Source organism: Cyprinodon tularosa, unplaced genomic scaffold (assembly GCF_016077235.1).
Source record: "Cyprinodon tularosa strain WSP-4 unplaced genomic scaffold, ASM1607723v1 ctg234, whole genome shotgun sequence".
NCBI classification, from domain to species: domain Eukaryota; kingdom Metazoa; phylum Chordata; class Actinopteri; order Cyprinodontiformes; family Cyprinodontidae; genus Cyprinodon; species Cyprinodon tularosa.
The window spans coordinates 226,078-785,024 of NW_024038875.1; the positions used below are offsets into that span (position 1 = coordinate 226,078).

At 37.4% G+C, this 558,947-nt stretch overlaps 30 protein-coding genes, 1 long non-coding RNA gene and 2 other non-coding genes across 49 annotated transcripts; 22 read left to right on the forward strand and 11 right to left on the reverse strand.

The window, feature by feature from the left end:
- The first annotated feature begins 32,327 nt into the window (after positions 1–32,327).
- Positions 32,328–36,960, forward strand: LOC119784815. The gene is made up of 3 exons (XR_005280985.1): positions 32,328–32,457; positions 35,953–35,983; positions 36,530–36,960. It is a non-coding gene; the product is annotated as an uncharacterized LOC119784815 (long non-coding RNA).
- A 64,266-nt stretch (positions 36,961–101,226) lies between these two features.
- On the forward strand, positions 101,227–146,940 carry pard6gb (par-6 family cell polarity regulator gamma b). The gene is made up of 3 exons (XM_038287090.1): positions 101,227–101,582; positions 112,583–112,805; positions 145,341–146,940. The coding sequence occupies exons 1-3, from the start codon at positions 101,511–101,513 to the stop codon at positions 146,438–146,440; spliced, it is 1,395 nt and encodes a 464-aa protein (XP_038143018.1). The 5' UTR covers positions 101,227–101,510; the 3' UTR covers positions 146,441–146,940.
- Positions 146,941–151,178: 4,238 nt separating this feature from the next.
- bloc1s4 (biogenesis of lysosomal organelles complex-1, subunit 4, cappuccino) lies at positions 151,179–158,371 on the forward strand. Its single transcript, XM_038287036.1, has 5 exons — positions 151,179–151,613; positions 153,676–153,747; positions 153,828–153,929; positions 157,131–157,265; positions 157,395–158,371. Exons 1-5 carry the CDS (start codon positions 151,287–151,289, stop codon positions 157,491–157,493), a joined length of 735 nt encoding a protein of 244 aa, XP_038142964.1. The 5' UTR covers positions 151,179–151,286; the 3' UTR covers positions 157,494–158,371.
- Positions 158,372–163,187: 4,816 nt separating this feature from the next.
- LOC119784813 (nuclear transport factor 2-like) lies at positions 163,188–167,686 on the forward strand. Of its 2 annotated transcripts, none has more exons than XM_038287053.1 (5): positions 163,188–163,293; positions 164,153–164,267; positions 164,375–164,446; positions 164,697–164,795; positions 167,414–167,686. In XM_038287053.1, the coding sequence occupies exons 2-5, from the start codon at positions 164,169–164,171 to the stop codon at positions 167,528–167,530; spliced, it is 387 nt and encodes a 128-aa protein (XP_038142981.1). In that variant the 5' UTR covers positions 163,188–163,293; positions 164,153–164,168; the 3' UTR covers positions 167,531–167,686. The 2 variants fall into 2 exon arrangements, with proteins under 2 accessions (XP_038142981.1, XP_038142982.1); XM_038287054.1 differs by having other exon boundaries at positions 163,191–163,298.
- A 1,012-nt stretch (positions 167,687–168,698) lies between these two features.
- On the forward strand, positions 168,699–176,126 carry rrm2b (ribonucleotide reductase M2 b). Its single transcript, XM_038287037.1, has 9 exons — positions 168,699–168,837; positions 169,314–169,478; positions 172,818–172,934; positions 173,153–173,286; positions 174,267–174,361; positions 174,480–174,613; positions 175,078–175,182; positions 175,281–175,394; positions 175,598–176,126. The coding sequence occupies exons 1-9, from the start codon at positions 168,805–168,807 to the stop codon at positions 175,745–175,747; spliced, it is 1,047 nt and encodes a 348-aa protein (XP_038142965.1). The 5' UTR covers positions 168,699–168,804; the 3' UTR covers positions 175,748–176,126.
- Positions 176,127–177,995: 1,869 nt separating this feature from the next.
- Positions 177,996–187,057, forward strand: mtdha (metadherin a). Of its 4 annotated transcripts, none has more exons than XM_038287046.1 (12): positions 177,996–178,498; positions 180,610–180,708; positions 180,883–180,994; positions 183,138–183,299; positions 183,465–183,536; positions 183,770–183,943; positions 185,377–185,442; positions 185,570–185,641; positions 185,729–185,844; positions 186,487–186,597; positions 186,717–186,798; positions 186,930–187,057. In XM_038287046.1, exons 1-12 carry the CDS (start codon positions 178,136–178,138, stop codon positions 186,995–186,997), a joined length of 1,497 nt encoding a protein of 498 aa, XP_038142974.1. In that variant the 5' UTR covers positions 177,996–178,135; the 3' UTR covers positions 186,998–187,057. The 4 variants fall into 4 exon arrangements, with proteins under 4 accessions (XP_038142974.1, XP_038142975.1, XP_038142976.1 ...); XM_038287047.1 differs by having other exon boundaries at positions 183,465–183,509; positions 186,484–186,597; XM_038287045.1 differs by having other exon boundaries at positions 177,997–178,498; positions 186,484–186,597.
- Positions 187,058–194,592: 7,535 nt separating this feature from the next.
- Positions 194,593–212,077, forward strand: laptm4b (lysosomal protein transmembrane 4 beta). 2 transcript variants are annotated; one of them, XM_038287049.1, is made up of 7 exons: positions 194,593–194,869; positions 198,366–198,501; positions 203,085–203,158; positions 203,240–203,362; positions 203,656–203,754; positions 206,431–206,526; positions 210,102–212,077. In XM_038287049.1, exons 1-7 carry the CDS (start codon positions 194,777–194,779, stop codon positions 210,174–210,176), a joined length of 696 nt encoding a protein of 231 aa, XP_038142977.1. In that variant the 5' UTR covers positions 194,593–194,776; the 3' UTR covers positions 210,177–212,077. The 2 variants fall into 2 exon arrangements, with proteins under 2 accessions (XP_038142977.1, XP_038142978.1); XM_038287050.1 differs by having other exon boundaries at positions 194,594–194,869; positions 198,366–198,483.
- A 3,644-nt stretch (positions 212,078–215,721) lies between these two features.
- On the reverse strand, positions 215,722–219,445 carry rpl30 (ribosomal protein L30). Its single transcript, XM_038287087.1, has 5 exons — positions 219,334–219,445; positions 219,184–219,232; positions 218,655–218,800; positions 217,335–217,465; positions 215,722–215,820 (listed from the first exon to the last, which is right to left on the reverse strand). Exons 2-5 carry the CDS (start codon positions 219,202–219,204, stop codon positions 215,768–215,770), a joined length of 351 nt encoding a protein of 116 aa, XP_038143015.1. The 5' UTR covers positions 219,205–219,232; positions 219,334–219,445; the 3' UTR covers positions 215,722–215,767.
- A 4,008-nt stretch (positions 219,446–223,453) lies between these two features.
- si:dkey-284p5.3 (uncharacterized protein LOC557830 homolog) lies at positions 223,454–230,917 on the forward strand. Its single transcript, XM_038287083.1, has 4 exons — positions 223,454–223,661; positions 226,091–226,369; positions 229,661–229,696; positions 229,788–230,917. Exons 1-4 carry the CDS (start codon positions 223,571–223,573, stop codon positions 229,799–229,801), a joined length of 420 nt encoding a protein of 139 aa, XP_038143011.1. The 5' UTR covers positions 223,454–223,570; the 3' UTR covers positions 229,802–230,917.
- rida (reactive intermediate imine deaminase A homolog) lies at positions 230,363–238,093 on the reverse strand. 2 transcript variants are annotated; one of them, XM_038287085.1, is made up of 6 exons: positions 237,952–238,093; positions 236,156–236,261; positions 235,973–236,027; positions 235,825–235,893; positions 232,497–232,552; positions 230,363–230,677 (listed from the first exon to the last, which is right to left on the reverse strand). In XM_038287085.1, the coding sequence occupies exons 1-6, from the start codon at positions 238,014–238,016 to the stop codon at positions 230,621–230,623; spliced, it is 408 nt and encodes a 135-aa protein (XP_038143013.1). In that variant the 5' UTR covers positions 238,017–238,093; the 3' UTR covers positions 230,363–230,620. The 2 variants fall into 2 exon arrangements, with proteins under 2 accessions (XP_038143013.1, XP_038143012.1); XM_038287084.1 differs by lacking the exon at positions 237,952–238,093 and adding an exon at positions 237,699–237,856.
- Positions 234,658–234,772, forward strand: LOC119784843. Its single transcript, XR_005280987.1, has one exon. It is a non-coding gene; the product is annotated as a U5 spliceosomal RNA (small nuclear RNA).
- Positions 238,094–238,256: 163 nt separating the features above from the next.
- stk3 (serine/threonine kinase 3 (STE20 homolog, yeast)) lies at positions 238,257–246,104 on the reverse strand. Its single transcript, XM_038287071.1, has 11 exons — positions 245,924–246,104; positions 245,284–245,364; positions 245,067–245,195; positions 244,254–244,368; positions 243,882–244,046; positions 243,164–243,331; positions 242,941–243,078; positions 242,737–242,862; positions 242,452–242,653; positions 241,088–241,257; positions 238,257–240,806 (listed from the first exon to the last, which is right to left on the reverse strand). Exons 1-11 carry the CDS (start codon positions 245,944–245,946, stop codon positions 240,648–240,650), a joined length of 1,476 nt encoding a protein of 491 aa, XP_038142999.1. The 5' UTR covers positions 245,947–246,104; the 3' UTR covers positions 238,257–240,647.
- Positions 246,105–247,873: 1,769 nt separating this feature from the next.
- On the forward strand, positions 247,874–249,940 carry polr2k (RNA polymerase II, I and III subunit K). The gene is made up of 4 exons (XM_038287091.1): positions 247,874–247,985; positions 248,208–248,274; positions 249,603–249,695; positions 249,818–249,940. Exons 2-4 carry the CDS (start codon positions 248,214–248,216, stop codon positions 249,838–249,840), a joined length of 177 nt encoding a protein of 58 aa, XP_038143019.1. The 5' UTR covers positions 247,874–247,985; positions 248,208–248,213; the 3' UTR covers positions 249,841–249,940.
- A 2,439-nt stretch (positions 249,941–252,379) lies between these two features.
- spag1a (sperm associated antigen 1a) lies at positions 252,380–266,275 on the forward strand. Its single transcript, XM_038287093.1, has 7 exons — positions 252,380–252,838; positions 254,205–254,304; positions 255,454–255,606; positions 256,728–256,885; positions 261,108–261,249; positions 262,354–262,480; positions 262,562–266,275. Exons 1-7 carry the CDS (start codon positions 252,508–252,510, stop codon positions 262,694–262,696), a joined length of 1,146 nt encoding a protein of 381 aa, XP_038143021.1. The 5' UTR covers positions 252,380–252,507; the 3' UTR covers positions 262,697–266,275.
- Positions 266,276–266,521: 246 nt separating this feature from the next.
- rnf19a (ring finger protein 19A, RBR E3 ubiquitin protein ligase) lies at positions 266,522–300,611 on the reverse strand. Its single transcript, XM_038287092.1, has 10 exons — positions 300,477–300,611; positions 288,540–289,379; positions 283,636–283,844; positions 282,973–283,117; positions 282,198–282,360; positions 272,824–272,938; positions 272,485–272,643; positions 271,193–271,406; positions 270,886–271,029; positions 266,522–269,991 (listed from the first exon to the last, which is right to left on the reverse strand). Exons 2-10 carry the CDS (start codon positions 289,130–289,132, stop codon positions 269,205–269,207), a joined length of 2,529 nt encoding a protein of 842 aa, XP_038143020.1. The 5' UTR covers positions 289,133–289,379; positions 300,477–300,611; the 3' UTR covers positions 266,522–269,204.
- Positions 300,612–305,669: 5,058 nt separating this feature from the next.
- Positions 305,670–322,193, forward strand: ptpn2b (protein tyrosine phosphatase non-receptor type 2b). Of its 2 annotated transcripts, XR_005280986.1 has the most exons (11): positions 305,670–305,929; positions 308,752–308,842; positions 308,940–309,040; positions 312,089–312,187; positions 312,966–313,103; positions 314,010–314,219; positions 315,627–315,788; positions 316,664–316,872; positions 318,121–318,216; positions 318,751–318,911; positions 321,557–322,193. XR_005280986.1 is itself a non-coding variant. In XM_038287074.1 (10 exons), exons 1-10 carry the CDS (start codon positions 305,843–305,845, stop codon positions 321,576–321,578), a joined length of 1,215 nt encoding a protein of 404 aa, XP_038143002.1. In that variant the 5' UTR covers positions 305,671–305,842; the 3' UTR covers positions 321,579–322,193. The 2 variants fall into 2 exon arrangements, 1 of the variants encoding a protein (XP_038143002.1); XM_038287074.1 differs by lacking the exon at positions 318,751–318,911 and having other exon boundaries at positions 305,671–305,929.
- A 462-nt stretch (positions 322,194–322,655) lies between these two features.
- On the reverse strand, positions 322,656–329,616 carry psmg2 (proteasome (prosome, macropain) assembly chaperone 2). The gene is made up of 7 exons (XM_038287075.1): positions 329,401–329,616; positions 327,020–327,191; positions 326,671–326,729; positions 324,707–324,825; positions 324,448–324,627; positions 323,051–323,171; positions 322,656–322,967 (listed from the first exon to the last, which is right to left on the reverse strand). The coding sequence occupies exons 1-7, from the start codon at positions 329,455–329,457 to the stop codon at positions 322,884–322,886; spliced, it is 792 nt and encodes a 263-aa protein (XP_038143003.1). The 5' UTR covers positions 329,458–329,616; the 3' UTR covers positions 322,656–322,883.
- A 4,303-nt stretch (positions 329,617–333,919) lies between these two features.
- On the reverse strand, positions 333,920–335,585 carry LOC119784820. The gene is made up of 2 exons (XM_038287061.1): positions 334,489–335,585; positions 333,920–334,283 (listed from the first exon to the last, which is right to left on the reverse strand). Exons 1-2 carry the CDS (start codon positions 335,521–335,523, stop codon positions 334,248–334,250), a joined length of 1,071 nt encoding a protein of 356 aa, XP_038142989.1. The 5' UTR covers positions 335,524–335,585; the 3' UTR covers positions 333,920–334,247.
- Positions 335,586–338,570: 2,985 nt separating this feature from the next.
- Positions 338,571–349,001, reverse strand: zgc:136493 (uncharacterized protein LOC692276 homolog). 5 transcript variants are annotated; one of them, XM_038287040.1, is made up of 7 exons: positions 348,789–349,001; positions 348,369–348,494; positions 340,494–340,872; positions 339,298–339,469; positions 339,042–339,220; positions 338,870–338,966; positions 338,571–338,757 (listed from the first exon to the last, which is right to left on the reverse strand). In XM_038287040.1, exons 2-7 carry the CDS (start codon positions 348,483–348,485, stop codon positions 338,601–338,603), a joined length of 1,101 nt encoding a protein of 366 aa, XP_038142968.1. In that variant the 5' UTR covers positions 348,486–348,494; positions 348,789–349,001; the 3' UTR covers positions 338,571–338,600. The 5 variants fall into 5 exon arrangements, with proteins under 5 accessions (XP_038142968.1, XP_038142967.1, XP_038142970.1 ...); XM_038287039.1 differs by having other exon boundaries at positions 340,494–340,875; positions 348,789–348,999; XM_038287042.1 differs by lacking the exon at positions 348,369–348,494 and having other exon boundaries at positions 340,494–340,875; positions 348,789–348,999.
- Positions 349,002–359,409: 10,408 nt separating this feature from the next.
- On the forward strand, positions 359,410–379,162 carry ncaldb (neurocalcin delta b). Of its 2 annotated transcripts, none has more exons than XM_038287088.1 (4): positions 359,410–359,606; positions 374,058–374,477; positions 377,259–377,364; positions 377,458–379,162. In XM_038287088.1, exons 2-4 carry the CDS (start codon positions 374,100–374,102, stop codon positions 377,550–377,552), a joined length of 579 nt encoding a protein of 192 aa, XP_038143016.1. In that variant the 5' UTR covers positions 359,410–359,606; positions 374,058–374,099; the 3' UTR covers positions 377,553–379,162. The 2 variants fall into 2 exon arrangements, with proteins under 2 accessions (XP_038143016.1, XP_038143017.1); XM_038287089.1 differs by having other exon boundaries at positions 374,061–374,477.
- Positions 379,163–381,822: 2,660 nt separating this feature from the next.
- grhl2b (grainyhead-like transcription factor 2b) lies at positions 381,823–408,628 on the reverse strand. Of its 2 annotated transcripts, XM_038287066.1 has the most exons (17): positions 408,267–408,628; positions 406,583–406,772; positions 404,920–404,987; positions 403,445–403,814; positions 403,028–403,147; positions 402,440–402,498; positions 402,128–402,284; positions 398,041–398,152; positions 392,422–392,516; positions 389,432–389,590; positions 388,254–388,311; positions 387,937–388,076; positions 386,054–386,091; positions 385,834–385,925; positions 384,743–384,828; positions 384,597–384,661; positions 381,823–382,235 (listed from the first exon to the last, which is right to left on the reverse strand). In XM_038287066.1, exons 1-17 carry the CDS (start codon positions 408,284–408,286, stop codon positions 382,121–382,123), a joined length of 1,944 nt encoding a protein of 647 aa, XP_038142994.1. In that variant the 5' UTR covers positions 408,287–408,628; the 3' UTR covers positions 381,823–382,120. The 2 variants fall into 2 exon arrangements, with proteins under 2 accessions (XP_038142994.1, XP_038142995.1); XM_038287067.1 differs by lacking the exon at positions 403,028–403,147 and having other exon boundaries at positions 408,267–408,286.
- Positions 408,629–419,724: 11,096 nt separating this feature from the next.
- On the forward strand, positions 419,725–426,107 carry znf706 (zinc finger protein 706). The gene is made up of 3 exons (XM_038287068.1): positions 419,725–419,881; positions 424,749–424,884; positions 425,355–426,107. Exons 2-3 carry the CDS (start codon positions 424,750–424,752, stop codon positions 425,448–425,450), a joined length of 231 nt encoding a protein of 76 aa, XP_038142996.1. The 5' UTR covers positions 419,725–419,881; position 424,749; the 3' UTR covers positions 425,451–426,107.
- Positions 426,108–430,440: 4,333 nt separating this feature from the next.
- Positions 430,441–438,150, forward strand: LOC119784828 (14-3-3 protein beta/alpha-B-like). Its single transcript, XM_038287072.1, has 6 exons — positions 430,441–430,580; positions 432,452–432,747; positions 433,970–434,093; positions 434,955–435,118; positions 435,700–435,795; positions 436,813–438,150. Exons 2-6 carry the CDS (start codon positions 432,457–432,459, stop codon positions 436,891–436,893), a joined length of 756 nt encoding a protein of 251 aa, XP_038143000.1. The 5' UTR covers positions 430,441–430,580; positions 432,452–432,456; the 3' UTR covers positions 436,894–438,150.
- A 3,382-nt stretch (positions 438,151–441,532) lies between these two features.
- On the forward strand, positions 441,533–451,157 carry pabpc1b (poly A binding protein, cytoplasmic 1 b). The gene is made up of 14 exons (XM_038287069.1): positions 441,533–442,232; positions 444,375–444,568; positions 444,671–444,786; positions 447,050–447,189; positions 447,292–447,386; positions 447,496–447,633; positions 447,921–448,016; positions 448,608–448,974; positions 449,064–449,177; positions 449,270–449,415; positions 449,491–449,575; positions 449,714–449,844; positions 450,579–450,678; positions 450,780–451,157. Exons 1-13 carry the CDS (start codon positions 442,040–442,042, stop codon positions 450,669–450,671), a joined length of 1,908 nt encoding a protein of 635 aa, XP_038142997.1. The 5' UTR covers positions 441,533–442,039; the 3' UTR covers positions 450,672–450,678; positions 450,780–451,157.
- LOC119784844 lies at positions 447,682–447,816 on the forward strand. Its single transcript, XR_005280988.1, has one exon. It is a non-coding gene; the product is annotated as a small nucleolar RNA SNORA5 (small nucleolar RNA).
- A 101-nt stretch (positions 451,158–451,258) lies between the features above and the next one.
- LOC119784826 (type-4 ice-structuring protein-like) lies at positions 451,259–453,646 on the reverse strand. The gene is made up of 4 exons (XM_038287070.1): positions 453,498–453,646; positions 452,102–452,167; positions 451,730–451,829; positions 451,259–451,583 (listed from the first exon to the last, which is right to left on the reverse strand). The coding sequence occupies exons 2-4, from the start codon at positions 452,145–452,147 to the stop codon at positions 451,373–451,375; spliced, it is 357 nt and encodes a 118-aa protein (XP_038142998.1). The 5' UTR covers positions 452,148–452,167; positions 453,498–453,646; the 3' UTR covers positions 451,259–451,372.
- A 7,302-nt stretch (positions 453,647–460,948) lies between these two features.
- lix1l (limb and CNS expressed 1 like) lies at positions 460,949–469,401 on the forward strand. The gene is made up of 6 exons (XM_038287073.1): positions 460,949–461,520; positions 464,008–464,171; positions 464,357–464,497; positions 465,386–465,481; positions 465,849–465,926; positions 466,915–469,401. The coding sequence occupies exons 1-6, from the start codon at positions 461,178–461,180 to the stop codon at positions 467,164–467,166; spliced, it is 1,074 nt and encodes a 357-aa protein (XP_038143001.1). The 5' UTR covers positions 460,949–461,177; the 3' UTR covers positions 467,167–469,401.
- A 101-nt stretch (positions 469,402–469,502) lies between these two features.
- sf3b4 (splicing factor 3b, subunit 4) lies at positions 469,503–475,177 on the forward strand. Its single transcript, XM_038287038.1, has 6 exons — positions 469,503–469,641; positions 470,425–470,553; positions 471,586–472,125; positions 472,233–472,400; positions 472,621–472,779; positions 474,872–475,177. The coding sequence occupies exons 1-6, from the start codon at positions 469,608–469,610 to the stop codon at positions 475,009–475,011; spliced, it is 1,170 nt and encodes a 389-aa protein (XP_038142966.1). The 5' UTR covers positions 469,503–469,607; the 3' UTR covers positions 475,012–475,177.
- A 1,369-nt stretch (positions 475,178–476,546) lies between these two features.
- LOC119784822 (synaptic vesicle glycoprotein 2A-like) lies at positions 476,547–506,539 on the forward strand. Of its 2 annotated transcripts, XM_038287063.1 has the most exons (13): positions 476,547–476,709; positions 485,951–486,680; positions 488,228–488,408; positions 489,226–489,377; positions 490,719–490,852; positions 491,000–491,089; positions 492,527–492,634; positions 493,043–493,131; positions 493,232–493,396; positions 494,570–494,703; positions 498,000–498,206; positions 498,297–498,456; positions 500,829–501,012. In XM_038287063.1, the coding sequence occupies exons 2-13, from the start codon at positions 486,071–486,073 to the stop codon at positions 501,010–501,012; spliced, it is 2,214 nt and encodes a 737-aa protein (XP_038142991.1). In that variant the 5' UTR covers positions 476,547–476,709; positions 485,951–486,070. The 2 variants fall into 2 exon arrangements, with proteins under 2 accessions (XP_038142991.1, XP_038142992.1); XM_038287064.1 differs by lacking the exon at positions 476,547–476,709 and having other exon boundaries at positions 486,071–486,680; positions 500,829–506,539.
- A 1,172-nt stretch (positions 506,540–507,711) lies between these two features.
- On the reverse strand, positions 507,712–509,645 carry LOC119784819 (cathepsin S-like). Its single transcript, XM_038287060.1, has 8 exons — positions 509,463–509,645; positions 509,116–509,243; positions 508,917–509,039; positions 508,676–508,825; positions 508,351–508,575; positions 508,108–508,273; positions 507,925–508,027; positions 507,712–507,854 (listed from the first exon to the last, which is right to left on the reverse strand). The coding sequence occupies exons 1-8, from the start codon at positions 509,497–509,499 to the stop codon at positions 507,755–507,757; spliced, it is 1,032 nt and encodes a 343-aa protein (XP_038142988.1). The 5' UTR covers positions 509,500–509,645; the 3' UTR covers positions 507,712–507,754.
- A 3,338-nt stretch (positions 509,646–512,983) lies between these two features.
- On the reverse strand, positions 512,984–530,053 carry LOC119784812 (procathepsin L-like). Of its 2 annotated transcripts, none has more exons than XM_038287051.1 (8): positions 529,902–530,053; positions 519,353–519,476; positions 519,141–519,263; positions 515,693–515,845; positions 515,390–515,614; positions 515,014–515,179; positions 513,331–513,436; positions 512,984–513,243 (listed from the first exon to the last, which is right to left on the reverse strand). In XM_038287051.1, the coding sequence occupies exons 2-8, from the start codon at positions 519,473–519,475 to the stop codon at positions 513,144–513,146; spliced, it is 996 nt and encodes a 331-aa protein (XP_038142979.1). In that variant the 5' UTR covers position 519,476; positions 529,902–530,053; the 3' UTR covers positions 512,984–513,143. The 2 variants fall into 2 exon arrangements, with proteins under 2 accessions (XP_038142979.1, XP_038142980.1); XM_038287052.1 differs by lacking the exon at positions 529,902–530,053 and adding an exon at positions 522,005–522,134.
- A 1,023-nt stretch (positions 530,054–531,076) lies between these two features.
- Positions 531,077–538,757, forward strand: LOC119784817 (leucine-rich repeat and immunoglobulin-like domain-containing nogo receptor-interacting protein 1). Its single transcript, XM_038287058.1, has 2 exons — positions 531,077–531,426; positions 535,424–538,757. Exon 2 carries the CDS (start codon positions 535,436–535,438, stop codon positions 537,263–537,265), a length of 1,830 nt encoding a protein of 609 aa, XP_038142986.1. The 5' UTR covers positions 531,077–531,426; positions 535,424–535,435; the 3' UTR covers positions 537,266–538,757.
- A 2,385-nt stretch (positions 538,758–541,142) lies between these two features.
- vps72a (vacuolar protein sorting 72 homolog a) lies at positions 541,143–548,572 on the forward strand. 2 transcript variants are annotated; one of them, XM_038287095.1, is made up of 6 exons: positions 541,143–541,497; positions 545,620–545,772; positions 546,244–546,364; positions 546,558–546,737; positions 547,379–547,523; positions 547,861–548,572. In XM_038287095.1, the coding sequence occupies exons 1-6, from the start codon at positions 541,381–541,383 to the stop codon at positions 548,249–548,251; spliced, it is 1,107 nt and encodes a 368-aa protein (XP_038143023.1). In that variant the 5' UTR covers positions 541,143–541,380; the 3' UTR covers positions 548,252–548,572. The 2 variants fall into 2 exon arrangements, with proteins under 2 accessions (XP_038143023.1, XP_038143024.1); XM_038287096.1 differs by having other exon boundaries at positions 546,561–546,737.
- Positions 548,573–558,947: the final 10,375 nt, after the last annotated feature.

Consider the following 558,947-nt stretch of genomic DNA (forward strand, 5'->3'; position numbering starts at 1 on the left):
AGGGCCAAACTGCTTCAAGCTGAGATGAGATAAATAAAAACTATATACATAGTTGTATGGTTTATCGAGGACCTTTCTTTTTGCTAAATCTTCTAGGTCACCTTTCCTCCTGCCCAGCCTGAAAGATTAATGCAAATATCTATGTAAATATCCAGGCTTTGCCTATAAGTACAAAGCCTGACATTAACATTACGTAAATATTAACAGGCATTAATTATCTGCAAAATCATCTGCATTGAAAGCTCAGAGTCAGTAGAAATTTAGGGTGGATCAGTTTTAAAAAATAGCATTACATCATTCAAAAAGGTGCAAACAGTAATTAAACTTGATTTATGTCATTGATTTATTTATCAGATTAACAAGGAGAGAAAAATATGTTTACCTAAAATAATGAAATGTTTTCTCTTTGTTTGTTTTTTTTATTTCTTTTTTTGTAAATACACCAGCTTGTATTTGGATTAACAAAAAGTTTTGTTTTTTCCAGAGTGCTGCTTTTGCCTTTCAGATGTGATTGAACAAAGTATCCTGTCTAAATTACAGTTGGTTTTTTTTACAGAGTTTTTTATGCCTTTTTTTTACTGGTTCTGTTATTCTTTATTTTCTAGAACTTGTAAAATCCTTTGAAGACTCAGATCAGATTTTTTAAATCAAAGATGTCACGTTACGCCTCTCAAGTGGCCTTTTTTTTTTTTTTTACAAAAATAAATGTCAATAAACATAAAACCTTAAAATTAAAATCAGGTATACTGATTTGTTATTATTTAATCATAAATGTAATCTATTCCACTGCTTGGATTATTCATAAACCATCACCTCATTTTAATACTCCTTGAAGACACCAATTCAGTTTCATATAATGAAAGTTCCTGTAAACACACAGAGCAATATATCTGCTATTCAACACAGTTTACCAATGACAGGATTACTCAACCAGCAAACCAACCCAAAGAATGACTCACTGATCCCACATTCTTGGTGTTGTAAAATTCAGGCAGTGACACTGGTCTTTTTAGCCGCTACAATAAGCCGTCAGAAACAGCAGCATGATCGTTTAAAGAGAAGACTTTAGTCAAGCCACCTTTTTGGGATGAATCTCAATGGGTGTTTTCTAATCTAGTTTACACAAATAACTCACAGATTTTGTCAGCTTTTTAATATCACCATTGTATGCCTTGATAAAAGGCCATTTGGGAGTCCTTAGAGGTTCCTTTATCTGATCTGTGTCTTATTGGAGTTTTTCCGCTGCCTCCATGTCTCATTTCACCCTTCTGTATCTATCTCATATCATGTGTCTCCCTCTGTTCTCGCTGTCTCACGAGTTTCTTATCACTAGGGCTGCCTCTTTAATTTCTTTTCTCACCATATTTCACCTCCTGATCAATTCCCTCTATTGAAGCCAAACAAAATATTTGATTCATGAGGCACTTTTTCTGCTCCTTTTTCATCATGTCTGCAAAGCTAGAAGAAGAATTGGAGGAAAAATAATTAAACTTAGAGAGTATTTTGAAAAAGCATGTCGAGCTGCAACCTTCACCTTCCTCTTCTCCTCTTCTTTCTGTCACTCTCACCTTCCTCCCCATCCTCGCCATCCTGGTGTGTATTACCTCTGGTGTGTGCTTCATCCTTGTGCATGCGTTTGTATTGTGTGTTTGCATGCGTCGGTGTGCAAGGAAAACCCCAAAAGTTGGCCTCATGACAACTGACCCCCTTCTCCCAAACTCCCCATAGTAGAAAGCATGGAGAACAGAGGACAGCGCTACACAGACAGAAAGACAAAAAGAGAGCTGCAGAAAGAGAGAGGGGAAGAAGGGCAAGGCCAGCTGTAAGCTACACAATACTGACGAGGGCTTGGCAGAGACTCAAAGCTGAAAACAGACAGCTTCAGCTCTTCCACCCCCTCCCAGCACTCACACATATGTTCCCCACCCCTCACTTACAAATTTAAAACGTTTGGCTCTATAGAGCATGGGGGTGAAGGGGAGAAAGACGCAGAGGGTAACAAGGCAGAGAATGGGACAGGGAAAGATTAGGAATAATATGGTTCTACATTGAGTTAATCCAAATGATTAGACCACATGAAATCCAAATCAGCTCTGATGTTTTTAGTTTTTCATCAAATGCCAAACACAGAAGACCAGAGGTACAGCTAGTAAGAACAAGCTTTTTTGAGTATATCCAATACATTGCAAAAACATTCATAACCCTTCACCTTGTGAACCTTACAGTATTTCAGGTTACTGCCACAAACTTCATTGTACTGCAGTGGAATTATGCTGCATAGGCCAACACTTCTGGTCAAGATTTGTAAGAGGAAGGAAACTATGCACTGCAAAAAATATAAATCTCAATAAGTTATTTTTTCTTAAAATAAGTGTGTTTTTCCTTGATTTGAGGAGATAAGTAAGACACTTTGCCAATGGAACAAGACAATTTCCTTTTAAAATAAGAAAAAACTATTTTATCGTCTTATTTCAAGTAAATATTATCTAACTATCTTATTTTAAGAGTGAAAATACTCATTCCATTGGCAAATCATCTTATTTACCTGCTCAAATTAAGGCTAAATATACTTAATTTAAGCCATTTTTTACTTATTTCTGGATTGTTTTTGCAGTGTGTGCCTGAACTATAAACGTAAATGTGCAAAAACAACCGCTGGGGTCCAAAACAAGTGCAAGTGAGAGAAATGGGACTGGGCCTAAATCTCCCCTGAACACACCATCCCTATTGTAAAGCATGACGGTAGCACTGATATAGTGACCATCTTTCCATCCAACTGAAATGTGAATTTTACACAAACTTTAAAAGTAGAAAAACAAATAAAATTGGAATTTTCTGCGTTTCGCTTCGGTTTGAAGTGAAAGAACCGAGGGATGCAACTAATGATGTCGTCCTACGTCGTCGTCCACATTACTTTTTCATGCATGGCTAAACAGGAAGTAGAGGCTGCGATCCAGCACTGGCCAAAGATCAGTAATGGAGGAAAGTTTTAATGAATGTGTTGCTATCAGTCAACTTATTCTAATATTAACATGTTAGCTAGTAATGGTGACGTTGCTTCCAGCCATTTTTACAAGCATAATACGACCACTTGGAAATATGGCAAAAGCAGAAATAGATGATCAGTCACATGACTGGTCAGCTGTTTCTGCTTTTGAATCAGCCGCTGCAGAGCTGATTAAAATAAAACGTTTTTACATAATCTATTATGAACATTGACACTGTTGACCAAAGCTGACAACTACCTCAAATGTGCGTAAAAACTTTTTTGCCGATTTGAGGGAGTTTTTTTATTTTTATTTCAATGTCTCCATCAAGCTTTTGTGATGTAATACTTTAAAGTGATTCAGAAAATGCTGATGGAAACCCACGAAGTGTAGGGAGGGGCTGGGAAAACCTCTTAGTGGCTGCAAAACAATGGCCCGGGGTGTAGGTTCACCTTCACAGACAGTGACCCTGAACATGCAGCCAGAGCTCTAATGACATTGTTTGGATATATACATGTGTCAGAATTTCCTAGTCAAAGTCCATATTTACATCTAATACAAAATCTGTTTTAGGGCTTAAAGGTTTATTACCCACATACATTCTCCATCTAATCTGATTGAGCTTGATCAGTTTTGCAAAGATAAATCTTCCAACTTCAGACTTTGCAATTCAAATATCATACCTATGAAGGAATTACAGTTGTAATTGTTGGCATTGGTGTTATATGAAGTACTGACTTAAATAGCAAAGGCTTTTTTCAGATCTTTATTTGTAAAATGCGAAATGTTTCGTTGCTCATCAAGGCATTTATCTGCACTGCACCATCACTTAAACTTCCACGTAAATATGTTGAATGTGCTGATTTCAGTTTGACAAATGTGAAAAAGTTGAGCGATCCTATAAAATTTGTGCCAGACAAATCCCGGAGGATCAATGAATGAGCAGATACCCAGAAACTCTAAGCAACCACATACAAACACTCATAAACACTTCCTGGAGTCCCAACAAACTCCAAGCAGCTCCAAAAAAAAAGCTTAATCAAACTACCATATACTTTAATGGGTATTCTTGTTTATGGTATTCCACAATAAAAGCTGTGTGGACTTTACTTTATGTGTGGGTAATGCTTAACTTCAGTTTTACACATTCACAGAGGCATGGAGCATATAAGAAATTAGATTCCTGGGATATTCCAAAGAGAAATTGAGCAGAGGAATTATATCACAATGTTTCCCCTTCCTGTTATGGGGCTACAGTTCCATTATAAGTTCAAAATTATCTGCTCTGATTCTGAATGTGGAGAAGATGAAGGAGATTATGATGGACTTCAAGAAGAACCGGCCTAACCCTGCTCCACTGCTCCTCAACAGCTCAGCTGTAGAGGTGGTCAGCAGCACCAAATCCCTGGGTGTGCACATCACAGACGACCTCACCTGGACTGTAAACACCACCTTATTGGTCAAAATGGCACTAAAGCGTTTGTACTTTCTGCGGATGATTAGGAAAGGGGATTCTGAAACAGCTTTTTCCCCACCGCCATCAGATAGCACCATGGTGCATTTTCTTGCACAATATTTTTTTTTCTCCCACACTGTTTACATTTGATCACTGATGCACTTTAAGAAATAGAAATGTCATGAAAGCTGTAAAAAACGAAATTTCGTTTTGTATACACTCTGTGTATACAAAATGACAATAAAAGCTGTCTAAGTTAACATTGAATATGATAAACCTTTATTAAGCTGGGCTGTTGTACTTTAGCAGCATCTGTCTTTCCAAAAGTCATGAAATGTAAAGAGATGGAGACTCTTTCAACGTTTTTACATCTTCTCACATCACAATCAGAACTTCCATCTATTCTATTGTGATGTTATGCAGCAAACCAGGAGAACCGTCATGGGGAGTGCATGATTATGATTTTTTTTTTCTTTTTTTTTTCACAAGCAAGAGTTGTCTCCGTCCTTCTGGGTCAATGCTTTGTAAAACCACATTCTGCTATAATTATGGCTGCAAGCCTTGTCAGTCAGATTGATTGAGAGTCTGTAAACAGCATTTTTTTTAGTGTTGGCACAGAATTTCAATGGTATTTAGGTCCGGCTTAGTTTGATTTAACCCATCATTGTTCCTTAGTCCCAGTTTAAGTCTTATGCAGCAGGCCGTTTAAATGAATCTTTATTTTCCATTCATCCCATTACCTCTGATCAACTCTGCCATTATCGTTTGTCTTTAACAGTATGGTAAAGAAACTATGTTGAATAGTGTAAATGAGCAGCCCTGCTTTTCCACCATATAGTTTTTAGCTCTTACCTCTTCTCCACTTTTATTCTAATTTGAGGAAGGCACTGTCTATCACACATTTGCTGTGCCCACTTTATGGCTCATAACAAACTATGTAGTAAGATTCTTCTTGGCCCTCCTCCATAAGTGGAAGTTGCAGACAGCACAGCTCATATTTATCCAGTCAAGGGATTATTTTAACTGAGGTATGAATCTTTGCAGAGCTACCTCAGGATTTATGTCTATTCCTCTTATGAATGTTCTCCTCGCCCACCCTGTCAGCTCAGCTGGGCAGCCATGTCATGTGAGGACTGAACATTTCTCTCTGACCTATCTTTTGTGTTTTTTGTTGTTTTTTGGTTGTTGTGACGCTCTTTGTTACCTCCACCAAGAAGGTAAGAGTTAAGTGTTTTATGCAAATTTGTGTGTTTGTCTCTCTGGGTACAGAATAACTTGAAAAGTTCTGAACAGATTTTAATGAAGATTTTTTACCAACGGTGTACAATAAGCCAAGGAATAATTAATTGAAGTTTGATGATAATCCACATCATAATCCAGATGCAGGATTTTTTTAAAGGATTCATTAACATTATTTCAACTATGACTTCTTTACTGTAATATTGGCATCTCACCCTATTTCTCCCTAACCTGACAACAGCCAGATGCATGTCTCGCTCCGCCCAGCTGCATGGCTGCATGGCTGTTGTCAGGTTAATTTCTCCCAGTCAATTTTAGAAGAAACACATGAGAAATATTTGAGACAAAATAGGACCTAAAATGAGGCTGAGATGAGAAACTCAAATATGTCTCATGAGCTATTGAAGAGCAAGGTTTGAGCAGTAACATTTTCCTCTGGGTAACCATTATTTTAGACTTGTTGTAGTGGGTTTTATTTTGGGGTATCAAAATACTATGTCATATACTAATATGTAATATTTCTTTATGTTAAATTTTTCTTTCAGTTCACAAGTGCAGTCCTTTCACACAAATAATCTCTTTAACTTACTCAGATTTTTGTTTGCTTTCACATTTTCCAATAAAACAATATACACCGTTCAAACCGACTGGAGACAGACCCGCATTCCTCATTTACAGATGATAAACACTGACCACTGACGCCCCTACACCACACACAGCATGGCCTTTTAGCCACTTTGCAAAGCCCTGCTGATCACATCAACTGAGGAAAAGAAAGCTTAAAAAGGGCATGCAAGCTCCCCATCCATCCTTTTAGGCAAACATGAAATTGCTCTTTCCCTGGCAAAATGTTTTCCCCTCATTTTTCACCCATTGAAATCCTTCCAGAGAACAGGTGAGATGCTGTGATCAATGGCATAAAGAGTTTATCTCAGTCCATTCCAATCAAATGAGAAGTTCCAGTGAAATACAGCAACACTGTTGATTTGTGAGGGGCTTTCAGTACAATAAGGAGTGGGCACTTACAATGCCAGCAGGACCCTAAAGATATGCAGTTTGATAAATCAAAAATGTCCTCTGCACTTATCTTTCACTACATATGATTCATTTTATATCTCATCTAAAAAAAACAGGAGTCCAAAAAGGTAAAAGTAGGCAAAACCAACATTAGTTATCTGCTAATGCCTTCCTCACTCGCATAGAAGAATCATATCTAATATCACCTTTAAAAGTTGTTGCTGCAGCAAAGTGCTCTCTGTTAAGACCTCCAAAGATTAAAAGAGAAAAGCAAAAGGAAGTGATGCTGCATCACATCCTGATGGATTAGCTGTAATCATAGGCATGAGTGTTCCTATTTCATGTGGTTCTTTTGTGATCACTCTCTGTTGAAGCTGAAATTTAAATAGTAACAAGAAACAGGGGACTTCAAATGCAAATCAACATCTGCTGTTGACATTTATAAAACGAGGCACTTTGTTGAAGCATATTTCATTGTAAGTTAATTTACTGTGCAGATGAACTCTTTTGCATTTTAGCAAACAAATGGAGGGAATTTGAAAAATCCAATTTGCAACCATTTCAAATTAATATCTTTTTGTTTGTATGTTTTTATTCTATCACTTTAAAGAGACGAATTTAAAGGCTTGTTTGATTGTGTTTTATCTGGAAATGCTAAAAATGTTGTGATTTTTGGTGCTGATGACTGACTTGATTGCTCATTTCATTCACCTGTCAAGCTCTGCCCTTTTCCTCGTCACTCATCAGATCCACCTGTTCCTGCTTTCTATTTAAGCTGCCAGATTATTCTTGAGCCTTTGTTGTTGAGAAACCACTAGCGTTTCTATAGTGTTCTGATTGTCTGATCCTGATCCCTTTCTGTATTTGGACCTCTGAACTTGCCTGTCTCTGTCTGATCTGTTTGCTTGCCCTGTCTTTGGACTCCTGTTTGATTCTTCTTTGGACTGAACCTGGATCCGCCTCTTGAATTCGCCCTGTGGATTGATCTGCCTTCCTTCATGAGCTCGGATCTGATCGCCTGTCAGTTCTGCAGTCTTCTAGGCTTCAGCATCTGGAACTCTCCCGCAGCGTCTGCAGCGTCTTGTCAGCCGATCAGCTGGAAGCATCCTCGTTCTCTTGACACGGACTAAACTCTAAAACCAGATGTTTCTGCCTCGGACACCCTTGCCGCTCCAGCCGTTGGTACTGCAACTGCACAGATCCGCCTGTTTTTAAATAAATGCTTTAAGTATTCCACTGTCTGTCTCGCCTGAATTCTGGGTCCTCTGTTCTGAAACCTTACAGAAAATGTCTGTGTTCTGTGGATGAACTGATTCAATAAAACTGAACATTTTTGTTCATTTATAAAAAAGAAACTTTTGTATGAGTTTGTGGTCAAACCTAATCTTACAGCAAAACACAAGAGATACAAAAAGTTGTTTCTTTATGTTATTGCTTTCTAAAGGTGCTGCAAAGAAAAAAAAGAAATGAATTTTAAGGAGCAGCGTGGATATTCTGATTATTCTTGCTCTTGTTGCACATATATTTAACTTATCTGCATTTTGTGGTACTTTATTCAACCTACATTAAAACCAACATTAATATATATTGTTATAAGATCAAGTACTTTAATTTTGTTGTGGTAGTCTATACCATTATTAACTTGATAATAATGACTATTGCTTATGTTGAAGGGATTGTAAAATCTGTGCATTTATTAACAATTAACTCTACAATCATTATTGCTTTTCTGAGAATGCATGTGTTACCCATGCAGACTGATCGGTCCCAGTAAAAGGATATAGACAAATCTTTATAATCTTCCTCGGCCCAGAATAAAGAACTACATCAAGGAAGGATTCCACAATACTGCACATAACATGAACTAAGCTAAACGTGACAAATTAAATTTTTCCATTGTTATACAGGATTCCTTAATGTAGCACATGAAGGGGATACTTTGTCAGAAAACCTCGACATCCAGGTAAGAGTGAGTTATGGTTAGGCCTTTCAAATACACACATTTATTATGTGAATTATATTGTCTAAACATCTTATTGCCTTCAAAGCTGTTCATCCCTGGATCCCTTCTAAAATAGTTCTCCCTTTGTATAAGTTAAGGGCCAGATTTTCTGCCGGATTCTAGGATTAACATGTAACAACAAAAAAAAGTAATAAATCATATCTGCTGTTTGACAGTGTATTAACGCTAGATAGCTGTGGTGAAGTACCCCTGATTCAAACATGCAGTCTACTGCCTTTGAAGGTGAGACCAAATTCTCTACACCACAGAGATACTGAATGGTAGGACAAAAAGTTATACAGATCTATAGAATATAAGATCTGTTGTTCACATCCAAAAAAGTACATCCCCAAATGAATACCTTATCATTTCAGATCCAGAGATTGTTTTTTTACTTTCCAGATCTTTGTAGTATTCAATGTTTTTGGTTTTAGAACAGGTTATATCAGTGAGGTCACTTAAAATAGTTGAGTTTAGGGTGAGCATAAAAAGAAGTCCTCATTAATACAGCACAGAAAATACGCAGCACCATGGCAATGGGAGAAATTCATTTCTCCCAGTGGATTTTAAAATATTGATAACAACATATGGAGATGATGAGAACATATTCAACACAAAATGCGAAACTGTTCCAGCTGCAAAGTAATGAGATTTAATGTGGCAGAGACGAGTCAATGTATGAGTGGGAATTGATAATTAAAGTTACTTCCTCACCATGAACTTACCTAATGAACAATGATGTGTCTGGAGGCATATGTGTTTAAAGCAGGCTCAAAAAGAACATTGCAGTAAATCATAATCATAATGGTATAAAAGTACCATTAAGTCAGTTATGGTTGGTATGTTTTTTAGCTGATGTTATGTTTAACATTTGCCAACTGAATTACACAACATTCATTGGCTGTATTTAGACAAATGCAAGGTCCTTGCCTTAAAGGTATACTGTAGTGGAGGATTTCTCCAGGTGGATCATCAAAATAAGTGGTCCTCCTAATCATCAATCATTCTCGTGATATGTTTAGGTAAGGCCATCCTACATGCTCATCCCCATTTTGACTTACTGCTGCCGAGTCTGACATAGTGAAAACATTTCAAATCGTCTTTTGGAAAGTACGCTTGTACGAACAATGCAAACAGCATCTTTTAACCATAGCGTGCACGAGGAGAAATGGGCTCCTGCAAGCTCTCGTACGCGTATAATAGGCCTTTCCTCTCAGGTGGTGGCCCCAAATTTTAGGAATAAGACCCAGGAGTTGAAGAATGAGGTAATACTTTACAGCTCTTCCCAATTCAATTTAGACTTTTGGAAAGGATTCCTCAACCAATCAGCACCCTTGAATTAAGAGGAAACTAGCAACCATGAAGGCCCTGGAAAAGCAGAGCAGAGCAGGAAGAATGCTACCGGAATTTAAAAAAACATATAACAGAGATGAAAATATTGTAGTTAAATTAGATTTGTCCTTTAGCGACAGAGCAGCTCTAAGGTAAAAATCTATTTCTGAAATGTTCTGTCTGCCTTTTAGATTATATGATCAATCAATACACTTTTTGTAAAGCATTTATTGCTGCGACTGTATTTGCAAAATGAAAGACAAGTTTTAACCCTGATTTCCCTCCTTGACACCGTCTTCATCTGTATTTTCATGTCACCGTCATCTCCATGTGATGTATGTGATGTGATAAGTGAAAAAATGCCATAAAATTCCCCATCCATCTTTTTGTGCAACAAAGAGTAGAATCCATGGGTCGCCTGAGGACATATCCATTCATTAGGTCTCTCCTACCCAGAGGAGAAATTGGACCGCTAGCTCCCAAGTGCATCACCATGTCACCTTGAACATATTCGGATGATTAAGTGACAAGCACTCCCATGTGAGGTTGCTTTATTTCCCAGGAAACCTCAAATGCTTTCCCTGCCGACTAATTTTCTAGATGCAAATATAGAAATGTTGCACTAAACAAAAAACAAAAAAAAATGCCGCCCCATCTTTCTTTGCCATGTAAGCAGTACTAATTGCTTTTCATAATTAGGACAGACACAGTAATTGTGAGGCTGATAAAGCTGGGTGCTCTAAGTCAGATCTTTTAATTTTTCCTTATGTGTCTCATGTGATAAAGTGGGTCAGTGATAAAGTGACCTATATTAACATCATACACGTTTTTTAAACTGGCTAATTTTCACACTATTCACGTTTATAAAGTACCTCCCCACACACATTCACACACACACAAACACACCCCCACTTAGTGCACAGAAGCTGGCATGTAAATTTGTGCAGAGCAAGACAAGGAAGAGTTTTAATTAGCCTGGTTAAGTAGGAGCTCACGAAGCCGTGGGGGCTCACCGGGGGGATTATGACAGATTTATTTAGCCAAGGCTGCAGGAGACGCTGCGATATGATGTATTCCAAAAACAACAATAGCTGTGTAATCACACCCCAACCCCACTACTCCGGCTAATCTATTTCCATGTCTCAAAATGAGCTCTTATTTTTATTCCCTCACATCAAGAAGTCAAGAGTTTTTGGGGGGTTTGTGGGGTTCCTTCATTTTTTTTAAGTTGTTCCAACTCCCTCCTCCTTCTTTCTGCGTTCAACCCTTGTGGGCAATTTAGTGAGGCACTCAGACATGCTAACACAATCAACAATCAGGTCGTTTTCTCACTCTAATAGGCACTCTGGTTTTCAGTAAAAGCAGCCGTATTGTTTATCTGATTGTGTTCACCGGGGGAGAGTCCGCTGGGGCAAGTATTTGTTACATGTGGAAAGCGGAGGTGGAATAGTAGCAGCAAAGCATTGTTACCTTTGTTTTGGTGAGACTTGTACAGGATGTTGGAACACTAAAGCACAATGCAAAACCATAAAGAAGCCGCAATTCAGCTCAAAGTGCAGCATTCAGGACTTTAGGGTCACTTTGAGGATGCTTGTGCTGCACTTATTGAGTACACTTATCTTACACTTACACTGATCCAGTTGAGTTTTATTTTGATAAAATTGTGATACATGTATTTAGGGCTTTACTATGTATATTTAGTGTTTTGATTTTCTCCATTCTTCAGTGTTTTCTTCTACTTTTGTCTTACAGATCAACAGAGTTTACCATGGGCCTTATTTTTTAAACTGTTATAGTGAAAAAAAAACTGGTTACTGCCCAGCCAACAATTGCTGCAGCAAAGCAAAGTGTGTTAGAACCTTTGGGACAACATGAATTTTGCCAAAAGATCTTAAAAACTGAATCGATTATTGAGATTTTACTAACTGGTGAGAAACAAAGAAACTGACATCCATCAGTCTGGAAAGAGTCCCAAATCTCTTTCTTAGGCATTGGGATTCCAGCAAACCATGGTGAGTCCATATCAACAAATGCGAGAGTACATGGAACATGGAGTGGGTAATCAGCCCAGGAATGGCCAGCTAACCAAAAGAAGACCACAAAGGAACCCAAAACTAATTGTAAAGCACTGCAGACCTCACTGACCCCAAGTTAAAATAGCACTACGTAATTTCCAGCTGGAGCTCCCCCTAGAGGTCTGTTCAAAAATAGCACCATCGCAAACACTAACTGCCCTTCATGTGCTCCACATTGTACAGCTACAGCACCATCACTCTCAAAGCAGCTGGAAGACATATATCACAAAGAAATGTTAAAGAAGTGGGAAGTGTTGCTTTTAGACCCAGACCCTTTTGCTAGGTCTGGGGTAATGATCTGGTGCTACTTCAAGCGAACTACAACTTGCAGTAATTGAACAAAACCATAAATTCTCCCAAAATAAATCCTAAATGAAAATGGCTGCTCAGCAGTTTGTGAGCATAAAATGACTCACACTTGAGTTACCCATTAAAACAATGATCATAAACCTATTAGCGAGTCCTCTACTGAATTGCTGCAACGAAAAGACATATGATTTTGGAGGACCCTAGTCCCATATTGAAAGTTTAACTAAGTGGCACACTTGTATCTGTCAGCACGTCTTCTGTATTGTTTACCAACAGTGGCAGCTGGCCAATAGAGGGCACTAGGGTGCCGCCCCACCAGCCCAATTACCTTTTTTCGAAATATATTGATATATATGTTTTTTTAGATGTGTAAGATTATATTATTTAATCTTTAATGACGAGTAAAGCTGTTTCTTTTTTCGTCGGATTGGTGACGTATTTCTGCCCTAGGGTGCAAAAATGTTTGCTAATTTTTTGTTAAAAGTTGTACATGCGCCGTGGCTCCTCTGCAACACAGAAGTATCGGAGAGCTCAGGGCGCACCAAAGCTACGCACTGAGGTGACAGGAACTGTCTCACAGTTGTTGTGCAGGTGATTGACAACTCGAGTCGCGGGAGGGAAGCAAACTTACCAAGAGAAGCTGGAGGTGAAACCTTTTGGACCTGATCAGCCGAACATCAAAATTAATCAGCAGTACAAAGACAGGTGAAGAGGCTACACTCTGTCTGTTTCCAGGACCTGGTTTAGCTGCAAGGCTTGGCTAACTGCATGTAGTGAGGCTAATGCTGTATTCTGTTGCCTTGACTGCTTGTCCTCTTTTTCAAATGTCAGGATCTGACCCGGCATGGATAAAGACAGGTAGGATTGATTTAAAGCACTTTTTAGAAAAGGCAAATAAGCATGAACAATCTGGGATTTACATGGAAAATAATACGTATATTATAATGTACTTTTTCTAGATGTTTGTTAATGTGCATAGTTGCTCTTAAATAAACACGTTCTCAGAAAATAAATAGTTTTCATATAAAAAAAAATGAAGCTGAGTAATAGCTTCTTCATTATTAAACTGGTTCATTATTTTTTTATGTTTCTGACACAATATTGGGAAAGATTTATTTACAAAAAGTAAACTTTTATATGAAATAATGTTTTTTTTATGCCAAAGATAGCTGGAGTTCTGTGCTTGAGCTAAAAAAAAAGGCAAAATTATTTCCCAAAATATTCATAGGAAAATGATAAACTGGGCAAAGTATTTTTATTAATTAAATAAAGTTTATTTTAGCTTTATAAACAACAGCTCAAAGATGTAAGCATGGGGTACCATGTAGTACCATTGGCCTATTTTTAATTTGCTGTACACAACAGAAAAACACATGAAATGATCAAAATCATCAAAAGTCCATATTGTTCATTTAAAAAACTCTTTCCTCAACTCTATCAGACCTGCAACCTCTGTTGATCTCCATTTTGGAAAGGTGAGGTGTCTCCAGTTTTCAGCAATGCTTAGTATGTGAGGCAGTAGGGAAGCTAATTTCCTGTCCTCTCTAGGATGTGAAAGTTTCCTTTAAACTCGGTGTAAAACATTGCAGTCTTATATGCAGAGCCTGGTTCTAAGATTACCAATTGGCCCACTTAACTTTGGCTGTCAGAAGGTTCTGATTCCTATGGGAAATCATGGTCATCCATTGATGGGGTCACCCAAGCATGGTGGAGGACAGGATCGCGTCCTCATGTGAGACTGTCTTATGATGGTCTTGTTGTGGGGGTGGGTTGCAGCTGTCATAGAGGAAAATATAGCAGAACAAAGTGCATCATGGTCCTCATTGTCTGTAATTAATATAATGATTTATGGAATTAGATTTTTGGAAGAAGCCATTTCTCAGCCCAATTACAGAGCTACTAGGACCTGGCAATACCTTACCTGTGTATTTCTTCACTTAATGTACAATTCCTACTAGTCCAGATTCCTTTACTATCGATAAGGCATTTTTACCAGAAGTACTTCCATCCATCCATCCATCCATTATCTGACACTCACGAGGGGTGCTGGTGCCCAGCACTCAATGGGCGAGAGGCAGGGTACATTCTGGACAGGTTGCCAGTCCATTGCAGGGCAACATAAAGACAAACAGGACAAACAACCATTCACACACACACTTCTAAGGAGAATTTAGACAAGTTAATTAACCTAACAGTCATGTTTTTGGACTGTGGGAGGAAGCCGGAGTACCTGGAGAGAACCCAGCATGCTCAGGGAGAACAAGCAAACTCCATGAAGCAAGACCCTGGGCTGGGAATCAAACCTAGAACCTTCTTGCTGCAAGGCAGCAGTGCTACCCACTGCTCCACTGAACAGCCCAGAGGTACATTCATTTATATATTTCATATTAATATTTATATATATAGTTTTGCACCACTCGAGACATTCTGCGACATATAATTTTAGAAAAATATAAACCTTTGATTGAAAAGGTTGTAGCAATGACATATAAAACTAATTAAAATAGTGCAAGATGATCTGCTCAAAAATGTGTACCTAAATTAAAACAGCTGTGGAGTAGAAATTCTTCCCTGGCAAGGTAATCGACCAAAACCCTGCTTTAGCCTTAGGTTTAGGAGGCAAATACCTTTCACATGCGATCAGATGATCTGAAAAGCTTTGTTGCTTGTTAAGAAATCAATATTTAAAAAATGTATTTTTGTATTTGTTCTTGTATTTTTGGAAATATGTAAGTTTCATTGGTGTCAATAAAGAGTAAATGTCTTCAATCATGTTCTTTGGCAGGAGCAGAAAAGCTTAATTTCACTGATTACAAACAAAAAAGATTAAAAGTGTGTGCTTCTCTATAGTGCTGCTTGGCCACTACATTTCCATTAAACTCCAAAATGGGTGAGTTTTCGGTTAAATGGCAGATTTCCTCACATAAACAGCCCCACGAGTAAATTTGTCTGACAAGTTGTTTTCTTTCTGAAATGTTTTAACATGTTGTCACGTATCCCAATACCCATCAAAGACATATGGGATCACGAACACACAACAAACCCTCTAAAATCAGCTCTACCGCTTACACACACACATACACACGCACTCAAAAAAACAAAAAAACAAAAAAGCACACACTCAATCTTGCAAGGAGACAGAATACATTGTAATTATAGAAGACAAGTACCACCTGTTTCTATTCCACATGAGTGGAGTCCTTAGATAACCCAAATGGGAACACTTGTGTATCTTCAAAGGCTTATGGGTATTTATTGCAATGTGTGGTTTCAATGACATTCTTGTGAATCCTCTCGCCAATTCTTTTAGCTTTGGGACCTTCTGACATCCTTAGCCACAGCCAACAGCTTTACAGTTACCCACAATCCATTGTGTGACAGGAGTAATAGGCATAGAACATCTTATGAAGTTGAACAAACACAGTATTTCTTTACTGTACTGTGTGTGACACATTCAAATGCACTTACTTTATACATTTTGGTTTTTACGCAGAGAGCTTCAGCCATTCCCTACAGTAGGTTAACTCTGGTACTACTTTTTTTGTAGTTATTTTCTAGAAGTCCCAATTTGAAACATGTCATTCATATGTGTGTGTCTGCCACCTAATGACATCCATAAGGCTGAAGACTGTCTGGATTCAGCGCAACAATCCGCAACTCCTTTCCTTCCAGGACAGTGTTCTTACTTTTGACCCAATGAAAGGTGAAGGGATAGGAATAGGAACTGCTAGGAAAAGAAGGTAGGTGCTGTAAATTTGGATCGAGGCCTGGTTTATTTAAGGGTGAGAAGGTATTGTGTGCATGACCTGTAGCTGAAAATCTAAAGCCACCACAAGGAATATAACCTCCAGTGGGTCAAAGCTAACAGATCCTGATTATAGACAATGAATATGGATGTTAAATGTGTTTATGCTGTATATGCATGCGGTACCTGCCTCCATATACGGTAACCAGTTATGATGACTCAGCAGCCCATTTCTGCAAACCCACTCACACACAAGCACACATCACTTTCCCACGTGTAAGGTCCATTAAAAGGAAAGATGCATTCATAGGCCTGTTTGGTAACTTTGATCAAAACACTAACATCAGTTAATCAGTGAGACCCAAGGGAGGACAGTGCCCCGTTTGCCTTGATCACACTCTCTGATTCTGCAAGTGTTGATAATATCAACAGGAAATTTGCTCTGTAATGTGCACATCCCCCAATGTGTGAAACGTTACAGTAGTCAAAGATAAATCAGATTTTTGGCTCAGATTTTCGTTGTTCAATACTTGGCATTGTGTATCAAATGATCTGAGAGTTCAATTTAGCTAAACATGCATATGCACATGATGCACTTTTGTGACTTAATGCATGTTCACTTAGGTGGCAACAGGAAAGGATATGCTACTCTTTTAATAGTAATGCTGGCCTTAATATAAAAGGTTAATATAGAAGGTGGAAACATTTATTTAACAAACATTTGAATCCCTCTATGCATCTATACATCCATGGAAAAGAAGGTATATTTTTTCCCTTTAGAATTTTCTTGGTCGCCCAGTGAGAAATACCTGAAAAACCTTCAATGAGAAGAACATAGAAGACTTTGTAAAAGTTCAAACAGTCACTAACTAGTTTTTGTTTATCTGAGATTGGGGTATGAAGTAAACATGGAGGGCTACCAAATGATTTTATTTTGTGAAATTTCAAGGTGTACACTGATACAAAAAAGAAAAATGGTACCTTCAGAGAGTTGTGGGCATGTCGCAGGATCTTTTCAAAGGAGGATGTGCTTGAAAAATCTCTAAAGAGAGGCACCCAAAGGGCATCCTGATAAGATGTCAGGACTGACTCTGCAGACTTCTTTCGATGGAGAGGTGTAGCAGATCTACTCAGAATTGCCCCCAGATTCTGGATCTCGTTAGACATTAAGGAGGTTGCTTATTTAATTCACTCATATCAGAGATCATGCAGTTTTTGTCATAATTTATACCTAATAATGATTGGGGAGGGCAAGAACATATAATATAAAAAAAAAAAAATTATATTTGAGTAAGCTCTTTGGGAAATATCTGTATTATTGATGATGCCTCAGTCTGTCCATTCATCCCCTGCTTTTTTTAGCTGAACTTCTCCAATAAAGGGATAGACTGACCCCAACCCATAGAAAGCATTTTACCTTTTTTGGGTTGAAAAATATTCTTCAGGCTTACAGGAAATGACTCTTTATCCAGTTGCTTCACACTGAAGGCCATGGCTTTGAGACACCAACAGAACCAGATCAGCCAAAAAAGGAAAGGACCAAAACCCAAACCAGACTGCCCCCTCTCTGCAACTACATGGGTTCATGTCCAGTACAATCAAGATGCAATCAAATGCAAAATGTTAAAAGCTCTTTCTGCCTAAAAGAAGAACACAGCCTTTCTTTACAACACAAGGACCATATAGCCCTTAAAAGCCTTCTTCATGTTCCATATTCCCCTTTCGTCACCAGGAAATTGCCTCTGGGCTCATAGGTATAAGCTTTCACGAGCAACAAAACAGGTGGAATGGACAATCATGCCAATCATGATCCTCCCTTGAACTCACCTAAGTTATAGATATGATCCACACTCTCAAAGTGAGGACTCGGTTTTGTAATATGCAGGAAGGTTTAGTTTGAGCTTTAACTGTTGGGGTCCTGGAATAAGAAGTCAAGGATGTTTGATTAGCCAGACTAAATTAACCTAGAGGTAAACATACAAATTAGTCTGCTTGGAGGATTCTGACAAGCTTTCCTTGAAATGAAAGGCCACGACAATTAGCATGAACCTCCCGTCCCAGCTCAGCCGTCTGCAGCACTGAACTGAACTGGTATGCATTAAAGCTGGCTTTTTTCTCTTTGTAACAATGCCCCCCCCCCCCCCCCCCCCCCCAGTCACTCACAATGTTTGGGTTTTAGTTTTTTGTCTTTTTTTTTGTCTCCTATATTTCCTTCCCAAGAAAACTGTCACACCTGTTAGGTTAGCAGGTTTCTTTCAGTCTGCAAGAGAGAAGGGAAAAAAAAAAACTGTGAAAACAGAAAATATTTGAAACACATTAATATGACCTGATTTCAAAAACACTAAATAAGCATAATTAGCTGATTTTCTCACCTAATTCCAGTGTTTTCAATGTGTTTGTATTTCTATTCATGAGGACTTTTTTTTTCTCTGTCTAAATCAGGCAACAAAACAAGTCAACGCCATTGTCGGGTGCATTAAATATTCAGTTATTCTGTTTTTTTCTTCCTCACAGAATGCCTCAGTGTCTACATTTGAATATCGACCAGGACTGTCACATAGCTTTCAGGTGAGCGCAGAAGCAGAAATATACAACCCAATAACAGCGCCTGAAAGCTGCTGCATTTTTTTCCTTTTTTGTTTTTCAAATGCAAAAAGGCTCATTTTATACTGTTAACTCCCGTATTGTATCATCTCACGTCAACGGAATTGTATTGCTTTTATTAATCTATTCCACTTGACAGTTATTTGGTCCAAATTGGATTTGCTGCTGTTGGTTTTTATCGTGTCCGTAGTGGGGATGATTTTTATGCATTTCATACCTTCCTGAATCCATAATGAATTTATGCCACCTTCGTGCATGTATTGCTTCAGCATAGGGACTTCTATATTCTCTCCACATGTTGAAGAGATTAGACAAAAGCAGCTTTTATTGTATTTTATACTCAATTAGCTTTAGGTGATCATTAACATTGATCAGTTTTTCCTGAACTTTTCTCCACTCTCTTACCTCCATCATGTAAAACATCACTTAGATGCACATCCCTCCTCCAATTAGACATATGAAATTCTCCCTGCCATATCAATTGGTGACTGTTACACCCATTAATTTGCCATAATTATTTCATTTCAGATGGATGTGACTGTGCCATAGCAGATGAAGTGTGCACTGAAGCTCTGTTCCCTCTGCACATAAAGAGGAGTCATTTTAATTGGAGCCTTTTCAGCGCTAATTGTTCTCTCTGTTGTAAATCAGTGTCTGTTAGTCTCCCCAGGTCTTTGTTGGCAAATTGTCTTGGCAGTTTTCTGGTTTCATTTTGGATTGAGTTTCACCAACTGTAACTGTGTGATTGACTGCAACGGGTGTGATGTGCAATCAGGGAATCTGAGGAATATTCTTAAGGCAACTCTGGTATTTTAGCTACAGTTTCAGAAGCTAGCCGGATCACTAATAGGTATAGAATCTGAATGGGCAGAAAAACATGACATTTTAAATAAGCTTAAGAAACTCGAAAGTTTCAAAGGCAGAAAGGTTATGAATAGAGCTGTTGTTGGGGAAAAATTTTAAAGATAAAACACATTTTAGCTTCACATCACCAGCCCGACCCCTGGTCTTCCTCTGCTCAGCTTTATGTCTGGTGCCATCATGCTACAACAATGCCTTATAAAAGCCATAAACTACTATTAAATTCAGTCCCAGTACCATCAGTAGTATTGTGGTAAAGCTTTAGAAAAATACATAAAGAAAAACAGAATGTACTAAGTACACGAGTGAATAGTAGTTTGTTATTGGCTACTGTAATACACTTTGTTACATAAAAAAAGCATTCTTAGATCAAATGTAATAAATTGAGAGGAGCAATACCCAATTCATGCTTTTCAAGTTCTACAACTTTAAGCCATAGAAAGCTTTTAATTCTCTTTTCAAGCCACCAGCCAATAAAACAGCACCTGCCTTTAAATGTCCATCAGTAGCCTATTAACTTATGTCTGGGAGAACAGACCCTTTAAACTGACCAGAATGTCAGTTGCTGAAAGCCTCTCTTCTACCAGTCCTGTTGACGTATTGAGATTAATGGACTGTGGTCTGTATTGCCTTGCTGACACGCCCGCATTCAGTTTCATTGATCTTAGTGGCAGGTTATTGGTTAAGAGATGCAAATAAGCCTGCACAGTTAGAGATGGGGATGGGAGTATTTCCTTTTTTTTATTATTACCCCCTCTGCAGAAATGCTGTCGTTATTTTTGTAGAATATTTGTTCATGGAAGTAAAGACTCTACAAGTCCTAAAGGTGTTGCTTTAAAGCGACACAAATTATTGGTCGCCTACATGAGTGATTATTGACCTGTGACCCTACCTAAAGGGCAGTGGGTGAGGTTTTTCTGGGTTTGGGATTAGGTTTTAGGGGTTGGATGTCCGCTGGGCAGAAGGCAGGAAGTGTAAGTTAATACACTATATTGCCAAAAGTATTTGCTCACCTGCCTTGACTCACATATGAGCTTAAGTGACATCCCGTTCCTAATCCATAGGGTTCAATATGACATCGGTCCACCCTTTGCAGCTAGAACAGCTTCAACTCTTCTGGGAAGGCTGTCCACAAGGTTTAGGAGTGTGTTTATGGGAATTTTTGACCATTCTTCCAGAAGCGCATTTGTGAGGTTGCACACTGATGTTGGACGAGAAGGCCTGGCTCTCAGTCTCCGCTCTAATTCATCCCAAAGGTGTTCTATCGGGTTGAGGTCAGGACTCTGTGCAGGCCAGTCAAGTTCATCCACACCAGACTCTGTCATCCATGTCTTTATGGACCTTGCTTTGTGCACTGGTGCACAGTCATGTTGGACAAGGAAGGGGCCAGCTCCAAACTGTTCCCACAAAGTTGGGAGCATGGAATTGTCCAAAATGTCTTGGTATGCTGAAGCATTCAGAGTTCCTTTCACTGGAACTAAGGGGCCAAGCCCAGCTCCTGAAAAACAACCCCACACCATAATCCCCCCTCCACCAAACTTTACACTTGGCACAATGCAGTCAGACAAGTACCGTTCTCCTGGCAACCGCCAAACCCAGACCCGTCCATCAGATTGCCAGATGGAGAAGCGCGATTCGTCACTCCAGAGAACGCGTCTCCACTGCTCTAGAGTCCAGTGGCGGCGTGCTTTACACCACCGCATCCGACGCTTTGCATTGCACTTGGTGATGTATGGCTTGGATGCAGCTGCTCGACCATGGAAACCCATTCCATGAAGCTCTCTGCGCACTGTTCTTGAGCTAATCTGAAGGCCACATTAAGTTTGGAGGTCTGTAGTGATTGACTCTGCAGAAAGTTGGCGACCTCTTCGCACTATGCGCGTCAGCATCCGCTGACCCCGCTCCGTCAGTTTACGTGGCCTACCACTTCGTGGCTGAGTTGCTGTCGTTCCCAAACACTTCCATTTTCTTATAATACAGCTGACAGTTGACTGTGGAATATTTAGGAGCGAGGAAATTTCACGACTGGATTTGTTGCACAGGTGGCATCCTATCACAGTTCCACGCTGGAATTCACTGAGCTCCTGAGAGCGACCCATTCTTTCACAAATGTTTGTAAAAACAGTCTGCATGCCTAGGTGCTTGAATTTATGGCCATGTGGCCATGGAAGTGATTGGAACACCTGATTCCAATAATTTGGATGGGTGAGCAAATACTTTTGGCAATATAGTGTATGTTCAGATCTGAAGGAACTGCTTTTCATGCATGACCACAGTAAAGGTTCTACACTTTGTGCACACTCTTGGATCATTTAAACTGGAATAATCCCTTTAAACTAAGTTTCTGATCCTGAAAATCACTTACAAAATACCCTGCAGTACAGCTGTTCATCATTCACAGAAGTCCTGAACTTTTCCAAAAATACATAGTCCAGCCGTTTAAGACCACATACATGCGTCTGGGAATGTAAAAGACTTCTCAGCTTTAATGCATTACAGACGAGTGTTTTTGGGGACTTCCAGCTGGTGTGTTGGTGTATCTGTTACCATGATATCTCAAACCAGTGAAATGTAATAGATTTTCTTTCCCAGCGGAATATTGAGTGAGACTCAACAGATTAGGACTTGTTGAGTGATGGCAGTTTAAGCTGTAGTGCTATTACACACCCAGCATCACCGGATAAGTGTTTCAAAACAACACCGGAGAAGGGAAGACAGGAAAAAAGTGATGACAGATGTAGTTATAACAGTGAGCTTGTCCACTTATCTTTGAGCCGAGTTCATATTTCATTGAGGATTGGTAATATTAGCAAGACCACCACTTCACAAGCAAATCTGTTTGTTTGATTTAAATGTTTGTTTCCTCCAAAATACAGCCTCAATGTCTAAATTCAATCATTTGAATTTAAATGAGCTTTTAAGGACCATCTATCAAAATAAATCTCCTGGAACAAGTTACTTTGGTTGGGGAAAATGTAAGTATTCCTCAGTCTATAAGTTTGGATCTGCTTAAAAAAAGACATTTGGGTTTATATGTTAGACTTTAACCCTCCTCCACCCCAAACAAAAAAAGAAATGGACCAGCAGATTCCTGCCTTACCCCCTACAGTGAGCCAACTTCCGTTTCAGGGCTTGTATTCCTCAGACTTGCTCATCCTGTTTCTAACATTTAACTCTGCTGTTTTGTTTCTGTTGGTCTACCTATATTTACCGTTACAACCATGAGATTTTCTCTAGCCTGCATCCAAACAGAACATTGTTTTTATTACCAGAGCTGTATCCTCCGTACATTATTTTTACAGAAAACAGAAGTTTACTGATCATGTCACGCATGGAAACCATTTGTAAATTATTCCAAATCTATTGTAGAGTTTATATGGCAACTGAAGGGACACTTATCTCCAGGTGGTTAAAAAAAAAACACAAGTAAGAGACATTCACCTGCTAAAAATAAACAATTCTTAATAAAAAGATTTTTTTTCACTCTTCTGTCTTAGGTGTAAACATTTTATGAAATTTTACCCCCAGAAAATGACATAAAAACAATGAGAAAAAAAAGCAGTGACAGAAGAAAAACAATAATAACTTCATGTTTAAAAACTCTAACTGAAGCATCAATGTTGATATTTTCTATAATGTCTAACTAGACAAAAACTCTCTTCCGGTTTGAAGTGGAAAAAAAATCAGATCACAGCTGCAGTTAAAAAAAAAACTCTCATTTTCACTTTGCTAATACAAAGAGAAAGAAAACTGTCATTTTTTGGCTAGGTATGTCTGAAGAGAAAGGTCACTGGTTTATGAAGATTTTTGTATTAAGAGAAGAGATAAAAACTAACAGAAACTTCCCCTATAAATTCCATGCTAACAGCAGAAATCTGTGGTCACCACATTTCTTTAGCTGTCAGTTTTAGACATGGCATTAAGGAAGTTTTTCTTTTTTTTTTTCTTAATCTCTGAGTTATAGAAGAAGATGTTTCTAGAAAGGCAGGTAAGAAATATGCAAGCCCCGTTTGTATAAGACCATCCCTGTTCTTTCTCCTGAAACTGTCCTCTTGCTATTGTAAGAGTTTACCTTTTGCGACTCTTGGCAATTTTCTACTTATGAGAGCAGTGGGGTTACAATGAATGGGCGAACCTGAAGCTAACTGGATTCATAAACACTAAAAGGTGAAAAACTGAAGATTTTTAATGTTCTACAAACCAAAAGCTTTTCCAACATCTCATTGTTTTTCGATGAAAGCTTTTCCTCTTCACCTGTTTACTGCCATGGACCTAACACACACTTTCTGAAAGAACATTTTTGCCACATATGTGCTCTATATAATTTTCTAGGTTGCAAACAAGAAATCTCCCATCCTGTCTGTTGATTAGTTACTTTTCTATCAGAAAAACAGTCTGTACCTTCTTTGAAATATATAATATCATTAAGGTCCATTTCAAAATAATCTGTTTCATAACTATTATATAACATTTATAACTTCAATTTGAGAGGCTCATGTGATGAAATATCAAAACACTTAACTCTGAATTTCCATATTTTAGCACAGTATCTGTGATGCTCAGGAGCTTCTCTCCCTAGTTTTGCAGCTGAAAGCTCTGATAAATCTCTTCCTAAACAATTTGGAGCACGAGCACCATCTTAAGAAGCTACCTTGTGTGTTTTGGCCTCATCAAGAAGCAGCTAACGCCAAGACCTATAGATGAGAGGCCCTTGTACAGGTGCCATGCCAATGCCCTAAATGGTTAAGTGCCCCAAGTGCCATTCTGCCTGGCATTTGGACAGCTGGCTCAGTGAGGTGGTCCCCATGAATCACATTAGTGTCTGCAAGGAACGGGACCTTCCATTCAAATTAGTGCTTTCACTACGACGGCACAGACACGGAAATTCTTGTTAAATGATCCTGATAAATCAATGATCTGTCAAAACTGGGTATTGTTGAAACATAAAAGAAATTTAATAGGTTGCAAGCCATGGTGATAATTTTAATTGGACTATTTCAGCATGGACTGAAATCATAAATACGAAACATATGAAAGTCAATCTGAGGAAATTGGTGGGCTTGTTGGATAAATGCTGGGAGGCATGTCTCTAAGTTTATGAAATAGTTTTTTCAATATCCGTCGTCGCACAACATGAAGGTTGAAACGCAAAACTAATAACTCTTTGTCCGCTTTGAGTTACAAGTGAATTTGATATTTCCCAACATCTTCACTTTAAATTTCAGGATGGGAAAATCATTTTCGTAAGAATAAATATGTCCTCATGATACAATGAAATATTTGGCCCTGTTTATAGTGTTTTCATTGTCAACAAAATGTAATTTAATGTCTTACATTTAAAACTTCTTCTTGAAAGAATAAAGAAACACTATATCCTCACACTGCACCCTTCACATCTATTGCCAAGCATATAATTTGGGAAAAAGTACAGCTTTTCATTTCAATTCATATATCTGTTGCAAAAATAACACATTAAAATATAATATTATTTACAAAATATCTTTCGGGTTCCACATTCAGCATCATCTAGACTTAAACATTGACTAAACTTTATTAATCCCTTGGGATTACTCCTTCAGGGAAATTCTGGTTCCAGTAGCCTATATAGAGTAAAAAAGCAAGATGCCATTAAAGATAAAAATACAACAGACAATATAAAAAGAGTGTATATTGTATGAAAAAGCATTAAAAAAAGTTGTCTTGGAAAATGTTTCTTTAACGATTCCTTTAGATATAAAAATATCTGCACAGTAGAGAGCTAAGGAAAGACTACGCAGTAGTTGATTTGGAGTATTGAACTTGCGCTGCAGAAATGTACTGACCTTATAAATAAATTTAAAAACAAACATTTGACAGGCTACACAGTAGTTGGCATGTGTAATTGCGCAGTGATCCTACAATCCTTTCAAAATAAAAGTAAATCTAAAGCATTGTAGATGACAAAAATCTAGAACAATTTGTCATTTTGAGAGGTAGCAATTTATACTCTGATCACTTGAAGTATAATAATTAATTGTTAGAACTAGATTTTGTCCTGCTTAAGCGAGTGCTTGATGGATGAGGACACCGCTCATCAGATGGGCCTCTGGTCACCTCTTTTGGTGAAACATTCTCAGTTTTTAAAACTTTGGCTGAAGTGGTTCTTCTAATTCCAGTCCCTAGTTTGGTAGCAGAGCGTGGATACAGCCTCCAGAACAAGAGAGCAATGAAAAGTTGTCTGTCTGTGGCATGTTACAAAACCGTGTAGCATTAGCTTTTGCAAGAATCCATCTAAAGTTATTAATTTACGCACAAATGGGTACGCAATTTAGGTCGATACGGAGCAGGAAGAGGCCATGAAACTATACATTAGTGCAATCATTCATTTTCAATTATTTATGTGTTTCTGTTGTTATTAATGGGCCTTTCAGACAGGCTGCGACGACCGCACTGCTGCGCTGTGAAACCCATTCTTTTCAATGGCTTGCGCCGCGCCAGGGCGGTTTATCGCTGCGTCGAGGAAAGCGCAAGCACAGCGCAGTGCACCGCTTCGCGAGCTCGCGCGCAGGCCAGGTCAAAGTTGAACTATGCTGAACTTTGACCGCGGCACGCCGTGACGAATGCACGCGTGGCCAATAGAAACCGGGCCATCGGCTGGAAAGACCAGGAAGCAAAATGGAGGAAAAGCTGATACTGTGTGTGTCTGAATTCCCCGAGCTATATAACACAAGTTTGCGACTGTACAGGGACATCGGGAGGAAAGCAGTAGCATGGAAACACATTTCCAACCAAGTAGGCTTGTCAGGTGTGTTTTAAGTCAGGTAGCTTGTTGGTAGGTAGGTAGGCAATATGTAAATCTAGCTTAGTGTTATGTGTTCTCCCTCAATAGCTCTACATCTATTTTCTTAATTGAAGTAGGACTAAATTATAGCTTCCATGTACTTAGATTAACACATTTTCTCCTATTATTTAGAGGATGAGTGTAAAAGGCGATGGAAAAATCTCAGGGACAGATATATTAAGGAAAGAAAGACCATGAGAGAGAAGAAGAGTGGTGCAGGGGCAGAACACAAGACCACATGGAAGTATTTCTCCATTATGAGCTTCCTGGAGCCTCATGTCAGAGAGAGGGCCACTTCCTCCAATATGTCCCCATCTCTAGAAGAGAGGTCCTCTGCTCCCCACGTTTCTTCAGCACTCCTGGCTGCTCAGTCACCACCACCTGAAACCTTTACCCTTTACCTGACCGAAGTATCTCACAGCTCCCCGTCTACCCCTGCATCTCTGGCCAACGATTAATCTTCTGAGACCCTGCCTGACCCAGTAGCTATTGATGTGTCCCAGGAGCACCCATCTACCTCAGCTTCCTATGCCCCTGCAGCTTCAGCTGTAGCCTACCATGCCCCGGCAGCTTCAGCCGCATCTCATGCTACTGCAACTTCAGCAGCCTCCCATGCCCCTGCAGCATCTTACATCCAACGGGCACCCCTGGCTCCACAGGGATCAAGCAAAACCAAAAAAAGGCAGGAACAGAAGGATGAGTTTGAGAGTCAGGTGATGAATGTGCTTAACCAGTCTGCAGATGAGGAGGAGCTCTTTCTTTTAAGTCTAGCACCACGTCTCAGAAACCTTTCACGTGAAAAGAGGAGCTAAATTAAAATAGAAATCCTGACCGCTTTTCACAGGGCTGAGTTTTCCTAAGAAAAACGAAGTCATTCAGTCCTTGTTCTAATACTTAAGTAGTTTACTTAATTCATTGTTTGAGTTTTGATTCATGTTATGATGAATTCTTGCTTAGTGTATAAGCTCTGCATTTGTGTTCCAAGACATTGCAAATAAAGTAATATTAATATGGTAATGAATGTAATGAATATGTTCTTAAGGACGTCAGATTAGTTCTTACCTATATATATTTCAATTAGGAGAATTGTATGAAGATAATGAAAATAATGACTATAACAGGTAATGTAAACTAAAAGAAAGTCAATCACTGCACTATGTCTGTTAAAGTTTTAAGTCAGGAAACATACATATCACATTTAATTTACTATTTATGGTTATTTGTAAAGTACACATCTAGCAGAAAGATAGAATCACGGTTTTATTGGCCAGGTATGTGTAAACACACAAAGAATGCTGGAATAAATATTTTTTGGGAAATCAGCACTTTAAAGAATAAGTGAGTGGCTCTTAAAAGAGCCTTTGTTTTATGATGAGGAAGAGTAGCAGAGGGTTGACAGGTGAGAGGTGGGCACGTCAGGCTAGGTTGTATTGCCAGGGCACTTCACCAACGGCGGAGGAGAATTAACTGTTGAAGGCCTCCCGTACAGCTACAGCCTCTTGGGTGGCGTTCTTGGCGCCCGCTCTCCTTGCTTGTTGAAGTGCAGGGAAGTCACGTTCTTCCAATGGGACAGGATTTTCAGCTGTGGAGTTCCACCTCTGGAAGTTGTCAAGGGCCACTGTAGCTTTCACAACAGCATCCACATTTTCATGGCTCACTCCAATCACCCGGTGGTAGATTCTCCACTGTGCAGCAAGAATCCCAAAGGCATTCTCAACTACTCGTCTCGCTCTTGATAGGCGGTAGTTGAAGATCCTCTTTGGTTGGGAGAGGTTTCTTCCAGGATATGGCCTCAGCACATTCCTCCTTGTGATAAAATAAGAAAAAAAACACATTTAACCAGAGAAACAAGCTACAATTCAATAACCAACAATGAAAAACTTTAATATTTAACATAATGCTACAGAACAAGTAATCAGACAATTAAAAGGTAATTTTATACAAATGTGATACTGCATGGGAATTGAAAACCAGAGATTATTTTTGTTCAGAGGCAAATTATTCCACTCTATATATAATGTAGAGCATAATGTATAATTAACAGGGGTGGATTTAGGAAATTTGGGGCCCTAGGCAAAGACAGGCAGGGGGCCCTCTGAATGGAGAAGCCAACACATAAAACAGACCCATTCTCCAGATAGAGAAATGTTAATAGAATAGACATCCATTATCTGTTCTAGGTTGTGTCCCTCTCTTCTTGTCCCTTTTCTTCTTGTTTTCCTCTCTATGTTTTGTACTCAGCTGACTTTTCATGCTGTCTCTAAAGGAATGAAAGATTTTTCAAATAAGGAAATAAGGAATAGTTGTATTAACCATACATGGAAACAGGGTTTTATGGGGCCCCAAGGAACTTGGGGCCCTAGGCAGCTGCCTAGTATTGCCTAATGGTAAATCCCCCCCTGATAATTAATATAAGTTACCTAAGGGGGAAAGCCTCATCTCCCACAAAGACATGAGGCATGGGCCCCAGGTGATTGGCGCCTGGAAGGGGAGCATCTTCTGGGAGATGCAGCTTCTCTTCTCGCAGGGCTTCTCCAAAGGTGGAAGCAGCAAGGGTCCCCCCATCACTGTTCCGGCCAAAAGCTCCAACATCCACCACCCTAAAAAGATACCTTGCATCCACAACTGCCAGAAGGACAACAGAGTATGTTCCCTTGTAGTTGAAATACTGGGAACCTGAATTATGTGGTGCCTGGATTACCACATGTTTCCCATCTATTGCTCCCACACAGTTGGGGAAGTTCCACCTCTCTTGGAAGCCAGAGCAATCTCATGACAATCAGCAACCTTTGGTACAGGCAGAAATTCATCCACCAGGCTGTCCCAAATGGCCTTGGACACATCTGGCACAATGTCTGCCACAGTGGAGATGCCCATTCTGTAGCTAGAAGCAATTGTGGTGTAGGAGTCCCCAGTTGCAAGGTATCTGAAATGAATAACATCATAATGCTCAATAAAAATTAAACTGCACAACTTTCAACCACCTCTAACAAAGCTAATTTGAAATACAGTTTCCATGTAGCCTAATCAGTCGAAGGATATTTTATAAACAGCCTATAAAGAAATCAATGAGCTAATAGTAATTAATACAAGTTAACTTCCATTTACATTGTGCAGGCGGAAAAACCCCTGATGTGTGGGCGGGAGAAAGACATGACTAGCGGGACTCCAGCAAAACAGGCTATAAAATGAAAAGTAGCCTAGATTTATTTTATTACATATTATTTTAATGTAAATCACCTACCTCAAACAAATTGCCAGACGCTCCCTAGAAGAAATTGGCTCCCGGTAATTTGTATGGATCCTTGAGATCCTTGGTCCGACTCTCCCCAGCAAACTCTCAAACTGCTCCATACTGAGCCGAAAGTAGACCTGGAACCGGTCGCTGTGAAAACGGAGCTCTTTCACAAGCCGGAACTCCCCAAGCTGCTCTCTGGACCTGAGGGTTTCGTGCACCCACAGCCTCTTCTTCCTTGCTGCTCTTTTTCTTCGAACTAGCAGGGCTAGTGCTAGCGCTTGCTTCTTAGCACGGGTCAGATACATATTTGCTGCTGAGCAAAAGCTGGAACAACAAACAAATGACTACCTGCAACCCAGCCGGCGCAGCGCAGCGCAGCGCAAATGCGCTGAACCCCGCGGCCAGCGCAGCGCAAACGCTTCCTATCTGAAAGGCCCATAAGACTACAGTCACAGTTTTCTGTCATTACGGTAAAATGTCACACATATTGGCAATGAATAATAATTTGAATGAATCAAAGTAGAGAGAAAATCCTCCACAATTCCTTTAAATCAAGGCCAAAGAGTCACTCGTTTAGAGCGGCCTTTGAATAGTAGTCTGGAAACAAATCCAGGTTAAAAGCTGCTATAAACAAAATTTCTTATCACACATTGAACATCTCAAATTGATTATCATATGTATGTGGTTGATGATTTATATGATTATGTGTGATGATTTGGATGTTTTAATGATTTCACTGCACTTTTTTCTGATGTTTTTATGATGTAAAACTCTCTGAATTGCTTTGCCACTGAAATATGCTATAAAACTCATTTTAGTTGCTTACTACTTTAGACGAGTTGGCAAGAAGTTATCTATGGTAATATATTTACTAGTGAGTTTTGAGTTAAATGATGGAACAAAATGGCATCGTATAGCTGCATGCTTCAAATGTATTACAAATGTATTTTAAATTATTTTGAGAGACAACAACTTAAGATGAAGAATAGCTCTACACTGCACTCTTGCACTGCGTGTAAGAGCTATCGATGAACCTGAGTCAATCTGTGGAGCTCAAAAACATAAACTTTGTTAAAGAATATATCTTCTCTTAAAGTTATTTAAACAATAGCTCACAACGTCCTGTTTACCTGGGGTATATGATCTAAAAATACACCCTAACTCTTGAAGAATTAGGGTGAATCCTAACCCACTCAGTTAGGAGTCACCCTCAAGGACAGGTGAAAGGGTAGGGCTATCCTAAAGCTACATGTTAAAGCCTCCCCTAGAATTCCATGGGGGGGGGCATGGGGGGAACACTGCCTAAGAAAGCCCACGGCAATTTCTGACAATTTATGGGAGTTTTCGGCGACGCCTGCAAATTACCGTAAACTGCCGTTAACCTGAACTTCCACGACAATCTACAGTGCTGCATATTGACGAAAATCCCACTTTTCATGCAGTGTAAAGTACAGTAAAATCACTGATTTTTTTCAACACAATGTCGTGAAAGTTAAGGGACCTGCAGCTGTTGTCTCCTCACCTGATCTCCTGGGAAAGCTTCAGAATCTGCTGCTCCTTCTAGCTCCTGTGACGCTGTGGCAGACACCGACTGCCCTGGATATATCGATATATTTAAGATTAATAATGACCCACAGAATACCTAATAATTTGCGCTCATGCACATTGGGATATGTTGACCACAGCAGATGGTTTGAGGAAAACCAAGGACTTCATTCAGCTTTAGGACAGATATATTTAGAGCAGGGATGAGTTGGACATTTTTATTTAAGCTCTTCTTATTCCGTTAATAACCTGAACATGTTGTGAATGTGAGTCCACTACATTCTGGTGGTAGCTTGTGTCATGTTACAATTATCAGTTGCGTGATCAGGGGAATGCTAGAGCTTTATATGTGCGGGGGAAGGGGTGCAGGATGGTGGCATGGGGAGTAAAGCCTAACTTTCTGGGGTCCATGCCTACCTTCACCTTCCCATGTCTACATTTACATGAGTTATTTAAATGACAATGGTAAACAAGACTGAATAAAGAGATAATTAAATTTTACCATCACCCACGATGAGAGGGATGCTGAGTAAGTAAAAAGATTTAGAAAACTGCAGTATTTGTTTTTTATTGTTAGATTATGCAACTGTTAAAGTTTTGTTTTATATGGGTGCACAGGGATGCCAATGGATGATTGTACTAAAGAATTGATGCCAAGAACAGGATTTAGCACAAAATCATCACCCTGAATGAATTCATACATTTAATGAAATCATTGCTTACATTGATTTATCTTGTCGCTGTAAAATTGGCTTCATTCAAGGTGCTGGTTGTTTATGTTTTGGGTTTTTTTTTCTACATGGCAGAACAGTTTGAAGTCAACTGGAGGTGAAGTCGTTCTGTCTGAGACGGGGCTCACAGATGTGTGTGTGTGTGTGTGTGTGTGTGTGTGTGTGTGTGTGTGTGTGTGTGTGTGTGTGTGTGTCTGTTGTTTTAGTGTGTTTAATCCACAGGTGCACAGATCTGTTCCTGATGGAAAAGAGAGCATTACCCCCAGGCCACGGAGGAAGCGAGGAAAGCAGAGAAAGAGGGCAGGGCCTAGCTGTTTCAAATGCAAATGCCTCCTGTGTTCCTCACAAAAACTTTCTCCAGTGGCACAGCTTGTAAAATGTTGCACCCCACGGCTTCAATCAAAAGATATACCCACCAACCAGGGGCCACAGAACCACATGGGTCCCTGAAGCCACTCAGCCATGTCATGAAGAAAAGTCATTCTGCTTCCAGCAGGTACTCAAAGGATTACTGCTTTGAAAGTTTATATATTATCTTATTTAATTTGGGCTATATATGTCATATAATGTTATTGATCTGGAATACATTTGTTGTGTGTTTTTTGGTCAGTTAAGGACACTATATCTAAAAAATAATTTAATTTATGATGTTTTATTGTCTTACCCACAAGAGAGAAAAGAGCAAAAAAAGACTTTGCATAATCTGGAAAGGAACAGTTTTCTTTGAGATGATGCAGTTAAGTCTGATTTTATTTAATTTGTCATATCTGAAATAAAAAACAGAAATGGGAGTTTTATATGGAAGACAAAACCATTTCAATCAGTTTTACGGTGCTGCTTTCGGCAAAAAAGTATTGTTTCTTCTGGCTCGAGCATCTGCTGATTGCCAGATTTCTTGCTTTTTTTAAACTCAACACAGAAGCTTGTGACACACAAACTGCAGGGAGATATAATCATAGGCATGATAACAGAGATATTCACTTATGAAGCCATATCTCTGCCTGCTTGCACATGTGCAAACATCCCTCTACTGAAGAGCTGATAAAAAACATGTTCTTTGGTTTTAAAGCTGTTAAATGTGAAGCATGGTTAGAATAAAAATGTTCACCTTGTTTCTTTCAGAACTTCATATTCTAATTGATTTAAAACAATAAACGTTCGAATCAGCCAATAGAACAGGTTAAAAAAAACCACAAACATGATCTTTTTTTTCATTATTTATAAGTAAAATGCATAAAATGTAGGAATGTTACCACACCTCATAATTCAACACCATTTATAAGCCCCATCACAACTCCTCCACCTCTGTGTTTTACTGTTTAAATCAAACCTGCTTTGCTTTTATTTTGCTTTTAGCACCTGCTTAAATTAGCTCATTCTGGAAATGTTGTAATTTTGGATAATGTTTTTAAATATTTTAGCATCTCTGTAATCCTCATACCAACCTGGGACTTAAAGACTTTAACTCTCAAACAGTGGTTCTGGTCCTATTTTGGATGTCTTTTGTTTTTCTTTTTCTTTTACTTTGAAATTGATTTAAATAATTAGGAAGAGATAAGATCCGCAACAAAAATAATTATTCACAAAATAGCCAAACAAATGTAATTATATTGCCACTGCTTTGAACTCATTAGAGGTAACATTTTCCTAATACTTGGTGTGTCATAAATCTGCTTTCTTACCCAGATTAGATGCGACATAGTGAACTGAAGTGGCAGAGTATTTATTAATCATAAATTTTAACTTACAAAACACTTTTTGTTTTTTCTAAATTGACTAATTACTTTTTCTGTAATTTCAACCTAAAACAGATATAATAAATAATTAAATTATTTAAAACAATATAGCATTGATGTAACACTTTTAATGATCAAAATGCACTGCATTGAGGTTGGCATAACAAACAATAACTAAAATAAATCAAAATTTGCTTTTTTTCAAAAACATTATAAAAATATTTCTTTTAGAGGGAACACAACATTGTATTTCCTTTATTTACTCAATCGTTTGCAATGTCTGTCCTTTCATAGGGATAATAAAGAGCTTTTATGAAAACAATTTGAATACATTTTTTTTTAAAGACACGTATTTTTAGAAGAAAAACCATTGAAGTTAAGGCAAATATGTCTTAACTTTGTGACATAGTCACGGAAAACTTAAAAAGCATGACTTACAGAGATGAACAAATGCCGAAGCATCCTAGTAGTTGATGTAACCCTAGGTTATTGCTGACCTTTATGCATATTTTTCACATTTAACTTAAAAAAAATTGTGAAAAGTGTTTTCTTTTTTATCCACCATTATTGATAAACCTAAGAGAAGAGTGAATTGTTTGGAGGAGGCAGGAGTCCTGGAGGTCTGAATCTGTGAGTAACACACGGAGGAGGTGGCATTTCAGTCTGCAACAAATGAAGAGGGGAGCAAATCTGCCATCTCGCTGCAGAGCAAAGGGCCTCATTATGTGAAGAGTGGTTTTAATATAGCTCGCAGCTCTGTCACTGAGGCCCTTTAATCGTAGTGCTCTTCAAGGCTGTTCTTGGAGGACCTATGTGTCTGCATTACATATTCATTTTCTGCTATTTAGCCAGAAAAGGCAGACAAACAACTCATTGCTGCTTATACCCGCATAGTCAATGGAAGCCTGCAGCAAATGATTGTGTGGTGTTACATTAATAAAAATGACCTGTATTTAATCAAGAGTGGCCAAGATCTTGATCACACCAATTAAACACCTGCAGCAGCAGTCAAACATATTAGATGTTTGTCTGACAACTGATGTCAGCTGTTTTTGACCTTTACGGTGCGTCTCACTTTAATGAGGAACTAATTAATGCAGCTATTAGGATCAGAGAGCTGGCAGTTATTTGCCACTCAAATACAGATGGCAGCACGGCAGGTAAAGTCTGGAGTCAGCATGGAATGTAAAAAGTCATCTCATAAAAAGACAGAAAAGGTCTCAAAAAAAACTATTTCAGTCTAGCTGAGAGGATTTTAAAACTAAGTATTACATAAGATGGTGCTCTAAAAAAAAGTCTTTAAAGACTTAAAGAAACAGACATAACCTGTTCTGTTAATGTGTCATTGCCATGGTTAAAATTGCCAGAGTACTAAATTGCCTTTTAAAGCTCCAACATGTGTCTGATAATCAAGTTTGTAAAAAGGTAAAAAAATTTAGATAAGGATTTCGATTGTTAGACATATTAATCATTGTGGCTGTAGTTCTAACTGATGGAAGCAGTATTGCCTTAAATATTTTCGACTACTTTGCTTAAATGTAGTTTTCTAAATCTTTTACTACCTGAGAGACAGACTTTTGTAATCTTTTATGGCTGCCTCACTAACATTTAAAGTTTTCATGAAAATCATTAAAACCCAAAAGAGAGACTTCAATTTATTTTGGTTCATATACACAATTGTATATAATTGGGATTTGAAAGTAACACATGTTTTTTCAGTTACAAATCTGGAAAGTGTGGCATCATTTTGTGTTCATCCCCTCTGAGTTGATACTTTGCAGAAGCACATTTTGCTGCAATAGATTTTTAAGTCTTTTGTTGCTTCTCTACCTGTTTTGTGCATCAGTCACTAAAATAGTTTTTTTTTCAACCCTTGTTTGACTAAGTCATTAAGATGAATGAATGTTTTCTGATCTAAATCTTTCCATCATACCTTTGGCTGTACATTAATATTTATGGGTAAAATGTATCCAAATTGGAAATATTTTAGGTGCACAAATACTTTTAAAGGACTGTATTTCAGACTTTTTTAAGACCTTCAGAAAGCCTCCAGAAATATATTTAAATAATGATTTCAGGGATTATAAGGAGCACTCTAAGGAAGCCATGTAGGAAATAATAAAAGCCACAGCTGTGCAGAACTAATTATGTCCCTACCATCAAATTGTTTTAGGTTTGCATTTTATTTTTCCTTCAGCATCAGGTTCTTCAGATATTCATGGGTTGTGATTTTCTTTTTTTTTTTAATCTTTTAGGACTTACTGACCTCCGCCTGGATAAGCAGAGGTATCCTTCCACACAAACATTGAATCAAACATTGACATTTTTTCTCTTACGCATGACCAGAAATGTCTATGCAGAGGAGTCCCCCTCCCAGCCATGCCAATTGAAAACAGAATAAGTTTTGTTCTCCTTCAAATCATTAGCAGATAAAGCCCCTCTTTCTTGCCCTTTAATCAAACAGGCCACGGCTTGACATGGCTGGTTAGCTCCTCGATAGAGTGCTCATTGTGCCTGCGTTGAAAAGAGCTACAGAGTGCTTGTCTGCGAGAAAATCATGGGATCACTGGATATGCATTCCTCCTTCCCTCCCCCATCCATGCCTTCCCCTCTCCATGTCCCGACCCGTTTAAAAAACTATAATGTTGGAGCTTTTATTGCGGATTTCCATCCACCAACAAACTCCAGAAACAGGTTTAAGACAAAGAGACAGGATGATTATAATGGCAAAAAAATATGTAAGAATAATAACAACAACAAAAAATTGCTCATTTATTTTTGGTCATTTTAAGTTTAACCTACAATAAGTTTTTTTCTTGTTTTTCCCCATAGAGAGATCGAAGAAGAAAAGGTGTGAAGGTTAAGGAGCGTCCATCATGTTTGTCTAGTTTCTGATGAATCCTGAGGGGAAACAGCCCCTGAGTACTGTTGTTTGTAGTATTGTGGCGTGTTTCTCCCTTTTATAAAGGAGGGGGGTGCACTCAGCTCAATTGTATCTCGGCTGCAGATAAGGAGGAACATTATTGGGAACTGAGGGAGAGAAACCCAAAAGATTTTAGAAGAAAGAAGAACAAAACAAGCAAGAGAAACAGTAAAGATTCAGAAAGGTGGGAGAGTAAAAAATATGCAATATGAACAGTGAAGTAAAGAGATAGTAAAAGAGACAGAGAGAGGCAGCAACACTTCTTTCCATGTTGCATGTGAGGGAAGAAGAGACGGTTGAGAAACAAGACTTTGTGGTTTCCCTGATCTAAATATAAATATGTGGTGAACCCACTAACTGCTGTGTGTGTTTTTTAAGCGCCTGACACTCATAAACTATCGCTAACGGCAAATTGTAGATCATTAAACTTTATCCAGTATCTTAAATTTGAAGATATTTTCCCGCAATGACCTTATTGTTTTTAATGCATTAACACTAAGAATGTAAAAAAACTAAACAAGGGAAAACACGTGACAGTAAATAGATCCATCCTATAAATAATTCATCATGCCTTGTTAGGTGGTTAGAGGTCATTTGTACTCTATAGAAGCCTTTCAGAGAGAAAGAATAGAATTGTATTTCCATTTACACAACATACATTTCTACGCAAATATTTAGCAGGTTTTTGTACATTCAGGTCAGTTAAAATAAAATATTTTTTATGTGTGATGGGGAAGACTCTGGAACAGAGTGTAATCCCTTAGATTAATCATGGAAATAAATAACCTTGCCCAAACTTATAAGGGTTAGGTTAAACATTTTAAGGTATTGTAAAAGTTTTTGGAGCTAAGTACCCGGTTGCAACCAGTGCTGGGAACGTTAAAAAAAGAAATTAAATAAAGTAACTAGTTATTAGTTACTAGTTACTTATCCCAAGCAACCCAATTACTGCCAAATCAAAGTAACTAGGCATTTACTTCTAAAAATGTTGATGAATCTGAATGACTTTTGGGTAATGTGAACTTTCATTATAACTTTTAGTTCAATTATTAATATAGAATGTTTAGTTAATCAAAAGAACAAAATATCTATATATCTATATTGATCATCACTATTTTTGCATGTGTGGAAAACAAGTCAGCAAAGTCACTCAGTACTATATTTTTATGTAGATGTCATTATTATGTTTAACTTTTAAATCCAAAAGAACATTAATGCAAATTCGATGTTTAGGAACTTCATATTTGTGCATAATAACAGGCTTAAAAAATATAGTTAAAAAATTACAGGAAACCAAAATAAATATAAGGAATTGCTTTTCGGGCACTTTAACAAAGCTTAAGCACACTTTAAGATCAAAATAAACAGGACTCACTGATACATAAAACACACACAATTCCAACAAGTTTAACTCCAAAATTAAGTAAAAAATTATCAGTCATTTTCTAATAGGGATCCTGTTCTCTTAGTTAAATTATAGGTGTAATAACTGAGACATGATGATGGATAATTTATTCACTCCCCATGCTGTTTTTTAAAAGATTGGTAACAAGGGTTCTTAGGAAACACAATCTTAAAAAAAAAAAGTGCCCTTAGGGTAGAAAATTTATCTGATTAGACTAGACTTTGGCAGCAAGAATGCTCATTTTATAGTCCTCACAAACAGAGGGAAGTTTCAAATGTATTTAGCTGAAGTTTAAGATAACAGATAAGCATATGAGCCTAGGTGGAGGATAGAGTGTCTGGTGTGGCCTGGTGTTAAAATGTTGCTCTGGTTGCACTGTACATTTTGTGACAGACAACCTCTTAGGCACTGTGATGACCAAAAGATGGGGGGACCCGCTTTAAATAATCTGTGTATGATCCATGTATATTAAGCACTAATCAAATGAGTTCAGATTCCCTTTAGAATATAGTGGCTCTCATGTCACATCTAATCAACCCTAAGGGACCTTTTGATACTGGATATTGACATTTTTAAACTACAACTCCTTACAGAAGACTATAAGCAAAACATAATAGATTTTTTTCAAAGTTAAAGTAGGTTTAATGTATTGCATTTACCGGTAGAACAATAAATCTATACATAGACACAGCATAAGGTACTCAAATAGAATTAAGGTAGACGTTAAGCACAGGGTGAAGGATGAAAGGACACCAATGCAGCAAATTGGTAATGCTTTGTGAGACTAGCTTCACAATGACAACTACTGCAGCATTTTCTTATGGTATTTATTTTTATGCAGGATCTTAGTAAAGTCCCCCCAAATGTTTGCACATAATTAATTTAGATTAAGATAAACTCTCCATTACAGAGTCATTATGCCATTAATGCACCAAAGTAATGCATCTAATGAGATATCCAGTTATTTCCCTATCATCATAATACCATGATGGTATTAAATGGGTATAATCTTGTTTACCTCTTCTGGCAACCAACAGAAACATCCAATCCTTTAATAGTACAGTGGAATAAAATAACTGTTTGTTTGCATATTCTTTTAAAATCTCAAACAGAGCCACTTTTCAGCAAGTAAGTGTGTTTGTCTTTTCTTGGTATTTTGTTTAATTTTCCACTAGCCCTAAAGGCCAACATGACTGAAGAAGATACACTACCAATCTCATTCGAACTCTGCTACTTCAAAGTTGCAAGATTGCTATCTGCCTTCAGGCAGTAAAGCATATCCGGCTGTAACTGCCCCAGCCACATGCCACACAGACGTTTTTTTTTTCCTCTTCTTTTTTTTTTTACAATATATGCAGGTTTTATCTAATTTTCTACCATTCTATCTCTTCATATAATCTGCTGTTTCTTCTTCTGTTTCAAACCTCTGAGTCACACAGGGAAACATTCAAAAACTCATGGCGCCTGTCAATAGGGTAAATAAGGGTCTGCTTGAAAGTCTGCTGCAGCTGTTTATTGCTTCTGCATATAGAAGAAAGCAGCAATCTGGCTAAAAGCAAGGTTGCACTTGTACCATTTTTGTCAAGGAACCACAGGACTTGCTGAGGAAGTAATTAGTCAACATTCCTGGCATGGCCTTTGAGAAAATGTGCAGCCCTGGAAGAGAAAGTGTTAAAGTGCCGATCCGGGCTCATTGAGGGGCAACCAACCTGTTTTTAACAGAAAACATCTGGTAACGCTTCTATGAGTCATCTGTGAAACTTCAGCCAAGGAAGTTGAAAATTTAAGCAAAATTTCAGAAAGAAATTTCAGGAAAAAAATTATTTCTACTTCCACTTTCTCTGTGAGCGGTCGAAGAAGCATAACACTTTGAAAATCAATGCTTTCTTGACAGTTTCAGCAGTTAATTTCTACTTTCTCGCCGCTGTTAAAGAGATTTTCCAATGTTGAATTACTAAAAAAGTAAAGTAAGAATGGAAATGTCGCTGTTTGTGAAGTTTCAGTTTTTCATTGTACTGATTTAAAAGGCAAACTGAGATGAAAAAAAAAATATATATATATATATATACATGCAAGATCAGTTTGATGACCTCACAAGAAGCACAGGAATTGAAAAAAATCTGCTGTTACCGAACAGGGGAAGGCAAAAGGTTTTTAATATATGTTGAAGCAATCAAGTTGCATTTAAACATCAGTGCATTTTTTCCCATGAGTCTAACACCCCCATTAAAGTCAGGATGATACAGTCATAGATGTTAAATTGATGAGATAAAAAAAAAAAAAAAAAAAAAAAAAAAAAACATCTTTAAATCTTTAGCCCATATGGATCAATGTATGATTATAAATATTACTGATTAATTTCCCTGCAGACTCTGCCTTTGCAAAATAAGTAAAAACTATACGGGCTTTAAAAACTTAAGAAATGTAAATAATTTATAGACATTTATCTAACCTAGGTTCTAGCTTTAGGTTCTCCAGGAAACATAGGTGGCACTTTGTTACAAACACGCATCTGGCTGATGGTGTTTGTAACATCTGGCTTGAAATGTCTGCTAAAGAACTTCAGTAAATTTTGCTCTTACCATTGCCCTGAAATTCATGCAGTGTTTTCATACATAGGGCTTCAACTTGATGCTTCTACCACTCAGAGAGAAAAAACATTTGAATTAGAAATGTTAATTAAACAAGAAAATAAAGATGAAAACAGAAGTAAAAAAAAAAATACATAAACCCTAGGAAAGAAAATCTTTCCTTTGTGATGCCTTTAAAACCCTGTAAGAATTGGAAACTTTTGTTTTAAAGTGCAGATAACAATTAGAAACCTGACCATGCAAATAAAAAATTCTGCAAGTAAATACTACATATATAATGTGCATAATTGGTGTTAGAGAAAAAAAATTTAACTTCTAGCTTTAAAAAAACTACGTTGTGTGAAATAATTTTTAAAAACAGGTGACAACATGAACTGTACACGAAACAGCTGGCGTTATCATGCCATGTGGAATATTTAATTGTTATGTACACTGTAGCAGAGATAATGCAAAGACAAGGTAATTGAAATGTTATCCCCATCTTATCGGCAATGATTACTTAAACACTACATTTCTAATGCATGTTGAATTAGGCAATTACATGCATCCAACGAGAGCGGAGTGAGAAAGAGAGAATGGGGAGAGGGAGGGTGGGGGAGAATTTGTGGAAAATGGAAATAGGAATATTAAGCACGTCAGCCGCTGAGAGTCGGGTCAGAGATCATTTGGTGCTTATAGGGATATTACCCACTTGGTTATGATGTATTATCACAGCCTGCATGCACCGGGGGAAACCACATGGAGCTTTAACAGTGAAAGAAAGTCAGGGATTCTGGTTGTGGAAATCAGCCTGTTACAATATAGAGCCAGCAGAGTATATTTTGTTAATCTATGATAATTTCAGCAGAAATCAACCAGAGGCAACAGGAACCCATCATGAAGCATCTTGTTTTTTATAAGAAAAATAAAAGGTCCCAGGATCAGAATAGCAAGAGTTTACAAAACATGAATAGTGTAAATGAATGGATGGCGATCCAGTTTTGTTTTCATTTGGGTAAAAAAAAAAAAAAAATGCAATATGTGAATATATACTGTACAAGTATGAAAATGGGAGGCAATAAAAATGTAATAAATTATAGTAAAGAAAAGAAAGAAAATACAGGTAACATTTAAGAGATGAAAGTGATGTTTAAGCATTTATATAAAAATAAAGAGCACAAAGTTCAAAAGGAAAGGTGTTCTAAACTAAATGATCAAAACCACATTAAAGGATTGATTAAACATTTTATTTTTGAATGCAATCAAATTAGATAGGAATTTGTGAAAATAAAATAAGATCTCTGAGTTGGGACTTTGCTTTATTTTTTTTACATACTAACATAATTTACAGAAATAATAAACATAAATAAGAAAAAAAAATATTTAATAGAGAATGATACAAATTATTCAAACTTCATGTGTAAAAGAAATGTAATAATAAATAACTATATGGGCTATAAACAACACTCTCATCAAACCTGTTTCTTTTGGGGTTTTTTCTGCAAAAAAATAAGGAGAGGCGTGTTAGGTGGAGCAAATGATCAAAGGAAACCGATAGCACAGGTAAAAAAAAAATTTAAGTGCTTTCGATTTTATATGGCAGGTTTAATAAATGGTCAGACAAACACTTTGGGACCAGGCTTGTTATTAATTATCTTAACAATAAGGACAGTTTGATCCTTCCTACAATGAGATACAATGATAAGATGATTACACATTCATAGAACTTAAAAATTATACATATGTGAAAGGATATCACACTTTTTATGAGCTACTGTTTTTTCCTTTATAGGAAAATGAACAGACGCTATCAGCGTGAGTCTTTAGGTAATGCATAGGGCTTCTTACTTTTCAGAAAACAAAAATAAAAGGTTTCATTGTAGGATGAGGAAGTGTCTACTAAGAAAGCAAATGTACTCTTTAGTTGAAGTAAAGAAATGTAAAAGAAGCCCTTATTTTGCATGTATATTTGAATATATTCTCTACAACCCAAAAACACACGACAAACTCTAAAGAGAATTTCAGCAAAAAATTAAAACTAAATAAATGAGACATAGAAAAGAAATATTGCCATATAACAAATGAATAACATTTTCATAATATTTTGTAAGCAATGTGGCTTATTTCTTTAAACAAAGCTCTGATTTAAAGCATGAGTTTGTCCCCGGATTTTCTCTCTCCGTCTGCCACATTACAATGTACACCACTTACTTGACAATTAGACTCTAGCAGCTGGATGCTGATTTTTTTGGGGAAGGCGGTGAACGCTTGTCGCTGCAGTCATGTCACGTCCCTCGTGAGCTCATTAAGTGTGTGTGGAGCGCCTGGCTGATTGGCTCAAGATACCAGAGATGGACAGACAGGGCTGGAGGGGAGGAGGAAAGTGTGAGACAGAGAGAGGCTGGAAAAGAAAGGAGAAAAGAAATCAACTAAAGTGACAGAAAAGATATCCACAAGTGACTGTGTGTGTGTGTGTGTGTGTGTGGGTGTGTGTGTGGTTGTGTGTGTGTGCCTGTCTAGCCCTCAGAATGAGGACCATTTTTCCAATTTCACTATATTATGAGGACCAGTTGTTGCAAAGTGAGGACATTTTGCTGTTCACGAAAAGCTATTTTGCTAATGGTTAGGTTTAGGGTTTACGGTGTCAATTGGGTTAGGGTGAGGTATGCATTGGTAATGGTTAGGTTTAGGGTTAGTTTTAGGTCTAGGGAATAGAAAGGGTTGAAAAAGACTGAAGATCAATGGAAGTCAATGGGAGTCAACACATGGTCCTCACTACGTGTAGCAGAACGAGCATGTGTGTGTGTGTGTGTGTGTGTGGCGGGGGGGGGGATTGCGTCTGCATGGGGGTGGGGACTGAGCCTCTGTCCTCATTCAGCCCTGCTTGCGCATGTGTGTAAATATACACGCTCACATAAACAAACATGTCACATGATTAGCTGATTGAGCTCTAACTTCATTACCACAGGCAGGTCTTCTGCACACTAATCAATTTCAGGGTCCAGAAATGGTTTGCTCACTATGCTGGCTGTCAGGGGCAGATTTAACTCCAGTTGTTTGAGTGTGTGTGTGTGTGTGGGGGGGGGGGTAAACATGTGGCTATGGCCTGCTGTGGGAAAGGAAAAACGTAGGGAGTTAAAGAGGCTGATTATAATGGCCGATAGTTCAGGCCACATTTGCATGCAGTCTGTGTCTCTGATGTCCATCAGCACGACACAGTGTGTGTGTGTGCGCTGTTTAGCATTTCATTACCTGGCTGCTCTCCGTTAATAGCAGATCAAGCTGCTGCCTGTTAAAGTTGCCATTTTTACTGTCTCGTTTGGCTCCAACATTATCCAGCACAGGCAGACCTACAAAAATCCAGCCATTTACCCTGTCTGTCAACCTCCCATATGCTGTGTATATATATATATATATATATATATATATATATATATATATATATATATATATATATATATATATATACACACTCACCGGCTACTTTATTAGGTACACCTGTCCAACTGCTCGTTAACACTTAATTTCTAAGCAGCCAATCACATGGCGGCAACTCAGTGCATTTAAGCATGTAGACATGGTCAAGACAATCTCCTGCAGTTCAAACCGAGCATCAGTATGGGGAAGAAAGGTGATTTGAGTGACTTTGAACGTGGCATGATTGTTGGTGCCAGAAGGGCTGGTCTGAGTATTTCAGAAACTGCTGATCTACTGGGATTTTCACGCACAACCATCTCTAGGGTTTACAGAGAATGGTCCGAAAAAGAAAAAACAACCAGTGAGCGGCAGTTCTGACCATGTCCATCCCTTTATGACCACAATGTACCCAACTTCTGATGGCTACTTTCAGCAGGATAATGCGCCATGTCATAAAGCTGGAATCATCTCAGACTGGTTTCTTGAACATGACAATGAGTTCACTGTAGTCAAATGGCCTCCACAGTCACCAGATCTCAATCCAATAGAGCATCTTTGGGATGTGGTGGAACGGGAGATTCGCATAATGGATGTGCAGCCGACAAATCTGCGGCAACTGTGTGATGCCATCATGTCAATATGGACCAAACTCCCTGAGGAATGCTTCCAGCACCTTGTTGAATCTATGCCACGAAGAATTGAGGCAGTTCTGAAGGCAAAAGGGGGTCCAACCCGTTACTAGCATGGGGTACCTAATAAAGTGGCCGTTGAGTATATATATATAACTGACTAAATGCTGCTAATACAGTTGTGATGTAAACAGGCATTGAGACTGTTGGTAGGAAGAATCTGCAACTACGCTCCATATTACACAGATTGTCAGAAGGCTCAGAACCTTAGACCCAGGATTCAGGGGAGATAGAACACGATATATTAAAATGATTTTATTGAATATGACGTGTGGCTGCTTGTTAGCTGTGGCAGGCTCAGTGGATTCTCTGCAGGAGTAGAAGCTCAGGTCAGTGACTTCAAAACTCATATCAGGAACAACAATGAGCATGAAAGCCAACAACCTGGAAAAGTTCAGTCTGAGCTCAGAAGAAGGACTGATGTACAGAGGAGAGGAAATCTGTTGCTTGTTACTGAGCTGGTACCAATGATCCAGAAGGACTAATCCAAGCCGTGGTCAAAAGACAGGTCCATGGTTGACAACAGGTGGAATTCAAGTAACAGCCCGGAAACACAGGACAGGTAAAACAGAGTTGAACAGGGGCAGCCAAAACTCAAAAGTCTTGGGGCAGAAACAGATCAGGAACAGTCAGAACTAACCACAGAGAATGCTAGAGTTAATCTGTCAAGAAGCTAGAATAATCTGGCACCAAAAGCTGGGATCTGGAGGCTTAAATAGCAGCAGGAACAAGTGGATCTGATGAGAGATAATGAACAAAGGGTGGAGCACGGCAAATGAGAGCAACAAGGACTAAAACCCAGTCTTGAGGAACCAAGATCATGACATATGGTGGATTGCAGCAGTCTTTACTTGAAGGATTTCTGTGTAAATCAGCCCCATGCAAGGGATGGTAGGCATTGTCCAACCATGATGGTATTTTAGCTGGCTGTCTCCAATCACCTGAACTTGATCCAGGGGGTGCCCTCTTTTTCTCATCTGTAGATAAGCTGCTTCTCAGCAAACAATATCATAAAGGATGAATAACACCAGCACTGAAGCTCACCAAAAAAACTCAGCCTCCTTAGCAGAATGAGTTTGCAATGATTGTTTGTAAAAAGCATCAGTGAGGTTGGTTCGCCCCTGAAAGACATGAGAAGAACGAAGCCTAAATGGTTTGCTGTTACCCAAGCATTATTTTTAAATCTTAAGAAAGCGAGGATAGCAGGAAAGGCTACTTTTTTAGCCACCTTTGGCAAAGTCCAGCCTGTGGTCAGCGGCAACAACATCAACATCTCCCCCGAGCCTTCACACCCTTACTTTAGCCTGATAAGCTGCTCCACTGCTCCACCATGAGACAAAAGCTGCTGCAAGGCAAGTCTACGAAAGTGGAGGTGGAGGCACAAAGAAATTAAGGCCCCGTCCACACGAAGTCAAAACGAACACGAAACGCTGATATTTTCCAAAACGTTTGCCGTAAAGACGGAGACGTAAAATAAATGTGAGCGTCCACACGAATGCATGAAAACGCTGCAAAATGTATGCCAGGCCTGTAAGTGGCGCTGTGGTGCCAAAGCAAAAATAAGCGACGGAATGTTGGGCATGCGCACTAACATTTATACATGTTTGCCCTGCGGGCCCATTTTCGTGGTTAAGTCAAATTCAGGTGCTGAACAATGTCGTCGATATTGCTCTGTTCTTCCTGGAGATATTCCAGAAGAAGAAGATTCTGTTGTAAGCCCGACAGCAGGGTGAGTAGCATTACCAGCAACGGCGCCATTGTTGTTGTGATGTGTCGCGCATGCGTGTTTAGAGGCGACGCTATGGCGCATGCGTGTAAAAAAAAATATGCGGTTAGAGCGTAAAGATGGAAACGCGAAAACGGCGTTTCAGAATCTTCCCACTCTGAAGGCTGAATAAAAAAAAGATCGTTTACAGACCCCCGAAACGCCGGCTTCGTGTGGATGAGAGGCTGGTTTGGTGAAAAATTTGTGCGTTTAGGCCAGGGTTCGTCTTCGTGTGGACGGGGCCTAAGGCTGTGATAGAGGGTTGGGAGGGGATCCCAGCTGTTGTGTTCAGCTCTGTGCGTGTCTCCTACCAGAGTGCTTCAGGTGATAACAGTAGTATTGCATCATTCATGAACCACTTACTGTGTTTTTATTTCTCAACGTCTTTACATTTAATTTGTGAGCACAGCTTCATTTAGGTTTGTATGTCAATTAAGGAGAGCCAAGAAGTAAGCCCCGACATAGATCCAAGTTATTCTTTCTGACTGAAACTTTGGGTTTTGTTTGAAATAAATTATGCCAAGAAAAGACCTAGGAAAATAGGTTAAAAGTCAGCTGCATGAGCTTGGCAACTATTCCTCTTTCTTGACAGAATGTTTTATGCAGTCACTACAAAGTGACATCATCTTGGCATCATAAAAATGTTATTTACCATGCGGCTCTGAAAAAGGCACAAGGTGTGTGTGTCAAAAACTCATCTACTCTGTTGTTTGGGGCTGCCCTTATTCTCACACTCTGGACTTTTTTTTTTATTAATATTGCTTCCTTTCCCTGCATGAATATTTCTCCTTGTAGAAAAAAAACCCATCTGTCAATGTCATCTCTTAGGAAAGTTGAGAACCTCTTGAACCTTTTTTAAAACCAACAGTTGTACCTCTGCTTATTAGACCTTTTTTATTTTTTATTTTTCACAAGTAGACCATTTATGATTACATCACAAGAGGGAGTGAAAAACCAGCACACCCAAATCACCCCCCTGGAGTGATATGTATTGGTTGGGGAGAGGTGTTTTCTTGTGCTGTAATCAAAAGGAGTGATGCTCGCGCTGGCTGTGACTTCCATCACCAGGGGCTAATGGCTAATCAAACAGGAGGGCTGCCAGCTCTCTGTTGCTCTCTGTCTAATTTTCTCCTCTATATTCAACTAAATAAACAAACTGACACAATTCATCAGTCCAATTTTGCTGGTAGGATAGGTTTAATTACCACATCAAAATGGATAATAATGTTGTTATATAGAACCTTAGATCATTGATGTTATGCAATGCCTTGCAAAAGTATATAAGTGGCTCAACCTTTTTCACATTCTTGCCCTACTAGTCCATGGAACTAGGTCAAATTTTTTTAATCCTTTGGGATAAAAAAACACAAATCTTATCATAGTGGTGAAGTGGATAGAAAATGTGTCAAATATCAGTATCAAAATCTGTTGAAAAGAGATCTATTAGAGTTTCACCCCACAAACAGTGGCACGTTAAAGACCTTGTTGAAAGAAACCAGTGAGAAGGCCTATTTTCAGCTTGTCACAGGCCAGCTAATGCCCACTGTGAGACATGGTGGTGGTTGTATCATGATATAGAGAGACATGTGCTGCAGAAAAGGGAAGATGGTAAGATAAGCAGGAACCGGATCCAGTTAAATACTTGACAATACTGGCAGAACACCTGAACAAGGTGTAGCACCACTATGGGTCCACTATCAGTCCAGAGATTGCATGGATTCATACCAAGTGCCGTGTAATGACCTGAAAAACCATTTAATATATCTCAGATTAGGTGTATAGTTGAGCATTGAGTTACAAGTTGCTGTTTTAAACTCCAACCCTTGAATTCAGTGTCCTGCAACTATGTCTCTGGTCAGAGCAATATCGACGACATAGTTCAGCACCTGAATTTGACTTAACCACGAAAATGGGCCCGCAGGGCAAACATGTATAAATGTTAGTGCGCATGCCCAACATTTCGTCGCTTATTTTTGCTTTGGCACCACAGCGCCACTTACAGGCCTGGCATACATTTTGCAGCGTTTTCATGCATTCGTGTGGACGCTCACATTTATTTTACGTCTCCGTCTTTACGGCAAACGTTTTGGAAAATATCAGCGTTTCGTGTTCGTTTTGACTTCGTGTGGACGGGGCCTTAGTCTATAGCAGCAACTAAAGAGATAACATGAGTCACTCTAACTATAAGCTTTATCTAAAAGGAAAGTTTTGAACATAGTCTTAAATGTATACAGGTTGTCTGCCTCATAGATTAAAAGTAGTAGTTGGTTCCACTGTAGAGGAGCATTTTAACTAAAATATCTGCCTCCCATTCTACTTTTAGAAATTCATGAAATCACTAGAAAACCTGTCAACTGGGAGTGCTATGTTAGGAAAAGAGGTACCGGTAAGTAAAAGTGTTAAATTAAGAGGGTCTTATCTAAATGCCCATCACAGTTTTCATTATATTCTATGTTTCATCACTTTAATCACTTTAAATAATCTGTATTGAAGCTTTTGGTTTTAACTAAAGAAAACGTAAAAAAGTTTACAAACAACTGCAGCTGATATTAAAAGACATCTAATAAGTTGCTGTCCAGGATGATCACACTCTGCAGCTTAGGGGTTGCAGCGTTTTGCACGCTCCTTTTGTTTCCTGCCTTTGTGCTGTGCCTGGGTTCAGAGGTCAAAGTTCAAAGGCTCTGTGACTCCCCCAGATCTTTTGAAACGTCGCATCCCATCAGTTCTGTGGAGCGTTTGGAGGAGGATTTGTATGATTAATCAAAGCCCCCCTCCCCTCGATGACTAAAACTTAAAGGCCATGAGGCACAGTGTCAGGTCAGCCTCAGAAATTAACTTCATGGAGCTACTATTTTATCTTCATTTGGGTACCTTAATGAATTAGTTATTATTTACTCGTACGCTGAGCAGAGCTGCAATATGGGTAATTAAAGCAGAGAGACTTTATTTACTGATGAGCTTTCATGTACAAGACAAGTGATTAGTATTTTTCGTGTATATGATGAATATGCTGCTACAGCATGTGTCACAGCATTTTGAACAAAGCGCTTACAAGATTTTTGTTTTTTAAGTATTTGATGGAAGATGGTTTAAACTGACAAAGAAAATAACAGAAAATCAAAGTCGAGCTTATTATACTTAAAACAACATTTAATCTTAATGTTTCTGCTTATCTGAAAAGAACCTGTGAGAAGTCACATATGTAGGGAAAAAATGTAGGTAGTCTTGTTCCTACCATCCACCTAGATTTGAGGTAAACTGCTTCTTTTCCTCTCAGATTGTTTGTGTTTAATGCCTTCCACCTAATGAAGCCTTACATGCCAATATATTTTAACGGTCTGGCTTTGCTTCAGGCTACAGAGCTGAGGTGAAACTTTAGACTCACAAGGGCTATGATTACTTTTAAAGAGAGGAAGCAGCCATCACTCCCGCTTTAAAAACATGCTAGATGACTGTCATATTACACGAAAGAATCTTTTTTTTTCAGTGACTGAGGAAAAGTCTCCTTTTCTTATAACTTCTTGTCTCAGATTCAAACACCCAGTTACCAAAGGCAATGCATGTGGGAAACATCAATGCAGAGGATAGGGTTTCAGTCAAATTTGCAGTCTGAAGAGCTGACCGCCTGTCGGCCATCCTGTGACCACCACCTGCATCCTATTAGAGCCACAATAGAGCTGCGAAGCATAATGCATGAAGAAATATAAAAAAAAAACTGTGTTTATCTCACAGTCATATTGTATTATTTAGCAAACTCTGCACTCCTCAAAATCCATTTATCAAGAGAGATGGGCAAAAAAACAAACAAAAAAACGTTAGCTTTGGTCTGGTATAATTTGGAAGAAATATGTTTTTGAGCAAGAAGTTTAAAATAGTTGTGATATTTGCTTGGAGTTGCAAGTAAAGCGACTTAAATATTAATATTTTGGTTACATTTTTTTTTAAATTAACCTGATTTCTTTCAGGACTAAATAAATGAGACAACACATAATTATTCAAGAAAGACAGACATATTTTTTTTGTTCTTTACTTTCTTAAGTTTGTTCTTTTTGAATGGTAACTCTATGCCAACAGCCAGATGACTGCAAAAGGGATTAAAGGTCACAGGTTTTGAGGTCCGCATTCTGTGACCTCAATCACTGCTGAAGGGAACGTTCAGAAATGGCTAAAACTATCCAGATGATGACCTCTGACCCTGACTCCACACCCACCAAAACCCCCTGAATTATGCGGACTCTGCCTCTTGCTTTGAGAGACCAAGTACCCCCCATGTGGCCTAAGATGGCAATGAAGATTTTAAACCAAAATAAACAGAAAAAAACAAAAACACACAATCTGAATAAATGCATATTTTTATTATTCCTCTGTTTCCTTTTCTCTTCATCCCTTCTTCTTCTCTACATTTCCTTCTCTTATCCACATTTGGTGCAGGACAGCTGGTCAAGGTTATCATATTTTGATTGACTATTCTTTTGACTTATCTTGTGTTAGGGAGTCTCCAAAGAAAACAGTTACATAACGCAAAGAGACTATAAGTCATTTTGAGAAGAAGACCTAAAACTATGGAATTACATTAATCTTATTGAGAAGTGTCCAGCATATTGATGAGAATAGCTGTGCTGATTGGTGTGAGAAATGGACAGAGTCAGAGGATGTTTAATGCTGCCCTCAAGGCATTTCTGAAAATAAATAAGTTTATCTATTCTAACTATTAATAATTCTTAAAATAACAGGTCACAATAAAAGGGCCAACTATGACTGTTTTAGATTAATAATGTTTTATTTATCAGCACTAAAAGTTACTTCTGGTTAAACACTTCAGGGTTTTTGTTTATAAACAACGGTCAGGATGCAAGAGGCAGCATAAAAATGTCATCTAACATCATCCACTCTGATTTATCAGGCAGGAATGGGGTCAAGTAATTGAACTAGAGTTTACACATAGAAGTTTGGATATTGTCTGTTTTACTGCAATTTGATTTTTGGGAGATTGATGTTCTTTGTGCTAAAATGCCTCCATGTGTTCAGGTGGAGTTTATTTGTGTAATTTCAGTTTTCATCACATTGTCATGAGAATGATTTAACACTCTGCAACCCAACTCCAGTACACTGATTTGTGGTTTAGCCCTGTGTCACCATCATTCTTAATGATAATACTAAAGTTTTAAAGGTGGCAACATGGCAACAGAATATGGGTTATCAACATTAGATGTAAAATTAGAGCGTTATTTTGGGATAAAACTCAGACTCTTAGCTTAAAGGATGAGATAAAGTGAATAATCATCAACTATAATAGCAGGCCTACATTCTACTATGATACAGGTGCCACAAGGTACCCAGGTTGAAGTAAATGTGCTACTTTCACAGTAGCTGCAGTGTGGATTCAGTTACTGAGGCCACTGCAGAAAATCCTTCTAAGTTTTGGTTTTTGTGATTTAATTTCAAGCTTTTGGGAATATCAGGAGCTAAACTGGAAGTCAGATGATATGTGGCTTCTTGTTTATTTAAAAAATATTTGTAACAATTTTTAAGAAGGAACCACCAGCCATCGCCTCTGGGACACTTCAGAACACGCCACAGAGCTTTCAGTCAGACCACTGTGATTGGCTAGAGTTCCTGCGATAAGCTGCACAGCCCAGCAAAGCCATACAGCGGCACCTGTACACTGCCTCCGCTTCCAGTGGAACAGGGGGGCTAAAGCTCAGTATGTGAATTTAAATCAAGATTTAGTCAAAATTTCCTCAAAGACAGTCTGAAAGGAAGATTGGGCAATAAACTGGGAAACCACCAAAGTCAAACCTAAAGCTAGTTGAGGACCTATACCGAAACGTTAAACTAAAAGACTCCCCCAATCCAATCTAAACAAGATTAAAAAGTGGAGTCTGACTAAGCTAAACAACGGAAATCAGTCTAATGGATTTCCTGAAAGCCTGTGAGTTGGTGCAGTTTGTAGCACTGTCCAGAGTCTACCCGACCTTTCACCCTCAGATTGCTAAAGATAGGCACCGGCCCCCTGCAACACTAACGGATAGGCGATAGAGGGTGGATGGATGGATTTCCTGGACGAGAGTTTTTTTATTGCTCTGAAGCAATGCATAATGAAATTTAACGTTTCTGTAATTTAAATATAATGTGGCTAATCCGACACTGCTTGGCAGCTTGAAATCTCCTTGAGCAGACATGCAGAAGGTCCTAAATATGTAATACCGTTAAATCAAATTAGACTAGCATTGTCTGACAAGAACCAAGTCAGAAATGCTCTCTCATACACGAAGATAACAAGCACACCAAGAGAAAAGCAGATTAATTTGTCCAGCAAATTCTTCTAGCAGGCATTTCTATTTCTCTAGAGAATAGTTCTTTTATTTTTTATAATGCTGAGTATTTCACAAAACTTTTGTTAAACTAAACCTATGTTTGCCATTTGGATAGGCAGAAAAGGCCTTTTGCATGACACCTCACCCTCAGTGCCAACCCACAGTACAATGGTTCATTTTTTTGGTAGTGCGTTTTTTTTTTTTTTTTTTTACTTAAACAGTTGGGTTATGGGTTAAATTATATATATCAAGTTTTGCTTTCAGTTGAAATAATCTATGTACCAGTAGCACCAGTTTATAACAAAAGCTCCTTCTAGGGACTTTACAAGTCAAACAGATCAAATTAATATAAAGTTACATAGAATAGTAAGAGACATTAGTCAAATTCATACCAATCGAGTCAGATTTAGATCCTATATTGTCAAAATCTAAGACTTCCTATAACAATGAAGGAACCTGCATCTGAAAAAGGATACAATGCAAGGACAACAAATAAAGCAGAAATGGGTCATGTTGGGTTAATTAATTGTACATAAGTTATTCTACTTTAATCATATTATACTTACACATTTTGTTATCTCTATCTTACTCATATTACAAAGAGTGTTAAAACATTTAGTTTTGTTTGCTGTGTCATTAATGTTTTTTAAGTCTGTGCAGGAGGGATGTTGACTGCGACTGCTGTTAACAGATGTCGTTAAGGGTGTGGAGGAGAATGGAGAACTGTGCAACTAGATAAGGAGAGGGGTTCTCCTTATCCTCTGATGTTGTATGATGTTGTACGAAAATTCTGGTTTCAACTGGGTTCTGTTCCCTCCCCCTTTAGCGGTTGAAACCACATTGTAATCAGGGCGTTTCTTCAATAAAGGGCTTGGAGAGCAGATACTGCTTCAGAGTGGGTTTGAAGTTGTAACTGAATGCAGTTTCTGATCCCCTCTCCTTGCAAGTAAAATATACTAAATTCTCTGTGTCATTCTTTGTGCAGGTTGCTGAATAAGGTGTTTGGTGTTCAAACCTAACATTAATTGGTCCTTCGAGCCGGATTGCAAGATACCCGACGACCCCCAGCAGGTGAGTGAGATCCAGATAAGCCTGCGGCCGCAGCAAAGAGACCCTTTACGGGACTGGTCTCTCCCTTACAAGCTGGGGTCCGACGGTTGAAGCATTTCGAGGACGCAGAGAATTGTGAGTAGTTTTTCTTTTAATAAGGAGTGAGTGAATTATTGGAAGAAAAATATATAAAATATAAAAAATTTATAAAAATATAATAATATAAAAAAAAAGAAAAAAAGATCGAAGTGAAGGGCGTGGGGTCACGAGATTCCCCTTTTGAAGTCCTCTCAGCGTGGGGTCACGAGATTCCCCTTTGCAAACAGTTTAAACCTCGTGAAGGACGGCGGTGTCCTCTATCTTAAATAGTTAAATTCCGCATGGGGTAACGAGGTCCCCCTTTTGTACTAAAACCCTGACAATTCTAGACTCTATCAGGTAAAATAGAAATTTTAAAACAGTTAAAGTCCGCGGGAGGGCAGGCTCCCCTAGTTTGTAAGGGCAGGCTCCCCGAGTTGTAAACTAGTTAAATTCTGCATAGGATAGCGGCGTCCTCTGTGTTTAAAATAAGTAAACAGAAATAAAGTAAAAGTTAACTGCGCAGTGAGTGTGTGTGTGTGTGTGCGTGTGTAAGGAAATATAGATATCACTAGATATCTGTATTTCATACCAAAAAGACAAGGGTTAAATGGTGAGCTTTTGTGGATGTTTGTAGACAAGAAAACTCCACCTGTAAGGGTTGAAGTGAGTTTTACCACAAAAAGTCGTTGATCACCATCTTGTCTGAAGCCCCAGTGTTTAGAACACGACAGGTGTTGAAAACCCACTGGGCCCAAATTTAGTTCAAAATGGGAAAGGGGCAAAGTAAAGAAAAACAGAAGTTATTGGAGGAACTCCAGTGTAAAGACTGGAAAGCAGTTGAAAATGATGACCCATTGGCGGCAGAACCATAATGGAAGAAAGAAAAGCAGCAATACTGCATGCGCCTAAGCCACTTACAAAGAAACAAATGATGTCCTTCTTAGGACTCACTAATTATTGCAGAAGCTGGGTACCAAATTATGCAGAAATAACTGCACCGTTAAACTTACTTATGTATAAAGAGGAACTGAAAATGTCAGACAACCTAAAATGGACATCTGAAGCAGAAGCGGCCTTCTGTAACATTAAGCAGGCTATGGTGAGCAGTTGCACGTTAGCACTCCCAGACTATGAAAAAGAATTTGTACAAATGGTGGACTGTAAAGGTCATTTTATGACCTCGGTCTTAACTCAAATGCATGGGAATAAATTACGGCCAATAGCATACTATTCTACTAAATTAGATGCTGTAGCATGTGCACTTCCACACTGTGTGCGAGCAGTGATAGCTGCTTCATTGGCAGTAACGTCCAGTGCTGACATAGTATTATTCCATCCACTGACATTAAAAGTTCCCCACTCGGTGTCTGCTTTGCTTTTACAAACTAAAATGACTTTTCTATCCCCAGCCAGACACCTCTCATGCATGTCTTTACTTCTGTCACAGCCGCATTTGAAAATAGAACGCTGCACGGTGCTGAACCCAGCAACACTTATCCCCACACCAGATGATGGGGAATCTCATGATTGTGAGGCTCTGGCTGAACAAACTGCTAAAAGTAGGCCAGATTTGAAAGACACTCCTTTGTCAGAAGGAGAAACATTATTTGTTGATGGATCCTCTAAAAAAGATGAAAAAGGGAAAACAAGAACTGGTTATGCTGTAGTGACACATACCGCTGTGCTAAAAGCGGAAGCTTTACCACAACATTACTCTGCACAAGCAGCAGAACTGATTGCTCTTACTGAAGCATGCAAATTGATGAAAGACAAAATAGTAACTATCTGGACAGATAGTCAATATGCTTATGCTACAACACATACGTTTGCACAACATTGGAAAAACAGAGGCATGATAACATCAACCGGGAAACTAGTGACTCATGCCAATTTACTGAAAGAACTTTTACAAGCAGTACAGCTGCCAAAGCAGCTGGCAATATGCAAATGTGCGGCCCACACATCGGGAAAAGATGCTGTTTCAAAAGGAAATTCCTTTGCAGATAAAATAGCAAAAGAAGCTGCTTTAAAAGAAATAACAGTATTAACATTAACAGACAATTCACTAAAAGACGACATCTTACAAGACATGCAGCAGCAAGCTCCTAAACAGGAACAAGAACAATGGAAAAGCAAAGGAGCACGATTAAAGGAGGGGATTTACACCTGACCAGAAAATAAACCAATCCTTCCAAAAAACTTATACAAATGGGCAGCTATGTTGACCCATGGTAAAACTCATGTGTCAACCGGAGGGATGGTAGGATTGGTAAACCAAACATATACGACCTATGGTTTTAATGCTTATTCAAAAAATTTTTGTAGAGCATGCTTAATATGTGCAAAGCACAATGCTCAGGGGAACCTAAGGCCTAAAAGAGGACAATTCCCAAAGCCAAACTACCCCTTTCAACATATACATATGGATTTTATAGAACTAAGCCCTAGTGAAGGTAAAAAGTTCTGTTTAGTAATAGTTGACTCGTTTTCTAAATGGGTAGAACTGTTTCCTACAAAACATCCAGATGCACTAACAGTCGCAAAAGCATTATGCAAAGACATAATTCCCCGTTATGGGATTCCAGAGAAAATTTATAGTGATAATGGCACACATTTTGTAAATCAGATAATAACCAAAATAGGACAAGCCTTTCACATAGATTTGAAAAACCACTGTGCTTATCATCCACAAAGCGCAGGCCTTGTGGAAAGAACGAACGGATTCGTTAAAAAACCGACTTAGGAAATGTATGGAAGAAACGGGAAGATCATGGACTCAATGTTTGGATTTAGTTAAACTACACATAAATATTACAAGTACGACCGGGTTGACCCCTTATGAAACAATATTTGGCAGACCATATAGACTTCCCTATTTTAATAATAGCTGGGAAACAGATGATGAAAGTACTCTAGCAGACTACATGAGAAAGATGCTGGAGCAACAAAAGCAACAGCTGAACCAAACTGACAGTGTCCCACCCTCTGTGTCTCCACAGGAAAACCAATTAGTTGAACCAGGTGATTGGGTCCTCATAAAGAGCATAAAGAGGAAACATTGGTATTCACCTAAGTGGGAAGGACCCTATCAGGTTTTGTTGACCACTCCAACTGCATTAAAAATAGCTGAAAGAAGCGCATGGATCCACTTGTCACACTGCAAGAAAGTGATAGATAGATCAGATGAGTAATGTGTAAAATCACTTTCTTAATTATTCTGTGGAACCTTACCGTACTGCTTAGCACTCTAGTAATTCTACTGTGGTACCTGTTATAGAATACGCATTTGGTCTCCTTCACCGACCTTCAGAGGAAGTCCATCGTACAAAGGGGGTTGTATTTTTTAGCATACAACCATCTCAAACTGGTGAAGGTTCAACAACTCTGCCGAGAGGTCATAGGAAGTAGACCACTGTGTAAAAGATTACCCATAGGAAACTTTTTGAAGTTTGAACCTAGATGATGTTGCAACTTTTCATATTAGTTTTGTTTTTAGCTCTCACTCAGGGCAAGGATTCTTGTTGCCCCCATGAGCCAGCTATTTGTAAAAGGGACGTCTATCTCTGCTATAACTCTACTAGAGTAATCAGTGTAGTGACTATTCCTTTTCAAACATTCTCGCAAAGATTTAAAATTGACCCGGGAGATTGGCGAGGTTATGATTTCTACCTATATCCCCGTGTAGTTCAAAGAACTCAAAAGAGTTGGGGAGACGTTTTCAGAACCACTGGACAGTGGAAAAAAGGATCGTATGGATGGACATCTTTAGCTAAGAAATGGATGAGTAGAATATCAGGGTTCACTGTTAACCATGCCTCCAAAGTTTTCACTATGACAATAAACTCCACAGCAGAACCCCTTGAGAAGGAAGGCTGTTCTTCCTCATTTATATGTGCACGGTCTAGTGAAACCGATCCGTGTTGGACATTGTATCTGTGCTCTGCAAATGTTACACAAGAAGAAAATGAGATACAAGGGATTCTTACTTCTGCCCAAGGTGAACAGATAAAAATTCAAAATATTAATGACCCGCTTAAAACGGATGAACTGTTTCAAGTCACCACTGGAATCTCTGGGCAAACAAATAACTGGCTTTTAATGGCAGAACAAGCAGCTAAAACAGTGTCCACTGATTGTCTTGTGTGTATGGGAGCCAGACCGCTGTTACGTGTGGTTCCTGCCACCATAACTCCTCAATGTCTTCTAAATATAATGAATTATACAGTTCCAACTGATAATTGCACCTATTGGGATAAGATCTATCCCCTGACCACAGATGAGAAGAAAAAAACAATCTTTTTGAAGAAAGTGGCTGTGGCAAATTTCACCTGTGTAAACAGGACCGGAGTGGGCCCAAAATTGGGTACACTAAATGAAAAACAATGTGCAAGCATTTTACTGGTATCCACCTTTTTTAAACCTCAATCCCGCAGTGACATCTGGTGGTGGTGTGGAGATGACAGATTGTTTGACAGACTTCCATGCAACACCACTGGATTGTGTGCTGCAGTCACCTTGATTTTACCTGTTTCTATTACTTCACTCACAATGGATGAATTGTTAACGACTGTAAACAGTATTTTACCACATACATGGCATACTAGAAGAAGGAGGGCATCTGAAAATGCGTGGAGTCCAGATGACCCTACTTATATTGACAGTATTGGAGTACCCAGAGGTGTTCCAGATGAGTATAAACTAGTGAATCAAGTTTCTGCAGGATTTGAATCTTTCTTATGCTGGTGGTGTACTATAAATAAAAATGTAGACAGGATCAACTACATCCATTATAACGTCCAGAGGCTGGGAAATAAAACAGAACAAGGCTTCTCCGCCGTCCATGAACAATTGTCAGCTACCTCTCTGATGGCTTTCCAGAACCGTATTGCTGTTGACATGTTGTTAGCTGAAAAAGGTGGTGTGTGCTCTATTTTTGGAGATCAGTGTTGCACCTTTATTCCCAACAACACTGCTGCAGATGGCAGCCTCACAAAGGCCCTTGAAGGCCTTCGCTCTCTTAACAGCAAAATGAAAGACCATTCTGGAGTTGACACAAAAATGTGGGATGGATCTGGAGACATTTTTGGTAAATACAAACAACTGGTACTTTCTATTTTGATGTCTGTAGCTATATTTGCCGCCATCCTGACCTTATGTGGATGTTGTTGTATTCCATGTATTAGAGCGCTGCTAAATAGACTAATTACCACTGCAATACAACCCATGAAAACAGAAATGTATGCCCTTATGTCCACTGAGGAACACCTATCGGATGATGAAGACAGCGAAGAGGATGAATTCTCTTTACACTTTCCTGACTTTTATCCTAATCCCAACGACAATAACCCACCAGTTTAAAGTACCTCTGAGTGTACCCTTTACAGCTAAAAAAAGAAAAAAGAATGATTTCTTAGTTGAAAATCTGAAAAGAAGTAACTATTGAATGATAAAATAAATAGCTTAAAGTGAATAAACAGGAGGGAAATGTTGGGTTAATTAATTGTACATAAGTTATTCTACTTTAATCATATTATGCTTACACATTTTGTTATCTCTATCTTACTCATATTACAAAGAGTGTTAAAACATTTAGTTTTGTTTGCTGTGTCATTAATGTTTTTTAAGTCTGTGCAGGAGGGATGTTGACTGCGACTGCTGTTAACAGATGTCGTTAAGGGTGTGGAGGAGAATGGAGAACTGTGCAACTAGATAAGGAGAGGGGTTCTCCTTATCCTCTGATGTTGTATGATGTTGTACGAAAATTCTGGTTTCAACTGGGTTCTGTTCCCTCCCCCTTTAGCGGTTGAAACCACATTGTAATCAGGGCGTTTCTTCAATAAAGGGCTTGGAGAGCAGATACTGCTTCAGAGTGGGTTTGAAGTTGTAACTGAATGCAGTTTCTGATCCCCTCTCCTTGCAAGTAAAATATACTAAATTCTCTGTGTCATTCTTTGTGCAGGTTGCTGAATAAGGTGTTTGGTGTTCAAACCTAACAGGTCAATAGCACCTTCTTTAGAAGGTAAATGAGGAACCTCAAGGCAGTGTCACACCTTAACGATTTATTTGAGTGTATGCCTGACGTACGAAATAATCTGGCAAAACACTGGCATACGTTGGATAAGTTGTGGATCACTTCTGTATAAGTTATGAGCTTGCTGAAGCATGCAGAAGTGATCTGAAACATGCAGGCAAACGTCGAAATACAGCAAGTACATCCTAATGTATGCCAGCGTATGCTCATACGTAGGGCATAAGTTACAGGTATGTTATTTGATGGTTGACACACGGTAAGTGTAGCTATGAGTAGAACATTTATTTAATTTGTGAAAAATTATATAAGCTCAGAGAAGAACTGACACATCAACATCCCTCTGGCCATTTAACAACAGAGTGTAGAAGGCAACAAACAGATCATATCTTCCTTAGTCACATCAGCTTTTAAACATTCTAAACTTTTTATGAAAGATTTGTACATTGTACATCCCTCTACTGCACCCATGCAGCCTTTTTAGACAACATCAGATCTGTGGGTAAACATAGCTACAGTCACAGCTGCATTGTCTTTTTTATCATTTATATGTGTTTTTTCTATGTATGCATGTGCAACAGATGAGAGTCAAGTCTGCTGCCAAGTTGAAGATCTTACATAGAACGCTGTCAGATTAAAATTAAACTTCAAAGCTGCCCCTAAAAACGTGCAGCTGGGACGAGCGCCTTCTCAGTTTCAGCACACGAGTCAAATGTACCACTGAGATGGATCTGAACTATAAAGAATATCAAAAACTTTTAAGAGCATATTTTTTTTCTGATTTTCTGATGGTAATATGGTTAAGAAGCAAGGGGAACCAGGGCCGGGATGAAATATAAGAGGAATGGACCGTTGGATAAACAAAAAGGATTTTCTATCTATCTAAAAATTTATAGAGATTTTAAATGCATTTATTTAAAAACCATTAATTATACCCAACTTTAATCTAAAAGATCACTGACCTTTTAAAAGTCACTATATTAGAGACGAGTCAGCAAGAGATGGATGAGCAGGTCAATTTAAAGTCCCCCAAAATTGGCTTTCCTACTAAAAGTATAAAAACTCAGATTCGATAAATATTTTATTGCTTTAACAAAGTTTTATAACCATTTTTAGCACTTGGGTTTAGTTCTACAAGTTGTTTATCTGGGACTGCTGTTTGAATCTGTTCAGGGAAAAAAGGGATATTCAGCCCAACCGGCCGAGCTGGCTGGGCAAAGCAACACCTAATGCCTGCCTGTCAAAGTTTGGTTTTAGTCAATAACTGTGAAAAAAATGAAAATGTCAGTAGCAATGAGAAACCACTATGCTTTAAGCTCATACTGTTCCATTTCAAAAATGAAATCTGTCCAAACAGATGTGATAGCAGTAGCTACACGTGCATCCTCCTGTGCTGCCAGGTTTATTTTGGTTTGGCTGTGGGTTCGGCAATTTGAACAGAACAAGATACAGGGATAGGGATTGTTTTATTCCCTCCCTAGCTATTATATGTGTGTTTTCTTCCAGTCTTGTTAGTCATAGTCCAAGTTGGAAACCTTACTATTCATCCTCTGAATATATTGGGACAAGGCTTGGGATGCAGAAATTTGTTGTCATAATAGATCCCAGCTCCCTTTGTCTCAGTCAATGTGTCCTTTGGCCAGAAACTTTCCTCATATTGCAGGTACAGGCAAACTCCGTGCACAAAGACCCTCTGCCTGTAATGGAACCCATAAACATGTACAAGCGGCACCACCGAAACCTGTGTAACGTAGCAGCACCAAGTTCCTGGGGGTGCACATCACAGACAACCTCACCTGGACTGTGCCACGTCATTGGTCAAAAGGGCACAGAAGCCCTTGTACATCCTGCAAAGGATGTGAGGAGCCCACCTGCCCCTGCCCATCCTTACAACCTTCCACAGAAGCACCATAAAGAGCATTCTGAACCAGCTGTCTTACTGTGTGGTGTGGAGGCTGTAATGCCTTAGACTGGAAGAAAGTGAGAAGAGTGGTGAGGACAGCAGAGAAGATATCAGGGCTACTCTTCCCTCAATAAAAGACATTTCATCCGAGCACTGCATGTCCCGAGCCCTAACAAAATCAATTACCTCTCACACCCCCACCATGGACTGTTCTCCCTGCTGCCCTCTGGGAAGAGGCTTTGCAGCATCCACTGGAGGCCCAGCAGGTTGTGCAACAGCTTTTTCCCCCTCTGCCATGAGACTTTTTAACTTTTGAAACTCTAATCAAGTCACAAATCAAGACATCATAATTGCACTACATGGGGAAGTTTCAAATCCTTTTAAGTAGAACTCAACTCAATGTTTCTACTTTTGCACTATATTCTTCTGATCACTGCTGCACTTTAAATGGAAATGTTAATTAACTTCTGTAAATTGCTCATTCAAGGTTGAAAATCTGTATGCATCAAAATTTTGTTTTGTATACACTCTATATGCAAAATGACGATACAGTTTTTCTAAGTCTAAACACTATATGTAAGTAAAACTAATTAAAAGTTCTGTCATACTTTTGCATTTTTTATCTGAGATTGCCTGGAAATGTTAACAGTTTTGCCACCTATGATGAGGTTAAAACAGTTGCTTCTTGTTTTGGTGTTGTTTCTTACTCACCAAATGCACTTGGATTAAAGGCTCACCTCCACTAATCCCAACCAATATTCACAATAACTGATCATTAGAGACAAACTTGGTAGCTCAGAGTAGAGAGAAAATAGACATTTTACAATTACTATGAAGCACAAACTTCCTGAGTTGAAAAATGTTATCCACTGTGGAATTAATTGGGAGAAATACTTCCTCATAAATACTCCTTTTATTTGATTATTGTTAAATGGTCAATATCAATTACCTTAAACCTCTTATTGATAGAGAAGAAGCAATAGTCATTATACAGTCAGCTAAGAATATGTATTTTTAGAGGTTTTTAAAGAAGAAACAAGGATGATCAAGATTTCTTTCCAAAGTTAGACAGATGCAAATCTCAAGTTTCACTAGTGCAAACCTACCTAAATAATACACCTAGAAAAATATGTTTTGGCTTTTGGTTCTAGTGCTCCATCCCAACATTATTAATGGAACCCATCTGTCCATCCTTACAAAACTTTCTCTTAAAAGGCTCCTGGAAACAAATGGGTTGTAATACTGTTTTTGGTTACCGTTACTACTTCTTTTTGAGTTCCCAGCGGTCCTTTGCCCCACATCTGCTGGTCTTTTATGATTTCAGTGCAGTAACACAGCTAGCAATCAGCTGCAGTATCATTGTAACATCCATGTGTGAATCCTTTTTTAATCATACAGTATGTAAGGGTGAAACCATGGAAACCCATAGGATATTCTGCTCGGTGAAAACATATCTAAATGCTCAGGTAATTAGTGGAAAGTTATGCACTTTATTTGTTTTAAATCTTATGTATTAAAGCCACATCTATTCTGTCTTATGAAACTAACCTAGAGACAGAGAGCATATTTGCGACGCAGTGTTGCATAGGTCATGTGAACATGTGTTTCTGCATGTAAGGCATGCATGCTTTCTTTTCACAGTTATAGTTGTGCATTTAGAAGCATGGCCTCAAAACCTGTTCTGCTTCTGTTCTCACCGGGGGTATTTTGCTAATATTTTCATTACATGCAGGGTTATAGTGTTAAAGGTGGGGGGAGGTTTCCGGGGATGTGGTCAGCACTTGTTTTCAAAGCATAGCGTTAAACCACAGGAATGCTAAGGCAGATACTTTGGTACACTGACAGCTGCCACTAGTGGCCTCATTCTTTGAAGAAAGCTCAGGTCTAAAATCTGCATCAAATCAGTCTTTGCCGAATACTTTTTGCACATGTGTGTATACGGCAGTCTTTGTTATGATCTCTTTAGCTTTATGTTTCTAAAAATATTTTTCATATTTAAACAAACCACTAAGCAGAAGTAGACCACATTTCTTTACTTTCATATAAAAATAAAAACTTTTTCAAAGATTTTAATAATGTCTCCTTTAGATTTTCTTTAGGTTTCCTCCAACAATCAATTATATCCAGTGTTATTATATTTACCTTGACATTAACCAGTTATTCCAGGTTAATTTTGGTGCCTCGCTAATTCACTGAATATATGTAGATGCAACAATCATTAATGTTATTCGTTTCAGAGTCTTTGCATGGCTGGATTCTTTAATGTAAAGCAATAATTATTATTCATATGACATTTATTTTAGGGGTCAAACATTCAAGAAGCAGGTCCTATTTAAAGGCATACAGAGTAATCAGTCATGGCATGAACATTAGTAGTTAAATAAAGAAAATAAAACAGCTCTATTACAAGAATCCGTTATTGGATCAAAGAGCAGAAGGTATAGGTGACTCACTTGGTCTAAATTAGATTGAGGTGGTTAAAACAAGCAAGTGAACTTTGAAATATATTAAAAGTACAGTACAGTCTTCTAGGTATACATTGATGTATTTGCAGTAAACTCCAATAAGTCCATTCATAGTTTATAAAAGTATACTTATTGAAATTTGCCTTTACACTATTGCTGTGGTGACATAATCATGTTTTACTGAATATAAAATGTTTCTAACAACTCATACAACCTGGACTCATGATCTATTTGAAAGACCAAAGTTCTTTTAATCAAGCAATCAATTGTTACCATATCTGAACAAATACCAGTCTTTAATTTAGCAGCACAAAAAATGTATAAATTGTAACAACAACCCAATGTGAGGTGCCTGTATTTATATAGCGCTTTTTCAAGTCAGGAGACTTGACCAAAGTGCTTTACTATACATTCAGTCATTCACACATTCACACACTGATGGTGGTAAGCTACATGGTACCACAGCTGCCCTGGGGCTCACTGGCAGAAGCAGATGGCTCAAGAATCTCTTGGGTAGCCTTGTCTTGTTTGTGAATGGGAAGATGGGTATGGCTGTTGGTTAAATCTAAAACTGTGCACGTGTTTAATGGAGGGCAGGGTTTAGGGTTTGGCATGGATGTGGGATTATGGCCTTAGGGTTAGAGCACTATGTGAGAATATATCAGGTATTCTGTGACCTTAGGGTTAGTTAAAGAGGTCAGGGTAGGTGCTAAATAGTGGGAGTTGGTGTACAGGGAGTCTTAGAAGATTTAGGGCCCGGTGCAGGGTGAAAGTATGGTGTCCAAGACCTTAGGACAAGATAGAAGGGTTAGGGTAGGAGGTATCCAAAAAAGGATGATTAGGTTAGGTTAGGTTAGGTTAGGTTAGGTTAGGTTAGGTTAGGTTAGGTTAGGTTAGGTTAGGGGGGAAATAATATGTCAACGTATGGTTTCAAAGACTGAATCCCAAAACGCCACCTAAGCACTAACCATTAACTATCAAGTATCACTCCCAATGAAGTCACATCCAAAGCTCTGGAAGACAACTTGATAAAAGACAACATAATTAATTATGTTTTTTCATATACTATTTACTTGTGCATTTCTGTCAATGTGACAAAGATGCAGCAAACCTAGCGGAACTTACATTTGGAGGAACGTGTTTCCTCCTCCATCAGGCTGCTCTTACACCTGCTGCCGAATTCCAGCGAGTGCATAGGGGTAGTGGGTACTGGAAGTGTGTAGGGGTAGTGCATGGGGTTAATGTTTAGGATTATTGCATAGGGGTAGTGTTTAGGGTTAGTGCATGGGGTAATGTTTAGGTTAGTGCCTATGGGGTAGTACACAAGGGTAGTGGGTAGGGGAAGTGTTTAGGGTTAGTGCATAGCGTTAGTGCATAGGAGAAGTGTTTAGGGTTAGTGCATTGGGGAGGTGTGTTGGGGTAGTGTATAAGTCTATAATTACTATACTTTAAGCGGGCTCACATATACCACTGTTTATTAGGGAGCACACCCCTCCCCCATCATTGTGCTCTGCTAGCGAGATGGCTAAAAGAAGGTTACAATGATACTTGTTTGCAGACAAGAAAGACAGATTTGGCAGTTGGAACATATTTCTAGTTAGTCATGTACAGTTTTGGGGGCATTAGTATTAGATATTAACGGATTTAGTAACTGTGTTATTTTTTTCATTAAAAGTTATCCAATTCCTTTTTACATATTGGTAAAGGTATTACCCTGTTTACAGCCCAACAAAACACATTACTTCAGCTTTGCTAAACAAAATGACTTTTTAAACATGCACAGTCTTTGCTCTGGGAAGAGATTGTCACTGCAGGGATGAGCAGAGAGCTGAGAGAGAAACATACTTGAGAATGATTGGCGAGTGTTCAGCATACCTTAAACACAGACCGAGAGTATAGATGCTGGTGCTTGGTCTTATGACTCATAAGTGACATAAGTGAGTTTTTTAAGGGCCAGCCTGCGCATGTAATCAACATGTGCCAAATACAGTATAATGACCTGAAAGTCATTTTATGTCTCAAATTAAGCTAATAGTTGTGTCAAAAGTTATGCAGTGTTTAATTGTTGGCTTTCCGTTTTAAATTAAATGAGATCACATTTTTATTTGAAATACATGTCCGTTGCCTTTTAAATTTTATCTAAAGTCTTAGAACTGTCTTGTGAAAATGAATTAAATGGTTTTTTTAAATGTTTTTCCTAAATTATTATAAAATTTTACAAATTATAAACCTAAAACCTCCCAACTGGAACAAATGATTTCTGCTTAAGCCACTCTAAAGGATTTTTAATGCTTTAAGTGGTCTCCCTCTTTATTAACTTTTTTCCCCGCAATCTAAAAACACAGCCAAATTTGTCCACATTAAATCTTTTATCATGTGCACCAAAACCTTGAAATAACTGAAATAGATATCCACTTCTACACTCTTCTGTCTGCATCGGAGGAAATCTGAATCACCCCTGAATTCCATGTTAATGCATCATTAATACCAACATAAACGTACATAATTACATGCAAACATGGTTTTATGGGCTCCCACCTGTGCAAATAGACTAACAGTTTATTTAGCTTTAGCTGCTGGCTGAAAGGTTTCCTCGGCTGCAGCAGGGTCTAGTGCCTCGAGGGGGCCAGTAGAATAAAGATTACATGTGTCATTATATTAAGCAGCAGCAGCAGCAGGTCTTGTTCTTACTTGGTAATATATGGTGACATAGATTTTACATGAGATCGACTAACTGGCTGCTGCTGTACTTCATTTCAAGCCAATGCAGAATTAATGAGCTAAATGTCTCTGAGGTTAACTATTTTCCAAGCTCACCAAAGAAAGCATTTTTATTTTCATTTAAACACTTAGTCCTGACACATTTTCTTGTGAAAGCTTGTCTTTGCAAAAGTTTCAACCCAGCATTTAATCTCTGTATTTGCTCTTTTAAATTAACATTGTTTGCATATAAAAGTTAAGCCATATGAATATGTATGTACACCACAGCAAAAGTAAAGTTTAAAGCATATCATCATCTCTTAGACATAGATGAACACACACAGTGAACATTTAGCTCTTGTTAGAGGGTGGTCTTTAAAGCCTAAGTTAGGTTCATTAAAAATCGCCATAGATTATTTAGCTGAAGCTGTAATGGGACAGAGACTGGATCCAAAAAAACCCAGACAGGTTAGTGACGTTTCTTAGAAGATTTATTCAGAGGGTTAATCAGAAAGCGGGACTGGATCTGTGTGGGAAACAGGCTGCAGGAAGACAGGCGGGTAGATTGAGGGAGGATTACCGGTTTTATCCAGGACGGAGAGGCAGGCAGTCAGGCGGAGCTTTTCAGAGTCAGGGATCCAGAGAGGGGGAAGCAGGCAGGCAGATTCAAACGGTTCGGGCAGGCTCGGAGTCGGGGGGCAGATCGGGTCGGAAACAGATAGGCGGTCAGGTTCTTCCTTGATGCTGGATTATTCGTAGCTGGTTGGCTTGAGATAATCTGGCACAGAGGACAGATCTGATGGGGCTTTTAAAGTGCTGGAAGCAGGTGACTCCAGTCAGAGCTGATTGCAGATGAGTGGAGCAGAGCAGGTGCGAGGACTCAGTGATCAGGCCAAAATCAGTGCAGAAACCATTACAGAACCCCCCCCTCAAGGGCGGATTCCAGACGCCCTTTTGGGCTGATCAGGATGGGCCCTGTGGAAATCCCGGATCAAGGTTTTGTCCAGGACGAAGCGGGAAGGGATCCAGGATCGCTCCTCGGGTCCATAACCCTCCCAATCCACCAGATACTGGATGCCCCTGCCCCTCCTCCTGGATCTGAGAATGCGCCTAACTGAATAGGCAGGACCCCCATCGATCAGACGGGGGGGAGGTGGGGGGTCCGGCAGCGGGCACAAACCTTGAGTCTCTGACCGGCCTGACACGGGAGACGTGGAATGTGGGGTGAATTCTCATCGTCTGAGGGAGGCGAAGCCGGACAGCCACTGGATTGACCACCTTGGAGATGGGGAAGGGCCCAATGAATCGGGGTGCCAGTTTCTTGCAATCCACTTTTAAAGGTAGGTCCTTGGTGGAGAGCCAGACCCGGTCTCCAGGTTGGTAACATGGAGCTGGAGACCGCCGGCGATTGGCATTTCGAGCCTGGACCTGGGATGACTTGATGATGGCTCTCTTTGCCCTCCTCCAAGCACGCAGACATCTAAGGGCAGACAGACGGGCTGACGGTACTCTCGACTCCTTCTCCTCGACAGAAAAAACTGGTGGTTGAAAACCGTACACCACATAGAAGGGTGAGAGGCCGGTGGAGCTGGAGGGAGTGGAGTTGATGGCGTGTTCCACCCAGGGTAGGTTCTGCACCCACCTAGTGGGGTCGGACTCACAGAGGAGTCGAAGTTTTGTCTCAACCTCTTGGTTCATCCTCTCTGTCTGACCATCAGTCTGAGGATGGAAACCGGACGACAGATTAACAGTTACCCCTAACAAGGAGCAGAACTCCTGCCAGTAACGGGCCACAAACTGAGGACCTCTGTCGGACACTATGTCAGCTGGCAGTCCGTGCAGACGGAAGACCTCCTTAGCCAGGATTGTGCCCATCTCCTTGGCAGTGGGGAGCTTAGGTAGAGGGACCAGATGGACCATTTTAGAAAATCTGTCAACAATGGTTAAGATGACAGAGTGACCCTCAGAAACTGGTAAACCTGTGACAAAGTCCATGGAAATGCTAGACCATGGCCGAGAAGGAACGGGGAGAGAGCGGAGCAGACCGGACGGAGGTCGCCTGGAGACCTTGGCCTGGTTGCATTGAGGGCAGGCAGCAACAAACTCCTTAACGTCCCGAGTCAAAGTGGGCCACCAAAACTGGGACCTGATGATTCTGACTGACTTAGTGAAACCAGGATGACAATACAGACGAGAGCAATGACAGACGTTAAGGACTTTATTTATCAGAGAGTCTTTGACATAAAGCCTGTCCCTGGGGCAGGCCTCGGGAATCTGTACTCCCTCGAGAGATTTCTTAACCTCCCCCTCCAGGTCGAGCCTCGTGACTGCACACCTAACGGTGTCAGGGAGGATGTACTCCTGAGCCTCCTTGGAAAACTCCTCCCCGGTCTCGAACATCCTGGACAGGGCGTCTGGTTTCCTGTTCTTGGACCCCGGCCTGTAAGATAGGGAGAAGTCAAAACGACCAAAAAACAGGGCCCACCTGGCTTGCCTGGGGTTAAGTCTCTTTGCAGTCCTGAGATACTCCAGATTCTTGTGGTCAGTCCAGACCAGGAAGGGGAGCTTAGACCCCTCTAGCCAGTGTCTCCACTCCTCCAAGGCCAACTTAACTGCCAAGAGTTCCCGGTTTCCCACATCATAATTGCGCTCAGAGCTAGACAGTTTTCTGGAGAAAAATGCACAGGGGTGAATGCGGCCGTCACTGGCTCTCTGACTGAGGATAGCCCCGACTCCAGAGCTGGAAGCATCCACCTCCACAATGAACTGCTTATCAGGGTCAGGGGAGACCAAAACTGGAGCTGATGTGAACAGGGATTTGAGCTGCTTAAACGCCCTGTCAGCCTGGTTATTCCAGAGGAACTTAACTTTGTTAGAGGTTAGGGCATGAAGGGGAGCACATACCTGACTGAACCCACGGATGAAACGGCGGTAGAAATTAGCAAACCCCAAAAACCTCTGGAGTTGCTTTCTGTCTGAAGGAATAGGCCACTCAGTGACAGCCCGGACCTTGGCTGGGTCCATAGAAATCTGGCCTGGGGAAACCATGAAGCCAAGGAAGGTCATGGGTGTGACATGAAATTCACACTTCTCTGCTTTAACGAACAGCTGGTTTTGGAGAAGGCGAAGTAAGACAGCACGGACATGTTCCCTATGGGCTGAGAGGTTTTCAGAATAGATTAGAACATCGTCAATGTAGACAAAAACAAACTGCCCAATCATGTCACGGAGAACCTCATTAACGAGGTTCTGAAAAACTGCTGGGGCATTTGTTAGGCCAAAAGGCATGACCAGATATTCATAGTGGCCAGAGGGAGTGTTAAAGGCAGTCTTCCACTCGTCACCCTCCCTAATGCGGACCAGATGGTAAGCGTTCCGCAGATCCAATTTAGTGAAGATCTTGGCCCTCTGGATCTGGTCGAAGGCCGAGTTCATAAGGGGAAGTGGATAACGGTTCTTAACAGACACCTCGTTGAGCCCCCTATAGTCAATGCAAGGTCTGAGGGACCCATCCTTTTTCCCCACAAAAAAAAACCCAGCACCAGCAGGGGATGAAGAAGGACGAATTATCCCTGCCCTGAGTGACTCATTAATGTATTTCTGCATTGCCTGGGACTCTGGTATGGACAGAGAGTAGAGTCGACCCCTAGGAGGGGTTGTTCCCGGAAGCAGTTCAATGCTGCAGTCAAATGGGCGGTGAGGCGGTAGAGCTGTGGCTCTGGACTTATTAAAAACCTCTTTTAGATCATGGTAGTCTGCGGGGACCTTAGAAAGGTCAGGGTAAACCTCCTCCACCTCATTCTCTGCAATTAAAAGAGGTTGGGCAGACAACAAACAGGACTGAGAACAGGAGGGAGCCCAACCCATGACTTCCACTCTTCTCCAGTCAATCAGGGGATTGTGTCTCCGGAGCCAGGTGACACCCAGGACAACAGGAACCTGAGGGGAGTCAATGATTATGAAGGTCAAAGTCTCTCTATGGTTACCTCCGACTAGCAGTTCCACCGGCTCCGTGACGAGGTGGGAGTGGTTCAACCGGTGGCCATCCAGGGCGAGGACGCTGTGAGGTGACGGGCCCGGAAGGAGTCCAATGTTCAGACTTCTGGCGAACCCCTCGTCCATGAATTCAGTGTCTGCCCCAGAATCAATAAGAACAGACAGGTTATGTGCTATGGCTGAAACGGTCAAGGTAGCAGGAAGCAAGAGGTCTGGGGAGACAGAGAGTGTAGTGCGGCTCAGGAGGGATCTCCCCCCCCCTACTGAGCCTTGGCTTTTACTGGACAGGTGCCAATGTAGTGACCCACGGCTCCACAGTACAGGCAGAGGTTTAATTTACGCCTGCGAAGACGCTCCTCAGTAGACAGCTTGCTCCTGCCCAATTGCATGGGTTCAGGATCAGCTGCGCTTGGGAGGGGTGAAGCCTCTGCTGGAGTAGAGAACGACCTGGGGAGAAACTGGTTAGCAGCTCGGCGCTCCCTTCGACGTTCCATAAGTCGAAGGTCAATCCGGGTTGCCAGATCCTCCAAGTCCTTTAGTGACCGTGGGAAATCCCGGGTGGCAAGTTCATCCTTAATTTTTTCATTTAGTCCAGTAATAAAAACATCCATCAGGGCATGCTCATTCCAGCGGCTCTCAGCTGCTAAGAGATGAAAGTCAATGATATACTCAGAAACTGACTTATCACCCTGCCTGAGGGTTAGGAGCCCCCTAGTGGATTCACGGCATGGTAGCACGGGGCTGAAAACCCTGATCATCTCCTGGGAGAAATCGTCATATGAGTGGCAGATATCAGAGTCATTTTGCCATTCAGAAGTTCCCCACAATCTTGCCTTACCGGTCAGCAGGGAAATTACATATGCAACCCTGGAGCGTTCAGAGGGGTATGCGGATGGCTGTAACTCAAACTGGATCTCACACTGTGTGAGGAAGGCTCGGCATTGGTCCGGATCGCCCCTAAACAGTTCGGGCGGGGTCAGGCGTGGTTCTGACAGCTGCGGTGAGCGTGATGCGGTGACAGGTGCTGACGCCTGCGGAAGTGAGGCGGCTGGAGGAGCCTGGTCGCGGAGATGAGAGAGGATCTCACTGACGCCAGCCTCTAACTGAGAAATAGATCTCTCCACGCCAGCACGCCACTGATTGTCTGGAGATGGATCCATGTTGGCCAGATTATTCTGTAATGGGACAGAGACTGGATCCAAAAAAACCCAGACAGGTTAGTGACGTTTCTTAGAAGATTTATTCAGAGGGTTAATCAGAAAGCGGGACTGGATCTGTGTGGGAAACAGGCTGCAGGAAGACAGGCGGGTAGATTGAGGGAGGATTACCGGTTTTATCCAGGACGGAGAGGCAGGCAGTCAGGCGGAGCTTTTCAGAGTCAGGGATCCAGAGAGGGGGAAGCAGGCAGGCAGATTCAAACGGTTCGGGCAGGCTCGGAGTCGGGGGGCAGATCGGGTCGGAAACAGATAGGCGGTCAGGTTCTTCCTTGATGCTGGATTATTCGTAGCTGGTTGGCTTGAGATAATCTGGCACAGAGGACAGATCTGATGGGGCTTTTAAAGTGCTGGAAGCAGGTGACTCCAGTCAGAGCTGATTGCAGATGAGTGGAGCAGAGCAGGTGCGAGGACTCAGTGATCAGGCCAGAATCAGTGCAGAAACCATTACAGAAGCGAAGCTTTGATCGGAGCAATGACCTTTTTGGGTGGCATCAGCTCCACAAAAGTTTTTGTGCGTGGGATTTATCAACCAAATAAGTCCAAAGAACCTTTCTCTGAACACTTCTGTAGTGTAAGCACTTATTTTTTCATCACAAAACAGTGAAAAATATAATGCAACCACTTTTGGCATTTACTTAATCATACATAGTTACTTTACCACAATCTTTTCATGTTAGCAGGGTAGTACATAAAACAATTGTGTTAAAGTAACTAAATATGATTGATTAAATGCCAAAAGCAGATGCATTATTTTTTTCAGGAGAAATTGTGAAAACATGTATAATATGTTGGTAATTGAAATGGTGAATCTATAGAAACAAAAATAAAAAAATAGCCTCACTACCTCTAGAAAACCATCTTACCATGTGATCATTCAAAAGCTCAATTCTGTTTAATAGCATCAATGCATTTTGCCTGAGGAATTCCTTTAAATCCATTTTACATTTGGAAATATCCAATTTAATTTATGTTTAAGGACTTAAATAGATAAATGTTGCCTTAAAAGAACACATGGTATATTTCCAAAAGCCCCCATCTCTGTTTATGTAACAAAAACTTGCATCTACTCTTACTGCTGTTGACAGGGTAGGAGGCAGAGCAGTGATGTTAATCGGGAGTAGCTATGATAGAGTCTGTATATTCCTACATTCTGTTGTGTTGTTTGCAATGGTTATAATGCGGCTTTACCAGTAGTATAACATTCTATACTAAATGAGATTGTCCCAAACAGTAGAGATTATCAAAGGAGGGTTTAAAATCAGAGCTCCATTGAACTCAATGCTTAGTTCCTATATAATCTTGAATTAGACCCATATCTCTCCTTAAGGTATAGACAAACAAAACTACCTTGTTTACAATTTGTCCCGACAGAATTAAAAACAAAAAAAGCTTGTAAATTATTCAAAAAGCTATAATAGGCAGAAAAGAAGCTAAAAACTCTTGTGTTCTCACTGTTTCACTAGAGTGAAACGCGCTGCCCTGGCAATTTGTGCAATTTTTTGTGGAAAGCCCTAATAAGAAAAGGCGACAACATATTTGGACAAAGACATGGCTGAGCAAATGTGGCTACTACGGTCCGTCAATTTTACAGACAGAACTCCATTTCACTTATTGCATCACCACCATGCTTCTGTGTTTACATCTGAGAGGAAGAGGAAAAAGAAGAATCCTTGTTTTCCCACTGAGCGATTTGCCAACGATTGCCGGGAGAAAATCAAACCTCACGATTCCTGATTGGCAGGTGGTCATGAGAGGCTGATCGCCCCTCATGACCCGCTGTACACTGCACGACCCACGATCAGGCTGAAAGTCGGCCCTATCGAAAGATTCTTGCACGATTGAAAAATCGCCCCGAAAAGCGCACAGTGTACGCCCAGCTTAAGGAAAATGTTTTATGCAATTTATAACTCCTAAGTTTCTTTAAACATTAAAATGTATATAGCCTAATATTTTATAACACCTGTAAAATACCAAAACATTTTTATCTATTGCTAAAAGATGGCCTATTTTAGATGGCTGTTTTGTTCTCAACAAAACAAAACAAAACATTAAAAATCCTATCTCTAGTTTCATTAATGTAGAAGACTTGGATTGCCACAAGCTGCTGTCATTAAAAATCAATGTATATGATTATTTAGAGGTTGTTTTTTAATTGTTGACGGAGTGTGTGTGTGTTGGTGGGTGTGTGGAAGGGTGGGGGACTCTGATAATTCCCCAGTGCTAAGCCCTCCGAGTCACATGTGGTTTGTCAAGCTTTGTCAGAGTACAAAAAGCGAGATCGAGGCTGTGAGGGAGGAAGAGATTGAAGGTGTGTTTGCCCCCCTCTTAGCTGCTGTGGCTATGTGTGTATGTATAAGGGTGAGCGAAATGTGGATGAGTGGGGAGGAATAGCTGTCGGGGTCTCCATGGCAATGATGCTAGTTAGCTAGCTAGCACTCAGGGGCCCTGGAGAAAAGTGACAATACAAGGGACTTAGCAGCAGCCATGGCTCAGCAGCCGCACTGCATTAATGAGATTTTTCACACCTATTATACACACTCACTCAGTCTCTTACACACACACATGCGCACACTCCCATATAGTGTCATGGCAGCAGCAGCCGATTGATGTGAGCTTATTGTGCTCTCAGGCAGCCTTCTTTTCTCTGAGTCTATGTTTGACAACAAAATCAGACGCAGCTTTAGACCGTTCGTGAGTAGATACCAAAAAATAAATACATAAATGTGTTAAACAAATATAAATAATGTTTTTCTCTTTTCATCTTTTTTAACGTGTGATAGCCAAGACAGAAACTCACATAAACAATACGATGGAAGGAAACAAACAACAGATAAATTATAGAGCGGGTCTCAAGGCTGTTATTACAAACCATTTTGCTCCTTTATGTTATTGTACTGCTTCATCGGCACTCACAGCCTGCGAATGGACTCTGTCTCTCACTATATGAAGAATAAAGGAAGAATACATTTTGAATGGTTGTCCATAGATTTGATATATTTAACATTTCAAAAAAGGTTGGAAAATCATACTTTACAAAAAAAAGTCAGCTGAGAAGTACTGTAAATATAACTAACTTAAATATATCTGGATTTCATAAAAATGTGGATGAAGAACCTTTCCATTTTCACTTGTTAGATTTTATTCAAATATATTAAGGTTTTAATTTGTATCTATTATTTGAAGCTGACAGAAGGCAATTTTTCCAGGGTGACATCTTGTGAAAACTGGAAGTGAGTCGAATTCAGATCAATTACATTTCTATTATTTGATCTCAGGGCAAGAAAAAACGCAAACAGCTTAAATTGAAGGCCCGTATAAAAAACCACAATACAGTAAAACAAGGGAAAAAAAGTATTTGTACAGGGTCTTCCTTTGTGCGGTTTTCATTGTTTGGGTTTTTTTTTTTTTTTTTTTGTTACTTGCAATGTTTTGGGCCAACAAGCATTTTTAACAAAAGACAAAGATAAATATGCAAGCAATAAAGCAGCTAAATAGAACCTGCCAGATAACCTGAGGTAGGCTCAAAGATAAAAAAAAAAAAACATGAATGGTTTGGGAAACAAAATACCTCACATATATCAGCATAGAAATAGTCACAGAGCTGTTTCTAAGGCTTTAAGGCTCCTTTAAACAAAAGTAAAATCCATTTCCCAAAAAAGTAAAAAAAGAATAAATCAGTGACTCTAGAATCTCAGAAAAGCAGCTGGATCAATATCTAAGGCACCGGAGGCCCTGCTTGCCTCAGGTACAGTCTATGATACAAGATACTGTAAGAAAGAAACTGGGAAATTTTTCAAAACATTTGCTCATAATAAATATGCAAAATATTTACACACCCATGCTGTATAAATAAAAGTTATTGTGGATCTTCTTTCAGCTTTGAGTTCTTATTTATTGGTTAGCTCCATGCCTCTCACAGTAAACTTTAAAAATGACAGACTTGTAAGAAGCAAACTGTTATACACGTTTACGGGAAGAGAGGGGCTTAATTTTTTACTGACGTTTACCAACAATAACCTTTTCTTTTATCAAATTATTTTTTAGTACATAGGAGACTCTTAGACAACTGGCAGAGTCATTTACCTTTTCTCTTCACCCTACAACACAAACTGTTCTAAAAGAACACAAGTTCTTTATTTGTCATCTTTAATGTTAGTATAATGGTATGAAAAAACATCTGTGTTTCTATTGGCAATTAAATGTTGAAACATTAACGATTAAAAACTTAAACTACTTGGGTCATTCCTCTTGAAAGTTCGGGGAACTGCTTGTTCTAGAGGTAGTGAATTAGACCATAGTATGAGTCACACCAGCAAATCTATCTTTGCAAAAAAAAAAAAAAACAGGTTTTGAATTGTCCTAGTTAAAATCATGGCTTACATTTTTTTTGAAATACTGTAGTATGACACTGAGAACAACAAAGGGTTTAGTTATAAAAAAATTTGCAGGGCAATAATTGGTGTCTTAGTTGCTGTAAAATATCACCATTACATTGTTAACCTCGAATGTCATAACGGGAACATACAACTTTGTAAAACTCAGCTCTAAACGACTGAATAACTAGAACACCATATCAGAATTAGCACACATGTGGATAAAAATGAAAGCATTCATTTTGGATGTTTTGATTCCAGTGTTATTGCGCTACTGACAAAACTAGGCAGGCCTTCAGATTACTATGAGGAGATATAACCTGGAATAGGAATTTACATGCACATCAATATGTAAATGGTTATTGTTTAAATTGTTGGTTATTTGAATGCTATCATATACAGTAAGATTGCAATAAGATTCTCTTTCTCTCTAGAAATTATTTTGATTTCCTAGAAAACATCACACTTGTACAAGTTTATTTCATTTGTTACACCTTTAATTAATTGAGTTTATGTGTACATGAGATACATTTTTATAAAAGATTTTTTTACTAAGTATTATAAAAGTTAGTCTGGGAAAACGCTATTTAAAAACCCAAGCGTAAATAAATGACAAATCTTGTCAATTTCTATCTATTGTTTGTTTTTATTGTTTTTTTGGGGGAAATATAATAGTGTTGATGACATAATTTTCTCAGACCTCCATCCAGCCGTTTCAGAACTGGAGGGCTACGCTGAGCTCTGCATTTTCACTGTGGCCTCTTTCTATGTGTGTGGTTTTTCTGTGTGAGTGTCAGTGATGAGTGCATGTTTACAGCCCATGTAAGTGTTTGTGTGCCTTAGCATGCCTGTCCCACCTCCTCCTCACCCTGCTCCGCTGGGAGATGAACAGATGGATGCAGTTAGAGGGAGGGGGGTCTTGAGGCAATGAGTAACAAAGGAGAGTAGGAAGAAGTTTTCTGTCTTGTCTCCTCACTACAGTAACATGAGGCACCACGCTGTGCCACAGATGTGTCAGACTAACAGGTGATACAGAGTGAGGGAATATTTAGGTGACATTAGGATAGCAACCTGAGCAACAAAGGTGACACTGATAGTACACACAGGCATCACGGAGGTGACTTATAATGTACTTACAGGTGACACTACAAGGAAAACATCCATTAATTAAAAACTGATGCATTCATCTTATTGTTAAGTTCAGAACAGAAGGATTCAATTCAGGAGTATTCAACATTTATTGAAAGCTGAATCTGAGTGAGAGGCGTCCGCATCTAAGGCAGGAACCTCTGCGGGTGGAGAAAGCAGGTTAGTGACAACGTCTTTCTGGAAGTGGATGACAGCTAACGTGTGAGTCTGTGTTAAAATTCAGTCTGAACAGTCTGCCAGCACTCCATCAGCCCTTTTGGTAAATCGCATCAGGATCTTTACCTTTCCCTTCACTTCAGTCACCAGCTAGGTTAATAACGCGACTGCAAAGTTTAGAGAAATCTTCCTGTGCTTTTTTTTTTATCCAGGCCGGGTCCCTCCAGACCTGTTGCTGTCCCCCTCAGGACACTAGCTTCTCTACCAGTAACTGATCTTAAAAGTTTGAGATAACTGGGCTGACTGTCACTGACTATTTTTAAGACTTTTTTAGATTCCCTAAAAGGAGGAAAGGAAGTCAGTTTTATTCATTGACTGTTTCCAGGTTCTATGAGAGGATTGATAAAGACTCATTTTTGCATACATATTTTCTTGGAGCTCATGAGTCTGTTCTAGCAAGTCCTGGTATTCCTTAGTCAAAGTTTACAACAAACTGTTCAACGTTAAAGGTTTGCTCATGGGCCAGCACTATCTCTTAGCTAGCCTTCTAAGATATGTAAGATATTATAACTTACTGTACACCTGAAAGATAATAAAGAGACAAGTACGTTAAATCTAATAGGATCATAATGCATTTAGTGAGAAATGTATATAAATAGTTGGGTATCTTTACAATTTCTTTCCATCTACAGTGTGCTTTTGTTACGTTTTTGCTAAATAAACATATCCGGGATACTTAGTCCACCTAGGAGTACACCTGATGTCCGTTTGTGTTTTTCTTTCTGCAAAAGTGTCAGCTCTTTTTTGCACTGACAGTTCTTTCAATTATTCAGAAATTACATAAAATTCATCTGCCAGTTTGGTCTTTCATCAGCACACACAGGGTAGCAAGATCACGTCTGACAAGAGCAGCAGAGGTGATCTACAGCCAGATTTATCTTTTTAGAATCCTAATATCTGACTGCAGTTACCAATAAATCTAAAGCAAAAGTTTCTGTGCTTGTCTAATAATAGAAAGGCTGTGAGTCATGCCTCTGTTATACATGGTTCCTAAATAGTAAACATATCTGTCTGCATCATGAACATAAACCAACAAATCAATCAATCAATCTAATCAATAGAATCAGAAAGTTTATGGCTTAACTGACTCCAACTGATTACCCTGATCTGCTTTTTTTCGGATCACGGAACTTACCCTCTACTAAGCCATAAATTCTCTTGGTGTCAGAGCTTTAACTAAGTGAAACAGGGTTAGCTATTTTCAGTTTCAATTAGAGGCTCAAAAATAAATAGGGTAAGAGAATAGGGTAAGAATGTCAGAAGTTATTAGCTAAACTATTGGATATAGAAATGTTAAAATAGCAGGTGTGGGTGGCCCCAGACTGGCCTGCAGGGCCCACAACAAATAAAGAGGTGACCAGAGCCCCAGATTTTCAAAGGCAGCCCAGATCGCATGGACACAAAAAAGGTATTGTTTTCATTTGCAGGGGCAGGAAAGCTAGTCATAGCTGATGGCCAGATGGATAGAGCTAAATACAGAACATCTTAAAGAATAAATGTCAGAGCCCAAAAACTTAACCTTCAAGTATAACAACCTTAAACACACAGCCACAGTTATAATGGAATGGTTTAAATCACGACGTGTTCAGATGGTAGGATGACCCAATGGAATTCAAAACCTTTATCTAATTGATCATTTGTGGCAAAACTTGCTGTTCAGGCAATTTAATCCCTTCTCACTGAGCCTGAGTCATTTTGCAATGAAGAATTGTCTTTTTGAAAGTAGTGCAAACTAGAGGTCTAATGCATAATAGCTTAAGTTTAACTTAATCGCATAAGGTAGGAGTGGTTAGAGTGGCATAGTGTTTCATACAGTGTGTTTCTACCATTCAGAGGAACAACAAAGCTGACACCCAATGCAGAAACAATAAAGAGATGGTAATGCAGCAGAAAATATAGGCTCATTGAAGTGTAGGTTAGTCAAATACATTGGCTATTTTCTTTAATGTTCGCATTCACTTCCACAGCCATGTTCCCCCTTGTGTACAGTATCTGTCTAAAACAATGTGAGCATAAGGAGGATGGTGAAGATAGAGATGTTAATGGATATGGCCTCCGGGCAATCATCGATTGATCAAACTTGCTCATTTTGTTCATCACTTCGAACATGCAAACACACATGCTTGCACATGCATACAGTACTACTGAACAAATCATGTATGAGGAATTGCTATGTTTCTGTGTCTAAAGATAAATTTAAAATCGAAAGAATTACACTGATCAGCGTTTAGTAATGCATGTTTTAGGACATGCCTCTGTGTTTTGTTTTTTTCTGGTGGTGGTGGGTGGTTATAATAAGATCCAGACACAGTACAAAGAAACACAGCTTCATGTTTCTGTATAGCTACTTAATTTCCTCTTGCCATTTCAAAAGAGTATTTCTGCACTGTTAGACCCAGGACTCATCCTTGTACTGCTGCCACTACTGCTGGGGCCTGATTTTGCATGCAGCTTACATGGCTGCACAATCACTTTGCGTCTAAGTAAAAGGACTTGTGTTTTTGCAGCTGCAGAGAGACACACAAACTCATGTTGAAGGTGTGGTTTGAGACGCAGCAGCGGTTTGACATATATTCTCCTGTGTGATCACACACAGAAACAGGATGTAAGGTGCAGTCTGCATACGAAGAATGTGTTTACACGCATTTTACAAGTTGTCTAGAAAACACGTCTGAAACAGATGAGGTGACAGAAGCGCTCCCATGGCATTAAGATAAGCACACATCAAAATCTCTTGCTTGCAGTGAGATATACACTTTGTTAACATAAATGAGCTGTTGCAAACAGAACATATTGTGGTGAGCAAAAGCTTCAGATACACGACCTTTACAATTATTAACTACCCAGGAAAAGATATGCAAGAAACTAAAAAGATAAAGCCATGTTTTATTACAATAGGGTGATAGCTTAATAGCGAACTTTATGGATTTGTTTAAGCTCCTGTACCATCTTTCAAACTGTGAATAGTGATAAGATAGACGTGGGTGCTCATCTGGGCTTGTTATAGTTTAAGCTGTTTTCTATGTTTGTTTAAACCTTTTTGATAACCATTGAAACTGTATATTTGACCATGTTTAGGTGAGTAGCTTTTTTTCTTGCAGGGTTCTCCACAATAGGGAAGATTACCACACATAAGCTTTACTTAAAAAAACATAATTTATTTTTCTTAAGTCTCTCCTCTCTCTACTAGAGGAGAACAGAAGAGAAAGAATAGAAGAGTATTTCTAATCATATTTAGACTTTGGATCAACGTGAAAAAAGAAACATGTTTAATTTTTTATCAAAATAATCTACTTGAGAAATATTGTTAGAAAGAATATATCTATAATATTTTTTTAAATACACATATTTAATTTCTTTTTTAACAAACAAAATATGTTTATTCCATGTGAGATTATGCTGCTGCAATAAAACTATTATTTTAAAGCCTCCTGCAAGTATTTACCAAGGCTGCAGGCAGACATACAGTATATAAACTGTATATAACTGTTTGTAAACTGTTGTATTAACTTTATATATATATATATATATATATATATATATATATATATATATATATATATATATATATAAAACAAGGTTGTTTACAAGTATGTTTCACAGTTTTGATAGCCCCTGTAGAGGCACTAAGGTGACCTCTCAAGGGGATGATTACAATAAAAGCTAGTTTGTTTTTTTGTTTGTTTTTCAAATGGAACGATTAACTCGATTTCCTAGAAAAAAAATTGGGGATGCGATTTTTAAACCATTCCCACTCAAATTTATGTTTTTTACAGGGTGGGGGGGGAGGGGGGGGGTTGGGGGGGGGGGGGGGGGGGGCGGTTGTTGTTTCTATGAGGCTTGTTCCTTTATCTTGCTTTGTGATCTGAGTTCCTAAGGATCCATTTTACCAGAGCCAAAGTAAGAAGCAATAACGCAACAGATAAAACTTGCAGTTTTGTTTTACAAATGTATATTTATAAAAAAAAAAAGAATATGTTTGGTAAATTTGTTTGAATAACTATTGATAGCTATTAATACAGTCTGGCAAATTGTGGAATATTTTCAAAATAAACTATTTATTTACTTTCAATTTTTTTGTTGTTGTTTATTGCTGAAATGATGCCTCTAGACATGTGTGTTTCAAACTCAGGAGTTTAATATCTTTGATTTTTCAAAACAAACCAAAGTTTCTTACATCGAGAAAGTTGTGGTGGAACTTTTGGTTTGATTTCAGTAAATAAAAATAATAACAGAAATAATATCAGGATTCTCATATTCCTCTAAAATGTCTCACTTGACTCATATTTTACTGCAGTTAATTTAAGTGTTGCTTGGTTTTTCGTAGTGCTTTTCAAAATAAGGAGCATTTGATTTGAATAGTTGAAAATAAAATAAAGCAGACTGTTCCATTTGACAGTATAATGCAAAAGTTGAAATGAAAGAAAATGCGATAGTGGAAAAAATATATTCCTAATAAAACAAACCCCAAAATTATTAAAGCATATTACTTCACTACATAGATGTTTGCAATGCTATTGTTTTAAAAGTTTCAGTAAATAAATATTGACAATAAATGCAAAATATGTTGAGTGTGGATCTTTGGCAAAATTATTCAGCTCTTTATCAGGGTGTATGAATCATTTAACAAATCTTCTGCTGTCCTGGTAATTGCCCATTCATTTATTGTAAAAGCAAGTTCAGGTTGAAAGAGAGAAACCCTAAATTTTTTTTTCATTTAAAATGCTATCTTGACCCCCAAAAAATGGAAACCCATCACTGAACACTACAGACCTAAGAACAGCTTTGACCACAACCAGAACAAATCATATATAGATATGGTATAGTGCTTTAATCGTTTATTGGCAAATCCCGGATGAGCCCCCAAAGATATTCCCTGACGCTGTGAAAACATAGCCATTGTTATAACCTGGGATTATAAACAAATATTGCATGAGAAGAAAAAACAGAAAATAAACAATTTTTTTTATTTTTTCAATTAATTAAAAAAGATCAGAAAACTAGTTAACCAACATGAAAATGCCCTATAAAAGAAAAAAACAGAAAAACAACAACAACAAAAAAAACATCATAAAAGATCTAACCTAAAAACATAAATACATACATTTAAACTGGGATGTCAAAAGGGCAGCTTGTGGGCCAAGTGTTTTCCTTGGAATAATTGAAGTTAAAGAATGGTATAGATTTTACCCTTCAGAAAAAGGGATTGATGTCTATGGACACCTGTTGTAATTTTATAATAGATTCTTCAAATACAATTTTATATCTTCAAAAGCAAAAGCTTTTTTGTATATAAAACAAAGGCTTTTCTTTACTTTTAAGATATTAATTTTACAGACCAGGGCGCAAATATTTACAGTATTAAGACTAGGGATTACATTAATGATTGTTTAAAGAAATTTTTCGTCTTTGTTTTTGGTTAAAGACTAAAATAAACTTCTTAAAGAAAATAAAACTAAATATTTAAAATAAAAACTATGGAAATCCTGCACCTTTCTGTTGTTAAGGGTTGCTTACAGTTATTTTCTTCTTTCTACTTCACTTAATGAAATGTTTAATTAATTGCTGGGGAAAAAATCAGTATTCAAATATTTAACTTTTGAAGTTTAAAAATTTAATTGCCCTCAAGAATTTTCAGCTTTGTAATTTTGGACCATCATGATAAATGTTTGGAAACAACTGCTCTATAGGAACAAAACAGAATATTACTCTCACACTTGTCCTCTAAAAAAAACCTCCAAGCTTTAAGCTTATCGTGAAAGGCTGTCTTTAATTTAGAGGAGAGACACAGACCTATACTGTACCACAGATGTATCTATGCATGTAATATATTTTTAGAAGTAAAATGACTTATTTGTTTTCATTTTATAAAATAAAAACAAATCCAAATTAAGATCAAACAATTTTCATTACAAACGAATCTTTATAGTAGGGAAATGTACTCTGAATTAGGAGAAGACCAAGAGGCTGGAAAAGGATTTTAAACAATGTCATTGGCTACAGCCATCACTGTGTGGACATATAAAGGGTTACTTTCCTCTAATCTGTGAAGGGCTGAAAAATAGTTCACTCAATCTTCTAAACATTAGCATACGACTTGCATTAATGTCCGATCCGCAGGTTTAAAAATCAGATTCTAAAGTTTATTTTATCCAACACAATTTCTTTCTTTTTTTGCTTGCTTCCCTGCTGTGCAGCTGCAGAGTATGAATTAATGCTAGCACCTAATCTATAAAAGAGATGACATTTAAAAAGCTTAAGCCCTCAGCAGGAGCTACAGTTTAACACATTTAGCTTAGCCACCTTAACCATCTGCCATATAGATTTACTGAGGATAACCCATAAAATTAGTTTTTATCACTTTCCAAACTGTTATCATTCAGCAGTTGAAATGGCGGGCTCTTAACTGGACATATTAAACACTTAATTGAAGTGTAATGTGCTAAGATTTTATATCCTTCGTAAGTGATAGTGACACGTGACGGCATTAACCTACAGACCATTAAACAGGGTCAGTGTATTAATTTCCTTAGATGTGTGTGTGTGTGTGTGTATCACGTTTTAGGAAGGCCATCTTTGTCTTAGGATGCCCTCTGCACAGTGCTGGTGGTAGTAGACAGAACGAAGGTAACAAAGCTAACATCACTGTTGCACATCTCTCTCCCCCTTCACAAACTGTTACAGAAAAGGAATGCTACACTAAAAGACTGCTGTTCACTAGATGCACAAAGGACCCTTATAGCAGATCTATGATTCGGATCTAAGATCCACATTCAAGCTGTTAGTTGCTGATTTTTCTTTCTTTTTTTTGTGTGGTTTTTTTTGCAAAAAACGTGTTTTGTACACCAATAGTTGTTTTGTTTTTTGCACTGTTTAACTTGCTATCTAAACAGTTTTTGCTTAGTCTGTACTTTTATTTAGATCTAAGCTTTTTCTTGCACAGCTTTTCCATGTTTTTTTTTTTATGGAAATGGGTTTCTGTTTTCTTCTTAACATGAAGATTTTTCATTTTATATTATTATGCCAGTTCTGACTGAACAATTTATCTTCTCTTCTGTGAGATGTAGTTTTTTTTTTTTGTAGCTTTAGTGAAAGGCCTTCTCTAAAATGTTACTGATGTTTTTCACAGTGTTTTATTCTTGTGTGTTCTTTCAATGTTGTTTGTTTTGCCATTTCCCCACAGTGAAAAATAAACCATATTTATAATTCTTTAATGTGTTATCTTTTGTTCCATGTTCAATAATCTTCTCAGCTGGCTAGAGCACTTTTTTCCCCATGTTTGCAGGATCCTCTACATGTCTTGTGGGCTTCTTATGACATTCTTTTAAAAAAGTCTTTCTTCTGGCCTCTTTCCCATAAATTCTTGATTCATGAAGTGTACATCCAGAAGTCCTTTCAACAGATTTTCCTAGCTTAGCCGGTGAGCTCCGTTGCTTCTCGAGAGTTAACATAGTTCTCTTGGCAACTTCTTCGATTAAAGCTCACATTGCCTGCTCCAGTAGTGATTGGTAGATTTCCAGTCATCATAGTTTTGTTGTGCTAGTATCCATAAACTTTTGCTTATTGTTTTAAAATTTGATCCTCTTTTAAATCTCTGTATATTATCCCTGACTTGTCTGTCTGTAGTTTTATCACAAATCTTACCATGATGGCTGCACACATGCTTGAAAAAAAGTATAAAAAGTGAGATAATTATTTGGATTTTGAACTTGTAGGTATCGGAGCAAAGAGAGCTTAATACAAATGTGTACCATACTCTTGTAGATTTTCATTTGTTAAAAAAAAAACTTTAAAAAGCTATTTTCAGTAAAACTTCTGTCTGTGTGCTTCTTTGTGTTGTGCGAGCCTGTTCCTGTTTAACGACTGAACCAACAGTGTGACAGCCTCTGCATTCCCCCCCCATCAACCCTCTAATCACTGTGATTACTGACTCATTTTGTCATTACAGGTTTCATATCACAAACGGCCTCTCCTGCAGACTTTGCAAACACACATTAATTGAGACCATGTATTCCTACTTTTTCTGTCTTGCTTATTCCAACTGACTTTACTAACACATAACTTGTGTAAAACTACCACATGTACCCTTAACTGCTCAAAACCATAAAAAAAAAAACAAACTTAAAACAATTTTGGTCCCTTTAAGCCTCCTTAAGTTGAAGTCCTACAACTGTCTTTTTCATTAAACAAAAAAAAAAATTCACTCAAAGTGAAAGAAAAACACAAAATCCTGGCTGTTGATCACAAACTCCTCCACCTTCACCCCTGCAGGCTCCCATCCATCATGGTGCCACTTGAGAGGAAAAAAGGCACAGAGGACAGAGGGGAAAATACTGGAAAGCAAAGAAAAAACAGAAAAGTGAGACAAGGAACGGAGGGGGGAGCAGCCTCGTCTGCCTTTATACCTTGAGCTGGGCCTCTCCTAATCCCCCAAACAAGCACATATACACACAGAGAGACAGACACACTCTCACAAACGGAACAAGATATGCGAAACCAGAAAGCCTAAAAGGTAACCACTTCCTCCAAAGGGCAGCTCTGGTGCATGTGTATGCGGCGAGGTGCAACAGAAGCGTCACATACTCATCCTTATGTGTGAAGCTGTTGGAGTCCTAAATAACTACGCCAACATTCACACACTTGCACATGAAGAACTCTAAAATACCCAATAAAAAAAAAAGTAGAGATTCTAGTTAATTTTACAAAAAGAAAAAGAAATGTTGTAACATTTGTCCCTGAACATTGAATACAAGCTTGTTAAATTGTTGAACTATATTTGCCAATAAAAGCATCCGAATGTATCTAAAATTAATTTAAATGAAAAGTCATATATTTAACTTTTCACTCTGTTATTATTATTATTGTAAAGATATAATAAAAAAAAAACTTCTCTTTTCCATGAATTAAAAACAGAAAGCTGTGGCTTGCAAATGCCTTTCCACCCATTTAGGATTGTTTTACATTTTACCTTAACAAAAACAAAAACTGTCAAATGGATTGTATTAGGAAGTTGTGAGACAAATGCAATGTTACATTGTGGAATAATTCACGCCTTTCAAATTGTATCACAAATAGTACTAGAAAATTGTTGAATGAAAGCATTCCTCTTTATTATACTGCCATTAGATAAAATCAGTTTAAGTGAATTCAGTTTTAGCAACCTATCTGAGTGCAATACATATATACAGATCTGGTTTTTATAGAAAGTGGGCAAGAAGAAACTTGTGGAAAACAAGTCAAAGAAGTTATGTTTGCCATAAACCCAGCAGGGACACATGTGGAAGAAGTTGCTCTGCTCAAATGAGGCTGAAATGTGTTTGCCTACATGTAATAAACCCATATGTGGTGGAAGAACTTATACAACTGTATACAGACGGCAGTGTAAAAATGTAGGGGTGAAATCATGCTGAAGGGATATTTAATGACAGCTAAAACAGGGAAGCTGGTCTGAGTTGATACGCTGATAGAAGGTGCAAAATACCGAGCAACTCTGGTAGTAAAACTTGAAAAATTGACATTCAGGTAGCAGTTAACCTACCTATTAAAGTACTAACTTGGTGGAATTGAATTCAAATATATTTATTTGATTTTTTTTTTTTAAGCAATGATAGTCATGAACAATTTTTGTATTGATTCATCTCATGAAATCCATCTATCCATCCTTTTTCCGTCATGCTTATCCCAACAGGGTCGCGTGGGGTTTTGGTGCCTATCTCTAGCTGTCTATGTGCAAGAGGCAGGGATCTCATGAAATCAAAAAAAAAAAAAAACTTCTCCCAGGAGTACTTTTTTATGGCATGGCAAACAAGTCAGAAAGGAAAATAATAAGGCTAAGACCTCTAAACTTCTTTTACATATTGTTTTTAACTATTGTACAAAATAAAAAAGAATAACATGATTATTTAATTTTTGGCACAATCTAGGTGCTCTAAATTTGGGTCAGACTTCTACTGAGGCAAACATCAAATGTCAGACTTTGCAGATCTTTGTGCATCGATGAGTCAGTGCCATCTCTGATGTTCAGCAAGCGCTTCTGGCAAATACCTTGGTAGAAAAAATAGAAGTAGTCACTAAGACTTCAGACAAATTGAATGCATGATTATGAGCGTCTATAGATTCTGTACAGGCTACATGAGCAGCATTAGATTTCAGTTTGTTAATATTTCCTTTGCTTTGTTTTGCAACTCATGCTCTGTGTGTCACAAACCAAGCTTAAGCGCCTGGTTGGCTTTCTTTGATAGCTGTTACTACATCTGTGTTTCGATGACACCTTGTCCAAGCTGCTCTCAGGGATCCAGCGATGTGGACAAAGCTGGTTCCCTCTCTTCGTGCCAGGAGACCATTGAAATAATAATCCCACTCTAGGTCAGAGTACATTAACAGCCTCTTTTATGAGATAGAGTATCCCCAGAGCTTTTCAAGGGGCAAACCTGCAGAACAATGGAGACTGATTCTAGATGGATCAGAGGCAATAAACACAGTCTGTGGGGACATTTTCCGGGCCTGCTGTGGATCTGCTGCCCCATAATGCCCACATATGAAAAAAATAAGGTTTCAAAGGTAATGCAATAGCCACGTACCCAAAGGAGGGGGGGGGGTTCTGTTACAAATCAGACAGAGACAGGTGTGGGAGAAAGATACCAAGACAAAATAAAGCCAGTGCTAGAGTGTTTGCTATAGAGCTGCAGGGATCTAATCCTACCCAGACCTGCTTCGTCTGTCTTCAAGCAGCGCCACCTCTTAACATTCAAGTGTCTTGCTGTGTGTGCATGTCAGAGGAGGTGGGGACTGGTCTGCATCATGTTCCAGCCTAGAAAGAAGGAAAGGGGGAAAAAAATGTAAAGGTTTTCTGCAGAGTCTGCAAGCTCTCCCTTTACTACCGCTGTGCAAGATGCATGCCTGTGCACAAGTGTTTGAGTGTGTGCAGGCGGCAGCGCTGATGTGCGGTTTGTCTAAACCTCCCGCCATATGGGCTAGGTTGTTTTTTATCAGGTGTCCCAGTGGACAGCATAACTGGGTGACAGTGCATGATTCCACCACTGAAGAGATGACAAGTGCAACTTCTCTTTAACATGTAGAACACAAAAAAAATCACAGTTTATTGTTTTATTTATAAATGCACAACAGTTTGTTTTTGACTTTGCTTATCTTTATTACATCTCATGTCCAAATAATCTCTTTCCTTTAAATAAACTATCCTCTTACCGGTAAACACAGGTCTGTCAGCAGGAAGAGGTCTCCCTAAACGGTCTATTTCTTAACCTTCACTCCCATGCAGTCTTCTCTCTTACAAAACAGTAAACATGTCATCTGACATTTTTATCAACAGAAAATGTTGAAAACAACCAAAATGGCGTGTCAGCTAGTGTTTGAGAAAAAGTGACATTGTGAACAGGTAGCTATCAAATCTTCAGCAAATGTACAATTATTGTCTGTTAGCTGTCAAAACAGCTGTCTCACATGGTGCCACTGAGGTGAATCACAACTCAAGACACCAGAGGATTTCAGAACAGATGAATGAAAATAAAATCTACAAATATCCAGGAGAGTAATGTTTATGACCACAAACAGTTTCCAACTTCAAACTATTCTCAGAAAAGAACAGAACAAATCAAAATGTATGTCAATATATTCTGATAAAAGATCTTGTTCTTCTTGGTGTTCTTAGAAAGTACCCTTGACACAATGTCAGGAAAGAGATTGTTGCCAAGTCAACAAATCTATTTTTTGCTTCTTTTCTGTTTTATGTACTTAAAATTGATTTGGAATAAACATAATATGAATGTAAAAATATGACAGAAAATCTGAATTGGGTTGTTTGTTATGCAAAGAGCTTTAGGAGGGTTCAGCTGTAAGTTCCAGGTTGATAAACTATCTTACGTAATTAAATTAAATAAAAACATCTGCTTCTTTCTGAAATGTGAACATGAATGTGATTTATTCAAAATAATATTGAGCATTTCTGTATACTTCTAATTCTGTCGTCAGTTTTGTGATATTTTTGAATCCTTTCATTTCGTTGTCGTGTTGAACCTTTAAATCCCATTTTGTCTCCAGCATAAATTTTATAGGATTACCAGAAGCTCTTTCGTGTTTTTTCACAAACAGGGACTTTACCCCCAAATGATTTCTAGTTATAAATACACAGAACACAAGGGCAGCTGTTAACCTAACCTCACAAATTGATTTGTATCATTCCCTCATCTATCTGCTGTTTAGTTTTTGTTTTTTTTCTACCTCTTCAAAGCATGCTCAGAGCTAAGGGCCAAACAAGGAATCCAGAAAGCAGCCCGTCGGCAAACAAACTGAGAAAAAGGACGAGTGAGTGGGGGAGCCCTGGGAGCTGGAGAAAAAAAAAAGAAAGAAAAGGGGGCATGTTTACCTCTGTTCTCTTGGGGCACTGCTTTGGGTTTGAGTGGGGGCTTCACCCGAGTAGGAGGGGGAGGAGGAGAAGCAGGAGGGGTAAACCTTTCTAAGAGGGAATGGGGGAGTTTTAGTGAACACTTTGGGAGAGAAAATAAAAGACAAATATGTGGTGGAAGTTAAGGTTGGCCAGTCCCCATCAATGTTGGTGCCGGAGGACAAACGGCACATGCTCAAACCCAGCTGATCTCACATTTTACTTCATCTTTAAGCAAGTTTAATGTGCCTTCCTACAAGTGGTTTTCAATTTTTTTTGTAAATTTTCTAAAAATCGTTTTTCTCCTCTTTATGGGGAGGAATAAGAAAGAGAAACAACATTTGAACTATTTAAAGGGTAGGAGGAAGGAAGTAAGAGAAGAAACTTGTTATATGGTAGAAATGTTCTCACCTACCAATAAGCTGCTTCTGCAGCTTAGTAGAGCAAGATATAAAAAGTACTGTTTTAAACCTGCGAACATCTTTCTTCATGGTGTTCCTGCAGCTTTTAATGAGGTGTCATAAACATACACTGGTGTCGACAGTTTTCATCAGCCCTTCGCCCCCCTGTCGCCACACACTGCTGGTCAGCTGCATGAAAGGGGGAAACTAAAGGCCCATAATGGCTCCTTGGAACAAAATCAGGCTGATTTATCATCAGTAATTGTTATAGTGATTTATTTAGTCATTACTGTATTTATAGAGGTGTCATCGCAAAAACTAATGAGTTTTAAACCACCAAGTGTGGACTGACTACTGGAGTAGATAGCGCGACTAATTAACCTGCTCAAATACATTTCTTAAACTTGTTTTACTATATGAAAATCTGAATATATTTAATATAATACACATGTTTAAAAAACACAGAAACAAAGCAGATGTGCAACCTATTTATTTAATTCACTCTATGTATCAATATCCATATTACAATATGTGACGTAAAGGTAATAGTTACTGTTTTTACTGTTTTTGTTTTCTTATTTCACTTGGCTTCATAACAGATACATGTTTATTTTGTTTTTTTGATTTTTTTTTACTTTCACCGCTATATCAAGTTATACATCAATATGCACAGTTTCTATTATATCATAGAACAAGTGGTGTTTTTATTAAAGGTTATCATTCTGGTCCACTTCTATTCCCCTCATAAAGCTTTAATATCAGAACCAGTGTTCAATAAATCTTTGTTTACCTTATTTTTTCTATAAAAAGACACATGGACTTAATAGGACAAAATAGAGACCCTTAAAAAACTCAAACATTTGTTAACTATGTATGTTAGGCTAGCCTAAACACACCCATATACGTAAAGTTTCATCTTGCTATGTGTTGTGCATTGATTTGATCCCCTAACCATTACTGGTTAAACTTTAGTCCCCAACTTAACTGTAAAAAAGGAGGGGAGGACCACAAAAATACTTCTCACTCCGATGCCAAAAACAGGAGAACCTTTTCCCCCCACACACACATATACATACAGAGACCAAAGGCCAGTCCCAACAAAGAGAGGGGGCAGCAGAGGGGCTAGAGGGGCAAAGAAAAGGAGAAGAAGGAAAATGCACGCTTGACTAATTCTTGTATTCATACGGAGATCCTTTCACCTCCCTCTCCTCTAACCCTGAGTGTGTGTGGGTGGGTGTGAGAGAGAGAGAAATCTGGCACACTCTAACCTTGACATTTTACCATCATGGGGCAATGAATGAAAATGACCACAAAGCAGTAAGGGGAGCATGGGGGAGGGGCAACAGATGCTATCTATCTATCTATCTATCTATCTATCTATCTTGTTTGTTTTTCATGTGAAAATTCCAGCTTGGAATCAAAGCTCTGCTCTTAACAGCTTGCTGCGTATTTAAAGGCCTTGGGCCCTTTGCCAGATTGATGTTGTTTTCTTTCAATCAGAGCCCGTGTGGGACGAGCTGACTCTGCTCACTGCTCTTAGACTCAAGGAGGAAAACAGTGTCACAGAGAGATTAGAGAAAACTTCTCATAAACTCGCTGTAGACTCCTTACAACAGGCGTGTGTTTTTATGGCTTTCATAATATTTACATTAAATGGGAGGCGGAAGAACCAGTTTGTCAGCTGATCCAAACTAATAAATAAACCCCCATCCCCCCCCAAACACACACACACACCCACACATACACGGCCATGAGGCAGAGGAAGCTCCTCTCTGACATCTGGAGTCTTTTTCACTCATTATTTATTCATTAATAGCAACTATTTGTCATCATTTTAAATCCATTGTGGAAATGTGTTACTCCGATTGACAGCAAACCTCGAAGCATTTCACCTCTTTTTTTTTTATTTAGCAGGTTGACAAGATGATAATCTGTAGGGTGAAAAAACATGGACTGGGTCAATGTTTTCTAAATTCAAAGTTTTAACAAATTGGCTTTGTTAGCAAATTTGCTTCAAATCTAAAAATAAAAATAAAAATGAAAAATACCATCTTGAGGGGCTTTTATTATAAAAAATGGTGGAAAAAATTGCAATAACAAAAATGAGAGAAATGCGCCCTTGTAGCGTCACATCATATTTACACCCTGGAAACACCAAAGGCTGTTAATTAAAAACTAATTGATCCTAAACAGTTTGATTAGATTATAAAGTTAAACAGAAAAAAAATGTTTAAAAAAAGCTAGCTTCATTTTTTTGTAAGCTTTCCACCAGTTCTTAAACTGTTTGCTCTTTATCAGTTTGCTTTTTCTTGTGTGAAATAATTTTTTCAATACTTTCTTTTCAGCCTTTTTTCAAACACTATTACATCATTAAACTTCAGGCTTACGGGCTCTTTCTGATTAAATAATAGCTGGGTAATAGCATAAGATCAGGCCTAAATTTATGGTTATTTCTTGTGTGTAATAAAATTATTTCAACGTTTTCATAGACTTGAGAATTATAATAAGCAATTTATAGCATAACCTTAACAACAAACAAATTGTGATGCATCTTTTACTTCTCTGCAAACATAAACACATTTTATTTATCCCTAATATGAAATAATTATCTAGAATGAAACTTATTATAATTTATGTTAAATGTCATTACTGGGCTAAGCTGTAGGCCATTTATATTCTAACCTTACACAGCTCATGCACTAAAGAGCCATATTCATATTATATGTAGGGGAACTCAATGCAATGGAAATATTATGATTAAACGGATCCGCAGTCAGAGAGCGTGACTAAAACACGCTCTCAGAGGTTACTGGTAAAACAGGAGAGGTGGTAGTTTACTGCCGAGTGCTCCATTATTCCCACCATTGCTTGCATTTCCATGGCAACTGCACCAACACAGCAGCACACACTTGCAGTGGCATAGAACAGTCTGCAAAGAGAACAAAAAGGTAGCGAGTGTAGCTGAGTTTGCTTGTGAGATCTATGCTTTCTACCTCTGTGCTGTGATATTTTTTCAACCAAATTAGGCCCTTGTGGCTCCGAGGCCAAGGATGACATGCCACTATCATCTAACAGCTTCCCCTTTGCAGCAGAAGCAGAAGTGTATAGGACATTCAGTCACGCTGGAAAAATAACTGGAGCAAATTCTTGAATGCATTCAGGTGGGAAAAAAATACCAAATACACACACATACACACACATACCTCAGTCACAACAGTGCCTTTTTCCCCCCGATCGACCCGAGCTATTGATGTACAGAGCTGAGTCAATAAAAACAGAGGAAAAAGCTTTTTGAGGATGAATGACTGTAAGGAACGACACATCTAAACAGAGACTTCTTTTCCATGCATTTAATGCAGCTATGCATTCAGCCCGGCACCTTTCTTTAAATTTATCTCCACCAGACGGTGTGTGCAGTGCACCCTCTCTTTCCGGGCACTCAGATCTCCTGTCCTCCCTCTAGTTGTGTAGAGCGACTCGTTAATGTTTAATGCTCACTCAGGAAGCAGACACGCTGAACCATCCAACCACCCACACACACACATAGACACAAACGCACTCACTCCTCCGACATCCCCCAAGCGACGCCATCCTCATTACCAGCCTGAGGTTTGACCTCTAACCCCTCGACCAGATGGCTGATGTTTTCATTCTGCAGGGAGGAGAAGTGAATCAGGACGTGCAACGCGTTGCAGCACATCACAGAAAAGGAAAGAGAACAAGTGACAGGAGGTCTTTGCGATCAACAGAGGGATAGCTTGAGCTTTTGTTGAATCAGGCATGAACTTCAACATGAAGTTAGAAGAAATTTGCATTTTATTACCCTCTGGTAGAAGTGGTTCCAACCTCCTTATGCTGCTACTACTGCCACAGGGGGCCCTCAATGACTCCAGAAACCATGACAAAGTCCAGATCAGGGAGCAGACATTTTGCCACTTTATACTTCAAAAGACTCCATAACTCACAGAGTCTGGATACGAGGCAGCGCTCACACAGGATGGAGAGAATAGGGAGAGAGTTGGCATTTTCTGGAAAGATGTTGTGTAACAAAAAGCATGCCTGTGTACGTGCCTGAGAGCATGTAGGAGTTAAGCTTTTACTATAATAATGGCACCCCCAGGTGGTGGCAGCAACATCCTGGGGTCTCCTGCTGAAAAGGTTAAACTAGAATAGTCTGGAAGTTTTTTCTCCTAAGTAAAAAGTAAACTATCTTAACTGATATGGAGAGATCGTTCAGAAGGGAGTATACTACAGTGGAGTCAGGAAAATCTATATTTGAGGTTCATAAACATGGTTAAAATTCAGATTACATTCCAATTTAGAGTTTATCTGTTTGCTTTGTCTTCATCAAGATAATTCCCTGCAACAAAAATCCTCAATATTGTGATCTGTTTAATGTAGGCTGTCAAAAGAAAAAAATTATTTCATCCAAACTAATGAAGTGAAAATATCTCTAAATAATTTTTCATATAAAATATAATGACATTTCTAACGTTGGATTTGGTAGAAAGCCCATTTGATACAACCCCCACTGTAACTACTGTAACTAGCAACCAGCTAGACTGCATGGCCTAAACTACATTCAAAATAAAGGCATTCAGAGAGGTACTGTATTTTCAGCAGGTAAAAGATTCATAAACTTCAAAACATGCAAAATGCTAGCTTTTACCTTGTATAATGTTGGTAGCATATTTAAGAAACGCAAGTGCTGAGTTTAGCTGATGTCGCCCAACTTTGACATATTGGCATATTAGTAAAATAATTGCATTTAAATTTGATTTGGTATGACAAGATACAGACATTTAATAGTGCAAAATTTGACCTTGTTAATAGATTATTCATTTGGTTTGTTTATAAAAGCAGAGAAAGCAGTTTAGTGTGTATGTCAAGCTAAATATGTGAGATATTAATCAAAAGGTATTTTCCCTGTCCTTGCTTTTAACAAAGAGTTGTTGCTGAAGAGAAAAATTATCTTCTTAGAGTTCTTAGGGTTATTGTTGTTTCATTCATGTCAAATTCTGACTGTTGTAAAAGTTCATGTATTGGTCTGATTTTAAACTGAGCATAGAAAATCATATCACATGTTATATCAGAAGCATATTTAAATTCTATTCATTTCTATTGAATCACTGATTCTCAAGAAATATTGTCATGAGCCAGTTCACATAGTCTTACAGGTACAGTTCAAATCCTACAAAATCCAATTTAGTGAAAAGTTGAATTGATCCCACCCAATCCATAATATTTAGATCCCAACTCCGTTTCTTATTATTAATGTTTTAATGTCAACCAAACAATCAAATTCACTTCTCTGGGTAAATAAAAGTAAAAAAAAAAAACACAAAAAAAGACGTATAAATGAATGTATCAACAACGTATAGAGTATTATCTGTTAGATTAAGAAGCCCGGCCAGCTGCAATAAAAGGTTGACTTTACAGTCGCTTATCCTGAACACACATGAGGGAGGCTTTTATTTTTCCATATTATGGACCACCTTACCTCCACAGATAAGCAGTGGTCAGAGCAAAGACTTATTAAATGATCTTAAAAAAAAAATACTCCTCTCTTTGCCCTTTTACTTGGTTAGAGTATAACATTGTAAATTACCTGTGTATTTTTATTTTCATCTAATCAGGGCTTTAGGCTACCTGAGCCGCCTGAAGGGTGAGGCTAATGTGCATATTGACGTAGGCTGGAGTACCCAGAAAAAATCTACACCTGCAAAGGGAGAACATGCAAACTACAAGCACGATTTATGTCAAACTTGAAAGTATTTTTTTCTTCTCCCATATTAATGAATCTGTAAAACTCTACTCATCTGCCCTTTTCAGCAAGTTTTTGTTTGTCTCTTCCACCTGCAGAGATTTACAGCTCATGCAGACAGTCAACCTTTGGCAAGTTCCCAAAAAGTATCAGCCCAGAAGAAAATGTGCTGCAGGGAAATTTTTTTTTAATCCTTTTACATTTCTCAGCTTGCACGATGTCTGCATTTAAATCAGTCAACCAGTGAGATGTAGACAGAAGAAAAAACCTTTAGGTCTAATTATGTAACAGTAGAACAATAAAGTGTGCTAATAATGATCTGAATCCTGAGACATTTTATGTGTCCTTCTTTGCTTTACATACTTTAATCAGAGAGTACATGAAGCCAGAAACCCTTTTGCCTGTCTACCGGGCTTAAGGCTGGTGCTCCTGTAACCTAAATAACTCACTCCGGATGTTTTTCTACCCTCCAAATAAACACACACACATTCAAACACAGGACGGATTATTCCTAGTACCTCTTCATCTCTGTAATCATCTACTCTCACATTACCACCAGCACACCACCTCAACACAGCCACCCACCAATACAACAAGCTCTGAGGATTGAGTTAACTACTTCCTAAGCCTGTCAAGACACAATGCATCTTCGGTGGGAAGAGAAAAAAATTTGCAAAGATTTAATGACCTCTATTGTCTCCATGATTTTGCTGTAATTTGTTTCTATAGATTCCCTACCATTTGTTTAAAAAGAAAAAGTTTTACTTAATCATTTTTTCTCTTTTCTTAACTGTCTCCCAATAACACAAGAAGCAAAAATCTCCTGACTTTGTTCTCCAAAGAAAAATCTAGAAAAATATCCAATAAGCCTGATAAAAAAAATTTAAAAAAAAAAAACAACAGCAAAAAAACATATTAAATAGAATAAAAAGCATTCAATTTTATTGGAAGCAAAGTATCAAGAGTTTGAGAGAGGTCTGAAACTTTTCCCAGAGTACAAGACAATTCGAATTTGAATCAATTTGATACACGATTTCTTTTCCGGCCTTTTGAGTAAATTGGTTTCAATGCGTGGCATGTTTCTTTGATCTTTAGGTTATGCCGCCCTCTGCTGGTTATATAAAGAACTGCAGAGTTCTACCTCAAATTACCTAGCTGCCATTCCTAGCTTCCTTTCAAACTTTGCACATATTCTGATTGAGCCATTCTATGAAACATATTTTCTTTTCAAGCCGTCTTGCATGGGAAAAAATACTTCACATTTGGCCCATTTAAACTCTGTTAATTATAACCCCCTTCAACTACGTAGACACCCCTGGTAAGGATCTACAGAAAGCCTTGAAGTAAATTAATATAAAAGGAGGAAATTATACATTAATAGCTAAAGTACTCACTGACCATTTGGTTAATAGAAGCAATAGATAATATAAAATACAATGTTTTACATGTATTTTATTGGAACTGCTAGATGCAAAATTGTCTGGGATTATATATTTTTTTTAAATTAAGCTTAGGGTTGTTTTTCTGCATTGTTGAAATGTCCAATATTTAAAAACTGGATATATCTAAGGATGTCATTGTGGGATTATGTAACTGCGATAAAACTTGAGTGTAAGGCTTTCGCAAATCTTAACCATCTCAGTTTTCTAAACAAGGCACTTTTATTATGATACAATATAGTCACAGTTATTAGAATATAAAATGTAATTTAGTGAAGATAAAATCAGAAAATTTGCAGATTGAATAAAATTTTCTTGCTTATTTAATTTCTCATCCTGAGCTAGCACAGCCTCAGAACAGAGAGAGTCAAGTTCTTCTTAACAGAAAGAAAGCTCCAGCAGAACCAAGCTGAGGATGGACACCCATCAGTCTCATCCAGGTGTGCTTTAAGAGGACTAGAGGGACACATAGCCAAACAAAGAAAAGACTGATATGAATAACTTCTGAGAAAATAACAGAAGTTAGTTTTATTAATGGCATACACAGTTTGAAAGGACAGTGGAGAAAAAAACGACATTTAAATCATTAGCCTTTTTTTCAAGAAAAGATTATTGTTTGTATTGTTCTAGCAGTTTTCTTTTTTATATTACTGGAAATCATTTAAGGAAGAAATTGAGCAGCTGAGCATGAATACTAAAATAAGTCCTGGTTTTTCTTGGCAAAACTAAAACTTAAACTTGACATATAATTTCATGTCGAGGCAGAAGGCGAAATATACAGTGCTGACAATGCTGTGCGCAGAAGAAAAACGAAAACAGGTGGTCACATTAAGAACCACAGTTTTATATATAGGTTATATATAGTTTTATCATAAAGTGCAACTGTGATTAAATTTAAACAACGTGGGAGAAAACATGGTGCAAAAGGCAGTGATATGGAAGTTCAGAGCAGTGCAAAAGCAAATATATATGTTACAAAAATACAGAAGAAATTTTTTCTGTTAGTTTAATGTTATCAATGTGAATCTATCTATATAGATATATATCTATATATATATCTATATATATATATATATATATATATATATATATATATATATATATATATATATATATATATATATATATATATATAAAGACAGAAAATACTTTTAATTCAAAAATGTGGGCTTAATGATGACTAGTTTAGCTTAAAGATTGCTATTTTCGACAGGTAGCATCACTTTAAATCAGACACACGAGACACATCTCAACATCTTAAATACCATTTCCAGGATATTAATGATTCAATGACCATCATCTTTCGGCAGTTTTTAACACAGTTCTTTTAACCATTTAAAGTACAAATAATCTCTTGTTTGTTTATTAGTGAAAGGGAAGACTGTAACCCTTAATTGTAATATCGTATTTTTACCTGTAGAGGGCGTTATTGGTTATAATGTACCACAGCTAATTTTTTTCTGATATTTAACTCCTCTGGAACTGTTGAACTATAAACTCCAACATTGAATAATGAAATCTGAAATGATCTTAATGTTGATATATTTATAAGAAAAAGTATTTTAAGAAGGGTTTGTATAATAATGAGAGGTCCAAGTTGAAAAAGCAGAGGGTAGAATTTTTTCCATTTGAAAACAATTTTTCCGTTTTTTTATTTCCAAATCATAAACTTAAAAACGAAGCCTATTTTTGTCCCTGGAATTTTCGGAAGGATAAACGAGAAAAACTGCAAATTCCTTTTGCCATTTTTTTCTTCAGAGTTGAAAGAATAAAACAGGTTCACAGATGGTTCGGAAGTATGGGTAAATATTTCAAAATAAAAGTCAAGATAAACGCGTAACATTATCCAAGCCCGAAGAAAAACAGGTGGGCATCTAACTGTCATCTAAATAAAAAGGGAACCTTTTCAACGTGATAGTTTATAGTAAAAACATAATATGTTTTATTGATGAAACAACAGATACTATGCAGAGATTAGTTGAGGACAGGTCCATATTTTATCCTTATAACTAATAGAAAGCTGTTTGCAGATACGGTTAGGGTAAACGGTCAAACATCATCAGACTGACCGACTTCAGTGCAACATTTTAACGCAAATGTTAAATTAAATCGACTAAAAATATTTGCTGTAGTTTTCTTTTTGAAGCGCTCGAACTGCACTGTCTGGTTACCATGTTAACCAACAGGTCTGCAGGAATGCGTCCTCTGGCGCTTTGGAGGGCCGCACCAAATCGCGATGCGTTCACTGCTTTCGGAAATAGTCGAATTTAAATGCTCTACTATATATAATATGTAACATTTTGCCACTTAAATTTTCACAATGATGTCAATCATTATTCAGTTTACTCTGCAAGAACTAAAGGCCACAGTTTGCTTCCCAGCTCCAAGGTTTATATTTATTTCTTATAGGCTTAAATTACATATTTAAAAAGATATATATTCCTCTCCCGAATTCCTAAATGTTTTGCATCTGTAGTCATTTTTTTTCTTTTGAGGTTTCTCTACAATATTTAAGATCATTGGTTTGATTTGATTGACTGATTTTTGTTCTTTTAATGGTTTGGGCATCACTTTCTGTATTTCATCCTGGAATAGATTTTCTTCTAGAGGTGAATATTAGACCAACCGTTAAGATGTAATTATGCTTTTTAACTTTAATGTGCCCTTTTTCTGTGTATCTAAGTATTTAGTATGACATTTATTTGCTATTTTTACTTGCTAGTAATACAACTTATTGTAATTTGTTGGAATTAATAAATAGTGGATTTCTTTTTCTTTGCATTTGTTTGCAAATAGTTACTTAGTGTACTTTTTTGTATTGCAACCTAAATGCAATATATATATATATATATATATATATATATATATATATATATATATATATATATATATATATATATATATATATATATATATATATATATATATATATATAGTGCAAATAGTTCCTTTTGTATTGCAACCTAAATGCAAGTTCTTATTGGTTTGGTGTTATCAATGTGAGGCAGAGAAATCTTTTTTTACCAGCTCTAAAATGATTTATGTAGCCCACATAATAGTTATTCATTCCTTCACGACCGATTTAGATCTCATAATTTAGTTGATGTGTTTTGTTTGTTTTTCAGTCCTCTAAAGCTAAGATTGACGCTCTAATTTTCCTCTCTGGTTCGTTCTTTCCCAACAGACGCAAAGAAAATCAGATTTCCGAGCAGCACTCGAACGCATCCTTGAATCCACTGTTTTTTTAAAGGAAGGCTGATGTCATTTTCAAACTTAAGCACATTCACCAAGTCAGCAGCGCGGTTAGTTGCTCGCTTGCTTTCGCAGGGTGAAGTTATCCAGCGCCTCTGACGGAGCACTTTGGAAAAATATAAACTTCAACAAGAGCAGAAACTGGGAACAAACCTACAACTTTTCCACAGGAAACGAGTAAAAGGGATTTTTCTGAATTAGAGAACTGAGGAGTGGAGCCCCTATTTCTGGTGGAAAAAGGAGGCTTAACTTCCCCCCCTTATTTTTTCTCCCTCCTTCCTTCGTCCAGCAAAATGAATCGGAGCTTTAACAAGTCGCAACCTTTGCGACACCCTGATTGTGACGCCGTGGAAGTGAAAAGCAAGGTGAGAAGATGTTTTATTTAAATAAAGCCAGAGCTCTATCATGGTTTTCCTGGAGGGAGGATCTGTCTGCAAGCAGCTGCACATTTTCCGTCTATAAAGCTTTGATCTAAACCGGGTTCTGGGTGTTTCTCTGTAAACTGTTGCGATTGTTTTTAAGCAGAGCGATTTAAAAACAAACTTTAAAACTGTTTTCAGCCTCTGTCTCAAAAGAATATCAAAGTATCACTTGTCGGATGTTTTGATCAAGTCGAGTTGCTTTATGTTAGCTTCACTTATTTATAACTTTTAGTTTAACTTGGACGCTTCATTTTAATTTGTTAAATGCATTTTAAGATAGTTGTTTAGTTTGATTAATATTTACAGCAAATGAATCAGGAGCATGATGTATATAAATAGAAAGTTTAGTGGAAGGAAAACGTCCCCTCAGAGGCTTGGTGATTTATGAAAAATGTGGGATACAACTGTCGAAATCGAACACAGAAAGACTCATACGAATCGCAACATTTTCATAACCTGCTTGGTGTTTACCTTGAAGCCTGCTTCTTTATATCAAATATCCGGTTATGCATTTTCTTCCCTGAGTGCTGCATATGAGAAGAAAAAACAAGGTTTACCTGAAAGGTGATTACAGCAGCCTTGTAAGGATTGTGATGCAAAGCAAAGACCAGAATCTTCTCTAAGATGCACTTTGGGATAATGATCTCCAGATTTCTCATTCCTTGGCTGGGTTAGTCCAATGCATTTTACATGGCGGGTGGGGGGGGGCTCATCCATCACTTTGCTTCCAAAGGGTGCAAAATGCTGCAGCTAATTTGTGGTACTTGGAAGCTTTAGACCAGGGGTCCTAAACTGGTTCCAGAAAGGGCTGTGTGGCTGCAGGTTTTCTTTCCAACCAAGCAATCGCATTCATGTCATGAAGTCATCATGTTCAGGTTGGACTCACTTGATGAGATAAATGGTGTCTGGTGTGCTATTGCTTACTGGAACCAGCTTCAGACCCCTGCTTTAGACCTTTCCCCACATTTTATCATCCCTTTAGGGGCTGCTGATTTAATTTTGAGGATTCATTTTTTTTTTATTCTTTTAAAGCCCTGCAGTCTTTTAGCATCCCATCCATCTTTCATGGGGAGTGGTGGCCTAGTGGTTAGGGCATAGAGCTTGGAATCCTGAGGTTCTGAGTTCGAGCCCCACTCCCACAGGCTGCAACTCTGGGTCCCTGAACAAAGACCCTTAAGGGCAGATTATACTTATGTGACTGCACACATCAAATGTCGCTTGGGTCTGGTCGCGAATCCGTTTTGCTGGTATGCTTCTGTCAGTCTGGAATTTCTAGGGACACACAGCCGTTTCACACCAAAGCGCAAGGGGAGCCTATCCAAGAACTCGCAAGAACTTTGGTGGATGGTCACGAGAACTTTGGCGGCGCTGGTGGGAGTGTTTATCTTCCAAAACAACAAGATATCAGTCACTGAGATGGATCTACAGTTGCTAGGCATAGAAGAGGAACTGGTTCTGTTAATGGAGTTGGCAAATAGACCAATTAACCTTTCGTCGTAGTCGTCCATTGTAGTTGTTCCTCGGTTTTTAAAAATGGCGCCCCCCCGGCACCAAATCGAGAAGAGCGACCACACAGACAGCCGGAAAGGCATACCAAGGACCAAACACAGCTGCTTTTTTTCTGCGCAGTTCCGCTTGAGGTCTGCAGGGGTTTGCGACCGTCCGAACCTGCACAGAACCTCTGTGCGGGGGGCGTGGTCACGCATAAAAACATATTTGACAGTTGCAGAGGCTATGGCTCAGAAGCATAAATTGGCCTTTAACCTCCGATTGCTCCTCAGGCGCCCCGCAATGGCAGCACACTGCTCCCCAATGGGATGGGTTGAATGCAGAGAGTTCATTTAGTTTCTCTTTACTTGTGACGGTGTAATGACAAAACGCTGGATCTGAACTGTTGCAGCTTAATATACCTACCTAGGACTGAGCATAGTAAGCTTTGGTTGTTTTTGCTGTTGCGGCACAAATTAAATATATTCTGCATCAATTTCAATTGATGTTTTAAGCATTCATTCACCTTAACCTGTAATGATCACAATGATCAGAACTTCTCCAATCTATGTAAACTTCTCCTTACGGATCTGAAATCTTCAGTTATATTTCATCAGTTCTTCAATAAGCTTTCATTTCTCTCACTGCTGAGTTTGGAAGTGTGAAAGGCGGTTTTATTTAGGCTGATAGCTCTGGTTGGTGGTTGGCTGAAAACAGGTGGAGAACATCTCCTCATTGATCAAACATGAACACACGGCGAGACGTCAGAGGTGCTTTATTTTTGTATTGTTTGGCTGTGGGGATTGTTTGTGGGTGTGACTGCTGCTGTACAGCAATAGAACAGGGCTTTATCTGCATCATCACGTCCATGCAGGGCTGAGTCACAATCTCATTATGTCACGTTTCCTCTCTTTTGATCAAAAGTAATTTCACAAACTCGTACTGTTGATCCACACTGCTCGCAGAATTACGTGACTTTTTAGTTTTTGTCACTTTGTTTCCTGCAGAGGCCAAGCAGTTTATTTTCAACTAAAATGGACCGGGCGATATATATATATATATATATATAAAATAATTTATCTATGAAGATTTTCTGCTTTGTGTTATAAATATACTTGCACATATAGCTTCCTGTTCGGTTAGTTTTTTATGCATGGTTGTTATTTGTGGCAAATCTTTGATTCAGGGGTGGCTTTTCAGAATTACTTTATGAAAAAGGAAAACCTCAATATAAATATTGTATACAGCCATTTAGGTAAAAAAAAATAGATAAAAATATTAAGTTTCTTTCATATTAAGGATGTCTTGATACCAGATTTGTTCTTATTGAGTACAAGTACTTAAATTTTAGTACCTGCTGATGCCAAGTACTGATGCAAGCGTTAAAGGAGAATTCTGGTTTTTAACACTTTTAGCCCCTTTTCTGTAGTGTCCAGGATGAAATCGAATGATCGACACCAAAATTTTGACAACTGGTCCTGTCTCTGCTTTTTGGCTCATGCAGAATCCCCCCCTGGCTGCTTCAGAATGGCTTCCATAGTGCATGTCCGATAATGTCCTTAAAACAACCTTAAACGTTCTTTTTTTTAAATATGCTACTCACCGGTTCGTCAGCGCTGTTCAATGACGTTCCAACAAAAGTTTCGTGAAGAAAAAACGTTCCTGTAGTGTTTTATTTAGCATTTTGTAAATCCCATTGAGTTCTGTTGGAATAGTCAATATCCCTCCGCCACCGGAAACGGAAATGGGGAAAAGACTACACTTAGTTGTAGTCTTTTCGCTTCACTCTGTGTACTCCGACGTCGAGGTGCTAACGTCTCTGTTAAACACTTCTCTGAAAACTCTGAAAATGGAATACGAAAGGTGGATTCTTGATGAGGACATATTGGACTTTGAGTTTGACGGTAGAGGATACCGTTTTGAACCGGAATATACTGAGGAGGAGTATATAGAGACATTGTCGCCAACTAGTGGTCTGGAGTGTGCAACGCTTCAGATTCGAACGGGAAGCGGAAGTTTATAAGCGGTTGTGATGTATCGGAAAAAATTGTTCTGGGATTTACAAAATGCTAAATAAAACAAGACAGGAACGGTTTTTCTTCACGAAACTTTTTTTTGGAACGTCATTGAACAGCGCTGACGACCCGGTGAGTAGCATATTTTAAAAAAAGAACGTTTAAGGTTGTTTTAAGGACATTATCGGACATGCACTATGGAAGCCATTCTGAAGCAGCCAGGGGGGGATTCTGCATGAGCCAAAAAGCAGAGACAGGACCAATTATCAAAATTTTGGTGTCGATCATTCGATTTCATCCTGGACACTACAGAAAATGGGCTAAAAGTGTTAAAAACCGGAATTCTCCTTTAAAAAAAGGCTTTGTCAAATTGAAAAGTTTTGATCTTGTTTTCTGAAATGCTAAGCCTACAAAGTCAGACTTTTACCTTGGATCCAGTACAGTGTAGTTGCAGTAGAAGGGGCTTATTTCTAGTGTTGCACCGATTTCATTATTGGACAGGGCCCCATACTGCACTAAAATGGTGGTATCAGTATTGGCGAGTACCGACAAATAGGGCAACGATACAATTTTAAGAGCTAAAAGTTTATTCAACTATTGTCACCCATTCCAGGTAGGCAATAAAAAGTTCTACTGGATTCACTTTCTTTTAGTCTTTTTCCTGCTTCTCAAAGGTAGGCAGCAGCTTGACAAAGCCATGATGGTAATTATTTTACATCCAATTAGTACGTAGTTCTTCATATACACACATCAATTTCAAACAGATCGTATCGGTATGGTATCAGCCGATACTGCACAGCCAGGTATCGAGTGTTGGTATTAGGTCCAAAAAAAATGGCATCTGTGCAACACTACTTATTTCCAACAGGAAAGGGCTTCCTGACAGCTGTAGCTATCGAAACGTCATTGTTTTGATCCTGTGATCTTTGTCAAATATAGAACTTGTTTTTTTTTTTTTTGTTTTACAAGTAGGAGTACTTGACACTGGCATCAGCCCTGATATCAGTATCTGTGGATCCCTAGTCCATAACGCTTTGCCCCCATATCCCCCAGTCTGCTTCAAATTCCAAGTATTGAAATAAAAATGCAGGTGTTTTTAATACTGAGTGCATTAATGAGTTAGTTTTGAAAGTGAAGTGGGTCGAGAACGCATCCCAGTACATCTTTTTTCAAATAAGTGAGGCTCTGTGACATTGCTGTCATTACATCAGTAACTTTGTTCAAATGTGAGTAGCAGTGAGAGGCTGTCAGCCAGCAACAAGATGCTAATGATGTCGCCAACAATCTGTTTTATTTATTTTTTATGTATCGAGTTATGATAAGTTTCCTTTTAAGATCTTTAAGACTACTTCATGTTTTTTAGGCAGAATTTCAGTGATTCTTATTTCGCTGACTGGTCTGGCACTAATAAACATTACATTTCAGTTAATTCAGGACATTTTTCAAACTTTTTTGTAATAGATTACTGTGCTGAGAGTAAATAACATAAAAGAAGGGGATCATAGTTTACATACTCCCATAAATAGTGACATGTGAATGAAAACACATCATATTATATTTTATCTCTTAAACTAATTCTCTTTTAGGACCAGAAGGATTGTTTGGTTTGTTTTGCAGTATACTATTTATTCTTAACTAAGGCTAAGTTCACACTGCAGGTCTTGATGCTCAATTCCGATTTTTTTAATTTATTTTTTTTTAACGTTGCTGTTCATATTTCCAAATATATGCGACTTGTATGTGATCTCCTGTATGAACTGCAGTCATACAACGCAAGTGTCACACAGTAGAGGACGCAATGTCACAGGCCAGCGTGGTCTTTTTTTTCTTTTCTTTTTTTCTGAAGTAAACATGGATGGTAGTGCTGGCGCGCATCTAGCGGTCTTTTCCAACCATAAAAACAATCTTTTAATATGTTTAAACATAAATGCTGCTCTCCGCATCATCATCTGCCATGGTTTTGTTTTTCTTGCCGCTTCTGCGTAGCAAGATGCAGAATAGTGACCTTTGTCTGGTATTAATGACGTTTAGGTCAGATGAATCCGACCTGGCCGTTCAGACACAGGTCGCATTTGAAAAGATCAGATTCATAGCGTATTGAAGACCACATAGCCAAGTGGCCTGGGTCGGATTGGAAAAAATCGGATCTGTGTTGTTCAGACTGTCTGTGTTTCTCAGACTGCCATACAAAGATCAGATCCAGGTCGCATATAAGCCAAAAAATCGGACTTGGGTCACTTCAGGCTGCAGTGTGAACGTAGCCTAAAATCATGCATAATTTGTTTTCAGATCTGGCATAATTTGATGTTTTCCCTTTCTTTTATTTTTTTTACCACATCTTATCTGGATTAAACTTCAGCCAGAACTGCTGCAGTCTGTCCCCCAGTTGTTACGCATCCACAACTTTTGACTTCTGACACACTTTACCTCAGGGGTGTCTAGCTAAAGCAGGGGTGTCAAACTGGTTCCAGAAAGGGCCGTAAGGCTGCAGGTTTTTTTTTTTCAACCAAGCAATAGCACACCAGACCCCAGTCATCTCATCAAGTCATCATGTTAAGATTGGACTCACTTGATGAGATGTCTGGTGTGCTATTGATTGGATGGAAAGAAAACCTGCAGCCACACGGCCCTTTCTGGAACCAGTTTGACACCCCTGTTTTAGCTAGATTAAAACCTTTCATATGGTTCATAGCTTGATTTGCTTGGGAAGTAAAATTTCAATCTGAGATTTTGTTTTCTTCTTTTCCAGAGTTTTATTGTCATTACACTGTCACAAGTACAGAGAAACGAAATTAACTCCCTGCATTTAATCCATCCCCTTGGAGAGCAGCGGGCTGCCATTGTGCGGCGCCCAGGGAGCAGCTCCCACATTATTTTTGAAGATAATATGGGAACTGATAATGAATTGCAGCAATATTTACTATGAAAAGGCTGTTTATCTTTCTAACTCTCAGAAACAATTAATGCAAGCCGGTCATTGTTTACAAATATGTAAAAAAAATAAAAAAAAATAGGAGAAAACATTGTTAACATAAGATAAGCTTCCTCCTCATTTCCAGAAGTGACGCTTTTGTTTCTCTTTTCTCCTGATAGTTTTGTGTCTCTGATTGATTTTGTGTGCCTGGTTGTTTGCGGTTCTTGTTTGGTTTTGTCAAAGGAAACTTTCTAGTGATAAGCTTATCTGGGATAACACTGGAGGTGTCTGGCTACCTGTCAGGGAGCCTCAGTGAGGAACTGGTTTCAATCACCTAAAGCACTTACTGCTGTCTTTTAAATCAATAGAAAGGAGTGGTGAATTTTTCCCACATTGCCTCAAATTCCTTATTTTAAATAATCGAGTACATTTTTACTGTGCCCTTATTAATGAAAAATAACCTATTTATCTTTATATATAGTTTTTCTGGCATTTCATATCTGCTCTCTGCATTTTCAGCTATTTATAAAAAAGAAAACAGTAAGGTGAACTTGACTTGCAACTGCAAGAAAAAGAAGCAATTGTTGACCAAACTAAGATGTAACTTATCTTTCTTTTTCTCCTGTGTGTCAGTTGGTTGACTTCCAGGCATGTTTGAGCCTGTTTGGCATTACTTCGTCCTGATAGACCATCAGGACAAGTGATGTCATGTTTGAGGTGATGTATTCTTAGTTTAGAGTTGAAGTATTTAAGCCTGTGAATAATCTTGCCTTGTTCAGGCTTGCTTCAGGCCTTGGGGTTGGTTCTGCATGTGAAAACTGATTGAGCACACCGAATATGACATACTGTACCAAGACGGCTTTCACAATCACAATGTGGGCAGAGATCTCTGATAGGAAGGTTTTGGCCACTCAGATTTATCACGTTGAAGTGTTGCATAATTAATTACAGGTGTTATATGCTGTGGATTCCCTTTAGATTGCTAACAGCTTCCACTGAACGTTGAAAAAACCTGCCGATCTGCTTTTTTTTTGTCATCGCCAGGTGTGGGATCACTTTAATGATCATTCAGGTCCAAACTGGGCATTATTTAGTTATTTAGTATAAAGCTGACTCAACCTGGCTGGAAAATCCTCTGATCTAACATTCCTGTTAAGTTTTCTCTGAAATTCATCCATCATCTTCTAATTACTAAGGTGGCTAATATATCGGGCCCTCTGCTACCATTTTGGCACTTTTTTCCCCTCCTTCTTTTTCTCTCCTGACTGTTTTCCCTACTCGTATAAAATGTAAGCTCATGATTACAGTAAGATACAGCTACAAATTAGCCCTGTGAATCACACCCCAGAAGTGCTGCTCTTCTCTAGTGCTGTGGTTTTATCGCGGTGTGATATCATGTTTTGGCCGTATCTCTGTATGTATGAGTCATTAGGTTTTTGTTGTTGTGTATTTTTGCTCAATATAGATTTCAGTGTTGATGTCAGGAAGCCCCAGTGGTCTGTCCTGGAAGGCCTTTTGGTGCCGACCTGATCACTTTGATTAGCCCTAGTGTGTCATAATAAGTAACCAGGTCAAAATTATCTATTTTTAGCATCACAAGAGTGTTCAAAATGAGGTCAGATGAAGCACAGACAAAAGTTATTTTAAATCAGAAAAAGAAAATCTAATTTATAGATTGTTTTCCATGTGGAGATCTATGAGGCTATGGGTTCGTGAGAGAGGGCAAGCAAGGCGTTTTGAAGATAACTGGAAGATCTAGTTGATCTGATGTATTCTATTTAGATTTTACCACCAGTGTGCCATTTAATTTGCTAGGTTTTGAAAATCAACTTTTCAAAGGATTATATTTTCTAAAACAGGAGTCTTCAACATTTTCCAAGCCAAGGACCCCCAAACTGATGGCGAGATGGAGCGGGGACCCCCTAATTTTATGTATATATATATTGTATGAAATTGTGTTATATCAAACTGGTCCTATAGTCAGTCTATTACAGATGGAGTAATGTAACGAAAGTAATTTTGCCCTGGGATTATTAAAGTATTTGTGATTCAGATTCGGGTTCCTTGTTTATGGGACAGGTGTTGTGAATAAAACGGTGCCCAGCTTGAAAGAGCTCCTGTGTGTCGCTGAATGTGTGCATTGATGACTGAAAGACATCTTCTGCCTCCATTTTTCTGTTTACTTCAGTGTGTTGAATTCATTTGCCCGGGGGGGGGGGGGGGGATATTATAATAAAAAAAAAAGTACAAATGCTAAAGCTAGTGCAAAAAAACTCTGATTATTTTTATCTTTGTTTTGAAAACTTTTTTATTTTTTTGTGGTGACGACTCTGATCCGTATGTGTGTTTATTGACCACTCATCCCAGGACAGCTGGGAAGAAAAACTGCTGTTTGTCTTCTTGTAGATGAGCTAAAATTTGTATTTGCAGGTCAAATTTGCACCAAATGAAGATCTGTGCATTTTCACTCTATTTGTTGAAAGAGTTTGCTTTTGCTAAGGTCTAAAGTTACACATTCTACCTGTACAAGCTTGAGTCTGCTCTGGATACTCATAAATCCCAAAAAAAAATAATTTGCACATGTCCTGTTTTTGCTGCAATTGTTTTCTATACCCGACGATGTTGTACCTTTGTTTTTGTTTTTTCAGAGCTGAGAATATCTCCACTTCTGTACTGTTAGGGATAATGGATGAGAGAATTGGTCAAGGGGGAGATGAGCGAACTGATTTGAGAAATTTAAAAACAAGTTTCCACCGTTTAAGATCACCGAATCAAAGTACCTTTGTGCCCCATTACCTATACAGCTGTTTGCTGTTTTCTCAGCTAAACAGTGGGTATGCTACCTTAGCTCCGATAATTAGATTTTTGCCATTTGATTGCTGTTTTGTCACCACCTCTACCACATAACTCGCTCATACAGACAGCCTCCTCTTATCTGCATGTCTCTTTCACTACCAGCTTTTGTTGCTTTGGCATAAGACCAGGGAACCTTAAGTCACAACTGGTTTTGCGACTAGAGGAATTTAGCACCCTCAGTGTGTAAATTCAGTGGAAGGACAAAGCTTAACGTTCCCAGTGTTGTAGTATTTGCTTGAGTAACACGAACGTTTGAAATTTGAGCTGCATTTGGTGGAAGACGGGCTGAAAACGCTTTAATTGCAGTTGAAGGAAATTCCTTTTTAATGCATCATTCTTCTGATTTTACCTCTAATACAATGCTGATTTCTATCCTTTATGTGCTTCAATTAAAGGGAAATCTAAAAAGCTCTGACTCTTAACAGTTCAAACTTTAGAAAAAAGTGCAAATTTTATATTTGTAATGTTTAAGGGATGATCTAAAAGGTTTGGTTCGATTGACTGGTCTTTAGCTACTGACACTGGTGGGTTAATAATAATAAGAGCTAGCAGATTACTTCTTGTTCATTATTCCACATTATTCATTATTCCACATAAATAAGCTATAAAGTGTTTGCTTTGCAGAGAAAACATAAATAAAAGAACTACTGATGGTGATTTATTCATTTTAAGAGGTGTACTTAAGGCCCATCTCTGCTGTGAATTAGAAGTGGACGCCTTGTCGACGATTCCTTCTGATTTTTGCTTTTTTTCGCACTTTAATATCTCTAACTAGTCAACGTTTTTAATGTTAGTCAGAGATAACCCAAGAAAACACTCTTCAGAAAAAATAATCAAATGATTCCCATCTTATCTAACCCTCCTTGGTTGAAATAGCTGCCATTCTGCATTTGTGATGCTTTGCGATGTCATTAACAGACCTGTGGAAGTGATGAGGTTCAATGCACTTTGCAGAAATATTTCTAGTTTAGGCACATTACAGGTTTTAAAGCACATTAAGGCCACCCAACAACATCACTAATGGATTTAATCGCAGGCTTTGATTAGGTCTTTTTGGGGGTTTTCTTATGTTATTTTTAGATCTCTTGTCTTCTTTAAATTATTATTAAATAGTAATGAGGTCTGAGTATGGTTAATGAACTGGTCATCACAGTTGAGACATGATTTTACAAGATGGTTTTGTTTCCACAAGAAATTACATTTCAGTCTGTTATTTTCATTTAGTCAGTTAAATCGTCATTTTTTATAAAATGCTGTTTGTTTGCTTGGGTTAACTTTGATATTAAAAACAATTAAAATATAATTTAAGATTGACACTTGGAGCATAAAAGGAATAACATTTTTAAGGGGGCAAATACTACTTCCTGTTTCTGCATATGTGCCTTTTTTGAGTCGGTGGAAAGCTGTCTGTGACACTTGGTGAAAAGGAAATTAGGTTGGTCCTATAAATTGGGATTATTTCTTTCTACGTTTTTGGATGTAAAGTCTGAGAAATACTTTGGAAAACTGTTTTCAGATGAGCCAAAGTATGAATGGATGTTTTTATTTTTGACTTGTCCAGAAGCTTCCTCAGCTGTACCTTGTTTCACATCCATTAACAACTTATTTGCACATTTTTCCCTCTTTTAGTTTTAATGTCTTCATGTTTTTTGTTGTTTTTTTTCTCTTAGTATGGAGCAGAGTTCCGGCGGTTCTCTGTAAACCGGGTCAAGCCTGGTAAATTCGAGGAGTTCTACAAACTCATCCTCCATATTCACCGCCTTGCTAATATGGAGGTGATGATTGGCTACGCCGACACCCATGGAGACTTCCTGCCAATTAACAACGATGAGAACTTTTCGAAGGCAGTCGACTCTGCTCATCCCCTCCTCAGGGTATTCGTACAAAGACGAGGTAAATTTTGTCTTTTAAACTTTTTTTATACGTCTGTTTCAATATCCTGAAACCAGTAGGACTATAAGGCAAGAAGCAGTTTATTAACCGCTTCTTTGGGTTACAATTACTGTGCAAAGTAAAAAAACTGTTTCCTCATTTAATTACGTTTTCCCTGCGGCACATTCTGTTTACTTCATGCTAGACTTTGTTCGTGTTCTTTTGGTCCCCTGCCCTCTTATTTACCGGATTGTCTCGGTCTGTGTCTGTCTGCCCAGCTAAGTCCTGTGCTTTATCCAGAGGAAGGCCTTACAGGCAGATGAATGTAGACACAAACACACAGAGAGCGAGAGAGAGATCTGTGCCTCGGTAGCCCCATAGAAATCAGGTCATTGAGCAAAGCTTACATCCAAGCATACCAGACATTACTCAGAGACAAAAGATCTCCATGAAAAGGGAGGCTCCTGAAGGAGCTCGCTGCGTTCGCAAGCTTCTGTGTGCTTGCATGCTTACTTGTTTTTATTCAAAACTTAAACCCACAATGTGCTGAATGGGAACCTGGTCCTCTTTCCATCTCTGTCTGTCATTGATCGCAAGTTTGGAGAGGGACTTGACTGCTTATCAGAGCGCTCGCCAGCATACAAATAAACCCATCAACATTCACATCTATTCACCCCCTCAATCCTTGTTGGAATGTCCCTCGCTGGTTTGTGAGATGGATGTGAACACTTCAGGGTATTTTTTTAATAGTTTCTAGAGGCTGACGCTGAAATGCTATCCAGCAGTGTTGTGAACAATAGTGATGTTGATTTCCATCTGAAATAGTTTTTAGATCCCAGAGAGGCCTAAAAAACTGTCAGCGATGTTTCTGAGAGCTCAGATGGTTGATGAGCATTGTTTTGATTGTGCATATTTTTTAGAGGTGGTCATAGAAATTGGTTAATATTAGTAAAAAGGTCAGTTTCCAGCCCTGATGGAGATGGCCCTCAAGTTTTTGAGTTTAATAAAAGATCAGGGATACATTAATTTAGATAATCTTCTAATTCCAATCAAAGAACCCGTTTAACGACTGTTCTCTGTTATGTGTGACATACCTTTTAATAAGAAACTGAAATAGGTCTAAATAAGAGTTGAAGTATTGGATGTCAAATTACGCAGATTAAAATCCTGATGTGTGCATTTCTAATTGGTCTATCTTTGACCTTATTACAGCCAATGCTCCCTCCTTCGACACTTTATGACATGTCTGATACAAATATTTGCTTACAGCAGAAAGACTTGATATAGAATAGAATATAAAATCCTTTTATTGTACCACAATGGGAAAAATGTGGTGTTACATTTTTGTAGTAGTAGATACTGGAAAACAGCAATGACCACAAAGATGTGCAAAATGAAAGCAGTATGTTGGCCAAGAAAATTTTTTTAAAATTATGCAAAATTCAGCATGAATGTAACAACTTATTGTGGTTGTTGGGAACAGTCTTCCAGCTGTTTGGAGGAAAGATCTGTGATAATGCTCCCTGGTGCATTTAGGGTTCAGCAGTCTGTCACTGAAGGAGCTCTCCAGTTAAACAACGGCTTCATTTATGCTCTAAGAGAAATAAGAGAAATGGTAAATTGGCAAAAATTGGTCGGTTTCATCTGAAACATGCAAAAAAAAAACTTGGCCGTTGGTCTATTTTGGCTTACCTTTACATCATTAAGCTTTAAGAATGTGTTCATTATGGGTTCATAATCTGGAAGGGGGGGTTTGGCATACAGGTGAGGTAATGCAATTATTTGAATTAGGTGTACTGTGGATCTTAAGAAACATTGATTGATACCACTGAATGTAGAGAGAAGAAAATGTCTTTTAGGGAAAACTAACTTTTGTGAAAAAGTATTTTATTCAGTGTTTATGTCTAAACACAACTCTGACCGCGGTGATGTGGTTCAGAAGAATGTGCTGCTGAAGCAGTCTGTCCATCCTGTGTATCTGCAGCCTTTTGTTAGCAGCCAGACAAAGAGGTGAATGTGTGGCTGTGTGAGTACCTCATTCCTCAGAGCAGATGCCCTGCACCATTGTGCCACTGGCATGAGAAAGTGAGCGTCATTATGACTGTATCAGACGGTACCACCCTGTGAGGGCAGGTCATCGCTGGTGTCACCGTGTGTCCTCTGTGACCAGGGTCAGCAGACCACCCCACATTAAAGAGGAGGCTCATAAACGCACAACATGATTTAGACTTAGCCTGTACAAAAGAGAATTATAGGAAATCAATGTACTTTGATCTGGTTATAAAATTTAAAAGGAAAGAAACTTCTTAGATAGTTCAGCCCATGTTCTCATTAACGGTGATGGAAAACTAGATTATTATCATCTCAGATGATGGCATAGACAGTAAATCTACACTGTTTTTATTTGCCTTTTCACCAGAAGCTTTTAGATTTGAATAAACCCCTTACTCGGGTCGACGTACCCTCAGAACATACACCTTTTCTGTGTCCAACGGAGTCATGTCTATGGATATGTCTAGTTATGACATTGTGTGCATGTCTCTTTTATCTACCTGACACTTCCTCACAGACCTATTGTTGAAATCCCTGCTGCACGTGCCACAGTTTCTTTGGGATGCAGTCATAATCTTGTTTGTGATACATGTTCCTCCCCCCTGTGGGGGCTGATTCTTGTCTGATGACCTTTAGCCTGACAAAACAGCTTAGAAATGTATGGTGTACTCCCAGGCACCTCTGTAGGCCCTGTGTAATCACCACTTGTCTCCTCTTCAAGCAGACGGACGTATAGAAGATGTATTAGGGGCTTTAAGGGGTGGATCTCTTTGATGGTTGTCGGAACTTTATGTTCCCAGAGAATAAAAACGTGTCAAATGTCTTTCTTTTTCTTTCTTTTTTTTGGTTAATACCGAAAGATATCATATGTAACCTAATAGCCAACTTGCAGTTATGGTTAATTTATCTGTCAAATGAACCGAAAGCTCTGGGCCGTAGTCACTTTAGTCTTTTGTTTTCTTTCATGGAGGCAAGAGCTCGTTTTCAAAAGGTCTTGAAAAGTATTAGTTTTGGAAAATATATTTGAAGTGACAAAAGTTTCTAAATAGTAACACTGGGCTGCCCCACCCCCACCTGTTGCTGCACACTGACAGTCAGAAAGCACTTTTCCAATCACAGTTATGGCTTAGAGAATAGAGAAATGCCACCCTTATATCTAACTGATTACAAATAGGAGATTCATGTCTGTAAAGCAGATGACTGCAAGTAGCTCAACTAAAGAGTTAATATTAGCTTGTTGTGTTTTTTTATAAGAGTAGAGTAACAAAAATAGCTTAATTACCTGCATCAGAAATATGATTATTAAAATAATCGTCAACTAATTTAGTAACCAATTAAGTATAGAGACTCTAAAACATGCCTTTAGATGACAGAGAAACCCAATTAGTGCAGTAATTATTCAAATATTTTGAAAAAATATATTAACGGTTTGCATTTAAGATTGAAAATTATTTTCTTCTGTAAATATGCTCTATCCAGAACTCCTAAAGTGGAAAAGTTTTAGTTTCACCTGGATTAATTTAGTTAGAAAAGACTCCTTTAATGAACCTTTGGCTGTCCGATAATAATAATCAGAAAAATAATTGACAGATTAAAGAATTAGCAAAATACTTGTTACTTGCAGCCATAATCTGAAACATACAATATTTAATTTCTTCATAAAAAAAAATTAATCTTTCATATGGAATTGTGGTAACACCAGCAGAAATAACTTGTTTTTCTGCTTGCTTAGAAAAAAGCAAATAACTCATGTGATACATGACAATTGGATCATGTTATCATATTATAAATGTTCCCCAATGTTTCTTGTGTTTTTGTTTTGTTCTTTTTTATCTTCCCACCAGAATTTATTTATTTCTCTTTTAGAGTTAAACCCATACAGCTTAAACTATCTTCTTTGTATTAGACTTTGCTAACAGATACTCTGTTTAGACTGGGGTGAGGCGTTACTTCTGGGTCACTTCAGCATTTTTCACCCTCATCAAAAAGGACCAGCAGGAGCCATCATGTGATTGGGAAATGGTGGTACCTATAAAAAAGTTTCATGATTAACGGCTGCTCTCCGTATGTGGAGCTGTCTGTTCATCTGTTAAGGGATGAAGTCCTCCATGATTCAACTAATGATTAATTGCGGAGTTTGAAAGCAGGGCCATGTTGATCGCTTGTGTGCTTGATCTTTAATGACCCCTTGAAGCTGAAAGCTAAGGTGTAAGCTGTTGCTTTTTTGTTAATCTTATCCAAAAACTGAAGTTTTGTATCAAACTTCTGTGTTTGTTACTTTTGGCACTTACTAAGTAAGAACTCTGACTATGTATAAAATGTGATTCTTGGAACGTGATAGAAGTTCCCACTGCTCATTCATGTTCGTAGCCAAACTGATGTAAATGTATGATGGTGAATAAGCTTTGGAGCATGCTTTACCAACTTTTTTATTTTTACGCTCAGATAACAATACAGGGAAGGTGGAGTTCTGTGTTTAATCTCTTTCTCTTAATGGTATTTCTTAAAAAGAAACTCTTCTTACTTCTGTTTGCCAAGAAATACCAGATACAAAATCTTAAAGAAGACTTAATAAAATGCTGATTTGTGTTGAAAGCTGTTTCTAGTTTGCACAATCAGGAAAGCTGGTCAATTATAAAGTTGTAACCAAATTGTTTTGAACACTCAGTTAAATGTTTTCTTTTATTTTTTTCAAGGTAAAGATTCTTCTTTGGAGCCCTTTTTTTAATTTTATTATTACTTTTACCTATCAAAATGAAAATACAGGGGTTAGAATTTTGAAACAAGGCCTTTTTAATATTAAGTTGTATGATGTCTTTATTAATAAAAACTAAAATATATTTAAACCTTAAAGAAATATCTAATATTCTTTCATTTTATTTTGTTGGTGAGCTGGAAAGATAAAAGTTGGAGCTTGCATACAAGCAGGTGGAAAAATGATTTCATCACATGTGAAGGAAAGTGGTTAGACGATTTCATGCAGCGTTTCCAGAGAAACCATTGGGAGCTCTTTGGGGAAGCTTAAAACTCAGATGCAATTCTGCCTAAATATGAAGGAAAGCCGCAAAAGCATGATGGGCCCATGGTCTCTTCCGTTTTCTGGAGTGAATACCTCTCATATAACCCCATCCTAGAAGCTGAACAAAGAACCGTACTCTGGCATGGTTAAAACCAGCGTTCTCATCTCTCCATGCAGAGCCTACAGCATTCGCTTGCAATGTGAATGCCTACCAAGGCAGCGTACCAATAGAAGAAAGAGATTGTCACATAGGGGGAGCATATTTGAGTAGTAGAAGAAAAAGACGGAAAACAAAATTCAACAACTTTTTAAAAAGGCCTGATTTTGAGGAGTTGTAAAGATGTGCCAATCAATCTGTTGCAACTGCTGAAGGAATTTAAAGTTATAGCGGTCCCTCACTCTTTAAATTCCTTCAGCAGTTTCACAAATTTTTGAAAAAACCCACCCTCTCCACTTTTTAAAAGAAAAATGCACATGCACAACCCTGTACCCACTCCTAAGAGGGAACACCTATTAAACTGTGTGAGCATGCACAATCATTCATACAAGCTTACTTTCCAAAAGATTTGCAATTTTTCCACTACGTCAGACTCTGTGAAAATAGGGACGAGCACTTAGGACGGCCTTACGTAAACATATCACCGGAATGATTGACAATTAGGAGGACCACCTATTTTGAAGATCCACTCGTAAAAAGAACATCCTCCACTATACCTTTAAATGGGACTGCGTTGTTTTAGGACACTTATACAGACTGACTTCTAATTACAACTCTTGAACTATGACGTGCAAAAGGCCAGATTTCTGACCAGAGGAATGCCACCATCACCACAGTCAAGCACTGAGGCCGGGGATTTATGATGCAGGGGTGTTTATCTGAAGAACGAACTGACAAACTTAATCTTGATTCCTGTATTATGGACTTACAGGCACACAATAACATTTTAAAGAGAAACAAATGTCATGTTGTTAAATTAAACTTTGGTGATCATTGGACGTTGCAGCAAAACTATGATTCAAGCAGACACAGTCAAAAGAAACCTAGAGGAAGAGCGTCCTGGAACGATTGTCTCTCTCATTCGATGCTGGTTGTTTGTGTGACCTACGTTTATATTCTCTGCATTCTCTGATCTCACTGCTCTTAAGGCTGTCTGTCGAGAGTGGAAAATTATCCGTTTTGCAGGAGTTATCAGTGGACTGAACACAGACTAAATTTTTTAACAAAGAGCAGAGACCCCCGTTTGCAGAAAAGTGTACGAGTTTAAATAAACAGAGCTTTTCAGTTGAGTCAAGGTCTGCTTATTTGGCTTCATGTGCAGCTTTCCAAAGTTTACGGCTACAGCAACCCACGGATCGCGACATCGGCCAATATAAAGACAGACATGGAAATGTAACACAAGTTTTTTGTGTTTTCTTTTTTCCTTGAGCAACTCTACTCTGCAGACAGATGTCTTTCAACATGTTGGACCACACGGTTTCCTGAAGATCAAAGGAAATCTACTTCTCTGACCTGACCCTGGCCTCTTGTGCTGTTTCTCTTTGCATTAGAAATGTGTTAGCAGAAATCCAACCTGCTGAGGTGTCATTTCCACTCATGCTTGACTTAGTTTAAAGGACGTTAAGCAGGAAAACAAAGAAGGCCTGATGAAAATGCTTGAAAGAAAAGCTCACTGATTGTTTTAGTACAGTACGACGCTTTTCATCACTTCAGCAAGCTGCCCCTGTGCCTTGTAGTGTTGACTGGCTGTCCTGAAATGTTAATTTTTGCCAACAAATTTTAGTCCTTTTTTTATTTTTTATTTTGAACCTTTACCAAACCTTTGTCAGATATTTTGTTTAAATTGGTGTTTTATGTGTTAGTATGTTTTTTTTTTAAAGGGTAGACAGAAGTATACCCTTGATGATTGCTTGCGGGCCATCTGATCCCATGCACCTGCAACCTGATCCATTCAAATCCACCACTAATCGCTTTAAGAAGCTGCACACTTAAAAAGAGCAGTGGGTGGCCCTTCATGAGTTTTCACACTAAGTGTCCGTTTTTGTGACTTGTAATATTTCTGAGCAACCTAATTGGTCTCAGTTGTTGGCGAGAGAAACATTTTGAAAGCGTCTTTAGGGCAAGAGGTGTTCAAAATCCAATTTGAGAGGGATTCTGGAAACCATAGAAGCTTCTTCCTTGTTGCTTCGTATTGTTTTTATTAAGGGATTCCTCATTTATTTTCCTTTTTCTTGACATATTTACACGTCTTTTAACTCTCCCGTTGGAAATAGCCATAGAAGCATTCAACATTCTTCAAGTATCAGCTCAGTGCAGCCTCTCTGGCTGTTTATCTCAAAATGCATTCTCGGATTTTATCATGTTATGCAGCTGCTCAGACTGGTTGTCATTCTTTTCATAAGAAACCTCAGGCCTGAGTCAACGTTGAAGGACAAGTGGGGGGTGAAACTGGCGGATAGTGGGGCGTCCTCCTGAGAAAATGAAACACAGACAGAAAGAGGAGGGAGTGAGACTGAACAGGTTATTATAGCTTTTTTCCTCTGAGGCAATAAAAATATACAGTAAAAGAGGCGTTTGGGTGGATTTTTATGAGGTCTAAAGAGATCTCAAGTCATCGTCACTGAAAAAAAGTGACGTTTTTTTCATTTCAAATAGTAGTCCGCAATGGGAAACTTTTCCTTACTGTTAATCCTTTCAAATTGTGTAATTATCAGTGTAGTTGGGCCTTTCAATAAAAACCTGTGTGGCCTTTTCTCTGCGTGTCATCTAACAGTAGGCATCGTAGTTAAAGTGTGATGGAAGTGCATGATCCCTGCCAGGAGCCAGACAGAGCAGCAGCAGCCATGTCTGGTGTGAAGAGGCCTCTCTTTGTGCCTCTGACAGCATCGCCACAGAAAACCAGATTGAGCGATGCTGTAAATCACGGCAGCCGACACAAAAAGCCATGGAAACACAAACCCCGACCTAAGTGCTAAACATGCTGCTTGTCTGAGATGCCCTCAGGTCTGCCGTTCTGTGACTTTAGACGAGTTCTGAGGCTGACTCACACAGTTACCGTGCTCCTCTTTGTTCTTTGGGCCTTAGATGGGAGGGTCGGCAGTTTAATTAAACTCTTGTTGTGTTTGTTAGAACTATATTGGAGTTTATGTTTCCTAAGTCCCTGCTTTCATTTCGGTTTACGACCCTTGTTTGAACCACTCCTCCACCCGCCCTTCCTGCTCTCCCACAGTGAACTTTTCCAGACATTGTATGACGCGATTGTCTTCGAGGCCCCTCCTACAATATTTGTCCACTTTTATTGGTATTTTATTAATGTATCTTTCTTTAAACCTTAAACTTAACGATAATTTACATTTGGGCTTGGGATTGTCCAGTTAAACTTGAGTTTATGGAGAATTGAACTGATCAGAGTGAAGGGGCCGACGTTTGATCTTTTATTTTAAACTCTGCAGTAGACTTTGTTTACCTGTACTGGAAGCAGAGGTATTGTCACAGCATGTCAAAGAATAACAGCTGTAAAATAAGTTATGCACAATTTTAAAGGTTTGTGTTTATGCTCTGGAGAACACAGACCTCAACTCAGAAATGTTCAAAGCTGATTAGCCTCTAGAAAATCAGCATGTTCCTTGAAGTCTTAAAAGGAAGGAAATCTGCAGTAGTCTGCTGAGCCTTCCTGTTGTCTTGTCAAAGTTGTGCTCTCCCTCTCTCTCTCTCCGTATGACAGGCTAGGGGAACCACAGACCTATCCTTTCATGTTCCACACAGGAAAAGGTCTACCATGTCTCAATTTGTAAAAAAAAAAAAATAATGATAATAAAATGGATGTGTTTTACTTTTTCTTAAATCTCACTGAAATTGAAAAAAATCATCAAATTTCACTCTGCAATGGACTCATTTTCTCTCAACGTCACAGTTAAATCGGAATGTTAGCTCGAGGCAAAATAAACTGAAAACTGGAGCTGGCCAAAAGAAACCAGCACAAGGTCAGCTACAAAAAGACCTAAAAATGGCACCATGTTGTGTTGTTGGTTACCAGAATCGACAAGGTACACACAATTTGAAAATGTATCGCACTGTCAGAAAGAAAAAGACAGTAGCTGTTGTTGAATGTGATGAAATTGAAGGAAGTAGACAGAAATTATCGCATATGCAGCATACTTCATACCAGGTAATTAAGGGAAAAAAAAAATATATATATATATATAGTCTTTCTTTGGTGTTGATTATGGTTTGGTTTGGAATGATAACATTTCACTGTCAAGTCCTAGCTGAGTTTTCTGTCTACTGATACCCACACCCTCTACATGGGCATTTTGTGGCACAACTATGTAGAACTTTGGATCGTCCTCTTTCTCATTACTTTACATACTCAGTTATTTGGTTAGTTGGGTGCAGATGTTGGAGATAGTCCTGTAAATTCATCCATCCATTTAGTAGCAATGTACTGGTTGTTCGATCTTGTTCCATCTGTTTGAGTTAACTTCTTTAAATAACTATCAATATCCCAGAAAGTAAATGGCCTAACAGATTAGACTCATTGTGAAGGCACTTGAAGAAATCTTTCTGCCCCTAGCTTTGGTCTGCCCACAGAAATATGTCATAATATTTACCTACTGAACAGTGGCCTATTAGCATCCACACCAAAGTGTGTTGCTGTCAGTGCAACTTGGTGGTGCTTTTTAAGTATTCATTACCTTATGGTGAAAACAATCTTGACAGCTTTGTCCGCTTTGAAGATCATTGTATCTTGTTGTACTTCTGTTATATTGAGTCTCAGAGAAATCTGGAGTTAAAGTTAGAGTTGACTCTGTCCTGCCGTCTGCATGGACCCTTCACTTGTTGTTGTAAGATGAATATAGCAGGTCCTCCGGGAACAAACAAACAACTTCCTTAACCACCACCACCACTGCTGCCACTCCTCAGCAGCCTGAACCTTCAAAGAAAACAAGATTGAATTGTTTCTGTCAGCCCTTCCTTGCTTTATGGCATAGAAGGAATTTAAGATTTTTCTGGCCCCTTTTTAATCTGAATTATGGGCTGTCTGAAGAACAAATTTTTTGGACTTCTCTCCATGACAGAGTAGATATTGTCTATATGTGGATGGCTTCCATATAAATCGACATGTTTTTCACTTATTCTTACCCTTTTTATGTTTGCAACAGTCCATTATTTTTTATTTTTTTTTTTTACCCCTTTGCCCAAAGAAGACTGGAAAAGTCTTAACCTTGACTTATGCATTTCCCAAGTATGAAAAGAGAAAAAGGTTAAAATTTTTCATCAGGATTTTGCCAAAAAGTTTACAAACACAAATACTCCTACGAGCAGCTTTACTTTATACAGATGCACCCAAACTGCCCCTCACATGCATTTTTTACATGTGAATTGCAAATAGTGTACTACAGGGCCCCATAATATCACACACAAGTGCTTGTCGCTTCTCTGCTCTTGTGGATCTGTTTCTGCTCGCTCCTGTAAACTTTTGTCACTTTGAATGCGTTACACAGCAGATAAAGCAACCTGCCCATGATTGGCTTCTTTTCAGGAAATCCCACCTCTTAAGGCTGTACTCTTCTTCCTACTATCAAACCAACTTCCTGCTAACCCCTTCTCTTAAAGAGTTGGAAGCTGGTAAATAAAGTCATCATTAAAGCAAAAAGCACTCGTGTGGATATGTGTGATATATTGGGGCCCTGTGGTACTCTTGGGGAAGAGTTTATAAGCATCTCTATTAAGACTGTTTTCATAGAGACACTTAAGTTCTCGAACAGCTTTTTCACTGTTGCCCTCAGACTGTTAAACTCTGAACTGGACAGAACTGAACTTTACAGCCATTTTTTTAGCACTGTCTTTTTTTTCACTACTAACATTTATGGTTCTGCAGATCTTTTTTTTTAAACTTTTTTTTCCTCTTTACACTGATGCGTATTATATTATAATGTTATTTATTTCAGCTACAATCTCTTTCTTCTCATAAGCTGTATGCAACAGAATGACGTTTTGTATGCACTCTGTGCGTACAAAATGACAATAAAGTGTGTGAAAGTCTAAAGCTGCTCGTAGGAGTATTTATAGCGTGATGTGTGGACTTTTAGCATAATCCTAACGCCATATACATCCATCCATCTAATAGCCAATCAATGAATATAAATAATCCCAGATTTGTTGGTTTCTGTCCAATTAAATGTTATCCATCCTACCACCTATCATTTCTTTGATCAATTTTTTTTTCTTTTTTTGTGAATACCAGGATGAAGTTGGTAACACCATCGCCTTGCAGCAAAAAGGGCCTGGGTTTTAATCCCTGAGTAGAGTTTGCATGTTCTTGGTTCTCTTTGAATACTCCGATCTCCCACAGCCAAAAAACATTTTCCTCAAAATTTCCTTCATGAATTAGTATCTTCTGTATTATTTGGATGTCTGTGTCTTGTCTTGTAATAGACTGGGAGCATGATCAGGGTATTCCACACCTCTTGGTCAATGAACGCTTACTTCTTTTGATGTATAAACCGTCATACATTTACAACAATTTCCAGAAAGACAAAGATGGTGAGAGACTAGATATGGGAATACAGGGGAAAATTCCCCAGCTACATTTTTGGCTGAGGCATGAGAAAAATGAGGGAAGAGGGTGAACATTTGGGGTTAGGGAGAGTGGGGAGTTTGCATGCCGGGTGGGCGTTTAGTGGGTTTTTGAAGGAGGAGTTGCTGGTTTGTGCAGAGACTGCTCGCTGTGAGTCTGCTCACTAGAGTTCCTCCTTAATTACAGCTCTGCTGGAGGACAAGACAAGGCCAGGCATGCTCCCTATGTGTGTGCAGCACTGGAAAACTTGCACTAATCCGCATATTTAAAAAAAGTTATGAACATAACTAAGTTTGAGCTTAGTATTTATAAATTTGTCTTTATAAGGAAAATTCCAGATCGCCTAATTGTAATGTAAGTGTGCAAATTGAATTTAAATATGTGCAAGTGGGGGAGTGCTATTGTTATCCGATGATTCAAGGTAGTTTCCTGTTGATTTGAACTCATTTCTCATGAGTGTTGCGTTACTCTGTTTGCTCCAGTTAACCAAACTTACAAATATTTCTGTATCCATTTATTTCATATTGAAGCTTTATACAGATTACATTTCTTAGGGGTTATAGAAAAAAATCCTTTTAATCCCCCAAGGAATTTGTCTACATCCACTTAGTCTGGCTTAAGAGACATCATGCAGCTTTTGTGCATCAGAGTTCAGCGAGCACAACATGAACCTTGAGCCTTTTGTAAAGGGTTATTTTCAGACTCCATAATTACAAAGGAGGGACTGACTCCGTTTCTCGACGTTCACCGCAGGCCAGCTCAGCTTAAGAGCCACCCAGCTCACGATGAGAGGTGCACCACTGGTAGCAAAGGAAACATCTAGGAGATAAACAACACAATTTCATCCTCAAATATTGATAATTAGAAAAGAAAAGAATATTTCCTCTTTATATTCATGCAGAAGATGTATACCGGTACTATAATGTGTAAATAAGGGAATTTATTGGAAACATGTACTCTAGTGTTCAGGTGTATGTCAGATGTATACCCATGAGTCTTTCTTTTTAGTCTGTTTTTTCATTTATCAAACTTTCTTAACCATATTAAATGTTAAAAGTATGGTTGTGATGTCACCCAGCTCAAAAAAAGGTTTGTTTTTGTTTAGTTTTTTCTTTTACATGGAATAGTCTGAGTGTAACTGAGACGGATTTTAAATTTTCTTGAAAGTTGTTTACCTTTCCAGCATGTTTGGTCAGTTAGGAGCTAATTTGTTGTTCTCATATGGAAAAATGGGGGAGTTGATTTTAATAGCTGTGCCAGGTCAAAGCTAGATATAAAGCAAGGAATGTTATAGGCATAATATATAGAAATTAAACCTGGAGCAACATAGAGTAATTTGTGTTTTTTGTCGTAGGGAAGTCATATTTAAATGTCAATTCATTCTGGCTTAAACATGTATATAAATGTACTCTTTATCAGACCATATTGTCCCAGAGGTTAGAACATTTCTGTTTAAAAAAAAATCCTGTCTTAAAATCTGTGAGTTTTTTCGTTATTTTATGCAGGCCAGTTGGTTATATGTCAACTTGTACACCTAAATTTGGCCAATCATATATCAATGCTCATCTGTCAATCAAATTTTTTTCCATTATAGCATCTGGATTCATATGTTGCAGCTAATATACACAACGGTTGAAATAAGAAATAAAAATAATTTACTTTCCCATTGAGTTACCTCCCCAGTGTTCACGGGGATGGACGTCTGTGTCTTTAGCAGGAGTAGAGCTAACAGAACTGGCAGCGTTGTGAGGCAAGGGCTCAAACATGTACGGCTGTAAGCCTTCTACACCAAACGAAGTTCCTGCTCCTCTGGCATCCTCTTCCACAACATCTTAGTCCCCGCTTTCCTCCTCTAAATAAAAAATGTATGATGGAGGAGACTCATCCACAACCTCCGCCACAATACTCTCCTCCTCTTGCATGTTTCAGCTGTCCATAGCGTTCCTTGACAGTGACGTTGCTTAGTGCTACTTGGTCCCAATATAATTCCCCATTGGGAACCTACTAGCACTAAGTTGCTAACTGGTCAGCAAGATGCTTCCAAAACACCGGCCATAACCAAATGCTTGCAATTCTTCCACTACAACAATCCCTACCCCTTGATAATCGACCAATCACATTCATTTTATTCACTTGTGTAAAGTCGTGCACCACTCGGAAGAATTCGGAAATGCAACCGTTGGAACAGCTTCCCCATGACTTGAAGGATCCCTATTAGCTGTTGCCGTGGAAAGCAGGTAGTCTTCCTGGGGTTCACATTAAAAAACATACAATAAATACAAATTTAAAAAATACTAAATTCCAAAAAAGTTATTTCTCAACACACAGTAGTTCAGAAATGATCAGAGAATGCACAAAAGAACAAGTAAAAGAAAACAGCCAAATAGTCAAATTAGAAAAAAAAAAAAGATAAAATTCAAACTTTTTTGAAATTCTTAGGTTTTATTCAGATTTTATTTATTTTTTATTATTATTAGCTATAGTGTGCGGTCTTATCTGCAGAAAAGGTACAAAAGTAATGTACACAGTATATTAGCTTTATTGCATTAGGCTTCCATTTAAGCAATCACACGTCGTCTAATAATTTCAAATGGATCTTTAGGCTCTTGCTTTAGTTATAACTTGTGGAAGACATCTGCTCAAGAATCTTACTGAGTTAAAGAGTATATATCCTGGGGCACTTTTGTCCTATTAAAATGTATTCATTTACACCTACGGAGCTGCTGCTTCTAAAAGTAAGGCTTAGGGTTCAATTGTGAGTCACAGAACACCTGGAGGGGATGTTCAGGTGATCTCCAGAAAGCAAATAAAAATGTCAAATTGGTTTGATACATAAAACAATGAAAGAAGATTTTATTTAATGCATTCGTTTAATTGGCTAATTAGCCAGTTGCTGTAAGTAGAAAGTGACCAGTTACATGTTTCAAGGTACATTGATTTTATTTTGTTAAATCTCTTCAGAATGACAAATACTTAAAACCGTATTTTCAACTTGGCATGTAGGGTAACTCGCACACCGTTTTCAGAAACAATGTTGGCATAGATGGACTCGCCCTGAATTGAACCTTTAGCCCAAATCAACTCTTGCTCCATGTTGTCTTTGTTTTTGGTGTATTTTTATGGCAGCCTCAGAGTACTATATAATGACTTAGCAATGTCCCTGCGGCTGTGCTGATAGTTTCCTGTTTTCCCAGAATGATGACATTTCTAGTGGCTAAACCTTGTTTTTTTTTACACCAAAAACCTTAATTTATGTGTGCCTCTGATTATGCACCCTACCCTTGGGTAATCTGTTCTTAAAGCTATTTATTCATCATGAGTGTATTTATGAGCAGTTCAAGATATTCTGTATTTATATAGGTCATATGGCTAAAGCAATTAAACAAACTGTAATTATTTGCTACTGCTTCAGCAGTTGTCCTCTTATAACACCCCCTGGTGTTATTTGGTTAGATAAAAATAAAGTCTAAGGTTTTCTCTGATTGGCTGTTTTGGATCATCCTAATTTGCAATTGCTAAAAAATAAAGTAAATCAAAATTAGTTCATGAACCACCGTTTCATTATGCACATTTTCTTTTTTTTAGAAAGGTGAGAATTGGTGGATGTTTGATTTGCAATTTGCAATGATTTGCTGTAAAAGCTGTTCCTCTTTAAATTCAAAGAAAACAAAGCATTAGAAGTTTAGGATAACCATTTCTAAATGCCATGCTCTCCATGTTAGATTGATTCATTATTCAGACGCTTATCATTTAAAGATGAGACGTTACACTTTTTTTAACCCGAGGCCCTGCATATCAGCAAAGTTATATGCCTCAACAGCTCCTGAAGTGACTCACAGATGCCTGGCAATAGCATAGGGACACACCGTGAGAAGAAGCTGCCCCGTCACACACACACACACCCTCCCCCTTCAAACACGCAGCCCACGAGTTGGCAGTTGAATCAGACCAACTCAGCAATTCAGGATGGGAGAGGAAGGAAAAGAATGGTGGTGGGGAGCAACGAGCCCCGACTCTTGTCCTGATATGAATTGTGGCCCAGAGACGCTCTGAAACAATGGACACTGACAGCTCATGTGGAAACACTCCCACAGACACATTTTGTTGACATGGTGTGTGTGTGTGTGTGTGTGTGTGTGTGTGTGTGTGTGTGTGTGTGTGTGTGTGTGTGTGTGTGTGTGTGTGTGTGTGTGTGTGTGTGTGTGTGTGTGTGTGTGTGTGTGTGTGTGTGTGTGTGTGTGTGTGTGTGTGTGTGTTTGTGTGTTTGTGTGTTTGTGTGTGTGTGTGTGTGTGTGTGTGTGTGTGTGTTTGTGTGTTTGCGAAAGAAAGGGAGGGAGACAGAAGATAAAGCTTTTTTTTTCCCCCAAAGACCAACTGAAGTCATCCTACAAATGGAGTCAGTGGAGCAAAGAAAGAGCAGGAAGAAACAAGGATGTGTGTCATCATCCACAGGAAGCATATGGTCATGCAGTGTGGTTATCTAATAGAGGGGCTTGGTGTTTCAGGTGCTGAAAAAAAAAAAGTGAAAGATCTGTCCAAGCTTGCAAAATCTTCTGCCCAGGTAAACTCAAAGCAAACAAGGTACTCATCCATGTTGGTCTGGAAGGTTGTTTTTGTTATTTTCTTCAGCATCTAAACTCTAAGGACTTCTTACATAAATGGATAAATCCCCCAGGTTTAATAGTAACAAACCTCCAACTCAAACACTTTAGTTTAAGTTTAGTTATACTTTAATGCTTTATTTAAAAAAATGTTTTGTTGTTAATTAGATGTTCTCTCTATAGACAAAGGCAGCGATTCCAGCCAAATTTCGTAATTTATAGCACTGCATTATTTGTTTGTGAGAAAGTTCACGTTAGATCGTCCTCATCTGTGAAAGAACGGGAGGTAATCTTATCAGGTAAAGCCAATGTCCCTGCAGAATACCTCTCTTCTCATTATTTTTGCACTTTTGTGTATCATCCTTAGGACCTTTTTGCTGTAACAACTGTCAAATCTGTTGTTACCTATAAGGTTTGCAAGTATATTATCTTTTAATGTTGCAGTATAAGTTGTGACCAGTGGCGTCAAAAGTACATACTTTTGTTACTTAAGTAGAAGTATAGATACTGAAGTTTAAAAACACTCTAGTAAAAGTTGAAGTATCAACTTGACCTCTTTACTGAAGTGAAAGTGAAAACGTATGTGCTCCAAAAACTACTTAAAGTATAAAAGTATGAAGTAACCTTTAAAAAATGCTAAATAAACTGAAAGCTCAGTTTTTTTACTATTTTGAAAAATTCTTTGTGATGGAGCCAAGGATGAGGGAGGTCTTGTTGGTCTCCGTCTCCCGATACGCTCTCGCCTGTGTCCGACCTTTCAGACATTTCAACATCTTTTTCTGAATCCGACATTGCAGCATGGCATAGACAATTCATGTTTGCATTCATAAGAACACCTCCTTGTTTCTGATGATTTCCTTTAGCTAACCAATGAGTGTTTGCGTTATATGACTCATCCAATTCCACTAGTTTTCACTAGATGTGGATGCGCCAATGATCTGCATTGGATGGTGCACGTGACGTGAAATAAATATTTATAAACATAAAACCGAAGCCAAGAATAACGATTGTTTGTTTTAAAAATGTAAGGAATGGAAAGTTCAGATACTTGTGTGAAAATATAAGTAGAAGTATGAAGAAAAATAAAAAATGGAGTAAAGTATAGATACCTAAAAAGTGTATTTAAGTACAGTATTGAAGTATTTGTACTTCGTTACTTAACACCTCTGGTTGCGATCCTACTGGGTCTGGGGATTTTTTTTTATTTTTTTTTGGAATAAAATATCAAAACTGTACACAGTATTAATAAACTCTTAGGTAGGTTTATGCTTTTGAGTGGAGCAAATGCATATTAAAGTCCCCACAGAGAAAAAATATCTTCTAAGTTACATTTAATGTGGGAATTTGCTGATAGAAATCTAATTTTATTTATTATGATCTAATAACTGAACATCTTAATATTTATGTTTGCTTTGCTTTAGAAATTGCTATTTATAATTCTATCAGTGCAGGTCTTGCATTTATGGAGGCGGACATCTTTGGGGTACGGCAGCAGAGCTGACAAACTAGTGACTGTAGAGATTATGCTCAAATGTAACTGCAGGAAGTTAGGCCTTTATAAAAATCTATATCCTACAAATACTAATAAAATACTGTAAATAAAATTAACAATGTAAACAAACTTCGTTATCACTTAACAGAAGGGGAGAAAAAAAAACTACAATGAGGTGCTCTGTTTTTGTAATTTTGAAGTCCGTGAAGCCTGTCAAGCTGAAAATAGCAAATACATCTTTTTTTTTCCTATAAAGAAATTACACCAAAATTGTCAGTTAAGATTTTCTCTGTGTTACTTATGACATCAGAAAGGGCATCATTAACACAAAAAAATTGCAAGGTCTCAGATGTTTTCAGTAATGTGATCAATAATGAAAATAATAAAAGTAATGGTGATAATTGCAATACTATAATGACCGATGAAAAACAAATAATTAAATGGTTTTCTTCCTTCCTGCTTCTGGTAAAGGCAATCAAAGACCCTAAATAATATACAGTGTATATATCCTTCTTTATTTCTCTCTCAACAAAGCCTTTTTAAAGAAAACTGCTTTCATCAGACAGAGCCTGGACACATTTACTTGAAAATTTAGCTAAGGTTTCTTGAGGTCCAAGAAACTCTTTGCAATATGCAAAAAATATGCAAATGGCGATGTTTAGAGGGAGGTAAACTTGGATTATATGCTGCAGCCCTAGTAAATAGCAGAACGTCGTTCTTTTTTTCTTTACTCTGTTACTATTCTGTTTAGAATAACTTAAAATGAGATTTGAAACCATGCTTAGATATGCTTTACTTACAAAAAATGATATTTTATTTTTGAGTTGGAGACAAAGAATTAAATTTTTCTAAATCTGTGCAGTAGTGTGGACCATGCCTACTGCCTAGAGATGGACTAAATGTAAAATCTCATAGCTGAAATGTTCATGGGTAAGGTATATGTGTAGCTTTGACTTTGTTCTAAAGCACGATAAAAAAAAAACATCTTGTTTTGCTCTGAGACAAAACAAGATGTTTTTCTTGCTGATGATATGGTATGAATGTAATATTTAAGGATAGCTTTTCATGTGAGATGATGTTTAAGCTCATGGCTAGAGTTCTTCAGTCTCTCCCTGTTTTGCTTTTATTCTCAGAAATCCTAAGATCAAAACAAAAAAACATTGATCCACAGTAGGTTTGATGTTTTGGGATTTTCTGGGCGAGAACCCTTTTCCCTTCTCTTGCATGCCTTCGTGGTCGTTTATTGAATGTCTGACTCATTTCCTCACTTGTCTGTCTGTGTGCTACATCCTTCGGCGTGTCTTGGCCTGGTCTACTTCGGGGGGGTGAGGAAGACACAATCCAGCTAGTCTGCTTGACGGTTAGCTGCAGCTGATAAGATTAGAAAGTGATTTGAGTATAGCAGTGTAAAAGGAAAGCATGAAGCAGAAGGTTGCGACAAGGTTCAGTCTTCAGGAGTGCATGTTATTCAGTGGCTAAAATCAGACCAAGATATAGTTTGTAAATCTAAACTAATTGGGTTTTCATTTGGAGCCATCTTTGATTTCTAGTGATGGTACTAAACTCAGATACTCATCCTGCATATCTGGACTGGGTGCTGATTGCATACAAGTCGTCTGCATGTAAGTGGAAGGATAAAAACTGTTATCTGCTTGGTTTGTTCTTCCAATTTAAATACCAGGTGTCATTATTACTTATTTCCCCTTTAAATAATAATTTTTTTAACTGATTTGCAGGGGATAGTAACATAATCGATCATCAAGGTGAATTTGCTAAATCATCCATTAAACTGTGATGCCTTAATGCATGTATAGAATAATCAGATGCTTTCTTTACATGTTTTTGTTTTAGAATTAGAAAAGGTGCCTGACTTGGATTTCATTAGGTCGCATTTGTAATTACCATACGTTTTGGGTTGTTGTTTCCAATCGTTTAATCAGATTAAAACAGTAAACTCCAAATCACAAGCATTGCTACCGCATTTTTGGATGTCCCCATGTTCTTCTGCCAGATTCAGAGACAAAACTATGCATCACAGAGTCTCTGTGGTTAAGTGAAATTTACTGTGGAGAAGATTGCAGCTCATCCACCTCTCCCAAGCAACCACTGCATTCTTTTCTCAGTTCGTTAAAGTTGTTACCATCTATTTCAACATGATACATTAGATCAGTTCAGTTTTTCAGTATTTATACTTTGTCTGATGTGAAAAGAAACAACGATGACCTGTTCTCGCTCCTTTTTTTCCACCCATTCCCGTTGCTGAAGTCAGATCAGATTAATTGTGCACAGACAGGACTGTGGGAGTTGGATTTTTCTTGTTAAACAATCTGCAGATCAAGTGAAGAGAGCAAAGTCTTTCAACCGTGACTCATTAAACATTGTGCCTAATGGATCAGTCTGCGAATATAGGAGTTGATTTGAGGGACTTTGACATTTTCTTCAACTTCATATATCATCTTTAACCATAAGTTGCAAAACTTTGTGAAAGTGTTGAAACTTCTCCACATTCTGATCCCAAAACCAAAAGCTTATGTTTAATTGTATTAGTATGGAGTGGATGATTAAGTGTTTTGTTCAAAACAAAATTCAGAGCAGCCAATTAACTTAAGAAATCACTTAATTAGTAAAGAATGTCCCTGAAGGCCTCAGTAAATTGTCAAATATCATGAAGACTAAGAAGTAAAGCAGACAGATCATGAGGAAAGTTGTGGACACGTATAAAGCACACTGGGGATATAAAGAAATAAGCCAAGATTTAAAGATCTTGCTGAAGATACAGTCATCATCTAAAAATATAAAAGGTAGTAGGCAATATGAAGCCATTGTAAACCGACAGGTGAAGCAAGGAGCTCATTAATCAGATAAGCAGCTGAGTTCATTCTAGTGCAGATGCAAACATCTACAGCTCAGGTAAGAGATTATGATTAATAATTAATGTAATCTTTTATGTTCTACTGGGAAAAGCAGAAAATAATTGTCATTAACCACCCCCAAAAAAAAAATCCTTCTGCTGTTATCTTCAAGCCATTAAGGACTTAGACACCTGCTCTTCTAAGGTTGGACAGAAAACATTCTGGCCTGTATGCCCAACATGATGTGTTGTCGAAATCCAGCTCTGCATTTCACCCCAAACAAACCATGTAAAAGTGGTGGTGGTAGCATTATGGTGCAGGGATTCTATTTATTTTAATCAATTTGTTACTTTTTTGTTAAAGCAGGGTTAAAGAAGTTAGTATACATTGATAAGCAGGTAGATGAAGCATAGATACAAGAAAACTCTGGAGGACAGACCTACTATGATATGGTTTGGGGGGGGTTGGTTTATTGCAGATGCATGTCTATTTACATTTTTATTTACAATCAATAATTTGTGCTTGTAAAGTGACTAACTGCTTAGGTTACGTTCACACCGTAGCCTGAAGTGACCCAAATCCGATTTTTCGGTCCATATGCGACCTGGATCTGATCTTTTCCTGACAGTCTGAACAACACAAAACCGATTTTTTTTTTTCCAATGCGATCCAGGCAACTTGGCTATGTGGTCCTGAATCCGTTACGAATCTGATCTTATTAAATGCGACCTGTGTCTGAAATCCGACCAGAACGCCATTAATACCCGACAAAGGTCACTATTCTAGGTCTTGCTATGAAGAAGAGGCAAGAAAAATAGCAACCATGGTAGATGATGATGCGGAGAGCAGAAGTTATGTTTAACCATCTTGGAAAGATGGAGTTTTTAAAGTTGGGAAATATCGCTAGATGAGCTCCAGCACTACCCTCCATCTTTACTTAAACACAGAGCACGCTGACCTGTGATGTCATTGCGTCCACTACTGCACATGCGGGACACTTGCGTTGTATGACTGCAGTTCACAAGGAGATCACATACAAGTCGCATATATTTGGAAATGTGAACGGCAACGCATACAATTTGGATTTCACAAAAAAATCGAAATTGAGCATCAAGGCCTGCAGTGTGAACGTAGCCTAAGTGAAATTAAAGCAGTATCAACGCTTCTGCAAGTTATCGTCCGGATATTTCTGTTCTTTTAAGCTTTAATTTGACTATTGCTTCTCAAAATCTAAATTTAGGACTTTTCTAATGCATGCATTTGTTGGTCATATGTGTAGTGAGCAGTGCAGTCGGTCTGAGTACCTGTCGACCAGATGGAAGTGAAGTTGGAAAATTTAAATTGACTGCATGTGTTTTGTTCTTTGGAGGGAGGGACCGGTGGCTGGAAACGGGCAGATGAACTTTAGAGAGGCAGCTGCAAACCAAAACGGGGACTTAAAGAAACCCTACCATAAGTTTATGGGTGGGATAACTTGATGAAGGGTGCATTGCTCCCTTTCTTAGGAATGTAAGACCTCCTGTACCTCATTGCTTTGATCTTCTTACTCCTTCACATCTCTGCTGGATATCTGTCTCCACCCTCTCAAGCATATAACAAAAATCATCCCTTTACCTGAATCACATGTTACCTCTTTTTAAATACACTCCTCTTCCCTTTAAATGAATCTTAAAAACCTGCAACACCCTCCGCTCCCCTACAGCACCGCATGGCTTGCTCTGGCAGCTGTGGAGCAGTCTAAGCAGTGCTTTGTAACTTGTCCCAGATGTGTGGCCCAGCCTCTGTTTGCTGCAGCAACTTCTCGTTAAATGAGTGTCTGCAGTAATGAGGTTGCATCGGGGGAGTGGCATGCAAATCGTTGTTCAGCTTATACAGTCAATGCACGCAAAGCTTTTAAAGCCTTGTACAGTTTTATCAGGAGATCAGAGGACTGCTCTTGTTTTTTCTCCTTTTCTGACCTTGTTTGTTTTGTTTTTGTTTTTTTTAATCTAGCCAAAGCATGCATGCTAAAAAGATTTAGTCTAGGTCAAGCATGCCCAAAGTCAGTCCTCGAGGGCTGCTGTCATGGACGTTTTCGAGGTTTGCCTGCTATAGCACTGATGATTGCAGTTCAGCAAAAAAAAAAAAACTGTTAATCAGCATACATTGAGAATCAGCTGGGCTGGAGCAGGGAAAGCTCTAAAACCTGCAAGACAGCGGCCCTCGAGGACTGACTTTGGGGCATGCCTGGTCTAGGTAGTAAAAGCTATTTTAGATTCAAGTTGCCGTTTCATTAGTGAAAAGATTATTTACTTGGAATGAGATAGAGGTATTTTTCTGCAAATATATACGCTGTTAAAACTTAAAGTTAAGTGTTTTGCGACTGATTTCAGCTTAGTTTTCCTGTAAACTGATCTGCTATTTAAGATTAACAGATTTGCATATTTGCAGCAATACAATAATGCATACTGATGACAAATTATAAAGTTTAAACTCTTACAGATATTATATCACCAGCTAGCCTGGCTAACATTGCTTCATGGTAAATGAGAAAAAGCATATGTAAACCCATGAGTGTGAGGAGATTCTTCCTCTGTTTTATGCTGGAACCTTTCTGGAGTGTTGTGGCCCTTTTCCATTCGTAAAAACCTAGCACCATGCTTAGTTTGTATCAATAGGAAAGAGCCTTTTGTTGCAGAAAAGCTCAAAGTGCCCAAAGCAAACGACTCCAGTTGAAGTCTCCTTTATATCTCCTTATATTTTCAGCATGCCTCCTAAAAGATTTTCTGATTTTTATTGTTGCCAACGATGGCACTTTTTTTGCAGTATTTCTTAAACTGTGAACTACTAAGATTGGTACTTCCCTTGGTGTGCATGGGATGGCAAACTGGTCATTGTGTACATTCATATTTATAGCAAGTAAAGGTGCTATGCCTACAGGAAGAAAGAAAATTAAGCAGTATACACCAACCATTTGTCCTGATAGTGTTTACTTAGTCCTTTTTCACTTGAGAATGAAAATTATTTTTGCACCGGGCACGATTAGCAGATATAAAAGTAGTTGTACCTCGTCGACATCTGTTGGCAGTACTTCTGCATGCATCCATTGACTTGGCTGCTTTAGTTCCCACTTTGGTGAACACCAGTGTTCATACTGCAATCTGAGCGCTGCTTATGTAGTATCACTTTTGGCACAGTGATGATGTCTTGTTAAGATAAATATACAAACTAGTGTCCTAACAAATAGACTGGAGGAAAAAAGTGTAAAATACTAAATAAAATATAACAAACCGACAGCCATACTTCCATTGGAGATGCTTTGTAAGCAACCCTGTGAACTACTTGCATGGAAAAAACTTTAAAATCCTAATATGTGACAGTGCCCTTTAAACAATTATTTTATAACACATGCCCTCTTTTCACTAAAAATAGTATTGTTCCTGGATTAGAATGGCTTGTTTTCAGAGTTGAACTACTCTTTTGCATTTTTCGATCCCTTTATTTTAAGGATTTTTACAAAATCTGTCCATGAGTGTTAGGAATTAGGGAGCAGATGTGCAAAATGGCAAAAATATCTGGTTTCTAAGTTACAGCTCTGACTTTTGCACAACTGTCTATTATATTCTGGTATGTTTATCAAGCCTTTCCAAATTTCCACCCAGACCGTGCCTTAAACCTCCCCTGCAAGAATCTGAAATATGTTTGCATGTTTAAAAAAAAAAAACACACGAAAAAAAAGTTTTTTCAGACCGTCTGGATTATTTTTTCCATGTTTGTGTTAGCTGAAAGTATTGGCACTTGTTGATGCCCTAACATAAAGAAGAGAGGTTAAACGATAACAAAACAATCTTTAGTCCTATTTATTCTGTTTCACTCTGTTTAAGTTTATTTATGATGATCTAGTATTTCTGATGCAGGATTATCTAGAGTGCTGTGCTTTATTAAAAACATGTTTTCTACATGTGTGAAAGAAAAATCAGAGCAATAAAAAGGGGAAATATTCTGCTTACATTGCACCTTGTGAACTGCATTGTGTTGGACTTATCTCGTTTTGTCCTAGAAGGATTCCCCTTGTCATTTTAGGTTTCATCCTTTTGTGCTTTATGGATTTCAGAGTGTGGGGGGGACTTCCAGCTGCATGTGTGCGTTCCTTACATTGGGGGCCCACAAATGAAGCTCACTGTCACAGCATCCAGTGACCTAATGCTAAAGGCAGCAGCGTCCTGTGCTGTTTTTTCTGTGCTTCGTCTCAGATGGTGGCCTCTGCTGTCACAGAGCACTCTGTTACGCCTGGATAAAGACTGCGTTGGGGGCTGGTGGAGGGTCGTCGGGGTGCAGGAATGTCACATGCATAGATGGACTCTAGCTTAGTGTGCTTTGGACACAGCTGCAGGCTACAGGGTATACGCTTGTTCTTTATACTGCTGAGAACGGAGGAAATTACTTCAGCTGTGCTGACATAATTTTTTCTAACAATGAAATAATATGGTTTTCGGTTGAACATAACTGTCTCTTGGTGCAGTGTAGCCATCAAAGTGTTTTGAATACACTTATTGCTGGTGGATAGCATATTTCTGAAAACATAAACCTTCATATTTGAAGAAATTCAAACATATCGAGCAACAGTACAGAGTTTTGAATGATGCAACCTGATATTATTCCTCCCCAGCAGCACATATTTGGTGAAATGTAGCCAGTTGGGGTGTTTTTTCAGGAGCTGACTAAATGTTTTTTTTAATAAGAATTTCAACGCTTCTCATGTATTAAAGTTGGGGCCCTTTATGAACCAGTCTGAGAGGAATGACTGAATGTTTTTCAGGGATTCTCTGTGGAGTTTTCCAATCTCTGGGCCACATCACAAAGTAAAAATATCATCACAAAAGCCAAAAGCTGAAGCTTTGTGCAGAGTGTTGACAGGGCATGGGAAGATTTCAAGGTTAACATTTTTAAGAGCCATTTTTAAAGATTTTCCAAAACTCTGTTCCTGCAGCAGGTTTAAATTATTTTTAGACTTTCTATTAGGGAGGCACTGATATGAAACCTTGGGCCTAATATCTAAATTGCTGTATCATTGTGAAAAAATGGGCAGAACAGTAACCAGTAACTCCACAAACCTGCTCTGCACCGCCATAATTCAAACTGGTTGTTAAAATTGGCCCAGTTTGACTTATGAGGAAAGATGCATTTAAGAAAAAGGCTCTAAAGCTTGCTGAACTATTCAGAACAATCTTTTAATATACGCCATAAATACAGACATGGTGCCTATATAGCCCCTACTGCATGGCTTAAATTAAACATTAACTAATGTATTGTTGCTCCTGCAGGCAGTTTGGTTTTCTCCAGTCTTTGTTAGCACAGATGCACTATATAAAGTGAGCAGAGCGTGCAGGTTTTCACAAAGCTGTGTGTGAAATATCACGCCTGACCTTAGCTTCAAACCCCTCTTAAAATGTTTAGACATTCTAAGCAGGGATTGTATGACTTCTGTAGGTCTCTGCATAAACTGTTATTTGGTTTTTAACATTAATGCCCAATTCATTTTCCTTTTATTACTGCAACAGCATGTAAAAAAAAAAAATGGATTTGAAAGACTGGATGGGCTGTGATTTGTTTATTTTAACTGTTTTTTAGCCACAACGACTAAGTGCTAAATGAAAGAAGTTGTGCCAGGAACACATGTATTTGGGCATCGTAATGGTTGATCATAAAACTGTTAGGTTCTCCGTTTTTATAGGGAAAATCTGGAGAAGTTGCAGGACTTTAAAACACCTTGTTTTCACAGCTTTGCTTAACTAGAGGTGGGCCTTAGTGGAACAAAGCCTAACTTTCCAAGTTTATCTTGCTTTAGGCCGCTAAGAACAGCGTGAGGCTTTTATTAGGACCTGAAAACCCAACTGGATTCAGTTAGATTAGTAGATTAATAGATTCTAATCAAGTGGGTTCTGGGTACCATCAAACAACGGATTAGGGTCTTTATCATTGAAAAGCTGTGAGACACTTTAAGGATAAGTCAGTGATGGATCGTGTTACTTTTTGTGGAGGTAGAGAGGTGTGAGATAGCAGGCCGCTGGAGGTCAGAGCAGCTCAGTTCTTTCCTGAGGAGTTCTGCTGACCCTCAAGCTGTTCAGATATCTCCAGCTGCATTCCTTCGCTGTCACAGCTTCCAGACAAACAGGCAGCCACAAGAGGTAGATGTCAACCGGGAGCCGTCTTTTCACCCCTGACCCTTCCCCCAACCCCACTGGGGTTGGTCAAGAGGCTGTTTTCTGATGTCAGAAGGTCAAAGCTCCAATTCTTCTCTGTAAATCTTTATAGTTTTTCCACTGGACACAGGATTTTGTGTCCTACAGAGAGATTTTGCAAAGCATGACAGCAGTAGTCTCATTCTGTTATGCCTGAGCTTTTAATACTAAGTCAGCACCATTTAAGTGGATTTTTTTTTTTCTTTTATAGTTTAGTTTCCTGATCATGAGATTACAACAGAATGATGTTAGAAATAAATGCGACCAGCTGTTTGTGTTTCTAAACTGGGAAATCCTCTAAATCTCTGACCATTTTTTTTCCTGAAATGTCCTCACCCCCTGCCTTCCTCCTTTCCGTGTGTTTTGACAAATTGAGTAGCTGTTCCAATTCTTACAGTTTCAAGAATCAAATTGTGTTATACTGGTTTGATGGTTAGTGCAAGAGCCTTCAGCTATCTGCAAATTATATAAGGGGAATGCTGAGCAAAAAGCTCCTTTAAACATCCTATTCTTTAAAGAAACTGGAGTTCTGAGGTTTAGTGGGGCCGGTTGGTGCACAGCAGTGACCTGTTGGGCTTTGATCAAACTCTTCACAGGAGCTTAGCTTGATGTTCTGTGTAGGAGTTGGTTTTCAGAATATGTAACAATAACTCTAATGTTCGCAACTGGAACACTGAAACCTTGTTGTTTTGTGAAATACCCACAGTTTGATTCTACCTGATCTTGGCTTTAAAGCTTTTGATCAAAAAATTTTATTTATTTATTTTTTTGGCGTTTGTTCTTCTTTATTTGGTAGTTTTCATTAAGAAAACATACCAAATTTGCACAATTTGATGGTCAGTGAAAATGCAACTATATTTAATGAGTATGATTCTGACCTTTATGCAGATTTACTGTTTTAAACAAAGAGGGACATTTTTTCAACCTCTCCTAAATATCACCGAATCCAACAGTAGCCCATTTATTCTTGGAACATTATTTGTGCCTTTTGTTCATTTATTCACTTGAACATGCAGTTCTCTCCATGTTTCCATGCATTTATTTGTCAGTGTCTGTTTCAGAGACATCTTTTTATTTTGCTATTCTCCTTAGTTACTAACATACATAGCTTTACTTACTTTCTTTCTTTTTTTATATATATATATATATATATATATATGCATACACATTAAACTAATGTTTTTCGGTTTAAAAACAAAAAAAAGAGAGAGAAATCGAAGCTAAATAAAGCATTGAATTACAACACAAACAATAAAACGTAACCCAGGTTTAGCATTAGCTAACTGTTAAATGGAGGTTTAATGCAGGTCATTTTCTCTGGTCAGAATAACTTGCAGTGTTTTTTAAATTAGTCATTAAATGCAGAGAAAAAGCTGCCATTTTAAAAGGAGGATAAAGTTAACAGCCTCCTGTGTGCTGAGCTGGGTGGTTCCCTGGGGTGGTGGATGGTGTGGGTGTAGCTCGCTGTAACAAAATGCCAACATTAAAAGAAGCTGTTACTCAGAATTACTTGGAAGTAGAGCTGGGCGATATGGCGATATATATCGTGAGGACGAGAGAAACATGTCTATCGTGACCTTTCTCCTCTATTTTTTCTATCGTGATAAACTTTTTTATTTTATCTTAACTTTTTTTAGCCAAGATTCTATACTGTTCACTGTCATGGCCGCAAATTGCATAACTGGTGTTCTTGGTTTGAGGTTGGGATTCTCATATTAGGAAACAAGATGATGGGTAAAAAATAGGCAATGAAAGATTTTTTTCAACCCTGTCCATCTGACGGACTATGAAAACATAAAATGCAACATCAGTTGTGGCATATCGTGATATATATCGTTATCGTGATATAAAATAATCCATATTGTGATATAGTTTTTTTTCCATATCGCCCAGCCCTACTTGGAAGGAAAAGGAGAATGTCACATATACAGAGATTTCATTTGCTTGATCTTTATTTTCAATCATCATGTTCATCATCTTGGTTTAATTTAATTTTTTATTGAAAATAAGGTTAGGATGTGCTGACGTGCTGTTCTTCTTATTACAACAGCAATATTTTCTGTCTATATTTTTTCATAGATCTTCCTTAAGTATAGTTAACGAAGCGTCTCTTGGTTGAAGCACTGAACACCTGTAAAGATGCACTGCACATTTTCCCTTGTAGTTATTGTCATGCAGTGAGCCCTTCCCCATGCCTTTGAAGTAGCTTGGTTTCCTAAAACAAATTACCCCAGCATATGCCTCGTATGGGGTTTTTTTTTTCTTTCTCTGCCAAACAGCTGTAAGATTTTACCTGCTAAAAGCACAATTTGAGGACATCATCCTTTTCACCGATGGATTACAGCTCGCTATGTGTTCCCGGGGTGATGTGGCATGCTGTGTGCTGTGGCTTGAGTTTGGGACTGAGGTGAGGGGTGTGGACCCAGGGTGTTGCACTTGAAATCCTGTAATGAGACTCTTGCTGCAACCCTTCCCCAGTATGGTTCCCATCAGTGGAAAACTTGCACTTGTGGCAGAAATTCCTGCCCTGTAGCGAATGCCTTGTCTGGATTCAATCAGATCACTTTCTGCCGCAATATGCACAGAAAACTAAGAATACCACTTGATTTTTTTTTTTTTTTTTCGTGATTTCTTTACCACACAAGATTTTTTAGGAAGGTGAGAACTAAACAAAAGTTATTTTGCTGGAGACCTTCATCTTCAAAGGTTTCACTGAAATCATTCTGCAGTCCCACTCCATCATGTACAGTGTCTTGAAGTGCCTTGAAAAAGTATTCCTACCCATTAAAACTTTTCATATTTTATTTCTTAAGCACCAACTAAAAACTTAGGTGCTCGTGCTCCTGGTCTTCTGCTTATCCAGGACCACCTGTTGGGGGAGGTGTCCAGAGGGCATCTGAAAAGGATGTCCAAGGCAATCTTTATCCCTGCTCATTCACACTATGCTGCAAACCGCCCCAGTTCGTGCTATAGGTCTTCAGAGGAGGGAGCCAGTAGAACCTCGTCATCTGCAAAAAGCAGGGACAAAATCCATTGGTCGTGAAACACCCCTAATAAGTCTAATAATGGTTTTGAACAGGACCAGTGCCAGAAGGCATCCATGCTGGAGTCCAACAGAACAGGTATGTTCTAGTAATGCTGGCAATGAGAACCAAACGCCTGCTCTGCCTGTACGGCGACTGGATGGCCACAGATTAAGGGCCCCTGGCTCCACAAACTCCCATGAACTCTTGAGAAGGCCTAAGAAGGCCTGGTACTTTTTTAACTGCTGTTTAGTCAATGGGCTGAGATTTCACATCACCAGAGCCAGTTTAAGCGACTATGGCTTCCACTCTGACCGGCATGGATACACTTTGACCAAAGCCATTCTATAGAATCTCTGGCTGTGTGAATTTATTTTTTCACCGTTATATAATGAAGACTAGATTTGTGGAGTGCACCATTATTGGTAGCCTGGCCAGCTGGGCTGACTTAAACTGGAAGTAAGTCGGCTTGGCTGTCCAGGTTACCAATAATGGATGAACTGTTCAACAGATTCTTCCTCTAGAGCTGTGGATCATTGTAGCTCCTCCACAGTAACATGCTGATGAAGGTTCTCAGTCATCCAGGTCATAGTCATTCTGTAAAAATTCAAGAAATATCCACTGGACTTGGTTTTCAAGATTTGAAGACGTTTCGCCACCTCTCCAGGAAGCTTTCTCAATTCAAATGTCTGGATCCGCAGTGAGTTTGAGGCCTTGTCCATATAAGACTCAAACTCACTGCGGATCCAGACATTTGAATTGAGAAAGCTTCCTGGAGAGGTGGCGAAACGTCTTCAAATCTTGAAAACCGATGAAAAGCGACTTCGCTGCATTTGAAAAGATCAGATATGCATCGGATTCAGGACCACATAGCCGAGCAGCCTGGGTCGCATTGGAAAAAAATCAGATCTCTGTTTTACAGACTACCATGAAAAGATCAGATACAACTAGATACTTATGTGGGCAAAAAATGGATTTGGGTCACTTCAGGCTTAATATAAGTGCATTTTCTCTTGAATTCAGGAGGTAAATTCATTAAGTTAAGGGTAAATGCACTTAATTTAAGACAATTTTACTTATTTGTAGATCATTTTTGCAGTGTAGAATATTTGCTTTTTCACTGGTTCATTTTCTCCCTATTTAATTATATTTGTAGGACAATGTCATCTATTCTCATCCTGCTTTAAAGTTCTTTCCCACTTTACACCCTCATCTGTTTGCATTTCTTGGTCTTGGATGCCTTCACACTTTTATAGTGTATACATCAGAATCAAAATTACTTTATTAACCCATTGGGGTAAATTATTTTCTTTCAGTGCAAACGTTTAAAGGTTGACGCTGTTTAATGGAGAGAAAAATGAGATTGTATATACAAATAAGATAAGGATAAGAATAAAATAAGATATATTGAGTGTACAATACATTTAGTCTCCACTTGGTCTCAGACTTTCACCTTAAACCACAAAATCAAATGTTTAACCTTGTGTTTCTAACATGACTAAATGTGCAGCAGATTAATAGCATAGCCTTTTGAGGACAGACTGTTGACTCCCACAGGCTGCCTCTTGCTTCTGCCTTGCACCACAAGCACGCAACAAATTCCCTCAAACCCTTTATACACTTTTCCCCATTTTTCCATCATTAGGCATATTCTTGCTTAGTTGACAAGTTGCCAAAAGGAGAGGTTGAGGAGAAGACATCAGGGCTTTTTAATCTGCTCTAGAATGTAAGAGGAGGATGAGGGGGAGTAAAAGCTGGCCTAAGGGTTTTTTTGTTTGTTAGTATAAAGGGCCTGAAATTGATTTCCTGGTGTTAATATTAAAAAGGAAAAGTCCAACTTTGATAAATAAGTAAAGCTAGAAAGGGCAAATGTGACTCATGGATGTCTCCCGCTGGGAGACCTTCACTTCCTGTCACATTCTGGTTTACCAGGTCCAGATTTCCTGCCTGTCAGATAGACGAGAAGATCAGACAGATGCAAAGTTGTTTTTTAGGTGCAAGGACTATTTTTCTTTCCATCTAGCTTTGGGTTCCCATTACTCACAAGTAAATTAATATATTTAGCTTTTGGATAACCTTTAGAATAGACTCATCTCTGAAAGCTTGTTTGTTTTACTTACATCAGTCACTTTATTATCTTGAGGAAGTGACTCGAGCATTCAATCTGTGATCTTGTCCTCTATGATGGCCTTTATTGTTCCACAGAGCGAAGCACAATGCAGTAACTCGGATTACCACAACTTTTTTCATTCTGTTAAACCGTCCTGTATTCCTTCTGGGTCCTGACTGATAGCTGGTCTGCTTGCCTGACGGATGGTGCATGTATGTGCCTATGTGCCGGAGCGCAAATATGTAGAGTGCATGCAGCTGCTGACTGGTTACAGTGGGGTGGATCACCCTCTCTGTCAGCAGAGGAATGCTCTCCAGCACTTTTGAAACACGTGTTGTTGATTTTATTTTTCATGTCCCCCTTCACTGGTTGATCACATTCACCTGATAATTTGTCAGGTGGTCCAGCTTAAAAATCTATTGTTTAGTGAAATTGTTCTCTTCTACAGAGTCATTTAGGAAAGTGGTCATGAAAAAAAAGTTGAGAAGCGTGCACCATCCAGCTAATGGTGTATAATGGTGTATAATGCTATATAATGGTGTATAATGCTATATAATGGTGTATAATGGTATATAATTATTCCTTTGTCCTCTTTTTGTTGTTTGCAGAGGAGGTTGACTACGCCACCTTTGGTACCAACACCTTAACCCGTAGGAAGAAGGCAGTGGTGGCCTTGCGCAACAGCGACATCAACCGTAAGCGTCCCCGCGTCCCCATCGGCATGCCACAGGACTTCCGTCCCGTCTCTTCCATCATCGACGTGGACATCCTCCCAGAGTCCCACCGCCGCGTCCGGCTTTATCGCCACGGCTCGGACAAACCCCTGGGCTTCTACATCCGGGATGGGACCAGCGTTCGTGTGACTCCTCACGGGCTGGAGAAGGTTCCGGGCATCTTCATATCCCGGATGGTGCCTGGAGGTTTGGCAGAGAGCACCGGGCTGCTGGCGGTTAACGATGAGGTGCTGGAGGTGAACGGCATAGAGGTGACGGGAAAATCTTTGGATCAGGTCACAGACATGATGATTGCTAACAGCCACAACCTGATCGTCACCGTCAAGCCGGTAAACCAGCGGAACAACGTGGTGCGCAGCAGCAGAATCTCTGGCAGCTCAGGTCAGTCGTCGGACAGCAGCGGCTCGATCGGCAATCCGAGTTTGTCTGTGGCCTTGCCACGCGAGGCCTCCTCCGCAGTGCATCACAGTTACCACGATGACCTAGAAAGCGACGAAGATACAGATATCGTCATAGAAAGCAGCCTCAAGCGGCCTTCCCTGCGCTCCAACACCTCGATGGCTTCCAGCGTGTCCCGAACACAACAGCAGACTCCAACAATGCCGGCAGGTCCAGCGGCTCCTCCGAGTCCTCCCTCACGTCCTGCGTCAGTGGTCTCCACCACCTCGTTCCGGTCCCAGACTAGTCTCAACGGAGGGTCCCACCACCAGCACCACCACACACAACAGCAGCAGCAACCACCAGCCATCAGCTTGAGCCACCAGTTGCACAGAGACCTAAACCTTAAACACAACCAGCAGTCCAAACACAGCGAGCTGCACACGCGGCCGCCTCATCACAGTAGCAACCCAGCGCTCCGGCACAGCAACGGCAGCCTGCACAAAATCCTCAGCTCTCTGAAAACGGACCCACGCCACAGCCTCACTCTGCCCAAAGGAGGGGTGGAGGAGGATGGCACCGTCATTACCCTATAATAATTACTGATAAGGAAGCATAAACATCCTGGCTGCTCAGAGACTATACAGGAACAGTCAGATACACACCAGCACAGACTTTCTCTGTCAGACCCTAACTGTGGAGCCTCTGGGTTTCTCATAAGACAATAGGAAGTTTACAACAATGATACTGTATATAAATCTTGTATTTTTAAAGTTTGTCTCATGTTCATAAATGTGTATGTTCTTTATATGAATCACAAAAAATGACTTTTTATATAATCATCTGTAGGTTAGAGCTCTGAATGTACCTGCAGCCTGGTATCTTCTACTGGTGTCAACCTTTTAAAACCTACTTTTATTCTCATCACAGGGACCAATGTGGGGTTTCTTATGGAGGTTTTTAAAGAGTAAAACTATATTTCTTATATTCCTATAAATGATCTGTAGAGCTTGTTTTTTATTAGGTCTTTTATGCAACAATGATTGTGATCAAATCTTTGTATCTGTTTAAATAAATTATTTTCTCTTCGAAATTAGATGTGATAAGTCAGATATTCTAATTTAAGAACAATTTCCTGTATGATAAATGTATGGATATACATGATAATTAGTTTCTTCAAGCAGAACATTTTTATATGCATAGGATGCACACAGAACATTATCGGCTTTTGTTGCAACTATTACATCAGGTTTTGTGGTTAGGATTTTAGGGAAAGCTGGCCTGTAATTTTGGGGCTACAGGCAGAAAAAAAAGAAGAAAATTATGGAAGTATGATTAGGAATCTTGAAAGGTTTGAGAAAAATGGAGAATCTGTTATTTCCACTGAACAGTTTAAGTTAATGAACCAAACTCAAATCTATCTGTATCATTTAGCACATCAGCCATCTATATGCAAATCTGTCATTCATCAAACTTGATGCATTATCTGCATTCAATTGAGTAATTAACAGTTATTTTGCTTTATAATGTTTATGTTTACCATCATTTGATAACCCGATAACTAAGGGTGCTTTTAGGAGTTTTTTTTTTTCCTTTTATAGAATTTAATTCCATTGAATCTAAAACTGCCACTTGAGTTCTGAATAGAGCATATTGACTGATACTGAAGGCTTTTCATCTTAAATTGTGATGTATATTTTGTAGTTTAGGCTTAATTGCTGCTCTGACTCAACAAATGGCCTGTTTTAGATTCTGTCTACTCCAATCAGCAATCAAATACTAAATAAGTTGCTATTTATTTAAATAATAGATTGTTTCAGCTCTATGTTCAGTCCATTCATCCATTTATCATCCCACCTGTTCATGGATTGGTTGATCTATTCACACGTCAGTCTATCTAACCACGTGTCCTGTTCATTTCTGTTAATCTATCCATTCATTCTTCAATTTTACTACTTTCATCCATCAGTCCATCCACATTGTTCTCTTTTGGGTACATCAGAGTATATACAAATTAAAGAAGTGGTATATAGTATCAAATAAATTGGTGTACAGAGTATTTACATTAGAGGGCTCAGTAATTCGCAAACTGGAATAATCATGACATCTTATTTTTCAATAGAAAAAGAAAGGAGACATTTTTGTAGACTTGGACCTAGACTAAATTTTTATCTAACCCTTGGGATTACTCCTTGTGGGAAATTCTGGTTCCAGTAGCTTATATATAGAGTGCCATTAAAGATCAAAATATGACTGACGGTATAAAAAGAGTGTATATATTACCAAAAGAGCATAAAAAACGAAAAAAAGTTGTAATGTCCTGGAATATGGTTTCCTTTGATAAAAAAATATCTACACACTAGAGAGCTAAGGGAAGACTACATAGTAGTTGACTTGGGTTATTGCACTTGCACTGCAGAAATGTACTGACCATATATATAAGGTAAAATTATACAGACTACACAGTAGTTGACTTGGGTTATTGCACTTGTACAAATAGACAGAAATGTGGAAAATTCACTGGAGAAGTATTTTGATAGGAAATATGTAGTTTTTCCCTCCTTATAAAGGTAGACTAAGGTGAGCTCCAGCTAAATTGATTTAAATTAATTAAGGTGACGCACATTTGTTGTGCATCAGCAGCATTTATAACCAGGGGTTTGGCAGCAGGCAACCTTCATCAAGGAATGCAGCCTTATTCCGCATTGAGGCCCTGCAGCAGCAGCAAAGAGTGTCTCACCTCTCTGCTAATGAATGTTTGCCCACAGTGTTTACCCAGGATGCCGCACCAATCAACCAGCTAACTGATCCTTTACGTTGGGTTAATCTTTGCCTCCACTCTCCAGATTTTAGGGTAAGTGGGGGAGCTGAAATGCTAATAAACAGGATCATTGTATAAACAGTGGAAGAGTACAAACAGGTGATTCTGAGACTGCAAAGTTTAGGACTTAATTGCAAAAAAAAAAAGGGTAATTTAAATAACTAAATCATACTAAATATAACCATATGTTGTAAATTGCTTTTTAAAAGAATGTTTAAAAATTGAAATGATGAAGTAGAAGTTAATTTGAGGTGCAAAACAATTTTTCCCAAATGAAAGCTATCATTTATCGTTTTTATTTTTATTTTTTAGAGATAAAAAGGTTTATGTATTGATAAGTTATCAGTTGGTGGTGACAAAAGACCAACACTGCTGGCCATGCTGTTACCCTGACTGCCATCTGCTGGCGGTAAATGCATTGACATCTTCAGAGGTGAGTGTCTACTGTATATCCCTGCAAAATGTACCTTTTACTGAAGCTGCTGGGAAAAGTTGTTGCTTGAGAAAGAAAAACAGGAGAATACTTAAAGATTGTACTCAAGTAAAAGTAAGTAATCATCATCCAAAAAAATTACTCAAGGAAGATCTCAAAAATATTTGGTAAAAGGGCCACTTAAGTACTTGTTGGACCATCATAATGTATTTATTGTTTAGAAATTGTGCAGTCAGACAAGTTACATGATTGGGAAATAAGAAATCCCTGCAGGAGAAATACTTCTTTAAATCAATTTTCAATATAAAACTTATAATTCTATCAAAGTCAATCATTACTGTAATCACTGTATGGGGCAACAGTGGCGTTTGATGTAGGAGTTTGCCCTGAAATCGAAGGGATGACGGTTCAAGCCCCGACTCCGACTTTCAGTGTCGTTGTGTCCTTGGGCAAGACACTTCACCTGCATCATCTACTGATGGTGGTCAGAGGGCCCGGTGGCGCCAGTGTATGGCAGCCCCAGTGAGCTGCCATACAGTGAGCCCCAGGGCAGCTGTGGCTACAATGTAGCTTGCCACCGTGAGTGTGTGTGTGTGAATGGGTGAATGAATGTAGTGTAAAGTGCTTTGGTCAAGTCTCCTAACTTGAATAAAGGCGCTATATAAGTACATGCCATTTACCATTTATGTAATTAAGAGCAGTGGAGAAGAGATTCTTCTCAACAACAATCGTCAAGTAAAAGAAGTACAGTACAATAGTACTACTAAAAGTACTTTACTCAAGTAGGCCCAGATGTAAATGCTACCAGGGGTGGAGCTAGATGGGGGCCAGAGGTGGCCATGGCCACCCTTAGCCAATCATTGGCCACCTCTACCATTTTTTTCTCTCAAGTAGAACATTCAAAACATTTTAATTTTATATATATTAACAATTACTTGACAACAAAAACACAGTTGTTTAGTATGCACATCAATATACCTACATTAGAGATGATTAGTATAGAATTCATGCTCTTTCAGAGCTAGATTTTGTGTTATATGCCGTAAAGAGAAAATGATATGCCTCTGCAAGTCATCTAGGAGTTTTCAGTGAAACCATAGATACAAATAATCATAGAAAAACCTATTAAATTATAAATTTATGTAGACATTAGTACTTGTAAATATCAATTTAATGTAGAATAATATTTAGAAAAGTAGGTAAGTAATGATGATGGAAAAGATGTTCCCTCCAGAACTCAATCCTCAAAGAATTTTATCCAATATAGCTTTTATCTAGATGGGTGTTTAAATATATGCATCTATTTGTTAGCAAATCCTGTAGGAAATTATAGTTTGTCTTTATTCAGGAATATGGAAGGTGTGCTTGTTCCTGTTGGAACAGTGTAGATTGACCCTGAGGTTCTGGTGCCTATCCACTACTGTCCCCCCCTCAGTATACGTTGGTTATTGCCTGGCCATCCTTATAGATATTTTCTAGCTATGCCTCCGAATGGTAGTACCCACAGTAGTACCCACTGAAGTAGGTTGCAACCTAAGTGGAAAAAAAATTAAGTGGCGCAAATATATATAAATTCTATATAAAGGTCTTTGGAAAACAGAAAGTTGTTCATTACTAATTTAAGTTTCCTAGAAACCGATAAAGCAAAAATAAGTTAAATTGGGACATTATATGGGTCACTGTTTTTTTTTCTGTTTGTTATGTTTTTAAGGATTAAAACTTAACGTGAGACTTATCTTAGTTTTTGATTATTAAAAAAAATGAATTTTCAAGTTTTTTTTCATTGTGTCATTTTTAAGGGTCTGTCTCTAAGAACTATGCACATGCGGACAAATGGTCGACATTTAAATTCGACATTTTTTTCTGATATAGGACTGGTTTGGGCCTTTTTTTATGTGTGTTTTTTTTTATTATGATACTGAGTTTTTTTAACATGAAGTGTGAGAAATTGGAGCCTTTTTTTTCTTCCTCATGTGGTTCGCACTCCTTACCAGTTGGTGGCGGTAATGCTCACCGAACGTTTTTGTCAACCGCCAAAAAAAATCTAGAAGAAGAAGAAATTGAAGGCGCAACATGATCGTTTGTCTTTCGCGAGCTTCCGTCCACTATGTATCACACGTGACCCAGTCAGTTGACAGCACTGCAAAACACGACTGTTGATCAGGAAAAGAAAGAAAAGACAGGAGCCATGGACCATCGGGTGGACAGAGTGGGCCTGTTGTCTCCTCTGGAGGAATCCAGTGCGGAGATCAGCAGGGACAGCGGCATCGTGTCCCAGAGCGCCAGCAGCCTGTCCATGCTCAGCGAGCTCTCCAGCAGTGGCACCGTGTCCCAGAGCCCCAGCTTCGGAGCAGCCGCCGCGGCTAATGTTGTTTCCAGGAGCCCGAGCCTGAACCGGGCAGCGACAGAGGACGGGCCTGCCGACCAGCTGCACCATCCGGAGCAAGACGAGGAAGTCCTGAGACAAACTGCGCTCCAGTACTCCTCCTACATCAGAGCCACGGCAGGAGAAGAGGTCTGTTCTATCAGATTATCAAAACATGGAGACTTCAGCTAGCTTAGTGTTTCTACGATTGTTTATAACCATGCTGTTGGATAGTCACCTCTAAACACAACTATTTGAAATTAGCTGTTTACAATCTTATCCTATTAATGTGATCACAGCTCTCACAGTGTGGGAGTTGCTGATCGTTTCCAGCTCTGTCACCCCTGACATGGGACATTAACTGGATAGGCATGACCCTAGGATTGTTATGCTCAGACAGGAGGACAGGTGGACAAAGGCTGCTGTGTCCTCAGCTTGATTTACCCTGAGTTTCCTTGTGTAAATTTGAGACTTCACGTGGTTTCTAGATAAGCTGTAAAGAAGAGGTTGATTAGTTTATATTGCAAAAGTATTTAAGTTCCCTTGAACTCTGCAGCACTTTGTCACAATAAACTATCTATAACTAACTTACCTCAGTGGGGTTTGTTGGAGTCAATTTTAAGGCTTTTTCTGCAAATTAAACTCTAGAAAGTATGGTATTAATTTATATCCAGTGCAGCTAAATAAGTATTTAAATACAGCTGTTAACCCCACTTGGGTTCCTGAGAAACATCCTTTGCCAGCGCCCAACCACCAACCAACCCCCGCAGTTATAACCTAATCAGAAATCCATTATCTATCCCACTAGAGCCACTTCTATGGAAAAAAACATGCTGTAAAATGATCCATATATTGAAGTTCGTATCACAGTCAACAATGAGCAGAAAGCTGCCTGCATGTCCTTTTTAATATGATCAGACTCTAAATGTGTTATCATAATTCTGAGTTTTTATTCATCATCCCTCTACTGTGGATTCCATACATATACATGTGGAAAGAATTGTCGTTACCCTTCATATAATGAAAGACAAACTCACAATGGTCACCTGCTGTCTCTCCAGAAATAGCTTGAATCATCCATCCATGGTGCCTATCTTCAGATAGGGTGTCCAAAGAGGCGGGTTACACCCTGGACAGGTTGACAGTCCATCTCAGGGAAACACGGAGACAAACAGGACAAACAACCACTCGCACACACACTCACGCCTAAGGAGAAGTTAGAGAAGCCAGTTAACCTAACAGTCATGTTTTTGGACTGTGGGAGGAAGCCAGAGTTCCTGGAGAGAAACCACACATGCACGGGGTCATCATGCAAACTCCATGCAGAGAGACCCCGGGCCGGTAATCGAACCAAGAACCTTCATGCAGTGCTACCAACTGCACCAGTGTGCAGCCCTGAATCAGACCAACTATATAAAATTTCAATTGAACTTGTCAAATGAAAACCAGACATTGCTTTTCAACCAAGCTTCAACAGAATGATAGAAAAAAAAAAAAATGAGAAAAGGCTGAAAACAATGTGACCATAGGGACATATTTCATTTTTTTTTATTGAGAAATTGCATATACATAATATACAGGAAAAGATATATACAATATTTATAGAAGAAGAGACATTCATATTAATGTAATTTCAAGTACAAAGTAAAAAAAAAAAAGGAAGTAGATTTGCCAAAAAAAATTGAATTTACTTTTATGAATGGGAAATCTGCCAAATAATATATACAGATTAATTAGTTTTGCCAGTTCCTTCTTCTAATGATTGCTAATTGGCATCAAAGGTGAGTAAGGTCAATATAAACCCCACCATTGTTCTCAGTAAATATATTTCTCGCGGCACTATTGACGTGACTAGGAACTGAAAGATCGATATTATGATTAATCACAAAATTAATTTTTTTTCCCACACCCCTACTCAGTATTCTTAGCCGGTAGTCAGAAAGGGATCCCTGTCTGGGGCAGATGGTTATTGTGGCGAAGAAGACATTGAAGGTGTGAAGCAAGTTATGCTAAACCTTCATTTTAATATATCATCAGAGCTACATTGATAAAATAGAAGATAAGTTATGGATGAATAAAGATAATCAACTCTCTGATATATAAATATTGATATAAGAGTCGGCTTTTGAAAACCTAAATATTCAACTTATAGCTTTGCTTATGTTTTAGATTTACATTACATTTCCTTCTCTTCAAATGATTTATCTTCTAGATTCTGTGCCTGGAGAAAAGCTTGGAGGAAATGCTGACAAGAGTTGACGAGTTTGTCGGGATGCTCGATATGGTAAGCATGAGAGGTCTCTGAAACACCTGAAGTAGATTAGCACCCATTTGAATGTCTGTTATGTTTTATTATCTCCCTAGATTCGCAATGATACCTCCCAAATCGTGAATGAAAATCTACCAAAAATACAACACAAAGCCGATGAGATGAGACAAATATACAGAAGAATTGATAAGTTGGAGGTAAGTTGACATTTCAAGGATCATGCCAACATTTTTTCTGATTTAAAAGTACTTTGCCTTAGATCATGGTTTGGTCTGTGCAGAAATGATGGCAGTAGATTTATTTATTATACAATCAATACTTAGCCTAGTATACCCAAGTATTTTTCAATAAACATGTAACATAATCATGTTTTGGCCAGTAATATTTTCCCCCATGTTATTGACCACAATATTTAGAACCATCTAAAGTCAGTCTTTAGAGCTTTTGCCTTAGAAACTTGAGATTTCAACAACTGTTGGTAGAGATTCCATGTAGAAAAACAATAATTTAGCATTAATCCGTGGCTTATTGGGAAAGTACTGTTTAGCTTTTCCATTTTCAGTAAGTTTTTATCACTTCGCCCCCCTGAATTTGTTTCAAATCCTCTGGATCATTGCAGCATGATGCACCAATGTAGTTACTGTCTCCTCTGAAAAGTTTATTCAACATTAATCAAGGTCCAATCATTTACATTTTGTTCATAGCCATACAATTTTCAAGAAGCTCTCAACAAAAATAAAAAAAATGTTCTCTAATGCTTGTTGAGGATTTGTTTTGGGTTCAACCAAGATTTAATATGGGCTGCTATTTTAAGTTAATGTTAATATCTGGTTTAAAATGAACTATGTTTGAAGACCCTTTAAATAGAAGAGACTATATATCCCATAATGCATGAGAAGCAGAAGAATTTCTGAGAAAAAGTTGCAGCTTTAAGCGCGGCTTTGTGGGGAAATTTTTTATTTTTTTCTTCCTCTTCAACTCTGTATGCTTGTTCACCCTTTTATTCACTAAAGTTTGATTGAATCAATCAATCGGTTCCTGTTTGTCTTTGGTTTAGTCAATTTTACAACAATGCTATTAGACCTGAAAAGTAGGTATAGTTGACTAATCAAAGGTCACATAGAATCTGTTTTATGTGCCAAACGTATGTGACTCAACCTACTGCATGAGCTACATACTGAGGGCATCAGGTTACAGAGCTGATTGTCTCCTTCTCTACCTGGCAACAAGTAGGCATATGAGTTCTGATTGGATAAGAATTATAAACATGAATACAGTTCACATGATTATTCATTAGATGCAAGAAGACGAGTCAAATTAACCAGGGTTCCCGCGGGTCCTTAAAAAGTCTTAAAAGGCATTGAATTCTTCAAAATAAAACTAAGGCCTTAATTGGTATTAAAATGTCTTAAATCAGTCTTTCGTAGGTGTTAATTTAAAAAAAATCATAAATAGGATCATTTTTATAACGATTTATTTTTGTAATCTAAATAAAACATTATAATGTTCAATTTTTTTTTTTTATTTAGAAAAAATAATGGCTCGCCATTATTGGCTCCATCCTGATAGCGGAACCAATAAAAGCGTTGTTGCAGCTGGGATATTTGGGAGATGCGCCATTAACTTTTTGTCTGAGAAATATGAGCAAGTGTAAATGTAACGAAAATTGGCTATCCAGCCAAGAGTTTTCTCCATGGCTAAAACCAGTACCAGGGAAAATACATGAGGCACAGTGTATTTTGTGCAAGAAGCGATTCAAGCTCGGAACGATGGGAATTAAGGCAGTGGAGTCACATGCGAAGCGCGAAACACAAAATGTCAAAATCAGTTACCGAGAAACAGCCGTTTTTTTTCCACCCTTGTATCTGCAACGCCTCCACTTATCACCAAATCAGACATACTAAGAAAACGATACAAAGAAAAATAGCTGCAAAAAAGACTTAGCACTGGTTTGGTTGTGGCTTTAAAACTGATTTGTTTTGTTCCCTTCTAAAACAAAGTTTGTGAATTCAGTTAAATAATTGTTAAAATATCTGTCAGTTGTGTGTTTTTAGCTTTCTTCCTGTATGGGAAGCTTTTGAAAATTTGAAACATTAGTGCAGTGGTTTATGTTAAAATAAACCTTTGGGTTAAGTTGTCGCAAGCAAGTTTTTCTTGTGTTTCTTGTGAATTTGGTCTTAAATTTTTATTTCAAGTGGCATTAAAAAGTCTTAAAAAGTCTTGAATTTAACTTGCCTTATGCTGTAGGAACCCTGATTAAAGTCATTGTTTGACTTGTCTTCTTGCTATTAAAATCTTCTCTTAATAATAAGATTCCAGTAATTTGCTGTCCATGCAATTTAAATGAAGCATGTTTTCAAATTGGATGTGCACAAGGCTGGAAACATGACATAAACTTTGTGAGCTCTCAGAAAGGGCTTAATATACTAGTTAGCATAAGCATTGAACACGCAATCACCTTCCAATTTTCCTAATTTCTAAAGCTGCAATTCACATTCAATTCTCCCCATATTTCTATAACAACTCATCCACTCCAAATCCAAACCACACAAGTTCATAGATTATGTGAATTATAATTAATTAAACACCTGGAAGAGGTATTATTATATTTTGTACTTCATAAAATTAATTAAATATCTCCTATCAAGAATATACTAGTAGATTTGACCATTCATCCCCTGTTGAATTCTGAGATTAAAGTCAGAATTCTGACTTTAATCTCAAAATTCTGACTTTAATCTAAGAATTCTGACTTTTTTTATTGTCAGAATTCAGTCAGAATTCTTAGAAAGAATCCTCTTCCATATTCTCTAAACATTGTGGGGATTATTGCATTCTAAGGGTTTGGTTTTGGTTTCCCCTTCTTCTGAACCTCTTTCACAAATCTTTAAATGTGCCTTAAGATGCTTTGTCTTCAGCAGTGGAGTTTTGCAGAGTGAGCTGATATTTTTTTCCTTGTCTTCCCTTTTTGTTATACAACTGGGGTTTGATACTTTTACAGATGTGAACTGGCTTGTTTCTATTTACAGTTTCATGTCACTGATATATTAAAACGCATTTACATAGAAAAATGGTGATAAGTTCAACTTATTTTACCCACTGCAGATTTGACCTTCTCTGAGAGCTTAGAAGAACCTGCAAAATCATGATCGCTGATCAACTCTTTATTTTACACAACCAACTGTTTAGATCTCATACATTTTTTGGGGAATATGGCTGTATTACTTTAATGCATACAATGTAGTTGAATTGTTAGGTTATATTTCCGTCAGTAGTCCACTTGATTTGAAGTCAAATTTAAACCTCCAGGCTAAGGGAAATGTAGCATAAGCATTAGTGCTCTTTTGTTTTTTTTTTTGGATTCTGAAGTTAATCTTCTTACTGTTGTGTATTTGCAGGCCTTTGTTAAGATGGTTGGTGCAAACGTCAGTGCAATGGAGGAGCAGGTCACGCAGGCAGAGGCAGAACTCGGAACGCTACCGAGTGCTTTCAAGAAGATCCTTCGAACTATGACTGCCCCAGGTTTCCTAAATGTAAGAATTTGGTAACATAAGTGGTGAATTTTGGTCTTTTGTTTTATTCGGTTAGACTGTTTTTTTATAGAATATCATGGTGCTGTGTGCTCTAAAACGGATCATTCACTATTAATTATTTGCTTGTAGAAGCAGGCCAGCCCACGAAGACCAGCCCCACATCAACGCCAAGAGGTCCCCAGCGTGTTCCGAACTGATGACTATTTCTCCTCACAGCCAGACCAGTGACAGAACTGTCCAATCAAAGCCTGGTTCTAACCTCAGAGGCCTGTTATGTGAAACTATACTGACAACTGCCATCCCTCTGAGGAGGATCTATCAGTGCAAGTGGCCTCAAGAAGCAATAGTAGCTTTTCCTGAACACCTCACAGGAAGTCGTACTGCAATTTACCACAGCTTTAGGTCATTTTGTTTGAGGCAGCGACAAACACTGAACTGTAGCAACATATTTTTTTTTATAAGTGCCTACAGGGGTCTGATGTGTTCCAGGTTTGTGAAGAAAATACGATAAGATGGTTCAACTTTAACAAGACAGGAGGAGAGAGGGTATCCTCCTTGTTTAATGGAGACGGTACATACGATCAAAAGGACAGAAATTGATCCCAGCCTCTTTTTCTACAAAAGAAAAAAAAAAGTTACTGGTGTTTGTACAGATCTGCACGCTGAACTAATCTGTATTTATTTAGGACTAATGGCCTGTCCCTCAGCAATACTGCTGTTACCCAATTAAGCATTTCATGTCTTCCATCTCAAAATATCTGCTTTGTTTCTAGCCTTATCTACCTGGCTGTGGATAATAGTTGCTTCACTGACATGGGGCTACAACTTTAATAGCACCTTTTTTTATAGATCAAAGCACAGGCGCAAGGACAAGTGGTTGGTTTTACGTTCTTTTGTCACACTTGTAACTAAAGGCTTTGTGCCACAAACTGTGATTTATCACTACAGGAAAGTTTTATTTCATCTCAGCATGATATGATGTGCCCATTATATTTAATAAATATATATATAATTTTTTTTGCCAAAATAGTTGGTGCAGGTCTCCTTTTTACATGTTGACTTTGGTTTAATTTTTTTAATAACCAATAAAATGTATTCAAGTCAAATGATCTCATGTTAATTCATCCTTTTTTTGTTGTCAAATATATGTGTAGCCACAAGATTTAAGATCTGTTCATTGGTTTGAGCTGCAAGCATTAAGGTTTCAACTGTCTGAGCAAACTGAGACTCCATTGAAAGAATATTAGCCACAGTTGTCAGGTAAGCTCCCTGTATTAAAATTAATCACAAGGTTCTTAATTCAATTCAGTTTATTTATATAGAGCCAATTCACAACATATGTCATCTCAAGGCACTTTACAGTTCACCAGATCATACAGTCAAATTGATTCAAAGTTTTCTATCTAAGAAAACCAGTTGATTTCATCGACTCATGGACTGGAAGGCAATCGCTCGCAATAAGCATGCTTGTAGTGACAGTGGAGAGGAAAAACTCCCTTTCAACAGGAAGAAACCTCCAGAAGAATTAGGTTCAGTGTGAGCGGCAATCTGCCGAGGCCGACTGGGGTTCAAGGAGACAGAAGCAGAGATAAAAAAGGCGGCTTAATGCCAATATCACCTAGGAAGAAATGAGTAGAGCTGTTGACATATAAAAAATGGCAAATATCCAGGTCTAGATGGGTTAGGCAATAGTTTTTATGAACAATTTAAGTTCGAACATGTACGTATGAGAAATGTTAAACCATGCAGGATTCTACCAAATAAACTCTTTTAAAAAAAAACGTAAAGATATGGGAAAATCTCGTCTTAAATACCATTTATTTATTCAATTCTTAACACTTTCCCAAAAAAACTAGCCAATAAACTTTATATGGTGCCAAAAAAAACATGTATAATCTGATCAGAGCAGGTTTGTTCCAGTTAGAAAATCTTTTACTGCCTTTAGGGGCTTGCCTAGTGTTATTAGTTGTGCTAAAATGCATTACTTAGCTATTGAATTGTTGAATTGTAAGTTAAATTGGCAAACCTCTTTGCAGTACTAGAAGATTTTTACTGGGACATGATCTAATGGATTAAACTATTGTATAAAAATCCCACTGCTTGAATCGCTACAAATGAAACGCTGCCCATTATGGCTTTGTAGATGAATTAGACAGGGGTGTGTGCTTAGTTCAATGTTTTTGGCTCTTACATTGAAACTGTATGACTTTATGCTGATGACTTTTTCCTCTAAAGCACACAGCCTTAAACGGCTGTTCCAAATATCCTGTCTGGTATTGAGAAGGTATACGATTTACCTGGGGGGAAAAGTGAATTGCTCTCCATTAAACTGAAGAATTATGAATTACATTTCTTCTGTTCAAAGTGAACTTTGAGAAGATCATCTACCTGGCCCTGATAATAAAAAATAAAAACTTATTGGTAATTTATTTTTGTGTTCCTCTTTTGGAGATGCTTAAAATAACATTCACTTTTGGAAAAGCTTCCAATTTACTGAAATGAAAGGGTGAATTAGAGCGGAATGCTTTTTCTTCAATACTATACACATGTGGACTAAATTGTTGGTATTCCTTGTTTAATAAAAGAAAAATCCATGATGGTCACAGAAATAACCTGAATCTGACAAAAGTAATAAATAAAATTCTATAAAAATATTTCATTTAAAGTAAGACTGCTTTTCAATCATGCTTCAACCAAATGATTTTAAAAATAACGTAATAGGCTTAGGCAAAAGTGATAGTACTGTCAACATCACGTTTTGTGACTTAACTTTTTGAGGCAATCACTGCAATCAAACTCTTCCTGTAACTGTGAGGGGTGTGAAGGAAGCCATTTGTTAAGAAAGAAAACCGACCTTAAACAGCTCTCAAAAACCTGCAATGCAGTGAAAGAGTTGACTCCTTCCCAGAATAATCACAACCTCCACCCACAGAACACCTCGCCTATTTAGCAGGCCAACAATTCCCTCTAATGCCCCCTTTCAGAGACATAGACAGGTATCTGGTATTGCAGGCTAACAAAGAACCCAAACGACCCCCCATTCCTAAGGGACGAACCCGTTCGTCCGGTTCAATTTGCATGTTTTCTAAACCAAAACAAGGCTTTGTTTTTAGTCCACTCTATAAAGCCTCTAACTCAACACTATTTCTAACTTTTTGAATTGAAATTGCTTCCTGGATAGAAAGCGAAACATCTTCAAACTTGATATTAAAGTCCAGTGGATTGTTTTTTAACTTTTTTGGAGCAGTGTGAGCGGCCTTCTCCCAAAGGTGACTGGGGGTAAAACCAGAGAGGTAGACTTAAAAAGAAACATATAGGGACACTGATTCATTAAAACTTCCAATGTTAGAAAAGGTAACATAAAGGTAGATTCTATAAATGGTTTCGGTCTATGAAATGAACAGTTAAGTGGATGAGTTCTCAGTTGGTTTTCAATGCCAAAAGGGAGGAAAGAGAGCGCATATAGTTAGTTAGCAAACCAAAAATATAGATACATAGCACATATCCTTTTTACTTTGATTTCAGTGTTGAATCCTGCTTTTATTCTTGATTAGATTAAATAAAAACAAAGGGTTAAATTTTTGCTAGCTTTAACACTGGTTCTCCAACCCTGTTTTTTTATACATCTGTGTCAAATCAAATCTATTGTCAGCTCAAAAGATGTAAATACCCACTTCAAATGTATTGAGCTTGGTTTGATGCCATGCACTAAAAATAATTGATAAAACTTGCATATTTGCTTTAAATGCTTCAAATTTAAAATTAGATGTTTGCACACATATTTTATCTTCATATATAGAACTATCCTTAATCAATAGCATAACTCATAGTTCCAAGGCCCTCTTCTTTGTTTTAACATAAAGGTTTTGGTAACCTTTTTTTTTATATAAAAAATTGTCAAACAACAATTTTTCATCACTTCAACTTCGACTCCCCCGTATTCACATATTCATTCTGTCTGCTAAAAAACTATTTCAGATATCTAGAAGAACATCAAATTATTATGTTATTAAAATTACAGGAATTTGTCACCGATTCTGTTCATTACCTTCATGGACAGAATTTCTAGGCGCAGCCAAGGTGTTGAGGGGATCCGTTTTGGTGGCCTTAGGATTGCGTCTCTGCTTTTTGCAGATGATGTGGTCCTATTGGCTTCATCAGGTCGGGATCTGCAGCTCTCGCTGGATCGGTTCGCAGCCGAGTGTGAAGCGGCCGGGATGGGGATCAGTGCCTCCAAATCCGAGGCCATGGTCTTGAGCCGGAAAAGGGTAGAGTGCCTTCTCCGGGTCAGGGGGGGTGTCCTGCCCCAAGTGGAGGAGTTTAAGTATCTTGGGATCTTGTTCACGAATGAGGGAAGAAGGGAGCGGGAGATCGACAGGCGGATTGGTGCAGCGTCTGCCGTGAAGCGGGCGCTGTACCGGTCCGTCGTGGTGAAGAGAGAGCTGAGTCAAAAAGCGAAGCTCTCGATTTACCGGTCGATCTACGTTCCTACCCTCATCTATGGTCAGGAACTCTGGGTCATGACCGAAAGAACGAGATCGCAGATACAAGCGGCCGAAATGGGTTTCCTCCGTAGGGTGGCTGGGCTCTCCCTTAGAGATAGGGTGAGAAGCTCGGTCATCCGGGAGGGACTCGGAGTAGAGCCGCTGCTCCTCCACGTCGAGAGGAGCCAGTTGAGGTGGCTTGGGCATCTGTTTAGGATGCCTCCTGGACGCCTCCCTGGTGAGGTGTTCCGGGCACGTCCCACCGGGGGGAGGCCCCGGGGAAGACCCAGGACACGCTGGAGAGACTATGTTTCTCGGCTGGCCTGGGAACGACTTGGGGTTCCTCCTGAAGAGCTGGAAGAAGTGGCTGGGGAGAGGGAAGTCTGGGCCTCCCTTCTTAAGCTGCTGCCCCCGCGACTCAACCCCGGATAAGCGGAGGAAGATGGATGGATGGATGGATGGATGGATGGATGGATGGATGGATGGATGGATGGATGGATGGATGGATGGATGGATGGATGGATGGATGGATGGATGGAATTTGTAATTGTTTGTTTCAAATCAGGGGTGGTACAGTGGGTAGCCCTGCTGCCTTGCAGCAAGAAGGATCTGGGTTCAATTCCCGGCCCAGGGTCTTTCTGCATGGAGCGTATGTTCTCTCAAGGTACTCTGGCTTCCTCCCACAGCCAAAAAACATGACTGTTGTGTTAATTTGCTTCTCTAGAGTCTACTTAGGTGTGAGTTTGTGCGTGAATGGTTGTTTGTTCTGTTTGTCTCTGTGTTGCCCTTTGATGGACTGGCGACCTGTCCAGGGTGTACCCTGCCTCTCGCCTGTAGACAGCTGGAGATAGGCACCAGCACCCCTTTCGACCCCACTTGGGATTAAGCGTGTAAGAAGATGAACGGATGCATGTTTCAAATCATGAAAATGAGACTCTAAGATGCAAATATTCATAAAAACTACAATTTTAGAATGATTATTACAGATATCGATATCTGACATCTGTGTTCTTACTGGGAAGAACAGACATTTTGACCTTTGATAATGTAGATCTTAAGCCTCAGTGTTTTAAATTTAATACTATCGGAAAATGTAACCTTATCTTGTTGTCTTAGTTAAAATTTGTTAAATCTAAAAAAATATAAATTTCTCAAAACCATCTTAAAAATGTAAATTAAATTCGAGTAAAGTGAAACTAGGATGGTAAATAATAATAAAAAAAGAACTTAAAATAAAGTCATCATGACTATCTTTTTTAAAGTTCGTGCTGTAGCAATCTGCAACCTACAATTGTAAAAAAAAAAAAAAAAAAAAAAAAAAAAAAAAAAAAAAAACGCTCCGCTTTTTTCTCCTGCACAACTTTCAGTTGCAGCCATCTGGTACGCCGCAGACAGAAACGAGTGAACCCACAGAAAAAAATTTGACGTTCCTTCGAAGCTGTGATTGGTCAACTTGTAATGACGTCGTGACCTAGTCAGGAAGCGGGAACAGAACTTTTATTTCAGTTAACTTCATCACGTTGATTTGTCTTCCGTTGAGAAAAGTAAGGTAAACTTACTATAACCTTATCACGTTCCCTCTCTCATTTCCTTTTTAACCTTGTAGTGACCTTATTTACACTGGGGTGAGCTTAAAAAAAGGAAAAGTTTAAAGGGAAAATTGAGAATGAAGTTTTCTTGAAAAAGAAGCAGGCCCTTACCCATGCTGCTGCTAGCAACTAGTAAACTTAGCCCAACCTGCGCTATCTTGTTCACCTCAGATTAGCTAATCTCTGAGAAATATAAACTATTTTTATTGTTGCAATTTATTGTTTACTTGTAATATATGTAAATATGATTTAACTGCTTTGGCTTTAAAGATGCAGGTTATGTATAGCACATTTCAAAACTTTTTATATCCTTTCCTTTTTCACATTTTAAAATCTTGAATGCAAATTTGTGCATTAAATGGAGGGGATAAAATCATAGTAGTAATTCAAAATAAGTTCATTTTTCGTTACTCAGTACTAAAAAGCACATGAAGCCTGATGTGTGTCTTCCCTAGTATATTTTATCTTCTGAATTATGTTTTGCAGTACTGGAATAAAAAAATATTAGGTTCTACTAGATCTGATCAGTTCTTCCTGCTAGTTTTAAATATACATATATGTGAATGTATGCTTGAATTTCCATAAACCATCCATCAGAGCGAAAACATTTATATCTTCTGCCAATAATGCCATTTTTGATGTACCAGATTCTATGTGACTATTGTTTACACAAAAGAGTAATCGCTTTTGACTTGGTATTGACGACTGGGGGACACTACAGTCGATCACACGAGCATGTATTCATAAATGCAAGTAAATCTCCTTTTTTAATTACAACCAACGGCTTTATTTTTAACTTGCTCTGTTTTCACAGATCCCAAGTCTCAAACATGGCGGGTGAAATATGGCAAAAGATTGGAGAAGGCTTTGTTCAGGAATATTACAACCAGTTTGACAATACTAACAGGATGGCGATTGCTAATCTCTATGTAAGCTTTACAGTCTAATTCTCATTGGTTATAATTACATCTTATGCCATTTTACACCATATAACCTAGTATTTTGAATACCTTATGTCTTTTTTTTAACCCTTCAGTCACCTAATGCTTGTCTAACATGGGAAGGATCGGCGTTTCAAGGGAAAGAAGCGATTGCCAACAAGCTAGCAGTGAGTATTTTTTTATAATAGTGTTGATGTGAATTTTAATCTATAGCCGTACAGTATGTTTCCTTTCTAGTCTGTCAATAGCTTTATTTTCCTTTAGCCATTTGAATCCTCATGTTTGTGCACATACTGAGCTGACCATTTCTAGGTTTGCACTCACCAACATCTCTTCTTATCTTTCTGCATTATCAATAGCAAATGATTCTATATTTTTTAGTATCTGATATTTAAATAGTCTTGTCTTTATTGACAGAGCCTACCTTTCAAGATGATCAAGCACATCATTACAAAGCAAGACTTCCAACCAACTATCGATAGTTGCATCCTCATCATGGTCTTTGGACAGTTAAAGGTAACTCAGCTATAAAAGTTAATCTATGCATAATTGTAAAATGAGTAGGCTGGGTCTGACTCTCTCTTTATTGACATTCTCTTTAGCGCAGCTGCATCTAGTGGATTTATAATGCTACTCCAGCCACTACTGTAGTGCACCTTATAGTGCAGTGCATTTTATATATGAAAATGTTAAGATAGTCAATTCGTTAAAGGTGTGCCTTATAGTGCGGAAAAGACGGTAATTTAATATGACATAATTAAAACTCAGCATCCAGCACACATGCCATTTCTGCCTAATCGTTTTTTATTTTTTTTTATTTTTGGTTTTTGTAAAAAGGATAACTGGAATCATACCAAATTGGTTTGTTCTGTACTTCCAAAATCAGCACATTTTCTTTTGAAGTTGTGAGATGCTCTCTTGTAAGCTATGACTGGATTTGAAGAAAAATTTAAGCCTTTCAGTATCGAATAAATATTTTGATCGAGATGACATATGTGCTTGCTGGTTTGCTGAAGTGCCAAGAGAATAGGAAATTTTAAACAGATGAGCTTTGAGTTGTGATTTGAAATGGAGAAGTGGGTAAGTATTTCTAAGTAGAGGTAGTAGAGAGCTCCAGAGACGGGTGGAACAGCGGCTGCATGCTCTGCCCCCCATGGTGATGAGACGCGCGGACGGACAGACAGGTGTAAAGCAGATGAGGATCTGAGAGCACGGGAGGGGGTGGGAACATGCAGGAGGCCTGACAGATATAGAGGGGCAAGGTGGTGAAGGACCTTGAATGTCAACATGAGAATTTTATATTGAAAACGGAACGGCACAGGTTAGCCAGTGGAGCTGTCCGAGGACCAGGATGCTGCGGTGGATAGAGGAAATTCTTGTTATAAGGCGAGCAGCTGAGTTCTGGACCAGTTGTAGTTATTGAAATGATTTCTGAGGAAGGCAAAGAGGAGAGAGTTACAAGATTCCAGTCGGGACGTGATGAGGCTGTAGCCAAGTATGGCTGCAGTGTCTGGAGTAAGGGAGGGATGTAGATGGCTGATGCTTCTTCAGTGGAAGTAGACAGACTGGGTAAAGTTTTTGATACGGGATTGAAAGGATAGGGTGCTATCGAGGCTGACACCTAGACTATCTAAAAATTATGCTCTAATTAGTAGTTAATGATCGGCCGTTGTTTTACTTTGACAAACCAGATGTTCATGACTTTCTTTTTCCTGTTTGATCCACAAGTTTCCAAAAATGAATTTGAACATTATTTATTAGTAGTTGTTTTTTTCAGGTCTATACTTTTTTTTTAACAAACTTCTTTTCTAGTTTCAGGGTTTATTTTTGTATGTTTGTTTTTTAAATAAACGTTATGGCCACAATTTAGCTCCATTGTATATTCATGTAATTTTTATTGAGGGATGCATCTAAGAAGTACTTGGTAAACCTGAGGGAGCTGCAGGTTCATGAGCTCAGATAGAAGAATCTGTCAGCGGTGTAACTTTTTGACTCCTCGTGAATTTAACTGTTGAAAGTAACCAAGCAGAGTCGTGTTTACAGTCTGCCATAAGCCATGTAAGGGACATTATACGAACATTAAAGGTTTTCTGGTCGTACGAAGAAACCTTTTTCTAGTACATATAAATTTCGTTTCCCATCAGTGAATTAATGCTGCACATCTACCTGAATGGACTGTTCCTAGGATAAAATGTGGTGTCAGCAGCAATCTGTGGATATGGCCTTCTTTAGCAGCAACAGGGAAAGTGGTCAGAACTGTTGTGAAAATAGTCGGACCTTTTGGTAAACCCAGAAGAAAACGTCTTAGAGACTGCAAAAAATGAGACCTGGGTAGGGATTCATCAGAACAAAAATGTAAATGTAAACAAGATATAAATGCATTGTTATTTAAACGTGTTATATTGATGTGTTACGGTGGTATATTCAAAGTCCAAATCTATCCATTTCAGAATCTGCTGTAACCAGCTTGTTTTAATCACAGCTGGATTATTGTGACACCATTCATTGATTTTCTTATCCCACTACCTTATCTGAGCTGGATCCTATTTGCCACACTGTTTTACGCTATATAACAGGCTAACCCTCACCAGATCTACCTTACCCAGTAACTGTGTAATGCAGCATTGGTATAGATTTATAAAGTAGGTTTTATGCTAACTTAAAATCTCCCATTTTAGGTCAACTGTCATCTTACTCCACTCCCTTTAGTGTGGAATCTCGCTTTTCTTTCATCGGTCTTAGAAAAGTTGTCTGAAGTTTTAGTTAGCTTTCATCTTAACTAGCAAGTTCTGTACATATTTTCTTATACCATGAGAAGATGTATACTTTTAAATGTTAAATTTTTAGTTTTTCAACAAAAAATGTAATGGTTTGCTGATATGTTTTGCATTGTGTCTTTTGCTTATTATCTTGACCAGAAAATCTTGATACAAGAGATTAATAATTTTAATATCTTTCTTTGATGGAAATATACAATTTTTCTGTCTTTCACTTGCAATACCTTTTATAATTTATTAATCTGTTCTAGTGATGCAGCTGTCATTTAGAAGACCTTTTCAACTATTCTTGCTTGTATTTAATGAGGTTGAACATTGATTATTTAAATTGAATAATCTTTCTTTGTCTCGGAACAGGCAGACGATGATCCACCAATGGCCTTTCATCAGGTGTTTATGCTGAAATCCCAAAACGGTGGATGGGCTTGCACAAATGATGTGTTTCGTTTGGGGGTGCACAATATACCGGTTTAATGATCTAGATCCCTCATCCATAATAAAAAACTGTTCTAAGTTCACTTTATTCTCTATCTTCGATTGAAACAGAAATCTGTATGTAAAGTTTAATCAGTAAAAATGCTATCATTGTTGTGTGGCTGCTATGAAAGTAACATTCCTGTCAAATTAAATTTAAAGAAAAGGACAATATAAAAGTTGTTTTTTCATTTTCGTATCTAAATTTGTTTTATTTGAAAGTTTCATATGTTATTTATTTTTTTATTGCAAAAAAGAACATGCATGAACAATATAGAACATTATAAATTAAAAACATACAATAAAGGGCTTTACAGAACAGAACTATTATTTTAAAATGTCAAAATCAAATTTATGCTCAAGGGTTATAATTCTTTAAGGGCAGTTATAATTTGCATGGCTTTAGCATTTGAGCAAAAATTTTAAGGATTCTATATAGATATTAATAGAAGATAATAAAATCTGGAAATTAGGTTTTTGTTGTAAATATTTTGAGGTGTGAATATGATTTGCATTTACCATAAATAATAGAAAACTTAATAACATATAAAAATTCTGTTTTGACAAGTTCACATTTTTCCATCCTAAACAAAACATCCTTATCTGTTAAAGTAATGGTAAGATTTTTTTGTTTTTAAATTGACATATCTCTCCAAAATATTTTGGTATAATTACAATCCCAAAAAAGATGAATAAGCTTTTCTTCATTTTTACAAAAAACACACATCGGGTCCAAAAACAAAATTTTTTGTTAAGGAGCAACATAGTCCACTTCCAAATTTTAAATTCTCAAAAGTGTTGGACCAATAAAATATACAAGCTGGTGAAAAAACATCTCGTAATAGAAAATTCCTTAACCTTTTGTTGGTTGTTTTCTTACTAAAAGCACTATCATAATCAATATAAATGGAGTTTGGATCAAAACAGTAAATTTGACGTGTGGGTAAAGATGATAAAAGCTTTAATTAGTTAACCAACTAGGGATTACGTCGAACAACGAACGGCATATTCTTTAGGGGTAACAGGAAACTTGAAAAGTGACATAAAGTCAGAATAAGACAATAAATGATCATTTGGATTCAGTAAATGGCTTACAAGTAGTTTCATAATATGTTACATATTATGAATATGATTGTTACGTCACATGTCCCGTATCTGACCGCCAGGGGCGCTGTGGCGCACCGTATGGCACATTTAAAGCGACATTACAAGGCTGTTCAGTTCTGGTTATAGAAACGAGCTCCAGATAGCAACAAAAGCCTTATTCCTGAAACATGACGCCGACTGTAAAGAAGTCCTCCTCTCAGGTAAACGGGAACTTAAACATATAGCTGCTAACTATATATAAAATATCTGTAAACCGTTTGCTACGTCGTCTTTATTTTTAGCGTGGTGACATTTAATGATTAAAGGCTTCATGAGGAACAGCACTTATTTAAATTCGTTCAAGATGTTAGGTTTTTGTGAGGCGCAAGTGTAAAAAAAAAAGAGATTTTTATTTATATCCGCCTATGTTCACCTTTCGTTTAGTGTGGGTTTATTTATTGTCTGATTAAACTCTTGAGGTTAAAGCTAAATGATAGCTACAGTTCAATGAAAATAAATGTTAAGAAGTGTTTTGTAAGCATTTAAAAGGATATTTGGACAATAACGTCTGTTGGGGAGACTTCAACGTCTTCTTTGTTTTGACTCAGTGCGCATGCGCGTAAGTTTTTTTTTAATTGAAGAACATTGTTTGTAAATTACACAGGAAAGCAATGAAAACTTGAGTGAATCTTTTCAGAACGGTTTCGAAGGAGATTATCGGGGCCATGAAGCTGGTATCAACGCCGAGGACGAACCTCTTCTCCGGGAGAATCCCAGGCGGTTTGTCGTGTTTCCCATCCAGTATCCGGATATCTGGAAGATGTACAAACAGGCACAGGCCTCTTTCTGGACGGTAGAGGAGGTAATTGTTAATTAATTATCTAACATTCAAATTTCATATTTAAACAAATTAAAATTTTAAATAATGTATCTGCACTTTACATTGGTAACAATTACAGAATCATTTACCTTTGATCTCATTAAAACCACCCAAATGATCTTATATATATATATATATATATATATATATATATATATATATATATATATATATATATATATATATATATATATAATATATTACCTGTCAAAATTATTCACACCTCTTGAACAATATGCTTGACTTGAATGTTGAATTGAATCTTGAGTGCTAAATGTTATTTAAAATGGGTTATTTTATTTATAAAAAAAAAGTAAAAGTAAAAGAGTAACATTTATATTTTACAAACCCAAGGTGAGTCCTTCCTGCATTTGTGACAGGTATACTTTGTGCAGTGCACACAACGCTCAGTGCTGTGGTTCCTGTTGCAGAGATTGCACACCTGGCCTGCTTATAATAATAATGAAATATACTAAAAAAAACTGAGTTTAGCACATTTTCCCAAAGTAAGAGTTGTAGTATGAACTAGATGAGGTTATCTATGTGTGCTACAAGTTTTGTGGTTCTACGATGGTCTATAGTGTAATTATTGGCTATTATATGCTTATAATAACAATGAATTAATCTCCAAAAATAAAGTTTAGCCTATCTTCCCAAAATAAGGAAGAAAATAATGTTAGAACTGTAAATATACAGTCATATTTCTATTTTACTATTTTGTTATGTTTTTATTACTTTTTTCAATGCTGCACTTTAAAATATGAAATTGTCTAGAACTGTTCTAAACTAAATTTCTTTTTGTTTACACTCGTGTATACAAAGTCTAATATTTACGGTTTGCTTTGTTAAAACTAAATATTTGAATAGGATTTTATGGATTGGACCAAACTCAAACTAATAAGTCTTAAGTCTGCTTAAAATGAAGGATGTTTTATCCAAACCTCTCTTCAGATAAAATCCTAAAAATAGTTGTTTGCATTTGTACACAACTGCAACTAATCGTTATGTAAAACTGCTTTGGTGCAGTAACTGGTCCACCAAAACAAAACAGGCTTACCAAAATTACAATTACATAAGTTTAGACACAAATGATGGAGAGCATCTATAATTGACCATTTCTGAGTCACGGCACGGACTTCTGATTGAATTCTGACCTGGAACTTAATTATATCATTGTGACACATCAATATGCCTTGATCTAAATGTTCCATTGTAGCACAGTATTTGTTTAGGTTTATTATCTTGCTGTGATCTAACACTTTGTCCCACTCTGAGGTCTCTTGCAACCTTGCATAGGTTTCCTTCCCATTTTAGCCCCGTACATCTTCCCATCTGCTCATACCGGCTTCACTGTTTCATATAGTGGTACCACCTCTGCTACACAGTGGTGTTTTCAGATGCTCCTTCTCTTTGATTTACCTCTAATAAACAATCTATTTATCCATTTTGTCATTTGAGGTGATTGGTATCTCTGGGTTAATTTCCAGTTGTGCCTATCTAGTTTTGAAGGCTGGATTAAACTTTAAACATCCCTAAGATGTTATTCCACACCTTTCTGCTGTGGTTATTGTTCTCCATGATGCTGTTTATAATGTTCTCTTGAGAACCTCTGCAGTTTTCTCAGAACATCTGGATTTATATTCAGATTACTTCAAACACACAAGTCAACTATTTCCCAAAGAGATAACTGCCAAATGCAGGTGGTTGTGTAGTATTTTGTTTTAATTTATCAGAGTTAAGGGCTGAAAACCAACATTTTGGCTCTTTTGATGGAAAAAAAAAGTTTTGAAAACCTTTTCTTGCTCTGCGTTGTTGGTTTGATACATAAAATCCCCATAAAATACATTCAAAATAGTTGATGACCAAATGTGAAAAGATAGGGTTGTGAATAGGGCTGGGTAAAAAAACCGATTTAATCGATTTTAAATCGATTCCTTTACATTTTTGCAAAATCGATGTCTAGGGAATGAGATGGATTCATTTTATAGTGACCCGCGTGACGTTCATATTTAAATAAGCAGGAAAGATGCACTCAAGATTACTTCCAGCCAGACAGCTGCAAATATAGCCAATAGGTTGACTGAAGATATTAACAAATGGGGGCTGACCAGAAAACACCCTGTAGCTGTTACAGACAACACTGCACAAATGGTTTGTGCAGTGGAGATAATGCAGCTCATGCATGTCTACTGTTTCACATCTGTTTGCTCGAGTGAGGCTTCACTTTTTCACTTTTCACAAACAAGTTTTCAGTTTTGAGACAGTTTAGTTCACATCTCATATTTAAACTGTCTGATTTACAAGTTTGCACTTTGTGTTTAATATGACAGGAAAAAATAAAATACATGATCTTGAAACACAGTTGAACCACTTTCATTATTGTAAAAACAGATCGAATCGAAATTAATCGATTTAGAATTGAATGAATCAAAATCGAATCGATTCAGGACTTTGACAAAAATACCCAGCCCTAGTTGTGAATCATGCAATTCAATCAATACCTTCATACAATTTAATGCATGAAAGAAATTATCAAATTTTATTATGTATTTACAAGGACATGGAAGTACCGTATTGTTAATTATTACCCTTAAAGGAACTCAATTTTAGTTTTATAACCATTGCGTAAACATAAGTGCATATAACTCTAGTTGGTTGTCGAGATACCTTTGAGTTCTGATTAGTTATTCAACAAAAGCGTAACTGGTTAGATTGGTTCCATTGTTATGCCACATTGGCAACGGGTCAGAGAACGCAAAGGGGAAAGCTGCCAGATTTCCTTATACAGATAGCCATGTTTAAGTTTAAGTATAAATTTTCCCGTTGCCACAAGTTGTAAGGTTGACGATCAGACTCATTGGGTAGATGGCAAATTATTATTGAATTAAATTGAATTAGAAAAACATAACGAATAAATAATCTAGAACTATAACAGATATATTGCACATTCAAAGGTATGTCACTTTCTGCAGGTCACATGTCCTCAACCTAGGATATAAAGTAAATGCTAAAACAGCATTTCCTAATTACACAACATTTCCACCCTATTAAAGGTACCATTGTGGAGGCACCACCCTTTAAAACCTGCCAAAGCAGTCGGTGCAGGAGGAGTGACTGTGCTGCTAAATGCAGACATGTCAAACCAGCCTCCAGTAATTACCTGTTGGGAGCAATTGATGCGAATGCTGCTTCAATGTTTTTATTTTTTAAACCATAACTGAAAAGTAAATAGTGTGTTGTGTACTTTTAGATAAACAGACATATAGTCTCTATGAGAATATAGCCTTCTGTAAATCTGAATCAGACTTTGTCCTCTTCCAGGTTGACCTCTCCCATGACTTGGTGGACTGGGGCCATTTGAAGCCTGATGAGAAACATTTTATCTCACATGTCTTAGCCTTTTTTGCCGCCAGTGATGGTATTGTCAATGAGAACCTGGTAAGAAATGGGTGTTTTATTCCTGTAATAAATACCTAGTAGTTTAAATTAGCAAATTAGCCTTTCATTAAATCTATAACAGCTAAATTATTCAATAGTGGCAGTTTTTGGAACCCATTTTCTGCTCAGTGAAAACTGATTATTGTGTGTTTTTGTGAATGTAACCAGTGGAAAATTTCCTCATGTGGTTCAACGTTTTTTTTGGGGGGTTTCAACAGGTGCAGAGGTTCAGCCAGGAAGTGCAGCTTCCAGAAGCACGCTCCTTCTACAGCTTCCAGATCCTCATAGAGACGGTTCACTCAGAGATGTACAGCATGCTTATCAACACCTACATAAAGGATCCTAAAGAGAGGTCAGCTACCTATTCCAAGTGTTATTTCTTTGTTTTATTTTGCCCTCTCACATCACTTCTAGGTTTCGGAACACACAGATTGATTGCTCTTATTGAGCAAATACCTGAACATCATCTTGATTTTCAAAATAGTTTATTAAAGACGGCTATATATCCTTAAAAGCCTCTATATACTAAAGTATTCCTGAGAGTATTTATTTGTATATGTGTGTATATCATCAACTGCACACATTAGATCAATTACTGGGCTTGTAGAAGTTTAGTTAGGTAATCAAAGCCTAACGATTGAACATTAAATGCACAAATATAAGCAGCAAATATAACCATTATGCACTCGGTATACTCATCTATAAGAGAAGATAGCTCCTGAAAATATCTGGATTGCTCACAGGCTTGAGCTCCTCTGGGCTTTGCACCACAGCGGAGCAGGCATAATCTAAATTAGGATAACGCAGGGCAGAGAAGAGCTGTACTAAGTGTTAAGTGTGGGTTAGGTTGCAGGTCAGAACTCCATTACAAAGTTTTGGTTGACACAAAAAACATGCACTGTCCTTTACCAAAAGAATGTCATACTCCGTTAAAGATAGTGGCTGCATCCTGCTTTCACAGAAGGAACTGTGGTTCTTAGATTTGACCCAAAATGCCCAAGTGTCTACTTTGGAGGCTGAGGGATTTTAGGTTTTACAGTAAATTAATAACACCAATTTAATTTATAAAATAATTTCTTTAGAGAGAATAATGGAACATTAGGAATCATCAAAAGTAAGAAAAAAAATCTCTAAAATCTGTGGGCTTATCTGAAAAAGATGGTATTCTAATATAAGAGACAGTTTGTAAATGTAATATCCAGTAAGAATAGGTGTATCTTATATATTTTTTTTATTTCTTACAGATTTTTTTTTTTTTTTCAGTTAAACCTCATTATATTGCAGCCATTGCCTTTGTCTCAGTCACTGTTTCACTTTACATCTGTGTTTTAGGGACCACTTGTTCAACGCTATTCAGACCATGCCTTGTGTGCAAAGAAAGGCGGATTGGGCCCTCCAATGGATAAATGACGACCAGTCCACCTTTGGTAGGCCACGAAACTTCCAAAAAGATCACTAATAATTGAATTCATGTAAAACAGCAACCCAGACTAGAGGAACATCTTTCTTTTGGTAGCTTAATAGCTTTCATGTCTTTGTCCACAGGGGAGCGACTGGTGGCTTTTGCAGCTGTAGAGGGGATCTTCTTCTCAGGCTCATTTGCTGCCATCTACTGGCTAAAGAAGAGAGGCCTCATGCCCGGCCTTACCTTCTCCAATGAACTCATCAGCAGGGATGAAGTGAGGAGGATACAGATTCTTTTTGTTTGAACTGTTGAAATCCTTATTTTTTTTTTTATAACCTGGAAAAGTATTGGGATGTAGCAGAGAAAATGTCATAAATAATGGTTTATTCAGAGTATTAAAAGGTACTACCCATTCCTCTAAAAAATAAATCGAGTAATTACTAAATATTTTCTCATTTATTTTTTAAATGTGAAGAAGAAACTCAGCATTTCTGCTTATCCATGTTAGCTTGGGGTCTGAATAGTTTAATTAAAGTACTGGGAACAACATGAGATTTGTTGTATTTAATTTCTATTGTTAGATATTTTGTATACCTGGTTATAATTTCTATAAAAGCATATATCATTGTTAAAGACGTATTGTATTCTCTGTCTTCATATATTTGATTATTTTTTTGTAAAACAATTTAACTTATGTTGTGTCGTGAATAAAGTAGAATTTCTTTTTTCTTTTCCCAGGGTCTGCACTGTAACTTTGCCTGCCTGCTGTACAGCTACCTGGTAAAAAAGCCTTCAGAGGAGAGAGTCAAAGATATTATTGGCAAAGCTGTTTGCATTGAGCAGGTCAGATAATGTTATTTCATATTGTAGGATTTTGTGGCCTTTATGTTTTTCATGCCGCATCGTTTTGGTAAATCATTTCTCTGTGTCCTGTGTTTTAGGAGTTTTTGACGGATGCCTTACCGGTTGATCTTATTGGCATAAACTGCTGTCTCATGAAGCAGTACATCGAGTTTGTTGCCGACCGGCTGCTTATTGATCTCGGATTGGCTAAGGTACTCATTTAAGGAATAATAAAACGCAATTAAGTCAATATATCAATGTGATTTTGTCCTGTAATTAATATAATGGTATAAAAGTAATGGTATTGAAATGGTGAAAAGAAAATATATTCATGAATTTCTTTATTTGAAATGTGTATTTTTGTGGAAAAATAACAAATTTATCATTCTCTCTTATCTTTGTTGTCCTTAAATAGGTTTACAATGTGGAAAATCCTTTTGACTTCATGGAGTCCATTTCTCTAGAGGGAAAAACAAATTTCTTTGAGAAAAAAGTAGCCGAGTACCAAAGATTTGGAGTGATGTCTAGCATGGACTGTGAATTCACTCTGGACGCAGACTTCTGAGGCCACGAGGACGGCATCTTTACAGTCATCGTTTGAAAAAAACAGCAGCTCCCTGGATACATCTAGAAGTTTTCTTTATCTAAACATTAAAAACAGATTTTCTTTGATAGATTTTAAACTGGGTGAATTTTAGCTAAGATTAATACCAAATTATATATTATAAATATTATGCTAAAGTAAAAGGGATTTTCTTGTGGTTGATTGAAGGTTATATCTTTTTTTTATATCTTCTTTAGGTAATGAATTGTTTCAGGTTTAAGCTGATTTGTTGAACCTTAAAATCAAATGGTGCTCTTACTTTTCTTTATGAGGTATTGTTACATTTGATCTTTTTATTTATTTATGGAAAATTTAACGTTGAGTAAAACTTGCCAAACCATTTTTGCACTATTATTTGTCCATACTTATATTCTGTTGACAAAAAAGTGAAGGTTTATTATTATTTAGAATTAACAACCTATATAAGAATAGTGGGATACAAATAAAGTCCTTAATTTTTTTTTCTCTTTGTTTAGGTTTTTTTTTATTTATGCTTTAGCTTTTTCCTTAAACATTTAATGTGAGTCTAACAAAACTAAACCCCACTTTGACATTAAACTTTTTTTTCTATCAAATCTGAATGTAATGCAGTTTGCTGTTCTAGGTCATGGCTTGGTTTTGCTCTAGGCTTTTATATTGTTCAATAAAATAAAAGTTTTTAGAAAAAAATCAACTTTTGCCGACAGATCATTTTTGTGATGGCGTTTAAAGCTACTATCTAGGTAAAAATCTACCATTAAGAGAAACCACACAAGGCCTCTGGTAAGATTTAGGTGTTTTTCTTCTCTTTTTTTATTTTTAATCCAGGAATGAAACTCTTAACTACCAATAAAGGCAATTCTAGGAGCAGAGGTTTGGGGATGCTGACCACAAAGAGAACTATCCTGCTAGACATGATAAATTTCACTTTTCTACATTTTTTAAAACTTGCTCAATGCCAAGGATCTGAGGATTTTGCCAAATACCCAACAGGTAAAGCAGCACTTTTTAAAGAATATTCCAACCATTTAAAGCTTTTGTACTAGTTTTCATTAAAAGGCTTTTCAGTGTGCCAAACTGGATGACTGGGAACTAGAACAGTTCTGTTAATGACCTGTAGTCTTAAATCAAAAGGCAGAATTTGAGGTCCTTTGGCTTGGTGGTTGGCATGCTGCTCTCTCAGTGCCTCCTCTCCTCCTCTTTCCCTGCTCTTCTCCTTCTCATATCCCTGTTGTTCTGCTTGTACAGTGAAATTAAGCCAGTAGTAACGCATATAGATAATAAATAATAGATAATAATAGAAAATGTACTAAAGATGTCTTGTTTAGACAAAAGTTCACTGATATATTAAGTTTATGGGCGCTAAAATGATTCACTGAATGGAAGGCTTTGTCAGCTTAACTGCTGTTTGACTTGCCACTATTCTGTTTTTTTTTCTTATCAACTTTTTTCTGACCCTTGCACTTTGTACACACCTTGCTCCTCTGTACAACCCTCCCTCTTTTGGCGGGCTATATTAAAATCAATTCTATTTAACTTGATGAATATATACAGCTGTTCTTGAAGGTTAAGACACACTCATATTAAAGAAAGTGATACATAACAGTAATTTAGAATCAAGAAATAAAAAAAATATTTAAAAAAATAAGTAAATTATGATTTAGTATATTTAAAATGTTGATTTTGAATTTTTTTTTTAAAGGAACACAAAAAGTTCCAAAAACTAGAACATCTTGCTCATGAACATTCAAGAAGTGCAGAAATGTGATTGCAGTGATTCCCCCAAAGGTATTACTCAATATTTTGTTGTAAGAGCCTCATTAAGCTTGTTTACTTGTTTTGTTGTTTATTATTAATATGTTTGATGAACCACAATTCAAAATTATTCTAATTTTCATAGAATTTTCTTTTATCACTTTTTTCAAAGTTTATTTATTTCAATGGCAGATGATTTCTCCCATTTTTAATGGATGGTTGGATGATGGATTAAACCATTTCTTGCGCGGCGGTAGGGGGGTTAAAGTATTACTTTTAAAAGGAAGTGCTGTATAGTTTTTACACATTATTTATTTCATTAATTTTTTATTATTATTTTTAAAGGCGCACACAGAAAAAAACTCCAATTTTAGGGATGCTTTGATTTTTTTTTTTTTTTTTTTTTTCGATTTAGGGTTTCCTAAATTACCAAGCTGTGTTTTCGGTGTGTATTTTCCTGGAAGACATTAAACCCTGCTGGACGGAATGTTTAAGTGTTCTGAGTGGAGTTTTGATTTCCTGCTGTCAGGTTAGATTAGCCACTCCTCCGATACGGATGCTGGGTAAAAATGAAAGCTAACAGCTAGTGGTTAGTTTGAATCCATTCTGTTAAATATGGCTGGGGACTTTCGGGGTTTAGCGCTGGAAAAAGCTGAGCTTCTCTCCAGTCGTTTAAGGGAGCTGGTGTCGTCCGGACAAGGATTCGTTCGGGCCCAGTTCGGAGTGGATTTGGGTCTGAAACCAGAGCTTTACCCGAGCTGGCTCATCCTGTCCACAGCTGCTGTGGGTCTGTTGCTGCTGCTGGGGGCTTCCTGGGCCGCCGTCTGCTGCGGCGGAGGAGGAGGGCTGCTGGTCAGCAAGAAGCGAGCCTACCATGTCAGCCAAGGCGGCGAGGAGACGAAGACAACCAGCCTGAACAATAAAAGTGTCAAACCGGAGGAGCAGAAGAAGAGGAACAAAAAGAAAACCGGTGACAAGGTAAGAAAGTATGAATGAGCTGCTGCGCTGACAGATTTAAACTCGTCAATATGATTTTTATTTTATTTTTTGTTGCTATTTTTAACTAAAACTGCTCTCTCCAGTGGGGTAAAGTTAATTACTTTAACTAATCATAGCTATATTTTGAAGCTAACATTTGATGCTAGTTTACTTCCCGTAGAATTAACCGGGCATTAGCTTGAACCTCACTAATTTACACTTTATAGATAAATTGGAAACTATATATTAAACAAATATTAGAGCAATTGACTTAACAATTGTGTTGTGCAAAAATTTTCTGTAGTAAAATAAATGAACAGAGAGATGCTAACTAGCTATGTGTTGCTAACCGACACGTCATTGTAACGTCAAGTAGTAGCCTCCATTAATAAATCTGTGTTGTTCAGGTTATTCAAGCAGAGGTTCACACATTTTCAGACAAAATAGTATCAAAGTTGACTCATGATACAAACACTTCTTCTGAATCAATAAACTCTGGTCTAATAATAATACAAAGATCAATAACTATAGTATCTATTGCTAATTTTAAGTTATGCTGTCATATCCTAAAGCATTAACATAAATACTAGGTTTTACGTTTAATTTCTGATGTGGATCTTAAGACTCCATACTGGTTGATCAAGGGCCCCAACTTTGGGTATCAGTGCCCTAAAGCAACATATTGCTTTGTAAGATAAACCAGCATCCCATATTTCATACATAGAGACCAGTGTTTACACACATAACATTTAGAATAATTTAGGGAGGAAAAAAACTAAACAAATACTGTATTAAAAGGTTAATAAAAGATCTTTTTGCATTAATATCTTTTAATCCCATGCAAACAATTATACCTAGATATTTTATTTAAAGTTAAAGAATGACTGGGATGAGGCAGGAATGGAAAAATCTGTAACATTATAATTTATTTAAAGTGCATTGTATTGAAAACTGGGTATCAATTGCAATGAACCTTTTATTTTTTTCCCCCTGTTGACTATCAGCCTAAGGATCTTAATTACGGTCTGTGCCAGGTCGCCAATGTGTTGTTGGCAAGCAGATTGTTGATGCACTGTTGACCAAATACTTTATCTAAGCAGATATTGATTTTGCAATGGCGACCTGGAATCGTCTTTAGGTTTTCATTCCCATAAGTAAAACTGAGGCATTGAGTAGTTTGGAAACCTTTTTTTTAATCACAAACCAATGTAAAAACTTCTTCAACAGTCTTAACCTCAGTCAATGGCGTAATGACACAACAATAAGCAACGTTATCTGGGTGGGCTCCATGTGAAGTATAACACGTGATCAAGGTTCAGGATATGGCGACAGTTCCATAACAGCTTTTTCTTTTCTGGAATCCGCTTAAGTACCTCTTTTTGGTATCAATCGTCGCTAACACATTGTGCGTAAAGGTTATGGTTTTAATCTACGCTCTGGGTTTCCCATAATTCCAAGTCGTAGTGTAAAGAATAAAATACTCAAATACATTGTTCTTTTAAGATCTTTATTGTGCTTTCAAACATATTATGAGTGTATTTCTTACTAACCGTCTACTGAACTACCGTATATACAGTTATTAACTTAGTAATTAAAAGTACCACTGTCTGCTTTGCTATTGGTGTCATAAATGGCTCACCATCATGTTGAAATCTGGCATGTGTTGCGGTATAAATACGGTCCGGTGCGGTAAGCAAATGTCTTCTCTACTCACCGATATTTATGTAATTGACTTCAGTAGTTTATATGTTGGTTTGTTCCCATACCTGCCTCAGCTCTTCAGATAACTTTTGATAGATAATGACCACTGTAGACTGGGAAGAAAGATCAAGAGCTTCAATTTTCCAGATGATGTAATGCAAAAATGTAACCATCATATCTGGCCGTTGTTAAACTTAAATTCTTCTGCTTAGCTATTTAGTCTCTGTCTAACAAATTATTTCAGAAAAAAATGTTTGCTTGGTTCTGTTATGTTGCTGTCACTCCAGTGAGGAAGAGATGCTATTATATACTTTGTCAGTTATCATGTCACACAATGTTTTAAAACGTGTGTAGATATTTTATACAAACAAACAATAGCTTGTGTTTCAATCATTGCCTTTCCATTACAGAAGACTCAACCCAATGGACAGCCATTGGTTGCTGCTCAACAGGAAGTTAAAGAGACTGAGACCTTGTCCAAACCAGCCCCACCATTAAAAGCTGAGAAGGTATGACCCCATTACAGAGGAATTGACACTGTTATTCTTTTAACAAGTAAGCTGTAAGTTTAACTTTAAGTCAATGGTATACTATCAAACATGGATTGGCAGAAGGCAATAATCAAAGTTGTTTTTCATTGTTGTTGTGTGTTTTATTTATATATTTATTTATTTTAATCTCAGGTGCATGAGGTGCAGGCTCCGGCGCAGTTGAAAAAAAACAGGAAGAAGCCCAAGAGTGATGCAAAACCAGTTCAGCTTTTGTCCACAAGTGATGGGAAAGAACCTGATGATGGTAAATATGTTTTTAAAAACATGTCCTGCCCAGTTCTTTGCCATATTAATACCTCTTAGACCTTTTAGAATTTTGTGACATCGTACAAATGCACAGTATCCTACCCTGACTGTATCTGCTACACCAACGCAGAGTTGCATATAATTTTGAAGGTAAAGGAAAATTACGCTTTCTTTCAAACGGTGTCTCAGGGGTTTGGTAGAGCAGATTAGGGAACAAACATAGAAATGAGGACCAGAAGATACATCAAACAGTTCAGCAATTCCATTCAGAAAAGCATATTCATTTCCAGATTTAACAATTTGAGTGCAGTTATAGCTCTGATTACATTTTTAAAAAATCAACTCTAAGTTGCAAATAAGAGCCACATTTTAGGGATTAGCCCCTCCCATGTCCAAGAATAGATAAGCTCCTGAATGGCTGTGAAATACCCAACCTGTCAGTCAGCTTCCTCTATAAAGTGGTTCCTTTTTTCCCCTCTGTTAGCTTTCAACAGTTCCAGGATGATAACCTTAAATGTCTAAACCAGCCACCCATTGTTATGGGCCATCACATCAGTAGGATCTCTAAAAGGAATACAAATATTCACCCTTTATACATTTTGGTACTCAATATCTACTGTCCTGCAGGTTTTAGATTCCTCCCTGCTCCAAACATAGCAGAATCAAATGAACAGCTTGTTACCAGGCTTTTGCCAAGCTTAATGGCATGTAAAGAGGTAATTAGCTGTGTTGGAGCAGAGATGCATCTAAAATCTGCAGCACAGTAGATCTTGAAGACCAAGGTCAGATACCCCTGTCTTATGCTTTATGGAAGCTTTTCAATAGGAAACACTCAGGAATATCTGAAGAAGTCAATGTGACTGTTTGTCATAAGCCACGTTACAGACCCTGTTAACTTTTGAAATGAGGCACTGTGGTCAGATAAGACCAAAATAGACAGCTTGGCCTACATTCACATCTCTATGCAGTGCATAAAAACCAACACTACATCCTGAACACATCCCCCACGTGGTGAAACACGGTGGTGGTAGCATCATTTCACAAGGATGATTTTCTTCAGAAAAAAGCCCAACAGCAGGACAGAAATGCACCTAACTCTCTTATGAAAGAAGCTAGATGAGCAAAATTACATGTTTCATGGGAAAGTTAAATCTGGACCTAATTACATGGAAGAAGCTGTGTCATCTGATCTAGATTTTCACGTGCCGAGTTGTGGTGCATTGTAGAAAGCTGAATAAAGGCGGCTGCGGCAAAGTTCCAGCTAATAATTCGTCCCCCAAGGCAGGACTGTAGGTCCTCAAAGTACTGCTAAAAGCCACCACCCTCCAGACACGGCTCATGGAGTAGATCTAACTGGTTCATTGTCTGGAGAATCTGGTCAACACAGAGACGCGTTGAATCACACCTATTTTATGACCTTTCCTATATCATGTCTAAAACATGTTGTTTTAGTCTGTTATCTTCTAACCCTAATGGCACAGAATTTACCCCTAAACCTAAAGAAGTCTGTGGTGAAAGGTATGCAGCGTCCCCTTGGGTCAGAGTATGGCGTTACGCCTCTAAACAGCAAAAGAATATCCTCCGATTCGTTTATGCCGTGCAGCAGCAGAAGTGGAGTGACTTTAAAAGGAAAAAAATGTTTTTGTTAATACATTTTTATTTTTAGATTGGACGGTTTTAAAGTTAATTTTTGTCACTTCTGCTTCTACATTCTTTTACATCCAAGTCAAATGTTCAGTATTTTATTCATCATTTGATTTAACCAACAAAATGAGCAACCTTGGAAAGAAATTAAAAAAATGAATATGGTGGTTTGGATTATCTGTAGATAGCTTTATGCACATGTTTATGACAAAATGCAGCTTTAAAATAAAAAAATTTAATATTTCTGTTAATGCATTTTCATGTGCAAATTTGACATTTCAAAATGAATTTGAGTCACTTTGCTGACCAATCATATGAAAATGAAATGTAAAAATAATTTTATTCAAACTATATTGCACAGTTTAAACGTATTTCTAAATTACGATAAATTGTTTTGGTCCTATTCTTACATATGTTTTTTAGGATCTGATGGTGAAAATTAATAAACTTTGGATATCAGGAATGTTTTAGCTCAATAACCATTCCTTGCTTTCAAGGTGTATGGGAGACTAAAGTCAGCAATCGAGAGAAGAGGCAACAGCGAAGGAAGGACAAAGGTTCAGAGGGTTCTGGGAGTCCAGGAAGTGTTGAAGCTTCCAAGCCTCATGTGGAAACCCCCACAGCCCCAATAACCAACAAGAAGAAAAGCGGAAACAATGGTAATCATCTGCTGAAGATAAGAATTGTTCTAATCATTTGTTCCAATAAGGGAAATCTGTGCACCCAGGTTTAGTTATGGCTTCTTTATTTCAACTCATTATCACATGGTTCAGCATGATATAAGTTTAACAAATGCCTTGTTTCAATTTTTTTGTTTTATACAGAGAACCAGCATTCAAGACCAAGCGCAAAGGGAGACCCATCCAGTGGTAAAGGCAAAGCTGAGACATTTAGCTGTATGTATTTTTACCTAGTTTCTAATGGGTTTTGACATGTTGTATCCAACTGTTGGGAAGATAATCTTACTAAAAAAACACATACATTTTATGCATCATGTACACATAAATGTTACATCTATTTTGCTTAGTTTTCAGCAAACAAAACTGCATTAAGTTCAACAGAAATAGCATAGATATTTTAGGTGACTTTAGCTATGCCTTTGCCTCTTTTTCATCGTGTGCTGTTTTAGCGTCTTCCACATGGAAAGGGGAGCCCACCGTCAATGGTGGAGCCTGGGCCGACGGCTCATTGAAGGTCACTGGTCAGAGTGGATCTGCTGAAGAAGCGAAGTGGAGCTCCATGTCTGCATCGGTACGATACCGGCCCCAGACCGACCCCAAGCCCTGGGCTCAGGAGCCTCCAGGTACCACCATGTTACTCTCACATGCCTTCATTTATCTTAGTAGGATTTTTGAATAGTAAATGGATACATGTGCTGCATGAATCAACTCAAAAATACTTTATTAGTTGAAATAGGGATTGAATCATACATCTGGGATCAAATTCTTCCACCAGAGCGATGAATCTCTGCAGCTCCATTGGGCATTTCTATAGGCCTCTTGTTTTATAGTTAATACGCTTAATTTCCAAACTCTAAAGTTCAGCTGGACGCACATGTTAGAGTAGTTTGTGCCCTACTTCTTCCGCTTGCAGATAATGGACTGAGCAATGCTTAGTAAGCTGTTCAAAGTTCAGGATATTGTTATCTTCAGTTTACTCCTCGAGTTGTCTGCTTCATTGTTTAATCCTTTGATTCTCTAAACAATATTTAATGCCTTCCCAGATCAGCTATTTATACTTACCATTAATCAAACACAAGTGAAGTCCTTTGGCTCTTTTGGGAATGCTAAAGGCAATTGATTGCAATCAATTTCATTATAGTTGTGTCATGGTAAAGTGTGCAAATAAAAGTGTATACTTTACATATGGGCTAGGTTTTATGACCCTTTAAGGCCCCGTCCACACAAAGTCAAAACGAACACGAAACGCTAATATTTTCCAGAACGTTTTTCGTAAAGACAGAGACGTAAAATAAATGTGATCGTCCACACGAATACATGAAAACGCTGCAAAATGTATGCCAGGCCTGTAAGTGGCGCTGTCGTGCCAAAGCAAAAATAGGCGACGAAATGTTGGGCATGCGCACTAATATTTATACATGGTTGCCCTGCGGGTCCATTTTCGTGCTTCAGTGAAATTCAGGTGCTGAACTATGTCGTCAATATTGCTCTGTTCTTCCTGGAGATATTCCAGAAGAAGAAGATTCTGTTGTAAGCCCGACAGCAGGGTGAGTAGCATGAGCAGCAACCATTCAACACATTACGGCGCCATTGTTGTTGTGATACTGTGTCGCGCATGCATGTTTAGAGGCGACGCTATGACGCATGCGTGTAAAAAAAAAAAAAAAAAATTGCGGTTAGAGCTTAAAGATGGAAACGCGAAAACGGCGTTTCAGAATCTTCCCACTCTGAAGGCTGAATTAAAAAAAAGATTGTTTACAGACCCCCGAAACGCCGGCTTCGTGTGGATGAGAGGCTGGTTTGGTGAAAAATTTGTGCGTTTAGGCCAGGGTTCGGCTTCGTGTGGACGGGGCCTAAATCTCTTCTAGTTCCAATAAGATGCTAAAAAAATGATATTTTGCATCTGCAGCAACTATGGAGATGGTTGCTTTTATTTAAACAAGTACAATGTTTGTCATCTCACTTTAAATATTGACATAATTGCTCTGCAAATGTTGTTATTGTACCTCACATTAGCAATCCAACCATATCATTTATGCCTTGTCGTCACCTGTAGCTTGGAGCAGCACGGATGGCAAAATGAAGACGATGCCCTTTTCTGTGCTGCAGCTGAACTCCACAGGTCAGTGTTGGCTAATTAGCCCTATTGAAAAAAATAATAATTTAATGTTGAGCCTCCTTTCAGAAGCTAGAATACATTCTAGCTTTTGAGTCATGCAAGATGAATATTGACCCACTTTTTCTCTTAGATCCAGCCTCAAATTCAGCTAAGATGCACTGGGTAAACCAAAGCAGTGTTGATGATCAGTGGTCAGGATTCAGTGAGTGGCTACACAACCCCCTAAGTTACTGCACCTTCTTTCATTAGGATGCTGTTCTTCATGTTTTCTCTGCTGCGTGTTATTCAGAGGGTGCAGCTGTAGACTCTGCCTCTGACTGGAATGCCCCAGCAGAGCACTGGGGAAACTATGAAGAGCCTCCTATACTGGTGGCAGCAGAAACATTGCAGAAGGATCAACCCAAGGTTTTGTGTAGCTATTTTACTCCCTTCAACACACTCCTGTTTTTATTGTGTATGCTAAACATGTATAAGGGATGATGAGGTCACTCATAAGTCTTAGGTCTGTGTATATTTTCTGTTTCATAGAACAGAATGTGTTCAGTAACCAGCAGCGGGGAACTAACATCAAATTCTTTTAAGGGGTTTTCTGTTTTCTTTTAAATGCATACCCTTGCATTAATATATAAAATGAAAAACCAACTTAAAAAAAAATAGTTTTATGTATTTAAAGATGTAACCAAACAAATACAGATATTTTCAAATGTTTTCATTTGGTTTTGAGCAGTGCCCTCTGCAGGCCGTATGACACACAAAAGAATAAGAATAAAATGGCTCTTGTTTGCTTAATTTAGGCTTGCATATGGGAATGAAAATAATTGTTGCTGGAATAAAAATAAAATAAAAGCTAAGTACGTGGCTTTTGGGACCTTCTGTCTCTATTTGAATGCTATTTTTTTTTCAGTAATTTAGTTAAACAGATGTTTATTTTATGACTGACATTAATTTTTTCTCCTGATATTAATGCATAACTTCCGTCCAAACCTCTACAGGTTGATATTGTGTGTTTTAAAGAAATCGTCATGGTTGCCTTTTGTTTTATAGAAGATATCTGAAGATGAAAAGGACATTGATAATCCCTCAGAGGGGGCAGCTAAAGCTAAGAAGAAGAGGAACAAGAAGAAGAAAACAGAAGAAGAGCCTGTGCCTGATGCTCAGGTAGGAAATTCGACTTGGGGCCCTCTCTTAAATCAAATATTTGGATCTAATTATTTCATTACTTAACCTGTTAATGTGTTCTGCTTTTGTTTGTTTTGTTTTTTTTTTTATATACGCAGACTCCAAGTGCAATGACCAAAGCCCCAGAGCGTCCTGCACTGCCTCTGAATTCGCAGAACACCAGCATATCATCCTCTCAGAGTGAGTTTTTTTTTTTTTTTTATAATAATAATAATAATAAACTATTCACAAGCTACTCAATCCATTCCTGTTTTAAAGGCTAAAACATCCACTCTAAATGTTCCTCTTTTGTTTCTGTCCTCCTCACACAGAGAAGTCTGAGCAGACCATCGAACCTCAGGAACCCTCCCAGAAGAAAAGGGTCAGAAAAGAAACCTGAAGGAACAACACAAGTCTGGACCAACCTTATGCAAATGATTAAATGTTTCACATGCAATAATTACCAGGTACATTTTTTTTTTGTTTTGTCTTAGACAGGTACCATTTAGATGATGGCAAAGAACAAATATATGTTGTACAGCAGTGAAAGGTGGTCCTATGGACTGTTAATTGCAACCAATTTTGCACTATTTGCTAAACTGCAGCCAGAGGAAGAGTATCAGATGGGCTTTTAGTAATACTACATGTTAATTGGTGTTTTTTGTTCCTCCTTTGTTTTTAAATCCAAAACGAGTTTGTGAAATTGTCAACACAGGTTTAACTTAAGGTTTAATTTAACTTTCTTGTCTTGCAAAATCTGAGTTGGGTTGAGGAAATTATGCACTTTCTTTTACTTTGATCTCCTGCCTCCTCACTGGGATGTACTTTTGCTAAAGGTAGAGAAGGATTTAATTTGGCTCTAACAAACAGCAACCCTGACATGCAAAACTTCCATCATACCCTGAATAGGCTGAAAGAGAAACCTTAGATCAGCTCTGTTGCTCAAAACTTTCAATGGTCTTTAAAAAACTTTATTTTTAAATTGAAAACTCTTTAAAACATTAAACATATTTTTCTGGTTATTTCACAGATAAAGTTAGAAGTTAACAGAGAGTCATCATTGGTATGAGTATTATATATTTTTAAACCTTTAAGGATTTGGGTTTTTTTATTGGTCCAGGTGAACTAATTTTATAAAATGCAGCTTTAATTATCTAAAATTAAGACTTTAAGATTTTACTTTTGCTTGAAAATTATACTCAAATTCTTATATATGCCCCTTATGATATTTGAATATGGGTCTCCAAGCAAACAGGTGGAAAGCTGCTTTTTTAACCTATTAACCGTTGTAATTCTGACAGGATATGTGATAGAAATATGGTTGATTCCTTATAATTTGCTAAGTTTCCTTATAACATAACCTTCTCAGCATAGTCTATACATTTTCAATTGGGATTTTCAGAAAACTGTTGCACTTTTTGATCTATTCAGTGTTCAGTTTGAAAGGATTTTAGGAGATCAATGATTATAATGGATCAAATCATTCCTGTTTTATCAACCACACAGTGTTCTGCTTTCAATTCTCAAGAAGTTGACATGAGTTGAAAGAAAGTTTTTTTTATCTGTATTATACCATCCAATTTTTACAGGACACTAGTAAAATCTGCAATCAAACAAAATCTCTTCCTAAGGCTGCCACTAGCTGGCAATTTGGTGTCTCACCTATTTAAATTAACTTAATACAAATATTTTTATTATTTTGGCCAAACAGATCTGCTTTTTTTTCTTTTTTTAAACCATAAACCTTTTCTTTACTTTAAAATGTCAGCCTAGTTTAATAACTTTAAAGTTGTTGCAGAAGCTTCATTCTTTTTCACAACTTTCTCAGCCATTTATGATGTAAAAGCATGCATTTTCAGCCCCTACACGATGGGTTAAAATCTTGCTGGTTTTGGATCAGCCAAACTTTTCTAGTAAGTGTTCTTACAGGATAAAAATAACAAACATGAATCAAAATGTATTTTGGATAGAATAAGCTAGGAGTTAAAGTCACTTGTTTGCCAGGAAAAAAGGAAAACAACTAGTTTAAATATTAGTGGAGTGCTATCCACAGGAGATAAATGTTTGTAGATTCAACCATGTACTCCTAAGGCTTTTATGGTATAAAAACTCCACCATGCAGAAGAAATGGGTTAAATGCATCGATAAAATTAGATAATCAGTAAAACATTTATGCCAATGATGACTGAATGCACGCTTTTGACCTGAAGTGAAAACAAATTTTAAGGTATACTCTGAGGAAAAGTGAGATCATCTGTGAGAAAACTTCATTATAAATACTTTCTTTATGATATAGTTTGCTGCAAAGGGTGTGATATTCCAGTGGATTCATTCATAGTTCGTGCTTGATTGTTTTTTTTTTTTTTTATATACCTAAACCCATTCGTTTAAATCAAAGATATCTTACTATTTCTTATTTTGTTGAAAATCGTGTAGGATGGCGTAAATTAAACTAAATTAAATCATTCCATTGATTCTCTTTTAGAAAGAAAGGATAATTATTTAAACAATCTGCTGTTATGTCATATGGATATTCTATAAAGATACGTTTGATTTCTTTAGGACATTCTTTAAAACGTTTATGTGTACAGACAGTCTTACTTTGCATTTTCAAATGAGTTTGGTCTTGTTATAGTAAAGAAAATTCATACTTTCCCAGTTATTTCTTCCACCCCACAGTTCGGGTGCGGCACATGTTGGGGTTTAGCTTGAACAAAATAAGTACAAATTTGGTTTAAGCTCCCCTGTGATCGCAGTAACTGGTAGAAGCCACCAGGAGGCACTGTAATGAAGCCTAATGGGGTCAAGTGATGAAAGTGTAATTTAACTAAATGCTGTCTTTTTACTTCCAAGTTGTGGCGATGATTAAGTCTGTCCTTTTTTTCTAAGTAACTTGTATGCTTTTAAAAAAAAAACTAATTATTCTGCTCTCTAAATGACTTTTTACAAATATTTCGTTCTAGTCTTAAACTAAAAAAGCCACGCCATATATATACATGTATATATAGATTGTAAGGGCTTTTTTCTAGGTTGTGATTACACTGTGAAAGAGACTGTATAGAAATTCCTTTTATTGTAAATTGATTGTTTTTAACCTTTTTTTTTATGTAAAATACATTTTCTCCTATCAGGAAATAATTGTGAAGAGAAGCAACAAAAAAATAAATTAAAAAGTTTCTTTCAAATTGTAACATTGAGCAGTTTGAACTTTTTAATTCAAGATGAACTGAGAAATGCACTCATTTACACAATTGTACATTTGCATTAAAAAGGAATTTATATCTTCTGCCTTAATCTGCTGTATAGAAAGTCAATGGGGGGTCCTTTTTATGGTTTCCATCCATTTGCAAGTTTTGATGTCAGAATATTTTTTTTTATTTTTGTATTTTACTTGACTGTGGTAATGGTAGTTGCTGATAAAGATACATGAAGGACCAGTCTTTTGTGCTTTATTTTTTTTTCTAGGGTACATTTTTCTATAAATAACATGACATATTTTTTTTTCTTCCTTGCAAACTCTATACTTTCTATAGGCATCCATTTTATCTGGCTTCTTAAGGACTCAAAACATTAAAATGTTTATTGGCTGTTGGTCATTAATGTTTATAGATCTGAACTGATGTTACACTGTGGCTTTGGGTGACCCTTTGTTCAGTTTTTACAGATGATTTTAATGTATTTATACAGTTGTGTGTAGAAGATCTTTTTGTGAATGATTTTTAAGGACATTATGATGATTTGTTTGCTTGAGAAGGAATTAAACAAATTCTTCTAATCACTTTGTGGATTTTATTGTGCCCGATGCCACAAGGAAAACATTTCATAAGGTAAAGCAGGCCGTTTGTGAAACACAATTTATAGACAAGGCAATTGAAATGGCTTTGTGTAAAAATCAAGGAACGGTATAAAAAAAAGAAAAAAAAAAAAACATGCATCATTAGTATGAAAAAATGTTAGTGTCACATGTACTCTGGTCTTGCGAGGACACAGACGTACTAAGCTGTCTGTTGTTGGCATACTGTACACAATTTAAGGGGTGTAGATTTCCCCCATCTTAAATAGAGAGTTAATAAATTAAACTGCCTCGAAAATGAATCTTTATGGAACCTGACAATATTTGTTCAAATTTATAATAATTAAAATATTGTTTGTGGTTCAAATGTACCATATATTGTATTTAGCACAGTACCAGACACTTCAGCAACATTTTATCTCTCTAACAGTATGTTATAATTATCAGCAGTGTCTAGCACACTGAAATCCAGTGGTACAGAGAAGTTTTTAATTGAACAAGATCTCAGAGCAACCCCATATATAATGGATCAACATATCTGTGACCCCGCATAATGTTCAGTTGATTTAGTTTGATCTGTAAGATTCCTAAGAAGTACAAAGAGAAATAAAAATATATTTTTTTGTACTTTTTTTAATTGTTCTCTCTAATATTAATGAGAAACATACTGTCTAAGCAGAGTTATTAGTGCTTTACTTTGCTCCATGTTTCCTAGTTTTATTGGTTTAATTCCTATTTTGTTTGTTTCTAGATTTATGTTAGTTCTCAGGTTTTTCTGTTGTATTCCTCTGTTGCCCTCTTGTGTGTTCCTTTCCCCTTGGCTCTCTCGTTGTCTCCTCACACCTGCTCTTTGTCAGCTCGTTAGCCCTGCCATTGTCTCAGTCAGCTACATATACTCTTCCTTTGTAGTCACTCCTTGTTGGTTCCTTGTTGTTGCTGGTCCTGTCGTCGCTGTTCTCTGCTCGCCTCGTCTTTCCCTGGCTCCTTGTGCGTGTTTTCCCCTGATGTCTCCCTGGTTCTGGTTTGTGTTACATTTTTAGTTGGATTTTTGGATTTTGCCACTGTTATTGTTTGCATTAAAAATACAAGAAATCACCTCAGCCTCTCTGCCTCTGCATTTGGGTCCTCTGAACCACAACCAAAACGTGACAATCACTGTTGACTGATATCTGTTTGTATGCCCTAAACATAGAACTATCCTCAATAAGCTGAGAATCGACCCTTTGTTTTGGTCTGAATCTGTGTCAGCAGCCATGCGCTTCCCCTCTCCAGGCCGAACCACTGCCTCAGTCAATGTGTTGAGGCAGTCGCGTGGCATATTACTCACAGTGCCTGACCCCCTTTGCTGCATCTCTCTCTCTCCCTCCCTCTAGCTCCATCACTTATCTTTTAGTTCATTTAGGATTTAGCAGCTTTTAATCTCCCACATTATGTGCATTCGTCTGCAGCTCAGTGGATCATCACTGTATATTCTAATACTGACAGATAAAAAAGCAACTCCAGAAAAAAACACCTGCAATTATTTGGTCACTTTTCAATAACTAAATACTTTCAACATTTTGGATTTTCAGTTATGTTAGAGCCTAAGCTTTCTACAATATTTAAATATGTGGAAACAGAAAAACTATTGAATTTAGATGTGTTTGAGTGAACATTGAATGAGGCAGTTTTGCTATTTTAGAAGAGGAAAATCCCAAATCTGGCATTGACGCAGTTCCTCTGACAGAGCTTAGCGCTGTGTTTACTGGTGGCCCATCTGTCCAGCTCGGATCAGGACATCTGCACTTGACATGGGAAGAAGTCCGATCTCTCTGCTCAGATGTTTGAAAAATGAAAACATCTTTGGCAGGAAATTATTATTAGGGACAAATAAATGAAAAAAGTAAGTTTGTTTGTAAATCTGAGTTTTTCTTCAACAGGTTAGACAGGCAGTTTAAAAAAAACAGGTGAATATAGTGCCATGAAAAGGTCTGTCCACTTACAAATTGCATTCGTCTTCTTGTCTTAAAGATCTTTAATTTCATTTTAATAATAGATTTATCCAGAGTGAACAGAAGATACCTAAATTGTTTTTGAATTATAATTTTACTTAGAGAGAAAAAAACATGATTATTGAAACATTTTGAGGGAAAATGTTAGCATTATTGCGGTTTAACTTCAAGCCAGGCTTGATTGTTGTCTTACTTATCAAATCTGACAACAAAAAATAACTTTTATCTAAACAAGCAAGAAATCATTAAAAATAGGTTAGAAACAAAGGCAGACATACAGTATATTAGTCCGGAAAGCCCTTTTTAATACTGTAGAGGTTAATAGACTGTAACAGAGAGAGATTTTAAGGATTGCTTGGCCTACAAAAGAGACACCAGAGTTCATCAACTGCTTATGTTATCAGACAGTAAGAAAGAGACTGGCTACCAACATCAAAGATCCATCTTCAATTTTACATATTACTGATAACCTAGGCTTTTGTGAGAATATTCTATAGACTGACAATAATTTATTTTCTTTTGAGATGTTTACCATTGAAGGTGGAGAGCTAACATATTTTATATCAACAGTCAAACACTGATGGTCTGAGCTTCCTTTGCCTCTTCAGGATTTTGTCAACTTGTCATAGTTGGTGGAACCATTAATTTTGTACAATAACACAAAATCCTGAAAATCAGCAGGACAAAGATCCATAGAACATGAGCAAGTTCACCTGTAAATACCTCAAATAAAGCAAAATTAAGGTTTTATGTTGGCCTTGTCAGAGTCTGGTTATAATTTATTAAATCCCATCCAATCTGGCAAAATTAGGACAACTCTGCAAAGAAGAGTGGGCTAAAATCCCCCAACAGTGATGTAAACGATGACAACAGTTGAAAACATGGAAACAGTAACAGTTTATATAGAATTAAGACAGGTGGTGTTGTTTTTTTAATGAGCTATGTCATTTCTAGAAGAGGAAAAACCCCAATCTATGACACACTTCACTTTCAGCAGCACAATTATCTATCATATATCAGCAAGTCCACCTTAAATAAATTAAGGTCATTGAGTAGCTTAATGAAGCCAGGGCCTAGATCTGAGATGCTGTGCCATGGCCTCAGAAGTAAAGCAAAATCATAACTTGATAAATGTATTTTATATTTACTAACATTAACTTTAACTGATCATTTTGTTTATTAATTTAGGTTTGCTTAAAAGACAAAAAAAAAAAAGAACAAATCTGTAATGAGAAAAATATATTCTATCATTATTTATATTTATTTCTGTCAAGGTCTGGTGGAGGTTGTTTGAGGAGCCAAATGCAGAGATGGGTTTTTTTTTTGTTGATATAATAAGGACTCACAGGTAACCAAGGCAAAAATTGCTGGAAAATACAAAAATATTGAAAATCAAAATCTAAGAGATATCAGGGCAAACAACATGAGGAGCCAGGGAATTACAGGGAACCAGCAAACAGTGACTGAACAGGAGGTGTAGAAATGGGAGACTGAACAAAGACCAGGCTTATCAGCAGATCGGGAGCAGGTGTGGACAGAGGAATTAAGAAGGGAGCTAGGAGAAGGAGACTGACAAGAGGGTAAACTGAACCAAAAAGGACAGAATCATGACAATTTCAGCAATCACCCCAGGTACATGGAAGCTGGTCAGTTTATGGAAAGAAACAGGGAGTTAAAGCTGATGATAGATGGAAGAAAAACTTCCAGCAGAATAAAGATCCTAAACACCATGGGCAGTTTTGGCCAGGGGCAGACAGGGGTCGATGCCCCTGCAATACTGGTCCCAGCACCTGTTGTGGCCACAGTACTGAAAACAGAACTGAAGTGCAAAAATGTAGATGTAAGTACATTTTTCTTGAAATAGGTTGTAAATTACCTTCATTCAAGCAGGAAGGTAAAATTTGTGGATAAATAGGATGATTTAAACAAAAGAGAAACACCTGCTTACAGATACTTATGCCATTGTCCACATTTGAGAAAATGTCTTTCCCATTTTGATACATAAAAGTTGAATTCAGTGTGTAAATACGCAAGCATTACTAAAGCGTTTGCAATAAAATGTGTTTATTAATAGCAGGAAGGGGAAAATACATAAGAAAGGTGAACATGAATATCTTATGTGATTTCAAACATTCCCAGTGCTTAATCTTCATCATTAACCCTCTCTCATTTTGGCCTGGTCACGTGATCGGAGGATAAAGCAGATTAACGGTTCTCCCTCTGCCTCTCCGCCCGCACGACTCAACTCCGTGGGAAGGAGAACACCTCAGACGTCCGCTGGATGCTGCGCTTCACCAGCCTCTGACTCTATATATCAAATATTGTTGTTAGGGGGGAAGCATTCATGTATTAACCTTAAAAACACACTCATACACACACAGTGCGTTAATAGAAGATGATTTCTCCGTGGGACCGGTGGTACTCGACGAGCTGCTGCCTGTGCTGCCATGTCCGGACGGGCACCATTATTCTGGGAATATGGTACATGGTAAGCTCCAGGCTTTTTTTTCTTCCCTCTCCGCGAATTCGTGTAGCAGGGAGAGTCGTTGCTCGTTAAAATATTTTACCAAATAAGATGGTAGCTGTCAACAACGCTTACTGCTTAGTTGTTTTTTTTGTTTTGTTTTTTTCTACTTTGAAATGTTTCTGATGCCCCGAGATTAACGACCGTTAGGCAGGGCTGAAGATAGCATCCGCCTCGCAGGTGTTTCCCTCCATAAAATCTAAAATAACTCAACTTTTAATTGAATATTAATGGGGTTTATAAATAAAAAAACTTGGTGACCTTTAATTGTGAAACCTTTATTACATTTATGAAACTCTTTTAATCTTTTTTTAATCCAACCAATCAGATAGCAGCCCAGAATGTTCTATTAACTATTAATCGATAAAAAAAAAAAATCAGATTCTATAAACTAGTGGTGGACTGTGTCATCTTCATACAATTTGTAAAATGTATATTTAAAAAAGAGAATTATTATAAATTTTTTGGTTTTACCACATTACATACCATAGATTTAATCATATTCCCAATTTGCTTAGAAAATTACATTTCTAGGTAGATGTTTTTACCTTTTGTTTATTTAACTCTAGTTCGTTTTCTTAGAAACTTTAATGTGATTACTTCTTTTGCTTGTTAAGTAACTTCTGTTTTTACTGAAAGGATGACCTGCAGTTTTAAACACAGTTCAAATTAAGCCCTTTTAAATCCCTGACCTTTGGAAATCCTCCTTCCTTATTTCAGATTGACCTGCTATTATTATCAACACTTTAAAATAGATGCTGGCATATAAAAAGAAGTAATCAGCTTTTACTTCTTTTTTACTTCAAGCTTATTCTTGGCCATTTTGTAAATCATATTTGCAGTATGTATAAAACCTCTCTGTGTAAAATCAAATGATTATTCTTAATAAAGTAAATTAAGTATCTGTTAGAAGACTATTTGAAAATAAAATGCTTAAATAACTATGGAAATAAAACCTAAAGCACATTTTTAAAATGAAGGCAAGCTAAGTTTTTTTGAACAGCTTCGTTCATACAAAGAGGACAGTTATGAAAATTTAATGAGCTGATAAAGCAATCTCAGACCCTTATTGAAATGTTCCAGTAAACCCTCAGGTTTTAAGTCCTGGTTTTTTTTAAGGAGACACCTCTATAAGCATAAACTTAGGTCCATTCCAAAACACTTTGGTCACACACAAAAACCTCACAATGAACATGTCAAGTATGAAAAATATTGAATAAAAGCAGATTTTCTAATCTCTTTTGACGACAATAAAACTTGAGATCCTGACGTGTAAAGGCATTTATTATTACTATTTATTGAGCAGCTGCTGCAAAAGCAGGTTTTTCTCTGGTTGCTCTGGCTGCTCCCACCTGTCCTCCACAAAAATAAATTATTGGTCACTTTCATGGTGTTAGCAACTCCATGCGTGATTGTCTGTAACCTTCTTTTCTTGGAACTAAGTGCAGTTTATGACTAAAACATAAAAAAATCATAATGCAATCTGTGACTCGTAATGTTTCCACTGACCAAAGATTTTGCACTGAAATATTTGTTTATGTTATCAAGCACAGCAACGTAAAAAAAAGGGTAATCATCTATCTTTTTTTACTCCATAGTCTAGCATTCGAAATATAAAATTAAATACAAGAATTACATTTATTTTGGTGCATTTATTCATTTTGCAATTAATTCCGTAGAAATGTAAGTAGAAAAATTTTTTTAAATCAACCATACCACAATTATTAATATATCAAATCTTTCCTGGAAAAAAAATAAAATTCTCAGATTGTCAAGGGACTCATAATCGGTAATCTGTGAACTGCAGTATCTTAGGTTATTCATTTTGAATAACACAGAGGCCCAGTTTTCTTTACCAAGCTTAAAAAATGGGGAAGATAAGACAAAATGCCACTAAATTAAGAGTTGTATGTTTTGTATTCATTTGCACAAATTAAATGAGGCCATTTAACTGTTGTTTCAGGTTAAATAATATCTAGCACTGCGATAAAGAATTAGTTTTGATGTTCATTTACAAAAGATGATGATGGCAATAAATGTGTATATATTTTTATAACAAGTCTGGAAATTTAAGCTGCTGATAATATTTAATATACAGTTTTAGAAAAAAAAATATGGCCACCCTTTTAACTTCAGTATCTTTTTTCTTTCTTAAAGGTATAGTGGAATAATTTGGAATAGTTATGCAAATTTGTAAAAAGACCCACTTTAAAAAAGAAATGCTCATGCACAACCCTGTACCCACGCCCGAGAGGGAAGGTCTATTTAACACGTGCAAGAGCATGCACAAGCCCATTTCTCCTCGTGCATGCTCTGTTTAAAAGTTGCTGTTTGCATCACTCATGCAACCTTAGTTTCCAAAAGAAAATTTGCAATTTTTCCACTATGTCAGACTGACCACTGGTAAGTGAAAATGGCTACGAGCACGTAGGACTGCTTTACATAAACATATCACCAGAATGATTGACAATTAGGAGGACCACTAATTTGATGATCAACCTGGAAAAATAACATCCTCCACTATACCTTTAATAATGCAATATTAAAAAAGAAAAAAATTATTGGACTCAACATTTATTCCATTTTCTTTTTTTGTTTTTTTTTCTCTCGTATGCCTACCTGCACCTTTTCTTGTCTTAAAATTTGCTTTAAAAAGTTGAGAAAGAATCCATTGCATTACTCTGAAAATGTTTTAGTCTTAAAAGGTGACATTTATAAAAAAGAAAGAATTATTCAGCATGATTATTTCTGGAGCTTTATTATAATACAGTATTATATCTGTTTTTCTGTTTGGATGATAATACCTTTTTTTTCAGTATCACAAATACTGTGTTGTTTCAATATTATTTAATTCAGTTTACAAATCTTCAATTTATATCTTGGGATAACATGTGCTTATTTAACGGTGGATTCAAACTGAACCTAAATTGGAGGTATTGATTTACATGTTATTTCTATGTGAATTAATGGTTGGTGATGTATCACAGAATAAGCTGATATTGATTTATTTTAGCTATTTGAAGTGATGATGAGAGGCTAAATCCTTTTCTCTGCCTACATCCCCCAGCATGCAATATGGTTGATTCTATCAAACATCTGTTGGACATTCTTCATAACAAAAATAATAAAATACCTGTTTCCATTCCCACATGGTAACAACAGAGCTAGCTTTTTCGTAACATGATACCATGGAACAAAATGTTTTTATATTTCGTTAGTGTAATCGAAACGCTAATCATTTAATCGGTTTATCGATAGAGATCAATGTATTGTTACACCCCTGATGGCATTAAAATATTTTTAATTAATTGTTTTTAAGCAACAATTTAGAATATATGATCTTTCCAAAAGATATTTGAAATTTTGCCAGCCTTTTGATAAGTAATTTTTCCTCAGGCATATTCAGCTCTCACAGTATCTAAAGATTCACCCTTTTTAATATTTTTCTTTCTGCTTGCAGATAATCAATGCAGTGGTTCTTCTTATCCTATTGTCAGCTCTGTACGATCCAGTTCAGTACCGGTACCACCTTACCAGCTCTGAGTTGGGAACTGACATCGATGTTATGGACGATGCAAGTAAGGGCCCTATGTTTGGTATGTTTTTGAGTGAGACAAGTGAAATGAGAAAATTTGCTTCTTTTCTTGTATTTAATACAAAAGCCTGTCTCTTAAGTGTTCTGTCTTGATAAAAGTCTGCATACTTTGATGGATCTCCTAGTTCTACTTGACTGGATTTGTGCTGTTTAAATGTTGGGTCTTATGTGTCAGTAGGGACACAGCTGAGTTAGCTGCTCAGTGCTGAGAACAAATCAGAGCTCTCCCTGAAGCGACAGTCATCATCACAGTCGCCTCTGCAATACTGCAGACACTGACCAAAGCAGCTGATTAAAAATGACTGCTCTAATTCTCAGATTAAAACGGCCATCTTGACTAAGTCCCCTTCCAACATGTTTTCTCTGCACTTGGAAAACACTGAGAGCCAAAGAGAATTCTTAGACAAAAACATAAGGCATTGTTATTTTGAAGTGTTTTGTTTAACTATATTTTACCACCTCTACTGATCATATATGTGGAAATTTCTGATAGTTTTCACTTTTTTAAACACAATTTTGGAACTTATTTGTAGGGATTACTGTTGTATAATTGATCATATAATTAGAATGAATAACTGGATAGCAATAGACTTATTATGTTTGCAAAGCCCTACTTTTGATTCTGTGAAAGGATCAGTACGTTCTGCATTAATTTAAAGATATGATTAAATGCCATTACTCTGTATTAATCAGTGTTGGAATTTTACTCCAAAATACAACTGTTGCTATGAGCTAAAATTTAAAGTTTTAAAACAATTTTGAAAAACTTAAAAAATCTTCCAAAAAGTGCCACAAAGTTAAGTCCACAACATTCATCCCCATTCATTGGTCATTGCAAGAGGTTTATTTAAAGTGGTGTCAGATAAGCGAAGGGTATTTCATACTTCAGTTAAAACCAGCTGACAGTTTTTGTAATCATCCTTTATCAAATAAGTTTCCAAGTGATTAGATATAGATTTTACTCACTACACACTAAAAAAAGGTTTAAATTTTAGCCCTTGAACTAATGTAATTTTACAGGCATGGTGTAATTCTGTGGCTAATGAGACAAAACAGTGTAATTTTCAGGGTTTTCATACAATACAAAAAATAAAGATAATAAACGTCAACAACCTTAGAATAAAATGGAAAAAAAAGATATTTTTTAGGGTGCCAAAAATGTCCGATCATGCTTATATATTTAGACATTTAGGTGTGGAACAGTCTGGAGCCTAGACACAATGCTATTCACTGGATAGCTCAGTGCTACACTAACAGTGACAAGTGGCTCATCAGTGAGATTTGAGAAGGTGTTAGATTTTGGTAAACTTAGCACCTCTTACATAATGCTGTTTGTTATGATCTATGCAAAGTAGACTGACGACAGAGACTCCTTAAAGTGTTTAGTTTTGTGAAGAAGCTGTCACCCTGTGGCGTATTCATTCATGGTTCTTTTACACTATGACTCATCCACTCATCTGAAGGCTGGAGCTCAGTGTCTTGACATTCCATCATGTGGCGAAAGATAAAATCAGACCTACAGCCTTTATGTTATCGTTCAACTTGTCAAACTACAATTTAGGTGATAAAACAGACATTGTTTTTAATCATAGGAAATGTATTTCTATTTGTTTTGTGTTACAAACCGTAGCATCATTCAGAGCGTCAACAAAAAAAAGAAAACAACATAATATAGAATCTGGTTACTTTATAATTCAGAAACTAACTTTTCTGTGAATAAGATTTGAGCAGATTATACTTACTGTTCAACACAAATTTTAAGGGATATAACAGCACTAAAAATATTTACCGTATTTTCACGACTATAAGGCGCTCTTAAACGTCTTTTTTTTCCCTCAAAATGTGCGGTGCGCCCTTTGGTGCGGTGCGCCCTATGTGTGTTGTAACTGCGACTTTTGAGACCACCTCATTGAGGAGATGATGAAAGAGTGGCTGAATGTAAGGAGACCAGGTGCTTTTTTTCCACTCATCACCATTGCTGTTAATATGTAACTCCATGCGTGCCCATCTCACAGCTGATGTGAAAAACATGGGGAAACAAATTAACGCTGTGCTCGCTGTTCAACCGCTCGACATCGGTGTGAACCGGACCCAGCAGGTGCAGCAGAAGCAGCGAGTTTACATGCAAAGTCAATGGTTGACGTGCGTATAGGCGCAGCAAAAGGTCCCGCAGCGCGTTTTGAGCAGCAGGCGCAGCGCGTCGGGAGCGTTTAAGCATCTGACGCACCGCCAACGCGCTGCTGCTGCTCGAGATGGAAAAATTTTAGTTTTGCTGCTGGACGCGCCGCATCAACCAATCAGAGAAGCTGATCTGGGAGCTGACAGCGAGACAGACACAGCGCTCTGATGACATATGATATTAACGCAAATGAAAAAGGCTGGATGGATGAGGAGATGATAAAAACGTGGCTGAGGCAGGTGTATGTGAGGAGACCAGGTGGTTTTTTCCACGCATCACCATCGCTTTTAATATGTGACTCCATGCGTGCCCATCTCACAGCTGATGTGAAAAACATGGTGAAAAAAAATAAACTCTGTGCTCGCCGTTATCCCGGGGGTCTGACAAAGGAACTTCCACCGCTCGACATCGGTGTGAACCGGCCGTTCAAAGTAAGGCTGCGAGCGGCGTGGGAGCGATGGATGACCGACGGAGACCACAGTTTCAGGATAAGTGGAAGGCAGCGCCGGGCAAGTTACGCCACCGTTTGCGGATGGATTGTAGATGCTTGGACTAACGTGTCTGCTGGCTCTGTTGTTCAAGCTTTCGCAAAAGCCGGCATTATTTCTGAGGAGCCGCGCTGCACGGAAAGTGACTCTGACAGCGAAGAAGGGGAAATTGGCATGTCTGATTTAGCGCAGCTGTTTAATTCAGAAACAGAGGATAATGACTTTGATGGGTTTGATTAATACTTTGTAATAAATACATGAATAAAGCACAATCATACTCAGTTTTGCTCCCGCTCTATTTTTCTACCTGAAAACTTAATTCAACAGCAGCCTCTGGGCCGGTTCAATCTGGTACCTACACCGGGTCTCCTCCGCAGTGGCTGGCAGGTGTTTTTTCATCTAAATAATCTAAATCTTGCAGCTATATTTGCTGTGATCAGTGGGAATAAAGTAGTTTTAATATGTTTTTAAGTGAGAAAGTCCACCTGAAAACTTAATAATTGCAGTCAGTTCATCCAGATTATCTATTTCTGTCGGAGGCGCTCAGACCCCCACATACCAGCGGTGCACCGACAGTAGAAATCCCTTCATCAGCAGCCTCTAGGCTGGGCAGCCTCCGGGTTCACGCGGTGGCTGGCAGGTGTTTTTCATCTAAATAATTTAAACTGCAGGCACCAGGATGCCGGTAATAAAAGCGAACATATTCCGTCGGCAGGTTTCAGGATTTTAAGTTAATTTAGGAGTGATCACAGCGCTGTGTCATCTGCGATGTGTCATGGCCAGCTCCCAGGTTTGATTAATACTTTGTAATAAATACATGAATAAAGCACAGTCATACTCAGTTTTGCCCCCGCTGTAATTTTAAATACGCAGTAAAGGTATTTAAAGGTAGTAGAGGACATGTACCTGTATATAAAAAACGTGCCCTATAGTCCGGTGCGCCTTATGTGTGTGTTAAATACAGAAATGGGACACATAACTGAGAGTGCGCCTTTTAGTACGGTGCGCCTTATGGTCGTGAAAATACGGTATTGCTAGCTCGCCTGGTTTAGATGATCATTAATTATAAGTCCAAATTTACAATGTGATATAAAATAGTTAAATTCATTAGAGTTGATATTTTCAACACACATTAGCAGCACAACTGTTATTTATAGGAAGCGTTTTTAAACTCAGCATATTTTAAGGCAGGAAAGGCTCTTTAAGATAAAACATTTTTACTTCTACTTTTTACTACAAGAATTCTGCCCTTTTTTCTTCACATTATGAACTGCAGACATTCGTCACTGTGTTACGGAAAATTCTGTTTCTATTGAAATGGTTTCAAACATCTCTGCCTCTTTCATGTTTGTTTTTAAACTCCTCATTTACACTAAAAATAGCTTCTGGTAGCATCGTCCACAATTAAGGTTGTTGTTGTAAGTGAAACCTTTCAAGGCTTATATGTTATGCAAGTATAGTTTAAAAATAATCTAATTCTAGTCCCTGTCTGTTTTCTTAACTCCTCTCCAGTTCACATGATGTATGCAGCTTTGCTCTAACATTAACTGTTTTGCTTTTTTTCTGTTGAAAATAAAAGATTTCTGAATATCTTAAAGCAAATTCCCTTTTTTTTAGCATGATAAATGAAATTCACATAAAGATAGTATTTTCTGTTGTCAGATAAGCTCAGATTGAGCGACATATCTTGCAGAGAGTCTCCAGTGTTTGCAGTGTAAATAAACAAAGTTAGGATTTCCAAAGCCTGTGGCATATTCTAACACCTTTATCATTGCAATCCTAACTGAAAATGAGGAAAAACAAAATCATCTGTTGCACCTGTCAATACTGAATGTGCTAATCATGTAAGCATCTTGAGTCACAGTTCTTAGGAAGGTATAAATAATGTATTTCTAATTTTGTCTCCCACCCTAACAGATATCTGTATTGCAACAGCGATATCCCTTCTCATGATTCTAATATGTGGGATGGCAACATACGGTGCTTACAAGGTAAACAGGAATAACAAACATGAAATAATCTGGCTTTAAAAAAATTTGTTACTCTATTTAATTCTGATCTCTCATTTATAGCAACACGCCGCTTGGATCATTCCATTTTTCTGCTACCAGATCTTCGACTTTGCCCTTAACACACTGGTGGCCATTAGCGTGGTGGTTTATCCCAACACTGTGCAGGACTATCTGCAGCAGCTGGTGAGTGGTCCATATCCATATAGGTTTGGGAGGTTCTTATATTATGTTTTGAATCAATAAATGTCTTATTGCAGCCATAACTGCTTCATGTGCTTGCCTAATTTATTGCTTAAGGCAAGTAATTCTGAAAACGCATTTAGTGAAATGAAGGCAAGCAGACATAACATCAGACAGCAGCCATGTTGAATAGATGATCATAATGACCTCTGCTCAAAAGAAACCCTTTTTTAAATTCTTTTTCTTCTTTGTTTCCATTTCTGTTTAACATTTTTCTATCTGTCTCTCATTTCCAGCCGGGAACATTCCCTTACAAGGAGGACATCATGTCCACAAACAATGTGTGCCTAGTCTTTGCAGTTCTGCTCTTCATCGGCTGCATCCTCTCCTTTAAGGTAAGAGCTCTCAGTCTCTAAAATATTCTGACTGAAGTGAAACTAGTGCATACAAAGCGGCTTGAAAAACTTTTCAATGTCACAAACTTTTTCACTTTTTGTAACATAAAAGCCTCAAACATCTATGTGTTATACTGGGATGTCTTTGATAACCCCCATAAAAAAGGTAATTAAGATTAATAAAGTGGAATGGAAAGTATTCCTCCATGCATCCAGTTAGTAAAGTATCTGCAAGCTCACCGGTGCCTATCTGCAATCAAGGATTAAACAGTGGCATGAACCCTGGACAGGTTGTCAGTTTACTGCAGCGCTACACAGATTCACCCAGCACACACAGCTTAATTTGAAGCGGTCATTTAACCCCACATCTATGTTTTTGGACCATGGGGAAAAACTATTAATTAGCAATTAAATAAATAAAACAATTTACAACCAACTTTCCTCCAAAGTCCCCTAACTGAGAAAGAGTATCCACCTATGTGTAATTAAATCTCTATAAATAAAACTGTTTGTTAAAACCCTCAGAGGTTTGTTAGAGACAGTATATATATACTGTATATAAACAAAAGACTGAGGAACACAGCACATCGGTCAGACATACAGTTCTGGAGAACTTTAAAGCAGAGTTAGGTCATAAAAGTATTGCCCAAGTCTAGACCATGTCACTGAGGATTCTCCAATGTATTATCAAAAATACAAAGAGTATGGCATAACTGTTAAAAAAAAAAATAAATAAATAAAAAATTTTAGGAACACCAAGAAACTGACAGCCTGAATAAGAGCATTTGTCAGTGAAGGAGCCACAGGGCCCATGGTAATAATAGTAATAGCTTCAGCAATTCACAGCTCAGGTGAAAGATTCTGTCAACAAGACAACTATTAGTCACATACTTGACAAATCTGACTTTTATGGAACTATTTTGCAGTTTGTCAGGATCCATTTAGCAGATACAGCAAACACGTTGAACATGCTCTGCTCAATATGACCAGACAGTATGAAATATGTCACAAAAATTCAGCACTGAATGCACCCTTTACATAAAAGCCTTACTGCTAGACATGGTAATGGCAGCATTGTGGCATGAGTTTGAGGTTCTTCTATAGGGCCAGGGAAGCAAAGTGGATGGGAAGATAAACATATAGCTCCTAAGTGGTGGAAAGGAACATCTGGAGGGGTTATGCTAAATCAGCTACAGATATGAGCAATCCCTCTTTCCTTACAGCCAGAATAAGTTGGACAGCACATATCCTGGTGACTACTGATGCACCTCAGCTTTGTCTTAAGTGTCCTTTCTGATCTACAGAAAATGGACCTCGAGGACTGGAATCAAAGATCCTTTTTCTGCAGAATGAAATTCTAAAGATGATCTATTTAACTTTGAGGTTGTAACATGTCAACATGTGAAGAAATTCTGTATGATTATCATACGGCATCCGGTAGAAAAGATTTAGTGTTGCATAATCCTTTTCGCATAGCAGCAGGAAATATATTACGTTTATGTACTCTGCTGATGTGGCTGTTCTGATTGTCAGGGGTCTAAGTGAGGAGGTCCCACAGTCAAAGAGCAGAGGGTCATAAACGTCAAGAATCCAACTCCTGTCAAACTAATTTTCCCTGCATGCATGGATGACTCTCCAGGCGCAGCTACACTCTAAGGCTCTGGGATGAAATGGGGCATAGAGTTGCAGTCATCTGTACAATCAAATCAAGTTGTTTCTCCTCTAAGCTGAGATTAGAACTGTTCTCAGCAGATATCCAAACCAGAGCCCTGGATCTTATGACAGGAAGCAGCCATTGGAAAACAGCCCACAGTCAAAACAGTCAGAAATGTTGTGTTTTTGACAGGAAACTTTGATTATGATTATGGAGCCAGCAAGTAAATCTAAAGTTAGATGATCAGGGCATTGGCCACAGAAGATGCTTCTGTTCTTTCTACAGAAATTCACTGAGACCCTCAGTAAGCACCAGATGTTAACGCTCAAGGACTCCCTCGGCTCTCAGGGTGAAGTGAACACCTGCTGACATTACTCCTCAAGCCAACATCCTTCACTTGACTGCACTTGGCCGAGATGACACAGGCAGATGGCGAAAAAAGAAAGAAACTGGATGAAATGATGATAGGAGATGAAATAAAAGCTAATTTAGTATTATTTAAATTGTCTGCCTAAAAAGAGTAAAGAGATAGAAACTGCCAAACAGGATGAGAAATGTATAGAATGCAAATGAAAGGAGTGCAAATTCACATCTTTACTATACGTTGGAAATTGAATTGTGGACAGAAAAGCAATATAAGGGGAAAAATTAACTCTTGGGCAAAGATAAATTACAAACGTGTGCAAACTGATGTTGACTCAATTGACCTTACTCCTGTGATGCAAAGAGAAGGAGGTCAGCTCAGCAGATGGTAAAGTGATTGGCTTGCAGTCTGCTTGGCTTCCTGGTTGATTGCTCCTGCTGCTGGCAGGGGCACCGACTCAGCAGGCTAATCACACAGACACACACTGAAGCTCCTTCTTTGCCAAGGTAGAAGTCACCCTTTCATGCAAGCATGGCCTCAGTAAATCAGGAAGTTGCCTCTGGTATAACTGCAAAGGTTCAATAAGGTGGACGGATTTGTCCTGAATGTTCTTCTAAGACCTTGTTTTTGTTTTTTGTTTTTATTTATTTTTTTACAGGCCTATCTGATTGGTTGCGTGTGGAACTGCTACAGGTATGTGAGTGGCAGAGGCACCACAGAAGTCCTGGTTTATGTCACTACAAATGACACCACGGTAAGTCCTCACATTCACTCACTTTAAAAAATAGATTAATAATGCTTTCACCATCTTAGAGTTGACCCTTTTGCCTGATGGGGTCTCAGTTTATGTTATAAGCTGTTTTTTGTTTTTTAAATCAGGATTTATAAAATTAAGATGAAGTGCCTGTATGAGTGGGGTTTAGGTGAAAACACATTGAATGTGCTGAAAGGTGGTGAAAATATACAACAAAGTTTGACCAGTTTATCCAGAAATAGTTATCACAATGTCATAACCCCTTCATATGACCAACATATTTCTTTGAACATTATACATATTGTAAGAAGAGCCAAAATTTTCTTAAATTACATAGATTAATGTTTCATTAAGCGTATTTAATAATGCTAAATATCTTAGCTATTTATAAAGAGTTTTTATAAGGAGAAACAAAAACCTTTGTGATTAAATTATAACCTGATTTTGAAATCCAATCAGAAGTAGGTGGTAATCATGTGCTGTGTTTCAGACTTAATAAGTGAGGTAATTATATAGTATTTGTTCTTTCCTTTTTTACGTGTGCAGTTGGACTCAGTGATCTCTTCCATTTCCACCCTTCAATGCAAACTCTGTTTTGTTTCTAAGAGGCTTTAGCATAGTCATGGTTTCCATGTGTCCGTGGTGTTTATAATCATCCATCCTGATAGATAAGACATTAATCTGCCTCACACCCTCTGTCTATTCCATGCGCAGCACTTTATCTGTTTGTCTTTTTGTCCTTGTGCTCCAGTGGCCACCCTTCATGCTGATGATGCTTTCCTCCTAAATACACAACTCCAATTACATCCGCTAATCCAGCTAGCTCTGATGTCTCACACTGTGCATCATATGGGCCTTCAGCAAATCTTAGATATCTGTTGTTGACTTGTTTTTTCACTCCAGTATCATTCTCATCAAGGAGAAAAGTAGTAGGGCTTTTAGAACGATGGTTTTGATTTTAGTATGGAGCAGCTAAACTGCACTGAAAATTATGTCTTGCAACAAAAAAAAAAAAAAAAACAGTAAATGGAACCAAATAAAACACAAACAAACTATGAAAGCCTCTGTTTCACTAATCCATGAGGCACAAATCCACATATCACATGCAAATGATCATTTGTGCTGCAAATATTTATAGTAAAACAATGAGGATGAAAACAGGGTTTCCAGGCTGGGGTACAGAAACAATGCTAGAAAAAATACTGAGTATTTTTTTATTGTTTTAATCTGTATATGATCTATAATTACTATGTAGTGGCTATACAGTTCAGAAAATGAAGTGTTAATGTGTTTTAATCCAGCCCAGATTGGATTAGTCTTATTATAGATTATAGAATCATTTGAGCCAAACTAAAATGGTCCAAGAATAATATCTATTGGTAGATAAATATGTTGCAACAAAAAAAAGTAAATGGAACCAAACAAAACACAAACATTGCATTATAAGAGTTCTTTTTTTTTGGTAAGAATTATTATAAGAATTGTTGTTGTTGTTTATTACACTGAAATTGGTTCTGTTGCGATAACTAACTGACCATTAATAAATGATGCTGATGCTAGAATAGAAAAAACCTGTAAAGGTATCGTGCGTTTTGGTTTTTTGGTTTTTAATATATGCAATGCTTTTCCAAAACTGATGATGCTTTCTTACATTGTTTGGGGTGTTTATTTGCCTTTCTTTTTTAGCTCAGAAGGATGGATGCATACATATCCATTCAAGCTTTTAAAGGAATTTATTTTCAAAACGAAAGCACATTTTGTTATAGCTATTCAAAAGAGCAGTCAAAGATCTATTGTAACCAGGCCAAGTGAAGGCCAGAGCTTCTGCTGCTTGCAGTTTAATCACAGAGGTATGAAAGAGCAATTTGTTTTGGAATGCAGCAGATATCTGAAGCAAACAGCAAGATTAAACCAATTTAAGATTGGACTAAAAACATGCTTTTATCTACTTACTATTATAAAAAAAAAAAAAAAGAGTCCTCTGCTTTTTCTGTTAAAAAGTCAAAAATGTGTTCAAATAGCTTTTTGCAGCCCTCGGACATTAAGTACCCAGCTGCTTCCTCCTATCTGTTGTGCTTTTCTATTAAGGCCATTAAAATGCACAAGGGTCACCCCCCTCTTTTTTCCTGCTCCCTCCTCCTATATCTTTTTCTGTGCTCCCTTCTTCTGGAAACATTACATAACTGTCTGCTTGTCCGCTTCATTTCAAATCCTAGCTGTGATGTGTCCGCAGGACCGCTCTGGCTGTTTCACATTTTCATCCCCTCGGAGCATACGCTCTCCCACATTGAATTAGCAGCAGTGCTGGTTTTATAACTTCATTTATAGAGAAAGACCTTGGACAGAGAGAATACAAGCTGGCCTGTGTGTGTGAGTGTCCCTTGGAGCTAGTCATACTGTCTCTAGGGATAAATGGGCTGGGGGAGAAACCAAGCTGTGTCAGAATCACTCTCTGCGTACTAAAACCTGTTCAGGTTTAAAAATATTTCATTTTAAAAAGAAATTTGTCTTATCATAAAAAATAAAAAGTTGGATGTTTACACTGTTCTCTTCCCAATTGCCTAGAAGTTGTCTGTCCTTCCATTTTTCTTTCTGCTTTTTTCTTTACATTGTAATTCCATTCATCCAGCCATCATTCCATATTTACCTGTCTCCTTCCATCTTTTCCTCATTTATTGCCTCCTTTTTAACTTCCTTCTGGCCTTTAATCTTTTGGTCCTTGGATGCTGTGTTAATTCCTTTTTTCTGTGAGTTGTGGAGATGTGCCTCCCTGTGCAAACCTAATGTTATTTAAGAACACTTCATCTAAGTCACCATTTTATTATTTAGGGTTTTAATTTGTTTGAAGCCAAAGTGTGAAGTGGTGTCCAAAACTGTGGCTTGCAAGCCAGTAGATGGACTTGGAGATATGGTCTGTGGCCCAAGTAATCTGTCAGCAAAGGTAGTTGATTCCAGTAGACTATTTATTTATTTATTTAGGGTGAGATCTTCATTGACAAACTCAAATCTTTTTAATGTGGAAAACATTAATTACAACACAAAAAATTATGCTTTCCTCTTTACCTTCATTTGAATTTGGTAGTGGGTAAGACCAGATAGGCTTAATGCAACAAAACTTCACAAAGGAATAGTTGCTCTTACTGAGAATGGATATTTTAGAAATCCTGATTAGGTAAATAGTAAATAGATTACGTAAATAGAAAATAATCCATTCAAAAAATAAAGAAATGACATCCTTTACATCAAAAGTGCGCAGATACCTCCTAATATCTCAATATGGTTATTGTGGAGCAGGTACGAAAAATAAAAATAATCATTTGCTTTGAAAAAATTTTTCAGGCCATCATTCTGAACTTCAGTATTTTGTCCCACATGATGAAAGGTTCATACATCGCTGATGTGGGGATCAGAAACGATTATTTATCAACCACTGTTTTGTTTTGTTGACTTGGCTGAAATCTGACTTTTTCTTATAAATCTATAAATATTTATGTAAAAAAATTAGTGCAAAGGAAGCTCATTTACACTGTATAAAGTTGATCTAAATTTGTTTTTGGTTCTTTGTTGCAATGCAGGCTCTGCTGCCACCATATGAGGAAGCAGTAGCCATCCCACCCAAGGACCCTCCACCCCAGTACTTGGAGGCATGAGAACCGACCTCACTGCTGAACTATTTACCCCAAACACTCTTCCCATCTACTCCTCAGCAGTAGGATGCCAACTCAAGCTGCAGTAACAACCCAAACCCGTGATTTTAGATGCCAGATTCCTTTAAGCTGACCTTGCGGTAACTTGGCTCCCCCTCCACATCCTCCTACCGCCCAGATTGTTGTGACGCATCAGCTCCTCCAAGGACAGTGCTCCCTGTAGGAGGTGCCCGAACTCTTGCTACACACGGTACGCCCCGGCCCAACTTCTTGTGAACTCCTTATTTTGCTTTAATTACAAACTACCCTCTTGGCCACCAACTGTTAAGCCCCAATACTGTGAATTAACCCTGGTGTCTTCGAATAGAGACTAACTATTAAAATATGGGTGAAGCAAAGAAGAGTGTGAAAGCAAAAGCAACAAATGTTATCAGCATGATAGCACTTTAAAAAAAAAGGATAAATTTTCTTCAATGAATGTAATGTTGAGGTATTTTTGTATGACTTTTTGTATTACGTAAAAACGGAGGGAAATTTGAGAAGTGGAAATGTGTGTTATCCTGGATGATTAACACATGTCACTCATCCTGTGGGAAGGTAGATGGTAAAAAGACACCATGACCGATAAAAATGTCTTTGTGTTAACCCATCAACTGCCAGTGATCCACCAATCTCTCCTCATATTCCAGTTTGCCTTTCTGTCTGTGTTCCATGACTTAACGTGATTATCCAGTTAAGCCTCTATCTTAGAGCTGTTTACACTCCAACCCCTTGCAGATCCACTTAGATGTAGTAAAACATCCTTCCATCGCAGCAGCATCGACTGTGTCTCTATGGTTTGTTTTTAGTGGCAGTGATAATCTCTGTGTATCATTTGACCTTTTTAGATGGTTAGAGGGTATTTCTCTGTAAAGACCGCATGACATGCTGCTGTACAGGAATCTTTGTTTCTGTGTGCGTGCTACACATATTTAATATCTCCATCTTTAGTACCGTATGTAGTGTTTCTGTTGCACATGCTTCAAACTCCTATTAGATGTTGAGGTCAGGTTCATACTGGTGTCTAAGGCTTATTCTGTGTAAATGTTCAACAGTTGAGACCGATAACAAGGGGACAAATAGTAGATGCCGAGTAAATATTCCAATGTTTTTGTCTGAATTAGGGATATTTGTGAGTGCTGTCAATAAATTTGAGTTTTCAATTAAGGAAAGGATCTTGAAAGATATTTTATGACATACAATCAATCAGTTTGTCATGGTAGCAAAAGGTTTTCTGAATCTTTATATATAATCTTACATTTTGAGAAATGCATTTTAGGGGTTTCATGTAAACCTGCATAAAAAATAAACACATGAACCGTGCAATCTTTAATGACTTTATATTATATAAAAGTTGGACTTTTTTAATCAAATCACTGGATTAACCTGTCAGGGACACTTTGTTGACGTACACCTGTATCATACAACTGCATTAATCAGCTCACTAGTTTAGTTTTATTATGTTTGATACTTGAATCCTGTTCTTATTGTCTTCCCACTATCATTATGTTTAATATCTGCCCAAGGCCTCTGCAAATCTGACAGTACTCAGAATATAAATGCACTTTAGAGGCAGCTTCAGGCCACTGGTCTCTGGTGTTTCAGCTCATTTTCACCTTAATATGCTGTAGCTACGTGTCTCCTAATGTTTCCCCGTTTTCCCAAACTATACGTTTATGGTTCAACATGTAAAGCAATTTTTGCATCTTGTGAAAGTTGCAGAACTGACAGATTTTCAGAGATTTCTGAACCGTCCTCATTGCAGAAACTAATGGATCATTTATCCTGTCAGGATTTCTCCCTTTTGTTTGATCTGCATGAGTTCATGTTTTCAATTTAAAACAATAAAGATTTCAATCTACATATCTTGATTATCTTTTGATTTATTACACCACCTTATTCAAAAACTGATTTCTCTGGATGCAAGGTGTTAAAGAAATTAGTCATAAATGTTAAGAGTATAACAGGTGTAGTTTGAGGTTCATATATTTGGAATGTGACATTAATTTTGACATTCTTACCAGTAGTTTTAATTTTTATCTTAGAAAAGAAATATCAGAATTTTATGGAATGGATTTGTTTTCCACTCTTGTTAATTAGCTGTTGTAGCTCAATGTTTTGTTCCTTAAACGAGCAATTTTTTCTTTACTTTTGCTGGTTCTGTGTTTGTTCTGTTTCTAGGGCAAACTTAGAAGTTCTATTTAAAATACCTCATAAGTTTTAAAGGTATTTCTTTAGAAATACATCAAGTCTATATAAAGCATCAGTACATACAGTGTTAAAATGTTTATTTTCAACAATAAAGGCTGACATTGATTGACATTAATTTGTGTTTAATATATTTGGGATTTTTACCTCATTCTTGTGGAGAACAGCATCAGGTTCCAATCACTGCTTGTGGAACATTATAATTATTATTATTTTTTTTCATATCTGCTCTCAAAGATAATGAAATATTTTGGGAGGAAACCTATGATTTTGAATGATGCATCGCATAACAACGGCTGGAAACCAGGCAGATGCTGTCACCTACTTTCTACCAAAGGGACGGGCAGGAAAAATAATTAGGTCACATTCTGTCTCTACTTGCTGAGATGGTTCTCAGGAAAAGAAATGAGATTACAGGATAATACTAGCTTCAAACCATTTGGTTTTAAGGGAGGACATTGCTTTAAACACTTCTATTGGTATTTCTCTGAAATTTATGTCAAGTGACATTATGTAACATTCAGTCTGACTGTAAAATAATAATGGAAGTTTATTTAACCATCAGTTCTGGTTTAGTAAAATCACATTTTGGATGTACATATTATGAAAAGTCTCCTTTCTGTTTATGGGCTCTGTAGATAATGTCCTGATTCCCTGCAGGGATTCTGCTGAACGTGAAGCTGATCAGCAGAAATGATTTGAATGTAATTGGAAATTCAGGAAGCAGCTTAGAGACGCAATGGATGGGAAAACTGGGTCAAACTGGTAGAGGCTGATGGGGACAGTCTGGCTGCTCGATGTCTGGAACTGCTGAGGTTTCCTCTGTTTTAGTGAGTTTTTTTTTATTCTAGTTCCTTACAAAAGTATTCATATGCTTTAAACTTCTCCGTATTCCATAAGAGATTAATGGTATTTCTCATAACCGACCAATACAAGTCAATAAAGTTGAGGTTTTGAAAAAGTCACTTTTATCGTGTAAAAGGAGTTGGAAAAAACAACAGCTTAAAAAAATTGGTCCTAATATTCAACAGCATATCAGAGATCAGTTAAAATAATGCTTAAAATAATCGGTACTGGCCTTTAAAAAAATTTACTGGTGGATCTCTACCTGATGCGTAATAAGATCCATTGCAAAGAGTTGCCTTCAGAAGCCCATTTAATGTTTAAAGGAACCCCATTACTGTCTGAATAAATGGAGTTGAATATTTCAGAGGTTTGTTATCATTTGAGAACAAACTTGACAACCAAGAAACAGCAGATAGTTCAGGGAAAAAGTTGTGAAGCTTGAAATATGGTTGGATTATAAAACAATATTTCCAGCTCTGAATAGCAAAGAGCCTTTTAATTCATCCAGTGAAAATGGAAATAGTTCAGCCTAAATGCAAACCCACTCTTCACCGAACCGGAAGGGCCAAGCTATCAGGGCACATGGTGCAGCAACACCTATGACATGACTCTGCTTATCATCAGGGTGCAAACTTCACACTAGATCACAGCTTGGATGCTGTTCCTCTTGACCAGGAGATCCTATTATCGTGAAAAGAGGATTTTGGACCACTGAATAACAGCACAGCTGTTTGATTTGCTACTCCAGGTGCAAAGCTTTTCTGATGTACTTGGTAGAGGCGGACAGCCCGAAAGCAAGCTGAGTCTGCTTCAGAATTCTCTGAAGGCTACTATTGCTTATATATTGAGAATGTTTCCTTAAACACTTTTTTTTCCCACTTAACTTTCCATAAATGATTTTAAATCATTATGAGCAAGCAGCTTTCTTTATAGATGACCTGTGATTTACCTTCTTGTGCACAGTGTCAGTCTGATGGACAACCTTTAAATTGATGTTCTTTTCCCCATTAGTCATAGGCTGCAGTACTGAAAAACATTACACATTTGAAGCAAAACTCAAAAATGATAAAAACTAAAGGTTTTGATCTTTATCATCCATATAATCAAAATGACTAAATCATTTAATATTTCAGTGGTCCTCAGTTTTCTTGCTAGTTCTCCTTTTGCTTTACTATAAAGTTATAACCCTGCCTACTTTTTTGGCAGCTGAACAAAGGTAAGTTGATGGAAATATATTACTAATATTATCTTGTTTAAAGCACAAAACCACAACCCTATAAGTGTACTTATTTTATAAGTGTAAAAAATTCAACAAAGCAAAAATCGGGTATTTATTCAATTAGCCCCACACTTTGGGAACCACAATTAGAGCCACAAACATTACATGACGTTCAAAAAAAAAAGTATAGATTTTACATATATCTACATAGGTGGCTTTTAGAAAAATATTTTACTTAATTTAGTTTGAGGCATTTAATGCTTTCTATCTAAAAAAAAAAAAATATATATATATATATATACACACACACACACACACCGGTATATATATTTTTTTTATTGTATTTTTTATATATATATATATATATATATATATATATATATATATATATATACACACACACGGCCTTCAAGTTAGTAAGGAATTAAAAAAAGCAAAATCATATTTTAACCTGTAAATAACGAGCTCCTCTGAGTAACTCCCTTATCACATTTAAGATTCATGAAAGGGGAATAAAAAGAATCAGACCAACTTAGTTTTACTTTTTTCATCAAGACAACCAAGCTCCTATAGGTCAGTGTGAAAAACAGCTGAAGCCAGTCTGCTCATCTGCTTGGTTTTGATGTGTCAAAACTGAAGGTTAACTCAAAAACAAACTCATTTGAAAAAAGCTTAATTTTTTTCAATGTGGTACTCCAAAACAAAACAGATCCCAGCCCTATATTATTTTACTAAGAAAATATTTTCATGTACAGCTTGCAATCCACTTATGGACAACTAGGGATATGCATACCCTGTTGGAAAACACTGGTCTACATGACGGATCACCTCGTAAAGCATCCTTACATGACTACAAGCACACAAGTTCAGCTCTATAGTTTATGTAAGTGTTTGGAGGAAGGGAGGGGAGGCTAACACTCTGAGATTAATAGTTGCATAATTTTGACATCTGAGCCGTTACATCCTGATGGTTTAAACCGTAAGCGCTAATCCAGTTTCAGTGCTTTGTTACACAAGTTTCTAAAAATAAGATCACCTCTAAATTACATCTCTGAAGGATTTTGGGATATTTCAGCAAAGACATTCTGCCTACATTTAAAACGAATCAATCTCCTACAGTAACTGGAAACATTCATGTCATGATGGGAGGAAATAAGACTATGACGTTCTTAGGAGTCCTTAAAGGCGCCGATATAGAAGCTGTCATTAGAAATGAGAAACCACAGGACGACAGTGTTATTGTCTCTTTTTATTTTATAACAATGTGGGTGGGGGAACAGATCTACTGGGCCTGCTGCTGCTGATCCGGCATGCTCCTGATGATGTCAGAATCGCCTAAAGAAAAAGATGAGCAAAAGAGAAAATAAATTTAAAAAAAGACACCGTCATATCTTATACAGTTCAAAAACCATGCAGGAAACTTGCATTGCTGGCAGAAATGAACAACAAGAAAATGTCACCACAAAACATTTTATGAACCGACCGTAAGCTGGGGACAGTGCAAACTGCTCCAGGTAGCTTTAATCTAGCGAACAACTAGTCCTGAGCTGGACCACCTTGGCACACAGGTCCATCAGGCGCAAAAATTCGCACCATAAAGTATAGTTTTAATATTTATAGTCTATATTTATATCTATAGTTTTATAGTTTTAAAAAAAGGTAGACATTTAAGAAGGCTGAGCACTCCATGTTCCATCTGAAAATCAAGGAAATCAGTAAGGGCACAGGATGTCTCATTTTCCCACAATCCTCCGACAGGACCTACAGACACAGCCCACCTTACGGGAGATGCATTAAAATATATTTATTCACATTCTGTGTGACAGGCTAATGCACACACCATTATGTTTTGAGTTTTAAAATAGAGCTTCAGGTGTTGCTACATTTCTTTAATTCTCGTTTCTTTTCCGTAAGGCTGTTTTGTTCTTACATTTTCCCCAATAAAAGAGTGCCGCAGCTACTTTTTGAAAAATTTGGAATTAGTCATTGTGTTGCTACTTTGAATACAGATACTTTAATAGGCTGAACTGAATCACCATTTAGATCTTGTTAATATCTATAAATATCCCGACAGCTATTTGAACACTGTTCATTGTTTACTAATCACAGCACAAGTGTTGGAGAAACCTAAATGTTTCTAGACTTAAAACCTAATCTAATAACTTTAATTTTGAACTCTGAACCCTTAGAAATTGAGTTTAGAATAGATGTAGAGACGCTTTTGGAAACTGTAGTTTTTAAAAGTAAGTTCAGTGTTGTACAGGAATGATACATATTTAAAAACGTTTCAGTTTATAAAGTAAATGCCTAAGTGAAAAAGGCAGACATATTTAAATACCAATAGTTCTCTTTTGACAATTGTACAGAAATATAAATTTTTTCTTGTTTCATCTTGAAACAAAAACTTTTAATTGTCTTAAAAAATATACAATAACAAATACACAGATTTTGATCCTTAAACTTAAAAAAGGTGGGTGAGAAGAATTAAATCCCTGCTTTAATTCAAACACATTTCAATGGACGATGTGCCAAACTCCACTCGTTCCTGGACTTCAGGCAGCTTCTTCGTTTCCCATCTTTCATTATGGGACGAACTGATTAATCCAGGTGTGTCTGACCTCAGTAACCATGACAACATTAGTTTGGATTAATCAGTATGTCCAGTGAGGAAAAACGGGAAACAAAGCTGGCTGAAGTTCAGGAAGTGGTGAAGTTGGACATATAGTACATTGATGATGATAGCCATCAACTTGTTGTTTAAATATCCAACACAAGACCAGAGTGATTTGTTAGTTAGCTGCACATAACACCTTCTGTCCATCGGCACGGAGCAGATGGCAGGTTCTTACCGGGGTCAATGATAGCCAGCGTGCACACCCTGTAGTACTTTCCACAGGCTGTGCCAAGCTCAATGTTGTTTCCACTGTAGTGGTGAACACCGGTCTTGGCCAGCATGGCGTAGTACTCGATCTCAGATTTCCTGTAAACGAAAGAGAGAAAAACAAAGTGAGTCAAAGCAGTTGAAGCTAAATGCAAATACTGCAAAATGGATTAGACAAATTCCCCTGCATCAAAAACAAGTCTTTTTACAACTTAAGATAATTGTTCCTGCAGACCTAAATTACTACAAAAGTGAAGTTTATCCTATCATTTGGAAATTTAGATTAAACAAATTAAAGAGACCACTAAAAAAAAAATCCTTAAATCCATTCGATATCACAATTGCTAGCTCTGCCATTAAGTACGTGCAGTTCCAATTTTTACTTTGCGTTCCTATGGCTTATGTTCATTAATGAACTGCTCTCGTCCTTATATTTTATAAAGCAACTGAAAGTGTTGCTTTCAAACTGGATCAGACACGCTTAAAAAAGATGAACATAAAACGTTTCCGCACACTCAGATTTCCTACGCTGTATTTATTTTGCCATTTGAGCTGTGCCCATATTGGTTGTCAAGTATGACTTGAATTCAATTTAAAAGGGAATTTCATGTTTTTTTTTTTACATTGGGCCCTTGATTTTATGTTGTTCCATCATGTTCTACTCACCCATATGAGTTGTATGTCATTTGGAGCTGTTCTGAAGATATTCCGTTAGGTTATATCCAAGTAAAATCCTCCTACGGGCACAAACTAAACTGTTCATAATTTATCATTTATGGTACGCCAGCATTCATAACTCCGCTGTATCTTCAGAACAGCTCCAAATGACACAAAACTCATATGGGTGAGTAGAACATGATGTAATAACGTAAAATCAAGGGCCCAATGTGAAAAAAACAGTGTTCCCCTTTAATACATTAAAATCAGCATCAACCACTCAAAGGTCAGATTCAGACAAATGAAGGCCTGAGGATCCCAGTCATTGGTCGCATCAAAACCCAAACAGAAAGCATATACCGAAGTTTGTTTTCTTCCCCAATATACAAATATTTTAAACAATGTCTGGAGGTTTATAAAACCTCTTTCAGTTCTAGTAATAATAGATTTCTATCCAATATGTATCAATATTTTACAACAAAAAAATCTGGTATGACTTTATAGCTTCAAAAAACATGCCATGACAATTCTGAGCTTGATTGAAATAGAGTAGCCAACATGTGTATTCCAACATTCTTAAATAACCCATCTACTGTTGTAACACGTTTTCATATTGTATATCAATATGTACCTAAGAGCAGGGCAGTTGTTGGCCAGAATGACCAGCTTAGCTTTTCCCTGGCGGATCATCTTCTGGGACTGCTTGTAGCCCAGCACGTATTTTCCACTCTTCATCACCAGCTGGAGACGAGAGTTTATGGACTCCATGGACTTTTTCTGAATAGAAATAAGAAACAAGTCAACGAAGTGGCAATACCGTAGGAATAACAAAATAAGATCCAAAGCTAATGCTAATGGCACGAGAAGATCATACCATCTCTATGTAAAAGTAGGGCTTTCGTTAGATTTAGCCAACTAGCATTAATTGTGCTGCCGGTTGGGTCGTAAACCATTGAAATATTGCTAACATAGTATATAGAAACCATAAGCGTGTTAATATGTTTGAATAGAGCGGTGTGGATTTACTTAATAACTAAAATACTGAGAAACAAATAAACGCCTAGCTTCTTAGCTACGATGCTAGCTAGTAGGCCACATCGGAAACGTCTCCACGTGAAGCAGCCGCTTAGCCTGTAGCTTAGCCTGCCGACACCACTCACCGTCTTCTTAGCGGCCACCATGTTTGCGGTTTAGTCCGAACTGGCCAACCTGCAAAGAAACAGCAACAAAGGACAAATTTAAGAATTTTAATGTTTGATAACGTCCAGAAAGTGGAATAATTAGGTACCAAGAGCCGGAGCTCGACTTACAGTGAAATCACCCCAATATGGCCTCGGAGAAAAAGGAAGTTGCGTATTTGTTGCGTTGGTTTTTTCTGCTCGGTGTGCGCAAACAGCTGGTGCAAAGACAGATTTTCTGTTCCGCACAGAAAGAAAGACAGACAGACCGAAAGAAAGAAACTTTTATTAAATAAAAAAATAAATCTTTGTAGTCTTTCTATTTGGATTTAACTATCAACATTCACCCATTCAGGGTTTTTTATTATATCAGCAAAGCATTTTCATTTATCGTGACAAGTAGAAGAAATGTGATTAAATTAAGCAATTTGTGGCAATGTTCACATTTTAGGTCCTAATTTAGAAATGTCGAAAGGAATGCACCAAATTACAATAGATTTTTTTTTTTTTGGAAATAAACTGTTTATATGCTATATTGGTTAACTAACAAATCCCTCTGATTTCCTGACTGGCAAATAGAAAACATAAAAATAACTTACAAAAAGAGTACTTTAGTAAGTTAGTTAAATACATTTACTGACATTTCTGATACTTGAGGTAAATATAACACAATACAACGCATTCTGTGGTTAGTCTAAATAGATGGCTCAGAATTGGAAGCTAAATAAAAGCGACCTCAAGGTTCATCACCAATTACAACCCCAAAATCCAAGATGGCTTCCCCACATAGAGTGTGAAAAACAAAAAATTGTTAGAAATAAACTGTTTATAGATAGTTCCCGCACGACATCATGTCTGGTGTGCTGTAACACACTATTGTTATAGTGCAAAAAGCCCGGTTGAAGTTTTATGCTAAAGCGCTCCAGAACCACAATGGTTCAGTGGTGTACAAACAAAACCAATAAAAGAAAAAGGCAAAAATTCCATTACACAGTGAGATTCAGAAGAAGAGAATGTGAATATGTATCAAAAAGTGCTGCTAGCTTATATCTAGAGAATATACAGGCTATCTAATGCGAAAAATTTCTGCTGATCACTTTGTTAACTGTAAGGTCTTTTTTCAAATGCTTAAAATGAGGTGAATGTAGTGTTAAAAAATAAAAACCTAACTCCATGTGAAAAGGGTTAAGTAGAAAAAAATATTGCATATACATACACACATTTCTGTTACATTCTTGTGAAAATGTTCCTCTCATATTACATTTATAATCATTTCAATTTTGAGACAATAAATGGAGAGTAAATGTAAGCAAGTATTAGTTACTCAGCAAAACAAAAATACATGCATTTTGCATTTGTCCAATTTGTACAGAACTAGGTAATTATTAATGATGCATGATCTATTATATATTTGTGATGCATTCCAGCACAAACCACAGCTTACAACAAAAAACTGATTAAAAATAAATAAAAGACTCAGTAATGCAGCTCATAATGCTGTTTCTATGTAACACCATTCGTCAGTATGCTATCAACTAGTGTTGCGCCAATGCCAATTTTTGGCCCCGATAACAATACCCGATACCTGGCTGTGCAGAATTGTCCGATACCGATACCATACAGATACAATATGTTTGAAATTGATGTGTGTGTATATATATATATATATATATATATATATATATATATATATATATATATATATATATATATATATATATATATATATATATATATATATATATATATATATATATATATATATATATATATATATATATATATATATATATATATATATATGTGAAGAACTCCATACTACTTACTAAATAACTACTAAATAATTGCCTTTATGGCTTTGACAAGCTCCTGCCTACCTTTGTGAAGCAGGAAAAAGAATAATACAAAGTGAATCCAGTAGAATTTTTTATTGCCTACCTGGAATGGGTGACAATAGTTGAATAAACTTTTGGCTCTCAAAATGGTTTCGGTGCCCTATTTGTTGGTACTCGCTAATACCGATACCACCATTATAGGGCTGGATCGGGGCCCCGCCCGATACTGGTATCCCTAATAAACACAGTACTTTCTGACCTCTGTTTCTGAAAAAAACTCTTGACATAGAAAATTATGTATTTACTTGTATTTTGGATTTTTGTTAGCTATGGTAGTTATTACAATAATTTCTAAATCATGATGTTTTTCTAACTTGTTTATTTATTTATTTTTTTCTTTCATGTAGTTGTCTATCATAATATAGGGTTTCCAGTATACAGATGGACAGTCATCTAATAATAACCACTTTGGTCAGAGAATGTTCTTGACCTTAAAAAGATAGCTAGTATTTTTGTTAGCAAATAAACATTCAAGCTTTATTCTATGCATATTTGAGATGAATTTTAGCTTGTTAAATCCTTAAAGATGGACAGCTGTTTATTTCCTTAATTTGTTGTTAGCAATATCTGAGTTACAAGACTATTTACAAAATATATAGATTTAAAAAAAAAACTAAACAATTTAATAACATTGGTGCTTGAAGTGGAAGAGATGGTGGTTTAGTTTGTTTTAGGAATGACTTTGCTAAGCCATCCAAATAAACGTGTCTTAGAACAGGTGTGGATAAGTTGTGAATAAATTAGTCCTTAAGATGCTCATTCACACTGGACAGGCTATGAATCCATGATGTTTTTGAATACAGAGCAGAGAAATACCAATTATTTAATGTACATTGCTTATAGTTATCTGTTCATTGAACAGAACAAACCAGTAATGCTACAGATTTCCCTACTTGCAAACACAATAAGGTTAAATTGGACATCACATCATTCAAAGGACTGACCTCAAACTTTTTATGCAAATACTTCATGGCCTGTGTGATCTCTTCCACATTTCTCTGCTAACGTCTCCCTCCTTTTTCGCAGAACCTTTTATGGATGAGATTTTATTTTTATTTCGAAAGTATCATCCATAATTGTTTTGCTTCTGCTCAGTCAGGCATACAGTAGACATTTTTATTAAAGCTGAAAGAGAACAGTAATTTTAATTCAATCAACTACTTCAGATGATTAACTAATATAAATCAACCCATAAATCTCAATAGTTACCAGAATACATTTTTAATCTAGCTACAAGAGTTAATTAAGTTATTAAATATATTCCCAGCCCACGAATGTTCTCACATTTTGTCAAATCATCTTGAAAAAAAATAAACAACAAGATGGCGAACAACAAGATGGAGTCCAACCACAATGGAATTAATTGTCTGGATGAAACAAATTATTTTGATGGTGTATATTTTTCTAAACACCAACAGGTCATAACAAAAAACAGCTTAAATTAAACAAAAATAAAGAGCCTATTTTAAAATGTAAGGAGTAGACAGTAGCAATAATTGCAAAAAAATAAAATAAATCTGACAATAAGTCATTTTTTCTTTAAATAAGTGATTTTTTTTCTTGAATTAAGGATGTAGGTGAGACACTTTGCCAATGGAACAAGACAATTTACATTTAAAATAAGAAAAAACAATTACATTGTCTTATTGCAAGTGCATAATATCTAATTAGCTTATTTTAAGAGTAAAAATACTCATTCCATTGGCAAATCATCCTATTTACCTGCTCAAACTATGGGTAAATACACTTCATTTAGACATTTTTACTTATTTTTAGATCGTTTTTGGAGTAGACGTTAAAAGTTGTCTAAAAATAGCCAGTAGATTTCTAGAACTCTGCAAAAATAACTTAAGTAAGGTAACAAACTCCATGCAGAAAGACTCTGGCACAGGAATCAAACCCAAGACCTTCTTCCTGCAAGGCAACAGTGCTACAAACTGCACCAATAAAAGGAAGGGAAAAACAAACAAATAAACATCTAATAAATCATAAGAAATAATGTTGTCGAGAAATACTTGACAGCACAGTCTGGTCGTCCACAAGAAGCTGTTGATTTATCAATATTTATTCTGGGAATAAATTGAGAAACAAACAGCTCCGCCCCAGAGAACAAGATTCCTCCTGACACCTTCCTTTGGTGCCTCTGATCAAAAATATCTCCTTCCCATTAGTCGGATTAGAAACGGAAAACTTAAAAAGTTTACCTGCATGGCTCATCCACACCGAAGCTTACAAATGGAGCTAAAAAAAACAATAATATCTGTCCGAGAAAGCGAATTATGCGCAATTACGCACCGGAGGAATTTAACCTACAGCTGTGTCTGTGTCTTCAGGCCTCTCCCACCGAGAGGTGTTTTGCATTTCCCGATTAGGACAGCGAGACTACACTTAGGTTCAACGTCATTGTTGCAACTAGAGCCTGTCTGCGCCTAGTGACCGTAAACGTATCCACTCCTCAGTGCGCACAGGGCAGAATGGGATGCTCCACCAGCTCTCAGACTTCTGCGGTAGACACCACTCGACCCAGCTCCAAGCCTGAGGAGAGCAACGGAGCCAGCACCACAGGTGATGAAAGAAAAGACATCTATCCTTGTAGAAAGATTATTAAAGCTTATTAAGACAAAAGGTAGTTTGAGAAGCTTATGTGGCTTTTGTCTTTTAGTTTTAATATATCTAATTAATAGTAAAAAATAACTGTAATCATTAATAACTTAAAAAAACATTTTATGCACATGTATAACCTTTAAATGTTATCCACATCCTCATTTCTATTGCATAGTAAACTTTAGTCAAAGGAATGCTTTGAAAAACACTGTGTGTGTCCCTGGAAATGGCGTCAAGTTAGAAGTTCTCTCCTTTGTCCGTATAAAGTTGCATCATCCATCAAACACTGCAGCAAATTTAGATTAGATATGCAAATTGCTGCCAGTGTTAATTCTCTAGCTGCAGCCGGTGCCTCCTGTGTTCACCTGTGAGCCACATCTCCACAGGGAGAGGATGAGAAAGTTTATTGTCATTAGTTAACAGTGGTTTCTGGCTAGGTCCTCCCAGAGAGTGACACCGGAGCAGATTTGGTGACAGTCTACAGTTTCAGATGGAAATGAACAAGCAGTGGACTTTGTTGTTGTTGCAAGTCAGAAAGGGCTCCTCCAGCCTTGGCGCAAGGAGCCGTTACAGACGTAAAGAAAAACAACCTTTCTGTTTGATCACTTCTGCAGATTGCAGGGAAATTATAAACAAAACCGTGTTCAAATAGAGTATGCATGTAGAATTCACTGAAGGAGCTCAGACGGTAAAAAAGTCAAATATTCACTAAATGGGACCTCTTCTGAGTTAAAGGTACATGGACGTAACAGAATGCCACAAAAGAGGCTGGCAAAGTGTATCTGACCTCCCTATGGAGGCGGCAGTCACAATAAGATATGCTCATAAAAGGTTTTACTTTTACTGTCTCTTGGTTTCAGATTATCAGCTGAAAAACTGTGAACAGTATCACTGTCTTCTTTTTATCAACCTTGAGGTCAGGTCAGATGAAAATATCTCAGGATTTGTTCATATTTTTGCATGCATCTTACTACTTCTGTTAATTCCCCAGAGAGAGAGAGAGAGAGAATTTTTTTTAACCCACTTCCATCTTCAGAAAACACTCCACCCTAATGTCAAATATTTTATTCAAGGCTTCTGATGTGACATATTTCTGCTTTTTATTTGTTGTCTATCAGCTTTGGTTCAGCTAGCTGTCGTATTACTGGAAGCTGAGACTTAAGACTTCTTTGATCCATGCAAATTAAAGCAATGCAAATCATTTCGTCAAAAAGTCTAGAAGGAAGTGATACATGATATGCAGCTGATTGTCCATGGCAGAGTTGACTGTGCTGTTAATGTTCATGAACAACAGTCCTTGTAAACATTAACTTGGGTTTATGTGTGATCAGACCGGCCTTTAAATACATAATTTCACCCTTAATCTAGGTAGTGTAGCAGATATTTGGAGGAGAAAAAAGGTCCAAACAGCTTCTTGATTGATTGAAATACATCACAGCTTTATATATCAGCATCACAACCTGGATGTATATATTTGATTCTTCCTTCTGGTTTTGTATTAATTCAGGCCTGTAACTGGTTCATTGGTAACACAAACATGAAGATCAATCAAGCAACATTACTGCTGCTTTGTCATGCAGACACATGGAGCCTAGGATCCAGTTTGTGTTTGTGCTGGTATGTGGTTACCAAGGTAACACAAGTTCAGCCACTTACCTGTGTTGCTGTGATTTAGGACCTCAGTTTGTTAAAACAGAAAACTTAATTGTTTTTTCTACATTAGGAAATCAATAAATAAAGCTTAAGATTTTCAAATGAACCCTGCATTTTCTAATTAAACTGCAGGTTTTATTATTTTTAGGACAATATAAACATAACTATCATGACATAGGCACTACATTCAAGGCTCTATACTTTGTTAAGTTGGTTTAATATTTAAAGTTGAAAAGTAAATGCTGCTTAATGCAAAGTGGTTTAAGAGGAAAAAGACTATCAGAGGCTACATATAACTGGTTTAGATGAAGGCATTTACTCCTGGATGAACCATTCAAAGCTATATGTCGTTAAAATCTGTGGTGGAACATTAGCTTTTTTAAAGGAGGATGGGTAAAATGTGAGTGTTGCTGGTTAATGCATAGCCTATAAACGATGCAGATGTAATTAGTTGAGAAGGTGGTTTCATTAAATAGACTCAGAGGCCAAAACCCATATTTTATTTGTACAACTTATGTTAGAAAGATGGAAAATCATCTCTCAAAATCCTCAATAAGGAATTATCAGTCACTGTTATGCTCTACTTCCTGTTGGTCTGTCGAACATGTTTAAGTTTGTAGTTGTTTAATAAAAAAGTGTGAAAAAGTTTCAGGGGTATGAAGGCAATCTATCTTTTGAGGAGCTGTTAAATATTCTTTGACTTTGTTTTGCTGTGTCATCCCAAATGTTCCAAACAGGAGCGGCTGGAGAGAATGGAAAAGTAGCTGAAGACAGCGAGACCATCCCGGACCAAACAACGGCTGAAGGCAGTGATGCTAAAGTTGAGAGCGAAGCTGCTGCATCTACAGAAAGCTCTGCTGCAAGCCCCACAGCAGGGGAGGAGTCTCCGCCTTCAGCTGATGCCAAACCAGCAGAAGAAGCTGCAGCAGCAGGTGATGCTTCTGCAGAGACGCCAGCTGCAGACGGCTCTGCTGAAGCACCATCCAGCTCCTCAGAAGCAGCGGCTCCAGAGCAAGGTGGGTTAGACTTATGAAATAGTTACTACATTCTGCTCCAAAAATGCGAGCTAAAATAAGCCCGCTCATTTTTGGATTCATCCACACTTTCTCTTAGTTCTCCCTTCGAATGAAAGATAACTTCTTTCTCTTATGTGCTTTTATGAGCGCAAATTACTTCTGATATGCAAATCTCTACAGAGAGAGAGACAGATGAAACAGAGGAGATTATGGAGGACCATGGATCCATGTGATTCTTTATATTGTAAAACTCGGAAAAAAATTAAATCATTTTCTTCACTGCTTGCCATCAGTGCAAATAGTTACCGGAATACTCAAGATTTTTAATTGGTAAGGAAGTCAAGATGTGCGGACTGTTCCCCCTGCCCAACAGTAACCTCTTTTTAATGCCCTTGTTGAGGAACATAACGTCCCTTCTATCTTTCCCCAGACCAACCTCATTCCCTGAGCATTGTCTGTAACCAGGTAGTATCCAACAACACGCTGGTACAGCTCCAACTTTAATAAACACACCAACGTAGCTGCAGGAATGTGTTTCCAGATCACAACACTAATTATTTTGCAGTAGTTTGCCAAATTTCCCTATTTTTACATACATGTTTTACTTTTAACCATATTGTGAGAGTGGAGATTTTTTAATTTAAGTTTTGTCATTTGGAACTAACCAAACGTGGCTGAAGGGAAAATTTTTCTGAGCAAGGATCTGAAAGCTTTTTAGTGTTGATGAGAATGTGGATGGGAATAAAATTTTAGGGTAATCAAAACAGCCTGTTAGAGACACCAAAAGAGACTGAAGCTGAGGCTCATTTCTCGGTAAGAAAATATACATCCAGATCTTCAGTAGAATGATGGATGTTCACAGATGATCCAAGATGGTAGAACATCTAAAAGTGGCTCTACACAGAACTAAACTTTGAATATGGAAGAGCTGCTTTCTTTTTATAGCTTGTTTTAAATAGTAATTAACCATGTCTATAAAAAACAAAACAAAAACAGAAGCAACTAAATGTCATTCCTTTTCAATTCCAGTTCACAATCAAATACAATTTTATGTTGGTCTGTCACATAAAAAAAGCACACACACATAAAAAAATAGATTTTAATACAGTAAAATGAGGCACTTCTATTCTTTGTCATCTGGCTGCATGTTAATTGCTAAATGCAAAAGAACAAAACCTTATCTGGAAAATAAATATTTTATCATACATCTTAACTGTATGCATTTTATCTTAAATTGCAGATCCAGAGTGAGATACTGAAGCATTTTCCCAGGCTTTAAAGGATATAAAGCGACATTGTAAAGAAACAGATTTGGCTGTGTTAGTTGGATTATTTGGAGTTTTAAAACATTTAAATAAAGCTTAGAGTGTGGGAACATTTCAGGTGAATTGATGGCTCCTCCTGTATCCACCTCTGCTGCTTAAATCATGTTCATACATTGAGGTATATGCCACAGTGCAGTTTATCTGCCTAACAGCTCTGTCAGTGATGCAAATGCAACTCAGGGAAGTAATTTGTTCAGTAAGTCAACCCTTCATTTTTCTTCTTTGCTGAATGCAAAACATCTGTTCTCAGTAAAAACAAAGGTAAGTGAGGTGAAAGCTTTTAAAGTGCAAAAGGTTTTCATTAAAAAATTGATTCTTCTGTCGAAGGAAATATTGATGTTCAGTTTTAAGCTGAGCTTCAAATTTGTTAAGCAGGAGATGGAGATTAAGTTCATCTGCAGGATTATCTCTAAACAAATAATGGGAAACAGAGTGTCCACATATCAGAGATTTCTATTACATAAAGCCAACTCTTTTATCTCTTTAAACAGCATTCCATAATTAAAGGAGAACTTTGAAAGATCCCGGACAACTATCTGAACCATGTTATAGGATGACAGAAAAGGTGGACTCCTCAGAGGCAAATCCTAAATAATTTAAGAGTGGTTTAAAACTTTTGCTCCACCCCCACAAATGTATTGAGCTAAAGTAGCTAACAAAATGCTTTCCCCAGCTCTCACTTGATCCTACCCCCTCCTCCTTTGGTGTCCAACTTGACTGGTCGTGGGATCTGGCTTCACCGCAGGCCTGTTCAGTTCTTCTGCTTGCAGCATATGTCAGTTTTCAATACTTTGTCCTCAGTGCGGTCCCATTCATTTGCAATTTGAGTCCACGGAGAAACCGGAGCACGTTACAGGGCTTCCACCATGTTGGGCTTTTCACAGCCAAAGCAAAGAGATGATGGTGTCACAGCTCATTGGTTTCTAAGCCTGTAGGAGGAAGATTTTAGGACTCATTTTTTAAATTTTTTTTGTTGATTTATTACTAAAAGTCCAAAACAGCCTATAGCTGTAATTATAGTTGCAGTTTTTTGCAAATATCCAACATTCAGGATATTGCTTTATAACTGAGCCCTGCTTGTATGTTCTATGTTCTCTAAGAAACCTATGAGGCCATTTCAGCATTATTTAATTATTAAAAGAGGTACAGTTTACTTGCATTGGGTCAGTTTGTTGTTTTGGGTTTAATTTAGGGAAATCAATGGAAAGGAGGCTGCATTAAATGTTGATAAAACAATTTTTAGCATTTGCTTCACAATAACGCCCTAATACATCAGATTACCCAAGAAAGCATAAAAGGTTTTAATATTAGCATGACAAAAATGCTAAAAAGGCACTAGTACAGTTCATCCACATATTGTCTTAAAATAGGAGTGTTAAAAGTCTAGCAGACCTAAATCAAAAATTGTTTTTGTCATACTAACACAAAATAAGTTAGCTTTCTTTTTAATTTCAGGCTTCACAGAACTACAAACAGCAGGCAACTTTTACTCAAAAGTACAACTGGGTTAAACCCACTAAAATACACCAAATGCTGTCACAGAAACAGTGCCTTTTGTATTGTTTTAGCTGCTGAAAATGGAAAATCATCCCAGTTTAGTAGGAAACTCCTATTTTTCCCACCTCTGCTATAAAAAATAAATCCCTACCTTAAAGAAAAAATGACACTTTATCTAATTAAAATATCCAGGGTCAGTTTATTCTAAAGCAGGTTGAAATAAAACATCCATAACTACTTCTTTTACATCTTTCTAAGTTTAAGCTGTTTTTTTTTTCTGATGCACATGCATCATCATCCTGACAGTTTTGAACCAGTTTGCAAAAACATAAAGCCTAAAACCGTCCTCCCTGATTTGGAAAAACGTTTTTAAATCTTTGATCAAAGTAAAGACATCTAGACAAAGGACTGTCGGTATTCATGGTCTGACTTCATGCTCTTGGTAAAGAATATTCTTTTTTCTCCACAGCGACAGATTCAGAGCCCCAACCAGAGGAGCCCCCAGGTGAGCAACACTATTTTATTACTACTTATTTACATAATGATACAGGAAGCAGTAGAGGAGCACCTTTCTAACACACCGTCTGTGTTTCCAGCACCCAGCGAGTGAAGCAAGCCGTGCCTGATGACTTCTTGCTGGAAGAGTCGCTCCCCATCTGTACGCATGAGTGAAAGTATGTCTGAGTGGGAGTCTGAGTGTGTGTGTGGAAAAATATTGCCTTGTTGCCAAGATGCTGACCCTAATGATGACCAATTTCATTTAGGGTTTTTCTGTCACCATTGTGCCTTTTTCTCCCCTTTTTTGATGCTAAATCACAGTTTTTACTGTAAATAGATAGAAACATATAATCATTGGAAAGAAATCAAGATTATTCATTCAAATCCATATTTATTATCTGTATAGAAAGATATTTAAATTGAATTTAGGGTAAGAATATATTCATTTCTTTTTTTACAAACAATATTCTGAGACAGTCTAGTTCAATTTATCAATTAACTAATACATTTAATTTGATTTACTGTAGTAAATAGAAAGGTCCTGCAGTAACAAGCGCTGCCCTGATCTATTAAATAAGAATATTCCTATGTGTCATGGTGATGAAAGCCTGAAATCTACTTTGTAATATCACATAAATCCAAAATTGGCAAAAAAAATGACACCCATCACGAGTTTTTCTTTGAATCAACCTCTTTATTAGTTGCTTCTGTTAATGATTTTATATGTAAAAATGACACCACCAGAAGAAACCCAAGAATCAGTCTTAAGATGATCTCAGTGGTAGTGGTGTATATCAGACTGAAGCAGTTTAAAGCCATGGTTACACTCCTCCTACAGGCTTCAGGGGTTTCTGATCTTGTTAGGCTTTTGAAAGAACCGGCTGCAGTTTGACCTGGAGACCTACAACTTGTTTGAGACTTGGTCGGCTTGTCAGGAGTCAGAAAGCGGGCCGAGGACGGCGACCGCCTCGATTTCAACCAGTGCGCCCTGCAGAGACAAGACCAATCAGGATACCAAGGATACGAACATTTCTAATAAAAAGAAATTATGTTTTCATCAAATACGCAGATTCATTAAAATGATATTGTTATTGCTATAGCTGCCCTCAGGATCTGGAATTGCCCAACAACTGATAAAGCATTTTTTTATTTGGCAGGTTTACTGTTTCAACAACAAAATTGGAAACTGCACACACTGACTATGTAATATTAAAGAGTTTCTCCGAAATTCTGAAGTCTTCTTCCACAGGAAGCATATAATATACGGTACTCTAAAATATACCAGAAAGTGGAGAGAAAATGCATTTTTTCCCCATTTCAATTAGACTGCAACGTTCAAAATATATTTTGTTTTAAAATATCCAGTTTAAAATAATCTTTTTGGACGAGTTTCACACCGTTAAAGACATGTTTACATTGCTCCTGTGTGTTTTTAATAGAAATAATGCTATTCATATATCCATAAAATTCAGTTAGAGAAGGATTTGATTGTTCTAACCAAAGATGCATCAATATTGAAAGAAATTTTTATTGTCTTGTATCAAATCATTTATTTAGTAATTCATTATTTCTCAGTAAAATATTTAAAACCCTAAAAAAAAAAAATAGTTTGATACCTGCTTTAAATGGACACAAAATAGATAAATAAAATAGGGATATAATAATCCAAAAAACAATGCATTGGTTCCTCTTTTGATAAATGTAGGATCAAGATGGTGTTTCTAATTGATTTCAATGAGACAATTTAGGCTAATTTTTAAATGAAGTTATTCTGCAAAAGATAGAATAAAATATTTTCAGTTTGTTGATGCAGAAAGATTAGGGTTGGGAATTGAAAAGATTTTCACGATTCCGATTCCCTTTTCGATTCTATGAAACGATTCGATTCTTTATCGATTCTTTTTTCGATTCCAATTTGGGGGGAAAAGGAGAACAAACAGTTTGATTATCAGAATCAACTTTGTTTACTTAACTATTGCACAATCTTACAAAATCAACAAGATCAAGATGTCCACAGGAAATGTGAAACTGGAGTAACATCTGTGTTTAAATGAAAAATGAATACAAGAACAAACTTAATAACAAACAATGTCTAATAACAAATGATGGGATAATAACCTATTTTAAATAACAAAAAGTACTAATTATAAAACAGTAGTAGGGAAAATTAACAGTTCTTTTGCAGAAAGATGAGCATATCTGCTTTTTCTGGAAGGATATGGGATCTTTCAGGGCTTAAGGTGTCTCCAGCCGTGGAGAACACCCTCTCAGATGGGGTGGAGGAAGCCTGCACACAGAGGTAGTTTTCAGCCAGTCCAGATAGCAAGGGCAGCGTATCTTGCTTGTTCCACCACCACAGTGTGGCGCTATCCCTGCAGGGGATGGAGGGCAAGCTTTTATAGAGCTGGATTTCCTGATCTACCCTCTGGGCTAAGGAAAGACGGGGCTTTGATTCACAAAGTGACCGCAGCTCGTTGTCTTCCTCCTCGAATAGTTCTTCCAACTTGCGTAACTTGCGTAAGTTGCGTAAGTTGCGTAACGTACGTAAAAAACGTGACGTAAGTCGTGCTCCCCAGAGCCGGCGCGCTAGGCTCTGTTGCTGCGGGAATCGAAAAAAGAATCGTTCAGCGAGCTGCCAAACGATGCCATGGAATCGAAAAATACGGAACCGGTTCTTAACAGGAACCGGTTTTCGATTCCCATCCCTAAGAAAGATGCTATAATTTGATGGAAAATATTAAAATGAATGACACCAAATGTCTCTTAAAGGTTAAATTAACTAAAAACCAAATTTGGTCAATACTCACTCTAGGCAGAGCAGCCACCTGATAAGCAGCCCTGGCTGGAAAGTTGGAGCTAAAAACTGTCAGAAAAAGAGGTGAAATGAGAGGTTATGTTTAAAGATGTGTCATCCTAGAAAAAAAAAACCAAAACAGTTATTTTGTGGAATTTCCAGCAAATAATTTATTGAAGCCAAAAATAAATCAACACATCAGACTCTAGTTTTTTTTTTTTTTTTTTTTTTTTTGCTTCACTGTGAAGTGAGAAATGGGCAGTTTGGCTGCTGCACAACACTAGATAAAGGCTGTTACACATTCCTGCTCTATAGGAGGGAGAAGCTGAAATACATCTCCAGCCTCAATTCATTATAAAGGGCGTCACTCCAATATACATTTTTTACTGCCTCTGCAGAATTTTTATTGGTTTCTTGTAATATATCAGTGAAAGCAGCGGGGATAATATAAACTCCTGGGTAAAATGTTTAAACCAACAACAAGTAATCTATTTCTTCTTCCAGTGTGATGCATAAAGGGTTTCTGAATGAAAAGTTCTCTGTATTTTCTGATAGTCTTTGGTTACCTTAACTTGTGGTTATTTCTGTTCAGCAGTTGCCCCTATTAATGGTTAATAATGGAAAAGAAAAAAAAAACAATAACAAAAGCCCTAAACATAAAAAAGCAGATTTGTTAAAAACAGTTAGCGTCTGGCTCATTGAAAGTCAAATGTCAAAACATGTGGAATGACCCAAGACATGCACTAATTACAATTCTTAAATATTTTTGCTTTGGCTTTCGAATGACTGAGGACTCATATTTCTTATCCTCTCAGTAGGTTCAGAGAAAGTTTCTCTGCAGGGTTGAATGGCATCTTCAGGAGGCCGTTGCTCAGGTGCACAGAGGCAGTGTTCTGAGAAGCAGTGCTTGCTGGGAAAGGTTGGGTTACATCAGCGTGCTAATGTAATGGTGTCCACTTACAACTCTGCGGACTCTACAGGTTCCATTACACCAGACTGTTGTAATCCAGGAGGAAAAGCCCAAACACGTTCAATGCACTGATAAAGCAGAATAAGAGCTCAGCAAGGCAGTATGCAGGATCAGCTCCTCACTCTCTTTTTTCTTTAGACCTTTTTAATGAATTTGATATAGAAAGTTTGCAGTCATGTTCTTTTCTGCATTGGAAGATTAAGGCAGAAAACAAGCGGACATGTCGACCCAGTCCTGATAACATTTTTGAGTTTGGATTAACTGTTCCTTCCTCTTAACACGTGACCCAGGTTCTGGTGTCCAGGAAAGCAGGTAAAACCAGCCTAGCAAACAGCATTCCTTTTGTGGATATTCATAATAACTTCATAATGACACTAAACAATAAATATTCTTCCCAAGTTCCACTGAAAATAAAAAAAATAAATGCACATTTTTGCTTGTTTATTTTGTCCAATTCTGTGTGACTGATATGTCCATGGTGTACCAATAGTTCATCCAGTGTCCACTGGAGAAAAGCATCCCAAACCAGGACAAGCTGGTATGGAGGATGTATGGATGTATGCACCACTGACACCTTAGGATGTACTAGAAATAGTCATTTGTTATTAGGGGTATTATAATAAACATAAAATAATAATAAATGAGAGGAAAGATGTTAGATGGGATGAAGTCTAATTTGTATCATAAACATTATTTTTCTTTGTAAGTTATAGCTGACAATAAATAAAATCCAGCCTGCCGCGGTTTCGGATGCAGGGCACTTCTCACCACTTCTCACTATTGCCCCCTTGTGGCGCATCCCGGGTAATACATAAGCCTTTAGCTGATAATAAATACAAACATAATTTGATTAACTTCCCCAATAATTCTACCAAATTAAAAATGGTATAGAGAGTAAAGTTACTTTGTGATTGAAATACTACTACCACCCCAGCTTAATTTTCACAGAACGAAAACATTTCGACTACGTCATTTTTTTCCCATAATACATTGCACCCGCTCAGTATAGGATTATGTTCATTATACTTTGCTTTTAATCCAATTTCTTTTTGTTTAAGACATAGCAATCGTCACTCAAGTATAAAGTAGATAGGAACTGTTGTTTCAGTGGAATACTAGAACTGATTTGGCTCCGGCCGATAAACCGTTAGTTAAAAAGCTATATCATGGATTCAAAGTGTCTTCTGCCCGGTGTATAAAACAGATACTCTTGTTTCTCTTCAGATCGTATAAATCTTTCGCCTTTTACTAAAGATTTCCGTGGAGAGGAACAACAAGAGTTTTACCCAATTTTTTGATGCCCTGCTAACAGCGGGGCGTTCTAAATTGTTAAAGAAAAGAATATAACACAACCTTAATCCCGTAAAGGACAAAGGCTTGATCCTTCCAATAGTATTTGAAAATTGATCTTATTGGATATGATTATCTCCGCCATGTTATGCTAGAAGTAAAAATGTGCAAAACAGGATTATAAACAGTGAAAGTACTCGGTGCACAGTGTGATAACCCGTAAACGGCCACTAGATGTCCTGCTAGCAATAGGATGCAGAACTCCAGAGTTCAAATTCACTAAAGCTGAATTCAGAAATTCTAGGATAACACATAATCCCAGGCCTAAACTAGCGTGATAAATGCACCCTCCCTTCATCTGCTCCATAAAGGCCAAGCAAGGGTCCAAAGGTGCAGCCATAGGTGAAGCTTTCAATCCAGGTGTAACTAATCGATCTAAGAGACCTTGAGGTCGATCACAGATTAATGGATTCAGCAAACAATGGTGGCTGGACTAAATGCTTTAAGAGCCTAAAATCCATATTTCTTTATTTCCTAACCACTTCGCTCAGGAGCAAACGTGCTTATTTAAGCAAGCTCATTTAACACACTAATTTACCTTGCTTTTTGTAAGGCTGAATTCTACACAGGTTATCATAAATTACAACAATATACCAAAGCTGAGTAGCAAAACAGACAGCTACATTTTGTGTTTCAGAGGGTACGTACTATATATCAATTAAATAGTTCATCTATGTGGAAATTCTACAGATACATCACAGAACTGAAGAAATACAACAGTAACTAAACATTTACCTTTTTCTAACTTTTGTGCACCATAGAAATAACCTTATATCAATAAAAAGAGATGAAATTAAAGAGCATACTAAAATATGTGAACCATAGCTTTGTTTGTTATTTAAAGCAATGTAATTAGGCATATTCCGGGTATGTACGCAAATAGAAATAGTACATTTCAATTTTAATTGATCCCCAACTCAAAGCTTTTAAGATAACAGAGTAAAGTGTTAGACAGGAGATGGAATTATTGTTCCTTATGTTGGGATCTAAATGGTCCATTAGTATTTAAAAAATGGCTTACATGTCTTGTAGATGTCGTTGACAGAGTTGAAGTCATTTATATCTTTCAGCAGCACAGTGGTCTTCACCACTAAAGTGAAACGCATTTAGGTTCACGATCAAAACAATCAATAAAAGTAAGAAGCAGGAACTGAATAATGACTTCTCACCGTTAGTGTAGTCACAGCCTGCTGCTTTAAGGATTTCTCCCATGTTACTCAGAGCCTGAATAAAATAGAGAGAAGGAAGACTGAAAAGGGCTTAAGGAGTATGTAAGAGTAGATTGTGAAACCTTGGGTCAAGTTTGAAGGGAAGGTTAAATGAGTGCTTATTAGTGTTCAGGAAAAGTTCACCTGTTTAGTCTGAGCCTGCACTCCTCCATCCACCAGCTGACCAGAGGCCACATTCATCCCAATCTGACCAGAGATGTACATGGTCCTGTCCACCACCACCGCTTGGCTGAGAGGAACGCACAAACACAGATTTGTAAAATATGTGACCAACATCAACACTTAAAGAGTGAACAGATCAGGGAGAAAAAAGCGGATCAGCACCAGAGCCTCATGGTCTATCTACACTGTTCCAACAGGAAAATGAACAAGCAAAACATCCATATTTTCTAAATAAAGATTAACTATACTTTCCTACAGCCTTTGCTAACAAATAGACGCATATATTTAAACATCCATAATCTGGGGTGTAAATCAATCATCATTGTCATTACTTACCTACTTGTATCAATAAACATTCAGCATAACATTGATATTGACAAGCACCAATATCTACATAAATGGATTATTTGAGAAGTTTTTATTAAAATTGTTATTTATCTTTAATTTCACTGAAGACTCCTAGATGACTTGCAGAGACACATCATTTTCTCTTTACCCCATAAAACACAACATCTAGCTCTGAAAAGAGCATGAATTCTGTACTACATCAAAGATGATCATCTTTGATGTTAGTATATTGATGTAATTGTATAAACAATTATATTGTTATAATTGTATATATATTGTATAATCAACCACAAAAAATAAAATGTTTTGAATATTCTACTTGAGAGTATTACAGCTGCCACCATCTGTATTAGAGGGGGGGGGGGAATGGTAGTGGTGGCTGCAAGGTTGGCCAATGATTGGCTAAGGCCCTTAGCCACCCATCTAGCTCCGCTCCTGATAGGATGAAGAAAACCCCCTCCTATAGTAATGTTTAGCCATTACGTAGACCCTACATTTATGACCTTATGAAACTAATAATTTTAATAATAATTTTTAACTGGTTTCATTCATTTTAAGCTCAATTAAAACAATGTATGAAAGGGTTCATATTCAGTAAATACTTGCAAATATATAGTTATTAATTATAAAACTATGCTTTGATTCAAGCAGTAACAAGATGTTTTCTTGGGTGAGTTTGGGTGACATGTTCAAATCGTTGACAGGGATACTGCTTTAAAAAAAAATATCACGATGTATTATAAAATAACCTACATATTTATGAACAGTTATTGAAACAAATTCACTTTCAATTTTTGTTTATAATGATTTCCCCATACTGTTCAATTAGGCTGCTAGGATCTCCACCCACCACATGAGGGCGCTGTCGCCTCGATGTACAACCAAGCTCTACAGCTAATGTTACCTTTTATATTTCTTCTGCTGTTTTAGATGATAATATACTAAATTACAAAGAAGCTTCCGGTCTTAATTCTGATTAATTGAACTTAAAAATAAAACACAATCACAATCATGCTCCCGTTAACTAGCATCTGTTTGGTCAGATAGGAAACCAAAGACAGCGCCCCCCCTTTTTTTAAACATTACCTAGAAGAAAACAACTGTTCCATTCTTTGTTTTTCAATTAAAGGGCACCAAAGTTTGGTCATAACCTTACCTATAAATCCCCTGTCTCACCGGGGCTGTTGGTGTATAAATGATCTTCCGAGGAATTGCTGCCATATCAAAGCTGTCTGTCCCCCCAATTTATTAAGCTCTGCAGCTGCAAAGTTAAACTGCTGCACTTTGAGCTGCAGGTGAGTTCATTGGACAGAAGGTTCCGCCCCTAAACCAACATGAAGCTAACCTTTTATTCCCTGCAAACTTTCACATATTGCATGAACACAAAGGTGGTGCAGATTTCTAGTTACCTGTAAGGACCGATGGCAGCTGGAGCTGCTGAGGTGTAAACAATCTTTCTGCTAAGTGCAGCCATGTTTCTCTTTTCACTAGATGAGCTGTGTTTGAATGAAATGGTTGTGCAACAGCTTTTAAGAACGCTTTGCCTGTAAATTATACCGTAAACCACTAGTTAGCAGCAACAAATTGCGCTAAGAGAGGGGAAAACCTAATATGAAATGTCATTGCGCTTCTAGAACATATGTTACGGTATCAGAGGTTGCTGTGGCTTTTATATCAGGGGCAAATCTCAAGTTCAATGTTTACTTCAATCACATAGAAGCAATGATCTCAGTAACTTTTATTACACGTTTCCAAAGCATTACAAATAAGATAATAAATTAGAAGGGGTTTAATGCTTACATTCCACTCCACATAAAGTCAAAATGCAAATAAGCAGAAACTGTATTTCAGACAAATTATGGGAAAAGCAGAGTAAGTTTCCTATTTTAAATTGTACATAATTTTAAAGGAGTCCTAAACAAAGCTACATATGCATAGTTGGAAAGACCGATCAAAACAGCTGTTTGGCCCAGGAAGGGTGGCGGAAATTTCCCACTTGATAAAGGTTGTTACAGAAATAGAGTCATTTTCCTGTGCAATTCAAAGCAGAGCAAACTTAAAAAGGTTCAAAATTACTTGATTCTCATTTTTTTTTTTTATGCAGTTATGCTTTACATGATCTAGTACCGATCCAAACAGTTGAACAATTGTCTGCTTAGTGCAGATAAGTCAGTGAAACGCTGTAACAGAGATGTTCACTTAAAATAAGGATATCCACATTCATATGTAACAGAAACCTGGAAAAAATTAAAAAGTGATGGACTTTTACAGTTTTTTTTCAGTCAGGGTCAATGTTGACATTAAGAATGGAGACAATCTCAGGCTGAACAAAAGGCAACCATCAAAGCATAGACAGCAATTATATATGGAATCAAACACTTGAAAACGTTTTTCGTTTTGAAGGTTTAGCTTGAAATTTAGACTGAATGGAATCCAACAGAGTTAAAGAATCCCGTTATTACCAGTTATGCATTATAGGGCCTTAAATGTTCTTTATAGTTTGAGTCATTACATCAGTGAATAAAATTATTAATATCAAATCTTTTATGGCTATGATATTCCATATACATAAAGAAACATGGTAACATCCTGTTAGGTCGCTCCAGGCTATATCACCTAACGGCAAAAGTTGCCAACAGATGATTACAAGCAGAAAACAGGAGAATTTGGATTAATTTTTTAATATTGTGCAACAATAATATTATAAAGTGTGTATCAAAGCTACTGGGTTTTGTGGCTTTCAATGAGCGAGGAAAAAATTTGATTTTGTTTTAAAGGTGATTCATTCCGATCTGTAGCCAATAAATCGATGCATCCCTAATATTGATAATTTAGCATTAGCTCAATTTTCTAAGTGGTGCTACTACTTGTTAGTGCATGAGGGTTAAGAGGAACCCTTATAAACAATGGATGCAACACTGCCTTCTGTCTTAATGGCGGCAGAAGACAAATCTCTGCTGCACTGCAGCTTCCATTTTCTGAGCAATTATTTATTTTATATCCGACTCTTTAAGCACAGAAACCTTATTTTTTTGTAGAAATGGAGCCAAAGGCTTCTGTGCAAACAGGTTCCATGCTTACAAAGTCTTTAAAAATGTTCCTTCACTGACATCAAAATAATAAATACAAAAACAGATGAAGCATTATTGCTGCAGGGAAAGTATGCAAAATGACAAAGAGGGACGTACTGGGTCCATAACCGTTTAGTTTGGGTGCCTTGAAACCATGATTATAAAGCGGAAGATTCTTAGAAAACAAACAACTTCAGAATATTTTTAACCAGCAATAGCTTTACAACAGTCAGGAAAGGTTTTTTGTTTTCATGTCGTCCAACTCTGGCTAAACTTTTTATTTTCATTTTAAATAGTAAATGTGTCACTGTAAGCTAAAAGAATAATGCGTTTGTATTTGACCTAAGAGGCACTAAGATACATGGAGTCTGTTAATGCAGAAGGTGAAAGAAAACCCAAACATCTTAAATGAATTCAAAACCAAAGCATGTGGAGTTCTCATGGTTCAAGTGGAGTATACATAAGCTTAACCACATTGTTTCCTTTACAGCTTCTGTAGTTTTCAGAACAGTCTGTTTACTTTTATTACATCGCTTTTTTAAGGCATTCTCACTGTCAGCATAATTCTGATTGTCTTTGGTCATGGATGAACCTCCACCACAACATCTAATGGAGGTTATTTCCAAACTAGGCTCTGTGTTATATTTACATTAGAAGTAAAAAGACTGAGGTGGGGGAGGGGGAGCACTTCATTAAATCTGCTGCATCCACAGCTGGAGAACTGACTTCCTTACATGCTGACGGTGACTCCCAGTGGACGCTATGAATGACATGGCTGCCAGTTTTCTGAGGAAAGAGGAAATTCCTTTTTAAGATGGCCCCTGGGTCACTTCTCTTTTTTTTTGCCCACAATTCTGAGAAGTGTTTACCAGAAAACAGCAGAGATGACATTTAGGAAGCAGCATCTCACTTCATTTAGTGGTTAGGACAATAGAGAGGATCTAGATAAGAACAACATGGTGGTCTGGTTCTCCTGCTGGCGCAGAAGTTTGTTGCTGGCGTTGGGAAAGGAACAGGTGATTGGAGGGGAGCCCTTAAAAGTTCTGTTGTCTTCGCTTTTTAGCATCCATTGCATCCAGGATGGGTTGCCTCTTGGCAGTGTAGCGCTGCCTGAGCTCCTCAATCTCCCGCTCCATCATGGGATCCAAGGCACTGAGGCGCAGCTGCAGCTCCTCAAAGTCCAGGTTCTTTAACTGAAAACAAAGATTGAGGGAAAAAACTATCAACTTTAATAATTCACAATCCTTTAAAGGACAAATTTTAGTTGAAGAAGTACAAACGCTTGATGTGACAGGAACAAATGGTAATAAAATGGAAAGAAAGATGGAGCAAATGGACTGACAGGCCAGTAATAATTTTATTACCCAAAGGGTAATAAAATTATTACAATCTTTTCCCATTCATACTTATTATGAACATTAAAAAATGCCCTCAATAGTACAGATTTTAGTCTGAAATCTACCCAGACACTCACAAAGTCAAAGTCTCCATCCTGTGGAACCTTCCAGTTATCAGGGAAGACATTTTTGGACTGGATGTGGTAGCCAGGCTGCTCTGGAGGCTGATTGTGGTTGTAGTTCTCCTGCTGCTTATCAAAGTAGTCCATAAAGGAAGGACGTATGGGCTGCTGGGGGGTGGCATTCCCTTGGAATGACAAAAATAAGCACCAGTATAACAACTTAGAAAAACAAAACAACATCTGGGATCAAACTGAGCAATTATTTCTCATGTAAATATAAGGCTGGAGAATAATTAAATATCATTTTATATCACTTTGTAATTGTACTCAACATTGATAGATAGGAGTGTTTAGCTGCTAATCTCCAACGCGGTAAGTTTTGGCTATTCTAGATGACCAGCACAAGACAAAAACTGGCCCTGAAAACATCTCTGAGTGCTCAGAAAGCAACAGCTGGTTACACAGCTTGAAGTTACACTCAGAGCTGAAGAGCTTAGCGCAGCCTTTAAATAGGAGAAGAAGGCAAAAGCTTGTCACCACTGACAGAGAGCCACCCTGTGACATTATGGGAGGGGTGAATTGATTTGTTCTCGTCACAAAGTGTTCATCAAAAGTTTCTGAGAATCAATTTGGGACTTTTAGTCTGCATTTTCAGAGTTAATTATGAGTTATTAGTCATTTTGCTAATAATCAATTCCTATGCTAATATAGCAAAATGTATAGCATACTACTTCAAAATAGGAAAATAAATATAACCATTGGTAAAACAAGCCAATCAGGCACTAATAGTATATACATACATACATACATATACATACATACATACATATACATACATACATACATACATACATATACATACATACATACATATACATACATACATATATATATATATATATATATATATATATATATATATATATATATATATATATAAAACATAGGATAATAAAACTTCCCCATTTGGTGCTGTCCAAATACAATAGCTGGTGGCTTCAGGTGGGGGACAAACTCCGAAAAAAACTAAACTGTAAGCTAAACCCAGAAGACATTTCAGAGGAGTGAAAGAAAAAAACTTCAGGGTGCCTGAACAGCGACGTGTTTTCTGCATAAATAGACAAATTAACTCTTTAGATGGCTATGCATGGTGCTTTGCTAGCCTCGTCTTGTTAGGGAGCGGCTAATAGGGTTAGCAGTGATAAAGTTAAAGCGGTACTTTACTTGCCCCTTACTTTTGCAAAACACTCTACATGTATGTTTTGATGACACAAAATTGATACTAACCAACAATAGTCTTTCTTTTAACTCTAAACAAAGTTTTTAAATGTTTCTCACTCCTGCATGAAACCTTTCATGAATAAAGGATGTGCTCTTACTTCTCATTGACCCCTGGTCTACCTCGTCTTCTTCCTCATCACTATTAATGACCATAGTCCCCAGATCTGACTCCAGCATGGTGCTGCCATGTTCAATCATGGTCTGGGCCCCATCGCTCATGGTACTGGTGGCCCGCATGGTCCCTGCCCCCTCAGAGCCCGACTTCACCATCGTATGCAAGTCCATCTCTGTCTCTTCCTCCTGTTGGAGGAGAAAAAAAAAAAAGAACATACAGCATAGAACCATATAAATATAACCAGGCAGTAAAGACTTAAAACACATACAGAGTTATCCTCCTCCTCCTCCAGCTCTCTCTGCTGCTCCTGCTGCCTCTTGGCTTTCATATCCATGGCTTCAGTTATCAGATCTCTAAGGATTGTGACGGGTTTAGCCTGGCTGATGAATGGATGCTGCACAAGGAAAACAGAAATATCATTTTTATTTGCTAAATATTTTCTTGTTTATAGCTGAGGTGTATCTGCCCCAACCTGTAGAAGCTGTGTTGCAGTTGCTCTCTGCTCAGGGTTTTTGACCAAACACTTCTTGACAAAGTCTGTGAATTCATCCGACCAATGCTCTGGCTTCCTAAACGTAGGAGGAGGGTTGGTGGGGATCATAAATATCGCCTGTAGGAAAGGTTGCAGAGGAGGACAAATAGTTAAAATGGCATCTGAAGCACCAACTGAGAAGAAAAACAAAAAAAGCACTCACTCTCATAGGGTGGATGTCAGCATAAGGAGGTTTACCCTCTGCCATTTCTATGGATGTGATGCCCAGAGACCAGATGTCTGCTACACAGTTGTAGCCGATCTCCTGGATCACCTCTGGAGCCATCCAGAACGGAGTACCAATCACAGTGTTTCTTTTTGCCATTGTGTCCTTTGGAAGAAAAATTATTCCATGAATATAGTTCCTTTGACTTAACAAAAACTAGCAAACATATTATATAATATATATTTAAAAATCATTAAAAGCTCTTTTTTACCATCAAAATGCTTACTTAAAACAATGCAAACATCTTTCAAAACAAATCTATTAACAGAACTTAGAGGAATCAGCTTAAGGGGTGCAGAACTCGAACTTTGATATTTTACAACCAGAATCTCTTCAATCTTATTAGGATTTAATGTGAAATACCAAAACAAAGCAGAGCTCAACTTTAAAGTGCAGAGGAAACATAAATGGTCCTCAAAAGATTGGTTCAATTCTGTATTAAGGTCGGCTGAATCACAGCTTGGTACATATATAATTTACTGTTACTTTACAGTGCCTTACAAATGTTTTTTTGCAGTTGTAAATTTGGATCCCCATTAGCTGTTGCCATGGCAAACAGCTTGTCTTTCTGTGGCCCATATTAAAAACATATAGTAAAAAGCGCAGTCAAGAATATTAAGTTAGTAAAGGTATTTTTTTTTTAAATATATGTTACCGTTAATTGTCCTGCAACTCCAAAGTCAGCCAGTTTGGCATGACCCTCGGTGTTGAGAAGGATGTTCCCTGCCTTGATGTCACGATGGATCTTTCTCATAAAATGAAGATATTCAAGACCCTTGAGGGTTGACTTCAGGATGGTGGCAATCTCATCTTCTGTTAGCTGGTGTGAGAGGAAACAAAGAAAAGTATAGGTTTACGACAATTGCAGAGATTTAGTGTTCCATCCTGAGACACACTATTCAATAAGATGGGATGTCAACAACTAAATAATTTGTCATAAAAAAAATCATTTTAAAACACAAATACTCGCATAAACTACTATGTATGTCAGATGTACTGACAGAGCTAAAAGTCTTGGTGTACACACCGTTTTGCTTCGGAGCCTGATAATGTCTGAAACAGATCCAGCTCCACAGTATTCCATGACGATCCACAGGTCTGTGTTCTTGAAATAACTTCCGTAGTATTTTACAACATAAGGGCTGCAAGGAGAAAGGGCTGATGGTTAAAAAAGTTTTATTAACTGTGTTATAATTAATTAATATATATATATATATATATATATATATATATATATATATATATATATATATATATATATATATATATATATATATATATATATATTTATATATTAGGGGTGTGCAAAATAATCGCGATGATGATGCATCGTGATTCTAATTTTCGTGATCTACTGCATCGATTCTTGATGCCAAGAATCGATTATTAATTTAAAAAAATGAATAAATAAAATTGCATGAATGGTTGGCGAACATCAAAAACAAGTGTAATACAACTTCCAGTCCTGTAGATGTCGCTGCAAATGTGTTGACGCACGCTGCCTTGTGTCACAAGCATTTCCGGCTGCGGGATACTGTGCCGAGTCATTCAAAAACAAAACATGGAGGAGAAAATATTGCAATGCATCGCAATAATTCAAGTATCGTGATGCATCGTGATAGAATCGCATCGTGGCCTGTGAATCGTGATTCGCATCGAATCGTGACTTCTTTGGCAATACCCACCCCTAATATATATATATATATATATATATATATATATAATATCCCAAATTACAAACCTCAAAGTTATTGATCCTTTGGCTGCTTTTTACAAAACTGATTATTCCTTTTAAGTCATAGTTTAGGCATTTTTAACAAAACCAGTGTGGTTGCCCCACCTGTCACATTGCTGCATGATGGAGATCTCCTTGATGATTTCCTGAAGATCAGACTCCACAGGAACCTGCTTAATGGCAACGACCTGCCCCGACTCCTTATGAATGGCCTTAAATACGCTGCCATAGGAGCTAAAAACATAGATTACATTAAACAAACACCTAGTATAGAATGAGGTTACATCAAGGAGTAAAAGAATAGAGGGAAAAGACTACTTACCCTTCACCTAGTTTCTCCAGAACATCAAACACTTCCTCTGGCTGTTTGGTCAAACTATCCTCACTCAGCTTTTTCAGCTTACTGCAAAATAAAACAAGTTGTATTTTAATCACAGTAACCCTAATGCAATCCATCCCACTTGTTTTAGTTGATGCAACATCTAACTGACAGATAAATGCACAAAGCATGTTCAGAATCTTTCCAGGGAAACTGTAAAATTGATAATATAAGAACTGTTCTAGTTAATAAAACAATTAATAAGAAGTTCTAACAAGCAACTTTTATTAGCCCAATGAATAAATCACTTTCAAATGACTGTTCTCCCCCGCAACTTCAAATAAGGCAATCTGACACATAAGCTGAAAATGACTGCGCCTCATTTGTTTTTCTCGAGTAGAAACGAAAATGATAGTCCTTCAAACGACCCTAACATCTATCATTACGATTTAATATAAGCAGGCAGTGTATTAACAGTTTTTATATCACGCCTAATGAATATTTTTGATCTGATAGCTCTTTGTAGTGAAACTTTAAAATAAAACTAGCGCTAAGTTAGCTTAGCGTTAGCTAGTGGCTCTGCCGCATACATTAGCAGATTTTAATAGCTATTTAATTGAGCGTTCGGAAACGTCCCACGAACCTTTTCGGCGCGGACGGCTCCATGGTGGCCACACGAAAAAATAATAAGCACCGTTAAATATGAAATTGTAAGGCCGGTTAAGTCAGAGACAGCCACGACACTGACATCGTCGATAAAGTAGGCTGTTTGTCATAAAGTAGTGGAGGCCAGCGGGCCAGCTAAGGGGGAGCTAGTTAGATGATGGACATGTTAGGGGTTCTAATGGCACCACACCGCCTCCATTCGGCAGGGAATGGAACAACAGAATTAAATCAAGAGCGCCTATCCAAGAAAAAAAAAATAATGGTAAAAAAAAGAAAAGAAAAAAAAAACTTTTGTTATAAAGGCTGTTAAGAACTGGAAAATCACTTTTCCAAATTTTTTTTTTTTTTTTATAAGCCTAGGACAATACCAACAACAAGTATAACCAAGCCCCCTAGTATGACGACCAAGGCTGAGTGACAGAGTACCCTCTGAAAACTACATACCATCCCCAATACATGGAAATGGCTGGACAAATACACTAATCATGGCAGCACAGTACAAGATCAAAAGAGGCTGGGGTCTACTACACTAGGCAGGACCCCTGGTGCAGACTGTGCAAAGATGCCCCTGAAACAATACAATGAAGGCAGGAGTGGAATGGAATGGAATGCATTCCATGTATGCACTTCCTGCCTGTATCATTGTATTGTGGTAAAGGGATTCTGAATAAGGAAGGCTATCACTTCATTTTGCAACACCATGCCATACCCAGTGGATAGCGCTTGATTGGAGCCAATTTCATCCTACAACAGGACAATGACCCTAAACACACCTCCAAATTGTGCAACAACTATTTAGAGCAGAAACTGGCAGCTGGTATTCTATCGGTAATGGAGTGGCCAGCGCAGTCACCGTATCTGAACCCCATTGAGCTGTTGTGGGAGCAGCTTGACCGTATGGTAAGCAAGAAGTGCCCATCCTACCAATCCAAATTGTGGGAGCTGCTTCTGGAAGCGTGGGGTGCAATTTCTCCAGATTACCTCAACAAATTAACAGCTAGAATACCAAAGGTCTGCAATGCTGTAATTGCTGCAAATGGAGGATTCTTTGAAGAAAGCAAAGTTTGATGTAAAAAAAATCTTATTTTAAATACAAATCGTTATTTCTAACCTTGTCAATGCCTTGACTCTATTTTCTATTCATTATACTCCAAACTTTTGAACGGTGGTGTATATATATATATATATATATATCAACGGACGTTGTGGTGGTGGTGGTAGACATAACAATATCAAGTGACTGCAACATCATGAAAAGCAACATCAGAAACTAGAGAAAAACCATGGGCCCAGAGAAGAGCTGGAGAAAAGGTCAAGGCATCAGTGTTATCCATGGTCATTGGGGCCCTTGGGGCAGTGACTCCCAAACTGGAGGAGTGGTTACAGCTGATCCCTGGAAATAAGTCAGACATCTTAGTCCAGAAGAGTGCAGTTCTAGGAACAGCAAAGATATTGAACATTTCTGAAGGGAAATAGATTGCATTTGATGCTGCCATGCATTGCACACTCTTAATATTGATATTTTAAAGAAAACTTTGTTCTGCATAATTATGGCTCATAGAAGCTATATATTATTTAATTTTTTATTTATGTAATGTAAGCTATTTTTTCTCAGTCTTATAATATCCAAAATAAGACACAGGTGGAATTATAGTGTGGAAAAATAGAAAGGGTCCTGCAGGATGCTGTATGACCAGAAGGATCCAAACAAAGATAATAGGCCAGATACAGTTACATATTAAAATAACGATGCTCTGTGTTTTAGCTGTGTACAGCAACAGTTTAGAAGCTTTAACTCCAAAAGTGTACTTTATCTTCTCTCATGACATGAGTAATGCTACCATGAGCCTCATGGAAAAATTACAGATAATGGCAGGAGTATTACCTAAACGTATCATTACACTCGGATCCTGTTGGTGGCGCTAATGCACCCTCTAGATGATCTGTGGAAAACTGCAAAGAAGAAAACCGGAAACCACCGTTTCGTCACTTGCGCGCATGGAGTGAGAAAGAGGGGTAAACAGTTAGCATATTCAAAGGTAAACCTAGCTTTCTCTTATTTTTAGAGATTTACTTTATATTTTAAACATGTATTCGTTTTATTATTGCTTTAGTAACATCGTGTTAATTATGTCTCTTATTCGAAAAATGAAGGAATTGATTTAGACCCACTCCATCGGCACCATGCTGTAACTATTAGCATCCTGTACTAATTCATCAGATAATATTTGGTTATTTCTTCTGTTTTTTTTTTTTTTAAGAGTAAAATGGACGCACAGAAAGATCTGCAGCCGCCCAAACAACAACCGATGATCTACATCTGCGGAGGTAATCTTTATGGATTAGGCCTACATACAGCCACAGTTATTACTAACAATAAACGCTATGCATTTAAATTAGGCTCTGCATTATAGAGTTGTGAGTTATCTAAATATAAAAGTGTCAAAGATGTATATTTTTACACTCAGTTTAGAAATTAATTCTTTTGTATAGATTCATTCCAAGTCCATTTATTGTAATTGTTTAAGATTATGGGTTACATATAATGAAAATTCAGTATATTGGAGAATGTTACCAAGGTTCCTGCAGATACTTAAAAAGATTTAAAAGGGATTGAATTCTTTAATATACATACTTGGATTTAGTTAGTTTAGTTATTTAGAAAACAGTCTTTCATAGGTCTAAAAATTGTTGCCACATCATAAATAGGATTATTACTATGAAAGTAGAGCGATTGAGAAGGGAACAAAACAAAGTTAGTGAATTCAGTTCAGTAGTTGCTAAAAATATCTGTTATTTGTGTGTTTTCAGCTTTCTTCCTATATGGAAAGTTTTTTTAAAAATTCGAATCACATCTACTGGCCCAGAAAGTAATGGTTTAAAATAAACATTTTGGGTAAATTTGTCGTTCCCAGGTTTTTCTTTTGTTTTAGTTAGGTTGATCTTAAATTTTTATTTTAAGTGGCATTAAACAGTCTTGAATTTAACTTGCCTTATGCCTTAGGAACCCTGGTTACAGAAGATAAATAAAACAATAATATTTTTCATGCCAGTATGCACCCTCTGAAAGTTTTTATTTTTATAACCTCGTTGCTTCTCTGGGCCTCCTCCTTGCACACTCTACTCTATTTATGCAGTTTGGCATGGAGGCTAGGATCTTAGGACCCTGCTGAAGTTTAATCGGTCTCCGCCAAGTGACGTCAATTGTTTACCTCGGGCGCGGTACACTATGCCTTTTCCACTTAAAATGGCGTCTTAGCAACAAATGTCACGTGACTGGCGGAGACCGATTTTCCTAAATCCGCCCCTGTTTTCGTTTAGCTATGCTGCGGTTGTTTACACTACACCTTTTCCAACTAAAATGGCGTCTTAGCAACAAAAGTCACGTGACTGGCCGAGACCGATTGAGGCTTACCGGTAGTTTGATTTGGTAGCTGTATTTTAAATAACTGCATCATTGATCTTGGTACATTATCTTTCCAGTGGCTTTTAAAGTCTGAAACAGAGGTAAACCTCTCCAAACTTTCAAAGCATCACTAGCTTTTATTAGTGTTGAATGAATCAATGAAGTCCTAAGTGCTCACAATTATTAATTATGTCTTTTATCTGGTAATGCCTTAGAACTTGCTGGATGACCTGACTGTCTTTTCTTGCAGAATGTCACACTGAGAATGAAATTAAAGCACGTGATCCCATCAGATGCAGAGAGTGTGGCTACAGAATTATGTACAAGAAGAGAACAAAGAGATGTATCCTTTTCTTCTGTGTTTCTGTTTAGGTACAAACTGTAAAATATGTTGTTTGTGTTTAAATTAAGTGTGTAAAACCAGATATGCTCTGAGCGCACATTTCCTTAACTCTCTGATTACAGTGGTTGTATTTGATGCCCGGTGAAGAAGTGCAGAGTGATGGATTTTACTTTAGTTAGTGTTTACTGTTTTTGTAGTGTCTCACCATGTAAATAAACACACTTGCAGGTCTGGCTTCATATTTTTTTTCTGCCATCAATTCATCTTTGTTTTAACCAAGGAATACTTAATTTTTTTTTTTTTTGTATTTCATAAAAAAAAAAAAAATTAAAGGCCTTTTTTTAAATGTGATATATTTAACTTTGTTTTGTGCACTGGGGAGCATTTCTTATGGACAAATAAACCAGATATAACTAAATTTGCAGAAACGTTTCAGTCCTTTAGAATGACAATACAAATGTCTATTTGAGCAATTTCAAACATGTGACCTTTTGTTATATCAACCTATTTTGAAGGAATTTAATATTAAATTGATTTAAATTATGTTTTAATGTTCAGTTGATTGAGGCTAATGGCTAATAAAGACCTAACAAAAATAGAATATTGTGATAGACCGATAATAAAAGGAAACAGAAATATCCTATTGCGAATGATGTATGGGAAAGCATATGCTGTCTGTACTTGATCTGGGCATAGCAATAGCATCCTTCTGGTTGTCTGTATTTTTGGTTCTTTCTCATGATATAACTCTGTAGATCAATGGTCCCAAACTCCAGTCCTTAATGGCCTGTGTCCTGTAACTTTTAGAGGAATCCCTGCTAAAAAATACAACTGAATCATATACTAAGTCATTAATGGAGCTCTGAAGAACTGATCTATCCGAATACAGCAAATAGATTGCTACTCATAATGTAACTGAAACACATAGATGGTGCTTGTCAAATTGGGACTACAGCTTTCTGAAAGGAACAAAAAAAAAAGGCATATTACATCTAAAGAACAGCTGAAGCTCTATGAAGGGACGCTTGTCACCATACATGTGAGGAACACCAGATGGGAACATTTGGAGCTCCCTATGCTGAATAACCTCCCGACAGGAAGCATACAGGCTTTTTTTCAAATCTTACTTACAGAACTTTTCAGACAGAACTTATAGCGACCTCTGATGCACTGCTGCTATGAATTAGGAGTGGTTACCGACTTGCAGTATTTGGATGGACCCCTTGGCTTCCTACTAGTGGAGAGGGTAAAGCATTTGATGTGTAGGAAAATTAAGACATCTAAAAGTAGTACACCAAACCTCCAGGATTTGCACTTAAGTCCACTTCATGGCAATTGTCTTCCACCTTGGTCCTCATGACCCACTTCCCTACATGTTTTACATTATTTTTCCTTCATGCACACATCTGACTGAAATAAACTATTAAGAGACCTCTCTGGTATGTAATGGAAATCATTTGATTCAGGTGTGTTGGAGCATAGACACATCTAAAAGGTGGGACAGTGGGTCTTAAAGACCAGAGTTCCCTGGTTTGGGGTCAGACCAGTTTGCACCACAATCATTGAACTAACCTACGGTATATAGTACATGGAGGTTACCAAGTCCTGCTGGAAAAAAGAAATTGGTGTCTCTATAATCCTTGGCTGCTTCCAAAAAGTCTGTAAGGACACGATGCCTTTTGTCTATAGGTCATTTACACAGGGACTTCTCAAAGGCTGAATCCCAAACTGCCCCTTAAAGGGGAACTGTTTTTTTTTTTTTTTTTACATTGGCCCCTGGATTTTACATTATTACATCATGTTCTATTCACCCATATAAGTTTTGTGTCATTTGGAGCCGTTCTGAAGATATTCCGTCAGGTTATATTAAAACAAAGCGGCGCGTGTATGACAACATCCGTGCATGCGGACTGGAGTCGTAACAGGAAGCCCGGGCCACAGACGGCTACGCCCTACCCCTTCTATTCATTCTGCTAGCTAATGTGAATCCTTCAATTCCATATCAAGAGCGATATCATCTGTGGTAGAAGCACTAGACATCTTCCAGGCATGTGAGTAAAACTAGCAGCAGTTCAGCGGACAGGAAGAATGAACGGTACCCGGAGCGCGCGGATGACGTCATACACGCACCACTTTGTTTGTAAAACATATAAATATAAAAAATATAACCGCGGATGTCTGGGGGACAGTGATTTGCCTACATGTTATGAATAATGACGTACCATAAAGAATAAATTATGAACAGTCTAGTTTGTGCCTTCAACTCGTTTGCCCATAGGAAGATGTTACATGGATATAACCTAACGGAATATCTTCAGAACAGCTCCAGTTGAACCAAAACCATATGGGTGAGTAGAACATGATGTAATAACGTAAAATCAAGGAGCCAATGTAAAAAAAATGGCGTTCCCCTTTAAGCACTACATCTTATCTTAGTGTCACTCCTAATGAAGTCAAACTTGCAGCTGTGGTGAGCGCCTTTTTAAAGGTGGAGAATGGGATAGATGTTTTAAATTATTATTATTTTTTTTATGAAATATAATAGAGCTTTCTTTTATTTATTTTAATGGGCTCCTTTGACAGAGCCAGGGGCCCGTAAAGGGCCCTACTTATGCTGGAGCCTCCCCTGCCTTCAGCTCTGAGTCTTCCCCATCAGCTGCAGCAGCTCTGCAACCCCCCCCTATCATGACATCACTTCTGACACCTCCGAGAGGAGGTGTGTCCAGGAGAAATCCCTCATCCAGTCCACAGATGTAGCTGCAGAGGGAGAAAGGAGGAAGAGTTTGGACGCACTGCGGAGGGGAGCTCAGCCATGGGGAACGCGCAGGATAAACCCCCCGGCAGCAGCGGAGGAGGAGCGACCCCCAGGCGGGGACAGGAGAACCTGCAGGCTCCCAGAGCTGCTGGAAAGGAGGTGGCAAACGGCGCACCGAGAGAAAAACGCCGAGAAGGAGAGGCAGAGGAGCAGAAGCAGCAGTCGGAAAGCTCAGGAGGGGATAGGAGTTACCTGGATGCTCCGGCTGGAGCTTTACCTCCTCACCTGGCCCGGCTGAAGAATGAAGGAAACCACCTCTTTAAAAATGGCCAGTTTGGAGACGCGATAGAGAAGTACTCCCTGGCTATAGATGGATGTTATGAGGCAGGTGAGGAACAACTGAAATAAACCCCAGATTTTATATATATATTAAAAAAAAAAAAAGCCATCACAGCATTAAATTGGGCTTTTAATACACCAGAACCTGAACAGAAACAGTCTAACTGTCCTAAATGAATAAATTAAAAATATTATTACAATTTAAATTAGAGTAGATTTTCTTAAAACAATTTTTTTAGCTCTAACTTTAGTCAAAACAATCTATTTTTATAGATTGTTATTTATTGCAGTTACATGTAAATGCAGCAGATGGGTCACTCACTAAAATGTTAAAATATTTTATAAACTCCTAATGACCATAATGTTCCATTTTTTAACAATCCCTGGAAAAAGAGTGTTCACTATTTTTAATTGTACCCCTTTACTCTGATACCTCTTACTAATATTCATTTGAACCAGTCCCCATTGCATCACTTAACAATAGCTTCAGTGAAGCTGCAGAGATGCAGAATGAGAGAATATGGTCACTACATGTTATGCATGGTGGTGGCATCAGCATGCTGTGGGGATCCCTTTTAGTAAAATTTATTTTAGGGGAAAAATGGTAAAGAATTTTAGGATGCAGATGCACAAACTTAGTGAAATTAGACCTACAAAAACTCTCAACTGTGATTGCAGCACACAAAATGTTTCTTAAGAGGGGTCAAGAACGTACTCTACATGCTTAAGATTTTTTAATGCTTAAGAATGTGAAAACCATGCATTATATACCTTTCATAGTTATGTACAACTTTGTTCAGGTTCATATAATCTAGCTCGTGGTTGTAGCATTGGGATGGAATAAAATGTTTAAGAGGTAGAGTAGTTTTGAGAAGCACTGCATATATATTTTGTACTGTAGCTTTAAAAGCATTAACATTAAATTCTTAATGGTTTTATTAATACATTATTTTTCAAATGTTATAAATAATTGGCCAGGTTAACTGGCAAGTACAGAAAAGCACTAACCATAATGTCTAATGGTATCATGAACACCTATTTTTCAAATCTCTAAACGTTGTTATATTTTTTTGTGTGTGCTAATTAAACTTAACTAAGCTGAGGTTCTGCTTCCCGGATGAGGCTCACAAATAAAATAGAGAAATTATACAACATCATTAGAAATTGTGAGCACATTTTACCCTTCAGCATTTCTGAAACCAATCAGATTGTCTCTCAAAGGCTAACATCTTTAGTGCCTGGAGGAACAGTAGAAAAAAGTATTTATTTTTATATTGAATTGTTTTTATTTCCAGTTATTGTTAGGTTTTGGATCTACTTTTAAGATGAAATACATTATATATGTTTGAAGGTCTCTTGTAATATTGTATCAAGATCAACAATGCAGTTATCTTAAATGCTGTTAACCCTTCCAGGCATTGACAGCCCAGAAGATCTGAGTATCATCTACTCCAACAGAGCTGCTTGTTACCTGAAGGATGGAAATAGCAGAGACTGCATACAAGACTGCGACAAGTGTGTGACCAAATCTATAAGTTTTTTTATTTATCTGTCATGATAAAAGACCAATTGAGTTAAAAAGCATAATGTCCATACAACAGAGTTTATAAGCAGTGAGTAAAAATGAGCTTGATTTCAGTATTGTGAAACAACATTTGCCCTTTTACAGATATTTTCTATTATTTCTTTGTTTCAAACAAATTTTAAAGATAACCTGAGCAGTTTTACTAATCACATTTTAACATATAAAATTAAAAAATGCAAATTAATCAAATGACGAAATTAATTAAAGGTTGTTTGTATTGCTCAAATAAGTAATGTCAAGGAATACAGGCCGAATATGAACCTTGAAGAAATGAATAAATATCTAGCATCTAGATACAAGATACAAAATTAGGCTACCTCTAAACAATTAAATAGATTTTTTTTTTTATTTCATTTGTACTTTGTCGCTTTGGAATCGAGTATTTTCAACCTAAATGGAATTGAGTTTATAATATCAGAAAACAGAAAAGTTAGGGGTCTCAATACAAAACTTTGAGGTAGCCATAGCAGAGTGGACTATTATATAAGCTATGAATATAAATATGAAATGATAGACATATGGGAAAAATGATATTAACCCTTTTTAAGGCAGATTATAACAGCCAATGAATCTATTAGTCTGTCATACTTAATCAATGATTGACTGTATTTTAATATCTCTTGAATATACATAACAGACAATATTTTTGAATATAACCTATTAATCCCGGTTCTCTCTGGATTATTTTCTTATATTGCTCACTTTCATGTCAGTGATTTCTTACTTTTATATTTTTGTGTTTTCATCTGAATCATTTGTTTTCCTTTAGTTTTGGTGCTTATATCTTTTGACTCCTTTATCTATACAAATATGGATTTAATTGGTTATTTTTTTAACTTGGATTTTGTTTTCATTTATACAACGCTAACTCTTGGAATGTGTTTGTTTTGCTTTTGCTGCATTCTAGAGGCAAAATTTTGGGATATATTCTGAATAAAATGTACACCTACAGTAGGATAATTGCATGTTTTTCCTCATGAAGAAAAAGTAGAATCAAGTCACACTTTTGAAACAGGCTCATTTAGACACAGTGAAGGACATGGTTTGATCCGGTCTGTGCATCTCTCTGATCCTCTTAGGGCTTTAGAGCTGCAGCCTTTCTCCTTAAAGCCCTTGTTGCGCAGAGCCCTAGCCAATGAGTCACTGGAACGCTACAGGAAGGCCTACGTAGATTACAAGATGGTACTGCAGATCGACAACGGGGTGCAGGCAGCTCATGATAGCATCCACAGGTTAGATAAACACAGACACAAACATCAGTTTTGGTTTGGTCAGCTAAGAGCAGGAGGTGTGAAGTTCAGAATCAATCAAGTCAGCATTTTTCTATTTTATATCTGGTTTTATGAAAAAGTCATAAAATTTTAAACAGCCGTATTTACTTAACAAACCTAACATACGCCCTAAACGTACCCAATTTTTCACGACTTTTTTAGGTTGACAAGGTCTCCTTATGCTTATCCAACAGAACAATAATCATTGTTCTCTCCAGTCATAGCACACCACATGGGCATTAATGTCCTTGAATAAAAATACCTTTTCCACCTGTATAAACCCTAAAGAACATTTAAATCCTCCCCTTTCATCAGTTAAAACAACAAAGAAGCAAACCTCTCACTATCCAGAGATAAGTTGAACTTTGAGGTACTGGTATCCATACCATGTTACAAAGCTGCCATTAACTCACTTAATTGAAGTTTTTTTTGGTCCAGATTAGGGCTGAAACAATTAATCGGATTAATCGTGATTAATCAATTATTGACATCATCAAATAATTTAGTAATTGATTATTGGTTAACTGGAGTGTAGAGACTCCAAAGCATGCCTTTAGTTGAAAAAGTAACCCACTTAGCGCAGTAATTATATAAAAGTTTAAAAAAATATAAGAAATTGTTTGCATTTAAGATAAAAAAAAAATACTTTATCTGTCAATAGGCTCTATTCAGAACTTCTCAAATGGAAAAGTTTTATTTTCACCTGGTTTACATTTGTAAAAGAAATCTTCCATAAGTATCCTTTGACTATCCAATTATTAATCAATTAACCGAATAAAATAATCCACAAGTTAATTGATATGGAAATAATCTTTGGTTGCAGCCCTAATCCAAATAGGAGTCTTTTTTTCTGCTTTCTTGGCAGTAAGGTTGTACTTAAAATATAAATCTGTGTCCAGTCTTTCTAGCAAAGCAATGCGCAACACACATTCATTAGTACTGTATATTGCTCAAGCCTAATAGAGGGAAGAAATCTGAATGAAATTGTTCATAGATCGATGCTGAGCCTACAAACCCTGTTTCAGTGTTTTTCTTGTAAGGGAAAACCCTTATGTGGCATTGGTTTCCTTGTCATCTGCCAGAATTACCAAGGCGCTCATTGAGCAGGACGGGCCTGAATGGAGAGACAAGCTGCCGGAGATCCCTGTTGTGCCTCTGTCCATCCAGCAGCAGCACAGAGAGAAACCAGTCAGCATTGAGCTGGCCCAGGCGCGAGCCGCCAGGGCTGCACAGGAGGAAGGTAGGTTACATTACTATGCTCCCTGCCTACAACCAACAACTGACACTCTGTATATATGTAAATATATCAGCAGGTACTGACCTCTGTTGAAAAACAAAAAAAAAAAAAAATAAAGCACCTGCAGTAAAGTGGAGTGAAATTTGCAAAAATAAGATTTTTAATTATGAGTTTAGAAAGCTGCATTGGCTAAGAATGAGTGAGTAAATGCTGAGTAGGACAAAAGCTGCTCCAGCTGGCGGTGTGTTGTGTTTAGGGTTGTATCAATAATGCAAAGAGAAGCCGATCCTCACAGACTGGAGAGCTGCTGTAATGGAACAATTCAGGTCAGGTTCCCCTCAGGGGTCAGAGACTCTTCAAACAGCCCAGGTGACTCCAACCAGCTGGATAAAAAGTCATTTTAATTTTGAGTGAGTCTCATTTAGAATGTATAGAAACATTAAAATAAATTGTTTTGTTGTGCTGAGGAAGAAATTAAAACAAAATTTTCAATTGAAAGATTCCCTGAGAGAGACAGATATTTGATTTTATGATCTAATGAGAATCTTTTACAGAGCAGAAGCTGTGAAACAGACTTTCATGTGACATTAGCATTGCTGCACTTTGTAAATTAGCTGCTAAATGAGCCGCTTTGTCTTAACTTTGAGCTGGAATCATTGCGCTCTACATCACATCACCCCTTCTTGATCGGAGAAAGTGGCCAGCACAGCTAGCTTAAGGTAGCTTCCTGGACAGAGCCTTTTTTTCATGTAGATATTCTCCAATTTCACAGGGGAGGGATGGGCTGCTGATTAGACAACAGAACTCATGAAGATTAGTCAGAAATGCATTAACCAAGTGAAATACCACTTTTAGCATGATTGTGGTAAAGATCAGCATTATAATATCAGAATCACAACACATTTTATTGCCAAGTAGATTTTCACTTACAAGGAATTTCACTTGGTGTTGATGTAGACAAAATAAAAATATACACAGAATCTATAGCTATGTACAAACATACAACATACAATATATTATTTGCAATATTATAGTACATAGCTATATACTATATACACAGTAGAGTGTGCGTTAATGTAATGCAGAGGGTCTGGAGATCCTGAACGGGGGAGAGAGAGAGGCAGTGTCAATATAGTTAAATATGGGCACTTTACTTTTCCACAAATTTCTAGTTCAGTGTCTGAAGCTTTTCTTAAAACACTCATTTAAACTGAGCTGCCTGACCAATAAGGCTTTAGGTACAAAAACTCAGTCAAACTTAGTAATAATTTTTAAAGATCCAACTTAAAATGGGGCTGTATATTTTATACAAAGTCCTTTACTATTTGTTTAAGTCAACACTAATTTGGTTGAGTCAACACTAATTTGTGTGAGTCAAGACTAATTGCACTGAATTGAATACAATACGCAGTCACAGGTTTACATTTCAGCCTTTTACTACAATGAGGTTTGTCCAGGATGAGCTAACAGGGGCAGTTTTTCCAGGTTTTATGACTTAGACAAACTTTATTATCATTTTGTACACACAGAGTGTATACAAAACAAAATTTCATTTTGTACAGCTCTCATGACTTTTCAATTTTTTAGTGTGTAGCAGTGATCAAACGTAAACGTTGTGGAAGAAAAAAACACAGTGCAAAAAGATGATTATGATTAATATCTTTTGAATGCAACTTTAGATATTTTCTTTTTTGTTGCATTTTAACACTTCCTAATTTAAGTCCCAGCAGCACTGTTACCAGCAGACTATCACAAAGACGCATTTGATTAAATTTCTTCAGTCATATCTATTAAAATGACTATAGATAAGCAGCCTGACAGACAATGGTATGTTTTAAAAGAAGATTTTCTGCATGTTGAGAACTTGGCAAAGAGTCGATGATCAAATGAAGGTGAAGCATCTCTCAGGTGCTTTATCGCGCATTTTCTTTCTTTCTTTATTTTTTTTAACAGTGTCCTGTCTGGCAATGTGGCAATAATAATAATAATTTTCTTGATGCCAAAAAGAGCCCAACAGATTTTGCTTTCACAAGTAGAGCAGTACGGCTATCGCCATAATGTTCCATTTGATTTATGCATATAAATAGCTTTAGTATGATTCATGCAGGGAGTATTATAGATTATATGGACACTGCGATGTAAGAAGAACAGGAAAGGAAAAACCTAAAAAAGGAGAAAAGATGAAAGAAAGAGGAGATAAAAGTGAGACAATGATAAAATGTCTTCTGTAAAAGGAACAACACATCCAACAGATATAGATAGATAGATAGATAGATAGATAGATAGATAGATAGATAGATAGATAGATAGATAGATAGATAGATAGATAGATAGATAGATAGATAGATAGATAGATAGATAGATAGATAGATAGATAAACTTTATTCCAGACTCATGGTCCAATAAATACATACATAAAAATAAAATAAAAATAGTTAATGATAAAAACACAATACAAGTACCATTATCGATTAAATAGGATCTTTAAGAAGACAGGAATACCAGTGTCCCCACAGCTTAGACTGATATCGGATTGCACTACGTGTGGTATCAGGGAGTGACAAAATAATATCGTTTTCAGATGCATTTAACCTACAAATAAACTTATACATTAACTTTCGTAGAACAGCTTGTAGGGTATTAACTCTTGCTGTGACAAACATCTCACAGCATATAGTACATATAGTATAAGAGATACAATTAAGTGGCACCTTGATACTATCGCTGAAGTATAAGTAGTAATATTTAATCTGACATGTATACTGTGGTAGCTGTAGATAAGTATATGCGCTTTCTGTTTGGAAGTTAATCTCTAAGTACCTGGAACCAAGCACCTGTAGTTGTTAGAGTGCACATGTGCAAGTAACTTTATCCAAAGGAAAAATACTCAATAGTGGTTGTGAAGAGCCACCCCTCCAGAGCACAGAGGCAAGCGCCGGATCCCCAGAGTAAAGACGCCCAGGAGGGGCCAACCCAGGCCCAGAGGACATCCCCACAAGCCCCCAGGAGCCGCGGGGACGAGCTCGGGGGCTTCACCGTCAGCCAGCCACCCTGAAGTGGAATCGGCCATAAGACCAGGAATAAGCCAGCACCCAGCCGGGCAACCACTCCCAAACACTGAGCACCACCAGTGCACCGGCGGGCCGAAGCACCAGCAAGCAGAAGGGGGCAGGACGGGGGGAATGGGCTCCACACTTAGCGGAGACTTGAGATGGAGCAGTTCAGACCCAAACCTGACAAAAAAATTAAAATTATATATATATATATACACATTCTCAATCACACCTTCCCACCCTAGTGCGCCCACTCGCAAAACATAGACTCTTTGAAAAAATAAATAAAATAAAATGGCGTACGCACATTCACACATAACATTCAGATCCAATAATCCCAGGACCGAGGGCCAAGAACGAGCATTTTGCACATATCAGGCACTTTGACTCTGCTGTCAATGGCTTTTAGCCTTTGTCTACCTTTCCTATTTTAAGCACACAATGAACAAAATGTTGCCATGGTCAGTTTTATGGCTTTGGAGCATTTAAAAAGCATATAGAACATGTTTAAAGGCTGTATGTTGTATAAACTAACATAGAAAGCTATAGAAACAGAGACATTTATCATTGTAATTGCATTTTTATTAACATTTGCTTTTAGAGTTAAGTCAGATAAACAGATAAACAATACAACTGATTAGCTTCTGTATTATATTGACTTTTGATTAATTCATTTTAACACTATTATTTCTGAAGGCCAGTCCAATTACCGATATTCAAAACAAAAATTTGGAAATATGCAAACAAATTCAAGTTTACCTTAAATGATGACAGACTCTTCATTTTCTTTTCTTTCGTAATGAGTCATAAATTTGGCAGAAATTTACACTGAAATGTATCTAATAAACTGTGGAAATGTGTGTGCTGAGTGTGGGGCTGCGTTAGGAAATTTTCATTATTTAGTCATTAGTTGTAGAGGCTTCCTCAGCACAGCAGACAGCTAGCTCAGGAGGAATCGACTCATCTGCTCTGCTTCATTTATTGATAGGCCCCGAAAAAGTCCTAACAGGCTTCTTAAGTGGTATCCATTAAATGCAGTCATCCCCTGATGCATAGGGAAAAAAACAACCCTACAGTGATGAAAACTGACCCTTCATGAAAAGTAGCTATAGGCTTTTTTTTATGTGCTTGTTTATGTTTAGAGGTTTTGATAAATTCTCTGTTCTCTGTAGCTAGAAGAAAAGAGGCTTCCTTCACTTTACTCAAACATGAAGGCAACAGTTTGGTGAAGAAGGGACATTTCCAGGAGGCCCTGGAGAAGTACAGTGAATGTCTCTCCATAAAACCTGATGAATGTACCGTTTACACAAACAGGTTAGTCCAAACCACACAGGAACATTCATGTTTTAGGAAAACACACAAAGCTTGATTTGCTGAAGAGAAGAATTTACTTCAAACTTTACATACATTCATTATGAGCATGAATATCCTAATATATTAGCTATTTAATAATGGATTTCAACAGTTAATTATTTGAAATACATAATTAAAATATAGGTTATAGAAGAGCCCCTGTAATCAAAAAAGGTCAAAAATGTTAATATCTTTATTGCTTTTTGCAGATCTGGCTTTTACGCGAACTATATCCATCGTTAACAGGGTCAGTTTGGTGTTTTTTAATTTAGATGGATGCTCTTGGTGTTCATAATCCCACTCATCTTGTCTGTTGCACTAGTACCACTGACAACAATCCTCACCACATCATGATACTACTGCCGCGTTTGATAACTTTGTACAATGTTATCCAGTTTTAATGCCTCACCTTGACTCTTACTAAGTTTATTTTGGTCCTCATGACCAAAAAGCTCAGTTTTTATGAGCTATGAGCTGTCCACTTTAGAGCAAGAGCTTGATTATTGGCCAGCAACTTCTAAGTCCATGCTGATATTAAACTTTCCAGTTTATGATAGGCTTGAGCTTTTGTTTAATCTAAGGGTGAATCTTTGGGACAGATGGCTGGAACTTAGACATAGTTGACTGTTTCAACAGGACAGTGATCCAAAATACACAGAACATCAGAACTTAACCTAAACCAGGCTGATAAATGTGTCTGCTTAAACTCTCCAGTCCGTCCACATAATAAATATTGTGTTATTAATCCAGAAAGTTTTTCTAACATTCTCTTCAGTGACTTTAATCTTACACAAACAGCAGAGGGCACTATATACAGTATTTACTAAGGGAAGATATGTCTATTCAAACACATTAAATGTTATGTTGCATCGTATTTTTATACCCAGATAATAAAGGTTCAGCCCTTAACAAGAATTTAGTTGCAGCAATACGTAATCTAAGAGGTTAAAAGACTTGGTATGGAAACATTGTTAGAGCCATGGATGTTCTTTTTTGTGTTTTAGGAAGATGTTTTAAAAAAAAGAATATTTTTTTAAAAACCGAATGGTTGTCTTTCCCTACTAGAGCAATTTGTTTCCTTAAACTAAATCGGTATGAAGAGGCCAAACAGGACTGTGACTCTGCACTGCAGATGGATCCAGCCAACAAGAAAGCCTTCTACAGACGGGCGCTGGCTTTTAAGGGACTGCAGGTGATAAACACATCCCTACCACTCTTTTCTTTTTTTTTTTACCTTTTTTTCTGATGTTGTTTTTCTGTAATCACATGCCAGGATTACCTGTCAGCCAGCGGCGACCTCCAGGAGGTCCTCCAGCTGGACCCCAAAGTCCACGAGGCTGAGCAGGAGCTTGAAGAGGTGACGTGTCTACTGAGGCAAAGCTTGATAGACAAGACTGAACACACATGAGGCTTAAACTCAGAACAAATGTTCAGTGGCACCAACACAGCTCCACACATTTAGGGAAGTCTGTATGAAATGGATTGAAAAAATTGCACACAAGTTTTTACAAGAAATCAAAAAAGTTATGAAAAAAATCTGATCAACCCCTGCAGACATGGTGACACTTCATTGTGCACAGGTGGAGACTGCACAATGGCATGCTAGAAGTTGGGGTCTTCAGGTATATTTAAGCTTTTTCTGTATTGATCAGAGCAAAAAGAGAATAACTTTTCAACTGAAAAGAAGTTAACACATATATTTCCAACTATTTCAATAAAAATAAGCAGTATATATTTTTTTCTTATTTTAAAAGGTACAAAAAGAATCAACATGTATCATTGTTGCAACATTTTTACCACATTCTGATGTTATCTTGTTAGTGCTTGTTTTAAATCTACAGTTCAAATCCGACATGTCCTGTAAATCAGCTTCATAAAAAAACAGGGACATGTACCTCTTATTTTTTCAATTCAGATCTTGTTGATTTTGCAAAGTATGGTTGACTGTTGTGAATAATAATATGTGCCTAAGCTTGAACTTTCAGGCAGAAAGACAAAACACATAGAAGCACTATTCCAGGTGTTATTTCTTTAATGAAAGACAAGGGTTAAAGATAATAGCTCCTTAAGTTGAGTCGTATAAGAGAGAAACACACCTAAGCAGATGAGAGGTAATTCTCCCAGTTTTTGAGCGTATAGAATTAATACTACAGAATTATTCACAATAGAGGTTATTTCAGTTGCTTTGGGTGAAGAGTGGCGAGGGTAAAGGCAGAAAGGTTTATTAGAAGGAGAACATAAAGTTGTTGGCAGCAGCAGTAAGTCTGGTACCCATTTTAAGGAAAATGTCACACCTTAAAAAAAAAAAAAGTACAGCATGTCTTCCAGCATCTTAAGAAGATAGCAGCATAGCTACAGAGATAGCTGAGGATACCCTAAGCCACTGTACCTTATAAGCTTTACTGAAAAGGAAACTTAAGCCTACTTTTGGTCCTCATGGACTAAAACTGGAAGTTGGTTCACATGAGATGAACCTAAAAACTAAAAGATCTGCCTCCAAATCAACTTTAAAGAAATATAAACCACTAGCCCGGTGAGAAGGAGCTCACTCAGAACTTATCGAGTAATCAAACCTCTGACCTACAATGGAGCTTGTCCATTTAGAGCTTTAAGTAGGATCCCACAGATAAGATTTTGGCTGGCCATTGACAGCCATTTGCAATACCTGGATATTTGGCCCAGCTGTTTTTATGCCTCACTGTAGAAGCCCTTTTCCAGTTATCAGTGGACTAAAAAGGGAGAATGACAGCCAGTTACTCTGAAGCGCAATGAATAACCAGCTTCTCAGCATTACCGGTACATGTCTTGTGTAATGCACAACTGCTCTGCACACCGCTTACAAAACAGGATGCTTAATTTGAAAAAGCTAACGTCAAGGTATGTGTAATCTGCCTGCAGTTTTTATCATTACCATTGTGACGTAAACTATTGTACAGTTACATGTGAAAGACATTAAATTTCTGTTATGTGTGGATTAAAGGAGGAAGGAGAGAGTGGACATTGTGTGCCTTACTGAAATTTCTAACACACTTAGGATAAAATACAAAAAGATTAAAGCATTTTAGTTTGAGAGATGTTTATTTCATTGAGCTGGAAATAATGGAGGGAAACTAATCAGATATATTTTATACTGGTGTAGATTGTAACACACTGAGAAGAAAGAGATGAGTAGTGTTTTACTGAGCCATGTAAAAAAAAAAGGGAATTTACTTCTAATTCTTGACATTTTGGGTACAGGTCACTTAACAGATTGTAGATCTTTAATTATTATAAGCGTTTTTTTTTTTTTTTTAGACAGATGTAGTAATTAGATTATAGTAGATGAGAAAAAAAGTGTTTTGCTCTTCTAGATCCCCTTAGAGACATTTGGGTCAATTTTTTACAAGCTCTCTAAGACCTGTGATTTGTTGATACAAGGAACAACAATACAGACACACAAAATGTCCTTTTGTTTCTTGATGAAGTTTTTTGGCCTGTGAATCACCTGGTGCAGCTATCAACATTAACTCTTTAAAACAAAACAGCCTATTAGTTACATTTAATTTCTCTTCAATTGATTTGAATTTAAAATGCATTAAATTCATCTTAAGTTATAGGGCTGATACGAAAATAGTTTAACGTTAAATATTGCTTTCAAACTTGCCCTAGATCAAACGGATTTCAGTAAAAACAATTAGCTATGCAATTTAAGAGATACAACTATTTAAAAGGGGTGTTATTTTTAATTGCTTGCCACAAATGACCAATAACCAGTGTGTACAAACAGTATATCAGAGTAATCACACCCTTTTCATCATTCAAATTATATTTTGGAGCTTTATCTTTGATGATGAACCAGGAAGGCCTCCTTGTCATCGACCTAATCTTTAGTTCCCACTATCCTCTCATTCAAATGGATTCAAATTCAGACCAACAGCCTCTAAAATCCAGTTAGACAGGGGGGGAAAAAAAGGTTGTGACTTACCAGATTGCTTCATAGTAAAATCTTCCAGCGATATTACCATCATTATAGGCTTATCTTGAGAACAGGAGGGATGAAATAGGATTGCTTGACTTGGTTACTCAGAAATGGTCATAAAACCTCCTCGATGAGTCAGGTTTGGTGAACTAAATAGGGGGATAAGGATGTTTGGTGCATCTGTAAAAAGCCCTGTGGTTGCTTTAAGTACAACGTGTGTACAGGATCATATTTACCTACACCAAGATCACAGTAGACATAATCAAAAAGCAAAAGCATTAGCACTGAGGTTGAGAATACACATGGAGAATCTGAAAGTCGCAATATAAAATGTTTATCCCTCTGGGGAACGCCAGTATTTAATAAATTAAATATTTTATATAAAAGTTGATGGTGTGGATCAACCTCTCATCATCATACACCATTTAAAAATAACAGTACACTGCACACATGAAAACCTTGGATATTAACATTAAGAGCCAAACAAACAATACTTAAGCTATACTTTAAAAAGCCTGGGAAGGTTTTTAAACAGCCAGGCAACACATATTTCTACCCAATTTTTACTGCATCATTGCATAGGAATAATTTGTTACCCTGACCTGAATTACTCTGGATAAACTATACACATGCCATTCAGATATGGTGCTTTTCTAAAAAAAAAAATAAAAATAAAAAACTAAAAAAAAACAAGGGACTTTTTTTGACAACTTAAAATCAAATGACCTGCACTGAGGCAAAATAAAAGACTTAAGCTTTGAAAGTAAACCACAGAGGGCTAAAGAAAAAAATCTAATTTCTGAAAGAGAATACATCTAGTTGACATACTTAACAGGAACAGGGATGTAAAATCTACATCCAACGCTATACAGCAATGTGCCACAGCTTTTATTTAATTAGGTGTGTTTTCAAATAAGATAATTGCTTCTAGTACTGAGGAGCAAAGCTCAGCTTATTCTGAAAATGTTTTTATTCCCTCATGGAATGTTAAGGCATGAACTGTATGTAAATAAATATGTGAATAAATTACCATGAGTCCTGCGTTTGTTGTAATTTTGCTTTCACTACCCCTAAGGGAAAGTTTTCTTAAAACGTTTATTTAGATTGAGACAAAAAATAAATGTCATGTGGTTATTAAAGGGAAGCTATACATGGAAAGGGAATTAAAAATTATGGAAAATGGTAAAAAATGTGCTGAGATCTTTTGGTTTGCAATGGTTTGGTGGAAAATCTGAAAATAACAGAGGCGTCAGAAAAAAAACCCCAAACAAAATGTTCTAATAAACAGTCACAAAATGCTTGATTGACATTTTTATTTTTTAAGGATATGCATTGACATGCACATTCAAATGCAAGGAATCAAAATACAGAAGGTTTCAAATAGCATAAGCCTCTTTTCACCAAAATTAGAGAAATAAAAACATGACATCAGCCTTTTAAATAGAAACAGAGAAATTAAATTAAATAAGGAGTTCAGACATGAGGAAAATAAACTGTGTGAGGTTTATCTAAAAGAGAGTGAGAAATTCCTAATCACTGTTGAGCAGCTCAGAAAGCAGCTGGTAGATATCAGCTAAGTTGTCAGGCTGCAAAACCGTAGATGAAGCTTTAGTGCAGTCTGAAGCTGATGAAGCAAACTGCTCTGAATTCAACATATTTTAATGCCAACATGCGCCGTATTCGTACACAGACTTTGGCAGCTACAGGGAAACATTTTGGTGTAATCATTGTCAATTTGGACAGTACAGTAGGAGCAACTCAGCAAAACATAGCCTGAAAGGAGTCTTTGGAAGGCCAAAATGGCTCTTAGAACTCGTAAGCTGGTTTTTCCTTTAAGATTTTGTCTTTTTGTTACAATTTGTTTATAGGCAGAAGACATTTCAACAATATTTTTTCATATTTATCACATGAAGACAGAATGAAATAAAGTAAAAACACCACACAGGACATTTACCCAAGGCACTGTAGGTTGGACAAATACAATTTCTTGAATCAGCCATTTGCTAAAAGAAAAAGAAAAATGCCTGCTAATAAAGTATATCCAGAATGTTTCATTTGGATTCAAAACAACATAAATCTAATACTGTACAGTCACTGCTCAATATTAAATAGGATGAATGTGCTTGGTTACACAGAAGCAGTTTCTAATTGCACAAGATATTTTCAAAATAAAGCTGATGCATTTCCACAGAAGAGACATCAGTTCTTATTGTATAGTCATCTAAGAAGCTTATTTTATTATTGCAAATACAATGTTTGGTTGGTTATCTACAATTTTATCTCTAAAAAGCCCTGTAACTTTTAAGTGATGCTACATATTTTTATAGAAAAAAAAAAAAGAAAATAGAGCTCCTCTCTTTGTAGCATATACAATTGAACCAATTGTATTAAAGTTACCTTTCATGCATCAACAGTACTCTGAACATGTAGTGAAATCTGATAAATCAGCAGAGATCGTGAACAGTAACTGCATGAAAGTCATTGGTTTCAACTAAGAACATTTAAGCACAGAAATCAGTATTCAAACTGATAGTTCTCATTTGATTATACCAACAAATTTGGACCATAGGGCTTTAACTTTTAAAGCCACTTTCCCAAAGTTTACCATAAAAATAAGCAAATATATAGGACACAAACATGAGTCACGTCTTAAACAAAAACAAATACAGAATTTTTCTTATGTCTGATTAGGAAAAATATACAAAGCTGTTGTATCGTCTGGTCCCACCTCAACACCCCAGAGTCACTTTAACCATCCTGAGGGACTTTAAGGGTAAACTGGCGACACAGTGACAATATCAGATCATTCTCTGATTTCTGCTAAACCAGAGAGGAAACATTTTTGCAGATTTAATAAGAAGGTTTATGATAGCAGCTTACACTACATATTCTAAAACTAGGCATGTCCCGATAAAAACATTTCAAAATGACCAATAGCTTAACTCCTGCCTCACCCCCAGCAAGATTTGTATTTGCAATTTTTAAGGCAGGTTTTTGCATTTTAAAAGTCACTAGCTGTTCTACAGGCCTCATATTGTATGCAAAGATCTAAATCCCCCTCTCCTTTTTGTCATATTGTGCTCTTTGCTGCACTGAAAAAACAAAAAAACAAAACATGTCTTTGTAGAAAATGCGACATGGAAAGCAGGTCAAATGCTGCTTATTGAATTTTATAATGTTCAAAGCAAATGGCTTCACTGATTGAGATAAGGAGCAACTTTTTAAGCAAGTTTGTCTGTAACTGAGCTAGAAGCTGACTGGAATGTTATTAGGCTGATCACTACTGATTGGAAATATCCTAAATAAAACTATGCTAGCTTTAGGCTAGCATGTCAGGACAACCAAGTAGTGGGAGTCAGAAGAGTATTTTAAATGAGGTATAATCCTGACACTAATGAAAAACCATACCATTTTTATCTATTTTTTTAACAGCACATAAAAGCTCCAATATTAAAAATAATTCATGGGACAGTAAATGTGTTTCCATGTTCATCTGGGACTTGATAACCACACTAAAGTGTTAAATGTGTCAGTTGGGTATTTAGGATAAAATTATCCTGATTGGGGCATCCGTAACGCTGGTTTGATCCGGGTTTTAGGAAACTATTATGTTTTGTAGGAAACTGTTCTCTCTGCAACACACCGCAGATCTGCAGAATCTCACAAAGTTTAAAGCCTGCTTCAAACATGTCCTCATACATTCAAATCTACTTGCAAACAAGCTCACTGCTCTTTAAACTTGACTGAAACTTAAAACCAGAGATCCAAATGATCTTCTTTGTGTATACACATCCATAAATCTCCTGCCTACTTCCTTCTCACCCTATGTTACTAATCAAAATAACTGCGTTGATAAACCCTGATCTTCAGCTTCCTAGCTTTAAGGGGATGTTGAGATTTGATGATGAAGCGAACACAGTTTGCAGCAGTAACACAGCAAAAGTAAGGAAGGGTACCTTCAAATATCTGTCTGTATGCATCGCTTCCTTGTGGGGCTCACAGGCTGTTCGGCAGTGCTTCTGGTGGTTTCTTCAACAAACCTCTCTGGCTTTGTGTTTCCACCGCTGCCGTCCTCGCTGATGTACAGGAAAGTCCCACTGCTTCTCTTTCTAGGTGAAGCGGGTGGGGATGAAGACAGCAGGCGATGGCTGAAGGCTGCGTGGCCACTCTGAGCTGGGAGATTCTCGAGGCGGTCATGCTCCACCTCAGGCAAAGGTGTGATAGTGGGCTGATGAGCGGGAGGGTCAATCTGGGATGAGCTGGCCGGTTGGCTAGGTTTTAGGGTTTCAGGGTCGGAGCAGCTGAACTCGGATGACAAGTGGCTACAGTGCGAGTCGGCCACTGAAGGCAGGCTACCGCTCAGAGACGGTGAATCCAGCTCGGAGGAGTTAGCGCTCCGCTGCTCCAGAAACTGAGCATCGATGTCGCCTTGTTTTTCATTCACTCTTCTGTCTCCTTTGCTGCTGCTGCTACTGCTTGCTCTTCTCCAAAGCTTACTTTTGCATGTTTTGCCCACAGTAGTGATAGGGTCCTTAGAACAAGAGGAAGAGGGGCCACACTGGTTGCTGGGCTGTCCACAGCAGCATGTGGAGGGACATGAGCATAAACACCCGTCAGCGCCTGCTCTTTTGATGACGGCCGGACCACTGCTGCAGCTGGTCTCATCCATGCTGCTGCTGGCACTGCCGTGTCTCACCTTGTCCTGTTTGGACTCAGAGTCAGCGGGAACCTCCAGGCTGCCGTCTCTGCAAAATAACATCACAAGACTTTAAACATACAAACCTTTGGATGTGGAATTCAAACATATGTCTGGCATTTCAATGGTTAGCTCTCACAACTACACACAATTTGTGGCTTAATTTAATACATTTATTTTTTTTACTTATCAAATAAAATTAAATTTGGCGGACAGGATTGTAATTTATGTTTTATGTTAGATTTTTTTTGACTGAAATTATTCTTAAACTCTTTCTTATAAAATATATGTGTTTTGGTATGTCTCATTTACAGTTAAACATCATTTTATTTGTATTACGCCATTTTATTCTCGAGGAATTAAAGTTCTTTCTATCCTGCAGATTCATTGGAAACATAAAAAACTTTGTAATTTGAAAAAAGTAAAAGCTTTAAACTTGATTAAATTCTACTTTAATTGTCCTTCAACCAAACCTTCATTGTTATTTTTATTCTGCATTTAATTCTCTAATCTGTAGAAGATCAATATGAACAAAAGATGTGGCGAGCCATTAAATGTGCTTTAACCATTTTACTCAAAATCTAAATGCACTTTTGAAACACTAAAAAACAAAATCAAAATTCTAGTTTTAAGAAACTTTAAGGATTTTCAAATTAATTTTATTTTTTTCTCAAATTAAGATACTAGCTTATTTTTATGTTTGATATCAAGGGTGATGCAGATTTGTTGGACATTAGTCTAACTGATCCATTTACCTAAAAAATAATAAATGCTACATATTCTCCTGTACATGTAGAGTCCAAATACATGGTGGGGTGTGTCACAAAGGGCCGAGTGCAGCATGACATTATGATGTCAACATGAGCCTAAAATGCTTAGGATCTTTTCCAGCCAGGGTGTGAGAAACTGTTGATTGCAGGATGGGTGTGATCTGAATGCTAACCTTTCAAGCGGCATGTAGGCATTGAGAATGGAGCCGGCCATGGCTTTGGTGCTGGCGTTGTCACTGATCGTCCCCAGGCTGACGGTGGCCGACTCGCCGCTTAAACTGCAGCGCTCCTTCTGGACATCAGCCTGCACTTCCATCCTTCCAAAAGCAATTATAAGAAATAAAAAGTAATCAGTTACACTGCTCGTCAAAAAGAAAAAAAAAGGGTGGGTTAGAAGTGGAGAAACAAGATAGTCTTTCCAAGTCACATGTTTTCAATACCATAATTAAGCAGCACTGAGATCTTCATGTTTTTTTTTACCTGTTATAGCAGCTGCCAGACAGGCTGCCCGTAATGCTGGTCCCAGCAAGTGCCGTGGTGCTGGCGTTGTCGCTCATGTTGTCCCGCTGAGCTGAGCTCACGCCACAGCGCTCCATGTGGCTCCCGCTGACGCTGAGGCCAGTCAAACCTCCGACGCTTGCGCCGTCTCCGAGGCTCGGGTTGTTGAGCCGTGTCTCCGCCACAGACGTAGTGTCTGGGAATGAGATTAAAAAAACTAAATGTATTTATCTACATAATAGTGGGACAAAAAAAAGAACTTTGGTGGCCAATACGACTAAAATAAAATCTTAATATTAAAAAACTAAAATTGTGTATGAATTTGTTAAACTATTAAAGAGATAAATAAAAATTAGGAACATATTGTGACTTCTTTAACAATAAATTGAGATCCTCTGTTTCTCATTCAAGCCAGCATTTTATATTAAATACCTTGCAAGGAAGGACAGATACAGATAGATAATGAATCATACATGTTTTCCCTAAATTCTTACGAAGCCTGCAAAAAGCTACAAAGGCTCTTCTTTATACAGATTTAAAAACAAGTTACATACAATGTGAGGAAAACAGTAAAATGTTGAAGAAACCTTGATAGGAAGGAGTCTAAAATGTGAAGGAGAAAAATTATCTTCTGTTGTGTTTAAAACACCCTGTCACGCAGACACTGTGTAGCCTTGCAGATGGCCTGAGTGAACACTAAAAGAAAATCAGTACTCATATGAAAATATTATGAAGGGATTTGATAGGAAATAGATTTTTTTCAACCACAATATACAAACTTCTTTTTTTTTTGCTTTTACTCTTCTTGTTCTCATGATGGTCAGACTATCTGAAGTCAATGTGGTCTTAAATTCTTACTCTCGCTGTTGACAGAGGCTGAGAAAAACATGTTGCCTCTCTCACGCTCAACAGCCCCGGGGAAACTAAGAGGCTCAACCCACACACACGCGCACAAATATTTGTCCTGGGCCTGGCAGTAACCTTTCACAAAACAATGTTTTAAACCAACACCTGATGTAAGTATGCTCTGTGTACAAAATCCACCGGTATGAACATTAGTTTCAGTGTAATTGCATTCCACGTACTTCTGTGCAAATCCCCATCTTTTCTGCAGATTAGCGCAGCCAGTTAACTGATTATTTTCTTTAAAAAGAAAAATGAAAAAAATATAGCAAAAAATAATACCAATCTTTATTTAAAATTGTTTGCATGCCATCTTAATGGTTGTTGGCTCAACTTTGCTACATCATTTACCTCATTTCGGGGATTCTCACCTGTAGCTACTGCCCCGGTGCCTATGTTGTCATTTTCATCATCAAACTCAATTCGAACTCCTTTTCCGTTGCCGGCGGAAACCCCACAGCCTCCGCTCCGACACAGAGAGATTGGGACAACCCCGTAGACGTACGCAAGCATGATGGGAACGCCAATACCTAAGACACACAGGAAGTAGAATACGTTCAAGACAATAAACATTTCCATTCTATATTAAATAAGAGATTCAGGAAGAATAGAAACAAAAACAAATGTAATTTCACCCAGTTTCCCTAGACTGGAATCTCATAATATATTACAAATATCAAAAAAGGCAAGATAAAAAAAGGTTCTCCTACCAACAGTGACAGCAGCAACCACTGGAGATACAATCACCGACAGTGTCACGCCACCAGCTATCACCAAGTTCCTCTTATGCTTTGAAATGTCCTTTCCTTCGTAGCGGTTATGAATCTGATTTAAAAACAAAAAATTATATATATATTGAGTGCATAACTATGATAAAACTAATCTGTAATTCAAAGAGGAATACAATCTAAAAGCCATTTTCATATAGTTAATATTTCATGGTAAGTTATATTACACTATATCATAATAAAGCAAATAGAATAAAAAATAATATAAAAATGGAGCAATGGAACGTCCAGAATAGAAATGTAAAATAATAGAGGTTTGCTTCACATTCCTGTATAACTGCTGGTTTTCCTGCCGTTTTATCTTGTTGTTCTGCGAAAGGTTTTCCTTCCAATTGACAGGCTTGGAAATAGCACTGCAAACACATGACCTGTTCTGCTAGTTTTGTTTTTGTTCAATTAAATCACTAAAATAAATCTTTTTAATTATAGTCTATTTATTGACATGTAGCAGTAGTCAAAATATAATAAAGACAAACATTTCAGTTTTCCCATTGCATAACTCTTGGACCTAAGAAAGCAAAATTTACCCATCTACTTTGACTTTTTATCTGGATATGGACCACAGAGCCTCTGATACATTTATAGCTCAGTTCTCTAAATGTAAAGTTTAACTTTTTTTTTTTTTTTTTTTTTTTTTTTTTTTTTTTTTTTTTTTTTTTACAGTGTCCTGTCTGGCAAGGTGGCAATAAGAATAATTGTCTTGATGCCAAAAGGAGCCCAACAGATTTTACTTTCACAAGTGTAGCGGTATCGCAATTGCCATACCGCTCCACTTGTTTCATGTATATAAATTGCTTTATTATAATTATGCAGGGAGTTTTAGAGTTCATATGGACACTGCAATGTAAGTAGAGCAGAAAAACAGAAGAAGAAGAAGGAAAAAGAAAAAGAAAAAAACAGGACAAAAGATGAAAGAAAGAGGAGATAGGAAGGAGACAATGACAAAACATTTTCAGTCTGCTTCAACACCTGTAATGAGATGGAGAAAAAAAAAAAAAAAAAAGAAAAAAGAACAGCACAACCAAAAAACATGGTACGAGATATACAATAAAGCAAACACCTTGAAACTATCACTAAAGTAATATTATTAAGTCTGACATGTACTCTGTGTTACCTGAAGATATGAATGTGGGGTTTCTGTTTGGAAGTGAATCTCTAAGTACCTGAAGCCTAGCACCTGTAGTTGTTTGTGAGGGTGAACTTGTGCATGTAAAGTTTTAACCATAGAAAAAAATGCTCAATAGTGGTTGTGGAGAGCCGGAGAGGCACACCCCCCAGAGCACTGAGTCCAGCGCCGGGAGACCCAAAGCCCCAGGCGCCCAAGGGGACCCCAGAAGCGAAGGCACCAAGGCGGGGCCAGCCCCGGAAATCAGACCCCACCAAGGCAGGAGGAGAGACAGCCACGAGGAAGCCCCCCAGCCACCGCCATGCCGGCGCCCCGGGGAGCCGCGGGGACGAGTCCGCGGGCCCCGCCGGCAGCCGGCCACCCCGAAGTAGGGCCGGGCGCCGAACACCAGCCCCCCCACGGCGCCGACCGAAACGCCCCAGCCCCACAGAGCACCGAAACACGCCCCGCCCCCCCGCACCAAGCCCCGGCGACCGGCCGCAACACCCACCGCGACCGCACCACCCAGGAAAACACTAAGACGGCCCCGCCCCCGGCCGGGGCCCATGCGCATCCGCCGCGAACCGGCCACGAGCGCCGCGGGACCCCCCCCAAAACGCCCCCCCGGCCAAAAGCGCAGCCCCACCCCACCAAGACCGATGCCAACAACGCGCAACGAAACACACCGCGCACAGAATCAGCCCGAGAGCAGAAAAGCCGCCCGGCGCAAAACCGCAAGAGGAGCAGACCGCAGCCGGCGCAACCACCCCCCCCAGCAGCCCGAGGGGCAGCACAAAGCCAGAGCGGAGCGAACCGCGCCGCCCCCCCACCGGACGATGCCAAAGCAGCCCAGCCACGTCCGCCACCCCCCCCCGCAGCCCGCACCAGGCCCCGACACGCGGCCAGAGCAGCTCCGCCGCCCCGGCCCCCCACCACGCGCCGGTCATAGCCACCCCAGGCCCCCACCCGCCCCGCAGCCCCACCCGCCGCGATCAGTGGGAACAGAGCAGCCCCGCCATGCCTCCAGGAGGGAAAACCCACCCGAATACCCAGCCAGCGCAGCCAGCCCGCCCAGACCGGCCCCCCAACACTACCCCCGCCGGAGCCGCCCGGACCCCCACACACCAGCGGCGCGCCGCCAGCAGGACCCCCACCCAGCAGGCCCGCCTGCCCCCCGAGAAAACAGACATGCCAAACCCCCCAAAGAAAAAAAGAGAAAAAAAAAAAAAAAAAAAAAAAAAGGGGCCCCCACAATGCGACAGCGGACACCAGACACCGACCCGCCCGCAACCGCTCCCCCCCACCGAGGAAGAGAAAAAAAAAAAAAAGAAAAAAAAAAATAACAAATAAATAGGTAAATAAATAAATTAATTAATAATTACAATTAAAATAAATAGGCAAGAGGAGAAGTGCGAGCGGAAAAACCGGAGCCCAAAACAGGACCCAAGACCCGCACCCCACCATGCCGCGCAGCTCCCCCCCTCCCCGAACCGATACCACAGAACCGGCATAGGAAAGAAACACCGCCCAGGAACCGGCATTGTAGCGAAGGCACTGGCACCGACCCCGAAAATCCCCGAACAACACCCAGCCCCACCCCGAAGCGGATCCAGTCCCAGGCCCCAGGGATCCGAGGCCCCAAGGTCATCCCCACCCCCAGACAGGAGCCCCAGCAAAGCCCCGGCCGGCCGGGGCCAGTGGAGAGGCCGCCAGGAATGAGCCAGCAGTCCCCCGGGCATCCACCCCCAGCTCCACCAGTGCACCGGTGAGCCCCGACGCCAGCCAGCGGAGGGAGAGCAGGACGGGGGGAATGGGCTCCGCACTTAGCGGAGACTTGAGATGTATTTGGGAGAGGGTGCGGTTGAGACCCCAACCTGGGAAAGAAAAAAAAAAAAAAAAAAAAAAAAAAACACACCATCTCAATCATGCCTTCCCTCCCTAGTGCCCCCACTCGTACCACAGGAAAAAAAAAAAAAAAAAAAAATTGAATAAAATAATAATAATAATAAATAAAGAAAATAACAACGCAGACACACATTCACACATAACACTCACATCCAATAATACCAGGACCAAAAACCCGGTGACACCGGTGGTCGGTCCCGGGACTATCGGATGACCCCATAAGTGAACCTAAAATCCGGATGTGAGGGGAGGGGAGCGGCGACACCGCCACACCAACCCATCTCTTTCCTGCTTCAAGCCCGGCCCCCCACCCCGCACACGGACCGGACCACCCCCCGCAAGAGCCCCCCCCCGGGACCGGGGCCCACCCATCCCGCGCCGGCCACCCAACCAGAACCGCCCCCCCCCCCCCCCCGAAAAGAACAAAAAAAAAAAAAAAAAAAAAACCTTCAACCAGGCACTTCATGCCCCTCCATCCAACCTTCTTTGGGGAGAGCAGAGGTGACAGCCCCGCCACCAGCAGGCCACCTAGGCCCCGCAGCCAGCCCCAGCCAAAACCACGGACCAGGTGGCCCGCTCTTCCTCCAGGCCCCAGACTCCAGGCGGCAGCCGGAGAACAGGGGTGTGAGAAGACCCCGATCCTCACTGCGCCCGCTCGAATGTGGTGTTGTTGCGTGTTGCTCTCAGATGCAATTAAAACTGGGAGTACCAAGAGGGGGTGTCCGGCACACTCCACCCCCCCTCCAGGAGATAGACGGTGCCAGCACACCCTCCCCCTTCGACAACCCTCAACCCTCAATGTCTAGATGCGAGAGGGGATGGAGGAGGCCGACCGTGGTGAGGCCCATAAAATAAGCCCCCCCCCGGTGGCCCTGACCCCCACCCCCCGAAAATGCCCTACATAGATGTGTGTTGTGAAAATGATGTAGATGGAAGTGTCTAAAATGCAAAATAAAATTGGGGTGGGGGACGTCATCAGAAGGTGTGGCCCTCCAGTAACGACCCCCTCCCCAAAAACCTACATGAGTGGCCGAGTGATGGAGCAGGCAGAGGGAGGATTTCGGGGATGGGGAGCAAAGGACTGGGGTGCCTGCTGCACTCCCAGGGAGCCAGCTCCCCCGCTGACTCCAATAGGCAGCCCCGTTCCCCGAGAGCCCCCCCAGAGAAGGGGGCCCCACCAGTTTCACCACCATAGCCCGGGGGCACGGGACCGGCAGCAGGACCCACCAGCCAGCCGGGCACGGAGCCGACTCCACCACCCCCCCCCCGTCCTGTCCATCCAAAAAAATAATAATAATAAAAAAAATAAATAAATAAATAAGTAGATAAATAAATAAAATTAAAAAAAAATAAATAAATAAATAAATTAAATAAAAAAAAATAATAATAAAAAAAAAAAAATAATAAATAAATAAATAAATATAAAAGGAAGATAAGAAAAAAAATAATAATAATAAATAAATAAATGAATAAGGGAAGGGACAATCCCAGCCGGCCAGCCAACGCGCAACACGCAGAGCCCCCACCCCGGACGAAGCCCCACCAGGGGGCAGCACGGACCAGGACCAAGACAGGGAGCCAGACCCAAAGCCCTTCAAAGATCTTCTTCCCTCTATCTCCACCCCCCACCCCCCCTCCGGAGATGTAATCCCTCCCCTACAATAACAATCAAGCTACTCACCACACAAGCGACAGAAGACATCCAGGCCGAGATCATACCTACTCCCCCTCCCTCCCCTTCCCCCACTTACAGAGTGCAAACCCGTGAGGGGGTAAGCACTTGCCATAGGTGTTAATGTCCATGCCCCCCCCCAGCCCAGCAGGCCCCGAGGCACCCCGGCACACCAGAGGCCGTGGCAGCAGGGACAGACAGCCAGGCGTACACCGGCCCAGAACCCAAGCAGCACTCCCCACAGAACCCGAACCCCCGAACCCCCACCGGGGACCCCGCCCAAGGGCAATGCGCCCCAGGGATCCCAGGCCCAAGGAGCCACCCCAGACCCACCCCGCAGTAGGGCCGGGCAATGCCCAAAAACCCCCGGCACCGGCGCCAGCACCCCCACCCCGACCCCGGCCCCCGAACGACTCCCCCCAACACCGGTCCCACAGCACCAATCCGAAGAAGAAGAAAGCCACACAACACAGCTAAGCGCAAATCCCGAGCCCCACTCCAAGCCCCGATCCCCCCGCCCACACACCCCCTCCCACACAAAAAACAAACAAAAACAAAAACAAAAAAATTATAATATTCTCCCCCTCACCGGAGAAGAACGGCCGCAAACAAGCCAGTGCCCAACACCCACCGCCACACCACGAGGACCCCTCCACCCAGATGCTCCTCCCCAGAAAAGTCAACATGCCTGCCCTCCCAGGAGACAGGCAAGCCCGCCGAACAGGAATCCCCCCGGCAGCGCACCGCCGGCATGCGGGGGCCCGAGCAGCCCCAACAGAAACAACACCGGAAGGCCGACAAGGACGAACCGACGGCACCAACCAAGCCCCCAGGCGGACTCCCCCACCCAAAAACACAACGAAACCACCCCGCCCCCACCGACCACAGCAAACACAGCCGCAAGGCAAAGCAAAGGACAGAGCAGCCCCACCCGGCGCACGCCAGAGAGCCAGAGCAGCAAGGCCGCCCCAGCCGCCAGAAGCCGGCACAAGCAGCAAAAAGAAAGCAGCAGACGCGACCCCACCACCCCCGCCGCGCCCGGCGCGAAAGCAGCACGACCCACCCCGCTCCGGCCCCGCACCGCCCACAGGCCGCCGAGAGGAGGACGGCCACGCCGGCCATGGCCCGTCCCCCCCCCGCCGCCAAACACCGAGCAACCCTCCACTCCCAAGCTGCGCACGATGCACCGCACCACGCGTCACCGGCACCCGCCCCAACAGAGCGAAGCCACACCCCGACCCGGGGGCACTCCAAAGGGACCCCCGACGCCCGCAACCCGCCCACAACAGACACACACGAACCCCGGCCACAGGCGCGACCACCCACGCCCCCCCCGGACGACGCAACCACGGCAAGCACCACGGCCAACCACCGAAACCCGGCACCGGAAGACGAGGCACGCCCCGACGCCCCGCAGAGCAGAAGCACCCCGGCCAGCACCACAAAAGAACCGATGCCCGGCGCCCAGCCCCACCCAGCAGCAGCACAGCCACCAGGCCAGTAGCCCACGTCCGCCACCACGGAACCCCCCAAGAGCACCGCACGCGGCCGCCGCAGGACCCCCCCGCGGCGCCCCAGACCCCGCCCCGACGGGGGCAACAGTCCCCCGGGCCAGACCCGCCAGGCACCCCGCTCCGAGCACCCCCCCGAGCCCCCAGGACCCAAGGACCCCCGAACTAGCCCCCGCGCCCCACAAGACGCACCCCATAGCCCCCCACCTACACTAAGTGATGGAGCCGATCAAGGGAGCCCAGAGAGATCGGTCTGATGGGGATGCAGATGCTGTCTCAAGATTAATATGATCCAACAACAGATCTCTGTACTGATTGATGTTGAGTTTATCCTTACTCTTCCAATTCATGAGGATAGTTTTCTTTGCGATACATAATGCAGTGAATGCCAAGCAAACCGATTTTTTTCCCATAGAGCTTCCCTCAAAGTCACCCAGCAAGCAAACTGAAGGGGAAATTAGGATTTTACAACCCAGGCACAGTGATAGATCCTTACATACCTGTACCCAGAATCTCTGAACCGGCGTGCATAACCATAGCGCGTGAAAATAATTATCAAGTCGATTGCCTGTGCACTGTGGACAGATGTTAGATTGCGCAAAACCCATCTTGAATAATCTTTGACCTGTATAGTGCACTCTGTGGAGGATTTTGTATTGTATTAATTGTAAATTGGGGTTTCTGGTCATGTTAAAAGTTCTTAGACATATCTGAGCCCAGATGTTTTGTTCAAAGCTGACTGATAAATCCTCCTCCCATTTAGTAATAGGAAGAGATATTGTATCATCCAGTTTAGTCAGTGTCCTGTATAACTTAGACAGTAGTTTGGGGGGGGTTAACTCTAGAAACTCTGATATTTTAGTTGGAATTATTAAACCTCCATCAATATGCTTAAATTTATTTCTAATTATAGCTTTGATTTGCTCATATTCTAAGAATTTATTTTTGTTAATGCCATATTGCAAATTTAATCTAGCGAATGTGATAAACTCCGTACCTTCAAACAAATGATCCAGATATGTAATACCTTTATTCTTCCAGTACGGAAAGTTTATCACATTATTGTTTTGTAGAATGTCAGGGTTATTCCAGATGGGTGTACGACTGCACGGGATAAGTGATGAGTTCGTTATTTTTAGAAATTCCCACCATGCTGTCAGGGAAGAGCTGATGTTAATATTTTTGAAACATGGGTGCCGTTTGATCTTAGAGCTAATAAACGGCAAATCTGAGATTATTATATTACTGCATATATCCTGTTCTGTGTCTATCCAGGGCTCATCTAAGGGATTATGTTTTATCCATTTAGAGATGTATTGTAATCTATTTGCTAAATAGTAGTATTGGAAGTTAGGTAAATCTAGTCCCCCTCTGTCTTTAGTTTTCTGTAGTGTTTTTAAGCTGATACGAGGGGGTTTGTCCTTCCAAAGAAATTTAGAGATGGAAGAATCTAGAGATTTAAACCATTCGGTTGATGGTTTATTTGGGATCATTGAAAATAGGTAGTTAATTCTGGGTAAGACCATCATTTTAATTGAGGCTACCCGACCCAAAAGGGAGATCGGAAGCGATTTCCATCTTTCTAGGTCCTCTTCTATTTTCATTAAAAGAGGGGTGTGGTTGAGTTTTGGTAACTCAGCTAGTTTAGATGACACAGTAATTCCCAAATATTTGATATTTCCTGATTGCAATTGTAGACCTGAGGGATTCTGTAGAGAGCAATTAATTGGTAGTATTACAGATTTAGACCAATTTATAGAGTATTCTGAGACTTTTGAGAAAGATTCTAGTAAACTAATCACTTGAGAGAGGCAAGTGTTTGAGTGCTGGAGATAAAGTAATACATCATCTGCGTAAAGACTAATTTTATGCTCCATTTTCATGCCTTTTATACCTTTAATCATATTTGTTTGTCTGATTGTAGCAGCCAGAGGCTCAATAAAAATAGCAAAAAGTGAGGGGGAGAGTGGGCATCCCTGTCTGGTGCCCCTCTGGAGACAAAAACTGGAAGATGTTTGATTGTTTGTCCTGACACAGGCTGTTGGGAAGCTGTATAATATTTTTAACCAATTTATAAAGGAATTGCCAAAGCCAAATTTATGTAGAGTAGCAAATAAAAATTTCCAGTTTACTCTATCGAATGCTTTTTCTGCATCTAAGGACAATATATAGGATTTAAGATTTTTGCTGTAGGAATAATCTATTAAATTCAGCAGTCTGCGTGTGTTAGCAGCTGACTGCCTCCCTTTAATGAAACCAGTTTGATCTGGGTGGATTATGAGAGGAGTGACTTTATCTAACCGTTTTGCTAAAGCTTTACAGACTATTTTAATATCCACATTAATTAAGGATATGGGACGATAGCTGGTCGGAAACATAGGATCTTTGCCTGGCTTAAGCAGGAGACTAATGGTGGCAGAATTCATATTAACTGGAAATTTGCCATTATCTAGAGTTTCCTGCAGCATTCTGTGGAACGTTGGGGCCAGAATGTCCCAGAACTCTTTATAGAACTCAGTAGGGAACCCGTCTGGACCTGGCGCTTTATTATTTATAAGTTTAACTTTAGGACAATGATTTGTTATTATTTTTATCTATATATAGATAGTTAAATAAAATAATCTATTATTATAGATTATTTAATTTAACTATCTATAACCTACATTTCATTACTGCCATTACCCTGTTTGGTCAACTTCCAGGTTCTATACAAATATTTAACATCAGTATCCATCTGGAATGATTCAAATTGACTAAGACTGTGCAATTTGGTCAAGAATTTCAAACTCTGATTTTTTTCACCCCCATCAAAATTTGTGATTGCAGTTTTATTTTGAATTGGATGCAGCAACTCTCTCTTCCCTGCTGTGTAGCAGTAAAGCCCTTAAGCATATTATCACCATCTAAAGGACTTGAATGAGAAAGATGGCATCTTGCTCTCATTAAATATAATATAACCAGAAATTGTCTGCCTCTGCAATGTAAAAATTGCTGATATTTGTTCCTCTCGCCGGATATAATTCTTTTCTTTCTCAAACCTGCATGTTTATCTTGTCAAACACATTTTTTCTCTCGAGTCCAGCTGTTTGAGGGGAGTTCTCACCCTTCTGCCCACATAGACTGGGATCCCAATGATCATTGCTGGGATGGCGATGCCTGCAATGAGAGCGATACCCACAGGCGCTCCCACCAAAGTCCCAAGCTGCCAGAGGATCTTTTTCTTTCTGCTCCAAGGCTTTTTCCCCCAGAATGTGCAGCCTGATGGACTGTAAAGATGGAAAATGGAAAAGGGTCTGTTAGGGCTCAAAGAAAAGCTGAGCAAATTATTACAGTAAACCAAAGCATGTGTGAGATCCTTATAAATCTTTGTCCAAGGACTACATCAAATGTGCTCTTAAAAGGCTGTAATGGAAAATTCCTTTAAGGAGTGAAACAAACAAAGGCTCTGGATTTTTTACTGGCATGTATAAGAACCTGAAGACAGAGAAAAAATAAGGTGAACAAAATCTTCAGAAGCCTGTTTATGATCCACTGCTTCAAACCAGGTGCGTTAGAGCACCTGGTTTGAAGCGCCCCAAGGAGCAGAACTAAGAAACACTGTAGAAAAGATGTTTTAATTTCAAATTGTACCAATAGAAAAGCATTTTAAAACAGAACAAAAAGTAAAAGACAAAGTACACATAACATATCTTTTGCATGACATAAACATGAAATAACAGAGATGACTGCTGAGGTGAGAGGGTACGTTTCTGTGTAAATACAGCTGATTCTAAAAATAGGACTATAATAAAACAGTGATTTTAAGAGAAAAACTTAATAATGTATAAACTTGATTTAAAGACATAACTATAGAGTCAACCATCATGCTTTTGTCTCACCTCAAGTAGTGCAGATCAGAAATCTCTTTCATGCAGAGCCAACAGAACTCACAGCCGCATACGGCACAGGTCATATGATTACAGCTTCCATCGTTCATTTTGATGATATACGCGGAGCAGCGAGGGCATGGCTTGATGTCATCGCCTACCATAGATAATTAAAAAAATAAACCATAATGGGACATTTGACAAAATAATAAAACAGGATATATATCTAGACAATTCATTTGAAAATGAGGTTATGTATGAGGTGGTGTCATATTGGAGAAAGAATTAAACAAGAAAATAAAAATCAACTCATTAATATATGGGACAGTTGGGCCAAAATGGCAACTCCTGCTAACAGAAACACAGTGGCTAGGCTAACTGGAAACAGGATTGAGACCAAGGGCCAAGGAATGGGTTAAGGCACACAGACCAACACAGCTACTGTGAATCATTTAGAAATCTTTCACTTTTCCTTTAGATTTACAGTTTTCTTTTTTTAAGCATGATGTTTGTTGACTGATGTTTCCTACTGACTGGTGAGCTCTCCAACATGAGACCTTCCTAGAGAATAAGCTCACCTTCAGACAAAAAAACATAAATTCTTGAGGGAACAAGTCAGATCAAATTAATGCAAATTAATTTATGATCAGACATCCATCCACCAATCAGCATTACCGGCTGCGCCGCTCTCCTGGCTGTAGCTCAGTGACGATGACCTGAAGCTCCTCAGCCGAAGGCTCTGAGCTCTTTGCTGCCGCGCCGTGTCACATGTCTGATTGGGATGCCACAGCTGTTTGCAGTGGTAGCAGAACTCTGTACCGCAGCCATCGCGTCCGCAGGTGATCTTTGGACAGCTGGCACAGCCAAAAGCAATGACAGCATACCTAGGAGGAAGCATAAAGCAGAACGCAGGTTTAGAGCTATGACCCTAGCTACCATGGACATAGACTGCATGTAACTGGATCCAACTTGGACCATAATATCGGAATATTGGGCCTTAATTGGGTCTCACTGAATATTTTAGATTTATGACCAAATCTAATTTGAACATGTTTTTTTATGTTTTGTTGCTTTCCTTGAAGAAAAAACAGCATAAATAAATAAACTGAAGGGAATTTTAGCAAAACAGCATCAGTATGGACTTGTCAACCAAAGGTGCATAAAAGCCTAAAGAACCTTTTCACATTCTTATGATATTTAAACAGACAAAAGTTAACAAATGGGTGTTGCTGCTGGCTTAAAGTATGGTAGATATGTCTCCAAATGGTTCTGATAAAAACACCTCTGCCAACACAGACTCTATAAAAATTTTGAATGTCCTGACTGGACTTGGATTTTAACAATTGGTCCAATATCAGCCAAAAAAATAGAGTATCCAAAAATATTGGTCTGTATTATAAATGTCCAATATACGTAAACTGATAGAAACACCAATTCTATCTGCTTATGTTTTACATGTATGAAACACATTGCTTAACAATGAGTTGTTCATTAATTTCATATCCGTTATTGTTTATTAAATTTTTCTGTTTATATAATATAAATATAAGCCTTTTTTTTAACAAGCCATACTAAAAATTAAGTAAAAAGGCAGGTGTTTTAATTCTGCTGTTATCATACTGTATAATTATTTGTAATGACTAATATTTAAAGCTGAAATTTGTTATAGTATATGAAATAAAAAAAGGTGTATCAGGAAACTCAGTGTAGCTACTCAAAAGTACATACATTTTTTAGCCACCCTACTTCAGGTTTGTGTCTGGGACAAACGGAACACATTTTCCGAGAAAATATATGAATTCATCATAGCTAAGATACATTAGTCCGTTAAAGTATTTACCGTAATATGCATTTTATGTCAACTAAAACCATAAAAGCAGCTCTAACAGCACTTTCAAAGACAAAAAGTCAGACAATAGGATTTAGTTAGTGATCAAATGATTAAAATCGGAAGAATTTAATTAGGAAAGTAACCATTAAATATGAAAACCCAAAATTTAACCGATAGCCATGGAAAACAAAGCTCTTAAGTGTTTTTTGAAAGAGTTCAGTAGAATTAGGAACAAGGTGTTCTCAAGCTGACTCATCTTTTTAAGCTATGTCTTAAAGATCATAATTTTCATAATCAGGATGAAACAGAACCTCAATGATTTTGCCATAGCTTCTAGCTTCCCTTTTCTTCATAAGAAATTAAAAAGAAACTTATAGAGAAAACAAAACACAGAGTGCTTAGAGGACAGTAAAACTAAAAATATATCTGTTGTGCTTGTTGACTGTTTTTAATTTGCAAACATGCTGAACATATTTAATAGCTGTGAACTGAGGGTTGCATGTAAGCAAATAAGGGTAAAACGAAAGTCTGTCCAGACAGTTTCCAAATAACTAACACTTTGGTGAGCAAACTGGTGACATATTGCGTAAAATATGAACAAGCAGAAGGGAGATTTCCAAATGCATGTTTTGACGTCTTCACTTCCTTGTGTTTCCCCACACATTTCTGCATGCAAATTTAATCCCTCCTCAGTTTCATTTCCTACTCTGTTCATCCAACAGTTTTCCCTTGTGCTAGAATAAGGTATAGCAGATTTACCCGAGGCCCACACTAGCTACACATTAATAGCTGCAGAGAGATAACATGGGTGCAGTCATGTGCAGTAAAGCAAAAGAGACTTTCAAAGTTCAAATATTTGAGGTTGACAGTTGTTGCTTGAGAAATTGATTCAGGCATGAATAACAGAGTGCAAGTAAAGCCAAAGAATGCCAATATTTTCCATCCACAGTTATCAAGACCTGCCACTAACACCTGCCTGAAAAGCATTAGGTATTTACCTACCATAATTGTGCTAAAACTAGCTGAGGGCTCTAGCTCCAGTGAGAAGTGATTTACTCCCAACATCTGGATGCTGCTCCGCTAAGAATTTACAGTCCAAAAGGTCTACTACGTAGACTTTGAAACATCAACAAAATAACTTAAATGAATAACCATTCATTGCAGATGGCATGTAATCATGGTGCTACTAACAATGAGAGAAGATTTAAACCTGTTTATCAACTGTTAGGCCATTTTAGAATCTATTTTTATAGAGATGCAGAGAGAAAACTTTCAGTTTTAGTCCTTTTAGAAAAACAGCCCCTTTATTTTCCCTGGGGCTATTACCATTGTTTGGTCTTATCTGCATAATACTGACGTCATGGAATAAAATACCACTAACAACACAAGGATTAGAAGGAATAGAAACAGAAATTTACAATAATCTGTCCTTGGCAGGATAAAAAAAGCACATTTGTGACGTCTCAAATATTGGGACAATTTCACGTTGCTGCTAAAGAATCTATGGATCATCTGATTAAAAAAAATGAATCTATTAAAATGTGCCTGTTATAACCCCACTCTAAGAACAAATTAAAAAAAAATAATGCTGAAAATAAAACAAAACTCAATCAATGAATAAAACTTAATCAATGCCAAACAACCTACACTAATAAGAGGGAGACATGCCGACGCTGTAACAAAAAAAAAAAAAAAAAAAGAACAGGTAGGGGAACCTCACAATCTAGTCGGTTTAACTCCATTAAATAACTATTCCCTTTGTGCAACAAAAAAAATGCATCACTCGAAAAACTTGTTCAGCTAGGAAACAACGCCTAATAGCCTTAAACCAAATTATGCAACAATTAAAAGGAAGAGAACTTAAAATGGGGAAAAGTTTAGCAGTGAGTCAAACCAAAGTTGTTAGATGAATCCCACCAAGCTGAGCAAGAGGTCATTAATTCAGTGCTGTTGGTGAACCAAATCTAGAAAGTATATTCAGGTTAAAGGGTGGGAACTTTCTGACTAAATAGGATGGCTGGTGTGTTGGAGCCAAGTGTAGTGGAGCAGCACAAGTGTTTTGTTTATGGAGTGGTTGTTATGGCCAAACAGTACAGTCTGTTGTGGTGAAGCCAAGCAGGGTCAGCTTAGTGTTAGTCACAATCTGGCTCTCTGTGAGCAAACTGCTGAATCCCTTAGGGCTCCAAACAAATAAGACCCTAAACTGACCTGAACCCTGTCCTCTCAGCAGCACAGAGGACAAAAAACCCAAACCTAATGTTTAGCAAAGCTTCAGATTACATGAGCCTCATAATGTTAATTAAATGCATTTTATCTCTACCTTTAGCACCAATTATTAATTTATATTTACGTTTTGATTCAACTATCAATTCCCATCAGTTTAAACACCTTTAGATTACAGTTACCAACATAACAGCATATTCTAGTTTTAGTACATCACTGATAAATAACAAAGTGAAACAAAACACACATTTTGATGTGATTTAAGCTAAATTTATGATATCCATTTTATTATATTTGGGGTGAGCAAATATTAAGTGAATATTTTCCCAGCGTTTACAACAATGAGACAGACCCATCAGCAGAATGATAGTATCCATATCCTGCTCACATCTTTTTTTGGATGACTCATTGCACTTACAAAAATAAAACGGCTCTATTGAAACTGAGTTATTTTTAACTGGGAGATGAGTTCAGACACTGGGTCTGCTTTTACAGAGCCAAATGAAAGACTAAAGTTTTGTTTTACTGTATTATGATTATATATATATATATTACAAAATTTTCACTTTTAAATATTTAAACAAACACAATGCTAATTTGTTTGTGCCAAACCTTTACACTGTACCTTTTAAAAGTCATCATGTACCTTGAACTTTTTTTTTTAAACTTTTTTTCGTACTTTGAAACAACAAACGAAATGAAATGCTGCCAATTCAGATTTATGTGATTGTCAACATTACACTGTTATCAATGGAGATATATGACATAAAATCACTATCATTGATGCAATAATCACATTTTAAGAGTAATGCTTAAATGCAAAAGCTGAATATGCATTACAAATGAAAGGCATGTACATTTTGCATCTAGTGATATGCTTGGCATGCCAGGTGGAGTTTCACCACCTTTGATGCTCCAGTTTAAGACATTTTTAGTTGGTGAGCTAAACATGTCAGGAGTGCAGTGGAGATGTTGGAATGAGTCAAGAATGATAAGGTTAGGTGACGATTATACTGTCTCTTACCGTATTCATAACTTCCCCTCTATACAAAAATAACTCTTTAAAGGACAATGCTCAAAAGGAGCTGAATGGGTGTTTTATTTAATCTTTGTATGAATAAACCTGTTGTGTGAAGGTCTTCCAGGCCTGTTGATTGTTGCTGTCCAGCAGGAAGGCATAGCGCCGCGTCAGTCATAGAACTGTCCCATATTTTTGCACCGTCTAGCGGCAGATTTTTCCACCACACAACTTTGCTCAGAGGCATGTTTAAGTCTTTAAAAAACCCTTCTCCCTTTCTTTCACAATTACGTATTAGATGCTCATCTATCACTTAAAACAAGAACGTGTTTAGAAAATACCTTGTGAAAAAGTTCAAGGCTTCTGAATATCTTTATATGGCACTTTATTTCCAATTATTCTTTCACTTGTTTATATTAAATAAAAAAGAAATCTCATGTGAGAGACAGAAAGGACATTTTTTGAAAGCTTTTGATTTATATTTTTGTAAGCACCACACAATCTTACCCGCAGTCGGGGGCAGGACACCAGCGACAGTCTGGTTCGGCCACCAGCCACCTCCTCAGCATGAACTCCTCATATTTCTCCATGACGGCTCGGTCTCCCAAGATCATCTGGATGTCGTGTGGGTTGAAGCGCTCCGAGCACTCGGGGCAGGTGATGTTGACGCGGGACTCTGAAATCTCAATGCGTAGATACTGGCGCAGACAGTCTGCGCAGGAACGATGGTGGCAGGTCATGATGTCCGGGAAGCGGTCCCGTGTATGGCGAAGCAGGCACAGGGGGCATTCCAGTAGCTCTGACAAACTCCCCGACCCGGTTGATGTTGACGCTACGTCCAACGGAGGCTGGGTGGAAGTTTTGTCAAGCCCGGTCTCAGTCTGCACGCTTTCAAGGCTGACAACCGCATCCACCCCAGATGACAGAGTCCTAGACTTCCGTTTGGACTCCCGTTCAGGTCTGAGTCTCCGTCCGAAGAATGAGTGAAGGGACAGACGGCGTCTTTTAGAGTTCTTTTTAACTGAGGGGAGGCTAACAGAGGATACAGCGGACTGAAGGTCTCGCTCTGAGCCTGTACTGCCATGCTGCAGGCTACTCATTGCGCCAGATGAGGCGCTACCAATAATTCAGTTAGAAATCACCACATCAGGTGAGGGGATTGCTGATGTTGAATACAAGCCCAAATCCAAAAGAGGAAATGAGATTTAAGAGGGAGGATTCCCAAGATAGGAGGCCGGACAACCTTTAGTTACGACATAATGGAAGAACCTAGCAGATCAGCGAGGAGCTCTGGTCTCTTAGATCCTAGCATCTTCAGATTTCTGAGGTGTTGATGTGCACTCAGGCCTGGAGGAAAGAAGAAAAATTATTTAGACAAAAAAAAAAAAGATAAAATCATAATAGTTTATTGACATTTCTGGAATTTTAAAGGTCACAAGGTGGAACTCCTTATATCATTTTAAATAAAAGTTTGCCAATAGAAAGAAAATGCATAGTCTTTGAAATGTTGTGCCAGTTGTGTTCATCAGTCTAATCAGCTAAAGGCTTCAGTCCATTTTTTTTGTTGCATCAAAGGAATATTCATATTCCTCATGCCCAACAGGACAGAGAGTAAGAGGTATTATGGAGGCAGACCAACCATTTAAATTCTGTTTTATTTTTATGGCAGATCATTTTGGACTAACCTCCACAAAGAACTAAGAGGTGGCTAATGAACAGATGCAAATCCAAACTGAGGCAGCAGTTTTATAAACCTAAAAACCCAATTCTGTTTTTTTTTTTTTTTCAGTTCTCACAGTGTTTTAGAAAAATAAATGAGCCATCTGCCTCTTGGTTTACAGCTATAAGAAAATTGTAAAACAAAAACAGTAAAAAACAAACAAACAAAAAAATTTAATCAAACAGCATCAGGTCACATTCAGTTTGGCGCAATGACTTCTTTTTTTTTTTTATATTTGTGCTAACTCATCTTTCTACATCTTGTGAGAGGCATCCAAGTCAAATATCAAAATGCACTCGACTGCAAAAACGCTTAGAAACAAGTATAATGATAGTTTATAGTGGGGATGACTTTACAAATTTGGTATCTTAGCAGAGCTACAGTTTACTTTTCTCTGTTAACTGTTTTTAAATGAATTCAAAAACAGAAATAGAACTCAAATTCAAGTCTCATTTAAATAACAGATATAATGTCCATTTATAAAAATGTGCAAACAAAAACACTAGACGCAAACATAGAAATCAGCGGGTGTGTTTTGGATTGGTAACTGCATAATGGTGACAAGCCAGTTCGATATTCAAAAATGCAATATATTTGATGAGTGGACGAACCATAATTAGGTGTAAACTAAAGTGCTCTGGGAATATTTATTGTTGGGCATAAAGCTCTAAATAAACATTGAGGCAGGAATTTAGAATTACAAATGCTAACGGCACTAATTTTAATCTAATAATACTAAATAAAGTTACAGCAAACTCCTCACACACGTCTTGTGAGACTTTACTCGTTATCCTTATGTAAAATAACTAATAATTGCACATAATAAGCACGCCAGAAATAATACAGATAATTACTGTATTTAAACAGGAAAAAGACCAAACAAAAGCAGTGATACTGAAAATACTTCTCTATGGAAAGCATCCACCACAGTGTCTGTTTAGACCTTGGTGATATTATCACTCCATCGTGTTGATTTGTGGGATAATTTGATCAACCTCTGTGTGCGAGGGAGGAAGTTTTAAGAAGGGAGAGAATAATTTTCAGCCAAGCTACAAGTTAATGTGAAATTACAATGCAGTGGAGTAATTAAACTGGAAAATCCTGCCTGTACGATGAGGAAAGACCGAGTGGGACTTTCCATGCGGCTGAGGTCAGAGTGTGTCTGTGTGTTTCCAGTTCTGTGGCTGTGGGGGAAAATCACACACAAGCACACTATATACATTGGGATGCTGTCCCAGTTCTTCACTGATCTTCAGCCCCTGGGTAAGACGTTTTGCTGTAGCAAAATGAACACTTTCAATCTTCTGCCAGCTCTTAAAATAAATCACACAGCCAACATTTGCTTTTGCTATGCATTGTCATGACTAACACAGTTTCCAAACATAACATTTATGTTGGAGAGAAGAGTCAGTGTAAGCTCACTGGAGAGGAGAAAATGGTAATAAAATAAGTCATGTGGAACAGCAGAGGTAATTGCTTTAACAAGTATAGCACTTAGCACCACACGGCAATAAAACACTAGCACTGGCAATGCAATTAACAAAAATATTCCCAAGTTAATTCTTCAAACAGACAATTAGATGCACAACTAACCAGCATTGAAACATTTATGGAAACTATAAACCCTAAAAAGACTGTGACCAAACCCAGTTAACTAAATGTGAACCTTACGATTCTTCCAAGTTTCTGTTAGTTATCACTAAATAGAGTAAGTAGAAGCAGGCATCAATAAACATCTCCTCACTGCGGTTTCGGACTATAACTATGTGTGGAATGAACTCTTGGTGAGTTTAGGAAGACTAATGGGATGCTCATGTGTCCTGCAAACTCTCCAGTAGCAGGAAAACGCCCTGTGCTGCCGAGGTCCACAGGATGGTAATTAAAATTCTCAGTTTTTCCGCTTAATCAGCCCTAAAATTTTAATCTAATCAGTAAGAACACTGCTAAGCACTGCCAGGTCCCACAGACAAAAACACTCTTCGGTTTGGATGCTGTTACTAAGGGAAGAGGACTTATTGTTGGCTTCTATCACTACCAGTGGGAGATTTAAAATGACAGAAAGCACAGAGGTATAAAGAGGTACTAAAATAGAAAGTGTATTTCTTTATAAAAAGAGAGGACATCTGAAGTAGAGCCAGACCGACATGGGATTTTTAAGGCCGAAGTCGATTTTAGGGGCTTTAAAAAAAAAAACTATACCAGACATATTGATATTGACATATATGGACCAGAATATTAAAAAAAAATAAATATGGACATACATGGGATATACACTGTCTAACTATAGTCCAATTTAAATTACCATAACCAAAAATATGATTCAAGACAAAGAAATAGAACAAAACTATATAATTAAAATAAGCAGTGTCACCATAACACTATAAATAAATTTTTTGTGGTTTTGATTTAGATATTGCCTCAAATTTGAGAGCCCTGACAAAATTTAACACTGCAGATTCTGCATCCAACAGCTGTAACAGCCTTCATTAAGTGGCTCCACACCTGACTGTTACCCTCTGTCTATGAAATTAATATATTTAGTGAACATTGCTAATTAGATTTCAATTCTACAGAAAAGCATTTAAAAATAAAAACAAGTGGCCGCATACAGCTTAAAGTGATAAAACACTGTCTAATGGGAGGCGTTTTGTATCTGATTTATTTTTAAAAGGTTAATTCACAAAAACACCTAAGAAATATACATTTGTCATATTTACAAACACTGAATAGTTCTGAACAGAAAGGTTAAAACTAGATTTGAGTAGCGGTGCTGCTGCTTTTAAAGCATCCAACCAGGAATACAACTAAATACATAAGATTGAGACTTTTAAAATATTAACATTAACTTCTGAATTTGAGCCCCTGCATGTCAGTATGAAGTATAGTTGGACACAATATAATCATCTTATTTTCCTTTGAAAGTTTATTTCGCATAGAGCTAAAAATTACACAGGTCTAAAATACTAATGTGTTCGCAAAACTAGCGCATATAAAACGCGTCAGCTCTCCTTAATGTGCCATAACAGCGTGAGAAGGGTTGTTGCCACAGGGCACTAAAATTAACTTTTACAAAATCACAGCTACTAGGGAGTAAACTGCTCACTTTCTACCTCTCTGTCTAATTCCTTGCTCACACTAGCAGCAGCTGTGTAAAAGTGTGTTTGTCAGGAGGGGTGGTGCAGAGAGAGCTCACTGAGGGGAGGGATGGCAAGGAGCAGATCAGCTCTCAAGAAGAGAGGGGCAGAGAAGCACAATAAGCACCCGGCCAAAGTTTCTTTTTGGTGTTGGCAGCAAAAATAGAATTTCTTTAAAATCTGCTACATTTTGGCAGATGTTGACTAATGAGCCAGATGCTAAAATCGGCCCAGCAATGCGGTCAGACCCTAATCTGAAGTTCATTCACGCATGAAAAGAGAAAGATAAGAATGGATGAAGAGTTTTCAACCTCTTTCTGTCGAGGACCATCCTCAATTTGGAAATGTTGGCGAGTAAAGGTCAAAATCTACAAGTGAAAGGGAAGACCTACAGTGACCTCCATTGTAAAAATAAGCCAAACTAAACTACCGTACTCAACTTTTAAATCATTTTAACTGTACAGTATCATTAAACCTCTATCTTACAGGGTCTGGTCTTTCATAAGGCTGTGTGTTCAGATCAATTTATTTCTGCCGTGCTGATGTATCTGCATGCTGATGAGACGGCACCCTCATATTTTAAGAGCTCTGGGTGCATCTCCAAAAGCCACTGTTATAAAGAGGCATCTGGACATCTGATACTTTCATCAAAATTTGTGGCTACACCACATGAGGTTGGAAACGTGAAAACGGATAACTTTAACTCTAGCCTAATACAGTTTGTGGGAAAGACATTTGCTACAAGTTTTTCCCCTTTAAAAATCACGTCACAATAGCGGTGTACTTTTAACCGACAAAACCATCATCATAGTTCTGTGATTTCCTGTATGACTGCTTTGGCGTTCCTCAATTTACTTCTCTTTTTTAGAATAAATACCTTGATCGAATAGCATATTTAGTAAGATACATCCAGTTAAATGAATTAGTCAAACCTTCAAATTAAAGTCACCACAGGGATCAGTACCAATGAGAACTGTTTCATTTAAACATAAATAAATAAATATTGTTACCGATAGTCAATAAATATTCCGTTAAATAAATAATTATGCCCATGAAATGACACAAAATAAATGTTAAAATTATTTTAATCTTACTTTATTATATATTTTAAGCTTTTTTTAATATATTCAAAGATTTATTTATTACACAATTTATTTGTTTATCTATATCAAAATGGAGTATCACTTTGTAAAGCTACTTTACTCATTCAGAGACTTCCTTTTTGTTGTTTTACTCCGTTTTTCGTGTTAAGCTCCTTTTATTTCATGTTCTGAAATTCAAATAAGGAGGCAGATTTTATCTGTGGTTGGACGCTGCACAAAAAGTGGAGTGCATCTGCTTTGCAGGAATGGAAGTACTCTAATCACAATGACCAATAAAATCAAAGTATTGCCTTTTGCTGAGCTGTTTGGTCCATACAGGAAGCACGATCCGTGCCATCCGCTCCTCTGCGCATGTCCGAGCATATATTCATCCAGGTTGCCATAAATAAAGTAATTATGTACTAAAAGTATTCATTTCTATGCTTAAATCGCCAAAGAGCGCTTAATTACATTTACATAAATTTTTAATTACTTTTTGTCATTAAACATCATCATCATCCTCATCAGGCATACTCAGAGCAGTGCAGCAAAATATGATTACACTGTTTGTATCAACATTTTAGTTGTTTCTTCAGATTATGCATTATAAACCATACATTCAAAGTAAAGGAAAAATCAAACTCAAAAAGACTAAGTGTGAATCCAAACCCGAGAAAGTTGGGTTCCGGAAGTAGCATAGGAATCCATTTCCGAGACAGACGAGTGATATTATTCTCTCAATAAGTCTGAGATGCTTCCGTTTTCAGACATTGCAAATCATTTGAATAAATCTAGAAATTTCAGAAGCATTCTGCAAAATGCTGCCCAAAAAAAAAGAAAAAAAATATATGTCAGATAAAACTCCAGACCCTTGTTTAAATATAAGAACATGCAATAAAAAGCAGCTTAATATGAAAAACTGAGTTAAAAAAATAAAAGTAACTGAATTTGTAAAGGAGCTTTACAAGGTAAAAGTAAAGCTACAAATTACTCCATTATGAAAATAAATAATAAAATACATAAATTAAATAAGTAATACTTATTTGAATACAAAAATTGTGACATATAATAAAATAAAAATTTTATTTTGTTTTTATTTTTTATTTCATGGGGATATTAATTTTTTAACCCATTTAGGCCTAAAACGCCTGGAAAAAACACCTTAAAAACCTATGGCCGATTTTAAAAAATACCCCTAAAACCTGAAGTTTTTCTGTAAATTCAGCAACTGTGTCAACGCCTAAATTATTGATATCTCAGCTTCTGTAGCAGATAGAACTCAAAATATATTTTATCTTTGAAATTCTTCCAAAAAACAAATGTGAAAAGCAGTAATCAAAAAAAAAAAAATTCAACCTTTTATTTTTTCCATATGTGATCATGTCTTCATTGAGAATGTGCAATATAAAACGTTTTCAAAATAAAGAACAAACATTACATAAATAACTATCTGATGATTACTTATTAACAGTATTATTATGCATAATAATGCATATGTCTGTGTTATAAATTGCATACAACCTACCTCCAGATGGCCACAAATCTGTCCCGGGACATATTTTGGGGGAACTGCGTCCTGAAGAGAGGTTTACATACACAGCCCAATAAATGTCTTCATCTCCGTCACAGTCACGGGTGACCACTTTGCCATCTTTGCTCTTGTTGGAGTTTGGTTTGTTTGGTCACTGTACCTATTCGTCTCGGTAACTAGATGCATCCAAAGTTCTTCATTAAGAATATGCTCAAATGCCTGCAGCGGTGTGGCGTCTGCAGGCAAATCAACTTTCACTCCAGGTGTGCGGTTGAAAACACTCCGTGCATTGCGGTGGTAGTTCGATTGGTTCAGCGCGTTCAAAGTCATCATTTTCATCTATACCGTCATCAAAGCCGACACACTCCTCAAAATCACTGCCTTCCGACAACTCTTCTCTGTCAAACTCCTCCATGTTTGCTTGAAAAAAACTTCTTTCTTCTTGCTTGACTTATATGCTCTCCCGGCGTCAATGGTAGAATGACGCAACAGCACCCCCGGCTTGAATGGTAGAAATGCGGTAATGCTTTCCCGGCCTAAATGGGTTAATGGAATATTTATTGACGATTTACTAATGTTAGTATTTATTTATTTCCGTTTTAATGAAATGGCTCTTCATAGAGTGCAGATTTAAAATAAAAACATTGAATGTTTCCTCAATTGTTAGCTTGTTAAAGTGGCCCTCATCTCTGCAAGGCCTGCAACTGTGACTGGAAATGACTGTCTAAAAATGTTCTTTAGCCGTGTTCATCACGTACACTAATTTCCGGTGACATTCCATGTTGAGTACAGATTTCCTGATCATGACAATGCTTTCAGTTCTTATGGCTTAGGACCAAGATAAACCACAATGAACTAACACAAAGTTTTTTATTTTAAATATTACTTTGTTTACTATCCCCAATAAGAAACCATCCATTCTTTCCTACTGCAGCGGATATTCACTTCAGAAGAACAGAGTAATCCTGTACACTAAAAAGCTCCACAGGACTTAGCCAGCTATGAAACAATCTAACTTGATGCATCTTTAGCCAGGAGGATTTTCAGTAATAATTTGGCAATAAACAAAGAGAGGGAACAGGCAATAGAGAAGCGAATGCCTCAGATTCTCCTGCAAGTACTGTTTACTAAACAGGAAGATAGCAGCCAGCAGGGCAAGGTACTTTTCCACTTCATCTGGGATACAATGAAGAGCCGCAGAGTCAGAGCAATAAATAGGAACAACAATTACTGAAGTCTATAAAAAGACTTTATCACCTATTGATAGTTTAACCATCTCCATTTAATGATACAGAAACAACAAATAAAGAAATAAAAGTCGAGCATGAGTTTGAGTTTTCTGACTAGGGTATCCACCTGAAGACCTTTTTACATTAGTTCAGTACGCTTCTATACAGTTCATTAGCCAACCAGAAACTATTTTGAACTGAAGGTTCCTTTATATTTTTTTATGTAAAGAGAAAAACAAAGAAGCAGTATTTGAATTAATGAAACTAAAAGTGATTTCAGACTTGTTGTGAAAAGTCTGGCATTTTTAAGGCTCACTTTACATTTGATAAAATAAACATATTTCAAGGACTACACAAATCTGATCTCAAGGCAGTGATCACACTGAAGTCATGCTTTAAAGTATAGTAATTATAGTGATCTATTTATAATTTTTTTCCTGAACATTCTCTGGTGTTTGTTTTCTTCTCTAACCACGGTCTATGACCTCTCACCCTGCTCTGCTTCTAATTTGTTCTATTTTGTGCTTAATTTGGCAATAAAAGCCAACAATTCTCCTTTACTGAACTAAAAGATTAAATCCATCTCAGCCCGTCCAGCAAAACAGGGCTTATTGTCCTTGCTGGACCGAGAGGTACAAATCCAAACGAGTCATGCCAAACTTTCGATAAGTCTTAGAAATTAGCTTGTCACAGCTTCCAGGTGGCTTGAAAAACGAGACCAATAAATACAGACACTTAAGCACACATTTGATAATACAATGTTTCAGACAGCTAGGAATAGAGAATCATCCATCAGGAGATGTACAATGATATCATGGTGGAAGTAGAGTAATTCTCATTTAAAGCTTTAATGCACAGAACTATAGCACATTTCTAAGAAAATGTAGGACATGTGAGACAAGGCAAATATTTGGATTCCCATCCAGGAAGCTTTTCCCATTCAAAATTTTTTAATTGAATTTCAGTGAATTTTGAATTTCAATAGACAGGTAATAAAGTGTTAATAATCTTTATTTGAATGATGAACAAAGGGAAAGTCTTTACCGAAATTGAGAGACAGTTCATAAGTGTGCTCTTGATCTAAATAACTAATGGGGAAATCGCTGCTTGAACCATGAAGAAACTATATGGAAAAAACAAAACTTTGTAAAAGAGGCTCTCATTTAATGCAGCTCTAATCCCAACCTACTTCACATAGTTATTTACAGAATTCAAATACAGGTGATAGAGGAATATCCAGCTCTTGCAAATCAATTCCTTTTGTATATCTTTATCACTGTAAAAAATCTAGTGTCCTTTCTGGCCCAAAAGAACTTTGACCCAAACAACAGGGGAGCAGGAACCCAAACAGGAAACAGCCTAGTTCCACCTAGAGTCCTTAAGTCAGACACATCAAGAGTTATTTACAATAAAGTTCCATGAATTAACCTGAAGATTCATTCCGTTTTTTAAATGTTTTATTAAAAAAAATCTTGAAAATTCTCATAAAATTAAAAATGAATGCATCTGCAAGTCTATTCATATGGATTTAAATTATAAAGTGTATTCTACATTTCTGAGCATCTATAGACTTAAGTTTAACATTTTAAATTTAGAAATTGTATGCTGTCCTGACACATCATCTAAATAACACCCAGTCTTAAAGAACTTATTTTTGGAGACAGAAAATGTTAAGAAACTGGTCTCTCTGGTTGGGTTGGTTTGGTTTGCTTGCAGATAAATTAGAAACACTGAAGAGGAATGATCTTTGTTTCTTTTCACAGCTCAGGAATCCTTTCATCTGTAACAGAACTTGTGTCTCCCTTTAAATTATAGTAATGATTAAATCACTGTGCTGTATTAATCTGGCTTAAAAGACATGTTTACTTAGAATTCCCACTTGAAATCTTAAACCAATCAACTAAAAATCACATGTTTAATTGTAAAAACCTGGTGTGCCTCTTCACCTCTGTCCCCCTGCCAAGCTTCCATGAATATGACAAAAAAAAAAATTTGACTTATTAACTCAAGTTAGATTCTGAAAAGTTCCTGTAAGTTTAATTAGAATCCCCACTGTATACTGTGACTTTTAGCATGCACCTCAGCTGCCTAAATGTGCCACATTTTTACAAAACCAACGTCTTTTTTTTTTTTTTTCTTAATTTATTTCAAAGTTTGTTTAAAGGACATAAATAAACTATGCAACTAGAGGCAAGAATAACCCAAACTTAGTGAGCTCTTAAAAGTTGTTCCAACAATTGAATTAGCCCGAAAACACTTGTTATATTTAACAATACATATACTTTTAGTCTGAGAAATAAAAACATCTTAATAACCTTGGTATTGATGTTGAACACTATAATGACTGTCTCAAGATTGAATTCAAATAATAAAAAGTAGGTGATGTTGAACACTATAATGACTGTCTCAAGATTGAATTCAGATAGTAAGTAAGTAAGTAAGTAAGGATGGATGGATGGATGGGTGGATGGATGGAAAAAAAGAAGGTAGCAAAAAGTAGATTAAACAAAGGAAGGAGGAAATAGCCTTTACTGACATAGCACCTTTCCAACCAGGGTGCTCAAAAGTACACTACACCAGGGGTATTTAACCTATTGTCCTGCATACATTAGATGAGTTTGCACCAGCACACCTCAGGCAACAATGGCTGCAGAGGTTTGTTAATCCCTAATTTACCCAATCCAGAGTGTGGAGGCAGAGAAAAGGCCAAAAACATCCAAGGAAGTTGGTCTTAAAGAACAGGGCTGAACAACTCCTCTGTTAAGATTCACTGAAAAATCTATAAACCCATTAACCAACAAAATACAATTTAGAGTGGATAAAAGTTTCATAAAATTAGTCTGTTTCCAAATTACGAGGTTTGTCAAGTATCCTGCAACACATGAGTGTTATCTGGAACACATCACATCCGTTATAATAGATAAAATGAATCGGTACCAATCCAAAAAACGTATACCCCTGGATATGTTGTTAACAAACTGGAAATGAGTCCAACTATCACGCAAACGGATCATGGTCAGTTTCAATATGTTGTAATGATACGATTATGTAATTTTGACCTAGTGAAGATGGTTTAAATGAACACAATACTAAACAAAGTGGAACCACAAAACATATATATTCAATTGAAAAATTGATGCAACGAAATGATGTGACACCGCATACTGTGTGTTTTTAGCGCAATAAAAAGACAACATGTCAAAAATAGAGTTTTAAGAATTTTAAAAACAACGCGATTATATCAGCCATGTCTCTGAAAACAAAACTGAACTGGAAAAGGATTTTAAAAAAAAGTTCAACACAATTGCTAAACAGTCAAAGTAGTAGTACAACAGGGCTGCAACTACTCAAATAAATATGAACGTTTACATCGTTTTGGAAATGAAAATGATGACACTTTCCAAGCTGCTATTAGCATCGCATCAGATTTGTAGCAGAAAGCTAATAATGACTAACTTTAACCGTCTAAAGAGTTGCTAGCGCTAAACAGCTATGTGGGGATATTTCATCGTGTAAAAAACGATTTAATTCACATTTTACTTTAATTTTGTTACTCCGAACCACCATGAAGGATACAGATAATTAATTTTCTGTTTTCCGTCGAGATTTAAGTTTGAAGAAAACGGACATGCTAACTAGGCTAGCTTCTAAACAGCCCAGGAGAGGGGGGGGGGGAGGGGGGGGGTTCTTGATACTGACTAAATCCCAGCTAATTTAGGCGTTAAAGTTAATTGTGACTGTAACTTACTGTTTTATTCCGTCCAATTTGAAGTTACTTTACCACAGAAGACGGCCCTTCGGTCGCCATTACACAGAGTGCCGTGGTAGAAAGTGTGTAACACAAAACTTCAGCCAAGGTATGAATCCGCTGTGGTCAAGCAACGTCACCAACCGAAATAACACGGGTACTTCCGGTTAGGGACCAGTTTTGCTTTTCAAAATAAGAGTCAAACTCATCTATCTATCTATCTATCTATCTATCTATCTATCTATCTATCTATCTATCTATCTATCTATCGTACAGAACAGAAATATTATTATTTTTCTTTAATAATAAGCTAACTGAACATGATTTATTGTGAAATTGCAATTTATTGTAAAAAAAACAAAACCAAAAAAACGGTAAATACGGTCACACATTTCCAACTTCCAAGAAAAATCGTACTTAAACTTCGATATCTAAACAGTTTTTTATAGGTATGTGTGTGTTTGTGTTTAACTTATTAATAAAAAAAAACGCATTTAAAATCTATCTACTTGAGGCAAATTTACGGTTTTATTTGTGAAACAGAATGTTAAGGCGGAAAAAGTTTTCCTACTCGTATATTTTAGCTTGACCCTTACTGGCGTTCATCATGTGGTGAGAAAGCCTCCTAGTGGCCCCTGAGGAATATACAGGTGCTGGTCATAAAATTAGAATATCATGAAAAAGTAGATTGATTTCAGTAATTCCATTTAAAAAGTGAAACTTGTATATTATATTCATACATTACATACAAACTCATATATTTCAGATGTTTATTTTGTTTAATTTTGATGATTACAAATGACAACAAATGAAAATCTCAAATTCATCATATCAGAAAATTAGAATATTACTGAAGACCAATAAAAACAAAGGATTTATAGAAATGTTGGCCAACTGAAAAGTATGAACATGAAAAGTATGAGCATGTACAGCACTCAGTATTTAGTTGGGCCTCCTTTGGCCTGTATTACTGCAGCAATGCGGCGTGGCATGGAGTCGATCAGTCTGTGGCACTGCTCAGGTGTTATGATAGCCCAGGTTGCTCTAATAGTGGCTTTTAGCTCTTCTGAATTGTTGGGTCTGGTGTATTGCATCTTCTTCTTCACAATACCCCATAGATTTTCTATGGGGTTAAGGTCAGGAGAGTTTGCTGGCCAATTAAGAACAGGGATACCATGGTCCTTCAACCAGGTACTGGTAGCTTTGGCACTGTGTGCAGGTGCCAAGTCCTGTTGGAAAATGAAATCTGCATCTCCAAAAAGTTGGTCAGCTGCAGGAAGCATGAAGTGCTCTAAAACTTCCTGGTATGTGGCTGCGTTGACCCTGGACCTCAGAAAACACAATGGACCAACACCAGCAGATGACATGGCACCCCAAACCATCACTGACTGTGGAAACTTTACACTGGACTTCAAGCAACGTGGATGAAGTGCCTCTCTTCTTTTCCTCCAGACTCTGGGACCTTGATTTCCAAAGGAAATGCAAAATTTACTTTCATCAGAGAACATGACTTTGGACCACTCACCAGCAGTCCAGTCCTGTTTCTCTTTAGACGCTTCTGACGCTGTCTGTGGTTCAAGAGTGGCTTGACACAAGGAATGCGACAGCAGAAACCCATGTCTTTCATACGTCTGTGTGTGGTGGTTCTTGAAGCACTCACTCCAGCTGCAGTCCACTCTTTGTGAATCTCCCCCACATTTTTGAATGGGTTTTGTTTCACAATCCTCTCCAGGGTGCGGTTATCTCTCTTGCTTGTACACTTTTTTCGACCACATCTTTTCCTTCCCTTCGCCTCTCTATTAATGTGCTTGGACACTGAGCTCTGTGAACAGCCAGCCTCTTTAGCGATGACCTTTTGTGTCTTGCCCTCCTTGTGCAAGGTGTCGATGGTCGTCTTTTGGACAACTGTCAAGTCAGCAGTCTTCCCCATGATTGTGTAGCCTATAGAACTAGACTGAAAGACCATTTAAAGGCTTTTGCAGGTGGTTTGAGTTAATTAGCTGATTAGAGTGTGGCACCAGGGGCCATCAATTTTGAACCTTTTCACAATATTCTAATTTTCTGATATGATGAATTTGAGATTTTCATTTGTTGTCATTTGTAATCATCAAAATTAAACAAAATAAACATCTGAAATATATGAGTTTGTATGTAATGTATGAATATAATATACAAGTTTCACTTTTTAAATGGAATTACTGAAATCAATCTACTTTTTCATGATATTCTAATTTTATGACCAGCACCTGTAATTTTCCCAAGCCTACATTCCACTTCATTTAGGATTCATCCAAAAGCTTTAACCTGACCTTAAAGCAGCCAAAGCTATTGATAAACAATACAAAACAATACAATGAGTATTTGTGAGGGAGATCCGTTTTTTGCAGGTTGTTTTTAATCAACAATATACAGAAGACATCAAGTAAATGTTCTGGGATCAAATTAAAAGACAAACCCACATATATTTCCATCAAGATTAGCCAGAATTGACACCAGTGATTTACATTTGATCCCTGTGAATGTTACTCATCATTCTGAGGAAGGATTTCAGCATTTAAGCATTAGACATTAAGTCTGCAGTAAAAGTGAGAGATGAAAAAGAACTACTACCAACAGAAATATGTAAAATACATATTTATTTTTTTTACAGTTCTATTTCTTACATTTGGTATTTTCTTTTCCTGAATGAATTGACTGAAATAAAGAAAAAAAAACTATCTAAAAGTTATTTTTAAGAATTTAGTAGTCAGCCTCAATTCCATGTTAGCAGTCAGTTTTGACTTCAAATCTTACGGGTTTGTGCTAGAGAAGTCAATATAAACTGATGTTTTTATTTGAAAGATTGTTTTGCATCACAATAAGGAAATAACAATATCTTCTACTATGTAAATATTAAGTTTTGAAATGGTCTAATCGGAGTCCAGGGTTACATTTTCAAGTAAAATTTGTGAGATCGCCTGAAGAGGAGCTTGGATAACAGATGTCCTTATAACCCAAAAGCTCTGCAGAACTTCTACTTGAAGTGAGCAACTACAGATTTTCAACAAAAACTCTCCCCCTTAAAGATTTTATGTAGTTGTAGAAACAAAAACATTTACAAATGATACATCATGATCTAATAATTAATTACATCATGATACATGATAATTTTCTCATGCATAGATTTCTAAGGGCTAGTTTATCTGGGTCCATTTCCTTCCCAATCCTGGAACCAATTTGAACACTGTGGTTTGATGGTTAATTAATAAATGTTTCATGTCGAAATTCAAGTATTCTTGTTACTTGAACAAACAGTGGAGAATCCTAAGCATTTACAGAATTTTTTTTTTATTTTGGCTGGCTCTAGCACAATTACTATATTAATGTTTCTCCTCCTTTTTCTTTAGGCCATATCCCTTTCATCCTTCACCAAACACAAAGATACTTAGTGACAACACTCCCTAGGACACTGAAACAGGAATAGCTAATGTCAGACATGAATGATGAGGGGTAAAAGCATAGCTGCAGCTCCTTTAGTGAAAGACTTACACCCTGTTTGTGAAAAGGAGCGCTGCCGCAGGTCATTCATATATATTATATATATATATATATATATATATATATATATATATATATATATATATATATATATATATATATGTATGTGTGTGTGTGTGGACGTACTGCATATACTTTATATACCTCATGCACGTTTTCCTTGTTTTTGACACCTTCTTTTTGACTATAGAGGCGATGTGACAAGCGAATTTCTCCAATGTGAGATCAATAAAGTATATCAATCAATCAATCAATCAATCAATCAATCAATCAATCAATCAATCAATCAATCAATCAATCAATCAATCAATCAAGACCACCCGATGATCCATAGTTCAAACTAAGGCTTTTACAATTTTTGTTTTTGTTTTTATACAGATATCTCATTAAAATACATGAATGTGCTTTCATGTTGAATATAGATGTGGGAAGTAACTTATTATATTTACTCAGTTATGTTTACGTGAGAAACTTTGTAAAATAAATTACTTTTAGGAATAGTTTTGCAGAACTGTACTTTTCTATTTTTTTAATTACATTGTATTATATCAAAGTATTGTAATTTCAACTTAAGCCAAAGTTCTGGCTACGCTAACCTATGTGCGATACTTCAATGAATAAAGAAAATAGTTTTTTGGCCAAACTGCAGCAGTAGAGATACACACTTACAATTAATCTTAAAGGGAGACTTATTTATTTCTACTCAAGCTATGTTGTTTGGGCATACTATTCGCTTCCATGGGTGCTGATGGATACAGTTTAGTGTACAGCAATTTGAGTCCTGACCTTAACTATATAGACCACATTTAAGATGAACCGGTGTGGAGCACTGAATTTGAGTTTTCACATGTACAGTAAATATAAACCCCTCCACAAACCTTGAGGTATATCTTTATAGAATAGCGATTTTTTCTTTTGGTGGGAGTGGGGTTCCACCAGCAAAAGTGACCCTATAAATAAAGAATAGGATGTAGAAGAAATTTCATATAAATGTATTATTAGATGACCAAATACTTTTGGCAGTATTTGACTGCCAATTGTAAAATTCTATTTGGTATTTTTCTCTGCTTAAGGCTACTATATCATTTTTAAATATGAATCAGGTGTTATTATCAGTTACTTGAGTGACCTTCCTATCAAATACAGTATTTCTATTTTTTTTTTTTTTTTTAGTACTTTCTTGGATGGCTACTACTTATTTTTAATTCTGTAAAATAATTGTGAAGTAGTGCATTTTTTACTTGAGTACAATTTTTGGCTACTCTACCCTAAACTACTCTGCAGTTGTATGCATGTTTGATAAATGCATGCTATTAAAATTTTAAGAGCCAGTGTTGAAACTCAAAGCATATAAAAATTAAAGAAAATGTTTAGAAATATGATTTATCATTATTAATCTTCTGAGCTTCAGTCCACAATGTTTAAGGACCAATTCCATGTTCTCTTCGAAATAGCTAATCCAATAATGCTACTTTTAATTACATATTTTTAACAATATAGTTATTACCTTATTGACATAATTATTTTAACAAAACGCTTTGTCCTAGCCCCCTAAACATCCTAACACAGTTCATTTTGGTGAACGGAACCAAATGAGTCGAATCCCGGAAATGAAACGCAATTTCCAATTTACTTGTTTGACACTTTTCAGATGCGCATGCGCGCGGGGCTGTTCCCGAATGACAACTGCACCACATAACGGACAAACAGAGTCGGCATAGAAGCCGCTGCTAACGCAGGAAGGCTTAAGTCTGAGATTAAAGACTCATCTTACTCGGACAACGTTATGAGGTAGATAGTTAAAAAACATAAAACAAAACCGACTTCGGATGGAACAGACAGGCGCTGCCACTGTGAACATGGACCAAGAGTTTGAAGACATGGACTCTAAAGGCCGGTGGCAGAAGCTTTACTCTGTAAGTGTGTTAGCTTAGCTAGCGTGGAGCTAACACGGCTTGTACTGATAGCGCGCATTTTGCTGCCTACACCGACTGTGACGCTGGTGTCTATAGTTGTATTTTCACTTTTTGTTTTGTCTCATTTAACTTTCTTCTATTACAAGATAATTAAGGCTTATATTATCACTTAATATTAAGCGTAGTGTCTTGAGACGAAGCTTAAGCTGAGCGTACGGGCTTTAGCCCTTTGTAATTAACTGCATGTTTTTCCTTCATTCTACACTACTCAAGATCAACGCTATAATTTGTTTTGTCTAGTTTTGTTATTGAATTGAGTGTTTTTAGATTGTTACCCCCCGTTGTTTTGTAAGCATTTTTTGTTTACAATTTCATTGATGACTACTTTGATTTAAATCCGTAAAAGTAAATAAGCCATTATTAGTTTTAATAGACGTAGGCTAAAAATGAGTAAGGTGCATTTAGGTTTCGTTTATCAGGGTTACAAATAGCCTAATTTAGTTTTCAGTTTAACTTGTTTATATTGAGGCGATTTAAAAACAAATGTCATCTCAATGCAGATTACATGTCAAACGATTATAAAAGTCAAATTAATCGTCCTGTAACTCAATCTAAAGTTAAAAAAGTTTACTTTACTGTGGTTTACTCTGATTATTATTAACTTAATACAGTTTGATCCTAGAGTAGAATAAGCTTTTATTCCTCTCTTAGTGGGGAAATTGAACTACAGTTAAAGGTTAGGGATGCTAGAGATTAGGGAGAAAAACATTAAATACTAGGAAATTTTAATTGTTAATAATTTTTTTTCACTCTTTTTCATTTTGAATACATTTCTGTTCAAATAAACTAACAGATATAAATATAATTCAGTCAATATTAAAGTTAAATATCACAGAATAGAAAATAGAATAGAAAACCCCTTTATTGTCCCACAAAGGGGAAATTCTGGTGTTTACAGCAGCAAAAAGATTATAGAAAACATGATCATACAAATGTGGACCTTAGAAAAATATATAACAATAACATAATAGTGAAAAGTTAAAAGATAAACAGTAAAATACTGTACTAGAACGTGTTTTAACAATATAAAAACTGTGCACCTGGAGAGTAAAAAAACATTATACAGCTATGGACATTTTTACAGTAATGGGTGTTTGAAAATAGCAACAACATCTGAGATGTGCAAAATGACAGCATCATGTTATTTAACTGATTTTAGGTACAAACTGCAAAATCAGAATTAATGTAACAACTTATTGAGGCTGCTGGGCACAGTGGTGGTTTTAAAGTCTTACAGCATATGGGAGGAAGGATCTGTGATAACGCTCGGTGCATTTAAGGTGCAGCAGTCTTTCATAGAAGGAGCTCTACAGTTCTGCAACACCTTCATGCATGGGGTGGGAGACATTATCCATGTTCATTTATTTAGGATCCTTTTGTTTCTCACCTCCTGCACCGAGTCCAGAGGGCATCCAATCACAATTCTGGCCTGCCTGATCAGCTTATCCAGACGCTTTCTCTCAGCTACAGATAAGCCACTGCTCCAACAGACAGCCTTAGAAGATGGCTGATGCCACAGTATAGTCATAAAAGGTCCTTAGGAGCACCCCCTGCACTCCAGAAGACCCCAGTCTCCTCAGCAGGAAGAGTCTGCCCCAACTTTTCTTATACAGAGCATCAGTATTGTGAGTCCAGTTCAGTTTGTTATTCAAATGAACACCTAGGACTCAAACGAGTCCACTATCTCAATGTCTGTTCCCTGGATGTTCACCGGTGTCAGTGGGGTAGAGATAAGCTATTTGGAGGAAATACCTGTACTAAAGTTTTGTCAGAGGTAGCGGAGAGGACTGTGCAAGTAATGTGCATAATCAAAGAGGGCAGTAGAGATGGTCCCTGAAGAGCTGGGTCTTCATAGGTTTGGTAAGGATAGCTCTGATCCACCTTTGTGGTGTATTTCTGTCAGTAGCAGGGTCTCAGTACTTTTTCCTCTTGTTTGCACAAAATATGGTAAAATCGGTAGAGTGGTGAAATACACTGTTGGCAATGAAGAGTTTAAACACTTAACAAACGGTGTGTCTGTTTCTATTTAGGTATTGCATAGATCAACATTGTGATAGAGGAGAAAAAAGAAATTAATCATATGATGCCAATTTGTGAAAGGGCCGTCTGTCTAAGGAAGGCCAGCTGAGTGCGTGAAGTTGTCTGATTTTGTTTACACAACAATCTGTGAGCTTTGTCCAACTGGTCTGTGACTGATGTCTAGCAACATGTTTCAGCACAGCTTTGGCTGGAAATTATATGAATTATTAACTATGACTCATATTTGTGATTACAAAAAAAAAAAATCACATTAAAGATAAAAATGATATGTATGTCAAGTTTTAGTCAGAAGTTTGACCTAACATGAGTTGTAACATTTTTTGTTAGAATTAATCTCTCTTTTAGGTAGAATTAATCTCATTAATTGTTTTTTTTTTAATATATATATTTTTTTTATATAATCAACTTTATTCAGCTAATTGTTTCTGTTTGTTATATCAAAATATAAGTAAAGAAATCACAAGACAAAACATTTGCAGATTCAAAAAATTTATTCGCTTGCAAACATTTAAATTTGAAGATTACGGTAGAAACAATTTCCAATTTTCTGAAGGACGGAAGAGTTTGGTCAGGTTGGGATGGGATGTTAAAATTTAAGATGTGATGCTGGTGTTGTATTTGGTCCCAAAGTACCGTAATAGGATAAAAACATAACTTTTAGCATTGAATTTTATTTTTTCCTTTTGTGTTTTTAAATGTGAAACCATTTTTCTGGTGTTCAGGAAATCAGGAATCAATCCCATGAGTGCTCTTACAAAGTGGCAAAGTATCCAGAAAATCGCAACCGCAACAGATACAGAGATGTCAGTCCATGTGGGTAAACATTTGCCTTGCCTGTTTATCTCTTAACTACATCTGTTGATTTATAACTGGTGGTAAGATATATTTTTTTTCCCCCTTCGCCCTGCAGTTGATCACAGTCGAGTCAAGTTGGAAAACACAGAAAATGACTACATCAACGCAAGTCTGGTGGTCATGGAAGACGCCCAGAGAAATTACATTTTAACACAGGCAAGTAACACTTAAGCCAAAAAATAATTATAGTTTTAAAATAACTGCTTATTTGAATGAAGGTTTGTATTTAAGGCTTTCGTGATATTTTCATTCTTGTTTCACAATTTCATTATGCAATTTTATAAATGAACTAAATCTGTTACTCTGGTCTGAAATTGCAAAAATAATATAAACTAATTTATCTCTAGAATTTAATTTGAAAAGTAGTAGCATTGAAATACCTTATTTTTTGGAGTTAAACTGACAAACTATAACTGTTAATCTTTAATAAATAGTTTCTATCACCACCTGGTAAAAAAATTTGTATGACTTCTTGGCATTTTATCTAAAATAATTGTTTTCCCCTGAATTTGTTGATTCTCTAGTACATACAAGTGTGAAGAAAACTGTTTTTATGAAGGAAAAAACCCACAATGGTCACAGGAATAACTTGAATCTTGCAAAAAAATAAGAAGAAATAAAATTCTATTAAAATAACAACATGAAAGCCAGACATTGTTTTTCAACCATTTTCAACAGAATGATTTAGAAAATAAACTCATTAAATGGACAGAAATGATGGTGCCCATAAATTAACATTTTGTTACACAACCTCTCAGTAGGTATTTCAGTTCTAGCTCCTCATTGGAAAACTGCTCCAGTTATCTCAGGTTTGAAGGGAGCCTTTTCCATACGGCACGTTTCAATTCCCTCCAAAGATGCTCAACAGAATTTAGTTCATACAAGACCACTTCAGAATAGTCCAGCGTCTTACTCTTAGCCTTTCTTGGGTGTTTTTATCTGTGTGTTGTGGGTAAGTATTCTGAAGACCAATGACCTGCGTCTGAGACAAAACTTTCTTACATGAGCAGCACATTTCCTTCTAGAGCAATTGATAGTCTAGAGATTTCATTGTACCCTGCAGAGATTCAAGACACCCTGTGCCAGATAAAGCAACACAGCCCCGGAGCATAACAGAGCCTCCTTGTTTAACATTAGAGACAGTGCTCTTTTCTTGATAAGTTTCATTTTTCCATCAGTGAACCTGAAGATGTGCCTTGGCTTTTTCAGATTCAAGTTGTTTCTGTGACGACTGTGCTTAGGTCACATGACTCATTCAGTGACGGATCTGACCCTCTTAGGTTACAAAGCAAGTTTTTGAGAAAAACTGCCTGAATGGAGCATCGACATACACCAAGTTCTGCACCTTTATCTGAAAAATAATGAAATACATCTCAAATTAAGCTAATAGTGTGGTCAAAAGTTATGCTCAGACTTTTTAGGCTTAGACAGATTTATTTTGTCATTTTGTGTACACAAGTGTAAACAAAAAGAAATTTCGTTAAGAACAGCTCTCTAGACAATTTAATTTTTTTAAATGACACTTATGCAGTGTTGCTTTAAGATTATTTTCTATCTATTCATTCGCTTTCAAGTTCATCTTTTATTAAAACATTTTCTTTTGAATATGTCACATTAATGTGGTATATTTTGTGGTATATTTCTCATAAAATCTGTGGGGTAACTTGACCCAGTTTGGCAGCCCTTTTCTTTCCTTTGTTTTTTTTAAACATTTGTGCGTTCTTCTGAAATGAGTCATCTGTGGTTTGTGTAAGTGGTTAAAGTCCCGTAAAAGAAGAGAAATTGACAAAAAACTGTTTAAAGAAACTGTTTATTTGCTTTAAAAGGAAATCCCTTTTATATATATTTTCCTTAAGTAGTACAGTGTAAATAATGCAGGTATCTCTGTGGTCTTTAGTGTTATCTGTATCTTCTTCTCTTTGCCACTGTAGTTTTTCCAAAACTGTGTTTTGATGATCTGTTTGGGAAAAAATTTAAATGTTTGAATATCAATAATAACTATTATTATTACATAAATCTCAAGTGTGCTTAACCACACCATGACCTGTAAAGTTTTTTTTTGCGTAGTTATCAGAAGGTATGTTTCCACCACCCTATCCTGAACCTTTAAGGCTAGAACACACCGGCTGCATATGACTTTTAAATCTCCGATCCAATTTTTTTTTCCATGTCACACGGACTGCATACAGAGAATCTAGGCAGGGTGGCCAGATCTGCGCAGACTTATTTTATTATCTCTGTGCCACAAAAATGAAAACAATTTCCCACATTTGACTTGGACAGATTATGAAAAGTTATTTAGAAAAATTTATTAAAAACCACCAGCGCATTCTATGACAAAGCTCCACTTAATGAGCCTGTTCAGCATTTCTAACCAGAACAGACAGTAAAAGTTCATATGCCTAGACTATATCAGAAATACAATGTTTCTCAATTTTTTCTTCCGAGGAGATTGATAAAGTGCACTTTCTGTCCTCCTGAACTACTATCATAGGTATTCTATATACACAATGTGCAACTTCAAAACTGACTGTTTCCCTGTGTGATTAACGGATTTTTTTTTTTGTATTTTCCCCCAAAGAGGATGTGTTTTACTCTTACTTTCAGACCCATGAAATAACTGCCGAATTGCTGCATAGTCTGACTAAAATAGACCTGGGGTCTATCAGTCGGACCTATGCAGGCCCCTTTGCGTAAAATCGTGTCGGGTGTGATCATCTCCTTTGACTTTTAATGAGTGCTGAACGTCATGACCCCATCCGACACAATTTTCTGTCTGATCAGACGCAAAATGGGATTTGGTGTGTTCTGGCCTTTATCCAGCAAAAAAAAAAAAAACCTTGAACCATTACTTTCACTGGGGTTTTATGTGTATGTGTACTTCAACTGCAGTGTCAGTGCTGGTTATGGAATATACATCTGCAAATGTTGTCAAGTAGTCCCTCATGAAATCATATAATATTTGCATGGAGGTTTTACCACTGCCAAAAGGCAAAGGCTATGATTTTAAACAAAAGAAACTAACAAAAAAAATTTTCGAGTTGAATTTTACACTGCATATATTCTGTACATGCAGTGGATTTATTAAACTGCTGAAAAAGCACTCAAAGTGAGAAGGTTGCTTCTGCAGCTAACAAGTATAGATAATGGCATTGCTTATTGGAGAAACATCGCATCTAACTGTACTGTTTATTTTGTCCACAGGGCCCCCTCAGGAACACTTGTGGCCACTTTTGGCTCATGATCTGGGAGCAGAAGACGAAGGCGGTCATCATGCTCAACAGGGTGATAGAGAAGGGATCAGTGAGTACAGAATGGAGGAAAAAATCTCTGCCCATGCAGAGATTCTGGTATCTAACATGATACAGACTACAGCTATATTGTCAACTTGTCTCACTCCAGTTCACACCTTCCAAATGTTGTCCATCCAACTGGAAAATCATGAAACCTCCATTTTGATTGTCCTATTTGTAGATTGTTTAAACAACAATAGAGAGATGTATCATATCTGCCTCCTGGAGCTCCAGTGGATCCTGCATACTGCAGATTAAATCCTTTTCCTGGCAGCACAGCTGTGATCTTTCTCAGTAAAGCAGCTGAATTGGCTCTCGCTTTGTCATGAGATTTGCTTGATGACTGTTTCTTGGAAATGGATGATAAAGAGCACCTAGTTAATAGATGACTGCAAAAAAAGGGAATCTAATCTGTTTTTTATCTCTCTCTCTTTTTTTTTTTTCATTGACAAGATTTCTTGAATAATTTACCCTTTTAATATATTCTTGTTCCTGTTTCGTGTCTTATTATAGACCTGACCTCTGGTTTAACTCCAGACTAAATGCTCAAATGTTTGCAGTTCTTTTCAGGTCACTCTCTTTTTATACAAAACTGCTTCATTTGAAGGTGTACTTGAGTAGATTTAGGTTTGTACTTGTGTCACATAAATAAACTTCTGTTGTTTTTGGTATAGCTTGGCTCAACATTTCCTATGCATTCTCCTGTTTGTTGTCAGCATATATTTTATTCTGAAGTTTATTTTTATTTGCACCATTAATTAAAACATATATGTGTAATTTCTCTGTAGGAAAAGTGTGCTCAGTACTGGCCTACAGCAGAGGAGAGAGAGATGGTCTTTAGAGACACACGTTTTTTGGTCAAGCTGTTGTCAGAAGACACCAAATCTTACTACACCACCAGAGTGCTGCAGCTACAGAACATTAATGTAGGTTTCTGTTTTTTATTTACCACACATATTTGATTTGCATTGATCTGAATATTATAACATTACAATATTGAAACAAAACAGCCTGTTTTTCTAAACCTTTTTAAACCTGTTGTGTGAATGTCGTTGATGATGCCGATGATGATGATGTGACAGTGTTGTTGTAGGATTTTAGGTGTTCTAACCAGAAATTTCTTAATAATTTAAGTGCAGTTGTATGCTAGTTTAAACTATATTTATATCTCTTAAACATTTTGAATTTGCCACATTAAAATCCTAACTTCAGTGTATTTAACTTTATACATAGCTCTCTCCCTGACCTGTACGCTGTGTTCCACTGCCTTTATGATGCTGTTTATTCACCAGTGTTCCTCAACAAACCTTAATTGAGAAGCTCATTCAGCTTGAGTAAATATTACCCTACGGGTGACTATGTTTACTACCTGTGTGGTATCTGATGGCTGTTGGCTGTAATGGATTATATTATGCAGATGATTTCGACAAAACAGGGTTGAATATAAATGCAGGCTAACCATGTCTGATTTTGATAAAATAAAACATCTTGCTCAAATCTTATTTTTCTTCTCCTTGACAGTTAAATTTTTTAAATAAAGTTTAGCAAAAAATGCAAAAAAACCCCAAACCTATCTAATAGAATAAACAAACTTGTGTATGTAATTGTGTTTTATGCTTATGACCAAGCTAAACATTTAGCAAACATTAAAACAAACTTTCCAAAAGTTTTTTTTTTACTTCTATATCCATCAGATGTGGGTTCTGATAATAAGGAGAAACTGAAAGTATTTCTGCACTTCACAGGACTTCTGTAACCTCACACGGACTGATAGAAATCAGCAGTAGATTTCCTGCTTCTAATTTTAGCTCCAAAATTTCTCCCTTTCATAGACGGGGGAGAAGAGAGAGATCTACCACTTTCACTACACCACGTGGCCTGACTTCGGTGTCCCCGAATCCCCGGCATCCTTCCTAAACTTCCTCTTTAAAGTGCGGGAATCTGGAGCATTGGGGATGGATCAGGGGCCGGCTGTGGTGCACTGCAGCGCTGGAATCGGACGCTCAGGGACGTTCTCACTAGTGGACACCTGCCTCGTCCTTGTAAGTGCATTTGCTTGGATCCTCTGAGGGTATAAATGTTTATCTTTTTATATTCACCCAAACACATTAGCTGGTGGAGGCACTTCTTAGTTTACTGTAGCTTTTTGAATGTCAGAAAAGGTTTTGCTTGAACGACTGCCAGAAAAAAAGATTATATTTGTGAAACATTTTTCTAAATAATATGATTTTACATAACAGTTCACAGAACAGTTCTTCCCTAAGATGTCAGTAGTTTAGCTCTTATTCTCCTGCTCTTTCAAGATGGGACAAAGAAGTCGTTTCATAGTTGGTTTGTTTATTATTAAGGTCATTTCAGGACTCTGGCTTCCCCACACACTTAAGGCAACCACACCATTTAAACCTTTGTTTATAAAGTGCTTTAAAATTCCATGAGGGACCCATAGTGCTGCACAGATGATTGAAATACATGAGAGAATCATAAAATTGAAAGGGACACAAGTACAGCTCTAAACATTTAAAGGCAACAATAAGTGCAATTGGTCAGGCTTTCTGGAGTGAAAGATCAGTTTATAAAAGTTATTCTAATTTAAGATTCCTGTCTGACCTGAGTCACTAATTCAGTCCTAGAAACCACCATTGGCTTTGAACTTCAGATCTCAAAGATATGCCAGGAAGATATCTAGTTTAGTAGGTCAGAATTAAAAGGAAGTGGAAGACATTTCAAATAAAAACAAAACTAAAAAAAACTAAAATGAAAATGGAAATGAAACTGGTATCTATCTGGTTTAGATAATATAATGTTGGGGTAGTGTGTTCACATAAAAAACAAAAAAACAAACAAACCATAACATATTGCCAAAAAAAAGGTCCTGATCAGTCAGATTTATTAGTGTATTAGAAGATCTGTTTTCAGTTTAAATTTAACTCTGGACTTCGGACCTCTTTATAGAGAGTATAACTATAATTTGACCTATCAGCAGCTATGGGCCGAATCAGCTCCTCCATCTTTACAGTGGCCGTTTTGGCTACGCTCTCCTGACCAACCTGTTGATTCAGGTGGACGGCTACATCTTGGTTGGTTTGCACCTCTACCATATCATGCTAGAAGGTCAACCAAAGAGTAGGATATTGTTTACTGCCCTAAAGCTGGTTTTAACTTTACAATTTCATCCCTGACCTGTCTGCTTTGTTCCTTAGTCTTCATGTTGTATTCCAGAAGATTCTCCGTTGAATCTCTTCTGTCTAATAAAATGAAACACTTAATGTTATCATACTGTGTCAGTCTTCTTCCATAGGTAGCTGTAATCTGTCCTTGTTAGATTTTCTTGCATTATTTTAATTGCTTTATTGAAATTATAAATCGGCACTGATCTTGAGTGTTCCTTTTTAGTCATCGCAAACTTCCTCCCTTAAGTTAAACCAAGTTATTGTACTTTTGTTTTCTAGATGGACAAAATGAAAGACCCATTATCGGTGGATATTAAAAACATCTTGTTAAAGATGAGGAAATACCGCATGGGTCTGATTCAGACTCCTGAACAGCTGCGATTTTCCTACATGGCTGTCCTTGAAGGAGCCAAATTCATCATGGGGGACTCTTCTGTACAGGTAGGGGTAATACTCTCATACCTCAACTTAAGATCCCTTTGATTTTCAGGTTATGATACACATTTTATGATCTATAACATGAGTGATGTTTGGTTCTGATTTGCTGCATGAGGTTTTCTGTTCAGAAAACGGTTTAATAAACTCTATTGTGTTTTATATAAGCAGTTTATCAATGTTAGCTACCAGTGATAAATTCATTTTTCTTATGTGATTCCCAGTTAGAAGGGATTGTGCTTCTGTTTAAATAGGTAAATGCTAAGAAATAAGTTAACAGGACAAGATTCAGTTTTAGATATTTTTTGTCTGTGTTGATAAGCTTGTATGTCACGGAAAAAAAATAAATAAATCAACATTTTATTTAAAATGTTACATTTGAAATCCACTACATTTTTGGTTTTGGTCATTTCAGGATTATTTTATCTATTATTTTAGATGTAGTGATGTTCATTCCCTTAGTAAGTTGACAGGAAGAAACCTAGAGAAAGTGAGGGAAGAAGTGGGACTAAACCTGAGATACCTGCATCAAAGACTCTAGCCTCCATGTATGATGTACCGGCTCTACCACTGAGCCCCTGTTTCCAAATGGAGCCGTTTAATAGTTGGAACATCATGTTTTATAGGCAAAAAACTCTTATTTTTAAGAGTGTCTGTGGGTTTCTTTGTCAAAAATTCAGTTTTTGAACATGGAGTGTCTGACCTACAAGGGGAAGTTGCAGTACCTCAATTTCCCTTATAGATACAGTAAGAGGATTAAGATTCTGGCCAAATGGACAGTAGATTAGATAGATTGTGGATTACTATATCAATAAACAATGTTTTTACGTCTTACGTTGATATTTCTATGTCTTCTATTGAAATGACTTCTCTGCCTGCAGAACCAATGGCGTGAATTGTCTGAAGAAAATCACGAGCCATTTTCAGAGTCTCCGCCTTCATCAGAACCTCAGGCTCGGTGTCCGCCAGAGCGTAACAATAGGACCCAAAGGGGGGGCCAGCAGGAGGAGGCAGAAGATTACAGACAGGACAGCAAAGTACCTACACAGTCTTCCTGCAAAGAACAGGAACTGGATGGCAGCACAACACAGTCAGTATTCAAATTCCGGTTACATAAACTGATGGGGATTGCTGACCTTTAATCTTAATCTATGTAGTAACAATGAACTATGTTATATAATATTTAATAATGAAAATAAATGTCTCACAATTTATTGAAAAAATGTTTAAAGGATAAGCTTTTAACTTAAAACTGGGTGATCTTCTGTGTCTTAACTTAAAGCATAAAAGGAGCAAAATTACTACTCTCTCTAAAATGGTCTAAACTGTATTTTTAAAAGACAAACAAAACTTAAAAGTAGAAAACTACATATCACTACCTCTGAGGCGCTGATACAGGTAGAATTTTCCCAAATAACAATGAAAAACTGATTCTCCAAGGTTTACTGGACTCCTTGGAGTTTGATGAAATAGGTTTGCAGGTTTCTAAAAGCTTAATTCGAAGTTGAAAGAAATGAAGCATCTAGTTTCTGGACCAGAGCAGGAGCTGAAGAGAGGGAGAAGGATTGCCTGCAGGTCTTGGATTAATTTGGCTCCGAAAGTTTCACCTCGGCTTGGTGGAACTAGGATTAGGAGCTTCTCTTTGGCTGAATGTCTTTCAATGAATGAGGCAGCTTCTCTCCAAACTGGATGTTATGAAGTAAAAAATAATGAAAAATACTTGGGTAATTAAAAACCAAGGTTTGCATAGTTACACAGCAGATCATAAAATGCAAACTAAAACGTTTATCACTACCAACCGTCAAAGATCATGCAGCTTCTCACCTCCTCAGTCAGACAGACTGAGGAGGAGTCATCATGACTCACTGATCCATCAGAGATTGACTGGACAATGAGGCGGCCATGTTACAACAGACAGCCAATAAGAAAATCTGATTCAGCTATTTTATCTATGCTTGTAGATCAAACTGCCTCCATGCTGAAGCTCAAACATGCAATCAAAATGTTTGCATTCAACAACCTGTATTTTAATTTAGAGAATCATAGATCAAACTCGTGTTGGATTTAAAAACAAAAGAGGAGCAAAACAATTTAGCGGTATATAATTTGAAATATAGCATAAGTTTATATAAAATACACTTTGGTAAGTATTCATGTCTCTCATACAGCACACATAAGTTTTTTAGGAATGAATAAAAGAAAAAAAAAGTAAATGTAGAATATTTTATAGGCAGTTGTCAAAAGTGGTTAAATACATATGTAAAAGCAGATCTGGGATGTTCTATGCGGTGCCTAGAAAAACAGAACCTAACCACATTTTATCCTCTGTTTTACACAGCAAACGGCGCAGAGAAGACAGTATCTCCAAATCTGCCAACACCAAAACACCCCAAGGCAAGTCCAGGTCAACTGACTCGGAGAGGAAGAGAAAAAGGTGATTACATCTTGAGGCAAAAACCACTTGCTATTTCTGATGCTGATTTATTTGCACTGGTGTATGGCGTCAGATGAAATGTCAGCGCGATGTTGGCTATACAAATGGGTAGATAATAAAAAAACTGAGATCCTGTTTATTGCATCTTTATGAAAAAGAACTGATGTGTAAAATCTATCAACAGTATATCAGCCTTTCTAGCTTTTTAGTTTGCTTTGAAAACAGGAAAAGAAAATGTATGCTGTGTACACTTTATATTTTGTTTACACACACTAAATTATTATTTTTAGAAAATCATTTTGAAGAAAGAAACCAGTCGGTCTTGTTTTCTGGCATCTTTGTGTTGTTGTCTTTTAAAGACTTACAGTTAGACCTGATCAAGCAATTCTCTCCGGTGACGGCACAGATTCAAAGTCACTTCTCAGAAGCCTCCCTTTGTTGTGTGATATCTCAGTGGTGTTCCAGTAAGAGCGACACAAACGTGCAATCGTTTCTGATCAGGTCTCACTCTCCTGTTGTGGTTTTCCTGGACAGTTTGGGGTGTATTTGCTGCACATGACAAGAGCTGGCCTGTCCGGTGGGGGGCAGCCTGTCTTTACTTCCCTCTGAGACAGAAACTACCACGAGGAGCACATTTAGAGGAGGAACTTTACCCACAGCTTGTGGAAAAAGATCACCCACTTGTGTACCTGGAGGTGTGTGTGTGTGTTGGCGTGATTCTGTGGTTTGGAGTTGTTAATTGTGGCTGCACTTTGGCATGGTGTGTGCATACTTGTGTTTACATGTGGTTAATGCTTTTTAAAACGGAAATGTCAGGCTGAACTAAACAGTCAGGATGCAAATGTGATACACAAAAGTACTCTAAGTGAGGCTAAGCTTTTTATGCAAACTAATTTCATGTAATTAAAAAAGTGAATGTGTATTGCTCAGCTGCTGCTGAATGTAGTTTATCTAAAAATGATTTTCTAAATCAAACACTTGTGTTTGCTTTTTTTTGTTGCTCCTAACTCTGAGGTTCAGAGTATAATAATAAAAAAAAAAAACTATTCTTAAACTTTTTAGTGAAAGTCACTATTCTCCTTTTATTACTCAACTTTGCATGCCATGTTATAATCAATCTCTTATTTCCACTTTATTTCCACCTGCTTTATCCATTGCCTAAGCTGCAGTTAAATCTTTTCATGAATCACGAAGATAAATGGTTATAAAGTATATTTATGTTTGAGTTGATGTAGCTGTAAATTATTTGAGTTATTTATATCATCCTTTATTGCCATATATTGCTTGTTAACAATGTTTGAACCAGTTGACTTTTATAATATAAGCTCCCTGATCAAGTCTGAATATCATGGGGTGCATAATATATCAGCATTATCGTCTGTATTAAATGGTCATTTTTAAACATCAGTATTGGTCTGAATGTAAGCAATCAGTGGCTGTTGGGGGCTGGTCATGCATTGTTTACTTGATCATGTGATGGGGATAAAGATGTCAGGGCTGGGGCTAACATTTCAGTGTCCAAATATCGGTTATAGCATGTGGTGGAGGCAGTCTTTCATATAAGTGCATCCCCTAAAATGAAAAATAAAGACTTTTGCTTGTAAATATTTAAGACAAATCACCTATTCTGATCTTCTGATTTGTTCCCCTTCCTTATATGGCAATAAATTAGGACATATCTGGTAGTGTTTTTTGCTCTCTGAACACACAAGTCTATAAAACCACTTTATACCGTAGTTCTACCCTCTTTTACATTTTGTCTTGTTATGATGTGATCATAATACTGTCGTAACACAGGGATGCTAACATCTTTTACTTCTGTAAACAGTGCTCTGCTGTGTGATGTCTACATAGGTAGTAGGAGACCTTGTTTAGTAGGTTAAAATCCAACCATAATCCGAGGAGCAGAACGATTAACGAGTTGTTTAAAAACTTGCAGAAAAACCCTCTTGTCATCCTATCATGATTTTTGATAATTTCTTTTAAATGATTGAACTGGGAATTTATTACTTTAGCGGTTATATTTTGTCTCCCAAGAGGATGAATATAAATGTTCTTTACAATGAAATTCATTCTTTTTTTGTTTTTGTTCAACTGAATGACTTCCTAAAGATGCTTTAAGAAGTTAGACAAGTTTACCAAAACAAATATTATCAGTGAACCTCAAGTGCTACCATGTGGTAGTAAGCACAGCCGGGGTGGAAGCTGCTGCTGCAGAAAGATCTAGACTTGGCTATTTTCAGTAGAGGTCAAAGTTCAGCAGGTATCATAGACTGAATGCCTTACGGTACTATTTCTGTCTTTTACTGTAATGTTTGAATAGTGTTCTTAGATTTAACCCAGAGCATCCAGAGAAGGTCTGAAATTTCCTTGAGTTTGGTCCGTCTTTATTCATTTGCTGTTTCCTCCAAACTATGAGCTGCAGTCCACCCTGAGGACGCTCTGAGAAACATACAAAGCTGTCAGACTAAATCTAAAAATGGCCTTGTTGTCAACCCACAATGAATTTCTTCTACCACAATTAGCCTTTTATAATTTCCTTGAACAAGCCTGTTCACACTGGGATGTCTGAACCTAGCCACTCACCTGCTATGAAAAAAAAAAAGCATAAGTAGGGCTGCGTATTATTATATTTAATATATATATGATATATATTTTTTTATGAAGGGGGAATAAATTAACAAAAATGCATCAGCCACCGGTATTACTGAATTTTCAGAATATTTTGCAGCTAAAATTAGCATTATATTATTCTTTTAGCTTTTTAGGACTCCAATCACGACCTATGCCTAATCCCTTACTATTTATTTTTAGTCATTGGTAGTTTTAAGCAACACTGCGATTGTTTAAGCTATTTATCATAAAAGTTTTTAACTGTATTCAGACAAACTGCAATGAAAGAAATCCTAAAGTGATTTAAAAAAAAAATTTTCTGAGGTCAAATGATTATCGTGGTGATCCTGCAATGGATCCTGTCTGGTTAGTTAGCTCTACATGTACAGCAGTTTCCGGGTAGTTCCAGGTAAATTAGACCATCTGCTTGGTAAATATATGCATAACTACCTGAAAGGTGGTCACTGTTTAAGCTGTGATTGTGAAATACAAAACCAGATGTCCATTTCCTTCACATTGATGAGCTCTTCTGTGCCCGTCGCAGATGTCTGAATTGAACATGCTCAGTTGGTTGGCTTCTGTTTCAACAGTGTGAAATGCTGCATTTAATGCATCGATTTAGCTAATATGACAGCACGTCTCACATGATTAGTGAACCAAGATAGAAATCCCACATGCGCTCACTTTTCTGACTCCTTCACCCTTCTTTTTGTGTGTCTTGTGACAGGGTGAAAACCAATGACTGCTAACCAGCTCCACCTGACTTCAGCTCTTGCAGCGAAGGCAGCCTCGGCAGGGAACTCCAGCTCTCTACCCCTCCAAACTTCTCAGCTCTTCCTCCTCCATGTTATTTTTTTCCCTCCTCGTCTTAATCTAGCAAAGTGCTGTTCTTCAGCGACACTCTTCCCCTCTTAAGCCTCGGCCAGAACCCTCCTCAGCTTTTTCCTCTTAACTGTTTACAGCAGACACTTTGACATTCACACAGGAGCTTTAAAACCCCCTCCTCAGACCTCACCTCAGCCTCTGGTAAAGCTGCTTTTTACTCTCGTTTTGCTTTTCGTTTCCTCTCATAAGACTGAAAGTATGGAGTACGCATTGCCAATTTGTAATGCTGTTCATACAGGTATTTTTTGGGGTAAAAAAACAAAATTTCAGAGGCAAAAGAGGTTCTATTTTTTATAAAAAACTACTTGAAGTTTTTAAGGTGACGCTGGGTTTGGTATAAGACAAGCACTGCCTCCACCCACAAGTAATACAGTGGCATGAAAATATTTCAATGATGTACATAGTACTCTGTTTTTTTTTAAAGATGTGTATTAAAGATATTTTTTGCTTGTAAAGTCAAATAAAGAGCTTATGTTACAGATCTTAATGCTGCAGAATACTCAAGAATTCTTTTGAAATTAATGGTCTTAAGTTTAGAGTGTAAACTCAAAATAAAACTGGTATTTTACCTATAAATCTGCATCTGTTCTTGTTTTATTTCCTTTTAAGCAACAAGTAATGCATCTGGAGGCTTTATTACTGCCTTGTTCAGGGTTTCTGAAGCCCTTTATGTTGATGTAACAGGTTTCCCCTTATACCTACCTTTCTATAAAATATTCCTTTCCCATAACAAGACACACACAGCAACCAATACAATGATGCAAACAGACGGACAAAAACCGCAGACTTGGCAGGCATTTCAGCAGTTGAAGCGAGAGTTGCAGATCGAATTACAAAGGAGGCTGGACTGCCTGGAATACTTGATGGCAGCGGGCCAAGCGCTTTCAGTTAACAGGGAATAGGTCAGAGCCAAGGGGGAGTGAAATCAGGTATTTATCACATTCAACAAACACACCAGTGTCATGTTTTATTGCAAAATATTCAAATGCTCAGAAACTGTGACAGAAGTGCTTGTTTGAGAATAATTCTCATAATATTGGCACATCAAATATCAAGATTTATGTCAATTTGGTATCCAGACTCAAACTAATTATAATTTGTATGCATCTTTAAAGAAATAGCATTTTAATATTTACTACAAGCTACTTTTTGCATAAAAATGTTAACAATCAGAAAAGTGCAGGAGGGATACCGCCTCCAAACAGCAGACTCCAGGAAGTTGGAATCTTCCACTTGCTGTTTGGTTCTTGGCACTGAAAAACAGAGCAGAGCAATTAGAAAAACTTTTCTTGTTTTATTCCTCCACACTAATAGGAACGGCTTCAATTAGGATTACCTGACCGTCCAGCAGGTGGAGCCAGTCATTGAGGTGGTTGACCAGAGCAAACGCGTCAGGAATGTTGTCGCCTTCAGAGCAGAAGAGCAGCAGCACTGCCACTGGGAGATTCTCTGCACAGCTACACACACATCCAGCACCACAGCATAGAAACATGGATTTAAAAATCAACATGTGATAGGACTTTATGATTAATAAAGAACAAGATTTAACTGTAACTAAATCATGTACAATGTGCATTACCCAAGCATTAACACCCCCTCTAGAACTTTTTTTTTATGATACACCAAAAGAAAAGCAAAAAAAGTATAACATGTATTCCAAAAGCACGAATTTGTAAGACTACCCCTTCAAATGATACCCCTAAAATATAAACGAATAAAAGTTGTACGGATGTGCATATCCAGACAATATAGAAGAATCCAAACCCAGTTCAATAGAGTATTTTTCAACTCTTGCTAAATTCCAAATTACTTTCAGGTCTAGACTTTGATTAGGACATTTTAGAATAAGTAGCTCTGCCAGGTTCTTATTTAGTTTTGCCCTGTATGTAAATAAATCTATTGTCCCTTTTCCTCTGACAGCTATAATGCATCTGCTGTGTTCCCACAGCATGAGGCTGCAAACACTTATGTTTGCTCTGTGTTTACGGAAGTAAAAACTTGAATGGTAGTGCTGACGAACATCTAGCGATCTTTCCCAACCTTAAAAAACTCCATCTTTCCAAGATAGTTAAACATTAACACTACTCTCCGCATTATTGTCCACCATTGTTGTTGTTTTTCTTGCCACTTCTGCGTAGCAAGAAGCAGAATAGTGACCTTTGTCGGGTATTAATGACATTCAGGTCAGATGAATGCGACCTGGCCGTTCAGACACAGGTCGCATTTGAAAAGATCAGATTCGTATCGGCTTCAGGACCACATAGCCAAATGAGCTGGGTCGCATCAGAAAAAAATCAAATTTGGGTCACTTCAGGCTGCAGTGTGAAGCTAGCCTTTGTTGAATCCCTTAAATGTATTCTTTTAAACCAAACCCTTTTTTTCCCCTCCATCTTGTCCAAAAAGGCCAGATTTGCTCTATTTAATCCAAAATATTCAAAACATGGCTATAGAGTCTTGCTGTTTGCTAGGCTCCTTGGTTCTCATGATAACATTTTTACAACAATTACAGAACAGCTGCTTTTATTGAGAGCATATTACACAAACAGATTGAGAAATTTTATTTAAAAAAGGCATCCAGTTTCTCTTGATGTTATTTAGGGGTATCAGAGTTAAAATGGGCACACTCTTAATGTTATTCGTGAAAAAGCTTCTAAAATAAACCCATCTATTTTCACTTCATTGGTTGTTTTCTAAAGCTGCTCTCATTTTGTCTTATTGATCTTGTTTCTCTACCTGTCTGTGTAAAGTCCTTTGGTGATGCCTCCTCCGGGGATGCAGAGTCTTGGCTCTGCATCTGCATCCTTTACTCCAGGAAATGCAGGTATTCGCTCCATCTCCTTCCAGCTTAACTCCTTAAAAGCATCTGCACTCGCCGTCAGCAGGGACGGAGTGACCAGGTACCTAAGAGGAGTCCTGCCACAGCCAATTTGGGGTTTCAGCCATGTATGTAAATAACTTCAGCAAAGTAACACATTATTGCTTATTTCTTTACCCTTGCAGCTGCTGATCGTCCCTCTGGTAGGCATGGCTGCTGGACAGAACTACCGTCCTGGAGAAACCGCTGGCTTTGATCCACGATACCAGCTGCTGACGAAACCTTTTAGTCCTCGTCTGGAGTTAGAACAAAGTGTAGAGCAGTGAACAAAATGCTGTCACATACTGTCTTACTGTTATTGAAGAGTTTTTATGCTTGAAGCCTGACCTTGACCAACCCAGACACACAATCTAAACATTGTCTGTACAGTTGGGCCAATAAGTATTTAGTCAGCTTTGAATGTACACGTGTTCCTACTTAATGAGAGATTCATAGGTTAAATTCAACTATGAGAGACAAAATGAGAAATATATATATAAAAAAAAAAAAAAAAAAATCAAGGTAATCACATTGTAGGATTTTTAAAGAGTTTATTTGTAAATTATGGTGGAAAATAAGTATTTGCTCAATAACTAAAGTTCAACTCAATATTTTGTAACATAACCTTTGTTGGCAATGACAGAGGTCAAACGTTTCCTGTAAGCCTTCACCAGGTTTGCACACACTGTAGCTGGTATTTCTGCCCATTCCTCATTGCAGATCTCTAGAGAAGTGATATTTCTTGTCTGTCGCTGGGCAACACAGACTTTCACCTCCCTCCACAAATTTTCTATGGGTTTGAGGTCTGGAGATGCTTTTTACAGAGCCAATCCTTCATTACCCGGGAGGTGTGTTTGATAATTGTTATAATGGAAGATCCAGCCACGTTTCATCTTTAACACTCTCACTGATAGGAGGTTTTGGCTTAAAATCTTACGATATATGGCCCTGTTCATTCTCCCCTTAACACAGATCAGTTTTCCTGTCCCTTTTGCATGGTGTTTCCTCCCCAGTGCTTCACAGTAGGTATGGTGTTCTTGGGATGGAACTCTGATTCTTCTTCCACCAAACACGACGAGTTGGGTTTTTATTATTTTGGTTTCATCTGACCACACGATATCCTCCCAATCCTCTTCTGGATCATCATATGCTCTCTGGCAAACTTCAGGCGGGCCTGGACATGTACTGGCTTGAGCAGGGGGACACATATGGCACTGCAGGATTGGAGTCCCTCTGGGCGTAGTGTGTTGCTTATGGTGGCCTTTGTTACTTTGTTCTCAGGTCTCTGCAGGTCATTCATCAGGACCCTCAGTGTAGTTCTGGGATTTTTTTGTTTACTGTTCTCATGATCATTTTGACCCAACCGTATGAGATTATCAGTGGTCCTGTATGTCTTCCATTTTCTTAGAATCGCCCCCACAGTTGAGTTTTTCACACCAAGCTGCTTGCTTACGGTAGATTCACTCTTCCCAGTCTGGTGCACGTCTACTATTTTCGTCCTGGTTTCCTTCAACAGTTCTTTGGACTTGGCCATGGTTGAGTTTGTAGTGTGAGTGTTTGAGGCATTTGACAGGTGTCTTTTCTACAGATAAGGGGTTCAAACAGGTAATGAGTGGAGGACAGAAGAACTTCTTAAAGAAGAAGTTGCAGGTCTGTGAGAGGCAGAAATCTCGCTGGTTTGTGGGTGACCAAGTACTTGTTTTTCACCATAATTTACAAATAAATTCTTTAAAAATCCTACAATGTGATTCCCTCGATTTATTTTTCCCCCCTCATTTTGTCTCTCACATTTGAATTGTAATTATATTGAAAATTACAGACCCCTCTCATTATTATAAGTAGGAAAAATTGCACAACCAGTGACTGACTAAATACTTTTTGGCCCCACTGTATATTGATAAAACATTTGAATAACTCTATGATGACCTTGGAAGCTACGAGTTTGTTGAACATTTTTTTGTTCCAGCAGTAATTCACAACAACAAATGTGACGTCAGCTAATATCCTCAACATTATCAATTTAGGAGACATTATAGGACTTATTTATTAGATGACTTCAGAAGATCCACATAAAAAGAATAAACACGGTGCCAAGTATGTACCTGAATGATTGGTGCTCTGATCTGAAGAACTGCCAGTTTCAGCTCTGCTTCTGTGTAAACTGGATAAAAGTCAGTTGACAGATTTAAAACATGCAGCAGGATTAATGGTCAAAAACAACAACCACTTATACAGCAGATAAATTTAACTCTTATAATAAGAGAGATATTAAAAATACTTTTTTTCCAACATCAAAATAAAACACTAATATGTAGAGCATGTTGAATAGCAGTGGAAAAGTCTGTTCATGTTACACTTAACCTCCATTGCTAAGTCTGACAAATCTGCTGTTGTGACAGTATCTACAATCCAGTGGATTCCAAATGATGTCTACCAGAGATCTGGTACTACCTTCTGCAGGAGTGTGCAGCTCCTCAGCATCCTCTTTGCCGCTGGCATACGGGTTGTTCCCAGCCATAGGGATGAGGCAGTCTGTGTGGAAGTAGCCCACTCTGCTCATGTTGAGAGTGGACACAATGAGGTCGACGGCCAGCTGACCCACGTTACCCACGGCCACTGCAGGCTGTTAGGGCAATGAACAAAACCATTTTTTAAAAACCCAATGTTTTAAAAACTAAGCCAAACCCATAAGAAATGTAAAACTGTGTTTTAAACCTTGAAAAAGAAAACAATTAAGTTTACTCAGCGCTCAATAATGTCCGTAATTCCAAACCATTGTTACTTCTGATTCCAGGAATCTAAGCAAGTTAAGATGTACTTGATAGTCTTGAGCACTTAAATATAAAATTTATAATGTTAAGCAAATAACTTAAATATAAAATTTATAATGTTAAGCAAATAACTGAGTGTAAAAAAAAAAAAACACTACAGGAGCAGGCAGTCTGACTCAGTCAGAAGAACATCTCTTAAATAAAAGGAAACCAGTTTGAGAAGGAATGTATTCTATATAGGTTCTATAAACCTATACTTATAACCTCATAAATAGCAATTAAGTCCTCTATCAAAATCCAACACAAAAATTTCCTTTTTTCCAGAATAACCGTCATTATGTTACGATGACGCTAGTTCTGATTAATCGGCTCCCGAAATTATTTGATAAATATATAGAAAAATAAAGAGAGCATACTTAGTGGAGACTTCAAAATGTAAAAATAAGACAAGGAAGGTGGCTTTTGTTTCTCTTATAAACCACAGCTTACGTTGAAATCAAAGACCCAACAAATGGCCTGGAGGTTTTTGAGATCTTTTTTTTTTTTTTTACTTTTTTAACATGAATGTTTAGTGTCTGCCTGCAGGAGGTTTTTGGCAAAGAAACTTCCTGAGTCCATTTTTTTTTATTTTATTTTTTTTATGTAATGTTCCTGAACTATATTCCTGATGAAAAGCACAAACAGTACATTACCTAGATGGGTTTGATTTGCAGCGATGCATCTTTCTGGACTCATTTAATCATAAACTAAGTCCAGATCTGTTAGATGATATCCCACAATGCCCTGTGCTCTCTTCATTTCCCAGCCATTTTATAGCCAAGCAACACTAAATATGCTTTCTTTTGTATTGCAAATTAATTAAAATAAATGTTGGTAAAGTGTGGAGATCAGCTGTTACAGCTAATTCTTATTATGAAAAAATTTATGTGTACAAATGTGTAATGTCACCCTGGGATAAAAATGAATTCTGATGTTGTTAGATATGTTGTTTCACCAATTTTTCTACCATTTGTTCAATGCAATCATTCAATTCAGTTCAATTCAGTTTATTTATATAGCGCCAATTCACAACAAATGTCGTCTCAAGGCACTTTACAGTTCACCAGATCATACAGTCAAACGATTCAAAGTTTTCTATCTACGGAAAACCGGTTGATTGCATCAACTCATTAACTCGGATGCAATCCCTCACATTAAGCATGCTTGTAGCGACAGTGGAGAGGAAAAACTTCCTTTTAACAGGAAGAAACCTCCAGCAATCATAAAAAAAATACTTTTTTAATATAGTTAGAACCATTTTTGTACCATCAAAAATAGGAAATGGTTAAGTGTCTTACAAAATCTAATTCTTAGAGTGAGGCAGCTGTTTTCTGATACCATTATCAGATTTATCCATCATAAGATTTTGATTTGTAACAGTAACTACTGGGTTAATTCCCATAAAACTTTATATAGCAGATGCCTTATGTAAACAAACATTTTTTCAGTTTTATTTTGTTTCTAGTTCAGTGAAGAAGAGAAAGCAAATTAAGAAGAATCAGAAACGCTACCGAAATAGCTTAAATTCAAACATAAATACTGCATTTCCGTAATTTTTTTTTTTTTTGGGATACAAAACTACCCTTAACTTAAACTTTAAAAAAGGAAAAGCAAGGAAAATCCTGCAAGTACCAAGAAGTGAAAGTTTGCCCCTATGATAAATTAAAACTGAGGTTAAATTTTACTTTTATCAGCCTAACATCTGCAACAAACTTTAATCTGGTTTTCATATATAATTTTAAATAATAGCTTCTTTTTTTCCTTAGTTTCCTTTTAGGATATGACCATGCAAGTCTCACTTCACTGTGGATAATAGTATTATCTTACTGCTTTAGCCCACATATTTACCTGGTTTCACTTTTGTTATCCCCGCCAAGAAGTATGTTATTACTTCAAATTATACTTTAATTGGGTAGATAAAGAAATAAAGCTTTCCTTTTCTTGTGGATCTAGATTCAACTATACAAACATATGTTGAAGTTATGAGAAGCCCCTGCATAGGATTAAAGCGGTCAAACTCACCATGACGAGGGTAAAACCTTTGAAGGCAGTCGGGGAGTTTTGTGAAGAGATAAACATGGCGGTCCTTGGTCGAAAAACACACAAAATTAGAGAGTTAAAAAGAAACAATGGGGTTTTAATGTAGGTAAAGAAGAAAAACTATTGTTTCTGAGCAAGTTTCCATTCAAGCTTCATGCCTGCTAGATGTTATGGTCCTTTTAGAAGCCAACTCTCCGTCGATTAATGATGACGTAGAGGAAGACCTTCAAATGCCTGAAGTAAAGGCAACAAAATTAAAACTTTTCTCAACAACAACAGCTGAATTATCGTCGAAACAGTGTGTTGCTTCTTTATTTTTTATCAGTTGAACAATAAGCTTAATATCAACCGGTTCTTTCTTTTATTTTATTTTCTTTCTAACCAGAGGCTGTGTCTGGTGTTCACAATAGAAATAATAGCCTCCTCATTAAAGTTTTTTATTTTTATTTATTTTTTGTTTTGTGGGAGCATTTATATATAGCATCCCGATCCACACTCCATTCTAGTAGATGGCGGTAATGCGCATCAATAAGTTGCTTGCCAACTGCAATTAAAAAAAGAAGAAGAACGTTTTTAAATTAACAGTTAATGATCCAATAAATTTGCATGTTCATAATCATGTTGATATGCACGTTTTTTCCTCTAAAATGCACACGTTTATTCGCGTAAATTGGCTACATTTTCCCTCTAAATTTGCATTTTCATCGTCTCAACGTGCAGGTTTCTTTCTTGGAAGTTTTCTACTTTATCCATTTTAAAATAGCATCTTTATAAACTCGTCAATTTGCATGTTTTTTTCCCTGTATATGTGCCTGTTTATTATAGTACATTTGCTACTTGTTTCCTTCTAAATTTGCATGTTTATAATTTCGTACATGTTACCGCCCCCCCCTTTTGTAAGGAGGAGGGGAGTAACGCGACAACCACAAAAATTGACAGAGTCCAGGTGAATGTTTTAAAAGACATAGGGATTTATTAACAACAAAAATCCCAGAAGGCTTGTACACACTGTGGGGGAGAAAGGGACGGTTAGGTGGTGCCAAATCAAAGAAAATAATAAAACAAAACAGGGCCTAACTACCATCTATTCTACAGAAAAGAAAATAGAAAACAAAAACCCTGCCTATCTAATCTAACAAAGGAGTCCAACAAAACTTTACATGGGCGGCACCCACCTGCTTACCTAGTGTGTCTAACATAAAACACCTGCGTGATGAAATGTACAGGGTACCCCAAACTTACCTCGCCCACTAATCTCCCACCACAAACCTTCAAACAAACAAGACGTGTGTCAGCGTAACAGAGCCAGTTGGAGAGAAAGGCCGAGAGCCCTAGAGAGACCCCAGCTGGGCTTCTTAAATACAGCCTCCCTAGATGTGGATTGGTCCTCGTCAACCATGGCCCAATCAGGGGAGATTGATGCCAGCTTTCATTACTTCCACACTACCTGTGAAGACAAACAAAAAGGGGGAGGGGAAGGAGAAACAAACAGCCTGGCAGGCATGTAACACCCCCACCCTTACAAGTCCAAACAAAATGTTTGGAATACTCAAAGTAAACCAGTCAAAATGCACGTGATAAAGCATCTGCCAACACATTCTCTGATCCCTTTTTATGACAGATCTTGAGGTTGTATTCCTGCATGATCAAAGCCCACCGCATAAGTCTTTGATTTTGATTGTACATCCTGGAAAGAAAGACAAGTGGGTTATGGTCTGTGAAGACAGTGATGGGTTCCACACTCAAGCCAAGATAAGCTTCAAAATGTTGTAATGCCAAGAGTAGAGCAAGCGCTTCCTTCTTAATGGTAGAATATCTACTTTGATGAGGATTAAACTTCCTTGAGAAGTAGCTCACAGGATGCTCTATGCCGTCTTTATCATCCTGTAGAAGGACAGCTCCTACCCCAACAGCACTGGCATCTATGTCCAGTTTAAATGGCAGACTGAAATCTGGGGCAGAAAGAACAGGAGAACATGAGAGCAATCCTTTTAGATGTTCAAAAGCATGCTGACATTCATCAGACCAAGTAAAGGGTTTAGATGGGCTGGTCAAGGTAGTCAAAGGAGCAGCTACCATAGAAAAGTTTTTGCAAAAACGACGGTAGAATCCTGCCATTCCCAAGAATCGACGGAGTTCCCTTCTGCTTGAAGGAACTGGAAAGTCAGAAATGACCTTAACTTTTGCATCCACAGGACACACTTTTCCTCCTCCAACCTGTTGGCCAAGATAGAGAATGGTACCTTTACCAAACTCACAATTTGACAGATTGAGGGTCAATGAGGCAGCCGAAAGACGTTTGAAAACCTCACGCAAAACCGCAAGATGGTTAGACCAGTCATTTGAGTATACCACAATGTCGTCTAGATATACTCGGCAATTTGGCACATCTCCCAGTACTTTATTTACAAGCCTTTGGAACGTAGCCGGAGCATTACATAGCCCGAAAGGCATCACAGTGTACTGGAGAAAACAGTCCGGCGTAACAAAAGCTGAGATGTCAGAGGCCTGTTGTGTTAGAGGTACCTGCCAATACCCTTTTAGCATGTCAAGTTTAGTGACAAACTTTGCTGGTCCTATCTCATCAATACAGTCTTCAATGAGGGGCAACGGGTGTGCATCAAGGACTGTTACAGCATTCACCTTACGAAAGTCTGTGCAGAACCTTGGACTTCCATCAGCCTTCATGTCTAATAGACATGGAGAACTCCATGGGCTGCAACTCTGAATGGCAAGTCCATTTTTAACAAGGTACTCCACTTCCTTCTTCATGACCTCCCTTTTAGTGGGATTGACACGGTATGCCCTCTGCTTTATAGGCTTAGGATTGGCAAGAACAATGTCACGAGACACCACATTAGTCTTGGTAGGAACATCCCCAAACAGACATTTGAAGTCTGATTTGAGTTTTGTGATGTCCTCCACTTTGTCATCGGATAAATGTGACAGATAGTCAGGCAGGCTAGCTAGTATTTCACTGTTACTAAGCCTTGCAACTTGTGGTGGTTCTTTGCGTGTTACCATATCCTCAGCTAACTTTGAAACACAGGTTACAGGGGCAACATCTTCAACCTGCCTCTGGGTTGGATGGTCAGTCCCCCTGGAATGATACAGTTTCATCATGTTGACATGACAAAGCCTGGTCTTACGACGGCGATCAGGAGTTTGAATAATGTAGTTGGTTTCACTAAGTTTCTTTTCTACCACATATGGTCCAGAGAACTTTGTTTCCAAAGAAGAACCAGGAATGGGTAGCAAGATCAAAACTTTATCACCGGGGCGAAACTCACGAATAACTGCTTTCCTGTCATAATGTTGCTTCATTTTGACCTGCTTGGAAGTCAAGGCATTCCGCGCAAGAGCACAAGCTGCCTGAAGGCGCTCTCTCATCTTTGACACATATGCTGGAATACTTTTTACAGAGTGAGAGGGTGAGGTTAGTTTGTCTTTAAGGACATTTAGAGGTCCCCTAACCTCATGTCCAAACACAAGTTCAGCAGGACTACAACCTAAAGTGTCTTGCATTGTTCCACGCACAGCAAACAGCAGATATGGGATACCTTCATCCCAGTCCCTCTCTGTATCCATACAGTATTTCCTCAGCATTGCCTTCAATGTCTGGTGAAACCTTTCAAGTGCACCTTGGCTTTCAGGGTGGTAAGCGCTTGAGGTGACATGCTCCACACCCAACTGTTTTAGTGCCTGGGCAAAGGTTCTAGACTTAAAGTTTGTACCCTGGTCAGTTTGGACAACCTTGGGAAGCCCGAATAATGAAAAAAACTTTACCAGAGCTTTTGTGACCATGGGAGCTGTAATCCTCCGTAGGGGCACAGCCTCAGGAAACCTGGTGGAAGCACACATCATTGTCAAGATGAACTGGTTTCCACTTCTTGACTTCGGCAAAGGCCCTACACAGTCTACAATCACCCTTTCAAATGGTTCACCCATGACTGGATTTGGGAACAAGGGAGCAGGAGGTATAACCTGGTTTGGCTTTCCTGCAACTTGGCAAACATGGCAGGTACGACAATAAAGTGAAACATCAGATTTCAAACCTGGCCAAAAGAAGTGTTTGAGAATTTTGTTATAAGTTTTATTTATACCAAGATGTCCTGACAGTGGGTGATCGTGTGCTAATGCTAGCACTTGACTGCGGTACCTTGTTGGTACAACCACCTGATAAATGGCACTCCAGTCTTCTAGGTTTTCACCAGCCCAGCGTCGCAACAGAAGACCATCAAGAAGCATATATGCCACCTTCTTCCCCTGGGCTTCCTCCTGGGTAAGAACAGAAGAACGACATTTCAACAGAGTCATGTCCTGTTTTTGTGCAGTGATGAATTCCTCTCTGGAAGCTGGTAATTGCATCGTCTCTGGACCTGGAAGAGGAACTACATTTTCAGATTTTTTAAGTTCAGTCTCTGATCCGGCAGTTGGAGTCTGCTCTGTAGCAAGAAAAGAGTCAGACAAATCAAGACTGTATTTCTTCGCCTGGGCCAGCGTAACCACACAAGCAGGGAAAATGTCAGACTTTGGTTCAAAATTCACGCTTACGTCAGGTGTGTCCAACACCTCAGGAACAGGCAATACCTTTCCACCAGCCAAGTCATTCCCCAGAATGAGATCAATCCCCCTTATGGGCAAGGTGGGAAGAACAGCAACCCTGCAAAAACCACTCACAAGAGATGAGTTAAGGTGGATATTATGCAGTGGTGCTGATACAAAAGTCATTCCAATACCTTGGACAACCACTTTGGGCTGACAAGATGACCCGACAGGCAAAGACAAAATACCCTCCCGAATGATTGTTTGGGAACCGCCTGTGTCCCTCAGTATTTTGACTTGTCGGCCATCTTTTGGATCCCCTGTTAAAGAAACAAGACCCTGGGTAACAAAGGGTATGAAACAGGGATCTAGTTCATTCTCATTTTTAACAGTCTGATTGCTGGAGTGCAACACATTTTTAAGCAACCCAACACCTTTTGTCTGTGTTGCCAAAGCCTTGCTCTTTAATGACAGACAGTCAGCAATAACATGGCCTTTTTTATGACAGTAAAAGCACTCCCTTACCTCACGTGGAGAAACAGGTGTTTGCTTGGCCTTAGCTTCTGACTGAGTGGGGTCAGGTTTTTGTTGACGAATGTTCAAAACTTTATCTGCACGAGGTACAGACACAAATACATTCTTGTGGGTCAACATAAACTCATCAGCGACAATTGCTGCTTTAGACAAAGAGGCCACCTTCTGCTCATTCAAGAAAACTACTAGTCTCTCAGGCAATGTGTTCTTGAAGTCTTCCAACAAAATTAGTTGGCGAAGGGATTCAAAGTTACCTTTAACCTCACTGGCAGCACACCATTTATCAAAAAGTAGTCCCTTCTCACGTGCAAACTCCACATAGGTCTGGCCACCAGACCTCTTGTGGTTCCTGAATTTTTGCCTGTAAGCTTCAGGTACAAGTTCATAAGCACGCAAGACTGACTTTTTCAGTACATCATAGTCCATGCCATCCTCTGTTGACAGCGATGAAACAACCTCCTGTGCTTTACCTATGAGCTTACACTGCAACAGCACGGCCCACATCTCCTTTGGCCACTCTAGTGCTATAGCAATCCTCTCAAATGCATTGAAGTACGAGTCCACTTCTGACTCTCTAAACACAGGCACCAAAGCAATATTCTTGCTGACATCAAACTTGTTTTTGTCTGACACCACCTGTGGAGAATCAGAGTACACAGATGAACGAGGAGGTGCGTTGCTACGTGAAAGCCTCATAGCTTCTACCTCCAGCTGTTTTAGCTTAATCTCCTTTTCAGCTTCAAGTTCCAACCTGCGCATTTCAAGTTTGAAATCAAACTCAGCTTTTCTTACCAACTCCCTCTCCTGTGCCTCCAGCTGTAGGCGAGCCAGCCGAACCTTGAGTTTGACACTACCACTGGAGCCACTGAGCTCTGGTGACACCGGATTGAACCGTGGTAAAGTCGCAGGGGCCGCCTGTGGCTCTGCCAACCCCTTTGGGGGAGTTGCCATTACAGCAGCTCCTTCATCTTTTGACGAAGGGAGTCCTAGATCAACAGAAGGATGATCACAAACATCTATATCCATTTTACTCGAGTCCGCTAGGACTTTAATTTCAATCAGTTTTTGAACAACAATGTTTTTGATTTCAGCTTTTGAAAAAAAATTTTTCACTGAAATGTCAAAATGCTCAGCCAAACATAACAAGTCGTCCTTACGACACAGTTCCAGCTGTTCGTGGCTAGGAGCCTGTACGAACTCCTCTAAGCTGAAGCTAATTTCTGAACAGACACAAGGATCTCTCAAATTAATGTGGATGTCTACAGCTCAGGGAAAATTATCCCGGACAAGCCCCCACTTGTTACCGCCCCCCCTTTTGTAAGGAGGAGGGGAGTAACGCGACAACCACAAAAATTGACAGAGTCCAGGTGAATGTTTTAAAAGACATAGGGATTTATTAACAACAAAAATCCCAGAAGGCTTGTACACACTGTGGGGGAGAAAGGGACGGTTAGGTGGTGCCAAATCAAAGAAAATAATAAAACAAAACAGGGCCTAACTACCATCTATTCTACAGAAAAGAAAATAGAAAACAAAAACCCTGCCTATCTAATCTAACAAAGGAGTCCAACAAAACTTTACATGGGCGGCACCCACCTGCTTACCTAGTGTGTCTAACATAAAACACCTGCGTGATGAAATGTACAGGGTACCCCAAACTTACCTCGCCCACTAATCTCCCACCACAAACCTTCAAACAAACAAGACGTGTGTCAGCGTAACAGAGCCAGTTGGAGAGAAAGGCCGAGAGCCCTAGAGAGACCCCAGCTCCCCAGCTGGGCTTCTTAAATACAGCCTCCCTAGATGTGGATTGGTCCTCGTCAACCATGGCCCAATCAGGGGAGATTGATGCCAGCTTTCATTACTTCCACACTACCTGTGAAGACAAACAAAAAGGGGGAGGGGAAGGAGAAACAAACAGCCTGGCAGGCATGTAACAGTACACTTTGGTGTTTTTACTGGTAAATTTGCCTGTTTATTCTCGTAAATATGCCACTTTAAATTTTAATAATTTTTTTCCCCCCTCGTTGAATGGAGAGAAATGGCCCTAATACGCCATTGTATTAATTATAAATTACCAGGAAAAACAAAAAAACCTTACAAATGGTGAATCCACACATCATTTTTCAGCCGTCTAGGCAAACGAAGCGTGAATAAAGCAGAAAAAAGCAGAACACCAACTATACAAACTGATAATAAAGTTTGTCTAAGTCAGTTATACCAATTTTTCCGTCATATTTGACAGAGGCAAGCAGATCAACTGGGCTGCAAATAACAAGATTAACAGCAACACTTAAAACTGAGAAAATCCAACAAGTGCTGCTGGAAATTAAAATGTAATAAAAATCTTCTGTGTTTTGTTTATAATTCATTCAGACTGATATGTTTGGTTATAAAAAAAAAAACAAAAAAACCCCCAACAACACACAATTTCTGTCAAAGCAAGCCTTAAGAATTCTAAACGAAATGAATGCAATGCATTACCAAGCGATATTCACCAAGCACCATTTCCACATTACAACATGGAGGTGGCTGAATCATGCTCTGGAGTTACCTTTTTCAGATGGATCTAGGAAATTTTTTATCAAGGTTTATGAACCCATGAACCCTTCCATAAATAAAAAAAAAATCCAGAAATATTAAAAGATAAAACTATTTTCATATTTTATTCTTAAAATACATATTATTTGTACTTTCAAACAAGTTGGTTTCATCAACTTAATCATTTTTTGTCCCCACACTCAGTTATGAAGGGCAAGGGCTGCATTTTGAGTTTAAAATATGATTTTCTACCATTCAAAAATGCTAAAATCTATAAACTATGAAATTTATGATATAAATGACATTGAAACAATGCTGACTCAATATTATTAAATATACTCGAAAGTAGCTGTCCCCTTAACACTTAACTTCCTCTGAGCTCTTTCTTGAAGATCTATGAAGCAGGGACATATTAAGAACACTGACTATTTCAGAAATATAAACATTTATTTTATAATGTCAAATTAAGCTTTTTAATTACCCCACTGCTGTGACCCACTTTATTGGGAGAAAAATGCAAACATATTGAAACAAAGGTATTAAGCTTCATAACTGAGTGACTAGATCTAAACAGACATGTGGTTTCAAGCTCTATATGGACATTTTGTAAAATACAATTTTCCTTAAAACAAATTGATTTGCCTTTGTTATGGGTAACATCAGTTACTCTACATGTGCAGATACAATTTATTTATGACTTAAGTGGTGTATATAGAGTAATTTTTTTGTTTGTTTTTTTAATTAAAAACAATTCATTACATTATAGTCTAAATTTAAATGTTAGAAAGAGAAATAAAAATCACAACATTTTTCCATCCCATAAGTGGCTGTTGCTGTTTTTTTTTGAAACCTTACATAATGATAACATTTTAAATTAACTTGTTTTCCAAATAAAAAATAAAGCTTTATTTAAATAATTAAAAAAACTTTAAGATGCTGCTATATCCCTTGTCCTGTGACAAAAACAAGACACAAAGAAAGAAATGTTATATTTAACAATGGTTTTAATCTAACAAAACTTGGAACACCATATCAATAATTGTAGATACACTAAATTCACATTGCAGGCAAAATGCTATGCATTAAAACATTACAATTAGGTTTTTTATATATATAAAATTAAAATTAACTTTTGAATTATAGCAAAATTACTGTATCTGCTCTGCTATTCTGCCAGGTATTTTTCAGGGTAGTGATGGGCTGGTGGTTAGGGTATGGAGCTTGGAATCCTGAGGTTCTGATTTCGAGCCCCAATCCCACAGATTACCACTCTGGCTCTCTGAGGAAAGACCCTTAACCCCCACACTGCTCCCCGGGTGTCACACAATGGCAGCCCACTGCTCCCTAAGGGGATGGATTAAATGCATTTCATTGTTCTGTAATTGTGACAGTGTAATGACAATAAAAAAATAAAATGGAAAAACTGGAAACAACAAGGCTTAAACTAACAGCATGTTGTGGTTGTAGCTCAAACTTTACAAGAATTGATGTTTAAGTATGAAAGTTGTAAATAATAGGCACAAACAAAATAATGCTCTTGACCTTGTCGACAGAAGAAAACTTTATTTTGGTTTGACTTCACTGGGAAGAGGTAGGCCTTTCACTCCTGCCAAAGCATTGTCTACCATCAGCTGCACCATCTTTCTTATTGTTGCATTAGTGTTTGTCCCAATATGGGGTGTTATCAGCACATTAGGAAGGCTGAGGAGAGGATGATCCCTGCACAAATTGAGATTCAATGTTAATATTTGCACATTTTAATCAACTGATTGTAATACAGAAATTAACACTGATGCGTAAGCAAAAGAAGATGGTGTGTCTGAGAGCATACCTGGGTAAAGGTTCAGGGTGAGTCACGTCTAAGGCTGCAGCTCGGATGGTTCCAGACTTCAGAGCTTTGGCCAGAGCGTCCTGATCCACAACCAGACCTGAAACATTTAATAATTTAATAAAAAAAGGGCTTTTGAATAAAACTCAATGAAAAAAAAGAGCTTTCCTCATACCTCTGCTGACGTTTACGAGTGTTGCTGTGGGTTTCATGAGTGACAGCTCTCTATGGCTGATAAGACCAGTGGTGTCAGGGGTCAGGTTCACCACCACCACCACGAAGTCAGACTCTTTCAACAGGTCAGCAAGTTTCTCACAGTAACTTGCTCCAACTGCCTGCTCATCTTCAACACTCCTAGAAAAACAGAAATCTTACCACGTGATCCCTCTCTCTTACTTGGGGAGACATGTTATTTCAGTTGAAACACTTACCTTCTGTTTCTGTTGTGGTAAAGAATCCTCATGTCGAAACCTTTGCTTCTCTGAGCAACTTTATATCCAATGTTTCCCATTCCAATGATCCCTAAAGTTGACCCTGTGACCTCAACTCCCAAAAGGCTTTGAGGCACATGGGTGGTTTTAGGATCGACTGATATTAGGTGGCCTAAAAGGACAAGGGAGACAAGCACTAAGGAGAGGGTAACAGAAAATTTTGGTCAGAATTTTACACCCACATACAATTGAGGCAAATCCCTGTTAAATTTGGGGCTTCTAATCAATTTAGTCAAACTAATCAGTCTGGACAGGTGTTTCTCTTTAGCTCCACCTTTCTCATACCTGATTCAGAATAGTTAGGCCATCCGACTAAGTTTTTGCTGCTATACAGTATCTTTAGGCTGCTGGAGGACCTAGCAACCATTTTGCTCATTCTGCTTTACTCTATCTCTATTCTGCAGTATTTGTTAGCTTTACAGATAAATGTATGTTTCCTTAGCTTTATCGTTTAATAGTAGCTCCATCTGGACTGTTTCCTCTCTGACTGTGACACCATCCTGGATTGAAACATCTGCTGTGCAACTGCCATCAAAAATCTTACTGTGACTAACTGTATGTGCTCTCTTTCATCCTCTGACATGGGGATTTCACATGTCAGAGGACAGTTGGCTTTTTTATATATGCTTCATTTTGTATGTCTAAATCTATCTCCTTGAACCCACAGTCGCCCTTAGCAGCAGGCCGGTCACAGTGAGCCTGGTTTTGCTGGAGGTTTCCTTCTTGTTAAAGGGGAATTATTCCTCTCCACTGTCGCCGCATGTGAGCTCATTGTTAGAGATTGCTGAAGTCAACCACAAAATCCAAACCAATATCGTGGCCACCAACTCATCCAGGAGGAGGATGTCTTGCAAGTCAGTAACTCGATGCAATCAACTTTTAACCAATCCGACTGTATTGTCTCTGTTTTTTATTATCTTATCATAAATATGTATTTTTTTGTTATATAGACTGATGTTAAAACCAAAACTAGTCAATAAAAAAAGAATTAGCAATATTTAAAACTCTTGATGATCTAAGTATCCTTCTAGAACTGAAGTGAGCTATAAAGAAGCAAGTATAGTAACAGGTGAAAATATTTTTAAGGGGTTAGGGAATTTAAGATAATGTCACAGTTTTATCCCAATTGGTCTCACCCTCCACTACCATCCGTGCTGAAGCCAGAAGGAGAGCCATGGCCATATCTGCAGTGGCGTCGCTCACCACACCGGGAGTGTTGGCCACCTTCACACCGAGGCTGTTAAGGTATGACACATCTAAGTGATCAATACCCACACCTCCATTGGCGACCACCTTCAGCGAAGGCAGCCAGCTCAGCAGGGAAGGCTCGGCTGCAGGGCTGCAGTTCCACATAAGCAGGGCTTGGATTTTAGGGCCGTGCAGCATGGGTTTTTTTAAAAATTCCTTAAGGCAGATGATGTGGAAGTCCTTTTCAATAATGTCGATGACACTCTCTTGAAAACCTTCATCCCCCACCTCTGAGATCAGACCCCATGGTTTGTCTTCTGCCATCACCTGCTGGGATAAGAAAGTATTTAAAATTGTGATATGACCATGATGGTATTCAAACGTCTCCACAGCATGACGCTGCTACCACTTGGTTGAGAACTGGTCCAAGAGCTGACATTTAAACCATCTCTTTCAGGAAAATAGCTGGAAAACAAAATGCTGACTTTATGTTGAATGCAAACACAAAAAACAGAAGAAAAAAAAAAAAAAAAAAACAATTTAGCAAAGCTTCCTTCATATGAGGCCAGGTAACAAGCAGAGACAAGATAACTGATTCAGCGTTAAACACCATACTTCCTGGTAATCAGTTGACTACATCACCTGAGTCTGAATCTGGGATTTGTTTTGTTTTTCAGACTTTCGCTGAAAGGCAGCTGCAAACTGATGGTGCCTTACTACCAGAGCACTCTTGAGTGTTAAAAACGAGAGTGTGTCTCCAACAGTGGCCTTTACCTCCCAAGTGTTTATAAAAACAGGCAAACCAGGTTGAAGGCCAGCTTTGTTGTCCGGGCCCTCAGAACCCTAGTGCCAAGTAGTGTACATGAAATAAACTCCTTCAACCATTTGACTGTAGTTCCCTTTATTATAATCATATAACAAGACACTGTAAAGCAAAACAAATGACCTAATTTTACAATATAACTTGCTACTATTACTATACATACTACTTTAGTCAACAAACACCAAATGATTTTCTTGATTTATTTTCTATTTATTCATCTACTGTTTGTATCATTTTATACTGCACTTTTTCTTGCACATTTTCACCCTATGATGTAAATCCTTATCTCGTCATCTCCTTATTATAATATTGTATCAATTACTTGAAGTGTATTTATTTATTTTTTTGCTTTTTTTGCACATTGCATATTATCACTTTATTATAAATCTGTATATATATATATATATATATAAATTTCTTTTTTTTTTTTTTTACCTGGTATAGTATTTTTGATTCTGATCTACTGCATTTCCAAGTTCAAAGGCTTATTGATAATCACAAATGTAAACTTGAAATTTATCTAGACAAAAGAAAATATCTCTCTTTATTAAGGTGCTTGGAATATTTTTCCAATGCTAGCTCTGATAAAGACCAGCTTGAAATTCTATGAGGTAATATAAACTGAGGGTATCGGTACATTAAGATTTCTGTAGAGATGATCTAGAAACTGTGACACTTTTTTTTTTTTAATACTTCACTGTCAAGCATAGGTTTCAGGAGTTTAATGGGTTTATTATGATGCACTTTTTGAGGGAAAACATTTTACATGCAAGGGCGTATCCTGCCTCTCGCCCACTGACAGCTGGAGATAGGCACCAGCACCCCTTGCAAGCCTACTTGGGATTAAGTGTTAGAAAATGGATGGATCTTAAATAATCCCTCTTGCTAAATTTTATATAGAGAAATTTGAATTTTTTTATACCATTCTTCATGTTTTTAAGGATGCAATATTTCAATAAAATTGGGCTCAAAAAGACTCTGAAATATATCACATAATATTCATATATCTAATTATTGCATATATTTTCTTAATTTCCAACCCTGGTTGTTCATATGTTGGACTGTATTACTCATGCATTTGTTTGTTTGATACAAAGTCTTATTATTAGTGTTTTTTCAAAATAACGTGCATTAAAAAAACTAAATCGTAATGTTGGCATTATTAGAAAGGGCTAATGTATTTCATGCATATGCAGCTTTAGGCCTGGAGTGCTGAGCAACACTGACCTCCAACCAGACTCCCTTGAACTGACATAAGGAAAAACACAGCAGGGTGGAAAGCTGTAAACTCAGAACAAGTTTGTGACTTGCATGCATGAACAGATTTTTACAGTTTTAATAACAATAATAAGATAATCCTTAAATATAAAAGACTTTCTAGACATACACATAATTATATATAATGAAGCAACTAATTCTAAATAGTTATTAGTGTCACGATTTGGTTAAAAGGTTTAGATTGGACCCAAACGCAGAAGCTGGGAGGCAGAGGTGAATTCTTGGAGGGTTTATTGCAAGATAAGGCAACAAAAACAGGTATCCAAAAATCCAACTTAAAAAATGGTAAACAAAAACAGGAATCCAAAAATCCAACTTAAAAAATGTTTAACAAAAACAGGAATCCAAAAATCCAACATAAAAATCAAACACTAACCAGAACCATGGAGACATCAGGGAAAAACCAACAAGGAGCCAGGGTGAGGAAAGGTGAAGACGAGGAACCAGCAAAGAGGGACTGCAGAGGGAGTGTATTTATGGCTGACTGAACAAAGGTAGAGGTAATGAGCTGATAGGGAACAGGTGTGATTAGAGCTGACGAGGAAGCCAAGGGAAAACACAAGGAGGCAGCAGGGGACAGACAGAAAAACCTAAGCAACTTAAATTAATCCAGACACACCAAAAAAGCTAGAAATCAATGAAAAACCTGGCTAAACTTGAAACAGAAAGCTTAAAGAAAAACAACAGAACCAAGATCATTACAGAGCCCCCCACTCAAGGGCGGATTCCAGACGCCCCTTTAATGTCCAAAAAGCAAAAAAAAACAAAACAACCCAGGGTGGGCGGAGGGGGAACCAGGAAGGGGGGAAAGATGCCAAAAACAGTCCAAGAAACAAAACGCAACCCATCCAGAGTGGGCGAGGACAATCGAAAGTCTCTGAAAGGCCGGCCGCGGGGCCGGAGGCGAGGCAGAGTCTCTGGAGGGCGGCCGCGGGGCCGGAGGCGAGGCAGAGTCTCTGGAGGGCGGCCGCGGGGCCGGAGGCGAGGCAGAGTCTCTGGAGGCCGGCCGCGGGGCCGGAGGCGAGGCAGAGTCTCTGGAGGCCGGCCGCGGGGGCCGGAGGCGAGGCAGAGTCTCTGGAGGCCGGCCGCGGGGCCGGGGCTGAGAGAGACGCCCTGGAGGCCGGCCGCGGGGCCGGGGCTGAGAGAGACGCTCTGGAGGCCGGCGTCTCCAATGCAGCAGAAACCTAGGAGGAGGACGCCGCCTCCGCAGGATGCGCCGAGGAGGACGCCGCCTCCGCTTCTGTTGCTCTGCAACAGGCTCAGAGGGAGCCGTCGACTGCGGCTCTGGAACAGCCTCGGAAGGGGCCGCCCACTGCGGCTCTGGAACAGCCTCGGAAGGGGCCGCCCACTGCGGCTCTGGAACAGCCTCGGAAGGGGCCGCCCACTGCGGCTCTGGAACAGCCTCGGAAGGGGCCGCCCACTGCGGCTCTGGAACAGCCTCGGAAGGGGCCGCCCACTGCGGCTCAGGAACAGGTTCAGACGAGGCCGCCCACTGCGGCTCAGGAACAGGATCAGACGAGGCCGCCCACTGCGGCTCAGGAACAGGATCAGACGAGGCCGCCCACTGCGGCTCAGGAACAGGATCAGACGAGGCCGCCCACTGCGGCTCAGGAACAGGATCAGACGAGGCCGCCCACTGCGGCTCAGGAACAGGATCAGACGAGGCCGCCCACTGCGGCTCAGGAACAGGATCAGACGAGGCCGCCCACTGCGGCTCAGGAACAGGATCAGACGAGGCCGCCCACTGCGGCTCAGGAGCAGACCCAGAGGAGACCGCCGACCGCAGTTCCGGATCAGGTTCTGAGGGGGCCGCCGACTGTGGTTCAGGAACAGCCTCAGAGAGGGCTTGGAGTGCCCGCAGAGGGCTCTTGGAGGCTTGGAGCTCCCGCTGAGGGGCTCTTGGAGGCGTACTCCCACAAACCCCAAAGTCTGAAGCCTCTTTGAAAGTGTGCTCAGGGGTCTCCAGAGGGCACAGAGCGGGCTCAGGGGTCTCCAGAGGGCACAGAGCGGGCTCAGGGGTCTCCAGAGGGCACAGAGCGGGCTCAGGGGTCTCCAGAGGGCACAGAGCGGGCTCAGGGGTCTCCAGAGGGCACAGAGCGGGCTCAGGGGTCTCCAGAGGGCACAGAGCGGGCTCAGGGGTCTCCAGAGGGCACAGAGCGGGCTCAGGGGTCTCTGGAGCTAGGCTAACTAGCCTGCTAACGGCCTCTGGTGCTGGGCTAACTAGCCTGCTAACGGCCTCTGGTGCTGGGCTAACTAGCCTGCTAACGGCCTCTGGTGCTGGGCTAACTAGCCTGCTAACGGCCTCTGGTGCTGGGCTAACTAGCCTGCTAACGGCCTCTGGTGCTGGGCTAACTAGCCTGCTAACGGCCTCTGGTGCTGGGCTAGCTAGCCTGCTAACGGCCTCTGGTGCTGGGCTAGCTAGCCTGCTAACGGCCTCTGGTGCTAGGGAAACTGGACTGCTAGGAGCTGATGGAGATGGCAGAAAAGGGAAAAAGATCTTCCCTCTCCCCATAAAAGAAACCCCAGAGATCTGACTCTGGTATATGGGGAGCTCTGACTGTGGGGGGTGAAGTTATGAAAGCAGGTCTAAACCTACCAACCCGAGAAGCTAGCTGTTTGTCATGGAGGTGACGACTAAAGCCATAGGGGAAACTAACCAGGTTAAGAGAGGGACTGAAAAAGGAGTCAGGCTGACCCTCCGGAGAGGGAGAGGAGGAGTCAGGCTGACGCTCCGGAGAGGTGGTTGTCTTCCTCCCCCGGCGGCGTTGCTTGCGCCTGGAGGAAGCAGATGGCAGGGGAGGACCCACAGCTGGTAATGGTGGGGGAACAGGATCGGAGGTGAGAGACAGCAGAGTGGGAAGGTGATGGAGTGATGGTTTGGGTGGTGGAGGTCTATTGCAGAGTTGGGCGAAGGCGGCTTGGCGGTTCCACTCCAACTCCTCGAATAGCTCAGATAAAACTGGTGGTGATAGAAGTGAGGAGTTAGAGAGGAATACTGGCTTCAACAGGTCAGCCGCACTCACCCTCTTCCAAGGCGGACTGAGAGCGGCAATGGAGTCCAGAGCATTCCTGAGAATAATGGAAATTCTCCTGGGGGCGTCCGGGCCGTGTTCTGCTGGGTCCATTCTTGGCTGGTTCCTTCTGTCACGATTTGGTTAAAAGGTTTAGATTGGACCCAAACGCAGAAGCTGGGAGGCAGAGGTGAATTCTTGGAGGGTTTATTGCAAGATAAGGCAACAAAAACAGGTATCCAAAAATCCAACTTAAAAAAATGGTAAACAAAAACAGGAATCCAAAAATCCAACTTAAAAAATGTTTAACAAAAACAGGAATCCAAAAATCCAACATAAAAAACAAACACTAACCAGAACCATGGAGACATCAGGGAAAAACCAACAAGGAGCCAGGGTGAGGAAAGGTAAAGACGAGGAACCAGCAAAGAGGGACTGCAGAGGGAGTGTATTTATGGCTGACTGAACAAAGGTAGAGGTAATGAGCTGATAGGGAACAGGTGTGATTAGAGCTGACGAGGAAGCCAAGGGAAAAGAACACAAGGAGGCAGCAGGGGACAGACAGAAAAACCTAAGCAACTTAAATGAATCCAGACACACCAAAAAAGCTAGAAATCAATGAAAAACCTGGCTAAACTTGAAACAGAAAGCTTAAAGAAAAACAACAGAACCAAGATCATTACAATTAGTGCATGTATAATGCATAAGGATAGAAAAAACAGACTAAATAAAAATTAAAGCTCATCCTTCTTGTTGTTAGTTACAATAATAAGTGGAGACATATAGCTGAGTGCAAATGAGAAAACATAAACAAAAACTATTGGTAACAGAATAAATATACTCACAAGTGACTCTTTCTCTAACTTCCTGTTTTCCTTTCAACCAGGAAGAACTACTCAAGAGGTATTTAAAGGCCTTCAAAATAAGAGCTTTGAAATAAACTGGAAGCAGTGACTATGATAGCTTCTATTACCTCATTAATGTAACTTTTTATTGACCAATTATAAGACTGAAAGTTAATCTCATTATAAGATCTGAACACATTTCATTTATAAGGTCAAATGAAAGCTTTTATCTTTCATTTTTCCTTTGTTAACTCATCAAATCACAGTATATCAACAAAATGGGATTGATCAGTAAAGAAAAAGAATACCCTGGCCCCTAAACAGCTTTCTCCTTTTGGCTGTAATAACTTCTGCTTCATGCTTCCTATAGCCAGAGATGGCTAGAGTACCCATAATTGTAATTAAGAAAAAGTAGCACTATATTATTATATTTTAACTCAAGTAAAAGTAAAAAAGTAAAAAAGAAATTATTTAAGTAAGAGTAAAAAAGTATTTGTCAAAAAAGCTACTCAAGTACTGAGTGATGATCCACTTACTACACATCAACATAACTGATTTTACTAAATGGTTTAAAAATGAACAAAATGCTATGTGATATGCATATCATAATGTTTAAAATAATACGATAGAAATAAACATATAAAATACAGTAATTACACAAAGAAATATTCAGATGTGATGAACACCTTATTCTTTTTTTTTTTGTTATAAAGGTTAAAAAGTCAATAGGTAAATTATGTAGAATAGCAAAAACTACAGTATACTGTTTACTCTATTTTCATCCAACCTTCAAGTAAAACGGCAGATTCAGTAGATGGAAAATAACATTTATTGGTGCATATTAGTTTAAAACAAGCCTGTTTTCATTAAGTGAAGTTACTCACAATGGATGGAGTAGCCAGAAATGTTACTCAAGTAAGAGTAGTGGTACTTTAACATATTTTTACTCAAGTAAAAGTATAAAGTACAATGCTGAAAAACCTAAAAATTACTTTTTGTCCAAAAAGTTACTCAAGTAATTGTAATTGAGTAAATGTAACTAGTTACTGCCCAACTCTGCCTGTAACCAACTACCTGTTGGAAGGATTTATTTTGTGTACTGTCAGCAAAAATCTTTTTTGAATTAGTAATTCGAAGACTTTTCATGTCTTAACTATTAACCTGTCCAAGGTGGATTAATGTATATGTTATGTATCGACTTCAGATAAAAGCATCAATGAGCTTGCTAACCCTACAACAGGAAATCACCACAAGCCATGATGACTCTATGGCTCAGAGTTGATATAAAGTTCATCCCTGGAATAATTCCTTTAGTCTATGCTAAACATGTTGACTCTTCTTGTGTTTGAATATTTCTTGTGTTGGAATATTTAAATTCAACTGGACTTCATTAGTCCAGAGAAAATTATTCCTGAAATTCTGGTTTCTGTCTGCATTCCATCGAGCAACTTTAGTCTGACCTTGTTGTTTTACATAGATCAAAGGTTTCCTCCTTTCTCCCCTCCTATTAATATTCAACCTGTTAAATCTACTTTAGGTTTGTACAGGCATTCACTTAAAAAAATGTCTAGAGCCTGGAATAGGTCTGATGCTGATATTTGAAGGCGTTTTCTTTTAGACTTTAATGCTCTGCAAGTACATGCAATTAAATGAAAAAAGGTTACACTTGTTAGACCAACAGCAGATCTATTGCTACCTATTGCTAGACATCATCCTGATCAAATGACCTCCTGTTTTTCACCGGGGTGAAGAAAGCGGATAAATAAACCTCTAATTATTATCAAAGAACCTGAAACTGTGATAATCAAAATGCTGCATGTTTAAGTGAGATTTCTGCTGCAAAAAATTGAACTGAATGAAAAATACCTGTTTCTGTTGCAGTGTGTTCATAGATCGGTGTAGGTTTGTCACTTTAAGCGACCTGGATGTTGATGCCACAGTCCAGAGTTTTGTCATTCTCCAGACTTGGCGGAGACATTGCATTCTAATTGGCTAATATAAAAGAAATAAAACAATGATTTATATGTATAATTTAATGTAGTGTCATACAAAAAAAACTTAAACATGATAATTATGTGCAAAGGAAGAAATCCGGTTAAATCTGTAGTGCATAATAGTGTATAGATAAACAAAAAATTACAGAGCACATGTATTATTAAATACATGTGTGGATTATAAGAATAATCATCTCCTCTGGTGTGATTTCTATTTAAAATTTATAAGCATGTCCAAAAAGAAAGTACAAAAAATATATAACAATTTAGGAAGAGTCCGTGCTAAACTCACCTATTCACCCAGAGTTGCTCTTGGCTCTTTTGAGTTCTGACTGTGTAGAACAAACATGGATTACTTATAAGATCTCAGATAAAATGTAACCAGATTTTGAGGATGTCCAAGTTTTATCTTTAACCAGGTTGGAGGCAGCAGAGTGTACTATCTACTCCTTTTAAGAATAAAAAGAGAAAGAACCCATTAAACTCAGTGACCGAACTGATGAAGCAACAAGGTGGCTGGTGAACAAAAAAAAAAAAAAAGACTCTGATCAAAGGTCATGAGCTTATATGCTGTCTATAAAGAGACGTTACACATGCTTAATTATACCAGTACACTTATTTAAAGGTAATTCGTTTTAAATGTTTCCCTCTAGGTCGATTTGTTAAAAAAAGGATTTAATCAATTAATCACACAGAGAAAGTTAAAGCACACTGTGGCAGAGCAGTTACAGTAGCTTCGGTGAAACTGATGTTTTAAGGCCTCAAGTGTCAAAAAAAGGCAAAACATAAATACAGCGAGGAGAGGCTGGTAGAAATTTGGAGATTTGAACTTTATGAGACACTTTTGGCAGAAATTATAATTATAATCACATCCTGCATATCTGTTAAAAAAATAACTGTTGGATATTTAGCAACTATTGAACTGAGAAATAAAGGTGATAAAAGATCAGAAAAAATCAGCTAAATCAAAGCTGAAAATGTCTAACTTCCCACTAGGTGGCAATAAGACATTAACTTGAAAGCAGCACAACCCCTACCTTAGCCTTTTAATGAACTATCTTTGCTTCTATTTAAGATTTGTTGACTATATTTACAAGAGTGAACTTATCAGAAATAAATATAAAAAACAAAATGGAAGATACACCCATCTAGAAAATAAAACTAACTTTGGTTTAGATTTGCCATTAAGTCTTAGAAATGTAAACCCAAAAAGAATACTAAAAGAATTTAAACAATTAAATCTAGATATTTTTTATTTTTTTTAAAGGATGGAAGCACTTTTAGATGAAATATCAACAAGTGCGTGTTTAGCCTTATCAAATCATATCAATAAAACCTATGCTGTATCCTTAACAAAAGGATACAGCATAGATTGTTTAGCCTTATCAAATCATATCAATAAAACCTATGCTGTATCCTTAACAAAAGGATACAGCATAGATTTGCTTTATGGTTTATGCCCCATTAACGGCAGAAGGAACCTTCTGCAAGATGTTGCCTATGTTCAGTGTATTGTGTGTAATAATATGACTGAGGAGTCAATTCTAATGTGACTCCCTGAGTGTGCTTGCATGTGTTGGAGCATTAGGTAAGGCCATGTGTGCTGATCGTTGGCTTACCTGCATTTAACTGTTGTATAATCCCTCCACCTCCCTGTTCCTCTTAACCCATCTTCATCTTTTCCCCTCCCATCCCACTCTTCTCTGGTTCCTCCTTCCTCCAACTCACCTGCCATAACCTTCTGTTTCAGCTCTTTAAGTATCTCCAGTGGCTCCCTGCCTCGAGATGTGCTGCCCCGTGACGGAGGCTGTAAACTTGAATTGGCCAGAAGTCATTTAGACCTTCATTAAGCCATTTCTCCATCTGCTGCAGCCTGCAGCAGCAGGGGATGTTTAAGCAAAGAGCTGACTCATCCAGTACACGCACCACCTATATCTCTATTTTACTGCACTCTGTTTTGAAATCATGCAGAGATTTAATGAACAACAAATTGTAATAGCAAATATTTTAAGGAAAACAAATAAATACCAACTTTTTTGCTGTCTATCAAAAGAAACACTCAAGTACCTGTAAAATTAGACTGCTACTTATATTTTAGAATCAAAAGTTTCCTGTCTGCAGCTTTCAAAACTTATGCTTGGATGGGATAGTTCTCATAGTACCGACCCTGACAGTATTTGAATAAACTCTGTAATAAGCTGCTGATGTATGTGAGTCTAAAGACCCATCCTAACTCAGCTTAACTTAAACCACAAAGCCTACCATATGAGCAGATAAATAAGAAACAATAAAACAAAAGTAAAATCCTTTTTATATTCATTCTGTGGTGTTTGCTTCTTAACTAAACATAGTTTGTTCTCAGTTTCAGAAGTTAAAGCACTGCGCTTATCAAAGACACTATAGCCCCTTTTTGTCTTGTTGATATTTTTAAAGCTGAGTATTTCAGTGATTAGGTTTTATATTTTGGGTTCTGTGCATCAAAAGTTGTGATGAAACACATTCTGTTTTAAATTTAAGCGATCACAATCTTTAACGTGCAAAAGTGCATCAAATTGTAGTTATAAATATAAAAAAATTATACAAAACTACCTGCTTATGTCAGTGAAATGCATTCATTTCACTGTGACAATCATTTTCAAGGTCTGGTTCTGTGTTAATAAGTATTTTGTTCATTGTAACTAAACAGGGACTAAAACTGTCCCCATTTCAACAATCAGAACTTATATGAAGCTTAGAAACACAAAATATCCATTATTACCTCCTAGCCAATGGGCTTCAATATCTAATCAAATCCACTAAACACAACACCTTCATCCACTGCTGGGCATCATATAATTTTATTGCAAACATACATTAATCAAATATCTACCATTCATCAGTTAGATAACCAGACATCATAGCTGTTTTGCAGTTTTAAACAGCGGGTTGAAGGTTGCTTACAAAGTTAACATTAGATAGGGGGTTGAAGTGCTGATGACAAAGATTTAAGCTGTTAAGCTTAAAGGGTTTATGTTCTAATTTCTGCTTGAAAAATTACAACAAATTAAATCAACAGTAACAGGTCTTAATGAAGATTTCTGGAACAGGTCTATAGGTAACACTTAAAAGCATGTTTGTTCTAGTTTATGCAATATTGCAGATATAACTACTAGGGATGCACGATATTGGGATTTTGGCCGATATCCGATATGCCGATATTTTAAAACTCATGTAGCCGATAACCGATATCGATACTGATGTTAAAGCGGGACAAAAATAGGTAGTCATTGAAAATAGCAGTTTTGTTATCCATTTCTGACACTTTGAAAAATAATATACTCAAATATATTTTCATATGCTGATATCAAATTGATTTTTAGAAACGCGGTATCGATCTATTTTACTTTCAAAATCTCATGAAATTTCATCGTTCTGTTACAAACTCTCGTGATATTTTGCAAATTCTTGTGAGATTTTGTTAGTAAAATTGATCGACACCGCATCAATATCTCAACATATAAAAAAAATGGCAAAATTTCATGAATTTTCGGGGGATTTCGTAGCATAACGATGACATATAGCAATATTTAATTAGTAAAAGAGATTGATATGGTGTTTTTAAAGCATATGAAGATATTGTAATATTTTAATGTATCAATATTTTTTCCCTCGTTTTTTTGAAGTTTTTAAGTCTGTAAAAAAGAAGTTTTTGAGGAAGAAGAAGAAGTAGTTTATCTTTTTTTTTGGACTTTAGAAACTCAGAAGCTGATCAAATATCGGGTTAAATATTGGTGGGGTGGCCGATGTCCGATATTCAGTTTTAAGGCCGATACAGGCCGATACCGATAGGGGGCGATTATATCGTGCATCCCTAATAACTACCGACTTATTTGTGATTAAAAAAAAAGTAAATCTTTTTTTTTTATATGCAGAAAGGTTTTATGACTCCTTAGCAGTAGCTCTGAGCTGAAAACCTCTGGACTGGCAGAATCAGATATTTGCACACTCTGTTCACTCAACACCGCTGATGTCTGCTTGCAAACATCCTGCCTCTGCCTACTAATACAAAAGAAAGAAATAACCATGAAATATTGCAATTCCTTACTCACAATATCCAACTATCCCCTTCGTCTATTTACTTGGCAAACTAGAAAAACTTAAACAGAAAATCAAAACTAATCCCAATACCTTTTCTCCTAGCCTTTGACTTCCACCAAAAAACACCATTACTTAAGTTAAAAAGTATAAAAAAAATGGCTAGACTTTCTCATACAACAGATTTTAATAGAACAACAATCAGTAGAAATTGTCAGGTTGTGTGGAGGTTTGAAGATAACCCTAATACAGAGAAGGAAGCTGAAGTGGTTACTTGCAGATTTGATAATCCAAAAGGTGGCAACTGAGGCAAAAATCCAAAAATAACAAAATACAGCAAACCCCCCGTCTCCCAAAAAACCACAAGAGACATCAGGGAAAACACACATGAGGACCAAGAAACATTGAGAAACCAGCAAACAGTGACTGACTGACAGAACAAAGACTGGGGTAATGAACTGATTGGGGGCAGGTGTATAATACTTGAAACTTGCCCATAAATACCTATAAAATATGTGACCTGTCTCAAATTATTCTAGCCTCTCAAAACTCATCATTTTAAAGAGTTTAAGTCTAATAACTCATAATGCATGAACATTACAACAGTAAAATGTTTACCATATACCATATAGACATGTTAGACATTGTTGGAAAGCTAAGATTCTCCACAATTCAACCACCAAGTTCATTTTATGGACATAGCGAGCACCAAAGCACAATTAACACAGATATAACAGAATGTCAAAATGTAAACATGGCAAAGCAGCCACAACAAGCAAGCATGTCTTTATTACTGCTGTCCCAAAAAAAAGGCCTATTATCTTCGAGAGTAAAAAAAAAAACAACTTTGAGTCTGTCATAGTCTTGCTTCTGTTGTGTTTTCTTTTGAGTATTCAGTTTTACTTTGTTCCATGTTTTCTAGTTTTAGTGTTTTAATTCTTATTTTGTTGTGTTTTCTGGTTATTTTCAGTTTCCAGGTTTTTAGTTGTTGCCCTCCGCTGCCCTCTTGTGTTCTCCTTTTTCCCTAGCTCATTTCCTGTTTCTGCTCTGTTCACACCTGCTCCCAATCTGCTCGTTAGTCCTCTCTTTGTTTCAGTCTCCCATTAATACTTTCTCTGTTCAGTTCTTCAGTGCTGGTTCCTCATCTAACTTCCTCCAACTCCGTCTCTCTGGGCCGGATCTATCAAAGGTTTGCGTGTATAAAAACGTGAGCTATTTCACTGCGCACGCTAAAAAATGTACAAACTGATCTATCAACAGCGTGCTAAAAAGATTTGGTCTTTAAAACGTGCTAAATAGCGCCTCTTATCCGTTTAGTACTTTTTCTGCAATGAATATGCAATATGGGGCGTTTACACACAAAAGTGCGTCTTGTGGGAGGAGAACATGTAAATATAATAATTTAGCACTCGCAAAGTGATTTATTAAACCTGAAAGCAATTTTGCTAACGGTATCTGACTCTATATTTAACACGTTTCAAAAGAAGGTGCAAATGGTCTGTATGCGTAATTGCGCACACATGGCAGCGGTTATTGTCGCAAGAAGGAGAGATCGAAATGAAGCAAGGAGACGCAGAGAACGCATTTTTTCACTCCGTGTGAATATTTTTGGAATGAACGAGAAAACGATCATCAAAACATATCGTTTATCCAGCATTGACATTTTGGAGCTGTTGGGGGAACTCCGAATGGATTTGGAGCCAGCCGCAAGGAGGACCCACGCAATACCAGATATCACAAAACTCCTTGCAACATTGGATCTCCCAATCTAGTTTTTCAGAAGTGCTGTCCGACGTTCTAAATGCCATGTCGCCCTGACGCCCTACCAGAGAACCCCGACCTCTGTGCCTGTGGAGCAACATGCCAATGCTGCGGGGATGCGTACGCGCAGTAATCTCATCCACAGTCACTTCTTGTGAGCCATTTAGTATGTGCATTTTTCTACAGGCCAATACAAAACACCTGTTTTTTTTTTTTGTTTTTTTTTTTACTGCAGTGAAGTAGAAATTCAGCCACATACCATCTTAGGGAATAAAGGTTGAATAAAGTTTTTTCTTTATATATATATATATATATATATATATATATATATATATATATATATATATATATATATATATATATATATATATATATATATTTTATTTTATTTATTTATTTTTTTTTTTGGAGGGGGTGGGGGTGTCACTGTAAGATTTAAATTTCTTAATGCACTAGTTTGTACAAACTACTTTGCCGCACACCACAAAACGCGCAAAATCATCATTTAAATACGGCGTCTCCAACAGTTTTGCACCTGCCACGACTTACACAATCACTCTTGTTAAATCACCCGCAAACCATGGTTCAGCCCCTTGCGCAAAATTCCAAACTGGAATTTTGCGCAAATTACTGCACGCAAAATTGGATCTTGATAAATCCGGCCCTCTGAGTCTTCCTCCTCTTGATAGTTTCCTCCCCGATGTCTCCATGGTTTCTGGTTTGTTTGACTTTCTTTTCATGTTTCGATTTTTGGATTTCCTGCCTCCGTGTTCAGTTGTTTGCTTGTTCATCATTAAATCATCAAGAAACTCATCTCTGCCTCCCTGCCTCTGCATTTAGGTCCACAAACCTCAACCAAATCCTGACAGTCATGTTTCAACTGATGCAGCTTGGGCTGTGTTTCACGCGCGCAAGCTGTTAGCTTTAAAATAATGTATCACACGTGTAATTTGGGCTTACAGTTTCTAGGTTATTTGCTTTTCCATTTGGGTATGCAAAATAGGCAAATATCTCCCAAAATGAGGCGGTTTACCAGTTTGTTTACCTGTCTGTACTACTTGTTTTGTAAGGAAAATAAAAAAACAACCAAAACCCTTTTTATTACTTACACTGTTGTATAGAGCAGCAAGCCTCCCATGTCTGCTGCTGTGAAGGGCAATAATAGGGTCCATGCTTACTGTGGGACTCTATTTTATCCCGCTGAATTGTAAATAATCTGAGTTTTAGCTAGTTAAATATGCAATAAGTGTGCAAGGCTGTCATGTCAATAGGAACTAACCCTCAGTGAGGTTTACCTTATATAGTAGCCCTGAGGTCTAACTTTTTATCTGAGTATCTGATAAAAAGTGGAGTCTGTTTCTTATTAGCAGCGAACACCTACTTTTCAACATATCGCACCTTGAATTATATTTCATTCGAAAGTTGGATGATAACAGCATTTATTTTCCCTTTGGCCTCAAAAATTATCATGAAAGTTAGCAAATCCTCTGGTTTCACTTTGCTGTGACGCTATTCTACCATTCAAATTCTGAAATGAATCAAATACAGAATTGGTCATGAATTTCATGGTGGCTACTGTTCGATGTCTGCCAAGGAGGGATTTCCCTTCAATAAGATCACAATACTAACAAATGGGGAGGGCTGCTTGAGAACTTAGCCGACCTTAAAACTTTGCTTTCCTCTCCAGGGTAGGTTGGCTCTGTGTGATTAGGTAACAGATTATCATTGGGAGGAGATCGTTGGTTCTCAGCCGTCCAGCTCAGTGGCTTCTCCAACCTTTACCTGCCACCCTGCCTTGCCTCTAAATCTGCTCTTATCTAATGACGAAGCCCCGTGCAGAGCCATGGACTCTCCAGTTTAAAGATGAGCTATGAAGCATGGTGTGTCACAGCTCAGATAGTGTGTGTAGGAGTTTAGAGTTGGGGTTTACTCTTCACTTGTCAGCCAATCAAATCAATGTTATGCAAACCTATTAGTCAGAGGTTGCAGCACTCAGGGACTTTCCCTCAGGGTCAAACTCACTGATGAGCTTTCACCTCTGTTAGGAGGGAATAGTAGGATTTTCTACTTGGTAAAAAGAATGTATTAATTTTACCATTAAATATTGACTCAAATGTGTCTTCCTGACACACATTTAACACAACTTTTTGAGTAACCTTTGTAAATATTACCTTGAATTTGGACTAAATTAATACTACAGTATTCACATCTCATTAAACATTACACATCTCGAATTATATTAAAACCACTGACTAACATATGATATTTTATATGATAGTACAGCATTTTTGTTAAATTGGAGGCTACCTATCTCTTAAACTATGTCCAAAAAGACTGAAAAGTGTGACAAGCTTTTCTGTTCAGTTGAGTAATTCATATTGGGTATATCAAATGGGTAGTAATACAAATGCAAGGCAAACTTTTGGGATTTCTTTTTCTCAAGAAAAAAGTTAAAACAATTTTCCTTCAATTTAAGTTTTATGCATCAGTGTGTGTTTTCTATAACTAAATTATTCCCAAAAACTTTTAGGTTTGTGGTTGTTACATGACAAGATGTATGAAAGTTTAAAAAGTATAAATTATTTTGCAAAGAGTGTTGCTTCCTCTATATTAAGTCACATTTCTTATGACAGACTTGGATTTACATAAGCTCACTGTAAGCGTTTTCTTTCATTTTAAACAGTTCTTCTATTATTAATATGTTGCCACAATGTTAATAATTAAATTGTATATTCCTAATAAGTGTTATTAGATTTTTTCTCATTATTATTTGCACAATTGAAGCCATCAATATAGAATCTGAAAAACTATTCCGAGCTGGTAAAATCACACCACCTTACATATCTGTAAGATTGACTGGGATTTTAACACTGTGCTTTTAGTATGCGTTGGATCAACCATACCTGTCCGTGCGACCAGGGTATTGCTGACACAGGTGGAGGGAGGGACTCTCAGTGGACCTCCTAAAGCCATTAAGAAAACGCTCCTTGGAACAGCGACTGAATAAGCTCAGCATGGCTTTGACTTCCACTAATCATCTTAGCCAAAGCATGCAGCCTCTCAATGTGCCTGGATAGGAACACCTGCGCAGGGCAACATCGACTGCATGGTGGTCATCATCAGTAAGCCCTCTTATCTTCATCATCAGCAGCATCATCATGCAATTCTCAGAAATAAGTAAGCTCATTTCACAGATGCAGCAGCAGATGATGAACGCTGCAAACAAGTTCAATTTTTCATACATATGATTTAAATGTAACCTTATGAACTAAAGTCCATACTAAAACCCTACCTCTCGTTAAGACATTCAAACTGCATGTAACATCTATAAGTAAAACGTTTGAAGATATTAGCATAACTGAGTGCTCTGTATCTATATTTTCTCTAGGTTTATAGCTTAGAGCTGCCTTTAATTGCCAATGTAGATGGTATTGCTTAATCAGTTACCATCTAAATATGCAGCTAAAATCCCCCCAGCAAAATATAGCCAGAGGAAATAATGGACTGCATAGAAAGATGTATGATGGACTTTGGGAGAAGAAACTTTAACCTCATTGTGTGTATACTGAATTTGCATGCCATCCAATTTGCTTATACATACCGCCTGGAAAAATAGCACTGCCATTACTGTCAGAGAGATCGAACCTGATCATATGAACTTTCACAGTGCATATAAATTTAATAATTGCATTATAACTTTTGCAATAACATAGTCAAACGGGGGGAAATGGGATATATAACTTCATTTGCAATTCCTTTGTGATGCATACATAAGCTGCAAGCCAATAGCAAATTTGGCTGCTGCTACTGGCCCCACCACAATGATTTCAGGGAACAAGACTCTAGTAAGAGTGGTGGGGACATTTTGTTGACGTAAATACAAAGTTTGTTTGAAGGCAAACATAAAATCATGTACAATACCTCATTGCTGTTACACAGGAATATTTCAGACATAAAAACTCATAATTTTTAACTTTCAAACACACAGTATCTCCAGTATCTCACACTCATGTCAGACAACTTTTTCCCCACTTTATCTTTATTGTTTTTAACAATAAAAGAAACCATGCATTGATCTCAGCCCTCTGAGCATCAGCAAAGTACAAAACCAAAACAAAGTGAACACTCAAAGACAGCAACCGGTTGTCAGATAGAAAAGTCAGACAGTTTCCGAGGCTAATTTATGTTATCCATTTTTCTTTAAATTTAGCTTTTTAAATCTAAATTAAGCCATTCTTTCCATTGTGAATATTTCCTCCACAATGTCCATCCACTGAGTATGGTTGGGTGGCTCAGGTCTAAGCCATCCTTTTATATGGCTTTCCTCCCTGCTGACAGTAATATCTCAACCAAATACTGATCATCTTTTTTCACATTACACATAAGGCCAAAATACATTGTGGCAAAAGTAAATGGAACAGAATACAACAGTACTTTGCACTGAGTACGGTGGATAGAAGACCAGGAAGTTTTATCTCAACGAAGTTCCAGAAAACATGTGCATGGTTGGCGTCAGCTGTGCCACATTGCCTCCAAAACATATTTGTTGGGTGGACAGTTGTTTACTTTTAATAGATGGCGTTTTCCAGTTGAATTTCCTCCATTTTAGTGAATTTGTAGAAGTCTGAAACATCTGACAGATTTTATACCATTCTTCATTTGAAATTGTGACCATTGTTTCTTTTCCTCACTTTTCTTTTACCTACAGAGTTGTATTTGTTTGACATGACATTAGGCTAGTGTACAGCTGTGAGATATTTTTTTGAGTTTTATGTTGATATGTCTCCAGAAACGCATTGGGATTACTTCCATCTTTGATTTCTTTATTATAATATTCTCTTAGTTGTAGGTATCGAAAGAAATCCCTATTATAAAGTCCGAATTTTTCAGACCACTTTTTATTTTTTTTACTTTTTAAGTGGTTACCAATCGGCACCTGTTAAATAAGGCTGACGGTAAACTCACCAACAACACACACTTCTTAAGTTAATCGCCATTCAAGTCCCGTCTCCTGTTGCCAGGACAACGCCGTCTCCCATTGGTCGCTACTTGCCCACGTGACGCAGCTGTGGGCTGAGCATAGTCTGAGTGAGCAGCCGTTGAGAACACATTCAGCCTCGCTTTTAGAGTTTGGACCGTGAGCAACCGGCTATTGCTGCTACTGTGAGGCTTTAGTTTGTTTCCCACCTGGTTTCAAAGCTCTTTTACTCGAAGTAATGGACTATTAAGAAGACTTTTTAAAAGAAGAATCCCTCAACGAAACTGAAAAAGCGAGGTAAGTCGTTGCTAATGTCCTCGCCTGTCACAGAGTTCACCGTACCCTCTTCCTGATACTTTTATTTACTCACAGCTCAGTTCAAATTGGTTTGCAACCCGAACAAAAAGTAATTTCTGACTATTTCAATTACTGTTAGTAGCTCTGAGGTCAATTTTAGGGACGAAACTTAACTGTTTCTTCTACACATTTGCCCTGCAGCAGCATTATACATCGCTAGCCGCTGATCAGGCTTCACCTACATTTCTAATCGGATGAAGGTGCTCCTTTTCATCCCTAATGAAACCTCCAGAGAAGTCCTCATAGGTACTCGTTTTATTTGTATTTTAAGCGTGAACAGAGGAAGTGGAGCCCACACAAAGCCAAGTGAGGATCTGATTTCAGCAAATAGCCCATCAGTCAACTCAGTGGAATAAAGCAGGGGAGAAAAGGTAGTTTTTACTGCACTGGCTTCACTTTGACAACTGAGTGGAAATGTTTGCTTTCCTGCAAATGAATGTCTCTGGTAAATTGTCTGTGCTCTCAGTCAATAGAGTAAAAGCGATCACTCTGTTATACTCCTCAGCCTGCTGTCAGCTAAAGGCTTTTTTTTTGGTGTCACAGACATATGAGGATATTTCTTTTGTCTAGAAAATAAGAACAGAAAATGTCCAACATCATACTTCGCTGTTGCTCAAACATTGATCTTGCATTTAAAAAGATCAGTTTTTCTCAAAAGTATATCTGCTCACATTTAATGCATACTGCACAAATATTTGCTCCTTATTTAAAAAAAAATCTGGCTTCTTGCACCTCTTCTGTAGGGATTAAGGCTATTTTTATTTATTTATTTTTTGCTTGCTAAAGGTCCTTTTTCCTCTTTTGGAATTAACACTTTGACTTTGTCATCTTTGCCTTTTAACTAAAGAGGAGGAATTTAAACACATGAAAATAGTTTTAAACAGATGTTTAAGGACAGAAACATGTTCTTGTAGAATAGTGAGATCATATTTATAATGTATCATTTTAAAGTAAAGATTAATAAAATGTCCGAGAGCAAAAATCATGTCTTTGTCTGAAATTAAATGGTAAAAATGCTGAATTTACATTGTGCTTATCAAGCCACTGTAACCCATTTAAATCTAAATCCACCAATTTGAAAATACAATTGTACTATTTTATACTTCAGTAGGCAGATTGGTTGGTAATATGGAGTTAGCTGCATTTCCTAGCAGATCATAAACGTATAACAAGAGGAAGCTAAAATCAGACACGTGTCTACCAAAAGAACAATATGTCAGTTTGGGGCTTTTGAGTGTTTGTTAATAATTTTGATGATTGAGAAGTTGCATAGGAGAGTGGCGGAGCTTTAAAGAACTTTTTAATTGGTGCAGTTAAGGTTATGACGTTATTTTAAAAGCTGAAAGTTTAAAATAGTTTGTGTCTCTCAGTTAAGATTGTTTCAAATTAAATTTAGTCCACAGTGCTTAATATCCTAATTGTATTATCAAAATTCCCATAAAACCTCCTTATTCTACAGTGGTTAAAGAAGTACAATACTGAAGTTTCATGCTGAACCACAAGTTAAATCCCTTTGTTTCTATGTAAAGGCCCTCTAAGCTTTATATACAAATACACAGTTATTTATTCAGACAAACAACTTGAGGCTTTGCATCACATGAGCATCTCTGGTAAATTATGCATTCAGTCAGTACTTGGGCTACACTGTCTTTATTTTTAATCTGCTGGATTCAGAGTCTGTTGTCCTAGTGTAAATTGGTACATTCAGTTGTTGGCTCATTAACACTGCATTTGGTTTCTACATTTTTCTTAGCTAATATTCCAAACAGTTTTACTTATTAGGTTGATTTGTATGCTTCCAAAAGTGTACATTAAAAGCTTATTAAAAGAGCATTCAACCCACACCAGTCCAGAAATCCTGGGCTAGTTTATGTCATTGAATCTGGATTGAAACATGGATGAAAATTACAGAAAAAACTAAAATAATTGTTTAAATTTGTTTTAGATATCAGCCTAAATAATCTGTTTTCATCAGTGTATAATATGTATAAAATACCAGTTTTTAACTATAAAAACAGTATCGGAACCTTCTTCCTTCGTTGAACAGTGCAGTTTACTTCTGATCTGTTCCCAACTTCAGATTAAAGTCAAATTTACAAATTGAGTTTTAGTTGATAGGAGTTTGGGATCATTTAGTATCAATGTATATCACAATATAAATTTATTCAGTAATTGTGGTACAGCTTTTTTTATTCCCTGATATTCCAGGATTTATGTTGTGTGAGGTGTTTTTAATTTTTAAGGCGAATATTTCTAAGAAAATATATATTGGAGGAGTCGCGTAAACGTGGCAGAATAATTGGCATGACAAGTTTGTAAAGGCATCTATTTTGGTCTTTTTGGCGGTCTTTCTCAGGTTTTTTGTTTGTATCGATATTGAAATAATATATCCTTTAAAATTGTAATTTCAGTTTTGGCTTTATCAATGAGTGCTATTGGGAACTTTAACAAACTTTTTTATTGGTTTGAAAACTAGAAAAAGATGCTAGCCAATTTTCCAATTAGATCCCTGGTTCTTAAGCTGCTCTAAAAATACCCCTTATAATTGTTGAGCTGCCGTCAGTGGCACCTAAAAGAAATGTCCAAATTAATTACTGTTAAAGGAAATACAAACAAATAAACCCTGATCTAAAGCTTGTATAAAAACCTATAAAAACCAGTGGAGACATTTTCATGAAACTCAAATTTGGATGACAGGGAATCAGGAACCTGTGTTATTTTATAAGGGATCAGGCCTTCTTACTAGAAATTATATTAAATTCAATTAGGGCTAAAACTATTATTTAGATTAATCGTGATTAATAGATTATTGAAATAATCTTCAGCTAATTTAGTCATCGATTAATCATTAACCGTGGGGTAGAGACTGTAAAATATGTTTTTAGCTAAAGCCAAAAATATTTAAAAATTTTGTTTTTAAGATAAAAAAAGTTTTCATCTTCAAATGTACTATATCCAAAACTCCTCAAGTAGGAAAGTTTTTGTTTCACCTTGTTTAATTGTTGTAGAAACTCTTATTTAAGGAACCTTTGGCTATCCAATTATTAATCGATTAATCAAAAAAATGATTGACAGATTAATTGATTCGCAAAAAAAGTTGCAGCCCTAAATTCAACTCAATCATGTTTAAGATTAACCAACTAATTTATTTAGTGGCTAGGCTAACTAACGCTAGCAATTAATATTTCTTTGCATCATTATGTACTTTAAAACATAATCCATGTTAACTAATATTTTTCTGTACTGTTTGAAGAAGCACATTAACTTTTTTTTTATGTTTGAGCTGTATCTATTACTAAGGCTTATTCGAAAGGCACCCATATTAGATCATTGGACCATTTTTTTTATTTTTATAAAGTTTGGTAATTAACATATTTATTAAAGTTACTCCAGTATGTGTATACATGTATATAGACTTTTTACATGATATATGGTTTGTGGTAGAATGTCCACCGGGAGAACCTTCAGTGTGTTCCCGGGGGTGTTAATGGAAACTGAAATAGATGCGTAAAATGATACCGTGTCAAAAGAGGACGAGGTTTCCTAATCCAGATAAAACATTTAGTTGCAGAAAATAAGAAGAATTAAGCCTTTTTGCATGGAGGAAACAAACAAACAAACAAAATAGCTTCAACAGACAAAGCTGTGTGACATCATCACTTTTGAATTGGATTTTAGTAATATGTAACTCGAGGTGCCAATAAAACAACGAGGACATTCGAAGAGCGGAAGAGGTGTAGTAACAGGGTTGGAGTCAAGATAGTGGTCGCTGCAGTGCTAAAAGCTTCTCTTCAAACATCTGAAGATGCCAAGCTCCTACAGATGATTGTTATATTTAAATGGATTCCCTACTTTATTCTGCATGACTGGGTTTTTTGTTTGGTTTGGGCCAGATTGACGGTAAAAACAGCACAGTTTGTCTCATCGATGGGGCAGTTGGTGCTCTTTTGAATTGAATTAGTGCTTTTTTAAACATAGTAGGAGGAGTGAGTGATATGGGGTAAATCCAGGATAAGGGGAGCAGTAAAGAGAGAAGAGAAATGAGTACAGAAGATTTTGATAGGACACTGCTTGTTCTCTTTCTGCTCCTCTGCAGCAGATGCAAGTTACTAAGAGGAATGGGAGATGCTCAGTCGTCTCATTGACATTTCCACCCCTTCTGGCTTTTGTTTCTGTTCGGCAGGGAAACACATTTAGTTATTCAGGGGAAAATGAGTGTTGCTCTCCGCATATAATGGCATCAATTTTCTCTGAGTGTTTGTCCAATGCTCAGTCTGTTTTGCAGCTCTTCCCTTCATCTCTGTCTGCCGTCATTGGCATTTTGTTATCTTGTTCTCATCCGCTCCTCATAATGGCTTCAGTGTCATGATTGTGGTTTTCTGCAGCGCCTTGACGCAAAGAGCTCTTCGACTCACAATGGGAGCCGATGTGTGCTGGATTATGATGAAGTTTAGGCCTCTTGTTTCACACTTTCTTAAAAAACAACAAAACAAAAAAATTACAAGGACAAAACCGTGAAAGTTGTTAGTCTGTGTTTTGAAAAATGCTTTAAATTAGTTTCTTAGGAGATGGTGATTTGCAAGTTTATTTAAATACCACTGATAATAAGATTATAATGGAGGGTTCACTATTGTAACCTTCTACAGTAGATTACCATCAACATTTCTTTTCAGCTGTAGATAAAAGATATGCAATATAAACAAACATCTTAGGAGATTTGCATTTCGGCTTATTTGCTCAATAGTTTTGTATGCAACCACTGAGCTGTGAAGAGGAAATGTACCGTTTTCATTTATTTTCACTGCAACCTGATGCAATTTGCAGTTCAAATTAGTTCATTTCAATGTGACTTTGAATAATAAGTGCATTTATTAACTTTTTGCTAATCTGTGGTTCAGTATTTGTCCTGTCAGTCACAGTTTAGAGATGATCAAAGGAAAAACGGTTTGTTGCAGAATCTGAACCCATGATAGGGACATTGTTTTATTTAACTTTACGGGTTTCTAGGAATCCATTTGAAAATTCTTTCAATAACTCTAGATTCCTCTTACTTAAGTTAGCGCAATGATTCTTCGTTCATGAATGAAAAGCTTTTCCACAAATGGTTTCCTACCACTGTTTGGTCCAGATGGGACCAGTAGTGGTCTCACTCTGACCTCGCACCAAATAACACGGCAGATTGAGTTGCACTTATACATTCAAGGAGCCACTGAAGCTCACTACACACGCTGCCACAGTATTTGTAATGTGAGCGCTCCATGCTCCAGAAGTTATGCTGGGTAGCAGCTGCTTTTAATGGGGGTTTGATTGCAAACAGGCCATAGCCAGAACAGTTTTTTCCTCTTGGTTTAAGACAGGTGCAATGTTTGAGCCAAATTATTTAGATTTTTAGCCTTTACCAAGTCTGAACGATCCAGCAGGGGCAGCAAGTCAACCAGTTTGAATTGAAGCTGCATCGACACCCTCAGTTCTTGCATGTACCTAGAGATGAAAGCATAGTGAGATCAAATATGTGGGTTTAAAGTAAAAGTGTTTCCTGTGCACTAGTTATTGTAACTTCCCATGGCAGTTATCTGCATTGATGTTAAATGTTTTCACTAAACAATAAAGGCTGTGCTCACAATTTCAACTCAGATTTTCATCATTTGCTACACTGTGAGAAGTGGAAAAAATAGAAATTCTAATGTAATAAAAAAAATAAAACAAAACTTTGCAAGCCTGGAACACATTTAAAAAATGAACAAAATCAAAAATTAAATGCTTTTTTTTTCATAACCTTTACTTGATATTTCCTCAGCTCAGTTTGGACAATCAAACTACATGCTGATAGTTTATGTGGCTTATTATTATGATTTTGTATTTAATTAATAGGTAGAGCAGTAAAGACAACAATTATCTTTTTTCATTATTTCTCCTGCAGTTGTTAGTCAGCCCTCCTATTTCAATCTTTTGACAGTTTTTTTGGAGCTTTACTAACAACAGCAATGATTGTTACCAATCTGCATAACTGTAAGCAATTAGAGAGAGAATGTGTGTGCTTGTTTGAATGCACCGCTGTTTAATATGCATTCTTTTACCTTAATGATACATAACATAAGCATACATTTTATTTCTTATATTGGGCCTAATGTGAAAGCTGCCTCTCAATTGAAAATTCTATTACTGCAAAGAAGGAAAAAGAAAAGGTTTAGATTTTTTGCTTTTGAAGTTAAAGTGTGGTTTAATTAAGTTTTGCATGCCTGAGAGAGACGCATGATAGTTAACCTTTTTCATATGGTCAGTAATCTGGTCCTTTTTAGCCCTTTTGGCTCCCTTCACCTCCCTCTGTTCTTGGATTATCCGCTGCAGTCTTGCGTCAAGGCTTACCTGGAGGATATAAATGGAGACGTGCGTCCCTTACATAACTGAACAACAAAATGTTCTGAGACAAACGTCTCTGTGAAGAGCCTAAAGCAACGAGAACAGCGCAACTTAATTACACTAGAAAGAAACCAGCTGCATATGGTTCTTCACTTAAATGCAAATAAATGTTTGCAACAGCTTCAGAAATGAAACATATTTATTTAAACACCAGTAAACACCAATGCTTTATCATTCTAAAATCTGATAGATATATTTATTTATTGTCTCCAGGTTTATTTAGTACACTGTGTCTTTTTGTTGATGCAGTATTCTGTTTGGCACATCCAATATTGAAAAATACATGATGTTCATTAAATACAATACAAGTAAGTTTCACTTTTGTAGTCTGTATTCATTTGCTGGCTCCATACCTGCTTTCTCTATCATGAAATCTGCTGGACATTTATAATATTAGTATCAAGATTTGTCACTTAACATCTAATAGAATTTTATTTATTTATTTTTTTGCTTGGAGATTTTATGTGCCCTTACCATTTGTTAATTAAAAAGAAGTCCAGTTTTAAAATTGGCAGATCAGATCTACAGGAAAACTGAAATCTATCATTGTAGTTTCTGATCATTGGGTTTAAAATTACATTAGATCCTAGATTTCTTTAAAAAAGAAAATGGGAAACTTTGTTTTTTCTCTTTTTTTAACCATCATAACTGTGAATTTATTCAGGTATATATTTCAAAATCATTTGGATATAAATTCTAGGGATACACTGTATGGGGAGGAAGGTGCAATACTGATATAAAGAGCTTTATAATACATCAAAACATGGTCATCATTTTAGTGACAATGTCTGCAAAATTGCAGCTGAAAAAGATCAAATTTTGCCTTTTTTTGGTAAAATATCATTCATTCTTAAGTCCAGTGATATTTGGTCCGACACTGTCTGCAGACAGTAGATGCTTGTTTTCAGTGGCCCAGATGACCCACTATGAGATGAGACACGATGTGGATCAATCAATAGTCATCTTATTTTTTAGCAATAGTTTACATGGCTGCACTAAATTGTTTAATATAACATTTAGTAAGTATGGCCAATCAGGTCAAATCTTTTTTTTTTTTTTTTTTTAACCAGAGATGCCTAGACCAAATGTTGATGTTGGGAAAGATGCCAAAACAAGTAGAAAAGAAGAGCTTCTGCCATCATCATATTTATTGTACTATTTTTATTTATTTTTTTCTGAAAATCAAGCAATTAAACAACTTTCTGTTCTGTTATTATGACCAAAAAAATCCTAGTTGAAAGCACATTTTGTGGAGTTTTTCTAGGAAATGAACTAAAAGCTTTAAATTACCTCATTGTTTATCTTAAGGTTTGTTTCTTGCTTGTGTTCAAAATCTCTGTTAATAAAACAATAAAATAGAAGAAAGCAACACGACATTTTTCATTGGCAAAACTTTGAATATGAGATATTTGTTGCATTAGATTTCCATGGTAATATGCTGCTTTTTCCATATCATTTCTGAGATTTAGTCTTCTAAGTTAAAGTTATTTGACCATGCTTGGTGTTCATGTTATTTTTATTCAAAACTAAAAGTGATAGCATGTTCAGTTCAGATTCACTCACACAGCTTTAGCTTAGGTCAGCAGCTCTATCTCTGGCCTGTTCTCAGCTCAGAAGGTTAAACTAGCTTTCACTCACTTATCCTGACCTCCTGGGATGCTCAAGAGAGAATCTGCCTCCACCACGTGAACTTAGCAGTCGTTATGTAAGCCTGTCGGCACCACTCTGCCAGGGGCAGCAGGTAAGAGCCTTAGCGGTTAATTGTGGGCAATGATCTCACAGAGCCAGAAATAGAGAAGATCTTGGGGTGACAAGATGATGGGATGTTCGATAGAGGTCCAGGTTCTTATTATTTAATCTTGTTTTAAAGTATGGACACCCTGGAGTAGAAATGTTGCTCTGGCTGCAGGAACACAATTGAAGTCTTTTAACTGGGCTCATTTTGAACATCAAAGATGTTGGCTCAGAATTTTATTGCCTTTTTTTAGGTCATTAAAGTCTTAAAGATAGACTATTTTGGTATTTTAGTAAATACAAAAAGATAATTATCACATAAAAAAAAAAAAAAAGTTTGATAATGAATAAACTGCTTGAAATGATTGAAGACAGATATCTCTCCCACTGCTCCCTCGCCGTTTGTTTTAAAAACCTTGCCATATCATATTGATGTGACATGCACTTGTATTCAGTTACATATATGGGATATATGTATTTTATGTCATTAATCTTTGTCTTTGAAAACTTTGACCAAGACTATGAAAATTAAAGACTTTTTCATCAGTATAAGACTGGAATAACTATTTTTCCACTTCAAATAAAAGGTATTTTCATTGTAAATGTTTATAGTAGGGCTGCAACTAACGATTATTTTAAAAATCGATGAATCGGCCGATTATTTTTTCGATTAATCGATGAATCGGACAAAAAAAAATTTTTTATATTAACCTCTTTATTCCAAAATAAACATTTTAGACAGAACAAACAAGCACACAAGTACAGGTTGCTCATTAACTGTACTGGTGCAATATGAAAAATAAATGTTTGTGTAAAAACTACGCAAACTTACATGAGAAATGTAGCTGTACATCCACAAAATATAGGCTACTTTGGTTCATAAAGCGCAAAAAGAGACAGGCATTTTTGTTTTTTAAAGCCCCTAAGGGGTTCAACAATAGGTCCCCCCATTTCAAGAAATGAGTTTTTTTTAGACTAGAAGAGTTCTGCCTTTTAAGACAGGAAAGTATAGCAGTTAAAGTTGCTGCTTGAGAAAATACTGAACCATAGAGATAAAAATAGCCCTGTGATTCAAATTATAAATTGTATTTGGAATAAAAATGAGAGAACTAGGGGTGGTAAAAAAACACATCCTCCAAAGACAGATATTTACATGGGAATGTGGCAGATAATTAATTGACATATTACTGATCTTGCTGGATTTTGTTCTGCTTTACTTCCATAAATTGCAGGATCTTCTTTTCTTTATCTTTGCCAGAAGATTTAAACTTTAAAAGCCTTGCCCTCATAATTTGCAAGTTAATTTATTTATAAAGAAAATATAAACGCTGCTTAAACAAATGTAAATGAAATTAAAAGTAAAATAAGTAGCCAACCTTATCCCTGTCTGTAACCTACTAACAAGGTAAGGAAAGCATCAGATGAGCTACCTGAGAAACTAACGTTACGTTTCCCCACTTTAAAACCAAACAAACATGGTTACTCATCCTGCTGATCAGCTCTCTTCACTGCCATCGAAGGCTCCAAAGTGTTTTCTTTTCAGGTGCTGCGTCATAACAGTGGTGCTTCCGTGCCATGTTAATTTATTTTGAAAAAAGTTGCATGTTATCACTTTTTTCACTTTACAAAGCGCAGGCTATTTTAATTATTGTGATCAATTTGCGCCGTCAATCCCGGCGCATGCGCGCTTCATTTGCAGTCTGGACGCTGAGGGTAAACTCCTCACTAAAATCCTGCGGCTCTGACTGCCGCGCTGAGAGGGATTCCTGTGGGAGAGGGAGAAAGGCGTTGGGATGGGGGAGGCGCCCCACGGCAGGCAAAAGCCGCCAGTGACACCGTAAAAAGTCGCCAGATTTGTCGCTAGTCGCTTTTTTGAAAAATAGTCGCTGGAGGGGTCTGAAAAGTCGCTGAGTTGGCAACACTGCAACTGCGGCGCTGACTCGCTCCGCCATATTTTTTTTTCTTCCCCCGGATGACGGCGGCGGCGGATGACGCATTAATCGCGCGACACAACTAATCGATGATTAAATTCGTTGCCAACGCTTTTAAAAGTCGATTTTTATCGATTTTATCGATTCGTTGTTGCAGCCCTAGTTTATAGATTAATTCCGTTTCTCCAGACTGGCGGTGAAACGCATATAGCTGAAGGGGAATCTGTCCTAGCATAAAACAGCACTAAGAGAGATGACTGGAAGCGCCAGTCTTTTAGTTCTACCGGCCAAAACTGGAGGCTGTCCAATTGAAAGCATAATAATATTTTTGTTGGTCAGTGAAAGCACAATAAGTGCGGCCATCTTATGATGAAAGTGCTCTTCTAAATGTGACCGAATAAGGAAGATACCGGGCTCAATTGATCCTTTTTTATTTTTTTTTATAAGAAAGCTAACCCTTACTTTCACTGTGGAATAGAAGCAACACCTGCCTTAAAGGGATAGTTCGGTATTTTTGACATGAATCTGTATGGCATCCCCATCACCAGCGGCATGCAATCACACTGACTTACCCCTGGCAGCGTCCTGTGAGCAGAGTTATCGTCCAGTTTTGGTCAAGCCGAAAGTAGTCCTGCAGGTTTTTAGGAACAGCGAAATAAAACTTTTCTCTTCCCAAAACATTATGTGTCGGCTTGACCAAAACTGGACGATAACTCTGCTCACAGGACGCTGCCAGGGGTAAGTCAGTGTGATTGCATGCCGCTGGTGATGGGGATGCCATACAGATTCATGTCAAAAATACCGAACTATCCCTTTAAGAGGAAGGTTTGAATAAAAATGTATTGTAACGAAAGGAAAATATATTCAAGTATGTGGTAAGACATCTTTTTGGTTACTAACAAACTTGCTCAATTTTATTTAGTTTTTCATGTTTTAGGTCTCTGTCTTTTATAAGTTAGAAATGGTGACAAACTATTTACAGGGTTTCTCTGGGTCATTAAAAATCATTAAATTATTATTTTTTAAATAAAGGCCTTAATTGGCATTAAAATTCATTAAATTTGATAATCGTGACATTAAAATGCTTTGAAAAAGAAGCTTGAGGTGGAGAAAATGCTAGAGAATGGGGGGAAAAATGCAAATTTGAACCAAAGTGGCGGGAAAACAAGGAAATTGGGACATGGCTGCAGCCTGTCCATGGTGAAGATGACGAAGGATTTTGCCGTGTATATATATGTGTATCTATATAGTACCCATGACTATGATATAAGTCATGGGTACTTGTTGATGGCATTAAGATTATTTCTAAGAGCATTAAAAAGCATTAAATAAGAGTTACTCATTCATGTATAAACCCTGATTTAAAATTTCAAGGTTAAAATAAACATCCTTTCTCTTTGGAGTCCACACAATCAATACAGTTTTAGTAATGTCTAATCTTATGTTAGACATTATGTTAGCAGTTAGCAATGCTAATTGCTAACATAAGATTATTAAAAACACCCTAAAATGAAGACTCATCTTTTTTTTTTTTTCCTTTTGTAAAGGTACAAAGCTACTGCTCTTACATTCAAAATAAACTGGAAACCAATATAACTGAATGTTTTTCTCTTATGTTGTCTTTTACTGCAGTTTAAAAAAGAATTCCTAATTGGCCAAACCTTGTATCAGTGGATCAAAGCTCCAATTGTTTAAACTCAAATTGAGTTCACATGATTGATATTTCTAATTAATTTACCAGTTTGTCTAATAGTTTTCATTTATTGTTTCCAAAAGTGTTAAGAACAACAAATCAAACTTAAAAATGGCACATTAGTTTCCATTTAGGTTGGAATAAGGAGAATATTGATTTGTGTCATAATTGAGATACTTTCTGTAAAACATCTATCAAAAAGAGCACAATTAAATTAAAGACTGAGAAGTCTTTTGAATATTTTTTCTTCAATGTTAGATTAATGTAAACATTTTTTGTCCCTTATCAAAGTTAAATCCCATTTAAAAACATCTATATTAACATTAATCAATCTGCTGTTGATTTTTTGCAAAAACGCTCCATCTATGTTTAGTAAGTAATTGAAAGGAAAGATTTTTTCCTCGTAGAGTTTTGTGGTTGCTAAATTGATAGCAAAACAACCATTTATCCAACAAATGCATCCAGCTGATTAAGTCTAAACCTCATGCTGCTGTTTTGATGAAGCTCTCAGGAGAAACACAAATTAATCTCATCAGTCTGGTTTGTTATAATGGAAGACAAAACATTTTAGTCAGCATGTAAATAGTCTGGCTGGATGGATGCAGGTAATTTCCAACTAAAACTAAAGGCAAGCAGCTGAACAAGCCATCAGGCTTTCCTGGAAGCCTTATTAATTTCTAATGTCAGCCAAAAGCATTCTGGAAAGTTTTTGTATTTATTTTTATCTGACTGCGATAATGAGAGTGGCTGCATGGCTTGTTGTTTCTCCTCTACCTCTAAAACCATTATTATGATGCACAAGAATTTATCAAGCAATTAAAATAGTAATTTAACAGAATTGTGGTTCAGACCTCTTCAACAGACAGACTGAGACCTGAACAGAAAAGGGCAATTACTTTACTGGGTACTTTACTGAGAACAAGAAACGTGGAGGGCTAAATTTTACATATAAAAACATACATTTTTGATATTGAACAAGACTTTTAGCTCTCATGCTGGTGTGATTTCCCTTAGACTGGGTGTATAAAAAAAAAAAGAAAAAAAAGACTTGGTGGAAATATAGTGAATTTCCTTTTCAAGGCCTGGGATCTAATTGCAAAGCTAAATATCAATTTAGAAAGGGACAAGGTGGGTCAGGTAGGGCAAAAAAAAATAGTTGTTGTTGAAAGTTTAAATACGCTTCCATTAAAGACAAAGAAACATCAGCTGCCCTTGAGATTGACTTAATTTATAAGAAATAAATTTTGTCAATTTCAAACCATAGCGAAATTACTGTGTATGTGTGTTTTCTGTAGTGTTCGGAAAGACTTCTGCACCTGTTTACAGATATTTTAGTTCACTGTTCATCAGCTAGGTACTTTTATTTTTTTTAACCCCTTTTTTTTTCCCAAGAGCATTTTTTTTTTTTTTGTCAAATTCAGTATTTTTTACTAAATTATCATTTTGTACGTTTTTTTTTTTTTAAGGCAGCAGTGTAATTCTGAGAATAATTATGGGGTATATTAATGATTTAATCAGGCTGTTATCATAATCAACTGGTGTTATATTTGAATCAGTGTTTTTTGTTTAGTTTTACACTCTCTGCCATGATAAAATATAAATAAATCTATGAATATCACCAGGTGGTAATCTGTTTTCCCTGCTCTTGTAGCGTTATGACGAGGATTCGGTAACTGCAGGAAGATCTGTGAGGGTGACCGCAGCTCATTGTTGCCTCTAAGCTAATGAAAGGATTAAAGCTACCTGGTTTTTAAAAATTGGGCTTAAAGAAGTTTGTTTTACATCTCAGGAAATAATGGAAAGGCTGAGATATTGTTTGTCAGTGATGAGTCTCAGAGTTCTTGCAGGAAATGTAAGTTGCATCTGCAGAGATGCAAGCAAAGGCGCATTATTGCACACGTGGTTATCAACAGGTGTGGTTGGTTTGTGTACAGATGTTCTGCTCTCTGCAGACATTTGGTGGTCTCTGTTTTTCCTTTGCACCTGGCAGTGAAATAGAAACTCTGAAATTCTAATACTTTTTCCTTTTTTGAAAAAATGAGTTTTGTAGATGTGATAATTTTACTAAGAAAGCATAATTGAGTAATACTGATGTTAAAATAGACAACAAAAATTGAAACTTTGCTTTGTTAATCAATGCATTTGTTGAACAATTTCCTGTTATAAAGCTCACTAATGTTCAAATTTAGTAAAGGCAAGTTCTTCTTCTGTTCATCATATAGAATTATCATGCACGGAAAAACTATTAAAAAAATCAAGAGTTTTATGGAGTATGAAATCTAAGTTTCTAAGACAGACCCTGTGACCTTTTTATCAACAAGAATCTCTTCCTGCTGGATAATCTGGTTATTAGAGGGAGAATTGGACTCTTTGAAATGTTTTTTGTAACCTAGAAGCTTCTTAATCATTTGCAGTTCAGCTAAGGGTGGTTGAATGAGGATTTGATTTGGTATTTTAGTTGTTTCTGGTAAATAGCTGTTGCTTTCAAAGCTTCTCCCATATTTTTTGGTACATATTTGCATTAGTTTTAGTGTATATACATCTTTTTTTGTTCAGGCCTTTCCCCATCACTCTTGCTTAAATATATGTGTATGTTTTTTGTCTCTTGCTCAGCAGCCTGCTTTCAAATCAAGCACCACCTCCAGAGAAGCAGCCATGGGCAAACAGAACAGCAAGCTCCGTCCCGACGTCATGCAGGACCTTATGGAGAACACGGACTTCACCGAACACGAGATCACAGAGTGGTACAAAGGCTTCCTGCGGGACTGCCCCAGCGGCGCCCTCACCATGGAAGAGTTCAAAAAGATTTACGCCAACTTTTTCCCGTATGGAGATGCCTCAAAGTTCGCCGAGCATGTCTTCCGCACCTTTGACGCCAATGCCGACGGGACCATAGACTTCAGGGAGTTCATAATCGCCCTCAGCGTCACCTCCAGAGGCCGGCTGGACCAGAAGCTGAAGTGGGCGTTTAGTATGTACGACCTGGATGGGAACGGATACATCAGCAAGGCGGAGATGCTGGAGATAGTAACGGTAAGAGATCAGCTCATCATAGGTAGGGTTGGGAATTGAAAAGATTTTCACGATTCCGATTCCCTTTTCGATTCTATGAAATGATTCGATTCTTTATCGATTCTTTTTTCGATTCCAATTTGGGGGAAAAAGGAGAACAAACAGTTTGATTATCAGAATCAACTTTGTTTACTTAACTATTGCACAATCTTACAAACTCAACAAGATCAAGATGTCCACAGGAAATGTGAAACTGGAGTAACATCTGTGTTTAAATGAAAAATAAATATACAAGAACAAACTTAATAACCAACAATGTCTAATAACAAATGATGGGATAATAACCTATTTTAAATAACAAAAAATACTAATTATAAAACAGTAGTAGGAAAAATTAACAGTTCTTTTGCAGAAAGATGAGCATATCTGCTTTTTCTGGAAGAATACGGGATCTTTCAGGGCTTATGGTGTCTCCAGCCGTGGAGAACACCCTCTCAGATGGGGTGGAGGAAGCCTGCACACAGAGGTAGTTTTCAGCCAGTCAGATAGCAAGGGCAGCGTATCTTGCTTGTTCCACCACCACAGTGTGGCGCTATCCCTGCAGGGGATGGAGGGCAAGCTTTTATAGAGCTGGATTTCCTGATCTACCCTCTGGGCTAAGGAAAGACGGGGCTTTGATTCACAAAGTGACCGCAGCTCGTTGTCTTCCTCTTCGAATAGTTCTTCCAACTTGCGTAACTTGCGTAACTTGCGTAACTTGCGTAACTTACGTAAAAAACGTGACGTAAGTCGTGCTCCCCAGAGCCGGCGCTCTAGGCTCTGGTGCTGCGGGAATCGAAAAAAGAATCGTTCAGTGAGCTGCCAAACGATGCCATGGAATCAGAAAATACGGAACCGGTTCTTAACAGGAACCGGTTTTCGATTCCCATCCCTAATCCTAGGAGTGTTTTCCTTTTAGACTCCCTCAGCTTTTCTCTGCTTCAGTTCATGTCATTTTATTGGCATAGGAATTTAATCTCAGTTCAACTCAATTCAAAATACATAATTAACCTCATTGAAACATCGCAGGTGCAAAAATTTATATTATTAACCTAATTTATGCTGTTTTTGGTCCAACAATTTTTTTTTTCCTCTCACAATTCCTTTTAATATAGTAATTGTGATATTATTTTTTTTAAATATTTCGGTAAATATTGATTACAGAGTTTTTCATTCACTGACATTCAGGCATTATGTCTTTAGTTTTCTCAAGCAAATATTTATGAAATATTATTTAGTTTTTAAACTTGACAAATGGTCCTCATAGGTTGTAAAGGCATCTTATGTGGACATTGTTGGCAGTTTTTCAAAAGGGTTTTATTGTGTTTATATTAGTATGGTAATTGTATTATAACAAGCACAATGAAGAAAGATATGCTATCATCAGCCCTAGATTATTCCCATTGGTTGCTACAATATTACATCCTTCCTCTGCATAAATAGATGATAGCTGCTCCTGTCTGGCTCTCATTTCTGAACTGGAACTGAATGACCATCACAACAGGACGTTTCTTTTCTGATCTTCTCAATCAAACCTTCACTTAGCCAAAGGGCTTCTTTACTTGAAGCTAAATGAAGCTCTTGTCTAATTGGACGAACACCTCCTCCCTGTGCGTCATTCACACACACACCACCCAGCAAGCCTTTACACATGTTGTTACATCATATATCATGGTGCTAAATGAAGCGCCTTAGGTAATCCGTCTTCCAAATTAGTTTTCATTACACTTAAGAGACTTGTATGGTGAATGCGTGTTTATTTGTAGGAATGTTATAAAACTCTGAGACTGTGGATTTAGATAGCTTTTTCTTTCATTATTCACTCCTGGGATTAATTCAATACAATCCGACAGATTAGTTTTCATCAATACAAAAAAACTCTTCATGCCTTCTGATATTTTACAACTGGTTATGATAGAGCCACAAATTTATGACAGATTCATGACATTTTATAAATGTAAATTAATAAATACATGTAAAAATAAATGGTTACAGCTCGTAAGCCTTTGGACTCTACCAGCTTTAAACATCATAAACCTGGTAGCTTTTTTTAGTTCTTCTTTGTTAGATTGTTCAAACCAAGTCAGATTGGATGGAGGCTCTCTGTGAACCATCCAAACAGGAGGTCTAAACCATTCCTCTGTAGTTTTTATGACTGTTCTGTTGGAAAGTGAGCCTTGTCTCCAAGATTTAAGCTTTTCCAGCCTCTATAAGGTTTTATTTTTAATTTTTCGCCCATTGCTCCATCCATCTCCCTATCATCTCTGACCAACTGAAAGATAAGTGGTGGACATAGCCAACAGATCTGTAAACAGATTCTGTTTTCACTGCTTTCATGTTTTGTTAGAGGCCATAAACTAGCTTTTTCTTTCAGGGATAAATCTTTAACTTTTGATAAAAGTTTAGATTTTTTTTAATGATTATGGTAAATATATGGTCTGAGAGTGAACAGTTTGTGTGGACATTTAATAGAGATAGACCGACACATTGGCCAGCTGATATTTTTGTTCAAGCCAACACAACAATGTTAATAAACATTTATTTATTTTTTTATTAAGACTTGTGTAACATTTGATATCATTTTGCCATTTTTGTTGTGTAAACAGAGGAATGTGGGGGGGGGGGAAATCAGTTCCAAAAATCAGCCGCGTATATCAGTGATGGGTTTAGGCTGCTGTCCAAATGATCAGTATGAACCTTAAAAAAACAGTTTGACTGAATGTTTTGTTTTTCTTTCTTTGTTTTGGTACAACCCATATTCAGGCCATCTACAAGATGGTTTCCTCTGTAATGAAAATGCCAGAGGATGAATCCACACCTGAGAAACGCACAGATAAAATCTTCAGGCAGATGGACACAAATCGAGATGGTAAGACTCGCCTAGCATCCTGTCGTTACAAACAAACAGCTGAAACTTAGAAGTAAAAAAAACCATGTATTAACAAAGCTTTGTCTGTTTCAGGTAAACTGTCCCTGGAGGAGTTTGTGGAGGGAGCGAAGAACGACCCGTCCATAGTGCGGCTGTTGCAGTGTGATCCCAGCAGTGCTGGGCAGTAGGAAACTGGACTGATACTTTAGCACATTTTTAAAATCTCTCCCATTCGACCCACCTGAGACTCTTTTGAAATGTAATACTTTGACCTATAGAGGCACATGAACACTCACTATACTGAAACAGGATATACTTACATATACATGTAATCTTTCAAACAACCCGATGCACACACTGTTCACAGGCCTCTATGTTTGGTCAAAGGTTCTGCACAAACACGAGTCTGATCCACGGTACAGATTTGACTTGAAGGACTGACATACCATCAAAGACTCACTGGGAAGAAAAAAGCTCTCCCTGTGCAGTGAGAGCAGCTGGGTAGGCGATGAACGAGGTACGCTGAAACAATCCTGGTTTGTTTTTATCCTTTTTTTTATTTTTAAAGAGAAGAATGCTGGTTTTATCCGTGCAGCCGACATGACAAACAGATCCTTACCAAGTATTGCTTTAGCTCACTGTCAACACTGGCATAAAAAAAAAGAATGAAGCATGTCAGTCTGGGACTACAGAGGAGTTATTTAAACAGACAATCTGGAGATTGTTGTTTAAATAAGGAGTTTATTATTTTTTTATTGTACTGTATTACTTTTGAAAGAATGTTACGAAACAACCAAAACTGACTTGGATATTTCTGAATGAAGTTGAATTGTCGTGACCACAGATTATACGCATGTGGATTCTGGAAAGTGAACTCCCCTTACATTTGGGATGTGCATAAAATGAGCTGTGATTGCATGCATGCAACCGCAGTTCAAATGGAATGACAAAGCAGATATGAATATAAATAGTATGTTTTTATTTTATTCTGAAATTACTGCAGCGTTTTGTTGCAGCGTAAAGATTTAACTTTAAAGTTTTCAAAATACTGAAATGTGACGACAGATGTTTGGATTTCTTTTACTGACAATTGTGAGAAAACCTGTACAATCACTCGTATGTATACTAGACATATTTTAAGCAAAAGGAGAGGATTGCACATGTTTTGTTTTTTTCAATGCATTTGACTTTTCCTACTATTAGTTTAAAGTAACCTAATTTTCCCCATTCAGAAACAAGATGTCAGCAGATTTAAGTCTAAAGCCGTCCGCACTCTTTTCATTAAAGGAGGGTCTGCCAGGATATTTTCTGTTCAAGAAAAAAACAAATGTTCTGTTTAAGTGACAATGTTCTGGTTTGTATTTTTCCTCTGAGTAACACTGTAAGAACAGCAGTTTGTTTTTTCGCTTCTAAACACAGACTGGAAGTCGTTTGCAGGAGCAGATCTCTCTACTTCTATCAGGATTCATTATACTCCACTCTGCCCTGCTGAGCAGAGATACAGTTGTATTCACAGGTGTATAAATGTAATAGTTGGGCTAAACTATTTAAAGAAAAGAAAAAAAAAAGAACTGTGATTCAAACTTCTGCTCCTTTCTGTTAGACAATCAGGTACTTCCACTCCTTTATTTAATTTCAATTGCAACCTGTGGTCAAGTGCCAAATATAGAATTAAATGAAAGGAATAAAAGCACAGTATTGTATCCATTTATCCTGTACAGTTAACTGTCGAACAAAAAGTAAAAAAAAAAAAAACATTGTATAATTGTGTAGATTTTGTATTGTTAAACTGCATTATGTAATTCTATGTAGAATGTCCATTTTGTTCAAATAAAAGCAAAGTGGAGGAATAAAAATATTTTCATTTCCTCTTTAATTCTAAGGTATAATGTTTAGAAAAAGGAAAACAGTTAATTGATTTCTAAACTTGAAACTCATCCAATGCCATTAAGAACTTATTTTATAATGGGGAAAAAAATCGCCCAAGACCTACCTGAACCTGATGACTCATCTGTCCCTAAACCTGAAAAAAAGGTAAGTGATATCTGCCATATTTATTTCTTTTTTTCACTTTAGAGAAATATTTATCCACTCGTTTGAATTCAGCATCATTAAGCTGTATTTTTTTCCTCTTATGCTTTCTGTCTCTGTTCTGCTAAATAAAGGCACTTTGACATAATTCATGGATAAACCAATTACATCCAAAGAAGAAAAACAGCACCATGTTATTAAACTACCACCACCATGTCCCGCTGTTATACCGCGGTACTTTTACACCAGATGTCACTACTCTTACATCTTCCACAGAGTGCAGCTGTTATCTTGTCAGACCACAGTGTTTTCTAAGACTGTGTTTTCCAACCTTTTTTGACTCGTGTACCCATTTGGGCATTTTGTCTTACCAGGAGTACCCCTCTCAGTCAAAAGTATCAGTGATTGTCCAAAAGTGGAATGTACAATAACTGAAATAAAGACTATTTCGAGACAAATCTCTTTGAGAAGTAGAACAGAGAGATACACAAGATCTTTTGTCCTGGCCTCAATTAGACAGTTTAATGCCTCTTGAAGGACTGAGTTTTTTATTATAATTAATATTTTTTAATGTAATTTTGTGTATCCTATTTTATATGTTTTTATCTTTGCTATTGAGCAGGTAAATTTCCTATCTATCGATCTATCATTCTATCTATCTTAATCATTTAATTTGTATAATTATATGCTTTCCACCTCAAATGAAAAAAAAAACATCAATATGTTGCCTTGAAGTTGGTAAAAATCGAAATAAATACAAAATAAAATAATTTTATACACCTGTTTTTATAAAACTGAAGCTCCTTGGAGTAACTCCCTTATCACTTTTAAACTTGATAAATTGGAAACAAAATACAGAATAAAATTATATTCAGACTGACTTAATCCGTTTTAAACATATAAGAACATTTATGTTTTGGCTGAAAAATGCTTGTTTAATTTTTCAATTGGGTCCTTACAAAGCAAAACAGAGACCAAGCCCTATTTTATTTTTCAACCTAAGAAATAAAATATTTTATTGCCTCCCTTGCAATGCACTCACGGACCACTAGGGGTACCTGTACGCCTGTGGGGCAACAGTGGCTTCGGGTTTAGGAGTTTGCCCTGAAACCGAAGGGTTGACAATTTAAACACCGGCTTCAGCTTTCACCTGCATTGCCTACTGATGGTGGTCAGAGGGCCCGGTGGCACCAGTGTATGGCAGCCTCGCTTTTGACAGTGAGCCCCAGGGCAGCTGTGGCTACAATGTAGCTTGCCACTATCAGTGTGTGTGTGTGTGTGAATGTAGTGTAAAGCGCTTTGAACTCTCCTGACGTGAAAAAGCGCAATATAAGTACAGGCCATTTACCCCGGTTGGGAAACGCTATTCTAAGGAATCTTGAGGATCATCAGGAGGCCTGTGTTCCGTTCAGTCTGTACACGAGGCTTGTAGCGCTTTAGGTGTTCTGGATTATCATGATAAAGATATAGTGGAGGATGTTCTTTTTCTGGGTGGATCATCCAAATAAGTGGTCCTCCTAATTGTCAATCATTCTGGTGATATATTTACCTAAGGCCATCCTACGTCCTGTCCCCATTTTTAACTTAGCAGTGGTGAGTCTGACATAGTTGAAAAATTTACAATTTTCTTTGCAAAGTGAGCTTGTATGAGCGATGCAAACTGCAACTTTTAAATAGAGCGTATACGAGTAGAAACGGGCTCCTGCATGCTCTTGCACACATTTAATAGGTGTTCCCTCTCGGGAGCGGGTACGGGGTTGTGCATGTGCATTTTTTTTTAAGTGGAGAGGTGGGTCTTATCAAAAATTCGTGAAAATCCTCCATTATACCTTTAAGCTTTTAGGAAGGTTCCCTACTGACAAATATTTTAATCATCTGTTGGTAATGGCTCTCACTATTAGGATATGATGGTCAGTTGAACAAAATTTTAAGTTTATGGTTGGGCAGGGTTATGTTTTTAAATAGGAAAAGATTTGGATAAATCCCCCAATAAATAAAAAGCCAAAACAGAAAAAAATCTGCACTTTTTCAAAGCACTTTATCAGTAGAAATTTGTTATATTTTAATTGATTTTTCGATAAATCATAACTGTTTATTATATTATTACGGTAAACTTCTTAAGTACTTGACATATAAGTTACAGATTGGCTCCATTCACACAAATGAAATATTTTATTAGTATTTGTTTTAAGAAAATTCATTTAGAATCATGATTTTTAGAGAAGTCTATTTGAAATTCTTGGGTCAAGTGATAATGAAATATGAAACAAAATTAATAAATAATAAAACTAACAAAAAGACAAATACGACACATTATGGCATGCAAATAAGTGGCTAGGTTATACTTGAAATCAACTAAGTAAAGCCGCGACTACATACAGCACATTATTCTTTATGTGGCTGTTTCTGATCTGTTATTTGGCAAAAAAAAAAAAAAAAAAAAACCCCGTCTGTACATAATCGATTTTTACAAAGTTTATACAGTATAAAGATTCAGTAAACTGAAGTTTGTGGGTATGGAGTCCAGCATTTCTTCTAACCATCAGTTCACCAGAGTGTCCTTTATTTATCATCCTGCGTAAGAAATCAGAACTGCTTCATAGAGGTAAGTATGGGTATCATGAGAGTCGGCGCCATCTTCAAAGGCGGATTCCTCCGAAGAGCGGTTTATAGTCCAGCAAATGATCGGTTTATCCAGCAGTCTCAGAGATCTGAAGACAGACTGTCAGATCTCTGTTAGGATGATCTTGTAGGCTTCTGCACAGTTCTCGATGTTGAGGACAAAAGTGTCTTCGTTGGAGTAGTGCTCGATGATGTTGTCGTCCATGTTCACCAAGATTCTGTCCCCAAAAATATAAATAAATAATTTTATTTTCAGGTAAACTGACCTTTTAAAAAAATATTTTTATTTTATTAACATAGTTTTCAATTTTGGATGCCTTTATTTCTAAATATCTGTACACTTTATTTTGAAATCTTAATGTTATTTTTAATTACAACTTTAGTTATGTTATTGCTGTTGAAACCTTTTTGTTAAAGGTAATATTTAGAATAGCCTTTAGTTAATAGGCCTTTTGGTTTGAAAGAATATATGTACTTTATAGTGACTGCCCCGTTTTTTTATTTTTAACCTTATCTTGCTGATGCATAGAGTAGCCAAGGTTACCATGCTGATTGCTTTTTTCCTTGGCATCATGTGGCCGACACATGATGTTAAACTGGCTGAATAAAACTGGTGCTGTTAAAAATCATTGATTGGGAAAGTTATTTATTACCTTAAATAACAGCACTACTTGATGCTTGATTGTGGTGATTTTCATATTTTACAATCAACTGTTTTTTTTTTTTTTTATGTTGTTGTTTTTTGCAGCTAAGCGGTATAACCTGCATCTATGAGGCACTATTTTAATATTACTGTGCAACTTTTAATTTTTTATATTTGTGTCAGTACTGCCCTCTTTTGGTTGAGCAGTAGCTTTTACACTTTCTAATTTGTTCAAATGATACATGCTTAGCTCATTATAGCCCCAACAGTTGTAGCAAATCTGGAAGTCAAAGTAAAAGCATGTAAATAATTGGATTTGAACGACTGACTGCCTACAGTTACAAAAATTGAGCTTGGTACAGTTGTGGAAGTCAACATAGCAAGGCTTTAATGTTAGGGGTATATGGATCAGTTTAGCTCCATATTTAATCCCATGAGATTAGTAGTTTTTTTTTTTTTATTACATCATCATACTTAGTAGAAATAATACCAGACATAACATGACACATCTCCGTTTGTATTTAGACTTTCAGTACAATTCTTAGCAGGTCTAATCAACATTTAGGACCTAAATTATTCCAACCTCTGGCAGATTTTGGTTTGAAATTATTTTTAATTAAACGAAATGAGATGGGAACTGGAAAGATTAATTTTTATGTGGATACTGAAAGCAGACCTCCACACTAAAAGATGGAGGAAATGGACCTGACTATTTAGAAATAATGCTCTAATTAGTCTAATCACTTAAGCTAATCAGTAAATTGTCCCATAACAGTATGTATCTATGTCTATAGCTCTTTGAGACCAACCACCGCTTACAATTTCCGACAATGTTTTGTTCTTTTCTCAAGACTGAAAACTCAACAAAATCAGAGTATTAAAAAAAAGAACAAAAGGAGGCTGGCATCTCTCAAGACAATAAAAAAGGTTAAAGATCAAATGTATACATTTAAAAAAAATAAAAAAATGTTTATCTAAATGTTAAACAAGCTGAGATATAGAGAGCTAAGATCATTTCTATAATAATAATAATAATAATAATAATGAATTTTATTTATAACGCACTTTACATTTGACTTCAAATCTCAAAGTGCTACAAAGTGCTACATTTAAAAAAAGGGAAAATTAAAACAAGTTTAATTAAAACAAGTTTAGTTTATTGTGATGGCCACGTTGATACGAATTTTTATTAATATTAATATAACTTATAATGTAATCATTATTACTTTTATTATGATTGTAATCAATGTTACCATAATCACGATTGTCATTATTACAATCATTAGTACATTATTATTATTATTATTATTATTATTATTATAATACTGTCAATATCATAACCATTGTCACTATAACTATGATTATTACTATTATCAGGATGGTTCTTATTATCAACGGTAATTTTCAATGTCATTACCACAAATTTAAAACTGGAATTTTGTCAATATAAACAGTAATATAAATTTTCAACTCCACTTTCAGACTTAGACTCTCATTAATTAATTAATTAATTCAATCATTCATTTTCTCTATGCTCAGATAATTCCTTTTCTCTTTTTATATTTTTCCTTTTTTGTATCTAATTTTTTGGTGTAATATACACTTTCTGATAATAAAAATCAATAATGTCTAAATGTTACATTTAAATGTCTAAGCTTCATACCCCATTTTTATTAATGAGATAAAGTTTTCAACAGGCTATCTGCATGTCTCCACTTGTTTCATGATGATTTGTTCTGTGTAATTGAGCTCCAAGTCTTTAAGGGTGGAAGGCCTCTTTGCCAATTCCCTAATCTTGGCTCAGGCTGCAACACTTCACAGCGGTAATATTACGTCTAATCATAAGAAACATGTTAGCAAAATAAAAACGTTACCTTAAACCTTAATCAATAAGAGGTGTGAATCATTTTGGACCGAACTAAAAGTCTTAGCTTACCCTTTTTTACTCTTCTTGTACACCTTGGCTATCCTCTCTGTGGGTACGCCATACTTCTCTGATATCTGTTGAAGTAAAAAAAAGGTAAATATATCCATAAAAGATGCGCTTTATTTGACAGATGTGGACAGAAAGAGAACACTCACAGCCTCCATCAGTCCTCTGAGGGTCGGAGACTTCAGCATCAGAGCATCAAACACTTCATCTGTCTCCTTTCTGACATACAGCAACACTGCAGAGAGGTAGAAAACGCCTTTAGTTCAGAAACTGAAATAGGTTCATGCAACCTGAGTGATGATGTCAAAGTAAATAGAATGTTTGATCTTTTTCATAAAGTTTGAAAAATATAAAAGTTGTCTTCTCTGCACCATAAGGGTAGCATCACAAATAACGAGCTGTTATTTTGGCTTTTTCTTGCTTAGTTATTGATTGAGCTGGACTCTCTGGAACAAACAGTGCTTGCAGAGGATTCCTATTGTTTTGCTCTAAGGATCACATTTTATTCTCTTGGAGCTGAGGAGAAAAAATAGCTTCGTTCCTCTTGGGAAGATGTCGCTGTTGTAACTTTGCGGTAAAAAAGTTTTTTTTTTTTTTTTGACAGGAGATGTTTTTGAATAAATAATCTAATAATTTTGTATTACTTGCCAAAAGGGATTAAAACAGACTGTTTATGGCCTAACTAGATGTATGTAGTGCAACAAATGACTTCAATCCAATTTATAGAGACTTAAAAAGAAAAGCACTGGCAAAAATGGCATACATACTTGGCTGATATGTTTATCAGACTATCTTAAAGACGTGGTTTGTATCAGTATCTAGTTTTGTGACAATATACATAACTCTGGGACCTTTAGTTGGTTTTTTTATTTGCTAAGTGCTGGGCACTGGTCTTTTTTCTGTAAAAAAAATGGGAAAACTACTGCCAAATATAAACAAACAAACAAAAAGAAAGCAGATTATCTATTGCTTCAGTTTGATTGGTTAAAACAAATAACCCAACCAAAACAACCCGTTTGTAGATTAAATAAACCTCTTTTCTTTAACATCTTTCATGGCTGTAAATATGAAAGAAACAAAAGCTGAAATGGGAGGAAGAGGGAATTTAAATATTTAATTATTTATCTTTCCCCACTTAAAATTCCTCCTCTAGACTTTATATCCTTACCGTTTTTATTACAGTTTTCCTGCACGCTGCAGGAACCCTGTTAGAACGAAGCATGAGGAGAGATTCTGGTACCTCTTTTGTGCGTCTCCTCCCGGATCTGTTTGTGCGGTGACGGGCAAAGGTCTTCATCAGATGACCTGTACATCCTCTTCACCAACACAGTGCTTAAAAGAAAACCCAAAGGTGCGACTGTGAGGACCATTTGCTCTGGTTGCTATGAGACTTGCAATGAATTCTTAATCATTTGTATGACCTGATACGAATAAATCATTTCCTGTTGATGCACACTCACCCTTCTTTGTCGATCTCTTCTGTGTTGAAGGTAAACACCTAAACACAAAATACAGAATAAATCAGAGATGAGCTGAAAGTTTCAGGTCAGATATATACCGTAACAGCACATTTGTGTTAAATGCAGCTGTTATATATCTGTTTGTTATATATCTGTTTGTCAAAATTATTGAATACTTTCCATAGAAATGATTATATTTTGCTGCCAAATAGCCAGAATATGTTATGTAAAGACATTTAAGTGGGCTTCACATTTCCCCACGAGAACTGGATTTTTTAAACTTTACTGCTTTCAAAAAAAAAAATTCATCGGTTTTATTAAATGTTTTACCAGGTTATCTTAAATTTTCATTCATAGCATTTAGATTTTATGTGATAGATCAATGGTTTTTTTAGATTTTAGATTTAGTCTCTTACAGTGGACATGCACCTACAATGACAATTTCAGACCCCTCCATGATTTTTAAGAGGGAGAACTTGTATTATAGCAGGGTGTTTAAATACTTATTTTCCTCACTGTATGTCTTAAAGCTGTAAGGTATTACGTTGTGTTTTTTGGTCCACAAATGATGGAATGACACAATAGTTTAGTTAGCTTCTGATTTAGGGGTAATAAGCCTCTTTACAGTCCTTTCTCTGTCATCAGGACTGACTTCTCAAACCAGTCTTTCAAACTTTAAAGACTTTTTTTTTTTTTTACAATTAATTTAAATTCTACTATTTTTATTGTTTTGAAAAGTCAGATGGCATTAATCCTATATATGTTTTTGAATCCCGAAATATGAGAACAAAAAAAGGGAAATCAGTGTCAGTTGTCATTGTAAACCAAACAAACGAGACACAGATGACTAAAATGTTAAAATCAAGGTCTGAGGATCAAGGATGTCAGCCATAGAAAAAAATGGTTATGATGCCAACGTTGAAATGAAAGGATTCGTCAGAGCTCTGGCATTGCCAGATCCTATTAAGAAGAGCTGAGAAATGATTTCTTCAATGTTCTATTTCTCAGATTCAAAAAGAAGGAAACAAAAAAGAAGCAAAAAAAGGGTGAACACTGGTCAAGCTTTTTGGTGCCGACTTATGGAAGAGGCTCAGAGGCCACACAGTTTGCTGCTTTCCTTCATGATCAAGTTTTTATTAGTGGATCTGGCAACCAGCTAGTAAACAATACAGAATGAGAGAGTCATAGGGGTAGTGTGCCCCCTATTGGCCGGGAGGAGTTAAAAATCATGGTAATCCAGCCTGTCTTTTAGAAAATGGAAGGTTCCTCTCAGTGCTTCTGAGTTTAAATTTGTTTTTCCAAATATTTAAAAAGATTAAACAAGTACAAATCAGAAAAATGTGGCAGGCTATGGTATCCAGTACAACTTAGAAACAAGTTGTATCCAAACAAGTGTGCACAACACCACTGAAGATGGGCATGCGGGTTACAGAGGGGGGTGGAGCTATATTATCTTTGATTAGAAAAAAATGATTTTCAAGCATCTTGAAATGTTCCTACTCTGGGACCCAGCTTCAAAAGTTATTGTTTTCTTCTAAAACAACAGATTCATTTGGACGAACAAGCTAAACGCAAAAATAAAATAAAAATCTATGCTGGTACTCCTTGTCTGTGTGTGGATGGGGAACTTAGTTGGACAGAATTTTATTTAAGCATTACATATTTTTATTTGAAAGCAGTTTTTAAAAAAAATGTGTTTCTCTTACTTTACTGTTTGCCATTACTTAGTGGGGTTCTGTCTTTTGGTTATAACATGAAAAAATATGTAGAAGTTCTGAAAAGCATAGTAAAAACCTGAACCACTTTAAAATATCATTAGATTTCCAAACTTATATTTTTAGTCAGGTTATTGGTTAAAAGGTTCTGATTGACAGGATGCCTACCTGTCCAGCTCTCTGCAGGTTACCAAAGTGAACATCAGGGATGAAAAGTACTGGTTGGGCTTCCAAGTCAGTTATGGTCTTAAAGAAGGTGACTTCAGACTTTTTAGGAATGTTTATTACACCGACGCCACCGTCTTTCCCTGAACAAAGGAACGATTCATTTAGCTTTCTTTATTTACTATTAAAACCACAAAAAAACAAACATATTTATTGCTGTAAATAAAAAATATTCTCCAATAGACTTTAAAAAATAAACAAAATAAAAGTTACTTTTGATTTATTTTTTGTTTGACTTCCCTATTGTAAATATCTCAAACCTTTGGATTTCTTGCGCAGTAATTTTCTTTCTTCATCCCGGATTTTTCTCTCAGCTCCCTGGAGGAAAAAAAATAAAATCAGATCATTTAAACATCCTAGCCAAAAAAAAAAAAAAAAATGGGTAAAATTTAAGGGCAAAGAGTGTGTGGCATGTTGATAATTCCCAAATTTGCTTTGGCCACTAGAGGGGGGGCTGGTGTAAGGATTCAGCTTCTTTTCCTGCAGCTAAATCTGAAAAAGTTTTTCTCTAATCCAGCCTAAAAAATCAAGCAAATTGATTATATTCGGAGCCCTAAAACACAGACAAACTCTAAACTTAACTGATCAGGACAACCTTCGTTTTAGTTCACAGCAAAAAATGAATGAACCACTTTATTCTTTTTTATCACCATGAATATATGACCTAACTGGAGACATGGACATAAGAACTGAGAAATGCAACCCTCCTCATCTGAAGGAAAAGTTTTATAATAACACCTGACATCTAAGTGGATCACAAAGAATTTCTATGGGGAATTTAACCTTTCCTGAAATCAGGCCTGAAAGGAAGAAATCCGCCTCCTGATAGTCAAAGCCTGAGGTAAATTAATGCAAAACCTGCATAACAGATGTTGCTTTGAAACTGTGAAAAACTATTTGCACACTGAATACATATAGACTGTTTACATTGATTAAAAGTTTTTAATTTTTCACCATGAGGGTCCATGAAAAACAAATGAACATCAGCCCTGTGTGCACATCTGCCCCACATTACCTCCTTACTTCTTACGCATCTGCAAAATCTGTAAAAAGAAATCTGAACGAAATTCTTTTTTTAGATGATTAAAGTAATGAGGGACTCTAAATTAATAATCCATGATAGTCTGTAAACCTGGGAAAGAAATATTACACCACACCAGGATTGTCTTGTCATGGTCACAGCATTGAAATAAGGTAATTATGTTTTGTTATCTATATATTTAAGAATAACCTACAAACAGCATAAACATAAACAGCTGGAAGTGTATACCCAAATTGATACATTAAACCTGATGCTTAGAATTAAAAAAAAATAAAATTATTCAGAGCGATTATGCCGCCACCATGAAATCTGAAAGCATATGATGGCTTTCTACTCATTTTACTATGAAAACCAATGAATTTGGTACTGTGTGTTTACAGCGTTGTGATTGGTCACCTTGTCACAGAAGACCTTGATCTGCGAGTACGCCCTTTGGAGCGGCTTGTTGCTACGGTTGTTGTAGCTGTACGTGTCAATCTGGATCATCAGAGGAAGGCCCTTCACCCCTTTCTGAGATGAGAAATCTGTGCTTAGACAGTTAACGGTGATGAAGATCTGAAGAGAGAAGAAGAAGATGAGATGATCCAGTGCTTTCAGATTAAACACTCATAGAAAACCTACTTTGAATGAGGATAAATCAGAAACATTCACGATTTAAACCGTGATCAGTTCTAGTCTGACTGTTGAGTGTCTCATCTTTATTCCCCAGAGCTTTACAAAGAATCCTATCAACTCATCTAGGTTTTGCTTCTCAGGAATCTTATCAGATAAAAATCAAAACATGATAACTGCAAATGTTGTGGCCCCTGTGTAGTACTTTATATCGTCAAGTACTGAACCTCTCTTCCCTTCAGCCTCATCATCCAAGCCAATCTTTGGATTTTGCTCTAATATGAGATAAACTTCAAGCTGATGGATCAGTTTTTAGATTAATAGCCTTTTAAGTTATAGTTTTGTTTTACCCCTTTAAAAAAAAAAAAATCCCAACCATTTCTTTAAAGTACAGGACAATTTTCTCAAGAGGCAGAAAATTACCTTATGCATTTGAAGTTTTCAGATTCTCTTTTGGATTTATAAGTGAACTTTAACTGGGTCCCATTAGCTCAGAAATATTTACTTTAAACCAGAGGTTCCCAAAGTAGTGATCGGACCCCTCTGCGTGTTGGGGGACACCAAATGTGTGGTCGTGAGACGGTTTTCACAGTCCATGAAATGAATAAATGTACCATGAAATAAGTTGAATAAATAAATACATATATATCTTATATTATTATGTAATATTTAAATCAATACTTTATATTGATTAAAATATTATAGTAAATATGCAATTGAACTATGAAAAGCACAATAAATAAGTCTATGTACAATTCAAAGAATGGTAGAAAGTGGGGTGTCGCTATAATTTTAGGAGTCAAAGGCTGAAAACTCGGGAAGCCTCGATCTGAACTGTTCGCTTAACCTCTGGCCATATGTTTAAGAAGGTTATTCCACAGAATCTAAAGTTTTTTTTTTAAAGCCTCTACTTATCTGCATAGCATGATGCTGCCACCACTACCTTTCAAAATAGGCATGGTGATGGATTCTCCAACCTGAGCTGTGGGTCTCAGCAGCTCCTCCAGAGCTACCAGTGGCCCATTGGGTCTTTCAGTTCAGGTGGAGAAGCAGCAGCCCTTCACGTTTGTCATAACCCTTCCACTTGTGTGACGTAAAACATTTCTGGAAAACAATGTTTCCTTTTCTTTAGACTTCACTATTATGTGTTTTTTTCCGGTGTTGTGAGAACACCATAAACTGTCAGATAGGCTTACGCTTAGTTTCTATATGACCAAAATTAATTCTGAGTCACAATATAAAGCACAGCCAATGTTTTCTAAGGTTTTAAACATGAAAACTACTAAACTACTAAAGTACCTTATATTCAATTAATATTGACTTATTTGGTTTTAGCTTTAGATGCTCCTTCTCTCAGCATCCTGGAAACTTCAATCATGTCTGGACATTTTTTACATCCAAGAAACAACAGTATAAGCAAAGCTGATTTATTTTTTTTAAGTTAAAATAAACATGTTTTTGCTGGTCACTACACTGCTGCAAAAATTCAATGGGAATAATTCTTTGTATGCAATGTATGCCGATCTGACAGCGTATCCAGCCTATCCCCAATTCCAGAAAAAACACATCATTGTCTGTTGTTTTGATGTAAATAAATAAGCCAAAGTACCAAGGGTATACGTACCACTACAAGGCTCTGTTACTTCATCAACAAGTACCAACAGCAATTTGTTTGGGGTAAAAATCACCAATACGTGCATTGAGGAATTCATGATGATGACATTTCGCTTTGACTAAAAATACTATGATGAGTTCATGCTTTGAATTGTTGAATGCTACACAACGTTTGAGGGAGTTTTTCTGTCCACAGTCTTTGCATGCATGCTCAGCGTGAGGGTTTGTTGAAAAGGTAATAATTCAATGATTTAACTGTCCACTTTGGGTACATGCTTGTTCAGAAGAAATTGCTTCAAGTGAATCCTTTGATGCAATCAGGGTTTCTTCAGACAGACAACTTTTAAAAAGTTGGACTAATCAGGTAGACTTGACTGCAGCATCTTATAACCAGGATTAAATTAATATTAAAGCTGATTTAATATTTGTCTGTATGACTGGATTGTTATATATATATGTTTAGTGAGAAAAGGTAAGTCAGTAAGGGATCTTTGCTTTGATTTTTTTTTCCAAGCCTCTTTTGTCTACCTGCTTTTGCAATAAAAAGGTCTCTTGACACACAACATGCAAACAAACCAAACGCACACACCGAATCGCTCAGAAATGAGGGCAAAACAAACAAGAGAGGGTGGGGACAGGCACTGGTGTGTGTTGGCTCTCGGGGGCACTCTGAAGTTTAAACACTGACGGGGCTGCATTTAAGGAGTGGTCACAAAGGAGTGGGCTTCACAGACACAAAGAGAACAAACAGAGCAAAAGTACGCGGCTCTGCCCATCGGTTTTATGACACACAGCTGAAAACATGCCCGCTAAAGGGAAGATACTGCTTTCCCAGTCGAAATCTTGACTGATTGCAGCATCATGGGATTTAATTTGAAATATTACAGTAAGCTTGTAAGTGTTTGTGGTGTCTAAGGGTCAGACGGTTGCATCATTTAAATAAAAAAACGGTTAATATGTGAAATGAGAGCATTTGTTTGCCAACATCTGAATCAGCACAATAAAAAAAAAACCTGTTTAGCTGCTTTTTCCTATCCACAACACACCTCCAGTGAGAGTAAATAGAGTACACTGGTTTCTGGGAAAATCACTATGACATTTAATTCCTGCGCGCAAAACAAAAAAAAGAAGAAAAAAACTGTAACGTTAGTCGTCTGTACCTTGGCCTCTTCGTTCACGTCCCAGGTGAAGGAAATGGCATTGTAGGCGATTTCTTCGATATTCCCGATTGTGTTGAAGCTCTCTTTGTAATCAGCTGTTAAAAAGAAAAAAAAAAAAATTTTTTTTTTTCTACATGTCAATTCTACACTCAAACATTAAAATATTCTTAGGTCTCACTTAAAAAAAAAACACAAATTGGTCCATAAAAGCAAAATCTGGTAGCATTTGTTAAGATAAGCAATCACCTGGCACACTTCAGTTTTAGATCATAAAGCCTTATCTGTAAGAGTAAACAGACCGTGGCTTCAAAGGGCCTAAGAGGAAGCAAACAAAGGCCAGTAAATTGGCAGGGGGGTGGGCTAATATAAAAGGGCTAATTTTAAGGTGAACTCTGACACAAGCATTCAAGGTAAAAATTGGGATCATGATAGGAATGTTCTTTGGCCAAGCACCAATCTTAACATTCAGAAGGAAAACAATAAACCACTAAATAAATAAGAATCTATATAAAATACAAATTATTTTGTTGTTTTTTTCCTTATTAGAAGCCTTATAGAAAACTCAGTCTATCTATAAGACAATTAAAGACATAAAGGCCTCTATACTCACTATGTCTTTGCTATAGCTCACTGTGGCTGTGTACAAAGGCTGCACCAGTTCACTTATTATTATGTTGGCTTATTATATTTTATTTATGTTTTATACTTATTTATTTCCCCTCTGTTTTTAATATACCTCAAAGTTTTGTATATCTACCATGATAAAATCACAGGACCAGAGGTATGAAATAAGCATGTCTGCAATGAGTGAACAAGGAAGTAAAAAAGCAAAGTATCTCCCAATGGAGGTGTAAAAAAATAATGGAAAAATCCTGGATCAAGTGTGTAAAGGAAGCAAAAAAAAAGTTAAGAAGCCTAGAGAGATAAGACCATACTAGCGCTCAGAATACAAATAAAAATGTTGGTGTTCACTGAGGAACGGAGCTAAAGCTGCTAAAGCTGACATCCAAAAAGATGCGTTACATACAACATTTACATCTGCTGAATTAAATAAGCACTATCAGAACAAACGTTTGCCGAATATTGCTTTATTATAACATGAACATATGGTTTTTGGTGCTATTTTTATAGACTTAGAATGTGACTGATTCCCTTTAAAGGGCTCACAGAATGCAAAACCGAGTTTACATTGTCATAGATGAATAACGTACAGAGAAGTTCAAACCCCATTGACACTTTCTTTCTCTGCAAATCTCACAATTCTTAATTTCCACCATAAAACGGGGTGAATCTAAACGAAGCACCGAATTGATCTAAGGTCTGACATACAGTCTAGCCCACTGGTTTACGGCCCACAAACGTATATAGAGGTAAATGTAAGACACCAGTTTAGCTGTTTACCTTACAGTTGGGTTTACTTCTACAAGAATTACAAAGTAGGCAGTTTCTCTATTGAAAATGAGTCAGAAACACGGGCGTAAATGCAGCGTTCCAGGCTGCACGGAGAAAGGGGACATTTTTCACAGACTTCCCAAGGATCCGAAGACTGGACAGGCATGGATTATTTTTGTTTATCAGAAGATCCCTGCAAAGTTTGATGCTCAGCTGTTTATTTGCTCTAAGCGTTTTACCAAAGACAGCTTTCAAAATCTTGAACAGTTCAAAACAGGATTTGCTAAACTTCTTTTACTGGAATGAGGGGCTGTTCTGGCCATCACAACAGCAAGTTGCTGGGCCACTGACTGGACTAGACCTGACCGAACCTGACCTGGTGACGGTATGCTTCCCCCGGCTTGCCTTACCGTGCTTCCCCCCGCCTACCCGGTGGAAGCACGGTAAGGCATGGTTACTGACAGATGGCCACCGTTGTCCAGGCTACCATCACCGGGTCGGGTTCAGTCGCTCTGTCCCCCCGCCCCAGCTCCTTGTTTCAACTACGTGCTGCACCGCAGTCGACCAAAACGATTTTGAAATTACCCCCAGATATTTTTTTTTATATGAAAAGTAGGACATGTATGGAAAAAAGAGGACGTCTGGTCACCCTACCATATCAACAATTTTGAAATTTCAGTGAGTGAGTGCTTGTTGCTATGATGTGTCTTTGCTCAGCAGCTTCGCTCGTTGTAAACCAACCAATCACCACAGAGCTCATCTAAATATTCATGAGAATACCATAAAAGGAAGAAAACCTGTCGTTTCATTCTGAGGCTTATAACCAGGTCTGCATTAGGGCTCATAGAGCAGCAAATATGCCATTTTCAGCTCAACCAAAGTTACACCCTATTCAGAGACCTTGAGGACCAGCACCAAAAATCCTATAGAATCATTCTACGTTCTAGTAAAGCTAGCTAGCTAGCTTATCCTGAGCCTATGATAAAATATAACTCTGGAAAAGTAAGATAGTATCTTATGTAGAGCTGAAAGTATTATTCTAAGTAAGGTAGCAAAATTGTTCATTCTCCAAATGTCCATTATCCTAACCGCCATCACATCAACATTTCCTGGTCTCTGAGCAGGTGCACAAAGCAGCAGGGCAGGCTGCAACATGCTTTTCTAGAACCCCCCCCTCCAGTAAATAACATCATTCAAATGAGCCGTTCTCTAAAAAAGCCCAGAGGGAAGATACACTCTGTCCAAACTCTTCAAAAACTCTGCTCCTATTCATACCAGGACTTCATTTTACCGCCTGCTAGGTCTCATTTTTTACAGTGCTTTCAGACACAGCTGGTCGCTTAGCAAAAAATGTTTGTAAAACCTAGCGTGAAACTATGTGCAGATATGTTCCTGCAGGCGCATCTGTTGATACAATGGAAAACTATTTAAGCCCTCTGGGTTGAACTGTTGATGTGCCCAATTTTCTTCCTGTATTTTACACATGAACATGAAAACAGAGTAATTACACTTGCAAACATAAAGAACGCCAAAGGGATTTGTTATAAAGAAAGAGATTACACTTCCTCATAGCAGTCACTCTGATGAATATGTGGATGTAACTCAGAAAGCTGCTAAGGTGCAGCTTACATGCTGTAATTGAACAATGCCATTAAAGCTGAAAGCCCATCTGCTGAGTCTGTCCATGAATCATTTTAAAATACAACTAATTTCCCTTTACTGCTCAAAAATGGTCATGACCAAATCTGAGTCAGTAACGTTTTAGTTCTCTAAAGATCACACAGGGAGAATATAGGGCTACAACTAAGGATTATTGTTAATCAATAACACTCACATTTTTTTTTTCATTTAATTAGATAATAATTTGATAGAAAATGGTGCTTTATATGAAATTTGCTACATAATTTGGAATCTGATGAGAATGTAAAACTATGCCACAAAAGCATATAATAATATAATATAAATTATAAATAGAGCTGATTTACTGACAAATTATTTGTTTTTATCTTAGATGCACACTTTTTATTTACTTTCTGCAGCTTTGACCTATTTACTCTTCCGATTTGGTTGTTATTTTAGCAAATGGCTGGTTTCAGTCTGTAAACTGCAGTTAACAGTTATTCGATTACTGTCAGTTGAAAATCATGTCTATAATCAATTAAACACAACTTATCTGATTTGTTTAGCTCCATTTGAGCTAGCATTCAGCTCTTCGGCATCTTTATTTTTCAAAATATATTTTGATAACTACAAAATATACTTTGATGATTGTGTTTTTGTTATTTTGTTATTTTTTGAATGTCCAAGTTTGCAAGCTTTATTTTGTCCTTACATTGTACAATCACAGAAAATCGGCCGAGATTTAGACATTTGACTAGAACTCTTCCTGTTCATCCAACCATCAACTTCTTGCTTTTCTCACATTGTGTGCCTTTCATCATCTTTACAGCCATTTTCATTCATTCAGAATGAGACTCCAATTCAATAAAGAAGCGTGATGCATGACCCAGAAGTGATTAAAAGTTGTGTATCAGACCAAAAAACTTAATTTACTGTTGGATTTGAATGGCCGTCTCTCCTTATGGATTTCTTCTTCTCTTATAGTACCAAATTTAGATTCTTAAAATAATCTTAAATTTCTACATATTCTTCCAAACTTTACCAAAGGGAATCTATCAGATTGTGTGTTTTTTTGTTTTTTTGCATGAATACTGTGTAACTGGCAAATAATAGCTTTCAGATAACCTGTGTAAGTTCCGTATTGACTTTTAATGTTTCCTACAACTCCACTTAGATAAAGATCAAACAATCAATATTTTGTGAGCAATTCTATAAACTCTAACATGCCTACAGTTTAGCATCTTGCGACAGTAAAGTCAGCTAATCACCAAAAACAATCAAGAAATTTGGCAATTCATGACGTAACTCATAGCTGTAGACATCCCTATCTATATCCATTATTTTACTCTTCTGTAAAAGGGCTTTGAATGTTCCAGAAGACATAAAGATGCGTGTGAATTGAAGACTGATTGTGACTCATCTTGGTTGGTGTAAACATAAGAATTAAGATGAAAATCTACACTTAGGAAAAAAAAAAACTTTCAACAGACCAAGACCAGTTGAGGTAACAGTGTGGCTAGCATTCCTCTCCCTGTCCCAACAAGCTGCATAGAGGTGTGTATGCCTGTTTGTGTGCATCTAGACCCAAAGGCTCTCACATACTTCTGAATCTTTGCTTGCATAGCAGGCCCCAGCTTGTTGAACAAACTGCCTCGGAGCCTGTCACATGCACCCAACAAGGCATAGAAAGACGGTTAAAATTCAAATGCACCTAAAGAGCTCAAAGGGAAAGCAAATGTCACAGTGTGGGGACTGAGAGCCATTCGGATCGGTACGTGTACACCTGTGGGAAAGGCTGAGAAAAAGAAAGTCTGGCTTGTCACTTTTGGAATAGATGAGCTTTGAGATCAATCAGCCAGGAAATGTTGGAGAGATTAAAGGATTTATGTTAGAGGTGTCCCTGCAACACCTTCATATTAAAACAGTCTCAGGTGTGTGTGTGTGTGTGTGTGTGTGTGTGTGTGTGTGTGTGTGTGTGCGTGTGCCCCTCTGTGCAGGTAAGCCAGATCTGCTGTCAGATAGTTGCTGAGCAAAGACAAGTAATCATGACCAAATTAACGTGTCACATCGCCACTCTGTGCTTTTAGAATCAGCACAGGACGATGATGGAGTGAGCTAATGCGGTGTCTCCCCAATCCTATATGTTGCTGCACACTGCCAGTCAGCTGGCTGACAGTATGTTTCAACACTCCTCCCATTCTTATATCAGAGATATTTTGGCTGTTTAGACTTTGTATTGTTGTGTTGCTCTATAATAGAGAGTTCAAATCAAACGTGAAACCAGTGAAAAACTTTAGGATGCGTCAGTTTCCGTTTTTGATGTTTCTGCTGCTAAAAATCACCTGATGCACGACAGCATTGCACAGGAGCTACGGCTGAAGCTACCTAAATTTGATGTTTCATCTTTAGAAATGTAAGAATAGGTGTTCTGTTTCTCCTCCAGATTAAAGCAATTAGATGCATGTAGTTTATTTTTATACTGTGAGTCATATTTCTACTGAGAGTTATATCATGAGACCCTCATTGTGGCCTTTACCTATCCCAGGGTATCACTGAGTCGTGTGACAATTCAACAAATCAAAGAAAGCCAGCAGGAGGAAGTCTTACCGATGTCCAGAACTCGCTGTTTGGCTGTGTGCTGTCGTGAGTGCCAGTACTTCCAGTATTTAAGCTGCTCGTCCCGGTTCTTGTCCTCACTAAACACCACCATGATAACGCTCTGAGAAAGACAGGAAAACATCTGAAGGGATGAGAACTTGGAGATAATGGCAGGATTTGGTTGTTACTCATGACATTACAACATCTTGGTGCATCACTGAAGCTTTATGAGTCAGGCTTAATGACAAGTAAAAAGGCTTGTTGGAATAAAACATTGTTTAGCTACATGAGTATAATAAAACCCAGTTTAATGTGCTGTTCACACATGACGGTTTATTTGAACCTGCTCCAAAATGTTAATTAAAGGTTACAACCTTACTCTAATGTCAAATTGTCATTCAAAAGACTTCCAAACTATGTATTACCGATCAAATGATTGACTGATAATTAGACAGGTGTCATATTATAGTTTATTTACATCACTCAACATAAAGTGGTAGCAGTCGATCTTTGTTCACAGGTAGCTTTTTAAACTTTGGCTACACTACTGGTGTAGTTTCAAAAGGAACTATATGTGCTGGACCACATGATTTTCCATCTAGAGTCCATGCTAGGCTAACAATATTAGGTTAAATGTTTAAAAGTTATCAGATGGAAACGAGCAGACTTAGAGAAGAGAGTAGGGCCAGAGGCTACTCAATAACTCAAAAAGATGATTAATTTTAGTCTTTTATCTCAGAATTCGGATTTAATCTTAAATCTTAGAATTATTGTCATAGAATTATAACTACTTGTAATATTCCTACTTTATGGAAGTAATAGCCCTGGGCTTTGGCTATACAGAACTAAGTAAGTGAACTTTTAATAAGATTATGTTCTGAGAATAAAGTCAGAATTTCAATATTGAATTGAGGATCCTAAAATTTAAATCAGAATAAAGTCTTGATTCTTAGAGTAAAGACAGAATTCTGAGATTAAAGTCAGAATTCTGAGATAAGAAGTAGAATTTTGATATTAAATTTAGAATCCTAATATTTAAATAAGAATAACGTCTTAATTCTTTGATTAAAGTCAGAATTCTGAGATTAAATTAATAAATATTAAACATTTCCCCAGAGTGGGGAGATCTGTGCTTAAAAGTGGCAACAAAGATAGAGTACAGTGCTATAAAAAAGACAGTTAAACTGTACATCAAAAGATAAAAACACACCTCAGAAAGAAAAAAAAACTGTGGAGGTAATAATAAAATAACATAATCAGATTTAAAAGAGACAATCAGGGGCTGGTTTGAAGAAAGATGGAAGAACTAAGTGAATAAACTGGTTAGAGAGAAACACATCTATAGACAGTAAAAAAAAACTGTGCAAAAAGTCATAAACATCTGTACAGATAAAGGCATCACGACAAAAGCACACATTCAGCAGATTAAAAACAGCAAAAATATAATATAATATAATATAATATAATATGATATAATATGATATAATATAATATAATATAATATAATATAATATAATATAATATAATATAATATAATATAATATAATATAATATAATAGCAAACATGATAAAACTACTGTTCTTGTTCAGTAAATAGAAATTGTGCAACTAATTATTGTAAAAAAAAATTAGGCAATGGGTAAATAAAAAAAAATTATCAGTTAATTATCGGTTTATTTTTGGAAAATTTTTTTCCCCGCCTAATTACTCCTTGCACTTCTATTGTCCAGATAAAGGGCCGGATTTATCAAGATCCAATTTTGCGTGCAGTAATTTGCGCTCGCAAAGTGGAATTTTGCGCGAGGGGCTGAACCATGGTTTGCGGGTGATTTAACAAGAGCGATTGCGTAACTGGTGGCAGGCGCAAAACTGTTGGAGACGCCCTATTTAAATGATGGTTTTGCGCGTTTTGTGGTTTGCGGCAAAGTAGTTTGTAGTTTGTGCAAACTAGTGCATTAAGAAATTTTAATCTTACAGTGACACCACCCCTTCCAAAAAAAGAAATATATATATATATATATAAACTTTGGCAACCTTTATTCCCTAAGGTGGTATGTGGCTGAATTTCTACTTCACCGCAGTAAGAAAAAAACACACAAACAAAAATAAAACAGGTGTTTTTTATCGGCCTGTAGAAAAATGCACATACCAAATGGCTCACAAGAAGTGACTGTGGATAAGATGACTGCATTGGCATGTTGCTCCACAGGCGCAGGGTGTCGGGGTTCTCCGGTAGGGCGTCAGGGCGACATGGCATTTAGAACGTCGGACAGCACTTCTGAAAAACGAGATTGGGAGATCCCAGATGCAAAAAAGTGCAATGTTGCAAGGAGTTTCGTGATATCTGGTATTGCGTGGGTCCTCCTTGTGGCTGGCTCCAAATCCATTCGGAGTTCCCCCAACAGCTCCAAAATGGCAATGCTGGATAAACGATATGTTTTGATGATCGTTTCCTCGTTCATTCCAAAAATATTCACACGGAGTGAAAAAATGCGTTCTCTGCGTCTCCTTGCTTCATTTCGATTTCTCCTTCTTGCGACAATAACCGCTGCCATGTGTGCGCAATTACGCATACAGACCATTTGCACCTTCTTTTGAAACGTGTTAAATATAGAGTCAGATACCGTTAGCAAAATTGCTTTCAGGTTTGATAAATCACTTTGCGAGTGCTAAATTAATATATTTACATGTTATCCTCCCACAAGACGCACTTTTGCGTGTAAACGCCCTATATTGAATATTCATTGCAGAAAAAGTACTAAATGGATAAGAGACGCTATTTAGCACGTTTTAAAGACCAAATCCTTTTAGCACGCTGTTGATAGATCAGTTTGTACATTTTTTTGCGTGCGCAGTGAAATAGCTCACGTTTTAATACACGCAAACCTTTGATAAATCCGGCCCAAAGTCTTGTTAAGATGTATATTCAAAACTTATGCGCTCATTGGTAGAAAGGTTTATTTTATAATGCCTTCTATTTACTCTCCATTCTTAGTTTTGTTTGATTTGTTAATTATTTCTTCTTTTTGTTTAAATCGTGTAAATGGAGGAAGGCAAGCTAATATTGGCAAAAAGTATCAGGGATCAGTTAGACTGATTTCAAAATAATCTGTTTTAGCCTTAAAAAGCCTTATTTTCTGCTTATCAGCATCTTTAAAAGAGGAACAGGTAGATTTCAGAAAATTTGAGTATCGCAAAAACATTCTATATCTTTTGTAACTCATTTTAGAGAAGAATCTCATATGGAGTAAATGATACAGATCAGTTACATACTGTATAGCGGCAAATATTTCTAGTCTTTAGTTCTTGCAATTTTGATGATTATAACTTACAGAAATTAGAAGACCCGAATTTAGTATTTCAGAAAATTTGAACATTGTAAAGAACTCAGCCAAATCCTAATCACTAGATTAATTCTAAACACTTGCAACATTTTCCTGAGCTTCTGGATGGTCTCAGCCTGTATCAACACAGTAAACATCATGGGGAAGACGGATGACTGGACAGATGTCCAGAAGACATCCTCCATGTGGAGAGTAAGACACAAAATGTCACTGATAAAGAATTTTTATATTCATAGAAGTTGAGTGGGGAAAAAAAGCTAATGGAGAAAAGGTACACAAGCAACAGGACGAACCACAACCATTAAAAATAAAATCAACGTGACAGACGAACCCCGGATGACAAATGAAAATGGAAAATGTTTTTAACAAATCTTTTGCAGATTTTTTACTCAACATGTACTAAATCTATATTGCATATGAAATTCATTTTCTGAAATATTTGGCAAAAAAAACAATTTAAAATATTCCTTTTTTAAAGATGATTCTGTAGAATGAAGACAACTGGCTGCTGTAGGAGAGAAGATGAAAACAGCAAAGCTTTATAAGCGACATTAAAGGAAGCAGCTTGCAGATGTTTGCATATTCAAACAAGAAGAGCAAGCGAACGGTAACTATTTAATAAAGCAAGCAGAATAAGACTAGTAACAAAAAAAAAATTAGCTAATGTCAATCAATTCAAGTATGAAAGATATTTCTTGCCATTTGTAAAAAGCGGGATAGTGACCAAATGAGGATTGAGACATGAGACTCACCCGGACTTTGCTAATAGGGTGACGGAGGCGCTTGTTGGCGCTGAGCTCACTGAGCGTCACAGCGTAAAACTGGCCTTTGTTTAGGTAAGTCATGGGTCCCTCGCCTTGTTTCTGGCGTAGCGAGCGTGTGGCATCCAACGTATACTGAAAGCTGCCTCTGCATACAAAGACATATGAGATTAGACATTAAAAAAGGGTCTGATGCTAATCCATGCATGCCTTTATGGATCACCATCAGTCGGACAGGTTTAAAGCTTGGTCACTTTACTTATAAGCTCATCCGTTCTGCAATAGGAGACTGCAGGGACTTACACTCCCTCCTGGTGAAATAAGAAGTCATCTGTAGCGAGAGAGGAAGGTGAGTGGTACTTCTGTTTGAAAATACAGACGAAAAACAGAAAAGCACAGAGAAAGAGGAAATTAGTGGTGAAAAAAGTTCATTCAGCCTGAGAGGAACTCATCAAACAATGCAGCAAATGAACTAAACACTCAAACCCCTTAGCAGATGTTTTTGTACTAAAAACAGATAAATTCGTTAACTGTTAAAATCTGCATATACAGTTTACTCTGCAAAACATTAGCATTTCATTTTTATGTATATTGGTCTGCATTGGATACATTTAGCTAATGCATTTCCTCTTCTGTGACGTTCATTATCTGTATTGTTATCTGTGAGTTATTGGAAACCTGAACACTGTCTATTTATCCATAACAGATTCCCATCTTTACATATATTATAGTTTGACAGCCAAGTTTTGGGATTAAAATAAATTGTACCACCATCAGATTACACATTATTACTGCTAAAGCAGGATGATTGGGTTTTTTTCCTGTGTTACTGTCCGTTATCAGGTGGTACTACGATGCAAAAAGTTCACAAGTTTTTTTGTTTGTTTTTACCTTTTCTACAGTTTGAAGCCGTTTTATTGCAGGGGAAAGTAGTGGAGCGGGTGGAGTGTTCTCCAGCTGTTTGGAACAGAGGGTAGCAAAGAGCTTCCCCTCCCCCACCTGTTTCTGGCCCTTACACAAAAGACAAATTCAGCTGTTTGAAGATGATTACAGCCACGGAAAAAAATTGTGGCTCCTATGATGCTAGGACTGCTTTAAAATTATATCTTCAACAAAGTATATATATCAACCTATTTTGAAAGATTCATAATACATTAGGAAAGGAAAATTTCACTGTTTTTTATGCTAATACAAATATCCAGTAAAACTGACATTTTTATTCTGGATTATTAAAACAAGAAAAATCTCAGTCTGCCGTATTCCTAGTATCTTCATTTTATAAATCTCTATATTTCTTTTCTGTCTCACCCCGTCTGTCTCCTCCTCATAGGGGCTGTCAGGTGGACTCTGCTGGTCCTCCTTCACGTAGGGGCTGACGGTGGCCACCTCGTACTGACTCTGCTCGTAGACCACCCGCTCCTCTCCTTCCACCCTGTAGTGGAGCGGGGGTCCTGTCATGAAGACGGGAGCGTACACTTCAGCTTTGACTATGGCTACGGCCGGCGGGGGGGCTCCGTCCAGTGGGGTCTCCCCTGTTGAGTTGCACAGCTGCTCCCTTTTGGGCTCCTGGTGATCGGTGCTGAGTGACAGATTCACCGGGACGGTTTTAAGGACCTGGACCCGGTTGTCCACTGACTCCACCTCGTTTTGGTTGGTAGAGTTGTTTGGCAGTACTGACCTAAAAATAAAAATAAAACATACCAAATTATAGTTTTAAAACGGTTATAAGTGAGCTAAATCTTCTCTGTTGTATATACCAATTCACAGTATCGTAAAAAGCCCTCTGATCAATTTTTCCTTCTGGGACAAAACAATAAGCTCCTCACACCCATGAATAAAAAAATGTTGGATATATTTTTATCTTCTTCTGTTCTTTATTTAAATCCTTTGGTTACTGCTTCATATGGATTGCTTCATATGTGAGACACTAACAGCATCTTGGCCGTGGAAGCTTCTCCCTTATCCTCCTGATGTAGGAACGATGTCTAAGACCAAACAGGACCTTTGTCTGAGTGTTTTTTTTTTATGTATTTGCAAACTGTTAACTGGCTCTTTTATGTCGCCTTCAGGGTTAATGGCTTCTTCCAATCTGAGTGGCCTCCCAGCCCATGTCTCCACAAAACTCATTCCATCTCTGAAGTCTATTGCTTATGTTCTTGGAGATCTACACACATTTTGCACCAAAATGTGCCCTAGAATATAGAACCTGTCTCATTCCATGTATGGGAAGATGGTAGGACATTCCTAAGAAGAAGTGTGTTGCTTTAAAATCCACCACTGTGACTCACTTTGATTCATCTCTGAGATAAAGAGAACTTGACATTAAGAACCAAGCTTTTTAAAATGCATAGCAATTTAAAAAGTAAAATAACCTCTGTGTAACTATACTTATTGGGATGAAAATTTTAGATTTTTACATGGCTTTAAAACATCTGGTGTCACCTGTGAATATTTTATCTGTTGACAGTATAAGCATTCAATGTCATTTTTTATTTATTTCTGTTTGAGTTGCTTTAGATTAATCTCAGAACAAGTGGAGATGAAAAATCATCTTTCAGGGTTTAAAGTGAAATGAGACTCATTGATCTGAAACTTTTTCTCTCGTGCTATTATGTTTGACTCTAAACATTAAGATCTGGTTGTATTGGTTCTTAGATGAACAGATAAGAGTGTTTATAACACTGTTGTAGCAGTTGTCCTGTTACCTATATAATAATAACTCCATGATTTGACAGAAAATAAAGCAAAAATGGTAAGATGTTGTCAAAGGTAAACTCACAAACCTCTTCTCTGGGTCTTCTGGAATTTCAGCAACTTTGGGAATTGCCAAAACTCTCTTTTCTTTGGGCACCTGAGAGGAGGCGAAAATGGAAGAATAGTCAACAAAACAGCAGATCATATTCCAGGAAGTTAAACTTAGCTGCCTGAATCAAATTGATCCCAGAGCGATAACAGCTTATGCCATTTATTTTAGGGCTACAACTAACGATTATTTTGCTAATTGATTTTTTTCTATTAATAATCAGATAGCCAAAGGTTTCTTAAAGAAGATGTCTTGCTAAATTAAACCAGGGGAAACTAAAACTTTTCCACTTGAGGATATTTAGAATGAGCATTTGACATACACAAAAAGATTTAAATCTAAACGTAAATAAAAAATGTTTACATTCAGCCATAGGCAAGCTTTAGAGTCTCTATACTCCAGATAAAGCCATAACTAAATTAGTTGACAATTATTTCAATAATCGATTCCAAAAGGGCCAACGTCATGGCATTTTTAACTAATCCAAACTGTATTGTATTATAACTAGGAATGGTAGGCCACTCAATTTATACCAGTCTAAACGACTGGATTACATTTGTTTGGTGTGATTTAATAAACCTGTATGTGTTGTAAATTACCTTGGAATGGTGCTGTAAAAAAAATAAAATCGAAACTAAGTTAGATGTAGTTAAAAGGTGATTAGGTTTATTAGAAACAACCCCCCAAAAAACAACCACTTTAGGAAACACTTTGGTAAAGAATAAACTTTATTAGGGTAGTCTCCATTAACCATTAAATTAACTAAATTTGCCAAATGGATACACTGCAATTTTGAAAAATTTTCAACAAATAGTTTTTACGTTTCGATGGGGGAGGCTTTTTTGGTGATATCGAAATTCTCAGATTACACTAAACTACAATAGAAAATATTTTTTAAAATCACACAATCCACGTGATCTGCAGCTGGACCTTACTGCCTTGTAAAAAGACAAAGAAGAAAACGAGAAGTGGATGAAGAATAATGGCGCGGCAAATTTAGATTTGTGATTTATTTCTGCGACTTTGAGCAGGATGTGCGCGATGAGCACTATAGCTGTGGGTGAAATGTGGAGATTTTTCAAGTGAGTGCTTAAATCTGCATTTGCCACGTTGTTCTCTGGAGTTATCACTTAAACAAGCATATTCATGTTAATTTTTACTGCGTTTCTCTTTAATGGAAATACCGTGAAAATGATTGTGAAAATGTGCATTTCAGAAATGCAACTAATGAACGTGTGTTGGTGAAGCATGGCAAAATATAAATCATACACGTTGTTCTGCAGGACATTTCTCTCTGCTAAAAGAGAGCTGTTACTCTACACTGTAGCAGCATTCTTGCTCCAGAATGTGAAAAAAATGTACAATAATTAACTTTCTGCAACTGCATTTATAATTCTTTATTAATTGGAATTAATCCGACTGTATTTAATTTCATTTGGAACAGACTGGAACCTGGAAAAGAACCAGACTATTTGCTGGAGAATACTGGAGAAAATTGGGCTGATTTTTAATGTTTAAAATTCTATATTAATGTAGATGTGAAGTTCTTTGAGATGGTATTTGTTGGCAGACTCAAATAAATAAATAAATCCCACATATGATATGCCTGAGGGGCATCCACCATCCCCCACTGAGACCTGTACCTTGTAGTAGTCGTACAGCAGACCTAAGGCGTTGGCACTGTCCTCGTCTCCATTGATGCTCATCATAGCCTTGGTGGCGGCCGTCAGCGGGTTCTCCAGGTATGACCTCCACGCCTCATCTTCACTGGTGTAGGCGCGCCTCACGGCGGGGAAAGAGCTCTCATTGGGAACAACCACCACCAAACGCTTACTGAAAGGTAAAATAAACAAAGCCTTTCAATTCTTATTGATTCACTGAAATCTATCTGCTGCTTTTAACTCCTTTTTAGTTTTAAAAAAAAGTCTTTATCTCAAATGATGTATTTCAAAAGGATTCAAAGATTAACCGATAATCTATAGCTGTCAGTTGGGTGTGTGTGTGCGTATGTATATGTTTGTCTTGCAGCTCTTTAGTCCCACTTAAGTGCAGATCACAGACTAGTTAAACACACAAGGTGTTGCCACAACATATCTCTGGCCTCAGCCAATCAGAGGATAAAGTTCAGTGTGTGTCAACTTGAACTTGTACGATAAACAACCCCCCCCCCCTTACACTTTCATTATTTTAATGCATATAGATGCAACACAAATAAAAAAGAATCAATGGTTTAAAAATGTTCCAGAAACTGGAACTGGGAATTATCAACAAGAAACAATTGTTAAACAACTTTAATATAACTTTATCGTGTAAGAAATTATAAAGTACATTGAAGAATCACCCTTTCACACATTTTTTTTCTAAAAATAGACCCAAAATCCATTTTTTTTAACTAGTATTAAAATGCATCTATTTTTCCCCCCAATGACATAATTTGATTCCCACATAACAGTTAAACATTTAAACATATTTAGCTCTGCTGAATCTTTGCTGCAACTATGAAACACTTTGTGTGCAAAACAGTGAGAGACACCTGCTATCACCACTGAAAACTTATAGTATGATGAAAATAAAAATGGTTTAAATGATTTATATTTCATGTATTAAAAAAAGGACTTGTGTAATTTAAAAAAGAATGAATGCAAAAAACGTACAAAAAAAAGAAACGTAAACAGATGAGGTCTCGAACCTGAAAGATGTTTATAGTATTGTTATTACGATTATTGATATTAACATCATAAATAGGCGCACTTAAAGGTAAACAGTGAGTTATTTCTCTTTTAAATGAAATCTGAATTAGAGTTTACATGTGTTCAGTCCAAAATTAACAATTAAGTAACTTCATCATTAACAGTTTATGAATAAAAAACAAGAAAGTTCTCATTTAAAAAATATCTAATAAATATTCTAATAGAGATATTCTCGGAAGTTGAGGATTTTTTTAAATATTTGTTATAAATATACAAATATTTATATATATATATATATATAATATATATATATATATATATATATATATATATATATATATATATATATATATATATATATATATATATATATATATATATATATATAAATAAAAACTGTAAAAAAAATGGCGAATTCTCCTGTAATCAAATCCATGGGGCGCAAAAAAAATACAAAACCCCCGCTCCAAGAACTGAACACGTCAGAAAATAAATAAAATAAAAATCCACGGGTGATGTCTGAGCCGTGAGTGGGTGCTTTATGTCGCCCCACGGCCAACAAAGGCAGATCTAGAAAACAAGTGTCTCCCTCCGTCCAGGACCATCTAAGCTCCTCTCCTCCGACTCGATCACTTACTTGTCTGTCTCCTGTGACATATTTTTGCTTCCTCTACGGTTCTTCCTTGTGAAACTGGACTTTCAAGTTGGAGCAGGTAGCAGAGTGAGTTTGCCAGAAGTTGGGCTACAGGTAAGTCGACTTTTCTCGCCCCGCGCGCGTCTTTCCTCCCTGCCCCTCTCCTCTCCTGTCCGGGACGGTCTCTCCCCTCCCCGCTCCTGTCCTCTATCTACCTGGCAGGTGAAAAGCCCTTCCCACCTCAACTCCAACAGCTTTGTTTTGTCTCTTCTTCACTTTGTGTAGAGTGCAGGGCAAACATCGACAAACATCCTGCTGCCATGCGCTCTAATATTTGCCTTTTAATGTCCGCTTTAGGTGAAATTCTTTCACAGAGAGAAGAATCGAAGGCGATGGTTAGACTTGTCTCCTGATTGGCTGATGTTGAGCGGAGCGGCGCTCTGATTGGTGGGCGGGCAAGGTAGAGGGTTTACCTTAACCTGTAAGGAGAAATAAAGAGGATTTCTGTTCTTTTTGCGTCCTTTAAACTTTTTTTTAATCGTTTTTATCACATAGCTTAACAGGCGGCTTCAAATTCTTACTTGTAAATAAACTCCTTGTGTACCCATAAGTAAACAGGCACATTTCTCATGGGCGGTTCTAGACAGGAGCCAACAGGGGCAGTGTAATTGTAGTGGAGGTATAGTTGAATAGGTAATTAAAAAATATATCAATGGGGATGTCAGTTTTGTTACAGATTTTTTTTTTCTGCAATATTTTATGCAATTGAATGTCTTTTTAAAATTTCCAACCATTTAAATCAATGGGTGGCACCAAGAAACGGTTGAGAACCACTGGATTAATGCATAAGTCATAGTGTCAGTGTTGTAGCTGCAGGTTGCAGACCCATGGTTCTATCGCAACACAGCAGAACCTAAAAGTGCATGGCCTTGATATTTAAATCACTGTTGTAATGAAATTCTAAAGATAAGAAATAAAAGTGGTCCAATGAGTTATGATTTCTATTCCAGTACATACTGTCGTATGAAATTGATTTATTGTTTCATCTTCGGCCTTCACAGTGAGGCCATGATTGGGGCAGAAAAGAAAATTGATATCATAGAAAATGCAATACATGATACAATGAGCATTGATTGCTTCTATTTCTTATACATTTAGGGTAGTTTTTTTCATCTGAGAAAAACTTCCCCATTAGGAAATTTTGTACCATTTCGTACCCCTAGGTGCGAAGTAAATACTTACGTTTACTCTTTTACATTTGCTTAAATAAAGTCTTAAACAAAATGTACTTTTATGGAGTAAATTTTGTTGCCAGAATTTGTTACTCTGTAATTATTTTGTTTTTCATATATGTATGTATACATAAAGCAAAACAAACAAACCTTTATGATATACATATATGTATATCATATGGATTTGGTAGAAGGATTGACGGTTCTAGCCTCCGACTTTCAGTGTCGTGTTGTCCTTGGGCAAGACACTTCACCTGTATTGTCAACTGATGGTGGTCAGAGAGCCCGGTGGTGCCAGTGTATGGCAGCCCCACTTCTGTCAGTGAGCCCCAGAGCAGCTGTGGCTGTAGTGTAGCTTGCCACCTTCAGTGTGTGAGTGTTTGCGTGAATGGGTGAATGACTGAATGTAGTGTAAAGGGCTTTGTTCAAGTCTCCTGACTTGAAAAAATGCGCTAAATAAGTACGGGCCATTTACCATTTTCTAATTAGGAATGTAAAGTTTAATGATTGCTTTGAATGATATTTAACTCAAACCTTAATGATATCATACCAAACCCAGGTTTTCAACAATCCAAGGGAACAAGGTATCCTAAACAAAAACAAGAACCTCTGTTACCTCATAGTTTCACTAAAAAGAAATATACAGTTTCTTTTTATAATTTCAAGCACCTCTGTGGGACTGAAACTATTGAGATAGTTTAGTGCAGGGGTCACCAACCTTTTTATGAATAGGAGCTACTTCATGGGTACTGAGTCACAGGATGGGCTACTAATATTGACCTATGAACTGGAGGAGTCCGCGTTCACCTAAACTTCATAGATAATAAACATATTTCTATTGTTTCTTTACATTTCTAATTTGCCTCTAGATATTGTAATTTTGAAATCCCTGTAAATGCTTATATGTTTTAAATGACTGATATGATGAAACACTCTATAAATGATAAAACATAACAGCAGCAGCAAAAAATAACATTCAAACTTAGTCCACTGGTAAGTTGCTCTGTTTTCATAAGATGCTGAGGGCACCCCATGTGGTCCTTGAGGGCCCCTTGGTGCCCGCGGGCATCACGTTGGTGACCCCTGGTTTAGTGGATAGATAATGGTTACAAAAAATGAAAGCTGGATATAATTTGTGTTGCAGTGGTTACAATTTATTGCTAAATAATCTTTTTCAAAATGTGATAAAATAAAGCAAAATAAAATACATTTAAGAACAGAGATCAAACCAAAATTATTATAGGTACCCAATGTGTTTGAATCTTAGAAAGTATATCATGGAAATGATTATTTCAAAAGCTTTGACCTTGTGGGTATAAATGTTCACACGGGCTGTAAGAAATGTCCACGTCAAGTATGAGCATCAACTTTCTGTCCAGACCATTTCATTTTACCAAGATGAATATAAAAAAATAAACAGAAGTTGAAACATGTGAAATGGCAAAAGCTCAAAAAGATCACCATCCTTTGGATAGCCGAAAAGGTACATAATGGCAAAGGGGTGAAATTAATATTTATTTATTATTTCGTTAGTATATAAAACCAATTTCTTCCCCCATATTCCTTTCCATAAATTTGAAAAATAACAATAAAACACAATTTATCAGATTAAAATGTTTGACTTTATTCACATCTACTCATTTCACCTTTTAACCCTCAGATGTTTTCAATGACTGACCTGTGTGTTTTTAGAGTAGTTTCAGAGCCGACCCCAGGCCTGCAGGAGGCCAGGAGCCCTGTCATTAGCTCATACAAAGCCATTGTCCTCTTAATGAAGCTATTGTGTGAAGAGATCCCAGTGCTTGGGATTACCCCGACTTTAGCAAACAATGGATGAATGTGTGTCTCTGTGATGCAGTGAGTATACCTGAGGTGGGGTTCAATCATTTGTGATCAATTATACTAAATTAGTCATTTTATCCCCTTTTCTGTCTTATACCATTGTTTTTTTTTATGTATCTTTTTTATATAATTTCTAATTGATTAAATGGATCAAATAATCTTTGAGTGGTGCCAAAGACAAAGTTTTAGTTTGGGGAAATGCTGCCATGCACTTTTCAGACAAGTTTTTGTGAAAGGGTTTGCATTTCAAAACGACTTGAATGAATTTTGTTTATGAATGCCTTCAGTCTCTATATGGAAATACACTGAATTCTGTTTTAGGTTTAGTTTAACCGTCAGCAGGAGTAAGAGAGTGTCCTCGTTTGCCGGCTTTGCTGAAGATCACCCGCTATCCTCCCTTGTCCAATTTGCTTTCCACAGCACCTGAGCTCATTCTGTAGATGTGTGTGTGTGTATTAGAGCAGGATTGCTAGATAAATACAGGTGGGGTTCTTTTCTTTCTGCTGCAGCGAGCTCAAGAGAGATCAACAAAACAGACAAAGAAAAGGAAGTTAAGCTGCTCTGTTCAAGTTTTTTTTTTATTTATTTATTTTACTCTGTTTCTACTATTTCATAGTTTCCCAGTTAAATCAAACACAGGGATCTGTTAGGGTCTGTGCTTCAATTAGTCATTGGAAATTCTACATGTATTGAAAAAACAGACTACCTCCTTGAAGACATGAAAAAAATGGCACAGAGATTTTAAACTATTGATGAAACCACACACACAGTTCACACTGGCACTACAAAGATAGGTTAATTTACTTTTATATTGCTTTGTTTTCTCATGCAGTTTAAATTTTAACCTAAAACACTCATAGTTTCAAGACTTTGCTTTTGTATTTCTTATTTTTATTCATTCAGTTTATTTAGCCTATATTTTCGCTAAACTAACAATTATATATATATATATATATATATATATATATATATATATATATATATATATATATATATATATATATATATATGCAATCAGACATAAAATACCTTAGAAGAATCACATTTACATCTCAAATTAAACAGTTAAAACTTTTCTTCTATTTCATCCTTTTTGAGTGTTTTTAATGAGCTAAGAAGTAGGAATTGATTCCCATTGTGCATTACAGCTTTGATTTGAAGCACATCAGAACATAAGCACATAAGAAAAAATTAAAAAACTGCCCACCGAAGGTGGAACATAAAGAATTGTTGGGAGATGCTATGAAAAGCCTTATTTGCACTTGGCCAAAGAAAATATAGAAATATGTAGAAAAAGGTCTGGTATAAGATAAGAACAAAGTTTTATATTTTAATGTACATGCAAAACGCTCTGTCTTACATTAAGGTAACAATGAACATCACTGATGAACATCCCCAAAGTAAAACATGGTGGTGGCTGCATGATGCTGTGAGGTCAGTTTTCTTTAAATGGCACAAAGGAGTGGATCAAAGCTGATGGAGCCTCATCCAGTTTAATCATGGATGAAAACCATTTATAGATTATCCATGTGCCAGAAATGTCCAGTCATAGTCTGAATTTACATCTGATTGAGAATCTGTAGCCTGAAAACTAATGTTCACAGATGTTCTTCATATATTCTGACTCATCTAGAGCTCATTTTTTAAGATTTCTTTGTTATAAAATGTCTGGCTTTAAATGTGAAAACAGACGCAAAAAGACTTGCAGAAACAAAAGCTGTAAACCCTTTAAAAACTGGTTTCTGAATACATAAAGCAGCACTGAGTAGCAGGCTGTGTTATTACTCTGAAGTCTGTTTGCTTTACACATGGATACAACAAGAACTACTTTTTAACAACAATTTGGAAAGTTGTTTGGATTACAAAAAAACCCCCAAAAATTTGGTTCATTTGTGTAAGAGAAGCTGAAAAGTTAGCAAAGATATTAGTTTTATTCTTTATCTAAATTAAAACAAGCAAATGTATGCAGTAAAATTGGTTAAAAATGGATGCATCTTGGGAAACGCTGCATATAATTCTGTATTATTGTTTATACAAGCTTTTCCACTGCACATTGAAAATTTGCCTGTGTAGTCTTTAGGTAAAGGACACATCATTGTTTAAAAATGGAAAAAACAAATGTCTCATATGACTTGACAGCATCAGTTTAACTGCCCTCAGCTTGTTCTGTAGAATCAGCTTTGATACTGTATGGTATTGTTTTTGCTCTCAGTCTCCATGCATTGTTCTACCCACTATTATTTAATAAAGAGATGCATTTTTAACTATACTCAGGAGGGGAATAAAAGCTCTGCTTGACAAATCAAAATATATTTAAAGTTTCCCCCCTTATCTCCTAATTTCCCTGCATCACCTCCATCTGCAGGAATGTCCGTCGTGTGGGGGCAGGACAGCTGAAAGAGTGAGAGAGTCCGCCGTATAAGCTGTCACAGGCAGGCATGGGCAAGACGTGAGAGTGAGGGGCCACGAGGCCTCCAAATACCTTCCCCCTGAGCTGGAGTTTGTGAGCAGATACTCGTTCTATGACAGAGGTGAAAGGTGTATCCTACATACCAGGAGTGTTTTTCACAGTGGGAGAATCTTGTCTGGACTTGGCCAACCTTAGGTATCTGAATGGCACCACAGGGATGGAGACTTGTGCTGTTTAGTGAGAAGGGTTTGAGATGAAGATCAAGATGTTTGATTATAAATAAACACCTAGCGAAGATCAGAGGACTTAAAGTTAAATGGATGTATGGATATAATCACCTATATACAATTTGTCCAATCAAGGCCATCATAACTAAAGTCTCAACTTCTGTTGACCTTTTTTTAATATTTTCTTGATAAAATAAAAGATCCTTTTCAACAGTTATGTAAATAAAGAAAGCTTTTTTTAATAGTAAGCACCCTAATGTAAAACAAACTGTAAACCTGAGTAATAACGATTCTATTTCAATCAGTTCATTATGCAATTTATGCGGTTAATGTAGACGTTTTCATCTATATAATTTACTTTAATAATTTCACATTGATCATATAGCTCTCAGAATTTTTTTTTTTTTTTTTTGCTGCATATGTTTACAGGAGCAACATAAGTGTGGCCTCAAAAATTCTATAAAGAAATATTTGGTTGAATTTTCACAACAGAATTATATTAAAATATTCAAAAATATGTTTTAAGAACAACCTTTTTTGTTGTTAGGTTAGAAATGATGTGTTTTTTTTTTCTATATCAGATAAAATTTTATGGAGGAAAATCTGTTTAATCTTTATGAAAGGTGTTATGGTTTTCCTTATTTTAAAACTTAAAACACAAATATACTGTTGCTTGTTTAAAAATGGAAGCAGATTTCCTATAGCAGATATTTAACAAAGATAAGAAGTTGTATTTTGATAAAAGATCATAATTAGTCAACAAAGCTTCAATATTTTTAGCTTTAAACAGCTTTTATTAAGCTGGCCTTGAGGCAAAAAGGATTCTTTGGATTTTGAAAGTTGCAGACATCTGGTTTAGATCAAAGCACGTCCATGTGTTAGAACGGCCTAGTCAAAGTCTAGACCTAATTCTCAATTCAATTCAATTCAGTTTATTTATATAGCGCCAAATTCACAACACAGGTCATCTCAAGGCACTTTACAGTTCAACCAGATCATACAGTCAAATTGATACAAAGTTTTCTATCTAAGGAAAACCAGTTGATTGCATTGACTCATTGACTCAAATACAATCCCCCACACTAAGCATGCTTGTAGCGACAGTGGAGAGGAAAAACTCCCTTTTAACAGGAAGAAACCTCCAGCAGAACCAGGCTCAGTGTGAGCGGCCATCTGCCGAGGCCGACTGGGGTTCAAGGAGACAGAAGCAGAGATACAAAAAGCAGCTGTAAAAGGCGGCCCCGTCCAGGAAACACACAGCCAGGCAGACGAGCTCCAAGGCAGCTCCCATGCCAGAGGACGAAGAGAGCACATCCACTCAGTCACGGTCAGAGAAACAGGACCACACTGGAAAACAGGCCGATCTCCAACATCTATTAACAAGGGTGTTGATAGAAGCAGCACAGCTGATGTTTTTTTCCAGGATGACGTCACAGCCAAACAGGAACAGACGAGGCAAAGCTACTCTGAGGAAAAGCAGAGAGAGCAGAAGGTTAGAGATTGAACTAACAGATTCTGCAGAATAGGAGAACAGAGAGAGAATGAAGCAGAATGATGAAATGGGGGTCCCTATGTCCTCCAAAAGTCTAAGCCTATAGCAGCATAACTATAGAGATAGCTCAGGATAACCTGAGCCACCCTAACTATAAGCTTTATCAAAAATGAAAGTTTTAAGCCTAGCCTTAAAAGTAGACAGGGTGTCTGCCTCATGGACACTGGTAGTTGGTTCCACAGGAGAGGAGCCTGATAACTAAAAGATCTGCCTCCCATTCTACTTTTAGAAATTCTAGGAACCACTAGTAAACCTGCAGATTGAGAGCGAAGTGCTCTGTTAGGAACATAAGGAACAATCAGATCTCTGATATAAGATGGAGCTTGGCCATTTAAGGCTTTATATGTGAGAAGGAGGATTTTAAATTCTATTCTGGATTTAACAGGAAGCCAATGAAGAGAAGCCAGGATAGGAGAGATATGATCTCTCTTTTTCATTTTCATTAGAACTCTGGCTGCAGCATTTTGGATCAGCTGAAGGCTTTTAACTACAGTTTGTGGACTTCCTGATAGTAAAGAATTACAATAGTCCAGCCTTGAAGTAACAAATGCATGGACTAGTTTCTCAGCATCACCCCTGGACAGGATATTTCTAATTTTTGCAATGTTCCTCAGATGAAAGAAGGAAATTCTAGAAACCTCTTTGATATGGGATTTAAATGACAGGTCCTGATCAAATTCTAAGTTTGTTCATTGGACAAAAGCTCCATGCTGTCTAACTGGAGATCAGGTATTATGGATTAGAGTCTGGGTAGGATGGGAAAAACTATAAAAACTGTTTTACCTAAGTCATATAAAGTCAGAATCATCTATACTCTAGTTTGTGATGCTAATGTAGCAAAAACGTGTGGAAAAGGTTGAAACAGTATAAAGATAATGATAAGGTATTGCATCTTATAACATATCAACAGAACCATGCTTCATAAATCTTTTAATCTTTTTGTATTTAAGAGCTTCATCATGAATAGTTTAACTAGAATATATTTACAGTAGAGTGAGCTTTGTATATGATAGATGCATTATCATAACAGTTTAGTTGCTTGGTCAGGCAGGAATAACCTGTCTGGAAGATTGAAATTCTGCTGACTTCACCCACAAACAGACACAACTTGCACAAAAATCAGAGCGCTGCTGCTGTTAGTTAGCTGTCACCACCTTCACAGTCACCCTCTGTCCCACTGGGTTACATCTGACTGACCCTAAAACCTTGCCTCTCCCTGTGTTTCAGTGGTTTTCAGGTATGGAATGAACCTTTTCTCCCCCTAAAGACATGGTTCTCCCTATCTGGCTCGGCTACAATGACCCCAAACCACTCAGAGGTCATCCATGGTTAAATGGTTAATTTTATTCAGTTTCTTCCCATCCACGTGGGTGCACTACTCATCCTGATCAGGCCTTGTGTACAGCCTGACTGGTCGGGCAGCATTGTGGCATGTTGCAGCAACAGCAACCTGTGGCAAAACCTGTTAGTTTGGAAAAAAAAGGGAAAGTGGGAGCATGAGAGAGAAAGAGAGAGAGGAAGTGTCTGACAGGGAAGGTGAAATCCTACTTCCTCTTCCTTCAACAGCCTGTATGAAAGCAGGGAGGTCACATTCAGTCCTGACAGATGCTGTTTGGTGTCTCTGTGGCCTCCTGCAAAAATCTTATAAAACAAACTGGAACCAAATAGGAGGGGATAAAGAATCTGGCTGTCTGTGGCAAGCCCCTGCTCATTCATAACCACAAAGCCCTGCCAGATAATACTCCCCCCTACGCTACTCAATAGTTGACACCTGCAAGATTTGCTTTCACTCAAGCCCTAAGGCTGGACAACCCCACCCCAAAACCTTTAAGCAAGCAAGTCCATGCACAACATCCTGCAGGGTGGTAAAGGGGGATCCTGAGCAATCTGTGGCTTTTCTCATCTTTCCTCCCCTTCCCTTCTTTCTTTGTTTCCACTTTTGACTCTGTTCTTTAAAACATAATCACATCCTTCTCTCGAGAGAGATATTTTCTCCCCCTCGTTTACAAAAGAAGTGAAAAAGCAGAGGTGTGATAGTTCGTGTGTGTGTGTGGGTGGGTGGTGTTGGTGGTGGTGGGGGGGGGTTGGAGGAGGATGCAGAGAAATACAGGAGAGTTTTCTCACAATGATAAGGTTTCTCCTATAAGGAAATATTCACGCCCAACTGCCAAGAAGATCCCACAATATATCATAAAAAAATATATATTAGAATATACTCTGAGTGAATCTTCCTGATGTTGATCCAGACAGCTTGTCTCTGTTTGACTCATGTGATAACTGGAGCTGGGCTTTATTTACATATTAGCTGAATTTAGTCAAATGCGGAGAGTCTATGAAGAGCTCCACTGTTCCCACCCACAGATCCAAACCACTGTCCCACAGAAAGTTGAGATGAAGATCTAATGCAGTCATTTCAGCCACTTATGTTTACTTTTTGTTGTTGGGATTCAAAACAAATGTCACCAAGTTAGCAGTATTGGACTGTAGTTCTGCTGCACAGATGCCCTCTAGTGTAAGTCCTAGGGAAGCTCTAATGTATAAGTCTCATGTTTAGATGTTTGTTTTTTTATGTGTGTGTGCATACAAATCTGGAAAATGTTAACTCATACTTTATTCATCTCACTATCATCTAAACTTAAAAAAAAAAACACATTTTCCTGCAATTAAAGGCTTTGACAATTTTTTTTTTTTTTTAGTTTTGCTCAACAACAAACATATTATGAAATATTTTAATAAAAATTAGTTTGAATTCGGTAAAATCACTGTAAATCTAATATGTTTAATTTAAAAAGTCTTACATGATTGTTATATTTAAAGAAAGACAGTTTCATTATCTTTTTGATTTGTCTTGTTCTAGAGAGACCTGTGGAGCCACAAGTGGCTCTTTAGATTCTCTGCAATGGCTCTGAATAACTGTCTAGAGGGACATAAGGAAGCAACTAATGCAGTGTAATACCAAGCGTCAATTTTAGAAGCTTTTGAAAGTTTTTTTCAAGAATATTTGATAAAATTTTCAAAACTTTGAAAATATCAGAAATACTTTTTAGGTCTGCTTTTCTTGTCTTTAGCTGTGCAGTTATGTGATTTGTTTTTTCCAAATCAAATAATATCCTATGAAAGAAAATCCATACTTCATCTTTAAGAAACTTTTTCTGTTTCCTATTTTGAAAGCTAAAATGATAACACATGAATAAGTGAAAATTAAATATTCTCATTTTTTAATACTTTGTTCTGTACAAAGTTGAATGTACTGACAACAACACCACACACAAAATCATTATTGATTATTTAATGAAGGCCTGGATTTGGAGTCAAAGACAAAATTAAAGTTGAAAAAAAACAAAAACAAGAACAACAACAAAAAAAAAACAAGGCTGATACAACAGCTCAAAATGAGACTCAGTATTGCGTTTGGCCTCCCTAAAACGCCTGGGTATGCTTCTGATGAAGTGGCGGATGGTCTCCTAAGGGATCTCTCCCTCCATACCTGGACTAAAGCATTTACACAACAGCATGTGAAAATAATTGTAATTCAATGTTGCCTCCTAAGTGAAAGTTTTTTTTTTTCTAGAATTATTTATTAATTATTATGAATGTTATTATTGATATTCAAAAATCAATATTTGTATTTTGCTAGATTATAATTTAGTATTTTTTATTTATTATTACGTTTTTCAGTTTGTGTTATTTGAATTACTAGTCTAAATTTAATATTTTATTTTATGGGAGGGCAATGGTGTATACTGCGATATTGTGTTATTTGCTCATCTATTTTTATTTGGAAAAAAAGGAAAATTGTTTTGAAACGTTTTACTGTAGAAGAAAGAAAGAAAGAAAGAAAGAAAGAAAGAAAGAAAGAAAGAAAGAAAGAAAGAAAGAAAGAAAGAAAGAAAGAAAGAAAGAAAGAAAGAAAGAAAGAAAGAAAGAAAGAAAGAAAGAAAGAAAGAATCAGAATGCGAAGCAAACAATGTGCGCCACAAGGGGGCAGCATTCCATCTGCTAAGTAGTTGTTTCCCAGGAAGGCTATTTCCGCCAATGTTTTCTGCTGCTTTCACGGTCCCCTCCAAACATCGAAAAAAAAGTCAAAACTTGACAATGTCCATCATGAGTCACGTCGAAACGTTATTTTACTTTATTATACTATAGAAAATAATTAGTTTTCATAATCATTAAACTTCAGTGACATTTTGTCCTAATGGTCTTATCAGTACAAGATTTGGAAAATGCGACTGCCAGCATTTTTTAGTCTTGCGAGAGTCTTTGAACGTAGCATAGACGGTAACTCCTTGCCCCTGGGAAATCAGCAGCTGTCACATTTCTGAGTTACAAACGACACGTTCTTTCGTGTTTCAAAGGTAATGTATTATGTCTTCATTAATAACTTTGGCTTTTAGTGTTAGGTAGGCAATGTTAATAGCTTACGAAAGCTTTTAGGTAAGTTAACTTCATGTGGTTAACCAGGTTTTCACACATTAAGCTAATAACCGTCTCTTAACTGCTAACAGCTCGAAATAAATAAAAGAAAAGGTGTTAATTTCGGTCGTCAAGAAACCTCAGAAGATATATGTGGAAACACGTTTCCTTGGTGCTGGAAACAATGTTTTAGTTAGGTTTATTATGAAAGAACACCTTCAGTTAGCTAATGCTTGCTACATGTATAATGCTAATTAGTTACTCTACTGTTAATAAGATACACCGAAACTACCCATTTATTTATGGATAATTTATCACCATGCCCAAAGGAACTGTTTAAGATGAGCTATTCTAAGGAACTGTCAAACTTTGTCACTTATGACCAAATACAAAGGTTAGATCAAATAACAGGGACTGATAAAAGTTGTAATGACGACAGGTTGGAGTCACTTAATGTCTGAGTTTAAAGTCTGGAGTTTAAATGCAGGATTTATTTTATTGTTTTTTTTTTTTTTCATAATTAGTTTTCTCTTACAACTTTTAAGTTACAGGTATAAGTCTATCATAAATTTGATTATAATCGAAAAGCTCCCATTTATCAGATTACCTTTTAATACAGGAAGTAAATGTTACTTAATATGTTGATTCATTACACAGAGAGCTTTAAACTTTGAGGTTTTTTTATGTGGTTATACAGTTAAGAGATATTACACAAATAAGTTAATTCAAATAATTTTAATATAAGATTACATATATTAGACAGTTTTTAGCACTTTTGCCTCACAGCAAGAAGGTCCTGGAGTTGAATCAGGATCTGATGTCTTTTTGCCTGTTCTGCCCATGCATGCATGAGTTTTCTTTGGGTCTGCAGCTTCTATCCAGAAATCCGAAACATGCCAGTTCAAGGTGTTTTGATGCAGGGTTTGTTTCTCCATGGTGAACCGGTAAACTGTGTAACCTGGACCCTGGCTCTTGCCCATTGACAGTGGAAGATAGGTACCGTGCCAGTAAGCCCTATGAAGACAAGCTGCTACAGACGTTGGCTGGTTGAAGAAAAGGGACTTTTTTCCCGCCATGATATTTTAGGGCTTACATAATCCTGTGGAAAAGGGAGACACCCTCCTAAAGTAGGTTAAATCATAAGGCTTTTGTTAAGTGATCCTTCTTTTCACTCCTGTATTCAAGTATAAACATGGAAAGTTGAGAGGAAGGAAAAAGTTATTTCATAAAAGGTACAGAAGTAACAAGGGTGACTACAAGCTTGAGAGGATGAGGTGAAGCAATCCCACTCACGGTCATTTGGGGAGAGAGAGTCTTTTACTTGGACTGTAGAGAAAGGGCTGGAAGGTTGCTCGGTCTTCCACGTTTACTTTAAATGTCGAAATCTCAGAGTCTAGAAGAAGAGAGCCAGAACCCAGTGTAGATTGAAATTTCCAGAGCTAATTATGATCTAGGGACCTTTGTAATGTGCTGCACTCCGAAGCCAATATCAGGAAATCCTAGAACCGACATTAAATTATCCTTGGTTCCCTGATCCGATCACTATTTCTGAAGAGTGACTTTTTCTCTGATTGTTTTTTCAGGCTAGAACACATTAGTGCACTTATTCAAACAAAATTAGCCCCAGACTAGCATTGAGTGAATATACTTTACAATGCATTTACATAATTTGCATGAGGCTCCCGCTTGTTTTTATGAAGATAAAAAAAAAGAAAGTGTGACCCTAAATTTAACTTTAAGCCATATTGACACACTAATAATAATGGTTAACAGCTCAGCTATGGATTTATCCCTGCTGATATTTCTTTGCAATATTTAGCAATGATATTGCCACTGCAGTTTTTTCCTAATATCATGCAGTCTAAATTGCATAAATATTACTGAGAACGAAAATGTAAAACAAATGGATTTTTAATGAAAACATGAGCTAGATCAATAAATGGATGTCCATCCACCCATAATGTATACTGGCTGAACCCTGCAGGGTTGCAGAGGGGGTGCTGTCTGTCTACAGTAGGCATTGGGCTAGAGATCAGTCCATCCTGGAAAGGGCTACTATCAATCCAGATAAAGTTGACCAAATGGTTATCTAAGCTAGAGATCTGTTATAGAAACCTGACATGTTGTCTCCTTTTTAGAGGAAGGTAAAAACTCTAAGAAGATATCTTAACAGTAATATGTTCTAAAGCTGCTTGATCTTAAAACAGGGTATAAACATTATATTTTAATCATTTTTGTTCAACATTGTTGCGTTAAAAGGCATAACCAGTTTGTATTTTTTTAAGGAAAAGTCCGGTCAGCAAGAAATATAGTCAATGGATCATTATTTATACCTAAATCTAATACGTTTGCGGTGATTTAATGAATTTAGCGTCAATCAGTTAAAAAAATTTAAAATTATAATTCTGTATATGATCAGAGTCTGGCAGCGGCCATTTTTGCCTAAATATAGAAACGCTATTGAAATTTGCAAGAGCTAAAGTTGCTGACAATGCCCACGTGCATGGCGGTTGGATGTTTTAATACATCAGGTAAAAGTGGGAAACAATGTGTGGTTTTATTGCCAATTTGAACATGGAGGATTTGCCATCAAACTTCTGGCCAGAGAAAAAACACAATATGTAGCAAACTTTTCAAAAACGAATGGTTTCAAGATGACTTATAGCTCATTGTGGCAATCACCAGATACAGCACTGGGAACTTGCTCAACAGTCGATACCGCATCGTGACATCACAGACTGGTAGGTGGCAGTAGTGTTCTTTCACAGACATAGATGCCTCCAGTAAAGCACATTCAAATGAAAATTACTCTTCATTAAAATACACTTATTATTCATTGAACATTATGTAATAATTTTATATTTAAAGTACTTTCAGAAGTTTGAATTCTGAATATGACCAGAGTTTTCCTTTAACACCCTTGGAAGAAATATTCACAGTCACTTAAGTTTGCATTTTTATTTGACCCTTTTCAGAAAGCTATTTTAATATTTTATCACTCTTACATTTCAAAATAAAATGACAGCATTGCCTTCACTGAAGTATGTATTACAAAGTTTTGTATTTATTGAAAGGCTTTTATGTTTCAAGAGTTCACCTTGGGCAGTGTTGTTCTATACCTTTTAGCATGTTTATGATCTTTGCATCTGTTTGCAAAACGGCTTCTGTTTATATTAAAATCTGTTTAGAGCGGTTCTTCTTCTTTCTTTTTGGACTCTTTTACATACAGAAATAGTTTGGTTACACTGACCAGAGATTTACAAATCATTCTCTAAAATACACACAAGATCATGATAAATCATGATTAATTTTTGCCATATCACCCACCCCTACATCACAGGATATTTTAAAGAGAGACGGGTTTATCTAAGCTACATTTCTATGGATTGTGGAAGCAAGCTTCAGTTCCTTTAGAGAATCATGCATTCTCCTGGAGAACAAAGATGCTATAGACAAACCTAAGACTTTCTTACTGCAAGGAGAGCGTGCAGCTTATCAACTACTTTTATTTTCCTTTTTTGTAGATGTTTTAAAGTAATTTTAAGAAGCCCTTTTTGTTGTTGCCATTGTAAAAGGAATATTTTAACTATTTGACTTAAGACCACTTCACTAAAATCATTTTATCATCAGGCTTAAAAAGGCTCCAAAAGAAAAATGAGTAAAAAAAAAAAAAAAAACTGTTCAGGGATGCTCTTATCCAGACCTTCAAAAAGCATAAAGTAGTGTTGATAAAAAAAACGTCCTGCACCTTGTTCACAGAATCTTTTAGTGGAATAATTATGTTAGATGAACTGTAAAATTCTCTCTACAATAGCAAAGAAAACTGGCAACACAAAAAAATAATAAAATGTTCTGGAACAATGCTTCATTATTTACCGGCCTTTTGGCTTTATGGCCTCACAACTGTTATCAGAGGAGAATCTAACATCCACCAAGGCCAGGTCAGATGGGAATGGCTCGCTTCTCTGTCTTGACTCCTCATTCCTGCATAGCAACACCTCAAAGGATGTGTCTGAACCTGGTTCTCCTGGTTGTGGTTTAGAAAAGTCTGCTTCTATTATCTTTACAAGTTAAAACCATTAATATATTTTTTGTGTAAATTAAATTGTTTAACCCCAGATATTTAATAAGAAATGTTAAAATAACTTGTGTTGTTTTATGCATGGTTATTCTCCTTAAAGAAGTGCTTCAGAGTGAGTGGAAGGCTAGGAAACGAGTATTTATCCCCAATTGGCATGGGTACAGCTTGCAGCATGGTTTCCAGACAGCACAGGAGCCAAAACACGATGCGATAAGATCTATTCATTTGTTTATGTAACTGTTCACCAGTGTGCACTTGTAGCATCAAGAAAGGTGAGGAGGTGTTTGCAGACAGAAGAGAGCTACAGCTAATACAGGCTAGTTTACAGCAAAGTGGTCATCCCATGGAAATAACAGACAGATGAAACATAGATTTAACTAAAGGAAAAGTATTAGCTGATGATGGAAGATGAACTAGAAGAAAACATTGTTGAGAAATTATCAACATAAATACAAATAAATGTAAAGGATCAGAAGAGTTGTGTTTAAAAGGGCTGTTTTAAATAGTCTGAACCTTTATGCTTTTGTCTGATCTTAAAGCCCCAAATTCAATCAGTCCCTCCCAGATCTCAGCCCCCAAAGAAAACTGTACTGTATTTTAGAACCTAACAGACTGTTGACCATTTCATTCATCTTCTTTCAGCTTTTATGATGCTCCTTCTCCTATCTATGATTTAACATTTCCACATCCTTTATTAATCCTTAATTAATCCGCTTTTTTTCCCACAGCATGGCACGTGGGCACCAGAAAATTCAGTCCCAGCAGAAAAATGCCAAGAAGCAGGCAGAAATGAAGAAAGCCAAAGGTCATGATCAGAAGACGGCCGCCAAAGCAGCTCTGGTGTTCACCTGCAGTGTCTGCAAGGTACGTCTGGCACCACAGACCATTGGTTAATCAGGCAAACTCTTATTTATGGAGCACTTTGAAGCACACCTAAAAATACTTGATAAAATTATGGGGATTATGCAAGAGGAAGAACAGACAAAATGAAACTAGGAAATGCATTTCTCCTACTTGGAAATAAATCCTAAAATTGTAATTTGAGTAGTTTGACCCTTCAAATGGTTGTTGTTTGCGTTTAGCTTATTACATTTTTACACTTGGTGTGATCTTTAGCATTAGCTTCATATTTGTCACCCAGAAAGTCAAAAACAAAAGCCTTTATTAAAGCTTAATTTGTAAGAATAGAAGTGTCGGTGTGGCTAAACAAATCTGCTGTTTGTCGGCTAATAGCTTCATATAATGATGCTACAGGTCAACATGACAACCTAATAGGTTAAAGTTCAGTTTAATATTTACTTGGTTCATTTTATGACATTTTTCTTTCCATTCAGTCACAGATGCCAGACCCCAAAACCTTCAAGCAACACTTCGAGAGCAAGCATCCCAAATCCCCCCTGCCCCCGGAGCTGGAGGGAGTGGAGGCATAAACAACCTGGATTTGATAATGAAGCCTCCGATTTAGCTCTGACCGCGCCGACAAGAAATGATTTGACGTTGCCAACATGACCGCCTCCTGGAAGTCCACTGCTACCTGTGTGCTTATGTTTAATGACATGCACCACTAAATCCAACTGGGGTGTGACTCCAGGGCCAATGTAAACCTGTACATTCAATAGGCCCAGTCTCACTGCCTTCATGTTTTTTACGCCTATTTCTTCTATTGCTTTGAAGGAACAATCAAACATTAACTACATCCCAGATGAGATAAAGTAACTTATCCTAACAAAGCAAATTGGTTTGGCTTGGGTGGAAAATTCATACGTTTGTCTTTGCTGCTGTTAAAAATGACCTAGTTTATTTTAATTGTACTTTGAGTGTTCTAATCAAATAGAGGCCTGCACACTGTAAATCCTCCCAGCAGCTCTGTGTGCCCTGCTGTACTGCAATCTTCCATCCAGCTAATCAGAAATTCACGCTTGGTTGTAAAATGTGAAACTTTGCCAGCTGCCCAAGCTGCTGCACAGATTGTTAGTAAATTAATTGATAGTGGAGATTGCTGGCAATATCTATGTGCCTGTAAAATGAATGTACGCTCCAATAATGTATCATACCATTTTAATAAAACTTACTTTGTTACATATGTATTTTTTTTTGGGAAATCCCTTGTCCGACAATTGAAATCATCATAGCCATAAATCTTAATAATAATTAATTAATAATTGATTGAAGTCATAATTATGATGGGTTTTCTCCAACTATTGCAGAGAGAGACATGGCATGAATAGTTAGCCTCCTTAGTCATGAACTCTTGTGGCTTACCAATCCTATAGCTCAGGGTTTCTTAACCCTGATCCTCAGGGTCCATTGTCCTTAATATTTTAGGTGTATCTGCCTCTATATACCTGATCGTAATGTAAAGGGAATTAGGATTTTGCAGCATATGATGGCTGCTGAGGATGTAATGCAATCATTTGAATCAGATGTGTTTGAATTTTGACAGATGACTGAGTACCAGGGTTAAGATACCCTGCTATAGAAGATATGAATGATGGCAATTTGGCATTTCTGCGATCTTCCCCATATTGAACCACACTGAAGCAGTTTAACGACACCTTGGGAAACCATTGTAGGTGCTTTGGGTTTAGTAGAAGATTTGAGTTAAAAACAATCATGCCCTGATCAATTTGGGCTGATTTCCCACAGTATTCTATTGTCTGGATTCCTGCTTCAGTGAGTTTTATAATCTGGAAGCCCAAATTATATAAAAATAAAACATTTATTTTAATCCTTTAAAAGTATGTAAATCTATTTTTTGTAAAGGTCCTGTATCTAATCTTAACCAACTGAACATCTTTCAAATTACCTTAATGTAATTTATGACTTCTTTTAAATTGTAAGTTTGTGCAGAAATATAATCCTTGCTGGCTTTTAACAATCCTGTTCTTATGTATCTTTATCATTACTCACTTTGAACATCGACCTGTAAAAAAAAGTTAGCTTGTCATTTTTTTCTTGGTAAATATTCACCAATGTGGGCAACTCTGAATTTTTGCTTTAAGCTTCAAATTGATGATGAAGCCACTGACTCCCTCTTGGTCCACGCTTGCTTTAACTGGCCTCAACGTAGATGGTTTTCCACTTCATGACAGGCTCAAAGCTTGTTTTGTTTCTGGGTTGTTCTTGAACATCCTAAAAAAGGTCCTTTCATCTGAGGGCAACAGCTTGGGTCAGATGGGTGAGGCTTAAAACACTGATACCACGATAAAAATCTTTTGGGAGTGGATAAAAAAATGCTTGCATTTGTCATTTTAAAAAGTCTGAACCTTATATGTTTTCTTCTTGTTAATTTAGACCAGGGGTCTGCAACCTTTCATATCCAAACAGCCATCAGACTAGAGCAGCACAATACTACATGACTAGTTAATCAAACACAACCTATAGTTTTTATTAAATATCTGTCATAGGGATTCTGTTGACATCTTGAACAACCAAAAGTGTATTGGTATTTTTAGCTTTTAAAATAATGATAAAACACATAATTTCCAAGCTAATCCGAAGAAAAAAGGCTCTAAAAACATACTTCTGATCTTTTATGTAATTCTTTTGTGAAGATTCGTTTTAAATATTCATTATAAAAACACTAAAGCTCCTGACTGGTGTTTGTTATTAAAGTAAATTACCGTAGTTAGTTCTTTATGTTCTTTTTTAGCCTCTATAAAGAGCCATTATATTGGGTCCAAAGAGCCACATGCGACTCTGGAGCCGCAGGTTGCAGACCCCTGACTTAGATAAGCTTAGTTTTAAGATTCTAAGCAACTTTCTAAAGGACATTACTGAAGCTATATCCACATATGTAAGCTTATGTTATAATAACCTCTGTTGAGTGAGATAATACAGAATAAATTGAATTTGAGTGCATAAACAGTCCAAAATGAATATGACAAAGATGATCAGTGAATATAAACTTTGCACCATGGAAGCATCTACTGTGTTCTGATGGTACGTGGTGTGGATCATCCGCTTCTGTTTGCACAGTGGCTCAGTTGATCGCTCTGTTGCATTGCAGCCAGAAGGTTCTGGGTTGAATCTCTCTTCTAGGCTCTTCAGTAGAGAGTTTGCATGTTCTTCTCATACATACGTTGGTACAATGGCGTCCTTCGACAGTCCAAATCATAACTGTTAGGTAACTTGGTCTCTCTGACTGATTAATCTGTCACCCGAAACATTAAAACTACAAAGACATTGCTATCCTCTTAACTGAATTGAAAAGAGCACCAGACGTGTGTGTATGTGGTTGTTGGGCGTGGTTGTAGTTCAGCTGTATAGCAGAGGTGATGCAGTGCATCAGGGAGGGGGATTGGCACAAGCTGCGATGCGTTTCTGATCAGTCTCTCTGTTCATAATTACAGTAACATGTTGAGGCCTGGCAGCGTGGACAACCCACAAGATCCACAGCATTACCAGACTTGTGTGTTTCAAAACAGGCCTGCTCGAACCACAGGTTAAGGAACACCACTGCTTTTTGGAGCTTTTCTGGTCAAACTTTTTTTAAGGACTTCAACTCCCACCAAATATGTGTGGAAGAAAGCCATATTGCAAATCACCCTAAACATAACATCCTTTCAGTGACAGCTGGTCTGAGCTGATGGAATATAGATGGAGCTAAATACAAGGCACTCATGAAAGAAAATCAACATTGGACTTCAGACTTCTATTCTAACAACCTTTAATGTAGTGCCAGAGATATCATTTCAATTAAAGTTTATTTAAATGTTAATGCTTGAAAATTATTGATCAAAGGGATTGTTCTGTAATCTGACAGAGCTTTAGTTATTTTGCACTGAAAAATAAATAAATAAATAAATAAATAAAAATCAATTACTCTGTGCAAAGCTGTCATACCCCAAAAGATTTGCTGGTGATATTGCACCAAAAAGTGTTTTGACACATATCAAATAATACTAAGAACATGCTATCCTTTTGATAAAAAAAAAAAAAGACAAACATATATTTTTTTACTTAACTATTTTCTACTAGTTGTACCATTTGCTTTCAAAACTCCTCTTGTGAGGAATAATAGTAGTTGGTAAACCACTAAAAGAAAATAGAGTGTTTTGCTGCTTTTTGCTTTAAGGGCTTGGGTGAGTCGACTCTGTGAGTCACTGCCTGCATTGTTTCAAGCAGAATTCACATCCTTCCTTCCCATCTGTAAACTTGTGAATGAAACAATACCACACCTGATCATTCATCCAGACGTGGGGAAAGAATGAAATTAGGGGGTAAAAAAACAGCTTGAGTAAATAAATTTAAATAGGTGAATATTTGACATATTTAGGTGAGGCAATTCTCTCCAAATATTGGAGCACCTATTTTCAGCTAGTTTCTCTGTGCTTGCAGTCTGCTGATAATGAGAAAAAAAGAACATGCTTTTATTCAGATCAGTTAAACTTTGAGGAAAGCAACTAAAGTCAGGGACATGCCTGACTTTAGTTGCTTTAGTTAGAATGATCTTGCTCCAGTGTCAGAGTATTAGTCATTTTCCAGCTTCTTCTTGCCTGCCTCAGCAAACCTCAAAATCCAAGGCACACCCTTTGGAAAACCTAACTACAAATCACTATTGCACGGTTGAGTCTCAATTCTTGAAGCTAAACCAGTTATTCATCCAGTCAGGAGCCCAGATGATGATCCTGCACTATCCTCCCTATTCTATTACACCCAGAGCAAACCTGTGTCTGTGATTACACCCATCTCATCCTACTATACATGGTGACAAAAGTCAGACATGTTTGGAAGAACTGGAAGAACAAGCAATAGGCTCCCCTTAGGCAAAAAGAGAAAGGTATTTGAACACGTGCCATGCAATCAGATTTTAGTATATATTTTTTTGCATTCAAAAGGTGATATATATATATATATATATATATATATATATATATATATATATATATATATATATATATATATATATATATATATATATATATATATATATATATAATGTTTTTGACATTACAACACAGTTGTTATTATGTAAACTGATTTGTTTATTATGTAAACTGAAACATTACTAATCCTTGTTTTAATTTCGTCATATTTTAGGCTCAATTTATTTATGTAGTACAGAAGAGGATTAGGGCAACTAAAAAAAGAAAAAAAAGTTAAATGATTCTTAAAATGTTTATTTCAGTTAAATATGGGAAAAAAGTCTAACTTTATTCTCAGAATTCTGACTTTTTTCTCAGAATTTCTGACTTAAATCTCAGAATTCGGACTTTTTTCCCATATTAAACTGAAATAAAATTTTAAAATAATTTAACATTTTTTTATTTTTTTCAGTGGCCCTAATCCTATTCCGTAATATAGCTATATCTCCATGAAACGGAGATTTTGTTTTGATTTTTTCGTGAGCGCAAAAAAAAAAAGTCCACATTATCCAAACAGTGGTAAAATTTGGCCTGAAAATGTGGTTGCCCAGCAACAATACTCTGACGTCATCCGTCCCAACGCGACCCTGCTGCTCTGCGTTTGATTGGAGGGAAACCCCGTGGATGAGCGGGAGAGATCATCAGCTGTGCGGCCGTGGCAGCAGGAGCGACACCGTTTATCGACATTCACAGGTCAGTTTTACGTCTTGCTTTTTCCTTTATTACATCCGATGCGTTGTGTTTTTTTCCCCCAACCCAATATGTCGATGAGATTCCACCGCACACGGTGAAAGTGGCTCCCGGCTTTGCGTCGGTCTCCGTCTTTGTCGGACGTGTAGGTGGAAGTCATTGATGCTCCGTTGCTCAGTCATTGTTTGCTCGCCGTCTGCTGAATGGAAGCTCCAATTCGCTGCTTCTTTGTGGCGTTTATTCTTACATTTGGCGTTTCAAGAGGATAGCTTGTGGGTGTGTCGAACCCGCATTAGTGAATGAAGCCAATTTTTAACCGAGCGGTTATAATGAGAAACGTCCGCAGCTCTGTTGTTTTCCCGGAAGGCGAAAAAGGGCGTTCACTGTCAACTGAAGTAAGCTATGGTCCCCCCTTTTTTATAAATATCGCAGTTAAGCCATTAAAAGCTTTTTGCTATTAATCACTTCCTGTGCTCACGCGTATAATTGTGAGAGACCGAAAGTATTTTATTGTTTTTTCTTAAAGGCAGCACTAACGTAGCCGGACCTTGAGGCAGGTGTGTGAGAGCGAGCTGAAACTGGGTGGGCGGCATTCCTCAGAAGGGCGCAGGTGTGCGCTGGGAAATCTGCCTTAATGGTGTGATTTTTGAGAAACATGGGATGACTCATTGGTTTTCTTATATAACATTGATTGACAATCTGATTTTTGTTGAATGGAACATCCTGGTCATTCACATTAAATATTAGGTCGAGCTGAAACAACAGGGTTGCATCCGACTTTCCTGAAAAATCAATAGAAAATCAATTGGTCACATATTGGATAGCTGCATCTGCTTACAGTGTGCTGCTGCTTATGTAATGCATTCAGAGGAAGGATGTAGAAAATGTCTTTTAAGATGCTGTAGTAAGCTTTAAGGACAGTTTGTGACTGATCTTTTCATTTACAAAGCTTGCATTTGCCATCTATTTATGCAGATGCAATTTTTTACTGAATAAAAGGAAAAAAAAAGTTGTCATTACACTCCTATATTTTAATTGCTTGTCTTGCCTCCACTTTTAGAAAATATATTTTTGGCATATTTTGCAAAAAATTAAGTAATGTTGTAAAACACCATGGATTATAGAATTGACATTTTTTGCAATAATCTCAGTCCCATAAAACTGTCATTATTGTCACATTATAGAAATCTTTGCGGTCCATGCTGGTTCTTCCCTTACTGCTGAGGTTTGCAAAAGGTTTTTCAGTTTTTCCAGATCCAGCTTGCTTAAAATAGCCAAAATACCTTTACATCAATTTGCTCCTTTAATAACCACCAACCTGATGTGGGTCCAAATTACTGTCCTGTAAACTTTTTATTTCCGTTCATAGAAAATTCAAGTAGTGATCATCTGGCCAGAGTTTTAGCTTCAGAGTTTTGACAACAGGCTAAATTAACACCATCTGAATTGCTTCCTATATTTCTATGCTTCCTTGTGTAAATCAGTCTGCGACAAGACAATGGAGTGGATGTGAGTGATACTAGTAATAAACTCAAATTCGCTCATAAAGGTTTTGAAGCACTGGGATTGGAGCCAATGTCAATAAGTAAAGGCAATTTGGCTTTAGCTTAAGCAACAATATCAGAAGGAAGAATAGAATATCCTTTATTGTACCTCAAAAGGTGTTTAACCTGTATTAAATAACAGCCTATCTATTGTGCATGTCTCATAGTAATGTAACACGTTGGGTGTTTTGTCAATGAGTAAGTTGTTACTTAAAAGAGAACTAAATGTTTACTTCCATTGAAAAGTTCCCTAATTCACTGTCCGACCTCACTGGTTCCTGTTTGTCCCTGACTTCCTCTCCTCTATCCTTCCTTCCTCGGGCCACACAGAAGCCATGGCAGACAAGTCCGAGCTGGTACAGAAGGCCAAACTGGCCGAGCAGGCTGAGCGCTATGACGACATGGCCGCTGCCATGAAGGCCGTCACTGAGGAGGGCTCGGAGCTCAACAACGAGGAGCGAAACCTGCTCTCAGTGGCCTACAAGAATGTGGTGGGAGCCAGGAGGTCCTCATGGAGGGTGGTGTCCAGCATGGAGCAGAAGTCGGATGGCACCAAGACTGCGCTGGCAAAGGAGTACAGGGAGAAAATCGAGAAGGAGCTGAATGACATCTGCAAGGAAGTTCTGGTAAGAGCAAAAAGGTTATTGAGGGTGGAGGAAAGAAAGTGACTATCCTATGATTATTGTAAAATTCAGATGGAGTTTTATTAAATCTAAAGCTATAGACAACTGGGCCCAGTCATCTCATCTGAATTTACAGGGCTTCAAAATATTTGAAGCACCTAAGATTATCTTAGTGCTAAGAACATGTTTTATGTTTTGTTTTTCTTTAGTAGTTTTAAAAGATAAATTTGTGTTCTGTCAATGATTCACATGTAAAGCAAGTAGTGACATCTACTGGCTGTATGTGATACTTAAACGAGAAATGATTTGGAGTCTAACATGAAGAGAATAACGTTTTCTCTATTAAAACGCTTCATGAGCTGTTGCTACAAATTTGTTGCTTTTGAACTTTTCGGAGAAATAAATTTTAGTTTGGAAGATTGTTGTTTCTAATGATTCTGTAACAGATTAGCTGATTATTATCATTGGCAGGCATGTTCTTGGGTTCTGATTTTAGTACATTTTATACTGGATTTTCTTTCATTTGTATGTAGATGTTTTTTGAATATTTACCTTGCCTGACATAGTTATGTCCAAATTTGTACATAATGGAGGGGGGACCCCCTGAGGTTTTCTAAATTTTTCACAAATTAACATCAGAAAATGTTATCCTTCATTGATACCCAGCAACTGTTACTATGAGAGTGAATAAAATCCGATGTTTGCCATAAGGCAACACAGACCCATCTTGGAAGAAAACCTGCTGGATTCTAGCAAAGAACTGAGACTGGAGTGAATGCTCACATTCCTGCAGGACAACTACTCAGAACATACAGACTGAGCTACAAAACTGCTCAATATCAACCAGCAGAACTTTACACACTCCTTAATTGTGAAGGACTGCTTTGGTTCAGTATATAAGGAGCTATCAGGATTAAGGTGCAATGCATTAAGACCTAGCTTTCCAATAATATGACTGCTCACTTGGATGGACTTTCATTCACCTTTTACCCACAACTGATATGAATCATAGTGACTAATTATAAATGCCATAATGATGAATCTAAAATCTGATGCTCCAAAGACTGTCATTTTTTAATTGCAGCTAAACAAATTTCTGTTTATACAAAAATTGGCTTTTCCTAAAGTTCTGTCTACATGTTTTAGTGGATGTGATTCAAAAGTCTCTGCTTATGATCCATCTAAATGAACATGTAAATTTAAAATGTTACCCTTTGCCCTGCAGGACCTGCTTGACAAACATCTGATCCCCAAAGCTACTCCAGCTGACAGCAAAGTCTTCTACCTAAAGATGAAGGGAGATTACTACCGTTACCTGGCTGAGGTGGCAACCGGGGAGGACAAAGAAAGTAAGTTCTGCACTAAGAGGGAGGAATGAGTTCATGTAGTTATACACAGTTACGGTACTGTGTTTAAGCCAAGATTCATCTTGTATTTGTGTTTCAATGCTGCTCTGTTGGATGCATAAGCTAAATTGTCATTTTCAGGTGTTTATGGGCAAACTTACATCCGCTTTGTTGACGTACATCTGTCTGCTATAGTGCAGGGATGGGCTGCTGCATTGCAAGCAGCATCATGCTGTTGGCTGCTTTTAATTGCCTGGAGATTTATTTGTATTCTATCAATTAAATAAACTAAAAAGGTGCAAGTTATATTATTCTAGAAAGTGTAGTTTATATGGAGGTCCCTGTGGAAGGCTAAGGGAATGGATTACTTCCTCTGAAAAATCTATAATGCTCCCCTTTTGGTGAATACCAGCCCTGTTTAGTCATTGATCTAGATTTCTCCTGCCTGGATTTCCTGTTGTTAATCAACAGGAAATCAGCCCAGGATCTCACCCCCCCCCCCCCCCCCCCCCCCCAGAGGTAAACCAGGGCTGACTATGTAGCAAGTTAACTGATTTCAGGGCTTGTTGTCACATTTATGTCTATAGAAAATATTTGAATGCTTGTTTAACTCCAAACAAAAAAGAATAATTCTATCTCAGTTAAAAGGATATGAACTTATTCTTTACTGTTTTTAGAGCAGGTCATGTTAAGTTTGTTATATCCTTCGTTTTTTTTAGATTCACTAAATGGATGTATGTTTAAGTGTTGGAGTAATTTGATCCATGTTGATATCTGATCTATAACTGCAGTTTTGTGGCCAAACGTTTCATCCTCTTTTTGATTATCTGCATCCTCACTAGACTTATCTTTCTCTTTATAAAGCCATCATCAATAACTCACAAGAGGCCTACCAGAAGGCATTGGATATCAGCATTAAAGAAATGCCTGCCACACATCCCATCCGCCTTGGCCTCGCTCTCAACTTTTCTGTTTTCTACTATGAGATTGTCAACTCGCCTGATAAGGCCTGCCAACTGGCCAAATCGGTAAGAATCTATTTCAAATAAGTGATTTTGGTCTGCGGGGTCTTAAGAACATGGATATGTTCAGCCAGGGAAACATTAGAAACATGCAGGACTGCGGCTTCACTCCTTTTGACTGCATCATAGTTTTTAAACTTGATTTGTGCTTAAATAAGATATTTTACCCATAGTGGAGGCAATGTTCATATCCCCCCTTAATATGCTAACTATCAGACTGACCCAGTGGTGTTGCTGTGATTCACCTGCAGCTGCCGTAAAACGGCTACACACAAGAGCAGCAATGCTGCATTTTATTAGGAAGAAACTGGACTACACAGCATCATGACTTAGCAAAGTCTGCTAATAACGTCTTCTAAAAAGTAGTCAGTCAATTCTGAAGTGAGTAGAAATCATGAAGTAGCATCAAAACAAATCTGTTTACATTGACTTCAGTTGTTAAATCCAATCTTGTTTCAGCCGTCTTGAATAATTTTAGAACTGTTTATTTTAAGGGGAAAACTAGTTTGGTTAGCATTCATTTAATTAGTTTTCCGTTCTGTTTGTTTACTGTTTACTTTAAATATGGCTTCCCTCATGCCCTGCAGGCGTTCGATGAAGCCATAGCCATGCTGGACACACTCAACAGCGACTCCTACAAAGACAGCACACTGATCATGCAGCTGCTCCGTGACAATCTGACTGTGAGTGACCAACTTCTTTAAGTCCTTTAGTGTCTTGCAAAGAGATTCACACTCCTGCTGACCTTTTCAGACAGAACAACACTAGTGGATTTTATGCAATAGATTAACACAAAGTAGTGTATAATTGAGAAATGGAATTTATGGAATGTATGGCTTTTAAAATGGACCAAATCTTAAAATTGAGTAATTTCTTAGTATTCAGGTCTCTTGAATCAATAATTTGTAGAATCAGATTTTGCTGCAATTTGAGCTGCAAGCTTTGGCCTGTGACTCTAAGCTGTGTTCATTTTTGTGACGGATTTTTAAGACAAAACTCCAACCCTTAAAATTAAAAGTACCGTTGGAAATGTTAGTAGTTCGATGAGAGCATAAATAGGCCGTGTCTGAATATCTGCCCTCAATCACTATATAGAGCGGGTACTATACAGTGAACCTTATTCTGAACTCAGTTAACTCAATGTTCGAGAGATGATCATAACTTTTCGCTCCCTGTTGGTCACGTGACTTGGCCTCCCCGCATGGTGCCTGCGCCTTCTTTGTTTCAGCTGTTGCTACCAGAATGCGGGCCGCTGTGATAACAAATCCCAATATGCTTTATGGGGGGGAGAGCTCTCGCAAAGCATTCTGGGATATACCTGCTCATCTAGTGACCATTGAGGATCAGTACTTTTCAAGGTGCATTGTGGGAAATTTCGAAACCACTACTTTTTTCATCCACTAGACTTTCGGACACTCATCTGATATGATGTAATCACTATATAGTGCCCTATATAGTGATTAGGGCAGACATTTGGACACAGTCAGTCTGGATTTCTACCATTTAGCTGACAGTCTGTTGCTCTGGATTTTATTTCTCAGTATCTGTGTAAAAGAGGCTGAATTAAATTTTAATCATTTTTTTTTTCCCCAACTTTGTCATTTTGTTTATCTTTATTGGATAAAACTGAAGCTTGTGGTTCTAAAGTGACAATGTAAAAAGGTTTGGTTTTATTCAACCTTGTAATTCCTTTGTTGCAGCTGTGGATGTCTGACACACAGGGAGAGGGAGAGGATGAAGGAAAAGAGACCGAGCAGGAGCCGGCAGCCGAGAAGAACTGAATCGCAGAGGGGAAAACAGGAGAAAAATAAACACATTTTTTACCTCTCACCAGCCTAAGTTGTGTGCTTGGTTGTGTGTGTGTGTGAGCACATACATGCAGATATGTATGTTTACACTCCAATGACTGTGTAAAAGTATGGGATGTGTGTGCAGATCCATTGAAGTGCGTGTGTTTGGCATGAGTGTATGGTAACTGTATGAACACCTCCACAGAGAAAAGAATGAAATAGACTTGATTTCCTTACCAACATCATTTTTCCATAACCCTGTTATTTTTATTTTTTTTTTTTTTTTGCCTTGAGTTTGTCGGGTTTAGATCTGCCCCATAATCTGTACTATTTATCAGTGTAGCAAACTGCTGCTGTTGCAGGAAAACACACCTCTAATCTGTTTCTGGAGAGTTCCTGTTTTTACTTGAACTACAATAACCTTTGTGACACATTAGTCCACTAAAGTTTCTCTGAAACCACTGTATAGAATACAGCGAGTTTTCTAAACGTCCAATCTGACAGTAAGCAGTGATTGTACGCTGTTCCAGGTAAAGATCTGTCTGAATAGTGCTTGTATGCATCCCGCCCTGTTGGTGTCCAATGTAGCCGGTAGCGTGTTAATGGATGGTACATATTTCAGGAAGGGTTTTCTGTTTGAACAACCACTTACACTTTGGTCCATTTTGTTGAGTGACTTATCAACTGAAATGTGTAATATTTGATTTCTTATAGTTTTGCATACCACGTAATAAAGCTAACAGCCTACAATGATTACATCTTGTTTAAGAAATGGCTTGATACTGTAACTTTTTGATATTTTAACTCTTCAGTGCTGTGGAGGATACTTTATGCCATGTGCTTTTATGTGGCTTTCTACTCTTTTTCTATTCAGGTATTATTTTCTCTTAATTTCCTGTGTTTTATTCCTGCAGACTTTTTCTCAGTGGTTTGGTGTGTGGGGGGTTAGGCATGCTTCTCAACAGGCAGTTTTGGTTTAGGATTTAGCTTTAACCTCATGTTTTATTGTAACTTTTTCTTTTTTTTATGGGAGTACATCATAAAATGTGGAGTAAAAATGAGTATCTAAATAACGTCGTAGAAAGCTTCATTAAAGCCATTTCGTAGTTGCATAGTTGTGCCAGTCTCTTCGAATTACAGTATCTTGGTTTAAAAAGGTGGGATACAATATTCAGAATTTGCAAGTAACACATTGAGTGCATTCTTTATGTGCTTTCTTGTAAGTGGAATTAAAACAATTCAAACTGAGTCTCCTGTTTTGTGTTTTTTTTTTTTTTTTTTTTCTTCATTGTATCAGATTATTGAAATGTTTGAACCACATCCACTGTTAAAGCCCTCATATCAATGTATTGTATCATGGCATCAAACAACAACAAAAAGTTCAATGTATATTTGTTTCATTATGTGAGATCCTGGGCTGTAAAAACAAAACTAAATTCGTTTGCACTTCTGATAAGCAGGTTTACAAGTTTGCAATGTTATAACGGGAGTCGAAAATGCATAAGAGTTTAAACAAGGAGCAAAACTTATTTTCATTCATGCTAGCTGGAAAAAAAGATTGAATCCTCTGTTGCAGCATCTTTTTTTTTTTTTTTTTTACAGAAATGCTGCCCCCTGTCGATGGTTGCTGGTAGCTCTGGATCTTATGACCAAAGGGAAAGTACAGCTTGCCTTTGAGATGCAATACTTGAGCCTACACTGTCTTTCTCTACTGGTCAGGTACATCCTGATTCAATCACAGGAAAGGCAATTGTCATATCTTTCTACAACTTTCCATCAACATTTTCACATTGCTTTAACATTTTTTGCAATTTGTAAAACCTTAAAATTTTCAAAGTACACTGTCAGTATTTTGTCATCTCTGCATTGAATTATGTTTAGTTATGAACATGGCTACGGCTGAAATGTTGGCAGGGGAAAAAAAGGATTAACATATTTCTGTCCTACTTAAAGCTCCAGCTCCAAAACCCATTCATATAGAAAACTATATATAATCAGTTTTTGTGTTAAGGTTGCTATTTGCATACAATGGTGCACTGAGACAACAGCAGATGGGAGATTACCAGTCAGATGTTTATCACTGCTAGTTGGCTACTTTTCTTTTCTTTTTTTTTCTTTTTTATCCTTTGCAGACCAACATGCATACAAAGCAATATCATTCATTAGACCCTATTATACTTATAGGCTACAGTAATCCTTTCTGTTGTAGTACTGTATTTTTAGATATTGATATAATCAGTAAGGCTCCATGCTGGGGTGCTAGAAGTCATACAATCAGTATAAAATACCATACTTATAAATAGAAAGAAACTGACACACATTCATTTTCCAGGTGAAATTATACCTTAAAATTTGAAGCCATAATCTTTACACAGTAGTAGTAGAGATTGGCTGAGGGTTACATGTGGCTGAAAAAGAAAAAGAGGGCAGCAATGCCTCTTTGCATTGCAAATTTACCTGGCAATCAGCTCTCAGATGTTTAAAGGTTGTTCAAATATTTTACTTCCAAACGCTGCTCTAAACTTCTTTAAATGTATATCTGACATATCTGCCAAATTGTTGGTCTTCATGAGGCTGGTTATTTACTGATATTTTCTCTCTTTTTTTTTTTAACTAGAATAAATCAAACAATTCAATTTATAATTAAGGTGACTTCTGGTGGAACATCGTTTATTTTATATTGGAATAGCCCATTCAAATAAAGGCCACATTTTCCTCATATTTCACAGCGTTTTTACAATTCGTTTGTAACGTGAAAAGGTTCAAGGGCGATACATATTTAGAAGTCTTGGTTTGTAAAGATGTATATACAGGTGCTGGTCATAAAATTAGAATATCATGAAAAAGTAGATTGATTTCAGTAATTCCATTTAAAAAGTGAAACTTGTATATTATATTCATACATTACATACAAACTCATATATTTCAGATGTTTATTTTGTTTAATTTTGATGATTACAAATGACAACAGATGAAAATCCCAAATTCATCATATCAGAAAATTAGAATATTACTGAAGACCAATAAAAACAAAGGATTTATAGAAATGTTGGCCAACTGAAAAGTATGAACATGAAAAGTATGAGCATGTACAGCACTCAGTATTTAGTTGGGCCTCCTTTGGCCTGTATTACTGCAGCAATGCGGCGTGGCATGGAGTCAATCAGTCTGTGGCACTGCTCAGGTGTTATGATAGCCCAGGTTGCTCTAATAGTGGCTTTTAGCTCTTCTGAATTGTTGGGTCTGGTGTATTGCATCTTCTTCTTCACAATACCCCATAGATTTTCTATGGGGTTAAGGTCAGGAGAGTTTGCTGGCCAATTAAGAACAGGGATACCATGGTCCTTCAACCAGGTACTGGTAGCTTTGGCACTGTGTGCAGGTGCCAAGTCCTGTTGGAAAATGAAATCTGCATCTCCAAAAAGTTGGTCAGCTGCAGGAAGCATGAAGTGCTCTAAAACTTCCTGGTATGTGGCTGCGTTGACCCTGGACCTCAGAAAACACAATGGACCAACACCAGCAGATGACATGGCACCCCAAACCATCACTGACTGTGGAAACTTTACACTGGACTTCAAGCAACGTGGATGAAGTGCCTCTCTTCTTTTCCTCCAGACTCTGGGACCTTGATTTCCAAAGGAAATGCAAAATTTACTTTCATCAGAGAACATGACTTTGGACCACTCACCAGCAGTCCAGTCCTGTTTCTCTTTAGCCCAGGCAAGACGCTTCTGACGCTGTCTGTGGTTCAAGAGTGGCTTGACACAAGGAATGCGACAGCAGAAACCCATGTCTTTCATACGTCTGTGTGTGGTGGTTCTTGAAGCACTCACTCCAGCTGCAGTCCACTCTTTGTGAATCTCCCCCACATTTTTGAATGGGTTTTGTTTCACAATCCTCTCCAGGGTGCGGTTATCTCTCTTGCTTGTACACTTTTTTCGACCACATCTTTTCCTTCCCTTCGCCTCTCTATTAATGTGCTTGGACACTGAGCTCTGTGAACAGCCAGCCTCTTTAGCGATGACCTTTTGTGTCTTGCCCTCCTTGTGCAAGGTGTCGATGGTCGTCTTTTGGACAACTGTCAAGTCAGCAGTCTTCCCCATGATTGTGTAGCCTATAGAACTAGACTGAAAGACCATTTAAAGGCTTTTGCAGGTGGTTTGAGTTAATTAGCTGATTAGAGTGTGGCACCAGGGGCCATCAATTTTGAACCTTTTCACAATATTCTAATTTTCTGATATGATGAATTTGAGATTTTCATTTGTTGTCATTTGTAATCATCAAAATTAAACAAAATAAACATCTGAAATATATGAGTTTGTATGTAATGTATGAATATAATATACAAGTTTCACTTTTTAAATGGAATTACTGAAATCAATCTACTTTTTCATGATATTCTAATTTTATGACCAGCACCTGTAAAGAATATTTAAAAAAATTTTTTTCAGTATCAGTGAAAGAAAGAATTATAGTAAGAGTAGAAAGTAACACGTTTTTCTGGATTCCACCATTATTATCATGCATTTCCTCCTGGGGCACGCCCCCTTTCCTCCTCACCGATACTGGTAGATAATTGGTCAATTTATGTGACGTATAGGTCCCTATATAATCCAACAACCTCCCCCCGCCCCTCTTCCCTTCAACCCCGGCTGTCAGTGCGGTGTGAGTGCGTGTGTGCTCTGAGCTCGCTCACCACACTTTCTATAAAAAAAAAAAAAATAAAAATACAAAAAAAAAACTCAAAACATAAAAAAATATTTTAAAAAAAGATTTTTTTTCTTTCTTTTTGTAACAAGTCAATGAAGAAGGAGTAAAGACGGTCGAGGACTGACGGTAACGTACCCTAACGTGTCGAATTTTTTTTTTTTTTTTGAGTCGTTAGCTTTTTTTTCTCCCCCTTCCTTCGTTTGTCCGATTTTAACGGCTGTTTTAACAAACTGAAGTCGAATTGAAAATTTTTTGGCTCCAACCGACACAGTCATCTGTGGTATATTAACGTTTACGTATCGGCATAAAAGGAACGATACTGACCGTTAGCCAGTAAGACATTCGCAACTTTTTTTTTTTTTCGTTAATAAACTCAAGCGTAGTCCGTTTATAACGTCTGGTCTCAAAGGAGGGCGAGAGAAAGAAGATGAACCCCAGCGCTCCCAGTTACCCCATGGCCTCCCTGTATGTCGGAGACCTGCATCCAGATGTGACCGAGGCCATGCTGTATGAGAAATTCAGCCCAGCCGGAGCCATCCTCTCAATCCGGGTCTGTAGGGACATGATCACCCGGCGTTCCCTCGGATACGCCTATGTCAACTTCCAACAGCCAGCGGACGGTAAGTCCTTTTTGCTATTTTTTTTCATGGCAATATGTATTAAAATAGAGGATACCCGTGCTGCCTGTTAGAGAGAGGGGGGCTATGCTGCGTGAGCTACATGTGACTGCGGTAGGGTCTGTTCCAGTGACTGCCTGCCCTGCCCACCTCAGAGGCCCTGATAGCTGCCAAAAAAACGGATCCTTTATCTGTCCTGTCCGGGCAGCACCTCCCAACTGTAGTGCTGAGTTTTCCTTTAATCGCCTCTAAATGACTGCATGTTGTTTTAAATTTTTGAACTGAAATTTCCCTCTGTATAAAAAGAAGTAAAAGTCTCGTGAACCTGTTATGTTACTAAAACAGATAGTTTATTCCACAAGAGCTTGCCATCAGCAAACATTTTCTGCATGTCTGTGATAAAAGGGTGGCTTTGCCTCTGTCCTTTTGCTCCCATGGGTGTGTTTTTACACACAGCTGTGAGGGTTGATTCCATAATCTATTACATAATGATCAGTGGTCACTTTTTGGAAAAAAGAAACCTAAATTTGTTTTAGGAGGTATTTTAAGTAGGGCTGAGTGAGTTTAATTCATAATAAGAAGTATTACACTTCAGTTGTGTTCCTTTTATTTTGGCTTTAATCTTTTTTCTATGAATCAGAATCAGGTCGGGGAAATAAAAAATATCCAATTGCATCAATAATCTTATATGAATGTACTTATTTATTTAACAGGGACAGTGCAGTCACATGTTTTTAGCTATCATTTAGATTTCATTCTCAATACACTTATTCACAACTTTAACCAAAAAAATCTATTTGTTGTTAATATTACATATTTGTCAAAACTTTTGTGTTTAGTCGATCTTTGAGCAGATAAACCATAAAAAAGTTAAGTTTGGGATTTTTTTCTTGTTGAAAAATTTTAACACCTAAAACTTACCAACAAAATAGCTGCTTGGCTTCTAAAACTACAGGGACTGGTGCAATCAGACTGCTAGAATTGGCTTAAAAGCATTTAGTCATATCCACTTCTTAAATGTGACAGACTAGAGAGTATGCCACTATAGGGATCCATGTAAGGATTATTTTGCTAATAATTACCTTCTTTCTGTTAGTTTGGTTGATTACTAATAGCATCGCAACAGTCGATTAATAGGAGATTGTTTGCAAAATATAAACCAGGTGAGGATAAAACTATACCACAAGTTTTGTCAGCCTAAATGCAAATTGTGTGGAATTTATATCCAGTTAATTCATTTATAGCTCTTATTCTTTCAGTGAAGTTTTAAAGTATTTGTTACTCTTAACAATTAAGATTTATTATTTCATTAATTTATTGATGATACATTTTTTTAGCCCTCCTTTTTTCAGATGCCAGGAAATCGAAGATAATGGTTTATTAGCTGAGCTTACCCATATCAGCAAGTTGCTCAAGGCCAAATTTCCGAAGGTTATGGTTGGAGAATTTTAACATGAGTGCTATCTCAGGTCCACAGAAATACAAAACAGCAGTTTACATTTTAAAGGCTGTTGGAGACGACCACCTGAGTCTAATCAGCCTGCTCTAAAAGCACCACTCTAGTTTTCAGCTATTTGTTTGAGACCCCTGACATAAACACTCACCCTACTTGCCCTAATTGTAGCATTCTGAAGACTCTGTTATACATCATATTCCACAATGATCAAGTGAAAAATTCTAATGTGGTGGATGTTTCCTGACATATTTAAGATGCATTTTGTAAAAAAATTAGGTTGTCTAGTGTCTGGCTGTGGAAGTTTTTTCAAATACTGCTCCCTCTAATTTAATGTTGTAATGTTTGCTGAAGTTGCAGTTTGTTGGTTAAGCACTTGCAGCAACACTTGCTGTTAAGCTTGTTTGTGTTGTTTATTTGTTGGGTTTCTTCATTTCTAAATGACAATTAAGATGAGCTAGAATGCCAATAGCACACCTTAAAGCAAATTAAGACAAATTCTACTACACATCCTTTAATCTGATCTGATTTTTCTCTGAAGGAAAAATCCTTTTGAAGCGTTATTAAAAGTTTGCAATCACCAGATTCAGATGCATTTTTTAAGACTTAAGTTTTTTTTTTTTAAATACTAGTTTTTAATACTAGTTCTTTATAAACTTTCATTAATGAATATTTTGTGTTTTCTCTTCTAGCTGAGCGTGCACTGGACACCATGAACTTCGACGTGATCAAAGGGCGGCCCGTACGCATAATGTGGTCGCAGCGTGATCCGTCTCTGAGAAAAAGTGGTGTGGGAAACATCTTCATCAAGAATCTTGATAAGTCCATTGACAACAAGGCTCTTTATGACACCTTCTCTGCTTTTGGGAACATCCTATCCTGCAAGGTAAAGCGGCAGTTCTTTTAGCATAATCTCACATCTAATAATTAGTCCATGTTTATTTCAGGGTAAGTCTGTGTGTGTTTAAACATGTTCCATCTGCCCTAGGTTGTTTGTGACGAGAATGGCTCCAAAGGCTACGGTTTTGTGCATTTTGAGACTCAGGAACCCGCTGAACGAGCCATTGAAAAAATGAATGGCATGCTGCTCAATGATAGAAAAGTGTAAGTGCTGTTTTTTGAAACTAGTTCTTCAGAACCTTTGTAGGCATCAGCTGTTAAATTCTGACTCATCCTTAGTGGCAAAGTTGGGATAGTCTAAATGAAATTGGTTCCAGCAATATAATCAACAATGCTGACTTTAATTACCTGACTCTGAAATTAAGATTTCATGTTTTTAATCTTTAAATTTTGAACTAAGGTTGCAATAGATTTTCTCTTAAATGTTACGTGTGGAGTCCTGTCTCTGCAGTCATTGCTTTGCTGGCTCCCAGTCTGTGATGGTCGTTCCAAACATCAACTTTGTTTGTAAACGGTTTGAAACGGTTTTTGATATAAAAAAAATGTAAATTAATGCACCAAAATATTTAAAAGCAACAATTAGACATTAAAATGGTTTTAAAATGTATGATAGTAATGCATGCACCTTGAAATATTACTGTCACTAAAAGTCATAGATATTTCTTTCTTTTGATGTTGAAATCAATCTATTTAGATTTACTATTTGAGTCTAATTCTATTCATCATTCTATACTCTGGCTTTTTATGAAATTTAAAACTAATTTATAACTAATAAATATTTTTAATTTTTTAAGGTCATGCTGAAGATAGTACTTCAATAATTAGGGTCATTGCCTACTTGCTGCATTTTTAACAGTTTTTCAGCCTGTTTGACTGATTAGCTGCTTGAATGCATGAATGTGTAGAAGCTGACATTCATTTACCACTTATTGTTTTTAATGGAACTAATGCCATTTTTTAAAACATTGAACATCTGAAACATCTGGAAAAAACATAATTTTGAAAAAAATGATTAACCAGAAAATTGGATCACTTGAAGAAAATATTATTGCACTTTTTTTGTCTTAAGGTCAGTCCCATCCCTAATTTTGGCCTGCTTTATTTTCCTAAGCCAGTCTTGGTGTGTAGGATTGTTGTCTTGCCATAAAACTAGTTGGATATGTTGTTGGCTTCATGGTGGATAAGGATACTGGTATTCCAGCCCTTTTTACACATTGCAAAGCCACAACCTCCACCTGTTTGTAAACTTGTCAAAACATTTTGAAGGCGTCATTAGTTTAATGGGAAAATGGAACCAATTCTGATCTGAAATGCGGTCAAATTTTTAGCCAGCGTTGTACCTAGTGCAGATGGACTGAGAGGAAATCTTATGTTGGGGGCAAAACAACATGTTTAAGTCATTGTTGTTTTGACTGCGATCTTAGTTTTTGGCCTTCAGGAAAAGGAAATATTAGTTTAAGTCACAGTTTAGTCATTACCAGACTGACAGCTTTAGCCTACATACTACCTTTGATGGAGATGATGCTGGTGTGCGGTTCATTATTGCTGTCGGTCGGACACCATTGTTTTTTTTGTTTTTTTCTTAGAATTCAAATATACTTTATGAATGAATGCCCTACCTTATACAGAAGTTGTGAAAATAGCAGATGTAGTTTAACACATTACATTGGTTCAAATAGCAGGAACACAAGCTAATAAAATGTACAGTAAAGGAATGGTTTCAGATATTTAAGGTTACCAAACCCAAAGAAATTTCTTCCTGATCTATTAAGAATTATGCTTTACACACAGATCAATCTTTATAACTCCAAAAAAAAAATAGAAAAGAACGAAAACCTTCTTAATTTGGTATGTGTGGCTTTATTTCTATGTATTCGCCCCTTGTTTACCACTGCTCAGGGGTGAAAGTAGATTTGGATTTCTTGCAGGTATTGTATAAAAATATTAAATGGCCTACATTTTCTATTACAATATTCTTACATTTCTTTTTTCAGAATTATATTTATTTCAAGACTCATCAGTTTCAACCATTACATCTTAATGTTTCTGAATCATTTCGTCTGATATTAAGAAAAAAAATATTGAGAGCCTCCAAAATTGCCTGGTCATGCCATGACAATCCCGACCTAAATTTCAAGAATATGTTAACTAACCACAATACAAGAAAACATTACATCATATTTGAACAGAAGGAAACTTTTAGACAGAAATATTTATGTGGGTCTAAAAATAAACTGTAAGTAATGAAATATTTACTCTGGATATCATTTAGGGATGCCTTTGGTAGAAATTGAAGTTTTGTCAGATAGACTAAAAGATTTTTTTTTTACGCTTGCTAGAATAATTTTGTCATTGTTTACAAATACGGCTCTCGTTTAAGTCAGTCATCAAAAGACCATGATAAAGCATGTTGGTCAATGAGTAAGCTTGTTATATGAACAATTGTTTTGTTATCTTTTTAATGCAGCTTTGTTGGCCGCTTCAAGTCTCGTAAAGAACGTGAGGCTGAACTTGGTGCCCGGGCAAAGGAGTTCACTAATGTTTACATTAAAAACTTTGGCGACGATATGGACGATGAGAAGTTGAGAGAGCTGTTTAGCAAATATGGTGCGTGATCGTCTCATAGTCGAACCTAAACACACCCACTCCGCAGGTGATGCTACTTCAGAGTTTAGGCTTTTGGTCGCCAACTTTGTCTTTGCTTCTTAGGAAATGCACTGAGTACGCGGGTGATGACTGATGAGAGCGGAAAGTCCCGCGGCTTTGGCTTTGTCAGCTTTGAAAGACACGAAGATGCACAGACGGTATGACTTAAACCAAGATGACTTATTTGTTAATATTTTGTTTTGTAAGGAAGCAGAATTGATCCCTGTTATGAACTCCACCTTTAATTGTTGATTATTTCAATTTCAGGCAGTGGATGAAATGAACGGAAAGGATCTTAATGGGAAGCCCATCTACGTTTGCCGTGCTCAGAAGAAGGTCGAACGACAGACGGAGCTTAAGCGCAAATTTGAGCAAATGAAACAAGACCGTATGACTCGCTACCAGGTCAGCATGAATATCTCCAGCATCAGATGCCATATGACCACAGAAAGAAGCAGCTTTGTCAAATTCAGTGCCCCCTCTGCTATGGGGGCCACTGGCCAAAATGGCTGCCACAGTAACTGTAGTTCATGGGCCCCACTACCTTTTACCTTGGTTCCTGGGGATAATTATGTGCTGCAGACAGAAATGTTTGTGTCATATTGGAGCTCACTTCCCTTTTTTTTTTTTCATTATTTATTTTTTGACAAAAAAAACTATATAAACACATTTGTTTTTCTGTTTATTCATAGGGTGTCAACCTGTATGTAAAGAACCTTGATGATGGGATTGATGATGAACGTTTGCGAAAGGAGTTCTGCCTCTTTGGGAATATAACCAGTGCCAAGGTTAAGACCTTTCTTCTTCCATCTATCGTCAGACTTCTACAGCTCATTATTACAGTCCTCTTAAACCTTTCCACTTTTTCTATCGCTATTGCCTCAAACATATTTCATGGAGCTCTTCGGGTGATAGACCAATACCAATCAGTGCTTAATTGTTAATGGAGAAGAAAAGGTTCAATGTAAATTAATGTATGAAGACCGTTTGACTTTGTAAAGCCGGTATTTTGCTGCTGTTACAGTTACAACTATATTGTTTGATGTGTAATATCTAATTTATTCAGGAATTTAATTGGGCCATTCTAACACAAAATGTCTTTTCCTTTAAAATATTTAATTGTTACTTTTATTAGATGACTCAAATTTTTTAGTCCTTTGGAACCTCTAAAGTTTTCCTCCTAAGATTTCCTCATATTAAGCCCCATTCATTTTCTATCTTGTGTTATTCTAGGCCAGAAATATATTTTCAGTCTGCTCTCACAGTGCTAATAACTTAGCACTTTGTGCTAATAACCCAGTGCAACTGTTAACGCTGTGGTTGTAATGTATAAATAAATGTATCTGAGGTATCATAACTTTTTTTTTTTTGGTTATCAGGTCATGGTTGAAGGCGGTCGCAGCAAAGGCTTTGGATTTGTCTGCTTCTCCTCACCAGAAGAGGCGACTAAAGCTGTTACAGAGATGAATGGGCGCATCGTGGCCACCAAGCCACTGTACGTTGCTCTGGCCCAGAGAAAAGAGGAGCGTCAGGCCCACCTGACCAACCAGTATATGCAGCGTATGGCCAGTGTGCGTGCAGTGCCAAATCCTGTCATCAACCCCTACCAGCCCGCGCCACCCACAGGCTACTTCATGGCTGCGATACCTCAGGCCCAAAATCGTGCTTCTTACTACCCAGCTGCTGGCCAGATGGCTCCGCTCCGCCCAAGCCCACGCTGGACAACGCAGGGTGTCCGACCCCAACGTGAGGGTTTTCATTTGGCATCAATGCATATATCTTCCGATTGTCCCCATTATAACCAGCTTGTTAAATAATTGTTTCTTTGCCCTCAGACTTTCAGAACATGAGCGGTGCCATGCGTGCCTCAGCTCCACGCCCTCCTCAGACCTTTGGTACCATGCGGCCTGCTTCTCAGGTTCCCCGCATGATGTCTGCGCAGCGCGTCGGTCAGTCCAGTTGGCACAAAGCCTCTTTTCTTTCTACATATCAAGTATAAATGTATCATCTTGATGGCTCTCGTCTTTGACTCATCTTGCAGCTGCTCAGACCATGGCTCCCAGACCAGCCACTGCAGCTGCAGCAACAACCGCTTCTGTGCGCGGAGTCCCTCAGTACAAGTACGCTGCAGGAGTCCGCAACCCTCAGCAGCACATCACCTCCCAACCACAAGTCCCCCTGCAGCAGGTGAAGTTCTGCTCTCAGCAGTGGTAGAATCGTTGGAGGGTGAAGCTGTAGCTGTAATATGTTTGTGTCCCTCAGCCTGCAGTCCATGTCCAAGGACAGGAGCCTCTGACTGCCTCCATGCTGGCAGCTGCGCCGCCACAGGAACAAAAGCAGATGCTGGGTAAGCTACACTGATGGCGTTGTTCTACTACAGCTCTAGCTCTTGCTGTATCCAGTTTAATTATGTGCATAAAACATTCAATTTTTTTATTTTTATTTATTTTTTTTTAACTCTAAACCATCTCTGTCATGCCTGTAGGTGAGCGTCTGTTTCCACTGATCCAGAACATGCATCTCAGCCTGGCAGGCAAGATAACCGGCATGCTGCTGGAGATTGACAACTCAGAGCTGCTTCACATGCTGGAGTCCCCAGAGTCTCTCCGCTCCAAGGTTACTGTTCCACTTTTTTGATACAACCAGCTTGTAGTTATGAAATCTGGGTGTATTGCGCCAGATCGTCAGACTGCTGCAAATTCAGCTTGATTTTTTTGGGGAGGTGACATGAATATAAAGTGTTTGATTTGCTGTATTTTTAAATGTAAAGAAATGTATCAATTTGTTGGGTTAAAACCAGAAAAACTTCCATAAACTGGGAATTTAATTGATGCTGCAACAAAAAATATTGATCAAGCAGTCTGCTTATTGAAACATGGTTGCATCGTACTGGAGATTAAAGCTGGTCCAAATGGTGGGTGATAAAAAACACTTAAGGCTGGATTTAACTTCCAGTACTTCTAAAAGCCTAAACATTCAGCCAGAACTACAAATATAGGTATCGGCTTAATAGGATCTATGGAAAACATAAGCAAATAGAAGTCTTAGCTGTATTAAGTTGATAAACTGAAACTTCTGCAGAGCTTTCAGAGTAAAATAGGCTAAAAGAAAATGTGACACTCTTTATACTCCTATGATTGTAATAACATCGTTTTTATTTCCTTCATCTTAACAATTATGCTCTGTTTTGTCATTAAAACACGAGCACATTTAGTTTGTGGGTGTGACGAAACAGGGAAAAGATCAAGGGGTTTGAATACTTAAGCAAATGGTTATGAGTAAACTACTTTTTAAAATGTCAAGGTGAATCTGGGGGCTTTTGTTGACATCATTCACCGATATCTATCCAGGTGGATGAGGCTGTGGCTGTGCTACAGGCCCACCAGGCTAAGGAGGCTGCTCAGAAGACTGTGACCAACTCCACTGCTGTCCCAGCTGTCTGAACCAAAGGTACACATTTAAGATCTTGCATTATGAACAAAATGCTTAAAAATGCAAAAAGTGGCTATATCTTAATGCAATGTTTTTTTTTGTTTTTTTCCCCTCAACAGGATTGGGTAACCCTGAGACAAGCTTCACAAAAAGAAAAAAAAATGCTTAAAATGTTTTAAAATTTCATTAAATAGAGTAAAAAGTATCAAATACAAAACTTAAAAAAAAAGAGAAAACAATGAGAATAAGTCTCCAGTCGGCCTTGTGAGAGACGAGGTCTGCTTTTCTTGGTTAAAAACAGCAAAAAAGAGAAAAATAAAACAAAAGTAAACATAAAAAAAGGATCAGTTTGAGAAGTTTTAGATGAGATTTATGGAAATGTAAGTGAAAGCATTCCTTTCTGCCATTTTATCCGTTTTAAATGTTTGGGCTTTTGAAGCCTGTTATTGTGAATTTTCATTTTACCTTTGCTTGCTTGAATTAAAGTTCTAAAATAATCCTGGTTTGTCTGTTAATAGAGGCTGCTGTGAAAACTTCTTTATACAAATCGGATTTGAATTCATTTAAAACTTAAACATCTTTCAGTTGTGCCATTTTGTCTAGTCTTAAAAAATGTTTTATTTTCAAATGTGTCAATGGGATATGAACATGTTTCTGGTTTGGGTTAAAAGCAATTCAACATAATATAGATGCCTAGAAATGACTGGTTGGGTTATTTCCTGCTGGTCTTGATGTTCACAACCACACTGTGCTTGAGGTCATCCAGCATCTGCTTCAGATTGGACAATAATGGCTGCATTTGCTCAGTTAGAGGTTTGATCTGATCCTCCATGTGTGTGACTGCTGACTGAAGCTCCTTCATCTTATTCTGGATATCAGCGGCCAGGGGCTCAAGCTCACTCTGCCTCTCCTCAAGGAACGACCTGAAAATATCACACAAAGTTTGTGAATTAAGAATCACTATGACCGAACACGATAAATGAAATAGTCAAAGGAAAGCAAGTTGCTATGCAGCAAATGTGTTCACTATTTAGTATGAATCTGATGCTGGTGGTTGCTTTTCACTCACTGAGCCTTGTCCTTCATCTCTTCGTTGCCCACAGCGATTTTAGCTTTTATGTTTTCAAGGTAGTCGCTCATTTGAAGGCCTCCATTATAGGCAGAGGTTCCTGTGGTTTTAAAATCAAACAATCAGGATTTAATATCCCAACTTACTTTTAAAAGAATTGTTAGAAAGGGTCAATTCAGTATTTCCAAAAATTATTTCTTCACATTGGCCTTTCCTTTCTCTAAACACACTTTTATCAAAGGTAGGTTGATTATTTATATAAACCATACCTTTTGATAAAAGTATATTTAGTGGAAGATTATTTTTTTTTCTATAAAAAGTGACAGTACAGGTAGAAATCAAGTGAATTTCTGAATATAAAACTTATTTTACCATAGGTGAGGGCAAGAACAAGAAGTGCAATATGGAACAGTTTCATGGCTGCTGACTTGAATAGACCTAGAATAAAACAAAACAATGATTACAACCTTGCCTAATCTAGGAAGCTTCTAATACATTTATCATTATTGGTGGCTCACAACAAACAATTGCGTAATGGAAAGTTCAAACAAATGAGATATCTGAGGAATTCTGGATGTTCATTAGTCTAAGAAGGCATCTATTTAAACTATCATTAACTTTATTAAAACCCATGATATGTTCAACTAACAAAATGTTCTGTGGGACTGGTCCTGTGTCCCAGATATTTTAACAATTGGTGAAAAAGAACATAATTATGGAGAAATATCTTGCTTTCTAAAGAAACTAAAATTAAAGAGTTTAACCATAATGACCATTGTTCCATTTAGATGAAAATGGGCGAGGTTTACAAGCCCAGAACACATTATGGTGTTTTCCTGTTGGAGAGACGGGTGAGCTTCACAAAATAAAAGAACACAAAATTCAATCAACGTCTAATGGCATCAGTCAGGAAGTTATGGGCCTGAAACAAAATGACTGTAGATGGTTGTTGACAGACCCAACTGTACATCTTTTCTGTCAGGTGGAATGGGCGAAAAAACCTGGCAAACTGCGATGAGAAGCTTGTGGAAGGACATCCCAGTTTCAGTCTAAGTCATACAATGTAAATACCTTTTCTACCAGGTACTCAGGAAATTTTTGAAAACTTCTATATTGAAAAAAGTAAGACAAAATCTTATTCTTTGGGATTTAACATATAAAAAATTATTTAAGTGCTTGCAGCTGTATTTTGTAATATCATGCTTCATTTTCAGAGCATGTAATAAACTGAATTTTGAACCCTCAGCAGAGCCTATGTGAGGAAAAGCTTCTTGGAGCTTAATGAGATGAGTCACTGGTAATACTTTCCTGGAAATGTCCACCAGGCTTCTTTCCTCAGGGCCATAAGATAAATATTTCAAGACGTATTGTACTTAGACTAGCAAACATAATTAACTGATCATATAGAGCCACTCAGCCATAAAATTAGGGTTTTTAGGTATAGATTTTTTATTTTTATTTGCAGAGGTTCTTGGATTTCAAGTTTTATTGAAGCTATTTATGAATTGGTCCTAAGAATTCAACAACAAAAAACACGGCACAAACTATACTATATATAAATGCACTTCCTGCATTAAACCTGCAGAGAAAAAACTTTTTTCTCTTGTATATCTAAGGTGAGGTAAAAATGTCCCACCTTACAAAAAAAAACAAGCAATTTTAATCCTCATTACTCCTATGAAAATAAAAATAATCTGTATCTTTGGCACAAAGTTTAAACAGAAAGTGCTTTTTTTTTTTTTTTCCTCTAAGAGAGAGTAGGACTCACCTGTTTTGCAGATGGTGGTTTTTGGAGCAGATGGTGCCTCTGTGCTGGACCCTCACACCTCTTATAGGCCGGCCTGATGATGCAGGTCCATGGTCATCTGAAGCTGACTGGATTAGATAAAGAGGAAACAGGGTACTCACTGTGTGTAGTGTCTGTTAGCAGTGTCAAACTGAACCAAGGTCCAGCAGTCCCTGTACTTACTCACCGACATTCTGCATGAGTCTTATTATATAGATTAAACTGAACCCAGAATCATCAGTGAGAATATCAGCACACAGACATCAAGGACCTGTTTCCAGGATGTTATGCTTCATCAATCTGATAATAGATAAGAGGCAGAATGTCTTGATCTTATTTAGTTTCTTTGATTTTGAAGGTTCTGTTTGGTGTAAAGATTTGGCAGGAAACATATGATACGCTGGTTTAAAATGAGATGCCTGTCAGGATGTTAAATAGATTATTAATAAACTAAAAACCTTGTTTCATTTAACAGCTAGAATACGTTTTTATATTTACAAATTCGAACAGATAAGGGCCCCTTATGAACGAAATCAGTTTTTATTCAGAAATATTTACATATCGTTTTCTGCTTTCTTTTTTTTTTCTTTTCTCTAGAAAGTAAAGAAACTTAATAGCAGGTAGAATAAGAGTAAATATTTTGCTTTACTTAATAAACCATAAGAACAAAATGTGTATTCTACCTGAGAACCAAGATTGTTTTTGGGTTTAAGCATTTTTACGGATGGTCTAATATTCTCTATGACACTTCCACCTCTGGGATTTTCTGTCTGTGTGAAGTTGTTTTTCTAATATGACCAACTTAGATTCAAACGCCTAAGCAGGAGCATCACACCATGCTGTTCATTCCCGCTTCTAAAGTTAAAAATAAACCTCCTTCAAAATGCCTCATAATGTTGTGCAGAATCATCTTAGCCATAATTTAGTTTTCCCCCAACTAGTTCCTCACCAGGAATTGCATCCTTTTTATTTCATTGCATTTGTGTAGTTTTATTTTATTTCAATATTTAAAAGGCTGTTAGTTCCCTTGTTTTTGTTTATCCACATTGCTTAAAATGTTCTGTAATGTTACAGTTGATATTATATTTCCTAATTTCAGAGTATGCTGGAAAAATACATGAGCTAAAATACTGTAAGCTTTTACTGTCCAGACGTCATACTTCTTTTTGGGATCGACTGATCTTCATGTTTTAAAATAAGCTGACTAAAAACTTCACATCGATTTGTATTACTCTTATGACTATAGGAGTATGGAGTATGTATTTTTATATGTTAAGGTTCATAATGTTTCATGCTAGTTAACTGTTATCTACAGTGAAAGGAATCAGGATTGGACATTATGCATATAAAATTAAGAAATTATAATTACAATGAATTAAATGAGACATTATAGGGATATATATATATATATATATATATATATATATATATATATATATATATATATGTATATATATTCAGAAAGCATTATAGTATGTAAATAGTGAGAGAATTGAACTACTACACAAGGCGTAAATGGTTAAAAATGTCAGCACTGCTTATGAATAAAAGGGGAACAATTTTTGCGGAGAACTATATATAATTTTTTTCAATGCCATACTTTGTAAGGCAAGGCAAGTTTATTTATATAGCACAATTCGGTGCAAAGGCATTTACAATTGCTTTACACAAACTATAAAACAGAAGCAAAATAAAAGCAAGTAAAGAGAAAAACATGAAAAAGCAGGTAGTAAACCAAATAAAACAGTTGGACCACAAACTTAAACTAATGATAAATTAGTTTTAGTTGAACCTTTATTTTAACAAGGCAGTTCTAAACAAATGGGTTTTTAACTTTGACTTAAAAGATCTCAGGGTTTTTCAGTCTTTTGGGATATTGTTCCGTATAATCGGAGCAAAGGATAAAAATGCTGCTTCTCTGTCTTTGCATAAAGAGCATCAAAAATAACAGGACAAAAATTTGTTTTATAGCGTTGCTATAGTTAACCCTTTATACCCTTAATAATTGACAGAAAAAAAATAAATAAATTAGAGTTGTCTTTGAACTTTCTGAGAAGTGAAATAAAAAACATACATTTTGTATAAGTTAAATTTGATCATTTATTTGAATCAATGTTAATTCATGAAGCATTTCTGTATATTTTTTTATACATTCTCTCTTTGCTAGATTTGTCTGATTGTGTAAGTCAAGGTTTTGAAGAACGGCTTTAAAGTGTTAACAGCCTAATTAAAAAAACAACAACAAAAAAATCAAATTCTGATTGAATATTAACTTAATATAACAGTTAGCTGCTACGGGAACTTAGAAAAGCCTAATTTAATACATTTTGATCCATAACTTAGTGAGTGTATTTAGAGGGGTTCAGCATTCCCTAATGCAGCCAATTTAAAACACAAATGTTTTAACACTTGATTGAATACTGCTGACGTCAGTAAGTTCCTCTTATCTCCAAAAATGTTGGCTTTTTGTCCCTGAGTACTATGGAAGGTCTTTTCCTTCTGCTCTTGGGTTGATTCATACATTTTGCTCTAAAAAAAAAACAGAAGCCGTCACCCTCCTGTATGGTAAACTGATTGAACATTCCTATGCTGTTTATACTTGCTTGTATTTGTTTAAACAGATGAGTGCTGCAGCCATCAGGGTGTTTTAGTTCAGAATGAACTAGAATCCTCATTCTGATGTCTGTTCATTTCTTTTGATTATGCACTTGCGATAATCTCACAAAAAAGTGTTGTTTTTAAAGCATAGTTTTAAAATACTACCATTGAACTTAATCATAATTAAATAACATCCCAAAGTCATCCGGAGAAATTACATAATTCTCTTTGCTTCCCAGATTGTTTTAGAGAATACTAATTCCATGCATGCTAATGTAAATATCCACTCCACACAAGGGTTATTGCTACCTTTACATCCTTATAATCGGTGTTAAAAAATTGCTGCTCAGCTCTTCTCCAAACCAGATATACATAAAATTCCACTGATATATTCAGCTTAAATATTTAATACAAGGCCATATAACACAAACTGCCTAAAAAACCCAAACCAACTTGAGCTTCTATTCTTCTGCAGGAGAAAAACATTTGCCGTGGTTTTAAGAATCTGATTTCTGCTTTGATGGAAACCAGATGTGGGAACAAGGAACATGTTTTCAGCCTGATATTATTCATCTGGTCTGGGGGGCTGTTTGCCACCACTCCTGCTGCCTGACTGACTATTTTGCTGGAAGTAGAAAAGGCTCCGGCTCTTTTTGTCTCTTGAAAACATTAGTTCCTAAGGAGCTCCGGACAGAAAGATCTCCTCATTTGTAATGCAAGGCATGTGAGGCGGCCTTGACCTGATTAAACCATAAATGTGTTTGCAGGAAGATGTGGTCAGACCAGAAAAAAAGAGCACTGCAAGAGTTTTCCGTTGTATAATATCAGTTGAGATGCTGGTATCATACTGATGATAAGATGTAAAAATCAGGCCTTGAACTGATTTGAAGCTTTGTACAACATGTTTGATGTGGGGTTACTTACCAAAACATAAAATTCATTCAAGTTTATCACGTCTTGATAAGTTCAGATATCTTCTGCAAAAACAGATCTATTTTTCATGAAAAGTTTGTTCTGTTTTCCAGAGATTATGTTTAGTGGATAATTGAAAACAACAGCTGACATGCATTATCTTTATCTCCAAAGGAGTTAAAAGTCTAGCTAAAATTCTCTTTTATGAATTAAACACTGCTTAAACGATACAATATACTGTAAAAATATGCAAATCTCTGAACTATTTTTACAATTTGTGAGAAAAAAAATTACTTAAGCAGGATGTCTTTTAAATATTATTTAATCAGTGCATAATTTTGGATAAAAAAAAGGAAATTGTTTTCATTCATTTGTGTAAAAAACTGTTATTTTGTGGCATATGTATCCGACAGTCGATATATATATTGTTTGCCTTATGGAATAAATTTCTACCAGTTCTGCAAATCTGTAACAACATTTATAACAGATTCTTTCAGGCTTTGACTGGGCCAATTACCACTAAGTCTGTAGGTCTAAGAGATACTTTAAAGAGACACTTTAAAGAGACCTAAACTTTAAAGAGTAGTAATATTCTCCAACAAAACTCTCAGAACAGCAAAGTTTTAAATAATTTGCAGTTTTCTTTCTTTTCTTCTGAACCTTCATATTGAAGGGAGCTGAATACAAATGCACATCATGTTTCATGTATTGTATTTGTGAGATATTTTGAAATCTACCCATCTCATTTAAGATGAGATTTCATCATTCAGCTTTTATTCCTCCTCTTGCCTCTTTCCAAACCGCTGAGAGGCTGAAAAATTACACACGATCCAGAAAGGTTTTTCCTTTTTTTTAACTGAGGTTCAAGAGGAGATCCTGTTTCCTCTTCAAGTAGGTGGTCCACAAGATAAGTTACACCCAGGTGCTTTAGACAAGGATTGCATTTTACTTGTTTTAAAATGCAGCCTATTGTTGATTCCCCCCCCCCCCTTCTCTTATCAGGCAAACTATGTTGCTTTGCTTCCAAGTTTAATCACATGCTTTAGGCAGCAGAGCCTGAGCTGCAAAACCACATTGTAGGTTGTTCACAGTTGCTGCCACAAGAGAACAGGGGGAGGCTCAGATTTCGTGGCCACAGATTTTTCTCTGACTCTCCAGTGCTGCGTTCAGGGCTTGCAGAAAGCATTGGAAATAAAGAACAGTTCAATATGGGAAATAATCGTTTCTACCTTGGATATTGGTTGTAAGAATCAATCTAAAAAACAAACAGCTGTGTACAAAAAAAAAATGTTTTGAACATATTTAAGTGACAGGGCACTTAGAAAACGGACGTCTACATATAAATACTAAGCTCCATGTTTATCTGCTGTAAGGTCAGATTGGCAATGGTATCAAAAACTATAAACCTCAGTGGGGTTCAAAATCTCAAGGCGGATCTAATTTACTAGTGAAATATGCTGTGTTTAACTGATTTAATTTGAAAAGTCAGAGATGTTTAACATCCAAGAATTCAGTTGTTAATATGGCTGCTGTACCTTCAAAACTTAAAACAAAAATATCCACAACATAAAACACCATTACCAGTCAAAAACAGATTTATCAAGTGTTACCTTTGACACTTAACCTCTGCACTCCAATTTTGACTTCTAACTGGACTTCGTTTTACTGCGAATTTGGGACTCTTGAATCTATTGAGAAGCACTGAATATAAAAGAGATTGATGTAAATTATTTGATGCGATCTCTGGGTTTCCTTACATTTTCTTTGACTTCTAAGTTATTAGGTTATTTCTAGATTATTAGGTCTGAACTGGAGCCCAATGTGTGACATTTGTAGCTGCAACAGACAAAAATAATCTGAGTAAATATATATTTTAAATAGCTATATTTTTATGAAAAGAAATAATCCAAATTAATCTGACATTACCAGTGGAATCAATTAATCACTTGAATAGAACCTATTTGACAGCATGCAAAAGTAGGCCAAAAGGTCTCAAATGGTGACAAATCATTCCCCTATAACAACTAGAAGTCTGGAAATAATCACAAAACCATCACTACAGGTTTGGTGCCCTAGTAGTAGACCAGTTTCCATCAATGGAGAAACATAAATCCATGCAGAACCTTCTAAGAAGTGGGTTGGTAAACCAAAATTATTTCAAGAGTACTTAACAACTCATGCAGGAGGTTTAAAGAAAGGGCTAGAACAACATATAAAGCATTGCTCACCTCATATGTCTCAAATAGAGAGTCTCTATACCAGGACCCTATTAGTTTTGAGTGGCCATGATAGATAAATATCTGCCTTTTTAAGACTTTTTTTTTCCTCTTTACATTATCATGTTTAATTAATTACAGAGGAGGTAAAAAAGGAGGTAGAATTTACTATTTAATATATATTTTGGTTGCATGAAACCAGGCGCGCTGGAAGCTGTTTCAAGCGAGGGGGGCTGATGGCTGGGTTAGAAAACACATGACGTCATTATGTTGAGGGCTGTGGCTGACGTTTTTAACATAATATTGTAGGCCTACATTTGTCGCCAAAAACTGCCTTTTAAAATGCATCGGAACAAAGCATGAACATTTTAAACTTTATATCTTCTCTTTTAATCATTCAAAATTGATCGTCTGCCTGGCTGTGTGTTTCCTGGACGGGGCCGCCTTTTACAGCTGCTTTTTATGTCTCTGCTTCCGTCTCCTTGATCCCCAGTGGGCCTCGGCAGATGGCCGCTCACACTGAGCCTGGTTCTGCTGGAGGTTTCTTCCTGTTAAAAGGGAGTTTTTCCTCTCCACTGTCGCTACAAGCATGCTTAGTGTGAGGGATTGTATTTGAGTCAATGAGTCGATGCAATCAACTGGTTTTCCTTAGATGGAAAACTTTGTATCAATTTGACTGGATGATCTGGTTGAACTGTAAAGTGCTTTGAGATGACATGTGTTGTGAATTTGGCGCTATATAAATAAACTGAATTGAATTGAAAACAAACAACAGCTTGCAATCAACAGGAACAGGAATACTTGAATGAAACATGGCCTAAATATAGCCTAAACTGAGCATTGAACATCTTGAAAGTCCATTCGACTATGGATATGGGGAATGATTTCATATCTGAAACAAAAAACACACACACAAAAAAAATTATAATTTCATATTTTATCACTTAATAGCTTAATACAGACATAATATTTAGTGATATGCAGCCTATTCTCTCGTTTAGGGGAATTAAAACCATTTCTCACCTCGAAATAGTCAGAAATACATTTCTGCTGCCTATTGCTACCCATGCCTAAACGAATGTAAGGTGGCGGAAGCACTTCAGGGGGAGTAGCCTAGTTTTTTATGAAATATTAAAATAATGAATCATTAGTTTATATCTTATACACAGCCCGTCATTTTAATCCCATATCAAACACAGTCTTTTAAAAAATAAATACATAAATAATTTCATGTTTTTAAGTACAATAATATGTTACCCCACAGCCCCCCACCATGGGGGGCTGATGCTATGACGAGGGAGGCTGCAGCCCCCACAGCACCCCCCTTCCCGTGCCACTGCATGAAACCAAACTTCAAAGTTTAAAATCTAATTCAGGACTTGTGGCCTGACCTTAATAAAGCCATTTATGCTTAACAGACTTTTGAATTTATTTGAGTAAAAACAACATAAAGCAATCAAAATACTTATTTGTTGCCACCAATGAAAGTACAATCAGTTTATTAGGAAAGAAAGGTTAGACTTTTCAAAAATGTTTTGATTTTATGACACTAAATCATTTATTTACTTACAATATATTGGTTTGATATTAAGACGTGGTAAATGGTCGTTGGCAACTGTGACTACATAAAATAGAATATTATATTATACAAACAATAAAGAAAACTAAATTCTTAAGAATCCAGGAAGTCGGAGTTGTCCGTGAACGCAGCACTGAGTGACACTCCAGCAGCCTAATCCAAAGAGTCAGGATGCAGAGCGGCGCCCCTGCTCCATCCAGCGACCTTTAACTTCTTTTTTCCAGGGCTGACTGAGGAAACCCTGCCGACACTTTGTCCTTAAACGCTCTAAATCCCACCTCGGTGAGCACCAGCGGTGGGTTTCATCTGTTCCGTCTTCCTTCTCAACCGGACTTGAGTGGACGTTACGTGGGGACAATGGAATCCAACGTTATCCAGGACAGTATCCGCCCTCAGAGGCTGCAGCCGGGGATTGGCTTCGGGTCCGGACCGACGGGGACCCTCCGCTCCTCCTCTCTCCGACCCGGAGTAACGGTCCCGGTCGCGCCGTTGCTGCCCTCCCCGGCTTCCCTGTGCGCTTCGTCGGGGCCTCCTCCTCCTCCGCCGCCGCTGCAGCTGCACAGCCTCTATGGAGGAGTGGGAGCGGGGCTGGGGCCCGGGGCCGGGGGCCACTGCAACCCGGGGAACCCGGCGGTTCTGAAGGAGGCGGTGGAGGCGGTGGTCCGCAGCTTCGCCAAACACACGCAGGGCTACGGCAGAGGTAAGGATCAGTGAGATAAAAACACTTCAGGAGGAGTAGCAGGAGTTTAGAGCACAGGAAAAACAAGCCAGACCTTCTTTTTTCCTGATCTTCATCAGATTTATTCCCATTCAATAATTTAGGCAAGACAAGGCAAGGTAAGGCAAGGCAAAGCAAATTTATTTGCATAGCACAATTCAATACAAAGACAATGCAAAGTGCTTTACATGATTAGAATATAGGAAAATAAAACACAATCAGAGCAAGTAAAAGAAAAAATAAACAATAAAAAAGATGCAGAAACAAGAAAGGACATTAAAAGCAGTTGGACTAAAGAAAAAAAAATCTAAAAGAAAGGATTTCTAACTACCAGTGAACTGCTATACATTTGTTATTACATTCCTCAGGTAGAAAACTCAACTCTTTCCATAACTTGGCCCCATGCTGGAAGTAGGCCACCAGATCTGGGGCCAAATCAGACCCAGGGGCGGTTTTAGTGGATTGTGGTTATGAAGATTTGGGCCAATTTTTGCTGAAAGATGGAAAAGAACAATCACATCGATCTGAATGTGAATGCAATGCAGATGATGTTCAGGAAACATGTCCAGAAACCAGAGATCCCACTCTATATATGAGCCAACACATTTTGGCTGACTGGATATGGGGGTGTGTGTGTGTGAGGACACAACATGACATGATCTGATGTTAGAGGGGATGTTTCGCTTCCAAGGAGACAGATTTTTTGGGTTCTTATCTGAATAAAGGTTTGGTTTCTGGAGATATTTAGCGACAAAATGCGTTTTTTTCCTCCAAAAAATGATTTCCTGTCTGATAAGTCATGTAGCTCTGGGCTATAAGTCATTCAGATAATTATCCAGTGTTGTTTAGGAAAAAAAAATCCCCTTATTGTCCCACAAGGGGGAAATTATGGGACATGAAGGATAGTTTAGCACTGAAACTATCCATCATCTCAGATCTTTCTGCATCAAATTTGCTCGTTGTTTCAGAACACTCCTCCCAAGATGTTGTTCTATTCACTGACTGGACTGAAAAGGTAAAAGAAATGCATCACAGTTATTGAGATCTGCTTTGAAAACAAGTTTTGAAATTAGTAAAAGCAAAACAAACAACAAGAAATGCAGCTAAGTTCCAAAAACAAGCACATCCAAAAGTCATGAGTATTGTTAATTGATGTCTTTAACCTTAAACTAGACTTCAGCCACTCTGAGCCTTTCTACACAGAATTAATAGGATTTACTTCCAAAAGATTGTGTCTGTGTGCTGTGACTGACAGCCTTGTCCCTCCTCTATCCCTCTGAGGCTTCCTAATACCTCCAACCTAAGTAATGGAGCTGCTGTCAGAGGATTGGCTCACAGACTCCTCCTTTAATTAAAAATCAGCTGACTTTAACAAGTGATTAAAACGCATAATATTACATTTTATGTTACTTCTGCTGTAAGCGTGCATTCCTGAGTCATGGCTTTTCTGCAGCACTTCCTGTTTGTTTCCTCTTTTATTCCTAAGGAAAGACTCGGACAAAAGGGCTGCGTCTTATCACCATGCGCTCCCCTTTGTTTGACCTTAGAGGAATAAACTTGAAGGTATTATTTTGGAGCAAAAAAAACAGTCATTCAGAATGAATTACAGCAGTTTAGGTTGTTTAGAGTATAGCTTTGATTTTATTAAAAGGTTCAAAAGATTAATGGACTGGTAAAGAAATTGCTGCAGTTGTTTAAACTCTCTGCTTTCATGTTCAGTAATCCCAAACTCAGTCCGTAATGTTTGGATCCAAACTCTATGGGGGAGGGAGGGAGGGAGGGGGGGAAACCATCTGTCGCAGGAATCCATCCCCTTTCCTGAAGTTTCCTCTGTTTGAAACCTGGCGCAATGTTTTGGACACGCTGCATAAAGATTTGGAGACCACACTCCTCCCTGAAGGCATTTTTTTTTTCTAGAATGGATGAGAGTCTATAAACATCTCAGAAAGCACATAAACCTTATTTTACGGCCAACTAACAACAAGATGAGGGCGTACGCACTGAAGGTTTTATTGCCCGCTTCAGTGGGAGCATAAAAAATATTATTTGGATAGGAGTTTAGGGATTTATATCTCCATGGTGTGTTTGTAGTTTTGTTGACAGGGAAAGTTGTGATTTCTATTGAAATGCAGATCTAAAACCCACTAATGTGACTCAGGCTGTCGGAGCCCAACAGTCGGAGCTCAGAGTTTAATCAGGCGGCTCTCGCTTTACACTGCAGGCCTAAACTTACATAACTAGTGGCTCTTACAGAAGTTTTCCCACCCATGAAACAGTTTCCAGGTGATGGAAATTTTCTAATATAGACATGAACATTGAAACTCCAGTCTTACATCACTCAACAATGGAGAGAAACTTAAATAAAGTCACATTGCTCAATAAAAGTTGTCTTTTTCTGGCAAAATCTTCCATCTCTTGTTGCATTGTAGCCGAAATAAGCTCCGTTTGTCGTGCTTCCTCTCTCTTCAGTGAACGTGGTGGAAGCTCTGCAGGAGTTCTGGCAAATGAAGCTGACCAGAGGGGCCGACTTGAGAAATGGAGCTCTGGTGGTTTATGAAATGGTGCCCTCAAACAGCCCTCCGTACGTCTGCTACGTCAGCCTTCCAGGCGGCAGCTGCTTCGGAAGCTTCCAGGTGCGGCATCTGCTTTTTGTTACCACATTTTAAGATTATTTAAAAAGGGGATTTTTTTTTTTCTTATTAAACATCTGGGAATGTGCTGCATCCTGGAGAAGCTCCTCTGTACTGTAGAGATCTGCCTCAATCTCTGGCTCTTGTTATATCCCTGACTCGGAGTCTTTTCTTCACTGTTTTGACAGTTCTGTCCAACGAAGGCGGAGGCGAGGCGCAGCGCCGCCAAGATCGCCCTGATGAACTCGGTTTTTAATGAGCACCCCTCCCGTCGGATTACTGATGATTTCATTGAGAAGAGTGTGAATGAGGCGCTGGCCTCCTTCAATGTAAGTTCCAATAAATACTGAAGCATGATAGTACTGTCCGTACCACTGCATTGTAATGATTTTGTTTTAGCTATTAGTATTTGAGCTTCATTTTAAAAGGTATACAAATCTTGAGATACTGATTGATTTAGGTCGATCTTTTGTTCTGTTGTCTGGATGCTCTGGATTATCCATCTGAAAAACTTGTTCATTTCTTAGTCACCGTGCTGTTTCCACTAGATTTGTTTCTTTAATATGCTCTGTTATTTCAAAGTAAGGATGATGTCATGCTTTTCTCAGAAAGAGAAACATTCCCTCAGCATAATAGACCCTCCACCTTACTTAAGGTGGATCTTTCTCATATTCATGATACTATTTTTGAATATTTTAGCATGTTATAGCATTTGGGTTAATATAGAAATGTATTTTTGTGATGGAAAAACTGATTTTTAATCTTTTTTTTTCTTGCTGGCATCTCATAACCATATGTTGGTCTTTAGATCAGTGCAATGGAGATTTGGCGACCCCCAGATGCCAAAGGGAGATTTAAAAGTTTTTTTGTTGTACTTTCTTCAGCCTTCTCTTAACTGGACATCTCCTGGTCCTTTTCCAACCATGTTTTTCCACAGTTTTAACATATTCCCAACTGTGGATGTGGAAATAGTTACATGAAAAGCTAATTATCGTTTGGAAATTTCCTCACTTATGAAGATCAACATAAATCTGTTGTACTTTAATTATTAGTTATTTCTTATTCACGTTGTGTAAAGTGAGTTAGAGAAATTGGCCTGTGTGTACAAAGGCAGTGAAATGCTTCTTGTTGAGTTTTTTTTTTTTCTTATCAGTTAGTATTAATCTTGTATCATTGTCTGTTAACTCTTGAGTGAAAAGGTTGCTGTGTGTTCACAGGGAAACAGAGAAGAGGCTGATAATCCAAACACAGGGATTGGGGCGTTTCGCTTCATGCTAGAGTCCAACAAAGGGAAATCCATGCTGGAGTTCCAGGTGGGGGAAGAAAAATCCAAAGATATTTTAAATATCTTGAACTCTGGGATGTTTATTATTAATGTTGTGTTCTTCCTTCCTTCCTTCCTTCCTTCCTTCCTTCCTTCCTTCCTTCCTTCCTTCCTTCCTTCCTTCCTTCCTTCCTTCCTTCCTTCCTTCCTTCCTTCCTTCCTTCCTTCCTTCCTTCCTTCCTTCCTTCCTTCCTTCCTTCCTTCCTTCCTTCCTACCTTCCTTCCTTCCTTCCTTCCTTCCAATGTCAGATCAAGTGCCTTGATTAAATAAATGTTTCACAATATATATATTTGAAAACAACAAAAAAAGCTGAGTGAGTCAAAATGAAACTATTTGGATATGTTTTAAACTGCAGGAGCTGATGACCGTGTTTCAGCTGCTGCACTGGAACGGGAGCCTGAAAGCCATGAGAGAGCGACAGTGTTCCCGACAGGTACTCAGTCATGTTTCTTCTATTTACACAAGAATAATTATAATTTAAACACGGGCTACATGAATGTTTTTTTATTCCAGGGTTAGTCTTTTCTTTCCCGTTTGGAATAAAAAAGGGTCACGATAAAAATCTTCAAAGAGGCAGGGGAGTCTAAAAAAAAAAAACTTAAGGAATACTATTTCATAATCTGGAACGAAAAATTTTAAAATCAGGGAGGACATAGAAATATGAGTAACTAGCAATACTATTAATTATTTAGAAGCTTTGAGGATTCAATAAAACTGTTTGGTTTCCATGCTAGCATGATAACACAACATACAGGTACAGTTATTAAAAAAAATAAATAGCGGGTCTTATCTACAGAGGGTCAAACGTTTGTGTACATAAGCCCCCATTTAAAGCTGGTGTAGTATCCCTCAGCTGGTTGCAAATGAACCACACATAATTTAAAACTACCAGCAGTCTTCTGCCATTGTTCTGAATGGACATTTAATCACTGCATTAATGAGAAATAGTGGAGCATAAAATAAGCATTTTCACTAGACCCATTGAAAGAACCATAGTGTCAGAAGTAATCATAACCCAAACTGTGCCTTAATCAAACAGCTATAAGCTTTCTAAGAATGCACCTGATGTTGACCCTGTTTAAAATAAATCAACCACAGAAAAGCCATGCAAGTTAAAGGAAATATAAGCTTTACAATTTCTGATACAACTGTGCTGTCTAGTTTATTAGTGTAAATTCAAGAGTATTGGTGAGAATATGATAAATCAGTGCTGCACAGCTAGAGCTAATCCAGCAGAGCTTGATAGGCTAACAGTTGGACAATTAAAAGCTGAAACCAAAAGTGAAAATATTGAGGTAGATTTTATTAAACTTTGGAAAAATAAAAATGATAGATAATTTAAAGCACTCAAATAATAGCAATAATAGCATGTGTATGTAAACAGTTCTTTGACCAGCCCTGCTTGATACCCTTATTTGCAGGAGGTACTGGCTCACTATTCCCATCGGGCCTTGGATGATGACATGCGCACCCAGATGGCGGCCGACTGGGTGAACCGGGAACAGAGCATGGCGAGAACCATCGCTCAGGAGCTGGCCTCGACGGAGCGGGAGCTGGAGGACGCCAGGCTGGCGGGCAGAGAGCTACGCTTTTACAAGGAAAAGAAGGACATCCTGATGTTAGCTGTGGGTCAGCTCAGCGCAGCCAACGCAGCCACTCTGCCATCGCACTAAAATAAACCCCCTCGCCACGCAGTTGGATTCCTGGTAACAGTGTTGATCGCTTTTTAAGATGTTTTGTAACCAGGATCATCAGGATTCAGCTTCCTTTTTTATTCCTTAAAAAGAAACACTTATCAAACTCTTTGTGCCTAGTAATCCCAGGAAGCTGTTCTGCTTTATTTATCCTTGGAAAACAAAACAACAAAATAAAATAAAAACTTGTCACATGGTTTTTACATTGCCACAGTTCTGGAAACTGTGCAGACAGATTTGATTCAGGTGTGGATTTGATGGCATGAATTTAATCCGGTATAAATGGAATCAGTTACTAAAAGTCACTAATGATTCAGAATCGGTATAAGCAAGCAAATTATTTGAACTTGGAGCATCAAAAATGACTTTGATTTACCTAGTTTGACATAACTAATTGATCACGCCTAACTTTTCCAACTCCACCGAAAAATGCTGTTTGTTCCCAAACAGTCTGATCTCTAATGCCTCATCTGTGCACACAACTGAGGCCAGAAACAACCAACTCCTGCTCTCCTGACAATACATATTTTTTGAATGTTTAAATCCAGCCAGATTTAAAGAAAAAAGGTGATCTGAATCACAAAAAACAAACAAACAAAAAAAAACAAAACACCTAATCGAAGCATTTTTTTCCAAAATTAAGTTTTTTGACTTACCCTTAAAGTAATATTTGTATTCCAGGAATTTTCAATATGGGTACGTTTGACTGACAGCTCTGTTTTCACACAGAGACGAAAGTCTAGTTAAAGACTTTTTTTTTGTACTGTTATGTTTATTTTACATTTGTCTATGATTTTACAACCCTGACACTTGCCGAATGTATACTTATAGCGTGCTATCAACTTTATAACTGATAAAGCTACTTTGTTAAACTCTTATTGACCATTTCTACGTCAATACAGAGTCTGAAAAAGTCAGTGTTCATAAGATGCAAATAAATTAGTATTTTCTTGCCATGTTTTGGGCTTTGAAAAAAGAAAGTCAAAACTTCACCTTGGACCTGAGTAATGTTTTTTTTTAGATCTTGGTGTTATCGTTGAAGATACTCAGAGCAGATTTTGTTCTCTGAACCGTTTAAAGTCAGCAAATGATGAACTCTTTCTATAGTTCTTTTTCTAAACTATATTTCTACATGCATAAAATTGAAGACATTTAACCTTGGAAAGAATGCATATGAATAAAGAAATTGTTTGACTGATTAATGGTGAAAATGCAGCCCGGAAGCAAACAGTAAAAACGCAACAAAGCACTTTTTCTCCTGCTGAAAACCAACCGAATCACCAACAGCTGAAATTTGTTACCTTAATGTTTTTGGAGATGGTATTTTTAAAACATAAAGGGGAAAGACTGAATTGAATTAATGTCAGAGCAGCTTTTATTTCCTTTGGGCTTATTATTTGACTTTTTTTAAATTAAAAACAATTATGATGAGATCACTAAAACTAGAACCAGAGGCCTGCAAACTCTAAATCATTACGTTGATTTACTTAGAAAGACAGAAATAAAAATACTATTTATATACGATTCTCTGAATTAAAGAAGTGACTTCTTGCAATTTTGTTCCTGTTTTCATTTACAGAAATGTTCTATTTTTGACACATTAATCTACTTGCATTAGATTACAAATGATTTTTTTAAAATAAAAATGTCCACCAATATACACATGTACCTCTATATGACAAAGTTCCCCTTATATGCCGCAGTGTTGGTTTAATTAGGACTTTGTTCTTGTAGATTTTCATGTTTGCTTAAGCAATATACAGTGTGTGGTTTTTCAGTAATCTATTGAAAAAAAGAAAGGAAATTATGAATGAAAACAAACTGTATTTCACCAAGCTGTTAAAAAAATAAGTTTGTGATTTAATTTTCTTCTTTCTGTTGTTTATTATAAAGAATATGCCCTTTAAGTGTTGTCTATTATATAAGCCATTTAAAAAAAATATTCATTTTGTTTTTATACGTAAGTATTTTTTAATTGATATCGGGTTGCTACACATTTTATAAATAAAAGAACACATTTTATTTTTTTCATTTCTTTGATTTGTTGGGTTTGATGCATGATGTCTTAGATTTTGTTTTGCTTGATCATGTTTTATACACAGTGTTGTTTTTTAAAGTTGCTTTTTGAGGGCCAATTGTGTTTATTTTATATGAACTTTTTGTATTCTGTGTTTATAGATTTATATCAATATGTAATAAATGAAAAAATATGTAGCTTGTCTTATTTTTTACTATCCACAGTTATTGCAATTTACTGTATTGTTTATGTTTTTAGGTACGTTTTAATCTTAATTTAAAACCGTTAAAAGCGGTGAAAACATATATTTTCTGTAGATAACTTTATTTTGAAATGCCTTGACCCAGTAGCGGAAGTAGGAACGCTTCCGGTTTGACGCTCCGCTGGCGGTTGGACATTCAACATGGCCGCGGGACCAATTTCGGAAAGAAATCAAGGTAATTTAAAAATATGACATGGATTTGACGACTTATTCAACCTCGCATTGATATGTAGAAACTGATATGTCTTAAAATAACTTCCTGGGGTTTTAAGCACCCTTTTCTTAGCAGTTAATCATTTACTTGAACACATGGAAGCTTTCTAGTCTTTTAGCCTAGCTTTATGCTAGTTAGCTTTTGTGCTCATTCATTTTTGTCATGTCGGAGAACGCAGGCTTTATTTTTATTTCAGATGAAATTTTGTTTTACTTTTAGCATTTAAATGTAGCTTAGAGAGCTAGCAACTTAATACCCTTTAGCACAACTCAATTGCTCTAGTAGGTAAACAATCTTACGCCTTTGTACTCTTGATTACTAGTTGATGTAAACTGTTGCTCAAGATTTTATCAGGAATATTTTTAGGGAAAGTGTTATTGAAAACATATTTCAATTTAAGAAAAACAAAGAATTTTAAGAATGTGGCAACATAAGAGGTTTTTAATAAAGATAACAACATACAAGTTAACATGCTGGGGTAAACATTTAAAAGTTTAGAAGGATCGCTACATCATTTTTACTTTAAGACTGATAAAAAGGATCAGTATATTCCCCAGGCTATGGTACTGGAAATAGAAAAAATAAACATTTGTTTTCTGTGACCTGGAACTCAGTACAATGAGCCTTTTATTGTTGATAGAAAGAAAAGTCCTATTCAAGACACCAGCTAAACAGACCTGCTTGATGTTGCTTGCAAAACTCCTGTGATGTGTTTAATTAAAATAAATGTTTTTCAAATTTCAGATGCGACTGTGTATGTGGGCGGCTTGGATGAAAAGGTGTCAGAGCCATTACTGTGGGAGCTCTTCCTGCAGGCTGGTCCTGTGGTCAACACACACATGCCCAAAGACAGAGTCACTGGCCAACATCAAGGTCTGTATCAATTTGCACATTATTATTTTTTTCAGTGTACATTAAAAGTTCTGAAGAATGTAAATATTTTAATGGAGAGCGATTTGAATGAAAATCTGAGTGGACCTGAGAAGGCAGATGAAAACTGAACATGTCATGAAAGGAGTGTTAGAGACGTTTATGAGTATAGTTCTGCGTGGTGAGCCCAGTCTGCCTTTAGTTCACTTAATAAACATTCTTCCACTTATAGAATGTTTTTTTTATTTTATTTATCTGCCTCTCATAGTCTATTTTCTATGGGGCAATTGAGTTGACTCTGCCATATTATATTATTTGTCTATCTGTTGTAGCACTCAATGCTTCAAGATCACAAATCATGCATATATATTATAAGGTGCTTCACTAATACAAGATTTTGCCAGCCCAAGTATAAGTACTAACATTTTAGTACTTTACCTATCCAAGTAACAGTCTGAATGCGGAATAAAAGCTTAGATGTAGTGCAGAGTTTTAATCAGATTCTCTGATATGCTAAGCAGAGAAAATTAGATTTTTACCTTAAATCTGGTAGCTTGGGTCCATTTAGCGTTTTTACTTCTCTTGACAACTTTGCTGAACATATTTTTTTGGTTTTTCTTCATTAAGACAGTTCTGCTTTTAGCTGTGCTTCCTGAGTTTTTCCAACCAGAAAAGCTCTTCTTGCAGGCCAGAGCCTGGATACTAATCTAACCAAGGGTTCCCCCTTGTTTCTACAAACTTGCTGTTAGAAGGAAACTTATGCTAGTATCTTTTCAGTATTGGAGCAAATTTATGGATGCGAGTACAAGTAAGGATCAGTGAATTCCCAATATGAATGGATCCAAGATTTTTTTCTTATTACAGAAAAATAGGAAAAGACTGGTCTAATGTATAAACAACACATAGGCTGGTTGTTAGTTCTTTTTGTGTGTCATACTTCATGCATTTTTAAGTTTGAAACTCTGAAATATTTTTGGCTTTTAAGATGTGTTTTACTTGACTCTGTCAATAAGTAATTATTTTTCTTTTTCTCAGGGTATGGCTTTGTGGAGTTCCTCAGTGAAGAAGATGCTGATTATGCCATAAAAATCATGAATATGATAAAGCTCTATGGAAAACCGATTAGGGTCAATAAGGCCTCAGCACACAATAAAAACCTAGATGTTGGTGCAAACATCTTCATTGGAAATTTGGACCCAGAGATAGACGAGAAACTTCTCTATGACACTTTCAGTGCTTTTGGTGTGATTCTCCAAACGCCGAAGATAATGCGGGACCCAGACACAGGAAACTCGAAGGGCTATGCATTCATTAACTTTGCCAGTTTTGATGCGTCGGACGCGGCCATCGAGGCCATGAATGGCCAGTACCTCTGCAATAGGCCTATCACGGTGTCCTACGCTTTTAAAAAGGATTCCAAAGGAGAGCGACACGGTTCAGCCGCCGAGCGACTGCTGGCTGCACAGAACCCCCTGTCCCAGGCTGACAGACCACATCAGCTGTTCGCCGATGCTCCACCACCAGTGACTGCACCGGCAGTCCTGACTGCGATGGGAACAGCAATGACCATTCCAGGTATGAACCATGACTAAAAATATATGCTTAATTGTGACTTTAAAAAAATGTTGCACGTTTTTAGCCAAACGTTTCTCTACCATTTATTTAGACTTTTTTGGTTTCAGGTCTCCCTCCTCCTGGTGCTTTTCCTCCTGTTCCTCCCCCTGGAACAATGCCCCCAGCAATGCCCCCTAGTATGGCTATGCCTCCAAATGCAGTACCAGTTCAACCAGTGTCTGCTGGTGGACCTCTGTCTGGACCACCACTTTTCCCCCCAGCCAACATGCCTCCAGGTATTCCATGAGACATTAATCAGCTGCATTTCATACATGCAGATATGCTTTCTTCTGTGGTTGCCAATCAAGACTTCTATGTAAGGTTTTTATAGGATCTGTTAGATTAAATTTAAATTGAAAGCATGTGAAAAGCAGAAATATCATTGCTATGAAAACCAACAATGACTTCCTGCAACTGCAAATTAAGGTAGAAATGGGATCTGATTCTGTTCCACAGGTATGCCACAGATGCCCATGCCGCCTCCTGCTCCTCCTGGCATGGTGCCTCCACCTCCTGCTCCCCCAGGATCTGCTCAGCGAGCTCCACTTCCTCCAAATATGCCCCCACCTCCACCAATGGGCATGCCTCCTCGGGCGCCCTATGGACCTCCTATGGGTGAGTACTGCTGCTCTGTATCAAAGTTCTCCTGCTAAATGTTTGGCTTGAGGGGAAAAAGGCTCTATTAATTGAATATAATACATAAGTCCCATTTTTCAGGGTATTTTAGCAGATCCTATTGGCAATAAAATTTTCCAAGCATTTGAACAGTTAATTGGTTCTGGATTGCTTTCTTCAGTGTCCACCTTGAAACTGTAAGGACAGTTGAATGAGACGCTAACTGGTTTCCACATAATAATAAAAGATCTACCACAGTCTTATTGAGGTGGAATGGCTGTAGTGTGCTGTGGCCATACAGGAAAAGATAAAACATTTTGTTGTCAGCTTGGTAAGAGATGAATAAAAGTGGCTATAAAGTGGACCCTTGAGGAACTGCAAAGTTTTTATGTATTTATTATTTTATCCATATGCATAATTTCTAAGAAGCGGTGTTTCTTCTAAGATCTTGACATTTTCTTTTATCTTTCCAACCTGCCAGTTTCCGATGTTCGATAAAAGTCTTTCATTTTTGATGCTATACCAATATTGTGGCTTAGAGTATTGATTTATATCAACATTGCCCCTATAGGATATCAGAATCAATCAAACATTTTAGTTTTCTTTTGGCTACATAACCGTTAAAGGTATTGTGGGGGATTTTTTAAAAACATCAGCCCTCTCCACTTTAAAAAATAAATGCGCTTGCAAGAGCATGCATAAGCCCATTTCTCCCTGTGCATGTCCTGTTTAAAATGTGCTATTCTCATAGCTCATACAAGCTTACTGTGTCCACATACAGCAGGGACTATTTATTGGACTTTATAGCGAAGTCAGTTCACTGACTGTTTGGGCAGATGATTGCTGCTTTTTGCTCCGTTGTTCACGTAACTCCTCCTCCACTGTGTGGTGCCTGCGCCATCTTTGTTATCAGTCGCCGCTGTCTGGTAGCGACAACAGGCTGCTGTGACAGCAAATTACATAGTGCTTTACGATGATAGCTCTCCACGCAAAGCATTCTGGGATATATCTGCCTCTTATGAGGCCTTTCTTTTCTTATACACATCCTAGGCACTTTTTCTATTTTGACCCTAGGCCATTAAAAAAAAAAAAAACCGGGGTCAGAAAGGTGAGCTTGAATGACTCCAAAACCGTAGCTCACCACAGACATACCCCTGAAACTCCTGCACATGCGCAGAAAAAGAAAGCTAATGGGACGAGCACGTAGGACCGCCTTACGTAAACATATCACTAGAATGATTGACAATTAAAGGACCACGTATTTAGATGATCCACCCAGATATAAAAGATGGTACTCTAAACCTTGAAACAGAAGCATTGATTCTACCAGCTTGCTTTTATTAGAGTTCAGATGCCACTACCAGATCAGGACATCCCCACTATTGATATTTGTTTTTTTGCTATTAATATTAGATTGAATATAGGCCTGTTATAAATTACTACTGATGGTTCTTTAAAGGTGGTTTTAACACTTATCTTTTCAGGGCCTTTGAAAAATAATCTGATTGGATGAAGCGTTTATTATATTCAGTATTTCAAGAGCAACATAGCTAAAAAGATATTTAATATTATCACGGCAACAGAATATGAGCGATGTGTGTCAAAGATCAGCATTGGTTAGATGCTTTAATGATTCTGAAAGCACAGCAGACACAACTAAGCTGTGTCTTATACTTTCAGAGACATAAACAGGTATCGGGTATTGCAGGCTGACAAAGAAATCAAACAACCTCCATTCTTAACGGGTGGCCCTGTTTATCTGGTTTTATTTGCATGTTTTCTATAATCCAAAACAAGGCTTTGTTTTATGTCCACTCTATAAAGCCTCGAACTCAATGCTATTTCTGACATTTTGAATTGAAAAAACTTCCTGGATGGGAAACTAAACATCTTCAAACTTGAAAACAAAGTCCAGTGGATTCTTTTTGAACCTTTTTTTGGAAATACTAAGTTATCAGAGCTAAAGCCATGTTCATCTTTTTGTTTGCTGTTTTTTATTTCAAACAATACACGCAATTCAATACCTGTTAGTGGAATACTTTAATATGTTTTTAACCAATGTTGACTTCCGTTGCTCCCAATTTGCCTCCAGGTATGAGAGGGCCTCCTCCTCCTATGCCTCCACCCGGCTACGGCGCAGCCCCTCCTGGTCCTCCTCGTCCTCCTTTTGGTTTTCAGAGGGCCCCCCCAATGCCACCTAGGCCCCCAGGTGCCCCTCCTCGGGTGCCTTAACAGCACCATGATCCATGTTAGACGGCATAAATCAGCTGCTGTTTAGCTTTTTTTTTTAATGTTCAAAGTTACTCCTGTTGTTTCAGTATCTTTATTTTTTTTTCTTTCCTTTTTTTGGTCATTGTACAGAAAAAATCAAGTTGGCAAATAAATTTTTAGTACAATTCTATTGTTTATGGGGTATTTTCTTAATAATAAAAATTCTTGATCTTCTTAGATGAAAATCTTTAACATTTATTTTCTTACATTATGAGGACACTAATAAAACAGCAGAATTTGTTGGCTTTTTATGTCAATTAAAAAAGTAAATTTATCGCAATTTACACGGAAAAAATAAAGTTTTGCCTCTTATTGTAATGTTTTGTAATAATGTAGAGCTTAGATTGAAACAAACATTGATTGAACACCCCACTTTGATCATGTTACGCTTTTAACTTTTTAATACTTTATGCATGTGAAGACCGGCTGTTTTTCTTCCAGTAATCTAAACGCATTAGTTTAGTTTATTTCCAGGACCTGTTTTTGCAGTTTGCAAGGTCATGGAAATAAGCAAAGCGTTGACAATAAAAGCATCACTTTATAATTTTATCTCAGAAAGGGTATTCAGCAAGAGTAGTAAAACCACATATTAATTATTTAAAGGTTAATATGATTCAAAATCCAACACAGGTATTAAATACTAAGCTCATAATGTCTGGAGTAGATTCCCAGTAAACACTGGGTCCTTATCTTGTTTTATATTAAGGTTTATTATTCTTATGGTGGTTCTTTTTAACTATAATATTGAACATCAGTTTTGGATATTTTGTCCTATTGAATTTGTTAAATCTGTCTTCTGCTAAAACAAAATGCAAATGTCCAATCAGGCAAATAAAAGCCTTCAGAAACTGGAGGATTTCCCTTCTGATAAACAGACACAAGAGAAACCACATAATATAAACATGAGTGAATTGTTCATGAAATCCTGCAATAGAACCACAAAATAATAATTCAGACTTTTTACATATAATTATGGAGCTTCTTGTGCTCAATATGTGTGGATATTGAGACTCTTCTAGCGCCTTAAATAATGCATTTAATTGTACCTACTGATCCAATTAATATTTATGATTTTATTCATGAAATTTAGATTTGCGTCATAATTTTTATGAAAGCTGGTTGCTGTAAGGTTGGATGAAGCAGTTTCCACCATGTCATCAATAATTCCCAGATACATTCGTGGAAATATTCAGGGGGGGTTCACATTTCTCATATGCGCATACCGAAGTATATGGAAGTGGTTGGCATGGTAACAGGAGTCTGGATGAGCTCGCACGTGCCGCTTGTGCGCGCACGCATTAAAATAATGATGCCAATAAAGTCTGGAGATAACGGGCTTGTTTATATTTACATATATAATAAATTTAGCATCATAACGTGCTGCAAACACGGAAATGAACCCAATCAGGGCGACAGCTACACCAAGACGCGTTCAAATGCCACTGCGCATATAAGCCGTTCACCAAATAGCCTTTAAAGTGCGCTCGTGATGGGTTCTGTAATAGAGGGGAGGGAGGGGAGCCCTGTGTATCACAGAGTGTGCGTGGACAGCGTGGGCTTCTCTCTCCACTCCACCAGAGCTCACACATCATCACTCGCCTCACAGCAACAGCATCTCCATCACCTCCGGGCTGCAGAGAGGCGCTCCTTACATTTACGGTGAGTATTAATGCAACACTTATTAAAGCTCTGAGCCGCGAGTGGCGATTTGGAGCCGTGGAAATCCTTCCTCTCTCCGTGGGTGTGTTTTTTATGCGTTAAGACATCATGTGAAATAAAAGCGCGAGGGGCGTTTTCATCGGCAGCTCGCTTCAAAAATCCATTTTGTGAATCAAGACAATCGGATCCGAGTCGTGACAGTCTGCTGGTTTAAGAATGAGCGCATCTTGCAGGAAATATTTGGTGGAAATTGGCCTTGCCAACGACGTATACAGCGGCCTCTTCTCTCTTGTTGCTCATATTTACTGTTTTATTTCACCCTGTTGCTATCCTTAGATGGAAAACATCAGCACATTGCAGCTTTTCTCAGTAAAAACGTTGAAGCAGGGTGTAAAGCTTTTCAGGAATATTTTAGTCTTCTGCTGATGTGATGTTATCAGGTGTCCTGATGATTTATCTCCACACAGCTGATAGGAATCTTTGTACTATAAATACAATAGTGATGTGAGGACGGGTTGTACTTGGCCTTGGAAAGAGACCATAAAATTGCAATTGATTATTTTTAATGGAGGGAAAAACTAATGGGGGGCTTCTATAAAGATAAATCAACACTCTTCATCCTCGGGCCTTCATCTTGTCTTCCTCTGGAATCTGAGTGTTTGCATCTGTGTGGAGAGACTCTCAGCTCAACAACAATGAAGTGCATTTTTTATTAAATGGAGTTTTGGTAAAAACACTTTTGCTGCAATCAAAGCCATGCCCCTTTACTGCTACATTTTGGCTTACATACACTGAAGATGTTGTGGATTCTTTAAAAAAAAAGCTCCAACTGATTCAGATTAGATCCTATTTTAGCATTAGTGGGTCATTTTCCTGCTTTTGCATTCTTTTGCAGCTGAGTTCCTTTCAGGATCCTTTTGTATTTAGCTCCCTCTGTCTCGTCACCAACTCTGTTCCCAGTCCAAAGCATGCCCACAGCATGATCCTCCCAGCACCATGCTTCACGGTGGGTTTGTGTGTTTAGGGGTGCAGTGTGAGATTTACTCTAATGTAAAGTCTTGTTTTGATCTCCTCAGACCTTCCACCACATTTGCTGTGTCGCCTACATTAATGGTGGCAAACTGAAAACAGGACTTTTTATGGCTTATGTGTTTATAAATGGCTTTTTTTTCCCTTGACACTCAAATTTCACAATGAAAAAATAATGTAACCGTTTCTGGCATTTACTTAATCATACTTTAACAGACTTGTTTTATGTCCTACCCTGCTAACATGAAACAATTGTGTTAAAGTAACAAAATGTGATTAAGTAAATGCCAGAAATGGTTGCATTACTTTTTTCAGTGCAGATTTATAGAATAAATGTCTAAATGGCTGTTTTTCAACCGATTTGCCCACCTGACCAATGGATCTCCGGGAATACTCCTGCTTTTCTGATTATTGTTGTCTTTAGTCTGTTAATCAATTTATTTGTTGCAACTTGTACATTCGTTTTTTTCAAGTATTTACTGACTATTGTGTTCATGAGCAAATACTTTGCTTTATAATACAGCTTTCAAGAGTTTAATTTTTACCAAAGAAGCCAAAATATGTTTTTCAGCTGTAATCTAGGGGTAGGCTTATTTGCTAATTTCCCAATTCTTTTTTTAACCTAAGCTTTGCAAAATAATCTGTTAACAGATCTAGTGGAGATGTTTTGTACCCACTTCGTCAATCCGTGATTAAAAGTCACTTTCTATGTTCAGCTGTAAGGAAATGCGACTAAATAGACTGTAATACAAAAAGCAGGATGTTTCAGTGTATTGCGACTTCATGACAGGTTATAATTCATTAAGGTTGACTGGCCAAACTGTACAGGGGATGACAACCGATGGAAATGGTATCTATTGAGAAAGATACATAGTTTAGATTTGAGGATTTTTAGGGATATTTATCTGTATGATATATAAAATATTTTACTACCAGATAAAAAGTCATAGGGTGCTTCAGTCATAGGGAAATGGAAAAAAGGAAAAAAATAAGTAGAACCAAATTTCTACTGTTTACATACAGTTTTTAGCATTAGCATTCCATCACAGTCTAATTATAGTGGAATAAAAAAAAAAACAGCAGTCCTACAGCGGGGCAACAAAATATTTAGGCTCAATGCGAATACTTAAACCCTGTTGGAAGTGGATCCACAGGTGCCATAATAAGTGCTGGCAGTTAGGAAGGAGCTAGGACCAGGAGACAGTATGCTTCCTAACCCCAATGCAGATAGCATAGGGATCCTAGGAGCGATTTCCCACAATCCTTTGCATGACAGAATGAATAAATTGTGTGATATTGACTCTGTGAAACACATACTATGTTCACACCTTCATATGTTTTGGGTTTTATAAAAGAGAGCTTCAGCTGTTAGCAACATTTTTGTAACATTTATTTTTTGTAATTTGTGGTCTGGAATGCTTGAGTTCCAAGTTGAGCAGCATCATTCATGTGTGTGTCCATCATGATTTAGCAAAGCAGTCCGGAGTTCCTTTCCTACCCTGGATAGTGTTCTTACTGTTAACCCTGTGAAAAGCAAAGGGATAGGAGCTTGGAACTATAGGTAGGAGCTGCAGTTTGTGGTATTTGGAAGAAGCCTTTGTCAGCCACTTCTTGTGTAAGGTGTTTTACTTGGAAAGACAAGAGAGGTCTGTACATTTTTTCATATGAGAGAAAAAATGTTGAAAAGAAATCCAGAAAAATCATATGGTATGATTTTTAAAGAATGTTTGTAAATTGTTGTGGGAAAATATTTGGTCAGTACCAAAAATTGAACTCAACACTTAATTGCTTAAAGTTTGTTGTATTCGTTTTTATTAACTTATTTTAAAATTTAGTACATAAAGTTGTTTGTTTTGCTCTTTTGTTCTTGTACTAATTGTTAAAAGAAATGAAGCCGATTATAGTTTAAACCTCTTTGAAACCACCTTAAATTCAATAAGTGCCTTCTCTACATATTATATGCAGAAGTTCAAATAAATGCATTTATCCAACTACTGCTACCAGAAACGTTGTTTTCTGCTTCGACAGATTCTGACTCTTAAAGATTTTATGTAGAGAAACTGGATATAAGATGATTGCGTCCATTAGGAATATTATTAGGTTTGAATACTACAGTTTAGCCTCTCTGACCAGGCCTGGCTGGGTTCCTTTGATCTCTCCTCTTCATCTTGACAGGGAAAATCTGCTGCCTCATGACTGGAAATTATGCCACGAATAAAACATGAAATATCAACCAACTATCAGAGGCTTTTCCCAGTAAACACAATATATTCTTAATTAATGGTGGTGAAATAAATTATATTAGTTTCCAAATACTTCCTGGTTGCTGTGACCTGTCCAATAAGAGAGGAAAAAAGAGCAATAAGGAATGCAAACACTCAACATCAACGTGTATGTCAAATATTTTTTTACATTTTATTTTAGATTATTTATCTAAGTTGGGTGATCATGTAAAAAAGAAGAATTTGGATCACACGTTAGAGTTGATAGCAGATTTTTTTTTAATCAGATTTTGCACAAGGGCTAAAAACACACAATAACATAAAAGCTTAATGTCCGCTGATGTTTTGTTAAAGGTTCCATATTATTCCACATTTGAAAACACAGTATATTAACAGTGAGGCCCCAAGAGAATGTTTTTATCATTTTTACAGGTAAATGCCTCACAAAACAGGCTGACAGCATTTACCAAACCCCCCTTATTCAGCCCTCCTCTGGAGGAGCTCTTTTGGCTTTCCAAGCCCCTGTCCTCCCGACGGCCGAGCCCCCACAACCTGCAACAATGACAAGCAGTCAGCGTTCGTAATCATAGCCTAGGATCAAGGAATAATACCTGCAGCTTGACTGATGGGCTGCTACAGAACACTCTGGGGAGCTTATTTCCCCAAATGACATCATAAAGGGAATCATTTTCAAACAGAGGGTTTCAGCACACAGTAGCTAAGAGGTGGAGTAAGGCAGTGAGAGAGGGGAAAGGGTTGTTTTTTTTCAGTTGTGAATTTCACATACAGGCTGCAGGACACATATGACTGTTATAAAATGTTCATAATGTGAATTTTGCATAATATGGGGCCTTTAAAGTTGTCTCTTAGCGGGTTTCACCTTGCTCTCACACCTTGTGTTGACACTTTTAAGCTTCTGGAGGTATATAATATCTAATTGAAATTAAGTTGGGGCTTCATTGAGTCCCTTCTAAAATCTTATTGTAAGCCTGCTCTATACTTAGAAAAAAAAATAGTGCTCTTGTGAGTTTCCAGCTCCTCTTGCAACACTCAGTTGGATCAAGTTTTATAATCCAAAACCCAGAGAGTTCTTAGTTGTTTCACTATTTTCTTTTCTGTATCCACTTTCCTTACTGTAACCATACCTCAGCATGACGATACCACCATCCTCCACAGTTTGTATACTGTTCCTAGGTTTGGATGTGTGCACTTTGTCTGTTGATAAAAGGAAATTGTTTAGGATGTTTTTACAGAGCTGACATTTACATGCCCTAAACCTTGTCCCGTAAAGGGCTTTATGAACATCTATGACAGCACTAGGCAGACATGGGGGATGTGGAGTCAGCGCAAGTCATGTGGTGAACAAATAGCATTGCGATTAAATTTATTTAGTCTTTTTTTATGCCTCTGATGTAATTAATCTTTTTTCTATGTATATATATATGTATATATATATATATATATATATATATATATATATATATATATATATATATATATATATATATATATATATATATATATATATATATATATAATTTTTTTTTTTTCTTTTTACCAGTGTCTGATGACCGTCAGGTGAAGAGATAAAGTCTATTGAGGCAGGTGCATCTAATACCTCACATCCACTGGTAGAAACTTCAACACAGCTTAGCTTTCCATCAGGACCTTACTGAATTTTAAGCCTATTCAACATTTATAGACTACACTCAGTAGCAGGGTCTCAGGCAAAGGAGCTAACAATCCAAAACAATATTTATATCTAATATCCAGCCAGAATTATGTCAGGACTCTTTTGATAGATGTTAAAAGCATGTAGCGCATGTGCAATTTACATTTACTTCACATTCAATCTTTGTGAGCTAGATTAAAATACACAATCAACTCAAACGAAATAAATAAAGACATTTGAAGTTGATTGTTGTATAATCATTTAAATTTTGGAAGAGATGGGTTTAAATACATCATTAAACACGCAAAATAGTGCAGCTTTCATACCAATTATCTGTGAATGCGATTAAACTGACAAAAGGTTTACAGAGTTGCTGAATTTATCAGACAATACACCCAAAAGTTAAAATCTACTGGAACCTTTAAATATTTTACAGAATTCAGTCCAGTCTCTAAAATAAACTTAAGATATTACATAGATATTAGGAAGCCTGCAGGCCTGTATACATGCCTACTATTGAGAAGCGTTGTCTGGACTGTTATTACCTGTCAGAGTTAGCTTCCAAAGGGCCGATGAAAGTGCAGCGACGTCTCATCATCTCCCATCTGCTGATTCACAGCAGCACAAATTCAAAGTGACATCTTGTCTTATTGCACAGCCACCCGAGGCTCATAGTGCTACTCCATAAACATATTGATGTGGGTCTCATCTAGCAAATGCAAGAACAAGTCAGCACCTTAAAAATGTCGTTAATACTGCAGAATTTGTTGGATATGTGACACTGCAGTAATATGTGGAATAAGGTATCTGAATGCCAGCTTCTTAATTTCATGGATCATTTGCTTTTACACACGGCTTTGTCAAATTTATTAGTTTGCATTCATGCTGCCCAGAAATTATTGTCAAATGTGACATTTAACCGATGAAATCTAGCCAAGCTCTCTTGGATCATCTGATGATTTCTTGAGGTTTCTTTCTTTAATTGTGTGGAAAATCCTCTTTTATTCCTCGATTTGAAGATGTTTATGGGTCAGGATCACGGTACAGTCGGATTCATTTGAATCCCATACTCTGTCCCTCATCCTCTTGAGTGGTGGCACTCAAGTCATTTTTCATATCAAGACGTTTCCATTATAAACCACACTGGGTTTGATGCTGGACGTTTCGCTGCATAATTCGCTGCCTTCGGCGACTCAGCAAAGGACATATGCAGGGTGAACAGGGGATGGCAACAGGTTTAAATAGGAAGGAATCCATTAAATTATTTTATATAAAAAAGCAACAAAAAAATGACTCTTAAGACAATTAAAAGTGATTTTTACAGCATAATTTGATGATTAACAAATGTTTTTAAATGTAAACATCCAGATGATTAATTGTTGATCTTGTATCACCTCGTTCAGGTTTGTACAGTTAAAGTTACAAACAGTAGGAAATAATGATCTACAAAATCATTTAGTTTTGCCTATTGTGCAGCATTTACACACTATATGAAGAAATTAATCAGGATGATGCACTGCACTGAAATCGAAGGTGTTAGGCTGTTATGATGACAGAAATGAAACAGCTTTATTGTACTTTCAGAAGTTTACATGTTTCCTTAACATTTGGTTGAATTTTCCACAAGCTGTATGATTCAGTCAAACCTTTTTGGTAGTCTTCTTCAATCTGTTTTCCACGTACACCTTTTCAGGTTTGTCCCCAAACCTAGAGATGCAGGATTTGTAATCTTTGCTCCAATTATGATGACTAATGTTTGGGTTGTTCTCAATTTAGTAAAACTAAAATTGTGCCCAAGATTTAGCTGTCTGGGTGATATGTTGAGATGTTGCTTCAGTGTTTACAAGATATTCCTTTCTTGCAACAAGTAAAAATTAATCCAGTTTACATTGCACAGAAAGGTGCCAATGCATGTTGCAAAGACAATTCATTTAAATTAGAGACGGATTTGTGAAATATTTTCGATCTAAGCAAACTCAGCTGATGACATCAGGTCATTGAATTTACAGTATTTTTTCCTTTAGGATGAGCATGTAGCAACAGTAGAACAGTTGTGTCATTGACTCTGCAGCAAGCCCTCACATAAACATACATGCAGTGACACTGGAGAGGAAAAACTCCCATTTTAATAGGTAGAAACCTCCAGTAGACCCAGGATCAGAGAGAGCAGCCTTCTGCCAAAGCTGTATAGGTATTCAAGGAGTCAGAAGCAGCCATACAAAAGGAACTTGGAAGCACTGATCCAAAAATTATTTCTGTCAGAAATTTAACGGTACACTAGCTCCATAGGTGTCTCTGTCCAAGAAAGAAACTGTTAGGCTCTGAGCCCATTTTCAAGTAAAGGGGATGAAATAGAGCACAAAGTCACAGTGAAAGCCAAGCCCAAAGCTATGTCTATGAGAAAAAAACAGGATTTAATACAGAACAACAGGCTCAACTCATCATCTATAATGGAAGTTGTTGACGGTAGCAGAGCAGTGATACCTAAGTGCATGACCACCAAAATGCTCTGTTAACATAAGGAATGATCAGATCTCTGATATAAGATGAGATTTGGTTATTAAGATTGGATTAGATTCAACTTTATTGTCATTACACAGGTACAGGTACAAGGCAACGAAATGCAGTTTAGGTCTAACCAGAAGTGCAATAGCAGAGAGTGCGGGATAAATAATGGTTCCATAAATACAGGACATGGGTTTCTACTGAATGAGTATAGAGATGAATATCATTATAAATAATGAATATAATATATAGATCACTAGTGTTATGAACTAAATGTACTGCTGGATATGTACCATATATAATATACAGGTGGATATTACTATAAAAAGGGTTTTTACAGTTATGTACAATAGCATATATTAAAGGCTTATACATGAAAGAATGATACTGAACTCTATTCTTGATTTAACATGAAGCCAATAAATGGAAGTCAAAATGGAAGAAGTATATCTCTTTTTAGTTTTCATCAGAAATCTGGCTGCAGCATTTTGGAACAGCTGGAGGCTTTTAACTCTATTTGGTGGACTTGGTCCCAGTAAAATGCACACACTTATTGATACTACCAACCTTGTACTTCACAGATGTATGGTATTCATAGACTTTCAAACTGTGCACTGAGATTAAAAAATGCATTTTAAGCTCAGTTTACTGAAAACAAGAGTCTCTGATTAAGGTTTTTGCTCTTGAGAACATGTGCAAACATTGACTTGTTATGTTTCAGAAAAATTTCTTCTTTCTCTCTGAATTGATGGTTCAGCCCTTTTCAGTACACTACATGTTTCACTGTGGATAATGACACATGGGTATCAGCTTCATCCAGAATCAGAGCTGTTGCATTCACTTTCCTCAAATGTTTTAAGTAAGCTATTAAAAAACATGTCATTATCTGTCCTTTTCACAAACATAGTAATTTTTGTGGGATTTTAATTTTAGTGTACGTAAACATCAGATTTTGAGGATTTGTTTTACAAAAATCTCCGAACCTCTCACTCATTAATTGTGTCATCTGGAAATAGAATAAAATGGGTATTCCTAGCTGATCTTAGACAGGAATAATGCTGTAGCTCAATGAAAGCTCAATTAAAACATGCCACCTACATGAAATCCATTTTGATCCAAATTTTGTTCTTATTATTCCAATTCATTTCAATACAATCAAACTTTTTTCACAATTACATCTAATTTCGTACAATCTAATTCAATCCTGCAGTATAACAGAAAGAAATCTGGTTGATCACGTGTATGTGTAATAAAGCCCCTCCAACTTAACAGAGACAGGTCAAAAGTCTAAACTTCTTGGCCAGTATTTTGTTATCATTATTATCATTTTGCATGAGGAATTTCTTAAACAAGAGCATCAAGTAATTTCAAGTCTTTTCTTGAAATTACTTTCTCTATAGGTTTTAAGGTCAAGTCTAATTCAAGTAAGGTCATCAAATCAAAGTCCTCCCCTCTGGATTTCACTCTAGTTATTTACATGAGGGCAGTCTTACATCCGTACAGGGTCTGAACATTTTGGGCCATTGGTCTGAGACGATATTCTCCAACTGTATGCCCATGGTTGTCCTTTTGTTGAGTATTTCAGGGCTGTCATGCATGACCATCATTTGCAGAATATTGTATTTTCATAGCCTGATTGTCCTGCTCATGTTTAATCTAAAACAAAGGTGTTCACTTTTTTAAGTTGTTTGTTACAAAATAGATCATCAGAAAAGTCAGCTAACTGTGAAGTTTTGACTTGTAAACACAACCTGGAGTGCATAGTAAACTTGGAATCCTCTTTTTTCCCCCTATATTTCTGTTATCCCTTTAGGAGTGAGTCAAGTCAACTGGGAGTTGTCAGTTTCATCCTAGATTCAGAAAGTCCTGTCACCTTCAGAGGCCTCTTCTCAAGACCTTCATCCTCTACTGATTCTTCTAAAGCGTCTTAAAGATGGAGGAAGGCTACCAAAACCGGACTGCTTTTATAAAAGGTGCCAAAGACATTGCGAAAGAAGTCAAGCGGCAAGCTAGTAAGAAGGTTGGCCGGTCAGTGGATCGGGTGAGCGATGAGTACAGCAAGCGCTCCTACAGTCGCTTCGAAGAAGACGATGATGATGACTACCCAATGCAGGGGAGCCAGGATGGAGGCTACTACCGCGGCGATAGCCAGGCGGCCAACGATGATGAGGGTGGCCACAGTGACTCCACAGAGGGCCATGACGAGGATGACGAGATCTATGAGGGCGAATACCAAGGAATCCCCAGGGCTGATTCTGGGAAAGGAGACTTGGCCGGAGGTCCTGGATCAATAACAGCCGGAGCTCAACAGTTTAGAGATATTGGGGCATCTGAGGCTGAGAGGCGGAAGGACCAGGAGGAGCTGGCTCAGCAGTATGAGACCATTTTGCAGGAATGTGGGCACGGAAAGTTCCAGTGGAGTCTGTACTTCGTCTTAGGGCTGGCACTTATGGCTGATGGTGTGGAAATCTTCGTGGTGGGGTTTGTCCTTCCCAGTGCAGAGAAGGATATGTGTCTCTCTGAACCCAGCAAAAGCATGCTTGGTAAGACTTTAATAGTCATAATATATGGTAGGTTCTCTTGTATAGCAGAGACATAGGTGCATGTTCAAGTCCTATTTTAAGCACCTAAATTATTCACTGTTGCTCTGGGTGACATGTTCCTTCATCACATGAATCACATGTGTGCTTTTTAAATTGAGTGAATTACACATACGCCAGTAGAGCCTGTGGGGATTTTCAACAGTACCTGCAGCACAGTTTGGTTCTTTTTATATTTTTTTTAATAATTGTTTAGTAACCTACATACAAAGGAGAAACGCATCATACATTCCTGCTTAGATGCCAACAGATGTATCTATGTCAGTGTCTGATAAATCATACATTAACAGAATCTAGAGAAGAAGAGCAAACATAATAAGTGAGAATGCATTGTAATGCACTATAATGCAATGTTCATAGAAGAAAGAATATTTGTTTAAACTAGATTATAATCTTTGGGATTGAAAACTGAAAAGGGATAATTCTTTTAAAATCTGTGCCTCCTTTTATTGCCAGTTGGAGCCAATATATAATTTTTTATATGGTTTTGTTGAAACAAAAAGTTGATTTCTGTATCTAAACAACTATGGAAAAAGATGTTAGACGGAAACATTTTTTAGGCTCTTTTAATTTTGCTTTTTCTTCAGGTAATATGTTTTTAAAAAGAAAACCTAAGGCTGATCAAATTCTTTTGTCATTGACTGTCACGATTTCTGATAAAGTTAGTTTTTTCATTTTATTGTTACTGTAAGCAATACCTTTATCTCCACGGTCTAAATAAACAGACTTTAGTTCTTCTAAACTTAGAGCTAAATTACCCAGATATTTAATTTTTGAAGCACAGAAGATACTCTTATTGAACTTACAGGGAACCCACTGGTTATTTTCCCCAAACTTAAAGGATATCTTTTAAAATTTGAAGTTTAATTCCCTTTAACCTTGAGTATATAAACAATAGCTTTCTTAGATTCCATTAGAGGGTTTTGTGAAAAAATGCCACCTCATCGTTTCTTTCCTGAATTTGCTTAAAACCTTTTCAAAACCTACCACATACCATTAAAATTTCACTGGCGACCCTCCTGAACTGACTTGATATACTGATGGAAATCTGTTATAGGATATTTAAAGAACTTCCCAGGTTCTTTCACAGACATAAAGGCTAATTTACAGAAAGTAATTTTGGAATTACTGGCTATTCTTCACCACTTACTTGCTTTCTGTTAAGTTTTTTCTAGGACTTCCCAAAAGCTACTGGTTGCATTTCTACCAAACCATATTTGTCAGTTTGTGTATTTAAATTGATTAAACTTTCCCAACCTCATCAACAAGTCATAAAAAGGCCTTTGTTGATGTAGAGATAACTAGTCTACAACCCTAAATAACATGATGTTAAGAAGATACCATAAAAAAATGTAAAGGTTATAATCTCCAAGGCAACATCTACCAAATAGGAATATGTGAATATTTCCCTGTCTGTGCTGTATATTGGAAAATAAGTCTATAAACACTAAATGTTGAAAACTGACACATTTTGTTTGCTCTCCTGGCAGGTCTGATTGTATACTTTGGTATGATGGTTGGGGCTTTCCTCTGGGGGGCCATGGCAGACCGGATTGGCCGTCGGCAGTCTCTTATCATCTCTCTGTCCATCAACAGTATCTTCTCCTTTTTCTCATCCTTCGTTCAGGGTTACAGCACTTTTCTGTTTTGCCGCCTTCTCTCAGGTGTCGGGTAATTGCACCTTCAGCTCTTTTTGTTTTTTCATCTGTCTAACACCTGTTTTTCATGTATACTATTAATGTTTTTCTCTAAAAAGTGCACTTCAGGAGGATTATCTGTTTTTCCACTCGTTAATGTTTTTTAATGGGTCACCAATTTGTAAGACAAGATCAATGTAAAGCTCACTTACAAAACTCTTACATAGTAAAGAAGACAATTTTTGTCTTTTTGTGCTTTTTTTTAGTACTTTAATGAACTGGTAAATAGAAAAGCCAACTTCAGTGAGTTACAAGGTATCACCTACCCACTTAGCACATAGTGAGAAACATGGCTGTGAAAGAGGCTTGAATCATCTCTTGTTTCATTGTATTCGGCTTCCAAAGAGCCAGGCTTTGTAATTTTTAAAATGTATCATCATCATTTTGAATGAATACCTTCTGATGTTGTTCTACACCTATAAACCTATAGTTTAAAATTATGTTTTAATGATTTTAAATCTCTTGGCACTGTAATAGTTGATGATGACCTTAGTTCATTAAACTCTGACCCTCTCTATTCATTTCAGATAGTTGAGCCACGTTAACATAGTAGAAGAATCATGCAAGAATCAAACTGTACCTTAACACATATTAAATCAGAGTAAACTACGTAAATTCAGAGCTGAGGCTCTAATAGACTGAAACAACATGCATGCAGTACATTGTACATACGGGTGCAATAACAGACCTCTTATTACTCCATCTATATTCTGTATTGTTGTATCTTGGGTAATTTTTACAGTGAATCGACAAATTGATTAATATTGACCTTTGTGCTCTGACTTTTACAGAATCGGTGGCTCAATTCCCATCGTCTTCTCGTACTATTCTGAATTTCTGTCTCAAGAGAAGCGTGGCGAGCACCTCAGCTGGCTCTGCATGTTCTGGATGATTGGAGGAATTTATGCATCTGCCATGGCCTGGGCTATCATTCCACACTACGGTGAGCATGAAAATCCGAATGATCGAGACAAAGATTAGGGCCGACATGTTGTCCTGGTCACAGCTAATTCTGATGACTATGATAAGAATATGACTATATATAATATAACGTTTAATGAGTTTAGTTTTAAGTTACTTTAAAGGTTTTGTCTGTTTCTTGCTTCAATTAGTCTCTCTTTTTAACCAGTTACTAAGTCAAATATATATTCTCTGTAAAAGGTTTTTGCCTCCGTTCCAGTGCTGGTCAGCCCTGAACTCAAAAAGTCTGATTTGTATTGAGCTTCTTTAAACCTTAACTAGTCTTTTATTTTGTGCAAATGGAATTATCCTTTATGTCTTATAATAGTATTACCAGCTGCCTCCAGTCAGTACTGGATTTGTTTTTCTCCATTCACGTTACCCTTTATGTTGTAATGAGTATGCATTATCATAGTAGATACAATTTAGGGGAGAAGGGGGGGGGGGCAGGGGGGTTGTTAATGTCATCTGTAAAGATCATGTGAACATACTCTCTATATAAAACAATTTTCACTTTATATATATACATACTACATACATACAGAGAGAGAGAAATTCATATATTTACTCTTTTTTAAGCTGGTTTTAATGGTGTCACAATTTGTGTTAACAATAGATGCACTTATAACACCCACTAGCTGAGTGACTCAGTTACATGAACATGTATCATAAACAAATATGTGATGCTGATATAGTTGGTTTACTTTCAGCAAATGGTCCAAAGCATGTGGGCGGTAGATTGCAGAGATCCAAATTTGGTCAAACACCATCTGGTTAATTGGTGGATTTTACACACAATTACTGGAAAAAAAAAACAAAAACAAAAAAAACAAATGTTTGCATGCTGAAACTCACAGGAATGTGAAAACATTCTGTGCAAATGTATAGCTTGGATTAAACGTACATCTCTACTCCCAGAGACCCAGTGCTGAGCTTACAATTTACAATCCCAGAAAAGTCACTAGTTTACTGTGAGAAAGTTCAAACCAGTTCTCTTTTTGTCTATCAAGGGTTGACATTTTCAGATGCAGTTTAGAAAAATAAACAAAAATTTGTGAGATCTTAAAAAGCAAGTATCTAAGCAGGCTAGTGCCGAAGCAGTACATCACTTGCTACTAAATCCTCTGAACATTTTCCTCAAAAAGAGAAATATAATTACTTAAAACTTAAAACTAAGGTATTTTGTATTTATAACTGTTTTCATGAAGGGAATACATCATATAGGTTATGATTGCTGGCCCAGAGAGTTCCAGCTTACTTTTGAATGTAATATCCTTTGTTTTTAAAGCATATTCTATTCATTTATTTATTTTTTACTTTTAAGGGTGGAGTTTCCAGATGGGCTCAGCCTATCAGTTCCACAGCTGGCGGGTGTTTGTGTTGGTGTGTGCATTCCCTTCAGTTGCAGCCATCGCTGCCCTCAACGCCATGCCTGAGAGCCCACGCTTCTACCTAGAGGTGCGCATTTCAGCTCGTTGATAGTTTTTTAACGTGTTTAACCTTTGTTTGAGTCATCACCAATGTGATCTAAGCAGATCATATTGGTTTTTGAGTCTGTTTTTCTTAGTGTGGAATGGAGAATCTTCTTTTTTCTTTCTTAAATAGAATGGCAAGCATGATGAAGGCTGGATGATTCTGAAGCAAGTCCACGATACAAACATGAGAGCTAAAGGTTACCCAGAGAGGGTGTTCACCGTAAGTACCTACAGAATATATGCTTTCAACCTCTGCAACTTAAAGTTTATTGGTAAAAGTTTCAAGATCAAACATTTAATTCAAAGTTAAACAAATAAAAGTTTTCAAATAAAACTTATGAAAGGTGAAAAAGATATTTTAACCAACATATCCGTTTTAGTTATTTAGCTGGCTTAATTTTCCTAGCCACACAAACTCTTGGTACTTTTTTTGACTGTCAAAAATCTGTTGAAGTGAAATTTACAGATGAGTCTCAAAAGGTAAAGCTATTTTCAAGGCTTAGAAACTCCAGTGCACCACAGTGAGAGTGACTATCTAAAAATGGAGCAAACATGGAAAAGTGTTGAACATCCCAGACGTGACCTGCCAAATAAACTTACTTAAAGAGCAAAACATTGACTTCGTCCAAGAGGGCACAATACAAAGCAACATCTAAAGCATCACTTTTTTCAGTTAAGGTGTTCTTTATTCTTGTTATTCGTTTAGAGATGAATGAGATTATGTAAAAACTAGAATCTATGGGAGGGTTCCAAGGTAAAAACAGCTTAACTAAAAGAAAATAAAGGCTTGCTTCACAAAACTGATTAGTGCTCTAACATCTAGCACAGCATTTCAGAGAGAAAATATCACACTGAAAGCTGGACATGGTGGTGGCAGTGGGATAATCTGAGGTGCCTTTTCTTATGTGGGATCTAGGGTACTTCCTGTAACTTTCTACGAGAAAAATCCTAAGAGATAATGTTTAGTCCTGAATTTTCAAACTGAAACAACTCCAGTTATGCAGAAGGAAATCTGAAGCACACCAGCAGGTCACACCACTACTCAGTGTGGGCATAAATTACATTGTGATGGTAAAATGGTAAATGGACTGTACTTATATTGGGCTTATTCACCCATTCACACACACACCTAAACACTGATGTTGGCAAACAGTGTAGCCACTGCTGCCTTGGAGCTCACTGACAGAAGCGAGGCTCCTGTACACTGGTGCCAGTCTCTCTAACCACCATCAGGGCTGGCTATTTATGGTGAAAAATTCTCCAATATGTCTGAATCTAAAATAATGCTATAATTAAAACTAGAGCACTATTCCAGGAAGTGAAGTAAAAAAAAAAAAACTTGATTGCAGTTGATGAGTAGCACATTTATCAGGTTTATTATTTTCATGCAGATCTATGTTTTTTTGCAAAGGGTCTTGCTGAATGGTAAATCATGATTTGAAAAATGCTTTTTGCATTTACTAAACATTTTAGAGCAATCAAAGCATTCAACTTTGATGGTAAAGCAAAACCAGAAGAAACTGCAGATACTTTTAAATTGAATTGCATTTTATCTAATGAAGTTAAAGCAACTGTTATTTTCATAAAACCAGGAAGCATGTTTATATTTATGCCTGATATTGAGGCCTCTGAATGTCTTGTGTTTGATTACTCCAAGGTCACCACAATAAAGACTGTAAAGCAGATTGAGGAGTTGGTGGAAATTGGCACCGACACTCCCATCTGGCAGCGCTACAGAATGAAAATTATGAGTCTTTCACAACAGGTCAGTAATGAGATTTATAAAAAGCTGTGTTTAGAAGCCAGATTAGAAGCCATGTTCAGGAGGCTTTCAACCAGCCGGATGTCAAAGACATACGAGGAACTGACATTAATGTAAACTGTGTTCTTTGTAAGAATTGACTATGGTTAATCCAGTGTTTCTGTGTTACACTCTTCAGCATCATGTGCATAGAGCTTGACACAGTTCTGTCTCGTTTTGATGCCTTCAGCCCACTCTCTGCTAAAATGCACACGCCTACACCCTCCATCTACTCACCTCCTTAATTATAGAGTGAATTTGGCTTTATGTTATTTACTCAATTTGTTTTCAGTGTAAATGTATCAAACCTATGCTACCTAATACTTCATTTCTCTTAAACTAAACTTTTTTTTTTCTCTTCACATGCTGCAGATACGAAAAAACATTCTCGCCTGCTTCAACCAAGAGTACAGAAGAACCACCTTTATGCTAATGGCTGTTTGGTTCAGCATGTCGTTCAGGTAAACAAAAAGCCCCTTTAATTTTCCTGTGTTAAGTCATGTATGTCTTGCTCAATTTAGGTGCTTTATCCATCTGCCTTGTCTTTAATCAAACTTGCAGCTACTACGGGCTAACGGTGTGGTTCCCTGACATGATCAAGTACATCCAGAAGCAGGAATATGACTCACGGACAAAGACCTTCACTAATGAGCGAGTAGAACATGTAACCTTTAACTTCACCTTAGAAAACCAAGTCCATCGCGAAGGACACTATTTCAATGACAAGTAAGGTTTTCTTCTTATTCTAATGCATTTTAGGATATGATAATGGTAGATATTGACCTGTTAGATGAAATTCAAAGATTATTTTTGAAGTAATCACTATTAAAGATTAAATAACCCCTCTAGCAATAGCATTGACTTGTTTTGTTGTTTAAGAAAAGAAACAAAACATAAGAGAGACATTTAAATAGATCAACACAAAAGATAAAAGTCTATAAGGAACTGACTGTTCAAAATACCAATTGAAATGACTGAAATATAACTTTGTCAAAAATCTATGAAGTATTTTCTCACTGAAATTAAAAGAAAAGTGCGCATAATTTTTGAGCTATTTGACTGAATTTGAAGGAGGGAAAGTTTGGAAGAAGAAAAGAGAGTGAATAATTTCAAAGTAGGAAGATTTTTTGGGTTTTAACGCCTGAAAACAGCTTAGGATAAACTGACGAGGGACTCCTTACTATGTTCTGGTTCTGGTTGCTGAATAAGTCCCCTACTATGTCTGCTAACCATCCTAGTTGATTCAGCCTCCATCTAGAGCCCATAGTTTGTTTGTTTTTCAGCTTCTACCGTATCAATCTATAATGGTTTAGTCCAGGGTAATGTCTTCATAGCTCTTCTTAGCTACACAATTCTCAGCCCTCCTTGGTGGGGTTGTAATAATTATCTTTAGCATGTTGACTGAACCAGGAGAGCAGCAGTTTGGGAATCTTTAAGATATTACAATTGGGACAGATTATATTTTTTCAGAGAACAGATGGTCCCGAAACACTAAATAAAAAATGTAATCTGACCATTTTAGTTGAGTGCAGCCTGTTCAATTTCACACAGTGCTCTTCTAAGAGGAAAGGTAAGAGTTTAAAAGGAGTGGAACATCGCGTTAATTTTAGAATTGATCATAATGTGATAATTTCAATGTCTTACCGTGTTTGAAACTACCGGAAAAACATAATCTCTCGTAAATTGCATCTGACAAAGTAATCAGAGACACCATGACAAACTGTCAGTATTGATGCCCTTTTTTAAAGGTCTTTATCAGATTGGTGAAATGTCTGCAAAAACTCAGATCCCCAACATAAATGAACATCTTACAAGTCTTGAACATAGCTACGTTATTTAAAACTTGTGCACAGGTTCCTCAACCTGAAGAACTTGAACATAGCTGTTATTTATCTGCAGGTTCCTCAACCTGAAGATGAAGTCCATGGTGTTTGAAAACTCAGTGTTTGAGGAGTGCTTCTTTGAGGACATCACCTCCACACACACATTCTTCAGGAACTGCACCTTCATTGCCAGTTTGTTTTACAACACAGGTAAATATTACTATTAAAGCATTGCCATAATGAGGTGATTTTGTTAGCAAAATTATAATTCCAAACTGTCGTCTTGTTTATTCTTGCAGGTGATTATTATGGACTGTAATGTTTTGTTTTCCACCCTTCAAAGTCCCCTACAAAAAGATACCCCAGTTGACAGAAACATGTCCATTTGGAGCAACACTTAAACCACTTAAACATATACCTAAATTGTAAACATTTATGCCAAGAAGTAGTGGGGTTCTTGATCTTTCTAATACAAGTTTAAGCAACTGATGGAACAATGGATTCTGCTAGCTGAAAGCTCTGATAGAAAATCTCTTGCCATAAGTTTCTAAACTTTAAAGTTTCATAACTTAAGACTCAAGTACATGCGTTTTATGTTGCAGTGATTAAAAGGATATCAACAAATCCACCTCTGGATGTCTGTACAACAACAAAAAAATTAAGAGTGGTCTAGTCAAAGTCTTGACTTCAGTCTGATGAAATCACTCTGTTAAATCTTTAAGAGGCAATCCATGCTTGATGCACTAAAATTTGACTGAACTAAAACAGTTCAGTTCTGCAAAACAGAATTGACCCAAAATCCCCCTACAGTGATGTAAAACACGCATCGCCAGTTATCGCAGATGCTCATTTGCCATTAACCTCTTACACCCTAAGGGGGTATAAATAAATTTCTGCCTGACAAAAACACACAAGAGTAAATAACTTATAGCCTCAAAGCTATTAGATTTAAGAAGAAACTTTTGGTACGTCTGTAAAGGTAAGATGTCATAGAATGGTTTTCTGGTGTCAGCACCATATAGCTTTGACCCTGCCTGAAATATTAGGGACAAAATATAAAATATTTTGCATTTTTTGAACCTCGCCAAAATTTTCTTTGAAATAAACTTTGCAAAACACTACCAAAATATTATTTATAGCACAAAAAAGTAGTACAGACTTTCAAATCTAAATGTTGTGTAAAAATATACCAAATTTGGACTCAATCAGATGAATCATATTTATTTTAGAATGGTATTAATGAGAAATTTCTTAGGCGGAGAGGCCATTTTGGCACATTTATCCATAAATGTCACCAAACTGTGCCAAATATGTTTTTTACATCAATACTGGGGGTTTGGTAAAATTACGAGGTCACGTAGCAGCTGGACCCGCCGGTGGGTCCGTAGGGTTCAAGGGGTTAAGTCTCCAAGAAAGTCACAAAGCCAGACTGGTGTGACAAAAAAGCCAAAACTATTTCACCACACTAGCTGTGTGGTTTATACATTATTGGTTTCACTAAGATGCAAATTAGATCAGAAAAGAAAAGCTGAGAAAACTTCTATAGGATTTGTAGATTTAGATTATTGCCACACGCTGATGACAGCTGCACTGAGAATGTGATGACACTATTAGTAAGTGTTATTAATGAGGGTAGTATCACAGAAGTGAGAACAATACACAGACATACAGAACTGAGATAGAGGAAAACCAACCCACTAAATACTGCTCTAAATACTATAAAATAAAAAAAGATGGAACAAATCCTTACATTTGTTATGATAACCTTTAATCTTAAACACACAGCGATGCTGGCCATCATGGAAATAAACCAGTGACGGCAGCAGCAGAAACCCTATGATGCCTGTAACCCTTGGTTACTCTTTAGCAGCACAAACAGTAACCTCGGCAACGCAAACAAATCCAGCACAGACACAGATTGATTAGATTAGATGAGAAGAAGTGCTTTGAGATTTAGAGAACATAAATTGAACAGGGAATACGAGACCAAGTTATCTGAGTGCGTAGAGACAAAGTCATTTAAGGGCTTCTGTTGTGGTTTCGATTCCTGCAAGTGGTCTAAATCAACAGGTCAGAGTCGACATTTTCTTCACTGGCATTTCAAGCCCTCCACTCTTTGCTGTCACTGATTTATTCAGGCTTGTACTCTTGGAGAGCATCAACCTCCTCCCTCTAGTGCCTGAAGCCAACACTTTATGTTCATCATTATCCATAAAACATATTGGAAACAAGCAAGAAAGATGGTGTGGCTGTAGTTCTTGCATTATCTTCATGAAAGCGACCATAAATCAAATGCAGCTCGAGCAGGATTGCATACATAACCCCCCTGCTAAAGATTTACTTCATTTTTTATCCCATTTTCAACATGATGTTGCATTTTATCCTAAAGTAGTTTAAGAAGGAGAAAAGGTGAACATGCTGAAGAGTGACGGCAAAAAAATTGATAAACTGGTAACAGCTTCAACAGAGGGGCAGTTTCTAATTATGGCAAGCATAGGTTTGTAGAATCACCTTTATGGTAAACCATTGGGTCATATATTCTTTAAGTTATAGGAAATCAGAAAAAAGGTCTGGAATAAGAATTGTTTTTCTTCAGGTTATTCATTGGCTCAATGGATAACAGAAGAATATAGATGATTCAGATTTATCGAATATAGAAATAGAATATAGATATAGAATATAGATTTGTCTTATGTTTTTGTGCAATACTTTACAGATGTAACCTACAGCTTTTTTTCAGGCTTTATCATGATACAATTCCAAACTTTAATTTTTATTTTGTGATAGAAATACAAATATGTACATGATTCTGAAATGAAAGGAAGGAGTTCATCTTACTGTGATAAAGCTAAATATAATGCTGTGTAGCCATGCTGCATATCACTTGTGTGCAGTGTAACCTCAGCACAAAGCCAGTTGGCTTGTGAACACTTCAGAGGTTTGTTGGTAAACAAACATCAGACAGGTTAAAAGAGATTTAGAATATGGTTGTATAATAAACAATGTCTCAAGCTTTTAGCCTCCCACACAGCACTATGCAAGGCATCATCCTAACAACAAAAGAGTAGAGCCGAACATCAGATCTATCAAGAACTGACTTTTCAACAAAATTGCAAATGTTGGGGAAGAAAAAAACTAATTTGGATGAAAAGGCTCATGATAACTGGATGACCTGCAGAGATCCATACTTCAGCAGATGAAAACCTTACAATCTAGTCTACATGGAACAGTGTGAAAATCACTGATCACAGAAAGAAAATAGACATAAGAAGTTACGCCTACAGTTAGTAGAACAAGACCACAATGTACGTTTCTGTCCTACAGGCAAAACAAGGTGTCGTAGGACTGATGCTATGCAGCATGATATCACCATACTCACAAACAAATATTGCAATGGCTTTTATGCCTTTTATTTGAATCCCAGAGAAGTTTGCAATAGTTTCTGTGGATGATTCTTTGACTTTATTTCAGTATTGTTAAAAAAATAAAAAATTTTCTCTTCTCAGATTTGTTCAAGTACAGGTTTGTCAACTGTAAGCTGATTAACAGCACCTTCCTTCACAACAAGGAGGGCTGCATTCTGGACTTCAGTGATGACTTCAACAACGCCTACATGATTTACTTTGTCAACTTCCTCGGCACATTAGCTGTGCTCCCCGGGAACATCGTCTCTGCTCTTTTGATGGACAAAATTGGCCGTTTGAGAATGCTGGGTAGGTATATTCAATCAGTTTGGTATACTAACACATGCTGTTAATTTTAAAATCACAATTACATTTCCTTTAAATGATCTCCTTCCCCAGCGGGATCTAGCATCATATCCTGTGTCAGCTGCTTCTTCCTGATGTTTGGCAACAGTGAATCGGGAATGATCGCCCTCTTGTGTCTGTTTGGTGGTATCAGCATTGCTTCGTGGAATGCTCTGGATGTGATAACAGTGGAGCTGTATCCCTCTGATAAAAGGTAGGATGTACAAGATCAGCTGTTTTTATCTGTCCATTCTATGGGTTGTCAGTGGTATAACTCTTATAAGCTGTTTTTATACAAACACTACATAACTTTTGACTAGTAATTTAATTCTATATATATGACATTTTTCAGGATCTGTCCTGCTTTTTTGCTGAACAAGTAGTTTATGTTTCTGTATGTAAAAACAATAAAAAAAACACTAGTATCTCCCCTGTTGCTGTCTGAATGTGAGTTTCATGGGTCTTGAGGATAAAGTGTTTTTCTATGCTTTCTCTGCAGACGTTTGACTCAAAGCAACACATGTATTGTGTGAATCTTATAAATAGGAATATAAGGAGGCAGTTAAAGTTACAGTATGCAAGAGGCCAAAGCTCCATGTTTTACCAAGGATTTCCACAAGTCTGATATTGGTGACATCGGATGATTTTTGATGAGAACAACTCGTTGCTTTTCAAACCATATCTGTGCCTATTGGCCAACGCTCTGATCAATGAGCGCAACTGACTGCGAGACAGAAAGCTGGTGGGGGAGTGTAAACAAACAGCCTGTCGGTAAAATGGAAAATACGTCCTTCTTAAAAATTAATGAGTGTAGAGCCTCTCCCTGCTCACATTTCAACAAAAATCCTTCCTAATCCTTCCAAAGCTGATTCCAAAGCTGAGTCAAACGAGAACTGCTTAACAGTTGTTGACATCTTCCTTGTTATGCTTTCTCCAGAGTCGCCCAGCTTTGTCGTCACATCCTCAAAACCCTGCCTACTTTGCATCCAGAAATTCAAAACACATCTCTGCGTTGTGAATGGCCCGCCAGTTTTAGGGCCTGGGGCATTGATCGAGGCTAGTGGGTTGGGCTAGTTTACTAGGCTAGTGTGTGGCACAAAAACTGTGTGTGACACATACAAATGTACCACCGTCATGTTTTGGTATCATTGACGAAGACCTTTTCTCTGTTTGCTACATTTTTACACCTCAAGTTTTTGTGGTTCGTTTTCAGAGGGCTGTAGTATAATTTGACGAGCGTCATTCATGTGTGTTTCTGCTGTGTACTGATGTCTGTAGCCCTGTTACAATGATTACTGTAAGGGGTTACAAATCGATGCTAATGTTGAAGGTTGAATCTTGTAGCGAGCTATAATCAGAGCAAGCAATTTGAGCAGGTCGGTTCAGCTGGGCCCCAGGGTTACTTATTTATTGAGGACCAAAGTTCAAAGCTTAACTACTACCATATAAAATGTGTCTTTTAAGCCTCTATCCCACTGAAAATACCGCGTTAATGCGTGATTGTCAAACATGGGTTGACCTGCTAACTATCAGCATTTGGTTCCCTTCTCATTGGCATAAAAAGCTGGGTCTATCTCCTAGCTGGCAAGCTGCATGGCCTCTGTCCCCCTACGGCTAGTGACACCACCATGCTGGGTTAGCGTTGATGATGTTACCAGTTAGACAGAAATCAAAATAGTAAACAATGGACAGCAACATGGACAGCAACATGCTCTACTATCTGTCTGAATCTGTCTTACCATTGTTGCGCCATGTTTATAGAATGTAAACAGAACTGTTTCGGCTTGTTAGATCAGACGTAGCTGGTGTGGTGCATTGACGTCAGTTCGTTGAGTTCAATGGTATCACATAATTTAGCAGGTCGACCCGGCTCTGGTGTTCCCACAGCATTCCAACCGGAGCCGATATGATTTTAACGCGGGTCGATTGCTGAGCCATTTGACCTGGGTAGACATGCATCAGTGAGTCTGTCCCACTGCAACTAAAAGCCGATTGTTTCTGGGTTTAAACATGTTTTTTGGTCAGCGGGAAAGAGGTATACTAAAGCAAAATGTTTTACCAGTAACAAGGATAATATAGCACCTTTGCCTCACAGCAAGAGGGTTCTGGGTTTGAGTCCTGGGGAACCAGGACCTTTCTGTGCGGAGTTTGCATGTTCTCCCTGTGTCTGCATGGGTTTTCTCTGGTTTCCTCCCACAGTCCAAAAACCTGCATGATTGGACATTCTCAGGAGTGAGTGTGAGTGTGTGTGGCTGTTCATCTCTGCATGTCTCTGTGTGGCCCTGTGAGTGACTAGCGGACTGTCCAGGGTGTACCCCATCTCTTGCCCTCCCCTGTGACCCATTAGGCTATAAGCAGTAACGATAATGGATGGATTATTTAAACCTATTTCTTATATTTGTAACTTCATCATCATTAGAAGTGGCAATTCTAGAGAGAAAAAGCTATTTTAGTGGATGCTTTTTATATTTTGTGCACGGTTTATTTAATATTTCATGGTGGAGACATAAAATGTTCTCCAATTCTTGAATGACCCATATCCCCCCTATTTTGAAACTATAACCACCATTTTGCTCTTCTCCTCAGGACCACAGCTTTTGGCTTCTTGAACGCCCTCTGCAAACTGGCAGCTGTTCTGGGAATCAGCATCTTCCAGTCATTTGTGGGCATCACCAAAGCCGTCCCCATCATATTCGCTGCCGGCGCACTCGCTGCCGGTAGTTTCCTCGCCACAAAGCTGCCTGAGACCAGAGGCCAAGTATTGCAGTAAGACAGACGACCAGCACTGGGCAGCAGAGTTCAGTTGGAGTGAGTGAGGGAGTGACAGGCCTGAACATCTCTGAGAGCTTCAGCGCTGCCCGTCCTTTTCACAGCAACAGTAGAGACTGCCTTTCCCCCTATAGTAAGCCCCGAATCCTTTGAAATGTGGATTGCATCACTCAGTGTCAGATATTGCAGAAAAGCTAATAATTTTTGAAAATCTGTACCATTGCAGCATAGTTACAGCTGCTCTGTCAGGTATGATACAATTGTAGTCCTACAGTAGTGGTTATGTGGTCCAAATGGAAACATTCAATTTATATTAAAATGTATTAATGGTGGAATAGTAGAAGAAATTGAATTCATTTCTGGGGGAAAGATTGTAAAAAGGTAAGATTGCAGTCTTCTTCTTTACTCATGTGTCTTAATCTCCGTAGGCTAACAGAGCTGTTAATTATTTTAGTGACTTGTTCAGTTCATCACTGCCAGACCACCTTACCAGAGAGCTGATGTTACCAACCAAAACTTACAAAACAATCCCTGAAAAGCTGATTTACTCAGACAGGTGAAGATGCATTTCACAGGATTCTTTGTTGCACATGGGAGTAGTTGGATCCAGTTCTTCAGTGTTAAACCAATGTTTACCCTCTCTGTTGTGTGACAGTTTGTGGATGTTTAATGGGTGAGACAGGGGAACGTCTTTGGGATGAATTTGGGTCAAATATCAGCGTGTGAGAGGAAACCATATTGTGCTTTTTTTTTGTCTCTATTAGTTATTTGCTTGCATAACAGGGGGTGAATTGGAAACCTATGAAGTGAAATCTTTTTTTTCAGGTGAAAATGTTTTGGGGTTACCTTCACAAAAGTATATGTAAGAATACGATCATATTGATTTTCTTATTTTTATGTCAGTTTTTGTATTTGGATCCTTTTTTGATATTTAGCAACAGAATGTTTACATATTTAAAAAAAAATTTTCTTTATGTCGAAAAATAAACACAAGTCATGCAGTTGGTCAGGTTTTTCTGCCCTCTAGTGTCCAGATAGAAAACTACATAGATTGTAAACAGACATAGACGTTACCTTAAAGTTGTACTGTTTTGATACTATTCGATCCCTTGAACTATCATGATTTGGATGTTCCCAATCATGATAGGGATTGGAATGTTCCAGTTCAGAATGAAAAGTTTTCACTACAACCGCTATATATGTTTGTTCTGCTGCACAGCCTAAAGGATATTGCAAATGTGTTTGATCTGGTTAGCTTAAACAAAATTAATTCGTTTTTATTTAAGACAACAAGTGGTTAAGGAGACTGCTATATTGTGCTGAAATATCATTTGAAACAACCATTGCTTTACTACATTCTTAAATATATATGATAATTATGATTTCTGTAGCTATGAGTGTGGAATCAGACCTGTAACATATGACTCCACGCATACAGCTACAGTCTTTAAAACATACTTTTTGACCCTACTTCTGACAAATATGCAAAGAAGTTTGCTGAAGTGCTAGGCTAATGTGCTGTGCCTAGTGCTGTAACTCATGGACAATTTGGCTCATAATAACGTCATGGGTGCACGCTTGACTGGAATTACATTTAATTGTGGTTTTGAGTGGAGTGTGCATTAGAAAAATGTAAAAAAGTCTAATTCCTGCTTCATATACGTATCAATTTGCTTTGAACATAATCAGTAGTGTTTCCTCTGCTTTCTTTGCATCTTTCTCCTTCATTAATAGTTGTCTGGGTATATGTAGTTCAGAGAAGGCCATGTGACACAGACCTGCTCTGCACTGGCCAATACCGTCTCCATTTCAGTGTGAGCATCATTGCAATGGTTGAAAAATGCTTGTAATTTTAGGCAAAACAGAAAAGCAACTTGATTAGAAACCTAAACTGTTATTTAGAATTAGTTTGAGTCCACCTTTATCATGATATAACTTAATTCCAGCTAGATTCACAAATGGGACCGAAAATGAAAAAAGTTGTGCATCAGATAACAATTTTAAGGGGTCCATTTTTCTTTAAAAGTTTATTTGGTAGCGACCGACACACATCCACATAGACAAACTGAACAAAATAGCAGTCCAATGTTTGCATCATAGTGCAATAGCAACAGCTATTTTGCAGCACTTTTCCATAGATGGGCTTTTAAAAAGAACCTCTAAAAATTAAAGCAATAGTCATTTAGATAAAATGAAACAACGTGATATTGACAACATCTACAAACAAACAGTAAAACATAAAAACATCAAAAATGGATACAGTTCTGTTTTTGATATAACCAGAATTTTGTTTGGTTTTGAACATACTGAAACTGGTTACAGTCTTTAAATCAACAGGAAGTAAGTTCAAAACTGCAGATCCTCTCACGGACAGGTCACTTTGAGCAAAAGTGGTTCTTCGAAAGGGGATCTTACAATTTGCATTGGAAACCACTCTAGTGGATTGTGCAATATCTGTATGCAATTGCTTAATGGTGTAGGTGCATATCCATTTAGACACTTAAAGATAAATTTTAAGAGGTTATTATTTGTAAAATTAGGAAAGTCCAAAATGCCAAATTGAGCCAAAACGCATCACTGACCAAAATGATTACTTACTATACTGCACCCCAACTTAATACTTTTAACACTTTAAATACATAGTAGATTATTCTCATTATAGTTTCTGTGTATAATTTCTCTAAAGTTTTACTTTACATGTGCTGACAATCACTGAGTGTAAGATTTTGACCTAAAAACATCCCCTTAACTGTGTACATGTGTTTACAAGTAGCGTACTGTTATTTTATAGTCGTGGATGGGTTATTATTAAATATGTTACAGAATAAGTTGATGATTTTTAAAAAAATAAGTTGTTTACAAATAGGAAAATATTTCTATTAGAAATAAATATCAGTAATTAGTTCAACATATTTGTTTATCCTACGCATTTTTTTAAAGTTAGAAAAAAGGATAAATTCATAAATCAGATTTTAAATTGCTCTATTTTTTCTATACTATATATAGTTGTATTAATATATCAAAGTATTTAATTGCATACTTCTCAGAAGAGTTGATAACCTGAAACCAAACCAATCACACATAACATTGGAATAAATTTTAAAATTTAGGGATAAAACAAACAAAAAAAAAAACTAAAACATAGGTCTATAATAAAATTCAACCTTATAGAATTTTGGATGAAAATCCTATAAAAACACTTCTGTTAGTCTAATGCAGCATTTTACATTTGGGAAAAAATATCTTATTGGAAGTGCAAGGAGGCCAGAGTTACAGTTATTTAATCTTTAACATATTAAAATGTTAACAAAACGTAGGAGTTTATTTACAATCTAGCATGTGCAATGTAACATCTAGTTAACACAGAAAGATGTAAAAGCAGCAGTTTTACCTAAATGAGTCAGATAAATAGTCATTAAGTTGTTAGAGATGCAGTTATGGCTTTTTATACAGCTTCTGCACAACCCATTATAAACTGCTGTTCGTCCATAACTTGGTCAAAACATTTTGCAAACAAAATTTTTTATGTTTGATGTTTAATTTTCTTTAGGGAACTAAATTTTCTGATTAGAAGCCAACAGTAAAAACAAAAAAATGTTATCCAATTTATTCAGATGAAAAATATTAAACTAAAATAAAAATCATTCACTAAACAAATACCCAGAGGTGTATGTTTTTTTCTTTCTTTTTTCTTTTCACAAATTGAAGAAAGTCTTAATAATTCTAAACAGGAACTGGCACTAGTTTTTATGTCTGGTTCCTCTGTTCAATGTTTGATTCTTGTTTTCCTGTTAATTTGTTTAATCTTAAGAAGAAAAATCAAGTCTCCTTTTGGCCTATTTTTATTTTACCACATAAAAAAGAAAAGACAATTTCCTTCCATTTCATGCTTAAATTTAAACTTTTTTAAAAATCTTCATTAGCCTACTGGTTATTGATGACAAAAATTAAGCAAGTAAACATTTCTGAACCTTTAACGTCACCAGATTTACTTTCTGTTTGTGGATGAATCTCTTTAAATCAATGTCTCCCATCATGTTGCAAAATGTCCAAATGTGTGTTTGTGTGAAACAAATGTTCCTTTTCTAAAGACTTTTCTTTCATCCCTTGGATGAAAAAAAAAAAACCCAGAATGAAAAAATATGCAGTGTAGATTTTATTTTTATTTTTTTCTTCAGACTTGAATGCTGTTTATTTCATGAGACTTGAGTCTTTGAAAGGATGAAATTGAAGCCTTACTCAAAGACATGATCTGACTACTTCTCTGTTTAAACATGTGAGAAAAGCCTACCTGAAATCGACTTTTTTAACCCATCAAACCTCCGTATTCAGCCAAGCTTGACGCATGTTTGTAGTCGTATTGTCTAATCTCTTGGACGTCCTGTATGCCAGCTGTTTTTGTCTAAAGCAAGAGAACCAGTGATTTTTATTGTTGTATGATGACATAGATCTGTTGCTTGCAGTGATTGTTGTTTATCAAAGTGGGGTTAAAGTTAGTTATTGGTGACTGTGTTCCATTTAGCTTGGGCCCAGGTTACCTCAACACACCGATATAGTTTATAAATACATATCTGGGAGGAGGTTTAGAGCACATCCAGAGTATCTAGAGGTGTATAAATAGAGAAGGCCGGGAAGAGGCAATCTTAAAGGGAGCCAAAAATGTGCATTAATTATGTAGAAAATAAATATAAGTCTGCTTGTTTGAGTTTATAGAAAAAAAGGACAGGTAAGCAATATTTTGAGTTTTCCTCAATTTTAAGGAAGGAAAATTTTCGTTTTAAACACATAGGGTTATTAGTAAAGCTCTCTGCTTACTGTCCAAAATGAAAACTTCTAATAATTTTTGGTTGTATGCATAAAATCTATGTATTTACAAATACAAAACTTTTCACCGGTTTAATTTTGGCTGTTTACAGGACCATAACACTTCCTTTGACTATGGTGATGTGTTAAAGGTGTTTTCATGGCATGATTTCTGTCTGATCGACTCCTAAGCACATACAGATGAGTTCTAAATAAATCGTTTACCCCCTACACCCCAGATAAGGATGAACCCATTCCTGTGATAATGCTTGTCTGCAGATAGTGAGAATCCTTCACTATATGTGGGACAAAAGGAGTTTCCATTTGTGTCTTTTTCATTTAGACTTTGATCGATTTATTTACTGATAAAGGCTCTTCTCTAAATGTAAGTTAATTTCTGAATTAAGTGTATCGTGTGTGGAAACTGTAAATGTTTCTATGTGAAAGTATGGAATTTGTGGGGAAAAAAAATATCAAGGAAACAATTCCAAAAAAGTTAAATATGAAAAAACAAACTATTGTGTTGTCTTTGTGTTTTGTAAATGATGAATGAAAATCTTGGTAAATATATTATGGATATTGAGATTATTTAAGTGATGATGAAAAGGTGCTGTATGTATTTTCTGTGAGAAGTGTTCATTGTGCTGGGTTTTGCCTTTTCATGGCAGTTATCCAGCTCTTTGAAGAACATTATGAATTATAATGGAAATAAATCTTTAAAAATATGTCTTGCATTTGCATTTACAAGCATTATTTTAAAGTTTGCCTTTAGACATCATCTGTTTGACACCATTTTTCTGGAACTTTATCAGTTTTATTTATATCTTCATTGTAATACCATGACACCAGCTGCATGCACAACTATTGCATTTAATTTGATCCTCCAAAGAAAGAAAGAAAAAGCCCAACTGGTCTCGCATGCCACATAGAAAAATCAGTGATCAACCAAATATCACAAACTCAAGCAGATGTTCTGAAGACCCATTACCCATTTTCTGATTCAGACGATACATTTAACCATTTGCAGTTACTTTGTTCAGAATTAAATATTCTCCGACAGCCATTTGATCCAAAAAGTGCTAAATACTTAAGTCAAAAAAAAAAAAAAAAGTGCCTTTTTCGTATGCAGGACTCAAACTTCAACATGTCCTTGTGATGTACTGGTTGGCCTATCCAGGGTTAATGCCTCTTATCCAGAGTGATAGGCGACAGGCTTCAGAGACCCTGTATGTGTGATTCAGGTATTGAAAATTGATTCCAACACTATTGTGGTAGTGAATAAAAAGTGATAAAAGTACAAGTTCCATAAAAATCAGATCCATTCAGACCAACATGACATTTTTAATAGCACGAATGTAGCTCTGCTACTCCCCAAACTTTGAGTTGAAATTTTTAATATGCACCCATCCTATAGAAATATATAATATATATATTCCCCCCCCCCTTTTTAAAAAGCCTCCAATTCCACAAAGCCTCAAAGGATTTTAGAAGTTGCTCTTCTGACCAAAATAGAACACATTCTAGTTAAAACAGTGCTTTGCAGGTCAGCATAGGGTCTGTTAGAAACTACAGTATTTCAAGCTCCTGCAAAGAACTTTTCAATTAAAAAGTTGTGTAAAAATGTCCAAGTTACAATAAGCTTTGTCTACCTTTGGACAACAGTAGATTTCATGAGCCAACTACCCAAAAAGGTGTTTTTTTCCCCAGTTAGTTTCAATTGATAATCATATTTTGGTTTAATGTCATGTTTCTAAGAATTATTGGTAGTATGAGGCAGCTGTCCCATTAAAGCGTAAAGTCTGATTCTTCAGTCACTCCATTTAACCTCCCATGGTTAATACTTGGGGGAGCTTCCCTCCAGCTACAACAATTTTTAAAATTCAAATATCTTCATATATTATTTGTGGGACAAATTTAACTTTATTGATGGAGATTATTGGTCACATAATGGGAAAACAAGCATAGAGAGCAACGCCGCACTGGTTGTTTCGATTCCGAGCCATTTTGATGTATCCTTCATCTCCGAAGTGCTCACCCCAACTGTAAATAAGACAAGTTAGAAACAAGCCAAGTATTGTTGGATGAGAATCGAAACAAACTTCCTACTTACCTGTTTTTGATCAGCCAGTAGTCCTCTCCATTTTCAGTACCATATCCCACTGCTAGCATTCCATGGTTTACGTTGTGAGAGCATGAATGGTCTTTATATATTCCTGTTGGGCCAACAGAGATTGTTGCTTTGCAGCCTCTTTTAATTACCTTTCTTTATGGGAATAGCTGTGATCAGACTTACCATGACGGTAAAAATGAAATTTTGGGCTGGAAGCGTCAATTGCAACAGAAATTGGGCCAATGTGTGCAAGGCCCACTTTCAAGGCAAACTCATCCCCTTTTGGCAAGAAGCCATACGCTGAGCAGTTTGCGGCCCGGTATGTTGGATTATACTTGCACTGACCTGGCTGAAAAGGTTAGGAAGAGACTTTAAGGATATTTTCTGGCGCGTCTGATCACAGGGCCATTAGATGAGGTCACTTACTTTACCAATGTAGGGATAAGCTGCATCAGAGTCAATACCCTGGTTGTTAATAACATACTGGAAGGCATTTGACATGAATCCACCTCTGCAACCATAGTTGCCATATTTTGAAGAACAGTCCACAAGATTTTGAGTACTGAGGGACATTAAGATGCCTTTATTTTTCTTAAGCTGGCCCTCCAGGGCTCCAGCTGCACTAAATGCCCAGCAAGAACCACAAGAACCCTAAAAGATATCAGTGGTTACAGGAGGCAATGGTGGGAACACCCACAGACCTTTTTTGTTGTTTTAAATCAAGGATTTATTAAATCAAGGCTGAGCTTACCTGTGCTTTTACTGGTGTTACTAGCCCTTCTTCTCTCCAATCCAAAGATTCTGGTAGAGATCTGTTAATTTTGAGGAATTCATAGGGGACCCTCTCAAGCTCCGATGGTACAATGGTCCCTGCAAGAGATGACGTGACCTCCTCAAGGGTCTGAAAACAGATGGAGCATCACATGCCACTGAGGTCATTAGGATTTCAAAGACCAATCTTACCATATAATGTACTACATGAAAATACTCACCAAATCCCCCATGTGGTTCATGGCCAGCTCATAGGTATGCAAGCCCAGAGAGGTCTCCAAGTTATGGACATTTATCATTTCCAGGTTCTGCTCCCATAACCGTCTGCGACCAAGCTCTTCAACCTCAAATAAAGCATGGTAAACTTCAACAATTACAGAGTTTAGGAACTATTTGCTTAGGTTGCAGACCTCCGTTTACCTGATGAGCATACAGTTTGTTATGCGTCGTCTTCCACATCTCCCAGTGCGGATCCAAATTTGATCTTATAGCAGCCACTTCAATGCCACATAGCACTGTGAAAAGCAGGCTCTGAAACATGGTGAGAGCTAACAAAAAGGTAAATAAAAAGGAGGCTTGCTAACTTATTCTGCTTCAGCAAGAGGACACGGTTGCAATTGTTTCAGAGATGTCAATGTGAACATAAAAGAAAATAATTTATATTAACTTGACAAAAATATGGGAAACTTTCATGCACGTGTAAAGTAAAAGACTAATTACTTTAGAAGTCAAAATTCTCCTCAGTGACAGATTCAACCATCACCCACCTGTATAGCTGTTCAGTGCAGAAATCACACTCAGCATTTTTTTCCAGCTTTATCAGCATATATTTATGCCATGCCTGCTACACACCTGCAACTAATGAGACATTCGACTTTTTATTTTGTCCACTTGGGGGCAGCAATAACAAGCCATAAACAGCCCTGATTAAATATGGGAGACAGAGCAAGATGAGATGGAGGTATGCTTTTCTTTTTTCTATAAGCCCATGATGCTGTGCAAGACATGAAAGGTGGGAATTAAAAATGTTTTTTTTTTCTCTTTATTACAAAATTTGTTTTTTTTTCAGAGATTAATATTGCACTTTAATATATGTGTGAATGGTAAACAAAGATCCATTCGTGTCATATGTTTTCATCCCTATTATAATTTACCATTTAAACAATTAAAGTAATAATAATACATAGAGTTAAGCAATGATGAATTTATATTTTAAGAGGTTGTTTATAATCTATGATCTTCATTAATGAAATAAAAAATAAACACAACAAAAAACAATAACCCCCCCCCCCCCCCCCCCCCCCCCCCAAAAAAAAAACCCAACAACAACTAATAAATACATTAAAAAAACATAAACGGACAAATCCAAGCCCCATTAGAAATAAGAAGAGAATCAATTCTGGACATAATTCTGTACAGATGAAGACCAGCTTGGGGCTGAAAATATCCAATTATGCATAAGTAGAGATGCAGATTTGTTGACCAGAAGCGCTAAAGAGTCCAAATCACATTACCAGAGGTTTACGAGGTTGACTCCTCCAATAATGATGTACTTTGAGATCTTTTTCCTCGTTGAACAGCCATTATTCTATTCAGTGATCACATCAATGCTCTGATGACACAATCAACATGTTATGTCATCACTTATCCTTCCATGTCATTTTCTTAGCCTTCCAGCTCTTGATGCTTAACTTGTTTTTAAAAGCATAACCTTTTTTTGGCATCATGTCCTCTCAGAAATGTTCAGTTTAAGGTCAGTTGTGTTCATCAAAACAGTTTTGGAGAACATGAGTACGTTTGCATTTTGTCTGACACCCTGTTAGATAGCTGAAACTCATGTCTTTGAGAAATCCAGAAAATATAGGCTGATAAAACAGTTAGGGATGTCATATTCTTTTCCTAATTATGAAAATAATTAATTAAAAGGCTCATACAACTGTTTTCTTTTGATAAACCACGGAGATTATTTCAATGATCTTTGTTTCTTTTAAAAAGAAGGTTTATCATATAAAAACTAATTGCAAAGGAAGCAGATTGAATGATCAGAGAGTGTAATCGTGGAGGAGGAGATGAGTATCCCATTAGCCACCACCCAACATGGATTGTATTTTTTCCATTTACAAGGTTAAAGAATGGGAGATAACCAGGGGTAACTACACACAACTTTGAAAATGTATTATTAGTACGATGCATATTTCTGTAGACAAAATGTAAAAGCAACACAGTCAGACACATTCTCGATGCTTCATAATTTAATAACTTAAATCCTTTCATTAGTCTTTATTTAAACTGCAGAGCTGATAATATGAGTATATATAATGTCCAATGTCATTTTATGTGACTTACTTTTTGCTTCCAGTTTATTAAAGGATTTAAGGTCATACCTTCTGCAATAGTCCCCAAGTACTTTAATTCCCCTTTCAGCACAGTCGTAGCAGGAGAAAGAGGATTTACTCACACGTAAGCAGGGATTATATCATATATTTGTTTAGGATAGGGTCAAAATTATCATTCTGGTGGTCATCTTTGAAACTCTCTAAAGGCATGGCGATGCACTGAATATGAAAGCAGAGAGAAGAAAAGCAGACTGAGGCTTTTTTCCCACCATTTTAAAGTGATAAGCACATGATGGGCAATTTACATAGGTGTACATACAGAAGCTGTTTTAGTAAACCTGAAAAATTGAGAAAGACTTTTGTGTAAAAAAGAAAACAGAGTGTGTATCAACAGCAGCTTTCTATCAATGTAACTCGGCCATCGTATCAAATGCATCTGTTCATAAAATATTCAATTTTAGTTCTGGATGTATTTTTAGGGCCTTGCTCCTGCTAGGATAGATCAGTTTAACATAATGTGTAACCTTTTAACAGGTTATCTTGCAGAATTGCACAGTACACTGGCAAAACAATCTAGAAATAAGTAAAAATGTCTTATTTTAAGTATATTGGAATGAGTATTTTTACTCTTAAAATAAGATAATTAGATAGCATGCACTTGAAATAAAACAACGCAATTGTGTTTCTTTATTTTAGATGTAAATGGTCTTGTTTCGTTGGTTAAATGCATCTTTTACAACCCCAATCCAATAACAAATGCACCTATTTTAAGTAAAAATTACTTACGGTATCTAGATTTTGATTTTTTTTCCAGTGTTATTGCATCCATTCATCCTCCCATCAACTATGAATAGCTTTAAGCTACTTTTACAGCTTTTACAAGGGGGTAGAAGTTATAGTTCTGGTCTTTACACCAATATTTGAGTCTAAAGGGTTAAGTTCTTTTTCCTTCTTTAATGTGAATTGAAATGTAATTTTAAACATTTTCTCTTTGCATTTTTTTATTTGGAATTGTTTGCATGCTGCTGACATTCTTGCCAAGGTGTCTTTTGTAAAAGATAACTTTTTAATCTAAAAGAGATTACATATATTACAATCAAGGTTACATACATTTGCCTTCTTACTGTTTATATTATGTGCAAAATATAAGGAATATTGAAGAATGTTTTGCCAAATAATTAAACAACTCCCAAATGACCAACTGCAACACGGAAACTTTATGAGCTACTTTACCCTTCCCTTGTACCAGAAGAGGTTTCAACTAAAGTTTATTATATTAATAAAAAGAGTCAGGGAAGTCAGGCCTCCTTGTCAGCATATCTTAGGAGGCCAGCAGAGAAATTTTATAAAAAACTTTATCATCAAAAGCTCAGATATTTGTTCTCATTCCTACAGAGATCTACAGTATTGGTCAAACAGTCATGTTTTTGGTAGTGTTGCACGATGCCATTTTTTTGGCCCTGATACCGATACCTGGCTGTGCAGTATCGGCCGATACCGATACCATATGTTTGAAATTGAGTTGTGTGTGTATATAAGAAGAACTGCATACTACTTGGATGTAAAATAATTGCCATCAGGCCAACCTTTTGTGAAGTAAAGCAAGCAAAAGACTAATACAAAGTGAATCCAGTGGAACTTTTTATTGCCTACCTGGAATGGGTGACAATAGTTGAATAAACTTTTGGCTCTCAAAATGGTATCTGTGCCCTATTTTTTGGTACGATAACGATATACCACCATTTTAGTGCAGGATCGGGGCCCCGCCCGATACTGGTATCAGTGCAACTGATACCAGTACCACTAGTTGTTGGGTAGTGGAAGTAAGCTAAGTTACCCAGAGAAAACCTGCTCCTGCACAGAGGGAACATGCAGACTCCATGCAGAAATACTCCAGGCTGGAATTCCTTCCCAATTGTGCGACTGTTCAGCCCCCTGTGAAGCTAACAAAATCCTTCAGAATACTTTATTATTTCGGCAGGTTAGAGCTTCTTAAACCAACAGTGTATCTTTAGTACACCCAGTTAATTCTGTAGTGCTCTGAAATAACAGTGTGCAATTATAAAAACAAACAAAGAAGTAAGATGAAACCTAAATAAATCTAAGTTGATGTCACAGCGTGGGGTAGACTGCTAACGTTGCAATGCCACAGAGGTTTTTCTTGTTCCTTGCAATACGGATAAAGCCTCCTTCTCCCCATTCTGTTCCCCAGCTGAAACCACACAACATTACACTTTATAGTTTTATGACGGAAAACAAAATGTTACAAAAATGTAAATACTAAGAAAAACATCTGTACCTGTTTTTCACCAGCCAGTAGTCCTGTCCTCCGTCTGTGCCGTAACCCACGACCAGGACGGCATGATTGATCAACTTTGGGTTACAGTCAGGCACATTGTATAAACCTGCAAGAATAATGTGCAAAGCAACAGTAAATGAAACAGTTCTATACTGGTTATGTGTTTATAATAGCATAAATATTGAATATTCTTTTATTCAGATAGTACCTAATCCCAAGGTATTATGTATACATGCATGTAAATGGAGGAATAGAATAAGAAAGAAGTTTTCCTTTGACAAATTGACACGTAAAACTTAGAGGAGCGCATAGTACCTAAGAAAAAAACTTTAAAAATGAGGTGAAACTATTTAAACCACAGTATTCTGTCATTTAGCACCTTTCAGTAGCATAATTTCTCATTCATAGTGTAATTGAACCTTTCATCTGGTAAATTAGAATAAAATCAAAATGACTTTTCTTTACTCTTTACAAATTTACTAACACCACATTTGCTGATATTCCCATCAATTTTTAAAGAATAAATGGAACTGAGACATTTCAAATGTATACTTTGCTTTTCTGGGTTCGATCAGATTGTCTTTTACAATGTTTGCATGGGGTGTGAATACTGTCAGTACTGCATTTTACACCATATTTATTTATTTATTTGCACTGCACTGAGCCTTTCCATATCAATGCCTTTTGCACCACGTCTTTAAACTGGCTTTCCTTTTCTCCTACACTGTTTACATTCTGATCCCTGCTGCACTTTATAAATGGAAAAGTTCATTTTACTATTGTAAGCTGCTCATTCACTGTTGAAAAGTTGTATGCATCAAAATTTCGTTTTGTATAAACTATATGTATACAAGATGACAATAAAATTTGTTTAAGTGTAAAAATATATGTAACAGAATCCCAATACTTTTTGTCATTCTAAAAAAAGAAAAGCGGAAAACGGCAGAAAATGTAGGTAACACAAATGACAGATTTTCATCTTCAGATTTAAGGAAAAGGCATCAGCGAAATAGGTACTTATCCAAACTTTTGTCATCTTGGGGTTACAAAATCTCCCACAACCATTATAAACACCTAAATCTACTAATGGGTCATTTTAAAGTGATACTAAGGAAGAGCCCACTGTCCAACCACTGCAAACATAAACATGATAATGATAACGCTTCATGGGGCTTCATTGCAAGCTGTTTGCTTTTGATCTTTGCCATCTAAGATGTAGTATTTCAGAAACAAACTTCGAAGGTGGCTCGTGACTAAAACAAATGATAAATCAATGGAAAAGCCTCTCACATGCACACTCAATAAGGGAGGAGGACCTGGGACCCCAGAGATATTTTGCACAAAGGAAAAGAAATCCAAGCTCCAACCTTGTAAAAGTTGTTGGGGAAGACTAAGGTCCTCTAACTATATAGTCTTTAAGACTGTATAATCTTGCACCCTCAAATTATGAAGCTTGAAAAGTTCAGTTTGCCTAAACTGAACCTGGATGACTGAGAATCTTCACAGATATCTCAAGCTATGGAGTTTCATACAATATATGCAGTGTTATCAATCAGTTTATTCAATTTGAAAAATTGATGGAAAGAACGTTTGGTGTTATTTAGGAGTTTCTTTTAAACATAAGACATTTTGCAAAAACACATTTTGGCAAAGTTCCTTATTTTGAGGATTCAGCAGCCTCACCTCCTCTGTAAGAATGGAAGGAGGGCAGCATGGCGTTCACAGCCACAGCAACTGGTCCAACTGATGCAACTGCAGCCTGCAGAGCCAACTCATCTCCCCGTGGAAGGATGTGAAAGTTTGAGCAGTAGGCAGCCCTGCCTTGCAGCGTGTAGCGGCATTTTCCATTCTGAAGACAAAATGAGAAATTGGGAAATACAGAAAATATAAATATTTGAACAAATATCTGTGGTATGATTGGATCCCTTTTAGTCTTCATCTTTCATTTTAGTTGATTTCATGCCTTTGCCATAACGAGCTACATAAGATGTTACACTACGTTATTTATTAGTGAAAAAAGAAAAATAATATGTTCAATTTTCTCTATGGTCTGGGTCACCTGGTGTTCGTAGGGGTACGAGCGCTCGGAATCGACACCTTTGTTGTGGATGATGTAGCTAAAGGCCTTGGTGATGTATCCTCCTCTGCAGCCGAGGTTTCCCTCCTGAGTGCCGCAGTCCACGAGGTTCTGTGGACTCAGCATAACAAGGTCGCCTGTTCGCTTCTTCATCTGCCCCTCAAGAGCCCCTAAAGAGCTGAAGGCCCAGCATGAACCACATAACCCCTTAAAAGAAGAGCACCAGAAAATATTTAGAGCAGCTGTTGCATTTCAGATGTTGCTGATGTATAGATTATTTTGTACCTGATTTCTGACAGGACCAACCAGGCCGTGTTTCCTCCAATCAACACTTTTTGGAAGCGATGAGTAATTCACTTTCTTAAAGGTGTTGTTCTCGATTCCAAGAGCTTCTTCCACCTTCAAACCATTTAGCCTGTTATTTATCTCCTCTGCTGTCTTAAAGTAGAAAGACAAAAAAACAACAAAACAGAATGCAAATGAATAGTTTTAGAAACAACATCTGCATTTTAGTGTTCAGACTCTGAGAAAACAGTCAGGCTTTCTTCAATTCTACCTCAAAACTAGTAAGCCTAAATAAAATGACATATCATGTAGGCTATTTAATTTCAGTTTTGGGGAAGCTAAAAACAATGAATTAAGAAAACCAAATAGGTTGCATTTTTCCGACACTATTCAGATGGAACATCTTCCACTTAAGCATCTCTAAATATCCGATAATCAGCTTTGCAGACATATTTGTTTTCTATTTGATGCTTGAATATCTGTGAATAGAGAATACATCCTTAAAAACTTTTAACAGGACGATGTTGCTTTTTTATGCAAAAAATAAATAAATAAATAAATAAAAATCAATAATAATTATAGGAAACAAAGCACATTCCTGTTAAGTAACAAGACATTTTGGTTGGGATTAAGTTTAAAGCTTTGGAGTGAATAACGGTCAGCATAAAGTAGTTAATTTAAGGGTAAGAGTTAAAAGGGAGTAAAACAAAACCAATGCAAAGTTGTAACATGAGTAGAAAGTTTCACTTTTTGAATCTTTGGGCCTGATCCTCAATAGCTCTGCCCGTCTTAAAGCAAGTCAAACGTGTTTGTATGCACAGAGCAGATCTGCATGGAAGGCGCCGCGCAAAGTCATTTACAACTGCACCGTTTTATGGGTGGAGGATATGCAAATGTAAATATATTTACCACATGAAAAGTCAAACTAAACTGCTGTCTTGGTTTTTGCCGACTTTTAATAGTCTGGTGCAAACTGAGATGCAATAATTTCTGCAGTCATTTTGGTCACAAGGGAGGCATTGATTCAGACAATGGACACAGTGAGTCTGTGTGCATGTTAACATATTAGGACTGTAAAGAATAAAACTAGTAGAATTAATAACTATTAGTGGAGGAAAAATGTCTAAGCAAGTCAGTACGAATTAATGCAGCAGAATGACGCAAAATCTTTACACAACTAAACCATAAGGAACAAAAATTATTGAATATATAGCTGGTTCTGCACACTTTAGAGGGAACTTTCGCATGTGTTTTGGCTCCCAAGAGGGCCCTTTAGCAGGCATTATGGCCCATAGAAGGACACTAGTTTTGTAGGTACAAATAATTTCTTTGCACGTCCAATTTAGCGTAGCTTATTTGGAATTTTTAAAAAATCTGACCCTTTGTGAAGATTCAGTTAAGAACATCATGGTCTCTCTCTTACTTTAAACTTGACCACTGCCTTTGTCGTTTTTCTAAACTCAAGAACTTATAACTGGATGCTTATTCATATACTAGAAAACCAACTGCGTAATCTTTAGCAGAGAGGACCTGTTTAACAGTTTTCTCCAAGACCTAAATACGATTAATTCTATGATAATACTGCAACATATGCTATCTTAAATACACATGATTAAAGATTTGTAGTAAAGTAAAATTATGGTTTTATTGAGAAGAAAATCAATATGTTTTACCCCCTTATGACAAACATATTTTTATTCTATCCACTTTCTATAAAATGAACAAACTTTTACATCCCTGGCAGCTATTCAGTATAAAATCGTGATTTTTGACTGTGTAATAACCTCAGAACGGGCAGAAGAAGTTGCCGATTGTGTGCTGACCAGATGATAAAATGAAAGTTAACAGTGATTAAGAATATAAACTTGGTCTAAATCATCTTTACTCAATCATCTGGGTGCATATTCAAATATCACACTGCAGCCGTGTTGTTCTCTTTGGTGCATATTCCTGAACTGTGATGGTGCTTTCCAATGCAACTGTAGCGCACTGTCCTCTGACAGCAATCCAAAAGCTTATCTGAGTGTCCCAAACATGCCAGACTCCTGCAGAGCAATGACATGCTACACCCATCTAGGCTTTTCTGCTCTGGTTTTCTCAGCCAAAAAAAAAAACACCTTGTGATATGCTTCAGAAAAAGGCCTCTCATATTCAGTTTATCCTTCTTCTTTATTTCATATCTCTTTATTCTTTTAGTTTTTTACACAATTTCCTCATCATTTCAGATTCCTGCCAAAAATCTTGCTCTTTAGACCATGTTTGAATTAAAAGGCACCCACATGCCCTGTTATGTCATCAGTCTTTATGTGGCATTGGGGCAAAATGTGTTGATTTCAGACTTAGAAAAAGCAGAAAGTTGAAATAATTACTTCAAGAGATTAATGATATTTTAAGATCAATTACAAAACGATGAAATATACAACTTGGCCCAACGTATTTAAAAAATGTTACTGCTACACAAAAACAGAACTATGTGCAGATTTACACAGCAGCTGCTTTATTACTACGTATTTGATGGGTCTTTTAAATTATTTATAACTCACATACATAATTATCCAGTTATTTGCTTTTTTAGTCACACTACAGCTTATAAGTTCTTTGATATAATAGTGTCAAATTCCAGTCTGGTTTCAATTAAAAGAACAAAGGGAGGTGTGTCTGAGCTAAAATTGTTCTCTTCACGTTACCTACTGTTTGCCCAAACAGGACTTCTTGCGGCTTTATTCTTGTCATTTTTAAATAGGGACCAGATTTATTTATTTTTTTACTTGTGTGACATCAAAATGTCGTTTATTTTCCAATGTTGAAGACAGGAAATAAGGTAAAGTTTGAGGGAAGACATGCGGGGTATGTCTGAAAGTTGACATTCAACGACATTTAACATGTTTAGATTAGGTTATCATTAAATTCAACAAATAATTTTCTTATCTTATTGTGTCAACTGGTCAAACTGCTTTTCACCACTGACCTCCTACAGCTTTGCTCTTCTTGCCATAGAGTTCGATCAGCAGGGCCAAAGCTGCAGAACATTTTCTCCCCATTCATAGTTTAGCACCATAGATGTACTGAAAAAGCTGATAAAGGATGGATTTTGCTTTTTTTCTGAAAGTTCTTAATTTGTTTTGAGGTCACAACCTTAGATCTCTTTCCTCCTGCATCTGTAATGCCTCAGAAAAGGGGTACAAAAACCATGCAGTTTTAGAAGAAAGCTTGAGGAGGGGTAAAAAAAGAGGTTTGCTTTCAGTTGAAATCTAGTTAGTAAGCATGTGCAGTAACTGGGGATTTGGAGCCACAATTGTTTGATTGTGAAAGTAGGTTATGTTCTTTGTGTGTAACTACATTGCAGAATCTCAGGTTATAAAAGTAATTGGCTGTAGTGGTAGCAAAAGGAGGGACTTGCCCCGAGCGCATTTCACCCAAGAACAACAACTAAATCTCATCATCCTACCATGTCAGCTAGGTGGTTCAGTCCCAGAACAAAGCTTTGTTTTCCTGCTGAAGCCTCCTGGTTGTGTCTCAGCAACATGAGCAGATTTTTCTCCCACACTGTTCTCCTGAAGATCAGCTCAGTCTGAAAAAATCATATTATATACATTATTATCAAATATGTTTGCAAATTTGTGTGACTGCATGTTAACTTTTTTTTTTTTAAACTCATACCTGATTGTCATAAATTTTGCCATATTGATTTTTCCAGTCTTCCCACAATGTCTTGGTGGCTGATAAGGAACAGCTGAGGATCACAGCTGCCATAAGCAACACAGCACACAACCAAAAGTGCATCCTGGAAAGATAAAGAAAACCTTTTAAACTATCATCTCTCGTCTGAGACTTACAGTCAGAAAATAGCAAAACGAATAAAAACAGAAATTGATCTCAGCACCTAAGAATTACAGTTTGGATTTTAAAATTAAAATGTTTCAGAGAAAATAATCTTAATATTGCTCAGTTTATCTATCTATTTATTTTATCAAGGCTGTGATCATTATTATTTTCACATAATTTGGATTCTGCAATAATCATAATTTAACTAATATAAATTTTGGGAAGGGCCAGGTGATGATTTAATGACCTTTGAAGCTTCTGTTAAAATACATAAAATCACTATTCATGCGAATACAACATGTGAAAACCTCAAACACACTGCTTCCTATTTTGATATAAAAAAAAAAAAAAACAAGAAAAAGAAAAGCAGGCAGTATGTCAGAAAGAGAGAGTCCACTTATGTTCAAGAGGGGAAACAGGTTGAGTATGAGCATGTAAATGTGTGCGCATTACCAAACCAGCACAAAAACAGAAAATCTTTTTAAGATGTTTGCCCAGTCTGGTAAGAGAGAACCGCACTGTCATGAGCAGAAGGGTCAAACTAGAAGGAAGAAGTCATTATCTTAAAACCGGCATTCAAAGCCTGATTACTTAACGCAAAATCACAAAGAGCTTAGTGTTTGCAGACATGTCCTGTGGTCTCATGTAACTAAGTTTGAAGGTTTTTGTCACACTGACTATTGTTTAATTTTGGAGGAAAAAGTTGGAAACTTGCTAACTTAATAAGGCCAAGGGTAATAATATGATATCTGTAGTGGTCTAGGTGGATACTTATGGGCTGGGTTGCTGCAGGAAGAACTGCCTCACGCCATAAAAACGTCTCGTAGAAACACTGGACCTACATCTTTAGATATCAGCCAAAAACATTTTGTTGGTCCAATAAATAAACACATTTCTTACAAATTAGAGAAGAAGTGCTGGAAGTAGAGCTTTAAAAGACTATCCAACATGTTTGATGCAAGTTAAGATGTTTGGAATGCAATCAAGGAAACGCAAGTTAGTTAGTTTTGTTTATAAAGTGAAATAAGAAAAAAAACATTTTGTTCCGGCATTTAGGTAAGAAATAACAGTGGTTTTGCTAAAATACTGTAAGAGGCTACGTTTTGTCTGATTTGATATCAGGCAGTGAGCACAAATGGTCTTGATAAAAACATTTAGAATAGGAGCCCAAACATTTTTAACATACATATTTAAAAAACTAATAGAAACTGTAAGATATAGACAACACAGGAAAAGCACCCCCTCTGTGGTGCACTTGTCATTATTGTGTCCTTTTCTGGACTTTTTGGTTCTGTTTGTTTGCTTTCTGTCTTATCAGTTACACTTTGATTTATGTCATTCTGTTTTCTGGGTCATTGGTTTCATTTCCATTTTGTGGCATTCTAGTTGTTTTCTGATTGAATTTAAGCTCTTATGTATTTATTGATTAGCCTCTGTTGTCCCCTTGTGCCAGTCTCCTTTCCCTTAGCTCCCTTCTAGGTCCTTCTGTCCACACCTGCTCCCATCAGTTGATTACTCCATTCATTTTTCTGTTAGGCGGATATATTCCTCCCCTGCAGTTTGTTTCTCTTTGTTCCTTCAGTATTTCCTATTTTTTGGTTCCATAGTTGTTGTTTTTTTTTTTGTGAATTGGTTCTGGATTATGTCTTCTGTATTTTTACATCATTAAATTTAGCAAGAGATCATCTCTGCCTCTCCATCTCTGCATCTGGGTTCTTATCAAGTATCCACTAATCCTGACAGCACTGTATAAATATTCAGATGATTAATGTAATAATTCAGGGGAAATGTTTCCATGTTTCTCTTGACTTTATACAATAAGATCATTCTGAAATGTTTTACCCCCTGCCAATAATGCTTGGATATTGGATCAAAATGTGTAAACAAAAGTATTACTAAAGTGTCTTCACACTTGTGAAACCACATTATTGCACCTTCTAATTTTTTAACCATCCCATACTAACAGATATTTGTTTTTTATTTGTGTAGAATAAATATCCCATTATAAGTGGAAAATGCTATAAAATAATGCATCATGATCATTTTTTAAAGATAACAAAACCTGGCATTTTTATAGGGAAGTTTAGACTTTTAGAACAAACTGTTCATTTTAATGATGCTCTGTCTTTAAGCTATTAAATACAAACAAATTTAATATGCATGCTTTTATTGAGCTAAACTAAGGCTTGCATAATTTTGACCAACATAAAGCAAAAAGTAGATAAAAGATTAAAACCTTGAAAATTAAACTTCACAAGTAAAATATTTGGAGCTGCTGCAAAATAACTTATTAGAGTGAGGGAAGTATGTGATATATATCTGTGTAATCAGGAAATACATTTCTATATTCTAACATTTTTACACATGCTCACAAAGGGGAAGTTAAAATAGGTTTCACTAGTATCCCTAAACTACTTTCACAACAATTTTTAATTTTTTTAACAAAGTTTACCAAAAATATATCACAAAAACCGAATTAGCACTCACCTTGACAGAGACAATCAGCGAGTTTTTAATCTTCCAGAATAAAATGACGCTGGTTTACAAAGCAGATAGCTAACTTTCAAAGAGGAGGTTTTCCTTCCTCTTACAACATCTGCTCTGCGGCCTGTCATGTGAATCTCGTTTACTACCAGCTGCATTCTGACCCAATATAGCCTTCCAGTATTACTGCTGCAGCTCGGCAACATGCAAGAATCGAAATAAGTGTGAAAAAATTACGCGAGGGGGGAATCTTACCAATGCAGAAGTTTAGGAATTAATTTCAAATGAAACCAGCAGTTTTATTTGTGACAACTCTTTACTGGCATGCTGACTCATATTTTGCTTCTGGAAATGCAAAAAGAGGAAATACAGTTACAGTGAGGGGTTTACTGTAGATGCGCTCACATGCCCATGAATATTAGATTTTATTTAGGTATTTAGTGATTGGTTTGAGCTGTTTGTTATTGTTGAATGGACATGCAACACGTTAGATAAATTATTTTAAACAAGAATTAAGTGAATACTTTGTGTAAAAAATGCTCCCCAAGAAAACTTTTCTGAAATACCAGTTGGGAAATGACATATTGACCAGAGTAGCTAAAAGGGGACAAACTTGTCAGCCTTACGTGTTTTACCCGTATCTGAAAATATGTAATTTAGGGGAAAGAATTTCAAAACAAGCAGTAGAACTTTCTACCTTTCACTTTATGTTGCAAAGGAGGACCATCGGTAATCTTTGTCCCATTAGAGGCAGGAGAAACAAACACAAAAAAAAAAAGAAAAAAGGGGCAATGAGATTGAGAAAATGACATTTGTACAATTTTGAACAGGAGGCGACAATAAGAAGCAGCAGGGCTTCAAAACAGATGCAGAGGGTGGAGGTTTTCTGCTGGACAGGTAATTTGCATCGGATGAGCTCCATTCCAACAGTCATCAGCTCCTGCTTTTCTTCACTAAACTATTACGAGCAGGTTGACGGTTGGCTGCTTTTCATAGAGATTTTCCATATGTTTTATTATTTTTATTTCATTTGAAATCTCAGGACTCTCCTCTCGGTAGAGACATAGTTTTTGCAGAAGTCACATTTTTCATTGTTTATTTTAACAATGATTTGACAAGGGTTACAGAGGATGATATGTCCCCTGCATTGCAGTGATAGAGCCAGAGTGTAGGACCTTGTAAATTAGGCAAAATCTTTTAACCTTCACCATGTTATTACAGTCCAGTAGTCTATTTTGTTTTAGAATATGTCAGTGGTGGTAGGAAATAAGCTTTTTATCAAGTATTTTTAAACGTTAAAGGTTTTCAGTTTGTTGGACAAGCAAGAGACAATCAAGCAAATATGAGAAACACTCGAGTAAAAGTAAATATTTTTTTTTCATTCATATTTAAAATACTGCGAATGTGGCAGACATTTTGGTTATTAAATTTTATTTCCTGGGACACTTTGTTAACATGATTCTTGAATAAAGAATTTTGGATCTAAAATAACTCATAGATATTTAAATTCTGGAACTAGATCAGGCTTTACTCCATTCAAAATAATGTTTGATTAAGATCTGTAGGATGCTTTGGCAAGTACATGCAAACAGTTTTTGTGATGTTTAACATGGGACGCGAGCCAGTTGCACACCAATCACAAAGCACCTGTGAGATCTTTTGCAGCTTGCTGGATGCTTTTGCTGTTTCCAGGACCGACACCTGTGTCACTGGTCTTCCTCTTCTTTTATCTGATTGTCAGATTGCAGCTAACTTATAGGTACATACCACCACGTACTGTACAAGAATGTAGGCTTAAGTTTCCACATACTATATTCTATTTTTGAATTTTGTGTTATGTAAAAATAAAAACAATGCTTTATTTTTATCATAATTTCCTCCCTATCTCCATCTGTCCCTAAAATTCCTTTAATACTCCATTCTCTCCAGTTTCCCCTAATTACTTTCCTCATCCTCTCTCTTTCAGTTGCATATTTATAGCAATTCATCAGAACATGATCCACATTTTCTTTTCCTCCACAACCCTCACATATACCATTATTTCTCTTCCCTAGTATGAATAAAAACTCATTCAAGTAGGTGTGTCCAGTTCTTAGTGTAATGTAAATGATTTCTTTCCTTCTGCTTCTCTCTCCGTAATTTTTAAGTATTACAGATTTTGAAACCCTATATAATCTTCTTCCTTTCTCATTTTTATCTCATATTTTCTGCCATCTTTCTGCTTCATTCTTTTTAATTATTAATTTACCTTCCCCTTTTCCAAATGGAATCTGAACCGTAATCTGCTTTCCCAAAGCCTTTTTAGCAAGCTTATCTGCTATTTCATTTCCTCTCATGCCTTCATGTGCTGGTACCCAACAGAACTGAACGTCTCTTCCATATCTAGATAACCTGAATAAACTTTGATGAATTTCCAAGACAAGGTCTTTCCTATAGTTTCCTTCTGAGTGAATGCTTTCTATTGCTGCTTTTGAATCTGTGCATAGCACCACCCTGTCTGGTCTCCTCCACCCACTGTAAAGTATTAACTATATTGCAACCATTTCTGTTGTGCATACAGACAAAAGGTCAGTTTATCTTTTACAGATACATATATGAAACTCTTAGATTAATATTCCTATTCCCACTTTTCCATTTGGATTTTTGAACCATCTGTGTAAATTTTTAATAACTATAATACAGTTGTCTAATATGTAAGCTAGTTTTAACCCCAACTTCATTATGTTTCCATTCTCTTTTCATTTCATGTATTTTCAAGTCAACTTTTGTTTCTGGAAACAACCATGGTGGCTCAGCGCTAATTGGGTTGTTTTTAGAAAATGTCTTATCATCTAACTCATTTATTTTTGCCCATTCATTTCCTATACAGCCAAAGCCCTTTCTTGTAAATTAGGAATATTCCCAACACTTCCTTATTATGCTTGTTGCTGGGTTTTCTTTACCACCACTTTTAATTCTGATCAAGTACGAAAGTGATATTTTGAAATGTCTCATTTCTAAAGGAGTTTCTCCAGCCTCTAGTAAAAGAGCATTAATGGAGGTAGTATTCTTTATACCTTATATTGTAATTACTATTTGTAATGCCGATCTTGCTTCTGCTCCATATACCATAAAAATCCATAATCTATTGCTGATCTCATGAGAGCCCTGTACATAAATATTCAGTAGTGACTGCTAATCAGCCCCCAATCATTCCCAGCCACTGTTTATTATTTTCTTGCACTGCTTAATAAGCATTTTCCATGCATATGAACTATTTAGCCATACTACTAAATATTTGAATTCTGCTACTCTATTTATAGGCTGATCATATACGTTTATTTCTCCTATATCAATATATCTTTTATTACTGAAAATCATATAAAAGGATTTACTGACTGACATTTTGAATCCCCAGTCATATGACCATTTTTCTATTTTATTCACAACTGTCTTCATATTTCCTGCTACGTGCGAGACATTTCTTCCCCTCATCCATATGGCTCCATCATCCGCATAAAGTGTTAATTTGATGCATTCATCTAGATTTAAAAATATATCATTAATCATAATGTTAAATAGTACAGGAGTGCTTAATGGCCTTGCTCCTTCTTATCTGTCTGAGCTGTTGCATTCTTATACGCCCTCCCGTTCCCTCAGGTCAGCTGATCAGTTGCTTCTGAGGGTCCCAAAGACAAAATGCAAGCTCAGAGGGGACCGTGCCTTTTCTGTGGCAGCTCCTAAGCTGTGGAATGACCTGCCTCTGAGCATAAGACAGGCCTCTTCTCTTGCTGTTTTTAAGTCCCTTCTTAAGACTTATCTTTTTTCCTTGGCTTTTGGCACAATTTGAGAGGTTTTACTTTGTTTTATTCTTTTTGTATACTAATATGTATTTTACACTCGTTTTTTCTCTATTTTATAATTTTATTGTATTTTATGATTGTGTACAGCACTTTGGTCCTGTCCGGTGCATAAAGTGCTTCATAAATAAAATTGGTATGGTATGGTATGGTATGTTTTCTACTTTAAAATGTCTTGAATATTCATCCCCAACTTTAACTCTTATTTTCCTTTCTGTAAAGAAACTTGCTATGCAGATATGCATTCTTCCACCTATTTCCATATTTTCCAAGTTAATCAATCCACATTGAGTCATACGCTTTATCTTTGTCAAAGAATACTACTATTTTCAATTCTCTCATTTTTAGACCTTTTTCTGTCATTGCTAATTCTCACCAGGGCATCCATTGCAGACCTTCCTGTTCTGAATCCACATTGATAGCTATTGAATATCTGCTTCTGCTCTAAAATAAACCCCAACCTCTTTACTAATATTTTCTCAATCCATTTTCACAAGTGAGAAGTCAATTCTATTGGTATGTAATAGAGTACTGTACTGCTGCATTACTTTTGAAATACTAAGTACTGCAGCATTTAGCATATGTTCCTTCCTGCCTGATTAGTGCACTCATCAACATTTCCTTTTAATGTCACTAAATGACTTGTTTGATCACGTAACTGTTTTAAAATTTGCCATTTGGCTTTATTAAAGCACCATTTTGTTATTTTGATTTAATCGTGTTTATTCAACTTATCTTTAATGATTCTCTTTACAGGAAAATTATGACTTCCTATAATGGATTCTCCCCTCACACCCCACTCACAAGAACTAACTATTAAATTAGATACTAAAGTTAAATCAAGGCATGACGTAATACCTTTATATATGTCAAGTCTTGTTCCCTGTCCATTATTAAGGGACACCAGTGACCTTTCATCCATCATTTCTTCCACTGTTTTACAATTATTATCCATCGGTCTGTTTCCCCATAGGCTATTATGTGCATTGAAGTCACCACACCAAATTTCTCGTCTTGTTATTTATCCTAAAATTTGATAAAAAACCTCACTTTCTAAATCTTTACATTGATTATAATAATTGCGCATCCTAATATTTCCACTATTTTCTAAGTTAAGTATTTCTACACTCACACATTCATACTTTCCAGGAACATGATTTCCTCTATATGCCAGTCCTTCTTTAATGAATGTTGCACAGCCTTCTCCATTACTGTTTTACTTCTATCTCTTCTGACTAAACTGTAACCAGGAATGTTAAAATCTAAAGATTTTAACCAAGTCTCCCGAAAACATATAACATCTGGAGCTGTTTCTAATTCATGTACATATTTTTTAAATTCTTCACCATTTACTAAGAGACTTGTAGCATTCCGTTTAAGAATATGTATGACCATTAAAAAACAAACAAACCATTACTTGATCATTTCCAGCTGATCTCAGAAGTTTGTGAAAATGATCTGCTTGGACCTCTTTCATGTCAAACCATCCTGCTGCTTCTACAGTCGTTTTAATTTGATCACTTTTCTTTTTCATTTCCACTGTAACATTAATAATGTGACAAATAAATGCCACAAAGTTATCTTTTTTCACCGTCATTGTATTTTCATCTACGTTACATTTGCTTACATTCATTATGTTCAATCTTTTGAACTGACAATGGTTTGCTTCTCTTTACTTTGTGAGGCCTTATTTTCCTGACTTAAATTTTCTTGATTTGTTTCTCTAGTTCCCAGGTCATTTGTACTTTCTTTTCTGACTTTTCTTAATGCCTCAGCATATGAAACCTTTTCTGTTATTTTTATTCTTCCTGCTTGTCTTGTTTCCCTTTGTACTATGCATCCACCATATGCTGCACTATATTCTCCTCCACAGTTACAACATTTTGCTTTGGAGTCTTTGTCATACTTTCCTTATTCATGTGAACCTCCATATCTTGCACACCTTATTTTCCCTTTGCACTCCATTCTTTGACAAACAAAACACCTTAATGGATTGGGAATATATTCTCTCACCCTGAAGTTTATGTAGCCAATCTGCACAGATTCTGGAATCACATTCTCAAACTGCAATTTTATTGCCATGGTGTATTTAACAACTCCATCTCTTTTGTGTTTTATCCTTGTTGCATCAATACCTTATCCACCTTTAATTTCTTGTTTGACATCATCCACTGTCATGTCAAGTGGGACTCCTGTAATTACTCCTCTTAATCTAGCAGCTGTGCCGGGAATGTATGATTTGATTCTTTCACCCACAAGAGTTGGCATTTTGAGAATCTGTTCTTGTTGTTTTTTTGTTTACAGCATAAATTAATATCTATGCCAGTTTTCAAATTTGTTCATTAGCCTAGCTGACTTGATTTGTCCAAATTCCTTCTCGATTGCTTTAGTTAGTTTTATCGGATGTACGGTAAGTGTCCTTCCTTTTGTTTAAACTCGACTGTCACTTTCCCCTCTTCCGCTGCACCTGTTTTTCTTGCACTTGTTTTTGTCTTTTTGCTTTTTTCCTCTCTAACCACACTCCCATCTGACCAACTTCTATCTCTTTCCTGTCTTTGCCTTATTTCTCGTTTTCTCCATGAAGATCTTGACATCATCCACTCCATTTCCTCTCCACTATTTCCACCTGATGTGGAAGCCATTAAGCTACATTCCGAGTACAGCTTATGCAATCCACCAAAAGAGTTCAACTCCTACTAACTTCTCACTCCACTTGCAATTCTCCTCTGCCCTATCTCTGACTCCCCTATCGCCACCTGTGTCACTGTCTAAGCTAAAGCCCTTTTAAAAATGCATGGACTCAGTGGGACCGGCGAGGAAGCAGAGCTGGATCCAAACATTGATGGTCTTTATGCAGAAGCCCACATAGAAAAGCCAAGGGTGTTAAGGTAAAGAGATTTATGGTCAGATGAGAAAAATGTAGCTATTTTGTCTCAGTGATGTGAAATATGTTTATGGAAGTCAAGTTTAGTTTTTGAAACTCCAAATACACTTAGGCTCTGTACCAAAACCGAAATGTGATTTAGCTTAAGGTTCACAGAACTACTTTGATCAAAGCACAGCAGCATGGCTACCTTTGAATGACTCGTTACAAAAAGAGGGAAGGTTTGGGATGGTCTAGCAGGAGTCTGGACTTGAATCCAGTTCAGGTTTTGTTGTCTATCATTAAACATACGTAGGAAGCCCCAAAGTCAGTCCTCGAAGTCTGCTGTCCTGCAGGTTTTAGAGGTTTCCCTGCTCTAGCACAGCTGATTCTGATGATTGCAGTTCAGCACAAGCCTGTTAATCAGCAATCAATGAAAATCAGCTGTGGGAAAAACCTGCAGGACAGCGGCCCTAGAGGACAGACTTTGGAGATGCCTAATAAACACATTCATAATAACAAAATCTTTAGTGTGGCTGAAAGGAAACATTTCTGCAAAGGACAGACTCAATGCCAGTTACTGTAAACTTTTAGTGTAAAATTAACTGTGAAATTGGCCTAGGACTCTGTTATGTTCCCAGTACTAAAGACATAATACTAAATCTGTTTTTATGAGGAAATACACAGGCAAGAAAAACATACTGTAACTTATTGGTCCTTTAAAAATGTAATTTGTTATGTTTAAAATTTTGTGGCTTACTTAAACCATGAACTATTGCCCTGTTATTTATTTATCTATTTTGTTTCATTACTTAATTCTGTGCTGTCACTAGCAAACACTGCCACCCATGCCTGCCTGGTAATTTTGGTCTAGAACTTTCATTGGCATTTATCATATGCTAGATAGAAAAATAAAGTTAAATAGACCAAAGGATACTGTATTTGAGGGTTCCTATGAACATATGACTGTTTATATGGCCTAAACTAGATAATAACTTAGACCAGGTTAGTTCTGTATGTTATAGGACACACATTATGTGACTATTTTGATGTATAAAATCCAAACACATTCACTTCCTTGTATTTTTCGCAACAAGGAAAGCCTAGCAAACAGGAAAAGGTAGCCTGTAAAGCCCGAGGGTGAAGACAAAAGAAGACTCAGAGTTAAAAGACATTTTTTTGTTTGTTTCGAGCTTACCTTGCTCTCAAACACTTCTCCCTTTATAAGTTCTGCTTAACATTTCACTGTCTTCCACATAATAAACACCACAAAAAACCCAGCCACAACAAGCACCCAGGGAACAGGAAGAACAGGAAGCAGATATAATAAAACAGTCGGTATGATGATGTTACGCAATACTGAACTTTGATTTGGCTCACATGGCTGCAGGAGTTACCCTCTGATCTTTCCCTCTTCCTGAATCCGGGTTTGGAAAGAGATTTGCTGATGAGAGCAGGATCCCTGAGGTAAGACAACAGATGGTAAATTTCTGACTCAGCGTTTATTGCGCAGAAATCACTGATAGCCTTTGCGTCAACACACCTCAGGATGCTGCTGCTGAGCGGAACGGCAGGTGGATCTACTTAACACCTTTATTAGATAACATGCAACCGCTGTGACCATTATTAAAGAGAGGTAACATTCAGTAGAGCCCTTTTTTCTGTTATTTCATCAGTGTCCCCTCTAAGTTTATTCCCTAACGTCTCAGAGCATATAGATGATGGTGAAGGTCATATTATTTTGATTATATTCCCTTTTTCGTATTATTTAATTGCCTCCTGACTGCTGACCTCAAATCATTAATCCATTAGAGCTTCCCTTGCTTTTGCATTTTCATAATCTGGCTATTTCTTCATGCAATTGAAAAACTTATGTTTCATTGTTTAGAATATTGTTGTGATTAAAAACACAAAAATCAAAATCAATCGAATGGTGCAGGAGAAAAAAAACTCTTTCTAAAAGGAAAGAGATTAAGTATTCCCATTTGTTTCTAATATAGAGAATAATCTTTTGCCATAAAGGTAATATAACTAAGACTCTTCATCTGCTGTAGCCAGGTTTATGCATATGAACAACAAAATGCCAACATATTCCAAGACCAGTTTGTGGAACACCCTCTGATGTTCTGTTTCCTAAAGAATAAGAAGTCCTCAGCATACATTTCAAAAACCTTTATCCTCTTCGAAATGTGTATTATAATAGCATTACAACCAATGTTTCCCAGACTAAATAAAGAGGTTTACAAAAACAATTCAATTTTTGCAATGGTCGAGACAGAGCAAAGGGCTAAAAAAAAGATTCCTGAAAGTGTCTGTGGCTCAAATTCCTTCCCATAAGGTGTTGCTCCTAAATCCTAAAACTGGGCAGACCTGAATCCTGTCATCCAAGCACTGAGCATTGGAGGGAGTCCAGCAGCTACTGCATATAATCCCCCTGCACGCTCTCCACATCCACAGCCGAGTTGTTGTTGTTGCCATGAGGACGGCTGAGTTGCAGAGAGAACGGAGCTGCAGCATCACACTTCCTCTGGAGTTTGCGTTCTTAAAATGGGAGGAGGATGAGGAGGAGGGTGAAGCTTTCCTGTTGCCGCTTGCTTTTTTGCTTGCTCAAACTGCTTGTTACTTGAATGGAGGGTCTGAATCATCTCTGCTCATTTTCACCGTTGGCAACAGCAACACCAGATATTTGCATTTGAAACATGAGCACTTCATTTTGAAAAAAGGTGAGTTGACATTTCAGATTCTTTGTTATTCAATCAAAAAGTGTTTTAGTTATGTTAGTTTTAGGGGGCAAAGTGTTTGAGCTTGACTTAGATGCGGCATCATCAATAAAACGAAAATATTTTGCACCTGATCGCTGTTTTCACATTGAGTTATGGGTTCTGAGCTATGCAGAGCTGCTGCCATCCTCATCACATTCTTTGTGTAAACAATAATCTGCATCAAGATTGTTTCAGCTTCCTAGAAAGAATCTTCTCGGAATGAGAAGGTCCTTATTTAGATGCAGTGAAAGAAGTGGCATATCACTTTAAAAGTTAATGTATAAACAGAGATATCTAGAAGAGAGGTAAAAGAAACAGTATATTATTTGAGATGCAAGAAAGAGGAGATGAAAGCAAGAGCTGAAAAAAATAAACCATCCTCCTCTTCCTTTCTCTTCATCTGACGTGTTGCACACTTCATAGTGTTGGCAAGTGATAAGCAGAGATGCCAACACTGATCACACCTGTAGGTGTCATTTCTTTCTCCATTTATTGTCAGTTTAAAGAGATTTTAACAGCAAGGCTCACATTTTCCAATGAGCCGTACCTCCATATACCTGCAGCCAGCTTCCTCTATATGAGACAGTTATATTTAGAGTTTATAGAGATTGTTGTTTTCATGCTAACACAGCATTATCACATTCACAGGCAAGAGAGAGAACTCACTGGGTGTCCCTGTGTGATAGATACTGGGCGTTTTTCCCAGTGACAGATCATCTCAGCTGTTGATTTAAACTCACATTCAAATTCGCTTGTGTTCTGCCCCCTGCTGGCAGCTTTTCTAACCATATGTAAACAAAAAGAGATTAGGAAGATTCAAAGGTTTGAGAAAAAAAAAATCATGACCTTTTATAATAAGCTTTTCTAATATTACAGCTGTTATGTGATCATAGTTCTAGGAATAATAAAGCCATGAACTTTGTGTCACTAAAATATAAACATAATTTTGTTTCTGGAGGATTATGTCTGAGCTGAGTGAAATTTATCTTTGAGACTCTTTTACTCAGATTTTGTGGATATCAGTGTAGCTTTTATTGCAGAAATATTAGCTACTTTAAGGATTTCAATTTGCAAAAAGTGGATATTGCATGATTTTCTTTTAGTTAGGTAAAAACTGTACACTTTATATTTTTATGTATTTTCTTTAGTGTTAGAAAATGGTTGTGCTGTTACCTTTACTTAGAGTAATTTTGTTTGTTGCTTTTTTTAAAGGTTTAAATTTGTTTAGAAATCAGAAACACAAGTTTAGAGAGTTTTATTCCCTTATTTATGTTCTTTTATTAGAACATATTTTGGATATATATAAATAATTAACATTTACTGCATTTTTTCATAAGAAAAGTCAATATCAGAATATATTAAGTTTTAATTAAATAATAATTATATTATTTGAGCAACTTGTTCAAATAATATAAGGCTCCGTTTTTCATTCTGACCATAAAACAGTTTCTGCACGTGGGACCAGCTGCACTGGTGACATAACGCTAGTTTTTAATAAGGAGGGTACATGCATTATTGTGATTCAAAAATCACAAACTTCTATATGTATTTATTAAGTACAGTTAAAAGAAAATCCAAAGAAAGACTAAAAGAATAAGAAGCTAGAGAAACAATTTAGCATAAAACCTAAAACTGACATTTTGTAGCATGAAGCACCTATTGATTCAGATTTTTATGCACTTGTCAATGTTATGTTAGTTTAAATGATTAAATAAAGGGTAACTGCCCTTGTGAGATATCTGAGACATCTGAATATTTGCATTCTAAAGCCATAGTTTACAGGGAGGTTTCTAAGGATGAAAAGATGTTAGTCTCAAAATGGTATAATTCATGACAGAGTTACAAAGTGTGGAGAATTTTATAAAACATACAGTACAATAGGGCCTTTAGGAGAAAATGCTTCAAGGGCTAAATTATAAAATTAAATCAAATGGAGCTCTAACTAAGTACTGCTTTTAACAAATATCTTTCATTTTCTTTGGAATTGTATATGATAAGAGTCTAATTACTGTATATGATGAGAAACATCATACTCTTATTTCACTGCGTATGGTACAGCCCTCCAGAGCACTTTGTGGTACCTATGTGAAGTCCTAAGTAATGGAACTAAACCTCATAGGCTCCGTTTTTCATTCTGACCATAAAACAGTTTCTGCACGTGGGACCAGGTGGAAAGAAAGTGTTTTGTCTGTCTTTCTTTAATACACTCAGTGTGCTGATTCAACAGAATAAGGAATTTCAGTCTTTGCAGCTTAAACTAATACTGATATGTTAGCTGATAATTGAGTGTTATAAAAGAACAGTGACATCTGGGGCTGTTTCAATCGAAACCTTTTACATTAACAAAGCTTTTTGCAATGAATTCATCTGCATTTGATTACCCTGCTAATTAATTTATCAACATCCTTAGAGATCAGAGCAAAAACTCAAGCTGTAAAATGTAGCGTCTTTGTCGGAGATAAAAATAGTGCTCAAAGATACAAAGAGATGAAATGTTGGCTAAAGAGATAAAACAAACCCTCATTGTGAAGCCTGATGTGAATACAGCTTATTTTCTGTATCACTCTATCAGCACACATACAGTAAGAGCACACTGGCTGTACAGCCTACTCTTTGTTTGTAGTGTTTTTGCCTTCTTACAAATCCTGCAAGAGCTGTCAAGCTAAAATAAAACCTCCCTTTTGACTACTGCATCCAAGAGCCTCAATCCTTGTTGCTAAGGTTACATCCGCACCATCAGTTGGAGCTATATTTTTTTTAAAATGTGCTTTGACTTCAGGTTTTCATCATCCGACTCAAATAGTTGCAAGAGTATTTGTTGCATATTGTTAGAGATGACAACAGGTTTTCCTTATGTTGTTTCCTGGACTTAAAGTGAAATGCATCATAACTTATCTCTTCTCTTTAATGAATATTTAAAAACAGAGCAGACATTTTCCACACATCTAAGGAATATATATAAAAAAGGCGATACTTATAGTTTAAGAACAGAAAAAAGACAAATTTTCAGCATTCAATTCTTGAAATTCATGAAATTTGCTATTGACAATAAAAGTAGCATCTTCCTATAGCCAAGCTAAGGCAACTTCATTTATAAAGAACATTAAAAGTGGTTAAAAAATGAATGAATTATAAATGAAATAAATAGAAAACATAAAAATGTTTACATAAATATGTTATAGTTAGCACATTCATACAAAGATTACCCACAACCGCTTTTGTGCTTTTTAAATTTCTTCACTGTTTGTTTGCAAGGAGGCGAACCTTCGTGTCATCTATTGTATTAAAGCAGTCTTCATAAATCAGTGCTGTAAAATGTTTCCCTCTTCTTGCTTTTTTGACTCTTAAATCATAAAGCAAACAGAATCAGACAAAGTTAACTCAAGTTCATTCAAAAGGTAGTTTTAAAATAGTGATTTTATTTAGCAATTGAAAGTTATGTGAACTGACCTGAACCGATGTGGAAAAGTATATCCTCCCCAGGAACTTTCTGTAGTTTTTTTTTTTTTGTTATCCCTCTCATGCAAAAAAACAATGTGACAAAAAGAGAAATAGATTAAATCTATAAGATGACAATTGCTTTTTCAAAGTTTCATAGCCTATTAAAGACATCTGAATCAGTTATAATCTTCATAATGTTAAAAGAAAGGGATATCAGAGTAAATATTTTCACATTAAAGTATATTCTTAATATAGTATAAAAAAGTGCAGGTTGCTACCTTTTTTTTAAACTTAAATATTCTTATTTAATAGAATTCATTTTACTTTTACTTTAAAGATTGAAGGATTTACATGCAGTATAATACAGCTAACCCCTTTTAGCCAAAATGAAATTCTTCATATTTAGCTGCTCTTGAATATTTCAAAAAATATATATACGACCCATTCTTATACTGACATGTTTAGAACAGACTTCACTGTGTTACAGATTTTATGTTCCTTTGCTTCTCACCCACAGGCAGATCTCCAGATGTTTAAGGGGACTGCAGCCCACCTATGTTTGTACTGGAGAGCTGTGTACCTGCTGGCTGCGGGGGTGGCATTACCGTCTGAAACGCTCTGGCTGTGTCCACCTCCCTGTCGCTGCAACGCTGCTGTTCTGGAGGCGAACTGCTCTGGTGCTCAGCTCGGTGTCGTACCCAATGGTCTCCCACAAGATGCCGAGCTGCTCAACTTAACCCAAAACGCCATCAGGACTTTGGTGAATCAGCAGTTTCAAACACTAACTCAGCTTTTACACCTTGATCTAAGTGACAATCTTTTGGCATTGGTTGAAGTGGAAGCCTTCTTCGGTCTGCAAAATCTGTTGACGCTGAATCTTTCATACAATCACCTCACAATTATTTCAGTGGGAGTGTTCGCTGGTTTGACAAACTTACAGTTACTGGATATAAGTAGCAATAAGATTCTTGTGTTCTTAGACTTTACTTTCAGGGACTTAGCATCTCTGGAGGTTTTCCTAGCAGACGATAATGACATTGTTTTTATCTCGAATCAAGCCTTGGCTGGACTAAGTAGACTACAGATGCTGGATCTTGATGGCTGTAACCTCACTGCTGTGCCAACAGAGGCGCTCACTCACCTGAGTGTTTTGAAAAGCCTTCATGTTCACCAGCTGGGCCTCAAAACGCTACCAAACTACTCTTTCCATTCTCTGCTGCACCTTAAAGAGCTCGTCATTACTCATTTCACCAGGCTGGAAACTCTGTCAGGCAACAGTCTCTTCGGCCTTAACCTTACATCCTTAACCATCAAACACTGCAACCTCAATGAGGTACCTTACACTGCTTTGCATCACCTTGTATACCTCGTGTCCATTGACCTTTCTTTTAACCCTATTACCTACATCCATGGAAACCTTCTTGGTGACTTGCTAAGGCTTCAAGAGTTTCATTTGGTCGGCGGCTCACTGGTAAACATCGAAATAGGAGCATTTAAAGGTTTGGGATTCTTAAGATTGCTGAATGTTTCAAGAAATCTTCTCACCACACTTGAAGTGGGATCCTTTCATTCAGTGGACACCTTAAAAAGCCTGGGACTTGATGACAACCCCCTTGCTTGTGACTGCCGCCTGCTTTGGGTGACTCAAAGGAGGCTTTCTGTGGACTTTGGCAGGCGGCCGCCGACCTGTATGACCTCCACCAAGCTGCAGGGCTGGAGTCTTCTGGAGTTTTCTGAAGAGGAGCTACAAAGTCTGCTTACCTGCCGGCAGGCTCGAATTGTGGACCGAAGGTCACAAGATGTGAAAATAGATCAAGGACACTCTGTGGCGTTTTACTGCAGTGCACAAGGTGATCCCCAGCCATCTGTCATCTGGCTTAATCCACAGCTAAGGCAGGTTTCTCCAGTTGGCAGGATACGGGCCCTCTCCGATGGCTCCCTGGAGGTCCGCTACGCTCAGCCACATGATAGCGGAATGTATATCTGCGTGGCATCCAACGCAGCAGGGAATGAAAGCCTGCATGTCAGTCTTCATGTCCAAGCCTTGCCATCACCCTCCAAAAAACGCTTTCGTCTTAAAAGTTGGCTGACTTTTCCGTCCTCTCCTCCAGGAGGGGACAGAAATGAGACTCTCCCATTCGATGTGAAAACCCTTCTAATTGCAGCAACCATCGGGTTCCTGTCGTTCTTTGGCTCTGTGTCTGTGTGCTTCATTTTCATGTTCTTCTGGAGCAAAGGAAAGGGGCAAATAAAGCACACAGCAACAATTGAATACGTGCCGCGAAGTGCCATGAACAAAAGTAACACAGGTACATCAAACTACATGGAGACAAGCAGATTTACAATGAAGCTCATATGAGTTAGTTTGATTTACAATAAAGCAGAGAACTAAAACAATGTGAAACTCAACATTCTTAATTGTTTTCATTTTTACATCTGATGTTACTATATTTTACTAACAGCAGAGTCCTGTTATTTGAATGCATGAAGCATGTTCTGTTCCAGACATTATGAGGACTACAGATTGGCTTCTTAAAATATATTCAAGTATTATTTTAATGCTTCTTGCCATTAGAAAGAAAAAGGTTGCAGCTCCTCAAAGTGCAAACATCTTAGACTGGGAACCACATGCGTGAAAGGTGGAGATTTTGACATACAAGCTAGAGATGAACCACTGAGTTTTTTTGGACTGATATTTGTCTTTATTATTTTATTTCCTTGAGGATCATGATATCTAAAAGATGAGGTAAATGGTAGAACAGGTACTCTGATAAATAAGAGTTTTTAATTAAACAGAAAAAGAAGAAAGTCCAAGGCTGTAGTGTAATGAATGAATGAATTTAGAGTTTTGCATACATCAGTATGTCCAGCCTTTAAAGGCTGAAAAGACACCAATATAAACACAAACATAAGGACCAGATATAGCGGGCACAGTAAATTCATGAATTATTTAAATAAACAAGTCAGCTGCCTTCTCCAGGCTTTACAAATAAAGACAATTTAAACACATTTAAATCAAACAATATTTTGATCTTTTCATTATAAAAGAACCAGAACATGTCAGACTTTTTAATCAATAATTCATCAAACAACACTTTTCTTAAATGTTGCATTTCCCCATAGAAAGGGAAATATAACAAAAGATTTATTTCATTATTCACATCTCCCAACTCAGATAAACCAATAAGCCTCTTCTCTTCTGTTGTTTGAGAAAACCTTCCAGTTTCTGAAGCCAGGTGAATACCTGGATACATGTGCTCAGATGAGCAATCAGACATGTTTGGTTCCTTGTCTAACTTCCCTGTACATAAAACTGTTTCATAAACATCCTTTATTTGTACATAGGCTAATAGCTTTGGCATATGTTATGCATAACCATTTTAGTTTAATTGGGAATACATTTTGTTCTAATTTAATTAAGACAACAGGGATATTTATTTTGTAATATACATTAGCAGAGTTATCCCTACCCAATAGTAAACATTAACTAAACTAAAAAAGGTTTGCCAGAATGCATTCTGTAGGGACAAGCATGATTTTGCTTTAAAAATCAGTCCAAACCAATCCAAGTCAGCAAATGAATGACCTAAGAACTGCATAAATAAAGTCAACACTAAAACATGATGTCCCTACATCCCAAGGTGGAGTGGTGGCTTAGTGGTTAGGGCTTAGAATCCTTAGCTTTTGAGTTCGAAACCCATTGCCACTCTGGTTCTTTGGGCAAGACAACACTTGGCCCTGCACTGTTCCCTGGGCACCCCATGTGGCAGCCCACTGCTCACCAAGGTGATGGGTTAATCGCAGACTTCTGTTGCATTCTGCTTGTGAAAAGCAGAAAAGTGAAAAAAAAACCAACAACAAAAAAACGCTTTTATTTCTTAAGTTCTTACAACTATTAGATGTTTTCAAGGACATAATATGGGTTGAAAAGTTTTTTAATTATACAGCGTAGTTTAATTTTTTTGAATGTCACAAAATCCTGCTGTTTTACTTGATGCATGTAGATATTCAAGCTAAATTAATTTAAAGTCTTTAAAGCTTTTGCATACATCACTGAATCCAAAAATTTGTGTCTGAATTTTTTTCTTAATGCACACTTTACTTTTTATTGTAATCAGAGTGTGGATTAATTTTTCACCAATTTGTGAGAATATAATGTGAAGGTTATTTTCATTTCCATTAAGCGCTCTTCAAAATTGGATAGACAGGAGAATTAGCTGTTCAAATCAGGCATATCTGTTGATCTTCGTTATTAAAAAAGTGACAAAAAAGTGAAAAACTTACAAAAAATTTACAGTCAGTGCAATAATTTATTGGATTGGATAATTAAAGTTAATTTATTAAAAGTAAATTCTCTTTACACGTCTTCACCACACATGCAAATATTTTTGAAGGATGTTGATCCCTGCCAAAAAATAAAAAGTTTCAAAACAAGAGTAACAAAAAACATTAGCTAAATTAACTAGCCCTCTAGTTTGCTTATATATGTTTCATATTTTTCTCTTTACAGAAGGTAGCCTATATACTGTATTAGACAATAATATAACTTCTTGTTTTTTATCTTTGGATATTGTGAAAAGGGATTTTAGCATTATGTTGAGGCAACATACTATCAGCACAACATCCTGTTTCTCAGTGCTTATTGTTCCTTTCTTTTTTCTAATATTGTCACATAAAGTGTATATTATGCAATCAGTTCATTATTTAAAGTTTAACATTTTTGATATGACATAAACTGCATGAAATAAAACGCCTGATCATTGCAAAGGTTTCATTTCATCCACCAGAGAGTGGAGCTATTTGCACACATTGTGAACACAGAAACACTGTGAAACAGTAAAATATATACAAGTGCTTGTGAAGAACTGATGAAATAAATGACTAATTCTAACAACTGGCTCATGATGGCTTTCATTTACCACCACAGCCAACAGTCACAGCTGCCTCTGTTGCTGTGATGTTCAAAAGCTGGTGTTGTTGCTATGACGACACAATAACTCTGACAGTATGGAGCACTGAATGAGAGAGGAGAACCAAGATGTTTCCAGAGCAACGTTCAAAAAATGCCTCTTTACAAGAGTTTTTGATCTCAATTATTATTTCATCTGGTAAGATAAATGTTGTAAAAAAAAAAAAAAAAAGAAAAAAAAATAGTACGGTAAAGCTAAAAGTCTACATTTTAAACTAAAGATAAATATATAGAACTTAGAGAGATGCTTGAAAATTTTCAAGGTCATTGATAAAAAAAATAAATCACTAGCACTGAATGAAGTTTAAAAGGTTCTCATCAAATTTTCATACTACAGTCAAAGGTTTAGTTTATTTCTTTCTTTTCATTTTTTGATGTGTGGCATTTTGACCATTTTTTTTTATCCCTTGTGACATTTGATGAAAGTTATACTGTAAATGTGTGTATGGAAAAATAATTAAAAAAATATCAGAATATTGATAATGATATTGATTCAGCAAAAAAGATATTGATAGGACCTTTTACATTTTTTCAAGATGAGAAGCTAAACACAGCATCTACATCAATTAACTAAAAAATATTTTTGTTATATATCTAATACTAATATATCTAATACTAGTACTACATTTTTATTAATTAAATCTACATTCTACAAAGTTAAAAGTTCTGAATTGGTTACATCACTAGATATAGTTAGATACACTTCAATAGAATAGAATAGAACAGATAGAGTAGAGCAGAATAACGGTAACAGTATTCCTGTGCACTAAAATAAAAAATCTAACAATTAAAAACTTAAAACAAAGCCTTGTTTGGAGAACGATTGGGATTTTTGATATAAGACTGTCTTGCAGTGCAATTTTCCTTTATGTCATAATAAAATCTGAAAATATATGTTTCCCTTCTAATTCACTGTCATAGTAACATGTCTATTTATAAAAATTAATTAAATCCAATAACAAAAAAATCATACACAATATAAACTCTTTATTTTTCACGTTTAACAGTATGGTGTTAAAACTCTACAATTATATAAGTAGATACCATTTTATTAAAAGTGAATTCATTTTAGTAACTTGAGAAACTGTATTTCTGTTCTGTACTGTTTGTAGGTTGCACAAATATAGGCTTCAAGGTTGCCATTGGCAAAACAGCTTTTAATCTAAAAACGTGCTTCGTTGAAGGGTATTTAAATCAGGGAAAAACAAATCTACCGAGACATTTTATTTTGAAAATCTAATAATATACTTACCCGGAAGTACATTAAAAAGTTCCGGAAGTGTTTTGCTGCCGCTAAGATTAGAGCTAGCGGTTAGATCCATTGTTAGTTTTTTCTATTAAATGTATCGTAATTTACACATTTGTTTAGTTGGAATGTTTTCACTACTATATTAGAAAGTAAAGATGGTAACAGAAAAAAACATTTAATTGATCAAAAGCTAAACGACCGCAAAACAACAGGCAGCACAAACAAAAGCTAAGGTTTGTTAGCATTGCTTACAACTATGAGTTTGGCAGTTAAACGCGAACCCAGGAAGACTGCGGGAAACCGCATGTCTAAACTGTTGGATGCCGAAGAAGAGGATGAGTTTTATAAAACAACGTACGGAGGCTTCAACGATGTGAGTAAATACTCTGGAATAGTAAACAAAAAACTGATAACCATAGGCTAGCATAAAGATGCTAATGTAAACATTCTACTGATTTAAACAAATTAAACCTATTATTTTCACAATTGTGAAAGTTTAGGAGTTAATCATTTCAAAATTGTATATATCTATTTCAAGTCTATTTTTCAAACTTAAAATAAAAGGATTCACCCAAAAAACTGAATGAAAGTGCCAATTTATTACTTTTAGAATAACATATATACAAATATTTGCTTTGTAAGTATTTACTTTCGTAATTCTTTTTACTCAGACCTGCCCAATTATATATACTAAATTCAACAAAACTTCAGTAGTTTTCAGATAGTTTTCTGAATTCTTTTTTTCTGGTTTGGTTTTTGTAAAATAAGAAAAGTATAATAAGCCAATAGTAGCTGGTAAATTAGTCAGGAACATTTGGACTAAAACTGTAATCAGTTCTTCTTCTTCTTATGAGGTTTTATGGCAGCTGGCAAACTAGTTAAAAGTGCATTACCGCCACCAACTGATAAGCAATTAAGCAGGGAAACAAGAAACGCCTCACCCCCAGAAAAAAAATAAAAATAAAAAATAATATTTTTCTAAACTGTTTAGCTGAACCCAAATAATAAATGCTTAATCACATTTGCCCTAATAATTTCTAATTTATCTTTAATGTATCATCACTCTGCCAGTTTCTAATGGTCCTATTGGTTTTCCCATCATGCTTTCCACCATTTCCCAGTTTAAATCTTTAACTTAAAGATACTCTTCTGCAGCTTTCACTAGGGCTGGGTATTGTTCAAATATTTTCGGTGCCGGTACCAATACAGATACCTTCACTTCGATACAGGTTCCTGAACGATACTTTTTCGATACCAGTTTTATAATATAATTTACTTAGCAGTTTTACTTTAGAAAAATTAACATGTCTGCTTTCTCAGGAGACAAACAAGCCCCTTGAATGGGAATCTTACTGACAGTGCACTGCTGGTATGTGAGGGTCTGAGCGGCTCTGACAGAAATAATATTGGAAGGCAGGATGGTAATCTGGATGAACTGACTGCACTGATTGAGTTTTCAGGTGGATTTTCCCATTTAAAAACATAATAAAATACTTTATTCCCACTGATCACAGCAAATATAGCTGCAAGGCAAATAAAGAATAGAGTAGCTCCGCCCAACGCGCGTCAGAGAGCCAGAGCAGCAAAGCTGCTTCAGCCGCGCGTCAGAAGCTGGTACAAGCAGCAAAAAGGAAGCAGCAGATGCGATTTTGCTGCTCTTTCTGCGTCCGGTGTGAAAGCAGCATGATTCACTCCGCTCTGGCTTTGCTCTGCCCACGGGCTGCTGAGAGGAGGATGGTCGCGCCGGCTGCGGTCCGCTCTTCTTGCAGTCAAACACCGAGCAACTTTCTGCTCTTAATCTAAATCTAAATCTGAATCTAAATTGTTTCCGTGCACGATGTATTGCATTGTGCGCTATTGGCATCAGTCTTAATAAAGTGAAGCCACATTTTTGACCTAGGGGGCATTTTAAAGGGGTTCCACGACACTCACCACCGGTTCACAACAAATACACAGGAACCCTGGCTGTAGGCGTGACCACCTATGTATTTTTCCTGGATGACGCAATCATGTTAAGTGTTACAACCAATCATCGAAACTTTGCATGTTTCGATACTCTGTAGAACCAAAGCATTTCGGTCGGTACCATCAAAGAACCGATGTTCGGTACCCAGCCCTAGCTTTTACTATTATTTTGATTTTTTTGTTTTTTCTCGTCATCTGTGCACTACAATTGATCACTTCAACCATGAGAAGAAAGAAATCTTTCTTTCTTTTTTTTTTTTTTTTTTTTTACAATTAATGAATCTTTAATTTTGGGACCTTGCTCCAGAGGTTTTGAACTTGCCATGTGCTGAACTGTTGGTTTGGGTTTTTCTGACTGGGATGGGATCCTTTTTGCAGCTTCAGCATGTTATTCAGAGATCAAATTTCAGTTTTTTTATTTCTTCAGAAATTTTCCTTTACATACAGCTGCTATATGTTAAAATGTTTGGCATTTGAAGCATCTCAGAGGCAGAGGATTGTACATTTTAACATTGTAGCTCATGTAGCCAATGAAAACTTTGCTGGGTAATTGCTCTTCTTCAAATTTAATCAACACAGATAAGCTATCACACTTTTCACAGTTTCCTGTTGTTTTTAACCTTTTAACTTCTTTTACTTTTGCACAACTTATGTTTTCTAGAATCTCCTTTTCAGGCATTCTTAGAGGAACTCCTCTAATTAGTCTCCTACTAATCTTTTTGTTCTCCACCAAGCTGCGCTGAACTCTTTTCCCCTCAATCTTGTTAATCCATATTGCTTTGACTTGCTGAGCGCTGTCTCTGCAGTTGATTAACAGGTCTCCACTATACAGTATTCTGGCACTTCAGACTTCTCCTACTAGTTTATTTATGGATTTTGTTAACTGATCCGGATCTCAATCTGTAAAAGACTCTGCTGATTAACTAGTCTGAATATACTTTGTACTCATTTTGTGTTCCAGTGGAATTTCTAGATTGTTCATCGCTTGACATTTCTGAACTGGACTCTCCTTCAATTGATCTCTGCTTTTTCCGCTTTTTCTCATTTTTTGACGCTACTCTCTTCAATCTTCTTCGTTTTCACTATTTCCTTCTTCCATCCCACAAGAATTCCTTCCTGTTTCCTCGCTACTCATGGCCCAGGACATTTCTCCACAAGCGACCTAAACACGCACCATCCGAACATGCCAGGAGATTTTCAAAATACCATCATCGTCTTCCCGCACCACGTCCAATGTAATCAGTATTTTGTTGCTACCCTTCATAGGTAAAAGAAGGGCCTCACATTTGATTCCCACGCCTTTATTGTTCATGTTCTCATGCTTTAGAGCTGCCAATCTTGCCTGTTTTGTAATAAATCAAGGAGAAGTTTAGTAGCTTACTTTTAGATTGCTCAGTTTAAGTGTTAATAAACAAATAGTAGAGAGGGAGGGCTCTGTTCCTACATTGCTAGAATAAACTCCAATCACTCCTCTCTGTGGAATTTCACTAGAAAGCAAATAAACTGTAGGAACGGCATAGCATAAGGATCATAGATTCACTTTCCTTCACCTTGATCATGCTATGTTCAAACATCTTGAAGTGCACCAGCTGAAACAGCAGGTTTTCTCCTCTGGTGTGGTGTGTAGTGTTGTTTTGGGAGATTCACTGGGCTGATCCTCTTTGCACATAGCCTCTGAAGAGGAATGGACCCTTAATATTAATGAAAACATCAAACCTATTGTCCTGAGACTTACTGAATCAGGTTCAGTATAATTTGCTAAGTTTGTGCAATCAGCAATGGAGTTTGAATTGGGTTCTACTTTGCTATTGATTCTGCTAGGATGGAACTAATTCAAGTCTAAACTTGTGCTGATTGATTTACTATTGATCCCAAAGCACATGAAGTAATGTCCTGCTGACTTTGTTCTCAGATCTGTCTCTTCCTGTTCGAACTATAGCATTGTTTATGGGTGTTTCTCGTGTTTGCTGTCTCTTGGATGCATTCATTGGAAAAGCTGATTTTCAGCCTCAAATCTGTACACAATCACAAATGCTAAAAGAAAATGAAAAAAAGAATAGATTTGTACATAAAAGTGTGGAAGTCTGCGTTTGGGCAATACTGTCTTTCAGTCTTTTGGTATAAATCTTTCCTGTTTTTTTTCATTTATTAATCTTTCTTAAATGTTTTTAGTCTCCCTGACCAGATTTAATTGTATCATCACATAAAACCTGATTGAAGCTTATTTGTCCTAAATGAGGAAGTTTTGTTTACGGGTATGTTGGTTCACTGTTCATCTGCAGATACTTAAATTTGTCGGGGACAGTTTGCTTTTTAGAATATTTTAAAGCAAAAACTCAAAATCTGTATTTTATTTCCTAAATTATCATTTATTATTTTTTTTTATCTATTACTCATTTTTTCAGTTTTGTGTTATTTGAATTATTAGTGTGAATTGATCATTTTCTTTAATGGGATTATATGTAAACTATCAAGCACAACTGAATACTCTCATTATCTCATCCAACCTTTTCCTTCTGCTTGCATGTAGGAATCAGGAGATGATGAATATCATGGAGAGCACTCAGACACAGAGGATGAGGTGGACAGTGACTTTGATATCGACGAGGGTGATGAACCTGACAGTGACCAGGAGGAAGATGCTCCTCGGAGGAAGAGTCGAGTCGTTACCAAAGCTTATAAGGTATTTAATAAGCTTAAAGTCTATTGGTCTAATATAATTTAAATGAGTCAGAAATCCATTTATTACACATTTTTCTTTTTATTTTGTTTGAGTTATTATTCTCGTTTGACCAGTGGTTAATCTTGTATTTCTATATTCATTCAAATGTTTTTTTTTTGTGATTTCATTGTATAGCTAATAGCATTAAAAAATGGGACAGTATCATTTTTCTCTCTTAAACAGAATCATTAGGAATACATAGTAAAGTAAGATGAATTTGGTAACACAATTTCTGTTTTCACGGCGTGTCTCATATGCTCCAATCAGATTCCATCAGTACCAAATCCTGTTGGTTATATAAGGAAAAATCACTACCTGAGATGCATAATTTCCTTTATTCTCTGCTGCAGTTTGAGCAAGCTATGTGATTTACTCCTGCCGTTTATTAAATAGTTCAGTTGTATGCTGTATTTTCTTTGTATTTAATCCAAGGAGCCCATAAAGGTGGCAAAACCCAAACCTAAAAAACCAAATGAGGAGCAGAAAAGGACAGAGAAAACCAAAGTGGAGCTCAAAAGAAGGATTCCCCAAGAATTTCAAGATTTTGCTGAAAGTAAGATGCTGCAATTTTCTTCTTCTCCCAAAATTATGAGCCATTTATTTTCCTAAATTATTACATTAACAATAATAATGTTCAGTTATATTATAGATAAACAAAAAATAAATATTGGGGATCTTAACTACTTTTCCTTGGTGGGTCTGTTTTTGGTTAATAATTTAATGCTCTGTTCTTATCTTTTACAAAGTAGCTCGAAAGTCTGTGAGACAGTCCACCAGTGAACACACGAGGAAAACCAACCTGCGCTTACAGGAGCGCCAGGATGCTCCTCGGAGACGGAGAGGCGCTCACCGGGATCGTCCTTTGACCCAGGAAGAACTGCTGGCAGAGGCTAAAATCACAGCTGAGGTCAACATTCGATCTCTGGGTAAGAATCGGATTAGTTAGAAATGTCTTACTGCTCAATTGCTCCTGAGAATAGAACTAAACTATGCAGGAAAAGCAATACAAACTGGTTAAAGTAACGACAACAGGCACTGAGAAATAAACTGGATAAAAATGTCACTTCTGGATTTGAATTTCAAACATATGTGTTTCTCAAAAATTGGGAATACATTAAAAGTTAATTTATTCCACTAAATAATTGTTTGAGTTTGTTGAGTTTATAAAGATGGGTGGAATGAGTGGAAGACGACTTGTTGTTTCACCATCTTTGTTTGTCATGGCCTAAAGACCATCAGGCGTAACCATCAGAGTTAATACATAAATAAATATATCACTTTGTTACAATAAATCTAAAAACTATATGAGCTTCACTTCCTCAAATAAAATGTCCAAAATAAAATAAACACTAAAGCATATTTAATATCCCTTTAGGATGAATAACTTATTTTTGAATTAAACTGAATAATGTCAGCAATTAAGATGCACTTGTATTCTGTTTATATTATGCTGGCTTTCTGTACATTATTCAACATCCCTAACGGGATAGATTCTTGTTTTACTATAATTTATATTTACTAATGTTATTTTCCCACAGACTGAGCTCTAACTGGTTTCTCTTTGTAGAAAACTACGAACGTTTGGAAGCAGACAAGAAGAAACAGGTCCACAAGAAGCGGCGTTTTGAGGGGCCTACCATCCGTTACCATTCAGTCCTGATGCCCCTGGTCTCTCACTCACTCCTTAAGGAGGAAAATGTGGATGTGGAGGGGTATGTGTCATCACCAGTCAGACCCAGCTGTCCTTTAAAGTCTTTTTCAGACACAATATAAACTTCTTTTTTTTTTTATGCATGTATATTTTGTCTGCAACAAGTATAATCCGCTCCATGAATATTTAATCCCTTCTATATGAACGTATGCCAAAACATTATCTCATGTTTAGCTGTTATGCAATTTAGTAAGAAGATTTATTATGATTTTTCATCAAAGGAAGAGATTAAAAAGGAAAAAAAATAATAAAGTTGATGCGGACAATAGTAAAATAAATCCCATATTGTACAAAGTGAATACAACAATTACTGATTATCTTAATGCCATCTTCCACAGGCTGGATCAGGACATCTCTGTGACTGCACCACAGAATCCCACCACGACTCCCCAGCAACCCACTGGAGGCCTGTGCTCCCGGACTTACATAACGTTCAGCGACGACGAAGCCTTTGAGACGGCCTTTCCTCCCAGAGCCAAGTCCAGCCCCCAGATTCCAGTTCAGGAGATTTGTCCCGTCACGCACAAGGCAGCGTTGTACCGAGACCCAGTAACGGACATACCCTACGCCAACGCTCGAGCCTTCCGCATCATCAGAGAGGCGTACCGCAAATACGTGGCAGCTCACGGGTTTCCAAGCAGCTCAGGAGGAGGCGCAGGAGCAGACTCCTCTGCGATGAAGGCGGTTCGCCCGAAAATGGTCGTCAAACAAAGTGGGGTTACGACATAAAGGAGTATTTTTATTTTTTTTTAATACATTAAAATGTAAGCTTTCTATTGAAAATCCTGCAGATGTTTGGGGAATAAGCAGAAATTTGTAATCGAGTTAAACTGTTTTCACACAACAGAATGAAGTCCTTGGTTTGTGGCACCTCTATAAACCAGCAGCGACTCTATAAAGCTGTTTCTGTTTCTCCAAACAACCTCAGTTACCTTTACAGGTCAGTGTAAGAGAAATACATTTCAGTGCTACTATTCACTGAAGGACAGATGTTTGAAAGTCAGAGTCCCTGCGTAATAAAGAAAGGTATGGGATTTCAATTTGGTGTTCTCAAAGTTTAGTTAAGTATGACAGAAGCAAAAAGATTGGCAGATTGTATATTCTTCCAGACTTTATTTCCTATTTGGTTGTCTTTTTAGCTTTCTTCCTTGTTCTAGGTTTGCCTTCTTACTTTTTGCCTCCCTGTGTCTCTCTTCCTTTCTTGATTACTCATGTCCTTCCATTTTTTTTGCGTTCCTTGTATTCCTCTTATTACCTTTGTAAAATTAAGTCTGGAGATATGCAACATTTGGATACACCTATCAGAAATTTTAGGTTTATTAGTGTCGGCTCATCTACAGTTTGAATGCTTTCTTTTATTGTCCTTAAAATGTCACATTTTTTACAGATAACTCTTTTGTATTTTCCCTAAGTGGCAATCATTTTCAGGAATACTAAAATAAACATTGATAACTTTGACTTATTGTTTGACTTTTTATTAAAGGTGACAGTGAATGAATATGGATGTGATCAGAAACTAGAAGAAAGTTATATTTTTTTTGAAGGTTTTTGGAAATACAAATATTGTCATCTAGATAGAAACCAGGATCACCAGAATATGATAACAGATTTTTAAATGAAATATGTATCTCAAGCCTTTTGTGTGTACAAAACAACAGGCAAAAAAGTTAGAAAACAAACCGCTGGATTTTGGTGTTTTTCTCTTAACAGGCCTTATAAAAACCTAACTTTCTCGTGTTCTATGTAAAAAAACCAAACTGAAAATGTGTTTATAGTATGGTGCTAAGTAGATCTCCAAGATCTAAAATGAGACGCCTCACAAAACACATTTTTTTTGGGCTTAACTCTTTAAACATTTAAATTAAAACCTGTTAGTCTGCAGCTGAATTCATTCAGTCATCCAACTGAACCCCTGCTTAGTAACTATCTTTGAATTAAACCTGAAACTAAAACTGTTTTGTGACTCTTAACAATGACACTGGAAATTTTCTACAATAGCATGTCTGAATATTTATGTGTATTAGTTGCGGATTTAACTGATCAGGTAATAATCCCGGACTTCCATTAACACCCTGACATCCTTATCAATAAAATAAGGATAATACTCTTTCGTTTTTTTTCAATAACAGCTTCATTCTCTCCAGTTTTATATTCCTCTTCTCTCTGAATGTTAAGTGAAATGGTGAAGCATTTTTCATTAAAGTCTAACCGCTCGCTCTCTTGCCCTGCAGAACTCTGTATTTAAATGAAGCAGACAGCGAACAAACATTTTAAAAAGTGTGCTCGCTTGTTAATAGCAGATAATTGCCTGAGCTTCAGTCCTGAACAATGACGCTATGCTGATCCCTTAGGGGCTTTAGATTAGCTTTTCTATTTTTACTCTCGGTGTACAATGACCTAGCAAGAAAGTCGCCCCCTCACCATTTCAGCAAAGTGAAACCTTTAACCTCTTATGTCGCTAAATAAGAATCATTCCTGCAGCTTTTTACCATCTAGGCCAGCTTTAGCCGTCAAAGAAGAACATCCTTGAAGATGTTTTGCATGTATTCTGCACTCTAAACACTAAGCATCTGCTTTAGGCTAAACTAAAGGTTTAGCCTAAAGCAGATGAATAAGAAAAATGTTAACTTTCCTTGAAAGCTCCATTAGCTTTGAGCCAAAGCTGCTTTAAAAACTTTTAACAATCCTCTTTACCAGATTTTTCTGTTCTCAGTATCTTTAGTAGTAGCTTTGGATTACTCAAGTTGTTTCAATTGGTTTTGTTCATCTATTACTGACCTTACATGATAATTACAAGTGGTATATTCAAACAAAATATAGAGCTAACAGGAAACCAACAAACCAAATCAATCAAGAAGCCCAGACACAATTTTATTTCCTCAGATCCTCAGCTTATTCTGATGAATCTCACTGTTTTCCCTCCAGAAGAGACATATAGTCCCTCCAGTTTCTTCTGGATCTGCACTGGGGTCTTCTTCCAGTGGGACTTTTCTGAAGACGTCAGAACGTTTCCTTGAACCTCCTCAAACCATTTCTTTAGATGACAATGAGTATCTATTCTCAGCTGAAAGAGTTATTACATCTCATTTACACTGCTCCCTGGGCGCCCCACCATGGCAGCCCACTGCTACCCAAGGGGATGGGTTAAATGCAGAGGTAAACATCTCTAATGTGAGATTAATAAAGTTCAATTATTTATTAATTATTATCTCCAAGGATGAGCCCAGTCACCCTCAATCATGCTGCAGATGGCTGACACTCAAACCGAACCAAATCATCAGCAAATAGCAAAGCTAAAACATTTCGGTATTCAAATCAGAGAGCCTGGTGGAGTCCAACATGCTCTCGTAAATAAGCTCCACCTTGGGGCCAGCATGCTATTACCTCCTGCCTTTGGTACTAAAGGACTGTATATTCCTTAAAAGCCTCTCTGAAAAACTACTGGTAGAGTTGCCTTTTCCAGATTTCTTGTATAGACCGGACGACCAACTTTTCCTCAGCAATTCCGTGATAGTAAAATATGGTCAGAAAGGAAGTCACTCCTCCTTAGAGAATCCTTCCCAACATACAGTTGTGTTCGAAATAATAGCAGTGCCTTTAGAAAAATGAGTAAATGTCAAAATTCTTCAAAGAAATTGTACTTTAATGAACACAGATACATTGGGGACACAGTGCATTCTATTCCAAAGCAAAACAATTGCGCAAAGTCATCAAAACTTAAATAATAATAATAATATTTCAAATAAAGTAAGAAATGGCATGTTCAAAAGAATAGCAGTGTTGCCATCTTTCCTTGGAAACTCAAAAATGTACTGTACAAACAAAGAAATTCTTGATAAGTGAACCTAGCTGAGTATCCTAAACTAATATTTTGTTGCAAAACCACGGTTTCTGATGACTGCTTCACATCTGTGGTGCATGGAGTCAACCAACTTCTGGCATCGTTCCACAGGTATTGCAGCCCAGGATAATTGCACTGTATTCCACAATTCCTCAGCGTTTCTTGGTTTTGCCTCATGCACTGCACTTTTTATGTCAGCCCACAAGTTTTCAATGGGATTAAGGTCCGGGGATTGTGCTGGCCACTCCATCAGTTGAATCTTGTTCATCTGGAACCATGCTTTTGCTCGCTTGCTGGTGTGTTTGTGGTCATTATCCTGTTGAAAGGTCCACCTCAAAGGCATTTCCTCCTCAGCATATGGCAGCATGACCTCTTCCAGGATCCTGATGTACTGGAACTGATCCATGATCCCTTGTATGCGGTGAATCGGACCAACACCATAGTATGAAAAACATCCCCATATCATGATGCTTGCACCACCATGCTTAATGGTCTTCAGTGAGTACTGTGGCTTGAATACTGTGTTTGCAGGGCGTCTGACATACTGCCTGTGACCCTTAGACCCAAAAAGAACAATCTTGCTTTCATCTGTCCACAAGATATTATGCCATTTCTTTTCAGGCCAGTCAATGTGCTCTTTGGCAAATTGTAAACGCTTCTGCACATGTCTTTTTCTCAGCAGTGGGACTTTGCGGGGGCTTCTTGCTGGAAGGTTAACCTCAGTAAGACGTCTTCTGATTGTCACAGTACTCACTGTCAACTGAAGGTCTTGCTTGATCCTCTTGGATCCCATCATTGGCTGAGTCTTCGCCAGTTTGGCTATTCTTCTGTCCATTCGAGGGGTTGTCTTTCTTTTTCTTCCTCGTTTTTCAGTTTTTTGCTCCCATTTCAGGGCATTTGAGATCATTTTAGCTGAACAGCCAATGATTTTCTGCAACTCTTTGTATGTTTTCCCTTCTTTAATCAATTTTTTTATTAGGAAACGCTCATCTTCAGAACAGTGTCTTGAACGACCCATTTTCCTTGTTTTTTCAGGACAAATGCACAGCCAGCATGCCAGTTGTCTTGATCCTTAAATACGGATCACCTGTTAACACCCTTTTTTCCCAGAATACCCTCCCTAATTGATGCCCTCTCTAATTGAACTCACCACTGCTATTTTGTTGAACACACCCTTTTCAGTTAATCATTCAATTTCACAGAATCCACAGTATGCATGGCTGTCCTGTTGGGTTTGTTGGTTTTCTATACCTTTATTTTACCCCCCAGAAACTTATCTGGGGTATAGAGTTTGAAATGTTAATAAAACAAGTGATTTTCTTGCTGCTGTTGAGGCACTGCTATTATTTCGAACACAACTGTATAAGAAGAGATATTCACATTGATGCTGGGAAGAATTTTCCTTCGTGGACAAAAAACACACGTGTTCCTAAAAACAGGGTCCAAAAGTTTCTATGTTATGTTCTTCATCTGACACTTAAGACTCTTACCAACTAATAAAAGGTCAACAGTTATTGCTGGGCAGCTTTGTAATGACCTAAGATTCCTCATATGTGGTGATTGCCTGGCTGTGTGTTTCCTGGACGGGGCCGCCTTTTACAGCTGCTTTTTATGTCTCTGCTTCCGTCTCCTTGAACCCCAGTCGGCCTCGGCAGATGGCCGCTCACACTGAGCCTGGTTCTGCTGGAGGTTTCTTCCTGTTAAAAGGGAGTTTTTCCTCTCCACTGTCGCTACAAGCATGCTTAGTGTGGGGGATTGTATTTGAGTCAATGAATCGATACAATCAACTGGTTGTCCTTAGATAGAAAACTTTGTATCAATTTGACTGTATGATCTGGTTGAATTGTAAAGTGCCTTGAGGTGACATGTGTTGTGAATTTTGCGCTATATAAATAAACTGAATTGAATTTAATTTAATTGATTCTTTCTTTAAATACATTTTGAATTAAAGTTTTCAGACGGGCGGCTTAAGGTCCATCAGCAAGACTAAGAACATAGTCTAGTAAATCAAGAGCTTTTTTTGATTTTCGGGCATAAATGTACTGGTATATTTGGGATGATGTGTGTGTCAAGACCCACTTGACTAAATGATGGTTTCGACTTAAATAAACAGAAAAGTTGACAAAGTTGATAAACAGAAAAATTGTCTTAATTCCTTTGTGCTCTACAACTGGTTAGATTGGTTTCTTTTTTACTCTCACCAAAGATTTTGTTCCAGAATAAGTGAATTCTGTTTATATCCTTAATGTTTTTCTCCTAATTTTTTTGCAAATTGTAATTGTTAAATAGTCTGGTGACATTGTTGCCTTGAAGCAGAAAGTCCTGAATTTCCAATCCCAGCCAGAGATCTACCTGCGTGGGGTTTGCATGTTATGCCAATACATGGATGGTTTCTATCAGACTTCCTCCAACAGTCTGAAAACCCAGCTGTTAGGTTGATTGGTAAATCTCTATTGTCCAAAGGTGAGAGCATGCATGCATGGCTGTGTGTCTCTTTATTTCCCTTTGATGGACCGGTTATCTGTCCAGGGGGTTCCTCACCTCTCATCTGTGCAGAATTGATTTATTTTGTTATAAATTCACTGTTATCGGTTGGAGCTCATGAAAGACATTAATGACCACTAATGATGGTCTTAAAGTAAGCTTACCTTTTAGTTTAGATAGTCTGATGCTCTCAGTTCATTAAAATATCCAAGCAGTTTCAAGCTAATGAACTCAATGCAGAAAAAATATGACTCCAATGTGTGTTACAACATGCTAAGATGTTTGATACTCTATATTAAACTAATATCTCACCAGCCTACATTAGCAGAAAGCTGACACACACACACGGTGTTGTTCTGGTGTTGCTTTACGCTTGTGCCAACAAACAGGGACTTCTCTGCAAGAAGGATTTTATTATGCCTTTTAAACTCCAACAACCGCAATGCCAGTTATTTGAAAGCAGCTGCCTCCCACACACTTTGTCACTTGCTTTGTGAGGAATAAAAAAGACCAAACAGCTTAATTCAAAAATAACAAGCAATCCCTTCAAGCGCTGATGATGTATTCAGTGTCAAGCTGTGCAAACATCTCTGCCGGATCGACAACTGCATATATATACATATATATGCATTTAAACACTCAGCCAGTAGTGTTTTTGTATCATAGATGCTTCTCGCATTTCTCTAATCCTCTCCTACAACAGGAATGGAGAATGCTTTGTCTCCCACATACTGCACCCTGCATATGGCACCAAATGAACAGTTTGCAGAATAGGAAGAGAGCGAGCTGCATTATGGCTCGTTCTAGTGTGGTAGTTGCCATGGAGAGGAGTGTAGGTGGTGTACTCTGTGCTTACTCCTTCTCTGTGTCCTCTCCCCCCTTTCCTCTGTTGCCCACCCTCTCTGTTCTGCTATCTGCAACATTCATGCAACTTTCAATCCTATGCATCTACTCAGAGGTCACTGCTGAGATGCTCAATCCTATGCTTCAAGCTATTTTAAATGAGATAAAACTGAAATAAAATGTATGAAAAATGGTCTTGCTTGAAGCTAATATAAGCAGCTCCATTTACAATTTTGTTTAGCAAAATATGAAACACCACAATGTAATGTATTTGTTTTATGTGTTGAAATATTTGCATATTTTCCCTAAAATCTTGACAAAAACATCTACTCTAATTGTTTTTTTTAAAGATTATTTTAAATGTGTATTTCTTGTTGATTACCTAAATTCCTCTGTATGTTGTGATTTGTTAGTCCTTTTTCCTGTTTTACGCAAAAGCTATTCTTTTATCAGTTTCCATGGAGATTTCTAGTGTGTGCGTATTTAGGGTGACTGAGAACCGTGAGAGAAAATTATAAGGAGGTCCAGTTTTTTTTTTATTGTGGTGTTTTAGATGAGTGTATTAACTTCACTGTCCCAAGATAGATTTTACTTTTTGTGTTGGGGCCAAAAAACGCCTCCTTTAAAACATATCCAGATAAAAAAAAGTTAATTTCAGGATTGTTTCATACGTTTTTTCTTTTTATATTTATGAAAACAGTCAACCTTATATATATATAAAAAAAACAAAAAAACCCCCCACAAAAACCCAACATTAAAACTCAAATTTTAAAGTAAACGTTTTGTAAAATTTATTTACTATCACAGCCCTCTCTTCAATTAGTAGTGGCCTTTCAAAAGACATTAAAATAAAGCCATAAAATAAATCTGCCTTTTGCTAAAGTCCAATGTGAGGCCATGTTTTTGTAACTGCCTGAAAGTTGTTGTGCTGATATTAAATGAATTATTGTAAGCTCTTTACACATATAAACTATGGAGCCAGGGAATGTAAAAATGGTTCATTTATATGTGAAAATTTCAGGAGTTTAAAAAGGAGAAATGGGTGAAATAAAAGCAGAGATCTTTTACATTTTGTCCATTTAATCTTTGCTTATAAACTGAATAAATCATTTGTTTGTTAGCTATGCAATGCAAAGATTTCATATACTTCTATTTTTGTATTCACAAGATTAATACTTAAATCTTGGTTTCAGACCCCTTAAACATTTACAAATAGGGAGTGATGAATGTCCTATATTTACATATTTCACTTTGTGACATTAAGTAGATTTAAAAAGGCCTTATAAGGTCCCATATTGTTTTCCAGGGATTTAAATACCATAGTTTTTAAGTGATGATCTATTTAGGATGTGACTATTACTGGCAGGTATTTATGCAACATGTTTATATAGAAGCAAAAACTGAACAGCTGCTGTTGCCTCCTAATATCTGGACCTAAATGGCAGCTTTGTTCCTTCATGATTAGAACAGAAATCCATTAGACTATGAAAATGAGTCACTTACAAATGTGCAGTGGTAGTCTCTGTTTGGGCTACTGGGATTCTTTGAACAACATAAAGTGAGTACTTAAGGGCCAAATTTACATTTTAAATCCAAAATCATCCTTTTTACTAAATGTGAAAACATTTCCTCACCGGTGTGTTTTCAAATAAGCCTTTGCATTTGCTCTGTATGATTAGCTCAATTTTTAAATATGTTTTTGCTCCAGGAATAAAACAGGAAAGTTCAATTTTATTGGACTTTCCTGTTTTATAATTTATTGGTATAATTTATTGTTATGTTTTTCCTTTAAGGTTAAAAGATTGTTCCCTCACTTTCTCTAACTGGACCCATCACAAAGACAATAAGACCTTCATTGTTGGTTCTATGTCTGAAGGGTCTTTAGAGACACTGAATGTATTTCTCATTGAGTCTGAGTTAATGTTGGACACTAAATCCTTACCTTAATAATGAATTTGGTTTATCTTAAACAATATGAATAATAAATAACCTGATAAATAATAAATGCGCTGAAATGAAAAAGGAGACTTCAGATCCAGAAACTGAAAATAAAACTGATTCTTGGAAGACACAAAGCACCAAGTGAAAAATCAAGCACCCTGCCTACTGAACATTTTTATTTTACACAAATATCGCACATTCTGGGCTCCCAGCTGCAAGTCTTAAGGATAATCCATCAAGAACGCCTTGTTGGTTTTGTCTGATGTGTAAAGAAAACGTACTGATAATGGATCTGCTCACTAGTTCTGCAGACGATGAAATCAGTTTGTCTTTCTTAAAATAAAAGGGCTGATTTGGAGAAAGAAAGTATCTCAAACAAATATTCATGTTTTTTTTTTTTTTCAGGCAACAACCACAAACATTTTTATAATTTTTTAAATGTAAAATCACAAAACTGTCTCCAGGATTTTATACCTTGCCGAACTTACAACTTTAAGTCTTTTGCACATTAGAGGAGTGTTGGTCTAGGGCAGAGGATACGTATTAGTGGACCAGGGTCCGGATCCTTCCCCACCTGATGGCTAATCTGGACCCAACCTTATTTAAAACATTTATAAATTACTGCGTGTTGTCTAACTTTACTTGCACCGCTTCTCATGTTAACATGGTAAATACCTCTGGAGCGTCCGGCACCAGGCTACACATGATAAAAATTAACCAATGAGCTGTGTCAGTCTGGGTTGCTGCTGCGAGCTAAACCTGTCGCAAGCCAGGCGATGGGAAAGAAGGAGAAAACGATGAGAAAAAGAGAGAGCAGAGAAAGTGTGGATTGCTGGAAGAAGTGCATTGAACTATTGAAAGAAAAGTGAAATGGTGTGCTTGAAGAGGACCCTGCACATTTAGAGTATGTTTGGCTCAACCTACTGCTGTGAAGCAAGATTCCCCACCATGAACATAATCAAAAATAAATACCGATCCAGGCTCACGAGTGAGCACCTTGATATGTGCTTGAGAATAGGACCATTAAACCCAGTTTTAAAAGCCTTGCAGGTCAGCATAAAGCCTACTGCTCTCATCAAGCCATAATAAAGAAAGAAAAATAACAAACGGTCAGTTCAGGTGTTTTATAAGATATGTGAATCAGGAAATTGTCTATATATCAAACTGAACGATTGCTGTTCTTTACTTAAAAAAACACTCTAGATTTTAAAATTGAAAAATTTTCAATTTTTTTTTCTATTTTTTATTCAACGATTCAATGTATAAAATTAATGTATAAATAGCTCATTTTATTTCAGTGTTAAATTCTGTTTAAAGTAACGGATTTGAATTAAAAGCGTCTCCGGATCTTTACTGGTTGATCATTTTGATTGGTTACACCTGACCTAGTGGGTTAGAGCACAGCGCTTGAGCTTTGAGAAGGTTGCAAGTACCCGGTTTGAACCCCATAGCCTGCGCTCAGGGTCCCTGAACAAAAACCCTTCACCCCTGATTGTGCTGCGCAGTAGCAGCCCACTGCTCCCCAAGGGGATGAATTTCTCCATTGTCAGATCAATGTTGTTCAATTATTATTATTATTTATTAAAAGGGATTTTGTTAAACATTCTCTGTTCCACATACAGCAGCTTAAATCTGTCATATTTTATGAAAATGTAATGTCCTATATTTAGCTTGCACAGCTCGAACAAGCCTTCTGATGCGACTGAAGAAAATCATCTCCACAGCATGATGTTGCCACCATCATAATTCACGGTAGGAACTGTTATTCGGTTCCTGCACTGCATGTTTTTTGGTAAAAAGCAACAAAGTTAACAAAGGTCATCTTCTTGCACACTCTTCTATATATTTTTTGCCTTCAGATTTGTGGAGTTCTTGATTTATATTTGCTCAATTGATTGAGCTACTGGCTACTGCTCTGAATAACATTTGCCTTGCCAAAGTCTTTCTAGGCAAACGTCCATATTTCTGGCAGTCTTCAACCACCCCTGAGGTTTTTGCAGAACAGCTAGATTTATGAGATTGAATCACACTCAGGTAGACTCTGTTTTTTAATGAGGTGTCATATTCTGTTACTTGGTTGCACTGAATTATGTTTCATGTCATTAAAAGGAAGAGGATTTGAAAATTGCAGTTTTTACACTTTTCAGTTTTATAATGTAAATATATCTGGCAGGCCTCTATCAAATCCCTTAACTTTGGAATTAGTCTCCATTTTGCGTTGGTCTATTATAAAGCTTAGGGATTTGGTAAAGAAAGTGTTTTTTAGCTTATCCTATAGATAGACACAATTCTCAGTAGAGTTTGTTGCATTTAAAC

Coding starts and splice junctions, on each gene's coding strand:
- pard6gb (XM_038287090.1), top strand. CDS start 101,511: ATGAATCGGAGCTTTAACAAGTCGCAACCTTTGCGACACCCTGATTGT. Junction 101,583..112,582: donor CCGTGGAAGTGAAAAGCAAG/GTGAGAAGATGT, acceptor TTTTTCTCTTAG/TATGGAGCAGAGTTCCGGCG. Junction 112,806..145,340: donor GGTATTCGTACAAAGACGAG/GTAAATTTTGTC, acceptor TGTTGTTTGCAG/AGGAGGTTGACTACGCCACC.
- bloc1s4 (XM_038287036.1), top strand. CDS start 151,287: ATGGACCATCGGGTGGACAGAGTGGGCCTGTTGTCTCCTCTGGAGGAA. Junction 151,614..153,675: donor GAGCCACGGCAGGAGAAGAG/GTCTGTTCTATC, acceptor TTTATCTTCTAG/ATTCTGTGCCTGGAGAAAAG. Junction 153,748..153,827: donor TTGTCGGGATGCTCGATATG/GTAAGCATGAGA, acceptor TTATCTCCCTAG/ATTCGCAATGATACCTCCCA.
- LOC119784813 (XM_038287053.1), top strand. CDS start 164,169: ATGGCGGGTGAAATATGGCAAAAGATTGGAGAAGGCTTTGTTCAGGAA. Junction 164,268..164,374: donor TGGCGATTGCTAATCTCTAT/GTAAGCTTTACA, acceptor TTAACCCTTCAG/TCACCTAATGCTTGTCTAAC. Junction 164,796..167,413: donor TGGTCTTTGGACAGTTAAAG/GTAACTCAGCTA, acceptor GTCTCGGAACAG/GCAGACGATGATCCACCAAT.
- rrm2b (XM_038287037.1), top strand. CDS start 168,805: ATGACGCCGACTGTAAAGAAGTCCTCCTCTCAG. Junction 169,479..172,817: donor CTTTCTGGACGGTAGAGGAG/GTAATTGTTAAT, acceptor GTCCTCTTCCAG/GTTGACCTCTCCCATGACTT. Junction 174,614..175,077: donor AACTCATCAGCAGGGATGAA/GTGAGGAGGATA, acceptor TTCTTTTCCCAG/GGTCTGCACTGTAACTTTGC.
- mtdha (XM_038287045.1), top strand. CDS start 178,136: ATGGCTGGGGACTTTCGGGGTTTAGCGCTGGAAAAAGCTGAGCTTCTC. Junction 185,845..186,483: donor TGCAGAAGGATCAACCCAAG/GTTTTGTGTAGC, acceptor TTTGTTTTATAG/AAGATATCTGAAGATGAAAA. Junction 186,799..186,929: donor CAGCATATCATCCTCTCAGA/GTGAGTTTTTTT, acceptor CTCCTCACACAG/AGAAGTCTGAGCAGACCATC.
- laptm4b (XM_038287049.1), top strand. CDS start 194,777: ATGATTTCTCCGTGGGACCGGTGGTACTCGACGAGCTGCTGCCTGTGC. Junction 198,502..203,084: donor AAGTAAGGGCCCTATGTTTG/GTATGTTTTTGA, acceptor CCACCCTAACAG/ATATCTGTATTGCAACAGCG. Junction 203,159..203,239: donor CAACATACGGTGCTTACAAG/GTAAACAGGAAT, acceptor TCTCATTTATAG/CAACACGCCGCTTGGATCAT.
- rpl30 (XM_038287087.1), bottom strand. CDS start 219,204: ATGGTGGCCGCTAAGAAGACG. Junction 218,801..219,183: donor TGGTGGCCGCTAAGAAGACG/GTGAGTGGTGTC, acceptor ATTTCTATTCAG/AAAAAGTCCATGGAGTCCAT. Junction 217,466..218,654: donor AACAACTGCCCTGCTCTTAG/GTACATATTGAT, acceptor TTTCGTTTACAG/GAAATCTGAGATCGAGTACT.
- si:dkey-284p5.3 (XM_038287083.1), top strand. CDS start 223,571: ATGGGATGCTCCACCAGCTCTCAGACTTCTGCGGTAGACACCACTCGA. Junction 223,662..226,090: donor CAACGGAGCCAGCACCACAG/GTGATGAAAGAA, acceptor TGTTCCAAACAG/GAGCGGCTGGAGAGAATGGA. Junction 226,370..229,660: donor AGCAGCGGCTCCAGAGCAAG/GTGGGTTAGACT, acceptor TTTTCTCCACAG/CGACAGATTCAGAGCCCCAA.
- rida (XM_038287085.1), bottom strand. CDS start 238,016: ATGGCTGCACTTAGCAGAAAGATTGTTTACACCTCAGCAGCTCCAGCT. Junction 235,894..235,972: donor AGGCTGTGACTACACTAACG/GTGAGAAGTCAT, acceptor GTTTCACTTTAG/TGGTGAAGACCACTGTGCTG. Junction 232,553..235,824: donor CAACGACATCTACAAGACAT/GTAAGCCATTTT, acceptor TTTTTCTGACAG/TTTTTAGCTCCAACTTTCCA.
- stk3 (XM_038287071.1), bottom strand. CDS start 245,946: ATGGAGCCGTCCGCGCCGAAAAG. Junction 243,332..243,881: donor GAGTTGCAGGACAATTAACG/GTAACATATATT, acceptor TTTCTTCCAAAG/GACACAATGGCAAAAAGAAA. Junction 242,863..242,940: donor CTGCAACACAGCTTCTACAG/GTTGGGGCAGAT, acceptor TTCCTTGTGCAG/CATCCATTCATCAGCCAGGC.
- polr2k (XM_038287091.1), top strand. CDS start 248,214: ATGGACGCACAGAAAGATCTGCAGCCGCCCAAACAACAACCGATGATC. Junction 248,275..249,602: donor GATGATCTACATCTGCGGAG/GTAATCTTTATG, acceptor CTTTTCTTGCAG/AATGTCACACTGAGAATGAA. Junction 249,696..249,817: donor CAAGAAGAGAACAAAGAGAT/GTATCCTTTTCT, acceptor CTCTGATTACAG/TGGTTGTATTTGATGCCCGG.
- spag1a (XM_038287093.1), top strand. CDS start 252,508: ATGGGGAACGCGCAGGATAAACCCCCCGGCAGCAGCGGAGGAGGAGCG. Junction 254,305..255,453: donor TGCATACAAGACTGCGACAA/GTGTGTGACCAA, acceptor TGATCCTCTTAG/GGCTTTAGAGCTGCAGCCTT. Junction 261,250..262,353: donor TGTACCGTTTACACAAACAG/GTTAGTCCAAAC, acceptor TTTCCCTACTAG/AGCAATTTGTTTCCTTAAAC.
- rnf19a (XM_038287092.1), bottom strand. CDS start 289,132: ATGAGTAGCCTGCAGCATGGCAGTACAGGCTCAGAGCGAGACCTTCAG. Junction 283,845..288,539: donor TGTCCTGCCCCCGACTGCGG/GTAAGATTGTGT, acceptor GCTTCCTCCTAG/GTATGCTGTCATTGCTTTTG. Junction 283,118..283,635: donor CCAGGAGAGCGGCGCAGCCG/GTAATGCTGATT, acceptor TATCTATGGTAG/GCGATGACATCAAGCCATGC.
- ptpn2b (XM_038287074.1), top strand. CDS start 305,843: ATGGAACAGACAGGCGCTGCCACTGTGAACATGGACCAAGAGTTTGAA. Junction 308,843..308,939: donor ATACAGAGATGTCAGTCCAT/GTGGGTAAACAT, acceptor TTCGCCCTGCAG/TTGATCACAGTCGAGTCAAG. Junction 316,873..318,120: donor CTGGATGGCAGCACAACACA/GTCAGTATTCAA, acceptor TGTTTTACACAG/CAAACGGCGCAGAGAAGACA.
- psmg2 (XM_038287075.1), bottom strand. CDS start 329,457: ATGTTTATCTCTTCACAAAACTCCCCGACTGCCTTCAAAGGTTTTACC. Junction 327,192..329,400: donor AAGGTTTTACCCTCGTCATG/GTGAGTTTGACC, acceptor TTGCCCTAACAG/CCTGCAGTGGCCGTGGGTAA. Junction 322,968..323,050: donor TCCACCTGCTGGACGGTCAG/GTAATCCTAATT, acceptor TCTGTTTTTCAG/TGCCAAGAACCAAACAGCAA.
- LOC119784820 (XM_038287061.1), bottom strand. CDS start 335,523: ATGGATATAGATGTTTGTGATCATCCTTCTGTTGATCTAGGACTCCCT. Junction 334,284..334,488: donor CACCTGTTTCTCCACGTGAG/GTAAGGGAGTGC, acceptor TTTCTTTAACAG/GGGATCCAAAAGATGGCCGA.
- zgc:136493 (XM_038287039.1), bottom strand. CDS start 348,485: ATGCAATGTCTCCGCCAAGTCTGGAGAATGACAAAACTCTGGACTGTG. Junction 340,876..348,368: donor ACACACTGCAACAGAAACAG/GTATTTTTCATT, acceptor TTCTTATCCCAG/CAGGTGATGGCAGAAGACAA. Junction 339,470..340,493: donor AGCACGGATGGTAGTGGAGG/GTGAGACCAATT, acceptor TTGTCCTTTTAG/GCCACCTAATATCAGTCGAT.
- ncaldb (XM_038287088.1), top strand. CDS start 374,100: ATGGGCAAACAGAACAGCAAGCTCCGTCCCGACGTCATGCAGGACCTT. Junction 374,478..377,258: donor AGATGCTGGAGATAGTAACG/GTAAGAGATCAG, acceptor ACCCATATTCAG/GCCATCTACAAGATGGTTTC. Junction 377,365..377,457: donor GATGGACACAAATCGAGATG/GTAAGACTCGCC, acceptor TGTCTGTTTCAG/GTAAACTGTCCCTGGAGGAG.
- grhl2b (XM_038287066.1), bottom strand. CDS start 408,286: ATGTCACAGGAGACAGACAA. Junction 389,591..392,421: donor ACGTGAACGAAGAGGCCAAG/GTACAGACGACT, acceptor TTCTCTCTTCAG/ATCTTCATCACCGTTAACTG. Junction 388,312..389,431: donor TCAAGGTCTTCTGTGACAAG/GTGACCAATCAC, acceptor TTTTTCCTCCAG/GGAGCTGAGAGAAAAATCCG.
- znf706 (XM_038287068.1), top strand. CDS start 424,750: ATGGCACGTGGGCACCAGAAAATTCAGTCCCAGCAGAAAAATGCCAAG. Junction 424,885..425,354: donor TCACCTGCAGTGTCTGCAAG/GTACGTCTGGCA, acceptor CTTTCCATTCAG/TCACAGATGCCAGACCCCAA.
- LOC119784828 (XM_038287072.1), top strand. CDS start 432,457: ATGGCAGACAAGTCCGAGCTGGTACAGAAGGCCAAACTGGCCGAGCAG. Junction 432,748..433,969: donor ACATCTGCAAGGAAGTTCTG/GTAAGAGCAAAA, acceptor TTTGCCCTGCAG/GACCTGCTTGACAAACATCT. Junction 435,119..435,699: donor CCTGCCAACTGGCCAAATCG/GTAAGAATCTAT, acceptor CATGCCCTGCAG/GCGTTCGATGAAGCCATAGC.
- pabpc1b (XM_038287069.1), top strand. CDS start 442,040: ATGAACCCCAGCGCTCCCAGTTACCCCATGGCCTCCCTGTATGTCGGA. Junction 444,787..447,049: donor CTGCTCAATGATAGAAAAGT/GTAAGTGCTGTT, acceptor TTTTTAATGCAG/CTTTGTTGGCCGCTTCAAGT. Junction 447,634..447,920: donor ACCGTATGACTCGCTACCAG/GTCAGCATGAAT, acceptor GTTTATTCATAG/GGTGTCAACCTGTATGTAAA.
- LOC119784826 (XM_038287070.1), bottom strand. CDS start 452,147: ATGAAACTGTTCCATATTGCACTTCTTGTTCTTGCCCTCACCTATG. Junction 451,830..452,101: donor TGTTCTTGCCCTCACCTATG/GTAAAATAAGTT, acceptor TTAAAACCACAG/GAACCTCTGCCTATAATGGA. Junction 451,584..451,729: donor GAGATGAAGGACAAGGCTCA/GTGAGTGAAAAG, acceptor TGATATTTTCAG/GTCGTTCCTTGAGGAGAGGC.
- lix1l (XM_038287073.1), top strand. CDS start 461,178: ATGGAATCCAACGTTATCCAGGACAGTATCCGCCCTCAGAGGCTGCAG. Junction 464,172..464,356: donor GCTGCTTCGGAAGCTTCCAG/GTGCGGCATCTG, acceptor CTGTTTTGACAG/TTCTGTCCAACGAAGGCGGA. Junction 465,482..465,848: donor AATCCATGCTGGAGTTCCAG/GTGGGGGAAGAA, acceptor TTTAAACTGCAG/GAGCTGATGACCGTGTTTCA.
- sf3b4 (XM_038287038.1), top strand. CDS start 469,608: ATGGCCGCGGGACCAATTTCGGAAAGAAATCAAG. Junction 469,642..470,424: donor AATTTCGGAAAGAAATCAAG/GTAATTTAAAAA, acceptor TTCAAATTTCAG/ATGCGACTGTGTATGTGGGC. Junction 470,554..471,585: donor AGTCACTGGCCAACATCAAG/GTCTGTATCAAT, acceptor TCTTTTTCTCAG/GGTATGGCTTTGTGGAGTTC.
- LOC119784822 (XM_038287063.1), top strand. CDS start 486,071: ATGGAGGAAGGCTACCAAAACCGGACTGCTTTTATAAAAGGTGCCAAA. Junction 488,409..489,225: donor CGCCTTCTCTCAGGTGTCGG/GTAATTGCACCT, acceptor TGACTTTTACAG/AATCGGTGGCTCAATTCCCA. Junction 491,090..492,526: donor ACCCAGAGAGGGTGTTCACC/GTAAGTACCTAC, acceptor GATTACTCCAAG/GTCACCACAATAAAGACTGT.
- LOC119784819 (XM_038287060.1), bottom strand. CDS start 509,499: ATGCTGAGTGTGATTTCTGCACTGAACAGCTATACAG. Junction 509,244..509,462: donor TGCACTGAACAGCTATACAG/GTGGGTGATGGT, acceptor CCTTTTTGTTAG/CTCTCACCATGTTTCAGAGC. Junction 508,826..508,916: donor TGAACCACATGGGGGATTTG/GTGAGTATTTTC, acceptor ATCTGTTTTCAG/ACCCTTGAGGAGGTCACGTC.
- LOC119784812 (XM_038287051.1), bottom strand. CDS start 519,475: ATGCACTTTTGGTTGTGTGCTGTGTTGCTTATGGCAGCTGTGATCCTC. Junction 515,615..515,692: donor TTGGTCCTGTCAGAAATCAG/GTACAAAATAAT, acceptor TCTTCTTTTAAG/GGGTTATGTGGTTCATGCTG. Junction 513,244..513,330: donor TACTGGCTGGTGAAAAACAG/GTACAGATGTTT, acceptor GTGTGGTTTCAG/CTGGGGAACAGAATGGGGAG.
- LOC119784817 (XM_038287058.1), top strand. CDS start 535,436: ATGTTTAAGGGGACTGCAGCCCACCTATGTTTGTACTGGAGAGCTGTG.
- vps72a (XM_038287095.1), top strand. CDS start 541,381: ATGAGTTTGGCAGTTAAACGCGAACCCAGGAAGACTGCGGGAAACCGC. Junction 545,773..546,243: donor TCGTTACCAAAGCTTATAAG/GTATTTAATAAG, acceptor ATTTAATCCAAG/GAGCCCATAAAGGTGGCAAA. Junction 547,524..547,860: donor GAAAATGTGGATGTGGAGGG/GTATGTGTCATC, acceptor CATCTTCCACAG/GCTGGATCAGGACATCTCTG.